Genomic DNA, 563,529 nt, shown 5'->3' with positions numbered 1-563,529 from the left:
ACAGTGGTTATCCTGGAACGTGAGATCACAGGTGATTTCGACCCTAGAATATATTTCCATTTATATTTTATTCTTAAAAGACTTATTTCATTTTGTTATTTTTAAAAGATGTTATCTATTTATTTGACAGAGAGAGAGATCACAAGTAGGCAGAGAGAGGGGGGCAAGCAGGCCCCTGCCGAGCAGAGAACCCAAAGTGGGGCTGGTCCCGGGACCCTGAGATCATGACCTGAGCCCAAGGGAGAGGTTTAACCCACTGAGCCACCCAGGCACCCCTTAAAAGACTTATTTTAGAGAGAGAGTTCCAGGAGGAGGAGGGGCCAAGGGAGAAAGAGAATTTCAAGCAGACTCCCCACCGAGCACAGAGCCTGACGTGACCCTGAGATCATGACCTGAGCTGAATTCAAGAGTCGGATGCTTAACCCACCGAGGCACCCAGGCGCCACTCCATTTATATTTACTGAGCCTAATGCTGTACGGGAAGGTGAGTGCAACAGGGTTCCAAGAGAAAGACTGCCTACTGCCCCAGGCGGTTTTGACTCTACTTGAGGACACAGTTTAACCAAATAAACACATTGATGAATTTACAACAATAAAAGAGCTCTAAAGATGGGAGTAGAGGGCTGGTCAGGAAAAGCAGTCCTAAAAATGTGAGCTTGAGCCGAGACAGGAAGGAAGGAGGAAAAGAGCTTACCCAGGCAAAGGGGGTGGATGGGGAGGGGGTGGTGGAGAGGGCCTTCCAGACAGGAACAGTATGTGCCAAGGCCTGTGGTTGGAGCGTAACGCCATCAAGAAATTGCAAGGTCAGTGTGGCTAAGGAGCACAAGGCAAAGAGGAAGAGTGTAGGGGGGAGGCTGGCGGGGCAGGCTGGGCCAGACTAGACTTAGTACTTGTAGACCACGTGCGTTAATGAGCTCGATTTTTGTCCTAGGAGCAGAGAGAAGGTGTTGAGTTTTGAGAGTGATAAGATTTGCGTTCTTCCAAACTCACAGTGGCTACCTCGAGGTGAACCACAGAGGGAACAGAGGTTCACGGACTGGGGAAGAGGGGAGGGAGCGGTTCCTTTGCTGTACGACCGACCCACGGAGGGTAGAGGAAGAGATGAGAGAAGCCAATCAATCCGAGAAATATCTAGGCTATAAAAGTGACAAGACTTGCTGACTGACAGGACCAGGGGCAGTGAAACAGGACGACTTCTGTATGACTGTTGCAATGAAGAATCAAAATGATCTTTCTGAAAATGAAGCTTTTCAGAATTACCAGTTTATGTGGGAAAATTCAACAAAAATGTAAAAAGTTGAAATAGCACCAGAAGGCAGGGGGGCAAATCCCTGGGCTGTTTTGAGACCAAAGATATCGGGACTTTGGGTCACTGCTGGTCTCACCTCTCCTAGGAATGTTCTGGAATCTTCAAGTTTTGCCGCAGGCCTTTTTTGAACAGACTGCTGTGGCTCCCCCAACCCCAAATCAATTTGCTCAGTCCCTTGTCAACAGTAATAGAATTTGGGGAAGGACCTCTTGGCTGTCCAAAATAAAGACTGCGTTTCCCTAGGTCCCTTGCAGTTGGTGTGGACATATGACAAAGCTCTGTATAATGCAAAGGGGTCGCTGGTGGCGTGACTGGATTTGGTTTTGTGTTCAGGTTAAAAAACCGCGTGGGATTTGAGTGGGTCTGCCCCAACCCCTTTTTTCCCCGGGAAGCCCTGTTATTTTTATGTGCCACACAGCAGAACGTGGGGTCTCCTAGGAGCACGGGCGAGGTGCTACAGCAGAAATGCTAGTATAGGCCTCAGGGGGGCACAGACCGAAGCTGCCTGCCCAGGAGCAGTGTGCACACGGGATTGCTGGATTCCCGGGAGGGTTGGGAAGGGACTGGGTCATCTCCATTCCAGGTTTAGATAAGGAACGGGTGAAGAACAGGTCCTAGCGTGCATCCAGCTATCCAGACCCCGTGGTCCTGGGGCAGTGAGGGGAGGTGGAGGGGGTCTGGTCTGTTGACCTAAGACTTTTCAAGCCTGGTGCTCAGTGGGGCCAACCACATGCCACCCCGGCCAGCCATCTGGCCATTGGAACTCAGCTCAGCAGAGAAAACGTATCAGATCCGAGTTAGCGTTCTTGCTCCTAGGCCGGTTAGGAGCTCTGACACTGAATCTGGCTCAAGACTCGATCAGGCGTCGCCAGGGCAGGGAGGCTGCCCATCACGCTCCGACATACCTGGTGAGTAAACTTCAGAGACTTTACAAGGTTCCCCTGTTCCTACCAAGAACAGAATTTGACCTTGCTTATCAGCGTGCACAGGCACAAACGGGTGTGTCCCCCAAGAACCACGGACAGAAAGCGTGAAAGCCAGGGAGGTCACGAGGCTCCTCCGGGACCCAAGGGACCTCCCTCAGTTACACATTACCGTAGGTAGACAGCTCTTTGTTTAGAACTGTCATAAAAACACACAACAAAGCTTCCTATCTTTAGTATACCGTTTGCTCTATCTACAGTGTGGGTTAAGTGATCGCCTGAACTTTCTCACTTGGCAAGACTAAGGCTCTATGCCTGCTCCATGTCGACTGCCCATTTCTCCTTCCCCCCAGTGCTAGGCAACCTCCACTTGCCTTTTTGTTTCAATGAACCTGCCTACTTTAGTCACCTCATATAAGCGGAATCATACAGTATCTGTCTTTTTGTGACTGGCTCATTGCACTCAGCGTAGCGTCCTCAAGTTTCATTCGTGTTGTAGGCAAGGCTGTGGACAAATTGGGAAGCTCGGAACATTGCTGGTGGGAATGCAAAATGGTGCAGCTGCCGTGGAAAACAGAAAGAAAGTTAAACACAGAATTACTTTATGACTCGGCAATTTGACTCCTAGATATATACCCGAAAGAATTAAAAGCAGGTACTCAAGCAAACGTACGTATGCACGTGCTCATAGCAACACTATTCACAACAGCCAGAAGGTAGAATCAGCCCAAATGTCCATCAATGGATGAATGGATAAGCAAATAGTGGCATATACCCACAACGAACTATGCAGCTATGAAAAGGAATGAAGTGTTGCTACATGCTGGGGTGAGCCTCCAAAACATCACACTAAGCCCAAGAAGCTGGGCACAGAAAGGTACATATTGCATGATTCCGTTTATATGAGAAATCCCGAAGAGACAGAACGCAGATCGGTGGTTGCCAGGGGCGGGGGGGGGGGGGGGGGGGGGGGGGAAGGAAGCGGGGAGGGACTGCTAAATGGGCGTAGGACTTCCTTTGGGGTGGGGGGATGGGAACATTTTAGAACTGGATAGAGTCCGGGTTAAGCTGTGAATGTACTAAATGTCTGGGAGTTGTATACTTCGCCAAGGTTAATTTCATGTTCTGTGAATTTCACCTTCCTACAAGGGAATACTGACACAGTGTCTAATGATCTCACGGCTACTTTGTATCTTTCCAGAAAGTGTCTAGCGGCATGTTAATAAAGTTAAAGCATACTCTTCCCCCCCAAGGTTAAAAATTATGACTCTAGTACAAATAAAAAAAAGCAGGTGTTAAAGATTTTAACTCACTACCGAGGGACCCAGGCAGCTGTTTTAACTGGTTGGAAAGAGAATCCGAAGAGCTGACTGGTTTATAGAGCAGGAATGCTGGAAGGAATTTGCAAATGGATCTAAAGTGGCTTCCCGGGAGGGCAGTCAGGGAACCTCTCCGTACAGCATTGATTGAGTGCCTCAAGACAAGTATTTGGTGCTAGGATTGTTATCTACAACTTGCAGAATTGTAAACTCCAAGGAGGTATAAGGCAGAACCCTGTGGAATTAGGAAATGTAACGCAGTAAGGTGTGGTTTTCCCACGGAGGCCCACTTCCCCTACATCGGTTGCAATTAGCCTCGATGGGAGCATCACCGTTATCAGCAAAGGCTACAAATCAACACACAGCCCCAGTCCGCTCCACGCCTTTGTTGAACACCTACGGCACCCCCATGGGATTAGTTCAAACAACAGGGCCAGAGAACATATCTTACATCTCCAACCTGGGGTCTTGAGGGACAGGTTAGGGAAGCCAGCAGCCCTACAGGGTCTGCCGTGTCACTCCAGTTCCCGTCGAAGCCAAACCATGCAAGCACCCCCGCATACTCCTGAAGGCCCCAGAAGCACAGTTCCTCCAGGCCTCGCTGGCTTACCGGCAAGCAACAGCCAGAGCACCTGGGAGCTTGCCAGAAACGCAGACTCGCAGGCTCCATCCATCCCAGACCCGCTCAGAACCTGCATTTGAACCAGCTCTCCTTCTCGAACATCGGAGAAGCCCGGCTGTGAGTCTTCCCGGATGTGAGCCACGCCAGAGCAGACTTACCCTCTAGCCTTACGCGGCATCCTGGCCTCTCACTTAGGGTTGGTGGTTGGCCAACTTCAGACAGCGCTCAGCACCTGTCCTGACTCCCCGCTCTTGCCTTCTGCTCTTGGGGAGGTGAGAAGCAGGAGACAAGCACTGGCTGCAGGGAGAACACCTTCTCCCCAGTGCCTTGGGCCCAGGCAAACCCAGGAATTCGCTGTCTGCCAGGAAGAAGAAAAGCTCAGAAGGGATTAGCCCAAGGGAGGGTCTCCTCCCACCTCTGGCGAAATAGTCACGAGGAATTCCTCAAATGCTTGATAAACTGGGGAGGCCAAAGAGTCTCCCCTCTCAGGGCTCCCAGGACTCCTGGGCCCAGAGCCTTGGGAAGATGGCAGGGGCTGTGTCGGGCGGGGCCAGGAGGAGAATCTTTGTGTCACTTAGAGATCACAACAAAGGCTGACAGTATATGAGGCTGAGCATCGGGTCTCCTGTTGGTGCCAGTAGTCCCGTGTTAGATGAAACTGAGGCGGAGGGAGGTCACGGTTATTTGCCCACAGTGAACTAGAAATGGCAGCACCGTGGCTGACCCGGTTTCTTCCTTCCAGAGCCTCCTTATCCACGAGCCTGGTTGTTGGGCTCACCTGTCTCTCCTGCTCCCTTTCTTCGGCCACAGCCCGTCTGCCCCCACATGGCTTGACGAAGATGACGCGGCCACCAGCATCCACGCCACTTGCCTCTTCCCGCGAGACTCTGGCCCAGAAGGACGGAAGCTGCACAGAACTTCACGGTCCCCTGGAAGAACTTCTCAGAGACTCTCGTCAGCTCTGTAATAGAAAGCCTCAAGCAACATTTACACCCAAAACTCAGAAGTCTACTTCCAAGTTTTTACCTCGGATGCCCACTAGTCCGAATCTGTGATATCGTGATCCCGGTGCCTGGCTAGCTCTGGTGGTAGAACACGCGACTCCGGATCTCAGGACTGTGAGTTCAAGCCCCACCATGGGCACACCAGTTACCTTAAAAAAAAAAAAAAAAAAAAAAAATATATATATATATATATATATATATATATATATATATATATTCTCTCTCTCTCTCATTGAGGGAAGTAAGGGAGGTTTCAGAAAGAACTTTCATATGCTAAAGAGGACTGACCTACAAGATACCAGGAGGCCTTGCCATTGTCAAATTTAGGTTGTTCTGGTCTCACTGGGGAGTGGGAGGTACAGGGGGAGGTTACAGGGTGTCGGCTTCATCTTCAGCTAGCCTTCTGCTCCCTCCCTCATCATAGATAGATGGTTAGAGTGTGTGTGTGTGTGTGTGTGTGTGTGTGTGTCATTTTGATCCTTGCCCAGTCAAAGTGCATTGAAAGACCCACCCTGAAATGCACTTCACAACAGCCCCTGATATCCCTACGTGGCCCGGTCTGTTCTGAGATGCAGTAAGGCTCTGTCCCAGGAATGTTTTTCCTTACTCAGACGTGCAACACGTGTAGTTAGTGGAGGACAGTCGGAAGAAAGGCACTCAGAGACAAGCCCCCCGCCTCCACCCCCTACTCCTGGTCCTAAGAGGAAACTACCCTTAAAAGGAAAAAGACCCCGTCCTGTTATTCTAGGCTTTACTCTGTGCCCCACCTCTAAGTCTTATTCCTGGGAGGACTTACAACTTGTATGTGACAGAAAGGAAAGGAAAGGTTAGCTGTCCTAACCCAGGGTTCAACTCGGGAGTGGTGGCTGCCACCCTCTTGATCCCCGAGGCCTCGGAACCACCCGGGAGGGAGCCCTCCGCCCTCTCCTACCTGATGGGTAGATGAGCACGTGGACAAAAACCTGTTTGGGTGACAGGTGCAGTGAGGGTTAATCAACCCACACCAAAAAGCCCATTAAAAAACTCAATTTAAACGCCAAATCGGCAACCCTCTTGGGTCCTTCCCTCTTCGGGAGCTTTCTACTACTGCTCGATAAACTGTTTTGCTATCCACCACCCTCCGTCTGGTCTACCTCTTCATTCTTCGAGGCGGCACGACCAAGAACACCGGAGGAAAAGAAATTCCGCACCGCAGTCGTCCCTGAGAAGCGCTGCCTCATTTCCCCCCGAACATAGTAACGATGTGGAGAACAGACGCAAAAGAAATATGTCCATTTCTGGATCCTTTGTCATTTATAGTTACTGTTCTGAGGCTCTTGCAAAATGAGTTTTGTCTTCAAGGAGATTCATAGAAAGGGCTTTTGACAAACAGAGGTGTTTGATATCTTTGAGATCATAAAACTGAAGTGGGTAAACATTTCCAGAACTAAAAAACTGCCTTCAAACTGAACAAAAATTAGTAACATGGAACTAAGTGACCCGAAGAAGACGTTGTTAGTTTTGTGACTCTTGTTTGAAACATTGCTGGTTCTCTAATGTTTGTGCTTTCAGATTAAGGAAACTTTCTCCTAAGATATCCGTGATTTATGGAAACGTGACAAAGTATTCATTTGTGAGCACACCTTAGCCTTTCTCTCTACCTGAACCCACTGAAATTCAAAAGGTCTCAGTAGGGTGCCTGGGTGGCTCAGGTCATGGGATCAAGTCCCACATCCGGCTCTCTGCTTGGCCAGGAGTCGGCTTCTCCCTCTCCCTCTCCCTTTGTGCTCTCTCTCAAATAAATTAAAAAAAAAAAACAAACAAACCTTCATTTTTCTTTTTTTAAAAAAAAGGTCTCAGTAAGTATTCTTTCCTCCACGGCAATTATAATCATTGGCATAAGTTCAAAAGGGAGCTGTTCTCGTAACAGGACACCATTGGAAACATCAGTTACTTTACCAAAGCTTTAGCTGGAATGTTGCATTTGAGAGACATGCATAGACTCAGATGTGACCAGACAGCTTTAAGGAACTGAGGCTGACTTTATGAAACATGGTTTCACATTTCGGTGTGAAACGTGGAGCCCCTTGGAAATGTTGGCTTGATACCTTGTTTACCGCGGTTCCAGCAGCAGGAAACTCAGGATATTTGGGGACCTGAAGAAGAGGAATGCACCCAGATCTACAGGTGATGAGGGAACAGAAGGCAAACGGAGGACAAAGCAGAAGCTGATGCCCCGTCCCCTTCCCCCTCCCCCTCCCCCTCCCCCCACCATGGGACATGTGTGACATTCCTCAGGCACTCCTGGCTGCCCTAAAGGAAAAACAAAGAGTTAACCTGCAGAGATCACAATCCTGCAAGACCCAAGTCTCTCTCAGTTCACAAATGTCCTAGTGATTTATAAGGAAGAGGATTTCGTATCAAGAGCCTAACTTCCAAAGACCCATAACTCAGTTCCTGAGGCAGAAGGAAATGTAAATAAAGTTGAATTTCTTCTAAACCTAAAGCTCATTGACAAGGACAGTGATGGAGGAGTGTGACATTCCATTGGGAAACTCTCAAGGTCTTCCTGTTAGAGCCTCATTAGAGGGAAAAACAGCCTTGGCTGGGTGATAACCAAGCCTCCGGTATCCGACAGTCTGCTTTAGCACAGACAGCCCTTCTGAACACCTCTTTGTCCTCACCTCCCCCCCCCCCCCCCCCCCGAGTATCTAATCAGCCACTCCTCGGGACTGTAGGACAGCAGCTCTTTCTGCCCACGGGTCCTGTCCCTGTGCTTTAATAAAACTCACCTTTTTTGCACCATAAACATCTTAAGAACTCTTTCTTGGTTGTCGGCTCTGGACCCCACTTATAGTCTAAATCTTCATCATTTGGCACTGAATGAGGGGCTTTGAGTCTTTACATTTCGGTGCAAAGTTGGCGAGTACTTTCTCTCCTCTTCCTTTACTCTCGTTTCGGGGGCCCCGCGAGGAGTGTGGTCTTACTGGAACATTTTCATGTCGATTGCTCAGGCTGTAATCCTCTAGCTCCTGGCTACTCCATGGGGAGGAGAAAGTCTGCCTTTTGGCTGGAAGTCAGCACCCTGGCCGGAATGGTAATAAGACCCAGAAACTTGATGCCCTCTCTTTACTGCTGTCCTAATACAAAGTCATCTGTCTTGGGCATGGGACAGCCCCCTAAGTCACCAGGACTGCTGCCAATCTTAAGACTCCCATGTGAGGTTTCCTCCTGATTGATCTAATGTGATCCCCTCCACATCCCTGGTCTAGCCACTTCTGGCCGCGGGACCTCTACTGGGAGCCGGCTGAAACCAGTACCCGAATGAATTAAAACCCAATGGGGGACCGTTTCCTAGGAAAGTTGGCTATAAGGACCACATGTGTTGGAATGTCACTTAGACCATGATGCATTCCTATCTTTACAGTTTTCTGTCAGTGTCCTCTACTAACTACTTAAAGCTACAAAATTGGGTAATTCCCCCTTGCAAAAACTTTTCTAGTATTTTCCATGGGTTAAAAATGGCAGGGCAATAGTGCAACTTTCAGATAGCGCACAGTAAAGGGTGTGATGTGGAGGGCCAGGGACACTGGCATCCCTCCTACTGGCCTTTTATGGCAGGAATGCCTTCACAGGCAGGCAGGACTGTGATTGATAGTGAGGTCTTGTGTGAGGGACCCCTCCAGTCGCTTTTGATACCCAGGAACCTCTGACCTATCCTGCGTGGGACGCCAGCCAGGAGTCGGGGGTGGGGTTCAGTAATGGACTTTCTTTACTTTTCTGGGAGTGTGGCCTCCGCAGGCTTCTTCAGTTCCCAAGGACTCCCCCTTGGGGTGCCTTTTAACCCCTTGGAAACAATCGGATTGCAAAACTTAGGACAGGACTGAGCTCCTGGAACACTGCATGGCCTCCGTGGGATCTATCGGTTAGATCTCCTCCGCAGGAAACAGGGCAAATGGGCCCAGGGCACCTTCGTTGCTCATAGCGAGGCCTTCATTGCTCTACACCAGGACCCTGACCTAAGAGCCTCTCACAGAATGGGGTTACCTGCTTATGTCTGACTAGTAAACCCCCGCCTGACATACTGAACGGTAATTATCTAACTAAGCCGCCTCCGGTTGCTGGAGGATACGCAGGCCGTCCCTAGCAAAGGGGACTCTGACTTTCTCTCTTTCTGTTTCTTTTAATAGATGTGGGGGCTTCTCCCTCACTCTGTTCCCGGGCTAATGGCTATAACTGGAGTCATCTGGGTTGTCTCCCTCCCAATGGGGACTTTAAGGAATATTCCCAAGCAGCTTCCAAAACTCCCTTTGTTTCAGGAAAATTCACTGACTTCTCCTAACCCCTCCCCCCTTGTTGGCCGGAAAGCATGGGGTCTGCTCCTCTGTTAGAGCTATGAGCTCTGAAACCGGGACCACTTTCTCTGCCTTCTGGCAACATGTTGTCTCTTCTATCTCCCCTTTCTCCTGTTTCTGCCCCAGCTTGGGTTCGGCCTGCATAACTGGCTTCTAGACCATTCTTGGTGCCTCGGGCCCCCTGGCTCCTTCCCCTTTCACTGCCAAGGAGCAAGAAGAGCCTTGACTGGACCGACACCCCCTACTCCAGATGTCCCCCCCGGGTCTCACATAAAAACTGAAAACGGGGTGGGCCCAGCTGGAACATAACTCAGTATTCGAACTAAGTTACGTTTGTTGGTTTAATTAAGACAGACATGTCTTTACAGTTGTCGGCACTAAATGTAGAACTTACTCTATCGAGGTCTGCTGAAGGTCAAATAAGCTCATATTATCTCTGTTGCAATTTGTTAGCAAAAAGATGACTAAACTGGTGGTTAATTGTCTCAAAGTTTTCATGGGTAATTGTTCAGAGAGCTTTCCATGTCTTTGGTAACCTGAGACTTTAAAGTTTTGTTTGAATGATAAATGGAATTAAGTTTATTGGACATCTAGGTCTTTCCAAATAGGATAAAGTGTTAAGTCATTAATTACTGGGCATAGCTTTGTGCTTTTGACTTCTTATTGCAAAGAAACCAAGGGTATTTAAATCTTTTGGTAAACATCTAAAGAATTTTGGTGTAACCATTCCCAGTTGGTTACTCCTTAGTCTTCACTGGAGATGAAGGTTTCTAAAGAAGACAGAATTTTAAATGACTGATGGGAATGCCTTTTTGCTGAAGGTAAAAGAAGGTAATTTTATCCTAAATGAGACTGGTTTTTTGGAGAGAAATGGTTTTGGACAAAATCTGAATGAAAAGGAAAGTTGTCGAAGGTTGATGATGGGAAAACTTTGGAATGGAATTTTTTTTTTTTTAAGATTTTATTTATTTGACAGATAGAGATCACAGGTAGGCAGAGAGGCAGGCAGAGAGAGAGGAAAGGAAGCAGGCTCCCTGCTGAGCAGAGAGCCCAATGCGGGGCCCAATCCCAGGACCCTAGGATCAGGATCTGAGCTGAAGGCAGAGGCTTTAACCCACTGAGCCACCCAGGTGCCCCTGGAACAGAATTTTAGGCGTGGTCAGGACAGACTAAGATTGAAATAGATTTTATTTATTATTATTATTTTTTAAATAGACAGATTTTAAAGTACACTGTATAAGAATGAAAGGCTGCTTTCTCTCTGTTCAGAAAGACAGAGTTTTCTTAAATTAATTGATCTGCTGTTAAGAAGAAAATGTAAACAGTTGTTTTCTCTTTGTCTGTCCAGAAAAACCAGTTTCTACAATTTGCCTGTCAGATCTTTAACATCCTAATCCTACTTAGGCATGAGCTTAAAACTTTCAATGGTTTTAACAAATTTTCACAAGATTTAAATTGTAAATGAAGTCTCTTTAACTCATTAAGCCTTCTTCTTGGTACACTAAGTTACTCAGGAAGTTACTGCTCAACCAGCGACAGACTTTGGGTGACATTAGGGTAAATGCTATAACTATTCCAGAAGTTCTATGCAATTCCTAAAGTTTTAATGTTTTGATAAGGTCATCACTTGGTACTTTAATTGTCGAAGTGTTGTGTGTCACAGAGATGACCCGATTTCCTTGCCTGCTCTATGTCATCAGGTCTTTAACCATGTCCATTCTGAGCTTTTGTCATTTACAATAATTCTAATTCCCTTGTAAAATGAGTTTCACCTTCAGGAGATTCACAGAAAGGACTTTTAGGACAAATACAGGTATTCAACCTATTTAAAATCCTAAAACTGGGGTGCCTGGGTGGCTCAGTGGGTTAAAGCCTCGCCTTTGGCTCAGGTCCTGATCTCAGGGTCCTGGGATTGAGCCCCGCATTGCTCTCTGCTCAGCAGGGAGCTTGCTTCCCTCCTATCTCTGCCTGCCTCTCTGCCTACCTGTGATCTCTCTCTATCCAAAAAAAAAAAAAAAAAAAAAAAAAATTTCTTTAAAATCCTGAAACTGGGGGCGCCTGGGTGGCTCAGTGGGTTAAACCTCTGCTTTCGGCTCAGGTCATGGTCTCAGGGTCCTGGGATCGAGCCCCACATCAGGCTCTCTGCTCAGCAGAGAGCCTGCTTCCCTTCCTCTCTCTCTCTGCCTGCCTCTCTGCCTACTTGTGATTTCTGTCTGTCAAATAACTAAATAAAATCTTTAAAAAAAAAATCCTGAAACTGAAATAGGTAAGAATTTCCAGAACGAACTAAAGCTGCATTCAAACTAAACCAGAATTAGTAACATGGGACTAAATTAACTAGAAGATTATAGTGTTGTGACTTTTGTTTGAAACATTGCTGGCAGGACGCCTGGGTGCTCAATCTGTTAAGTGTTGGCCTTTGGCTCAGGTCCTGATGCCAGGGTCCTGGGATCCAGCCCCACGTCAGGCCCCTTGTTCACTGCTTCTCCCTCTACCTGCCCCTCCCACTGGTTGTGCTCTCTCTTTCTCACACAAATAAATAAATAAAACCTTAAAAAAAAAAAAAGGAACATTGCTGGTTCTCTACTGTTTGCTCTTGCAGACTAAGGAAACTTTTTCTTAAGATATTTCTGACTTACAGAAATGTAGAAATAGGGGCTCCTGGGTGGCTCAGTGGGTTAAAGCCTCTGCCTTCAGCTCCGGTCATGATCCCGGGGTCCTGGGATCGAGCCCCACATCGGGCTCTCTGCTCAGCAGGCAGGCTGCTTCCCTCTCTCTCTCTGCCTGCCTCTCTGCCTACTGGCGATCTCTGTCAAATAAATAAATAAAATCTTTTTTTAAAAAAAGAAATGTAGAAATACTCATTTGTAAACAAATCAAAGCATTCAACCTTTCTATCTGAACCCTCTGAAATTCTAAAGGTCTCAAGAAATATTCCTTCTTCCATGGCCATCCTAGTCATTTGCATAAGTTCAAGAAGTTGTTCTTCTTGTAAGAGGACACCATTTGAACCATGGGTTATTATTATTTTTTAAGATTTTATTTATTTATTTGACAGAGAGGGAACATAAGCAGGGGTAGAGTGAGAGGGAGAAGCAGGCTCCCCGCTGAGCAGGGAGCCCGATGCGGGGCTCGATCCCAGGACCCTGGGACCACGACCCCAGCTGAAGGCAGATGCTCAATGACTGAGCCACCCAGGCATCCCAACATGGGCTATTTTATTACCAAGGCTTTGACTCGAATGTTGTATTTGAGAGAGACATGCATAGACTCAGATGTGACCAGACAGCTTTAAGATCTAAGTTTGACTTTATGAAACCTGGAGCCATAAAGCCCCTTGGAACTCTTGGCCTGATACCTTGCTTACAGAGCTCCCAGCAGCCTCAACAGGTGAGTCAAGAATGTCACGTCCTGGCAGGTGCAGGAGCCTCAAGGGTACTTTGGGGACCTCGAGGACAGGACTCTGCCCCAATCTACAGGTGTTGCAGGCATGTCTGATGGCAAATACTTGGCTTGGCTTCTGGCCTGGAGAGGCTACTTGTAGTTCAACCTAGAGATTCCTTATAAGAAGTTCAAGCAAAGCAGATTCTAAAACACCTATATGATCACCTGCTGTTCTTGCTGAGCTTATGTAAATAATTAGGTCAAGTTTGTTAAAACTGGACTTGTTTTTCAAATAAATTAGTCCTGATTTGGCTATCTCTGGAAATGAGGGCTATTTTAGAGAGAAAAATTATGTTTCAATAATACACCTTTGTGGATGTTAACTTCTAGATCTGGTTTTTAAATGTTTGTTGTTAACCTAAACTAGACAACTTGAGGGTATAAACCTTAGAGAAATTACCACAGTAACTCATATATAGACAATCTTCTTGTTTGTTGTTCTGCAGGGATAATAACAGAACCCCATGGGCACATAATTATTTAAACAGCTGGAAAGTGGGATTAATTCTCCAACAATTGTATAACTCAACTAGCACCTTGACCAGTTCTGTGTGGTTGAGATGATGGCACTGTTCCTAAAAGCCAGAGCATGCCCCACTCCACAGGGTTAACTGCAGACTTGTGGAGATAATGGATGACCCCGCTTCCTTTATGATTGGATTGGCTGATGCACTTGGGGTACGCTTATCTCCCGACACAAGTTTTCTCCCACTTGCCAGTAATCCTCTGTAATTAGAATAATAACACTTTACCTCAAAGAGGTCTTCTTAATGGTATTATTTTGTAGTCCTATTTATCCTAGAAGCCACCTCTGTTGAGACACAATTACAAGTAAAGGCTTTGGCTAAACAGAGAACAGCCCTCCTGGTAAAAGGAGCCTCAAAGCTCACTATAGATCAGTCCCTGATGGTCATGACTTCATAGCAGGTCCAGAGTATCTTAGAAACCAAAGACCGCCAATAGATGATAGGAGGGTGACTTATTAAATATCAGGCTATGCTTATAGATATGCTTCAAATAGCACTTGAAACCTGTCAAACTCTAAACCCAGTTACCTTTTCGCCTGGACCTGACCGTTGTACTTCTCCGTAAAGTGTAACTGTTCAGAGGTTATTAATCTTGTTTACTTTAGTTGACCAGATGTCAGATGCCCCTGTTGAAAATACAAATGACAGTAGGGTTAAATCTATTCCCAAATAATAGTACTCCGGGCTGCTGACAGTTTGCTGTTGATTGGGTAAGGCGACCTGACAGCAGATGGCCAGCCAGCTCCAAATAGAACCCACCGGGTGTGTGGAACTAACCCATGGCCCTGGCTTCCTCTGCAGTGAAAGGTCTCTGCACCTTAGGTTTTGCCTGGATTCATGGACACATCCCTCAAACCACCACTACTGCCGCTAATCTCCCCAATTTAAAGCAAAGATGGATATGATCTATTTTTAAATGGCATGATCATTTAACATCCATTTTTGCTCCAACCGTAGGGCTAGAGGATGTCCTCTGGCAGGTAGAAGCCCTTCATAAATCACTCAGTGATTCACTAAGTCGTGTCTCCTTACTTAATATCGAAGTCACACAGGTGCACAAGGCGGTCCTACAGAAAAGAATGGCCTTAGCTCTTCTAACAGAAGCACGGGGCGGCATAGGTGCAGTGATCAAAAGAGAATGTTGTGTGTACATCCCAGATTATCGCAGAAACGTCACAGGACTAATAAAAGATAGGAATGCCCAAATTGAGGCTCTATAAAATCCTTCTTCCTCTCTCAGGAATTGGTTACGTTCCTGGTTTAAAGGAGGATTATGGTCAGCGATTAAAGATCTCTGTTGGACTTCTCGTTCTTCTAGCCTTACTGATCTTAATGTGTTGCCTCCTTCAGTGTTTCTCTACTTGGTGCCGAGACTCCGCGGCTAAAATGACGTCACGTGGACAGATGAATCTGACCCCTTGCGGAGATGCTTCCATCCTGTCAGCGCTGGACTCAGCTGCCTCCGTCTTCCATAACTCCCCCCGACATTCCCCAACTGACCAATACTGACCCATAGGTGGGGACAGCTCTACGCCCCTATTCAGCAGGAAGAAGGTACAGAAGATGAGACCTTCCACCTTCAACAACCTTAAAGGTTTAAGGGTCAAAACTGTTCAGGGGGAAAATGATGAGGGAATAGAAGGGAAGCTGAGGACAAAATAGAAGCTGACACCCTGCACCCCTCCCCACCATGGGACGTATGTGACATTCCTCAGGCACTCCTGGCTGCCCTAAAGGAAAAACAAAGAGTTGACCTGTAGTGGGGCGCCTGGGTGGCTCAGTGGGTTAAGCAGCTGCCTTCGGCTCAGGTCATGATCTCAGGGTCCTGGGATCGAGTCCCACATTGGGCTCTCTGCTCAGCAAGAAGCCTGCTTCCCTCTCTCTCTCTCTCTACCTTCCTCTCCATCTACTTGTGATCTCTCTCTGTCAAATAAATAAATAAAATCTTAAAAAAAAAAAAAAGAGTTGACCTGTAGAGATCACAATCCTTCAAGACCCGAGTCTCCCTCAGTTCACAAATGTCCTAGTGGTTTGCAAGGAAAAGGCTTTCTTATGAAGAGTCTAACTTCCAGAGACCCATAACTCAGTCCCTGAAACCCTAACATCGCCTTCCCTCCATAAAATTGAGGGAGGCTGAGGCGGAAGGAAATGTAAATAAAGTTGAATTTCTTCTAAACCTAAAGCTCATTGACAAGGACGCGTGATGGAGGAGTGTGACATTCCATCGGGAAACTCTCAACGGTCTCATTAGGGGGAAAACAGCCTTGGTTGGACAGTAGCCAAGCCCCCCAGTATCCGGACAGTCTGCTTTAGCATCCGACAGCCCTTCTGAACACCTCTTTGTCTTCATCTCCCCACCCCCTGAGTATCTAATCAGCCACTTCTCCGGATCTCAGGACAGCGGCTCTTTTTGCCCACAGGTCCCGTCCCCAAGCTTTATTAAAATCACCTTTTTGTGCCAGAAATGTCTTAAGAATTCTTTCTCAGCTCTGGGCCTCAATTATATTGTAAAACTTTATGACAGGTGTTACAGGCATGTCTGATGGCAAGTGTTGGCTTGGTTCCTGGCTTAGAGAGGCTACTGAAATTTCAACTGAGATTCCTTAATGAAAAATTCCAGCAAACTGGATTTTGAAAGATCTAAGTCATCACTCACTACTTTTGCAGAGCTTGTGTTAATAATTAGGCTAAGTTTGTTAAAATGGGACTTGCTTTATAAATAAATTAGTCTGGAGTTGGCTATCTCTAGAAATAAGGATGATTTTAAAGATTTTATTTATTTATTTGACAGAGATCACAAGTAGGCAGAGAGGCAGGCAGAGAGAGAGGAGGAAGCAGGCTCCCTGCCGAGCAGAGAGCCCCATGTGGGGCTCGATCCCAGGACCCCGGGATCATGACCCGGGCCGAAGGCAGAGGCTTTAACCCACTGAGCCACCCAGGCGCCCCAATAAGGATGATTTTAGAGAGAAAAAAGGTATTTTTCTTTTTTTTTTTTTGAAGATTTTATTTATTTATTTATTTGACACAGAGAGAGAGAGAGAGACAGAGAGCATAAGCAGGCAGAGAGGCAGGCAGAGGCAGAGAGAGAAGCAGGCTCCCCACTGAGCAAGGAGCCTGACGTGGGGGCTCGATCCCAGGACCCTGAGATCATGACCCGAGCTGAAGGCAGCGGCTTAACCCACTGAGCCACCCAGGTGCCCCAAAAAGGTATTTTTCAATAACACATCTTTGCAGTTGTTAAATTCTACCGTCTTTGAATGTTTGTTTCCTAAGTGAGATGACTTGAGGTAAACTTCCGAGAAAGAGCTCACATACAGGTAATCTTCATGCTTGTTATTCTGTGGGGATAGTAACAGGATCCCCTGGGCGTATCGTTGTTTGAACAGCTGGAAAATGGGATGAATTACCCAACACTTAATATAATTCAGCTCTCACCCTAACCAGTTCTGTGTGGCTAGGAAGACAAAATTGTTCCTTAAAAGCCAGAGTGAATGTGGCACCAGGGTGGCTCAGGGTGTTAGGTGGCCAGCTCTTGATTTGGGCTCAGGTCATGATCTCAGAGCTCTGGGATTGAGCCCCTAGGAATCGCTGCTTGAGATTCTCTCTCCCTCTGCCCCCCACCCCACCTCTGAACTGGAAGAGGATTTTCTCAACTCTAAGAGGACTCTTATTTGGGCTCTGTTTGTTTTCTTTTTGTTATTCTGATCAGGTCTCTCTCCACCTAGTGCCCAGACTCCTTCACTGCGGTAACTTCAAGCTGACAGATGGTCCTTTCCACTGGGGAAGATCCATCCATGTCCTCTGGATTCAGCTGCCTCTGCCTTTCGTAACTCGTATGTGGATCTGTCCCCAATGTTGACCCATAGGTAGGGACGCCTCTACCCCCCTACCCCCATTCAGCAAGATGAAGTTACAGAAGATAAGACCTTCCTCCCGCAGCAAACTGAAAGACTTAAGGGTCAAAATTATTCAGGGGGGAAGGACATGGAGAACAAAGGTAAAAGAAATATAGATCAAATTAAATCTCTTATGATTTACAGCCCATTGAGAAGCACTTGGGACAGGCAGTGACCTTCCTAAGGGGCCTAGCCAAGTTGATGGTAATACTTTGGCAAAAGGCAACCTTAATATTAACCCACCCTCCGGGATGCTGGAAGTCTCCTTTGACATATGACAATCTGGAAACTTCCTTTGTCCTTACCTGCTCCCCCCAGGTCTACAATCAGCCTCGCCTCACAACTGGGGAGCAGCTCTTTCTGCCCCCAGGTGTCCTGTTCCCGTGCTTTAATGAAACCACATTTTTTGCACCGAAAACGTCTCAAGAATTCTTTCTTGGCCATTGGGTCACAGTCCCCAGTTGAAGCCACATCAGTGAGACCTCAGGAAACTCTAGCTATAGCTGCTAAGAATGTCCTGACCTCCTCACGGTGAGCACCCTTACTTCGTGGAGCCTGGATTCTGGACTCTTGCTTCAGTAAGTATTTCGGGGGGGGGGGGGTTGGTTGGTTGATTTGGACCCACATGATTCATTCAGAAAGCAGTTTGCCTCTTCCCCAGAGTTTCTCACCTGCCAGATGTGTGCTGGGCTGGCCCGGATAGAGGCTGGCTACGTGCCAGGAATTGGGCAGTCTCTGGGAGAACATGCTGGAAGAGTCATCTCTGTAGACACTGTGGCATCCCAGAGGTCTCTTTAGAAGGCCGTGGACCAGAGGGAGGTGACCTTGGGGCTGTCAGCTGGTTAAGGGCAGAAGTGAAAGGCCAGGCAAAAAGGGAACGAAGGGACTTTCTAGGGAGAGCCAACAGCAAGGGACATGCCTGGGAATCTGGGACTTAATAAGGAATATATATCGGATCTTAGCTTGACTCCTAGAGTACAGATCCTAAGGTCCTTGGAATTTCCCAAGTGTTGAGAGTGGTAAAGCCATCTTTATGTCCTAGTGGTGACTTTTGGAAAAGCCCCTACGTAACCTAGAGATGGGCTATCGTGTGCCTGTAATGACGCTTCCATAAAAAAACCTCAGAGGACAGGGATCTGAAGGGCTTCTGAGTTGGTGAACACGAAGAGGTTCGGGGGGAGTGGTACCCTTCCCCCGTGCCTTGCCCCATGCATCTCTTCCGCCTGGCTGTTGCCGAGTTACAGCCTTCTATCATCAACCAGTGATCAAGGAGGTAATGTGTTTCTCTGAGTCCTGTGAACCACTCCAGCAAATTCATCACATCCAGGGAGGGGGTCATGGGAACCTCTGATCATGGCTGGTTGGTCAGAAGCACAGGTCACTTGAGACTGGCATCTGAGGGGGGATGGGGGGGCCGGTCCTGTGGGACGAGGCCTTTCACCGGTGGGACCTGATGCTGTCCCCAGGGAGAGAGTGTCAGAATTGAATTGAATTGTCAGACTCCCAGCTGGTGTCCGAATTGCTTGTCCGCGGTGAGAAGACACAAGTACATTGCAAGCACGGACCGGCCTGCTGTTTGCAGGGGGTGGGGGTGGGGGTGGGGGGCGGGACACGGGTACAGGTGCCAGATCGCGCTGGAGGTTGGGCCTCTTCCTGAGGCCCCTGTGGTTCAGTCTGGAGTCTCCGGGGCGGACTGTGCTTTGGAGGGTGCACAGGACCTCCCTGAGCAGGACGAGGAGGTGGGCAGGAAGGTCAGGGACGAGGTGATGAAGGATGACGGACAGGGAGAGGCACACAGCACCTCGTGAGGGGCGAAGGGTCATGGGAAGTTTCCTCAGCGTGGGCAGGAGAGAGGCTTCTCCCATTATCTCACAGATAAGCGTGGCACATCTAGGTTAGAGACTTGGGGGGAAATGCAAAGGAGAGAGTAGCTAAAAAGAAAAAAACAAAAAACGCCCCCCCAAAGCCCCCTCGAAACATATCACAGCGATCGCCTCAAAGAGACAGGACAAGGCACTGCTCTTTCAGGAGGACTGAAGTTTGGGCTTGTTGTTTCTTTATAGCAAAATTAATGTAACGAAGATGAGAGCCGTTTCTAGGGGATAGTCAGTGTATTTTCAATTAGTTAATCTTAATGAGGACTGATTCTTAGAAAGATTTAGGTTCACAGTGCAAGTGAGGGGCAAGTGCGGAGGTCTCCCATATACCCTGACTTCCACACACGCGTGGCCTTTCCCGTTATCTACACTCTCCACCAGAGTGCTGTGCTCGTGACCTTGGACAAACCTATTGGGCACATAGTCATCGAGTGTCTGTATGAGCACGTTAGGGTCCCTTCTTGGTGTTGGGACATTGTGTGAGTTTGGACAAACGTGCATTTTTAAAATAAAGGTTTTATTTATTTATTTGAGAGAGAGAGAGTGAGTGAGCCCAAGTTGGGGGAGGGGCAAAGGGAGAGGGAGAAGCAGGCTCCCTCTAAGAGCAGAGACCCTGATGTAGGACTCGCTCCCAGGGCCCTGGGATCAAGACCTGAGCCAAAGGCAGACGCTTAACGGACTGAGTCACCCAGGCGCCTCTGGACAAAACCACCTCCACCCCGCCCCACCCCGCCCCTGCAACCCCATCAGAGCCAAACAGTTTATCAAACACAGAAAAGAAAAATAATTATTTTATTTAATTTAAAGTAGCAAGACTTTGGCTTCGACCCAGGGTTTCAATACAGTTTAGCACTGGCCAAAAAGACCTCGGGCTGTTACTACGCCGGGGCAGGACGTTTGTAAAAAGTTTCTTGTACAATGTTTCTTCTCGTCGTGTACATAAGAGGAGCTCTGTGCGCACCCTTAACCCCAGGCCAATTAATACTCTTTATTCAAAGACAAAAACAAAAAAACAAATATAAAGAACTCAGAAGCACAGAGAGGCAGAACGTGCCTGACTCAAAGACCGAGGTTCAGAAAGTGCCCGAGAGGAGAGGGCCGTGGGCTGAGGACACCGGATGGGGCGGCAGCACCTGCCCGTGTCTGCACCGTGTCTGCACCGGGAGGACGCAGGGGAGGGTCGCCAGCAGGGCTGGTGGAAGAGAAAGAAATCCCCGGGACCGCGCCAAGCGCGAGAGGAAGGGAGGCTGTCCTGCTCTGATCGGAAGCAGGAGCCCCTCCTGGGCTCCTAAGACACGACTTCATCCCACCACATTCCAGTTTTGAACCCACAGAGGTTCAGCCCCGCCCCCGCCGACCGCCCCCGTCCCGGCCCGCTTGTCTCCACCAATCACAGTACCACATCTGGGCTCGGCAGACGCGCGGCGGGCAGCCGGGGAAGCGCAAATGGGGATAAGCCGGGGGTAACTCTTGCGTGGTTCTGACCAAAGCAGCCCGCGCACAGCAGGGGCGTCAACGAGTGGGATGAGACCCGGAGGGGTCCCCCGCGGCCCAGGGGTTCTCCCGAGCCCCTACTCCTGCTGCCGGGCCTCCCTGGCCGCGGCCTGCAGGCGGACGTCCAGGCCTGGCCAGTCCTGCGGGAGCCGCGCCGGGCCGAGCAGCCAGCACTGCGGGCTGGGCCAGACTCTGGGGCCCCCTTCCGAGCAGGCTTTGTTCTCTCCGCAGGCTCCGCGGCCCGCAGGCTAACTCAGCTCTGAACCGTTTTCTTTCCTGCGACAAGCAATTTCCTGAATGTGGGCTCCGTCCCAGAAGGTAACGTGAGGGTCTTAACCAGCTATGGGCCCATGATCTGCCCGACCGTCTCTAGGGGGTCCCTGGATTCCCCTTATCTTGGCCATTTCTGTAAGGAGATCTTAAAAAAAAAAGGGGGGGTGGCGCCTGGGTGGCTCAGTGGGTTAAAGCCTCTGCCTTTAGCTTAGGTCATGCTCTCAGGGTCGTAGGATAGAGCCTGGGATCGAGCCCCGCATCGGGCTCTCTGCTCTGCCGGGAGCCTGCTTCCTCCTCTCTCTTTGCCTGCCTCTCTGCCTACTTGTGATCTCTGTCTTCAAACAAATAAATAAAATCTTAAAAAAAAAAAAAAAAAAAAAAAAAGGAGGTTGGCCTACCAGCAAGTAGCTTTCTGTAGGGCTGCCCAGGGCTTATGGTGAGTCGTAAGGGTGATGATCACCGGATGATTTTCATAAAGAAAACTTAAAAAAAAGGAAACCGAAAATGAGCATTTTGGATATAGCTCTGTTGACAACTCTTTCTTTCAGACTCTCTTCCTGTGACAGATTTTGGTTTGGAGAATAAAATGGAGATCCACAGTATGGTGAGGCTGGTTTTAATCCAGAACCATCTTACTGGTTCAGACGATCACTTCAGTTTGGTAGAGTTCTGACCGAACCCAGGGGAGGGACACCAGTAGGTTGAAGTTGTACTCTTCCTCCCCAAGCCGCCTGCCATGACACTGACACCTGCCACCTTAGCCAGTGGCTTGTGACTCAATAGAGGAACGTTTTTCTGAAGGAACAGGAAAATGTTGGTGGAAGAGCCATGACTATAGAGATACGGGTCTATTTTTTATCCTTTTCTTTTAAATGTAAATAATCACCCCATGACACGTGTGTCACTTCACCCAACCCACCCCCCAAAGCTTCACCTTCTGGAGGAATCTGTTATTTGGGTCATTCACCAACTCTCTGGTCACCCTGCCTATGAAAAACTAGGCCAGGAAGTGAATCAGCCACATCCCTCCCCAGCTCGCCCGTCCAGGATTTAGGAGGCATCCGACATCCACTGGGATTCCCTGCAATGCCTCTTCCTGTTCCTGTTCCAGCTCTCGTGAAGGATAAGGGAACTGGGTATTAAAGAGACTGGTGGAGGCAGGCAGGAGTCTGGGTTCTAGCCTAGACTGGCAAGTCAAGTGCAATTTGCATCAAGGGTTGGATCTGGAGGTCCCAAGGAGACCAGATGCCCAGAAACCTCATGGGAACCTTCCACCTAGTTAAAGGGAACTGGCTCTTTTGCTGGCCAGCAAAGCTATCCAAGAAAAGCTGGGCTCTCTGGGCAATCTCAATGTTCTGACAAACCAAAAATCAGCTTCGCGACATCTAACTGGGGGATGCACCTGGGGTAACCCCTGGCATTTTATTTAGGACAGGTGCATGTTATACATATATATCTCTTTGTGCTTTTCCCCTAGGCGTGGGTCCCTCGAATTGTAAACAGTGCTGTGTGGTCAGCTGTGGGAACAGCTAGTGCAAAGGCCCTGTGGTAGGCAACCTGACAGTGATCACGTACCGATCTCACTGCCGACCCTCATGCAGGCCAAGTGCCCCCACGTACAGAAGGACACAGGTGGGAGTGGGGCTGTGCCACCTAAGGGTCTAGGAGGTAGAAGCAGCTGAGTCTGTGGCTGCTCCCCCACAAGGGGGGGTCAAGAGCTTCAAAAGCAGAAGGCTTCAAGCACCAGTGGGTGCCTGCCCCCACTCTCTGTGGCTGGGACTCACAGAAGCACATGTCCCCAGGTAGGCAGCACCTGTGCACAGAACCAGGAAGGGGCAAGCTCAGGTGCTTGGAAGTTCATCCGGGGTGTGTCTGGATCCCTGAGATTCTCCTGTCTTGGAGGATGCAGGAGCCTTGGGAGGGCCAGCTGGGCTCTCGGCAGAAGGCTGGGAGAGGCAGCCACAGCAGCAGAGGGAGAAGAGCCGAGTTCGGACGGCCTGGGTGCAGAGGACGAACATGATGCAGTTGGCACCGCCCTGAAACGTGTTCCCAATACCCTGTTGGGGAGAAGAGGAGAGGCACGAGTGCCAGGGCTGGAGGGGGGCGGACGTGCACACATAAGGAGACTGGGAAGGGCTGCGGACCCCAGAACCTGTCCTCCCCCCACTGAGGCTGGTCTGCAACCCCTATGTGCAGGCCTTCTGGGGTGGGAAGGACAGGATCACTCCCAGGCCCCTGGAGAGCCCCTTCATGTTCCTAGGCCATAGGACAGCCTCACTGCCCTTCCCCCCTTCTCTCACTAAGGCTCCCTGGCTCAGGCAGGGAACCAGGATCCCTGCCAGCCAGTGCACTGGGAAGCACTCACCCTTCCCGGGGTTGGGGTGGGGGCAGGGGAGAGGCAAGGGCCGGGGAGGGCAGGCCCACATACATGCAGAACGACCAGCACTGGTGACCGCACGGCCGGGGAGCCACAGAGGGTCAGGACGAACCGCACGGTGCTCCAGACCCGGAGGCAGATGAAGATGAGTGGGATAAAGATCAGCTTCTTGTCGGCCACGGAGGCGTGGCGCTGCAGCCGGTGTGCCTCGGAGAGGATGGGCCGGTACTCCGACAGGGCCTCGTGCTGTACAGGCGATGTGGAGAACAGGGGTGAGCACGGCGGGCTGCCCTGCCGCCTTCACCCCACTGCATGCTGTGCAGCCCCGTGCGGGAGTCTGAGCCACGGCTGACGTCTCTGGTGTCAGGGCGCCGCGCCGGATCCTGACCCCCAGGCCTAGCGTGCACTGCCCCACCTCGGCCAACAAACCCGCATCCTTCCAGGTGCCCTGGGCCGCAAACTCTCTCCTGTTGCTGTCACCCATGTCCCTCCTCTGGCCAAGACCTGCAGGCTCCACCTTCAAAAGAGAGCCAGAACCCCAGTGCCTTGTCCACTGCCACTGCCACCAGCCCGATCCAAGTGCCACCACCACTCCTCTGGGCAGCGGCAAGTCTGTCTTAGCTGTCTTCTTCCGTCGCCCTCACACCCAAACTCCTTCTTGCTGCAGTCTTATTCTTAGCCTGGAAGCAGCATGGTTCCTCGGAAACCTAAGTCAGATTCAGTTCTACCTGAAGGTCTCAGACTCTAGTCTAGTTCTGACCTCATTCTTACTGCTTTCACCTCATTTACTCCAGCCACACAGGCCTCCTCATTATTCCCCAAACATATTCCCCTGGCACACCCTACCACAGGGCCTTTGCACTACCTGTTCCCATCTGGAGTGCCATTTCCCATCTGCCCGGAGGCTCACTCTCTCACCTTCTTCGCTCCTTTGCACAATGTCGCCCTCTGGAGGACGCCTCCTGACAATCCCATTTCAAGTGCATAGGTTATTTCCCTACTACCGTCCTGTCCCCAGATTCTGCTCTTTATTTTTGCCTGGTTTTTTGTAGCTCTTACCATCCTCCTTCCTAGGTGGCATTCATCCTTATTTATCAGTCCTGTTACTTATTATCGTCCTGCCCTCCCCTTCTAGAATGCAAGCTCCCCCAGGGCAAAGGCTATGAAGGAGGGGCTCCATCCAAAACTGGGGCAGAAGAAAGTGAGCAGGCACAGGCTTTGGGCTTCCCTACTCCTGAGAACACCCTTCAGTGAGAGGAAGGCAGGAAGCTCCATTTCCAGATCTCAACTGAATTTGTAAAAACAGATGCAGGGACGCCTGGGTGACTCAGTTATTAAGCATCTGCCTTTGGCTCAGGTCACGGTGCCTGGGTCCTAGGACTGAGTTCCGTATCAGGCTCGTTTCTCAGTGGCGAATCTACTTCTCCCTCTCCTCCCTGCTCTCACTGTCTCTGTCTCTTCCTCTCAAATAAATAAACAAAATCTAAAAAAAAAAAAATAGATGCAACTGCTCATAACAGAGATGTGTTTCTGAGCCTGGTCCTGTGTCCTGTGATAGCCCAGGTGAGGGGAGAAGTCACACACACTGACATTCTGAGCACCCAGGCTGCCCTGCTCAGCACCTGCTTCCTGCCTTCCTCCCCTGGGGCTTAGAGCAGCCTGGCAGGGGTGCGGTGAGGGCACAGGGGAGCAGGGCGGCTGTCCTCTTCTTTGCAAAGTTCACTCCAGTTCACTTATTTTTCCTTTTTTTAAGATTTTATTTTTGGGGTGCCTGGGTGGCTCAGTTGGTGAAGCTTCTGCCTTTGGCTCAGGTCGTGATCCCAGGTTCTGGGATCGAGCCCCGTATCAGGCTCCCTGCTCAGTGAGGAGTCTGCTTCTCCCTCTGCCTCTGCCTGCTGCTTTCCCTACATGTGCTCTCTATCACATAAATAAAAATCTTTTTAAAAAATTTTATTTTTGTTTATTTTAGAGAGGGGGGTGCATGATCAGGGGTGGGGTGGGGGGGAGGAGCAGAGGGGAAGGGAAAGAGAATCTGATGTAGACTCTGTGCTCAGCACTGAGCCTGGCTCAGGGCTTGATTTCCCTCCTCCTCCCCCACATCATGACCTGAGCTGAAACCAAGAGTCCAACGCTTAACCAACAGAGCCACCCAGAGGGACTTATTTTTAGCTCTCCTTCCTAGCTAGAGGCAGAGAACAACCCCTACACCTCCCTGCCCACTAATCTTCCTGTTTTCTGGAAAACACTTGCAGAGCTCTGAGAGAAGACTCGTTCTCCCCCTGGCCTCCCACACATGGCCCCAGGTTCCCCGCAAAGGCCAAGGAAGAAGAGAGGCCCACAGAAGGGCAGCTGCAGAAGGGCAGCCTGGGCGTCCAAAACCTTCCCAGGGCAAAAAAGGAGCCAAGAAGGGTGTTTCCGGCCCAGGCAGGAGACCAGCAAGAAGACAGATTTCAGGCCTGTTGGTAAGCCCCGCGGTATTGGAAGAGGGTGGCAGGCAGGTGGGGGAGGCAGTGGACTTTCTGAGTGAAAAGAGAACCTGAAGTCTAGACCCAGAAGCCACAGGCAGGAGCACAGTCAGCCGTGGGAATACCCTACAAACTCAGAAACGGCTGCCATGTCACAGGATGCTGCGAAAGACCCAAGACAGGGGACACATGCCCCTGCAGTTCAGCCCCTGAGAAATGGGCAAAGACAAAGCCCCAAACAGAACAGCCGCAGCACCCTGGGGCCCGGATTCGGACGCCCCCTCGGTGCTCCCGCCCCGTCCCCGTGCAGCTCCCCGCTGCAACCTGTCAGCCACGCAGTTAAGGACAAGGAATCATCTGGCCACGTCGTCAGAGGAAAAACTTTCTTGCCTGGACTTTCCAGCCAGCCCAGCTCTTGCTCTCTGAGCTCCTGAGACCCTGAAGAGTCTATGTGTATGACCCACCTTCCGTGGCCACAGGGGACATGGTGTGGAGTCCGTGTCACAGTACAAAATGCCAAGCTCCCGTCTCTCAAGGGCATCTCAGTTCAGCTGCTGGGATGCACTCCCTTGGAGGTGGCGCAAGCCTGGAGGCCTGCCAGGAGGGGGCAGTAGAGGCCTGTGCCCAGATCACAGGCTGGGTGCTCCTCTCCCAGACTCCAGGCACAAGGCCTGGTCCTCAGGGGCTGGGTGAGTCTGGGGAGCCCCTTCGCCTCTGCTGGCCTCTGGTTCCTTGTCCACAATGGAGGAGCGACAGGACCCACTCCCTCCGGGACTGCATAACTAGCAAACCCGATGGCCATGGGGTGTGCCCCTGGCCTGTCCTGAGTGGCGGAGCCCAGCAGGTGCTAGGGCGTCACAGCCGCCCAGAGCTGTGGTCTGGGGGCCTGGGGAGGGGGCGGCCACAGGCACCTACCGCCCTGTTTATGTGCTTCCTGATGAGGAAGTAGAGCACCGGCAGCGTGACGTAAGCCAGCATCTCCCAGAGCTTCCCGGTCAGCAGCATCCACAGCAGGCGGTCCTCCGCCTCCAGGTCGATCCAGCACCAGCCGACGGACACGTCCGACGCGTCATAGCCGATCTTCTTTAGAGCGACAGCGGCTACGGTGATGACAAGCGGGACGCCCCAGCTGAGGGACAACAGGCACATGGGGCAGCCCCGGTCAGACCCTGCTCCCAGCAGAGCCAAAAGGGGCAAAGCCACGGGCCGCCCCCCCCAAACCCTGGACCACACAGCATCCCTGGAGAAAGTGGGGGGGGGTCCTCAACTGCCCTCGCCCCCCAGTCCCGCAGGCCCACCCTACTGTCACAGAGCTGGGGGAATAGGACGCAGGGATGTCCTGGCCTCCTGCCTGGACCCACACACCCCCCAGCCCCTTGGAGGCCGAGTTCTGATTTAGAATTGCTGGGCCTCTTGGAGATGGGTGCGAGAGGGCTGCGGCTCGGGAAGGGCGGCTCCCTCCTGCCGCCAGAGTGGCCTGCGCCCGTGTCTCACCCACACAGCCCCCTTGGCCGCCTGGGTCTGGCTGGGGTGTACACGCTGGCAGCCTGGCTTTGCTGCAGCAGGGACTTCCAGGGTCCTGCGCACCTGCAGCAGGATCTAGAAGGGGGACCGGGGCTTGGGTAGTAGCCATATCTCTCCGGACCTGAGGGCTCCTTGCTCTCTGAGAAGGGGTATTCCTAGCCAAGATCAAAGGGGGGGGCCTCTAAAGCATCAGGCCTGGCACAGGGACCCCCTCTTAGGGCAGTATCAGGCTGACTTTTCAAGAGCTTCCCCTGACGGCAACACGGCCAGATAATGCCAAGCCCCAAGGAGCTTCCCAGTGTCCCCGCACGGGTCTGCTTGCGAAGCATTTGACACGGGCCAGGGGGACACCCAGGCTTCGTGGTGGCACCAGGCAAGAAGGAGGGCCCGAGTTGGCCCTGACCCCACTTGGCCTCGACACGTTTTTCTCCACAAAGTGGGGATAGGCACGGTGCCTAGGAGAGAGCAGGTCACTATGAGAATAAACCGAGGGGAGCATGTCTGGCACGTGGGACTGGGTAAGTGTGTCAGTGGGTCTGACTGCGGTCCTGAGTCATGTCCGAAGTCCCAGGATTCTGGCCTGGAGGGTCTGTGCCGTCTCTGCCCCTGGGAGAGCACACACGAGCCCATGGCCCAGGTCAGTCGCTGGCAGTGTATAAACAGCCAGCGTACATGACAGGCCCTGTATAAGCAGGAACCTGTCATCAGTGAGACACTCAGCTCAGAAATCGGTTATATAAAAAAAAAAGAAAGAAAGATATCGGTTATATGCTGAGAGCTCTGTGTAAGGAACAGTGGCTTTCTTTTTTTTCTTTTCTTCTTCTTCTTCTTCTTTTTTTTTTTACTTAAGGAATCTCTACCCCCCAACATGGGGCTCAAACTCACAACCCTGAGATCAAAAGTTGCATGCCCTGAGTTGATGGAGCCAGCCAGGAGCAGCTCTTTTTGAGAGAAAGTTCTAGAACAATGATGAGACCACAGCCACATGTTAGTCTTGCCAAAATGAGTACAAGTGCTGTGTTCAATCAGGTTCTCCAGATGCTGCGGGGCTGTGCCGGACAGAGAAAGCCAACTCCCTGGGCCTGGGAAGGACTCTGTGTTGGGCACTTTCAGAACAGAGGTGCCTGTTTGACCCGCCCCCCTTCCCATACTGGCCTCTGGGGGCCCAGATGAGGGCATGAGGGCAGAGCCACCTCACCCTCAGCATCCACTCTCCCCCCTCAGCGGGGAAGGCGGGGTAGGCGGGAAGCAGCATGTCCTCCTTGAGGTCACAAAGGCACAGAAGGGACAACAAACCCACAGAAGTTAAAGCTTTACGAGAAAGGGATGAAGTTACCCCCAGGAGTTTGTCCATTTTAAAACGCTCGATCTATTGGTTGTTTGTGAAGCTGATACAGATTAGTGTCAAACTGTTTTGTCATAATACAGGGTTACCACTTAACAATTCACGGCGTGCTGGGATCTGGAGACAACGTATGTCCCAGCTATGAGCTCTGTGAGGACAGGTGCCCTGCACTTTCCGGCATCTAGAACAGCGCCTGGCACCTGGTGGGGGCCAAGCAAGGACCTGCTGAATGAACGAAGTCTGAGGCCAGTGGAGGAGACAGCCTTCCCCGATTCATTCCTTAACTATTCACTGCAAGGATGTCATTGTCATTGAAAAAGAAGTACAAGGCTTTTATTTATTTTTTTTAAAGATTATTTATTCATTTGAGAGAGAGAGAATGAGCAGGGGGGAGGAGCAAAGGGAGAGGGAGAAGCAGGCTCCCCACTGAGCAGGGATTCCCCCCCGCCGATGTGGGGCTCGATCCCAGGACCCCAGCATCATGACCCGAGCCGAAGGCAGATGCTTAACAGACTGAGCCACCCAGGTGCCCAAGTAAAAGGCTTTTAAAGTACTAAAACTGCACTCATCACCTTATGGTTTACTGGGTTCCTCCAAGGAACCCTGCGACCGACTGACCAGAAAAAGCCTGGTGTGGAGGGCACCTCACCCTGCAGGGGGCTGCCCGGGAGCAGAGGGGTGCCCTCGGGGCTGGAAGGAAGCACGCAGGGCAGACATGCAGGAGGAAGGAGCCACTCATAGGCAGTGATTTCTCCTTCCTCAGCATCTTGGTGGCCCTCGCAGGAGACCTGGGCCCCACCTGGAGACAGACCCCATTTCGTGACTCTGGGCTCTCATCGTGGTAAGAAATCTACAAAGTGATGCATTTCCTCTCTCTGACTTGGGTGCGCCTGGAGCTAAGTTTATGTTGGGAAATAGCCAGAGAGAAGACCCAACAGGAAGAGAGGGCTTTCACGGGTGAAGAATGTGGGCTGACTGGGGTGCCTGGGTGGCTCAGTGGGTTAAGCCTCTGCCTTCGGCTCAGGTCATGATCTCAGGGTCCTGGGATCGAGCCCCACATCGGGCTCTCTGCTCAGCGGGGAGCCTGCTTCCCCCTCTCTCTCTGCCTGCCTCTCTGCCTACTTGTGATCTCTGTCTGTCAAATAAATAAAATCTTAAAAAAAAAAAAAGAATGTGGGCTGATCAATCAGAGTCACTATTTGAATCTAATCACGTGTGGCCAGAAGCTGCTCGAGAGGTATTTCAGTGGGAGGTGGTAAGAAGAAGTAATACCAGGGAGGGGTGGGAATGGAGTGGGAGGGAGGAGAGTCTCATGACCCAGCCAAGCAGGCTCTGCAGACTTGTGATTTGTGGGGCTGGGCCGTGTGGCGCTGGTAACGCTTAGAACAGGTTCCACACACAGACGTGTCTGTGCGCGTGTGCGTGTGCACGGATGTATGCTTGCACGCGGACATTTATTACTTTAACTGACAGGAAAGACGAGAGGCACCCGGTCTGCAAGTAATCACACAACACGCTGCGACCCTAGTGGCGGATTCCGGATAGCCACCCGAGCCTCACGGAACGTGTTGGTTGAAATGAAATGAAAGTAGTTTCAGGACGTAGAGCTGGTTGTGTTTTCATTTTCCTTCACATGTAAGAATCATGTGAAAAAAGGAAGACCTAAGGGACGAGACAAATGGTGACCAGGGAGTGATTTCCTTGTGGGAGCAAATATTCATTTCCCAGCCCTGGAAGAGTATTTTTTCTCTTCTTTTCTTTTCCTGCTCCATGATACCGCCTCTTCTCACACCCTTGAATACCCGGCTTCCCGCCGGCCCCCGTGTGGGTACCACCTCCGAAGTTCACACAAGCAGCACCTTTAGGTATCATCTTCCCTACTGAGTTTTCTCCATCACCTGAAGTCTGGAGAAGGGGTCCAGCACACTCCATCCCTCAGGTCAAATCTGGTTGCAGGTGTGCTTTCTACTTTTTAAAATAAAGTTTTATTGCAACACAGCCTCGTTTACACTCATTCCTTTGTGTATCGTTTTGGGCTGCTTTCAGGCTACACGGGCAGAAGTTGAACAGTCGCAATAGAGAGCAGATAACACCTGCTCTGGTCCTCTATAGGGAAAGTTTGCTGACCTCTGTTCTACACAATCAGCAGAACAACAAACCAAGCCCTCATCTGTCGTGTCTGCCATTCTCCACAGGGCAAATATTCCCCCTAGGACTAATTTCAAGCCATCAGCACATGTGGCTGGAGACAGATGTACAGTATTTCTGATAGTATTTCCATACCACAGATATAAGAGTTATAAATAATTCACAGATAAAAGTAAAGTAATTAAGATGTAGTTTTTAGTGGGTCACCTGGGTGGCTCAGTCAGTTAAGCATCTGCCTTCAGCTCACGTATGATCTCAGGGTCCACACTCAGCGGGGAGTCTGCTTGTCCCTCTCCCTCTGCCCTACCCCCCGGCTCATGCTCTTGCACTCTCTCTCTCTCAAATAAATAAATAAAATCTTTTTAAAAATGTAGTTTTTCCTATTTTTACTACTTTTTAATACAACCTACTATAAGTTTATATAATTTGTTTTTATTAATGATTATATTTAACAATCAGCTCCTAAAATGTCCTAAAATTTAATAACTGGGTCTCCCCAGCTGGTTCCAGGACGCCAATGGACAGAGGATAGAAAAAGGGTAATTTGCTGAAGATGCCCCAAGGTTCTCCATCTGAAGAGTAAGGAGAAAGTCAGTATTTTTGGCAACCTGAGATAAGCCAAGCGATGCTCCGGCCACGGGGCCAGCCTGAGCTGTAGGCACCGTGAATCTAGAAAGCACTCCACAAAGACATGTGGGACATGACCTCTGCATTCCAGAAATGCATATTTCCATCTTCCGTCACATACCATGTAATAGTTTTTTTCCCTGCCCCCCCCAAAGAAGCCAGCAACGAAAACATTAACAAAATCCAAACCAATATCACTGAATAATAGCACATGAAAAAGACCAAGGACTTTAGCTGATTATGACCTAGAAAACATGTGGTTGGAGGGATCACCGTGATGCTGGGATGTGGCCAGACCAGACCTGCCAGGGAGCCGTCCTGCCTCGTCTCCATGCTCGTGACCCACCTCCTAGATCTCAGATTGTAAAGGTGGCCCCAGAGCTATGAACATTAGGAGATGCTGGGCCTTGAGCTCAAATGTTCAGAGACTCCGGACGAAGTCGGGCTGGGGAGATGGGATTAGACAGCTGGAGGAGAGGGTGCCCCACTCAGGACTGAAACCAGGGACTGAACTGGCAGCTTCGCTGAAGGAAGCCACGGGACCACGTGCAGGGGATGCTGTGAACGGTGTTTGGTCCCCTTCTCTCCAAACCTGTGACTCAGACTGAGGAGAAGCAGGGCTGGGGTCACCGGGTTGGAGGGAGCCTGGGAGACCACACTTGGAGCATAATCCCCCACTTGGAGGGACATCAAGAGCTTCTCCGAGAGAATGTCCACGCCCCTCCCTTGGGTTCACCCGGAAACCGAGGCCAGACCCCAAGTCAGCTTCATCTGCCCTCAAAGGCTGTTAAGAGCTGAGTTGTGTACCCCTCCAACAAATTCCTATGCTGAAGTCCCAACCTCTGGTACCTCAGGATCTGACTGTAGGTGGAGATGGGGGTCTTTAAAGTGACCAATAGAATGTTCTGGAGGGTGAGCACTAACCTAGCCTGACCGCCATCCTTACATGAAGAGATCAGGAACCCCCGCACACACACACACAATGGGAAGACCATGGGAAGACATGGGGTGTGGACGGCCACATACAAGCCACAGAGACAGTCCTCAGAGGAAAGCCCTGTCAACCTCGATCTCCAACCTCCAGCCTCCAGGACTGTGAGAAAATGGACTTTTCTCGTTTAAGCCACTCGGCTGTGGCACATTACTAGGGCAGCCCCAGCAGACAAAGAGAAGCTTTCTACGAACTGCGGGGGAGACCCAGGTGCCCATTGCCCAGGGACCCCACCACAGCCGGGCGGACAGAGTGGGTGGGGTCCCTCAGCAAGCTTAGGGGGGAAAGGCAAACTGACAAAACCCAGTCAGGTCTCTCACGAGCTGAGCTCTGCTTTGGAACGTGGCATCCTTTTGTCTTTATTTTTATTTATTTATTTATTTTAAAAGGAGGCTTCGTGCCCAACATGGGGCTTGAACTCACGACCCTGAGATGGAGGGTTGCATGCATTTCTGACTGAGCCAGCCAGGCGCCCCAGCATCTTTTTGGTTTTCAGTCTCCTCCAGAGGAGCAGGACCAGAAGCACCACACAGTGAGCCAGGTGGCCGGGAAGCCATCCCCGGTACCTGAATTCCCAGGCATCTACCCGGTGCCTCCGAGGAGGGGGCCTGTCTCTGGACGGTGGTGCTCTGGGTTTCCCTGGGAGTCCCCGGCTCTGCTAGGATGGGGATGTTCCCAGCCGCGGTCTCTGGAATCTCTGCCCCAGGGTCGGGGCGGGGATGAGGTTACCAGGTCTGCTCACTCCTTTGCCCCCACTGTCAGAATCTCGCACTTCCCCCTCACCCCAAACCTCACTCAGCCTACAGATCTTTCCACCAGGGGGTGGGCACCTGCTAGGAAAGAAACAGAAGGGTCTTCTCCCCCAAACAGCAGGGCCTGGCCCCTGGGCTGTGTGGCCTATGGAAAGCCACACAGGTCAACTCAAAAAAAAAAAAAAAAAAAAAAAAAAATGCTTTGAGAACAAAACCATCAGGCAACAATGTGCCAATTTAGAGAGCTCCTGGGAGCAAGACAGAGCTGGGCCCAGAGCGTAGCGCAGCTGCCGTGAGCCAGGCCTGGTGGAAGGAATCACAAGGCCGGGGGCTGCCCGGAGGTTTCCTCCCCGAACAAAGGGCACTTATTGTTGAGTGTGGTGCAGAGGCGTAGGTCGTGGGAGAAGTTCAGGGCGCCGGCCAGCCATTGGCCAGGCCACCACGAGGTCAGTCTGTGGCACCAGCCACAGAAGGGAGTGGTGTGCAAAGGAACTGGTAAGCACAGACCCCCGAGCGGCCTGGCGCGGGTGGGCATCGGGAAGCCACCTGCCGCGCTCAGAGACACGGCTCAGGTCCCGGCCGAGTGGGTCGGAGGGTCAAGGGCAGCCTCTGCTCTCTCTCTCACAGCCTCGTCCCGTGCACACAAAACACCACGTAGAGACCTCACAAGGCAGCAGTGGCCTCTGAACACTTCTCAGGGGGCAAAAGCAAAGCCAGTTCAACTCTCGTCATTCTGGGGAGCCCTGAGTGACATGGGGTGCTGTTCCGGCAGCTAACACGTGCCTCCCCCATTCGGACACACCTGCTTGGGGCCTCATCACCGGGCCCCACAGTGAGCTAGTTCCCCATCAAAGAGCTTAGAGCACCTTCCCCTTCCTGGCCCCGTGTTTCCCCTTTTGTCTCCATTAGAACTTCCCACTCCCTGCAGCAGCGGTCTTGATGGCGAACTTGGGAACCACAGACTCTTCCCCTAAAATCCCCAAGCAAACCTCCAGAGCGTGGGTAGGCCCATGGGTCATGCCCACACCCATTCCCACCTGGTGCCTGAAGAAAGCCTATGGCTGCCTCATCTGGCTGGCTTGGCCAGGACCCTTTCTTCTGATTTGAGGCAATGAGGCTCCCTCCTCAGCCCAGTCTTTCTCCCCTGCTCACAGGACACCCCATAACGCCTGGTCCGGGGAGGGGGGGCCCTGAGCTCCTGGACATCTTCTCAGGTGAGTAGCGTGAACGCTCCCAGATGCACATGCACATGACTGAAATACGGGGGTGAGGGGGTTCTGTACCAGGCTGCCTCAACGGCTCACAGCCAGTGGACAGGGAGGGACGTCTTAACCCAGGACTTTCCCTTGGATGCTAAGTATTCTCATGCAACCTTACAAAGGCAGCAAAAAAACAGGAAATTCACTTTCAGAATACTGTCAGATTGGACGTGTGCTAACCTTGTGGGTAAAGTCCGAGGAGTAGGAAGGTCTTTATATACTCGAGGTATTTTTCATTACCAAAAGGGAGGACAGTAACTACCCTGTAAAACCAGCAGGAAACACCTTCGCCAGGTCATCAGAATTCCTGCCACCAGAGGCAAAACAAACCCAAGTCCCCGGGGAGGGAGCAACGCAAAGATTTTTCCATGGGATTCCAGTCCCCGTGCAGAACCTGCAACCACCCGTGGGGAAGCATGGGAGAGCCCAGCAGAGGGACCTTCCGCAAAACCACAGGCCTGCGCCTTTCAAAAACGTCAGTGTCCTGAAACACCAAGGAAAAAGAATTGTTGCGGACCGCCGGACAAGAGAGAGACCGGACAACTAAGTCAGACACAAGCCAAGGGTGTCCCTTTGCCACTGGGGACACTGGCAGGAGAGACAACATCCCTGTAAAGTCCTCTCTCCGATAACAGCATTGTTCCGGGAGACACCATTGTCCTGCTTCTGGAAGGTGTACGTGTTCACCTAAGAGACGGTCCCTTTCTTTTGGAAAAATACCAAAGGATTTAGGGGTTCTGAGGTCATCAGTCTATACTCTTAAATGGCTCCAGAAAAATAAACACAGAAGACAGAAGCCAATGTGATACCATGTTTGTAACGGCAGAAATCTGGAAAGTTACAAATAAATTGTGTAATGACATCCCAACCTTAAGAATTATCCTCAGGCCAAGAGACAAAACGGGATCATAAATGGAGGACCGACCCTTGGAGTTCTAACCTGAGACCATAACCATTTATGGCAAATCTCGTGAGCTGTGACTAGAGGGTGACCGTCTTGCCCAGCACAAGACTACTGGTGGCCAATGAGCTCCAGAATGGACCGGCACTTTGCAAGAATTCCAGAGCCAGACGCAACTCATGATAAAATACCATTTCCTTGAGCATAAAGTCTAAATTGTCCTCCTTCCCCAGTGGGCAAAGAAAAAAAGTCTTTCTGTAAAGGTAACCTGCTCAGGTATTATGATGGGGTCTGAGGGTTCGTGATCGTGCAAGTCCTTTCTGGGAAGGGGTGTGATGTAGGATCCTATCTGGTCTCCTGCTTTCCGTGGTCCAGTTTTAGAGATGGCTTTTTTTTTTTTTTTCATTTAACATTCTATCATGTTCACAGCCAGTATTGATGGCTACGTAACGTTTCCTGTGGGGTACAGTTAGTAACCCTCTGTTCCCGTATATTTTGGACGTTCAGGTTGCTTCCAAATTACCACACAAACTCCTTTGTATCTACGGCTTTGAATGTATTTTGGATTATCTCACTAGACAGGGTCCCTAAAAATAGGATTAGTGGATCAAAGGGTACAAACCAGATACTTTCTATGAGGATTATCCCAGTTTCCACTGCCAATAACAATGTCGGAAAATAACAGGTTTACCAGCATTTATCGCATTAGTATTCTGCTTTCCTATTTTTTCCCCAATTTAATAAGAAAATGTACCTCATTGTTATAATTTGTATTGTTTTGACTAATAATGGGAGAAACTTTCCCCTATATATTTATGAACCATTCTCTTTTGTCACAATGTCTCCTTTGGCCATTTACCAGGATATTTGTGTTTTTTTGTTTTTTTAAACATTTCAGGGGCACCTGGCTGGCTCAGTCGGTAGAGCATGTGACTCGTGATCTTGGGGTTTGGGTGGCAATTGGGGTGTAGAGACCATTTAAAAATAAAATCTTAAAAAAAATAATTTCAGGGGCGCCTGGGTGGCTCAGTGGGTGAATCCTCTGCCTTCGGCTCAGGTCATGATCTCAGGGTCCTGGGATCGAGCCCTGCATCGGGCTCTCTGCTCGGCGGGGATCCTGCTTCCCCCCCTCCCTCTGCCTGCCTCTCTGCCTACTTGAGATCTCTGTCTGTCAAGTAAATAAGTAAAATCTTAAAAAAATAATTTCATAAAAACTCCAACAGACATTCTCAACCTCTGCGTTGTCACGTTTTAAAATGCCTTCCCAGACTGAAGGTTTGATGAGGACCGATCTTCAGCAGGCTGAGCTGGTTACAAGTGGATGACTGAGGAGTCTCTGTCTGAAGATGAGATTTCTCAGGCCAACAGGTCTTTAACCATTTTAAACTCATACTCCAAAGAAAGCCACTGGAGAGCCTTCAGTAAGGTCATTAGCATTACAGCCTGGGAGGATCTAGGTCAATAAATGAACCTGTCAGACGGGTTTTCTATCAGTTCTCTTACACCAGCAAGGTGCTGAGCGGTAACTTCTGAAAGGGAACTCCAGAGAACAAATTATCAAACTCCCTTTGTAGCTTGGATATAGGTAATTTTTTTTTTTTTTAAAGCAGGCTCCCTGTCCAGTGTGGATCCCAGTGCAGGGCTCGAACTTATGACCCTAAGGTCAAGGCCTGAGCTGAGATCAGAGTTGGAGGTTTAACCAACTGAGCCACCCAGGCAGCCTGGTAATTTTTTTTGAGAAGTTGATGGATCACATTCCGAGGACAAGATGAACAACTCCCTTCTTTTTTGTGGCTAGCACAGAGGACCCAATTGGCTTCTGAGAAGGCCTCTTCCCAGCATCACACTAAACACCTCTAGGACTGAAAGGAAGAACTCCCAACTCAGGTTCATTAGAAAATACATCTTTTCTACAGGAGATGTATCAGATTCGCTCCATCATTTAAAAAATATACTGCTTTTAAATACTCTTTTTTTAAGAGCGGGGGAAAAAAGAGAAGAGATTCTTGGCAAAGGAAGGTCCAGTCTGGGGCTCCTTCTCAAGTGTATGTGAACTCTGGTGTACGCCCAGCCAGACTGCCCAGGACTGGGTCTCTGAAATAGACAGAGGCCAGCAGGGGGGGCGGGGGGCAGGGGAAGCCGCAAGGGGAGGAAAGGGGGCCCCGGGGGTCTCTGCAGCATCTGAGGCCCTGTCTGGCTCCCTGAAAAACTTTTGACATGAACAACTGAGGAGCAGGTCACTTAAGCTTCCCAGGGACCAGCTGGCGTTCATCCAGCAGCTCTGAGCCCCAGAGGTCAAGTGACTCTTGCAGGCTTGTGATCTCACCGTTGTGACACCCAGGTGACCTGTCTCTGCCAAAGTGCTGACTGTCCTCAGTCCCATGGAAAGCACTCAAGTATTTAACAGCGAGGTCCTATAATTAGGTCAGTACTGGGTGCTCTTATCTGGGAGAGGGCCAAGGGTCAACGAGCCCTGTAGGATTCCTGCCTTGCGTGGAGTGCAGGACACCATCGGTGTTCAGACTGGGGAAATTACACCAGGAAAAGGGCGACCTTCCACAGGCAAAGGTGTCCTGATGAGGTGCTCTAATGCCAGGGCCAGGCAAAGCCCTCCATTGACTCTACTGTCATAGATTCCAGGCACCTGGGGGCCCTCTTCCAGACCAGCCCCTGCCACTGACCTCACCCTCAGAGGTTCTGAACCCTAGGAAGTCCAGATCATCTGGGTCTAGAGATGAGCAAAAACAAAATACTGAAGACAATACTCTCTAAACCTTCCCCCTGAGACACTGCCTTTGGCCACCGGTAGCCAGCCTGGGAGTGGCTGAACGCATCACACCTTCTGTGGCACAGGGTGGGACTGGGCGCAGCCGCCCTCTCCAGCCTGAAGTGGCACCTATCTCCCCCCCTCAGCCTGGGAAGGAGGAGCTTCTCCCCATGAGCAAAAGAGATGAAAAATGGCCAGAACGCAGGGAAGCAGGAGGCAAAAGGCATAAGGTGTCCTCGCCATCTCCCCCAGGTGCTTCCAAGTTACGAGGGCCGAGCGCTGGCCCTGCACCTCTCCGGGAGGTTCGGGCTCCGTAGCCGGCCCAAAGGGGTGCCCTCTGCCCTGATGCTCAGGGCAGGTCCACCGCTCCGCCCAGGTCTTCCCGCCGGCCCCCGACTGCCTCTGGGTCCCCAGCCAGGGCTCCGACCAAGATGCGGGTGCCAGGAAGGCGCGAGGGCCACAGGGCAGCAGGCAGGTCCCAGGTGGGGGTCGGGGACTCGAGGGAAGGCGCCACTGCCACGCACCTGACGACGTGGAAGGCCCAGAGCAGGCGGCCGGCCCGAGGCTCGCGCGCCGCGCGGACGATGCTGAGGTACAGGTAGAGGGCGATGGCCACGGTCCAGAAGAAGGAGCTGGTGTTGGCAAAGGTGGAGAGCGCGCCCTGCAGCACGCAGTCCCACGAGGGGCCCGCGAAGTCCTGCAGCACCCCGTAGAAGTAGGAGGCGGCCGAGAGCAGGTCCGCCAGCGACAGGAAGAGCAGCAGGCGCCGTGCCCGGGTGCGCAGGTCGGGCCACAGGGCGTGCGTGGCCACCAACAGGCCCGAGCCGAGCGCGGAGAGCACGCACGACAGCAGCACCACCGCGCGCTCCGACGGCAGCAGCTCGGTGGGCGGCGCGGGCGACGGCATGGCCGGGCGGGCAGGGGGCCGGGGCCGCGGCGCCGCGGGGACAGAGGCCGGGACGCGCGTGCGGCTGCAGCCGCCGCCGCCGTCTGGGCACAGACGCGCCCACGGCTCGCGTCCCGGCCACTCCCGGTCCCTCCGGGCCCGCGGCCCTGCGGCCCGCCCCCTCCACGCTCCGCCCCGCGCCCCGCCCCAGCCTCCGCGCCCCACCCCTCGCCTCCTCCACGCCCCGCCCCACACCCCTAAGCCCTCCGCGGCCCGCCTTCGGCCGCGGCCCGCGGTCTCCGGACCCGACCCCGGCGCCCTCCGCACCCCGACCCCGGCGCCCTCCGCCCCCGCCTCCCGCTCCCGGCCCAACCCGGATCCTGGGGTCCTCTGCGCCCCGACCCCGCCCCCGGCGCCCTCCACGCTCCGCCCAGCCCCTGGCGCCCTCTGAGCTCCGCCTCCGACCCCGCGCCCTCCGCCCTGCTCTCCTCCTCCCGCCCCGGCCCGGGCCGCGCGCCTTCCACCGCCCACCCCGTGGCCTTAGCGCGTGGTTCGCGGCGGGGCGCCTGGACCCCCGAGCGTCCATCCCGAGCCACGCCCCCACGCCCTCTAGCCTCCACTCCGTGGCTCCCACGTCTCTTGCCGCGTCCCCGCGCCCCGCCTGGCCCCCTTTCCGCGCCGGGGCCACCCGGGCTCTAGCCAGATGGCTAGGACGTCCCGTCCTGGAGAGGGAAGGGCTGGCATTTTTAGGGCTAGTGTTACCTTCCGTTCAGCCAGCTGGTGTGCGGTGTTGTGCGCTGGGTGAAGGGCCGAGGCGTTCTCTCCACTAGTGGCCCCCAAACCGTGGAGTGTGACCATTCTTCCTCGTACAGCGGTACCCGGACTGTTCACAGGGTAGTGATGGTTGCTTTGCGAAGGGAGTGTTTTCATTTATTTCTTAAAAATAAAGTAAAAAAGTAAAGTCAAGCTTATTAGGGTTTCTGTTGTAGTGAAATATTAATTCCCGATTTATTGGTTTTTACTTCTTTGAAAATTTCTTATTTTTTTTTAATTGAGATACCATTCACATACCACCAAATTGGCCCCTTTGAGTGTGCAGTTCCATAGTTTACAGTATATTCACAAGTCTGTGCAACCGTTACAAGTCTGTGCAACTGTCATTATCTAATTCCCCAAGGGTTTCATCACTTGGAAAAGGAACTGGTAGTAGTCACTCCTCGTTTACCCCCTCCCTTCCGCCCCCCGGGGATTCCTAGCCCTCCTTCCGTGTCTGTGGATTTGCCTATTCCGGGCAAATAATAAGATACTAAGTCCTCATTCGTGACTGATTTCTTTCACTTGGCATGTTTTTATGGCTTATCCACACTGTGGCCTGTATCGATACTTAATTTATTTTTATGCTGAGCAAGATTCCATTACATGCACGCACCACATTTGTTATTTTTAGATGTTGATAGCCCACTTTTTGGCTATTATGAGTAATGCTGTTATAAACATCTGTGTACAAGTTTTTGTGTGGACACATGTTTTCAATTCTTTGGGGTACTACCTAGAATAGAATTGATGGTCATATGGTAACTCTGTGTTTAACTTTTTGAGGAACTACCAGACTGTTTTTCAAACCGGCTGCAACTTTTTATATTCCTCCCCCAATGCAGGAGAGTTCCAATTTCTCTCCATTTCCCTAACACTTTTTCTCATCTGCCTTTTTGATTCCAACCTCCTGGTGTGGGAAGTGGTGCCTCATTGTGGCTTTGCTTTGCATTTCTCTAGGTCATCATGAGGTGGGACATCTTTCCATGTGTCGGTTGATCCTTCCTTGCTGGAGAAGGGTCTGTTGCATTTCCTTGCCTCTTTTTGTTTTGTTTTGTTTTTTTGTATCAAGGGGCAGCAGTTCTTAATATTTCTGGATACCAGACTTTCATCAGCTATATGACTTCCAAATTGTTCTCCCCTTCTCTGTGTTGTCTTTTCACTTTCTTTTTTTTTTTTTTAAGATTTTTATTTACTTATTTATTTGACAGAGAGAGATCACAAGTAGACAGAGAGGCAGGCAGAGAGAGAGAGAGAGTGAGAGAGGGAAGCAGGCTCCCTGCTGAGCAGAGAGCCCGATTCGGGACTCGATCCCAGGACCCTGAGATCACGACCCGAGCCGAAGGCAGCGGCTTAACCCACTGAGCCACCCAGGCTCCCGTCTTTTCACTTTCTTGATGCTATATCCTTGAAAGTACAAAAGTTTTTATTTTGACAATGTCCAGTGGACCTATTTTTTTCCCCTTTGGTCACTGTGCAGTGTCCTATTCAAGTACCCAGTGCCTAGTCCCAGCTCATCAAAGTTTACACCTGTATTTCCTTCCTTCCCACTACAACAGTCGTTGGTTACTGTAGCTTTGTAGTGAGTTTTGAAATGGGGAAGTGTGAGTCCTCCAATGTTGTTTTCTTTTTCAATATAACTCTGGCCGTTTGGGGCCTCCTGCAATGCCGTATCACTTTGAGGGTCAGTGTTTCCATTTCTTTAAAAAGAAAAAAAAAAAAGCCACTTGGGATTTTGAAAGAGATTTCTTTGAATCCGTATATAAATTGGGGGGGGGGGGTAATGCTATTGTAAAAATACTAAATCCTCTTAGCTGTGTCTTTCCCTTTATTTAGGTCGTCCTTAATTTCCTTCAGTGATGTTTTGTGGTTTTCAGTGTACATTAGGTTTGCTTTTGCGTTTGATTCATCAAAGGCAAAGGTTATCATAGGCCTAGGTCTTTTTGGATCTATCTTTTAAAAACATTGTATTCTGAGGGGCACCAGATGGGTTAAGCCTCTGCCTTGCGCTCAGGTCATGATCTCAGGGTCATGGGATCGAGCCCCGCATCAGGCTCTCTGCTTGGCAGGGAGCCTGTTTCCCCCTCTCTCTCTCTGCCTGCCTCTCTCCTCCTTGTGACCTCTCTCTCTCTCTGTCAAATAAATAAAAATTTAAAAATCTTAAAAAAAATTGTATTCTGACATATGCATCCTGAAAACGACATAAAATACAAAGTAAAATCTAATATTATACAACAAAACCCCACCCAGAGCAAGAAATATAATATTTCCAACACGCCAGAAACCTCCCCAAACCTTTCTTCCCCTTCAGTCACTTCCTTGCTTTTTATGAAACCATTCGTGTATGCATCCCTAAACGAAAGGGTAGTTTGCCTGTCTTGAACTTTACATGAATGGGAACACACTCTATCTTCCTTTTGTGTCTTCTTTTTTGGCTCAACATTCTCACACAAAGCTCATTCATTCTTTTTTTTTTTTTTAAGGATTTTATTTATTTATTTGACAGACAGAGATCACAAGTAGGCAGAGAGGCAGGCAGAGAAAGAGGAGGAGCCCCCGATGCGGGGCTCGATCCCAGGACCCCGAGTTGTGACCTGAGCTGAAGGCAGAGGCTTTAACCCACTGAGCCACCCAGGCGCCCCAAAGCTCATTCATTCTGATCACTGTATAGTATCCCGTTGTGTGGCTGATATAGTATCCATTCTACTGCATTTGGACATATGGGTTGTTTCCAGGTTTGGGCTATTACTAGCAATGCTGGAATGAGCATTTATTCTTTTTTAACCAGGAAAAAATTACTAAAAATAATTCTCAGAAGCCTGAGCAAGCATATCCACGGGATTTGCAGAGCCGAGGACAGCTGTGTTCCCTCAGAGTCATTTCAGAACCCCCCGACCTCCTCCTGAGAGGACCCCAGACAATGGACGGACCCCAGCAGAGAGTGCTGTCGATGAAGGCGTCCAGCTTTTCCCGGATGTGAACAGTTTTAGGTTTGGGTTGTGCAACCAGCCCTGGGCTTTGGCACGCGGCTGGTCAAGAGACTGGAATGGACTGTCCCCATCTCCCTCCCCGCAAGATTAGAGTCATTTAATCCTCCGGGTATTTGAGGGAGGAAGGGGGACGGGAGAGGTCTGGCGAGCTGCTTTGTCACAGACCGAGCCTGACTCTATCTTTCCTGCTGTATTGAGATGAAAGCCCTTTGCCAACCTTCCCAGGTGAGAGCTTGGCTATTCTACAGGTACGTTGGATCAGGAGATCGCTTGGTGTCGTTTGCCCTGGGAAACAATATTCAAAGAACCATTCTGAGTTCTCACTATAGGGACAAGGGGTGAGGGTAGGGGAGGGGAAAGACATGCAATGATACAGCTTCAAATCACTTCCAATTAAGCTTGTAGCTAATTTTCCACAGCCTGAGCTCCCTGGAGTTGCCCTGTGGGTCCGGACACTAAGCAGGAAGGGAGACTTACGACTGCCAGCTTGCTGGGTGTCTTTAAGCCACTGAGTGTGGTCTCCACCAAAGGGAGACAGCGACTCCTAGCTCCCCACCTCTCAACAGAGTTCCTGGGCTCTGCTTCTCCAATCCCTGGGGCTGTTGGTTTCCCAGGGAGGCCCGACCCAGCGAACAGCGGACCCAGAGAAACCTCAGGCTCAGGGCTGTCACCGACATTCCCATCCCACAGGGAATGAGATGTCCTATGAGCCACATTTCCACTTCTGGTCTCCCAGTCCTCCCACCCCCGACCCCGCTCCTCCTTGGGGAATTGGTAAGAAAGTCAGACGGAGTCTTCTTTTGACCCCAAGTCGTCTCTCTAGTGTTTGAGCCAAGCGAGCTGGCCGTTGTCTGCTGCTCCATGTCCAAGGTCCTGGCTTGTGGCGACAGTCTTCCCTGCACCTTAGTTGCCTGACTGCAGAAAGGAGGGGCCAGGACGTGCAGAGCCCCATAGCCGTGGCCAGGGGCTCCAAAGGCAGATTGGCTTTGGTTCACTTCTCTTCCCACTCCCACCCCAGTCACTGGCACAAAGATCCTCCCCAAACAGCCATAAAAGCGGTGACAATCTGATGTCTCTAAATCAGAGGAGCCCTGAATGATGTTCCAAGCATAACGCCAACCCGAGTAACACATTGTGTACATGATTTTAAAGGTTTATTTTATTTATTTTGGGGGGAGGAGGGGAGGAGGGGCACAGAGAGAGGGAGAGAGCGAAACCTCAAGCAGACTCCACACCCAGGGCAGATGGGGCTCGATCTCACGACCCTGAGATCATGACCTGAGCCAAAATTAAGACTCAGACGCCCAACCAACTGAGCCACCCAGGCGCCCCATCATGTATGTGACTTTAAGAACTAGAACAGAAAAGGGACTTTTCCTTATGTTGCTGTTAGAAATGTGGGCTGGCCACCTTTCTCATTTCCCTGTTTGGAGGTGAATATGGCCCATCTTGCCTTTTCCTGCCCCGGTACCACAGTGAGCAGCAGCTGTGGTAGAGGAACCCAGCCCACACGGGCCCCCTCTCTGTACTCCCCCACCCCCAAAGGAGGTTGTGCAAGCCCCAGCATGCTCACGGGGCCGTTGGGACACACGCCTGCAAGGCCAGGACAAGGCTGACCAGCCACGTTTCTGGAGTCAGGGGTCTCCTTCCTCTTCAAGGGCACCCTCGGATGGGTTTGTGTTCCCACAGAAGCCCTCGAGTCTCAGTGGGATGTATTAAACTCTCTCCCAACACCTTGAGCCTCCCCTTCCCCACACCCAAACTCTGAAGGCTGCTTCCCCCGGCTTGCTGTGCACCCAGCCCTGCTGCCAGCAGAAACCCGGAGGGCCTCAGTTTTGAGGAGCCCGTGCGTTGGGCCCCCCGCCGTACTGTAGCTCCCAGATGCCTGGATTCATTAAAGAGCTAAACCACTGGAGGGAAAGGGACTCACTTGGCAGGTAGCTCTGCCAGCAAGGACATGGCTGGCCCCAGGAGAGAGCTCTTGGGGTTCAGTGGAGACCCAAGCTCTAATCTCACACCCCATCCTGACCCCAGCTGGCACGCAGAATTCCAAAGACCAACCCTCGCCTTGCCAAGATTCCTGTCCTTCGGTTATTCAATCAGACACGCTTCTAAATAGCACTGCGAGGGAATTTTGAAGGTGTAGCTGACGACCTGTTCTGCCATGAATGTCCTACCCCCACCCACACCCTGTCCTCCCCACCCCTCAAATCCATTCAAAGCCCTCAGCCTCAGTACAATGGTATTAGGAAGTGGGGCCTTTGGGAGGTGATCAGGCTTAGATGAGGTCATGGTGGGGGGGCAACGTAATGGGATTAGCGGCCTTATAAGAAGAGACACCAGGCATTTCGGCTATGGAAGGACACAGAGAGGCGTCCGTCTATCTTTCTATAAGCTGGGGAGTGGGCTCCCTCCAGGAACTGAGTCTGCCAGCACCCTGGTCTGGGACTTCTGGCCTCCAGAACCACGGGACATCAATGTCTGTCTATTAAGCCGCCCCATTTGGGGTGTTTTTGTCATAGCAGCCCCAGCTGAGTCAGGTCCTAGGTCAGTGCAACTCAAGATGAGAGGGTTATTCAGGTTGGCCTGGGCAAGTCAGGGGAGCCCTTCAGAAGAAGCAGGTTTTTCTTGGCTCGTAGCAAAAGAGGAAGTCAGAGAAACATGAAGAGTGGGGGAGATTCCTACCAGGGGGATCTGACGCGGGGATCCCGCTGCCCACCGCAGGGTCGTGAGTGGGCCTGTGAGCCGGGGAAGGCAGGGCAGGGGCTGCTGGGAAACAACGGGGCCCCGAACCCGCAGCGACCTGCGCCAAGGGAGCCGAGGACACAGCTGGCCAATGCCCCGCCAGAGCAGCGGACTTAGAGACACTAGAGGTAATAAGCTGGTGTGGTTGCAGGAGCCACCAAGTCGTGTCTTTGTTATGCACAAGGACAGGACATTTGTTATGCACACAACACCCCACGGGCCACTTCACCTTGCCAAGCCTCCAGTGCTGCATCCAGAAAAGAGGGGCAGAAAATTCACAGGGCTGCTGTGAACCAGGGGCTATTTTGGAGGTAGAGACAGAGCCCAGGCTGGGCTTGGGGCCAGAAGGCCAACATTTGCTAGTGGCACCAACTGGAGTAAGTGATTTAACTTCTCTGAGACTCAGTTTCTTCATCTCTAAAATGGAGCCAATAGCAGCTACTTCCTTGGCCAAGCAATAGCAGTGGGATGCACGGCCCCCCAGCCAGAGACTACTTTTCCCGGAGCCCCTGGCAGCTAGGTGTGGTCACGTGACTAGGCCTCAGCCTCGGAAGGTGAGTGGCGGCAATGGGCTGCTTTTAAGCGTGGGCCTTAAAACACGGCATGTGGCCTCCCGCTCGCCCTTCCTTTCTGGAATGCTGAGGTTCCCAGGCTGGCCACACAGCACGGACAGGCAGGCCAGGACTGTGGCCTCCAGGAAGGTGGAGAAGGAAGACAGAAAGAACCCCGGGGCCCTGCCTTAACCCCCATGAACAACCAAGACAGGGTGTGTGGCTGGCTCAGTCCATGGAGTGTGTTGACTCTATTTTTTTTTTTTTAAAGATTTTATTTATTTATTTGACAGAGAGATCACAAGCAGGCAGAGAGGCAGGCAGAGGAGGAAGCAGGCTCCCTGCTGAGCAGAAAGCCCGATGCGGGGCTCGATCCCAGGACTCTGAGATCATGACCTGAGCCGAAGGCAGCGGCTTAACCCACTGAGCCACCCAGGCGCCCCGAGTGTGTTGACTCTTGATCTCGGGGTTGTGAGTTCGAGTCCCACATAGGGTTTAGCGACTGCTGAAAAAGATCTTTAAAAATAAAAACAAACAAACAAAAAACCAACCAGTGCAAGGAATATAGGTCTGAGGGTCTTCAGCTCAGAGTTTTATTTCGTAAAGTGGAATTATTATACATATGTCAAGTAATTCATTTGTGCTTACAAGTAGTGTTTGAAGAATATTGTACAATTTCAGTGAATCAGGGGTTCCGGTCATTTATTCATTCCACACACACCGACTGAGCAGCTGCTCATTATCCGAAGTTATGACATGGAGGGAAACCAAGTCCCTGCTTTCCAGGAGTTTACCTTCTGGTCGACAGAGATGATAAACAATCAACAAATATGCAACGTGTCCAACGGTGGTAAGTGTAGGAGAGGCGTAAAGCTAGGTAATAGGGCCAGGTGCGCTTGGGCAGGGGGATGATGGCAGTACTTCCACAGGTGTCCAGCAGAGGGGATTCTAATGGCGTCTGACACGCTCCTGAAGTGAGAGAACAAGAATTGAGACACGCAGGGATAGAGCATCCTAGGCAGAGGAAAGAGCACATGCAAAGGCCCTGTGTTCAGGAAACAGCAAGGAGCCACTGTGGCTGGTGCAGCAATGGAGAGGGAGAGGAAGACAGAGGCAGGGAGAACACACAAGGCCCTTAGTCAAAGCTTTAGCTTTCACACACTGAGGGACACAGGAGCCATTGGAGGGCTGAGCAGAGGTGTGCTTCGAGCTACGTGTCAGAAATAAAGCCTGGCTTAGGGGCCCCTGCACGATCTAGGTAAGCAACAGTGGAGGCTGAGGTCATAGATATGTTCTAGATGCAGAGATGACAGGATTTACCAGAGGCTCAGATGTGAGTGTGAGCCCAGGAGGAGTCAAGGAAGATTCTAGACTTCCAAGATTAAAGGATAGAGTTGCCTTTCCCCGGAGGGAGCAGGTGTATGGGGAGGCAACAGCAGGAGGTCAGTTCTGGACACATTACATTACTGTTGGACCAGCCAAGTGGTGGGCGGTCAGAGTCCTGGGGGAGATCCTGTCTGGAGATATAAATTGAAGGCGGTCAGCATAAAGGCAGCATTTAAACCACAAGACTTGAGAGCACCAGGGACTGAGTATGGGCACCTGGGACGCTGCATGACTGGGGATGAGGGGATGATTCAAGGTAACCAGAAAGATGTCTTTAAACAGTGTCTATTTTTTTTATTGTGGTAAAATATATACCACCCCCAAAATTGCCATTTTAACTATTTTTTAAATACCCAAATCAGTGGCATCGATGACATTCACAAGATTATATAGGCATTGCCCCTACTTCAAAAACGTTTTCATCACCCCAAACAGAAACTCTGCCTCCCCTCCCCACTGCCTCCCCTCCCCAGCTCTGGCAGCCACTAATCTAGTTTTTGTTTCCATGGATTTGTCTTTTCTGGACATTTCACACCAACCGAATCTGAGGATAGAGAGCATTTTTGGATGTGGCCTCTTTCATCTACCACAATGTCTCCGAGGTCTGCCCACATTGGACCCTGTGCACGGTGCTGTGTTTCCTTTTATGACCAAATAATACTGCATTGTACGAATATTTTGCTTCTCCATTCATCTGTTGATGGACACCTGGGTCATTTCCACCTTTTGGCCATTGTGAATAGTGCTTCTGTGAATAAGCAGTGACTCTTAATGAGTTTGGGTAGGAGATAAAAGGCATGACCACCCCTCCATCCCAGGAGCCCTTCAGAATCTTCCAGAAGATAGGAGATTCCTTTTGTTTATAAAGTGGGACCCTGGGCTTCACTAGGTTGAAAGCTCGGCTTTAAAGCAAACGGGATTAAGAGAAAACGTTCGCTGTGAAGAATTATATAACAATTCTACAAGAAACATTGTTTTATATTAGCTAATATGTTCAATAGGAACATGGGATCACCTGTGTCTCTGCAGAATGAGTGCTTGATAAGGCCAGGGACCGGTCTATGTCGTGCACTCCCCTGCTTGTGTGCTTGCTCTCTCCCTGACAAATAAATAAAACCTTTAAAAAAATATGCTGGTAGGGGCGCCTGGGTGGCTCAGTGGGTTAAGCCTCTGCCTTCAGCTCAGGTCATGATCTCAGAGTCCGGGGATCGAGCCCCGCATAGGGCTCTCTGCTCGGCAGGAAGCCTGCTTCTCTGCTTACTTGTGATCTCTCTCTCTGCCAAATAAATAAATAAAATCTTAAAAAAAAGATATGCTGGTAAGGGGCACGTATCTACCCTACAACAGAATTGGCTTTATCAACTTTTGATTATTACAGTGCATTGTAATTGTTCCGCTTTGAAATTCCATGTATTTTATTTTTCGCCTTTATCTTTTGGGTCCACAGGCATCATTAGATGGGCACAGGAGTCCTCGGCATAACAGAGCCTGCCGTGAGGGTTTGCCTGGCTTCCCCGTGGGACACAGGCTGTCCTGGACCCTGATCGCCAGTCGTGATCCTGCTGTGAGAGTAGTGCCGCCTCTCGCCACCAGGAGGCGCTGCTTCCCCCAGGTCAGGGGAAGCCCAGGAGCAAGTTCAAGGCTTCCTCCCTCCCACCTTTGTCCTAACCAGGGCTGGCAGCAGAAGCTTCTGGGAGTTTCCCTCCCCGCTTCTCTCTTTTTAGGATTTTAAGTAATCTCTACACCCAACGTGGGGGGGCTCAAACTTACGAGCCTGAGATCAAGAGTCCCGTGCTCTACCAACTAAGCCAGCCAGATGCTCCTCCCTCTCTTAAAAAACAAAACAAAACACTTTAATTATGGAAAATTTCTAACTAGTATGAAAGTATACGAACTCTCAGAAAGCCATGAACCAGCTTCAATAATTATCACCTCGCATGGGGCGCTTCCTAAGTGTACAGATGCCCAGGCCTGACCCAGAGTCTTAGGGCTCCCAAAGCAGAAGGGCCATTTGGGAGCCACCATTAGAGCCTGGCCCTGCCTCCTGGGACACCCCAGGGGACCGCACTTCCTGCTCTCCCGACCTCAGCCTCCGATCCCCCCCTCACTCCACACCCCCACAGCCTGGTGGTCTTCTCCCAGCTCTGACCAGAATCCTGCTCACACTCATTTCCTCTCACTCAGGCCCCGCAGGACTCGGGGGACAGCTGGCCCCCATCCTCCGTACCATCACTCTTCCGGTGTCTCTCTGGAAGGCCGTGTTAAGTAACCCACGCCTCACACCCTTGAGCAGCCAACCACCCACAGCCACACTCTGGGGCCACTGAGTCTTATGTTGTTTCTTCCTGTGTTGGAACACAGGCCCGGGAGTCAACGATTTCTCGCCTTTTCAGACTGGAAAGATATTGCGGAGTGATGAAAAAATATGAGATTTTGAGGGGCGCCTGGGTGGCTCAGCGGGTTGGGCCGCTGCCTTCGGCTCAGGTCATGATCTCAGGGTCCTGGGATCGAGCCCCGCATCGGGCTCTCTGCTCAGCAGAGAGCCTGCTTCCTCCTCTCTCTCTGCCTGCCTCTCTGCCTGCTTGTGATCTCTCTCTGTCAAATAAATAAATAAAATCTTTAAAAAAAAAATGAGATTTTGAAGTGCCTAGAAAAAGTACCTGAGACAGGCTGAACTGTGTCTCCCCTCCCCCATTCGTATGTTGAACTACTAGCCCCTGGAACCTCAGGTTGTGACCTCATTAGGAGACAGAGTCTCTAAAGAGGTGATTAAGTTAAAATGAGGTCATTAGGGTGGTCCTAATCTGGTAGGACTGGTGTCCTTATAAAAAGGGGAAATTCGGACACAGATGGATACAGAGGGGAATTAATATAATCCCCAAATAGATACAGTTCACCAAACTGATAAAATCCCTCCCCAAATTCTGATGAACCAGTTTCTGATCACTGCCAGACGCAGCCCTGTGCACAGGACCTGAGTTCCCTACTTGTGTGTATCCCCCCGGGGCCCTGGGTTCAGCTGAAGGGAGGATGCTGGTCCCACTCAGCTCTACTCACCCTGACCCAGAGGGTGAGTCAGGCACCATCTTTTGCTGGAGCGCCTGCTCTGGGCCCGGACTTCCTGGCAAGTGGGCACCAAGGCCTGATCCCAAACTGGGTCACGAGTTTGATGCAGGACAACTGAGTCCTTGTGACCTACAGGCTGAAGGTCTATGGAAGGCTGACCGTCAGAAACAGTGACACAACTCATGGGCCAAATAAAAACACGGGACCCTTGCCCCAAAACTACCACAAATTTCAATTTGGTGACAGTCCACACACAGGCCCAGCTAAGCACATGGGTGACACACCCACGAAGCTGACCCTGCCGTTAGGGGACAGCAAAGGGAGGCTCGGGGAAGGCCAAGGGTCCAGGACACAGGGATGCCACCAGAGATACTGACTTATCATGTGGGCGCCCCCAAGGCCATGGCCAGTATGCATGTGTGAGCATGTGCGTGTGTGCACGAGTGTGAGAGAGAGAAGTAGCCCTTCTTTGTCCCAGTCCACTCTAAACTCACTCCCATAGAGTCAGCACTGTTCTGCCTGTCTCCACAGTTCCTTCTAGAAAGATAAAGGGCTAGACCCGTATCCGAGTCCATTTCCCTACTACTGTCAGATACAAAGATGTTGGAGGAGATCCTGCGTATCTGGTCTGAAGACTCAGAAATAAATTGCCACAAAGACGTGGGTTTCGTACAAAGACCAGAAAGGAAGCGAAGCCTGCTGTTGGTGTCCTTACTTTTTATCCGGCAACTTCTGCAGGGGAAGCATATCCGAGAATCAGCGTTTTTCTGGTTTCTGTGTCGGCCTAATGGAAAGCCAAGCTAGACGCGAAAAGAGGTTACTTGCAAATAATTTGACCGGGACCCAACAGGCCAGTTAGATCACAATCCCAGAGTGTGGCCCCTTTAATTCTAAAGTTCGAGACCGTGAGTCAGCTGGCGGTAGGGAGAAGTGCAGGCGTCCTTCACTTCGGCCTGAAACTGGGAAGAATGTAAAGACTTCGGCTCAGCGCCGTCCGTCCCCGGCGCTGCGTTGGTCAGATCTCCCGCGAGGGACGTGAGTGTCCGTCGGTCGCGGCGGCCCGCATTCCGGGCATTCCGGTGGCCTCACTTCAGCCCACGCCTGGCTCCACGGGCCTGGGGGGCAGAGCGGAATGTGGGCCAAGTGGGCACGGGGCGCGGCCAGGCCGATGTGTGCCACAAAGGGGCCGTCTCTGAAGCGCTCTGAGCACCGGAGGAGACACAGAACAATTCCCGCAGGAATCCACTGGCTGAAGGGAGCCCGGCTGCCCACTGTGCTTCCAGCACTGAGAGAGAGAGGACTTGCTTGGACCACAGAGGGTGTCTCAAGGCCAAGGTTAGACTCAGAAAACCTTTCCAAGGGGTCTTCCGACTTACATAAAGTGGTCCAAATGGAAACAGGCCCATCTTCCCCCCTCAGCGCTAGGAAGCACCGAGGTTGGCAAGACAGAGCCAAAAAAGACGGAGTCCAGGCAGACGGGCATGAGAAGGGGAGGGCCGCGGGCAGTGGCTGGCGGAAGAGCAGTGGGGGCATGGGGGGGGGGTCACAGCGAGTGCTGTCCTTGGCCTGCATCAAAGGTACCAGAAGCCCCACCTCCTCACGGGCCAAAGCTTGTCTTCGTGGCGTCAGAGGAGTAAACCACGGACACCTCGCTTCACCTCTCGGGCTTGTGTGAATTCCCATAAGCACCAGCCTGGAGGATGGAGAAAATCAGCAGGACGGAGAACTGGAGTGTTCACAGCTCAAAGACCACAAAAGCACCAACACGAGACAGGCCAGGACCAAAGGCGGGTTTGGTGGGTTCTGTCAAAGTGCGGGGGCCCCCTCATGGGTTCTCCAGGTTCGCCGGAGGTCACGGATGAGCCTTGTGGTCCAAGACACACCCAAGTAACCAGTGTGTCTTGGCTCTCCAACCTCTGGTGGCTTGGGGCCACTTCCTGTTGCCATGGCAACCCAGCTGGCCACACAGCTCACTGAACCCAAAGTTGGCATCTGCGGGTGGGGCCGGGTGGACCCAGAGGATTACACTGTCTTTTGCTGAGCTCCCATGGAGGCACCTTCCTCACCAGCCACTGGGGCAGACACACCAGCAACTTCTCATTCCCGCCAACATCCTGGGCCTGGCGGGGCAGAAAAGGAAAATCCTCCCCAAGGCAGACCCACGTCCTGATGCCCACCCAGGCACGTTCGCCAAAGCTAACGACAAAGCTAACGACTGCCTTCACAGCTTGCCTTGTGGGGGGAGAGAAACGTGTTTATGGTCAAGCCACTCTGCAAAGCAGGTCCGCAGGGCAGGAATGTCCCCAAGGCCCATCTCCAAGGACAGGGATTCTCAAGCCAGATTGCTTGGGGTCAAATCCTGTCCCTCATTTCTGTCACATCCTTTGTGACTTTTGGCAATTCCTATGTCTGTTTTCTTCTCTGTAAGTAACAACAGACACTAGCTCCTGAAAGACTCCATTTCCAATGCTTAGGACAGGGCTTCGCACAAAGTGCTCTGTAAATGTTGGGTTTTTTTAATTTAATTTTTTAATTTTTAAATGTTGGTTTTTATTATTCCAGTGTGCTAACCTCTCCTAGCCCGACACACCCCATACCCCAGCCTGGGATCGGGGGGGGGGGGCTTTGTTCCCCTCAACATCCATGAGCGGACTGCTCCAAAGGCCCTCGCGCTCGCTGCCCCCCGAAGCCCTTACCAGCCAACACGGTGGGGCAGCACCTCCGACACCCGGGCTCCGGCGTCTCCCCCGGCTCCGTCGCCTCTCGCTGCCGCCTCCCTCGGGGCCCAACAGCGCGCAGCACTTCTAGGGCAGTATACTTGCTGATTGCTTCCTTCACTAGTACTCACAACAACCAGCTAAGACACTGCCAAAGAAACACTCACAGCTGGCCCTGCCGACGACCCGGGTGCAGGCCTGTTCCACTGCTCCCGCCGACCTGCGGATAGGAAGGAGGGACGGGACCGTGGAGAAAGCGGGGACTGGCGACCGATGCCAGCCGGGCTGGCCTGCGACTCACTGACCCGGAGGGAAAAAAAAGACCAAGTCAGCATTTGCCTGGAAGAGAAAAAGTTAGGAAGGGACGGTGGTTGTCAATCCGCACGGCTATGGGAACCAACGGGGAGCAAGAGAACAAACACAGCGACCCCAGCCGTTCCCCCATCCTGGACGCCCCTGAGGGAGCCGAGCAGTCAGAATCCTACTGGGAAAGCGGAAGCAGAAGGAGATTGAGATGAAGAGGTTTATTTCAAGGAACTGGCTCACATGACTGTGGGGCTGGCGAGGGCCGCCTGGCAGCCTGGCCGCTCTCAGGCAGGCGCTGACAGTGCAGTCCACAGGTGGGGTCTCTTCCTCCTCAGGAAAACCCCAGCTTTGTTCTTAAGGCCTTTCAACTGCTTGGATGAGGCCCACCCACGTTATCGAGGATAAGCTTTAAAGCCAACTGATTGTAGACGTCTCTCGCATGGGCCCAAAGCAGCACCTTGCTCGGTGTTTGGTTGAATCACTGGGTCCTGCAGTCCAGCCAAGCTGACACCTCGAGGAGCCCATCATGGTGGCTGCTAGAACATCTGGTCACCAGCTGCTTTGGATGTGGACCACCGATAGTTTCTCTTCTTGTGGGGGCAGGGACACACAGGGGCGTTCCTGGGCGGGTCACTGTGCCCCCTACCCCAGGCCAGGAGGTCCCAGAAATGGGTTCCAGGCAAGCTGTGGTGGACGAGACCCTGCCCACCTGCTGTCCCCTCATTGGGCTTGCCCCACACTCAGCAAGACGCAGAGCACACAGCGCCCCCTTCCTTGGCTTCTAAATGTCCAGTGGGAGCTGGTGGGAGTCTCTTGTCACCTTAGTCTTCTGCCCCCAGACAGATGAACCCATGATGCCCTGCCTAAAAACCAAGCCAGACTAGACTTTAATTATGGCCTTTCAGTGTGGAAAATATGCCTCTGCTATGTCCAGTCTTATCTCAACGGTAAGTGGCTCTGTCAGGTTGGAGCGCTGTGCCCAAGAACCACCTGTGGGCTCTGGAGAAGTGGGTTTCCTGGCTCCGTGCTGCAGCTTCGGACCCCGCTGGCCTGGGATTGGCCCAACGGCCCTTTCCACACTGACCGTCCTCAAGTCAGCACGGGGGCAAGCAGGAGCCTGAATAATGCCCAGGCCGGCTGGACAAGGCAGGGGACCCCCCCAAATACTGAAAACAGAAGCAGGGTCCCCATGGTAAAAACAGCGACGTGGGAATTAAGTGGCATGCTTGGTGTTTGAGCTCAGAACAGCATTTGGGACGGGCTGACCCTCCCAAAAATGGGCTGTGAGAGGCGGGAACGGGCTCACGAACACTCGCTGGCCTCAGGCTGGCCCTTGGCACCGCTGTCAAGGTCAAGTCAGCCTGGTGCCTGTGTGTTTCTCAGGGATGGGGCACGCGCTGAACCCCAGCAGAGGTCGAAAGCACTAATGGAGGGAGATGAGGGAATTTCCTAATTCTTGGATCCAGCCTACCCTCAGGCTCAGAAAATAAACCAAAGGAAAAGATGGCTCAGAAAAGCAAGACCAGATGTGTTTTCTACTGCTAAGCACCTGGGTGAAGACGTGGCTGCCTGTGGAGGCTGTTCTCCGGACAACAGAGCTGAGTTGGCAGTTATGGTAACCAGGAGGGGGTCCGTCTTCCTCCTCCAGAGTCTGGGGTCCTCAGACAGAGAGGACAATCTTTCCCGTCAGAGAGGAGAGGTCTGGACTTCAGGAACAATCTTCCTAGTCGGAGAGTCAGAGAGTGGAAGCTTAGACTTTGGGGACAGTCTTCCCAGTCAGAGGGGGCAGGCCTGGACTTCAGGGACAATCTTCCTAGTCAGAGTGAGGAGGCTTGAACTTCGGGGACAATGTTCCCAGTTAGAGAGGGCAGGCCTAGACTTCAGAGATAACCTTCCTAGTCAAAGAGGGGAGGCTCAGACTTTGGGGACAATCTTCCCAGTCAGGGAGAGGAGACTTGGACTTTGGGGGCAATCTTCTCAGTCAGGGAGGGGAGGCCTAGACTTTGGAGACAATCTTCCCAGTCAGAGAGGGGAGGCTCGGACTTTGGGGACAGTCTTCCCAGTCAGGGTGGGGAAGCCTGGACTTCAGGAACAATTTTTCCAGTCAGAGAGGCGAGGCCAGAACAAGGGTGAATAATGAGTCAGTGGCTGAAATCTGTGTTCCACAAAGTACAAAGCACACAAGTCAGCAGTGTTTTACCACATCAGACCTTCCTGCAAAGCTGCAACCCAAGGTCAGAGTGAAGCACTTAGATTTGAGCGGACATCCTCTTCTACGGAAGGGCTTTTGTTTCAACTACCAGGTGAGCTTCTGCTGCATTAACACAAGATACTTCAAAGACCTGGGGCTCGGTTCAGAGCCTTGTTCTGCCTTCAGTTCATTTGTCCTAACAGGGGCCCTCTGGAGCCCCAGGCCCAACACCTCTCGCTACAGAGTCAGGACCGCTAGTCCAGGGAGCCGGGAGGGATACAAGAAAACCGGAAGTCATCTCTACCGAGGAGCTTTAAGTTCCCAGCACTTAAATTTTAGGCACTGAAGAGAAAGTGGCTTCTGGCAACACGGCTCTTGGATGTTCCAATTCCTGGAAAAAGAGGCGCCCTCTTCATCCAGGAGATGTGGAAATTCATTCAGGAAACCTTCCCAATCCTACAGCACACGTCTCAGCAAGCACAGATGTTTCTTCAGCAGCCATCAGCTTCTGAGTGTGACCTGTGATGGGCTGACCCCGTGCTGGGTGGGGGGGGGGGGGGGGTAGGGGGAGAGTCAGGAGGGCGGAAGACGTCCTGGGCCTTGGGGGACGCATGAAGAAAGAGATGGGCAAGAAATCACAGCCGCACCCAATTATAACTGTGAGCAGTTCTGAACCATGAGAACAAGCATTTTTAAAATGCCCGATCTGGGGGCAGAACGGTGGTGCTGGGAACGAGTCACAGCTTTGCACCCCACACTCCCTCCCCTGCCAGGTTTGGAGAGGAATCCGATGATTTTTACCACAATTTTTACCACCAACCTTAGCTAGGTGTCCTCTTGCGTTTCACAATGATGTGGGAAGCTGGAAGGAATTTTTCTGCTCTTGCACTGACCTCCAGAAAACCAGACCCTGTGGCAGGAAGGTGGTGATGGCCCAGAGGAGCTTCGGGGACCTGTCCGGATCTGTGAGTGACGTCCATCCAGGTTAGAGGCCCGGCAGAGAGAAACCTGCCTTAAGAGTGGGGGATCTCACACTAAAAAAGAGAATTGCAAGCCAATATCACTGAAGAACATGAAGGCAAAAATTCTCAATAATCAAGAATTCAATAGTACGTTAAAAGAATGATTCAGGGTGCCTGGGTGGCTCAGTGGGTTAAGCCGCTGCCTTCGGCTCAGGTCATGATCTCAGGGTCCTGGGATCGAGTCCCGCGTCGAGCTCTCTGCTCAGCAGGGAGCCTGCTTCCCTTCCTCTCTCTCTGCCTGCCTCTCTGCCTACTTGTGATCTCTGTCAAATAAATAAAAAAAATAAAAAAAAAAAAAAGAATGATTCACCGTGATCAAGTGGGATTTCTTCCTGGGCTACAGAGGTGGTTCAATATTCGCAAATCAGGGGTGCCTGGGTGGCTCAGTTGGTTAAGCAACTGCCTTCGGCTCAGATCGTGATCCTGAAATCCCGGGATCGAGTTCCACATCAGGCTCCCTGCTCGGCAGGGAATCTGGTTCTCCCTCTGACCCTCCCCCTTCTCATGCTCTCTCTCTCTCTCATTCTCTCGCTCCCTCTCCTGAAATCTCTCTCTTTCATTCTCTCACTCCCTCTCAAATAAATAAAATCTTAAAAAAAATTCACAAATCAATCAATATGATACATCACATTAATAAAAGAAAGGATAAGAACCAGATGATCCTCAACAGAAGAAGAAAAAGCATTTGACAAAATATACAAAAATATACAAAAGACCCAAGCTAATATCCTCCTCAACAGGGAAAAACTGAGAGCCCTTCCCCTACAGTCAGGGACGAGACAGGAATGTCCACTCTCCCCATTTCTATTTAACACAGTACTGGAAGTCTTAGCCTCAGCAGTCAGACAACAGAAAGAAATATAAGGTAACCAAATCAGCAAGAAAGAAGTCAAACTTCCACTATTTGCAGATGGCATGACACTGTATGCAGAAAACCCAGAAGACTCCACCAAAAAATTGCTAGAACTAATACATGAATTCAGCAAAGTTGCAGGATATAAAATCAATGTGCAGAATTCTGTTGCACTTCTATACACCAATAAGGAAGGAGCAGAAAAAGAAATCAAGGGGTCAATCCCATTTATAGTTGTGCCAAAAACAATGAGACACTTATGAATAAACTTGAAGAGATAAAAGATCTGTACTCTGAAAACTATAGGACGGGGTGCCTGGGTGGCTCAGTGGGTTGGGGACTCTGCCTTTTGGCTCAGGTCATGATCCCAGGGTCCTGGGATCAAGCCCCGCATTGGACTCTCTGCTCAGCAGGGAGCCTGCTTCCCTTCCTCTCTCTCTGCCTGCCTCTCTCTGCCTACTTGTGATCTCTGTCAAATAAATAAAATCTTAAAAAAAAAAACTATAAGACACTTATGAAAGAAACTGAAGAGGACACAAAGACATGGAAATCCATGCTCGTGGACTGGAAGAACATCCTTAAAATGTCTATAAAAAACTAAGCCACCTATGCAGCTACTGTAATCCCTATCGAATACTAGAATTTTCCATAGGGCTAAAACAAACAATCCTAAAATTTGTATAAAGATCCAGAATAGCCAAAGCAACCCTGAAAAAGAAAAGAAAAGCTGGAGGCATCACGATTCTGGATTTCAGGCTCTATTACAAAGCTGTGATCATCAAGACAGTATGGTACTGGCACAAAAATAGACATGTAGAGCAACGGAACAGAATAGAGAGCCCAGAATTGGACCCACAACTATTGGTCAACTAATCTTCAAAAAAGCAGGAAAGAATGACCAGTGGGAAAAGACAGTCTTCAACAAATGGTGTCGGGAAAATGCGGACAGCAACATGCAGAAGAATGAAACTGGACCACTTTCTTATACCATACACAAAAATAAATTCAAAATGGATGAAAGACCTAAATGTGAGAGAGGAAACTGTCAAAATCCTAGAGGAAAACATAGGCAGAAACCTCTTTGACTTTGGTTATAACCACTTCTTATTAGACACTTCTTACTAGTTTCCCTTGCGGGAGGCAAGGGAAACAAAAGCAAAAATGAACTATTAGGAATTCATCAAGATAAAAAGCTTCTGCACAGCGAAGGAAACACCCAACAAAACTAGAAGGCAGCCTACAGAATGGGAGGAGATACTTGCAAATGACATGTCTGATAAAGGGTTAGGATCCAAAATGGCTAAAGAACGTATCAAACTCAACCCCCCAAATCCAAATAATCCAGTTAAAAAATAGGCAGAAGACATGAATAGACACTTTTCTGAAAAAGACATCCAGACGGCCAACAGAAACATGAAAAGATGCTCAACATCACTCATCATCAGGGAAATGCAAACCAAAACCATGACGAGATATCATCTCACACCTACTTAGAATGACTAAAATTAACAACACATGAAACAACAGATGTTGGCGAGGATGTGGAGAAAGGGGGACCCTCGTGCACTGTTGGTGGGAATGCAAGCTGGGGCAGCCACTCTGGAGAACAGTATGGAGGTTCCTCAAAAAGTTAAAAATAGAACTACTCTATGACCCAGTAACTGTGCCAATAGGTATTTACCCAAAGATTAAAAAAAAAAAAAAAAAAACAGATTTGAAGGGATGCATGGACCCCAATGTTTACAGCAACAGTATCAACAAGAGCCAAACGATGGAGAGAGCCCAAATGTCCATCGACTGATGAATGGATAAAGAAGATGTGGTCTATATATACAATGGAATATTACTCAGCCATCAAAAAGAACGAAATCTTTCTGTTTGCAACAACGTGGATGGAGCTAGAGTGTATGACACTAAGTGAAATAAGTCAGAGAAAGACAAGTACCATATGATCCCATTCATATGTGGAACTTAACTAAGAAAACAGACGAACATATACAAAGGGGGGGAGGAGAGAAGGAAGTAAATGCTAAGAGACTCATAGCTATAGAGAACAGACTGAGGGTTGCTGGAGGGAGGTGGGTAGGGGATGGGCTAGGTGGGTGATGGGCATTAAGGACGGTGTTGTAGGTAAGTGATGAATCACTGAAATCTACTCCAGAAACCAATATTGCACTGTATGTTAACTAAGTAAAATTTAAAGAAATAAAAATAAATAAACAAAGAAGCCTAAATACAAGGTTAAAAAAAAACATAAAAGAAAAGAGTGGGGGATCTCAGGGACAGGGCCATGAAAGACTTACTTGGATATTTGCGGCCTCAAAAATGATCATCTGTCCAGGTTGAGGGGAACCAGCTTTCCCAGAGGGGCAGAGAGCACCCCTGTTTTTCCTGAATCTCAGGAGCCACCTGTGCCTGCACTGGAGGAAAGAGAAAAGGTCACACAGTCCCTGGTGGCTGACACTGGTGCGTGCCTGTCCCTCCACTGGTCCTACAGCATCCCTGGGTGAACGGCGACCATGTCTGCAGGCTCTTGGCGGCCGCTGGCCGGAAGCCTATTGCCTCTGTCCTCCGCAGAGCTGGGGACGTGCTCGTCTAATGCCTCTGAATATTTAGAATCCTTCATGTTTCCCAATCTGGTCCTTACCAGACGGAGGGCTTCAACAGCCAACTCTGGGAGCAGCAGGTTCATTGAGAGGGAGAGCAGCTCAAATGCTTGAGGACCACCAACCCAGATGCTCAGTGGGGAGAGGGGCTGTCTGGGAAGCAAGAAGCGAACAACAGACGCCTGACTGTCTAGAATTGCCCTTGCCTTAAGAACAGAGCATAAAATACAGGTATTTTAGGAGTGAGTGTAATTGTCAGTTATTGACTCCCTGCCCCCCAAGTTTCCGATGTAGCAGATCCTGACTGACTACTCCAAACCCACATCCCTCTCTCTGCGGTTCAGGTAAACTAAGCCTCTCTTCCTTAAGTCACATGCCTCACGCCAGCCCCTTCCCTTGCCACCGATTGGTTGGGGCCGGGACTGAGGGATCACTATGGCCAATGAGATGTGTGGGAAAGTCAGATGGGGCTTCGGGAAGGATTCCCTCGCTCATAACAAGGCAGGCTCAGGAAGGGCTGGCTGGGAAGGAAGCTGGTAGAAGATAATGTCAGCAGACAGAGGACGGCTGGGCAGAAATATGGAGAGAGCCCAACTCCTTCACATCCCTGAGCTGCTGGATACAGCCCACCCTGAAGCTGCCGACCTCTGGACTTATGTTTTATAAAATGTTTACTGTTCTGATTCCTTGAGTAGGACTTGTCTCTTACTCTCAGAAGAAGGAATTCTAACTGATACATCCTATAATCTAAGTAATTCGGGCATCACGAATTACCTTGGAATTTAAAAAAAAAAAAAAAAAAGGAAACTGTTTAACAAAAACACCTTTGTTCAGTGGCCGCAGGCACGGCATACCCGTCCTCTCCCTGCAAACGCAGACCACTCGAGGACAGTTTAGGCAGGTGGCCCCTGTTCTGGGCTCTTCTACTTTCAACCATGTCCAACAGGACAGAACCGGTCCTCTGTTCCGGTGGAGGGTCCCGGGTTTGTTCTTCAGATCTGTGCTCCCTTCCTGTCCTCAGGCCGGAAATCCCCCAAAACACTAAGGGCTAAGTACAGTGGGGGTGAAAATGCTGGAGACAGGTTCTCACAAGGAGAGATTTCAGAACTTCATAACTGCAAAATAAAATCCAGCCCAAGGAGCTGTAACATAAATTTGGGTTTTGGAAGAAGCCCAGCACTACCCCTCCCGCCCCAAAATGTTTCTCTGAGTAGGGTCTGAGGGTCCTGCCCTGATTTAATGCTGAGCCCAGCTGGGCAGAGGCAGCCCCCAGCCCAACCCCCCACCTTACAGAAAAGCAAAACAGCCCCTTAACCACCATAAAGCCTTGCACGGGCTTTCCATCTGTAGTTACTAAAAAAACCCTGTCCCCAGCCCTCCAATAAGGATCAGTGAGCACCTGGGATACTATTTCTGGACCTTGCCTTCCCCACACTCTCTGTTAAGCAACCAGGCTCCGTAAGATGGTTACTTTTTGGAACAAAAGCTCAGACAATTAGAAATGTTTTTCTAATACCAAGGCCAAATTCCACCCCCCCCCCCCCCAGTAAATCCTCTAGAAACAAATTTGTGATTTTCTCCACTCATCCCAAAGGTCTTTTTCTTCAAGGTATAAGTGTTCCCTGAGGTAGATACTGAATTAAACCAGCAGCAGGGGGAAAAAAAAAGGTGGTTACCTGCTTTGTGGGCTGAGGGAGGACCAGGGATTGGGGACCATGGACCTCAAGGCTGGCTCCACCTGTCTGACCTGTCGGGCTTGCCGCCTCCGGGTCTGGCACCGGGTTCACCTGCGGGGGGGCTGGGCTCACTGCCAGCACCGGGGCCCCTCCGAAGGTGTGCGTTCACCTGTGGAGACGTGCTCCCCAGTCTGTTTCCATCCTGTGACCTGCCCCCAACAGCCGGCCCCTCCGCACCAGCACATCTTTCCTGAGTCTTTGTATCTAACCCTAAAGCTGCTGGTGAGAAAGAAAAAGGAAGAGGAAGGAGGGAAGAGGAGACAGGAAAAACCCGGTTCCCACACCCACCCCCAGTTCCTGGGTGACGGTCAGGGAGGTGGAGCTGGGTGGGACCAGGAGCCTGAGCGAGGCTGCCATGGTCATCATCACTGGGATCAAATTCCAGGGCTGCTCTTTCCCTCTGGGTGGCTATTTTGGGAAAGCAGCTTTACTCCAGCAGACTGGCCACCGCCGACACTGGAATCCGGAAGCCTCCAAGCTCTGCCAGGCCCCAGTGCAGGTGAAGGCAGGGAGAAGAGCCAGGGAGCAAAGGGCAAGTTCCAGGAGCCCTCAAAACTCTGCTCTGAGCACACATGGGCCCACCTATCCCACTTGTCTCCAGGCCTCCACGGAGGATCACCGAGCACCTGGGATTCTGTCTGGGTTGCGAGAGGGGGTCCTAGCTTGATGTCTGAACGGGGGCACTGATGGCACAGCTGGTGGGGCTGGTGGCACCCGGTCCACCAGCAACACGGGCCTTTTTCTTGCCATCTGGGACTCAGTGCCCTTGGCGGCCAGATCTAGCTTCTCCTCCCTTGCACTGTCTGAGGCTCGCCAAGTGCAAGTCCATGGCGAGCGTGTGAGCTCACAGCATAGGTGTGTGGGAAGGAGGAAGGCGGGGGGTGGTGGTGGCATTCCAACCACTGCTCAAGTTCAATTGCGTGCTATGGAGACGGCCAAGTAAGCTGAGCCTCTGGGAGCCACCGCAGAAGAGAGCGGCGGCACCCAAGAGCTGTGGGCACAACCGAGATCTTCCAATACCTGGGGTTTTCCAGGGCAAGGGCAGACGCTAGGTATAAAGGCCCTAGCAGAAAGAGAGAATTCATTTCCCTGAGCAGACAGTGAGGCAGGGAAAGCTGCCAGGGGCGAGAAGCTTGGTGGAACTCAGGCAGAGCTCATCCTCCTTCCCCGGAGGGTTACCCCGCTTCTCAAAGGAGGAAAGGGGAAGGATGCCTGGGCCAGGCAGGGCCTCAGGGCAACACTGTGCTTTGTGAAGCCCCATCTCCGAGTCAGCAGCTAGTTCTGGTCCCCAGAGGAGACGGCAGCCAGGCTGGCCCTGCTCAAGGAGCCTGATGCACAGCACTGGGGGGCATGACCCGGGTGGGTCTGTCCTAAGGCCTCACTCTTCCTCCTCCTCCTCCTCCCTTTCCAACAGCCAGTCCTGGGTCACAGGCTTTCAGAAAAATCCCCCAAGCCCCAGACAACGTCAGACCGCCCTGGCCCTTAGCTCATCTGCTAGTCACTGGGCTAAGACCCAAACTAACGGGAGAGAAATGCTGAGCGATTTCAGAAAACCTAACTGCAAAAGGGGCTCACGATAAAATCTTCAGCCGGATGGCCCCGTGCTCTGAAAGACTCGAGGGAAGCACTTAGCAAATAGGCCTAAAAAAGAAGTTGAGGCCTTCTGCCCCCAATGTAGCAGATGAGAACCTTTCAAATTTACATATCAAGTCCCATGATAAGTCATTTGGGATCCCCCAAAGTAGGAAGCCTGCTTGTGGTTACAGCAGTGTGAGTCAAGGAAACAAACAAATGAGCCCGATGAGGTCAGCCCTTTGGAAAAGGAACAAAGAAAAACCGCTCCCGGGCAAGAGGCAGCCCACGACGCCCAAACGATGGTCACAGAAAGCCCATTTCTGAATCCTGGAGTCCAGTGGGTCTCAAAGGGCGGGGAGGGGTGACTTGCCCCCCCGGGGACATCTGGCAATGTCTGGAGACGTTCTGGGTTGTCACAACTGGAGGTGGGGGGTGCCCCTGGCACCCAGTGGGTACAGGTCAGGGATGAGACTACATATCACACAGGACACCCCCAAACACTGAGGCTCACCACATGTCAGCAGTGCTTTGATTGAGAAACAGCTTAACACAAGGCAAAAGAGTTTTCTCTCTTCTTTAAAAGTCCTGGGAAAATGGTCACCTTTAGTCACCGGACATGTCCCTCAGCCTAGAGGGCCCCTGGTGGGGACCCCTCCTGTCTTTGATGAGGCTGGGGGAGCACAGGCTCTGCATCTTTGGAGGGACCCCCGGGAACAGACCGCAGCTTGGGCAAGCTACCCAGCTGCCGGCCGGGGGCTCCAGACCTCCGAGCTTGCCCTACTGCGGCTCAGCTCTGAAGGGCTCCCACCCAAGCCAGGGAGAAAGATCGATGACTCCACCGCTGTCACAGCCGCCGGCCTCACCCGTGGCAGGTGTTTCACAGGTGCTGGGTGACCTTTCACACACTCTGTCTTGCCTAAATAAATAAAAGCAGAGTCCTTCTGCGTTCCTGACCTGCCAGCTCGGTGGAACGGCGGAGGCCCCAAGTCCAAGTGCAAGGGGCGGGGAGGGGAGAGCCAGGCACACCCACCTTCACAGCTCAAGAAGGCAGGGCCCCGGAAGGAAGCTGGGAGCGGATCGGGGGTCCACCCCAGACCCCCTGAGACAAGCCCCTGCCTGGTGAGCCCCTGGGGGTCCGGAGCTGAGCTGATGGCAGACACGGACACATCCAGGGGTACCCCCATGCCTAGCTACACACCCTGGATGTCAGTCCCACAGAAACAGAGGCTCCAGAAACATAAGGAGCATATCACACCCTTGGAGTCTTTCCTGGTCTGCCACAGCTCAGCACACAGTCACCGGAAACCAAACCCGGAGCTGGGCAGATGGGAAGGACATGACCCCAGGGCCTACAGTGGCTGCCTTTGGGGAGTTGGGAGCTGGAGGGAGATGCAGGCTGGACATGGGCTTAACCCATGAGCCTCTCTACCTCCGGATCATTTGATTTTCTATGAGTTACCACTAATTTTATCATCTTAAAAGAACATTTGAAAGGAAAGAATAAGGGCAGACTATGCGTAGACACCCACTTTCCTGGGAACACACCTCACCTGCTCAGGGAACTGTCCATGACAGGCTTGCCCGGGCTGCTGTTCCCGGTCACCAGACCCCAGGAAACTGCCCCACGCGAGGCCACAAAGGCCAAGAGAAAGGGTAGAGGCAGTGAGACAGCGCCTGGTGCCAAACAAGGAAATGAGAAAACCAGCTCACGTGCCAGGCCAGGAGACCAGGTGGGAGGGAGACTGCAGGCCCGACATCCCCATGTCTCCTGCCAACACCCCCTGAGCAGGTGGCCGTCCCCACCGATCATCCCCTAAGACCCTGATAAGGTTCTGGATCCATCGCTCATCGCTGAGGCTCGCACTGAGGAAAGTCATGCACAGCTAAAATCCAGAAGCTTGCCAACCTCCCGTTACCTGGCCGGCTCTCAGTTGGAACAAGGCACTGCACCCCCACTGCCCAACCCTCTGGACCTGAGACCTGATTTTCCACTTAAAATTCTGCCTTAGCCTCGGGCCTGAGCTCGGCATCATCCCCACTGCTTCGACCTCTTACTTCTTCCCATCACGCGTTCCGGGCTCCCCTCCGCTGGCTTGGTTACCCCCCGCCTGGGGAATAGCTCACACATCGGGGTCACCTTTCCAAGATCCCCTGTCCTGAGAGAGGGACCCAGGCACCTAGAGACAGGGCCAGAGCTGGGGGGACAGGGGCTGACCCAATGGGACAACTCACAAACTCTGACACTCTTGTGAGTATCGGCTCTCCCCTAATATCAAAGGCAAAACTTGAGGTACAACGCTCGGCCATAAACCATCACATTTAAGTAATACCATATACACCATAAACTGTTGTAAGAAAAATAAGTAGATAAGAAAATAATACTCAGAGTAATAACCTAAAGTCTGTGTGTATATGGGTCTTCAGCTTAAGAAGTTCTGCTACAGGGACACCTGGGGGCTCAGTCGTTAAGCGTCTGCCTTTGGCTCACATCATGAGCCCAAGGTCCTGGGATCAAGCCCCGCATCAGGCTCCTTGCTCAGCAGGGAGCCTACTTCTTCCTCTGCCGGCTGCTCCCTCCTGCTCATGCTCTCTCTCTGACAAATAAATAAATAAAATCCTAAAAAAAAAAAAAAAAAAAAAAGAATATCTGCTACAACAAACAAAAGCAATGTTCCCGGTGGGCTTGACAGAGAAGTCAGTTCACTCACACAGGTGCAGCGAAGGGGGGCTTGCAAGAGGGGAGCCACTCCCCATAGCCCCAGTCCGGGGTCCTGGCAAGGGCTGCTGGCTCTGGGGGTTAGAAACTGGTGATCTGAGATGTAGGGCGGAGGAGAAGAGAAGACACACAGAAGCCAAGTCAGATACGATTCCACTGCACTGGACAGTGAATTAATGGGGGAACCTACTGCCATCCCCCAAAGGAAGGGTTCGAGCATGGGGTTTGTTTATAAAAGAATCAGGACCCAGGGTCCAAATAAGGTTGGACAGCTCAAGGTTGGCCCAAGAGATGTTATAAGCGAGGGATGTGTGTGGACCCCCACGTGCCGTCCCTTCTGCTCCTGTTCCCACTTACCGATGGGTCACTTTCCAGCTACACCCTCGAGTCCTGGACGTCCTCGAACCTGGCCCGACCCCTGGTTCACTGAGCAAACCTGCCCTCGGAGGAATACCAGATGCCCTGATTTGCAAACTCATCACGGGCCGAGCCGGAGCCTCTCCCTGGTCAGGGGATTTCTGCATCGAGTGCACAGTGAACCTGCTATCTGGCTTAGACCAAAAGAGCAAAGCTCTCGTTTTTAAATGTCAACCACAAACCAGCTCACAGAAGGAGGCCGGGTGGGGATGGCAGGGGAGATCTCTCCGAGATCACGGGCCGGGGTCTGCCGCTCCCGGGTGCTGGCCCTCCGGCCGCTGGGCCTGCCCCGGGCATCCTTCTTGCTAGCTTTGCCAACTGGCTCCTACCCGCCCCTCGGGCCTCCAGAGGGACGCAGCCCTGCTGGATTTCGGACTTCTGGCCTCGAGAACTGTGGGAGAGTCAACTTCTGTAGTTGCAAGACCCCCGGTTTGTGGTCAGCTTGTACAGCCGCCAAGGAAACACACCCCTGGAGTCATCCATTATCTCATGAAACAGCAGCAGGGGTGGGGGGGGGAGGGTAAGGTGCAGGGGAGTGGGGAGGGAGGAGTGACAAAGAGGCCTCCGAGCAGCCCGAAATCCTAGCCTACGGCCAAGTTCCTGCCCTTCTTCAGAAGGTCCGGGCACCCTCTGATGTGGTGTTCTGTGAATATTTACGGATTCTACCGATTCTGTCCACCCAGAGTCCCCTTGGAGGAGCAGTCACCCCAAGGGGGCAGGGAGCTGAAATTCAAAACCAGGTAAATGACAACTACTATTAAATGAAAGCAATGCATCAAAGCCATGCTTTCTTCCTCGGATACCGGGGCCGGGGCTGGCTGCCCTCGAGACCCCCTCATTCCCTCGTACCTTACACACCGTGCGGACCTGCCATGGGGATGGGAGTCCCTGACCCACAGCGATTCAGAAGCAGAAGCTCAGGATGGCGGAGAAGGTTGGCTGAACTCAGGTTCACCGACAAAACTGAAGGGAGACAAGCGAGGGGCAGAGAACAGAAGGGAAGGGAATGATCTTAAGCATAGTCGGAAAAAAAGCCTGTGCTCTGAAGTTGGGACCCTCGGGCCACTGTTCCACGGGCCACAGCACAGCCATGAACGTTTCACGGGATAATCTGGTTTGGCAGGAAGAGGTGAATTGTGCTGATTCTGCTTTAAGAAGCACACTGTTGGGGCGCCTGGGTGGCTCGGTCGTTAAGTGTCTGCCTTGGGCTCAGGTCATGATCCCAGGGTTCTGGGATCGAGCCCCACATCAGGCTCCTGCTCAGTGGGAAGCCTGCTTCTCCCTCTCCCTCTCCCCTTGCTTCTGTTTTCTCTCTCTCTGTCAAATAAATAAATAAAATCTTAAATAAAAAAGAAAAAAAGGAAGCATACTATTCCCTTTGCCCGCCTGTCCCTGAAGTGGGCTCCGGCTGGTCCCCCAGTCCACAGGGAGTGAAACCACCCATGGTGTCCCAATGGCCGATATGGAACGCACGGCGCAAGAGGAGCTCGCCAAAGTGTGCAGGACACACTGACGCGGGAATGCAAGGACACAGGATACGTCAACGAATGGATGAACGTTAAAGTTTTGGAGAAACGTCGGAATTCTTCACCAGGCTCCTCCTCCCCTCTCTGCTGACTCTGCCTCAAGCTTGACTTCTCTCTTATAAAATTCCTGGGACCGTTTAACCATGGAAATAGCCATGACAGCACTAACTCCCTGGAGGGCAGATACCTGTGATACAGCGGATCAGGAAAAAATGCCAGAAATGCTGCCTGGTGTCCTAACCGCCTTTTTCTTAAGTCGCAAACTATTGGCATGGACAGGAATCTACAAGGACAAAAGATCCACAAATAAAGTGAGAAATTCTGGTGGTTGGGGCAGGGTGGGGGGCAGCTGCCTGGGTGGCTCAGTCAGTTAAGCGTCTGCCTTCGGCTCAGGTCATGAACCTGGGGTCCTGGAATCGAGCCCCATGTCAGGCTCCCTGCTCAGCGGGGAGCCTGCTCCCCCCGCCCAGCCTGCCGCTCCCCCTGCTTGTGCCCGCTCTCTCTCGCTCTCTCTCTCTCTGTTAAATAAATAAATTGCAGTGGAGAGACCCCAAGGTGGCTCCCGTGATGGGAGCCTCCTGGGGTTCACACCTGGGTACCATCCCCTCCCCCTGTCAGGGGGAGACCCACGACTGGCTTCCAACCAACACAATGTAGCAAAGGTGGTGCACTGCCCTCCCCCAGTCCAGCTCCCACAGCGCCCACACGCCCACTTCCATTCCCGAGGCGCCCGGCGGTCACCCCTTCTCAATAGCAGCTGAGTCATGCCTCCTGCGTTGGAGCCTGGCTCTGCCGTGACCACGCTTAGGTCTCTGTTTCCTCATATGTAAAACAGGGACAACAGTTTCCTCACAGCATTGACACAAGGATTAACTAACGTAAGATCTGGAAAGTGCTTACAGCAGTGACTGGCACACAGTAAGAGCTCCATAAATGTTTGTTATTTATGCATGACTAATGCACCTTCTGCTGTCCTGATGGGACTACAAAGCCCACGAGGGCAGCGACGGTCTGCCTCATCTGCCGTTGACCACAGCCTTGGAAGTGGGGTGGGTCAAGGGGTACTAATGACCACCTCCTGGGATCCTCCTAGCGACTCTGAGGACCAGAGTTAAAATGGGTTGAGAAATGTTCAATTCTTGCCCAGTACCCCTGAGGAAACGAGGGGTAAAACGAGGACCATCTCACTCGCAGACGATGTTCTTTATGTTTCTCTGCTGCCTTAAAGACAACTCGAAACAAAGTTACTTTGACACATATTTAAGGAGAAGCAGAAGTGTTAGCCTCCAGTACAGTAATTAGGCTTAAATGGAAACAATTCACATAAATGAGCATAATTAGCGGCATGCGAACACAGTGGCAGCTCACATTTCTGGAAGCATTTGAAAGAAGGTGTGATTCTTTGGTGCAGGGAGGAGAATGAGAGCGGCGGGGGAAGAGTTTGCTTTTTTTCCCCCAATCGGTGTTGAATGATGTGGCTTATGAGTGGCTCTCAGGGGACGGAAGGTTTGAAGTGTTTTCGGGGGTGAGATGCATTTGAGGGGATAGGACCATCCTCAGCGGGCGCCAAAGTGGGATGCGGGCTTGGAACGGTGGCACAGCTGGTGAGGGGCGTTACGCCTGAGACGGAAAGGGAAGGGGCCCCAGGTGAACCCTGACCGGTCTGTGGGTCTTACCCTGGCTGATTCCACTTCTGCCCCCAAAGGCCAGCACAGTCTCTCAGAGTCCGTCTGCATCCCACCGGGCACCCCTCATCTGGTTGTGCCCAGGGAGGGGCTATCAGGGCAGGAAGACAGCTGGGCGGCACCCGGGGTGCGTAGCTTCCACACAGCTCCCTCTCTGAGCCAGCAACTTCCCCAGAAGATTATCAGGAACTGTTTCTCCACTTCCCCAGGTCGGAGGCAAGGGACGTTCATCACCTTTGGGGTCTGGCGACACTTTTGACAACCACCAGCCTTGCCGAGGTCCTGGAGGAGGGGCTGTATCGTTCGGGGGTCGATCACATGGTCTAGGATATGACACTGGCTTTGCCCCACCTTTGGTGGTGGGTTTCATGATACATGGGTTATGAGGACAGTAGTAGTATCCAGTTTGAAATTTCAAGTCTATGTTCATGAATTTTATCATGACCAGATGTGAGAGCCTCAGAATAGGTTTAACACCAGGATTGGGAACCGATTTGGTCCAAGCCAACTCACCCCTACCCCCCACCCTCCCACTGCCAAGACAACACTTGGTCCTGTGGATGGACCCTCCCTTTCTTCCCAGGGGAGGTGAAGGGAATCTGGCAGGCGTGCCCCCCTGCAAGAGGTCTTGTGGGAAGTAGGGAGGAGTAAGCCAGGACCACTCTCAGAAGGGGGCAAGCCACGCATCAAATGACAGAGGTCAAGGTGGGGCCCCAGGGGGAGACCGGTCACCACTGTGGGCTCCGTGCACGGGAGCCCCCCACGACAGACAGACCGTCTGTTGCCTCCTGCTCATAGCCAGCAACCTGGGGAGCAGGATGTATTTCGTCTGTATCAACCCAAGGCATTTTCCTCCATTTAATGATTTTTTTTTTAAAAGTAGGCTCCATACCCAGTGTGGAGCCCAACGAAGGGCTTGAACTCATGACCCTCAGATCAAGCCCTGAACTGAGATCAGGAGCCAGACCCTTAACTGACTGAGCCACCCAGGAGCCTCCATTTTACTCCATTTAAATATCTGCCTTCCTAGTTAGCAACAGCAACGAAAATGAAAGCCTCCTTTTTAGGAAGGGGAAGTTGAGAGGGATATTTGCAATACAAAAATCAATCAAACAGCTCCAAAAACCTCACTAAATACTATCAGTGTAGAGAAAGGTTCTTTTGATTTATCAACAGCACTGAATATCTGGGCAGGGAAAGCTCTGGATCTCCGTGGGTGTCTTCCGGGAGGCCCCAGCTCCTGGGGCCCCGGTCTATACACGTGACCTTGGGTACTTACACCACGGGTCTCCAAAGGAGGTCCCGACATAATCAGCCTAGTTTGAGAGAAGAAGAACCAAACCCAGGAAGGTTAAGTCCCGTTTGCAGATGTGCGCAGCTAGCGGCAGACAGAGGTGGGCCCGGCCACCACATCCTTGACCAGAAAACCCTGAGCTTCGTGGACACGGCAGACCTCCCGGAGAACTGAGGTGCTCAGGAATGAACAAAGCCAGTCCACACCCTGGCATCTAGTTGCCTGCCTATGGCGTCTGCAGCCAGACCCAGAGACCAGCCACCAAACACTTTCATTCCTAAGGACCCTTGAATCACTGAAGCTGAGTTTCAAGTAGCCCCCCCCGGCCTCCCCCCGCAGCACACATGCGCGCCCGGCCGTCACTGTCAGCCTACGAGATAAAGGCGCCAGCTTCTATGGGTGTGTGTGACAGGGCGGGGGGGCAGGCTCTCCGGCTGCTCCCCCCTCGGTCCCCGGGGGGTCTCCGCCGTTCAGCAGCACCAGCTCTCCCTTGCTAAGAACCTTCCAGCCATCCACAGTCCAGCTCCTGTAACACACCTCGAAACATACTTCGTGCCTTCCTAATTCCGTTAATGCCATCCCCTTTGATGTGACTCTCCCTTCTCTCCCAACGGCCTCGGAGTCCTGGCTGTTCACCCAAGCTCAGACCCAGTCCCTTCTACGGCCACGGAACTGCCTTGGGCTCTCCCCAGCTCTGTGAGCCCCTGAAATCCCACAGCACCGAGTAGCCTATGACATCCCCAGCTGGTCTTTCCGCTCTGCACACCGCACTCCTACACATGCGTGCAACTGTGAACACATTTACCCGTCTAAGCATCCCACAAATTTATTCACCAAATATCTGCCACATGCCAGGCACTGTTCTGTCCCTTCTCCTATCCAGTCCCTCCCCATTCTGCAAGATGACTGTTTCCACCTCCTGCTCTCCCCCAAACCGCCATCACCCAGCCCCTCAGCAACCTCTCCCAATCTCATGGCATGAGGGACGATCTTAGTCACACCGATGCCCCTGCCAGACCAATCTCCTACGCTCCAGGTTCCGGCAGCCAATACCAGCTCCAGTTGGGTGTCCAACAGGGCAACACACTAGAGCCAAAACACAATTCCAGATCCCCATAAAACCGTGCAGCCTGCTCCCCGTCCCCCGCCCCCCAAGAAACAATTTACCTGTCTGTGTAAGCCATAGACACTGGCATCATCTTTGTCTCCTCCATGTTGTGTCCTATCTCCCCACGTGCACCCAGCAGTACATCCTGTTTGCGCTCCCTTCCAACCCTATGCCTCTATTCCGCGCTACAGCCCAGTCCAACCCCCTGTGGTTTCCAGCCCAAAGACAGCCTCTAACAGGTCTCCCTGCCACCCTTCTTGGCTCTGGATGGTCTTTACACAACAGCCAGAGTGATCGTTTTATTTATTTACTTTAAAGATTTTATTTACTTGATAGAGAGAAAAAGGGGCTCTATCCCAGGACCCTGAGATCACCAGGGTGTTAGTTTTAAAAATGTGAAGATTTCTAAGCCCCAGAGCACACAAAGAGAGCCCTAGATGGTCTGGCTCCTGCCTGACTTCACTCACCTCCAGTCTTGCTGGCTTTCTTGCCAACTTCTCACAAATGCACCAAACATAGAACCTTTGCACTTGCGACCCTTTTGCCCAAAGACCCTTCTCCTGGGCCGTTGAGGTTTCTCCTCAATGACCTAACCCCTCCCTTCCCCAGCAACACGAACAACCCCTTCTTGGCACGCTCCACCTTCCTGCCCCTCCACAGCATTTATCACAACCGAAACGTTTCAAATGTTCATCGTGTGCAGGTACCACCTGTTTCCTCCAACAGAAGATCGGCTCCACAAAAGCAAAGATCTGCCTTTTGCTTCCTAACGCCAATGCTGGCACACAGCAAGGACTCAGTCCGTATCTGCTGAGGGAATGAATGAATGAGTCCCGGGTAGCTAGTTTCTCTTACAACCTATATCTGATCTCCTGTGACCGGAGGCTGGGCAGCCTACAACCAGGGGCAGCATTCACTGCATGGTTTGTACTTCCATCTTCCTCCACCTCCCAGCCCAGGACAAGGGCAGGTGCAGGGCGAGGACCGAAATCAGCTCACACGGCTGATGGAAGTATTATCTTCCATGCCGTGATGGAAGGACCTGGGGACTTTTGGTTTGAGATGTGCACCAAGGGCACGGCGTAAGGAGTGAAAGTGCAGTCTCATGACTGCACATCTGTTAACCAGGGGATCCCTGAGGCCAGACAGACAGCGGGTCAGAGAGGGCAAAGCAGGCCAGTCCTGGCCAGTCCTCAAGTTTGGGAAGCTTGAGAGACAGGCCACTAACCCAGATGTCAACGGGCCCCCAAGGTCCCAGCTTATGCTGTCCTATCAGCCCTCTGCCCCTGGAAAGACCCCCAAAGAGAATGTTGGCAAGTACAGGAGCCTCGCCCCTTGCCTGGCCACCCATCCTGCCCAGCGCACCAACTCAGCCACCACTGCATGGCCCTTACGGCAGAGGCTGGGATGCCAAGACTCAGGAGAGTGGCCCTTTGTCCCAAAGGCATCTCAGACCTGGGGGCAGAGGCAGAACTGGCCACGCACACAGTGAGCCATTCTGCCCCCGTGATGTGGCTCTCAGCGTCAGCTGAAGGGGTCCAGGAAGCCCAACCACTCCTTAGAGCAGGAGACCAGCCTGAACGTACCCAGAGGGTGTAGGCCCTGGGTCTTTCCACATAGCCACGCTGCTCCCTTGCTCCCTGAGATAGTGAAGGCGCAGGAGCATGGGCCCTGTCCCAGCTACCAGGCCACAGCCACCTAACCTGGGGCAGGGGTCCTCCACACTGCCATTTCCTGATCCAGCCTCCATCCTGACCTGCAGCTCCCAGCCCACCCGTTCTGGCCACCAGGTGCTGGAGGGGAGGAGGGCTCATGTTCCCCTTGGGGACAGGAAGGCTGAAACTCCTTCTCCTGTTCCTCTCTTTCAAACGTACGCTGGCCGAGGGGACCCCGGGTAAAACACTACTGTAGTGACCACAGGACGTTTCATAGCTGCTGAGACCTGTCAGGGGCACCGTGGGCAGCCAGCCAGTCTCAGCGTCCCCACTTTCAGGAGACCGAGGTATTTGCTCCCATCGTGGGGAAGCAGCACCGATAAAACCAGAGGCCCCATGTCCACCCCCGGACTAGGGAGCCCTCCCGCAGCCACCACGGAGAGTGGGGAAGAAAGAAATCACCAGCCACGCAAAACGCAGAAAAGGAATCCTTTCTCTCCGGAGATTATGAAATCAAAGAGCATTTTGTTGCTTCTTGGAAATTTTTCTCCTTCTGACTCGGAGGCCACACAATTCAACAGCGTTCCCATTATTACGACTGAATAAGTTCCTGCCTCCCTCCTTCCTAACTCTCAAACAGACCGAGAACACAAGCGCTTACCTGCGCTCACCGTGGGACGAGGCGACAAGCCGCGCGGGCTTCCAGCCCCCTCCTCCCGGGGCTCAGCGGCAGCTCCCGCAAAATCTCGAAATCCCCGCGGATCTGCGCGGTCACGGAGGGAAGCAGCCCAGCTCTGAACAAGCCCAGGCAAGCCCAGGCAGAGCCCGCTTCTGGGTCCTCCTCCTGCGCGCACCACCCGGCCCCGGGGCAGGGGACACGGCCCTCCAGCTCGAGACCCTCCGAGTCGTCTCGCCCCAGACGGGTGGGGCGCCGGCCTCCCCGGCACCTGAGAAGGGAAGGGCCAGGTGGCCAAAGGAGCGGCGCTGGGGGCGGCGCCAGCCTGCGCGGGCTGCGGGGCGGGGGCGCTGCGGACGCCGGGGTCACGTCGAGGTGGGGGGTGCGGGGCGCCCCGGAGGCAGACGGCGCGCGCTCGGCCGGGGGGCCGGTCCGCCTACCGCGGGGCCCCGGGCGCGCGTCCCAGAGCCCACGTCCGGCTCCACGGCCATCGCCACCCTTCCGGGGCCCCTCGCCCCTCCGCGGCGGGCCCGAAGCCCGGGCGGGCCGGGGGCGCTGGAAGAAAGCAGACAGAAAGCGCGGAGCGCTCGCCGCGATGCCCATCGGCGCGGCCTCTCCCTGGGAACAGGGAAGGCACCACGTCGCGTCCCGGGCGCGGGCGCAGGAGGTGTCCCGGGTCTGGATCTGTCGTCGCCGACGCTGCCCGCCGGGAGAGCTCGGAGGTCCCACGCAGCCGCGGATTTAAGGAGACGGGAAAGGGCTTCCAGGCCCGGGACCCGGCGCCCCGCCGCAAGCCACCGCCCGCCGGCCCGGCGCCCCGCCCCCGCTCACCGCGCCCCCAAGTTCCGGCCCTGCGGGCCGCTGGGGGGCCTGGGTCCGGCGCTGCCCGGGGAGCGGGAGGCGCTCGGTCGGAGCCGAGGGCGCGGGGCAGGGCGCATGCCCCCTGCACCCGCCTTCCGGGGTCCGGGGGACGGAGTTGCGGGGAGGAGCCGGGCCGCCCGCAAGGTGCGCGCCTCCCATTTCTCGCGGTTTCCACGGTGCCTCCCCCCGACGCCCTCGGGGTTGGTGGGGGCGCACGTGCAGAGGCGGCTCCAAAGACTCCCCTTCCTCTCTCTGCTGTGGGGAAGCGGATCCCCGGGCACTACGCCGCTCCCGACCGTCTTAAATCCCACCCAGTCCCACCGGGTCGGGACCTCGGAACCTTGAGCCAAGCAGCCCGGGGCTCCCTTGCAAGTGTTTCTGCCCTGGGGGTTGTTGCGGGACGGAGTGAGAAGCAAACCGTCCTGCACCTGTGACCTACCTAGTCGGCTCCTGTCTATTCCATGTGGACAAAACTGAAGGTCAGGGTCGTTTCGAGTTGGTGGTGCATTGGCTCCCTGACGCGACAGCTGAAGCTGATTCGTCTTGTACTGAGGAGAAAACGTCCCTTGTGGGGGCGACAGGCAAGCGGCTGCCGCCCAGGTGGGTAATCACATCTGGGCACACTGGGGAGCAAGTGGAGGCCAGGTGTGCGCTGCTTCCATCTGATGGATGAGGATCCTGAGGTTCAGAGATTAGTCCGTGTGGAGCCCAATGTCTCCCAGACTTTTCCAGGGATTCTAGAACAGTCCTAGAAGAGGAAAGAGCCAGCCAGCAGGTGAGAATGCCCAGGTGCAGGAGGCTGGCTGCAGGTCAGGCTGACCTTTCCCCATGCCAGCAGCAGGAGAGGGGACAGTCCCCCCCCCCCCCTCCATGGCCATCACCATGGGGCAGACAGGGTGAAGACAGCCTTCCCAGATCCTCAAAGTCTCAGGAAGATTCAAATGTGGCAAGTGACTCTGGAGGTAGCACATGGTGATGGAAAGGAAAGTGGGTTCTGCTCCTGGTTTGCTAATGACCTTGAGCAATCATAACAGCTCATTTGCCTGGAGTACTCTCAGCGCGCCTGGCATCGTCGTGAGCCCTTCCACAGGCAGTGCTGTTCAATCTTCAGACTGTCCTGAGATGGGTACCAGTACTGCCCCTATTTCCAGGTGAGGACATCAGGGACCAGAAGGGTAAACCTTGGCCACCATCACAGGGAGGAGAATGGGCCAGAACTAGGACTCCAGGTGTGCCTTTGAGACTCACAGCCTCACTCCTGAAGCCCCTGTGATTTTGCCTCAATTTTGCAGATTGCTTAGCCTCTCCAAGCCTTGGTGTCCTTGTGTGCACAGACAGCATCAGGTTCATAGTGAGGATTCAGTAAATCCTGTGGGACCTCTGCCCCTTGGGGCAGTTGGATACAAAGCACTAGAAAGAGTGCCTGTACACTGCCACGCTTTGGGGCACCCCAGCTCATGCAAGGGACCTCTGGGGAGTGCCAGGCCCTGGGGATGCATTAGCTTCCCGCTCTCTGCATACAGACACCTGCGAGCGCACTGAGAGCCTCTGCCCTCACTGGCCCTGTCTCTTCTTGCTTTCCTTGAAGAGCCACTGAAAGGCCTTGACCTGGGCAGCCAACAGGTGAATGAATTCCCTTTGGAGACACCAGGTTCTGGCAACTAAAGAATTAGATTCTTAAGCACTTTTTCATCCAGAGAGGTCAAACCGTATCCAGGCCTTACTATTTTTTTTTCCTGTTCAGCCTTTTTGTGTAAACAAGAACTGTTTTACATAGTAGGTGCCCAAGTCTGTCTCACCTGTCCCCAACCCCACCGGGCTCGAGGACACCGAGCCTGTCTGTATTTCCAGCACCCAGACATACACATACCCTAACTTACGGAGAGGAGGGGCTACAGAAGTAGCGTGGACAAGCTTCGACGTAAGCCCCCAGCTACGTAGAATCTGCGTCCCCAGATGTGGCTGTGAAACGAGGTGCCTAGAGGCCTCTAGGCCTGAAATGTAACCACAGATGCCCAAGGAGTCCCACTCTCTAGACACCCTATCCATCAGTCTTGTCCCCAGACTGTGAATTAAAAAAATAAAGGGGTGGGGGATAACAATGTCCTGGGGTTAGAGCATGGTGATGGGTGCACAGTTCAGGGAATACACTAAAACCCACTGAACAGCACCCTTTTAAGTAGTAAAATTTATGGCAAGTCAGTAATATCTCAGCAGAAAAAGAAAAAGGAGCCATCGTTCTTCCTTACTGGCTACATAAGCAGAGCAAGAACCCAGCTGGTCATCTGAAAGTACTCATACCCCAACATTCACTAACTCCTGACCCCCCGACTTAGAAGATGTCATCCAGGTTGTGGGTAACGCAGGAGTATCAGCTGGGCTATGCCAGGGCCCCTGGCTGTGACCGTCTCAGCGGCAAGTGGCCAGGAGGCTGGGGCAGCCTGTCTGTTGGGCTCGGCTCTCTAGGACAGGCCGAGAGGGACACAGGGTCCCAGACTGAGCCCCGCAGAAGAAGGGGTTCTCGTGGGAGAAGGGCTTTCTTCACTACAGCCCCGACATCAGAGAGCAGGGGGTCTGTGTGTGCCCGCACGGCCAGTGGGGGTGCCCCGGGGAGCCCACCTAGTGCCCAGAGCCCTGTGTCGGCAAGCACAAATTTCCAGGCCCTGTCTCTGAATAAGGAAGCCCAACTTGACGGGTTGGGTTGGTGAAGAAATCACCACCGGATTAAAAATAGCAAATAAATGTAAGAAGTTAAAATGCTGTACAAAGGGGAGAATTACTTTGAAATGTTTACTCATTGCTGTGCTGACGGGGCATTTCAACTAAACATAGTTTTAAGTTCTGTTTATTTTCCAGTTCCTAAAGTCACCCTTCGGCTAATGCTTCAAATCAACCTATTTTGTCACTGAAGACAGAGAGAGGTCAGCTTATTCATAGGAGGTATCTATCTATAGGTTGATTGATCGATCCATAGGTATTTAATACATTTGCTTGCATGTATACGTTATTAACTATCATTTACTGGGTCCTTATTGTATATATTATACTCAGCTATGTGTTTTATAGACTTGATCTTATTTGCCCCCCACAGCTCTATGAGAGCCTTAATATTATTCCCATCCTACAGGTGATAAACTGAGGCTCACAGAAGCTTCCATCCCACATCTTTGTTTAAGGTCTTACAGCTCCAAAGTGACAGACCTGGGGTGCCTGGGTGGCTCAGTTGGTTAAGCGTCTGACTCTTGACTTCAGCTCAGGTCTCTTTTTTTCTCTTTTCCCCCGGTTCAGGTCTTGATCTTAGAGTTGTGGGATCAAGCCCCATATCGGGCTCTTGTGCTCAGTGAAGAGACTGCTTGAGATTCTCTCTCTCCCTCTCCCTCTGCTCTTCACCGAGCTCTAAATAAATAAATAAAGTCTTTTAAAAAAAAGTGAGAGACTGGGATTCGGACCTTTGCTGATCTCCAAAGGCAGAGTGAGCCTCGGAACACAGGGGCACCGTTTAACAAAGACTGTTGGGATTGGGGGGGAATCCCCTCCATTTGTATTGGAGTGAAAACTCCTCGGTGCTGAGGGCAGAGAAGTGAGACTTGCCCCACCCACAGCTCTCATAAATGTGCAGAACTGGTACCTCCATTGCTCCAACTCCAAGAGGAAAATAGGGCCAGTTTCTGTCCTAAGGATCCCCCCCACTTTCCACTCCCCAAAGAACCCTGGGAGCAGCCGCTCACCCCAAGGCTGCCAGTGCTGCTTGCTGCCCCCATCATCCCTCCGGAACAGACCCGGGACAGCCAGCCTGAGGGCTGCTGGTTTCCCAGACACAGTTGGGCAGGTGATGGAGGAGAAAGACCCATGTCCTAAACAGGGCTGGCCCACCACCCTCAATGTCAAGCTCTTCGGAGACACGAAGTCTGGCCAATCCACACTGGATTATTTAACAAAGACTTGCACTGCGAGGTCTCCTTTGGCCGAGCTCGGGCTCAAGTGCTTTACAGAAATGACCTTGTTTAATCCTCATAAAAACACTAGACTTGAATTATTCCCATCTTACAGATGAAGAAACCGAGGCATGGAGGGGTTAGAAAGCTCCCCAAGGTCATACTGCTAGTTTGGGACGTGAGCCCAGGTGATCTGGCTCCAGAATCAGCCACAACTCCCTGCTAGTGCTGCCATAGCTTCCTGTGTATCGGGGTGCAGTCTCCCTGCTTCTCTAGGACTTCCAGCGGCCGAGGTGGGCTTCAGGTGACTCATTCCCCACACGCTTTTGAGGTGTGTTCCTCCCTATTGGCTGACCTCATCAGGGTCATCTCATCCTGGTCCATCTCAGACAGTGGAAAGGTCTAGACTCTACCCTTTCCTTCCCCAAGGCTTCCTGGCCCACCACAAGCCTCCAGGCTCCTTTCCAACCTCCACTGCGGGGGGCCTCCCAGCTCTCCGTGGCTACAGCCCTTCCTCAGCCGGACTGAGTCTTAGCCTGTCCCCAGAAGCCAATGAGTGTCAAAGGGACCCTTGGGTGCCTCCTCCCAATTCAAGACCTCTCCAAGACGGCTTCATGACTCCACTGTCAGAAATATGAACAGCACTCAACCTTGAAAGGCCCATTTCTCTGGTTAAACAAACCAGCTGCCACCCTATAGCATATAAGATAACATATATTACATAAGGTATATGTACATGTCTTATTATATAATATACATAGGGGCACCTGGCTGGCTCAGTCAGTAGAGCAGGTGACTCTTGATCTTGGGGTCATGCATTCGAGCCCCACACTGGGTGTGGAGCCTACTCAGTTGGTTAAGCATCTGCCTTCAGCTCAGGTCATGACCTTGAGTCCTGGGATGGAGCCCTGTGTTGGGCTCCCTGGTCACTGGGGAGTCTGCTTCTCCCTCTGCCCCTCCCCTTGCTCATGCACTCTCTCCCAAATAAATAAATAGAATCTTTAAATAAGGGGCACCTGGGTGGCTCAGTTGTTAAGCATCTGCCTTCTGCTCACGTCATGATCTCAGGGTCCTGGGATCGAGCCCCGCATTGGGGCTTAGCAGGAAGCCCACTTCTCCCTCTCCCACTCCCCCTGCTTGTGTTCCCTCTCTCGCTGTGTCTCTCTCTCTGTGTCAAATAAATAAAATCTTTTAAAAGAATCTTAAAATAAGGATAATATATGTACTATTATCGTTATGTAGTACTATCTGTTGCTTCAGATTGATGGTTCTTTGCTCCTTGGGGGCTACCTAATCCTTTGAGAATCTGATGAAAGTTACGAATCCTTTCCAAGGAAAAAACCAACGAGTCACCTTACACAAAATTTTACCTACAATTTCAGAAGCCCTCGGCTGCCTCCTCTCTACTGCTTCCTCCCCTCAGATTTAAAAAGTTGAAAGTATTATGGTGCTGTCCAGTAGAACTGTCTGTGATCGTGGAAAAGTCCCACGTCTCTGCCGTCCACTGCAGCAGCCACCAGCCTCATGTGACCACCAGAATTAATCAAGTCAAAGGCAACACTCAGTTCCTCCGAGCAGAAGCACGTGGTCAGTGGCCGCCATCTTGGACAGCGCGGTTCTCAAGCCCATCCTGAAGAAAGCTGGAGCATCAGGAAATGGCCCAACTGGGCCGCATCTCAGGTTGGCTTGCTGTCACTGGGTTACGTTGGGGCCTTGGGTGAAGGAGCCCAAGCACGTGGGGCCCAGCATCCTACGCTTCCTCTAAGACACTGTTGATTACATGGAGTGTAATAGGTATCAGAAGGAGTCTGTGACAATCCACTTTTGGGGTCTGGGATCCCCAGACGTGACATAGTAAGGCGACTTTTCCTTGGTCACTAAATTTCAGTTCTTTGAATTAGCTCAAGGCAGACGGCCTTTCTGTATCGAGGCAGCCAGTGCACTCTGATTGTAAGGCAGCTGTCTGAATACGGGGACAGGGACAGTGTTTCAAAAGTAGTAGGGTGACTGAGTTTGCAGAATATTTTGCAAGGTCTGATGGGTCCCTGGTGCTGGGCGGCAGGGTCTGCGTGCCTGGCAGCTCCCACTAGGACCAGAAATAGAGGTGGTCGGCCCCGCAGACTAACGGGCTGAAACCTGTCTCTCTGCAGTCCCTGGAGACACGAGTACAAGTTCTCGGGCTCTGCAGCTGCGACTGTCCCTACTAAGACCAAGGGCAGAAGGGACTGTCTTCCCTGGAGCCTGTGGCATCCTCCCTCCATGAGCCTGCATCCGACAGAGCCTCTTTCTTGCCAGCTGGGTCTAGGGAGGCGACCCTGAAGCTTGCTTCTTTCCACTCATCCCTCATCAAGGTCATAGATGACCCTTGTGCTGCTAAACCCCATGGTGGCCCCTTCCAAGTCCCCATATTATTTGACCGATGAGCATCACCTGACAGAGCTCATCCCTCCCTGATCCTGGAAATGCTTTCTCCCTCTCTGTTTGGATTTTTGGGTGCCACTCTCTTGGTTCTCACCTACTTCGCTGACTGCTCTTTGGTTTCTACGGCTGGTCCCACCTCTGAACCACACCCTCTTTCTGTCAGGGGACCCCAGGACTCCGAGCACCTGCAGTCCTTCCCTGAGTGATCTCATCCAGCCTCGCGGCTCATCAGTCACATCTGTACGCTGCTCGCAAACTCGCAAACCCTTATCTGTAGCCATGACCTTTCTGCTGACCTCCAGGGTCTGAGAGTCAAGAGCCAATTCAAAATCTTGTAGATGCGCAATAGGAATCTGAAAACGGGACACATCCCAAACCGAAGTCTTAACCACACCTGACACCTCCCTAGGCTGCTTCTCCGAAGTCTCCCCCTCTTCTCCACGCACGGGAATCCCATGCTTCCAGCGGGGAACCCCAAGTTTCCAGCGCTCTGGCAAAAACCCTTGCAGTCCATCCTTGACTCCTGTCTCTCGTCCCCCAGCATCCAGTCCGCCAGCAAAGCCTGCTGGTTCCACGTTCAGACTACAGCCAGAATCCAGATCCTTCTCTGCTTTTCTCAGCATGGTCGTGGCTCCCACCCTGTCCAAGCCACTGTCGTGCTCTTGCCTGGGTGACCGTCACAGCCTCCTACCTGGTTTTACTGGGCCCTCGCTCCCTAAAGCCCGTCTTCAGCACCACATGCAGAAGTGACTTATTCTGAATGAAATCTAGTCACATCTCTCCTCTGCTCCAAAGTGGCTCCTCACCACGCTCAGAGTCAAAGCCCAAGTACCTTCTGTGGCCGAAGAAATTCAAATGAACTTGGCCCCAACTGACTCCCGACTGCACGGCTTCCTGCTCCCCCACTTGCTTACTCTGTTCCAGCCACACCTGCCTCCTTGCTGGTCTTGGAACACACCGAGAAGTCCTCTCCCCTGCCCAGGAGGCCGGAGGAACCAGGCGAGGGCCCTGAGGCCAACCTTATCACCACCTCCATCATCACGAATGAGAACCAGAGGCTGTAGCTGGTGAACCCGTGTCAGTCCTGGTTCCCCAGCGAGACCTTAGAGGTGACAGTACTAAGGAGAACCCTGGGCCGTGGTTACAACACTCCTCTCTTACGGCCAGAGGGCAGTGGAGGGACAAAGTGGCCATTCTCTCCTCATTCAGAAAATAGTAACAGGAACCCTTTATTTCTGATGCAGATAACTACATTATTCTACTGATTAATCAAAAAGGAGAAGAAGAGGAAGAGGAGGAGGAGGAGGACGGACCACATGTCGGTAGGAAATGTGGATTGTTCTATAGGAGAAAGAGTCGTCCCAACCTGTTCAAGGGTCGGGGAGAGAATCCCACACCTGGGCCTTAACAAGGCCCGAGCATAGTCGGGGGCCTCGTGAGACAAGGCAGCTGGTGAAAAGACATGGGCGTTGATGGAATGGGCTGCCCAGCGAAGGTGAGTCTGCTCTAACGAATGACAGCTCAACAGAAAGCCAGAAGGAAAGTCACCCGTGTCTCAGGACATATAAGTATCTCCTACCTGAGGACCATGGGGTGACTCCCACGAATGACACCAGTCATCGTCCTTAACAAAACCCCCTTTTCTGGACTCAGCCACACCAAGACCCATCCTCAGTCCTTTGGCAGATCCTGCCACGTTCAAGTGTTTGTGGTCATGGCCGCCGCCGTCATAGTTAGCTGTGGATTAGACTCACCCCGGGCTTTCTATAAATAGGCAGAAGGCTTAGCACAGCCCCCCGAAGACTTGTGTGCGGCAAGCATTTGGACTCCTGAGGGGAAGAGATAAAGGCACTCACCGGACTTCTTTGAGAGCTGTGTCTCTCCACTTGCCCGGAAGGAATGCCCTGGGAGAGCAGTGGCCTTCAGGGACCTAGAGAAGCAAAGAAGTTATGAAGACCAAACCAACGGCAGCCTGTGTGTACCAGGCAGGTCTGCCCAAGTGCGCCTCGCCAGCCTTCTCTCCCAAGGGTGATTTTGCCAGGAGGAACTTCTCCCTTGAGCTAAGGCATTGCAGCCCCCAGGAAATGTCTGAGAGGACGTGTGCCTTCCAGAGACCTGTGTGCACTGGTGTCCCCAACAGAATTTGCAGACTTCTAAGGTTGGAGAGAGAGAGAGAGACAGAGATGCGTCAGACCTAACATAAGCATGGACCTCAGGCCACCAGGCTGAACAAAGGCACCAGATCGAAGCTCCATGGTGACCTGGGTCCCTTTGTGGTAGGCTAGTGGGGTAAAGGCAGTGAAGGGGGGCATCAAAGGCAAGTTTGGCCCATTTCACAATTTTATCATGAGGCAGCCCTATCTGACTCCCCCTGTTTAGAAGAAAAACCAAATTAGTACTTAAAACAAAAAACACTGGAGCCTTGTCTATCCCTATTGTGAAATAAGCACATTTATGACACGGAAGGAAGCCTGATAGCTCCGAGACCTTGAGTGGACTCTTTGCAGTATGTGGGCTGCAGGGCAAGGTGACCTTTAGACCACAGAGTGGCAATGCGTTGCCTGTGGCCTGGCCTTTCAGAGGACATGAGACACCCAACACTTCCATGTTGTAGGGGACCTGGGAGGTTGCAAAAGGAAGAAATGTCAAAATAGGGTTAAAAAAAATGGATATGTCAAACATTTAATGTTTTATTTTATTTTTGATTTTGATTTTTTAAAAAAAGATTTTATTTATTTCTTTGACACAGAGGGAGAGAGAGACAGCAAGAGAGAGAGGGGACCCAAGGGAAAGGAGTGGGAGAGGGAGAAGCAGGCCTCCAGCTGGGCAGGGGACTTCATGTCGGACTTGATCCCAGGACCCCGGGATCATGACCTGAACTGAAGGCAGATGCCCAATGACTGAGCCACCCAGGAGCCCCGAAACATTTAATAGTTTAAAACAGAATGGTTTTAACATCCCCTCCCTGCCCCCAATACAAGAAAACTGTGCTGTTTACTAGGACTGATAGAAAAACTCTTTAGGGGGCACCCGGGGGCTCAGTTGTTAAGCGTCTGCCTTCAGTTCAGGTCATGATCCTGGGGTCCTGGGATCGAGTCCCCTCATTGGGCTCCCTGCTCAGCACGAAACTTGTTTTTCCGTCTGTCTCTGCCTCTCCCCTACTTGTTCTGTCTCTCTCTCTCTCTAATAACTAAATAAAATTTTTAAAAGAAGTCTGAAGTTTCTTTTGAACGTGGAGCCCAGACCAAATGCCCCACCCTGAGCAGACAGACCCCAGAGCAAGATCCCCTGAGAAAGCAAGCCACGGGCATTAACCCACGTGCTGGAATCTGAGCCCCAGGATTGGACGGGTCCACTAGCCGTGCTTCTGAACTCAAGTGGTCTATCACACCGGCACAATGTCCGAGTGTCCCCTCCTGACCAGGACTTGGTTCCGGGAGGAGAAGGCAGACACAGAACTGTCAACTCTGTCACTAAGAAGCGCCTCCATCCTTTGGGGCTTTGCCACCATATTGTCATACAGTGAAATTGCTATTGGTTTTTAAACTCAGGGACTACACCTTATTCTGTTTGGACCTATTCATAGCCCCAGTTCTTACGTCAGTGGATGCCTGATAAATTCTTGTTGGGTTGAGTCATATTATCGAGAAAGTCTGATCAAGAATCCCTTGGAGTCAAGATATGCAGCACTTGTCCCTTTTCTGCAGGCGATGTGTTGCAAGACCCCCAGTGGGTGCACGAAACCTTGGGTAACCCCAAGTTTTTTCCTGGGCATGTGCACCCGAGTTAATGTTTAATTTATAAATTAGGCACAGTCACAACTAAGAATAAAGAAGAGCAGTTATGAGAATAAAAGCGGAATGAAAGTTACGTGAATGTGGTCTCTCTCTGTCTCTAAGTGCACTGTATTCATCCTTCTTGTGACCGTGAGACGATAAAATGCCTACGTGACGAGATGAAGGTAGGGGCATGACGAGGCGCGGGCCGTAGCCTCCGGCTACTACTGACGCTCTGACGGTACCTCGGGAGGAGGATCTTTTGCTTGGGGACCGCGACGGACGGTGGGAAGCCACGGAGGGCAAAATCGTGGATAAGGGGAAACACAGTAATAACTGCACACTGTCAGAGAGTCACAAAGCTACGCATGGCCTCTTGGTGCCATTTGAGACCACCCTCGTCAAATTGCTTGGTCAACTGTCCCCATCTCGGTCCTGTTGGCACAAACACCACCAACATCCTAATGAAGGGCCGGGCAGCTCCCCTGCTCTGCAGCCCTTCTATCCGTGAGCACGTGCGCTGCCCACGTAAGCACTTAGGACAGTCTCGGGCTGGCCCTCAGCTGGAGAACAAAGAAGCTACCACGTTAAATGTGAAAGAAAACGTATCATCTACACAACCTGCTGTGTCCCAGAGAAGAGAGCTAATCTCGTGGCATCGGAAAACGAACCGTCTTCTATGTAACTTTGCTAATTCACCTCCAAGCAGCTGAAGGTCATCAGGACACAGCGTTTTAGTTTCAAGGGTTTTCAGATTGGGCCGACTCGCGACACCATATCAGCACCCAACAAGGGGAACCCCAGGGAGGACGCAAGAGTGAGCTGAGACTCGGAGGAGAAGCCCCCAGACAAGTGACAGGAAGGCGGGTCATCGGGAAGGGCTGCTGGGATGAGAGCGAGCAAACCCAGTGGCTGATCCCTGTGGACCCCCGTCTGGGTTTGCTGCCGCCCAGCCCGTCTGTAGCTTCCCCAAGCAAGGGTGGGCACAAGTCCTACCCGGAGGCCCAAGGGTGGTCTGAAGATCCTGCAATTTAGCGTTGCTGCTGGGCAGTCCCATCTGTCCTCTGCCACCGAAATTCGAGGATTTGAAATAGAATCCTGAACCATTCTGTTGCTTGACCGCGCGGAATGAAATAAAACCAAAAACCCCATTCCGCAACCCGCCAGCCCCGCAGTGAGCCGCGAGCGGCCGGGCTCCCTTCCCGCGTCCTCGGGCGCCCTCTGCTGGAGGAAGCCCGAGTTACAGCTCCGAGAACAGCCCCCGGACTCGAGAGGCCGGATTTGCCGGAATTGAGAAAGAGATGCAGCTCTTCACCCCATGAGAACTGTAAACCGGACGCGCTGTAAATCTGCTCAAAGGCAGCTTCCAGGTCCCAGGGAAGAACTACCGATGGCCAGTAAGTTCTGCCCATGGTCCTCAGGAGCTCAGATCTGTGCTACCTCCCGGACCCCACTTTCCTTACCTTGTCCTATTTCCCCAGACTTTGGGGTGAGTCCAGGGCTGATGGTTTCATCCTCTTCCCTCATGCCAGGTCCAGGCATGTCCCAGGGACTCCCAGGTCTGCCCAGAGCCTCCGGTGTCCTTGGGCAAGTCGAGTGATCTCTGGGGCTCCCTGTCCTCATCTGGGAGCCTGGACCCAGGACCAGATGATTTCTAAGTATCTTCCACATGTGAGGTTCAAGTTAATGTGCACAAAAGGAAACACAGGTTCTGATCCTTAATCAGATTTGCAGTGAGTGAGAATGCCAGAGAAATTGCTGACTCCACACTGGGTGGAAAGCCCAGGATGGTCAGTGGGACAGCCATGGGGTTGGGGTTTGGCCCATTAGCCCCAGGATCCCAGCAGTACCGTGGAGCCTTTTCCTGCCTCCCTGGCACTCCCTGCCTTCAGGATTCTGGGGTTGCTGCCTCGCCAGGTGGACACCACTAGCATCCCGTTTCCCGTGGAAACCCAGGCCCTCCATTCGCTTTCATGACCTTTTCCTCAGACCTAGACCCTGGAGGAGCCGCAGGGACTCACCGGGCCAGTTGGCTCCGCCTGGAAGGTGCAGGCAGTCCCCTGGAGAACCGCCTGTCCCTGTGTCCTTGGCAGGAAGACTGGCAGCCGCAGTGCCCCAGGCTTAGCTGGGCTCCTGGTGTCAGTTCTGGGACAGCCATGGGCCTGGACAGGCCCCCCAAACTGATGACATCGGCACAGAGCCAGCTCTGTAGCCCCGGACCCCTGCCATCTCCTCCTCTCCTTCTCCCATCTGCCTCCTCCTCCCAGTGCAAGGCAGGCTCCTGGGGCAGCCTCCAGAGGGGGGGGCGGCACTGAAGAGTGGTGTCTACCAGCCCCGGGGTTCTTCTTGTGGAAGTCCAGGGTCCGGGACCGTGAGAGACACCGGTCTCTGAACTGTCCCAGAACCACGAGCAGCCCCCGAAGAGCAGGCTCCCGTACGCAGAGTGACATCACTTCCCATCTTGCCAAGCAATGGGGCGTCTGCCAGGAACAGGCCCCTGGGGACGAGGAGAGCAGCACTTTGATGCTGCTGGCATAAAGGATGACCTGCCCCAGAGGTTGCTATTTCGGGAGGAAGGTGCTGTCTAAACCCCCTGGGGCTGCCCTCTTTGAGCCCCAGACCCCTGCTCCTGCCACCTACAGCCCTCCATCACCTGGGAGGGTCAGCAGCTCCGGGGCCCCACCCACACTGGCTGGCTTGGCTTCCCTCTGCAGGGGAAGCTGGACTTCCTCCATGTCCAACTTTAACCTTTGGCTCCTAACTCCATGACACTGGGGAGAAAGCCCTTCTCCCACCATCTCCATGCCACAGTCTGTCTCCACAAGCTTCTCCAGAAATCCTGAGTGGGAGCATTCGAGAATGTGGTCCGAGAAAGTCCCTCCGCTCACACCCAAGAAGATGCCTGAGTTGGGAATCCTTTTCTTACCCCCCAACCGGAAAGGCAGCCTTGCTTTCCAGACCAGCGTCCGCGATTTGGGGCAGGAGGTCCGAAGCCAGGGTCTGGGTCACAGCTCCCCCTGTCTCCTCTCAAAGCCTTCTCCCTCCTAATCCTTCCGAGGCATGGCACATCTCGCTGTTCCGTGGAGGTTTCCAAATCATGCCCCCCACTGGGTGGGTGCTCAGGATCCAAGCTCCTGTGGAGATGGCTGGTTCGAGGATGCGAGGAGCCCATCAGGGCAGGAGCCCTGGCTGTCATCCTCCTCCCCACCAGGCAGGAGGCTGCCTCCTACCCAGCCGTCAACTCTGATGAAGTCGAGTCGCGAAGAAAAGGTGGTATAAATAAAGCCGGAGACTCACTCAGCGCACCAATCAGGACCGGGTCCTGTCTGGGCGCTGGCTGCGCGCAGCCGCCGCCGCCGCCGCCGCCGCCGCCGGGAGGTGGCCGTCGGGACGCGAGCGAGGCCCGGGAGCGCCGCCGGCCGCCCGCCAGCCCGCCAGCCCGCCAGCCCGCGGGAGCAGTGGTGCAGGGCCTCTGCACCGCCCGCCGCTGCAGCCCGCACTGCTGACTTGGCCCTGGCGGCGGGGAGGGCGGGGGAGGGCCTGCAGCAGCTCCGGGTTCCAAGGGCCCCTGCAGAAGGCGCCCTGGAGAAGCAGCAGCCACGGCCGGGCTGGCCAAGGCTGGGGCAGCGGGTGGGGTGGGAGAGGAGAGAGAGCTGGAGGAGCACTGAGTCAGCACTGGTGCATTGCGAGGTGCCCCGAGGCCTCCCACCGAGATGCACCACCCCCGCCCCCCCACCCCGAATCCTGGGGCACAGCCCCCACCCAACTCAGGGACCAGCTCTAGCCTCATTTCCCTCTCCACAATGACAAGACTGCAGGACTCTTGCGGGGGGGTGGGGGGTGGAAAGAGAGAATTCTCTTTACAGAGCAGTCCAGGCCCATGTCTCCCACGGAGACATCACTGGGGGTCAAGCACAAGGCTGCGGGGATCTGACCCGTAGAAGGGTGGAGGGAGGATTCTTTTCCTCACTCCCACCATCATACAGCCTGCGGCTAGGGGGTCTGTCTTGGGGGCTATGGGGGTATGCAGCGGTCATCACCCATCACAGTCCTTGGCTTTTCTGCCTGACAAAACCCAGGAAGGGCTGGTCCCTTGCTGTCCCAGGCCGGCGCTCGCCTCACCAGCTCCTGGGCAGCTGCCTCCCTGTCTGAGACCAGACACCGGAGCATCCGGGGGCCTGTGGGGGCTAAAGCCCTGACCCCCACCTATCCAACCCTAAGGGTCTCCCCCGCCACCTTGACTGTTCTTCCCCGGCTGCCTTCTGTGTCACCCCCCAGCCCAGGTGGCACTTGTCTGCGGGGAGGGGTCCCTTGCAGGAAGAAGCCCCTCCACTCATCTCACGATGCCAGTGAGTGGCATTCATGCCACCCAGCGGGGTCAGAGGGTCTGGGCTCAGGGTTCCCTGCTCCCCCTCAGAGGGCAGGAGTGAAGGTTTAGTCCCCCCCTGACCTCCCCAAGAGGACCAGAGATGAGGGAGGACACTTGAATGGCAGGCAGTGGGAGGGACACAATGGCGCTGGATTTGCACTGACTAAAGGCTCTTCTCTTGGCTCATTCCAGATGGAAAGGAACTGATTGCAGCTATGGAAGAGGCTCGGTGGTCATCAGGGTGGATGGGGAGGCCCTGGGTGGGAGAGGAGTTGGCCGGGGCCGGCCAGCTCTGTCCTCCTGCTCCCCAGGGTGGCCAGGCCACCGACACCTCTGTCCCTTTGATGAGGGAAAACTCATCAAGCTTTGTCCAAAGAGCATGTTCTAGCAGCTTCCAGGGCGGGGCGGGGGGTAGTTCCGTAGTGCCGTACCAATGAGGTTGCACTTCGGTTCCACACAAGCTGACCTCAGAACCCCCTAGAACATGGGACCCCAGTGACTGATCTCGATGTACCAGGCTCAAAATCTGGCACGGCCAAGGATGGCTGTCTGGAAAGATGAAGTGGCCGCATATCACCAGGCGGTCCTCCAGCCAACCTCCCCATAGTCACCCCAGATTTGTAAGTGGGGGGGGGCAGTTGGAGAGGGTTTTAAATCTATAGGGAATGTGTAAATAAGGCTGTAGCAAGAGAGAGGGCTCTTAGGGACAGAATTGGGACGGCCAAAGTAGAAGAGTAGAGAGACCCTCTGAATTTGGGGGTGGGGTACTTTCCAGTCTGGTGCTTATACCATCTAAGACCCTATAAAGTATGTGTCTATGAGCTCGCAGTTCCCCAGGTGCCTCTGGAAGGTGCCATACGAGCCTGTCGTGCCCCAAGGAGCTTTAGCCCCAGCTCTGCGGCTGCGGGAGCATAGGCAGGCTTTCTGGGGATGAGCCTTCCAGTCTGGCTCCTGTGGACAGCAAGGACCAGATCACGACGCAGGAACCTGCGGAGGTCATGGCACAGTGCCAGCCCTGGCCCCGTCGCTGTTGCAGGGACTTGCCTGGATAATTTATATCTGAGACGTTTGCTGTGCCTCCTTTATGCCGATTTATTGTGCGACGGAACATGTGTCTTTTGGCTTTTTTTGCTCTCTTTTTTGGTAAAAGGACATCCTTTGCTTGGGGAGAATTGGGAGGAGCTCAGCCCTTCCAGAGCCCAGGATGACCTGGACAGATGCGGGCATTGGCCCTGCTGACATCACTCTCAGTGCAGACCCAGATCCCAGCACTGCATGTCCGGGAATGCCGAGCAAACCAGCCTCGGAGCTCCTCCAGCCAGAACCCACTGAGGCAGCAGCTGGCTTTGGGGCCCTTGGGCCAGGTGGGGAAGAGTCTGGTCCCAGAGACCAGAGCTCAGGGGCCTTAGGCTGCTTGTTCATCTCCCCCCAGAAAACGCCACTGCCCAAAGTGTGCCTTTGGCTGCTGTGCCCTCCTGCCACCACGAGCCCCTCGCGGACCCCGCACCCCCACCCCAGCTGCCTGGCACCCCATGCAGCATCATTCAGTACCGACTACTAACACGGGGGACTCCATCCCTGCTGAAATGCAGCAGCCGCTGCTCCCATGATGGCAAATAGTGATTTGCATTTTGAGTTTCCCTCCAGAGCTCGCCTCAGTTTACCCCAAAGAAGAAAACCTCCACCCGCAATGAGTAAGGCTGCACCTCCGCTCCCAGGGTTCCAACCAGGCTGGGAAACATCACAACAGAGATGGACCGATCCCCCGTAACTTAAAGAGCCAGCTAACCAGACACAAACGCGCGCGCACCAAGTGGAGGACTGAGCTTAAACTCATCAGTAAGTCTAGGGGGGTCCCCTGCCCCAAGCAAGTGGGAGAGGAAAACCAACCCAAAGTAAGGTCCTGACTGGGCTTTTGGATTTTGCCTGGGGCTGAGCGCTCCCCAGGATGAAGTACCCATGGGATGACCGGAGAGTGAGTATCCTTTTCCTTTTCTCTATCCCCCCTCCCCTCCCTCGCCCCCTCTTCCTTCCTCTCCTCCCCCTCCTCCTCCACCCCCCACCCCCCAGCTGCCTCCTCCCAATGCTGCTGAGCTTCTGCAGTCACTTGAAGGAGAAAGATTTCGCAGTACGGCATTCTTAAAGCTGCAGTGCCCAAATTCTCCTTCAAACCCCAAGTGTCACGGACATCAGCTCACTTACGGGGTCCTTTGCAGATGGCGGGTGGGTAAGGAGATGGGGGACGGGGGGCTTAGAGAAGCCGGGCAGGTGGGAATCAGAGACTCAGCCTCTAGCAAGGGTAAAGAGGAGAGGCAGACCGCACCGTGAGAGCCTCTGCAGCTAAACCAGGTTGCTGGGACTGCAGCAGGACTGCAATGGAATAGAATTTTTTTTTTTTTTTAAGCCGTAAAACCCCCACCAAAATTTTCCTCCGCAAACTTAACATTCTTTGCCACCGAATGAACACACGAGGTGCACGCATGAAACCAACACGAGAAAGAAAGCCGTGGAAAAATAATAATTCAAACAGCATTTTAAAATTATTTTGCAAAATGTACCCCTGTGGGCGACTGACTCAGCTTTCCCTGCACTGCTCCGTTGGAAAGCCATGCGGGGAAGGACCTGGAAGAACTTCATTGAGCCCAGAGTTTCCGCAAAGTGCAGGGAGAGGGCTGAAGCTCCTCAGAGGAGAAAGCTTTCTAAAACCCAAAGGAAAGGGGATCTCCCCGCCGGCTGTCTAAGGAGCCTGTGAAATGAGCTGATGTAGCATCAAGAAAGCAACACACCCTCCCTGGAAGTTACCTCTTTCCTCTGCTCATCAGCTTTGCTGTGCTGCCCGGATGCCGGCAAGTTGCAGACTGCTCTTGGGGAGGCAGGACCCAAAATAAGAACTGTCAGCTGGGTCCCTGCACCGAAATGATGCCCGGACTCAACACTGCAGGCGGCGGGGATGGTCTCTCCTCCTCCCCTCCGTTTAATTTAAACCCCTGACACTGCAAGATGCCCGCTCCTACATCTCCAAAGGACCTCCTCCCTCCCCACACTTCCTCACAACCAGGTCCAAGGCTTTGCTCCACCTCCCGCATTTGCTCACCTGAAGATGCTTTTCTTGCAAAAAAAAAAAAAAAAAAAAAAAAAAAAAAGAACAAGAAGAAGAAGAATCCCTTAATTGCTTCCTCTCTGGGACCACATTTTGGAAAAGGTGGGACTTGCTCTGAAGTTTGGGAATTGGAGCCTGATGCCCCGGAGGGAGCAGAGTGACGGTCTGCTTTGCTTCAGATAAGTCCACACCATCACTTTACTAAAAAAGGACAGAGGAAGACCCAGGGTAAAAAGAATAGGAAAATTCCTCTCTGTCCACTGGCAAATTTTCAACAGTTTGGAAATGTCTCTTTTTTGCTTTCCTTCAAGAAAATCCCTTTTAAGAAATCTGTGTGCACGTGAAATGTACGAGATGGCCATAGAGTGTAAATTTTGTCCTGACGTGTCTGTGATTCTGAAAGTTTCTGCCCCTGCCTCTCTGCAGCTTAGTATCACTGGCAACTGACACAGGGACTTAATTGGGAAAATTCCAGGAGAGTGAAGCACTTTAAATGCAGATCTGGCTAAAATAGCGCATCCTAGTCTAATCCACAAGAGATAATGCAGGATAGATGAACCCAGAAGTTGGACAGGGTGCAGGGAGAAGTAAGTATTCCCCAATTTTGGATTTAATGCCAACTCAGAGTCTGAGAAAGGACAATAAAGGAGAAAGTGGGGGAGGGCCACTCAGTCCAGAGGAACCAAGTGCATCCATTCCATGTACATTTCATCACTGAAGGAAGACAAGGTGCGTGTGGCTTGTGTCTAAACAGACTTGGAGGGAAGGCTCTGCGGCCTGTGTCCTGCCTGGGACACACCCGGCCATGCTGCTGCAGTGCGCCACGGCCACAGTGGACACTGCATCCCCCGCCCGCTGCCCTCCCCCACCTGCCTTGCGCTGAGGCCTTGGCAGACAGGTAAGGCTGTGCTGGGGGATAGCGCCAAGGACCTGCTGCAGTTGGTCTATTGGCCCCATCCTCCAAACTGCACCCCTGGTGGCCATGGGGGATGGCCACAGAGTCAAGTCCGCGGAGTTTCCCAGAGGAGGGGACCCCAGTCCTTCCATTTCACAGACAGGAAAGCCAAGACCCAAGAAATGGTGGGCCCCCACCCCCAGTCACCACCTGGCTGGTAGAGTACAGAACCTGGATTAGGATTTGGGTCTTCAGAGTCTTTGTCCTGGGACCTTCCCCCTGCTCCTGTCATCACCCTCCCCTTAGGGGAGCCACCTGCAACTGTCACTTCCTCACATGACCTTGAGGGTTACTCTCTGCTCTGCCTTCCAATTTCCACTCCCTAGATGATAGGCCAAGGGATTTTAAGTCTTTTAGGTGGTGGTGGCAGTGGTGGTGGGGGGAGCACTGTCACTTTCTTGCCAGAGGCAAGGCCCTGCATACGGCTTAGGAAGGAAGGCAAGCTTTCTTCGGCGTTCTCCAGTTTTGAGACCAGAATATCATTTGTAAGACTTTTTTTTTTTTTAAAGATTTTATTTATTTATTTGACACAGAGAGAGAGAGAGATCACAAGCAGGCAGAGAGGCAGGCAGAGAGAGGAGGAAGCAGGCTCCCCGCTGAGCAGAAAGCACGATATGGGGCTCGATCCCAGGACCCTGAGATCATGACCCGGGCTGAAGGCAGATGCCTAACCCACTGAGCCACCCAGGCGCCCCGAGACCAGAATATCATTTGTATTAGTCTGCTTGCGACTGCTGTCACAAATGGCCACAAACTGGAGGCTTAAAGCCATAGAAATGTATTGTCTCACAGCTCCAAAGGCCCGAAGTCTGAGATCAAGATGTTGGCAGGGTTGGTTCCTTCTGGAGGCTCTGGGAGATCATCTACTGTATGCCTCTCTCTGCTGGGTTTGGTGGCGGCCCCCCAGTTCTGAGCCTTCCTCAGCTTGTAGGCGCACCCGGTCAGTCTCCGTCTTCGTCTTCACACAGCCTCCTCCCTGGGCGTCTTCCTCCTCTTTTTGTCTTCCCTGTAATAAGGACACTTGTCATTGGCTGTAGGGCCCACCCTAACCCTGCATGGCCTCATCCTGAGATCCCAAATTATACCTACAAAACCCCTTTCTCCAAATCTTCACAGATTCCAGCAGGACAAGTCTTTGGGCGGGGGCGGGGGAGGCATCATTCAACCCACTACCTTGTCCGTAGAAGGCTTCCCGATGAGAACCAGTCGTGACGAGATGCGATGCCTGCCCATCCCATCTCAGTCTTTAAAAGATGCCATAACATGGGTCCTTTTGGTTAGAAGTGAGTAGCTACATCTGTGGAATGTTCTCTGGTTGTGTTGACTTACTTAATTCTTACACCAGCCCTCTGAGGCAGGTACCGTTATCATTCCCCATTTCACAGTCCAGGAAACAAGGCACAAAGAGGTCTGGGTCACACAGCTACGTGGCAGTGGCAGGAGGTAGGCTGGCCGGCTTCAGGATGTGTGCGCTTAGCCACACTCCTGCTTACTTGTGTGGGGGCTGCGGACCCCGCTCTCTCAACCTGGCACCACTGGTTTTCTATCCAACCCACACCTCACGTTTGTGTCCTTTGCAAATACTTACTTATTGGGCATTTCTGGATGTGTGCTCTGTGCTGATCGACCTTCGGACGCCACTCTTTGCTGTCCCTACCTCGGGTGGCCTCTAGAGCGTTCTGACACACAGGACTGTGCAGGGGAGCGTGTGGGGTCATCCTAAGAAGGGAGGGGTGTTGTCTCCGCATATCTCACTTTGTCACTAGTGGTTGGCAAAACACTACCAGGTCCGTAACTGACATGAAACATGCATTCGTTTTTATTTTATTTTTTTAAAGATTTTATTTATTTATTTGACAGAGAGAGATCACAAGTAGGCAGAGAGAGGAAGGCAGAGAGAGAGGGGGAAGCAGGCTCCCTGCTGAGCAGAGGCTTGATCCCAGGACACAGAGATCAAGACCTGAGCCCAAGGCAGAGGCTTAACCCACTGAGCCACCCAGGTCCCCCCATGCATTCGTTTTTAAATCAATAAGAAAGGAGCACCTGGGTGGCTCAGTCAGTTAAGCATCTGTCTTTGGCTCACATCCTGGAGTCCCAAATGGGGTCTGCATGGGGCTCTCTGCTCAGCGGGGAGCCTGCTTTTCCCTCTCCTCTACAAACGTCCCCCGAACCCCCGCTTGTGCTCTCAAATAAATAAATAAAAAATCTTAAAAAAAAATCAATAGGAACGAAGAAACTTAGGAACCATGGTTGTTTTTTGGAACTGACAACATTATGGGTCCTGTGTTTTACCTCGTCTTTCCCATGCTATTTTAACAAATCTGTTGATTCTTTTTCTTTTTTCAAGAACAAGCTCTAATATATAATAGATTTCTCCCTCGCCCCTAGGTGCTTGTATCTTTGGCATACAAATGACCCTGTTGACTGAGACCTTGGAAAAAAATACGCAGGGTTCCTGTTCCTTGTTGAGTCTCCCACGCTGGCCCAGAACCTCGTGCATGCACGGGGAGGGGTAGAAGGCTGATGCTGCCCGTTTTCTTCCCTGGCAGCCTCCTGTGAAGTTAATACGCAACAGCTCTCCTTTATGTCGGGTGACGACAGGAGAAAACTGGGTGACACCTAGGGAAAGGGTTCTAACCGGCCGACGTTCTAAAAAATTACTCGAGAGTTGATTTCAGGGTCTTTCCCTTTCTGGGAGGAGGTACAGCTTGAAGGGCTGGGCGGGTGCTGGCTGGAGATAAGCCGCAGATCGCTATCTGACTCAGGAGATTCCCTACAGCTTAACTCATAAAAAGTCCCTCGACCTTCCGATAGCCAAACATCTGGGTTGGGGCCAGGGACGTCAACGTGCCACTGTGGTTTTCCTTTCCGGATGAGTAAAGCCTTCTGTGATGACTTCCATGTGCTCAGGCGCTTTCCTTCCCAACACAAAACCACCATCGCCAGGGAGGGGGTAACGAGAGGGCGCTTCTGTTTTCCACAGGAGATAAAGGCTTTTCCGCCTTGACTCTCTTACCCCGGGTATGCTGATAACCCGCCCAGAGCTGTTCGTTCTGCCCCGAGCAATGCTGGCTGCGTGAGGGCGCCGGGATGACAAAGCGAGATGTCATCTTCTTCTGATTAGCACCGACCCTTGCGCCTCAAAGAGTGACATTGCCTCTATCTCCTGCTTCGTCGTTGTCAGCAGCCTCCTACCCTCCTCACCGCCTCTGGGTATGTTTGAACAGAATCATAAACACGCAATTATCAGCTCTGCCAGCTCACAGAGGGACTCTGTGGGGATTCACACTTGTTCCTTTAAAAAGTGTTTGCTGAACACCTACTGTGTGCAGAGCAGTGGAGAGATGCAACTTCTGTCCACCCTGGGCTGAAAGAGAGCTTGCGTGGCACAGATGGTCAACCCGCCTGCTGGAGGTTCACCGGCCGAGGCTGACACAGGGGTGTCTGTGTCGGACAGGAGAGAGAAGACCGGAGCTGCAGAGGTCTGATAGGGATATTTCCCGGCCCCGGAAGGCAGATAAAAAATATTTTCGGTGCAAGGAAGCATTCCTGGGGTGACCACCCTGGTTATGGAACCCATATGTTTTGGTCTGTGCCCAAGTGCGCCCTCTCCGAGAGTCCTTCCCTTCTTCCAAACAGCACACCAGCAGCACCCATTCACCCTCTCCTTGCCCCGCTTTACTTCTCTTCTGAGCTGGTCCATCGTGCCTGGCTCTGCACACTTACTGACCGGAATGCCACCTCCCCCAGAGCAGAGAAGCAGGCTGTCGCCTTGCCGCCGTGTCCTCAGCACCACAGCAGTGCCCCGCATGCAGGAGAAGCCGCATATGTCTCTTTTTCCGTCCGTGCCTGGTGGAATTCTTCATCAATTCCAGGCAAACCTGCGACCTCCATCACTTGGGGACTTCCAGTGTCCCTGCGTTAAGTGAACGTTGGCTCCCCCGAAGCCCGAATTCCGGCTGCTCAGATTATGCCCTTGGGAGCCACCCCTGCCATTCCCAGCGTGGAAGGAGCTCTCCTTCTCTCTGGGCACAGCCGTTCTGAGCGCCCCTCATCTTAGGGTACATGCGAATGCCTCCCTGGGGCCCAGGCCTGCCTCCCCTACCCCCACTCCTCTTGGCTGTTCTCCTTCATGCTGAACTCCAGCAGCACAGCCTCCTTTGGGTTTTGTTTTTTTTTTTTTTTTTTTTTTTAATGCCCCTTGCAGGGGCGCCTGGGTGGCTCAGTCGGTGAAGCGTCAGCTTTCAGCTCAGGTCATGATCCTGGGGTCCTGGGATCGAGTTCCACATCAGGCTCCCTGCTCAGCGGTGACCCTGCTTCTCCTTCTGCTTGTTCTCTTTCTATCTCTCAGACAAACTAATAAATAAAATTTTTAATAAAAATAAATAAAATGCCCCTTGCAGTTTCCTCACTGGAACTTTCCCCAGCCGGCCCCTTCTCACCTGCCCCCCACCCTTGGAGCCTCTTCCGACCAGTGCCTGTTGTCCCTGCTCCTCACCCCCTCCCAGACAGTCCCCTAGCCTGGCACCGGCCACTCTGGTCTGCCCTTCACTTAGGCTTCTGCCCCCCTCACGGGGAGGACGGTGTTCAGGGCTGAGCTCCCTGACACCAGGAAGGACAGCAGTAGCAGTGATAGTATCTGCTGGAGAAAGGGACCAGCTGCTGCGTCCATTCACCCGGCCTGCAGCTGTCTTTCCAGGGCCCTCTGCTTGGTCACCTCTACCAGTTTCCTGGGGCTGCTGTTATCAGAGCGCAGCCTGGACAACAGGAATTTATCTTCTCACTTCTGGAAGCTGGAAGTCCAAGATCAAGATCAAGGCGTCGGCAAGGCTGGTCTCTCCGGAGGCCTCTCTCCCTGGTGCAGAGATGGCCGTCCTCTCTCTGGGTTCTCGCGCGGTGTCCCTCTCTGTCCCAACCTCTTGTCCGCTAAGGCCACCAGCCAGACTGGACCAGGCTCCACCCTAAGGACCTCCCGGTCACCTCTTGAAAGCGCCCATCCCCCGTTTAGCCACATGCGAAGGTGCTGGAGGTCAGGGCCTCAGCACATAAATTTGGGGAGACACATAATGACACCCACACGCCCCGTTGGCATCACCCACCCTGGCCGGGTGTTTGTCTTCGTGCTTTCCCGTGACCTCAGTGCTCAGCCCCCAGCCGCCCTCCTCCGCATCCCTGTTGCTCATACTTTGCTCATAGAAGCTTTCTCCTTAGATCTTTGCTTCTCCCGTTTCATCACCCGGTTGCTCAGCCCACCGCACGGCAATTCCTGCGTTTGCTGAGGGCGGACTAAGGGCCAGGCGCTGCCCCCTCACTTCCCCCATTTAAGCCTCACGTAACCCACGAGGCAGCTCTAACATGTAGGCAGGCATCCGAGCCCACACAGGTCTGATGAGTCGCCCAAGGTCACAGGGCTGAAAGTGGGCGGCGGGGGGGCATGAGGTAGAACCCAGACTTCCAGTTGCAGGGCAGATGCTCTGAACACTGTTTGCCCACAGGTCACCAGGGCACGTCATCAAGGGGGAGAGGAGCAGGGCAGACAGGCCTGCTCAGAGCAATGGACAGGGCTCCCAATAGACTGACAACCAAAAAAGATAAGGAAATATTATGAAGGCTGGAATAAGAATGAAAAGCACAGCCCTCTGGGTCCATTTCACAGAAGGGCTAATAGCCCTACACGCCTCAGTAGGCCCCTGAAGCACCACCGTACACATCATCATGAGTAACAGCAGGAAAAAAGTCTGTTCCGTTAGCGCTGGCGGAGTTAGCGAATAAAAATGCAGCACTCCCAGTTAAATTTGAATTTCAGATAAACAACGAATTATTTTTTTAGTATGAGTTGGGTTCTATGTAATAGTTGGGACATGCTTATACCAAAGAGTTGTTTGTTGCTTATCTGAAATTCAGATTTCCTGGGTGTCCTGTATTTTATCTAGCAATGCTCTGTGTTCACTACCTGCTTGGTTTAGAAAAGCAAGGGGGGGCATCTGGGTGGCTCAGCCAGTTAAGCAGCTGCCTTTGGCTCAGGTCATGATCCCAGGGTCCTGGGATTAAGCCCCGCATCAGGCTCCCTGCTGAGTGGAGAGCCTGCTTCTCCCTCTCCCTCTGCCTGCTCTGCCTACTTGTGCTGTCTGTCAAATAAATAAAATCTTTTAAATAAATAAATAGGCAAAAGAAAACGACTGGTGCTTAAGTGACCCTTTATGACAGATGTGACAGATAAGAACTGTGTAAATGACAGAAGCTGTAAATAAAGAGACTAATAAAATGGACATTTCTTTTTACACACACACACACACACACACATACACACACACGCACGTGCGCGTGCATACAATATTCCAGAGGTCAAAAGTCTTGGGATATCTTCGCTCCACTTGGTGACCAGGGACCCGAGTTCCTCCTACCTTTCTCTTCTTCCAGTCTTGTCTTCCAGTCTCACAGTTGCCTCATGAGCCAAAAGAGTTGCTGAAACCCCGATTGTCACATCAACATTCCAGGCAAGAAGCAGGGAGCTGGTGGAGGAATAATATGAAAAAAAGCACATGCCAGCAGTCTGTCCCCCTTTTCATCAGTTCTGACAACTTCTGCTTACATCGCATAGGCTAGAACGTGGACATGTGGCCATATTTAGCTGCAAGAGAAAATTTAAATGCAGTGTTGTAACTGTGTATGTTGCCGCCCTGAATAAAATCAAGGGTCTGTTACCAGAAGAAAGGGGAATGGACACTGCGTAGGCAAACAGGCTCAGTAGAACACTGCGTCCTCTTTCCTCATTCATTAGGGCACCCGGCCTTTTCTGCAGGAGGGTGGGAGGGGCTCACTTTTTAAAAATATGGGCAATTTGGGGCGCCTGGGTGGCTCAGTGGGTTAAGCCGCTGCCTTCGGCTCAGGTCATGATCCCAGGTCCTGGGTTCGAGCCCCACATCGGGCTTTCTGCTCAGCAGGGAGCCTGCTTCCTCCTCTCTCTCTGCCTGCCTCTCTGCTTACTTGTGATTTCTCTCTGTCAAATAAGTAAATAAAATCTTAAAAAAAAAATATGGGCAATTTTAACATGGCTACTGTTTCATTTTATAGACTTTTCTGGTTACAGTTCTAAGTCACCAAGGGCACAATTTAATATATCGGAAGACTAATAAAATAAAGCAGCAGATTGACTTTTTATGTCTAAAATCTAATTTTAAAAGAATCTTTTTAAGGCAAAGAATAAGCTCCTTGAAGAATACATACCTGGTTTTCTGTGGCTCTCCGTGCTTCCTGTCCTTAGACCTTCACGAGCTGTTGGAGCTCTTACCCGTGATGGGTGTTTTGGAGCAATTTTCTGGGCCCCCTGAAGTCAGTCAGTGATTCGCACGGGTCCCTGAAGTTCTGCTGAGAATTTTTCACCTTTTAGATTTAGTATCAAGCAAAACTCTTAAAAGATGAGAGGAAGAAATCCTTCCTTTGCCTGCCATCTTTGGTCATGAAAAGCGTGTGCAGCAGGGCGGTAAATGGGACCCTGGCTCCCCTCGGTTTTTAGAGCCCACGATTCCCTGTTCCAGAGTGAGGTGTGGGCAGCTGGACCACTTTGCACCCACTACTTTGAGGAAGAAAAAGCCCATTTTTCTTTGAGGTCAGGGAAAGAATGTTTTTATGGGTCAGCGTCTTGTGAGTATCGCCCCCTGGTGGAGGAATAGGGGCTTGTCTTCTCTTTCCCTCCAGCGGACCGAGGGATCTTTCTGGAAAGAGAACTCAGAGGACAGGCACAGGTCCTCTGTGCCCAGAAGCAACCCTCGCCTGAGCAATCCAAAGGTGGGGAGGGGGCGCCTGCCTAAAGCAGCCCCTGGCAGTGACATTCTTTGCCTGACCTTGGGTCTGAGGAGGGAGCTACCATAGACCTGTTCTGGGTCTGGGAGGGTCCTTGGGTCCTCCCAGCCAGAAGAGATGTGAAGGCTTAGAGCGGGTCCAGAGGATGAGTTCAAATCTCCAGGGGCTGGGGCTGGAATTACAAATGACAAAGGATGAGCCAGAGGAGGTGTTTTCACAGGAAACAAAAGAACAGCAGGTGTGAGCTCTTCCTTGTTAGAGTCTCCAAACACCCTCCAAAGAGCCCGGTGTGGCAGGTTGTAGATGCCTGCGGGAACCCCAGAGCGCAGTCATGCGGATCCATGACCTCCCAGCACAGGTAAACCTCACCTGCCCCCTTCTGTGTCTTCCTCCTGCTCCAGCCAGGATTCTGGAAGAGGTAGGGACTACAGCTAGCAGGTGGAGGCGTGCACTGGCACTGCCCCCCACCCCCAGGAGCTGGGGGGTGTGGAGAAGCTGTAATTTTGGGGTTTTGACTAATATATGGGACTGGACATTTAAAATCCTGGCTGGAGAGAGAGGCCAGGAAAGTCAGATTTCATCCTCCAACTCCATCTCCGGGTGGAGTTAGAACACCCTCGCAGGTCGACGATGGGAAGTTGTTTTCTTTTGCACCCAGTAAGCCCCACTGTTCACCAGCTACATACAAAAACTTTAACCAGCTACACACAAAAGCTTTAAGACATGTGGGGGGTTGATGTCCCAATTGCAGGGAAACACAATTAGCACGTGCATTAAGTAGGGGTCCATTTGCTCCTCCCGCCTCCCCTCCAGATACCTATTTACGTGGAGCTGCACTCATTAGGGCTCTATTTGCAATTTGGTTTTCTTCAAATACCTGAGAGCCTCGTTCTAACATTACCCAGCATCCTGGAGCTTAATAAACTCATTTGGGGGCCTCCTCCACGTGATGCTTAATTCCAGGGACATTAGGAGGGCATCACTGTCGTCTTACCCGACTGCATGGGTTCTGGGAATGTCGTGTTTCAGAGCCCCTGGCATGTGTTGGAATTTCATGTGCCTTTTGATTTAGTAACGGGGACTTACACATACTCAACACTTTCCCTTACTGGACTGGTCATTGAGGCAAAGTGTCTGACTTAAGCTAATATGTACCTTTTACAATAAAATCGCAGCCAGACAGGCGTTGTTGGGGCATCGAGAAGAACAGGGAGCAGTGGGCCAGGATCTGGTCCCTTGAAGAAGTTTCTGTTTCTGCTGCATGAACATTGGCTGCTGTCCCAGCTCTGGTGGATGTCAGCCTCTGGGATAAACCTCCATGTGTCCAACCCTCCCAGACAAGAGTAAAAGGATGACTGGGTTATCCTAATCCTGGGGTGCCACAGAGACACGGGGCCACTGGTCAAGTGATGCCACCCAAGGCACATGCCTCTCAGCTCCTTGTCCATGGGATGCTGCCCCGATGTGTCTTAACGTTTCTTTTTGGCGATTTTTAAAATTGTGACAAAGTACACATAACATCTGCCATTTTAATCATCGTCGAGCATATAGTTCCGTGGAATTAAACATTCAAAATGTTGAGGAAACATCATCACCATCCATCCCCCCAATTTTTTTCATGTTCCCCAAACAGAAACTCTGTCCTGATTAAATGCTACTTCCCCATCTCCCCCCTCCTGGTCCTGGCAACCATCATTCTGCTTTCTGTCCCCTTGAATGTGCCTGTTGTACGTATCACGTGTAAGTGGAATCATACAACATTTGTCCTTTTGTGTCTGGCTTCTTTCACTAAACATAAACGTCTCCAGCATTCATCCACATTGTAGCAGGTGTTGGAATGTCATTCCTTCTCGTGTCCGAATACCATTTCATTGTGTGGACAGAGCACCTTTCATTTGTCTGTTCATCTGTCGACTAACACTTGGGTTGTTTCCACCTTTTGACTGTTGTGAATAAGACCGCCGTGAACATTGGTGTACAAGTCTCTGCGTCCATGGTTTCAGTCCTTCGGGGTATGTTCCTAGAAATGAATTGCTGGACCATATGGTAATTCCTTTTTTTTTTTTTTTTTTGAGATTTTATTTATTTATTTGTCAGAGACAGAGAGAGGGAGAGAGAGAGAGCACAAGCAGGGGGATAGGGAGAAGCAGGCTCCCTGCTAAGCAAGGAGCACAATGCAGGGCTCAATCCCAGGACCCTGGAATCATGATCTGAATTGGAGGCACATGCTTAACCCACTAAGCCACCCAGGTGTCCCATCATATGGCAATTCTATGGGGAACTTTCTGAGGAACCTCTGAACTGTTTTCTGTAGTAGCTGCTCCATTTTATATTTGTACGAGCGGTGTATGAGAGTTTTGTTTTTTCTACATCCTTACCAACACTTGCTTTCCCTATTTTTAGTTGGTTTGTTCAATGATAGCCTTCCTAGTGGGTGTGAGTGGGCCCATTGTGGTTTTGATTTGCATTTCCCTAAAGACTAATGATGTCAAGCATCTTTTCATGTGCTTATTGGTCACGGTATACCTTATTGTCTGTCTTCTTTTGAAATGCCTGTTCATAGTCCTTTGCTCATTTTTGAATTGGGTTGGTTTTTTTGTTGTTGTTGTTGCTGAGTTGTAAGAACTCTTTCTATCTTTTGAATATTGATCCCATATCAGACATACGATTTGCAGAATCTTGTCCCATTCTGCGGGTTGTCTTTCCCCTCTCTCGACAGTGTCCTTTAATGCACAACCAAATTGACTTTGGGCATATGTGAAAAAAGAGTTGATCTGACGAAGATCTGCCAGAGGACAGTTTTGTTATATTGATTAATTCACCCATTTATACGTGTATTATAGTGGGTATTTAACACAAGTATGTGCTAAAGAGGGGTACGCCTGGGTGGCTCAGTCGGTTAAGTGCCTTCGTCTCAGGTCATGATCCTGGAGTCCTGGGATCGGGACCTGCATTCGGATACCTGCTCAGCAGGGAGCCCGCTTCTCCCTCTCTCTCTGCCTCTCCCTGCACTCATGTTCTCTCTCTCTCTCTCTCTCAAATAAATAAATAAAATCTAAAAAACCCTAAGTGTGTACTAAGGAGAGTCTGGTCCTGGGTGCTGCAGAGATCTATGTTCATAAGATAGAGTCGCCACCAGACAGTTTGCTCTCCAAGTGCTTACAGGATAGTCAACGAGACCTTTCCCATGAAACAGAGGCCAGAGAACAATGAAAATAGATATTCACAGGTGCTGGATGATCCTTTCAAATGTGAATTCCAGCTGATGTGATGGGAGGGTTCCAGTCTCAAGGGGGTGCTGGTCAGGGAAAGCCCTTGAGCCCTTCATCACCTGCCCCAAAACACAATCAAATTTCTCGCCAGTGATCAATATTCCCACCCTCACAGCAGATGCTCTGTGAAATCTGAATTAGAAAGACTCGAGAATGTTCCCTTAGATGTTACACCATCCCCTGCTCCTCTGATCCCTTACCAGTTCAGTTCTATTCCAAGGAGAGACTTCTTTATAGCTTTGGGACAGACATCAGTCTCTCAGCCGTCCCACCGCTTGTGGAGCCCTATGCCAGCGAATCGAAGCACACAGAAGTTAGTTTATGTCGTGCGTGCTGTTGCTGAAATCTTGAATCAAAGTAATAAGAGAAGTTATTTACTGTTACATGTAATCGGATTTAATGAAATACGATCTTACAAAACAAGAAAGTTAAAAAGCAATTATTTACATGGAGTAAAAGTATACGTATATCTTTATATTTTTATTATTTTTTTAAGGATTTTGTTTATTTATTTGAGAGAGAGAGAGCACGAGCAGGGTGAGGTGCAGAGGGAGAAGCGGATTCCCCACTGAGCAGGGACCTCGATGTGGGGCTCGATCCCAAGTCCTGGGATCATGACCTGAGCCAAAGGCAGACGCTTACCTGACTGAGCCACGCAGGTGCCCCTAAAAGAGTATTTGTTTGAAAGGCTTCATCTTAAACTCCTATGAAGAGATTTTCTAAGATAGATAAGGTGGGTTTAGGGGAAGCATTACATACCCGGACTATGGCATCAGAGCCCCTCCCCATGGAGGTCATGGTTTCTGAAATGAATTAAGTCCACCAGAAATAGCACTTCTAAAGGGTTCCTATGAATGTATGATGCAATGCTTTTTAGCAATATTTCTGTGATTTCAGGCCAGGTCCGCTCAAGCTTCAGGGAGCCTAATGCCACTGATTTGACTTGCCAACCCTCCCTCCTTGAAGCCGGTCTCCCCTAGAAGAGTTGAAGCTCCCTGGGGGGAGCTATGTTTCGGAACCCCCAAAGACTGACTTTGAGAGTGGAGGGACCCAATTGCTTTAACAAAACCAGGTGGCATCCTTGGTGATTCCTCCTCCCTGGTCCCTATGTCTAACCCGTCAGCTAGTCCTGTAGATGTCCTCCCTCAAGCTTCTCTTCACGAAATACAGGAGCCCCTGATGCTCTGACATTTGCCACCTGGTTGACGCCAGAGGGACTCTCCTCCAGTTCCTAGAAATTATAAATGATTTACCCTGGACTGTGCATTTCATACACAAACCAACCAATCCAGAGTCCACACTCCCCACCACCGACTCTAGGAGGCTGTCCCGCTCAGGGCCACCTGCCGGAATCACCCAGAACCAGGGACAGACAACCAGGGGGCAGCTCCTGTACCCAGAGCCTGTAGAACTATCCAAACTTACCTAAGCCTTCTTCCCCGGCCTTGCCCGTGCTTTCCCATGGAAACCATAATAAAGGCTCCCTCTACTTCTGGCTGACCCTGGGGCTTCCCCACATGGCATGGTGTAGGTGGCCTAGCATGTCCTCCCTCCTGGGGACGGTCACAAACTACCTTTCCAATGACAGTGTCTGTTAATCTGTAGGCCTTGCCATACCTGAGTAATAATAACACATTTCGTAACACCCTGGAGTTGTGTGTCCCACTTCCCACACCCCACCCCAGACCCTTTGTTAACCGCCCCACCCCCACACTCTCCATGTGCTTCTCCTCTAAACCCGTGGCCCAGAACCCCCGGGACTCTCCTAAAATGAAAAGTGGTTGCATTGCTCTCTTACTTAAAATCCCCCAGAGACTTCCACTGTAAGTTAGCATAAAAGCCACACTCCTCACCCGTGCCTTACAAGCCGTCTTGGGCCACTTCTGGCTCCACGCTCGAGCCACACGGGCCTCCTCCCAGTCCCTCAGAGAGGCCACATGCTTCCCTGCCTCAGGGACATTCCACCCCCTCATTCTGTTTCTCTGTGGTCATTGCGCTTGTCACTCTCACCTCTCCCCAAGGCACCCCCCCCCCCACTTGGAGTCCAGTGGAAGCTCCTTGCGAGCCTGGGCCTTGTTCACGGTTGTGTTCCCCGAGACAACGTTTCTGGCGTGGAACACTGGAGTCATGTATGAGGGGTACCTGAGCTGTACTTCCACGTCTGAAGAAGGGAGGAGGGGAGGGGGCTGGTGACCCCACAGCCACCTGGGAGCTGCTGGCTCCAAGGGGCCCCCAACTTCCGGCCCCTGCCCGACTACTGCAGGGTCAAGGCTGGGAGAAGCAGACTGGGCCTGCTTCCTGGAGAAGCCAATGGAAAGCAGCCTCTGTCTCAGGAGGTCCTGCTGACCATCCCATTTCCGGGCAAGGGTGCCCTGTCCTTCCCCAGACCCCAGGCTCATCCGTCGTCTGCTCCAGAAGCTTGGCTGTCCCCAGGCTGCATCTCCACTTGGCCCGAAGGATGTGATGCAGCTTTTGCTGGTGCAGAGATGTCTGGGGAGGCTGCCAGCGCTTTTATCTTTTCATTTCATCTGCCAGCCCAGAGCTTTTCCCTGCTTTTTGAAGCTTAAGGTAAGAAACATTGACCTTGACTACAGGGAGCTTCTTGCTTTGTTATTCAAGGTCCCCTGTCCCGCTGCACATTCCAGGCCAGCTGCTCCCCAATCTTCTCTCTTTTCCCTTGACTTCTGACCTCCTGGGCAGCCCCGGAACAAAATTTGGGATCCCCCCCACCCCCGCCGAGACCCACCCCCACAAAGATCTGGTCGGACTGTTGTAGCATTGCCGGTTTACCTCTCCTACCTGAGGGCTCCACGGCGTCTCCCCAGAGTGCCGCCAAGGGGCCGCTTAGAGGAAACCTCCCAGAGTGACTCACAGCTGTGTGCAAAGTGAAGGGGACTTTGACACCTGAGCCTGGTGACACTGGCCCCCCACCTTCCATGACATTCATTTGTCAGCATTTTTTAAGGATCCATTATTTGCCAGGTATTGGTCTGCTAGGGTCTGTCTCACCAGACTGGGCAGGGACTTTGGGCACATCAGGGTTGCACAAGCTATCCAAACAGATGTTTTCAGACTGTATCATGGAGACAGTCGAACAAAGCAGCCCGGGATGACCGGATAGCCACGTGCACACGAATGAAGTTAGACCTGCTTCCTCTCCCATTGTATACAGAAATCAACTCGACATGGACCAAAAGCCTAAACATCAGAGCTAAAACTGTTGAACTCATAGAAGAAGTTGCAAGCGTAAATGTCCATGACGTTGGATAGGCAAAGGCTCCTTAGGCTACGACACCAAAAGCACAAGCGGCAAAAGAGAAAAACAGATCAGCGGGCCACATTACAGAATTACTCTTATGCTTCAAAGGACACCATCAAGCCAGTGAAAAGACAGCCCATAGAATGGGAGAACATAAAAAGGCGCTCAACGTGAAAAGCCATCAATAAGATGTAAATCAAAACCACCACAATTAGATCCTGACTCACACCCATGAGGATGGCTGGGATTGAGAAGTCAGTTAATAGCAAGTGTTTTGGGCCAGAATGCGGAGAAATAGGAAAGCTCGGACAATGTCGGTGGGAACGCTGATTGGTGAACCACTCTGCCAAAATGTCGGGCCGTTTCTCAAAAAGCTAATTGTAGAGTTACCGTTAGGCAGGCCGATTCCACTCCTGGGTGTATGTCCAAAAGAAATAAGAACGTGTCCATAGAAAAACGTGTATGCATGCATTCATAGCCCATAACACAGATGTCCATGAACTGATGAATGAATAAACAAAATGTTGCCTCTCCATCCAATCAACTATTACTCAGCAATTAAAGGGATGAGGCCCTGATACACATTGCAACATGGAGGAACCTTGAAAACATCATCTAGGCGCACATTAAATGCGTGTGTGTTTCTAACACATGTATACGCAAATGTCACATGTTACATGATTCTGTGTATATGAAATGTCCAGAATTGGCAAGTCACAGAGATAGAGAGTAGATTAGAGGCTGCCTAGGGCTGAGACAGTTGGGCAGAAATGGGGAATGAGTGCCAGGAGATATATGGTTTCTTATACGATAAAAATGTTCTAAAATGGTATTGGAGATGGTCCCATCACCCACTGAATGCACTAAAAGCCAATGAATTTTACTCTGTGAATGGGTGAATTAGATAGTTTGTGAATTATATCTTAGTAAAGCTATTAGTAAAAGGTTCTCAAGATCCTGGACAGTCAGGAGGATTTGAGAGTCTGGAAAGTGATTGTTTGTGGTAGGCAGAATAATGACTCCCTGAGGATCTCCAGGCCCTAATGCCTGGACCCTGGGAGAATGTCACCTTCCACGGCAATAGGGACTTTGCAGATGTGACTAAGGGTATGGACTCTGAAAATGGGATATTGTCTTGGATTATTCGAGTGTGCCCAGTCAAATCATGTGAGTTCTTAAAGGCAGAGGCCTCAAAAATATGGGCACGTGGATGATGCAGTTGGTTAAGTGTCTGACTCTTGATTTCAACTCGGGTCATGATCTCAGGGTGATGGGTTCAAGCCCCATGTTGACCTCCGTGCTCAGCAGGCAGTCTGCCTCTCTCTCTCTCTCTCTCCCTGTCTCCCTTCCTCTGCTCTCTCTCTCTCTCTCTCCAAAATAAATAAATAAATCTTAAAAAAAAAAAAAAAGGCCGAGATCCTTTCTCAGAAGGGTCAGAGAGATGAACCCAAAAAAGGAGAAATCAAAACATTCAACCTTCTGCGGCTGGCTTTGAAGACGGAGGAATGGGACCATAAGTCAGAGAATGTGGTAGCTTCTAGAAGCTGGGAGTAGCTTCAGCTGACAGCCAGGGAACAGGGATCTCAGTTGTAAGCCTCAAGGAGCTGACTTCTAGCAGCATCTGCATGAGCAAGGAAAGGGCTGCCTTAGAAAGGAACACAGCTCTGGAGCCCCGGGGTGTTAGTCCCCTGACACCCTTGCCGGACTTCTGATCTGTAGGGCTGTGAGATAACACATTTGTGTTAAGTCACTAAATGGGGGTACACTGTCATGGCAGCAGCAGAAAAACCGTGTGAAGCTACTTCATGTGGACTTGACGAAGCCCGTCTTCAGGGGGAGAAAAGTGCTGAGCTTTCTCCTTTCTCCTGCCTAGGGATGAAAAGATCTACTTGTGGCTGAAAATCCACAACACCTGTTCTCCCCCTCCCCACCCGGTGCAAAACGCCGAGTGAACGGGCAGAGCTGACTTAGTGAGTGGTTCTGAAAATAGAAACTGCAACGTGATTTTATTTCTAACTCCACAGACATCTCTTGTGAGTCATTCATCTTTCTGGGTCTCACTTTCCATGCCTGTGAAGCAGGCTGAGTTAACCCTGACTTCTGCCTACTCCCCAGTTTAGGAAGAGGAAAAAATCAGCTTCACGAAGAGAGCCGGAGGGTGCTGCTGGAGAGGTGGGAAGCCACCGATGCAGTCTGGGTCACGGGAGGCCCCAGGGGGCTTTGCTCCTTTCTTCTGGCTCCCTCCAGGGTGCTTGGGGCTCAGCTGGATCCCCGTGATGTAGCTTAGAGTGTCTTGTAGCTGCTGGGAGCACAGAAATGAGAAAAGCTTCAGGGAGGCAAATGTCAGAGGCCCAAATGGACAAGGTTTTAGGTTTGTGCATTTGGGGGGAGGCAATACCCTTGCACCTGAATGAGACCAAATTGTTTGCATGATGGAAAGAAAGCAAAGCAATGGTCCAGATCAGACTAGAAGGTTACAGAGTCAGGACGAGCCTGAGATAAGGACTTTGAAAGTGAGGGAGGAGGATAGAGAAATGAAAACATCACAAGATCACCGTGTGGGAGTGGAAGGACCAGTGGGGAGAACAGAAATGAACATCCTAGGTTCATTTCACGACAGTCCTCAGACCGCCCCCACCACACCTAAGTGGGCGCACGCATTTTCTTAATGAGCTGCTTGAAACTGGGGCACCCGGGTGGCTCAGTCGGTTAAGTGGCCGACTCCTGCTTTCAGCTCAGGTCATGATCCTGAATGGCTGGATCAAGCCCCCTGTGTGTGTGTGTGGGGGGGGGTGGTCTGGGCTCAGCCGGGAGTCTGCTTCAGGATTCTCTCTCCCTCTCCCACTGCTTGCAGGTGCCTGTGGTCTTTCTCTAAGATAAATTAATAAATCGTTTTTTTTAAGATTTTATTTATTTATTTGACAGAGAATGCAAGTAGGCAGAGAGGCAGGCAGAGAGAGAGAGAGAGAGAGAAGCAGGCTCTGCACTGAGCAGAGAGCCCGATGCAGGGCTCGATCCCAGGACCCTGGGATCATGACCTGAGCCGAAGGCAGAGGCTTTAACCCACTGAGCCACCCAGGCACCCCAAATCAATAAATCGTTTTAAAAAGGACTTGAGGGGGGCGCCTGGGTGAATCAGTGGGTTAAAGCCTCTGCCTTCGTCTCAGGTCATGATTCCAGGGTCCTGGGATCGAGCCCCACATCGGGCTCTCTGCTCGGCGGGGAGCCTGCTTCCTCCTCTCTCTCTGCCTGCTTCTCTGCCTATTTGTGATTTCTGTCTGTCAAATAAATAAATAAATAAATCTTTTTTTTTTAAAAAAGGACTTGAGGGGCACCTGGGTGGCTCAGTCAGTTAAACGTCTGCCTTCGGTTCAGGTCATGATCTCAGGGTCCTGGGGTTGAGCCCTGCATTGGGCTCCCTGCTCAGCGGGGAGCCTGCTTCCTCCCTTTCCCACTCCCCTTGCTTGTGTGCCCTCTCGCGCTATCTCTCTCACCCTGTCAAGTAAATAAATAAAGTCTTTAAAAAATTAATTTAAAAAAAGAATTTGACTTGGCTAATGGATATTTTCTTTATTTAAGATTTTATTTATTTATTTGACACAGAGAGAGAGAGAGTGAGCACAAGTAGGGAGAGTGGGAGAGGGAGAAGCAGGCTCCCTACTGAGCAGGAAGCCCAATGTGGGGCTTGATCCCAGGACCCTGGGAAGATGATGACCTGAGCTGAAGGCTAATGCTTAACGGACTGACCCACCCAGGCGCCCCCATGGGATTTAAAAAAAAAAATGCCCTCAAGGTACCCACAAATCACCCTTGTGATGGTCGTATTAGGGACCTGGGAAACGTCCCCTGGGCTCAACTGAGTTTTGGGCACCTGCCTTCTCCTATCTGTACCTCCCTTGGCCTCAGTTTACACTGCTGTGTGAGGTATGGCCCACGCAGGGTTACAGAACATGGGAAGGGCTCTTGGCCACGAGTCCGAGCATTATCCAGACTTGTTTGGCCGGCCCTGCCCCAGACCCTCTTGCCTCCTTCTAGCCCAGTGGGTACCTGGCTCCTTGACCCTCCACCCGGGTCCCACCCGGGATGGCCTTAATTCTTCCTGAGGCCTGGCAGCTCCCTGCAGGCCCCCAGATGGCCCCCTGGCCTTGGTTGCAGTGGGGCCCCACCCCCTTCAGCCTCCCGGCCTTCCTGGAACCCTCTTGCCCAATATCCTGTGTGGTAATCATGCCTGTTGGCCCCGCTCAGCTTTGCTGGCCGCTGCCAAGTTCCCTCAGCTAGTTCTCCATGCTCTATCTCTAAAGGAACCTTCCTGAAATAAAAAGCTGCTACAGGCTTTTCCTCTCCGGTCAGAATCCCCCTCCTGGGTGGCCTGCACCCTTCAGCAGAGGTGACCCTGCATTCTCCTGTCCCCGTGTTGGGAGGAAGGTGGGTCTGGAGGAGGGACAGAGAGAAGATGCTCCAGGAGTAGGGATGAGGGGGCGGGGGGGTGGGGGTGGTCTACATCCAGGAAGCGGTCCTGGGTGGCCCTGCCTTCATTAACCGAGGTCACTCGGGATTTCACTCGGGAAGGAGGAGCTGCCTCGCTCGTGGTGGGGCGCCATGAGGGGCGCTGAGAGCTCTATGGGGTTGGGAGAAAAGCAGGCACGAGGTGGCTGCGAGGTGAGGGTCAGATACTGCACGACCGTGGTGAGGACAGGGTTAGAGCACTGGCTCACTGTCCACTGAGTGCTGAAAGAAGCCGCTGACCATGTCATCTCACGTACACACCCCGCCACCACCCTGCAGAGAAGGCCGAGTCCCTTTTACTCTCTTGCAAATAAAGCCACCCAGGTGCAAGCGCCCATTTACTGAGTACTTGTCACACGCAGGGTCCCCGCTGAGGCACACCGTCTCACTGGCCCCAGTGTACAGGTTTGGGTCTTCAGGTCACATGGGTGTAAGCAGAGATGGCCCTAGCGTGCTCTGCGACCCCTGAATCACCACTTCGGGGCGTCAGAGGTGGGACGAGCCCAGCTACTCGTGCGGATGGAGAAAGGCAAGGCCAGAGGAGGTCGGGTAGCCTGGTCCACAGCTCACGCCAGGTCCCAGGGAGGACCCAGCCACCCGGCCTCCCGGCTCCCTCCACGACACCGCCACTACCCCCGGCCATTCGAGTATCTCAGAGGGCAGCGCCGCGGGCGCACAGCGGAAGCCAGCGCGCTGCGGAGAGCGCAGGAGGCGGGAGAGCAGGAGGCCCGCTCGTCCGCCCACGTGGCTCTGAAGTCCCGCCCTATCCACGCTAACCAAGAAATCCTTCGGGAGGCCCCGCCTCCCCCACCCCCGCTCCGGGGACCCCGAAGTGGGGGGCGTGGTTTCGCCTGCGCCTCCGCCCCTCGCCCCTCTCCGGGGACCCGACTGCGCGCGCGCTCCTGAGCCGCCCCACTGCGCGCGCGCGCGAGGCCACCGGGGTCTGGGGCCCAGGCCCACGGGGCCCCACGCGCTGCCCGGCCCGACGCGGCTCGGGTGCGGCAGGGAAGGGGCGGCCGGGCGGACTCGGTCCCGCGCCCTCCGCGCCCGTCGCCCCTCCTCCCCGGCTCCTCTCGGCGAAACCCGAGCGCGCGTCCGACGCGGGGCCGCGTGACGCGCACCTGTCGGGGCGGGCGGCGCTTGCGGAAGAGGATGCGCGGGGCCCCGGCCTGGCCCGAGCCCGGCCCGCCGAGCCCCGCGCCCAGCGCCGCCGCCGCCCACGTTTCCCGGAGAAGTGCCGGCAGTGACGGGCGAGATGAAGTAAGCTGCCTCCCCCGCTTGGTCTCCGGCTCCTTCGGCCGCGGGCGTCGCTGGTAGCGGCCGGCGGCTGCGCGCTCGCGCGGGGCCGAGCCCGAGGTCGGTGGGCCCCGTGGCCCAGGAGGCTGGGCGCGCGCGGCGGGAGCAACTCGGGCTTCTGGCTGGGAAGCGTCTCGCGTCTGCCCGAGTTCCTTCCCAGCCCCGCGCCCTCAAATCCTTCACTTCCTCCCCTGCAGACCCCTTGGCTGCAGGGGGCAGCCAGGCCCCTAGGCTTTCTGGAAGGAGCTCGACCGGAGGAGGAACTCAGGTGCTTTTTCCCCTGGGATCAGCTTAATCTTCGGCATTAGCCCTCAGGTTTCAGTCAGCGTCGGCAAGACCCCATCCAGTGAATAGTTTCCCAGAAGTGAACCCATCTGCATCTCTGAAAACCAGCTCGCTTAAACTTGAATGTAGTCGGAAGTGAGAACTTCTGGAAAGATCACAAACCTAAATTCTTTGCCCACCCAATCTCCTGTCCTCCCAACGGGGCCTGTGGCTCATGAAAGGGAGCGGACTGGGGGAGACGGGTGTAGAGTGGGCATATTTTAAATTATTTTCTACATTCTTTGCGGTGATGGATGGTGAGCAGACTTTTTGGGCTTAGGAGGCTAATCTTTGGGGAAGCTTTGGGAGCACCTGAGATGAAAATGCTCCCTGTTTGGCACAAACAGAGCTCATTTTTCTGAGAGTACTTTGTGTAACTTTTCTTTGAGGTACATGACTGCCCAGCCAATAACCACTCTAGGCAAACATTCAAGTTATTTTTATCCAAAGACTGGAGTTCACTAAGTTACTTTTACAGTCAGATGGTCTTAGGTCATCTAAAAGGGAAGCCAAGAGGCACCTGTGGTCATCAGTGGCCTAGCCACTTCTCACTTTTTTGGTGGAATTTGAACAAGGTAAGATGTCAGGTCGGATGCCAGATTTCCTCGTGGATTCTGCCAGACCCCGACCCAGGGGCAGAGCCGGAAGTCTGGTTTTTGCTTTTAGTTTTCCCTGAGTTGGGAGCCAGGTGGCTCTCTGTCTGGGAGAGCTCCTAACACCATTGCCCCCTAAAGTATTTTTCACAGCCATGATCTGAGCTTTTTTGGCCCAATGTTGAAATGAGGTGGATGGATCCCCATTTCACAGCTGGAGAAGAGGCCCTGGGGTCGTTAGGTGAAAGGCCTGTGGCTACAGAGTGAAGGGGTTTACGCCCCTATTCTTAAGGCCAGATTATAAATCCTTCGAGGGCTGGAGTGGGGATTTTGAACCTTTTTAACATAGTATGTCTTTGGTTTTTTTTTTTGTCAGTATGACTGGGAGGTCATGAGGCTGTTGATGAGCTGTTCCTTGGCATTTTTTTCTGTTGTGGGCTGCTCGCTTCATCTTCTAGCCGTTCCAGGAAGCTAGCAAGAAAAGTACCTTTACCCATGCTGCTATTGGTTTAATCATAACAGAAGCTACCATTTCTGGGGTGCTTACCGCATGCCAAGCATCATGCCACGTGCTTTATAGGGATTGCCCGTTTTCTGCTTCTTATCCACTTGTTTTCCTACTCTGTGGTTACAACACGCGAGAGAAATAGACTCTGTACACCCCTGTTGGAGCAGAATCGGTGTCCACGCCAATACAGTGTTTTAAATTTCACCGCTTGGGGTTGTGGTCCTGCGTTTTCCTGATAGGTGGGAGGTCTGTGCTGAGGCCAGATGGTCTGTGTTCACATCCCATCACCTCTGAGCTGCCCGTCCTGCCTTCAGTTACTTTCCCCTCGGTGCACTTTGGTTTCCTCTGTACTCCCTTCTAAAAATGGGCATAATAATGATACCTACCTCGTAGGTTGTGGCAAGAATTTAACTCCAGTGATGGATGTGAAGCTCTCGTATCGGGTGTATAGGGAAATACTCTGTAAATGTTTCTCTTACTAGTAATAGTGTTGGTAGAGTTAGGAAGCTGCTGTGCCTGGGTGCCGTGTCACAGTGCTTGAGGTCAGCTGTAGACACGTTTTCCTTCATGCCGTCGTTTAGATGCAAATGGCTCCTACACAGGTGGCAGGAGCCTTCTACTGATGGGATTTTATTGGCTCATTCAGCACATCCTTAGAGTGTAACCTCTGCGTGTGCCGGGCCCCATTTTGGATACTGAAGATAAACACAAAACCCCCTGCCCTTGTTGGCACTTACATTCTTGAGGGAAGGGGCAGTGGAGAATAAACCAAACAAATACACTTTCCAAGTCAGTATATTAGAAACTGATACGTACTGCAGAGAGAAAGCAGGGAGTGGGAGGGGGGTGGGAGGTTTGCAGTTTTCCGGAGTCGGCTGAGAAAGCCTCACAGAGAAGGTGACATTTCAACAAAGAATTCAAGTCAGTGAGGAAGTGAAGCATGTGGACATCAGCAGGGAAAAGTAGGTCAGGGAGAGTGAACAGCAAGTACAAAGGCCCTGAGGCAGGAGGATGGGAAGCTGGAGCCTAGAGAGGGGCAAGTGGCAGAGGAGAGCAAGGAGGTAATAGGTGGAAGGCCACTGAAAAGGCCACTGAATGTCATGTTCGGGGAAGGACAGAAGCGGAAGGCCAATTAGATGGTTCTACAGTAATCCAAACAGAGGTGATGGTGGCTGGGAGCAGAGTGCGGTGGCGGAAGGTGGTGAGTAGTTGTGTTCTGGGTAAATTTTGGTGACAGAAATTATAGGATGTGCTACCAGATCCCATGACACCCCCTCCCCCCACCAAGTTTCTACCCTCAGCACCTGGAAGGATAGAGTTGTCATTTACCGAGGCTGGGGAAATTTGCATTTGGAGCAGGCTGGGGGAGAAGTCTGTTCAGTTTTGAACAGAGTTAAGTCTTGTAGGCACGCAGCTGTTGGCGTCGGAGTACCCACTGATTGTGTGAGCCTGGAGTTGAGGGGGAGAAAGCCCAGAATGGAGATGAAGGCCTGGTGTTGTGTGCTGGTAAATGTGTAACGACTCAGCGGGGGCGGGGGTTGGTGATGGGGAAGGAGCCCGATTTACAGCATTTGCCAATATCTGTGGTGCAATATTCTTGCGCTGGCCACGGCGAGCCTCCCAGTATGGAATACCTTCACCTTACAGATACCATAGCTGCCAATAATCCAGGAGCACAGGTGGAGAGGAAAAGGCAGTCAAATAATTAGGAAATGATGAGCCGTAATAAGCATTTATTACTTTTGTTTTTAATACAGTTTATTTGCTTATAAGTTTGATTTGGTTTTAATAATGGCTGAATTTAACACCTGGCTTGAAAAATTCCTGAAAATGCAGCAGTTGCATCTTGTGTCCCGGTGCAGGTGGCTTGAGCACACCCCTGGGGTCACGGGAACCCAAGACAACGAAAGAGGTGATAGGTGAAGGCTTCTCTGGGATCAGGGAGGGAAAAGGGTCCCAGAGCCTGGTCTTACAACTCTTGTCCCCAGTCTCGCCCCAAGGGGGACAAGTAGGGAAGGGGTACAGGTCTCACAGCAGCTGAAGGGCTTGACTTGCACCAAACGTGGCTGTGTTTGGTGCCGATGGGCCCGAACAGGGAGAACATAGGAAAAACCCTGGAGTCAGTGATCATAGAGGGGACTAGGCACGTGTCCCCCCACCCCCTTTGGTTAGAAATGATCTTCAGTTTGAAGTCTTGTTTTACTCCCACACATTCTTTCAAAAATTCCAAACTCCCAGGCTGTGATTTGGAGAAAACGTCCCTCCTTCCTGCTTGGCAAACAGAAGGTAGAGGTCAAAGGTGTCAGTGTGGCGTTGGGAAAGAAAACAGGGCTGCAGCAGCCACCGACCTTTACCTCCTCGCTCCTTTCTCCCGCCCCTTGTCTGCTGGGAATAGAGGACCAGAGCTGTTTCCTCCCGTGGTTTACCGGAAACCACCCTGCCCCGGGAGCGCCAGCACACGCTGTGTCTGTGCTCGGTCTGGTCAGGCACGGCTGCGGGGGTGCTCCCCAGAAACAAAGGTGGGAACCCTGGTTCTAATCCTCGCCCTCTCGTTGGCCAGGTCAGCGCTCACAGCTCTGGGAATGTTGGCCGAGCTGTACTTTAAAAGGTGAGTCTGTCTACCAGATGCCTGATGGGAGCCCGTCCGGCTGGGCTGGGGGGGGGCATGGAATGTGCCCCCGACTGTGGCTGCAAGCCCCATTAGGCCTGCTGCTAAGAGGATCCTGTCCGAAGAAGGTCTTCCTCCAGCCGCGCAGCCGGGTGCGTGCGCTTCCTGGTGCAGTGTTTCTGGGAAGGACCTTGAATAACAATTGTTATAAATGAAATTGCATCCTCCCTGCAGGTAAAGCTTCAGAGAGGCTTGTCTGAACTTCTGAATGACACAAGTTAGCCGCTCCTTGCTCCCCGCTGAGTGCTCTTTCCCTGGCCTTGCCGCAGGGCTGAGGTCTCAGCCCCTGACTGCCCAGTGGACAGGCGGAGCTGGCATCTCCCTGATAGGAGGGGGCTTGTCTCCTTTCCGTGGAGAGCTCGGGATCTGGGGGCAGCCAGGTGGCGGTCCTCCAGCCAAGTGTCTTCCTGTCATAGACGAGGAGCTGCGGCCTGGGCCAGGCCCGCGGTCCTTCTGGGCCGGAGCTCTTCCAGCAGTGGTTTTCTTATTGACTTGTTAATTAAAAATAGAAACCGCTCCGGGCAGTCCCGGCTGTTGGAACCCCACATCCATGCTTCGGGGCTCACTTCGAGTGTGTAATGTTAGGAGGCGTCCCCAGGCCTGTTCTCCCAGAACAGGAGGTGGGAGGCAGGGCCGCAGAAGGACCTTCAGGAACCTCGCGGCACACCAGAGGCGAGAGCAGCACTGAGGGTCGGAGACATCTGCCTTCCCTGTGGCCTCTCCCCTGCTCCCGGGCTGGGACCCTGATCTTGACTTGGGTGGGCAGCTCCTCTGAGCCTGTTTATGTCCCTGTGGGGGCAGCAGGGAGGACAGCTATACCCGTCGCTGGCCGCCCCTTCTCAGGGAAGGGCATCGGGATGGGGCTGGGCAGTGGGACGGGAATGCCAGTCTGTCCCTCCACGTTGCGTTCTGCAGCCCCTGAGACGGGGGCTGTGTGCAGGTTCTTCTGACACTAGTGGCACTGTGTCCCCCCCCCCCCACCTTAGGAGCCACGAGGGGCCTTCCATTTAGCTCAGGTAGTCAACGTAGGGGTTTGTCACCTGTGTCACCTCAGCTCATCCTTCCAACCCCCCATTTAGTTTGGTGGTATTGGCCCGGTTCTATAGTTAGGGAATGAGGGCTCAGACTGAGCAGGTGACTTAAGTAGATCCCACAGCTCAGAGGAGGTGGTCTTGAGCCTGGTCCTCGGTTCGAAATGCCACATTCCTGCACTGGACTGTGGAAACTGCTGGGCATGGTAACTGGGGGCTCCAGCTTTGGGACATACCAATTCAGCAGTCTTCTGGGGTGGGGGTAGAGGTCCTGGCCCCTGGGGCTCCCTCACTTGCCTGTCCGGGCTCTCTGAGGTTCCCGAGCTCCTCCTCTTGTCCCTGGCACGTCTAGGGTCCTGGCTGCCCGTGCCGGATCAGGAGCCCTGAGCCGCAGCCTGCCAGCTGGAGGCTCCTCCTTCTCCAGGCTCTTCTCCGGGCTTCGGATTTCTCGCTGCCTCTTTCCCGCACTGACCTTGCAGCTTTTTCTTCCCTCTAGACAGGGGCGATTGCCAGTTCAGAAAGAAACGCATGAAGGGCCAAGGACAGGGATTGGGAAGCGGCAGAAGAAAGTAGAATGGTCCCTCGGCCCATCTGATTTGGGAGTGAGCGTGCAGGTGGGGTGAGAGTGGAAGGGGAGGCCCGGGAGGCCGCTCAGCTGGTCCCGGGAGCTTCCGCTTAGAGCCCCGGTGGTGGACATGTCTGGTGTGCGGACACTGCTGTGGCCCCCTCACCTTGGTTCGGCCACTGACCCAGAGATGAGGAGGCAGAGGGGAAGGTGGGCTGCGGGGAGCTGCTGTCAGAGGGCATCTCTGGTCCCTCAAGATGGAGGACAGCATAGGCGTGCAGGAAGGCAGGCTGGCCAGGTGTCTCTTTAAACCTCAGTTTCCCTACTTGAACAACAGATTAGAGCCTCCAGGTCGAGAGTTGGGTTAGTCCTTCACCTGGAAACGCCTGCTGTCTGTGATCTTGAGTCCTCCTTCGGTGTTCCGGCGTCCCCGGCTGGGCCCCAGTGCCCTGTGATTTTGGAGAGCCGAGTTACTGGCCACCATGACTTTCCCTGTCACCACTTCTCCCTTTCCCCCAAAGCACTGGCCTTGCTGGGAAACGAACAGGGGAGCTGAGGAGTAGGAATGGGGCACATTAAGCCCCACAGCCTGGGTCAGAACAGAAGGCAACATAAAGCAAATTCACTGGTGACTTTGTGGCAGGTCCGAGGCCTCTGGCCTTTCCTGTGAGTCAGCTGCTGTAAGCGAGGCTGGAAACCAGCCCAGGGAGAGGCCCCCTCAGGGAGGCTGCGGCAGGCATTTGCTGGGTGGCAGCTCTGGGGACAGAGAGCCTGGTGCCTGTCCGGCTGCCCCTTCCTCACCCAGGCCCCTTCACCATCTGGGCTTCGGCTTTGCTGTCTGCAGAAGGGAAACCGTCACAGAATCTATGCCGCTGGTCCTTTTCCAGGGCTTTCTTCTGGATGCAGCGAGCTCTTCTGTGCTAAGGACTGAGTTGAGTGCTGCTGCTGTCATTGGCCGACCACCATGACAGCCACTGCTTCTCTAATGCTTCCTGGATCCTAGGCAGTGTCCTGAGCATTTGTAATTATCAACTCATTTGTCCTTGTAATAACTGTGTGGCGTAGGTCACTCTTACCCCCACTGCATATGAGGAAACTGAGGCACGGAGAGGTTAAACCCTTGTTCAAGGTCTAACAGGCGTTGCGCTGGGATTCAACCTCAGCTGTTTCCAGAGATTATGTTTTGGTTTAGTATTTTATTTTAATTAAACTCATACCCAGCGTGGAGCCCAGCGTTGGGCCTGAGTTCACGACCCTGAGATCAAGACCTGAGCTGAGACACTCACGCTTATCCGACTGAGCCACCCAGGTGCCCCCAGCGTCTTTGTTTTTAATCACTGCACTGTAGCAGTTACCGATAATCATTTTGTGCATGGAGCCCAGAGAATGTGGGAAAAACAAAGGGAGGAGTGAGAGGGGGTGATCGTAGCTTCTCGTAGTTCTGGCCTGTCACCTGAAGGCCTGCTCCCTATTCCCAACGTGCCCCAGTGGTCCTGGCGCCCTGTGCTCACAGATGAGCCTGGCCGTGGTCGGAGAGTGGACGGCTCAATCCCTCGGCTGCCCTGAGGGCCTCTCTGGTGCTTCCCGAACACCATGGCCCGCCTCTAGCAAGGAGCCTACCCCCTTCTCGGGCTTAGTCCCTGCTTACAGGGTAGGCTCCCTACCCACCAGCTTCCCGGCACAGAAGCCAGGCTGCTGCAGAGGGAGGGGCAGGCTGTGGGATTATAACACTTTCTGAGAAAACACGTGGTGGTTTTCTGCCAGGCAGGAAATGTTCGATGACCTAGAAATGTGTTTACCTCCAGGTCCCAGTGCCTGACCCATGTCTGATCCTTCCTTGTTCCTTGTGTGTCTTCCCTCTGCCCAGGTGGCCTTGCTGGAAGACGCCAGCCGTGGCAGTGTGCCTGGTCCTTCTGGCCGGCCTGCAGGCCCAGGATCTCCAGGGACATGTCTCCATAATCCTGCTGGGAGCGACCGGAGACCTGGCCAGGAAATACTTATGGCAGGGACTGTTCCAGCTGTACCTGGATGAGGTGGGGAAGGGCTACAGTTTCAGCTTCCATGGGGCTGCTCTGACGTCCACCAAGCAGGGCCAGGAGTTCGTCGCCAAGGTCCTGGAGTCCCTCTCCTGTCCTGAGGACGTGGCTCCCGAGCGCTGTGCCGAACTCAGGGGCCGGTTCCAGCAGCTGAGCCAGTACCGCCGCCTGAGGACGAGCGAGGACTATATGGCCCTGAGCAAGGACATAGAGGCACAGCTCCAACACGAAGGCCTCCGGGAGGCTGGCAGGATTTTCTACTTCTCGGTGCCACCCTTCGCCTACGCGGACATTGCCCGCAGCATGAACAGCAGCTGCCGTCCAGGCCCCGGCGCCTGGCTGCGGGTTGTCCTGGAGAAGCCCTTTGGCCACGACCGCCTCTCTGCCCAGCAGCTGGCCACGGAACTTAGGAGCTTTTTCCAAGAGGAGGAGATGTACCGGGTGGACCATTACCTGGGCAAGCAGGTGAGCTTCTGCAGGGGGCGTGCCGGGGATGGCGTGAGCTGGGCGTGGGAGACCCCACTGACACAGCCACGCTGCTGCTTGTGGGATGAGGCCCAGAGCCTTGTGAAATTGGAGCTCCCGTGGCTGTCCTGCAGGTGGGCAGGTGGCGAGAGGCTGAAGGAAGAGCTGAGCAGCCAGGCCAGGATGCGTGGCCCTCGTCCGCGTGGCCCTCGTCTGCGTGGCCAGCGCTTTGTTTCTCATTGCCCTGTGGCCTCTGCACAGGTGTCTGCCTGGCTTCCTGTGGGTCGTGGGGTGGGAATTAGAATGAACTTATTCCACACCCATCTGCCTTTTCTTAGTGTCTCTGTCCTCCTGAGGTCTGTTTTGAGCCAGAAGGCTGGCAATGAGATCTTCCAGTGAGCAGGGACCGTACGGTTCCGTGGTGGAGCCTGGGGCTGAGCTCCCGGGTAAGGCAGGCCGCCTGGCCACTTCGCTCCGAGCCTGCCCTGCCCTCCAGGTGCCACTGGAGCATCTCTTCCTAGAAACCGCAGCAGAGAGCGCACAGCGCAGTCTTCCTCAGTACTGACCAGGCTGGTGGGCCTGCGGCCATGTAGGGGGACACCTCCCAGTCCTCCAGGACAGAGGCGTCGCCATCTAGCCAGCCCTGTGTGCAGCTGCAGCGTTCCCGAAGAGTGCGCCTCAGACCAGGGTCTGACCTGGAGAGGTTTTCCCTTGCTTCTGGGGAAACGAGAAAAGCGCACTTCCTGAATACATCCAGTCTGAAGTTTTTCTTGCTCCTTTTTTGGCGTTAAAGTAGCTTTCTTTCATGAGAAGTTGACGGTGATAGAAGGTAAGTAATCTTAAATATGCTTTTCCTTGCAAAATAAAATGCTGCTGATCCTGTGGAGGTCACTTAACAGTTCTTGGAGTCTTCATGGAGCGGGGACGTCCTGAGACCCAGGGACGAGGGCTCCTGAGAGCATCTGGGAGTGGGGGGTAGAGGAGTTGGGGCCCTTCCTTGGAGTCAGGATTCGTTCTTCACCCTGAGAACTGGCAGCGTAACCAGTCTCCTTCCCTGGCAGGCCGTGGCTCAGATCCTGCCTTTCCGAGACCAGAACCGCAAGGCCTTGGACGGCCTCTGGAACCGGCACCATGTGGAGCGGGTGGAGATCATCATGAAGGAGACGGTGGACGCAGAAGGTGCTTGAGGGTCCCCCGCTCTGTGGCCTGCACCGGCCCTGTGCCTGGTGAGGTGGTGGGCTGAAGGCTCCCATGGCCGGTGCTTCTGGGTGGGAGGTTTTGGCTGGCATGTGGTCTCAGCTCTGGACCAGGCTAAGCCCCGGGGCGCCTGCAGACGAAGCCCTTGCGGTCCTCGCTGCCCTCTGGGAGTGCAGACCTGAGTTTTACGTGGACATGGTGCAGACCCTCCGGGTGGCGTGAGGGCCTCTCGGGCTTTGAGAGTGTGCAGGGGGCGCCAGCTGTCTCTATGCTTCTCCTCACCTGCTCCTCCCCTCCCCTCCCTCCTGTTTGCTGGTTCCAGCTCGGCTGCCGCTCTCTCGGGGAGCTTTGCTCAGGGGCCTTCTCCACGAGGTCGGCTCCCATCAGGCTCTCGGAGCACCACGTGCCTCCCTTCTCCGCCCTCCAGGCTTTTCTGGGTCTTCCCCGGGCCTGTACGCGTCTCCGCAGACCCTGGGCGCCAGGCCCCTCCTTTCTGGCCCCTGGCACACTCATCAGAGGGCCAAGCAAACACCGAGGGAATGAGCGGCGCTGGCCTGGGGGCTGGGGCCTGTCTCTGCCGGGTGACCCCGGCACATGTCACTTCCCTGCTCAGTGAGGCGGCGCGTACATGGCCGCGGCTCCTGAGGCTGCCAGGAGCTCTGGCCTTTGGGGAGTTCTCCACCTGCTGGGAGCGTGTTGTTACGATCAAACCGTCTGTTCTTACCCAAGATGGTAAAAGCTCATTATTCTTACGTCAGTCCCCCCAGGGGCCGAATGAGGTGGGTTCTCATTAGCCTCCGCCTACAGGTGCGGTTTGGGGACGTGCCCGAGGTCACGGGGCTGGAGGTGGTAGGCCGGGCCCTCGGGGTGCAGTCTGGCTCTGGCCCCCAGGCTGGGCACTGCTGCCTCCCGTTTGTCCCATGGACTCTCTCTGCAGCCCGAGCTAGAGGCTCCGAGGCTGCTGTCCCCCCCCGCCCCCCGCACAGTGTGCCCTTGGGCACACCCTTCAGGCCCAGGTTGGGGGGTCCGGGAGGTCTGTGTCCTTCTATTTGCCTTTTCCTCTTCTTTCTCCTTCCCTCGGTTACTCTCTCCAGCTTCCCTCCCTTCAAGTATGTCCAGTGCTGGAGGCTCTGTGCGAGGAAGGTGGCCGTGCGGAGGGTGTGAGGCCCAGCTCTGCCCCCGCCACCGCACAGGTTCACTGGGGAGAGGGTGTCTTGGGAGAGACTCCAAAACGAACCACACAGGCAGGCAGTGGGAGGGCTGGGGGCCTGGGGCCTGGGAGCCACGGCTCTGAGGGCATCGCTGTCTTCAAGAGGAGCTTGGTTTCTCCGGTCGGGAGCCCATACCAGAACAGAGGCCCTCTCCCCACTGCGCTGAGCCTTTGTGAGTCTCAGGAACCCGCCTCGACCCTCCCAGCTTTCCCTCCTGTCCTCAGCAGGGCTCAGGCTGAGCCTCCTTGTGCCTGTGTCCTCGTGGGGGCCGCGTTCTTTTTTTATCTGCAGAGGGAGGAGCTTCAGACCTGGGGCTGAGAGCCTGGGGCAGGCTGGGAAGCTGCCGCTGTCACCCCTCTGTAGGCCAGCACCAGTTTCTGCCTGGACTTGTCTCAGCCACCAGCAGGGCTGGGACACTGGGTCCCCGCCCCCATTTCTGTCAAGTCCTTCCTGTGCCCACCCTGGGCTGGGGAGGGGCTGTGGTGTCTGGGTTACCGGTTGTGCTGTTGCCCCTTATTCCTTCCAACCCTCTTGCCCCTTTCTTTTCCCTTTTGGTTTCTCATGTCATTTGTAGGTTTGGGTTTTTTTTGTGTGTGTGTGTGAACCCTGTGGAGCCAGGGGCCAGGCAAACTGCAAGCCGGCTCATCCCAGCAAAGGTACTTTGGGATTTTGGAAAAAGGAAAGGAGAAAGCAAGACCAAAAGGCAGGCAGAGGCCTGGGCAGGTCTATTTGCCAAGGCCTGGCCCGAGGCAGGGAGAATCTCCGGTTTGGAGAGCAGCGGACAGCCATACTCCAGGAGGGAGGGGACAGCGGCTCTGCCTTCCAGACTGCTGTGTGGGACCCAGGCAGAGGCCCAGCTGCCTGCAGGGTGTGGGTTCTGAGGGGAAGGTCTCCCTGCTGCCATGCCCCAGAGCACAAGGCTTTTTCACTCAGTGGGCCCTGTGCCTTCAGCCCAGAGGCACAGAGAGACCCAGAGCAAGCAGGCAGCAGGGGACCCACTAGCCCCTGAGGGGCTTGGGACCAGTAAGGGAGTGACCAGCGGGCTCCTTCAGCTGCTTGTGCCCTTCGGAGATGGCCGGTGGGACTGCAGCTGTCCTGGGGGTTGGATCTCCTTGGTCGGGCTGTTTGCCTGCGGGTCGCATACTTGGACCCAGACCAGGTTAATGGGGGCTGACTTCCCACTACTGTGCTCGTCCCCATAGCAAGTAGGGCCTCTGGCAACAGTGTGCTCTCCCTGATTCCTGAGCATTGGGGACCCAGAAGGACAAGCATTCTCTGCATATTTGGAAAGTGGCCTGGTGTATCTCTGGGGGCTTAAACACTAATCCTCACTGTCCCCTCTGGGTCCTGCTTTGGAGCCCGTCCCTCAGGGGGCCCCTTATAGACACACTTTAGTTGAGGCTGGAGGGAGAGGGCAGGAGATGTGGGCCCTGCAGCTACCTCCCATGCCCAGGGAGCCCTGTGACCAGCACATCAGGGCGTGGGCTGTGCCTTCTCCTGGGGTTGGGGATGGGAAGCAGGCAGGAGGAAGGACTGCGCTCCTGCTGGAGGTCACCATGCCTTGCTGTGGTTCAGTGTGCTTAGCAGGCGAGCTGCTGCAGTGAGACTGAGTGTGGTCTGGAAGTTTCGGAGGTGGGATTTAGAGCCCAGTAGTCTGATGTGGAGCTTCAGAAGGGCAGAGTGCAGTGGCCATCTCCCTTCTCCGGATTCCCCACCCCTTTCCCCGGGGCCTGCATAGCCCTTGCTGACTCCTGGGAGGGGAGGCTCCAGGGTGGCCCTGCTGTTGGTGGCACGCCAGGCCTGGGAAAAGGAGCACTCCGGTTCCAAGCTGCTGCAGGCCCTGGGAAGGGGATTTCCGAGTGGCAAGGTCGCTTGGATATCTCCTCTCACCCCCTAAACATCCAAGTGGGTGAGGCTGGCTGCCCCACCTTCTGGGGCTGTGTGAGCAGCTCTCTCCTTCCTTGCCACAGCCTGGAGTTGGAGTTGCCCGCCTGCCTTGTCACCGCACAGCAGGAGGGAGCGAGCAGGAAGGGGGGAGGAAGGGAAGAGCATCCTTCCCTGTCCCAGGTCCCTGCTCCTCTCAGTCTCATCTGGGGCACCGCTCTCAGAGCCACAGAAACCCTGGGGGGCTGGGCTGTCCTGAAGCTGCAGCACCCTGGGCTGTACAAGGAGTGACCTTGGCTGGGCTGTGCGGCGGGGTGGAGAGGACCCCTGCTGGCCCTCACTGTGGCCACCGGGGGGCCTCGTGGGAAGGAGGGCTGCATCACGAGTGGCCCAAGGAACAGCCGTCCAGGCTGGGCTGCCCTCTCTTCTGGTGGCGCAGGAATGTGATCCAAGGTCTGTGGCCCCTCAGAACCCCAGTTTCTGACCATTGTGCCTGTGGCCACAGGGTCTGCCCAGGCCCTTGGCATTGGCCTTCCTGCCAGGATGTGCTCAGAGCGTCTCTGTGTCTCTTTGCTGCCCTACTTTCTCCTCTGCGTGGAAGGCTTTTTTTTTTTTTTTTTTTGGCAGGAAGAAAGAGGGAGACTTCCTGAGGATGGTGTATCTGTCCCTGCCTGGGAGGGTCCCTGTTCCCACAGTGGGGAAGGATCGTGGTGCATACTGACCTCTGAGGGTCAGAGTGGCTGCGTCGTGCCTCTTGCACAGGGACCAAGGCGGCCTGGGTCCTCCCAGCTGCGTGCCTGCTGTCCCGCCATCCAGCCTGGTGTGTCCCCTCTTCAGGGCTGTCTTCAGGGTGAGCTCAGGGAGCTGCCAGCCCTCCTGACTGGAGAGAACCCCGGCCAGCCAGCAGACCTGCTCTCTCCTTGGCCCTCCCCGCTTTTTATTCTTAGTTACCCTGAAGGTCCTGGGAGGGTATCACAGCGAGCTTTCAGTTTTGTTGTTCTTAACTCCGTGTTTTCCTGGGAAGATCCAGATCTCCACAGCACGGAGGCAATGGGGAGGGGGGTTCTGGTCCTGGTTCTGAAGCGTGTGCTTCGCAGCACATCTCTGTATGATGATGGTAACCCCCATTACCTCTCTCGGGGTTGTTTTAAGGATGAAATGAAATCACATACATGGAAATACTTGACAAAGGAGAATGCTGTTCTTCCAAGCCGACAAGGAGAGGGAGTGGCAGTGTTCTCCATGGTTCCCTGTGACTTCTCTGTGACCCGTGCTGGCTGATGTATAGACCCTCGTTGGTCTGTAATGCTCCTTTGTGTCCGTCCTTCACCTGATAGCGTCTCTCTGTCTCATATATGTATGTGAATGTGTTTAAACTTCCACGATTCAACAGTCTGTAGTGTATAAGCTCTGTATTTCTGTTCTGTTTGTGTCACAGAAAATGAATCGCCCCATTATGAGGTGTTTTGGTTGTTTTCACTTTTTGTTATTTTAAATAGGACGTTGCAAGCTTCTAAAAAATTAGGATATAATTCACATATAAAATGTACCCTTTTAGGGACGCCTGGGTGCCTCAGTTGGTTAAGCAGCTGCCTTCAGCTCAGGTCATGATCCCAGGGTCCTGGGATCCAGCCCCTCATCGGGCTCTCTGCTCCGCGGGGAGCTTGTTTTTCCCTCTCTCTCTGCCTGCCTCTCTGCCTACTTGTGATCTCTGTCTGTCAAATAAATAAAATCTTAAAAATAAAAAAGAAAATGTACCCTCTTAAAGTGTACAGTTCGGTAGTTGACATATTCACCAAGTTGTTCAACCGCTGTCGTTCTAGAACATTTATGAGCATTAAAAAAATATTTTCTGGGGGCGCCTGGGTGGCTCAGTGGTTAAGCCGCTGCCTTCAGCTCAGGTCATGATCTCAGGGTCCTGGGATCGAGCCCCGCATCGGGCTCTCTGCTCTGCGGGGAGCCTGCTTCCTCCCCTCTCTCTGCCTGCCTCTCTGCCTGCTTGTGATCTCTCTCTCTGTGTCAAATAAATAAAATAAAATCTTAAAAAAAAAAAATTTTTCTGTTTGAGTATGCTTCTGAAGTGGAATTACTGGGCCACACGGTGGAAATGACTTTGTAGCTCATGTTGCATCTTATTAGACTGTTTTCTAGAACATCTGCAACAGTGTGTCCGTATCTAGTTTTCCTATAGCTTTGCCTGCATGGGGGTGCTCCTGTCCTTCCTGTCCTTCCTGTCCTTGCCAGTTTGGTGGGTTTGTGGGAATCTTCTTCTTCTTCTTCTTCTTCTTTTTTTTTTTTAAGATTTTATTTATTTATTAGACAGCAAGAGAGGGACTACAAGAAGTGGGGTGGGAGAGAGAGAGAAGCAGATTCCCTACTGAGCAGGGAGCCCAATGTGGCCCCCCACTTTTTCTAAGCTCGCATTTTTAAAGAAAGATTTTATTTATTTATTTGACAGACAGAGATCACAAGTAGGCAGAGAGGCAGGCAGAGAGAGAGAGGAGGAAGCAGGCACCCCGCGGAGCAGAGAGCTCAATGCGGGGCTCGATCTCAGGACAATGGGATCATGACCTGAACCGAAGGCAGAGGCTTTAACCCCCTGAACCACCCAGGCGCCCGTCTAAGCTTGCATTTTTAAGTAATCTCTATATCCAACGTGGGGCTCAGACTCATAACCCCGAGATAAGGAGTTGCGTGCTCTACCAGCTGGGCCAGCCAGGTGCCCCATGGGAGTCGTCTTTAAGTACGTGGGACACTGCTTCTCAACATCCCATCTCGATGGGATGCTAACCCACGAAGGTTTGAGCGGCAGCACAGCTGAGGGGCAAAGCGGGTCTCCCATGCTGGTGATGTTGCGATCTTGTGATCTTGGACGGTGCTGGACTTGAGCCGTGGGGAAGCCGGGCTGTTGGAGGGCTTGCTTCCACTTTTCCGATGTGGTCGAGACTTTTTCTGTCCTTGTTCATCCATCAGTGGGTTCTTCACCCTCAGCTTTCAGTCTCGGAAAGGATAGCAGGAGTCAGTATAGATATTTTCAGGAAAAATCAGCCACAATAACTGGTGGTCACTAGGGAAAAAACCGGAGCAGTTGGCATTGTCAGGAGAACGGGGCCCCGACTTGACTTCCTGTCCTGTGGTTGTCTCTCCGGCAGAGGTGAGGCGAAAAGGCAGAAGGAACCAGGAAGGGATGGGAGGCTGTGCTAAACATGGACGACCCCCGAAGCTTGAAATTAAGGAGTAAAGGAAGCTCTCTTTTACCCAGCGGGTGGCATACCTGTGAAGTGCGTTCTCCCCATGGATGGAGAGAGGATAAAAATAGGAAGAGGGCTACTGAGGGGTTTGTTAAGCTAATGAGTAGTAAACAGATACAGGGCTTTTAAGGATCCTGCTGTGTTCCTCCATCCAAAATTCATCTGTTCTCTAAGCTTTAAATATCCTATTTATACTTTTAAACCTGTAATTCACGGATTCCAGGACACCTTTTTTTTTTTTTACACTTGACCATCTCTGAAGTTGCATGTACTACTGATGGGTGCCGTGGTTGACGTGACCAACGGCTCGTCCATTTCTTAGCGGTTGTAAAACAGTGATGCCTTTGCCATCGTGGGCATTTGGGATTTCATGAAATTCAGGATATCTCTAGCCCTCATTGCCTGCGGCCTTCTTGATACCGTCACCACTGCACATTCAGCAGATTTTGAATGTAAACTGTCATTGAATTTCTCTCAGGAAACACCAGCTGCGTTTTCAGACTTCTTTATTTCCAGATGATGATGGTCCCCTGTGTCACCTGGCCGGTAGCCCCTCTCTTGCAGCTCCTGTAATAACACAGATCCTAGCCAGGACCTCCCAGCGCCTCCTGTGTGCCAGGCACCGTTCCCAGCCCCGTACATGGGTTAATTCGTTACTGCTCAGGGCTACTGGGGGGAATGCCACTGTCCCCCACTTACAAGTGAGTGAGGACCACTCACGTGGGGTCGCAGAGCTGAAAGGTGACAGAGCGGATATGTGAACCCGCACCTCCCAGCTCCGGAGACCACACTCCAGGTCACGACCCTGACTGGCCTCCGCACAGCCTGTATTCACCTCCTGACTGATTCCTTGTTACGTCCCGGATTTGCCCCAAATGCTGCCTTGCAGGTCGCATCACCACCAGACCCCTTACAGTAAGCTCGTCCGGCAGGTGGGTGGGCGAGGGCTGAGTCCCACGGTGCCTCTGTCGTGGTTCCCCTTCCTGCTCTAACACTTGCTTAAAAAAGTCTTATTTGAGATACAAGTCACATATCAGACAATTCACCCATTTTAAACATACAGCGCAGTGGATTTTAGCATACTCACAGCTGGGCAGCCACCACAGGCAACCCTAGAATGTTCGTATTGTCTTCAGAAGAAGCCCCGCACCCCTTATCCTCATCCGCATTCCCTCCCAGCCCTGCACAACCGCCGACCCACTTTCTGTGTCTGTGGATCTGCCTGTTCCTGCCATGTCCCGTCCAGGCGACCTCACACCACGGGTGGCCTTCTGGGTTTGGCTTCTCTCGCCGAGCGCACGGCATCCGGCACGGTGTCTGGGTGCGTCTGCATGACAGCATGCGCCAGGACTTCTGTCGTTCTTGAGAATAACGTCCAACAGACTATTGGATAGACCACATTTTATCCATCCGTCATCAGCTGATGGACATTTGAGTTCTTTCTAGTCCTCGGCCGTTGTGAATAGTTTGTGTGTCCATGTCTGTGACCTTGTACATTTTCATTTCTCTCGGGTGTGCACGCAGGAGTGAAATTGCTGGACTACATGGTAATTCTGTTTAACTGGTGGAAGAAAAGAACTTTTAATAGCCCTGGAGACTTCTCAGCCTCATTTACAAGTCCCTTTCCGTCTGTTCTGGATTTCTGCTATTCCGAACCACAGACCACTGCTTCTGCCAGGCCGGGCTTACCGCTGTCGGACACGCTGTGTGTTGGGGCCTCTGTCCTCTGGTTCATGATGTGTACCCCAGCTAGGGTGTGGCCCAGGGCAGAGTCCACTCACATATGTATTTCTTTGAGGTATACAGCATTAAAAAAAAAATCAGCTATTTGTGCACACTTAAAAATCACGAGATCCTGAGGCACCTGGGTGGCTCCGTCGGTTAAGTGTCCGGCTTTTGGTTTGGCTCAGGTCATGATCTCACCGTTGTGGGGTTGAGCTCTGTGCTCAGTGTGGAGTCTGCTTAAGATTCTCTTTCCCTCTCCCTCGCTCTCTCGCTCTCAAATAAATAAATAGGATCTTTAAAAAAAATCACAAGATTCTACTTAATCCAAACCTTCATATTCTCCTAAAAATTTGGAAGATTTGGTCGCGCAGGGCCCATCATCCTCTGAGGCACCACTGGACTGCAGCTGAGGCATTTAACAGTCCTGAGGGACACCATCCCTGCCCTGTCCTCCTCCCACTGTGACTTGCTCCACTAGGATTTTGGGGTCCCTGACCTTTGACCTAGATCCATCCTTCCCGCAAAGCTCTGCTTGCCTCTTCCTGCTACTCCCACTAGCCGCTGGCACTTGTGCCGTTCAGCTCCCCTCCCGAGTTTAATGTTCACTTGTGTGGTTGTTTAGGTGGGAGTAGTGGGACATTGAAAGGGGGGTCTTTGGGTGCTAAGAACGGCAGGCTCTGGGTTCAGTCTCACTCTTACTCCTTTGTCAGCTGTGTGGCCCTGGGCAAATTACCTAACTTCTCTGAATCCCAGTTTCCTCGTATTTTTACAATTAAAATTTGTGTTTTAAAAGTAAGACCTTCCGGGGCACCTGGGTGGGTGAGTCGTTGGGTGTCTGCCTCCGGCTCAGGTCATGGTCCCAGGGCCCTGGGATCGAGCCCCACTTTGGGCTCCCTGCTCAGCGGAAAGTCTGCTTCTCCCTCTCTCACTTCCCCTGCTTGTGTTCCCTCTTCTGCTGTGTCTCCGCTTTTCAAATAAATAGATAAATAAATCTTGAAAAAAAGAAATAAAAGTAAGACCTCCTTACAGATCATGATTGTTAGGAGTAAATGGACTGATAGACACTGTTACTGGAATTATTGGCTTTTCTTGATGTCTTGTCAGCCACACTGTAAGAACTTTGGAAACCAGAACCCTGTGCGGCTGGGGGTTCTCAGACATTGTTTCAGCAGTGGGAGGTGGTGGGGGGTCGGCGTTTTAGAGGCATCGTCGGGCTGGATCGTCAGGTTCTGTCTGAGAACAAAAGAGTCAGGCTCCTACTGCCGAGGACAAAGGTGCCTTCCTACGAGCGGGCTTCTGGGTTAATTTCTTGCCCCATGACACGCGGCCTATTGGGCTGCATTCAGGGCACGTTCTGCCAGTCATGGCTGGTCCTGCTCGCCGTCCGGCTGGCGTGAGCGAGCACCACGGGCCGGGCTGGGGCAGGTGGCTCAGCACTGGTGCCGAGGACCCCGGGTGGCCCCTGTAAGGCACTGTGTGGGACCAGGTAGGTCTAAACCAGGGGCCGCTGCTTTTTGCTTATTTGAATTAAACATTGACTAGATAATAAAGAATTCCTATTAAATATGCATAGCGTGAAGAAGTACCATAGAGCAAACCCCAGCGTACCCACCAAGCCGCTTTTTAAAAGGAGTCTTATCGTGTCCTTCCCCAAATCCTATCCTTTTTTCTCTCCTTAACTATTCTAGATTTTGGGTAGGTCACTCCTTTGCTTCTCGTTATCGTTTCTACGTAGGTCGGATGCTCTAGACAGTTTGTTGTTTAGTTTTGAAGGAGACTCATACCGTGTGTGTGGGGGGTGGGGTTCTTTTTGTCCCTTTATCCTACATTCAGGTTGAGCTCTGCAGATCTGTCTTCTAATGACTCTTTCCACCTGTTTTTAATTCATAAAACCTACCCATTGAATTTCCAATATCCAGTTGCGTTTTTCATTTATTGAAGTTCTAAATACACCGGTTGTTTTATATCCTGTTTTCAAAATTGGTTTTCATGTTATCAAAGCGAGCATGTTTCTTCTTCTCGACATCATGATTTTGTGAGTGTGGAAGTTCCGGCTCTCTCCGTTGACCCCATTTAATGGTAGGGGCACAACCAGACCCAGGTGTCAGGAAATGGCCAGGATCACACATTCCTAACCGACACTCAGACCCCAGAGCCTAGGCCCTTGCCGTGATGCCGCCGCCCCCAGCAGCACCACACCTGTGGACGGATGCCGGGGGCGGGACGTGGGGGGCAGGAGTCCAGCCTCACATCTGCCAATAAACGCCCTCTGGCCTCTGCTGGCACCAGACCCTTCCCCATACAGATTCCTGGGAAGGCCCAAGGAGTTTGACAGCTTCACTTAGAATGCTCAAAGACACCCTCCTTCCTTCTCTCGCTGAGGTTGGCTCTGGCTTAAGTTGTTTTTGTAAGCTCTCTGGCCCGGGGTCTGAGGTCGCCGGCTGCAGAGTGGGTACGCAGGGCTGGGGTGCAGGGTTGGGGGGGTCCCCGTGTGCCTCGGGGTGGTCGGGCACCTTGCTGATTCTTCACCCCCTCCCGTGTAGGCCGCACCAGCTTCTACGAGGAGTACGGCGTCATCCGCGATGTGCTCCAGAACCACCTGACGGAGGTCCTCAGCCTTGTGGCCATGGAGCTGCCCTACAATGTCAGCAGCTCAGGGGCCGTGCTGCAGCACAAGCTCCAGGCCTTCCAGGCTCTGCGGGGCCTGCACAAGGACAGCGCCGTCCTGGGCCAGTACCAGGCGTACAGTGGGCAGGTGCGCCGAGAGCAGCAGAAGCCAGACAGCTTCCACAGCCTGACGCCGACCTTTGCAGGTGGGCCCCGGGGCTGCCCCCCACTAGAAGCAGCTTCCCGAGTCCAGATGCCCTTTGGTTTGGGTTGGAAGAGACCTCAGGTGGGACACGCACAAGGGGGCTCGTCGCCAAGGAGGAAGGTCCTTCGCTTCTCTGGCCTTCGGGCATCTTTCAGCAGTAGCTGACCTGGTGGGTCGCTCTGGGTCGTTCTGGGTGAAGGGCACCCCGGCGGTGGTCTCAGTCCGGTCTGCATCCACACACGCTTCTGGAGCTCTCTGAGCTGGGGACAGACCCAGCTTCCGCCTATAACCAGCCCCCCGGGGAGGCTACAGATCGGTCTGGCCACAGCCCAAGGCACCTCCAGCAGGCAGTCTCCCTGCTGCTCAGACAGACGTCCTCCTGAGCCTCCTGTGCCCCCAGAGTGCCCCCGGAGAGGCCCAGCCCCCAAGGTAATAAGCTCCTCCCCAGGAGCGGCGGCTGTCTGCGGGGCACTGAGGACATGCCAGGCCCTGGCTAGAGGCCACCTCCTAGGTCCCTGAGGGCACAGACCCAGGACGCAGGCAGCATTACTACTCCCATTCCGAGGTCAGGAAACCAGAGGCTCCATGAACTTCAGACACTTGCTCAAGGTCGTATGGAGGCAGTATGTGGGAAAACCAGGCGGGGAACCCGAGTCAGGAGGGCACTGAGCTCCTGGCTCCCACTGCCATGTGCCTGCCCCCGCACGGCCCCCCCACCTGCTCACCATCCTGCTGTGGGCTCAGAGCCCCGGCCCTGCCCCTTCTCCCCTGTCTGGCCTTGGCTCAGGCACATCCGGGTGCTCTGCAAGTGGGAGGGAAGCATCCCCACCCTCCCCACCGTGAGACTTCAGTTCTCTTTGCTGGCGCAGGGAGGCTAGGACCATAAGGCGCCTCACGGAGGGGTGGCTGAGGTGGTCCAGAGGCTGCGTTTCGAGCACTGACTGGGCATTGAGTAGATGCTAGAAAGCCTGAGCATGACAAGGCCTGGGGTGCTTCAAACCACCTGCCTAGAGGAGGGTCTCTGGAGAAGGGCTGATGGGGAGGGAGGGAAGGGAAGGTGGGTGTGCTGGGAAGTCCTGGGCTCTCTGTGCCCACGTGTCACCTCCGTTGTCCCCTGTCACCTCAGGCATCCTCGTTCACATGGACAACCTTCGCTGGGAGGGCGTCCCTTTCATCCTGATGTCTGGCAAAGCCTTGGATGAGAGAGTGGGCTATGTGCGGATCTTGTTCCGGAACCAGGCTTACTGCGCCCAGACCGAGGCGCGCTGGGTGGCGGACCAGAGCCAGTGCCTGCCACGGCAGATCGTCTTCTACATCGGACATGGTGAGCTGGGCAGCCCTGCCGTGCTGGTCAGTCGGAACCTGTTCAGGCCCTCCCTGCCCTCTGAGAGCTGGAAGGAAGTGGAGGGCCGGCCTGGGCTCCGCCTTTTTGGTCGTCCCCTGTCGGATTTCTATGCCTACAGCCCCGTGAGGGAGCAGGACGCCTATTCCGTCCTCATATCTCACATATTCCACGGCCGCAAGGACTCGTTCATCACCACGGAGAACTTGCTGGCCTCCTGGGCCTTCTGGACCCCCTTGCTGGACAGCCTGGCCCACGAGGCCCCGCGCCTCTACCCAGGAGGAGCTGCGAACGGGCACCTGTTGGACTTCGAGTTTACCGGCACTCAGGTGCGCTTTTCCCAGCAGCAGCCGGAGCAGCTGGTGCCGGGGCCTGGCTCCGCTCTGAGTCCCAGCGACTTCCAGGTTCTCCAGTCCAAGTACCGGGACAGCCCACTGATCTCGGCCTGGCCCGAGGAGCTGATCGCAAAGCTGGCCGATGACATCGAGGCCACAGCTATGCGGGCAGTGCGGCGCTTTGGCGAGTTCCACCTGGCACTGTCTGGCGGCTCCAGCCCCGTGCCCCTGTTCCAGCAGCTGGCCACCCGGCACTACGGCTTCCCCTGGGCCCACACGCACCTGTGGCTGGTGGATGAGCGCTGCGTCCCGCTTCGAGACCCTGAGTCGAACTTCCAGGGGCTACAGGCGCACCTGCTGCAGCACGTCAGGGTCCCCTACTACAACGTCCACCCCATGCCGGTGCACCTGCACCAGCGCCTCTGTGCCGAGGAGGACCAGGGCGCCCAGATGTACGCCAGCGAGATCTCGGCACTGGTGACCAACAGCAGCTTCGACCTGGTGCTGCTGGGCATGGGTACGGATGGGCACACGGCCTCCCTGTTCCCACAGTCGCCCGCCGGCCTGGAGGGCCCACAGCCAGTGGTGCTGACCAGGAGCCCCTCCAAGCCGCACCAGCGCATGAGCCTCAGCCTGCCACTCATCAACCGTGCCCGCAAGGTGGCCATCCTGGTCATGGGCAGGATGAAGCGGGAGATCACCATGCTGGTGAGCCGCGTGGGCCATGAGCCTAAGAAATGGCCCATTTCGGGGGTCCTGCCTAGTTCTGGCCAGCTGGTTTGGTATATGGACTATGAGGCTTTCCTGGGATGACGGTGCCTCTGGCCTTTGCTCACTCCCACGCTTGCTTTCCCCTGTCCTGTCCCCTTCCCCTTAGTCCTGCCACCTGCCCTGGCCCTCTGGAATCTGATGCCTCAGGGTTAAGTCCCCAGAGAGTAATGGACCAGGTCTTACCCCAATCCCTTTGACAGTCTCTATCCAGTTGTGGTGGGTAGACACAGACACAGGGAAGAAATGGAGGCTCTGCTCTTGAGAAGCTTCCAGTCCAAGTCAGGAGAGGAATAGCCACCTTAAGAACATACCAGCAGCAGTTACACGATAACACCAGCCAGCACAAAATAAGACGGTGTGGAAGCTCCCAACTTCAGCAGAAATGCAACAGCTAAGGTTAATCAGGGAAGGCTTCCTGGAGGAGGTGATCCTTGAACTGGCTCCTGGGGAAAAGAAGACTGGATAGTAGTGAGACAGGGGCACAGGTGTCCATCAGGTACAGTGCCCATGCGAAGCAGGTGCTAGAAACCGTCTGGAGACCTCGAGTTGGCCGTTTCTTCTATCCCTGCCTTTCTTCCCGAGCCTCTGACATTTAGCCTACTGTCCTGGCCTCTCTCTGGCTGCTTCCTCCTGCTCTGTCTCTCTGGGTTCCCTTCCCCTCTGTCTCCCTGCTGTCCTGCAGACAGATGAAGGGCGGTAGCAGTGACACAGCAGCAAACAGTGGGAAGTTTCTTGCAGGTGTTGTTTGGAGCTCCCTTTGTCTGTAGGTGAACTTCTCTGTGTGGGGGAGGCCCCCTGCCCACTCTCCATTTTCTGGCCAACCCCCTTCGTGATATGCAGTGGGCATAGATGACTCGGCCATTCCAGGGGTCCCTCACTCCAGAGGGTCCTTTACACCTCAGGAGACTTCTTGTGGGCGTTTCCACTCTCAGTGGAAGATCCGGTTTAGTCTTTACCACGCAAGATCCGGTTTAGTCTTTTTGTGATGGGGACACGTCGTTTGTGGGGAGAGATGTGAGGGAAATCGTCTGGACCATCCAGGGGCTCTGATCTGACCAGACAGGGGCTGGGCCTCCGCCACAGGGCGGCTGCGGTTCCCAGGCGGCGCTGGCTGCCCACGGGCTTCTCAGGGACTTGACCAGTTTGCAGCCCCCCCCTTCACACTACCTCTCAGGGGCACGGAGTCTGTCTGCTTGCTGTCTGCTGGCCCCTCCTGCTGCATCTCCTGGCACCGACGACACACTGACCACCTGGGGAGACAGACAGGAAGCCCCTGTTGAGAGGAGGTGGGTGCTCTGTTCTCCATTAGCGCCAGGCCGGTAACAGTGGCGGGGGTGGGGTGTCTCCCTGAAATTCCTTTAAGAAATATTCTCACACATTTAGTTGGTATTTCAGCTGCCCACGTGCTCATGCTCCCAAGGCAGGACTGGGAGGGAATGAGCCCGATTTCCCCGGGTGGCTGCTCTCTTGTTTTAGAGTCACACCTTGTGTCAGCTGTTGGTGTCACCCTGAGGGCTTTCCTTGGTGAGGAGATACGTCCAGGCGTATTTCTCTGCTTTTGATTGTTTATACTTTCTTCAAGGCTATGGACTGAAAAGAATTCCGGGGCCTGAGCTGGGGGTTCTCCGTGGGAAAGGCTCTCGTGTTCAAAGCCCCCTGGCCTCCCACGACCCTCCGACAGGACAGGTCTCCTTACACCGGGAGAGCTAAGCTTGACAAAGCTCTCCCCGGTGCCCGGTCGGCAAGTCTCTGTGTCTGGGGGTCTGCGTTTTAGCTGTTTTCTTTTGCCTCCAGGGCTCATGCTCCTGAGGGGACACAGATGGTTGCAGGCCCGGTGCCTCCTGTGGCCATGTGGGGGTGCTCTTGCGCCGTCTCTGCCCTCCCCTCCCGTCCCGGCCGCCCAGGAGCCCTTGGCCTTGAACACGCCCCCATGCGTTCTTCAGGAACTTCATCCTCTGTGGTTGTAACACCACCACGGCGCAGGCCAGCAGGCTCTTGATGTCACCACTGCTGAATAACAGTGTCTGTGTGGGCCTGAGCCCGGGACCTCCCGTCCGAGCGGAGGGTCCTGCCTTCATCCATGGATGGGGCGGCGGCGGGGGCTGTGGCAGGGGGGCCAAGTGGTGTCCTGAGATCACAGCAGAAAAGTCCACCAGGAGACCCTGCCAGTGTTCCCCTGCGTCCGCTTGCTCCCTTGTCCTGTCCTGGGCCACCTAGACTCGTGGTGTTCCGCCTTTCCTGACCGTGACCCACGGCCGGAAGCACACCTTATCTCGGGAGTCCGTGAACACATTCATGTGTGAGTCTGCCTCACGCACAAGTTCCATGAAGGGATTCTTACCTTAGGACGTGAGACACCCTCCAGTTTCTATTTTTCGTGTTTGAGAAAAGCTGCTTAGAGCCTGTTAGATTGAGCTGATGCATAGTTCGAAAAATGCTGCTCTGATCCAACTTCACCCTGTCTGTGAGCCAAGGGCCCCGAGGTGCAGAAGGGAGCCCGGTGTCGAGCTCACCCGGGGACCACGAGGGAGCACGCTGGGACAGGAGCCCGGGCTGTTCCCTAGGTTCGTGCCGCGGGCCCGTCTGCTGCAGTGAGGCTGCTGTGGCCCCAGCGTGGGTGCCGCTCTGCCCACCGCCCCCCCCCCCCCGCCCCATGCGGGGTGCTCGGCTCCCTTCCTCGAGGGGTTGATGAGGACCAGGCCAGCACGACACACTGTGCTCGGTGGCCTCCACTCTCTCATGCGCCCAGTGAGGAACGTGAGGGGGTCCTTGTTTGTAGAGACTTGGACACCAGAACAGCAGTTGTCTGATGCCACCAGGCCAGGGTGCCCCGAGGGGCAGGCGGGAGCCTGCCTGTCCTCGTGGACCTGGGGGGCTGGTATTAGCATCTTTAGAACGAGCACCTCGCCATGTGCTGTGGGGAGAGAAGGGAGGGGCTTTCCAGGTGGTCGTAAGCCAGACTCCGAGTTTGCTCTGGGAGCACAGCTCTCTGCTGACCGCAAGTCAAAACAGTCTTGTCGCGCTGGCCACTGCTGCTCGATTCTCTGCAGACAGAGCTCTAGTCCCACCCTGGGGCTGGCGGGTCGGCAGCCTGGCGGGTCGGAGTGCCCCCCTCCCCAGGTCGTCTCCCCGGAGGACCAGGCCTGCTCTCCCCGGGCCCAGAGTTCACTGCTGCTCTGCCTCGCTCCCTCGCTTCGCTGTTTGTCCAGAGAGCTGAGGTCGGTGTGGCAGAGAAAGGAGGGGGGAAGCTTCCATAGGCCCTTAAGGGGTGGTTTCCCGCTGTTTAATTTTCCAGGGACAAAAAAAAATTTATTTTCAACAAAAACACATGCAGCCTCACATAAGCAGCATAGACTCAGTCTGTGTCGGTTTTATCCGGTTAGGTTTTTCCCCTAAGGAGACAGGAGCCTGCAGACCTCAGGCCGCTTGTAGAGAAGCTGCCTGGCAGCGTGTTCGAGAACGCACAAGGCCCAGGGAAAGGCCCGTGGTGGCCGGCCAGTGCCATCCGCGGCCGCCCGCCCCTTGAAAGACAAACCTAGAGGGCCGAGGGCCGTGAGAGGGCTGCTGCCACCCAGTGTCACAGGGCCGTCCCCTGCTGTCAGCCTCTGCTGGGTCCACAGCTGCAGCCCGTGCTGGGGGCGCTTGAGGGGCTGCTCGCTTCATTCCGGGGTCCCGTCCTCCAGCCACACCAGCGTCGGCCACTAACAGGAGCCCAAGGGGGCGTCCGGCCGGATCACAGGGGCGAGCGGCTCAGTTGGCCCGCCCGGTGGTCAGAGGCTCTGGGTATGTTTGTTCCAGCAATGAGTGTCGCCTGGTTGGAAGTGTGGCTTGCTTCCCCCGTGGGCCCTGCTGGCCCTCTGCCCACCGCAGCTCACCCGAGCCACCGGCTCTGTCCAGCTTCCGCCTGGTGCTAGGGGGCCTGCAGGGGGTGCTGGCGGGCCGTGGGCCCCTCTCACACCCTGTGGCGTCTCCATGGAAGTGACGGTCCGGTCCCTTCGTGGCCTGTCAACGCTGGGGCGGGACACTGCAGTCTTCCCTCCACACGTGTCGTCACCTGCTGGAGCGAGCGGGACCCCAGACCGGCGTATGTTTCTGGGGACATGCAGTGGCAAATGTCTTCTCCAGAGGCCGTGCTCCGTGGCCCCCATTCGGCTTCACGGGTGGGGTGTGAGCACGGCATGCACGGCTCGTTGCTAAGCGAGGCACAAGCTCACCAGTGCTGTCACCAGCACCAGACAGAAATGGCAGGAGATTGGAGGAGGCATTTCTGAAATCCTAGCGAGCTGGGGAGAGTGATCTCTTTGGGGAGTCTTCCTCCCTGGGGAGCTTCTGTTTGCAAAGCGGACCCCCGGGGGCCATGTCTGTGCGTGACCTGAAGGCGGACGGGGCGGGGGGCTAGTTGAGTTATGCTTCTGCTTGTGTGTTCGTTCCCTAGGGTGGTCTTTGTCTACACCCCTTGCCCCGCTCTCGGGTGTTTTGCAGGAAGTCTCTGCATCTTTTCCGCCCTCTGGTGCAGGCCGGGTAAACAGACCCATTTTCGGTTGCTGAGAGCCCAGGGAGCACATTTGAATGGCTCGTAGTTCGCTGTGAAAGTGGAAGTGCGAGCAGATGCCGCACAGACTCGCCGGTGTGGTGTTTAGCTGTACCGCTATGGAAGTCTAGAGAGGTCGGTCGTAAAACGTCATGAGATACCTAACTAGCAAAGGACGGGATGCTGGGTTAGCTCCGGCCGAGGGCCCAGAGTGCATCCAGCTCTCCGAGGTGGGACCTGTACAGTCTTCTCCTCCCGGTCTCGCAACCAAGGGCTGAGTGCGGGGTCTTGTCTCCAGCCGGGAAGGCCAAGCTGATCCCCGGCCGGCAAGAGACCTAGATGGGGCGTGGGGCCAGCAGGGAAACCAGTGGGTGTCGCGGTCAAGACCGTGTCCAGGCGTCCTGTGCTGGGACACTTCGTACCAGGCTTCTGCCTGGCAAGCAGAGAGGCGAGAACCTCCTTTCTCAGAGGAACTATGTCCTTGTGCGGTGGGGAGACCGAAGGCACGAAGCCCTCCCTGGCGAGCAGCAGGAAAAATGCCTTGTCTTCGTGCACGAGGAGAGACTGCCCCTGGTTTCTGTGGAAGCGGAGGACACTTAGAGATGTCTTAGACAGTGAGACACATTCAGAACAGAGTTTTTAAAATGACTTTTTGTATGTCAAATGGAATATGTATTTTTTAAACAATAAAATTGTTTTGCCAAAATCTGTGCTCTCCTTTTTCCTGCGGGAGACAGGGTGCGTGGGTGACGGACCTGGTCTCTGTGCTGTGTGTGGGGCTTGGCAGAGGGGAGGGGAGAGTCTGGTCCCCAAGGGAGGACCTGCCTATGTCCCTTCTACACACACAGGTGTGTCTGGGCAAAGTGGCTGCATCCCATTTGCTAGAAGCCCATAGGCCTCCAGGTAGAGACCTCGGTGGGCCAGGTGACCGGGCTTCATGGGTCCCTCAGCCGTCCCCCCCAGCATTGCTGGCAGCCCACCAGCTGGGGAAGCCCTGGGCCAGAGGGAGACACCAGGAGGGAGCATCTCTGAAAGCCGCGGGGCCTGATACCATCATTGGTCTTTTCTGTGTGCTCTGCCTGATTCTCACCTCCCACCTGTGTCATGTTCCCAGGAACATAAAGATTTTTGGTGGGGGGAAGTTCAGTAAAACTGCAGAACCACTGGGGACAGAGGAGCTGGAGATTTGCTGGTTGTGGGACCCGAGCAGAGTGGTGACTTCACAAGGCAGCGACAGGAACCACAGGCTTAATCCAGAAGGGGAGATGTCCCTAGGGACCAAGAGGCACAGGGGACAGACACAAGCCCAGAGTCCCCAGGGGAAGAAGGGAGGACCGTTGGCAGTAATGAAGGCGGAAACCAGTCGGCCCATGACTGTGCCTCTGCCTGGGAAGCACACGGAGAACAGGCTTCCTGGAGGAGATGGCCCAGAGCTGGGGGAAAAACCAGTGTCGGTTTCCCGCTCCCTGCTGGGGAGGTGGTGCTGTCCTTGCAGAGACCTGGGGAGGCAGGCTCCCCGCCTACCGGCCCTCGTGACCACGGGGCCCAGCTAGCGGCCGTGAAGGCAGCCCTGAGAGTCACCGGTACCTGCTCCCCCCCACTTTGGGGAGCCTCTACGTGCTTGTGTTCAGGGTCCTGGCGGGTCAAGACCCCCAGCGCCCACAGCTGCAGCGACTGGTTCCGGGCGACCTGTGGCCCAGGTTGGTCAAACCAGAGTGAGATACGCCTGTATTTTCACGAACATTCTCTGTGTTTCCTCATGTCTTCACACTTGGTTTCCACACGTGCGTTATATCCCAGGAAGAGAAGCGTCCTGATGAAGTTCCTGTCCCTGTCACTGAACACGTATGTTATTTCTAGCATTTGCCCGCTGGAGATAATGCTGTAATGAAAGGGTTTTGTACCGCAAAATTCTTTTAAATGTATGGAAGTGTGGGGTTTAAAATGACCCAGTAAACAGGAATTACTTTGCGATGGACAACAGACTCCACTGGGACAGCAATGACCACACGAATCATCAGCAGCCCAGGAAGAAAATGAGGGGAGAGTTTGAAGACAGAAGGAGGCAGGAAGGCTCCAGGTCAGCGGGGGGTCACCTGCCTGCCAGGCTGCAGGCCAGGGCGCCAGCCCCAGAAATTCTCCTTTAAGAGTTCTCAAGCCCCTGGTGCTCCTCTCTGAATTTTCAAGGCCTTGGATTCCCAGGTTGCTTTTTTTTCCCCAGTTGTGGCCATCACTGACTATTCTGATCTGGACTCCTTTGGTCGTAAGAGACAGAAACCCAACTCAGACCAGACTCCTGTCCGTGGAAGGCCCCTGATTCAGGGAGGTCAGGCTGTGTTGCCAAGAAGCTAACCTAGTTCAGCTCGCTTTCATTAAGGTCGTCAGACTTAGCAGGGACATCTACAGGACATGAAGGCAAATTGGAATTTCAGATAAAGAACAAAAATACAATTTTAGTAGACATTTGGCCCATGCAACATTTGGGACATAGTATACTCAAGCATTATTTGTTGTTTATTTGAAATTCCAATTTACCTGGGGGTCTTGGGTGTGTGTAGACAGGCTTTCCCGCAAGGGAAACCACAGCTCACGGTTTCTGAATGGCCTGAGACTCCAGAGGAAGAAAGGGCGTGAGGTCATGGCTCTGCCTGGGAGCCCACAGAGGACTTTGGTTTGTCCAGCGTGGGTCATTGCCGTGGCCACACCAGCAGGTGCCTGGAGAACCGTCTCGCTCCCCCGACCCCATTATCAGCCTCCCCCCTGCTCCCCATCTTGGATGTGGTTGAGTTAAGATGTTCTCAGTCTTTGTCAAGTCTTGTGTGGATATAGCTTCAAGGCAAGTCCCGTGTTCCCTCTCCTAGTCAGATCTCTGCCCAGTCTCTCCTCCTGGGGCTTTGGGTAGGGCCCATCTCTGAGCAGATGGCTGGATTCGGATGGGAGGTATGATCCGTCCAACCGGCGGGCTGCTCCCCCAGGAGACCGTGCTGGCCCCAGACCCACATGGCTCTGTCACGTGCTGGAAAGTTTCACATGTCTTACTCGGTGCCTGTCAGTCCTTAGAAATCAGGGGAGTCTAGTTAATAGAAATAATAGTTTCAGCAGGTATTCCGTGTTCCAGAGATGGAAACAGCCACCCGAAAGGTTTTCTAGTTATAAAGTTACTTCAGGAGCCATCATTCCCCGAGACACCCAAACCAGGGTGTTTACAGGCCCAGTTCCTCGGGCGGCCTGCCCTGATGCCCCCCACGCCGAGAGTGGAGTTCCAGGGGAGACACCCAGGAGTGGCCTCCGGTCTCCAACACGGACTCGGTCCCCCATCCCCCGGTCCCGCAACACACGGTTAAAATTACCCTCAGGGCCTCCCACCTAAGGCCTCCGCACCTTCTCCCTTCTCGGCCACGTTCTGATCCTCGCAGATGCTGGGGGATCGTCGCAAACCCCAGGATGCAGTGGAGGGGGACCCGGACCGAGGAGGCGCTGCTGCTGTCTCAAATGGGGTGACCTTCCCGGCTCGGATGGCTGGTCCCCTGAGGTGGGAAGCCCCAGTGCTGGACGTCAGGGGACATGGAGGCCGCTGTGGGCTGGGCTGGGACTGTGGCCTGTCCTCTGAGAGCCACGGCAGAGGGTCCCCGGTGGAGAGCTTCCCGAGAACCAGCACTCAGGTGACTCTTCCAGAAACAGGCTTCCTTCGTCCCGACAAGGGGCTCCTTTGATGTCCTCCCTTCTCCCTCAGCCGGCTCCAGGCCACCCTGTCCTCCTGCTCCCACCCCAGAATTCACCCAGCAGCTCCCCTCCGGCAGGCGGGTTGCCCAGGTGGCTCCACCCAGCCCATCCCAGCAGAGTGACCCCGGGCCCCTTCCCAGGGCCTGATTTCGGGACACCTCGGCCTGCCCCCCCACACCCTGCGGAAAGGGTCCCTGCGAGACAAGCGGACCTGTCCGGGATCAGCGCTGCCCCAGATGCCGGTGGGCCTCATCCGCGGTCCTAAACCCTGAGGAGAGGAGCCCCTGCCATAGGCCCCGACCCCAGTGGTCCAGTGTGTGCTGACAGGATATAGGACTATGGCGTTGACCTTTCCAACACCCCTTCACACCCTCCCCCAGAAGGAGGGCTGATGCCCGAGGCTGGGTCCATCAGAGGGGAGGTTGATGCCAGGTGTCTTCAGCTCGCCCACCCTCCCATCTGTTTGCTCTGGCCTCATCAGCCTCCTGGCCTCCCCCCACCAAATCTGGGCCGCACAGGCTCCTGCCGGGTGCATTCATAGGCCAAGAGTGGGGTGGGCCATTTATCACCCCAGCTGGGAAGGGTGCCCTCATCCTTGAAGTAAGGTTTGGGGGCTGGTGCAGCATCGACTCCCCATGTGTCGACAACCCTACTGCAAGAGTTGAACAAAAATATTATTTTTATATTAAAACAACCCACCCTGGGCAAAAAGCAAAATTCCATCCCTTTCCAATATAACACACAAGACTTGCAAAATAGTCCCACTGGAGGTGGGTGAGGGTGGTTTGGGGGGTAAGTTCGAGCATCACTTCCCTGGTGGTGGGGGTCATCGAGATGCTTCTCACGCAGGAGGGGTCCTGCCGGGTGTGGCCGTGGTGTGCGGGCTCAGCAAGGAGGGGGTCGGCCCAGCTGCCAAACCAGCTCACCCCGGAGTCATTCATGCCCCAAATAGCGAATCATGTCAGGGGTTCAGCCGGGAAGGGGGTAGCTGGGCCTCCCTTTCCACACCAAGCTATGATCTGTCACCTGGCCTTCTCCCCACCAGCCCAGCAAGGGCTGACTCCTCATCGCTGTGCCTGCCCGCCCCGCCCCCGCCTGGTACACACTTGGTGCCAAATAGGTGCTTGTTGACTCTGTCACTGACTGGATCAGTAGCAGGTCATCGGGCTGTGTAGCCGTGTGTTCTGTATCAGCTGCAGAGGCCGGGGTTTGCCGGCTCTGTCCATACCTCCCTCTTCTGGTCTCAGGGGGGCTGCCAACAACGGCTTCCTTTCCGGCCCAAGGCCAGGCCCCACAGCCCATGACATTCCACGCTGCCTGTGGCACATTTCTGTCCCCTCATTAGAATGCTGGGAGTGAGGACACAGGATTCTCACTGGCATTGCCCTTTCCAGGATGACAGGGAGGAGACTGCACGTTGGGAGGGGAAGAGTTGGCCCCTGGAGTCAGAAAAATTTGGGTTCAAATCTGGGCATTACTGTTCGGCTGTCGACCAGTGGGGATGATTGGACCCCCGTGAGCCCAGTTCCCCCTTTATGAACCAGGACGACAAACCCTGCTTTCTGGAAAGGAGAGTCAGAGCGGGGGTTCAAAGAGGCCTTCAGCACCAGACCCCCACAGTATGTCCGTGGGGCCAGAGGCACGGGGTGAGCCAGAGGCACAGCAACAGCGAAAGCGGGGGCCACGAGCCCACCCACCAAGCCTGTTCCTCTAACACTTGCAGATGCCCCGTGTGCCGGGATCCGTCTCCCACAGGGGTGACTGAGATGCAGCCCCCATGCTCAGGAGACTCGAACCCAAGAACAGAGTATCCTCCCTCGGGTGCTGCGTGTGGGACAGGTGGCCGCAGGGCTCCAGGGACAGGTGGCCCGGAGGCCACCAATCAGCAGTTTGGATCTCACGTTACCCACAGGTATGTGTTGGTCCCTTGGAGGACACAGAGTCGTCTTCTCAGTGTCCCCGTAACGGCCACAATGGTAGCCATGGACCCGGTTCACCAGCCAAGTTGTCCATCTGGCAGCCCAGCCCAGGGGGGGCCGCTCAGCCTCTCCCCTGCCCTCACTTTGCCCGGCACGACTGAGGTTTCACCTCCCTAATGTTGCCCCAAAGCCCAGAACCCTCTGTGGGGGGGGGGCTGGGGAGTAAGGGTGGTGCAGAGCTTCTTGCTGGGTCTCTGCTGGTCCCTGTGTCCTTCCCGGCCGCCCTGGGAGACAGAGCTGACCCCCCCCCCCCCCAATAAACATCTTCTTATAGCCCGGCCCACTGGGTGCAGAAAAACACAGGTTGACAGTCCTGCAGATGGCCCTGGATTTCGGCGTCCGCCGTGGAGTGTCTCCCAGATGTGGCTTCCAGACAGGGCTCAGCCCACGCTCGCTAAGTGCCAGCCGCCTGGGTGGTCTGGTATCTGAACCAAATCCAGAGGCTAGAAGGAGCCCGTGTTCGAAACTGCCACCAATTTCCTGAAGGTTTCTTGTGGAGCTCCAGGCAAACCCACTGGTTGAGTGAGGAGAAAAACAGACCCCTCACTTAAAACCAGATGTCAGCATGTGTCCCAAAACTGCTCAGGGAGACAGACCACCCCCCTCTCTGGGCTTCTCCCTCCCCTTACCGCCGCCCCCCCCCCCCCCCCCCCCCGGCAGGTTGGGTCAGCTACCACCCAGCCACACCACAGAGGAGGACCCTGGGCAAAGGAGGCTACGTCTTAGCTGGCAACTAAAAATATTGACTTGGGTTTCTTCTTTAAATAGAAAGGAAATTCAGCTCACTCCACCCCAGTCGGCCTCCTTCTGGGTTCTGAGTGGGCGCCCTGAGGACCTCACCCAGACTCAGCTTCTTGGACACGGAGCTGATGCAGCTCTCTCTCTCTTCGGGGGGATGGAGCCATGACATGGGGGTGGGGGACAGGGAGGGGACTCCCTCACTCCTGAGGGGATTCCTGGGGGCAACTGGGGGGACCAGGCTGGCACTTGGCTGACCCAGGATCCGAGGGCACCACTCATCCAGACAGACACTGGGCATCCATGGAGCACAGAAGTCCCAGGACAAGGGCAACCAGATGACCCATAGAACAAGAAGTGGGCGGGGAGGCTCTGATGCTCGGGGGCCACCGGCTTACTGACTTAGATCCCTCCACAGGCCTGTGCCAAAATTGGCCAGTGGCTGGGACAGCAGCTCTCACTCTGGGTCTGAACTCTGCCTGGGAGGAAAGTCACTGGGCTTGATGGCTCTGCTCCTGAATTGGTGGCTGAGTCCATACAGGGCCACAGGCACCTGGGGATGAGTTCACCCAGGGCCCCCTGTGGCCGGCAGACCGGCTAGGTGTGCAACCACAACCACAGTGCACACTCGAGAGACACTTGATGCTTGTGCGCGGATGGAAGCCGTCTCCAAGACAAACAATGCAAGAGATGCAGGCGGGGGACCCAGGTGGGTGGGGTGTACCGGCCCCATGGTAGCAAAATGGGGTCTGGAGGACACACAGGAAGCCACCCAGATCTGGGCTTGTCTCTGGGGGAAGGCTGTGGGGGCGGGGTAGGGTTGGTTGGGGGAGACTGGAGATCCCTTGTGTACCCTTGAAACTCCTTTTCGCGATTTGATTTGTATTTGAATCAAAATAATACATGCAAATAGTTTTTAAAATACCAGAGGGCTACAAGCAAAACCAAACACCCCAGCAATTTCCTGCCCCACCCCCCACGCCCAGTGGTAACACCCAAGAGGTGACTGCTTGCAACTCTTTTTAGCCATTATTTTGAATACTTATTGCCATGTTTCTCAATAACCTGCCTCTACTCCTTTTTCTTTCTTTTTTCCTTTTTTTTTTCTTAATTTTTACCTTAGCTAACTGTCTCAGGTCTAAGAAACTACACAGAATACTGGTGTGGACTTTTGAGCCAAACCCCTCTGGGGCAAAACCAGTCTCTGTCACTCTGTCACTTAGGACAGTGCAACCCCCGGCCAAGTTCTTTCCTCCATCGGATCTCGGTTTTCCCATCTGTAGTGTGGGGTCATCATCTTCACCCCCAACCCCAGGCTCACGGGAGCTGGCAGTGGCCCGGCCTGTGCCTGTTGGGCCTGGCACGTAAGCTCTCAGCAAGTGCTGACCATTATTATTATTATATTCGACATCATCTTGATGGGAACCCGCACCCTCCTCCCAGCTTCAGAACAGGATTAAATCGCAGTCTTGGGGTGAGTCAGGTAGTCATCATTCAATAAATGGTCACTCTAAAAAAATATATAGTATATGTAATATATATATGTGTGTGTATATATGTATGTGTGTGTATATATATATACACACACACACACACACACACAATGGCTACATATATATATATGTAGCCACTGTATGGGTTTGGATGCCTTAATTCTTCCTTCTTCCAACTTGCTATCCCCTGGAGAGAAAGATTCAGGACACCCCTGATGAGGGAACAGCCCAGCCAGACCAGGCATCAGCAATCCCAGCCAGAATTGGCCAGGCTCTGTGCAGAAGCGGGGCAGGACCCATGTTCCTCACTCATGGAGATGCTTGTCTAGGAGTGAAGCAGAATGGGAACTGGTCCATCCTCCCTCTTCGTACTGGTCCCCGTGGGATCAGTACTAACCTCACGAGCTCCTGGCCCAGAGGAGCACACAGCTTCTTCCCAGGAAGTGCTTGCTGAGCTGGGGAGGTGGCTGACCCCCTGGCAGGGGACCGAGACACGCTGAGGTGAGGATGGAACAGAGAGGCTGGACCAGGCGGTTTGGACTCATTTTCAAGGTGTCTACCAATCACAGCAAGCCCTGATGTTGGGGACAGGAAGGAAAAACGAGTCCCCGACTATAGGAGGTCTCTGCTCTGTCATTTGGGAACAGAAGGATGAACTTTCTAGAATCTTCAGGCAGAGTCTGAAAGTATGAACTGAGACCACTGACTACAGTTCTCTGTCTAAAGAAAATAGAGCCAAATGGAGCAAATTTACATGGAGTGATTATTTACGATCACGTGTTACTATCCGAAATGATCTCGCTTACTGCTCATTGTCTGTCTCTCCCCCTTAACCTGAAATTCTCTAAGGCCAGGAACCTGGCCTGTTTTGTTTACTATTCTCCCTCCAGCATGCAGAATAGTGCTGTTCAATATTTGTTCATTCAGTCCCCCACTATTTAAGTTTTTAAAAAGTACTGAAGGAATTATGAATAAATGAATGGAAGGAAATGGAAGGAATGGAAAGGAAAATGAATAAATTCTTGGAGGTTTTTCTATTATGGGTTTTATAATTCTGTAGTATTGAAGATGCTGTCCAAAAAAATACACCAAAAAAAATACACCAAAAGACTGGTAAAGAGTTAAGACGGGTGTCAAGATCCCCGCTGCTCACTTTTACTTCTCTGGAAGTGTTTTTGAAGAACTTTGTGATACGTAGTGTCACAATCCCAAGATCATCTCTTCTCAAGGTCACAGGAAGTCTCCTCAATCTTGGTTATCACTTAGTGTCTCATTAAAAGCTACGGAAACTCCTCTTTGCCTCCTTTCCTCCATTCTAGATCATTAATAATGTCTGATAGAGCTACACTGCAATATCACATTCTGCCAGCAGGTGTCGCTGTCTAACAATACATGACCTCGTGTGAGCCCCACAACCCTTTAAGGCTGAGAGTCTATGGAAAGAACCAGGTCGTGAATGCTGTAAGATCAAAATTCTGTGAAATAAGGTCCCCTCTATTTCAACTGCATTTCATGAGATATGTTGGGGGTGCAGAATGGGCCTCCATTAATATGCTTCAGTGTTCTTTCATTTCTGGTGGATCTTGCCATGCTTTGGTGTTATGGATCCATGCTTTTACAAGAAAAGTTTTTTTTTTTTTGTCAATAATAATAATTTCTAAAATGCATCTATTATTTTGAAATTCCTCAAAGATCTCTGATTTCATTTTTTAAAGATTTTATTTGTTTATTTGACAGAGAGAGATCACAAGTAGACAGAGAGGCAGGCAGAGAGAGAGAGAGAGAGAGAGGGAAGCAGGCTCCCTGCTGAGCAGAGAGCCCGATGCAGGACTCGATCCCAGGACCCTGAGATCATGACCTGAGCTGAAGGCAGCGGCTTAACCCACTGAGCCACTCAGGCGCCCCCTCTGATTTCATTCTAACACATCGCCCCGCACATGTTGCTCTCAATATTTGTAGGAGGATTGCCCCTCCCCTTCCCAGCAAATCCTGGGGCACACATAGAGCTGCCTACAGATGGAGAAACTGAGTCTCAGAAAGGTTAAGTAACTTGCTCTACGTCCTACAGGCAGTGCTGGAGTTTGTCTAATTCCAAATTCTTTGTCCGTCCATTTACTCCAGGCAGCAAAAGGGACCCAGAGAAGATGGGTGCCCCAGGAGACAAGATCTTGTGAGGACAGCAGATTCTGCTCAGAGGGCTCAAAGGTGTCCAAGCCGTCTCTGGACAGATTTCCCATCATCCGAAAAAGCAGCTGATAGTAATTTGCTATCTACTAATTTCTTCCCGTCATTTTCCTGAAACAGATTACAGAAGGGAACAAACTGTGTGTGCTGATGCCAGTGATGAAATGTGTGTGGGGGGTGGGGGGTGGAGTCGGGGGATGGTATCACCAGGAGCCCAGAGCCACCCCCCCTCCCTACTTACCCCTGTGGAGCACAGATACTTAGTTTAAGACGTGAGTCAGTCTTCAAATTCCTAGATGTTTATCAGCTGATGTCACAATGTTTCAAGATTTTGTATCTTTTTAGCAAATAATAGTATCAACATTGACTGGGTGAGTATACACCCCTTTCTCACAATCTGGCCTCAGTGATTGCGCAACAATGCTCCATCCATGCCGCGGTGGGTCACTGCTGGATGGCCAGCTCTCCAGCCTGGTCCTGCCTACCTGCCCAGAGTCCTGGCGGAGAGGAAGATTCACTCCCCAGAGATTCCTTTGGGAAATTTAGGTCAGCAGGATCTAATTATCTGACTGGCTCAGAGCTGAGATTTCGAGATTAATGCTGAAGGAGGGTGGAGTGGGAGTGCTGAGGACTCCTAATTGGGAACCATCTGTTTCAGGGCCCTCACATCAAAGGTGGGGTCTCCAGCCCTCACTCAACAGATGCCGCCACTTGAATTACATGCAGTCTGTCCCAGTCTACCCCAGTCGGTCTCGTCCAGAGTAAGAGGTAAAGCCTGGAGGAATCCCATGCAGGAGGCTGACCGCGGCATGCCCCTGGGACTACCGGGCCGCACCCCCAGCCCCAGAAGAGGACAGCACCGGGCAAGGGGCACACACTTCCTATATAGCCCAGCCCACCATGCTTACTCCTCCAAGGCAGAGATCCCAAGCACAGAGGTGGCTGTACTTTTTAGGAATTAGTCGACTCCGAGGTATACCAGTAACTTGGAAAGATACCCTTGCCATCCCGGATGTTTTCACCATTCTCCCACGTGCCATCGCATCCTGGGACAACTAACAGTTCTCACATTGCAAAGTGGCTGAAGGAAGTTCTGGGCTCTCTTTAAATCCCAACTGCACATGGGTTGTTGACAGTGGCTGCCCAACTGGGCAGCCTGGGGTCCTAGACAACTGGAATAAGGAGTTGTTGACTGAGCCACCAGAATGACCACTGAAGCTCATTCTGCCTGGAGAGAGAGAGAGAGAAAGAGAAAGAGTGCACAAGCAGAGGGAGCAGCAGAGGGAGAGGGAGAAGCTGGCTCTCTGCTGAGCAGGGAGCCTGAGATCATGACCTGAACCCTAGGCAGATGCCCAAGCGACTGAGCCACCCAGGAACCCCTGCCTTAGTCATTTTTTTTTAAAGATTTTATTTATTTGACAGAGAGAGAGAGATCACAAGTAGGCAGAGAGGCAGGCAGAGAGAGAGAGAGGGAAGGAAGCAGGCTCCCAGTCATTTTTAAATTAAAAACAAAACAGAACTGATTTTCAACATGGGGATGTGAGAAACTTGGAACCATAACAGGGTCCATTTGGGCTTGAGGCTCCGATCCAACAGGACCCTTGCACCAGGTAGGGCTCCTTCACTTTAGGAGTGTGACAACTGTCCTGCCCTATAGAGTTATGGTAAAGATGAAATAACAGGAAACCACATTAGGCGTCACAGCTCCAATAATGCTAACTCCCACCCCCTTCAGTGGACACCACACATGGGGTGGAGAAATACAGGGAGATTTTGCTTAAAACACTAATTTCTTTATTATTTCTTCATTTTTATTAGACTTTTTTTTTTTTTTTTAATTTATTTGAGAGAGAAAGAGAACATGAGTGGAGGGAGGGGCAGAAGGAGAGGGCGAAGCAGACTCCCCACTGAGCAGGGAGCCCCCATGCGGGCCTCCATCCCAGGATTCGGGGATCATGATGTGAGCTGAAGGCAGAGGCTTTAACGACTGAGCCACCCAGGCGTCCCAACGAAGACTTCTTTACTACGTGCCTGTTCTAGGGCTGCAGAGGAAAATTCCTTTGAGGAGCCAAGCAAGAGCCACAAGACGCTCTGTAAGCAGTCCTGGGGCTGGAGGACCTCCCAGGCACTCACTCACTCATTCATTCAACGAACATTCGTGGACGCCCCGTGCGCTGTATGCTCTGAGCTGAGGGGCCGGGGCCGGGCGGTCCGGGAGTTCAGAGAGCCGTCTCCCCGCTCCCCCGTCAGTCCCTGAGGGTATCAAAAGGGAAAGGCATGGGGGCGGGGGCAGGACGGAGAGTCCCTGGATTATCTTGCGGGCCAACAGCCTCCTCTCCTGTGCCTTCGAACTAAGGAACCGTAAACTTCTGGGAATTCCAGATGAGGCAAGCAAGGCCTTGCTCCCAAGGTTATTGAAACAAACCCCACCCTCCCAAGAGATTTTTAGAAAATTATTATTAGTAAGCCCCCTTCCCCCGCACGGCCGCGGCCCTCCGGGTGTCGCAACTGCGGCCTCTCGCCCGGCGGAGGCCGCCCGGCGTTTCCCAAAGACGCCTCAGGAGGGACCCAAGCTCCGGTGCCGTCCCGCGGGCCCCAGCGGCCTCCAGGTGGGGCGGCGGCGTGGGCGGAGGAGGGGCGGCCGAGGGAGCGCCCGGCGCAGGGGGACACCCCGCCACCCCGCGCCCCGCGGCCGCCCCTGGGGCGCACAGCACCCGCGCTCCGGAGCCTGAGCCGGAGCCGGAGTTGGAGCCGCGGCCCAGGGGGCGGGGCGGGGCGGGGCGAGAGGGCGGGGCGGGGCGGGGCGGGGCGGAGCATCTGGGCCCCGCCCCCGGCGCTCGCCGCTCCCCGCACTTTAAAGCCTTCGCCTGCTTTTTCTTTTTCGCACAGAAGTCGCGCTCGGGCCGCCCGCGCGCTCGCAGCAGGAACCAGGCTCCAGGCGCTGGCGCCGGGGCCGCGGGAGGAGGCGAGTGCGCTCCCTGCGGCGGGCACGGCCCGGGCGCCCCGGCCTCCTCGGCCCCGGAGAGCGGCGGCGGCGGCGGCCTCCCTGGCGCGGTAGGCAGCGCGGGGCACCGGCACCGGGCGGGCGGGGGTCCGGGCGGGGATCGCGGCGCTCGGGGGCCGAGTGGTGGGCGCGGGGGACCTGGTGGGTGAGGGTCCCGCTGGGGACCGGCTGGGGGCCGCGGGGAGCCCTTCTCTCGCCACAGGTCCCGGCCGAGGGGAGCGAGGGCGCCGCCCAGCGCCTCTGCGGCTGCGGGCGCCTGCGGGTCGCGGGGGCCCGGGGTCCCACCTGCGAGGGCGAGTCAGGGAGGGGGTCCCGGCGGCCGCGACCACCGTCGCGCCCGGGGTTGAGCTTCGGCCGCTGCAGACCCGGGGAGGGGACCCTGGGCGCGCAGCGGCGCCCACCGACGTCCAGGTGCCCTGGCGCCCCCCGGCCTCGGAGTTCACGGCTGTCCCTGCGGCCGAGCCGGGGGCGCTGACCCGCCCCTCCCACACGGGGGCAGCGCGACCCCTCTCGGCGAAGTTAGTTTCGCTTTTCCCGCCATTTGGGACCCGGATCTGCCGCGCGGCCGTACTGGCCCCCTCGGGGCTCCCCCGCCCTGCTCGCCGCGCCTCCCCCGGGGAGCCCGCCGGGGCGACACCCCGGGCGGCGCCTCCCCTCTCCGCCGTCCCAGAGCCGCCGCAGCTTCTCCCGGCAACCAGGGGGGAGCCGAGTGTTGTGTCAGCAGATCGATTGAAACAGAGAAACCACAGCAGCCTGGGTCGGTCGGTGGCACCGCGGCATCCGTCAGCGCGCGGCTGGGGTGCGTGGGGACTGGGTAACTGTCCTGCTTCAGTTCAAGGCAGAGGCTCCTGGAATGCTCACTGGCCCCTGGCGTGGTGGGTTGCCCAGCGGGGAGACTGCAAGTGAGTGTGTGAGTGTGCATCTGTGTGTGTGTGCGAGGTCTGGTGACCCTGTGTCTGTGTGTCTCTGAGCCTGCCTGTGTGGGTGTGTCTGAGCCAGTCGAAGTGGTGTGTCTGCGTGTGTGTCTGTGTGAGATTAAGTGTGCATGTAGTGTGTGTTTGTGTGTCTCTGAGCGTTTCTGTGTGTCTGTGGGCACGAGTGAGTGTGTGCCTGGGGTGAGTGTGTGTGTGTATGCATGTGTGCCATCGATGGTAACCCAGCAGTGGGGCTGCTGGTGACCAGAGCTGCTTAGCTTGACTTTCCTTGCTTGGTTCTTTCTTTCTTTCTTTCTTTCTTTTTAAATTTTATTTATTTGTTTGACAGAGAGAGAGAGATCACAAGTAGGCAGAGAGGCAGGCAGAGAGAGAGGAGGAAGCAGGCTCCCTGCTGAGCAGAGAGCCTGATGTGGGGCTCGATCTCAGGATCCTGAGATCATGACCTGAGCTGAAGGCAGAGGCTTAACCCACTGAGCCACCCAGGTGCCCCTGCTTGGTTCTTTCTTGTAAGTGAGCCGTGCAGACCTGTCGCCCCACTGGTGTTGGCTGAGGAGAACACAGGCTCCTTCTCCTTCCCTCTCTTTTTCTCTGAAAATGAACCAGGCGGTTTGGGGGTGAGTTGGCAGGGGCTGCTTCCTGAGTGAGTAATATTTAATTAAACACTCTAGCCGGTAGCATCAGAAACTGGTCATGAGCTGAGTTTTAACAGGTGGTGGTGGTGGTGGTGGAAAGTGCCGTCCCCGGGGACTGCAGTTCATTGTCCTTGGCAGAATTCTCTCCTGGGGTAGGACAGCTGGGGAGGGCGCCCAGAACCTCATTCCTGGCTTTTGGGTGCGAGGACAGCAAACATCCCTTCTCGGCCCTATACCTTTTTGATACTTCCCCTCTGGGTGGTGGAAAGTGCTAGATGAAGGGGCAGAGACTGGCTTCCCTCTGCTGAGGCATCCATCCCGGAGCTAGGGAAGCCCTGTTTTACTTACAGGGCATCGACGTCGGCCAAGCTTTCCCTCCCGGCAGAGGCCCAGAGAGGGTGGCTGACTTGCACGCACTGCAGAGCCGGGGCCATGGACGGTCTCCGGAGCCCCAGGTGCTGCCCCACATTACTGCCTCTGGTGCTGAGGTCATGGGCCAGGCACCTCACGTCTCCGCAGCTATAAGGTGATGGACTGGATTAGATCATTTTAAGCATTTCTTGTTCTCTTACTGCTTTTTCTTCTGCACAGAGTGCTTTACGCAGGAAAGAGGGAGAAAGAGAGCGGTTTGCAGGTGGGGAGGTGCGGAGTGGCCCAATGCAATAATTTTACCAATCCTTTCTTTCCCAGCCTGGCTACCACCAGGGAAGTAGAAAGAATCAACCACAGTGGTTCTGACAATTATGAGCCAAGCGGGGGCTGACCTGGCTTCAGGGAGATCAGGACTGTGGGGAGATCGTGGGTTCTGGGGGTTGCACGGCTCTTAGGAAGGAGTGGTCCCGCCGGGGGGCCCTGGGTGATGTCACTGTGTTGCTGGGCGAGGCTGCCTTCCTTGGGCTGCTCCAGCAAGACTGAAACCGCCCTCCAGTGGGCTCCTGGGGCCGCCTCCTGAAACACTTCGGGCCTCTGGGCAATCAGCGTAGAGGCTTTGTTTCTCCTCTGGAGCCTGGGAACAGGACTCGGCTAGCTGGCAAAGGCCAGGTCTGCCCCTCCTCACTAGGGACCGTGGAGACTGTGCTCCCCTGGCTGGGTCTGGTCCCCTTCTTGGACTTTCCCCTTCCTGGGATGAGCAGAGTCTTGCCTACCAATGCGTTTTCACATTTAGCAAACCTCTGATGCTACAACGTTGAGAGTTTTGTCCAGGAATTTCACACCGGTTCTTTTCAAGAAAGAGGCTGTGACTCGTGGCCATAATCAGTTTATTTATTTTTTGGTGCCTGAGGAGTTTGGGAACAAGGATCTTCATCACACAGAGGCCCAGGGCGGGTGTCGGTGTGCCTCTGCTGGAGTGAGTCCCTCCTAATCTAAAAGTCCAGCTCTTGGTCAAGTGCAGGGCGTGTCCTGCCACGTGCTTTCCAGGCCTGCCATTGTGGGATGATGAAGGTGGCGATGATGGTGGTGTGATAGTAGGAAACAGTTTTATAGCCCATGCTAGTGCCGGGCTCTGACCTGAGTCCTTGACACATTAACCCTCGTACTTTTCCTAAGAACCCGGGGCAGCGAGCAGGTTCTCCTTCTATCCACCTCGTCCTGGGGTTGGAACGGCCGGCCACACGACTTGGCCAACATCTTGCTGCTACCGTGTAGTGGAGCAAAACCCTACCCCTGACTTTGGTGCTCAAGCGGTCTTAATCAGGACAAGGTGCTTCCCTTAATCAGTACAGGTGACCTTCTCTTCAAGAAGCATGTGCGGACTTTTCTTTAATGAAAAACGTTTATTATTATGGAAAATTGCAAATATATAGCAGAGCTGGGGGAAGGGTGTAAGGTTCCCCCAGCAGCTTCAAGTGTCGATGTGTACACACGCCCCCACACTCACACACCTCCGTGTACACCCACACACGTGTCCATGCACCCACACACGGACTCTTCGGAAGCAAGCCTCAGCCGTGGTATCAGTCTGTGAGTGCTCGCTAAGCATTCAAGCAAGATCTCAAGCCTGGAAGAGGTAGACTGACCCCCGGGGGACAGGTGGGGGTAAGCACACTCTGCCTGGCTTGGACTTGAGGGTCCTTCCTGGCTGTGGCGAGGGGAGGATAGCTCATTGGGACACCCCCCCCCCCACCAGAGTTTTCGGGAAGCTTCTTATTTCGTGTTTTAAAAGCCCCATTCATTGCTCAGCATTACGAATAAATGAGTCTATTGGTCTTGAGACAGCCCACAAAAACAACAGACCTTGGCTCCCCGTGGGCCTCCCTTGGAGATGGGGAGAGGGACCTGAAAGGCACAGCCCTGCCTCACACCCCCATCGAGGCTGGGCCTTGGGTGGGAATGGGCATCTGAGATAGGGGCTGGGCTGCAGGGGATGTGTAAGTGGTGCATTAACAAGCGTGACCCCTGACCCAAGCTTAGACCCAAGTTTAACCGTCTTGATTGAAGTCCCCACCGTGCGGCTAGCTGATGGAGGAGTGCACAGGTGCCTCCCACCCTGGGGAGGCGGTGGGTGATTTAGGCCCAAGACTCAGGGCATGGGGGACGTAAATGCCACGGGGTGGGGGCTCTGGGGTCTAGCTGGTGACAGGGTCCTGACAATGGCCACAGCTGCAAACAGCCTGTGCCAGAGAGGCTGCCTGTGGCCAAACAGCTTCTGGCTCTGCTTTCAGGCCCATGATTACCAAACCGTGTCCCTGCGTCCCTGCATCTGTTTCCCGTTGGTTGGGACGGAGGGTGGCGGTGTTTTCAAGATGGGTAACTATTTGGACACGGGGTGTGAAGACGTGTGAAGACCTGCAGATGTCCGGGAGCCTCCGGGCCAGTTGAGGGTCAGTCTGGATTGTGACCCTAGAGAGAGGGCTGGGGGCCAGGCTCGTGGAGCCGCCTTGAGCCTCTCCCAGGTAGAAATGGTCTGTGGATGTGTCCAGATGGCAGCTAGGCCTGGGGCTCTAGAGAGAAGCCTGGGCTGGAGACAGAGACTGTGGAACCTTCTTTCCAAGGGGGGTTAGCTGAGGGGCCTCTGGCATGTGAGGTGGCATGCCCGGGAGTAGAACCCTTGTTCTGGCCTTTTCCTCTAGAACTGGGGGAGACCCTCGTACCTTAGGCCGTGTGCTCCTCCTTGTTCCGAGACCGAGGGTGTGTGTAGGATCCCCACAGTGGGTGCCCAGCTGCCCGAGGGCCCTCTGGGACGGTCCCTCTGGGGTCAGGGGTTTCATACCTAAATCTCATTCTATGGTAAAATGCACGTGACCTCACACTTCCCGTCATAGCACCACTCAGTGCCCTGTTGGCTGAAGTACACTCGTGACATGTGGCCTTCACGATGTCCGTCTCCCCAACTCTTTCCAGCTGGTGAAAACTCCACTGTACGGAGTTACCACATTCATCTGTGGAGGAACACGGCCTCTCTGTTTATGGCACTTCCTGAGAGCACTGGCTCCCGGGAGGGGCCTCATGGGCCTTTGGGGTGGGGTGGGGGAGGGAGAGTGCGGGTCCAGGGGGCCCTGATACCTGCCCCTCCTGGATACAACCGGCCCAGCCCCACAGGCTGCTGCCTCCTCCTGCTGGTCAGACACAAGGCGAGGCTGCCTGTGGGAGCTCGCAGGACTGGGGAGCCTAGGGTGTGTGGGGGGCGTGGGGAGCCCCAGGGCTCTGGCTCCCCTTGGTCACAGCCCCCAGAGCTGCCCTCAGGGCAAGAGGAGGGCAGCTCCTTCAGCCACTGCCTGCCGTCCTGCCTCCCACTCCCAGCTCAGTACAACTGGTCTCTACTTCCTCACTTCCCTGGCACTTCTAGATCTTTCCAGGAGATCTTGGATGTCACTGTCCCAACTGCTGCTCCTCACTGACCCTGCTGCTTTGGTGCCATCACCCCTCCTTCCTGCTTAGAGAATACTCTGCACCAGTTGCCGGGGTCCTTCCCTCCCAGCACCGCCATCTCTCTCCTGCTCCCCACCTCCCCAGCGCCCGTCCCTGTCCTTAGAGCTCTCCCACATACCCGCCTCCTGATGTCCCTGGTAGCCTCCATCCCCTGTATCTATGTCTCGCTGACCCTCCAAACTTGCCCTCCTGCCCCCACCCTGCCTCATTCCCATGCTCACCAGCCCAGCACATTCCTACCTCGATGCTATGCAAACTCGTCTCACTTAATTTTAAAAACCTGGTTTCCACATGTCTCCTTCCTCCCTGGCCTACTGGCTCATGTGGCGTTCCTGCAGCAGGCAGCGGGGCCTCCAGCTTCCACCCAGAAACCCAAGCCAGACACACACTCCCCTGCACAAGACACCACAGGGAGGCTGACCAGTGCCCCGCTGGACTGGGGGATGGGGGGCGGGCAGGGCCAGGCCATGTGAGTCTCACTCATCCCTCTGTCCCCAGTGCTCAGCACACACAGTATGCTCCCAGTTTTGGACGGATAGATGCGGGCACGGCTGGTAGTGCTTCTGGGCAGGGGGCTTGGAGAGACCTGAATCTGGGCTCAGGGGTGGCGCCAGCCCTTGCCGTCCAGGTAGCCCAGAACCGGGCTTTCCCTCAGAGCCTCTGCCGCTCTGATCATGCAGGGTGACAGCCCCTTTGTGGGGCAGCCGTGAGGTCTTAGGGAGGTGACGCGCTCCAGCACTGGCCACAGTGCCTAATCCCGACATGCTGGTGGGTGGTGGCATCGCCCCCCCACAGACCCACCTATCTGAGAACCCGTGTGCCAAGTTTACAATTTGAAGACCAGAACTCCCCCCCGTTCAAAACAAGCCTCCTCTCCTGAGTATTTTTGGACTGCTCGTCATTTATTCTTCCATTCACACATTTATTGAGCACCTACAGTATGCAGCCAGTCTGCAGGGCTGAGGATACAAAGGATGGAGGGGAGGGGTGTCGCTCTTAGAGACCTCTTCATCTAGTGAGTGAGACCAGCCAGACTCTGGTGATGACCTTCCCAGGGTGTGCTGGAGAGGCTGACTGGGGGTTGGGGGGTTGGTGGGCATTCCAGGTGGAAGGGCGGTGGGTGTGGGAGGTGAGCATGGCCTGGTGTGTGGCCGGGTGGGGGCTGAGCGAGAACAGAGGGGCAAGAGGACACTGGGAGGGGGCCTGTGGGGAGAGGGGCCGAGGCACAGGATGCTCTGGGAGGGTGAGCTCTGATGTGGGTTCCTCAAGGCAGTGGCTGAGGGGCGACTCTGGGGTGACCACATGTTTGGCTCCATCGTCTTTACCCTCTTGGCCATGGGTTCCTACAGCGGGATAGCCTCCTCGTGGTGGACGCAGCTTCCTGTGCTAGTTTGCCCAGCACGTGTTCCCCATAAGTAGCCAGGTTTCGACCAGGGAGAACATTCTGGGCACTGCAGAGCTGGAGGGGGTTGCTGGGAAGAACTCATTTTCCTGTGGGAGGCCCCTCGCCCTCCAGCCCAGAGAGGGGAGGTGGAGATGGATGGAGTATTGGGGACCTGGGGGAAGGATGATGGACCGGGGCCCTGGAAAGGCGGACTGGATGGTTTGGACGTAATGGAGGACAAAGGGCACGTGCGGAGCTCAGGTGGAGAAGAGGCAGCTTTGAAGGGCCAGTTGCAGAAATTCAGGCTGGGATCCCAGTGACAGCGGTGACCACCTGGAGGCTGGAGGGTCCCAGTCAGTCTTCATATTGTCGGTGAGGTCCAGAGGGCAGTGCTGCCCCATTTTACAGACGAGAAGACAGAGGCTTGGAAGGGGAGGCCAGAAGGGGAGGAGCAGGGAGCCCGGCCCTGTGGTCTGGCTCCCAGGTCTGCACCCGCACCCACCACACTCTGCCACCAAGAAGGGGAGCAGCGGCAGCGGGTGGCTTGAGAGGCTAGACCAGCCGTCGGTGCGGCCCGTACCCTGGACGCGAGGAGTTACTGAGAGTCAGAGGGGGCCCCGGTTTGTGGGGATACGACGGTACCCCCAGCAGAAATGGGATCGGTGGCTCCGTGGAGAGGCCTCTTAACACGCTCTGTGCCACTGACTCCTTTTTTTTTTTTTTTTAATTGAGGTGAATTCCATATTCCCTACAATAGTCCATTCTGAAGTGAACAGTGTAGTTGCGTCTAGAACATTCACAATCTGTGCGGCCGCCTCTGCCTGCTTCCCAGCATGATCGTCCCTCAGACGGAAACCTGGGACCCGCTAGCGGTCACTGCGCCTGCCCCCTCCCCCAGCCCCTGGCAGCCACGGGTCTGCCGTCTGTCTCTATGGATTTGCCTATTCCGGACATTTCCTATAAATGGAACCATCCGCTCTGGGACCTTTTGTGTCTGGCTTCTGGCTAATTACGTTGGGCATGGAAGATTGCAGTGTTTCCTGAATAGAAGCTGGGTTTCCCTTCCTGGCTCGCTTGGGGGCCACTGGGAGGTGGGGACAGCTCCATTCAGACGGCTGGTCTGAAACACTCGCCTAGAGCCGTGTAAACACCTGCTTCCCTCTCCGTATCCATACCCGCCCAAGACCCAGCCGCTGTCCTGCTGACGGCCGTCTTTTTCATTGTTTTAAACTTTTTTCCAGTGATCTTTTTAAAACACCTGATGGGGGACGCCTGGGTGGCTCAGTTGGTTAAGCGGCTGCCTTCGGCTCAGGTCATGATCCCAGCGTCCTGGGATCGAATCCCACATCAGGCTCCTTGCTCGGCGGGGAGCCTGCTTTTCCCTCTGCCTCTGCTGCCATTCTGTCTGCCTGTGCTCGCTCTCTCTCCCTCTCTCTCTGACAAATAAAATCTTTAAATAAACAAACAAACAAACAAATAAGTAAATAAATAAAACACCTGATGAGGGCCACTCCCTTCTTGAAGCCTGTCAACAGCAATGCTAATCTTAGGGAAAATTCTCATTCCCAAACCTGTGACATGGCCTCAGACGTGGCATGACCTCGTCTCAGGTCCGCTTAGTGCCACCACCCCCCTACCTGGAGCAGCAATGCCCCATGTGTCCCCATATGTCCCCCGTGTCCCCCCCAGGACCGGCTCTGGGGATGGGGGTCAGTAACTCATGGAGCTTCTTTTTTTTTTTTTTTTTTTTTAAAGATTTTATTTATTTATTTGACAGAGAGAGATCACAAGTAGACGGAGAGGCAGGCAGAGAGAGAGAGAGAGGGAAGCAGGCTTCCTGCTGAGCAGAGAGCCCGATGTGGGACTCGATCCCAGGACCCTGAGATCATGACCTGAGCCGAAGGCAGCGGCTTAACCCACTGAGCCACCCAGGCGCCCCCTCATGGAGCTTCTTGCTCTGTGTCCACCCTTGCCTGGGTCAGTGGCACCCCAGCCATGGGTCCTGGCTCAGGGCTCCCTGCAGAGTCACGGTGCCATCATCATGGATGGGGTGGGGGACAGTTTGTAGAGGCATCACTGCTGGGTTGCCCCCCAGCACGGGAGAAGACCCGACCTGTCACACCTCAGGGCGTGTTGGCTCTTTCGTTGTTGGAGCCCTTGACAACTTTTCCTCCGCTGTTTCTAGCCCATTCTCTGGCTATCGTTTCCGTGAGGCTGTCTCTACTCCTGTGTGCTCTGAGTTGGATTCTTTCAGAAATAGCATGGACCGTGATGGGACGCCTGCTGGGTGTGAGGCACTGTGCGTGCTGTTGTCGATGGGTTTCAAAAAAGGGGGGGTCGACCCCCTTCCCCGAGGAAGTGAGCCTCAGAGACCTTTCCCGAGTCACTAGAGGGGACACGGCCACGTGGATGATGGAAGGCTGGCCTGATTCCACACACCGGGCTCATTTAGCCCTTCTTAGCACCAGGCCTGACGCTGGAGGCGTGCAAACCTGCCTGAGGCCTCGAGCGTCCATGTTGCAGCAGGTGGAGACGACAGGTGTAGGCAGGAAACACTAGCTCACTGTCAGGTGTGCTGGGAGGTCCCGGAGAGCCTCTGTGCTAGGCTGGGGAGCGGGGTCTCGTGTTGGGGGACGGGGAGGTAGAGTGACCCCAAGGAGAAGGAGGATCCTGGGAAGGCTGCTGGATAGCGGGGAGGCCTTGAATGCCAGGCCTAAGGGTGGATAGGAGGTATCCTTGCGTCCCTTCCCAGCCCCAGGCACCCCAAAAGCTAGGAGGCACCGATAAACTAGAAACGTTTGTCTCCACCCACCTCTGCCTCCTTCATGGAACACTCTGGCCTGGTCCTCTTAGTCCAAATCAAGCCCCTGGTCCTTTTCCTGGATGCTCTGGGGGGCTCTCCCAGCAGACCACTAACCATCGATGATTTGGCTGGGGTTTTGACTGGGGTGGTGCTGCACCCATGACCTCAACCTCTCCTGGGATGAGAGCATGGGGGAGCTCCTGCACCCGCCGGAGCGGATTTCCCGCCCTTGGAAGGCCACACGGGCAACGGGCCACATTGGTGGGATCCGCGGGCTAGGTTGATCCCAGGGAGCCTCATGCGATCCTGGACATAAAACACGAGATTCGGAGGATGGCAGTTTTGGAGGCAGGATGAGGGGCCCTGTGCCACGTTCTTGGGGTCACCTACATGGACTTCTGGGGGACGAGCCCCTGGACAGATCCGGAAGATCTGGGAATCAGAAGACCTTTGCTTAATTACTTTGGAGTTGGGGGTAGGGGGAGACCTGTGAGGGTTTTTACTTGTCCGAGGGTCTTTGCAGCTTGGAGATTTCGAGAAGCTCTAATGAGAAAGCTTGCGTTTGTGAAGCTTGAAAGAATCATCTTAAGGGGCAACAGCAGTGTGGAATGTGTTTCATAATGCGTAAATCATCTATAAATGTCAGGGTGTCTTTGAACCAACTTTCATCATCTCTGGAGAAACGTGCTGTTCGAAAAGATACTGATGTCCCCCCTGCCCCTTCCAGTTCTATCTATTGGGCCAAATTTGAGCTGTTTTGTATTTTGTCTGTTTTGTCCCCCCTCCCCCCACCCCATACCCACCCATCCCCCAGGGTTCCAGCAAGCCTGTCTTCCTTACCACTGTGTCACACTTGGGGGTGTCTAGACAGCTCAGGATAAAGGCGTTTGTTTGTTTGTTTTAAATTCCCTCATCATTCGGCCAACATTCGCCGAATGCCTGAGCTGTCCAGGCTGTCGCAGTGCCTACGCCGAGGGAGAGGTCCAGACAGCACCGACCCAGGGGACCATGCACGGAGACGGGCTGCCCCCCTCCTTCAGGTGTTCTCACTGCCCCTGCTTTCTGCTGTCTGTGTTTACGTGCATTTTTTTAAATGGAAGATTTGGAACACATGCAGGGGGTCCTCATGAGCCCCACGTGTCCATGACCGAGTGCGACGTTACCACTGTCCCTGTGTCTCTTCACTGTGCACGAGACACCCATCTGTCCGGAAAGTGGCTGCTCAGGGAATAACAGCGAAGCCCCAGAAATGGCCAGACGGGACTCGGATGCCACATCACCTGGCCCTGGTTTCGTGCAGAGCCTTAGGCTTCCACCCCTGAGTGGGAAGATGGGTCACTTGAACCAGAGCAGTCTAACTCTGATCCTTTTTTTTTTTTTTTTTTTTTTGCGGGAATTGGGGGAGTAGGGTTCTATGCAACACTTAACTCTTGGGAGAAATTAAACTGCTGAAAATATGTTTGGGGGCCACTGTCCTAGAAGCAGACTAGGGGGTGGTCTTCTGTCTCCTCCTCCTGCCTCTGCCCTTCCCCCAAAACATTTTGGTGAACTGGCAGGAGTAGATTAAGGTCAATGTCGGGGCCAGGCAGGATGGTTCTGCCCTGACTTGCTGGGTATTGGGTGTGAGCTGTGGCTTGATCTGCCGTGTTTTGGATGTTAGGGATGTGACCCCTGTTTTCCTTCTGGAAATGGGTTTGGAGCCTCCATGGGGAACCAGATAAAAGAGCTGTATTCGGGCAAAGTAGAAAAATGGAGTTGGCTTTCTCTCCTTAGCCAGAGAATAAGCAATCACTGAGATACGGGGGCCATTGTGATGGCCAAGTTTTTGCCTTCGTGTCCTTGTTTCGCCTGAATTTTTAAAAAGACAAAGCAGGTGGACCCGACTTTTCTGGCTATTATAGTGGGATGCTGTCTCTTCGGGGCTCAGAGTGTATACAGCAGGAGCTAATCCAGGACTCTTACTGAGATCAAATTCACACGCCATACAGTTTACCCACTGTAAACGTCCACTCTGATGATTGCTAGTGACTGTGCAGTGGGGCAGCCAGCAGCATCAGCCCCGAATTCATGACTTCTCCCTACCCCAGCACGATCTGCAGGTGGGAGCCGGGAGTGGGGGGCGGGGGTTGCAGTTGCAGCTCTTTCGAGCACCTGTACCGGTAGAGGCAGTGTCGTCCTAAAGTTTCTCGGGTCAGCAGCTCACAGGCTGCACTCCTCGAGATCCAGCAGTCTCACACCTTGTCATCTCCCTGAGCGGCACAGTCCCGGAAAGCACCTGTTGAAGGCTGCCCGGGGAGGGTTTGGGGCTGTTCGGAGGTTATCAAGGGGAGGGGTGACCGGCGGTAGTGCGGGCCGATTGTCCAAAGCCGGACCCAAGCTGTGTGTGTGTTTCAGTGGACTGTGCACACTGACCATCTTTTCCTCCTGGGTTTAGACCCGTTTGCTCACTGTTACATTGAGCCGTCGCTGTGTGCCAGGAACCATGCTCGGCACTTCCCGTACAAGTTATGTACTGCTCCCGAGAGCCCTGTGAATGGAGTTGATTATGCCCATTTTACAGATGGGAAAACTGACCCAAAAGTAAAATACCTTGCCTGGGATCACACGGCCAAGAAGTCAGTCTGGGTGCAGCCCCTGTCTGTGCTCCGAATCACGCCCCCACGAGGCCTCTGAGTCTGTAGAAGCCCCTGACCTGGGATGGGAGGGGGTCAAAAGGCAGGAGTCATTGGGTCACCACACGGTGTTACATTATGTGATACGGGTGTGCCTGGAGCGCTCTGGGGGATGAGAGCTTTCTGGAGGAGAGAAGCCTTAGCCAGACAAAGGGGAGGGCCCAGGAGGGGTCCCCAGGGGGAAGAGGTGCCAGAGCACAGACCAGGTGAGAACACATTCCCCTTGGCCTGTCCCCTCTGTGTCTTGCTGGCCGGCCCTTAGCAGGTACTCAGATCCTGAATCTTGTGTTTTCCCCTTCAGGAGTGACCAAGACAACTTGAAAATGCCCTCAAATGTTGTCTTGACATTTCAGCATTTCTGCTGGGCTGTGACTAGATCGGCCGTGTCCACGGAATCCTACCTCCCCTGCCCCTCCAATAAACAAAACAAGCTAGCCAGCTCGGGGAGCGGTGGGGAGCGGTGGGGCGGGGCTTCTGGCTCTGCAAGCAGCCCTCCTAGGGGGCCTGCACCCCAGCACCTTGACCCCCACCGCCCACCTTCTGCACGCCCAGGGGGTTGAGATGCAGAGCGATGCCCTCTTTTGGTTCATAAGCAAAAGAAGAGGGAAGAAATTAGGGAAGTGAGGGCAGGACCCCCAACACTTGGTTCTGCTCATTGTCTATTAAATCCCATAAAGAATTTCAGAGCAGGGGCACCTGAGTGGCTCAGTGGGTTAAGCCTCTGCCTTTGGCTCAGGTCATGATCCCAGGGTTCTGGGATCACCCGCATCGGGCTCTCTGCTCAGCAGGGAGCCTGCTTCCTCTCCTCTCTCTGCCTGCCTCTCTGCCTGGTTGTGATCTCTCTCTCTCTCTCTCTCTCTCTCTCTGTCAAATACAAAAATACAATTTTAAAAAAGAAAAAAAAAAAAGAATTTCAGAACATTACTATCTCATCCCCGAGCTCCCCTTGGCCAGGCTGGAGCCGTGGTCTTCTTACATCGCCTTATTTTTCTCCAAGAAAAATCAGACCGCAGCATCAGACTTTAACTGCCTTCCCCAGGGACACTTCTTGTGGATATTTCTACTGACAAGTGGCTGAGGTCATGCTCCTACATAAAATTAGGGTTTTAAACTGGGTCACAAACTTAGATGCCCCCAGGGGCCGGGAAGGAGACTCAAACGAAGCATCAGCACCCGAGTCAGGTGGAAGGCTATAGGGATGGGGGAGGACTGTGGCAAAGCAGAGCATGTCTGTCCTCTGTCCAGGAGTGGCCTCTCCTACCCAGGGCAGTGGGGTCCAATGCACTGAAGTGTCCATTTCTCTGTCCCCCTAAGAGAAGCCAGGAATCCAGGCGTTTTTTTGTTTTTTAATGTAGGCAGAAAATGTAGTGGGTTTTTTGTTTTTTAAAGAAACAACACAGCATACAATGTCTGAGCCCTCCCTGTGCAGGTGAGGAGGACAAGGCCAAGGAGCCCAGTGGGTCACGGAGCTTCAGGGCTCAGGAATCTGGGAATGGACTTGTGGGCGCCTGGCCTGGCCCCTCTCCACCTCCCCGGGGCCGTCTCCTGGGTAAGGCAGCAGGGCTGGAAACCAAGTCAGCCAATTGCCCTGCAGCAAGGAGGACAGGACCCAGAGAGACAGAGCCCTGCAACAGTCCTCTGGCCACCATAGCTCTCAGCAAGACACCTACCTACTGCAGAGTCCCTGCCATGCTGCCTGTTGGCGGCCAGACCCAAAGCACCTCACCTAGATGGTCTCTGTGATCCGGCAGTGCTCCTGGTAAGTTCTGTTGCCCCCACTGCACAGACGAGGAAACTGAGACCCGCAGGGGTTCAACTGACTGGATGGGGTGGGAGCTGACTCCTGAGCCAGGGCTTCTCATCGCCGAGTTTCCCAAAGTGGGGGACGGGCACAGAGCAAGGGGTGCTTTTCACCCTTTTGGACCTGGTACGAGCAGACCCGCCCTCACGTTCGGCCGTGGCCGGGGCATCCCCTGCAGGACCTCGCCCCCCCCCCACTCTGGATGGGAACCTCGAGAGCCCGGGCGGCCCCACCTACTGCGGAACCCACTGCGCTGCTCACGAGCTTGCTGACTAATTCCCTTTGCAAACGGTTCAGTTTCACATGCTTGAGTTTCCAGTAACTACGTGGGTGGATTTGTTTCATTTAAGGGGAAAACAAAACAAAACAAAACATGGAGGGGGTTTTCTTTCCCAAGAAGAAGACTCGCCAATTATGGGTTTAGTGCGTGTGGCCCCGGGCGGCCCGGTGCGGTTCCGCTGCCCGCAGGGCCACTTGGCAGGCGGACTCTGAGGGAGAAATTGCTTAGTCATGTACAAGCGGGGGACCAGGTGCGGGCGGTCAGGGAGGTGCCTCGGCCCTGTGCTCTTCCCCACTCGGCCCTGCAGGCAGGGGAGGTGAGGGGCAGTGGTGCCAGGTGCGACAGCCGGCCTCGCCCACTTTGGGGCTCGCGGCATCCCCCAGGGGGAACTGGCCTGGGAAGGAGACGCTCCCCAGCTGGCCTGCCCCCAGCTTCAGGTGAGTTGGGGAGGATGCTGTGCCCAGGCACGTTAGAGGCGGTCCCCAGGGGACAAAGAGGGGTGGTGTGGGCGGGCGTGGGTGTGTCTTCCCTCAGAGGCTTGACCAGATAGTATCAGCCTGCTGATTTGGCATGGGCACCGGCCATGCGTTTGTGTCAGCCTTGGGCAGAATCCTGGGTGTGACCCCTTTAGCTGCTGGAAGGTGAGGGGATGAAGGTTACTGCAAAGGGGCTGATTGGTGAAGGGGATGCCTGGGGGTTCAGGGCAGTTGCTTTTCACCAAGAGATCAGGGATTGTTGGGGCATCTGGGAGCCCATATGCATTCCACAGGCCCAGGGCACCAATGCAGCCCTGTGTGAGGTCTCTGGGGCGTGGGTCTCTCCTCCGGAGGAAACCACCTTGGGAAGCCGTGTATAGTCTGGCTGTGGGAGCCGGAGCGGTTAGGAGCCTAGCTTGGGAATCAGGTGGAGGTGGCTGGAGTCCTGCTCTGGTACCTGCCCCTGTGATCTGGGCCTCAGTTTCCCTTCTGTGAAATGGGGATGTAAGAGTACCCCATGAATGGGTGCGTTGACTTGGGTGAACTTAGGTGCTATCCTTCCCATAACTGGGACTCAAGGCCCGAGGTGGCGCAGGGCCTTCCCTCCCATGTGCCTTCCTGCTCTGAGGGAACGTGTCTTGGAATTTATAATCTTTAGTCCTGGCCTTTGAGAACTTGCCTGGTGTGCTCTCTGGAAGGGAAGAGGGCAAATAGACAGTTAACTCTCCAACAATATCATCCTAGGCAGAGGGTCATAAAGGCAATAAGAGGTGAGAGGAATTCTGGAGGACTTAGTTGGGATTCAGAGTTTACGCTTAGCAGGCAAATCTAGGAGGGCTTCCTGGAGGAGGTGATGTTGACGCTGAACCTTAGGATGTGTAAGAACTGGAGAGAGAGAAGGACGAGAAGGAGGGAAAAGATCTGTCACTGGCGGAAGAGGCTGTCCATATGCCACTCCGCTAGGAGCACTGAGGGTACCCAGGGTGGCGTAAGAGCCTAATAAATATCCTCAAAATCAAGGACTCTGGGATTTTTAGTTTAGGTATCTGGGAACCTATTTTTGTAGTTTTATATGTTTTTATAGATGTGGAAACTGAGGCTCCCAGAGGCCAAGTAATGTTTCTGGGATTCAGGGTGGAAGCTGGAATCAACACTCATGGCCTTCCTAGGGTGAGGGCTGAGGGGTAGAGGGGCTGTCTGCGGCGGGGGCTGCACTTCCACAGGCTTCTTGAATGGGTGCTTCTCATTCTTCATCCGCGCTCCCTTCACCCCACATGTTGGCCAAAAGCCTCTGTGTGCCGGGCTCTGGCCTGGTTTGCCAAGCGGGGCATACAGACAGATACACGGACATGGGCCAAGACTGAAAGGGGAGTCCCACCTCTGTGTCCTTGCCTTCATTGGGTTTTTAAGCCCGTGCTATTCTGGAACTGCCCAGTACCCTGGGCCTGCCCTGGAGAGCCCGGGCTGGGTGAGATGGGGTGACTGGGCGTCCCCCAGGAGCCAGGGGAAGCGCGGTGGCCAGGCTCGGCCCCTGACAGCCAGGTGGGGACCACAGGAAGCCAGTGCACTCACTCCCTTTCCGGGCAGGTTGGGGAGACGTGGTGCGTGTTCTGGGAAGCTGCGGTGTGGGGAGAGAGGGATGGTGTTTCCTGTGGCCTGGCCGGGGAGGGGCTGTGGGCCAGGCCGTGGGCGGGTGAGGGGTGAAGGCTGGTGAGAGCACCGGGGCCACGGCTGCCCTGCAGAGCCATGGCTCTGCCACCCCCGCTCTGGTCCCTCCCCAGCTGCCCGGCCCGAGGCGTAGACAGCACCTCCAGGCTGCCGCAGGGGTGGGGGGACAGGCAGAAATGAGGGCAGCGTCCCACACCTGTGGCCCACGGGGCGGTCCTGCCACCTTCCTTTGTTCCTGAGCATGGCCCTTCCGGCTGCCGCACTCAAGGTCCCCGCGTCCTGGAGAGACCATGAGGATTGGACTCTGGCTTCTGACCTGGATCCCAGACCAGTCAGCCTTTTTGAGTCGCACGTTCCACTTCCGTAAGAGCTCACCTTGCGGAATCACCACAGGGGCTCCACGAGGATCGTGTCGGGGCTGCCCCGTGGCCGGTTGCCTGCTTCATTCAGAGTTGGTCCCCGGCCCGTGCAGCCGTCCGGCGGCTCGCGCGTTCAGTGCGGCTGGGGATGCAGCCACACCAGGCAGGCACCTGTCCCGGAGGGTTTGCTGTCCGTGGTGGGGACGGTCACTTGAGCTATAATTACAACACCGTGTGACCGGTGCAGGGAAAGCTAACAGGAGGGAACCCAGGAATGCAATCTGGGGAGGGTCGTCCTGTAGCAAGCCCTGAGGAGTAGGTAGGGACTGGAGAGGTGGGAGGGGGTGCCCCGGGGGAGGGGGTGGCGTGGGGAGCCCAGGAACAGCATGCGGGCTGCAGGTCTGTGTGGACCCAGCGGGCTGGCCAGAGAAGAGGTGGGCAGAGGCCGGGCCTCGTCGTTCACCTTGCCTGTGGGACATGCCCCTCTGCCCCCCACCCAGATCAGGGCTTCACCTCACATGCTACCCCCCATCTGGAGCCTTGAAGTACAAAGACAGAAGGAGAGGCCAGCAGGAGGGATGAAGACAGTCCCGGGGGCCCTCCTGCTCTGCCCCCTCCCTGGGACCCCCTGAACTGAGTTGAGGAGGAGGTGGGACCATCTTGGGTTAGAGGCTGGGTGAGGTTGCCTGGCCTCCAGGCCTCATGGGGAGTGGGGTGACGGGGCAGGGGGTAATTGGATTGGGGTGGCAGGGGGTGATGAATTTTGTGTGGCTTTGAGGTATGAGATCCTTCCAGACCCAGGTGTGGCTGGCGTGGTTTGAGGGGGGTGATGTGCATAGGGCCCCCTCTCAAAGAGAGGGGGACTTCAAAATACTGTCCAGCCTGGTGGTTAGAGACAGGTTAGCCCATTTGGAGAGAGCTCCAAAGTCCATACCCACTGGTCCTGCGGCTGCTTGAACTGCTGGCCTTGGGTGGGAAGCCTGTCCCCAAGCCTCCAGCCCCAGACTTCCTGGGAGGATCCTGGCTAGGTCTGGCCCTGGGTTGGCCACCTGCCTGCCTATTCCTGGGGTCAGAGGCAGGATACTCTCCTTTTCCAAAAGGTGAAGGGGAATCTGTGCTCTCAGTTCCCACTGGGTCAAGTGGCACGCAGATACTGCTCAGGACAGGGCCAGAGCCTCCTGCCAGGGATCCCAGATGTCTAGCTGGTGTCTCTTTCTCGCTCTTTCTGGGCGCTTCCTAACCCCCCCCCCCCTTGGTTTCTCTTTTCCTCCCTCTGAAATTTTCATAGCAGAAACTCCCTTCTGCAAATATTTACTGAGCACCAGCTACGTGCCAGCCATTGTTTCAGGCAGGGGGTCAGAGCAGAAACAAAACAGACCCGAGGGTGATAATTAACCTTCATTGTGTCTGGGGGAGAGCTGCCCTCTGTGTGTCGGGAGCATCTCTATCTTGTGGGTCTACCTGCAACACCTCCTCCCTCCCTCCCTTCCTCCTTCCCCCTGCTGGGCTTTAAGCCCCTCTCACTTGTCCTCCCCACTGTCCTTTACAGATGCGGTGTCCCTGTTCCCTGTTTAGCAGGTCTTGGAAGGCTCTAGAGAGCCAGGAAACCCCTTTGTATCTTATTGTCCCAGAGCACTCAATTGATGGGGCATCTTGTACCCACAGTGGACTTGCTCAGGGTTCCTGATTTATTCCTTGACACTCAAAGGAAGCCTGTACCCACCCCCTTTCTGCTCTGTATTTCAGGCAGTGGAGCAGGAGAAATGGTTCACATGGTGATAGGAGCTGGGGCCAGTCTCCCTGCTCAGTGCCTGTCCGTGGGGCTTGTGAGGAAGACAGGAGGCACCATGGGGTCTTGAGAGATGTGGTGGGAGTTGCTGAAACCCCTCAGGGCAGACCACTTGGTCCTAGCACTGTGGCTGGGACACTGTGAGGCTCAATGGGAACTTGTCGAATGAACCCCACTCCTGCTGATCTTGACCTTCCTTTTGAAGGTGCCCTGGTGGATGGGCTCTGTGTCTCTTTATTTCCTTGGTGGGGGGAGGAGGGTTTTCAATTATGTCACTGGCAGTTTTAAGGCCATACCTGCTCCTGTGGCTGTTGAGGTGGGATGGAATTATGGGATGTTCTGCTTCATGAAAGGTTGGTGTGACTGGGAGGGGTCACCCCCAAGGCTCCAGTGGAAGAACCTCTCTCCGTTTTTTAAACAAGCATCCTCGCCTCTGCTCCATTCACATCTTGGACTCCCCGAGTCTCTGACCCACTCCCTAGACTGGACAAGGGACACACTTTGGCTGAAAAAGCCATCAGTGTGTTTATAGGTGTTGGAGATAGTCCTGTCCCCCCTCAAAACTTCTCCTCCGACCCCACACCCCTACACCTGACAAAAGCCCTTAACCCTTTCTAGTTCAGTCTGCGGAGGCATCCCAGGCAGCGCGCCTGAAGCATTTGCATTCCTAGGACTTAGCCTGATGCTTTGAGTGTCAAGTTTCTGGGTTAGTGGTACAGGGAGCGGGAAGCCAGAGCTCTTTACAAAGAAAGCATGTGTGTGGTGGAATTCCAAATATCCTGGATGGCATGGGGTGGCCTCCAAGCCTCAGAGCGAATTCTTGGGGGGAGAGCAGACCCTGTGTGACCTTTGTATGCACACCCTGACCTTGGTACCTGCTGGGGAGATGTCTGGGCAGCTCCGAACACTTACTATTCAGCCAGATGTGGGTGAGAGTTCCGTTGGGGCTGCGTAGGCAGCGGCGAGGGAGGCAGACATAGCCGCTCAGTGCTGTACACGATCGCCTCTGAGACCCACGGAGAGAAAGGGTCACCATTTTTTTTTTTTTTTTAAATAAGCTGCCGAGGGTCACCGGACCGTGTCATGGACGCCAGGACCAGTCTGATTTCAGAGATGTGAACCGTGAGTCATCCTGAGTCATGAGAGGCAGAATGGGGGCATTGGACTGGCCAGAGGCACGGTCAAGTTCATGGGGGACGTTCGTTCAGCTGCGGGGGGTAACCCGGGTGGCAGGTCATGGGCAGAGTGGGGTAGGGGGCAGTGAGCAGCAGCAGCAAGGTCCAGGCTCTCTGGGCATGTTCGCAGCTGGGATCTGCAGCCTCCAGCCCAATCGGGGAGCAGCCCTGACGTGTCTGTTGTGCAGAAAGGCAGAGGCCATCCTGGGTAACGCGAACCTGGGACTAGCAATGGGCAAGGGCTTCCAGCACCTGCTCCCCTGAGCTCCCATCCTTTAGTAGTGACTCAAATCCCCAGGGCTTAGTCCCTGGGGCCAGAGCTCCTTCTTTGCCTTGGACCTGTCTCTGTGCCTTCCCTTTCAGGAGCACTTAGTACGAAGCCGGCACCGGGATGCATGTGTACCGGCCTCACCTAACACTGAAGCCACCTGTGGACACAGATACGGTTCTTGTCCTCATTTTGCAGATGGGGAAACAGAGGACCTGAACATCTCAGGTCTTTGCTGGGGAAGGGTCAGAGCTGGGAATTGAACCCATCTCTGATGTTCACTGGTTTTGGGGGGATTAGCGTTGGTCGTTCTCCCGTTCATAGGGCGACCTGACTAATGGTTGATTGAGAGCAAGTGTCTGTGAATACGGCCCAGAATGACGAGTGTTCCTCAAAGCTACGAGAGATGGTGTAATTCTTGGGGAGAGGTGTGTGTACGGACTCCTGGGCCAACATTCTGGGGATGCCAGGACCACCTCTGGTTCTACCAAGGCTGAAAATTGGCAGAATATTCCAGAAGGTCAGGAGAACCAGAGCAAGGTGGCAAGTTTTTGAGCTGATCAGCCCCACTCTGGCCACTCCGACGGTCAGCAGGGGTGGGGGTGCAGCTGTGGGGGCCCCTGGGATCGGGGGGAGTGCCGTGTTGGACCACCAGACACCTCCGCCCCCCCCACCCCAGCCTCCCTTTCCTTTGTCGTCTGGCTGTGTCAGACGTCTGGGCTTGCAGGGAGGTTCCTGAATGGGCCATGGAAAGAGGTCACTCCCTTCCCGTGCTGCTGGCACTGACCCACATGTGACCTTCCCCGTGGTGACAGTGTCTGGCTATCCCTCTTTGATGCTGTCCCTGGAGGGGCTGCGAATGTCTGGGGGCAAGGCGCTCCACCCCGCCCCACCTCTGCTCTGGCCTCCCAGGACCTCCGCACTCTGAGGCCCCTCCTCCCCTCAGCCACGCTGGGAAGGGGAAATCCACAGCCCTGACACTCTGAGCATCAGACTTTTCCTCTCCACGAAGCGCCCCGGCTGGGCTGGCGGCTCAGACTGTCTAGATGGAACAGACCAGTTCCTGCTGGGCTGGAGCCGAGGCGGATGGGCGGCCCCACCGGCCCCTCTCTGGCCCTGCAGCCCCTCTGCCTGGCGCTCAGCAGTGGACCTTCCTTCCGAAAAATCCCTGGGGTTTTTCCGTCTCTCCCCTGGCTGGCTGGGGGAGCTGTCCCTCAGGGCCTGCAGGTGGAGATCATGGTGAGTCTTGGGAGACGTTCCCGTGTAGCCTGGGTGCCAAGGCTGACCCCAAAGGTCCCCGGCTCCTCGTGTCCTGATGCCCAGAAGGCCGTGCTGGGCTGCATTGCCTCCTCACCTGGGCCTGGAGCTCTGTCTGCCATGGAGGGCTGAACTCGGGCTTAACTTTTAGTCTTGGAGTCCAGAAGTGCATGAAGCGGAGAATGGAGAACGTGAGACCCACCTCCCCTCGAGGAGCTGTTTTCTTCTCACAGTTGACTGCCCCTGTGTCTTTGGGCGCCTGGAGCCCCACTGGGCAGATTCTGGGGAAGTGGCCTTTGCAGATCCCTAGGGCTCCTCGGCCTCCAGGGAACCAGGCCCTGTCCTTGTCACTGACGCTCCTGCTGGGTGTCCGGAGGGGGGGGTGAGTCGTCAGGGTCCACTGTGATGCTCACAGGTGGGAGGGCCCTGCCGCTTGGGGCCTCGGAGCCACAGGCTATGTGCCTTTTCCCTTCTTTCCTCCCTATAGCCAGTGGAAAGTTCGGGGGGAACTTTTTCTGTAGGAAGGAGAACCAGGATACAGACCCCAAGGGGCGGGGGGTCACGTGCGGGCTCGATGCACATCAGCCATGGGGAGGGCACCTGAAATCCAGCTCCAGAACCCCTGCTCGGGGCACCCTGGTTACTGTGTTCAGGCACGGCTCCTGGGGGCTTTTTCTCTTTCTTCTTCCTACGCTTTTTAGGGTGTATCTTGTATGCATGCCAAAGTACGGGACCAAATCCCAGGGGATGAGCACTGCGTTCGTGCCTCTCTTAGCAAGCTGCGAGTTGATGAGTCAGATGCAGCTGGCACGGGCTCGGGTGGGCAAGCACTTGCGTCTTTTCACCATGTGGACCCACTGCGGGCACGGCGCCGGCACAGAGTGGGGCCGCACGTTTCCTCACGTCAGTGAATTGCCTCGCGATGAGCCGTGGTCACACCTGCCTCCCTCCTCTGGGGCAGTTCCACCACCACCCCGAGCTCGCCGCATAGTAGGTCCTCAGCGAGGTCTTGGTGGGGAACGTGGGTTGCGTCCGGTACTGTTGGCATGTCCCTTGACGTCCTCTGTGGTGTCTCTGGGCCCAGCCTTGGAAGGGTCCGCTTGGAAGGGCTTGGGTCCGGACACTCTGTCCCCGACAGGGAGGCCAGCCGGCTGGGGATGCAGCAGCGTCAAGACAAAGGCCTAGTTGTGCCCTCGGAGAAAACCCAAACCTGGTTTCCCTGTGGCTGAAGCTGCCAGTGCCCAGCCCTCCGTGTTCCCATAAAGGGAACTTTGTGTGTGGCTGCCGGCGGGGAGGAGGGGGTAGCCGGCGCCTCCCCGCACCCAGCCTCTCCCCGGGAGCGGGTGTGCCGCCTGGGAGCCGCCGCCCGCTGTGATGATAACTTCTGTGATCCCTGACCTCTCTGAGCCGACACTGGCCAGACGGTCGCATTTGGGACAATCAGTCTGTTCTCCGTGTCACGGGGCCAGCACTGTCGGATCCAGACCAGACACATTCTTTCTTGGAAACCCGAGTGGGGGCGGGTGGTAGGGACAAGGCTGGGGTGGGAGGTGCCCTGTGAGCGGGTCTGTGCCAGGCGGGCAGCGGGGGCTGTGGGAGTCCCATCTGGAAGCCCAGCTGCTGCCCCTGAATGGGGGGCTTGTGTGCACCCTTGAAGTTAGGACCCCAGGGCTCAGTGTGTGGCAGCTGACAGAGCCCTGCTTCTGCTCCCACTGCTGACTCGGGGTTTTCCACGAAAGGGCAGCCGGCACAGGCAGAGAGGAAAGGGGCCAAGACTGTCTCCTGCTGTCTGGGCTCGTCTGCCCTGCCCACTAGGGATGGTTTGGGCTGTTTAGGGGTGAGCTCTTGCCGTGTTTGGAGACCGGGTTCTCAAGGAATGAGGGGGCGGGAAGGCAAGTGGGGGCAGAAAGTCTGCAGATCCACTGGGGGAAGTTTCTAGAGCAGATAGGGGATAGAGAGGGGGGTGCCTGACTCTACCTTCCAGAAGCGGTCCATGCAGGTAGCATTTCCGTGGAGCTTGGCAGTGTGGAGGGTGGCACTGTGGAATGGAAGGAGCTACTCACTCATTCTACAGGTATTCATTGAGCACCTACTGTGTACCGGGACTGTTCCAGGCCCTGGAACGTAGAGGTAAACAAGATACCTGCCGTTATGAAGCAAGTGTTCTCAGTGGGGAGCAGGTCTTAAGCAGATAACCAAGAATATCATCAGAAAGTGCTGCGGGGAAGAGCTGAGTGGGGTCCAGGGATGGGAGTGCTGGGGGCGGAGAATGTTTGCCATTTAAAGTAGGGTAGCTGGGAAAGGCCTCTGTGATGAGGCGACCTTTGAGCAGACGTCTGGTGGAAGTGAGGGAATAGCCATCTGGGTATCCAGGGCCAGTGCACCTGGTACCATGCAGAGGGCGTGGGAAGTGCAAAGGTGGGGGCTTATTAGCATGTGCTGGGAACAGCCAGAAGGCCAGGGAGGCAGGACAGAGTGTGGAAGGGGAGAAGGGAGAGGGAGTGCACGGGGCTGGGCTGTGAGGGCCTATGGGCCACTGTGAGACACTACTCTTCAGTGAGTGGAACCACTGGAGAGTCTGGGCAGAGGAGACTGGTGTTGAGGCCCAGGAGGGGCCAGTGAGGTGGGGAAGATGGCTGGGGTCTGGATGCATGGAAGGTAGGCCTGATAGGGTTTGCTCCTGGACAGGCTCGGATTTCTGCCTTATCACTTGTATATACCACGTTGATGGATAAGGTGCGCTGCTCTGAGGCAGGGTTTTTCCTTCCTCCTTCAGCAAACATTTATTTGGTGCCTGCTGTGTGCCAAGCTCTGGGCTGGGTACTAGAGCAGCCTGGTGCCTGCTTCAAAGAGGGGGAGCCAGGAAAGAAAACCAGCCACAGTGTCTCTCGCTGGAGTGAGCCGACCAAGGGGCAGGGCTCGGGTGCTCAGCACATGTTCGAGAAACCAGTTAATGAATGTAAACAATGCACAGGTGCTGAGAGGCACAGAGTAGGGGCATCTACGTGACATGGGGAGGAGGTCAGAAGGCTTTCCAGAGGGAACGTGTCTATTCAAAGTCTCCGTGAAAAGAAGTCTGGTAACTCTAGGATGCTTGGGTGGAAGAAACAGTATGAGCAAAAAAGTAGTCTTCAAAAAGCATGTCTTGTGAATCAATTTGGACTTTCCCATTTGCAAAGGACAAACAACCCAGTACAAATAGCCTTAAGCAAAAAGAAGCTGGTTTGCTGAACTGGATGAAGCCACTAAAAAGTCAAGCGGTTTCAGGCATGGCTGGATCCAGGGGCTCAAACCTCAGCATCAGTTAGTGCCTCTCAGTCTTTAAGCACTTGCCTTCTTTGTTTTTGGCCTTGTTCTCAGAAGGTATTTAAGCCAAGGTCCCAGGACTGGTTCTGAGTAGTCTCACTGTCACAGGGATGGGTGATGCCCTGATACAGTCTCCCAAGCCCGGGTGCCCACCCCTAGAGCCTGGGGGAGAGCAGTACCTATCCCGGCCCAGGGCCGGGGAGGGGGAGCCCTGCTTGACAGAATCGAGCTGCATCACCAGAACGTGAAGACCCCCACCCCAACTTGTTAGGGACCCCGTGCCTGTTTTCAGTGGGTGGTTATTTGTGTCTGGTGGGCAAGGCTGGTGGCAGGGAAGGATTGGAAAGGAGCCCAGAGAGGTAGTCAGAACCAGGGCATGTGAGAGTTTGACCATTGTTTCTGAGGTGGCCCTGTGCCTGGTACATCGTGCCTGCTCAGCGAACTTAGCTGCAATGACCTGTTTCATGGGCGCCTCCAGATGGTTCCAAGCAGGGAAGCGGCACGGTGAGATGAGTGCATGAAGGGGCACTGTGCAGGGCCTGGGCCTGGTGACCGCCTGGGAGGACTCGAGCTGTCAGGACCTCGGGGGCAGGCTCCGCGCACGGCCAGGGGCGGGGCAGGCCCGTCTTGCTCCCACCTCCTCGGTGGTGGACCCTCGTGCTGGCTGTCATGCTCCTGTCCCTCAGAGGCCAGCTAGACCCATTCGGGTGGCAGACTTGAAGCCTGGCATCCTCATCCTCGCGGCCCTCGTCTCACTGGGGAGCCGTGGCCTCCACATCCCTCTTCGCCACAGGCTGATGCTTGTGGCGGTTGAGCAGGTGTGTTTCTCGAAAAGCAGCCTGTTGTCCTGTGAGGCCGGACCCCCTTTTCCCTTTGGCAGCCCTGCTTCCTGGACTGGCACTAAGCTCCCTGCGGTTGAATTTTTTTGCTTCAGAAACCTCGAGGGAAGATGTGTTTGTGTCCCTGCGTCTGCCCGACTCCTCCTAGGAGAGAGAAGATGCTACAAGGGGTCGGGAGTCTCTGAGGTCAGAGTGCATTCTGTGTGTCCCCGGGGGTGTGGCTGGGCTGGCCCCTGGCATTGGAGAGGTCACGCAGAATGTTCTCTGTGGGGCCGAGTTTGTCCTTCCCTGCCTTTGGTATCCTGAGATTTCCTGGGGAGTGAGGCGTTGGGGAAGGGCCTGTTGGGGAAGGCCTGGGTTTGGTCCCAGCACTCCCCAGGGCTGCTCAGGTTACTTATCTGAGCTTGCGCCAAGGGGCCACCAGACAACCCTGTGGGAGCCCCTGCAGCCCCCTGAAGTGTCTACAGAAGATCAGTGGGTGGCATCTGGTCAGGGCCCCAAAGTGCCCCTTGAGCAGCTCCCCTGGGGTCACTGCCTATGGCCTAGTGTTTCTCTGGTGGGTGGCCTGGCCTGGGAGGGCTGCAGCGGGGGCTGCTGGAGGCCCAGTGTGGGAACTGGGGGGTAGGCCTGAGAACCCCTCAAGGCTGCTGGACCAGAGGAAACACCTCCCAGAAGGGTGCCACAGGTCGCTCTCCGCCCCCATGCCCCCGCCATCTTCCCTCCCCGGCCTGGCAGAGGCGCGAACCCCGAGCTGGCCGTGTCCAAGGGGCTTTCCTCATTACTGCAGTTCGGTCTGCGTTGGCTTAATTTGAAAGACTTATTGCCTCTGAGTCAAAACACAAAAATCCCCCTGGATGTGCCACGGAGTTTGCCGTTGAAGGAGGAACTGGCACCTTCTCTGGGGCGGGGGCGGGGGCGGGGGGGGGTGCGGTCCCTAATCCTTTGCTTCCTACCTGCAGCCAGGAGGCTTCTGGGATCAGAGACCCCAGCCTCTCCCAACCCAGGGCTCCCCTGGGATGGGTGCTCAGGGCTGGGTAGACAGAGGGATGCGTGCCCGGCCCATGATCCAACTGGGAAGAAGCCTAGCCCCCCTCCCGACCTCGAGGCCCGAGCACCTGCTTGTGCTGCCTGATGCTGGGAACCCGCGGCCTCCAGGGCACCTCTCCTGAGATGGTCTGCCTGGGTGGGGGAAGAAATTCATAGTTTGATTTTTTTTTAAAACCTCTTCCTGTTTGATTTCTATTTTTTTGATGTGTGTTTCATAATGTACGTCATCTCTCGATACAAAAACAGGTGAGTATCATGTACGCACAATGTATCTTTCGGGGGATATGTACTGAAAAGTTCACTAATCCCGTGCATGACCAAAAAAGGCTGGTATGTGGTGCTGCGTGCGGGGCTCTGGTTCATGAAGGGAGGGGGCACCCCTGAGGTCCGGGGAAGGAGGGTGTGGGCGGGCGGGGCGCAGCGGACAGCAGCATCCTGGCCCCACCCTGTGCTCGGGCATCGTGTCTCATCCTGGGCATGTGGATGTGGGGCCCTGGGGCTCTTGGAGGAATTTGGGGGAGAGGTTTAACCCATTTCTTCCATGGTAGACACCATCTCCTAAGGTCTAGGCCAAGGGCCATCGAGCTCTAAGAGCCAGAGAGTAAATATTTAGGGGTTTTGTGGACCATGGGATCTCTCCATGGCAACTACTCATAGCAAGCACAAAAGCAGCCAGGAGATGGTATGGCCACAGAAGGGCATGGCTGTGTACCGATAAAACTTTATGGACAAAAATTGAAAGCTGTCCAGACTGGCCCATGGGGCATCGTTGGCCAAACCCTGGTCTGGATTAAGAGGATGGGGCCCAGCACGGCTGAGAGCCAGCTGCTGGCACCCACCAAAAAGCAAGCCCCTGACCTTGCCGTCACAGATGAGTGTTCCAGCCAGATGCACATGTGGGCTTGGGGGGGTGGTGAGTTTGCAGAGCTGGGGCAGGTCAAACTCTCAAACAGAGTTTGCTGAGCTGGGGCAGGTCAATGTCCCCTTTCCATGACATAGCAGAGCACCCCCAACTCCAGCACTTTCTTGCTCTTGTCCTCTCGAACCAGATAATCATGGCAGCGGTAGGAGGCGGGGCCCCTGGTCATGGTAGAATCACAAAGAAACAGAAACCTAAGGCCCATGGCAGTTGAAATGCGGTTGAAATGTCTCACTTAGAGTGACACAGAGGGCTGGGGACAGTGTTGGGATGGAGTTTCTGCTCGGTCACTTCCCTCCTGGCTCAGGAGAGCCATGGAGTTGGGGTGCCCCCCTCCCCGCCCGAATAGAGTCCCAGATGCAGGTGTCCTAGGTTGGCCTTCTGTCCATGGCGACACAAAGACAGTTTTGTCCAGGAGCACACTGCGTCCGTTCCCATCTGGCTTTGCAGTTGGGGCACTGGTACCGGCAGGATCTTTTTTTGATGTAGGGGCTGTCCTTGCTCTGGATGAAATTTAGCATACCACTGACACCTTCCACCCCAGGTTGTAGCCACTGAAAATGTCTGCGGGTGTGGCCTAATGTCCCCTTGGTGGGGGGTGGGGGGGTAAAATCACCCCAGTTGAGAATCACTGCTGTGTCTTAAGCTAGTTAAGCTAGTAAGCATGGACCCTGTGTTTTCTGGGATCGCTGATCATGGTAGAAAGTTGGGCTGATGCTCTGACCGATTATAGAGAATCCCCAGGGGGCACAGGGCAATGAGGGAGGCCAGCCCAGGCAGGAAGCTTAAAGAGTCCCGAAGGCATGAGAAAGTACACGGGTGGTTCTGTGCTGCATCATGGTTGGTGGCCACCTGTTGAGTGGTTCCTGGATGGGGAGACACGGCAGAAGTGGGGGACAGAGGTGAAATCCGGAGTGGTTGGAGGACATGCGCCCCGGGCAGAGGACTTCATGCGAGGGCAGGAGGGGAATGAACTTGTAGGCAGGGACTGATGGAATGTTCAGGAGTGTGATGCAGGGTAGTGGGCGGGATATATGAGGAGGGCACGGAACAGTGGGATGGAGAATCTTCTGGAAGGTGAGCCTCACAGCCGACTGAGAAGGCGGTGCTGGAGTCTGGGAGACCTTGGACAATCAGCTGGAATGATAGCAAGCTTGGGTGTGGACGAGAGGGTTGTGGGCAATGTTCTGTGGGTAGTGTCACGCTACAGACATTTTCTTCTCGAAACTTTGGTGGTATGAAGCTTTTGGAGCCTTCTCTCGGACTGATTCCCAGAGTCTAGGGAGGAAGGTTGCACTGAGTGACACACAGCTGGTTTGGAGTGGCCTGCGGGCAGGTGGCCAGGTTTGTGCCAAGAGAGAGAAACCAGACGGTCTGTGTGGGTCTCACAGCACCGTTCTGTGTAGGCAGGGTGTCCTTTATCACCGAAGGTTGTGGAACAATTGCTAGGTGTCTGAGTTAGGGTGCGGCATACACCAGGGTTTCTTCCCAGATTAACAAGTTCATGAGAGGAACAGGACAGCACCTGATAGTTGGTGGGTTGGCGGATTAGTTAGTTGGTTAGTTAGTTGTCATTCAAGGTGATGTGGAACTTGCAGGGGATTCCGGAGGGCCACTTGGCTCTGTAGTGACAGCCTCCCAGGTCGGTGAGTAGGGTGACCTGACATTGGCAGTTATGTGAGCCGAATGGAGGGCAGTAGGGCTGGGAGGAGCTGGTCGGAGCGAGCAAAGAAGTAGAATGAGCCTTTCTGTGACAAAGGGGGCTGAATGCATGTGGGAGCAGCATGGGGTCCCCAGCTCAGAAGTCTGGACTTGATCCCAGAGGCAGGATGGAGCCACCGACGGCTTTAGGGCGAGGACATCATGGTGAACGCTACACATGTGTGAAGGAGATGACATGTGCATGGTGCTGGGGCTTTTTTCACAAGGTGCTCCCAGGAGACACGACTTGATCTGAATCAGCATGGCTTGTAGTCGTCAATTCTGCACAGAAAAAATACAGGGTTCGGTGCTCTCAAACCTCGTGCTTTTCTGTGTGTAACTTTTTTCTACCATGAAAATACCTTTACTGTGCCTGCTTACAGTGTGCAGTCATTGCGGGGACTCTGAGTGATGCGTGATGTGTAAACACAAAGAAGCACACACCACCCGATCCCGAGGTCCCCGCACGAGCCCTCTGACCCCGGCCGTGCGGGGCTGATGCGACCCACACATTCGCATCTTCAGGCAGACACGCTGGGAGCGTTATTTCACATCTGCCTACGACCCGCTTCCCTTTTATCCCTCTCATCCCCACCCCAAACTGATGGTAACTCAGAGCTTGTCTTTCCAGCCTTCTTTTTCTTGAATTGCAGTGAAATCCGCGTAATAAGCTTTACCATGATGTGTTAGTCTTCTCGGCTTGCAGTAAGACAGTACTGCAGGCGGCGGGCTTAACCAGTAGACATGTCTCATGGTTCCGGAGGCTGGACGTCCAAGGTCAGGGTGCTGGCAGGTGTGGTGTGCGGCGAGACCCTCTTCCTGGTCGGCACACAGCTGTCTTACTGTGTACTCACCTGGTGGAGAGAGAGATCATCTCTCCAGGCTTTCTTCTTGGAAGGGCACTAACCCCATTCTTCGGGGCTCTGCCCTCTTGACCTCAGCACCTCCCAAAGGCCTGATCTCCTCATAGGTTCACATTGGGGGTTAGGATTTCAACATATGCATTTCTGGGGGACACACCCTGCGAGTCCAGAGCGTATCTTAACCATTTTAAAACGTACGGTTCAGTAGCGTTGCACACATTTATGGGGTTTTATGTCCACTGCCAACATCCGTCTTTAGAACACTTCATCTTGTAAAACTGAAACTCTGTCCTCATTAAACAACAGCTCTCTCTCTCTCTCTCTCTCTCACACACACACACACACCCCAGACTCAGGCAGCCACCATTCCGATTTCTTTTTCTTTTAAAAATTCAATTTTATTCCTCATTTTAAAAAAAAACATTTATTTATTTATTTGAGAGAGAGAAAGAGCGAGTATGGCGGGGTTGGGGGACAGAAGGAGAGAAGCTCCAAGCAGGCTCCCGCCGAGCGTGGAGCCTGACGCGGGGTTCAATCTCACGACCCATGAGATCGTGACCTGAGCTGAAACCAAGAGTCAGATGCTTAACCAATGGAGCCCCTATTTCTGATTTTTCATATGAACAAAAATTGTAACATTTTGAACTGTTTGTAGGGTGCAGAATTCCAAAGGTATAATTCAATCGTGAAAAGTCTCCCCCCATCGACTCCTGTTCCACAGACACCCCAGTCCCCTCCACAGAGCATCAGATGGAGTCATTTCCTTGGGGAGGGGTCCATCCAGACTGGCTGTGCTTACGGGACCGTGCGTGTGTGGGACATGTGATGTGTTACAGTACATAACGACAACATATTACATGTAATATACTCTTTTTCTCTTTTTCCCTGAAATGGTGACACACTATATTATACTGTATTGTACTTTGCTTTAGAGAAACAGTTCTGGGCTTATGTTGGGGCTCCCACATTCTTCCAGATCACTCCCTGCTGTGCCCCGTGCTGCCCCCGGCCCTGGGGGCACCAGTGGAGTACCTCACAGGGTTCCCTTTCCGTCTGGCTTCTGACTGGGATCAGCCTGTGGGAAGCTCAGAGAGAAGGAGGGAGAAGAGTGCAGTCGAGATAGACCCTGTGAGGTCCCTGTGAGGTCCCTCGCTCTGGCCGTGTCTGGCCATGGGCCTCTGCTGCTTTCCAGCATACCACCAGATTCTTCTGGAAGACCTGTGCTTAGGTTGGAAGTTTGTCCTTTGGGCGAGGGGTGAGAACCCGCTGTCCTAACCCCCCGGTGGCCGGTGGCCACAGTCTCCCCTCCCAGCCTCCTTCGTGCCTGTTGACACTTTTTTTTTTTCCAAATAGAACAGCATTTTAAAAAGTCATTTTTTTAAACTTACATATTTTTCATCATGGTAAGTGTACTTGGTTAACTACCCCCCCCCAATGCCACTCTCCTTTCTGTCCCTAAGAATTCGACTCCTCTTGAAAGAAACCTCGGGTAAGTGGAATCCTGTAGTCCTCGTCTTTTTATGACTGTTTTTTTTCACTTAGCATCATGTCCTCAAGGGCTCTACATGCTATGCCATGTGACGGGGTTTCCTTCGTGTTTAAGGCTGAATAGTACTCCGTTGGGTGGGTGTCCCACGTCTCACTTATCTGTCCATCCATCAAGGGATGCTCATGTTGCTTCTACGTTTTGGCTCTGCGAACGACGCTGCCGTTAACACGGGTAATACCTGCTGTTATCTCTTTTGGGTACATCACCAGAAGTGGAGTTGCTGGGTCTCCCGGTAAATCTATTTTTAGTTTTCTAGAGGAAACACCCTGCTGTTTTCTATGACAGCTTCACCACGATCACGTTCCCACTGAGACAGCACAGGGCTTCCAAGTCTCCGCATCCTTTCCAACATCTGTTATCATCTCACTGTTTTTACTTTAACATAACCCTTATTGAAGGTTAATGAACCCCGAAGACCTCCTTGCCTCCCTGCCTGCCCAGTGATATCTATGCACGTATCTTTAGGAACAACATTATTTTATTAAGATGGTCGCCTTTTGTATCCCCCATTGCCTTTCTCTCTAAATGCACGTGGAAATACCTCCAGGGTCACTGGTGGGGCTCTACCTTGTTTTTTATTTTTATTTTTTATTTAAATTCAATGTAGTTAACGTGGCGTGTATTATTAGTCTTGGGGTAGAGTTCGGTGACTCATCAGCCGCATATAACACACAACACTCATTCTGTCACTTCCTCCTTCACACCTGTCACCCAGTTACCCCATCCTCTCACCCCCTCCCATCCAGCAATCCTCAGTTTATTTCCTGTGGCTTGTCTCCCTCTCTATTTTCATCTCACTTTAGTTTTCCTTCTCTTCCCCTACGTTCATTTGTTTGTTTCTTAAATTCCACCTGGTGAGTGAAATCGTCTGATAATTGTTTTTCTCTGATTGACTTACTTCGCTTAGCGCTAATACCCTCTAGTTCCATCCACGTCATTGCAAATGGCAAGATTTCACTCTTGTTGATGGCAGCAGAGTATTCCATTGTGTGTATAGACCACATCTTCTTTATCCATTCATCTGTCGATGGCCATCTGGGCTCTTTCCATGGTTTGGCGACTGTGGACAAGGCTGCTCTGAACACTGGGGTGCAGGTGCCCCTTCGAATCACTATTTTCATAACCTTTGGATAAATGCCTAGCAGTACAAGTGCTACACCGTAGGGTCAGCAGTATTTATTACATCTCTGTGTAGTGGTTCATGGTACCAATATGCCAGAGCTGTCCACTCGATGACTCTTCCGTCTGTGACAATACACTTAACCTGGAGTAGCAGGCAATGGCAGGGTCTCTAATGACGTTATGCAGCCATCCTGCGGACGGACGCTTTGATCCTCGTGAGCCGGAACCGCAGGAGTGCAACCGCTCAGATGATTTCCCTTTGGATTTCGTCTCCCCAAAGCTGTGCCGATTCAGACGGTCCAGGCCATGTGGGTGCGCGGTCCTCTCTCCCCACCAGCAGCGGGCACGATTTCTGCATTGACTGTGTAGAAACCCGGGGGTACAAACCGGTAGCTCATTACTTCAGTTCCGTGGGTCTCGGGCCACCAGGGAGGTCGGGCATCTTTTCATACAAGTTTCTTTGCCATTTGCTTATTCACCTCCTCCCCCCGCCCCCAAATTGCCAATGCAGGTCCTCTGGCCGTTTGACCAGAAGCAAATGTGACAGACTGTCGACAGCTGTTCACTTTAGGCGTTGAAAGTACGTGTCCCTTGGGGCGCCTGGGTGGCTCGGTTGGTTAAGCTTCTGCCTTCAGCTCACGTCATGATCCCAGGTTCCTGGGATCGAGCCCCGCATCGGGCTCCCTGTTCGGTGGGGAGTCTGCTTCTCCCTCTCCCACTCCTCCTGCTTGTGTTCCCTCTCTCGCTGTCTCTCTCTCTCTTTCTGTGTCAAATAAATAAATAAATAAATAAATGTTTAAAAATAAATTAATTTAAAAAAAGAAAATACACATCCCTTTTATACATTTTTGAGCTACGAATTTTCAGAAAGAAGAAAGCCATCCAAATGAGAGCGTTTTAGGGAGACGGATTGTGTGCGCTGGGTCGGAGAGACACTGTGGGCAGGCAGGCTGGTCTGGGGACTCTTGTGGTTGCCTTGCTGGTGATGGTGACTTAACCATGAGAGTGGGGACAGATTGGAGCAATTGTGGGGGAGAAGGTGTTTCTACCATTTGGTGTCAGTGTGGGAGGCCAAGAAGAATAGTCCAGGGAAGCGAGGGGTGTGAATCCGGTGACCGACAGGGAAGCTGAGGGGTGGGGTGGGAGCAGCTGTGTGTGAGTGGGGGGCAGGGTTGCCATTAGAGCGATGCTCTTTGCTGGACGTGTCAAGGTCAAGGGGAGATGCTCCCCAGAGCCGGGAGAGCAGAGAACCCCAGGGAGGGAGGGGCCGTCAAGAACACGTGTGTTGAAGGGGCAGGAGGCAGAGCCTGCAGAGGACCTGGGGTGGGAGCCTTGCCAAGCAGGAAACCAGTGTTTCAAGGTCAAGGCCATGGTCGGTATTTTCACACACAGCTGAGAGACAGAGAAGATGCTGTTCGGGGCCATTCAGGCTATTGATGAGGAGGTCATGACTTGAGAGGCGGCTGGGGCCTGAAGTCAGCTCATTAGATTCTGCAGTCTGAGGGCATGGAGGGTGACAGAGGCCACAGGAAGTGTGGGTGGTGGCAGGAGAGGGCAGTGAGTCCACGGGGCACCCTGGGCCAGTGGCTTTCCTATGCCCTTGAGCCGGGAGTGAGGACCGAGCTGCCCTCACGGGGCGTGCGGGGTGCCAGCCACCCCATGTGTCTTGGAGGTCCCTAGTCCAGGGCAGACTCTGCCAGAAGCCGCCTTCCTGTGAGAACCCCGAGAACCATAGTCTCCTCGCTGCAGTGTCTGTTCCCAGAGCAGCCCCGAGGGACCAGGGGAGACATGAGTCATTTCCTGGACAGCAACCTGTCCCAGCTTCTTAGCCGTTTTGGGCTCGGCCTTCCATAAATTATCTTCCTTTTCAAGCCCACTTGTAGCTCCTGCCCGTGCTGCCTCCCTGTCAGGTTTGTGAGGCACCCACGGTGTGAAAAGCAGGTGACCCCCCAGTTCCCCGCTTCCCGCACAGACTGGGCCCGGAAGCTACCTGCCGATAGCCAAGGCCCCCTTTTCCTTATTCTGAGGGAAAGGGAGGTTGGCAAAGAGAGCTAAGGAGCCCGTTAGCCAAATAAATGGTGACATTCTATCTCTGCTTGGGCTGACTTCCCCCTCCAGCTTGGCTCCTGGGAAAAATGTATGGACGGCCATGGCCAAGGTTGGCTGAGGGGGGCGGGTGGGACACAGCCAAGGAGAGCTGGCCAAACCTTGTTCAGATTTCTTCTGGTAGCTTGGGGTGGAGGGACCCCCGCTTTCCTCACTTAATTTTTCTGTACCTCAAGTTTTTCTTCCTTATTTTCATATAAAACAAAGCATTTTTTAAAATATTTATTTTATTATTTGAGAGAGAGTGAGAGCACACACAGAGGGGAGCGACAGAAGGAGACGGAGAGCGAGAACCCCAAGCAGACGCCCCACCCAGCAAGGAGACCGAAGCAGGGCTCGATCTCAGGACCCCGAGATCATGACCCAAGCCAAAAATCCAGAGCCGGACACTTAATCAACTGAGCCACCCAGGTGCTTCTAAAACATACACAACATGCAATTTATTGTTTTTACTACTTTTAGGTGCTCAGTTCAATGGCACCGAGCCCATTTGCACTCACCACCATCCACCTGCAGAACTGTCTCAAATTCCCCAACTGAAACTCTGTCCCCATGAAACACTAACACCGCTTCCCATTCCACGGCCCCTGCGTCCACCATTGTGCCCACCATTGCATGTACCGCCCATGAGTCCGATGACACTAGGAGCCTCCTAGTTACGGAGCCGTCGCTAGTTGTCTTTCTGCGACTGGCTTCTCTCATCGGGCATCCTGTCCTCGTGCTGTCAGAACGCCCTTCCTTTTTAAGGCTAAATACTGTTCCCTTGTCGGGGATCATCCTAACTTGACTTATCCGTTCATTTGTCCGTGGACGCTCAGCGGGCTTCGGCCGTGTAGCTGTCGTGAAGGATGCTTCCGTGAACGTGGGGGTAACAAAATTCTGTTCGAGAACCTGCTTCCAGTTCTCTTGAGTATATGCCCAGCCGTGGATCAGATGTTACCGGGAATTTTCTGTTTTCCTTTTTTGGGGACGCGCCATTCTGTCTTCCACAGTAGTTGCACTTTTTTACAAAACGAAGCATTTTGGCTGGGTGGGCTTTAAGATCTCTTGGCGCTTTCAAAGAAGGTGGCAGTTCTCTGGTGTCGTGGTCAGTGGCTAGGAGATGATCTTTGGAGTTCAGATTTGACCGCTGATCGTGTGACCAATAATTATCACGACACCTAATACGTTAATATGTGTCATGTGCAAAGTGCCCCAGAGTGTCTTCCTCGAGGTGAGGTCCTTGGGAACATCAGTACTATTTGCATTGAGGACCCGCTCTGTGCTGGGAAAAGGGTTGTCCTCTTCCTGTGTATTCCTGTCTTCCCTTCTCTCCGCCCTCCTGTAGACGATGTATTTGTTACTCTCGCTTTCCTGGGTAAAAAAAATCAGCAATGATTTCTCACGCTGCTGGCTGGAAGTGCTATTTCTTGGGTCGATAACGCGCTTCAAATTTTGTCTACCTAAAAGAAAAATTCGAATTCCTCCGTCCTGGTTCTTAATCTGTCTCCTCCCAAGGACAAGAAAGCAAGCAAGAAGCATTGATGGAAGTGTTCGGGGCAGTGGCACCCAGGAGGTCCCCTCCTCTACCACGGCCCCCCAGCCTTCCTGCTCCAGACCTGGTCTCACACGCTTGCTCTCTCATTAATGCCCCAAATGCTCCTGATGCTCTCATCGCTTGACCTTCCTCGGGGTCCCAAATAGGCCATCGCCACTGGTCGGGTTCTCTGCCCAGAGTGTCTCTCAGGCCTGCCTCCCTCGGCTCAGCTCTGCTATTCGAACCTTAGCCCTCTGTCGGGGCCGCTCAAAGGGCACAGCCGGGCGAATTCCACCCTCTTCCACCCACCCCCGTCTCTGCAGCCCCCCGCAGGCCATGCACCTGCTTCTGCTGTGACTCTCCCTTGAGGCCGCAGACAGCCGTGGCTTGTTGGCCTCGGTCTCCCCACCCCAGCAGACCGTCTCCTTTGCTGGGCAGATCATTCGTGGTTAGAAAAAAGTAAGACAGTGTCAAGCTTTTTTACGTTTTCCCTTCACTGTGTGAGGAGAAAGACTACGAAGGGAAAGGCGGTTTATGGGTTTTTAAGACAGAAGACGCCACTCAGCGACATCTTCCCTAGCTGGGCTCCTGCTGGGGAAAGCTGCAATGGTGCCTTGCCCAGGCGGGGAGTCCTCATGGGAGGAAGGGGAAGGGGGACTCCCACGGGTATCTGGGGTCTTAGTCCAGTGATTCTTGGCCCCTTCCCCTCCCCCTGTCAGAACAAAGTCCACACCTGAGGATCTGGAAGAAACCCATTAGTTCAAGGGAGTGGGGGAGGAGCTTTCTGGTAGTTTCTGTCTGGTTGTCCTAGAAATGCTCCATTTCAATTCCCAGCATGTCAGAGTGGGGATCTGAGACTCCATCCTCCATCCCGAGATAACAGCTCTGGGACAGGGGCAGGGAGGCGGTGGAAGGTGGCCCCTGGTCCCTCTAGGACAAGCAGGGACTTGGCCAGGTGGGGCAGGGACACTGGGAGATTGGCTCCTGGTACCTGGGGGAACCAGGCCTTCCTGAACTTTGAAAGGTACTGGTTTCTTTTCAAAGGAGAGGGGGCACCCCACAAGGTGCAGGCCCTCCCCATGGAGCTGCCACAGCCGCTGCTACGCCCTCTCTGCCCAGAGCACGGCCCAGGGGACCCCCTCACTGGCCCTGGAGCCCCTGGCCTGCCTGGTCCATGAGGTTCTTGGCTTGTCTTAACTTTAAGACCTTCCTGGTTTGGGGATAAGAAACCCTCTCTGTGGGGGTGACAGAGCAGGGCGAGGCTGGGGGTGGGTGGGGGTGCACCTGCTGTCTGCTGCCCTTCTCCCCTCCTGTCGAGAGCACTCACCCTCCTGCCTGGCTTGGGACAGGGTCCCACTCTGTAGGCTACTCCCACACACATCCTCAGCCATGCCCTCCTGGTAGGGACACTCTGGCCACTTGGGGCCCCACATGGACATAGGCTAAGGATTCGGGGCCTCTAGCCTCCTGCCTCCTTTCCTTGTGCTTCCTTTCCCATGTCATCCTGTCTGTGTTTCTGTCCCTCTGTCTATCTGTCTCTGTCTCCGTCTCTCTGTGTCTGTTTTTCTCTCACAGTTTCTATGTGTCTCTCTCTATCTCTCTCTCTGACTCTGTGTCTCTACCGGTCTCTGTGTCTCTGTGTCTACTGTCTCTGTGCCCCGGGAGGCCCCCGAAACCAGGGTGGGCTCTTCTAGCCTGAGACCAGCATGACTAAACTAAGACGGGGGAACACCTGCCCCGAGTGCCCTGTGGGGTGGGGGGATCCCGGAGTAAGACAGATATTCTAGGGGTCTCTTCTTTTGCTGGGGGTCTGGACCTGCTGCCACTTTCCTTGTCCAGAGCTAGCAGTCTGTCCCTTGCGAGGAAATGGGGGATGCTCCCTCCTTCTCAGTGCGGCATAGGGGAGAAAAAGCCTGCCTTGAATCAGTGCTGGAAAATATTAAAGGCTCTGGTAAAATCCGCAGTGGCGGATGGTGGGGGGCAGAAAACCCTCTCCTTACCTGTGCCCCTTCCCCCGCCACCTGAGGGACACCTGGAGACGGGCTGGAGGAGTTTCCCTCAGGTCTTCCCTTACCCTGTCCCCACCAGAGTGCCTCTATGGTTTCTGCTCACAGGGACCTGGAACGTAGCCGAGGCCCCGGCCATAAGGTGCCTCCGTCTGGGGTCAGCCCACGGCCTGGACTTCGGGTGGTGATCAGTGCCCAGACTGGGCCTGGAGCACCCCCCCAGAGGATAACCTTGGAGGGGATAGCCATGGCCTGGGTGTGATCCTGGCCCGTTGCCCACCAGCCCCGCCGGGAGCCCCCAGTAAGCTGTTGAGTTTCTGTTCATTTCTTGACAAGTTGTTTGGGGACAAGAGAGCTGGTCATTGCCAGAGGGGGCTGGGAAGGGGATGAAGGGAACAGTGCTGTTATGAGGCTGCCCCCTCGGGCTGGGCTGAGGTCTACAGGGACGTCACCTCCACTGCTGCCAAGCTGGGCCCACCTGTCATTTTGAAACCTTGACTTACTGGCTGCTGAAATGGGTACAGCGTCTGAGTAAGGTTCTGCCTTGGCCCCGCTTCCTCTGTGACTTCCAGCCTTGCCTTTCCGGGGTTCCCTGAAGTGGGTGGAGGGAGGGTCCCCGGGTCCTGGAGCAGCAGCAGCAGCGGCAACAGGAAGAGAACGGGTTACAAAGTGGCCTCCCCTTGGGCCCACAGCCTCCCTTCTGGAGGGCTTTTAAAAACTGGCCTATTACCTTGTAATTGTTCCCAGCAGCGAGGAGTGAGTCTGTGGAGGAGCCTTTCCAGTGTTTGTTTGGCCTTCTGTGTTCTTCAGGCCTGTGGTAACCAAGGGCCGCTTCCCCTTGGTGACCGTGGAGCTCACTCAGGCCAGGGCTGATCCAGCCCCGGCAAAGGAGGCCTGGGGGACCCGCGGGCCTGGCTGCTGGCAGGGAGGGCACCCTGCTCCCAGAGCTCCGGGGGCCGCCTTCCCTCCTCAGTTCTACCCCCAACCTGAGGGCCCACGGGCTTCTCTCCTGACGCGTTCCCCAGGCACTGGCCCGAAACCTTCCAGAACTCTGGATCTGCCGGTAGGTGTCCGGGAGACTGTGAGGCCCCTTGCTGGCAGGCTGTGTGGGGTGGGTCTCCGGCAGGGCTGTGGGGCTCAGCCAGGATGCTCCCCGGGGCCGCAGGGGACCCACATTCTGGGTTCTGGCAGGACCCAGGGTCCCGAGGTGACTCGGCAGGGAGGGTTTTGTGGGAGAAGGAGAAGTACGTGAGGCTGACCGGGGAAGGCTGTGGGACGGAGAGTGCCAGGACAGACAGAGGGATGGGATTCCAGCGGGTGGGGTTGTTTGAAGTGGAAGGGTCGGGACCACAGCAGGTGTGGCTGCAAGACCGAGGGAGGCTCCCAGAGAGCGATGAGGCTGGCGTGGCTCACTGCTGAGGGGAGGAGATGTGGAGAGCTGCGGAGGCCTTGGAGGGCGGGCAGACAGGAGCCCCTGAAGAACTGTGAGACCAGGAGGGTCTGCAGCGGGGTCTCCAAAACCTTGGTCTTCCCAGACCGCGAGTGGCGGGGGCTTCTAGAAGGTGTGGGCCAGGGACTCTACAGCCTGTTTTATGGGCCCCTGCTCCCTGACAGGCTGTGCCCATTACTTCTGTGAGCCTTGTCGGCTTCTAGATTTGGTCCGTGAGGAGCCAGTGATGTTTCGAGACTGCTTCCTGGAGAGGGCCGGGCGCCCCTCCATTCCCTTTCTGGTAGTACGTGAACACCAGAACGCCTCTGCCTTGGGGAGGGCCCGCTCCGCAGCCCGCCTGGGACCTGGGCCCAGAGCACCTGGGCAGGGCCCGGGACTCTGCATTTCCAGCCAGCTCCAGGCGTCGCCAGATGCGGGCGCGGTAGGTGGCAGGGGTGGGGTGACTGTTCCCTGGCCCCGGAAGGGTGTTCTCGGGAGGGTGTTGGACGGCTCGCCGAGCGGGACCGCAGTCGTGTCTGGTTTTCCGTTTGGGGGCCCGGAGAGAGGCCGCTGTCAACCAGAGAGGTGGGCTCTGTGGGTGGGGGCTGGGGCAGGGCGCGTGGGGACCGGCCCGGGCTGCGCCGTCCGCCTTTCACACGGATTCCGTCCCCCGGCCCAGCTGCCAATACCATTAAACCTCAGCGATTCGCTGCAGCACGTTTCAAGGGAGGACGTTGTGTTACGAAAACGCGGGTCCGGCCGCTTGTTTTGTTAGCAGGTCTTGCTGCCTCAGCAGAAAAGAGGCGCTCTTGATACGGGAACGGAAACTTGGGACGGTCTTAGAAACATCCAGTGTGTTCGGCGGGAGAGAAGAGCTTGTGGTCTTCCTCCAGCTGTGGAAACTCACCGCCCAGCCAGGAAGGCCGTCCCCGGGGCCGGCCACAGCGGGAGGGGGGGCAGCAGAGGGGTTCCCGCACCTGGGGCTGTGTTCTGAGCTGCCCGCGGCCGTGACCTTGAGGGGTGTGGGGCACGTCCTCTGCCCCTCATTTCCCTCCTGCCGGTTGTATTTTATGGCAAGTCCCGCTTGCAGAGGAAGCACTCTTCTGAACTTGGTCTGGCCGATGTTGCCGAGGCCGGCACGGAAGGTGTGCACCTGCAGCCCTCGTGGGGGCCTAGGACCAGGGGTCCGAGCCCAGCCCTAATGGCCGATCTGGGACTTGCATACTTGCATTTCCAAAGTTGTGCCGACACGCTTGCTGGAGAAGCTAACACATTCACTCTGGCTTCTTCTTCCTCTGCCCTGACTGCCCTGCAGGACTAGCCCATTAAATGGTTATCAGGCCAATTTCCCTTTTTCCCTACTTCCTTTTTCTTCCTTTTGCATTCTCAGATGTGATAGGTGGGATAGACTCAGCCCAGATCGAAGTTGCTTTCCCAAGTGGGATAGACGTCAGCCCAGGTCCAAATTGCTTTCCCAAGAAACTTCTCCAGATGTGTGTGTCCCTGCAACCTGGCCTCAGCAGAGCCCAGGACACCACAGGCCCACCCCCACAGGTGCCACCGAGTCCTGGGGCAGGCACCACGGGGGGCGATGGGGAGGCACCAGGGAGCATCCGGTAGAGGCAGACTTCTGCTGGCCTTACAGCGTTGGCACCTGAGCGCTTCCTGAGGAGGCCTGAGGTGGAGAGAGGCAGCCACAGAGCTGAGTCACCGACACCCCCTGCTGATCTCTGAGGCCGTGTTATGGCCGCATTCCACCACTGGAGAGCTACCAGAGACACTCTTTCCAGAAACCCTCCCGGCGTCCCTCCCCTCTTCCTTCCTTCTCCTCAAACCCCTAAATTACAAACGCATGGCCAGTGTTGGGTCTTTACTGAGTCCAGGCTTTCTACCAGCTCCTCATTTAACCCTCAAGTCAAACCCTCAAGTCAAAAAATGACGTCGAGCAGTCGTCTCCCCAGTCCAGTGGTGGAGGAACCTGAGGGTCAGAGAGGGTAGAGAACTTGCCCAGAGTCTCCCAGCTCCTGGAGCTGAAGCCCGAAGGTCCCAACGTCACACGGCCTGGGTCTTCTCCATCTCTGTAGGCACTTGGTAAACAAGCTGCCCTTGACTGATCCTGTTTCGGTTCCAAGAAGTCTTGGATAGAGGGAGTGGGGCTGCTCAGATGACAATCCCAGGGGGGCCAGCTGGGCCCTTGGGGTCACTGTGGTCCACCCACATTCTGTAGATTCAGGAACCAGGTTATTTCCCCCAGTGTCTCCAATTTTGATACAGGTTAGAGATAGCTACCAAACTTACAAGAGACTGAGGTATAAACCTGAGGTAATTTGCTCACATACAGTAAAGAGAAGGACAGTCAAGTGTGCTGAAGATGTGTGTTCGCCTCTAGTTGTGGCTCATGGGAACCACAGAACCACAGCTCAAGGCTGAATGGCCTTCCTGTTTTGTAACCGGGTATCTCCACTGTCGTCAGACAGAGAGGTCACAAGAGTCCTTGGGTCCATGGGTTAGGCCGCCATCTTCCTGGGTGCTGGGTCTGTGTTGTCACTCACCACCAGCTTTTTTAAACAATCCCTCTCTTCAACAAGCCCTTCCGTTGGACAAGGCCTAATGTCACCTGCTGGGTGGTAGTTCATTCTGGTTACTCTCTGGCGCTTCTACCAGCCTTAGCTTCAAGCTGCGTTCTTGCATTGATGCCTCAGCCGGTCTCCCACTGTCACTTGGGCTGCCAGCAGCCTCTTCTCCACACAGCAGCCTGAAAGGATCCTGGGAGAGCAGAAGTCAGGCTGGGTCCTCTGCCGGCTCAAAGGCCTCTGCTGGTTTCTCATCACACTGGAGACAGAGTCCAGAGTCCTGACTCTGGAGAGTCAGCAAGGCCTGTGTGCCTGCCCTCTGCACAGCCCTTACCTGGCCTCCTTCCACAGCCTTCCTTCCCTGGCCTCCAGCCCTACGGCCCCTCTGTTATTCTCCCAGCATGCCATGTGTGCTGACACCTCAGGGCCTTAGTACCTCCCGTTCCCTCTGCCCAGAAGGCACACGCTTTCCTCCTGTCCTTCTTCCAGGTCTCCGTCCACATCTCACGGTATCAGAGAAATGCCTTCCCTCACCCCATGCTCCCATCTCTTGCTCCGTCCTTACTACTGTGCCTTATTTTTCTTTGACACGTATTGCTTGACCCTGCATTAGATATTTTGTCATTCAGCACTTACTTATTGAGCACCTACTATGCCCCAGGCACTGTCCGAGTCCTGGGGACTGCCACAGTGAACACAACAGATACCAACCTCTGCCCTTGAAGTTTGCGTTAATTGTTCAAAGGATCGCTAGCTAGCCGTCTCCCCTACTAGACCAAGCTCCGTGAAGGCGACGATTTCTACCTGTGTGTACACAGTAGGTGCCTAATAAATATTTTTGGAATGAATGCCGGCCCTAAGGCGCCTTATTTGGACTTGGGTGTTTTCCAAGTGTTCTTCAGCTGAACAGGTACGTTCCACCTCTGAGGTTGGATCACTTCTGCAGGCGACTGTCTTGCTGATTTTGCCCGTTCTTACTACTTTCCACCTGCAGAAGATGCTCTCTGCCCGCCAAGGTGAAACACTGTCGCACTAACCTGGACACCGACCACATGTGGCCCACACTTTCGCAAATCATCCACTTAGTTGGGGTCCTCAGGGACTAGGGAACAAGGAAAGGGTCTTGGGAAGCCCGTGCTTCCCCCCCGCCCCACCCCAGGGCTCAGCAGGTGCTTCTGGGATGGGGTGAGTATGCAACCCGGATACTCTGTAAGCACCTGCTGTATGCACATAGGCCTTGAGCATGGTCCCATTTTCCCAACTTCCCGTGTTTTTCATGAGTGAGTCCAGCCAGAGAGGGTCGTGGGAGGGCATGGTTCCCAGCCCATGAGGCTTAGGTCTCTCCAGGCCTGTGAGCAAGAATCCTCTTGAGAGCCCAAAAAATCAACCGATGGGAGCAGGTTTTCGTGTGGTGACAGGTCCCATCCAACTGTGCACCAGTCTGGGCCTTGCCGCTGGCTGGCGGGCACCAACATCGTCAACAGAGTGAGCAGGGTCTGCACCGTGGGGATGGTCCTGGTATCGCAGCGCGTGGCCTTGGCCAGCTCGGAGTGGCCTCGGTGTGGACTGGCTCTGTCCCCGAGCAGGGGCCTGGGAGCTCTGGCGTGGCCCTCCTGAGCCCACCTCAGTCCCCGAGAAGGGAGGGTGCAAATGGTGATCGCTGGGCCGTGGGGGTCCTTCCGTGACCTCGTCCTCGGACCAGGGAGCTTCTGTGTCTGTCGTCTGCCCCGCCCCCCAGCACACTGCGGGCGCGGCGCGGAGATGCAGGCACGCTCTCCAGATTCCTCTGGAGAAACTCGATCTACAGGTGCAGGGTCCAGGCTGCGGGTGTGCCAAACCACAGCTCTGCGCTCTTTCTCGTGGAGGAAAGAAAGGGGGGTGGGGTGGGGAGCCCTGAGCGCCAACTGCCCAGCTCTAGAAGACTCCTTATGCCCTGCATGGGAATGCCGTTGTCCGTGGCTCTGCGTGGAACCCTGGCTAACGGGCCTCCTTCCACCAGCCAGACCTCTTCAAGCTCCAGGCCTCCCTTGGCACTGCAGTCCCTTCCTCACCCACCTCCCGCCCTGTGGGTTTTGGACAGGTGGACGTTTGTCATCCGTGTATGCTTTTTTTGTTTGTCGAGGTGAGATGCACGCGGTATAACCATGGTTTAAAACAGTACCGTCCAGCGGCTTTTAGTATGCTCATGATACTGTGTGGCCATCGCTTCTGGCTAGTTCCAGAACATTCTTTCCCCTGCAAAGAGACCCTGACTCGTTAGCAGTCATTCCCACTTCCTCCACACCTTCCCTGGCTGCTGGCAACCACCAGGATGCCTCCTGTCTATGGAGTCACGCATTCTGGCTTTATCGTATCAGTGGCTCATACCACACGTGACCTTGAATTATATCTGGTTTCAGCATCAGTGTTTCATTTGAGGTTTGTCTAGGGTGTAGCATGTGCCAATCCTTAATTCTTCTTTATGGCTGAATAACGTTCCGTTGTGTGTGTGGCCCACAGCTGGCTTGCCCGTTCATCCGCCGATGGGCCTGGGGGTCCGTCCACGTATGTTTTGCCAAAGTAATAAAACAGCAGTAAGAAAATTCAAAAGAAAGCACGTCACCTGAAACACAGACACATTTTCAATTTTCTGGGTTCCTTTTCCTCCCTTTTCTTGCGCATGCCTGTGTAGTGTGTTCTAGATTCACTGTTAGGGCAGATACGGTTGGTGTTCTTCATTTCAGTTGCCATCGCAGACCTTTTTCCTTGCCTTTCCTGCCATGGTCCTCCTGGCCAGCATCTTTGATGGCTGCATAGTTCTCCCCAGTAGCCCCAGCGGGGGAGGCCGTTTCCTGCCTCCTTGCCTTACCCCCACCCTCCCGTGACAGGCTGGTGCCGTGGGGATCTGACACCTGGACCCTTGGGCCAGCCTAGAAGTTCAGGAGTGATTGATTCGCTGCCTTTGGACTTGCCGAGACTCCTCTTAGCCAGGGGTGGCCCAGGGTTTCAGGACTTTTCAAGTGGACAGGAGAGAAGGAGGAGGTCCAGCAACATAGAACAGGAAGTCTGTGAGCCATTGTGGCTTTAGAAATAGGGCTAAGTTTTTTTGTCGGCTGGCCTGTGAGGCGTGGGGATTTACCTCTCCCTCGGCATCCGGTTCAGTTCCGTGAAATTGCGCACAGGGAATGGTGATTAGGTTGCACTAGGAGACACAAGCCCTGATTCCTTTTAGAATCCTTTCCAAGTTCCTTGGCTGCACTCCAGTCGAGGTCCAGGTGACAAGTCTTCAGCCCGGCAGGCCGTGCAGAAATCTGAGCCCCTTTCAGCCCCCATAGCCAGTTCAAAGACCAGGAAGCCCAGTGGGAGGTTGCTTTGACATTTTATCTTCTCCTAAAAACGACAGTGGGGTGGGGGTTCTGAGGTCCAAGACTTTGAGAGTGATGCGGGAAGAGGGGGCCACCAACCCACGAGAGGAAGCTGTCTAAGGCCAGCCTGCTGCGGGAAATCCCTTATCCCACAGGGGACCACCGCTTCAAGCAACTTTGACGTTCATCTCTACAGACAAGTGACAGAGATGGTCGTACACAGGGACTAATATATTATGACCTGGGATAAACAAACTGGGAGACTGGCACGTGGGTGTGATCCTTGGCTCCAAGTGGACTGCCCCCAGAGGGAGAGGGTACACTTTAATGTCTTCTGTATTCATTTCTGGATTGCGATTTCTTACGAGCCTGTATAACATTTGAAATATTTCAAATCGAGATGGAACAAGCCGTGCTTAAAAAATGGCTGCTGGAAATCTGAGCCCAGAAGTTCATTCATATGGATTCGAGATTCCAAAATGTTGAGCTGTTGATGCCCTTGAACACACACAGCATCCTAACCTGGCGGAGGGCTCCGTGGAATGCAGACCGCTGGGCCCCAGACCCAGAATCTCTGGTTCAGGGGGTCAGGGGCGGGGCCCAAGCAGTCGCTTCTCCAGCAGGTGATGCTGACCTTCTAGTCCGGAGAACCCCCCCCCACTTTGAGAACCACTCCTGTGACCATAATCATTGGATACCACCCCTGCCGCCTTTTCCTCCTGGAGAAAATTCTTGGGACTTCCGCCCTGCTCTTGACCCAAGGAGCTCACATTATTTCATTTGCAGCATTCGAAGTGTTCATCCCCACACGGGGCTTCCTGCCTCCCCACATGGTTCCTGCAGCGCCGGGGAGGATGCCTGCCGTCTGGCCCCCTCTGGGGGACTGGGCTCCTCAGGCTGCCCCACAAGGCCATAACCGGTGCCTACCATGGTATTCCCTGGCTCACTGCTTTTTTGCACTAGACATTCAAGATTCCCATCCGTGTCCCCTGGTGTTAAAAGGGGGTTGGAGAAGGCCAGGAGCAGAGTGTCTTTAAGCACCTACTGTGTGTCTTAAGCACCTACTACGTGTGCCCAGTGCTGTATCGATTGCTTTAGCATCTCAATTCCACATCGAAGTCCTGAGCGTTGCCTTTCTCCTCCGTCTTCACCCCCGGGTACTTTGAGAGCATCACCTCTATCTGCAGGGTCGGAGAGACAGACCAGCCTTCTCACCCCCCTGGTAGCCAGCCCATTGAGTCTTGGGGTGACCTTTCCCAGCTCCCAAATCCCCCCGGAGGAGGCCAGAGTATAACCCGCTCCCACTCAGGCCTCCGGGCCCTAAAGCCTGGGTTCAGTCAGATTTCTGCTCCTGGGGATGATGGAGGCAGGTGACAGGGGGAGTCGCTCCAGGCCAGTGGGCTCTGGAGCGAGCAGGCCAGGGAGTGTCTTGCAGATACACCAGGGCTCCTGGGAGAACCCTTATTTCCCTGTGGAGACCCCTCTGGGCACCTGCCTCAGGGAGGGGAGGCTTCACTGCTGAGGCCCCCCAGTTCCCCCAGGGGTCCCAGCCAGGTCGGGGCAAGAAGGGCCCAGTGTCCCCAAGCCTTTTCCCTGGGCTCCCATGAACGGTCCCCTTGGAGCTGGCCGAGTGCAGCTCTCTGCTCTGCCTTCCTGGTCCCTGTCTCTGGGGTACCAGGCGGGCCCAGTCTGATGAGCGCCAGGCCCCCGTTGTAGGCTCCTCAGTCGCTCTCTGTCTTGGTAGACTTTTGGTTAGATCTCCGTGTGTCACTGCATGTCACTGAGGCCCTCTGAGAACAGGGCTTCTCATCCGAACGAGGCACAGGTAGTTGCCATCACCGCTTGCCTGGGGCTGCAGCGTGACTCTTTATTTTAATTTTTATTCTCTGTATGAATGTAATGCTGATTTCCCAGGGGCAAGGTTCAAATGATTTGAGCGCTTTCTGAAAGTGCCATGAGTAATTTGGGTCCTTCCGTAGGTGTTTACAACAGGTGCCTTCTTGGTCTTTTGAGGTCAGAGGCTAGGGTTCTGGACCGTGCGGGATTTTCTCTCCAAAATCACTCGTCAAAACTTCCCAGAAGGGACCAACGCTTTCTGTTGGTTCTAGGGGCAGAGCCTTACTTTGAACACAGCCTTCCCGGGTGTCCCAAGATGTCTCTCGTCAAGCGGGCAGGTGGGACAGGGTGGGGGATGTGCGTCCTGGCAGCGGTGACACCCCCTGTCAGGGGCTCCGTGGCCAGGCTCACAGGGAGCACTCCCCGAGCACGCCCCCTGCCAAAGCGTCCCAGCTCCCAGGAGCCCGAAACCCTAACGAGCAGGCAGAGCCGGTCAGCCACGCGGCCAGGCTGCGGAGGTTGTGTTCTGATGTAGTACCAGACCGCTCCGGGGGTGCTTCTCTTGCAAAATTCTGGGCTGCAACCACCGACGTGTGAGGTGGGGGAGGTGGGAGGAGGGAGTTTATTTGATCTTCAGGTAAAAGGAGGCTTTATAAATAGGTCACCTTGTTCCGCATCCTGAATTTCATTCTTTCCCCATCTTGGGTCAAAACAATGGTTTTACTGTTCTGGGGTCAGTCGGACACACGGAGGGGGACTTGGGCTAAAAGGAGGTGAGTGTGTGTCTGCCACTCTCTGGTTGCCCCCCTCAGCTCGTGCCCGTCCCCTCCCACCCCCACCACGTCCGTCTGCTACCCGTCACCTTGGATGTGTCTCTGTCAGACAGGACTACTCCTTCGACAGATTTTTTTTTTTTTCCTTAAACAACAAGATAAAAGGATGCTTTTTAGTAGAGGTGGGCTCCAGGGCTGATGGATCCCAAAGGGCTTTTTGGGAAGATGGCTTTAACTGAAGGATTAGTAGGCCCTGCCCATGCCAAGGGTGGCAACGCCGAGGTCCTCCTTCCTTGTCCAGCCTCCCCTGAGCACAGAACCGCTGTGGGTTTCAAGGTTCAGGACAGAGCAGTTCTGTTCTTATTTGGGGCCAGCGGAGACCGTAGCTACCCTATTTTTTTACCGGGCAAAATAAAATTGTGACTTAGAGACAGTGCAATTGGACGTCTTGGGAGAAATCATTGTAGAAATAACTTCCCTCTTTGGGATGGCCCCAGGGCTGTACACAGGGATTCCCATCCTTTATTTTAAATGCCCTCCTGCCAACTCTGGGTCCTTCCAGTGAATGTCCCCGGGTAAATCAAACATCTGTCCTGTGCTTGCGTTAGAAGAGGGGACACAAGTAATTGCTTTGGGAACAGCTTGTTTGTGGAAGGGTGAAGTCAGTATTTTTTCAGTCTTTATTCTTTTCGGTGTGTGCTTAAAAATCATTTCATAACCAAAGTAAGACATGGATTTAAAAAAATTTTCAATTCAAAAAACGTCCAAAGTCGGGACACCTGAGTGGCTCAGTCGGTTAACGTCTGACTCTTGATCTCAGCTCAGGTCACAGTCTCAGGCTCGTGAGTTCAAGCCCCACTTTGGGTTCCATGCTGGGTGTGGAGCCTTAAAAAAAAAAAAAAAATTCAGGGGCACCTGGGTGGCTCAGATGGTTAAGTGTCCGCCTTCTGCTCAGGTCATGATCTCCAGGTCCTGGGATGGAGCCCCTTGTCGGGCTCCTTGCTCAGCAGCGAGTCTGCTTCTCCCTCTCCCTCTGCATCTCCCCCGGCTTGCATTCTCTCTGTCTCTGTGTCCCTCTCTCTCTCTCCCTCTCTCTCTCTCTCTCTCAAATGAAGAGTAAAATCTTAAAAAAAAAAAAAAAGTTCAAAGTGAACGCATCTTTCCTCCCACCCCACCCTCCAAGGTTAACCATTGGGAAAGGTTAGCTGTTTATTCCTTTAGACCTTTCTCTATGGCTACAAACAGGTAAATGCACACAGATAGAATCTTCTTAAATTCTGTTCTTACAGAAATGGGAGCACGTATTGTTCTCCAATTTACTTTTTAAAATGTCACGACATAACGTTGCATTTGATGTCAGCAGTCTGAGGGGCTCCCTCTTTCCCTCCAAGGCTGGGGGGGTGCGTCACAGGGCAGTAAACACATCCCTGTGCTGGGCTCTTGGGTTTCCTAGACAGGATCCTGCAGGGATGGGGGTTGCTGGGTGTTTTACACTTGGGGGTGTATCTTGGACACACCCCCACACCTGTGCATGAGTGACTTTCTCCCACATTCTCTCAAGATCCCCCCAACCTTTTTAGCCCTGAGCACCCCACATGGCTCTCTGTCCTCCGTCACAGATGGTCCTGTGCCAGTATCCCTTGACTGTGTGACTCACAGAGGGAGATGAGAACACGGCACATCCGAGAACCGGCTGTCTGTAGCAGCGGTGGGAGCAGGAGGCTTTGGAAAGCTCATCTGCTTCAAGCCCACCTGGAATGCCATCGTGCACAGGTGGCTCTTATGGGTCTTGGAGCCACGGGCCATCCCACCCCATGGTGGCTGCAGAGTGGACTAGGTGGGATGCTTTTGCCCATTAGAGGGTCTCAGAGGCATCCCCTTTTGCAGTGACCCGTGAACTGACTTTTGACCTCTCGGAGATGAGGCATATTGGCATTAGTGAGGGAGAGATAAGGGGTGTTCAGTCGAGGGAAAGGGGCCCCACCGGCTCAAACCATAGGGCTTAGTGGCATCTGGCCTGATAGCAGACCCCTGTGAGTCCACACCCCTAGTCCCAGAGCTTCTCATCTTATCCACACGCAAAGTAAATGCCAAATCTTAAAGCTTCTAGAGTGTGTTTGCTCACGTCCCTCTGTGTCCCTCTTCCGGGTCAAACAAGTCCGTTTACACAGCCAGGGTGTAACATGCAGATGTCCCTGCCCTGTGGCTGTGAGTCCTCCTTCCCTGGCCCCGTGTGCTCCCCCACCGCCCCCACCCAGCCCTCCAGTGCTGGAGACACACACTCACACCGCGTGCCTGGCTTTGACGTTGGGGGCGGGTGCTCCTCTCTCTGTCCTTGTGGCACTCGGGGGTGCTGTACCGGCTTGGGGTGGGGAGGTGGTGAGTGGGAGGAAGGACCCAGCTGAGCCGGGAGCAGAGGGAAGTGGAGACTCGGGGGCACACTCAGTGTCAGTGACCCCCCACCCCAGCTGCTCCTCCCTGGGGGCAGACAACCGTGTGGCCCAGCTGACCAGGGAAAAGCCAAGGCCGTGTCCATTTCCGGAACCGCCTTGGGCGACTTTGACTGTGCAGAGCCCTGCGCCAGCCCTGGCCCTAGAACTTGACCCTAAACAAGGCACAGTTCTGTGTTAGGACTCGTGCGCTCTCAGACAGTTGTTGTCAGGAGCGTCCTTTCTCTCGGGCCCTTTCCAGTGCACCCTCTTATGGTTCTTTCTCTCCTCGGACCCTTTTTGGTCTTTAATCTGATTTTACCTGTAGAAAAATGTTGCTGGGAGCTTCCAACCCAGAACGACGTGTAAGAAGAGTCCTGGGACGCCTGGAGGGCTCAGTCAGTTAAGCCGCTCCCTTCGGCTCGGGTCATGATCCCAGGGTCCTGGGATCGAGTCCTGCATCGGACTCCTTGCTCAGCAGGGAACCTGCTTCTCCCTCTGCCTCTGCCTGCCTCTCTGCCTGCTTGTGCTCGCTCTCTCTCTCTGACAAATAAATAAATAAAATCTTTAAAAAAAAAAAAGAGTCCTACAGTTCGAGCTCCTTTGAACATTGCTTTGGTTCCATTTCAGTGCCTGTGCACACAGGGGTGTATGTGTGTGTGTTTGTGCATGTGCGTGTGTCTGTATGTACATAGTGCATTGTTACTCCTGGTTGCAGTACCCATCGTGCTGCCTTTGTGCCTGTCCGGGAGGGCAACGATCCTCCCACCCACCCAGTGGGCAGATCCCTGCCTCCCCCCGTGCCCAAGCCACGGGTCACACTGGAGTCCTTCTCACCCCTGCTCCAGGTGTGGCTTTGGTCTTTGGGAAGCCCCAGGGACTGAGGACAGGCGGAACAGTGTGTTATTTGGGCAATCAGAGGTTGGCGGGGCGGGAGGGATACAAGAATTTGTCTTGAGGGCTGGCTTGGGATGGCTGTGATAGGGACAGGCAGAGGTGGTCTTGGGGGCCCTGTGGTTCATGTGTGTCCGAGCTTTTGGAACGAGAGCTCCCGCGGAGGGAATGAGGGCGCTGCTGCCGGCACTGCCTGGACTTGCCTGGGCCACCCATCCTGCTCATTAGCCCTGACTCTGCAGCCACTGGGGCTCTGGGCGTGGTGTGGCTGCATGTGACTCCTAGGAGGTGGGGATGGCGGCAGGGCCATCTCTATCCTCCACCTCTCCTGTTCTAGGCCCGTGGGTCACTCCACCGCCACACAGCCACACCCCTGCAGCTTTGTTTCTCCTGAAGGGACAAGGTCTGGGTCCTCCTGATTCATGGGGATGCACTAAGGACTTGCAGAGTCATCCTGGGCCCTGACGCTCCCAGGACAACCCTAGGCCCTGAAAGGCCTGGACGTCTGCATTTGCCTCTCAGAAGGCAAGAGCTGGGGCCCGTGCTGCTGCTTCTGGTGCCTCCCTGAAGTTCGGTACCCACTGGGGACTCTCTCCTCGGCCCAGTTTTGACAGGAGCTGCACAGGCCAAACCAGCGTTTCTGTGACTCCACACCTGGGGGGTGACGTAACATGTCTGGGCATTTTGGAGATGGTGTCAACCGATTTGCCTGGGGTTAGAACGGGGGTCAGCAAACTATGGCCCCTGGGCCAAATCTGGCTCACTATCTGTTTTTTGTAAAGAAAGTTTTATTGGAACATAGTCATGCCCATTCATTTCTGTATTGTCAGAAAAGCCTAGAATATTTACTGTCTGGCCCCTGATAGAACACGTTTGCCAGCCCCTGGCTTGGAAGAGACCTTAAATTTGATCTGCTCAGACACTTGGGTCTTGGCTCAAAAACAGTGTCCATCACAGGGCCAAGTGCAGTGACCAAGAAGACGGATAACAGTGATCTTTGTTCAGTGTACAGAACACAGCCTAGAAAATAAAAATAACAAAACAAAAGGGAAAATGCCAGCTGTACTAGGTCCTTCTGGAACATTGTCTCAGTGGAGCCTGAGGAAGCGTGGGACGCCCGTCTTAATGGAGTAGCAGACGGAGCTTTGGGAAAGCTAAGGCAGAGTCCTAGGCAGTGGCCCGAGGCACTGTTTGGGTGAGCAGGTTCCCCTCAGGACCGGAAGCCCCAGCAGCCCTGCCGGTGGTGGAGGACAAAGTAGGGAGGTGCAAATGCGGGGGAAGAACCCTACTGGTCATCCCCAAGACGAGGCTAGCGGAGCTCCAGGAGACCCACAGAAGGGAGGGTCTCTGGGGCCACATTTAAAAATAGAAGGAAGGAGAGGGCAGCTGGATGGCTTCGCAACCTTGCATGGCAAGGAGGTGGCTCGGTATGGACAACAGGAGGTCTACGAGAAGGAAGTGTTGGCTCTGACCATAGCCTGGACGCAGGGTGGGAACAGGCAGGTGACAGGTGTGTAGAGAGTGACTCCAGCGTTGCTACAGTGCTTGGCCCGTGTCGGGGAGTCTGAAGGCAGGATGGCCCAGAAGCAGCAGAGTGGGCTGGCCCCGGCCCCTGGCCAGGCTCTGGGGTGCCCTTGCACGGGAGCCTCCCACAGGGCTGTGCACGCTCTTTCCTGTCCCCCTTCCTCCCAGGGACTCCTGCAAGACTTTGTCCTCAGTGGGGATGACGTGCGGGGTCCCTAGTCTAGCTCGGGGAGGCCCCTAGTCTAGACCAGGGAGCAGCCTGTTCTTACAAATAAAGTTTTATTGGAACTCAGCCATGCTCATTGATTTATGCACTGTCTGTGGCTGCTTGTGGAGTTGAGTAGTTGTCAGAGGCTGCCTGGCTGCAAATGTGGAACACTTACTGTCTGGCGCCATGCACAAGACCTTTGCTAATCACCGTCTTGCTGCAGTAGGAGTTCACATACTCTTACTGTGTGTATGTATGTACACATGCAGGTCCCGGCTCAGGGCCCTGAGAGTTCCCTCCCTCTCTCTCCTTCTCACCCCCATCACCCTTGCCTCACTCCACCCTTGACCTGCCCCGGCTCTCCCCACCTTCCCGGCTCTTCTCCATTCCCACCCCTTGCTCTCCAAGTAGATAAATTAACTTGTTGGAAGGACTTCTCCGCACCACCTCCCTCTCCCACACATCCTGCCTGCCCAGTGTCTCCCCCGACCCCCAGCCTCCTCCTCACTCCTCACCTGTGCCCATGGTGGGGTTGGGATCTCCTGCGCTGAGATGCTGGGACAGAGCCCACCGAAGGGCAGTGACCGCTTTGCTCCAGAAAGAGGGCTTCCCACAGGGTCCTGTACAGGGAGGTCGCTGGGCACCTGCCAGAGTGAGATGTCCAGGCAAGGATGGGTATGGATGCTTCCAACTATGGGAACTGCCCCTGCCCAGCTCAGGAGGCTACTGGAATGGAGTCTAGGGAGGCATAGAAGAGAGGAGTCAGGGAAGGCTGCAGCCAGGCGGCCCCCAGACTCTATAGTTATGAGGACCATGTTTGTACACCAAAACCCCGGCTCTCTCCACCCCCACACAGCCTGGCAAGCAGGTGCCAATGCCATGGGGGCCCCCTCTGCAGGGCCACAGGCAAGTCCTGAAGAATTTGATGGCTCTCAGGAGTCAATGGGCCTGAAGGCTTGAAATTGGGAATGTCCTGGGGCTTCAGGACGTGAGGTCACGATATCCACAGAACTTTCCAGAACCAGGGGGTTCCTCTAGCCACAAGGCACACTTCTGCTCTGTAGCAACTTTGCATACATTGGACACAAGAGGTCCTAGCCTGGCTCTGAAGAAATGACCATGCCTCAGGGAGGCTTCCATTCCATAGCAGAAAGGGGACGATGAGAAGCTTGATGTGCTCAGTGAGGGTGGGGAAGGGACACACACAGGAACATTCATCCTCCTGAGAGCCAGCCTCCTAGAGGCCTGGCCACCCTGAAGATGCGGTCCCAGAGGATAGAGGCAGCTTGGGACCGCTAGAAGACGCGATGAGAGGCAGCAAGCCCATTGCAGATCCCTCCCCTCCTCCCGGCTCCTGCTGGCTCCCATCCCAGATTCCCCTGCACAGCCTGCCCTCCTCTCCCAGCAGGTGCCCTGTCCCTGCCACCCACAGAGGGGCCTCCCGCAGCACCCCCCCAGCGGGCTCCTTTGGACTCTCTTCATCACAGGCACCCAGGCCCCTCGCCCCCACATGCACATTCAGTTCCAGTTTTTCAGCCTGGAGCCTACCTTCTCCCTTTCTGCTCGGTCCCAGGAGCCCGTGCCCCAGACCAGGCAGCCAAGAGTCCCACAGGCCAGGGAGGTTTGTGATGGCCGAAAGAAGCTCTTCCCCAGTGAGGCTCAGGAAACCCAAATAGCGTGTTCTCTTCCCTTCTCCAAGGCTGGACACTGAGGACAGGAATGGCAGGGGTGGTCGGTTGGCCCCACATTTCAGGCCCCCCTCCTTGGCACTGCCAATGGAGGCACCGGGACAGATACAGTGAGATCTCTCTGACTTCCTACCCAGGTGGGCTGTTGGGACCCAAGGGGCCAAATGTAGGCTGCTGGCTGAAGGGTGTGGCTGGGGAAAGTGGCAGTCCTTGAAGTGTTGGTCCAGCACTATGTGAGGGCAGGGGGTGAGAGCCTCTGTCCTCACCTGACCAGGGGCCAGCCCCGGGGCCATGAGAAGAGTGTCACTGGTGGCCCTGGGCCAGGAGGGACATAGGACTGGAGAGGTTGCAGCAGCCTTGGGGACCAGCAAGCCAGGGGACCCCTAGGGCCTCCCAGCTGAGCACCCATGCAGACCCCCCAAGTGAGCTTTCTGGCTACACTGGTCCCCTTCCCTAGCATGAACCCCCAGAAGCAGCTGTGCTAGAAAAGAAGAGGAGCTGGGAAATGGGGGCCTGCCCCTTCTGCTGCCTCTCACGGCCTCACTTCCCCCGGAAAACCGTAGACAAGGGAAATAAGTTTTCCCTTCCTTTGACCAAGGAGGATACCCACTGCCTCAGGCCCGATTCAGGTCCCATGCCAACTTGGCCTTCTGCCCTGAGAGACCGTGGTGGGGTATTTGGTGAGGGTCGTGCAGCCGACACCATCGAGCATGATGCCCAGCCCCGAGGCCCACCTCTCCACACCAACTCTTTCCTCACGGTAGTCTCGGGGACAGAGCCATGGCCGCAGCCTGCCCCGCCTCAGGTGTGCTCGGAGCCCCAAAGCCGGGTTGCTGGGACGTGTCTGCGCCGGCAGCCTCATACTCCCAACTTTCGCGTTCTTCCCGCACCTCTGCTCACCCAGCCTCCTGTTTCTCTCTCCATCCATCAGGCAACACTGAGGGCTCTGCTGTCTCCAGAGGCCGCCCACCACCCTTCCTTGGGACCACTGTCTGGGCCTCATCAGCAAACTGGACGGGAGGCCCCACGGTTAATGAGTTTGCCCCAGGAGTCCATGCAAAGGTGAAACCAAGGGCAAACATGGGTCAGAAGGTCACTGGAGGGATCAAGACCGTGGACATGAGGGGCCCCACGTACCGACCCCTGAAGCAGGAGCTCCAGGGTCTGGACTACTGCAAGCCTACCCGCCTAGACCTGCTGCTGGACATGCCCCCCGTGTCCTACGACGTCCAGCTGCTCCACTCGTGGAACAACAACGACCGATCGCTCAACGTCTTTGTGAAGGAGGACGACAAGCTGATCTTCCACCGGCATCCAGTGGCCCAGAGCACGGACGCCATCAGGGGCAAGGTCGGGTACACACGCGGGCTGCACGTATGGCAGATCACGTGGGCCATGAGGCAGCGAGGCACACATGCTGTGGTGGGGGTGGCGACAGCAGATGCCCCCCTGCACTCCGTGGGGTACACGACCCTCGTGGGGAATAACCACGAGTCCTGGGGCTGGGACTTGGGGCGCAACCGGCTCTATCACGATGGCAAAAACCAACCAAGCAAAACTTACCCGGCCTTTTTGGAGCCGGATGAAACATTTATTGTCCCTGACTCATTCCTCGTGGCCCTGGACATGGATGATGGCACCCTGAGCTTCATTGTGGACGGACAGTACATGGGAGTGGCTTTTCGAGGACTCAAGGGCAAAAAACTGTATCCTGTAGTGAGTGCCGTGTGGGGCCACTGTGAGATCCGCATGCGCTACTTGAATGGACTCGACCGTAAGTGTCCTGTGTTCTGTCCAGTGTGATGGTTCCTGGACTCCCTGTGGCCCTGGGATCCTAGCTGCGCCTGCCCAAAAATTTATAGTCACTGGAACTAGAAAGTCTTTAAGTAGCTATCCCAGCGTATTCAAATCCTCAGAGGCTGTTTTTCATGCCTCTGCTTAAATGAAGAATTCTAACTGGAGTCTGCCAGATTACCTGATAGCTTCTCGTGGATGGGTGAATGAATGGGTGGCTGGATGAGTGGATGGATGGATGGATGGATAAATGAGTGGTTGGATGGCTGAGTAGATGGATGGATGGATAGAAGTATGGATGGATGGATGGATGGATAAATGAGTGGATGGATGGATGAGTGGATGGATGGATGGATAGATAAATGAGTGGATGGTTGGATGGATGAGTGGATGGATGGATGGATGGATGGTTGGATGGATGGATGGGTAGATGGATGGTTGGATGGATGGCTGTGTGGGTGGATGAATGGGAAGGTGGATGGATGGGTACATGGTTAGATGCTCTTTGTTTCTGGTTGACCTGCCTCCAGTTTTGATTTGCAGTTGACCAAATTCTGTCACAGTAGCCAACATACTACTGAGCTGGGATTTGCCATTTTGGGGTTATGAGGACCTCTTACATAAATGAAAGCCAGTGACCTCTCTTGCTCATTAGATAGGTTTAGGGTCTCTCTCTTCTGGTGCCAGAGGCTTCTGAGTTGGTTCCTTTAGACCAGGTCCCCTGGGAGGGGCTTGTTCAGTCATGATGTCAGGAGGCCTTTGGAGAAGAACATGTGGATTAGAAACAGGTTGAATCAGCAATGATTTCCACCAGTCCTTTGGAAAAGGGAGTGGCCTTTCTCAGACCACACGTGAAAATAGCCCACATGTGGTGACATGTCCTAGTTTAGGAGGTAGAGGACTCTGTGGCTTCATGGCTGGGACCCATGGTGACAGGAGGTCCCAGAGTTCCAGAACTATCTATCCCCATGTTTGACCCTTAGTCTTCCATAGGTCCTTTCTACCATCTTCAGACCTCAACTTGGAAAGGGGGTGAGGCAGAAAGCTTTGCCCACCCATGTCTTGACCGTCCCTACAGGACAGCTTTGGCCTGGCACCCAGTAGGCCAGGTGAGCAGTCAGGGACGCCCTGCCGGGGTCAGAGCACAGATGCTTACTGTGGTCTTGCAGCGTCCAAACGTCAGCTTCTCCTACACCTCTTCCCTGCTTCAGCCTTGGAGAATGTCAGAGAAAATATCCAGGGACATAAGGCAGAGGGACCTCTTAAATGCTTCTCTTTGGAAGCTGCCACTACCCATCTTTCCCTTGCTCCTTGCCTCTGCCTTTGGCCTGGTGATGGCAATGACCTCACCAGTGCAGCCTAGTATCCCTGGGTCATCGGACTCCCAGCAGGGGCAACGAGCTGTGCCTCTGGCAGGTAGCCTCCCCGAGGAGGTAACTTCAGATCTGGTCTCAGGAACTGGCAGAGCAAGTTCTGTGAGTCTGTCTCCCTAGGTGATGGTAGTAGAAAGTCCATAGTCAAATCTGCCCTAGGCCGGGACGGGCAGGGTTTGGGAGAACCAGACACCTCCTGCCCAGAACCTAGGATCTCAGGAGCCCTAGCCCTGGCAGAGGAGTGACCGTGGCCCTCGGTAACTTACTGCCCATTCTGTGCAGATGGAGGAATGGGTTGCTGGGCTGCCCGTGCTGTCACTGGTCTGCTGGTCTCCACAAGAGCAGAGCAGCCATCACCCCTCCAGTAACAGGTGCATCAGCCCTCCCCGTTCACAGAGCCAGCTCTAATACAGAACACAGACCGCCCAGGGGCCCAGGGGGACACTAGCCTGTTAACTGTGGCAAGTTGGGGCACACCCCAGCAGAATTGTTCCTCTGCTGAGTCAGGGCAAGCCTCAGCAAAGGTTCTACCACAACAGTCCTGGAGGCCCAGATGGGCATCTTATAAAGAGACAGAGGCCCGTCGTCAGCTCTGCATCAGATGGGAGGTTGAGTGATTTTGTAATTTCTTGTCGGGAGGAAATGGAAAGGGATTAAGGGGAGTGGGAATGTGTTGCTGAGGGTTGCATCTGGGTTCTGGGTCTTGGGTGGAGACTCCAAGTGCCAGGTGGCTTGAGCCTACCTTGGATTCTCTTGATTAATGATGAGGACCCTCTCCCCCGAAATGTCATGCTATAACCCAGCGGAGTCTGCCTTCCTGTTGGGCAGCCAAGACAATTGCTGGGAGGCAGCAAGGAAAGGATTTACTCAAGAGGCAGTCAGACGAGGAAACAGGAGGCAAGCCTCAAATCCAGCTCCCTGAAGGGAGAGCCGGGGTAACTTAAAGCCAGAAGGAAAAGGTCTGGGTAAAAAGTTGCACAGGGAGTCTGCCACTGCGATCAGTCCCGTGAACTCTCTGGTTACTGGTTTCGATGAAAGGGAGAAGAGGCAGAGTGGCTATGAGGCTTGGGGGAGAGGAGTGGCCTGGACAACAGATGAAGAAGGACTTCTAGAAAGACAGAGGCGATGCCAGGTTGAGCACCGGGAGGGCTGAGAGGTGTCCATCAGCTGTGGCAACAAGGCCATCACTGGTGACCTTGACTGAAGTCGTCAGGGTTGGGTGGGGTCAGAAGCCTGACAGAGCACTGGGTTTGCAGAGGAGCGAGGAGGCTGGTGTGTTCGATTCGGGGGGCTGCTGGAACAGATGACAGCCGCTGGGTGCTTAAACCAACAGAATGCGTTCTCTTACCGCTACAGAGCCCAGACTACAAAGTCGGGTGTCAGCAGGATTGGTTCCTTCTGAGGGCTCAGGGGGCTCCTCCCCAGGCCTCCGTCCTGGCTCCTGCTGGTTGCCGGCAGTCCTTGCTTGTGGACACGTTCCCCCGTCTCTGCCTCCATCCCTACATGGCCTCCTGTGTCTGTCCTCATCTTACCGGGACACCAGCCATTGGATTCTGGGCCCAGCCCACCCCAGATCATACTCCAACATGACCTCACCTTAAGTAATGACATCTGCAAAGATGCTATTTCCAAGAGGGCCACATTCTGAGGCTCCAGGTGCTTCTGAATTTAGAAGAGGGGGGGTCACTATCCTCCCATTATATATATATAGAGAGAGAGAGAGATGTGGAGACAGTAACTCTAGACCATTCCCATGAGACCCCCAGGCTACCCCCTGAGGGGAAGGTGAGACAGTAGTCAGATGGGGTACCCATTGGGTGAGGTTGAAGGGCACCTAAGTCTTCTGCCCATGAGAGTTTGCCTTACCTTCCAAGGTCACTGAGGAACAGGAAATATCATGGCGAGACGGGGTCTGTGGTCCACCGGGAGCAGAGTGTGAAAAGCAGAAAGTCTGGCCAGGGCTGGCTAGAGACATCATCTCAGGGTCACAGCTTTGGAGGCGTTCTGACTCGTTAGCCCTCCCTGGGCTGTCTGGGAAGTCATCCTCACCCTCCCTCCCCACCCTGCCCCGCCCCACCCCACCCTGCCCCAGACACCAGGTCCTGACCTCCACAGGGAGCAGTGGTTTGCAGAGCTGGTCAGCCAGACTTGCTAAGCGGGGCCTCCCCCGTGCTGCAGGGCTCACCGCAGTGAACAGTCTGTAGTTCCTTCCCCTGTGCACCAGGCCGACACTCCCCAGCACTACCCCTGTCCCCTTCCCCTGTGCACCAAGCCCACCCTCCCCAGCAGCATCCCTGTTCCCTTCCCTGTGCGCCAGGCTGACCATCCCCAGCAGAGTCCCTGTCCCCTTCCCCCGTGTGCTGATCACACCCTCCTAGCAGAGTCCCTGTCCCTGTACTGAGGCCAGAGCCAGAGCAAAAGCAGAGCTGGTGATCAGTGTGTCCCTATGTGACCCCCCCCCACCACCATCCAGCCAGCTCTGACCACAGGCCACTTGTTCTGACCACCTCAGGCCTTGAGACCTTCTGGGGCTAAAGCCACAGCCAGAGGGACTGTGGTGTCACTTTCCTCTTTCCTGGGGTGAAGGGGTGGACAGGACCATTGTAGCGAGGAGACAGGGCCCACTGTGGCCTCCAGGCCTACCTGTCCCCTCCCTGGAAACGCAAAAAGGAAAGACCTACTTGCAAGCCGTAGGCTGGCCACCACCCAAGGGAGGGTCCCTGCCCCATGGGTCTTCCTTGCCCCCACCAGTTGTGACCGTGTCTCCTGCTAAGGAAAGCTTTCCTCTGCATTCCTCCATTTCCAAATTCTCCCTTTTACAGCTCCCAGATAAGTTTGGTGAGGTTTTTTATGATTGTGGGTTCAGAGAGGGCTCCGCTCTTTTCCTCAGGAGACTTTCAACTTGGTGGCCTCCTCCTGGGGTCCTCCAGGCCTCCCTAGATGCCCTCCCGGGGTGCCTCACCCAGTGGTGGATCCTACCTGCACCGGTTCCCGCTGCGCTCCAGGAAGCCCCTAGTCAGGGACGCTAATCACCTCTGCAGGGGCTTCCTTCCGGGGGAGGGAGGCCACTGAGGAGGGAAGGGGCCTTTCTAGGCCCCCTGTCCCCCGAAAGGCTGGCATATGAGGGCAGTAGGCTCTCAGAGTCAGGGGAGCAGGGAACCAGAATTGCCAAGCCACCCAGCCGGGCGTGAGGCGTCGTTTCCTGGCTGCCAAGAACAAGGGGTCGTGTTTTGTTTTGCTTCTTTTTTGTAAGAACCGCTTAATGTCGAGGGGAAACGCGCACATAGGCTGATGGTCCTCCACGATGGCCCACCTCCACCCATGACTTCCTAGAACCCATTTCACGGAGCATTTTCAGTGCAGGCTTCTTGCAGGAGTGAGCGGGAGGTCAGTCTCGGGACCGGTGAAGGCGCCAGGGTCGGGGGGGGACAGGAATGTGGCTGGATCAGGAGCGCTTCTTAACGTGAGTGAGACCCTCGCCCTTGACCTCACAGACCTGAAGTTCATTCCCTGAGCCCGTGAGCTAGTGCAGGGGCAGGCCCTGGAGGTATGAGTGGGGCTGTAGCTTCTCTGAGGAGTGTGGACGGGTCGGGTCGGCATGCTGGGCCGCGCACGGTCAGACAGGCCACCCAGTAATCATTCCTCCTAGAAACCTAGAAACGTGGAAATTAGCACAGAGACCCTTTCTCGACCTTCAGCTCCCATATACAGCACCTGATTCACTCTCCAAATAAACCTTGGACTTCCCTGTTTGGGAACGTCGAGGGTGGAACTCCAGTGAGCGCCTGGCTTTGTGGATGGAGCTGGATACAGAGTCAGCAGGCCCCCATCCAAGGCATTGAGGTGGGGAGGCCTTCTTGGGTTCCATCAGTGACCAACTGAAATCAGGACAGACATTTTCCATGGCCCGGTACCCACGTCCGGTTGTACTCCTGCTCTCTGCCCGACCTTTGGAAAGTACCCAGACCATGAACCCATGCATCGTTTGCCCCCTACAAGATCCAGGAGGGAGGGGGATGACCTGTGCGTGTGTTTGCGTCCCCCAGGAACAGACCCATCCATGGGATGCTTGCGTGACTGGTCTTATTTTCAGCTCATGGTGCGTCACTATATCTGCTGGCTGTGGCTTCTACAGCTCATCCTGGCAGGACTGGGGCGTCTGAAAGACACATCCCTTCTGGGCTCACAACCACTCTCCACCTGGATTACTCAGTGTGGTCCTAAGATGGTCAGGCTTTCCGGGGGAGTGGAAGGAGGTAGCCACAGGTCCTCATCCCTTGGCGTAAACCACAGGGGACTCTCAGGAGCTTCCTCCCCAAGCTGGTGTAGAGAGAGCCCAACTACAGAATTGGCTGGATGTGGTGCATGTCCACGTTCTCGCCCTTGGCTCTCCCCTCCCCTAGCCATTTCCCCATCCATAGATTGCAGGGCCACAGTCCCTGCCAGGCACCCCCTTCATGGTCCACAAGTTGCTGCTGGTGATGTTTTAAAGATTATTTATTTATTTATTTATTTATTTGACAGACAGAAATCACAAGTAGGCAGAGAAGCAGGCAGAGAGAGAGCTCCCCGCTGAGCAGAGAGCCCGATGCGGGGCTCGATCCCAGGACCCTGAGATCACGACCTGAGCCGAAGGCAGAGGCTTTAACCCACTGAGCCACCCAGGCACCCCTGCTGCTGGTGATGTTAATTTGAGGTCGGCTGTCACCAAAAATAAGGGAGCTGGAGCAGGGGGTGTGCAGGGCTCTGCCGTTTAGAAGCATTTCTTAGTGAGGGTCCCCATGGGATGCCTGGAAACCATTAAGCTAAGAGGGTATAATGGGAACTCCATCTCAACCTTCCCTCCGCAGCCCTGCTCGGCGCTCTGGCCACATTTAGTGGTGATACTTTCTTAAGGGTCCCCAACCAATCAGGGGAAAGCCCCTCTGCCTCCCCATGGGGGTCCAAACCACATTCTGGAGGGAGAAGGGCCCAATGTGGCAGATGGAGGGAGCTCCTGAGTGGAGGAGAGGAAGGGCCACACGTGCAGGATGCCACGATGGGGGAGACCCAGGGCTCCATGGGCTTGGGGAGAAGCCCACCCCTGCTCCCCAGGACTCTAAATGTTCACCCCTTCAAAGGGCGAAAGATAATTTAGTCATCCTTCTGCCTCTGACCGAGGCTCCCCTTGATCATCCTGAGCTGTCCAGGAATGGCCCCAATTCAAAGCTTTTCATGAAAAACACTGACCATTTCGGTTCCCTTTCCGGTCTCGCTGTGGCTGACGACCCATGGGAGATGAAGAGTAGTTGCCTTCTTTGAAAGCCGGGAATTTAGTAAATGTGTTACCAAGCCTGAGCCCGAGTGTGTTGATAACAGCTCGTCGGGATGTAATTCACAGGCGGTACCAGTCCCGTGTTTAAAGAGCATGACCACTAGGCCACCATCAGTGTGATCAGCTTTAGAACACCCTCATGGCCCCCCAAAAACCTCAACAGCCCTCACTCCCCCACTTCCTCCCAAAGCCTCCAGCTGTAACATTTGCTCCTCAACACTTGAGTTTTTTCAGTGTTATTTTTAATATTCTGAGACACACTTTGATCCCCTTCTCATTGAAGCATGGGGTCTCGAGGGAAATGCTGGGGTTTTTTTTCCCTCAGTTTTTTGACCACAGGGGAGTCTCAGTGTCAAGGGGAGACCCTGGCCAAAGCCACAGATGCCCGTCCCTTTAGCTCTTTCCGGATCCGCGACGCTGATCCTGAGCAGCTGCAGGTGTGCTCTCCAGGAAGCGTCACCTGCAGGGAGGCAGCGAGAGCGAGGCCCCCTCTGCCCCCCCAGAGGAGAGTTCATCTGAGACATGGGTTGCAGGGAGCCTCTCTTGGGGGAAGACAGGTGCAGGCTGTCTGGGGACATAAGGACCGAAGTGCTTACGCAGGCTGCGGCTAGAAATTCCTCTCAAATCCAGGCGCCCGAGGCAGCACTATGAGCCCTGCCTCAGTTTCCCCAGCTGTGAGATGCTCTGGCGGTGCCGGGGGTAGCCTCGAGGGTCCCGGCTGTGGAGGCTGGGCTGGCATTGTCACCTGCTCTGGCCTGGGCCCCTGACCTTCACCCTGTCAGGTGCGAAGAAGTGCAAGGACCTAGGGTTTCTGCGGATTCTGCCCCTTCAGGCCGTGGGATGGCCAGGCCTGCCTCCGGGCATTTCTTCCATCTTCCTTGGTGGCACGGTTTGGTGGCCAAGGATGTGGTGGCCGAGCCGGGCTGCCTGGATTGGGACCCCGGCACGTAACCTGGACGCGTGGGACCCCCTCTGCTTCAGCGCCCTCACCAGTGCGGTGGGGACGGCTGCGGGACCCGCGAGCGCCGGGCTAACGTGGATTCCCTTCCCGAGCGCCTGTGTGGGGTCTGGAGCTGGAGCCCGTGCTGGGACTGGCTGGCTTCCGTGTGCTATGGTCGGACACGCAACGAAGGCTTGTCGGGTGGGTAAGAGGAGGGGCCGCCTGGGCTCGGACCCGGCTCCTTCTCCTTCCAGCGCCGTGACCCTGGGCAAGTAATTGGGACTCTCTGTCCCTCAGTGCCATCTGTTTAGTGGGGACGATAATAGTGATGTGTCCCTGAGATTGTTAAGTCCCTCCTTACGAAGCATAACAAACTCTTCAATGAGTTTGCGTCTCCAGGGGGCTCACTAAGGGTGCCTGGCCCAGAGCAGGTTCTCTCCATGTTTGCCATTAACAGTTGATTGAAAATGTGAAGTTGCCTCGTTGCTGATTATATAGTAACACATCATAGTACCGCTAGGGTGGCTGTCACTGTTAGCATTGTTCCTTCTAGAGCCTTCTAGAGCCATCCAGAGCCATGCTAACCTGTCCTCGCTCTCTCCTCCGTCCCCCCAGCCGAGCCCCTGCCACTCATGGATCTGTGCCGCCGCTCGGTGCGCCTGGCCCTGGGGAAGGAGCGTCTGGCTGACATCCACACGCTACCACTGCCGGCCTCCCTCAAGGCCTACCTCCTCTACCAGTGATGCTCCACCCTGCACCGCCAGCACGCCACCACCCGGTGCCACCATGCCGTCCTGCCGCAGTGCCCCACACCTCGGACCGGCACCCAGCCACCTCTCCATCCCCCCCGCTGCCCCTGCCGGCTACTGACAGCTCGACGCAGGCTCCTCCATTCCCTGTCCCAACCTTGGCAGAAGCCCCCCGCGCGCCGTTTCCACAGTCCCTCTGCGGAAGAAGACCCAGAGAACAGACTCCTAGGAAGCCCTCCACGGAGCTCCAGCCCACCCTCGGGGTGGCACGAGGATCTCCATGCTCCCTGCCCCGACCTGGCAGGGCCCAGGAGGAGATACCCCGGCCTCCTCCAAGAGCATATCCCAGGGCCGCTAAGAGGTGCTCGGATGAGGGCTGGTGCTGAGGCCAGCGGGGCCACGCCGCAGCAGACCACACTCAGGACGTCAGAAACTCATCACGGACACTGAGGCAGAAGCCAAAATGGGACCTTCCACAGGCACACAAGCACCCACCATCAGCCCCGGCTGTCAGCCCCCCAGTACCCTGTATTTATTCTTTTAACAATAACAAAAGCCATTTATTTATTCCATTTAGAAAGGAAACCTTGTTTCGTTCCCCTCTCTCCGGAGTGTTCTGTTGCTTCCCTTCTACCCGCCCCTCCCCGGGATGTGTGCGTCTCCCCTGTCCCTCTCGTCGGGCTGTGGCTGTGGTGTGTCCTTACGTGGGCACAACAGTGTCTCCCTGTGGGTCGCTGGACCTACAGTTCCCAAGGGGCTCTGCTCTGGGTTCCTGAGCCCATGCAATATGAGGGCCTTGGGGGACCCGTCTGCAAGGGCTGTGGCGCGCCCCTTGTCTCCAGCCAGGAGACATCCATCTTTGCACGTGATTTTCCTTCTTTAGTCTTCTCTGGGGGTTTGCTTTTGCTTTCCCAGCTGAGACCTCCCATGCACATCCTCGGAAACTCTGGCTTCCTGGAGCCGGAACTAAGAAGGGAGGATGAGCAGGTCTCCAGCCCCAGGGAAGCCAGGGGCGCGGCGGGGCGGGGAGCCCAGAGTGAGGTCGAGGCCCCTCGGAAGCCATCGCAGGCCTCCGCCTCGTGTCCCCGTCCGGGCTCTGTGCCCAGGGGGAGCAGCCTCAGCTCGTCACGACCCCCCAGAGCCACACGAGGAGCAGGGCGGGGTGGGGCGAGGCAGTAAGTGGAGGAGGAGGACCCCCGACTCCCTGCCGCAGCCCCCCCCACGTAGCAGACCCCACCCCTGCAGCCGCGCTCACCGCTTCTTTGATCTCCAAGTCAGCTCGCTTCAAATCTGACTTCTGTTCGTTTCTGTACAGGTACAATAGATGACTTTATTTGTTTAAATGTTTAATATATATACATATATATTTGTCTGTAAGAATTACGTTTTAAACAGCTGCTGTAGGGTACCTTAAAAAAAAAAAAAGTCTTCCAGTGGAGTATATTTTTTAAAGCACAAAATTGGTGCCAAGTCTGGGTGAGGAATGTAAATCACCCCCTTATTATTTTGAATTTTTTTTTTTCAAGTCGGGGGAGAAACCTTACCTGTAAGACTTTTAAAGACTTTTCCTCACTTCTGTTTCAGGGTGGGTCATGTTCTCATGAATGTTGCACACAAGAGAGTTTTACTTACACAGATCCCAACCTTCCCGCCTTGACCCAGTGTCCTCCCGCCGGTGCTGGATGAATCGTGGGCTGTTGGTCCTTTCTCTGCCCCTCTGCCCCCCGGCTTCCCAAACCTCAGCCCCACCCTTCTCTCCTCTCCACCCAGAACCTTGTGACCTGTACAGTTTTGAAACTCCCGTTCTATTTTATGATGATTAATAATAGTAACCTAATAAAGGAAAGTTTATTAAAATACCAAACCACTTTTGAGTCCCTCTTTGTGCCTTGGGGGGAAGGGAAAGGGGTGTGGCCAAGCCCTCCCTGGATCCAGTTTTCAATAGATAATAAGGTGATCCCCTGGGACCCCATGGCGAGGATGGGAGGCCAACCAGAGCCCCCATGAGGAGGAGAATCCTAGAGAGGTGATCCTAAAATGTCTCCATCCCTTTTCAGAAGTTCGTGAGCCTGCAGCCCGGACTGAGCCTTTCTGAGCCTGATAAGAAGGATTCTGCCCATTGGTGAGACCTCTGGCTCATCAATGTCCTACAGCTTGAGTTGACAGTGGGCTTTTTAGGGGCAGAGTAGAAGCCCGAGGGGGCATTCTCTGAGTCCAGGCTCTGCACATGCAGTAGAAGGAACTGGTCCTTTACTCACTTTTGTGTCCCCAGTGCCAAGCATGCAGTGACACTGATGAGCTTTCTCAGGGAACCTATTCTCCCCGCTGCTGTGGGCAGGATCCCCCCAACCCCATGACCTAGCAGAGGAGACGGGAAAATCCGGCTTCTTCAGCGGATTGCTGAGTGATATGTGAATAGTCAAGACATTTACTAGATACGATCGCATGTCATGACTAGTCTGCAAAGAATTGGCAAGAATGCAGTTCAGCTCCCCACGGACCCGTCAGGATCTCCTGGTGCTGTGAAAAGTGGCATGGTCTGGGGGCCTGGGAGCCCTTGAACCGAAGTCCCCTGTCCCTTTCTCCGCCCGCCTCCTAGCCAGCTGTCCTCAGACCACCTGCCCTGGCATGCCCCTGGGAGGTATTGGCTAAAATGCATGTTTTCTCAGAGCTCTGCCTGACCTGAACCGAATCAGCGTTTCTGGGGCCAGGCCAGGGATCTGCAGTTTTCTCAAACTCCCCAAGTGACCTTGCCTAAGAGTTTGGAGAGCACTGTTTGTGGCTGTGTCAGCTCTTTTTCCTGACAAGTTGCTGAGGAAAGGGAAATTCTTTCAGTGTGTTGGTGGGTTGGCCCAGCGACGAGCAACAGGGACTCCTGAGTCAGACCTGGGTTCAGATCTTGGCTCCGACCCCTCCCTTGCTGTGGGCTCTTGAATGATCCTCCGTCAAATGGCAGTCCTCACAGTGCTCATCTCGTAGGAGGGTAGCAAGGGTGAAATGAGGCTTTCGAACAGGGCCCAGCACACCAGCAAGTGTGCAAACAGATGCTTTTAAAGCTCATGCACTTCTGTTCTGGAAAATGGTCCAAACATCCCTAAACCAACTTTCCGATAAATGTTCTTTCTTCTTGGGTAAAGTCTCCAAAGATCAAGGTGGGTACAGGGGAAAAGGGAGCCCTAGATGCCTTCCCCAGATGCGTTTGGAGGAAAGGGGTGGCCTGAAATTATTTTTCAGTTGGAGTTCATGTCTGGGTTGCATTTGGAACTCTGTTGGCTTTGAAGGAGGTGGCAGGGGGAGGAAGGGGGTCAGGTGGGGTGGGGTTTGGGGGGGTTGGAAACCCAGGGAAAATAAGGCCCTTTGTACTGCCCGGAGACTTCTCGGGGAGCAGGGTTTCGAGTTGGAGGGAGCAGTCTTCATAAAACCATTCTGCAGACCAGCCCATGTGGTTGTAATTAATACCCTGCCTTCGAGCAGGTAGCCGGCCTGGGGCTTGGCCAGAGATGGGAAGAGCCCTCCCTCCCTCTCCTGCCCAGGCTTCCCTCCCACCCTTCTTCCCGCGCCTCCTCCTCCTCCTCGGCGGCGCGAGATGAGGAATGTGGACTTTACTGAACCATAAAGTATGCTGGGGGAGCTGGGGAGGGGGCTGAAGACAGAGCAATTAGTTCATGCTCCAGTCCAGACACCCAAACATGGTTGGAGTCCAGCTGCAAGGAATATTTGAAATAAATGAGCCGCCCCGGGCCAGGAGTTTGCTGTGTTTTCTGTACGGGGCCATGGCAACCAGGGAGGAAATCATGAGCTAGGGATTGGGCTCTAGAATCAACAAATGATGTCCTGGCCGAGCAAGCCCAGAGGAAGCCGCTCATGGCTCTCCGAGGGCTTCTTAGGGCTCAGCTGCTGGCGGACAGGCTGGCCTCACGGTCCTCCGGCGTACTCCGTGCGGTCCTGCCCCAGCCTTGGACCTCCGTGTCCTCTGCGGGGCTCTGACCTTCTCTTTTTTCCCTTTTCTGCCTTTCTTCTTCTTCTTCTTCTTCTTTTTTTTTTAAGAAAACGGAAAGCTAACACTTCTTTGGAACCTTTCTTCCTGGGCCAGAGCACAGCTGCCGCAGCCGGTCTGATAATGGTTTTGCTGAGCAGAGGGAATGTTCCCGGTGGAAAAGCCCAGGCTGAGGGCAGCTGTCTGGATGGAAGGTGGGATTGACTTACCCTGGCTCTGTCTTCCCACCCAATCCAGCAGCCGCCCCTTCAGGGTCTCCTTCATAGGCAGGAAAGGCAAAGGCCTCCTTTATCCCTCCCTTGACTCTTCTGAGGGTGGGCCTTACAGGTGTCCCCGAGATTGTGTCTTCTAGAAACACACAGAGAGCAGGACCTGGCATGGGGGCCCTTGGCTGGGGTTCACAGGTACCTCCTGCGTTGGAATCATGAGGGCATCTTGGGAACAAAGCAAAATTCCAGAAACTTTGATGCAGTAAATGGAGCCCAGGCATCTGTGTTGTGCAACCCTGGAGCTGAGTCAAATGTGTTGCCCCGGGGTGGATGCAGGGCCGGACCCCTGCAGACCCCCTGGCCTTTTCCATTCCCCTCAGAGGCTCACAGGGGCCGTGACTCAGAGAAGCCTGGAGATTCCGTGAAAATCAGCTCTCCCTGCCCTGTGTTTCAGAGCATGTGCCGAGGTTTTGCAGAGCTGGGCCCACACCACCAGCCTCTTCCCGGGCAAGGAAGCACTTGTCTCAGAAGAGTGAGCTGGACAGTCTGAGAAAAATACCAGACTGGGGGCGCCTGGGTGGCTCAGTTGGTAAAGTGTCTGCTTTTGGCTCAGGTCACGATCCTGGAGTCCCGGGATCCAGCCCCTCCTCAGGGTGCCTGCTCAGTGGGGGGTCTGCTTCTCCCTCTCCCTCTGCCCCCCACCGACTGCTTGTGCTCACTCTCTCTCTCTCAAATTAAAAAAGAAAATTAAAAAAAAAAAAAACCTGAGTGGAGTCAGGAAACCTCAGCCTTGGGCTCATCCCCCATGCCTCAGTTTCCCCAAGGAAATTAGCCCTGGAAAGCTGAGCCAGCAGCTCGTAGCCTGCATGGAGGTCTTGGAGCCACAGCACAAGTGCTGTCCAGCAGGGCTGTCCCCTGGGAGGTGCCCTGGATCTGCCCCATGACCTCAGCACCACCCAGGATCACGTCTCTCCCTGCTCGTGTCTCCCCTCTTAAGGCATGAGGAGCAGACGAGCCATTCTTCCTTCCACCTGTACGCCCGGGCCCCACCTTTTGAGAGATTTTTCAACCAAAGCACTTTGGGAAGTTCCTTCCCATTGATTCTGTTGAACAAAGCCACCGTCGGGGTAGTGATGACCCCAGGTAGAAGAAGCCTCAGCCGAAAAACAAAGGACTTGACCCTCAAGCTGGCCTGTGTGTCGAGTCTGTGAGACCACAGAGAGGGCCCGGGCTCTGGGGCCAGGACAGCCTGGGCTTCCCGCCCAGCTCCCCAGCCCACCCAGGACGGTCACCTCCAGCAAGGATCTCAGGAGGCTTGCCGTGCCTGTCTGGGACGTGGTGGCCGCACTTGCCTCCCCAGGCCCTCTGAGACACTGGAAGCGTACAGTGGGACGCATCGAGGTCCTGGGTACAAGGACCTCCCACCTCATCCTTTTCCAACCAGCTTTTTAAAAAATTGTGGTGAAACTCATAGAACATCACATTCATTGCTTTAAAGCATACGCTTCAGTGCCATTAACACATTCCTGATGACGGGGGGCCACCCCCCCATCTGCCTCCAGAACATTTTTATCCCCCCAGGGGAAGCCCTCCCCACTCCCCCTCCCCAGCCCCCAGCAACCGCCCATACGCACTTGGACTCTACCTGTCCTTGTGCCGTTCCGATCAGTGCATCACACACCATGAGACCCTATATGTCCCACTTCTCTCACCTCTGACTGGCTTTCCAAGGGGGTGTTCCCCGAGCCCGCCCCCCCCTTTGTCTTCCCTTTGTCTTGCTTCCCTCTTTGGTAAAACAGAGAGAAAATGTCCTCCCTGGAGGTTCCCGCGAGGATTCCGGGAACCTGTGTCCGGAAGGAACCTAGAACACAGCCTGGCCCACAGTAAGTGGTCAGCAGCAATGGCAGCTAGCAGGAAGCCTCGCGCACCACCTGCGGCTCCCCCAGGCCCTTGTGTGCTCAGAGGTTGGCCGACAAGCCTTTCCTAGGAAGGCATCTTGCAAAGACATTGCCTGGGCCCCAGAGCCTCTGTCCTGCTGCATGGAAACGCGGTCAGTTTTCTAAAAAATCAGCCTCATAATCAGGGAGACAAAGAGCTAGGTGGCCCCGCTCCGTGTCTCTGACCCCAGTTTCCACGTGGCACTGGGTTCCTGTGGCTGCTGGAATAAAGCACCACGCACTGGGTGGCTTAAAACAATACGCATTTATTTTCTTATGCTACTGGGGTCCAGACATCCAAAATCAAGGTGTGGACAGAGCCGTGCTCCCTCCCTCTGGAGGCTTCAGGGGAGAATCCTTCCTGCCTCTTCCAGCTTCTCGTGGCCCCAGGCCGTCCTTGGCTTGCTGTCATGTCACTCTAGCCTCTGCCTCTGTGGTCACGTGGTCTTCTCTTCTGTGTCTCTGTGCCTGTCCCATAAGGACACCCGTCACTGGGTTTAGGGCCCATCCAGGATGAGATCATCTGGGAATCCTTAACTCAATGGCACCTGTGAAGACCCTTTTATCAAATAAGGTCGTATTCACTAGTTCTGGGGTTAGAACGTAGCCTACATCTTTCTGAGGGCCATCGTCCGACCCTCTACAGGTATCTTCAGAACAAAGCTCATAGAGGCGCCCGCTGGCTCAGCCTGTGGGGCGCGTGACTCTTGATCTGGGGATTGTGTTTTCGAGCCCCACACGGGGTGTAGAGATTACATAAAAAATGAAAGTCTTAAAAAAAAATTCATAGGTGTACCCCCTCTTAGATTGAACATGAAGATTTACAAAACGATGAGCGTGGAGAACGTACCCCGGTGCCAGGTGTGGTAAGGGTTAACGTCATTGGCTGCACCTGCATCTCCCTTCTGCCCCGCCCCTCGTGGCCGGTGCCACCAGAGCAGACCTGCTTTAAGACTGGTGGCTGTGCTTCCCTGGGCTGGGCATCCAGGCTGCATGTGGGAGTCATGGGGCCCGGCTTAGGCCAGGATGTGAGGAGCCCTGGGGCTCTCCCTGGGTCTCCCTCCGGCCAGCCACAGCAAGGGGTCCCGGGATCTAGGAAGACACCAGCCGTGCTCAGGGGCCATCAGGAACAGAGGGTACACAGTGGGGGCAGGAAGGCCTCTCGGTGGCAATGTTCCCCCCTTCTCTCCTTGGGACCGAGGGTGCTAGCTCACATCCAGTAGCCTCTGCGGCCGGGCCAGCTCCGAACTGATCGTACAAGGAAATGGAATGTGAGCCCCAGGCTATTTAAAGAGCAAGAGGGCCTGGAGGCATGGCTGGGGCCTGGCCAAGCAGGGTGCTTCAGGTCGGGGCGGGCTCCTCTGTGCACATGGTTTGATTTACTGGAGGGCCGCGAGCGACTCCGGCCTCAGACACAGAACTATTTGAAGCAGCTGCCAGATGTTGTGTCTGAGTTGGGTTTTTACAACCTGCTTACTGGTTAGCAGCCTGCCTCCCGCCGGGGTTCAGCCTGCCCCAGCGGGTTCAGGGCCCTGGCCGCGGCCCACGGGCCCTTGCAGAGCGGCGCTGCCCCTCCCTCCCGCGCGGCCCGAGCCTGGTCTCCTCTGAGCGGAGCCAGGGTAGGAGCCCGATTTCCCAAGCATCCGGCCTTCCTGGGGTGGCAGAGTGGCCCTGACTTTGGGGTGTCTTGCCAGCACCTTGAACTGGTGGAATGTTCTGCCTGATGTTTACTGCTGGGCCCTCCGGGAGAGTCAGGGTCTAAAACAGAACTCACGACCTCGAGAACAGCTTTGCAATGAGGCATCCCTGGAGCAGGCCCTCCAAGCCAGGGCTGTCCCCCAAGCCCTGGGCGTGGCCTGGGAAGACCGGACTTGGACCTCTCCCTCTCTCGCCTGATCGTCCCTCCTGCTCCAACCACTGATTTCACTGTGGCCACTTGAGGCCAGCCCCTTTCCATGGTGCGTAGAAGGACACGGGGGACCAGAGCTGGGACCACAGTTCATCCAGGGGGTTCTGGAACATTCTCAAGCCTCTGGAAATTCGAATGAACCAGGGAAGTTCGGAGAGGCACCAGTAGGACCAACCTTTGGATCCAGGCCACTGTGTCAGGTCAGAGACCAGGCCTGCCAGTCGGGATGGGATGTGCCCAACGCGACACGGTTGGGGTTCACTGGGCTCAGGGCGGCGGGGGGGTGGGGGTGTTTCTCAGCTCCTCCCCCCCATGGAGGAGGCCTCCAGCAGGAGGCCCATGATTCAAGTGCTCACTTCCTGAGGCCACTTGGAATGACTTCTCAGAAGTTTGCTCTGGAGGGAGCGGGTGACAAGGGAAGGGGCGGGGCAGGTGAGAAGCTGGGAGGGCGGGAGGTTGTGTCATTAATCTCGCTGCATGGGAAAGCTTGCTTGTGTCCGTCCAGGAACCCGAACGCGGCCAAAGTGGACAGAGTGTTCAGTCCCCTCCTGAAAGTGCCAGAAATGTTTTGTCCACTGGGCAGGAAAACATCCTCTATGAGCACGCTGGGGTTTGGCTCTCCTGCTAAGGAGACGCCCGGAGGGCTGCGCTGGGAGGAGCCGGGCCTGGTGGCTGTGGGACAGAAGGAACAGCATGTGGGTCCCTGGACCCTGCTCCTCTGGGGCTCCAGGAAACACCCACCTTTCCCGGTGGCCCTAAGGAGCCCAACTCCTCCCTGCCACCACCACCCCACCCAGCCCCTGCACCCACTCTCACTTCTGAGTCCTCCCTAGAACTGGGAAGAGAGAAGGTCACAAGCAGGGCGCCCTCACGGGAGAACCGGAAAGGCTGGTGGAATCCCGGCTGGCGGGATGCGGGGTACAGCCCGCAGTCATCTGCAGAGGGGCCCGCAACCCCAGGTGAGGGGACAGGAGGTCTGGGGTACCAGTCACCGATCCTGTGACTCTGGACATCATCTTTGGGAGCCTCAATTTCCTCTTCTGTGAGGTGGGACTAATGATACCTTCCAACCAGGCCCCTGGGGTTGCAAAGGCTGAGTGAGGCCTGGGTGGGGGCGGCCTTACTGCCCACAGAGTGGGCAAAGCCCACGCATGCCCGAGGTCTTCTAACTTCTGCCTGTGAGGAAGTGGGAGAGAGAAGCATCTTGGGTATGCTTGCCCTCCGAGGGGACACCCCTCCCTCTGGTCCTATGGCTTCTCCCCAGGCATCCTGCAGCTGACCCTGGAAGCTGATGGCCCCCCTTCTGGGGATCGCCCACCCCTAGTTTCCTGGAAAGATAAGCTGGGGATGAGCTGCCGACCAGCCCAGACTCACCGCCAGAGCATAGGCTCTCCAGGGGATCCCAGCCGCCTGTGAGGGAGACTAGCCACATTTTCCTCCAGGAAGCCCTGGGGGAATGAAGAGAAGATGGGCCGCCGCCTCTGTTGTCCCATTTAGCAAACGTGTCTTGACCCCCCTGCCCCGTCTGTGCCAGACACACGGAGATGCCAGGGATTCAGACTCAGAAAACAGGCTTCTGGGGTGCCTGGGTGGCTCAGTCAGTGAGTGACCCACTCTTGATTTGGGCTCAGGTCATGATCCAGAGTGGTAAGATCAAGTTCCACGTCAGGCTCCCTGCCTGCTTCTCCCTCTGCCTACCGCGCCCCCTGCTTGAACTCTCTCTCTCTCTCTCTCAAATAAATAAATAAAATCTTAAAAAACAACAACAACAACGAGTAAATAAATCTTTTTAAAAAGGGGAGGGGACAAAGCAGCCTTCTGAGCAAGGAGCTCCTTGGATGGGCAAAGCGGGCCCCTGGGGAGAGTGGACGTCATCAGTGCCTGGAGGGCGCACCCACGTAGCACCGGGCTTGGGACCGGCAAGCGAGGAGGCCGGGTGCTGCCTCCCGCAGAAGCACAGAGTCACCCTTTAACTGAGGCAGGGACAGCAGCAGGTCACGGGAGAGTCCCCAGCACGGAGCCCCACGCCGTGAGCCTGTGTTTCCATGCCTGTCTCCCCCGTGCCTGTCCGGAGACCTCTAGAAGACAAGACCGGAGCCACCGCCAAACACCTGGAAGCGCTCAGGGCGAATGTGCACACAGGTCCCCTCTGTCAGTCACCCAGGGCTGGGGTCCCCGTGAAGGCAGATAACTGGGGGGACCAGCACTGGCCTCTGGGCTGAAGCCAGAAGCCTCAGGAGAGGGGCTCTGGGGACTTGGTGGCCCTGGGGATGGTGACATGTCCACAGAGTCCCACCTGTCCCAGAGCACCTGTCCTGAGCAAGACGGCTTCTCCTTCATCGCTGCCCGCCCGCGGCTCCTCAGAGAGACTCTGGAGACCCAGCAGCCTCGCCGCGGGCATCTCTGCGAGGGCCCTCATCGGAGCCTGCTGGCTCCCCCGGGGCCACACCAAGTCTCGTTTTCTCTGAAAACATCCCAGTGTCCAAAACCAACGTGGACAGTTGACCTAGCCGGTTACCTTTGTTTGCCTGGCCCAGTGTCGGCTCCTCGCTTATTTTTATGAGCTGTTTAATCTGCACAGTCTTCTGTTCTCCATAAACGGGGCCGCGCATTCCAGGATGGCCTCGAACGAGAACACCAGCTGTCTAGACGGAGGCCAGCCCTCTGACGCGCTCATAAATAAAAATAGCCTTGCGCTCCACTCTCCCATCGGTGCCCGGGGATGGCCGCAGCCTCCCCGCGGGCCAGCGGGGACAGAGCTGGCCCGGCTCCCTGCCCCCAGTCCCCAGCCCCATTCCCAGGGGGGCCGCCGAGCCCATGCTGCCTGTGGGAGGGAGGAAGGTGGCCTGCTAAGTCCCCGGTAAAGCATCTGCCCTGTCTCTAGGGCTTCCCTTTCTCCGGGGCTTGCAGCAGCTGCCGGGGCCGTGGACACCGAGGTGGTGGGGGTGCAGGTATGGACTCCAAAAGCAGTGCTCCACCCACCGGTCCCAAGGCCCCAGTCTAGGCTGGGAGAGGCTGCAGACCCAGGCCCAGAGACACCTGAGTTGAAGCTGATGGGAAGGCCATCCCTGCCCCAGCACAGAACCTGAAGCTAGCCGGGGCCCAGAGCTTAGTGACTTGTCCGCTCCTTTCTCTCCCTGTCACTTGCCCCTTCCTTCATTCATTCACTTACTTGGCCTCTACTCATTCCTTGAGCCCTGCCCCAGGACTGCCTCCGAGGAGCCTAGTGAGGGTGGGGACTGGGTGCAGGAGCAGCGAGCAGGTGGAGGGAGCTCAAGGCATCCTCCGGGCTCAGCAGGATATGGCACAGCTGCACACACACACGTGTGTGTGTGTGTGTGTGTGCGCGCGCACGCGCGCGTCAGCAGGAGCCTCCCTGAGCGTGTCCAGGACAATGTGGGGTTCACATAAAGGAGGCTTGCCACAGCTACACAGAAACACAGGCCTACATGCCCACACTTATCCACATATCTCATACAGGTCAGTTTATATTGACAACAGTGTCTGTATAAGTTGAGGCCCCCTTGTACAGTACATAACCTGAACACCTGTACAAGGCAGCCCTGTGCCACCACTCTTCCCTTTCCCCAGACCCAGCTGGATTGAGTCTCTGGAACAGAAAACCTGGCTCCTCCTTGGTCCATCAAATCTTTATTTCACCCTCTAGTAGGGGCTGGAAAATCCCAGGGGAGGTCAGTGGTCAAGCTGAAGAAGGAGATTTACAAAGAACCAAGAGGCTGATCCTTCAAGATGGACCTCTCAGAAAAGGAAGAGTCAAAGAGAGGTGGTGGGGCAGGGATGGGCCCCACTGGGGTCAAACAAATGACACAAGAAGGGACAGGTCACCCTTTCTGATCTTACGCCCAGGGAGGGGTGTGAGAGATCAAGGGTGCCTCTCACCAGGGATAGGAGAGAGGGCAAGGACAAGGGGAGATGACTCCCCCCCACACACCACCCCCGCCCAGGGGTTCCAGAGAGAGACAGCAAGGGCCAGGATGACTGAGGCCGTACGCCCTGAATCTCGCTCCCCTCGGCCCCGACCCAACACAAAGGAGGAAGGAGGACAGAGCAGAGGGGAGAGTGACGGGAGACACCAGAGAATCAGAACACCCAGGTCTCCGCTTGTTCAAACTGAAAGTGAAGGAAGCTCTGTAAGTCAAGGAGAGAACAGTTTGACTGAGCACAGCTGGGGACCAAGGGACTGGAGCGAAGTCAAACCACACTGGGCTGTTCGATCAACAGGCCACCAAGCCTCCAACCCAGTGACCAGCCCCGGGCGAGGCGCACATTCCACCCCGCTCAGCTCCAGCAGCGCTGCTGGGGGATTGGTCTGTCCCCCCTTCAGAGGCGGAGAGGGAGGCACCCAGGGGACAGGCTGGCCCCAAGTGTGACTCTGGCTGGGAGGAGGCAGGGCCTGGGCTCAGCTAGAGATGCCCTGATACCTCGTCCTCCACGGCCTGCGCTGGCCTGACCCCAAGTTGGCACCAGACCTGGTTCTCCCAGCCGGCCTGGAGAAAGCGGGGCCCCTGCCCCCGTGGCCACACTCCCATGCCTCTCGTGACTCACACAAGCCACCCGCAAACAGTGACTGAGGGGGTGGAGGGCCATAAGGACAGCAGGACACTGGCGGCCAGCCTCCGTGGGCCTCTGAGCTGCCTGGCCACACGATGACCCGAGAGGACACGAAGGGGACCCGGGAGGGACACTCAGGCGCACTGTCCTGACTCCAGGGCCTGAAGATGAGTCTTGGAGGTCGGCTTCCTAGAACCACAGAGAGTGCCTGTCAGATGCTTGCTGAACCTCATCCGTCCTCTCGACAAGGGGGAGCAGGCCCCTCTATCCAGCCTGGAAACTGAGGCCCAGAGGACGACGGTGCTTGTGCACAGGCCACACAGCAAAGATGTGGCAGAGGGGGCCGTCCTGCTCACTCAGCTCCCGGAGGCTTCCTGGAGAGCAGCTGGGGCCGTCCGTGCCAGGGCGGACTTGGAGGGAGCACCCCCATCCCTAGGGAGGGTTTATGGTGCTGACGTCCTAGGGCGGAGTAGGGTGTCCTTCTGCACCCAAGCACCTTCATCCCCCTCCCCAGACCGACTGCCCACCTCCTCCTTCCCAGTCTCTGGCTAGGGACAACCCCTCTGCTAAGGCAGAAGAAGCCGCCACCCCACATCTGCCCGACCCCTCCTTCTCCCACCGAGGGAGGTGACAGACAAGAGCTCCGCCCACCTTCCCCACCTGCCCTTTCCAGAGTCTCAGCAGCAGCCTGATTTCCCTTGAGGAGCCACCTGCCCGACGTGTGACCCAACCCACCAGTGTCTCCCCTGGGACTTCTGCAGCGACCATGGAGAGAGAAACTCCCTTTCTGCCGGGAACCTGAAGCTGGGAGGTCAGGAGCCGTCCTGCCCCCACCCACCTCTCCCAGGCACAGCCACCCAAGAACGGAGTGGGCACAGAGATCCGGAGCTGACAGGAGGGACACAGACCTTCTTCAGCCATCACTTGCACAGGCGAGGCTGTCACCCCAAATTTTTCAAGCACATGAGCCAATACATTCTCTCTTTTGCTTGAAGCCACTGGAGTGGGGGTATCATTCACCCAGAACGGGTCCCATAGTCAGGCCCCACTCTTCCTACCTCTCCACGCCCCCAAAGGACGCCCTTCAGAGACAGAACTGGCCTCTCCCGGGAAGCTGCGAGAAGGAGGGCATTCCTGGGGGCAGGGAGCAGAGGTCTGGGGGCAGACCCGAGCCCCATCTCAGCTTCAGGCAGGAACTCAGTCTTGCTGTGTCTCTCTCATTTGGGAAGAAAAGACCCTATTGGTGAGGGTGGAAGGAGATGGCCTAAGGGCCCAGAGCTGGTCAGTATGCCCATCAGCATCCCAATGGAAAGCAGCTGGCACTTCAACGTCATTCGAGGAGTGTCCATTTGCAAGGTGGGGTGCAGGGGGACCTCGAGTAAAGAGAACGTAGGACCCCAGGGCTGGTGTCAGCAGAGCCATTATCACCAGAGGCACCAAAAGATCCAAGCCCAGAATAAAAGGGTCAAGCAGATCAGGACACCTTGAAGGGGACAGTGACCTTTGACCAGGGGACATAGCCAGTCCCAGAGGGCTTTGCAGCAGGTCGAACAGTGTCCTCCAAAATTCATGTCCTCATGAATTTTGGTCACCTCAGAACGTGACCTTTTTTGGAAATAGGATCTTTTCGGGTGGACTTACTTAAGGATCCTGAGCTGAAGAGGTCATCCTGGATTTAGGGTGCATCCTAAACGGACTGGTGACCCTCTAAGAGAAGAAGCAGAGACAGAGAGATACAGAGGAGACGCCCTTGTGAGTGGAGCGGTGCCGTCCCAAGCCAAGGATTGCCTGGAGCCACCTGGAGCTGGGAGAGGATGCTCTTGGAGCCTCCAGGGAGGCTGCGACCTTGCCCATAACTTGATTTCTGACTTAATGATCCCCCAAACTGTACAAGAACAAATTTCTGTTTTTTAAGCCCTGCAGTCTGGGGTACTTTCTGATGGCAACCCCAGGAAACTAACATAGGCATGGAATGGAAAAAGCCAGGACGAGTGGATCCCCTGTCCTCAGCCTCCTCCCTCTCTCTAGCCTGCTGGGGGACATCCCAGCCAGAAGGCGGAGGGCACGGGAGCCCTTGTGCGCACAGGGCAGCCTTGAGGAGGGAAGCAGGGGAAGGCGGAGCCAAGATCTGAGGGGCCAGTGGAAGATACCGAATCATTATTACAGCGGTATCACACCCAGACCCCAAAGCAAAAGCGGTTGCTCTTCTGTCTCCAAGGCTGTGAGAACGGAAGCCACGGGGACCTCGACGGCGCCCAGCCTGCCCCATTTCTGTGCTGCCGCTGATAGTGATCGCGTGGGCCTGTGTACACATTTACTCTGCCCGTTGTGACATGTGCACCCACACGATTTCTCCAGAGTCACGCGTGTTTTCTCCCCCACACCCCACATACTCTGTTCCAGACCACCATGGAATAAAACACTGGCAAAGGGGCGCCTGGGTGGCGCAGTCCGTTAAGCGTCTGACTCCTGATCTCAGCTCAGTTCTTGATCTCGGGGTCCTGAGTTCAAGACCCTCGCTGAGCTCCACGCTGGGAGCCGAAACTTCATATGAATGAATGAATGAATGAATGAATGAATGAAAAACATTGGAACAGAGGGTTCCATGTGCAGCCGGGGGCCCAGAAGAATGGAAGCAGGTGCTCACCTGGGGAGAGGCTGCTCTCCATTCTGCTGCCCCATGCGAAACCATAATAAGTAGAAGATATTCAAACAGGCAGGGCTCAGGTTTTCATGGAAGCTCCCCAAATAAATTTTATAAAATAAAACAATTTTATTTGGGGAGCAGTGTGGTAATTCCTAATTAACCCCCACAAACACTAAAGCAGCCACTGTCAAGATAAGACAGGCCAGAGCAGGGACGAAGGCCAAGCTGCTGGCTGTGATGCCAACCCTTTCTTTCTCACCTGAGAAAATGGAGCTTACGATGGATGGCGGGGACTGAGTGACATGACCATAGGAGGCTTCAAGTTGCAAGGGACAGAATGCCTCCTTGAATAGAGTTAAGCAAAACAGGGGATCTAGTGGCTCCTGTTTTGCAAAGTTCAAGTCGCTCCTGGCTTGGCTGGGATGTCCTCCCTCCATTCTCCATTCTATGTCCCTCGTTTCTGGGTGGCCTCCCCCTCGAGGCGGACTTTCACCCCGCAGAGGGCAGCAATGGCTTCAGGCTCACGCTCACGCTCGGCCACCTTGGTGGAGAGAGTGGTTCTCTTTAGCCCCCGTGCCTGGTTTCCGTAAGAGTTCCAGAACTCCCTGACCTGCAGCGACCACCACCACTACCACCACCACCCCCCCGCCCCGCCGGAGATGTACAAGGAGAGGTACGGGTCTGACCTTTCCACACTCAGGTCACCTGTTCCACCCAAACGCAGGGAGAGGCTGGGGGCAGCGGGGAGGTGTCCTGAGGAAGGGCTGGGGGCTGTCGCCAGGGGAAGGGGAAGCAAGGCCAGACGAGGCAAACCAGATCTCATGGCCCCTGTGTTCCCTTCCTGCGGCGACTGTCCCAAACTGCCACAAAACAGCTGAAAACAACACACATTTATTATCTTACAGCTCTGGGGGCCAGGGGTCTTCCAATCAAGGTGTCGGCAGGGCTGACTTCTGGAGGCTTCAGGCCTTTTCCAGCTCTGAGAAGCTAGCTGCCTGCATTCCTTGGGTCATGGTTCCTGGGCCCTTTTCCATCCCCCCTCCCACCTCCCCTCTCGTGCTCAGGCTGCCATACAAAATATCATTCACTGGATGACTTAAACAACAGAATTTTATTTCTCACAGTTCTGGAGGCTGGGAAGTCCAAGATCAAGGACTGATCTGGCCCATTCAGTTCCTGGTAAAAGCCCTCTTCCTGGCTTGTAGCCAATCGCCCTCTTACTCGGGGAGGGGGCCTTGCTCTGTGTGTACACAGCCCTGGGGGAGGGGGAGGGAGGGACGGAGGGAGAGGGAAGGGAGGGGAGGGAAGGAGACAGGGAGAAAGGAAAGGAGGGAAAAAGAGGGAAAGAGGGAAGGAGAGAGAGCGAAGGGAGAGAGAGGGAAGGAGGGAGAGAGAGAACAACTTCTCTAGTGTCCCTTCTTATAAAGACACGAACTGGGCACCTGGGTGGCTCAGTCAGTTGAGTGTCTGCCTTCAGCTCAGGGCATGATCTCAGGGTCCTAGGATCAAGCCCCACATCAGGTTCCCCACTTGGCAGGGAGCTACTTCTCAGCTCTCTCTCTGCCCCTCCTCCCTGCTTGTGCATGTCTCTCTCTCAAATAAATGAATAAAATCTAAAAAAAAGAAAAAGAAAAAAGCCGTGAACCCCATGGGATCAGGGCCCCACCCCATGACCTCATTCTCCCTTCATTACATTGTTAGAGGCTCTATCTCCAAATACAGCCACACTGGGGTTTCAACACATGGATTTTGAGGGGACACAAACATTCCTACATTCCTACCATCTCTGCCCTTTCTGACCCTCCTGCCTCCCTCTTGGAAGGACCTTTGTGATAAGCAGAGATAATCTCTCCACTACAAGATCCTTAATGTAATCACATCCATAAAGTCTCTTTTGCCACACTAAGTATCATAGTCCCAGGCTCTGGGGCATGGGGGTCTCTGGGCAGCCTCCTTCTGTCTAGCGCGTCCCCTACCTGGATTCGCCTTCATCCTAACGCCCTAACTTTCCCACCCTAACTTTAGAGCAGCAAGTCACTCACAGCACTCAGCCCCCAGTGCCCGTGGAGAGCTTTCTCCAAAAAACACCTGGGCCTGGGTGGCATGTGTGCAGAGGAGCAGAAGCCCAGTGGGTGGTGAGAGCCCTGGAGAGTCACTGTCCCTGCAGGAAGTCCCCACAGGAGGGAGGCAGGGAACTCAGCCTCTGTCTACACTATCTCAAATCCACCTACCTGGGGCAGAGCTTCGGACCCAGTAAAGACCTCCTCTAGGACTGACAAAAAGAAAAAAGGTAAATGATTTACAAGGGATGGAAGGGGTGGGTTCCAGCTCTGTTCCCCAGCTTGGCACCTACAGGGCTGCCTGGTGTAATGGGCAGATCCCGGCAGCCCCCGAGTGGCCAGGAGGACCTAGCCATGGTCTTGTTGGCAGGGAGCTGACCCCAATGGCAATGGCCTAGGAGGATCTCAGCCATCCCTGGTGGGGAGAAGGAAAGGAAGGTGCTTCTCTAGAATGTCCATCAATCACGGTGCCCTGAGGCCCACTGCCGAGCGAACTTCTCAGTCCTTGAGCGCCACACCATACAAGCCCAGGGCCTCCCTGGGTGCTATCACACTGGACCCCAGGGGATGGCAGCATCCGGCAAGGCTCGTCACCAGGCTTGGCCAGTGCCCTTGCCCCACATTTTCTCTGGGAGGAACAGGTCCTGGCCAGGGCCAGAAGCTAGAAGATGTCTCCCAGGCCCTGCAGCCTGGCCCCTGGATGGGTTCCACAGCCTGGAATCCTCCATCCAGGCCTCAGTGACCCAGCAACTGCGGAGGTTTTATTATATTTGTTTTATATTTTTTGAAGATTTTATTTTTAAGTAATCTCCACACCCAAGAGGGGGCTCAAACCCACAACCCGGAAGTCAAGAGCCGCGCTCCCCACCGACGGAGCCAGCCGGGTGCCCCTGGAGAGATTTTCAGTGTCTCTTTGGGTAAGTCAGGGTGTATGGGGTGTATGAGCCTGGGCCCGGCAGCGGCACAGCGGCTGGCACGGGCCCCCGGCCAAGGCCAGCCAGCCACACCCATGGGCAAGCCAGGTTTTTCCTGAGTGGAAACAGGGTTCAGATCCCACATGCTCCATGGGACCGAGGAGCTGGGCAGGCCATCCGGGTTTCATAGAAAAGGTGGGGAATTCTGGCCGCCTGCCGGGAGGAGATGGAAAAGGATGCTGAGTTGCATCCAGGCTGCTCCTCCACCCTCCTGGGTCACACGGGAACGCCTGAGACAGGAGGCAGGTGGCTTGGGGAGGGGGGGGGACGGGAGGGCCCCCACAGCCTCTGCTACGATCACAGCAGGGACAGGAGAGGGGGCCTGGAACCTCGAAGGAAAGCTGGAAAGAGGCTGGGAGGACGGTACAGCTGCAGCCTCGACCCAGACCTCACCTCCTCTCTTCCTCCCCTCACTCCTTCCCAGGGCCGCAGCCCACCGAAGACCTTATTCTCTGGGCGCACTGGCCTGCCCCACCCACGGGGACGGGGACTGGCCTCCCCATTCCTTCCCTCTCTCTCCTGCCGTCAGGAGCTGTATCTCCCTCCTTCCATCCCAGCGTCAAGCACTGAGCCAGGCATGCAGCTGGTGCTTAAAAATGCTAGTTCCTTCTCCTCCTTATGTGTCATAACCAGAGTCTTTTGAGTCCCCTCCTGGTCCCAGTAGGGATCGCTCCCAAATGAGTAACTAATCATGAGCATAAGCTGAGTTGAGTGGCCTGCCCCCGGGAAAGAGGCCGCCCGAAGACCAGCCAGGGTCCCCCACACTGAGAGAATGGGGATCCCGCCTACTCTGCCCCAGGGAAATGCCGCCTCTGCCAGCAGCCTGCAGAGCCAGCCTCCATCCCCACTCCCGGGGAGGATCCTAGGTCACCCTGATCAGAAGGCTGCCTGGGAGCACAGCCTTGTTTGCTAATTGGTGCTTCCAGAAAACAGAGCCGTGTTTTGCCAGCTCCCAGCCTGGCAGCTGGGCCCATCCTGCAGCGGGTGGCCCAGGCAGGAAGTCCGGAGGAGCCCTCTCAAGGCCCTGTCTTGGCTGACAACCCTTCCCTCCGGCCTCCCTCCAGGGAATCCCAATGATGTGGACAGACACCCCCTTAGAGCACGGAGAAGAGAAGCCATCTTTCCAGAAAACCTGCAGCCGGGCTTGGCCCAGCTGGAAACCCCTGTACACAGTTCTGGAAGGCTGGAACCATGGCCTTCTGCAAACTGACATGGGCTGTGGGGTGCGAAAGGGGGACACAGAAGACCTCTGGGTGCCAAGCCCACGCCCGTTCCCGGCCACCCCTCACACGGGCAGGGCCAAGGAGAACCTGGGGGAGGAAGGTTCATGCCAGCTGCTCCCCTGCACTCGGGGACTAGAGGTCGGATAGCTGGGATTAGTCAGAAATTCCGAACTGGGTCCTCCGCCAGCCCAACCATGGGGACCTTCTCCAAGTAGAAACCTCGGGCCCGGGCTTGGACAGAAGTTGCCTCTGAGTTGGAGCCAGTCCAATCCACCTGGCTGGAGACATGGATGGCCCAGGCTGCTTCAGCCTCTAGGGGTCTGGAGGGAGAAGAAGCTGAGCTCTGGTATCTCGAAGCCCTGGAAGAGAGGGCTGGCTGGCTCCTTCCCACCGTAGCCGGGACCCAAGAGGTGGGTGCTGGATGCAGTGACGGATGCAAGTTTGTCTCTTACTCTAGAGGAATTCCGGGCAACATGGTATGACCACACAGAAGCTGTGGAAGCCGGAGAAGAGCCCAGAAAGTGCCCCAGGGCCAACTCTTGAAGGACAGGGAGTGGGGCTGGAGCAGTTCCGGGCCATGAAGATGCCACACAGAGGCCTCTGCCTGGGGTTGGGGAGGGGGGTGCTCATTTGTCCAGCTGTCCCTTCCCAGGGCCCACCAAGTGCCAGACCCTGCAAGGCATGGGCCAGTGTGCCAGCCCCACCCCGGGAGCCACAGCCTCCACCATCCGGGAAGCCAGAGGCCGCAGCAGCACCTGCCCCATCCCGGGCCAGGGGAAGAGACTGGCCTCCAGAGCTCCTGCAGGCCGTATCCCGAGAGAGCACACAGGAAAGAGTTTGCAAGTTTTACGGCCACTGAAGTCAGCTCAGGCCTGGGGAGGGCGAGGGCCAAGCCGGCAGGTTCTAATTAGGGGCTGGGCTCCTTGCAGTGGCCTCGGGGCCGGGGGTGACGCCAGGTTTGCAGAACAGCCAGCACTGTTTTGCACGGTGTCTCCCAGCAACGGGGGCCACTCTGGTGAAAGCCGCAGCCAGCCTGGCTGCGAAGCCCTGTGAGCCGCCAAGGAGCCATGCCCGTCCCGGGCTGGAGCTGGGCCACCCACTCCTGCCGCCCCCTTGAGGGGCTGCCCTCCCCAGTCAGGGCTCAAGGATCCCCTTGAGCTTTCCCCCCAGCCCCAGGCAGCAGCATGGTCCAGACCAAAGGAAGTGAGGGCAGGGCCTGGATCTGGGTCTTGAGTTGCCCTGGTCAAGCATCCTGGTCCCACGCCGGGCACACATGTAGTAGGTGCACCAAAAAAGGATCAATAACTAGAAGCCAGTATCTAGAGCATGCCTCACACACAGTAGGTGCTCAGAAAACATAGACTGGATGATTCAGGGCTTAGAACCCTGCCTGGCATACAGTAGGCACTGCATGGGATGTATTGAGCAAGCGAAGGCATGAAGGTCATCTTGGCACGGGGCAGGTGTCTATAGAAGCAGGCGCCCTGCTGTGTCCAGCCCCCAGGGGCAGTGCCCGAGTCTGGGTGGGATGGGCCCCAGCGAAGTTCCTGCCCCGAGGCTGGGGGCAAGGGTGAGGGAGGGACGCGGCGGGCCGCTGGTCAGACAGTGTGAGTCTAGCCTTTGAGTGCTATTCCCGGCAGTTCCTCTGATTCACAGCTGTCCCAGGATCAGTCATGGCTGTGTCAATAAATATTGGTGACTCCAAATGACCTCTCCGTCTCGAAGGGCCATTAAAGCCTTCCTGCCCCTCCAAAGACCCGGTCCGGGCCATTGTTATTCTAGCCGGTGTGTCCCTCTCCCTGCCGGTTCGAGGGCCTTGGGGAGTGAGTGACCCAGGGAGTCCCTCATCCAGGATGCATTTTCTGTGACCTCGCTGCACATCCTCATTTCCCAAGAACTCCCAGGCCTCCTGGGCATTCATGGCCCTGGGGTGCCGATGAATGACACTCGGAAAGATCCAGAAAACCTGTAGCCATGGCCGAGTGGTTAAGACAATGGACTAGAAAGAGCCAGAAAGATGTTTTGGTTGTCCCTTCTCCCCATATCTCCGACCAGGTGTCCACTCTCGCCTCTCTCCATGCAGACAAGGACACCAAGGACGCCGCGCCAAGGAAGACTGAGCTCCCTTGCTCCCCTCGTGGCTTGCTCTACCCTCGGCATAAGTGGCAAGAGTCTGAGTTCAAAGTGCTTCCTCAGCCGCACCCCGCCTTTTTTAGAAAGATTTTATTTATTTATTTATTTGAGAGAGAGCGCAAGCCAGATAGTGACAGAGATAGCAAGAGAGATCGCAAACGTGGAGGAGAGAGAGTAGGAGACGGCTCTCGGAGCAGGGAGCCTGATGAGGGGCTCAATCCCAGGACCCTGGGATCCTGACCTGAGACGAAGGCAGACGCTTAACTACTGAGCCACCCAGGCACCCCTCAGCTGTGCCTCCTTTATGGGGATGGTTTTCACAGGGACAGGATAGCTGTGAGCACCCAGGAAGTGTGTCATCTCCACAATTTAACTTCAGAAAGCATTGCCTGTGTGCTGTCTATAGGCCAGAAACTCTGGGGAACGGGAGGTTGGGGCGGGGGGCACTGCCAGACCCGAGCCAGGCTCAGTCCCATTCCAGGAGCAAAGCTTCATGGAGGGGGATAAAGGCCTCGGTGGGCAGGTTCGGGTGCTGCCTGAGGGATGACGGAGATGAGAGCAGCGCACAACCAGACATCGGGTGCAATTCTTGGTTGGGTCCTGGATCCGAGCAAAATAAGGACAGCTACCAATTTCAGGGACTATTGGAATTAAAACCTGGATTGCACCGTATATACTCCTCCAACATTGAAGTTAAATTCCTGGGTATGGAATTTGACGGCACTGGCATGGCTCCGTTGGTTAAGCCTTCTGTTCAGGTCATGATCCCAGGGTCCTGGGATGGGGGGGCGTCCCTGCTTAGCAGGGAGTCAGTCAGCTTCTCCCTCTCCCTCTGCTGCTCACCCTGCTTGTGCACGCTCTCTCCCTGAAATAAATAAAGAAAATCTTAAAAAAAAAAAAAAGACAAGAAAACGGAATTTTGGTGGTGCAGGACACTGTCCTTGATCTTAGAAGGCACCTGTTGAAATACTCAGGAGTGCGGTGTCATTGTGTCTGTGATTGACTTGAATATTTTTAGGTGTTCCTCGAGGTTCAAGGGGAAGTAAGGTACAAGGCGAAGCAGAGGAGAGGGGACACAGGACGGGGGCTCACGCTCAGGGCCTGGTGCACGGAGGGCAAGCTGGGGCCAGGAGGTCTAGGGGGCCACGGCAGGAATACTGAGTGGGGCTGAGCCCGGGAGGGCAGGATGCAGCCGGCCAAGGATGGTGGCAGGGGCGCAGGAAGAATCAGGAGATTCTTGGGAGGCAGAGCTCAGAGGGCCTGGTGCTGGCTCCGATGTAGGGAGAGACGCTACTGCCCCTCGGAACAATTTGTTACTTAAACTATAACCCCTGGAGGATTTTACTAGTTGCCAAGCACATTTAGATACGGCCTTAAGAAAAACACATACTGGCAACAGGTCTTTGGGGGAGACGGACGATATATGACCGTGAAGCTGGGTAGCTGGGGACGCCCGGTCAGCTCAGGGTGGCATGAAAGCCACCTGCTTCCCTTCTCCGTGATCGCTCCTTTCTCTTCCCAGAAGCGCCCGTTGTTAGTTAGATGAGTCCTTTGAATGTGCTTGGTTAACTATAACCTTTGTCCTCCTCCTCGCTTGTCCGCAAGACACGTGACTAACGTTTGACTTTCATCCTTCTGTTTTGTCCTTCTGTTGGCTACTGTTCTATCTAATAGAAGTGAGACTGTGGAGTTGCTCGGGGCAGCCGTCTTTTCGACTGGTGTCCCCTGCTCCCAATCGCTGCAGCTGACTTGTTTGTGCCTAATTCTTCTCCCGTCGCCGACTGGAAGCGGCAGAGAGATGGTGTGCAAGAGCGTGTCAAGAGAACTCCGGGTTTCTGGCATGAGATCCAAGAGAGTGGAGGGGCCGCTGTCAGAGGCGGAGACTGGGGGAGAAGCAGGTTCTGAGTGGGAGGACAGCAGCTCCGTTTCAGAGATGCCAAGTTTGGAGCTTGTGGGGTATCTCAGGGCTCCAGGAATTTGCAAGTGCCTTTGCCCAAATAACCGGGAGACCAGAACTCCGAGCTCAGGCCCGAGCTGGGGGCTGCTGTGTCCTTTGGCACTGCCGGCCAGGCACGCTGGGGGCCGCGGAGCTGGGGCTCTGGCGAGGGCCAGGGCAGACAGGGGGACATCTGGAATAGAAACTATGGCTGTGTGTCCTGCATTTGTTTTCCCAGATTCCTCTCCATCTGCCAGGAGGGCCGGGTAGGGCCGGGATCACAACATGCTCCGTTCCCACGGGGCCATGATGAGCCAGGATTCCCAGACCCACCGGGAGGCCACCCACCTCCTGTCCCAGGTCAGAAAGGTCTGATTTCCCAGAACTCAGCGGAAATGAACCCACACGTTTCAGCCTGGGTTTCCTACGTCCCCACGTGTCTAGTTTATTTATCATTTGGGCATTGCTGGGTGGCTGAGTCAGGTGGGATGCTGGATGCTGGGTCCCTTCCTGGCCACCCGGAGGCAAAGCTGTCACTCCCGTGGTGTAGTCCTTCAGCACATAGTTACTGAGCACCTCCCATCATTCTGGGTGCTGGCCGCATAACAGTAAGAGAGACCAAAGTCCGATCTGGAACAATAATTGTTTATTATGGTGGTAAATAATTATTGATAATGACGTGATATGATATATATAGTAATGGGTAAGCCTATGGTCATGCCTACCATTTAGTGAGCACTTGGGATATGCCACACACGGTGCTCAGTGCCCTCCCCCACCCCCCGCAACCATCACGACCACCTGTGTGCAGTATCATTCTCCCCATCTCACAGATGGGACCACGAGGGCTCCGAGAAGCTAGGTGCCAGCATGCCCATCCGCAGGCAAGAGTTGAGGAGTTCGAGCCCCCGATCCTGGTTGAGGTCCCGCTACTGTACTCACAGGTTTGGCCTGACCCTGCTGCTTCTCTGTGTCTTCCAGATCCTGGGCTCCTCCTTACTTCTGGGTCTGACCCTGGTTCCCTGCTTTGGGGCTGGCTCAGCCCACCTCGCAGAGCAGCCGGCCCGCATAGAGGGGAGGGCTGGGGGGACAGGGTGCTGGCCCAGGGACTGGTTCAGGTAGGCAGGGGAGGGACCCGACAATGTTGCCAAACCTTGCAGGGGACACGCTTAGATGAAAATGTGAATTGTTGTTTATATGAAGTTGAAGGGTAATTGGGAGTCCTATTGTACTTGCTAAATCTGGCTCCGTTAGGGGTGGGTGTGTGAAACAGTGACGGGTTCCCCTCGGTTGCCCTGCTGACCTCGCCGGTACCCACACGCCAGGCCTGTCAGGCAGGAGGGGCACGGGTTTCAGGCAGGAACCCCCCCCCACCCGGGCACCAACCAGCCCACTGGGCAGCTCCGTCCTACTGAGGATATTGTCCTTTTAGCTTCTGCGAGGGTGGGTAGGCACCCTTGCAGACTTGAAAATTCCCACTTGGCCTATCCTCCCAGGATGGAGCTCGTGGAGCTTCCCAGACGTTAGAGAACCTTTCCTTCCTTCCCCCCAGAAGTTCAAGTGTGAGCTTGTCTCCTGATGGTTTTCACTCCGCCAACATTTGCTTCCGAGCTTTACTAGTTAAGCAGCAACACGCGAGCGGGGCTCAGAGTTTACTATAAACAATGGTCCCTGTGACACAGCTTCCCCATCTGGTCGCAAGGCCACCACCCCACCCCTAATTCCAGCCATGCTTTCTAGCCGCTGGGACCTGTCCTTCTGCCTCAGAACACTTTCTCTCCCAGAGAAAGAAAGATGAATGAGCTGGACGACAGGATACTTTTTTTTTTTTTTTAAGATCTTATTTATTTATTTATTTATTTATTTATTTATTTATTTATTTGAGAGAGAGCACAAGCAGGGGAAGGGGCAGAGGGAAAGGGAGAAGCAGACTCTGATGAGCAGGGAGCCTGACTCAGGGCTCGATCCCAGGACCCTGAGACCATGACCTGAGCCAAAGACAGATGTTTAACCAACTGAGCCCCCCAGGCGCCCCAAGACAGGATACTTTTTGAATGTTGTCTGAATGATTGACTCAGTGCAAACGGCCTGGTGCCCAACATTTTGCCAGCTAGACTGGACTAACTCTGAGTGTGTTCTTCAAGGACTTCCACACCCCCATCCTACCCCCCAGAGGCCACCCACGCTCACACTCTCCCGTTTCAACACACTCCATCCAGGTGAATCTGGGGCTTCTGCACCATGTCCCAAAGTGGGTAGGTCTCGAACCTGCCCGAACCAGGAGGCTCCCAACTTGGGTTCTCTGATGCTCCCCTGCTCTCAGGACATAGCCTCTGTGTGTGCCATGTAGCCTCAGGGGTGCCCACCGGGGGCGTCTTGGTGGGCAGGGAAAGTGGACCCTCCAGGCCAGGACTGCAAGAACCAGTCCCCGCTCAGCTTAGACACACAGAGCTCCGGCTGCAGGGCCGCTGGCTGTGCTGACCCTACAGAAGCGTCTCCCTGCATGAAGAATGTCCCCACGCAGGCTCACGTCCCATGCTGTGCTATTAGATGTCCAACCACCGGTCCTCTGGGGGGGCGATGACCCCATAAATATATGTGCCTAAGTTCATTATAGATCTTACTACAAATAGGGGCTCCTGGGTGGCTCAGTCTGTCAAGCGCCTGACTCCTAATCTCAGCTCAGGTCTCAGCCTCAGGGTCGTGAGTTCAAGCCCTGCTGGGCACAGAACCTACTTAAACAAATCTTACTACAAACAAATGCTTGATTACCATCCAGCTCAGCAAAAGAAATAGTTTGTGCGATTGAAGAGCGAGCGGGATTCTGACCTGAAGCTTCCTCGATGCTTCCATTTCAATGAAAGACTAAAGAAAAGTGAGAGAATGAAGACGCTGATTGGAACTTCACTTTCTGGCAGAACTGGATAACGGTGTTTGAATACTGGAAGAGGTTTCCCTTGTTTTTTTGTGTGTGCTCCTCACGATGGAGGGACCAGAGACACAACTCACGTTCAGGTTTCATCTGCATTATTACCCTTTCTCTGTCACTGTCTTCAGTCTAGACGATCAGCAAAACAACGAAGAAGCACATGCTGAGAGCGTTGGTCAGTTTCCATGCTGGGGATGCTCGCTCTGGTGCTGGTTCCAAGCTGCGGATGTGACATCGCAGCACAGGGGGGTGAGAAGGGGAGCAGAGCCGCCACCGTTAGATTTTATTTCCAGTCAATATAAATATCCTTGAGAGCAGAGGCAACAGTTAAATATTCAGGAAGGGATGAGTTTTGAGCATCTATTAGCTTAGTTTTTAATAGAATTCATTTAATTGGTAAGTTTGTAGAACTGAGTTATTAATGATAGCTATATTTAGCAACTGGTTCACAAAATGCCTGGAAATCCAACATTTGCCTTTCATGAGCCAGTACAAGCCCGCTCCAACATTCCAGTGAACTCACATTTCATTCCCCCGCAGCTCTAAACGATGGGTTTAACTATCACTGTTTCATGGATCGGGATGCTAAAGCTCAGGGGCTCAGGACAAAGTCTTGTCCCCAGGAGGATCTTAACGCCGGGATGACTTGGGTTGGCACCAGTCACCTGAGCTGGGCTGAGATGAGCCCTGACTGAGCCACAGGTGTGCTTGGGGATTTGCTGCCAACCAGTGAACACCTTCTCTCAGTGGAGGCATGGCCTCCAGACTTCACAGCCTCAGCATGTAGAATCCTCCAGAACAGAGTCTGAACAGAAAGCCTTCGAAGGAAGATAACATGGTGGCAGATGGCGCCTTGGCCAGGCCTCGGATGCTGGCAAGCAGTGAGAAAACTTGGCAAGTGTGAAGGACCCAGGGAACTCAGAGCCAGCAAAGCACGCCCTAACTGATTAGCCAGCCTTGAGACTCCAAGTCTGGACTTTTTCCAGAACAGCAGCCCTAGGGATTTGTGCGCGGGTGGGACCTGGAATGCTGGGCCTCTTTCCGACTAGGCACCCATTCCTCACGCCACTGGGTCTGGGATCAGTTTAACAGCTGTGCATCCAGCGGGTGCCTGACGCTGCCAGGTGCCGGGGATACACGGGGGAGAGAGGTGGAGACCCTACTCTGTGTCCCCACGTCCTGCTCCCTGATTGGAACAACAGCTCCAAGAGGGCAAGAGCATTGGGTTTTGTGGGGCTGACATTGAGGGCTTAATATAAACCTGTTGCTGGAGGAATGGGAGCCGGGTGTTTGGGGCCTGGCAGGGGGTTGGGGGGAGAGAGACGGATGTATAAATGGAAGGTTTTGTTTTTTGTTTTTTGTTTCTTGTTTTTTGTTTAAAGATTTTATTTATTTATTTGACAGAGAGAGATCACAAGTAGGCAGAGAGGCAGGTAGAGAGAGAGAGAGAGAGGGAAGCAGGCTCCCTGCTGAGCAGAGAGCCCGATGCAGGACTTGATCCCAGGACCCCGAGATCATGACCTGAGCCGAAGGCAGCGGCTCAACCCACTGAGCCACCCAGGCACCCTATAAACGGAAGGTTTTATGAAACCAAGAGGAACTTCATGGACACCTGAGCTGAATCATGAAGGCCTGGCAGGAGCTAGCCAGCTAAGAGTGCCAGGCAGAAGGTGCAGCATATGGGAAGTCAGAGCGTTGCAGACTGTCTGTACAAGTGTCCTGTGGCTGCCGTAACCAATTAACACAAATTTCATGGCTTAAAACAACAGAGCTTCATTTTTTTTCATAGTTCTAGAGGTCAGAAGTCTAGAATCAGTCTCACTGGGTGTTACGGGCTGATTTATAGCCCTCCTCCCCAATTTCTGTGTCAAAGCCCTAACCCCAGTATGACTATATTTGGAGACAGGGCCTTTAAGGAGATAATTAAAGTGAAATGGGGTCATCACAGTGGGACCCTAATCTGATAAGACTAGAGTCCTTATAAAAAGAGGGAGAGACACCAGAGAAAAGATCATGTGAGGTCACAGCGAGAAGACAGCTCTCTATTAGCCCAGAAGAAAGCCTTCACCCAAAACCAAATTTTCTGGCACCTTGATCTTGAACTTGCAGCCTCCAGAACTGTAAGAAAACAAATTTCTATTGTTTAAACCACCTAGAGTGTGGTATTTTTGCTACCGCGGGCCAAGTAGAGTAACACAGTGGGCTAGAGTCGGGGTTTGGAGAACATTGAGGGGGGAACATGTTGCCTTCCCTTTCCAGCTTTTAGAGGACCCTGCCCACATTCCTAGGCTCTGGCCCCTTCCCCAGTTCACACCAGCTTCTGTTCCTATGGACACATCTCTGTCTCTGACTCCCACCCTCTTGCTTCTCTCTGCTAAGGACCCTTGAGATTACATGGGGCCCAAGATAATCCAAAACAGTCTCCCCCAACTCAAGATTCTTAACTCAAACCACATCTGCAAAGTCCCTGTTGCTGTGTGAGGTCACATAATCACAGGTTCTGGGGACTGAGGTGTGGACACCTTCAGAGGCCATTACTCCGTCTACCACGCTGAGGTCAGCCAAGAGAAGCTTATGTGTGAGAGTGTGTTGGCGGCACTGGGGGGGCCACAAGGAGGCAGAAAGAACCTGGATCAAGATTTTGTACAGCAGACAATAACTCTTTTTTTTTTAACCTTTGTATAACATAACTCTTTTTTTGTTTAAGGTAATCTCTGTATTTAAATTACTTTAAAGTAATCTCTGTGCCCAATGTGGGACTTGAACTCACTCACTCTTCCCAGATCAAGAGTCACAGGCTCGGGGTGCCTGGGTGGCTCAGTGGATTAAGGCCTCTGCCTTCGGCTCGGGTCATGATCCCAGGGTTCTGGGATCAAGCCCCACATCGGGCTCTCTGCTCAGAGCCTGCTTCCTCCTCTCTCTCTCTCTGCCTACTTGTGATCTCTGTCAGATAAATAAATTAATTAATTAACTTAAAAAAAAAAAGAGTCACAGGCTCTACCAACTAAGCCAGCCAGGTGCCTCCCGGTCTAGCTTTAAGAAAAATCAACCTGAACTCATTCCTCCTGAGGACGCTCAAGCCACATCCAGCAGTGGGAACGGCAGCAGTGACTGTGGGCTTGAAAAGTGCCCCAAACACAATTCATACCAGCTTGGGGGGAGGGGACACCTGTTAGCTTTATTTGAAAACCTCACAGTTCAGCTTCAGGTACATTATGATCTAGGAGCACAAATGATGTTATCAGGTCTCCATCTTTCTCCACATCTCTAGGATTAAGATTTCTCTAGAAGCCCATCACGAGGGGCATCTGAAACCCATAGTTTGCCATCCTTCTGACTCAGCAGCCCCCAGGAAAGAGAGCCACTGCCCAGCAGAAAAACACCCAGAAGTGTTCTCATTGACCAGTCTGGGTTAAGTGTCGATTCCTAAGCCAATCGCTTCGGCCAGAGGTGTGAGTGGGTACGCCAACTGGCAGGCTCTGAGTCCTGGGCGCATCCCCAGGAGAGGAGGGCGGGGTGTCAGCAGCGGCAGACTATTCTCTGACCTGGTAGAGAGAGGCTCCCATCAGCGGCTAGAGCAGCAGCTGGGCCTATAGGAATAGCAGGGCTCCCTGGTTAGGGTGGCCTGATTGAGGCCCTCCCAGCTTTAGCTCCACGATTAACCTTCCAGAGGTCCCCCAGTCTCCGTGGAAAGCCTGAATGGACTTTCTGTCCCTAAAATCGGAAGGACCCGATCCCAGCACAGAGGATGGCTCAGGCCTGCCAAGAAGTTCATTTAAATTCCAGCACCCCAGGCCTGGACATAAGGCCGCGTCTTTAGAACATCTGCTCCCCCCACTTAGGGCCGAGGGCTTATGACATTGGGGACAATGACCCTCCCAAGTCTGGGCTGAGTGGCGACTCAGCAACAGGGTGACAGAGATTTTCCTTGAAAACAAAGCACAGATTCTATACCTCGCGAGTGCTTAGCAGCTTTTTGGGTAAATTTAAGATTTTAGAGAATGACCCCAAATAATTTCTGCCCATCACTGAAAAAGAAAATCAAGACAGTATCCCCCGGACGCTCTAGAGGAGCATCTAGTCTGCGAAAATACTCCAAGTGCCTCCTGAGCGCCTGGTATCGATCGGGCTGGGCGCTGGAGGGCAGTGCAGACAGCAGTCGCTGGGGCCCCGTCCCACCCTCCCACTCCTGCCCTGGTCCCGAGCCCAACCTCCTCACCCTGCCCTCGTCCTGCCCCAGTAAGCGGGCCTTGGCCAGCTTGACCTGTTTTGCCTTCTAAGTGGAAACAGGCTGCTGCAAAGGAAAGTCAGCTCAGGGCAGAACCCAGTGACACTTGATTCGTGTTCACCTCTGACCAAGACAGAAACACAGCTGTGGTTATCAGAAAGCTGCTGAGAGGGTGGTTGAGGGGAGCTGGGGGGGTAGCCAGGAGAAGGAGGAGGGATGTGGGGAAGAGAAGCTCTGAATCACACAATCTTATTCATGGGGGCAGATGTGGCCACAGGATGGGGTGTGGGGAGAGGGAGGGGATGGGAGGGGAGGGTGTCCTCCGCTGAGAGCACACTGCCTCATCCTGCACCTCCGTTGTCCCCTCCCCTCCCCAGGGTGCGGGGCATTTCCTAGGAAGAGCAAAGCCAGGAGACTGTCCAGGTGATGGGAGGTGGGGGGTGGGGTAGTTAGGCTACCCTGCCTATGGGGTTAAAGAAGTCCACAGCCCTGTAGGGCCACCTGAATCCTGGGAGCAGATTCCCAGAGGCCAGGGCAGCAGCGACCTTGGCAGAGGCCTGGGGCAAGTGTCCCCACCTGAGCAGGGCAAGTCAAAACCAAGCAGACCCTGACCCCACCAGACCTCCAGGGCCAAATCTGCTCTTGTTTGGCCAACACATGAAACCAAGGTAGAAATCCCCACTATCACCACCATCCATGGCCAACAACTGCCCAAACCGCTTGAAAATGGCAAGTCTCCCCCTGTTGGTGGGAGACTTCAGACTTTGGGTCAGGATTCTTTAGCAGAGGGATTGCTTTGTCGTCCCTTAGAAGGCAGTGGAAGAGACAGGGCCAAGTCTGGTGCGGAAGGTGGGCCTGGAGAGAACGGGTCAAGAAGCTGGTTCCCAAGTGACAGCTCCCAGTTCCAAAGTGGCAGGTTCTCCTGGCCGGAGATTCTGAGCAGGGAGCAGCTCTCGGCCCACGAGCCTGGGCCAGTGGCCTAACTTCCCACAGCCGCAGGACACTTCCAGGCAACTGGGACGTCCTAGCCCAGAGGGAACGCCTCCAAAATTCCTTGGGATTTTTCTTCCCTAGTCAACCAAGTATCTATTTATAGATGTGGAAATATGCATGGAGAAAGGACTGGAAGGAAATACACAAAATATTACCATGTTTATTTTCTTCATTTCCTTATTGGATTGTCTTACCCAAAGTACATACGACTTTCAAAAGAAGAAAACAGATTATCAAGGGGAGCCTGAGTGGCTCAGTCGGTTGAGCGTCTGACTCTTGCTTTTGGCTCAGGTCCTGTTCTTGGAGTCGTGGGATCGAGCCCCCAGCTGGGCGCCTCACGGAGTGTGCCGAGACTTTCACTCCCTCTGCCCCTCCCGCTCACTCTCTCTCTCTTCCTCTCCCTAAAATAGACAAATACAAATCTCAAAACCAAAACAGATTATTAAGGTACAATTAATCTTGGTGTCAGTATTCATGCTTGTTATAGAAAGTGAAAGGGGGGGAAAAGAAAGTGAAAGGGAGAAATCAGAAATGACCCAAAGTACTGCTAACCTTTAACATTTTGCAGTCTTTCCTATTAAGACACTTTGGGTGTGGGGGTGTTGTATGTTTAACACAGTCATAATCGTTTTCCATTACTACAAAACTTTTCTATGTGACCACCAAGTTTCACGCCCTCTTCTAAAATGTCTGTCTGCTATTTATGTGTGCACAGTACACTGTCGTGGGGCTGTCCTCCCATCTTAGCCTAGCGGGAGTTTCCAATTCTTCACTGTTATAAAATAACACCGCTGTGAACATCTTCACATGGAAAAATCTTTGTGTTATTAAGATACTTAAATCTCCAGGTGGAGTCAAATCCCTAAATTTCCAGATGTAGGATTACGGTGTGAAACAACACATTGACCTGGGACCCACATGGGTGTCACACCAAAGCCCCCATCTTTAATTCCAAGAAATGCTATTAAGAGAAAAACGGGAATGAGGTTTCACTGTGGACCCTCTCCCCACTGTTTATACCGGTGGTGATGGGGTGCCTGAGCTCAGCCCTAGCCACAGCAGACAGGGTGCTGCAAAGATGGGGAGAATTGAATTGAAAGATTAGTCCTCCCTCGGAAAAGGCAGGATCCCGGGGCTGCGGTGGAGTGGGGGGCTCCAGGGCCCTGAGCGGGCAGTGAGGGCCCAGGCAGAGGGCCTGAGAGGTGAAACAACAATGAGATGCCAGGCGGTGGGCGGTGGGCACAGGTTCCTGTGAACCGGAAGCAGAGCCCCCGCCCCGCATTCCTCAGTGTCTGGGGCCCTCTCCCCCAATCCCCCACATTCCCCATCCCCCCATCCCAGCCCCACCCTCCAACCTCCAGGCCACTGCACCTGCCCCACACCTCTCCCCTCCCGGGCCTGAGCCTCCGCTCCCTCCCAGGTTCCCGCTTTTCTGTGGAGACCACAGCATCCTGTCCCGGCCCAGGGACCGCAGCCGCCATCTGACACGAACACGCAGGGCGAGCGACTTCCTGCCGGGGCCAGACGACCGCGCTCCCGCCCCCCCCGCCGCCCGGCTGCTGGCTCCCACCCAGCGCCGCCGCGCATGCGCGCTGCCCGCCCGCCGCCCGCGCCCCAGAGCCCACCTTCCCGCGCTCACGCTGCCCGTTCCTCCCCGCACGCGCGCGCACGCGCACGCACAGCACGCGCTCCCACTCCGGCCCCGCTCACGCGCACACAGCGCACGCTCAGGCTTGGCGCCGCCTTGCCCTCCTGGCCCACACACAGGGCACTCCTGGTCAGCGACCCTCCGTGGGAGGTAGCCCCCGTCCAGGGTCAAGTCGTGAGGGTCCCCAGGGGCTGCAGCCCCTGCCTCTACTCCCGCTTCTCTCCACGGAGACAGAGTGACAAGCTGCTCATGGACATCGGCCGAAAAGAATGACCCGGGTCCCTGTGACACTGGATTCTGAGCCTCAGTTTCCCTATCTACCAGCCCGCTGCCTCCTTCACTGGAGGGCTGGGCAAATTAAGTGACATGATGCTTGCCAGCGCTGAGTGTACCCAGTGGTGGTCGCACAGATTGCGAATGGAAGAGCTCCAAGGTCATGGTGATCAGCACTCCTCCCCGCTCTACCTACCAGGTCAGCTTCTTCGGCCCCTAGGGCCGAGCGCCCCCCCCCCCCCCCCCCCCCCCCCCCCCCCCCGACAGCAAAGCCCAAACCTGGCAGGTGGTGCCCCTGCCTGGCTTCCTGCCGGTCACAGACACGCCCAGACAGTGGCATGCAGCCGCCCAAAGCAGACACTCATCCCCAAACTGGGGCAGCTCCACCCTCCCTCCCCATCCTGGGACCTCTGGGCCCTACCCGCTAAACGAGTCAGTCAGTCACGTTTTACCATCATGACTATGTTTTACAACTGTTTTATAACTCTGCTCTGCTGTCTTTGCTCTAATTCCTCCAGTGTTTTTCCTCTCTCCAGCCCTGGAGGGATCCGCTTCCCCCGCCCTGCTTTCCAGTCTCCATCTTTCCCACGAAGTTCACGGGACCTCCCCTGCTCTAGCGGTCCCCATCCCACCCACTGGACCACCCTGCCACTTCACACCCACCTCCTCCTCCTCCTCCCCTCTCATCCTCTCCCTCCATACCTGAGCCTCTTCCTGTGACCCTTCTCCCCACCCCACACTTAGGTCATCGTGTCCCCCCACCTCCATTCCATCCACCCACACCACCCAACCAGACCAAGCCAGCATCCCTGGAACTCGGCTAAAATTTCAGCCAAAGAAGGTTCTTTCCTTGGATCTCTCAGTAGACAAGGGCTGGTGGGGAAGGGGGTGGCTCCAATGGGAACTTCAGGAGGCCAGAACAGATGTGCCCAGAGTGAACTGGGCACAAGGAGCCACACCTGTGTCCCTCCTGCGGGGAAGCCAATGGCTGTGGATCTCTGCACTCCCTCTCTCTGGGGCCAAGCAGTCATCTGAGGGGTGCAGGTGGGGGCAGGCTGGACTGAATAGGGTTTCTCTCACACTTGGGATAATCCCCCGTGCCAGGGAGGGCATGAGTGCCCAGCCACTCCTGCAGAGCCATGAGCCAGTCCCAGGCTGATTCCTGATCCGTGACAACTGGGTGGTCTCACTCTGCCCCCCTAGCAATCTCCCCAGGACCTTTGTGGAGGGAGCAGTGCAGAGGTTTCCCAGCCCATGCACAGATCCCCACCTGGGGATCCCACCTGGGGATCTGTGCACAAGCTGGGAAGCCTTTACCCGAGAGATGTGCTCAGGGCCCTCTCACACCAGCGGCGGGCATCTGGAATTCATCTTGCCAAGGATGGCTCACCCTTGCTTGGGCCTGATTATTATGAATTCAGTGCTTTGCATTCTGTGGTCATGGAAGCCAGGTTTGGGGCCAGACAGATCTGGGTTGAGACCCAGCAATGCCTCTTCTTCACTGTGTGACCCCGGGCAAATCGCTTACCTCTCTGAGCATCAGCTTTCTCATCTGTATAATGGTGATTATCAGAAAACTTACCTTCAGGTTTGTGAAAATTCAATCAGCTCATCCCTGCAGAGCCAGACACAGGTGGGGAGCCAAATGGTCTCATGGAAGCCACAGTAGCTGCTGTGACCAATATTATTTCTCAAATTTGTTTGTGACTAAGCTGTCAGTCTAGCAGATGACATGTTGTCCCAGGTGCAACTGGGGTGGGTGGTGGGGAGGAGTCGGTCAGAAGCCTCAGAGCCCTAAGCCAGGACTGAATGCTGGGACTTGGCACTGGACCTGATGCAGGCTCTCTCCTCTTTGTAGTCTGGAGCCCACCCTCTGCCAGACCCTAGACATAGAAAGAGAGAATGGGTTTGTATCGGGTTTGTTTCCACTCCTTCTCAAAAGAGCACCTTGCAAAGCTCTGTTGGGCCCCATTGCTTTTGTCAGTGTTGCTGCTCTGCAAGGTTTTTTTCAAGGGTCTGGAAGGATAATGATAACTCTGGCTGGTTTCCAGGGCTTGAGAGAAGATAATGCCAAACTTCACCTTGGAAGACCTCTGCTTCTCCCACTTCCAAGTGAGGCATTTCCTCCTCTCCTTCCCTCCTTCCTTCCTCTCCTTCTCCAAGAAGTCCCAGGTGGTAAATGGGCCAGTGGATATAAATCACAATAGAGTTTAGAGTAAGAACCAGTTGACATGAGTGGTAGAACAGTACCACTTTCATTTTCTTTTCCTGCCCAAACCTTTTCTGGCAGAATTAAATATGGAAGAAGCCCTCCCACCCACCAGCACACATATCCCAATCTGTATTTTTCATATGTTGAGAGGTTAACTTATTTACAGTAAGCTCCACCCACTTGAAGTATACAATTCACTGAGTCTTGATGGGTGTGGACATCTGTAAACTACCACCACAATTAAGAGACAAACACCAAATCTATCTTACTGGCTTCCTATGGGTGGCCCTTTTGGGTTATTAATGGCATTTTTATTGGCAGGTCACAAGAATTCAAGTCATACTACCTAGGCAGAGAAGGGGAAATACTGATATGTACAAATGGAAGGTCTGTGTATAGACCAGCTTCAGGTATGGCTGGATTCAGGAGTTCAAATGACGCCAAGAGCATCCTTTTTCTCTCTCGAACAAATTCTCTCCATAGAAGTGGCAAGATGTCTGCTGGCAGCCCCGGACTAACACCCTACCTCTTTAGCAATGTCAAGGGAAGGAACCAACCTCCTCTGACAACCCTTGAGAATGCTGGTAAGGCATCTCATGGTCATGTGCCCATCTGGAGTAAAATCAGCAGCAGTAATGTGCTTTGGGAGGGCTGGCTGTTCAGGGAAGTGATGTTTGTAGCTTGAAACTGGCTATGGCGATAGTATTTACACCATGGAAATTGACAGATGCTACAGACCAGGGCTTTTCAGCTCACCTTCCAGAGCCCTCTGTTAAAAACACCACTTGAGGGGCGCCTGGGTGGCTCAGTGGGTTAAAGCCTCTGCCTTCGGCTTGGGTCATCATCCCAGGGTCCTGGAATCAAGCCCCGCTTCGGGCTCTCTGCTCAGTGGGGAGCCTGCTTCCTCCTCTCTCTCTCTCTGCCTGCCTCTCTGCCTACTTGTGATATGTCTGTCAAATAAATAAATAAAATCTTTTTTAAAAAACAAAACAAAACTCAAAACAAACAAACAAACAAAAAAAAAAAACACCACTTGGTCAGCCCTGCCTAAACCAATGAAACGGATTTTCCTAAGGGCAGCAATACTCTAGTACCAAAAGAAGGGAAGTAGAGGCAGGTCAGACAAATAACAGAGCTCTCATACAGGAATCTTCCAGGTTTCCTCCCACCCCAAAACCCCCAAGGAGACACTAACCGGGCCAAGCTCAAACCCACCGCAGAGACAGTCTGGGCGACATGCTGCTCTGCTCCTCTCCCCTTCTCCCCACTCCTCCCAGTCACATTCTATGGAAAATTAAGGAACTTCCTGAGCCCGCTGCTTTCTGCAAAGCCATTCCAGCAATGTAGGCCCACGATTTTCAGCTTGTTCAGCTATTTTAAAACAACCCTTTCAAATCAGCCCAGAAATGGGGACTGTGGCTTGATCTGAGGTTAAACAAATAAGGGCCATTTATCCACCAACACTCTAGGAATGAAAAATTTCTTAAGGCAAATTCCCAAGCTATGTGCTCCAGAAAGCTGCTGCCCCAAATTGCTGGGTCCCAGTCCAGTATTCTCCATTTGCAAAGATATTTGTATTGCATTCGTCTATGCTCAGCACAGAGTGCTCGGACTGACGGTGGAGTCGGCGGCTGGGCACACCTCTTGGCCGTGGCAGCCTCCTCTCCAGCACCCACAGGACCCTGGGAGCTCCAGGGGTATTTCTTGGCCTGCTGGGGAATGGCTCCTCTCCATCCTATGGGGCCTGGGCCAGACTGCTGGCTGACTGAGGAAGATAGCTTTTTCCCCCATGTTTTGAGGGTAGACAAGAATGAGAAAAAGCAAAAACAGAAAACAAAACAAAAACCCACCTTCTCCAACAAATAAAGCTGCACTCCATCAGACAGGAAAGTTGAGCCTTTCAGACTATAGGTACAAGAGCAACTCAACGGAGAAGTCTTCCTGCCTTTTCTCTCGAGGGACATGGGTCTTTGTGTCTAAGCTGAAAACCTAGACCAAGGATTTTCAGATCCGCTCTTGGGAGTATCTTGTGGCAGAAACAAGATTGCTCACCAAAGATGCCATGTGCTCCCCTGCATGTCCCAGCCGGGCCAAGTGACTAGTTCTGGCCGGGGAAACTGAGCGCACGTGATGGGTGTGAATGTCAGGCCGGGACGGTAACAAGTCCACGCCCGTTCTGGAGGCTCGCTTTCCCAGCCGCCGGGACGCTGGAAGCTGTGTGTTGCAGATGGTGTGGTTCCAGGACGGCACCTCGATCCACCTGGGTCCTCGCATGAGTCTGTGGAGCAGACGCGCCTGCCGGCCTGCAGGCACATACAGGGTGAGCGAGAACCGAGCCTCTGTTGTGTTCAGGCGCTGAGACCCAGCGGTGGATTGTGGCATTCGCCGGCACCCCGGGCCGGTTCTCGCTCCTGGCACGCTCCGGTGTGCTCCACGCGGTTCACCGGTTCACCCGGAGAGACCAGCAAGCGAGAGGGAAGACGTCGCTTCCTCCTCCTGCGGCCAGCAGCCTTCACCCAAAGGCGTGCTTACGAGGGTACATTCAGGGGCCCCTACCTCCCCAAAGACTTGGGGAACTTCCCTGCCCTTGGGCCCAGGTCTGCGCCGGCCTTTGAGTGTCTCTGCAGCTCTTGGTTGGACACCCGCAAATACACGCCCCCCTCACACCCGGAGGCATTTAGCAGAGCACAGGTACGTTCGGGGTGATCCCCCTCCAGGAAGCGACAGAGGCTTATTTCCAATTTTTTTTTTTAGATTTTTTTTTTTTATTTATTTTTATTTATTTGACAGAGAGAAATCACAAGTAGGCAGAGAGGCAAGCAGAGAGAGAGAGGAGGAAGCAGGCTCCACGCCGAGTGGAAAGCCCGATGTGGGGCTTGAACCCAGGACCTGGGATCATGACCTGAGCCGAAGGCAGCGGCTTAACCCACTGAGACACCCGGGCGCCCCTAATTTTTTTTTTTTTTAAACAATAGCTTTGATTCTTTTTTTTTTTTAAAGATTTTATTTATTTATTTGACAGACAGAGATCACAAGCAGGCAGAGAGGCAGGCAAAGAGAGAGGAGGAAGCAGGCTCCCCGCTCAGCAGGAGCCCGATGCGGGGCTCGATCCCAGGACCCCGGGATCATGACCCGAGCCGAAGGCAGAGGCTTTAACCCATTGAGCCACCCAGGTGCCCCACTTATTTCCAATTTTAAAGATGAGGGCGCTGACACTCAGAAGGATTTAATGTCTGGCTGGCGTTGCACAGCTCATTAAAGAACTTGAACCTGGGTCTCGTGTCTCTTGCCACAATGTCGGTATTTCTTAAACTGTTGCTCATAGACTTGGAGATGGGGCCTGGGAACCTGCATTTTCAAAGCTCCTCAGGCCATAATTATCAGAAATTTGAGGACCCTGACACCACACCATGCTGCCTCTCCCCTCAGATGAACCCAGCAGCGGGCAGGGATGGGGGGGGGCGGTTAACATGTAGCAAGGGACCAGCTCCCCTGCTAAAACAATAAAAAAAGGTCTCCCCTGCCGGACAGCTCTTTGTGAAATTCTCACCAAAGGGCGGTTTCTTCCGGTTAAAATACAAATTGTCCTAGAAACACTTGAGACCTGCTCATGAATTAAGTCACACTATCCTTGGCTAGGAACGATTGCTTGTGAAAAGTGACTCTGCAAGGTAAGTTTCTGCAGGGAAACATTAGTCAGGAGCCAAGACCTTGCCCTGAGAGCTGAAATCCAGCTGGAGAGTGCACGGGGTGAGGTCCTGGAGGCAGGAAGAGGCTGAGCATCCTGGGGTGGGGGTGGGGAGGTACCGAGGAGAAGAAAAAGGCACAGCTGGGGGAGGTGGTTAAAACCTCACGCGTGAGAAAGAACTGGAGTAAAGTCTCAACCTTACTCCTTAGCCTTATTCCTGTGGGAACTTGCAAAACTTACTTCATTCCCCCCAAGTCTCAGTGTTCTCATCTGTGAAATGGAACTAGGCACAGACTCTAGAGGTTGTCAGAACCACGCATTCGGCCGTGCCACAGCTGACCTTTAGTGAGCCCCTCACCCCACGCCCGTGGCTCTTCTGAGTGCTTGACATACATTAACCTGTTTCATCATCACAGCTACCCGATGATGTGGTTATTATTTTACCTGTTTTATAAATGAGAAAACAGAGGCACAGAGAGGGAAAGTAACTAGCCCAAGGCTGCAGAGCTAGCTCATACGTGTCAGAGCCAATATTTAAACCTATTCGGTCAGACTTCAGAGGCTACACTTGGCTGGGAATGCCTCATCTCACAGGGAGGGGGCCCAGGGCACCCTGTTGAAAGCTGGGGCTCAGGGCAGGGTTCCAGTTGCACAGGTCCAAAGGCAGGCTGAACAGTAGCCATAAGTATTAATATCACTATGGAGCTCAAGGGTGAAGGAGCACGCTACCTTTCTCCCCTGCAGCCTCCAGGCTCTAACCCTCCTCCAAACCCAGAGGAAGACACTGGCTGCTGCCTCCCGGAGCCAGAGACCCCAGGGTAGCCCCAACCCCTCTGCCAGCATCCCTCCACTCCCCACCCCCCACAATGGGTGCTGACACCTGTACCAGCACTCTTGCACCACGGACCCTCCAGGTGGTGGAGCTGGGATCGATGCTTTCATCAGTCGTCTCCTGTCTGCTTTTTTGGTGCACCCTTCAATAAACTGCAAAGTTTCCAAAAGAAAAGGGAATCGGCATTTACTGAGCAGTTACTATGGGCACAGCTGCTTATCAAGCACATCCACGTGTCTCACTGGGCTTCACAACTTTGTGAAATAGATATCACTGTCCCCATTTTACAGATGCAGAAACCCAGGTCCAGAGAGGTTGAAGTCCTTGCACCAGACCAGAGCCCTGCAGAGCATCAGACCCTTGTCTGTTTGAATCCAAAGCCACTTATGAGAAGGGCCAGCAGGAGCTTTTAGGTCCAACCCCCAGAGATGAAGTTACCTGTTCCTCATTCATTTCTGCTGCTCTGTGCTGGCCCTGGATTAGTGACTGCAGCCACCTGGCCTCATATTCCTTCTGTTCAGCAAGGATGCAGCTCTCTAGGAATAGTAAATTCGGAGACGTTGCCCTCATTCCTAGGTTCTCGGAGGGCCGACCCTAAGCAAAGGGGCTGCTTCTCAGGCAGAGAGGGATTCAGCCTCCTCCTGGGAGAATCCAAGCTCTGGGTGTTTCAGGAAATGTCTGACCTGCCAGGTTTCCGTGTGACTGATCAGTTAGAGCTAAGGAAGGGGGCCGGGAGGCGAGGTTTCCCGTCAGCCCAGCTTTTGTCTCTCACATGAGCCCGAGACAGACAAACCACAACCACAGACTCGACCAGCTGTGGAAGCATCGAACAGGAAACCCAGAACATCTGGTGCTCCGCTTCCTCTGAAGGCTGTGCAAGTCTGGGCGGGGGAGCGGTGTGTGTGTCTGCCTGTGTGCAAGTCTGTTTTCTTTCCCACTGTTGTTTAGTGGGACGTGGACGCAGACAGGGTTAGAAACCACAGCCCTTGTGGTGACAAGGGAGCCAGACATTAGTTCCCCAACCCTGCTGGTGCCTCGTCCCTCCCCAGACAGTGACCCAGGATCTGACCCAGTCTCCCAGACCACCCTCCAACACATTGCACATGTTCAGCTTCAAGGCACCATGCACTTGAAGAAAGGGATTTTATTTATTTATTTATTTATTTTTGGATTTAGGTGGTTTTAGAGGAGCTTTCTTGGGGAGGAGGCGGGAGGGTTCTGCTTAAATATAACTTAGCCTCAGCATACAGACCCACAGAAAGCAGAGTCTGGGTGAAAGCTGTTTTTAAAACAGTTTGACAAGAATCTGTGGATGACCTCTGAGACTGTGCGCCAGTCAGGAGGTTGTTTTCCACTAGTGGCGGTGTCCCCCGAGCATAGTCTGAGATAGACGGGGAATGAGAAGGGAAGAAACACAAGAAAGCAGAAAGAAAGGGCCTCCCAAACTGTAACATGAGGCTTAACTCTTATCAGTCGCCTGTAGGAGGTAGGCACTATTATGCCCGTTTTTAGAAATCATGAAATCAAGGCGCAGAGGGGACCTGTAACTCACCCAAGATCACTCAGCAGAACCAGAGTTCGAAATCAAACCTGACTCCTAGCCACGTGCTAGATCCTAAATCACACTTCATTCTCTCAATGAACAGTAATAATCTAAACTGTGCCTAGCAGACAGCGGGGCAACCAGTGTTTCCTGACTTAATCAACGAAATGAGCTCTCACTGGTGGCAGGTATGTCATCATCGCTGTACCCTGAGGATCAGCGGTGAAGACCAGGAGTTGGGCAACAGCGGCCCTTCGTTCACCTGGAGGGCACTTACTTAGCCGGGTCGACTGTTTGGATCCTGGTTAAAAACCTGAAAGAACCACAAGCAGCCAAGAGAAGTCCCGAGTCCCTGAAGGTTCAAACTCTGACTCCGAGAACTCCTGAGACTCTCAGTCGGAGTCTGGTTACTCCTACTTTGCAACCCGAGCCACAAACTTTGCTGATCTTACAAGCGCCGGTTTAGAAAGTGGGCGGCCTGCGAAGGATGCCTGCTGGCAGCAGCAGTCTGGGTGTTCAACTAGCATTTTCAGACGGGCAGGTGGCATTCTGGATTCATCGAGGGATGCCCCAGGGAAGGAGAAGGGGTCGAAACAGTCGGACTCTCAGATATCTGCCCTCCACATAGCTCCGAGAGAGCCAGACGGAACCGCGGCATCTCCGCCGATTCCCGGGTAGGACGAAAGCCGCGGCTGCCAGCCGACCTCCACCGCGATTGCTCACAGCTCGGCGGTTCAGGGCTACCCATGCGCCAACCTCACACGACACATGCACGGTCTCCGAAGCCCTGTTGGCCTTCACACCTGTGGGTCGGCGGGGCCCTCCGCGGGGCTGGGTGACGTCATGCAAGCGCCGCGGGGTGCGTGACATCATCGCAACGCGCCTCCTGCCGTGCCGCAGCCCTGAGCGCGGACTGGCAACGGCGTTGCTGTGGAGACGGCCGTCGAGCCCCGCCTCCGAGACGGGATTGGAGGAGAACTGGTCAGCTGACACCGGGGAGCGTTCGAAAGGGCGCGGAGGCCGGGTGGCGCGCTGGCGGCGCGGATTCCCCTGGCAACCCGGACGCCCTCGCGCCTCGCGGGCAGGCGATTCCCAGGAACCGTGAAAGCTAGAGTCAGAGCCCAAAATACAAGTTGAGGGGCTGTTTCACCTAAGGCAGTAAATACCGGATGTGCCTCTGGCCCAAGTAAAGTAGAAGCTCAAATCCCTGGACTGGATCCCGTCTAGGGCTGGGGGCCCCAGTGAGGCTGAAATGGATCCCTTAAGCAGCGCCCAGCAGGAAGCAAAGTCTGGCCCAAAAGATTTAGTGCCAAGGGCGACCTAACCCCTTTGAGTCTCAATTTCTTCTCGACGAGATCGTTCCCATAAGCATATAAGTAAGTATATTGTCTATTCCTAAGAAAACGTTTCCGTGCCTCTACTTCTTCCTCTAGCCCCCAGCTCATCTCATCTCATCTCTCCCTTTTTCTAAATATCCCCAGTTCGCTTCCCACGGTACCCTTCCCAGCACACTCCGTTTCTTCCCCGTGGCCACCTTACCTGTCCATCAGCGTCATTTTCTAAGAGTTACCACCGTCTCCTCCACGAAACACTCTCTTCACATAGGCACGCTCTTGGTTTCCTTTACTTTGATTTTTTTTTTTTTAATTTAACGATTTATTTAAGAGAGAGCACGCGGGGGTGTGGGGGCAGAAGGAGAGATACTCTCAAGCAGGCCCTTGGCGTGGATCCCGTCTGAGGGCTGGATCCCAGGACCCTGCGATGGTGACGGGAGCCAAAACCAAGTGGTGGCTGCTCAACCGACTGAGCCAACCAGGAACCACACACTCTTGGTTTTCTGGCTGCATCCTGGTTCCTATTTCTCCCTCCCATTAGCTGGTTTCCTCCTCATTCCCCTGACCTCTAAATGTAGCAATGCCCCCCGGGACTAACACTTTGGACTTCTCTCTCTTTTTACTTAATGTCTTAAGTGATCTCATTTGGTTCCATGACGTTAAAGGCCATCTGTTTTTGCTGATGAGAGCTTGAACCTCTCCCCAACCCTCCACACTTGAAAGCACACCTATTTGGCACCAAAACTTGAATGGCTAGTAGGCAAGCTCAGACTCATCATGTTCAGAACGAAATTCCTGACCTTCCAACAGCAAAAGGTGCTCTACCCATGTTCACTGTAATGACACCTCCATCCTTCCAGCTTCTCAGCTTCTCAAACCTTGAGTTCTCCTTCCCCCCACATTAAGTCTCTCCTATTGGTAAATCCTATTGGCTTTTTCTTCAAAACTTACTCAGAATTCTGCTCCACTGACACCATCTTGGACCAAGTCCCCATCATCGCTCACATTGGTTACTGTAATGGCCTTCTCACTGGCCTCCCAGATTCTACCTTCAGCCCTCTCTTCCTCAATCTATGTTCACATGATAGCCTAAGTAATTCTGTTAAAAGTCCTATCATATGGCTCCTCTGAAAACCTTCCAAAGACTCCCTTCTCAAAGTCTTGCCATGGCCAGAAATGTCCTATACCACTAGCCTCCTGGAACCTGGCTGAGCCCCTCTCCTAACTGTGACTCCCTTACTCACTTTACTCCAGCCACATGGGTCATTTTCCGGGCTTATTTCTGTTGCTGGGACACAACTTGCTTTTACATCTGCAAGGCACTGTCCTCAGATATCCCCAGGGCTCCCTCCTTCACTCCAAGTCTTAGCTCTAATATTTCTTACTGAAAAAGTCCTTCTCTAACTTCCTGATTTTTTTGAGGGGTGGCTGGAGAGGAAGGGAGAGAGAGAGAATCTTAAGCAGGCTCCACGCTCAGCTTGGAGCCCAATGCAAGGCTCCTTCTCAGGACCCTGAGATCATGACCTGAAGCAAAATCAAGAGTCAGATGCTTAACTGACTGTGCCACCCTGGTGCCCTCTAACCTCCTGATTTTAAACACTAGCCTGACTCCCCAGTCCCTCATTCCCATTGGATTCCATTGCATTTATCACCTTCTAATATACCAGTAATTTATTGATCTTATTTGATGTCCGGCTCCACATGAAGGCTCTTTTTTTTAATTTTCTCTTTTGTCTTGCTGTATTCCTAGTTCCTAGACAGAAGCTGGCATGTAAGAGGGGCTCAGGAAGGTATCTGTTGAGTGAATAGGTGCATCTCAAAATTGGACAGTTAGGGACTGAGGAAAAGAAGACAGTGGGGGACACCTGAGTGGCTCAGTGGGTTAAGCCTCTGCCTTTAGGCTCAAGTCATGATCTCAGGGTCCTGGGATCGAGCCCCACATCAGGCTCTCTGCTTCCTCCTCTCTCTCTCTGCCTGCCCCTCTGCCTGCTTGTGATCTCTCTCTCTGTCAAATAAATAAACAAAATCTTCAAAAAAAAAAAAAAAGAAGTAAAAATAAGATGGTGGAGGAAACTCACAAATCCGACCTCAGCCAGGTGATTAAGATTCAGGGAAAAAAAAAAAAAAAGGCAACAAAAGTAAAACACAGAATATCATTAGTGGTTAAGAGCCAGAGCTTTAAGGAGGCTTGCTTCCAGTCCCACTCTGCCACCCAGCTACTTGGTGACCTTTAGGAAATTTAACCTTTCTGAGCCTCAGTTTCATCATGTGTAATGTCGTTGAAACAACTCTTCAGCCTTTTCACCCAACCATATGGAACACGCCCCTATGTGAGCAGCAAGCACCGTGCTAGTCACTAGACACACTGGAGAATCAGAATACACGTGTTCCTCAGCTCCCCTGGAGTCTACATCCCGAGGAAGGGGTCCAGACAATAGCCATACAGTCATCCAGATACATGATTATTCACAGACTGTGACAAGTGTGATGGAGGAAAAGCCCTACCTTGCTGAAGGAGGGGAGGGATAGGGGAAAGTGCCCCCAAGGGAATGACTTCTCAATTGTATTAGTCAGCTCAGGCTGCCGTAACAAAATACCACGGGTTAGGAGGCTGAAACAACAGAAGTTAATTTTCTCACAGTCCTGGAAGGTGGAAGTTCAAGATCAAGGTGTCGCAAGCTTGGTTTCCTCTGGGACCTCTCTCCTTGGCTTGCAGATGGCCACCTTCTTCCTGGGTCCTGCACCTGGCCTTTTCTCTGTGCACCTGTTCCCCTGCTGTGTCTCTAGGGGTCCTAATCTCTTATAAGGACACCAGTCTGATTGGATTAGGGTCCCCCCTAACATCCTCATTTAAACACAATTACCTCATTAAAGGCCCCATCTCCAAATATAGTCACGTTCTGAGGTGCTGGGGATTAGGATTTCAGCACTTGAATTGAAGGGCAGGGAAGCACACCCCATCTCATAGCATTATTCAGACCCAAAGGATGCACAGGAAGGAGAATCAGCACAAGGAGAACTTTCCAGGCAGAGGGAAGAATACATGTAGAAAATCTGTGCTGGAAGGAGTGTGACCTGTTGGGAGAAATGACAGGCCCATGTAGCTTGAGCTCAGAGTGAGGGGTCTTAGTAGGAGACACATGGGGTGTGGAGGGAGCAGAATGTGCATGGCCTTGGAGACCACCGAAGTCTGCTGCTGGTGATGATGTGATAAGTTGTCTTATGGAAAGATTCCTCTGACCTCAAATGGGTTGGAAGTAGGCTACTCCCGGCTCCAGAGTTGTGTGGCTCCCTGACACAGTGCCTGGTGAGCTGTTTGCAGTTAGGGCTCAGTAAAGAGTTAACAAGAGGGGCGTCTGGGTGGTTCAGTTGGTTGGGCATCTGCCTTCAGCTCAGGTCATGATCCCGGGGTCCTGGGATCCAGCCCCACTTCTGGCTCCCTGCTCTGTGGGGAGCCTGCTTTTCCCTCTCCCTCTGCAGCTCCCCCGATCAAGCTCACTCTCTCTCTTTCTAATAAATAAATAAAATCTTAAAAAAAAAAAGTTAACAATGGGTATTTTGAATAATGCCCATCTGATACAGGTGATGGAAAGATCGAGTGAAACAGAGCCCAGGAAGGGACTTTGTAAACTGAGGGATAAGCAAACATTAGAGCCCAAGAAGGATACGCATCCAAAAGGACCAATCTCCATGTTCGGGGGTACTGCCTAAAAGTTAGCTTAGGATACTTGGGGCAGGTGTGGTTTATGATTAAAATTGAAAGTTTTATTTTTTTATGTTTATTTTTAAGGAATCTCTACACCCAATGTGGGGCTTGAACTCACAACCTCAAGATCAGGAATCGCATGCTCTACCCGATGAGCCAGACAGGTGCCCGGGAAATTGAAAGTTTTAAATGAAGTTAATGCAAGGGGGAAAAGGCGTCAAAGGAGCAGTTGAATGCCTACCCTATACGTCTGTCCACGGGAAGCCAAAACACGGTGGAAATGGTTGGGTGAGAAGGCACTTACATCTTTTATTTCTTTTCTTCAAGTTCAGCCAGAAACTTCCCTTAGGTGTACCTCTGGAGGACCAAGGCACAGCAGGTACTCCTAAAAATTGGGGAGCAAAGGGGATGGTGAGGATCTCGGAGCGTTAGATGGCAAGAGGGTTTCTTGCTTTATTCCTAGAATTCAGCGTCAGGAAGGTGACCTCCCAGCCACCTTGAACTTGAGCTGGGACTCCACCCTTTGATGATTTAATCCAGCAAAGACTCGTTGTCTCTTTGTGTTGGAAGGAACCAGGACAAAGCATTTCGTCCCAATGGCTGAAGAGCAATGACTCTCCTCCTTGACACCCTGGACAAAGGGTTGTAATCTGGAAGTAATAATGTGCAAGTGATGGGTAATGTACAAGGCGGTCAGCCCATCCTAATTTTTAACAGGATGAATTGTTAGAATCTGCTGTGTACTATTTTTTTTAAGATTTTATTTATTTATTTGACAGACAGAGATCACGAGTAGGCAGAGAGGCAGGCGGGGGGTCGGAGGGTGGGGAAGCAGGCTCCCGGCTGAGCAGAGAGCCCGATGCAGGGCTGGATCCCAGGACCCTGAGATCATGACCTCAGCTGAAGGCAGAGACTTAACCCACTGAGCCACCAAGTCGCCCCTCTGCTGTGTACTATTAAGCCACATCTATCTCTTACAAGACCTCATCTGGCCTTCAGGAGCTACACAGACCCTGATCCTTCCTCATGATGGCATCAAGGATTTGGCTGTACCTGTGTGGTACCCTTCTGAGGCTCCAAGACTCTGATCCAGACCGACCACACTCCTCCAAAAGTGCTCTTTGCTTAACAGTGCTTTTATGAATATTCATGTACGTAAGTCTTCGCATACCTGTCTTTGGATACATTTCTATAAGTGAAGCTGTTGGGACAAATGGTACATTCTATAGCTTCCGCTGTATATTTCCAGATTGCTTTCCAGCGTGGGTGCTTTTGTCTCCCCGCCCACAAGTGGTTTACAAGGGAGCCTATTTCCCCACATCCTAGCCACCAAATGTGCAGAATGTTCGTTCTTTTAATCACTGCCAATCTGATAAAGGAAAATGATTATCTCATGGTTGCTTCAATTTGCATTTCTTTGATTACGGGTGAGGTCGGTCATGTTTTCCAACCACATCCTATACTTTTGCAATTGAGTTTTGGATCTCACGACAGGACCTGACATGTATTCCAGTTACATTTTATCTTGTTGGATTCCACCGATCATTCTTTCCTGTTGAGATCATTTGGATCTTGACTCTATAATTCCAACATGTTGGCCTTCTCTCCCAGTCTTGTGTTATTTGCACAGTTGATAAGCAGTTATCTTTGGCTTCATCCAAGTTGTTGATAGAACGTTAAAGAGTGTAGGGGCCAAGGACAGAACTGTTTGGCAAGCCACTAGAGAAAGCCGTCGAAGGACACCATCCCATCTGCTGCTAGCATCCTCCTCACCGTGCCCAGGAGCCACAGATGGTGGATGGAGCCTTCACCTGGGACACAAGGCCATGCCCAAATTCCCGCCATGACACTAAGGAGCTGTGTGGTCTTCAGCAAGAGGTGTCACCTTAAACGGAGATGCGCCACGTGACTAGCTAATGGCCCTTCAAGCCCTAGCAGCCTTTTCTTCCCTACTTTGTCCACAAGAATTTCTTGAGAAACTGTCAAACTATTGTCACAAGTCACTGAGCTATGGCAAAGTGCTCACCTGATTCACCAACCTAGTGAAAGACATTCCTTCGATAATCAGTATGGACCCTTATAGTCACCCTTCCTAAATGCTGCGCAGCCATTCATTTGATTATCTGCTTCAGAATTTTGCCCACGATCAAAACTAAGTTCACTGGCCTTCAGTTTATCCAATTAGTGTGTGTGTGTGTGTGTGTATGTGTGTGTGTGTGTGTGTTACATTTAGGACATTTGCCTTGATTCTCCATGATTCCTTCAAGTACCCTGAGACATCAGAAGCGCTCAAAGCCCCCTGCCAGAGGTCAGATCTCTCACCCTGGTCCAGTTTTCTTCTGTATGGAGAAGGAGCCAGTCCCTGGGACCGCCTTCCCAGCTCGGAGGGCCAAGGGTACTGGGAGGAGGCTTAGCCAAAGCTGGGACAGCATCACAAGGAAACGGTTCGAGTGGTTTAGTTTGAGGGCATGGCAGGGTCTTTGGGAGGCTGAAAAGTGCCAACTGCTCTCACCACTGTTGAAGAAAGAGCTCCATGGGCCTGGGCGAGGGACCTCTGGTTAGTCAGCTTGGGGTTTCGTGTAGAAGCAAAGCATCAGGGGCACCTGGGTGGCTCAGATGGTTAAGCATCTGCCTATGGCTCAGGTCATGATCTCAGGGTCCTGGGATTAAGCCCCACATCAGGCACCCTGCTACCCACTGAGCATATCTTTAAAAAAAAAAAAGAAAGACAAAAAGAAAGAGATGAAGCACCAGCAGAATCATCTTCAAATGAAACGATGACCCCTTTCTTTGAGTTACTTGACTGTCAAAAATCAGACGACTGCTCTAAGGAAGAGACGCTGAACATTAAGCCCACGGAACCAATTTAAGTGACAAAGCGAATCCGTCAGACCTCAGCCACCTGGCTCCTTGACCCCCAGGCCTGGAATGCCCTTGCTGATTTACACCTTGTAAAGGTGTCCTACGCTGCATACAGTGACGGCCCCCGCAGACCAGCGATAATCGTGAGGATGATACCCTTTTCCAGGAACGAGGCACTGTCCTGCGGGCTGTGCGTGAACAAATTCTTGCATCCTTGCAGCACCCCTGGAGGGAGGGTGCTGTTTTCACAGACCGGTGAGATGGAGGCGCAGAAGAGAGCAGAGGGGAACCTGTCCACAGTCACCCATCATGCGCAGGGCAGAGCCAGGGCTGGAACTCAGGCAACCCGGCTCCCTGTGCCAGGCTCCAGCTGCCTCCGAAGGTCAATGAGGAAAAGAAAGGAACGGCTGGGGCGCCTGGGTGGCTCAGTGGGTTAAGCCGCTGCCTTCGGCTCAGGTCATGATCTCAGGGTCCTGGGATCGAGTCCCGCATCGGGCTCTCTGCTCAGCAGGAAGCCTGCTTCCCTCTCTCTCTCTCTCTGCCTGCCTCTCCATCTACTTGTGATCTCTCTCTGTCAAATAAATAAATAAAATCTTTAAAAAAAAAAAAAAAAAGAAAGGAACGGCTGTCGGGTATCATTTCTTCCCCAGATGATGAAACTGCTTTAGGAACGGTGGTCTCCACTACGACGGGGTCACAAACCCACGCTTTCCTCTCCTGAACGGGCTTCATGGGAAGGCAGGAGGAACAGGGTGGAAAAGGGAGTCGAGGCCACCAATAACCTGTAGCCTGGGTGCACGGCCCCGAGGGATGCCTCCGTGAGCCGACAGAGTGGGGTGTGACCCTGAGACAGCACGCTGGGACCCCAGAACCAAGACTATAACCACGCCTGTTTTGGGAGGCAGGCCCTGGCTCTGCGGCCCCGGGCTGCTCTTCCAGGATCGGGATTTCGAGATCCGTTGCAGTAACCGCTGGCACACCGCCGTGGCACAGCCTCGGCCAATCAACCGGCTCCCAGTATTGTCTTCCAGTTGCTAGACGACACTGCTTTCCAGTACATTATTTGGAATACAAAAAAAAACCCAAAAAACCTAAAATGTAAGTAAAGCATTTTAATACAAATAATTTCAACCGCAACAAGGCAACGGGCCCCTGATGAAATTGGCAAGAAAAGGTAATGAACTCATTCCGATTGACATATTTAGAGATCCTCTCGCCAAATCCAATTGGCAGCTTCATAATTATGGAAACATCCATGTTATTTCCACTCAACCAGGGTTAGGCCTGCTGGTATCTGATTCAATGTTTACTTCATGAATGAGGTCAGTCCCCAGCACAGCTGGAGTTTTAGCAGACGGATCGGAGCTGCCGGTCAGCAGACAGCGTTCCCACTAGCATCTGCCCGGAGTTAAAGGGGCTTGTGGGGCAGCCTCGAGCCTCACCCAGCTTAGCCACTCTTCCCGGCGTCTCTGGGGCCTGGCTCTTCTCCCTGCTCTGCAAACGCTTCCCGCAGAAGCCATCGGGGCCCCTGCGACCGCCTGGGCATGAAGAGGTCACGTCAAGTTTCCCACAGCCCAGCCGTTCGCTCTAACCTGCCCCTTTGCATATTGCGACATCTCACCCCTTGTGAGTTTCAGAGCTGCCAGGAAACAGGGTAGGGTTTTTGGGTTTTGGTTGTTTTGTTGTTGTTTTTTTTTTAAGTATTTATTCCAGGATGGCTCCATTTGTGGGGTGTAAGAGTGACTCAGAGCGCCTTGCAAGCCACCTGCAAAGGTAGCTGTGTCCCACGGTCCCACAGGGCCTCTGGGTCAACTCCCCACACCCATAAAAACAAAAACAAATGCTCACAAGGGCTCCAAAACCTCATTTTAAGAACACACATTGATGGAGTGATGGCCTCTAAGTTCACAGAAGTTCCTGGGAACACGGCAGAGGGCAGAAAGGGAAGGGGACGCTCCGCGGCAGGGACAGGGCTCAGCTCCACAAGACTCTGGAAGCAGCCGGGTGTTTGATGCCACGGCCCATTGCCGCACGTCCTGTGAGGTTGCGTGGGGCGGTGACGGAGCGTGTGGTCAGAGTCTGAAGCGGCTCTTTCTCAGCCTGCCAGCCATTTCCTTATCTCGGAGGATAAGGTCCTAGGAAGCTTAGAGGTAGTGATTTGGTTTGGATCCAAAATTACTATGGGCACCACGTGCTGGAACAGGCCTAAAAAAGTCAGGGGGGTGGGGGTTGGAGGGAGGGACCTGGAGCAGGAGATGGTTCAGGAGCTGGAGACAATAAAGATAAAGATGCTGCCTCGTTCTCCACGGTGACAAAGCAGATGAGGTAACACGCCGTCCATTCGCACGTCCCAGTGGGCCAGTGGCTGCTGGTAGAGGTGGGAGGACACCACCGAGGAGGTGCTATCCCAGATGTAAAGCGGTGAGCTGCCTCTTCCTCCGACCTCAGTAGAGGTCGTTTTAGGATGAAGACTCAGAGCTCTCTTATCTCAAGGGTCGGTCCCACTGCCACAGATTTCAAAACACCTCTCCCCACCAGAGAGTGGGCACCCCCATAGGGCTCACAGAGTCTGCTCCCGCGCAATTCAGGTCACTGCTGTCACACTCCGGAGCACAGCGTGTCTCAGACCCAGGAGGCTCCCGTTGCTTCCCCAAACCAGCCCCCCACCCCCGTGCTCACCATCAACTCTGTAGCCTGTCTGATCCATCATTATTATGGTTGCCATCTTAGCATCAATGACTTTTCCCAAAATCCCAAGATTTTTCCCAAAATCTGGCAGATTTTGAAGGTGGGACCCTAAACAAAGTTCACTCCTTCAGTCTCTCTGGCTCATTGTCTGTGAGCTCTTGCCCGCTCAGCGGCAGCCACACTGGCTGGCTTGAGGTACCAGGCACACATCCACCCCAGGGCCTTGGCACATGTTGTTCCCTCTCCCAGGAGCTCTCCTTCTGGGTCATCAACATGGCTCCCTCCCTCCCTTCTTTGGGGTGTTTTCCCAACCACCCACTCATCAGTGAGATTTTCCCGACCACTGTCTTCCGAGGCCCCTCCACACGTGATTTCCCACGAGCTGGTACCCCCAATCTCAGACGGCACCCCCTACTTGTCTCATTCCTTATCAGCCTCAAGCGCTGGAATGCTAGCTGACCCTTTTTGGCCTCTGTCACAGCCCAGGGCCTACTACAGTGCTCAGCGTATCCACTCCACAAGATTTACGAGTGTCCACCGCACACCAGTGACGGGAGAATTCTAAGTGCCTCCCACTGAAGGGAACTGCGTGTCTCCTGAATCCTGCGCGACTGGAGGAGTGGGGCCGCGGCTTGCCTCCCTCCCTCCTCCTCTCCGATTCCATATATTCTGCTTTCCCGACAGACAGGAAAGTGGGGTCCTTCTAGAGGAAGACGGAGCCTTCTGTGATTTAGGAACACAGGTGTTTGCTGTGCCAAAGGCCAGCTGGTCCCGCCTGTCTCTGACCTTGGGGCAGGAAATGCATCTGAAATGCGCTCTGGCTCCCCGGTTGGAAACAGGGCTGTGTGACTGGCCGAGCTGTGGGCGAGGCAGCCGGGGGCAGGCAAGCGGCCCTTACACGGGCTTTGCCGAGAGAGCTGGAAAGCAGATGCCCGAGCCACAGGAAAAAGGATGGCGGCCCGCAGCCAAGACCCTGACTGGAAAGTCTGCGTAAAGGACACCTGGAGGAAGCGGGGGGGCCCCCATCACCTCCCCCGCCCCGCCTGTGACCCTTCCTCCTCACTCAGGCGCCCCCCGCCAGCAGACGCTCCCGCCTTTGCCATCTGCAAGCTCATGGCTTTCTCCCTCCAGATCAGAACTTCTTTTCTCTCCTCTGGTTTGCAAAGGCTTCTTGTGAGGTTGGAAGGGACCCAAAGGTCGCCTCTGTATTCCTGTGGGACGGGAGAGTATTTCCAGGTCGGGGGTGCAGTCCACATATAAGAACACCGCACTGGGCCTCCTAACCCCGTCCCAAAGCTGGTGCCAGCCGCAGTTCCAGAATGAACCAGAAGCAGAAAGAAAAAAAATATATTGTGAATCAAGAGGTTTATTATTTTCCCTCAGTGTTCTGAAACCCAAATTTCCACATTTTTAAGGGTTTGATGTCATAAAATTCCCATGTATGACTGCATTTTAAAAAAGAGTGTGTGTGTGTGAGTGTGTGTGTGTTGGAATGTCAGAGGTTTAGCATATAACTCAGAAAATAAAGTCCTCAACTCAGAATCTGAGAGGCACAGACACAGTGGACCCCGGAGCTCTGGCTTCTGCTATAGCGAATTTGTGCAACGTTAAGCCGGTCCCAGAACTGTCTGTAACGTAAATGTTAGTTTGCTGACAAGAAGCCCAGGACCTCCGAGCACTGGCTGCTGTTATTCCAAGTGCAATGTAAGCAGGTTTCTATTTAAAACTTCCACACCTGGCCCTTGAATACCCTCTTTACCTCAGATTCTTTTCCACCTTCCCTTTCCCATGTCAGTCTGGTTTCGCCCAACCTGCTGGCACGGAGAGAAAGATATTTATAACGCTCGTGTATAACAGGAGCTGGGAGGTTGTGGTCTGCCCCTTTGCTGCCGAAACAGGACTCCAGTGGAGACCAGACAGTCCTCCCGTGGTGCTGGGGAAGGAGGGGTGGCGAGGGGCCCGGGGGGATAGGGAGGGGAGAGCGTGTCCCTGTCTTCATGCTAAAGAGAAGGCAAGGCCGTTGCTCAAAATTGTTATACTTTCACAGACTCCTCTAGAAAGGCCCTTCAATGCCCCTCACATGGGTCTCAATGGACTCCAGATCTGTCACCGTTGGCTGGGGGTGTGCAGGGGGTGCGGGAGGGGATCAAACGAGCCCCCTCCCCGTTTTCTTATTGTCTAGATCCCAAGTCCTCCTTGTCTTAATTATGGAGTGAGAAGCAGTGAGGCCCGGATACTCCAGGACTGAGGGTTTCAGACTGGACTTTGTTTATTTCCCCAACCGGTGTAAAACTTGTCCCTTCTGATTTCAGAGGCCCTCCGCGTCCCGCTCCCCCACCCTCCTCTCTTCTTCCCTGGGCACCACCAGTGTGGAGGGGCAGCAATAGAAGTGGGCTGGAGCGGGCCCACCGCAGCCGTGAACAAGGCAGCTCTGTGTTCAGAGGCGTTTCAAGGCCGTTTCACAGATACAGGGATGTTGGACAGCGAGGAACAGAGAAATTCCAGAGATTTTTCACGTGCAAGCGGATATTTCCTTTGAGAGTTTCTAGACTAAATAATACTCCTTGTGTCTAAGGGTCGGTGTAGACTGCTGACCTGGCAATGTTCTCTGAGCGCGGGGTGAGCCCGGAGAGCCCCGCAGTGGCCCGGAGGGGGAACAGGGGAAGGTGAATTTGCCCGAATAAATGTCTTTCCTGGGCGAATAGTGGGGCTCTTCTGCCTCCGCCTGACGCCACCTCCATTTCAAATATAGAGGAAGAATTTGTTGGCAGACCTTGGGAGTGAAATGGGCTGGGCTTCTAAGAATAAGTATACCCAGGCCTCTCTATTAACCATTTTATATATGCCCCTAACCTCTGGCAGCCCCCCATCCCTTTTACTACCGCTGTTATTTTGCCTTTTCCAGAAGGTCATATAATTGAAATCACATAGTGTGCGGCCTTTTAAGATCGGCTTCCTTCACTTAGTAACGTGCGTTGAGGTTTCCTCCATGTCTTGGTGGGGCTTGATAGCTCGTTTGTTTTGAGACCTACCTAAACACTCTCCCATGGTCTGGATATAGCAATTTTCTTGTGTATTTGGTGCCAGGTTTTTAATGGGGGTGATATGATTTATTAATAACCGGCATTATAATAAAATCTGCAATAAAACAGAAAGCAAGATTTAGCTGGACTAGAGCAACCTCTGTGTCGGCCCTATTAGTATGAAGGCTGTTGTCACCTTTCTGGTTGTAAGAAGTAAACTGAGACCCAGAGAGAAGCTGACTTGCACAGGGCAGGTGGGTCAGTGGGGGGAGATCCGTAAAAAGACAGAAGCATCTAGAATCCCAGCCAGATCAGAGCACACTGTACCGGCTTATGTTTATAATGTTTTAAGCTTATATATGTGAGGAGGGGGCAGACACACATTTCCAGGTCCTCATGCTGTCCTGCAGAGGAAAATCCTAGGGGGACACTCCTTGCTTCTCTCCTCGCTCCTTCCAATCCCTCCTCCTACCCAGTCCTCTCCCAAAGGAAGTGGAACCACTTTGCCAATTGCGTAGATGGGGGGAACTGCACATGCTCAGAGTAGTCCCCTCTCTCCTGTTCTGGGCTCCGCCAGCTGCAGAGAACACGCTGGGCGGCGGGGCAGCTCTCCACCGGACGGGATGAATCAGCATGTCTGTTTCAGGAGCGCAGTGTTCGCAAGCCCACTTGCCCCCAGACCTAATAACCCACATCCCCATCCCCGTGTTCTCTGTCCCCTGCACCTGCTGGGTTATCCCAATTTAAGTGGGGAAGGCACGCCCTCCTGAACCTAATAATGTCACCATGGACACATGTTTAAAGGCTTTCATCACATGATCAGCCAGATTCTTTCTGGTGCCAAAGTGTCTCTGCTATCATTGAGTCTGGTAACTTTGAAGCTGTTTGAAGCCTGAAAGACAAGATTTGGTGAACCCTAATGTTAAAAGCACTGAGCCAGCCTGAGAGTATATCCAGCCTACTTTCAGGGAAACTTATGATCCCCCAGAGAAATCTAACTAAAAAAGTAATTTTAGACCACGAATTCAACTACTGTATACAACAATCCCGGAACCAGTTCCAAACTACCCAGAACTAGTTCCAAACTAAAATTTCCATGAGAGGGGTGCCTGGGTGGCTCAGTCAGTTAAGAGTCTGCCTTCAGCTCAGGTCATGATCCCAGGATCCTGGGATCAAGTCCCGGATCAGGCTCTCTGCTCATTGGGGAGCCTGCTTCTCCCTCTCCCTCTGCCTGCAACTCTACCCTTCTTTTACTCTCTCTCTCTCTCTCTCTCTCTCTGACAAACAAATAAATAAAATCATTTTAAAATTTTCCATGAGAGAATAACAAATATTAAGGCCATATCCATTTTTTGTCAGGAGTTCCAAAAAACCTCTCTCTTCTCTCTTAATAGTTCAGTACACATTTTCACGCCTTGAAGTCCATCCCACTACCTCTAGGTCACTTTGCAACTGGAATTTTCTTGAGCCGACACCACAACGTCCTACTACAGGAAGCAACGGTGCTTTTTGCTACAGTGATAGCAAAAGGCGTAACATCTACAAATCTGATTCCACAAGGACCATACAAGGCTCGGGATGAGCACCTTGAGGACAGAATGTAATTTGCCCACATCCAGTGTCTAATCTACATGGTGTCACTCATGAGAGCCCATTAATATTTGATGATGAGGAGGGAGGAGGGAAGAGGATGGGAAAGGCTCTCCTGAGCAGAGTCACCATCTCAGCTGAGATGAGCTGCTCAAGAGACAGATGCTGACTGTCACCATCATGACCATGTTGACGTTCCCAGCCCCCTCTTCCCTTACCCGTCTCCACTGAGGCTGGGAGAGCCAATGGTGCCTGGTACAGTCCTACCAAAGGATGCATTTGGAGTGTCTTCTGAGACCCTCTGGAAAGGCTTTGACTTTCTTCTGTAAAAGACAGGAAGACCAGCAATGCCCCCTGTCCTTCTTCCTTCCTTGACTGTGGGCCTGATTCCAGAAGGAGCACAACCACCTTCCTGAAGCCACTAGGATCCTAGGGCACAAAGGCTCTCCAGCAGCCTACCTTTTCTCCCCCGGGAGTAATGATGGCCATCCAAGGACACTGGAAATGTTGGAACATCATTAAGCCAAAGAAGACAGGCTGTGCCTATCACAACTAACTTCTGGCTTACTACCCTCAGCTAATCCAAAGGCAACAAAATGTTAAAAAATGATGCTGTTTCAGGGGCACCTGGGTGGCTCAGTGGTTAAGCCTCTACCTTCGGCTCAGGTCATGATCTCAGGGGCCTGGGATCGAGTCCCACATCGGGCTCTCTGCTCTGCGGGGAGCCTGCTTCCTCCTCTCTCTCTCTCTGCTTGCCTGTCTGCCCACTTGTGATCTCTCTCTGTCAGATAAATTAAAAAAAAAAAAAAAAATGATGCTGTTTCAGTTCTAAGGCAGAGAACTAGTGGGCGCCAATACCCCCATGTTCCAAAGGGAGGCCTTAGACCTGCTCAGCAGGACCTGGAAAGAGCTGTTGGGGAAGCTGTGACCAACCAGACATGGGAAGTGGCCAGAAATCAGAGAGATGATGTCTTCAGAGGAGTTATCATGTGCCTTGGCACTTTCCCTCCCATTCCCCTGTGCCCCATGAATGATGGGAGGGAACATGGTAAGAGGGTCCTCGAGGGAGCCCCTCGGAGCTGACATGCGTGCCCAGAGGTCCACAGGACCAGACAACTGGTGTCTGCTGCATGTCCGAGAACTCTTCATGACGACAACGCTAAAGTCAGAACGAGGATGGGTGCCTGCCCGATTAGTACAGAGCCCCTCGTCTCCGATTTTCCCACAGACTAGACGGGCCCCAGGGGCTGCTGGGAAAAAGGACTGAGCCAAGATGCTAAGGCACTTGCTGGACATCCCCGTCCCCTCAGAGAACTATGGCGGAGTGATGCCCAGGCCACGGGGAGTCACCGAGGAGTCCCAAAGCTGCTCACAGGAGAAGAAGTCAGCTTCAAACATCTGTTGTGGCCAAAGGAAGCAGTGGCCGATTGCAGGGGTCCCCCCCACCCCACTTCACCCTGGAGGGGCTGAGGCCGCCCACCGAGTGGCAGGAAAGGAGGTTGATGGAACACGTGGGGAAATCAAGCGTGAGGGTTTGCTGTGTCTGTCACTTGACTGCACCACGGCGTGTCCGAATGTTGGGTCAGACATTATTTCTGGGCGCGTCTCGGAGGGTGTTTCTGGACCAGATCCGCGTTTGAGTCCGCGGAGAGGCCGCCCTGGGGTGACGGGGCCTCCGCCAATGCCCTGAAGGCCCGAGTAGAACGAAAGCCTGAGTGAGAAAGAATTCTCCGTCTGTCTGACTGTCCTCCAGCGGGGACGTTGGTCTCTGCCTTTGGACTTGACTCAGAGCAGAACTGACACCTTCGGCCCTCGGGCCGCGGGCCGCGTGCTTGCCGACCGCAAATCTCGGACTCCTCAGCCTCCATGATCCTCGGAGTCCAATTCGTGATAGGAAATCTGTGAAATGGTCCTGTTTCTCTGGAGAACCCAGACTCCTACAGGGAGGATGCTTCGAGAAGGGCCCCTCCCCTGCACCCTAGCACAGCTTCCTCCGGTCAGGAGCAGCTGAGCCGCGTAGGCAAACCGACCAGCAAACGTTTTGTTATCCAGCAGCCCCTGGAGGTCCCTGGGCTACCAGACATTTCACCGGGGGGTTTGAAGACAAAACCAGCCCCGCGAGGGAGAGTCCAACAAGCCGGGGAGTGAAGAAGGGGCTTTCACTCCTGGGTACCCACAAACTCTGTCTGTCCTGCACCCCAGCTTCACAAACATAGCGTGTGACATCGCCACTGGGGTTTTTAGATGGAGCCCGACGGTTTTCCCATGTCCCTTCTCCCAAATACTAACCGCTACCCCCTTGTATCCTCCTAGAAATCCATGCAGTTTCTAGACCACGGCACTATGCGGAATTTAGTTTATGACATAGAAACTATGTCATAGTTTATGGTTTATGACATAGAAAAAGTAGCTTCAAGGAGCAAACAATGACATGACTCCTTAAAAAAGTGCGTGAAGGGGCGCCTGGATGGCTCAGTGGGTTAAGCCTCTGCCTTTGGCTCAGGTCATGATCTCGGGGTCCTGGGATCGAGCCCCGCATCGGGCTCTCTGCTCGGTGGGGAGCCTCCTTCCCCCTCTCTCTCTCTCTGCCTGCCTCTCTCTGCCTACTTGTGATCTCTGCCTGTCAAGTAAATAAATAAAATCTTAAAAAAAAAAAAAAGTGCAAGAAAAGCGACACTTTCGAAGCTGTATCAGCGCCCACCCTGCATCTCCAGAGCCCAGCTGGATGGGGAGGGCTGCCTCGACCTGCATTTCAAGCTGCCTGTCACCCGGTGAGAGAGGATCTGGGCCTTTGCAGCAGACGGTGAGCTGAAGACCACGAGACCAGGAGTAGCTGACGTTCATCCGTCTCTGCCGAATTCCCAGGAATACCGAGGGGGTTTCCAAGCCCGAGTGGGAAGCACCGTCAGCCTGTGCTTGGAGGTGTAAGAGAGAGAGGTTGAGCAATCTTGCTTCTTCGTTCCCGCTGCCCTTCTCTTGCTTGGTGTTCACGCTTCTCAAGTTCTCTTGGTCCCCGTGCCAGGGCGGCCGTGATGCGGCCAAGATATTTATAGTGCTGGTACGAGCCTGGGCAGCTCATGGGAGCAGATGTTTTCTGATATGGGGAAAGGGAGCTATTTATACTGGGAGTTGAATGAAAATTAATCAGAAGTCAGAATCGTCAGTCAGAAGGGAGGCTGCAGCCATCGTGGGGGTTCCTGGCCTCCCAACCCTGGGGAAGTTTCTGCAGATCCTTAGGTGAAAACATTTCTCACCCTCGTTGCCTGGACAGTTCACTGAGTGCCAGGCGCTGGGTGGCTGAGATGAGTAAGACACGGCTCTTCTCTCGTACAGTTCAGGAGGAGAGACATCATGGGAGATACTCGTGACTCTCCGGTCTGTCCCTGATGGCCAGGAGCACCAGGGGAGCCCGGATGCCAGCGTGATGACGGCTGCTGGCTTGCGGGGAGGGTGGGGCTTGAGTGGGGAGAGTAAAAGGAGTGTTCCAGGAGGACCACGAGGCCAGGCCCACTAACGTGGTTTGGAAGGATGGGCAGGAAAGGTCCAGGGGAGAGGGTGTGGAGGCAGGGGGAATGGAATTTGGAGCATGGAGGTTATGCATGCTTGATGCCTTCCAGAAACATCCAGGAATCAGATGTGATTGGAGGGTAGAGGGGCTTCCCAAGGAATTTTGGAGGAGGGGCTGAACAGGCAAGCTGGGTCTGGGCTGCCAAGGGTCGTCATCCCGCCTCTGGAATGGGCCGTTGCTCAGACTTCACCTGCAGGCAGGAGGAGCCGGCAACGCTTTTTAGGAAGGAAGCTGTCGTTACTCCGGGGAGTGATAGAAACCACGGATCTGTGCTCAAGTCCCTCCTGGTCCTGCCACAGTGCCCTCGGCATACAGACGGTGCTCCATAAATGCTCCTTGAAGGAGCAGATTCGCTGAGTCACAACCCTGTCTCCAGGCGGCGTGCAGACCCTCCCTGCCATGAGCCCAGGCCGACTGGCTGCAAGGAGACAGCAGCAAAGGCACCCTGCCCGTGCTCCCTGCCGTGCTTCTCCTGGCCCCTGCTTGGCCCGAGGTCCAGCCCCAGCCCTGTTCCCCGCTCCGATTCTCCCATCTGAGCCACAGCCCACGGCAGGTGCAGCCTCATTCCTCTGATTTGAAAACCAAGTAATAACAGTATCAGCAAAAGATGTTTCTGTGTCTTCTCGCAGAGTCTGGGGAGATGAGGCAAGGGTACAAATGCAAACAGATTAGTCGCCTTTTCCTTGCTCTGAAACACCCGTAGGCCACTTCTGCCAACCTGGGTCTGGCCTTCGCCCTCTGGGTCTGGCTTAGGGTCCTCTTGCCCCGCCCCAGCCTCTTCACCCCTCCTCCTCCCTCTCCCCAAAGGCCCATTCTCCTGTGAGGCTGAGCCCCTCAAGGTGTTTGGGGCTTTTGTTTCTTGGTCCCCTTTTCTCTTAATTCGGAGGGCCTCACCTTTCACCCCTTAGCTGGGTCTTTTCCGAAACAAAGATATTTTGTTCCCTAACGAGAATGCTGTTTCCATGAGGCAGGAAAGTCACCTTCCCACACCACAGCCTTACGGAACCCTGTGTGGTACCGTGTATGTCCCACAACACTATCCTTGGGACAAAATGTCGGAGGACAAAGACTCTTTGCTTGACCAGATTCTCCAGGCTCTTGAAACTCCTACCCCAATGCCCTTCTTTATAAGAGAATCCCGCTGAGTCCGTTCAGCAAGAATGCCCACCCCCGATGTCTGCTGGGGCTCCTCACCCCACCACCCTCCAGGTGATGTCTGACCACCCTGGCCTGCTTTCAGCAGGAACCCCATTAGGTGAGTCTAGGCAGAACCCCCTTGACCCCTGACATTTCCTCTCGGTGATTTCCCATCCCCCACCCCTGCCTTGGCTCTAATCTCCTACTTGCCCCTGCTGTGTTGACAGGGGAGCCCAGTCTCTCTCCCCTACTGCAAGCCCCCATCGCAATGGTCCCTACACCTACCGCCTTGCGCCCTCTCCTTGAATAAAGTCTGCCTTACCGTCTTCAACAAGTGTCGGAGTAACATGTTAACAGGAGAAAAGACTTCGCCTACAGCAATGCAGCTCCGTATTTCGTCTCCTGCTCTGTGGCCGGCTCCACTCTATATATGCAGAAAGACAGAGATGAACTACGTCTGTGTGGGCTGAGAGCAGACAGGGCAGGGAGAGAACTCTCCCAGCTCACCTTATATGGGGAAGGTTAACCCTCCTGGGTTGGAGGTGAACTGGTGGAGCTCGGCAAGGAGGAGCTCATTGGCTAAGCCCCAGGGATGAGGGTGATGGAGGGGAGGGGAGGGTAGAGGCAAAATGAGGAAGGTAGAGAGGGAAAAGGAGAAAATGTGAGCTCTGAATGTTTTGAGTAGGAAGAGACAGAAGCTGAGAGGCACCCCAGTCCAGACTGAGACGGTTTTCTGAGCCAGAAATAAGAAGAGCCTGGACGCTCCAAGACCAAGGCCAGGGAGGATGCTTTGGGCCGGCAGGCATGGGCTATACTCGGCAAAGAGCATTCCCACCCGTAGGCACCAAGTCCGCTGCCTTGAGTGGGTGTCAGTCTCCCGGGGACATCGTCTTTCTACAGAGACTGGGAACTTGCCATAAAGTCCTGTCCTGACTCTCGGGTGTTTGATACAAATTCTTGGTTTCTTCTTGGCATACGTCAAAGATTTTCCATGTAACCCAGAGTCCGTCCCCCTCCAAATTGTGACCCCCATTTGGGGTGGCCAGGAGTTAGTAGAAGAAGCCAGTAAAGAAGAAAGCGGGATGCCGCTGGGCTCAGCCCCTCGGAGCAGCCCTCCACCCGCCACCACTCAAAGGGTGACCAGGCCAGTTGATGGCACCAAGGGAGACGCACTGGGACACACATGCAGAGATGTGTGAAAAGGCCATCACTCAGGTGTCTGTGAAAAAGCAACATCAGGCCCACCAGAGGCACCCAGGTCCCAAGGAGGGGGAAGGGAGGTGGGTGAGGGAGGCCCCGACCCACAGGGCCTGCTGGCACCTGAGGACCAATCACAGACAGACAGAGAAATGAGAAAAAAACAAGGGCAAAGGTGGCCAGTGTTTCATAAAGCTGAATGCACTGCATCAGAGATCGTCCTCTGGGGCACCCGGGTGGCTCAGCCGGTTCAGCACCTGGCTCTTGATTTCGGCTCAGGTCGCTATCTCGGGTTCTCGGGACCCAGCTCTGCACTCAGCCGACAGTCTGCTTCTCTCCCCTCCCTCTGTCCCTCCCTGCACGCGCTTTCTCTGGGGCTCGGCCTCACAGGAGAATGGGCCTTTGGGGAGAGGGAGGAGGAGGGTGAAGAGGCTGGGGCGGGGCAAGAGGACCCTAAGCCAGACCCAGAGGGCGAAGGCCAGACCCAGGTTGGCAGAAGTGGCCTACGGGTGTTTCAGAGCAAGGAAAAGGCGACTAATCTGTTTGCATTTGTACCCTTGCCTCATCTCCCCAGACTCTGCGAGAAGACACAGAAACATCTTTTGCTGATACTGTTATTACTTGGTTTTCAAATCAAGAGCAGGACCCTGGGATCATGACCTGAGCCCAAGGCAGAGGCTTTAACACCCTGAGCCACCCAGGCGCTCCTATCCTAACCATTTTTATTTTTATTTTTTTTTAAGATTTTATTTATTTATTTGACAGAGAGAGATCACAAGTAGACAGAGAGGCAGGCAGAGAGAGAGAGAGAGAGAGAGAGAGAGAGGGAAGCAGGCTCCCTGCTGAGCAGAGAGCCCGATGCGGGACTCGATCCCAGGACCCTGAGATTATGACCTGAGCCGAAGGCAGCGGCTTAACCCACTGAGCCACCCAGGCGTCCCTATCCTAACCATTTTTAAAGAAGAAAGCTCTTCCTACAGAATTACTTAATCTCAGATTAAATGACCACAGGATGGTCTTTATTATTGTTATTATTTTTTAAGGTGTATTTACTTATTTTAGAGAAATCAGAGGAATGAGGCTGCACCTGCCGTGGGCTGTGGCTCAGATGGGAGAATCGGAGCGAGGGACAGGGCCGGGCCTGGACCTCGGGCCAAGCAGGGGCCAGAAGAAGCATGGCAGGTCCTTACTTCTGGATAAGTAAATAAAAATCTTTTAAATAAATAAATAAAATGGATCCAAATAGCATACGGCCGTTGTCCTTAAAGTTCTTTTTTTTTTTTAAGATTTTATTTATTTATTTGACAGACAGAGATCACAAGTAGGCAGAGAGGCAGGCAGAGAGAGAGGGGAGGAAACAGACTCCCTGCAGAGCAGAGAGCCCGACTCGGGGCTCGATCTCAGGACCCTGAGATCATGACCTGAGCCGAAGGCAGAGGCTTTAACCCCCTGAGCCACCCAGGCGTCCCGTCCTTAAAATTCTTATTTGGCCAAACGAGAAGCTGGAAACGTTAAATGCTCCCAATTAAAAAGGGAACAACAAAAACAAAACAAAACAAAACAAACAAACAAAAAAGGCTGGCTCCAGGAAGCCACGAATTCGAGGGTCACCTGGGGCCTGAGTGTGCACACATCCCTCACCCAGTTGCCCACGACACCTGCTGAGCGAGGCCGTCTGCACAGGGTGCTCCAGAAGGAAGGCTTGGGGTAAGGAACCAGGAGTTTTTGTGACATCTTTCTGAAAATAAGCCCGAGCATCATTTTCTGTCTTTGTGTCCTCTCCTGGCCCCCTTATGGCATCGTCACTGGCAAAACGCCTGAGGGAAAGAAGTTGCTCGAACCAGGCTGAGAGGCATGACACGCACCAAGGCCAGTCCCATGCGGGGCAGTGGTGGCCAGAACACAGACCCCCAGGGAACGGAGGGCCACGCTGACCCTTAGAGGCCCCCAGTGAAAGCGGTGCTGCTTTTGAGATCCGGGGCCCCTGTCCATCCTGGGAGCGGCCTCGGGAAACTTGGAAACAACGCGGACCCACAGCCCACGACCATCAGCTGCTCGCAGGCGTGGCTCCGGGCATGGGTGTGAACTCTTGCATCCAGCAGCAGAATCAGGGAGAGGGGACCCCCTCCGCCGCGACGTGCACACTTGGGACTCTTACACACTATTTTGGGGCCGCGCGCCTCGATCACCTGGTAGGAGAGTGGTGATCCCTCTCCATCGTGGTTTGACCTCTCCCCCCTCTCAGGACCCCTGGCCAGGTTCCCCCAAATGTCCTGAGCAGCTTCCCCTCCTGCAGTCCTGTGGACGGCGAGAACCATGGCAACAGAGACTATGTCCCTGGACCAACCCCTTCGGGGACCCGTGGTAGAGAAGCCTGGCCCAGCCTCCGTGCGGCCGAGACCTTCCCCCGTGGTCTTCTGACAACAACGAGCAGCCACCAAGGAAGAAACCCGTCTTGGTGCAGTTTCTTGGCGCAGCAGCTGCCCCCAGGATGAATTGGGGTCTGTTTAGGCTCTTTTTCAGAAAGACACCTTTGTTTTGCCAGATACCCCTCTCTCAGGGTCTCTTCACACTCAAGACCCCAGAAGGGACTGATGCTGTACTTGGAAAAGGAGAAAGGACTTTTGAGTCATAAAGTGGCACGAGAAGCAGAATGGGAACTCGGAAGGAAACTCCGTGCTATTTCATCAAAGAGCCCTTGTCTGGGAGGTCAGCTGTGTCTACGCTCAGAAATTCGTCAGGCCATTCCCCAGGAGACCTCAGTGCCTAGAAGCACTTTGCAAAGGGGTGTGATTGTGAGAATCCGGAAGGTACGCCATCCCCCTTCCCGAGCCTGGGAAATGTGGAAGCCAAACCCCAGTAGCGTTAAAGGAGGAGTGTGGCGCCCCCTGGCGAGAGCGGACCGTAGCACCCAGTGCGGGCTCCCTTGTCCAGAGGACTCCTCTCCAGTTTGTGCAAACCCCAAGATCAAGAGCTTTGCACAAAGCCCTTCAGAGTCTGTGCCTTCAGGCAATGTGGCGCTAAGGTGGTTCAGTCTTGGAAGACCCAAGTTAGACGGTGGCTAAGTAGGGGAGGACATGTTTATCCCAGTGGGAGATACATGCAGACACCAGTGATGGACTGAGATCATGGACGGTCAGACACCAGGGGATGGGTGGACAGAGAGGATGGGCTCAGGCCTTGTGGTCCCAGATGCTACCCACAGGTCCCATGACTCTCTCCCAGCCAACCACCCCTGCTGTGGCGTAGGTAAGGACTGGACAGACATCAGGAAACCTTCACACAGAACCAAGCATCTCACCCATCTGGGATAACCATGCTTGTCAGACAGTCCCAGGGAAGAGTAAAACAAACCCCACGTGCTTGTAAAAGGGAGTGATTTCGGAACAACCCAACCCAAGACTCACCTCCTGGGTCAAGTGGAAAAGTCCACAAAAGCCCAAAGAGGGGTTCTGTTCTTTCCAGGTCTGGACTTGAAGCCTAGAGAAAGTTACAGGGAGTGAGATGTGGACGGGCCCCAGGGCCATGACAATCTCTCCAGACTCAGATTTGGACACCTGATGGTTCCAGGTCCCAAACTGAGACTTCCACCAGGGACACATAATTTGATTCTCGTCAACAACATCTGTGTCTGCAAAGCACTGATAAGGTGCGCTCTGGACCCGAACCCAGAGTCACTGAGGTTCCGAAAAGAATTCCTCTCTCTGCCATGTTACTCAGGTGGTGGGTTCCTTCCAAGCATTCTGGAATGCCCTGGAGGGATCAGCCACAGCCGCGGTAGGGGTTAGGCAAGAAGGACTTCTATGCACCCTGACAGCCATCTCCAGCAGAGGGTGGGAGCCTGGGCTCTTGGAAGACCCAGCAGGGACCCTGAGGAAGCAACCCGGAACATCCCTCCATGACGTCATCGATCCCATTAGAGAAGATCTGAAGATCGCGTATACTCTGCGGCTTTCACGCGCCAAATTTTAGATTGACTTCTTTTTTCTAGAAGTTTAAGCCCACCAATGATCAAACTTGAAAACACCCTTGCCTTTGTGGCAGCGCAGGAAGGCCCCCTCAGATCTAGAGTCTTGGTGGTGGTGTTGGGGGCAGTCTGCCCCTCAGCAGGGCATGGGGCTGGGGGTCCTGCTCCCACTTAATCCATCTTTGGAAATGCCTACAGCTCTCACCCACCCACTTTTTTCTTACTCTTACCTTTGTGGTATATAATTTGCTTTTTTACTGAGATCTAATTCACATACCACTGTCCATGAATTGTGTGCTGGGATATAACTCACACTTTTAAGGTACACAATGCAGTGTTTTCTAGGACATGCACAGAACTGTACATCTGCCTCCACAGTCCTTTTTACAACATTTTCATCCCCCTCAAAAGAAGCTCACACTCTGTAATCATCATCCCCATTCCCTCCAGCCCTATGTCATCACTAATCTATTTTCTCCAGGAATTTGCCCATTCCGGACATCTCATATGAATGGAATCGCACACTATGTTCTTTTGTATCCTGGCTTCCTTCCCTTGGCACCAATGTCTTCAAGGTTCATCCATGTTTGTATCTGCTCTGCATTTCTTTTCATGTCTGGATAATTTTTCATTGCATGGATATACCACATTTTATTTATCCGTTCACCAATTTCTGGCCATTTGGGTCATTTCCACTTGTTGGCTATAGTGAAGAAAGCTGCCGCGAACACTCATGAACACAATTCTGTTTACAAATGTTTTCATTTTGCTTGGGTAGACACCAAAAAGTGGAATTGCTTGGTCATGTGGAAACTGCACGTCTAACCTTTCCAGGAACCGCCAGACGGCTTTCCACCCCTATTCACTTTTCAGGAGTCCTAAGAATTGGTCAGTCATATTTTACAAAACAACAATGTCACTGGATCTTTCCAGAAAGATTCTTAAAAAAAAAAAAAAAATGTCCTGAGCCTAACTCTCAATTTTAGCTGGGAAAGTTGGCCAACCCACTGTCTCAGACGAAATGAACAACAATCATTTTAAACTCCCATTTTGTTTTAACACGTGATGAGAAGCCGTCTAATTCAAATGAGCCCAGACAGCTGTGTCCCTTAGAAAGAAGAGGGCAGGGCACCTGGGTGGCTCAGTGGGTTAAGCCGCTGCCTTCAGCTCAGGTCATGATCTCAGGGTCCTGGGATCGAGCCCCGCATCAGGCTCTCTGCTCAGCAAGGAGCCTGTTTCCTCCTCTCTCTCTACCTGCCTCTCTGCCTGCTTGTGATCTCTCTCTGTCAAATAAATAAATAAAATCTTTAAAAAAAAAAAAAAAAAGAAAGAAAGAAGAGGGCAGGGCAGATCACTTGATCAGAGCGATCTTCAAGGATCATCCATTTTTTCGCTGACACTCATGAGGGTTATGACACCGTTCTGTAGGGCAGAAGCTGGCTGGGCTCCACTGGGTTCTAGGCTCAGGATCTCACGTGGCCAAAATCACGGTGTTGTTGACAGAGCTGGGCTCTCTTCGGGAAGCTCCCAGAAAGAATCCACATCCAGGCTCCATCCCCTTGTCCAGAGGCGAGTTTCTTGCAGTCACAGGCCTGCCTCAGTCTGTTCAGGCTGCTGGCACAGACCCCCACAGACTGGGCTTAAACAAACGTTTACTTCCCTCTGCTCTGGAAGCTGAGAAGTCCAAGATCAAGGCGCCAGACGACTGGGTTTCCGGTGAGAACCCACTTCCGGGTTCACAGCCAGCTGTCTTCCCGCTGTCCTCTCACATGGCAGGAGGGGACAAGACTGCTCTCTGGGGTCTCTTATAAAGGCACTAATCCCACTCATGAGGGCTCCACCGTTGTGACCTAATCCCCTCCCCAAAGCCCCACCTCCTAACACCCCCACAGTGGGTTAGGTTTCAACACGTGAACACTAAGTCTACACCAAGGACTGAGGTTCCTGTCCGCTTGGGGGACACGGGGCTGCTCTCAGCACGTGGGAGACACCCACGTTCCATGTGACCCCTCCATCTTCCAAGCAGCCATGGTCTGTCCTGTCCTCCCCATGCTTCCCTTCTTCTGCCCCAGCCAGCCAGGGGGGCACACGTCTTCCTATCTTAAGGTGAACTGTATTGTAGGATACAATACGACCCCAGGAGTGATGCCTTGTCATAGTCCCAGGTTCTGGGAATGAGGACATAGGATGGTGGAAGGGACATTCTAGACTTCGGGCCAAGCCCAGAGTGGACACTGGGTCTCAGAGTAGGAGGAAGGAGGCGAGGGGATGGCCAGTGGGGACTGGAGTATCTGGGACAAGGGAGGCAGCCTCCTCCCCTCCCCCACCCTGATGCCCATCCCTCACCTCCCCACCCCCCACCCTCACCCCCACTCCAACCCCACCCCCCCACCCTGGGAAGGAAGAAGCTTGGTCTATGGGAGGCGCTGCAAGGCCACCTGCACCGCAGGAAAGCAGGTGACTGCGGGGCAGCACCCGAGGAGAGGACGTGTGGGGGCCGGGAGCACCCTTTCAACCATCAGGACCCCGCAGACAGAGGCCAACAGGAGGAGCTGGAAGTATGCCAGGCCCAGGACGCTTGGAAGAGACTGCCTTTTAGAATGAAACCTCTGAGATTGTTTAAAAAAACAAAACACAACAATAACAGAAAACAAAAACAAAAAACCTTGACTGGGATATTACATCTAACTGACGTTAAGTCAACAGCACGTCAGTGTACAATCTGAGGGGCGCCCAGGTGGTTCAGTCAGTTAAGCATCTGCCTTCAACTCAGGTCATGATCTCAGGGTCCTGGGATCGAGCCCCGCATTGGGCTCCCTGTTCAGCGGGGAGTCTGCTTCCCCCTGTTCTGCGTACACCGACCCCTTGCCTCATCTCACTCATGCTCTCTCTCTCTCTCTCAAATCAATAAAATCTTTTTTTAAGTGTATGATTTGATAACTTTTGACATGTGTATACACCCATGAGAACATGTCCACAGCCAAGATAATGAGCAGATCCATTCCTCCCAGAAGTTTCCTCACGCCCCTTTGTCGTCTCCTCCCCCAACCCCCGCTGCCCCCCACCCACCCCTCCAACCCGCCATCTCCGGGCAGCCACTGCTTTGCTTCCTGTCACTAGGGATCAAGCTGCATTTTCTAGACTTTTACATAAATTCAATCACACACTACTGTTACAAGACCGCTTGTGTGTCCCGAAAATTCATATTTTGAAACCCTAACCCCCAGCACCTCAGAATGTGGCTGTATTTGGAGAAGGAGCCCTTTCAAGAGGAGATTAAGTTAAAACGAGGTCGTTAGGTTGGGCCTTCATCCAATTTGACTGATGTCCTAATAAGAGGAGGTCAGGGGGCGCCTGGCTGGCTCAGTCATTGAAGCACTCTTGATCTCCGGGTCGTGAGTTCAAGCCTCACGTCGGGCATGGAGCCTGCTCAATTAAATAAAATAAATTTAAAAGAAGGAGGAGAAGGGGCACCTGGGTGGCTCAGTGGGTTAGGCCTCTGCCTTCGGCTTGGGTCGTGATCTCGGGGTCCTGGGATCGAGCCCCGCGTCGGGTTCTCTGCTCAGCAGGGAGACTGCTTCTCCCTCTCTCTCTGCCTGTCTCTCTGCCTACTTGTGATCTCTGTCAAATAAATAAACAAAATATTAAAAAAAAAAAAAAAAAGAAGAAGGAGGAGAAGAGGAAGTGAGGACAAACACTAAGGAAGAAACCGTGAGAGGACACCAGAAGAAGACCCATCTACCCGCCAAGGATGAAGCCTCAGAAGAGACAAGACCCACCGATGCCTCCGTCTCAGCCTCTAGAACTGGGAGAAAATAAATTTCTGGGGTTTAAGCCCCCAGTGTGGGCTACCCTGTAACGACAGCCCTAACAGACTAATAGTACGGGCACGTTCTTTTTTTTTGTCTGATGGCCTTCATTCAGCCTCATTATTTTGAAATTTGTCTACATGTTCCCCTGTACAGATTTATTTTTATTGTTAAGTAAAACCCTAACCCCATGGATACACCACCAGATGTATTTATCCTTCAACCTGTGGGAGCGCTCAGGGTGTTTTCAGTTTTCTGCTTTTTATAGATAATGCTGCTACGGGCATCGGTTTACAAGACTTGGTATGACGTACGTTTCCATTTCTGGTGGGTGGATACTTGGAAGTCGTATGTGGCAGTCGTATGTGGAAGTCTTTTTTTTTTTAAGTGTGTTTTTTTTAAAAACTGTGTTTCCCAGACCGGCTATGCTATTTTGCATTCCCATCAGCAGAGTGAGACCCAGTGGCTCTACAGCTCTACCAACCACCTGGCGTTGTCAGTCTTTTTTTTTAGTAAGCTCCCACTCAGCATGGAGCCCAAAACAGGGCTTGAACTTAGGACCCTGAGATCAAGACCTGAGCTGAGATCAAGAGTAGGATGCTTGACCTGAGCCATCCAGGTGCCCTGGTCTTTTGAATTTTAGCCATCCTAACAGAAGTATAGTAACACCTCCTGTGGTCTTCATTTGCACTCCCCTAATGACTAATGATTCTAGCATTGTCTTCTATGCTTAATGGCCATCCAACAAGGAAAACGTCAGTATTTTTTTGGCCCAGTTGTTTTATCCGTTTTTAAGTGGGTGGTTGTTTTATTAATTTCTGAGAGTTCTGCATGCATTTGATTACAAGTCCTTTATCAGATATGTTTTTTTTAAGATTTTATTTATTTACTTGAGAGAGAGTAAGTGAGACAGCACAAGCGGTGTGAGGGGCAGAGGGAGAGGGAGAAGCAGACTCCTCTCGACAGGGAGCCCAACACCGGGTGTGGGGGGCTCAACCTCAGGACCCTGGGATCATGACCTGAGCCAAAGAAAGACGCTTCACAGACTGAGCCACCCAGGCGCCCCAAGATGTATGATTTGTAGGTATTTTCTACCAGTCTGTGGCTTGTCTTCAGTCTCTTGGAGTATCTTTCAAATAACAGAAGTTTTAGATGCTCGGGTAGCTCAGTTGGTTAAGCAACTGCCTTCGGCTCAGGCCATGATCCTGGAGTTCCAGGATCGAGTCCACATCAAGCTCCCAGCTCCACGGGGAGTCTGCTTCTCCCTCTGACCTTCTCCTCTCTCATGCTCTCTCTCACTGTCTCTCTCTCTCAAATAAATAAAATCTTCAAAATAACAGAAGTTTTTTCATTTGGATTAAGCCAGTTTATCCACTTGTACTTTTTTTTTTAAAGATTTTTATTTATTTATTTGACAGAAAGAGAGATCACAAGGAGGCAGAGAGTCAGGCGGGGGTAGGGGGGTGCAGGACGCAGGCTCCCTGCTGAGCAGAGAGCCCAATGTGGGACTCGATCCCAGGACTCTGAGATCATGACCCGAACCAAAGGCAGAGGTTTAACCCACTGCGCCACCCAGGTACCCCCTAGCCATTTGCTCTTTTACAGGCTGTGCTTTTCTGCGGTATCTAAGAAATCCCTACCTAACCTAAGATGACAAGATTTTCTTCTGTGTTTTCTTCTAGAAGTTTTACAGTTTAAGTTTTACATTTAAGTCCGTTTTGGATTAATACTTTTATAGGACACAAGGTATGGCTCGATTTTTTTTTTCTCTTCTTGCAGAACATTTGTTGGAATGAGTATCCCCTTTCCACAGCACGGTCTTCGAACTTTTGTTGAAAATCTGTTGTCCGTATTTGTGTGGGTCTATTTCTGGGCTCTCTATTCTGCTCCACTGATCTATTTGTTTGTCTTTCCGCCAATTCTGTATTTTCTGGATTTCTGTGTCTTTATGAACCTTGGAATCAGATGGTATGGGACCTCCTCCTTTGTTCTTCTTTCACAAAGTTATTTTGGAAGTTACTTGATGTGCATCCCATCTCCATTTGAACTTTAGGATCAGTTTCCTAGTTTCTACCCAAAAAGCCTGCTGAAAGTTCAACTGTGATTGCATAAAAGTTTTAAAAATTGCATTTAAAAAATTGCGAAAAAAAAAAAAAAGATTACAGGGGCGCCTGGGTGGCTCAGTGGGTTACAGCCTCTGCCTTCGGCTCAGGTCATGATCTCAGTGTTCTGGGATCGAGCCCCACACTGGGCTCTCTGCTCAGCGGGAAGCCTGCTTCCTCCTCTCTCTCTGCCTGCTTCTCTGCCTACTTATGATCTCTGTCTGTCCAATAAATAAATAAAATCTTAAAAAAAAAAAGATTACAGGGCGCCTGGGTGGTTCAGTGGGTTAAGCCGCTGCCTTCGGCTCAGGTCATGATCTCGGAGTCCTGGGATCGAGTCCCGCATCGGGCTCTCTGCTCAGCAGGGAGCCTGCTTCCTCCTGTCTCTCTGCCTGCTTGTGATCTCTCTCTGTCAAATAAATAAATAAAATCTTAAAAAAAAAAAAAAAGATTACATAAAAAAGTATGAGAATCAATACCTGAACAGCATATATTTTTAAAGATTTATCTATTTGTTTTTTTGTTTATTTATTTTGAGAGAGAGAGAGCACACTCACGTGTGCATGAGTGGAGGAGAGCGGCAGAGGGAGAGAGAGAGAGAATTTCAAGCAGGCTCCACATGGATCTCACAACCTTGAGATCTTGACCTGAGCCGAAATCAGGAGTCAGATGCCCAACTGACTGAGCCACCCAGGTGCCCGTGAACAGTATATTTTTTAGTGGAGATAAAATTCACTATCACAACCTTCACCGTTTTACACTGTACTATTCAGTGGAGTCTGACATATTCACATGGTTGTGTAACCATCACCACGATCGAATTCCAGAACATTTTCGTCAACCCCAAAAAGAAACCCCATCCCCGTGAACCATTCTCCCAGGCCCTGGCAACTACTCATTTATTTCTGTCTCAGTCAATTTACCTGTTCTGGACCCTTCCGTGGAAGTGGAATCCTACAACATGGGAACTTCTGTGTCCGGCTTCTTCTGTTTTGCATCATGTTGTCAAGGTTCCCCACCTCATAGCAACACTGAACTCTCCAGCACCTACGCCTGTGGAGAGAGATGCCAGCTTGGGCCACAGCAGAAACCACTTTTTGGAATTAAACCCCTGAGATCAGCTTTTGAAACATATATGTTTGCTTATTCTTTCTCAAAGTAAACCATGTGATTCATTTCCAGTTAACTAAGGGGATGGCTGGCTGGAGTTTATTAAAAAAAAAAAAAAAAGTCATTGAACTTTAGAACTGACAGGAAACAGAAAATGTGTAGTCAAGAGGTTGCAAATCAGTTGCCCAGAAGCCAACTTGGCAGTCAGCTGTGTTTGTGTGGCCTGTGCAGGATGTCATTAATGGGAGCCAACACTTCAGAATTTGGGAGCTTTCACAAGAAAAAAAAAATTCTTTAGAAACTCAGTCTGGTAGACCAGGACCCGCATTATGTTGGGCTGGGGGGGAGGGGTGGTTGGGGGAGGGACAGAGCCTCCTCTTGGGGTATCCTAGGACCCCACCACCCCCATGGAGCATCCATGACCTCACACCTGCCCCCTCCCACTCAGCTTACCTGCCCTGCCTGCAGCCGGGCGGATTGACATTACCCCACAGAGGTCCAACCCCTCCCTTCTACAGGTGAGCCCTGGGAGGTGACCTGACTTTCCCAGGGAGGGCAAACCTTGAGTTCAGGACGAACCATAAACCCTGACATTAAATTCTGTGCTTTCTCCTGCCCCATGGATGTCCCCTCCCACCAGGGTGACCAGCCCATTCTGGTTTGCTTGGGAATTCTCTGGTTTTAGAACACAAAGTTCTGTAGCCCAAAAGCCCTCTTGTGTCCCAGGCAAACAGGGACCATTGGCCACCCTCCCTCTCCCTCCCCGCCCTTTTCCCTTCACCAAAAAATGAAATAAAATAAGTTGAAAATTTCCTAAAGCACCAGGCCAGACACTCTCAGCAGCAGCAGCACCATTCCCGCTCCTCCTCCAAGCAGTGCTGGGGTCCCTGCGCCAGTGCCCGGGTGGGACCTGCTATCCAGGGCCTCCTGGGGCCCCGGGGGGCGGGGGGGGGGGGGGGACGGGCGTGCAGACACCTTGCTGCCAAATGGCTGAGCGAGCCTCTGTTTGCGATTAGGGGGCTGACTGCGCTCAGAACCGAGCAAGCCCAGGATAAAAGCTGAGAAAAGAACATTGTTACAGACTTTTCATAGTTTCCCAAGTAAATATTACACTCACTGCTGCTTGAATTACTAATGCCTTGGAAGCGGAGGCCGAAATCTGTTCCCAAAACAGTCTCCTCTTTTTTTTCCCTGTCACCTAGGCACTCGGCATTGTTGTCGAATTGTTTTCCTGGGCTCACTCACGGCTCAGAACACTCGCTCAGAGTGACCTCTTGGCCCCCCGTGAGCCCAGATCATTTCCCAGCGCCTCCCCGCTCGCTCCTGATCCAGCAGGCAGCCCGCCCTGGGGCAGGTGACCCCCGAGTCCTGTGATGTGGCCATGGGAAGGGGAGCAGGGGAACGGCAGCCCCAGCTCCTCTGCAAGGAGACTGGGTTTTGAACAGGCAGCCGCAGGCAGAAGGCCGGGGTCCTGCCCGGCACGGCCCCTCCCGGCCCCCGCCGTGGCATTCAACTTCTTCCTAGGCCGCCTGGAGACCAAACGGCCCTTGGGTCTTCACTGTCTTTATTACTGCTTATAAAAAGCTAGTAAACAGATGGTTTGGCTTAGAGAAGTATGCAGCCAGGGTTGTTAAACAGAAAGCAAGCTGAGGAATGAGGGAGGAAAGGGGACGCAAGCTGGCTTGTACACGCAGGGACAGTGACAGCTGGTAAATCCCAACACTGCCGTTCTGACTCGTCTCTGGTTGGGGTTACCCTGTCCTCACCAAGCCCGAAAGAAGCCCCGGTGAGACCAACCTCACCTAGAAAACCTCCTCCACCCTCCTCCGCCTCCCCCTTCCCATACATTGTCCCACCACGTACTCATGAGCTTGGGATCAGACGAGTCCATGCCACTTGGGGCCGGAGGACACATATATGGGCCACCCTCTGGGGAAGCTGGTCCCACCGTAGATGGCCATGGGAGGGACGACCAGGCCGTAAGGGGGAGGGGCTGAGCACCCTCTCACCCCTCCCAGCAGTAGGAGGAGCTGAGATCGCAGGTCTCCTGCAGGGACAGAGAGGGCACCAGGGACAGGGCGCTTGGTTATGAACCGGGCAGTCACCCCAGCTAGAACAAAGCTGCCCGCCCCCCTGAGTCCTGACAGCCTTCCCGAGAGGACAAGCCCAGGACCTGCAGGCTCAGGACTGGACTGCAGGACGGAGGCTTAGGCATCGAGGAGGGAAATAGTGCCTCCTCCGTGCTCTAGGGACACCCTGGGGACACTGCAGTGCCCGGCTTCAGCGCAGCACATGGGTGGGGGTAAAGGGAGAAGAGAGGACGGGGATCAGGATCAGGGCGTGGCACCGCCTTCTCCTGGACACGACTCCAACCCGGCTGCGGGGGGACCCTGTCCCATGTCTGAGAGGCAGTAGCCACGAACGGCGGAGGGAAGTGAGACGTCCCTGCTCAGGCTCTGTGAGCAACTGAGCAGAGCGTGGCCTGGGCTTGGATCTGACACAAGGATCCCCTAACCAGTGGGCAGAGGTTTACATAGCTTTCATTTCCCCTAAAGCAACATACACGGAAATCAGGGGAAGATGGGGCCTCCAAGGAGAGGAGGAGGGCTCCAGGCAGATACAGATCACAGAGACGGGACAAAGTCAGCTGAGGCCGGGCAGGGGTCCTCAAGGGGGTGCTGATCCCCAGGGGCCCACTGGGCTGTGGGGGTCAGCGAACGGCTTGTCATCGAGAATGCAACAAAAGAGGGAAACAATGAAGAGGGAGAAACTTCTGTGTGCCTTTCTCCCCTTGTTAGGTTTGTCCTATTAGAGTTTGTGAAATGCAGTTTGGTTGCCTCTAATAATAAAAAAGTGAGGGTTTGCATCTCTCATGGCTCTTGTTTCTCCCATTTCGTTTTCTTGAGAATGCTGCGGTTAGCACATTTCCCAAAGGCGGCCGTCCGCCATCAGCTGGAAACGTTGAAAGCTGCTGGTCCTTCTCTGCAGATAGTTTGGGACTCCCTGGCCCAAGGGGATGTGAAGCACCAAGAACCGTGCCCCTCCCTGGTCGGGGGACAAAACGAAGCAGCAGGGGCCCAGGGAATGGAGCGGGGTGCACAGGGCCACAGACCAGGCAGCTAGGAGCCCAGCATGGAGGGGACCGGAGCCAGCACTTCAGGGAAGAGCATCACTCCCCCCAATGATGCAGGTGCCCCAGCATCCCACCAAAGAAGTGAGTACTTTGTGGGGGGCCAGGTTCCAGAGACCCCCTGGTGGGGCTCGATATGACCCTGCTGTTCCCTCCTTTCTCCTTCCCTAAACATCAGGTGGAAACCTGAGTCCCAGGGGCACAAGAGAAAAGGATGCTGTGTCTTTCTTTTTGAAATCAAGACTGCCACCCACCCCCCATTCTAGAGATGTATTCCACTTCCTGTCTTGACACCCACAGCCTGTGGGTCAGGGAAGGTGCCCTCTCTTCCTTCTCTCCTCCGCAGAGCTGATGGCGAGAAGTCTCCCTGGGGCTAAAAATGCTGTTGGCTTCAATCCAGGAGAGAACAGAGTATATGATACATATGTATATGTATATGTATATGTATATGTATATGTTATAGTATATAGTATATAGTATATGTATATGATACAAAGTACAAAAACAGGCAAAACTATGCTACACTGTGAGCAGTTAGCATCACAGTCACCCTGGGGGTATAGTAATGAGGAGTGGGGACAGGGGACCTCGGGGGGTACGTGGGGGGGGCTGCTCACATGCCGTTGCTTAATCTTGGTGCCGGTGAAAGACTACCTCAGTCTGTGACCCAAAAGTTGTGCACTTACGGTTTGTACACTTTCTTCATGTATATTAAATGTCAATAAAAAGTTTGGAAAGCCGGGGCACCTGGGTGGCTCAGTGGGTTAAAGCCTCTGCCTTCGGCTCGGGTCATGATCCCAGCGTCCTGGGATCGAGCCCCGCATCGGGCTCTCTGCTCTGAGGAGGGCCTGCTTCCTCCTCTCTCTGCCTGCCTCCCTGCCTGTTTGTGATCTCTCTGTCAAATAAATAAATAAAATCTTTAAAAAAAAAAAAGTTTGGAAAGCCTATTGGCTCCATGCAAAACAACAAAAGTAAATTAAAATACGGGGACAGAGGTCTTGCTTGACTTTGTTCTGCCTGCGTGAAAGGCACAGAGCTGTAGGACCACGGGAATGCACAACTACCCTGGAAGCGAAGCTGGGATCTGTTTTTTGGGTCACTGTTTTCCCAGGTGGTTGGGAGGTGGGGGGCATGGCTGACTCATTTTCCTTGCTCCTCCTCCCACTCCGTCCCCACCATGTGGGGCTGGATGGGGACCAAGGGCTGAGGGTTGGGGCTGTTGCTTTGGTAATGCTTAAATATTGGCTTCAAGTTATGTTGGTAAAATAAATAAGCACGAGCCTTGGGGAGCTCGAAGTGGCCCAGCGCATTGTTCCAGATCCCCGGTCAGAGCCCGTGCACCCGACTGGCCAAGCTCACTCAAGCCTATAGCTCTCTCCAGCGGGGATGCAACATAGGTTAGGGGCTGCGTGTGCCCCGGATGCTAGGGACCCCTCTTCCATGCTGGATGGCCTGTCCCAAGAGACTCTCCTAAAATTCTTGCTCACGGTGGTCTGGCAACAAAGTGGCCAAGAACCGGAACCCCAGGCCTAGGGAAAACTTTCTCCATCCTGGAAGGTGGGGTGCTCCCCGAGGCAGTTCGTAGAGCTAACGTCACTGCTGTTAGTCGCCGCGCTTGCTTTCTGAAGGCGAGGGGGCAAGGAAGGCTGAGTGGTTTCTAGCTGGTACACCCAGGCACCAGGAGCGGGGTGTTCGAGATTCACAGCAGCGGCCAAGCAGACGAGGACGCCCGTCCAGGAAGAACAGAGCTTTGCCCAAGATAAATCCTTAATGCCAATCCTTGCTCTCACCAAGAAGGTCTCCGATTAGGAGGCGTATAGCAAGTCCTGGGCTCCTCTGGGCCTCAGTTTCCCCATCCTTACAGACAGAGGCGGGAGAGAACGGGACGCCAGCCCCGGGAACACAGCCCCTCGACGCTCGTCCCGGCCGGCTCTCCGGAGGCAGCCATCGCAGATGTGCAGCGCATACTCCAGGGTTTCCGATCCGGCTGCCCTCGGGGAAGTGGAAACTGCTCGCCTTGCCCATTCCAAATGCATCCAAATAATAAACCTCCACCGGTCTTGGCCCCGAAGGTCTGCTTGTCCTGCTGTGTGCGCAGGGGAGGAGAGCGCATGCACACTTGGGCAGGGGTGGGGTGGGGACAGCTCCCTCTGGGCAGCGTTGAGGGCTGGGCGGTGCTGGGAGGAGACCTGAGTGTGGGACAACCAGCATGAGGTCACTGCTGTCCTCCCTCTGGGGCGTGATGTGTCAGCAGGCAGCAACCGGCCTGCAAGGCATGATTCACGGCAGTGAGCATTCCTCCTGCAGACCTCAACCCTCAGCCAGCGGCCGCCCTTCCCAGAGGCCTCCTTGCTCTCTCTCCCTCCAGCTCAGCCCTCCTGGGGCTCCAGCCTTGGGCAGCCAGCAGGGCATGGGGCGAGACAGTGCACCCCGGGACCCGGACGGCGCTCCTTCTGGCATGCCGGTCCTCTGCAGGGCCGCAGACACCACAGTGACAATTGTGGGCATTTGCTGAACACCTACTATGTCCCGTGTGTGTCAAACGCTTTCAGCGGTGACGGGCCTTTGAGGGGATATTTTGTTTCACAGGATCGTGCCCATGACAAATTACTCCAAACTGGGTGCTTAAAACAATACAAATTTGTTCCCTCAGTTCAGGAGGCCCCAAGTCAGAAAGCGAGGTGTCAACAGGCCCACGTTCCCACCAGAGGCTCCCAGGGAGAATTCTTCCCAGCTTCCTCCATCTCCCGGTAGCACCAGGCATTCCGTGGCCTTTGGCCACACCGTCTGCTCTCTGCTTTGTCTTCAGATGGCCTTCTCCCCTCTGTGCATGGCTCTCTGTGTGTCCTCTCCCCTTCTTAGAAGGACACCAGTCATCAGACTTAGGACACCAGTCACTTAAATCTGGGGTGATGTCACAGGAGATCTTTAATTACGAAGACCCCTTTCCAAATAAGGTCACATGCTGAGGGTCTAGGTAGATGTGAACTGGGGGATCCCCTTTTTACAGACGAACACACAGTACCAGCAGAGTGAAGAGGTTATTCCTGAGTCCTTCTGCTGGTAAATGGTGGAGTCAGGATTCAGACCCCCCCACGTGGTCCCACACACAACCCACTGTCTTATCTGTGCCAGAGCCCAGCATCTGCCAGAATGCCCCACGCTGCACATGGGAGCAGGAGGGGCAACCGGGTGGGAAATCTCAGCTTCTACGAGCAAAACATGGTCCCATACTCCAATCAATCTCCAGCTTCCATTGTGACGAATCCCCAAAAGGGGTCTGGAAAATTACTGGCCAGTTCTGACCCAGTTGGCTGGTGTGGAGGAGCGAGCCACAATCCGTACTAGAAACGAAGCCCTCGAGCCCCACATGACTCCGTGCAGGCGAGGACAGACCAAGACCATGTCTTGAATCCCTGAAGCATCCATTGAGACCAGACCCCCGACTGGACATCGGCCCATTTCCAGCTCAAGGTACGAGCAGAGCGTACAGCTCAGCCGAAGGGACCGGTCCCCTCGTCCGTGCCCAATGAGCCCCGTGCCAGGCCTGCAAGGACCAGAAGTCCTTCTCCTCAGCAACCCAAGGGGGGGGGGTTGGATTCAAACCCCCATTCCTGAAGGAGCCAATGCAGGCTCATTCTGGGAGAGCCCCAAGGCAGCTCTGGGCTCTGCCCAAACCCCAACAGGGAGGATTTGGAAAGGCCCAGAGAGTAAGCCCAAACCCTCTTTCCCCTTTAGAGTCCAGCTCAAATAGCTCTTCCCCAGGACTAGCCCTCTCTCCTCCTGGCATCCCACATGCACCCTCAGTGCCAAGTGATGATGGAAACCAGCGCTCCATCTGCCTGCCCGTGGGGGCCCCAGCCTTGCCCCCTCCCCCGCCTCGCGCAGCACTGCTTCCTCCCACCGTCCAGAGCCACCAGGAAAACAGGTACAGCTGGTGAACAAGACGTCCTTGGCGACTCACTGGAGCTTGCTTGACCAGGTCTCGTGAAAGTACATGAGCTCAGCCTTGGACCAGCCACCCAGTTCCCACGCCCCCTGCGGTGGGCGGTGGCCCGGCGGGCAACCAGGCCTAGAACTGCCTCTGCCGTGAGATCCACTGCAGGCCCCAAACCCTCTGAGGTTGCAGAAGGGAAACGGCAGGAGGGAATGGAGTCTCCCCTGGGCCAGCGGGCCTTATGGAATGTCGGAGCACCCCAGGATGCCTGTGTTTTTTTCTTTTCTTTTTTTTTTTTTACTAAGGAGAGATTCACTTAACATAAAATTAACCACCAGAACAGTTCAGTGGCCCTTAACAAAGGGTTTATTCACACTGTTGAAACCCCACCAATTCTAGTTACCTCCCGAACATTGCTTCCCCCTAAAAGGAAACCCCCTGCTTCTTCCTGCCTTCTGCCCTGCCCCTGGCATCCACCCATCTTCATCCTGTCTCTGTGGACATCCCTCTTCTGGACACTTCCTACAAATGGAACCATACCGTATGTGACGGGACATCTACCACGTTCACCTGCCCCACTCCCCAATTCCCTTCTCCTGATCAGAGCACCTACATTTTACTTTAGGGAAGTCATCCCACCCCACGCCCCTCAATCCATGGGGCTGCCTGCCCCCGCCTCACTTCTTGAAGGTGGCAAGAGACCCAAGCTTTGCAAACTGGACACCATGACTGGTTCAGGAATGGTCCCAGGGACTCAATCCCAGCTGCTGAAAGCCGCCACGGGACACACACTGGGGCAGGCTCAGTTGGCAGGACGGGAGACTGGAACAGCTGGCATCTGCCTTTGCCACTAGGCAGGCAGTGCCTACCTGAGAACAGAGCCCACAAAGGAAAGCAGAAACAAAGGTGGAGCTCCTGCCAACATGGTCTGAGCCCCTGGATCCAGCTCTTCCTGAAGGCAGACCTGTCCTGGGACATGGCACTTTTGAAAGCTGATCTCCACCATTCGTGCTCAAGGTATCTGAAACTGGGTTTCCGTAACACACAACCGAATACACGGGGCAGAGGTGACTCTAGTTCCCTCTCCTGTCTTTGCATCTCCCCATCCCTTGTGGAACAAAATACAGTTCCTTAGCAGGGAGAAAGCAGCCTTTCTGATTGGGCCCTTGCCCCCCTCCCTCTTCATCCTTGCGTAGTTCAGCTCTCATTTAATATGCCAGCCACACACACACACACACACGCACACCTGCGCACACACGCACACACACAATGCTTTTTCCTGCCTTCCTCTGTCTCCTCTGCCCAGAATACTCTCATCACCCCAGCCCGACCCCCGAATGCTTACTCATCCTTTATCAGTTCAGGCATGATCTCCTCCAGAAAGCCTCCCCTGACTAAGCGCCCCACCTCTCCTCCAGCTGGAAGCTGCATCCCAGCCTCCCCGCAGCCCCTAGTGTGGCTCAGTCACAGCACCTGAATGTGAGTTGTTTTTAATGACCCAACCCTGTGTTCTCCCACCCCCCAGCACAGCCAAAGGTGGGGGGATTTTCAAAGCCACATCTGGGTCTGGTTCGCTGGTGCCCAGCACAATGCTCGGGCCATAGCAAGGCCTCTACACATGAATGAACCCAAGGCCGTCATGGAAGACCACTTGGAAAGAGAGTTTCTTTTCCAAGTTTCTCCCAGAGATCGTTTCCATGTACCCCAGCAGCCCTCATCCGGGCGAGCGTCTGCTCTGTTCTGTCCTGGACTCGAGGGTACAACTTTCAGTATTTCAGAAGTTGGTCTTTTTGCCTTGGCTGCGATTGGGCCCCGGGGCCATGCCCGCCCCAAACCCCCCTGTGCAGGGATGAGGAGAGATGGGCGGTGGCTCACAGGGAAGCCTTGGACCCCACTGCTGATGGTGGGGCGTCCAGAGGTCTCCCCCCAGCCCAAATTATCCGATCAGGCCTTTAGTCATGACCCAAAACCTATATCTAATGCTTCTGATTGTGGCCACATGCATGGTTTTAAATATGAGACCCCGAAGGCTGACGGGAAAGTCCTCCATCGGCTGTCCCCCCTCCCTTCCTCCCTGAGGTGGCTCTGATATGCAGACCCGCCAAGCAGTGATGTCAGGCCTCTGCCCACCTCCTGCTAGCTGGCTCCCCAAACCTTGATTCAGTGTCTGGGCCTCCATGAGCAGAGAGGAGCTCAGAAGGCAGTGGGACAAGGAGTCTCCCCAGCACATTCTTTATTTCTGAGGCTCCCAGAAGGGACCATCCCCTCTGGATGCCAATGAAGGTGTGAACAGCTGGGATGCGGCTGAGCCGGATGACTCAGGGTGCTTCGGGAACCGGCTGTCCGGAGGGCGCCCGAGCCAGAGGGCGAAGATTATTCACAGATGCCTTGACCTGAGCTGTAGGCGAGATGAGTTATGGCTCCCTGGACAATCTCCTTCCTCTGCCAGTCCCTCCATTGACTCTTCAGGGAGCAGAAGTCATCTCTCTGGACACTTCCTGCCTCCAGGAGCTCCCGGATTTCTGAGCCAGTTTGCAGGTTTAACCTCCCAGGATTGGCTGCACACCCGGCCCCTGGTGACGCAAGGACTTCATCAAAAACGGATCCCAGGCCGTACCGAGGGAACCCACCACTGACTGAACGTCTACGGGGCCTGGCTTCTCTCCGGGGGTCAGCAGGATGGGCCGGGCTGGCCAGAAGCCACGTCCTCCGGGAAACTGCTCACCCTCCAGCTGCCTCGGTTCCTGGGCCCCCCGCACCTCCCATCCTGCCACGTGTTCCCCTGGGTGCCGCTCAGCACCCCTGCTCGTCCCCAGCCCAACCCAGGCACCCCCCTTCCACCGCCCCTGGCAGGAGATCACCCAGCCAGACCCAGCTCTGAAAGTTTTGGGGAGATTATTGTGGAAGATTGCTTCTCAGGGATGCCTTTTTTTCAGGAATAGTCTGTTAATTTGGGGAGAAGGGTGGTGTTTCATTCATTTGTTTTTCCACCGACATTCACCCGTATGAGCCAGGCTCTGGGCTAGGTAATGCCCACCCTGGAGCCAATCACAATAAATGAAGAACAGCTAAGGGTCAGGAGAGCTCATGGGTAAAGTGCTCTGGGATCTGAGAGAGAACGAGAGAGCTGGAATCCCTTTGAGAGTCCCCTCCTTCATTTAGTTTATGTAACAAGGCCTTCCAGAACATTCCAAGCCAAGCATTATTCTAAGAACAAATGCTAAATCATTTAATTATCTTAACAGCTTTACGTAGGACTAGGATTACCACACTTTACAGAAGCTGGGGAAGCAGGGCACAGAGAGGTTGAGCAAATGGCCAAAGGTCACACAGCTGCAAAGGGGTAGACACCAACATCGGTCTGGCTCAGGTCCCTGCTCCTGGCGCCTATGAAGGCTGCTTCTGTTGATGGGGGTGTCTTTCTGGACGAGTTCACACCAGCTGCTGGGTCCTCAGGGACCGAGCTGCCAGGCACAGACACATCTTTGCATCTCAGGGCACCCTGCTCCTCCAGCCCACTCCGGGGTCAAGGAGCTGGGGGGGGGGGGGGCGGGTGGCTCCCAGGCCGGAGAGTTCTGGTTCTGTCTCTGTCCTCAAGCCCTCAGAGGAGAACTCCCGGAGCCGGAGCCGGAGCCTCGTGGGTGGGTCCCTGCCACGGAGCTCCAGGAGGCAGGCCTCCTGCTGCTGAAAACAGCGTTTTCCATCTGCCCTTGAATGAACAGTTTGTTCCCGAAGGGAAAAACAAAACAATGAAACCTGATTCTAGGTGAAGGGAGACCTCATTCTACCAGTGAGGGAACGTGCTGCTGAGAAGGCCACACTGGTGACGTGGTCCCCTCCCTGCCTGGAGCACAGATGACATCATAAACACCAGGCCGGAGGGAATGTTCCCAGCGGCCCACAGGGCCCACAGCACCTCCCCCAGAGGATTTGGGAGGGAGCCTCTCAGGGCAGGGCTGGTCTCAGAGGTCACTTGCTGACTCTGCTGGGGGGAGGGAGGGGAGGAGCTGGAGAAATCCTAGAAGCAGGAGGGGATCGCTTTCCAAATGGTCTCTGGACTCAGAGGCAACTTCTGGGGCAGGACAGCCACCGCCCCCCGCAGCCTGGAGCCCCAATTTCTGTCTTGATCACTGCTGTGTCTCTCTGAAACACGGGATCACAAAGCCCGACAATTTTCCTGTAAAGTTTGAGTTTGCCCCGCGAGCCCTAGGAGCCTCACTCAGCGGAAGGAACAAGCATGCCTCTTGTGAACGACACTTTATTTGTGGAAATGAGATCTGAACTTCCTATCGTCTTCAAGTGTCATGAACTATTATTCTGCCTTTCTTTTTTTTTTTCTTCCCCAACCATTTTATTTATTTATTTATTTTTAAGATTTTATTTATTTATTTGACAGAGAGAGATCACAAGTAGACAAAGAGGCAGGCAGAGAGGGAGAGAGGGAAGCAGGCTCCCTGCCGAGCAAAGAGCCCGATGTGGGACTCGACCCCAGGACCCTGAGATCATGACCAGAGCCGAAGGCAGCGGCTTAACCCACTGAGCCACCCAGGCGCCCCTCTTCCCCAACCATTTTAAAAGGTGAAAACCATTCCTATAATTGCAGATTATATGAAACAGATGGTGGGTGGGATTGCTTCCCACCCCCATCCCCTCCCTCTCCTCCCAAACCCCGCTGCCATTGGGCACCGTGGTGCCCACACCCTCAGGATCAAACACAGTACGAGGCTCTGGACACCACCGATCAGGGTCCCCTGACCCCCACATGGACCCCATCTAACATCTGCAGTTCTCAGTCCACACCACTCTTGTGGATTCTTCTGGAACACTCTTCCTCCCTTTCCAACACTTGATTTTTTTTTTTTTAATTTAGGGATGCCTGGGTGACTCAGTTGGTTAAGCATCTACCTTCCACTCAGGTCATGATTCCCGGGTCCAGGGATTGAATCCCATGTCGGGCTCCTTGCTCAGAGTAGAGCCTGCTTCTCTCTCTGCCTGCCACTCCCCCTGGACAAATAAATAAATAAAATCTTAAAAAAAAAAAAAAAGATTTATTTATTGGGCACCTGGTTGGCTCAGTGGGTTAAAGCCTCTGCTTTCAGCTCAGGTCATGATTCCAGGGTCCTGGGATCGAGCCCCACATCGGGCTCTCTGCTCAGCGGGTAGCCTGCTTTCCTCTCTCTCTCTGCCTACTTGTGATCTCTGTCTGTCAAATAAATAAATACAATCTTTTGAAAAAAAGATTGTATTTATTTTAGAGAGGAGAGAATCGAAAGTAGACTCCGCCCTGAGCACTGAACTCAGAGCCTGAGGCAAGGCTCAATCTCACGACCCTGAGATCACGACCTGAGCTGAAACCAGGGCCCAACACGTGACTGTTATTTGAGATGGGTCCCGCTTCTGGGGAACCTCTCTTGACACCGAGTCAGGCTTGGCTCCTCATTACTGCTCGGGCCCCCAAACTAGGCCCTTCATGTGTTTGTTCCTGGGTCTCTGTTCGGCCCAGAAGCTCCCCAGCCCAGGGCCTGGGCCTTCCACCCCCCATCCCGGCAGTCTGCGGTGCCCGGAACAGAGTATGTTCTCAATTAAATGCTCATTGAACTCATTCATCCCTTCTCCCCGCCCTCCTCTCCCTGCCTCTAAGGTTGGTGGACCTGAGGGCTCAGGGCCTGAGGGGGATCCTCTCCACCGGCCCTCGTCTATGTGAGCTCACCCCACAGAGGGCTTCCAGGCCCCTGAAGTGGTAAAAACTCCCAAATGTCCACCTCCACTCCCGACTTTCCCCGCAAACCCCAGACCTAGACACCTCGCTTCCCACTCGTATCTCTCCGTGGACGTGGGGCAGGCATCCCACCCCCCCATGCTGCACACCTGCCCCTCTTGCAGGCTTCCCCAGCTCGGACAATGGCAGCACCAATTGCCTGAAAACCCCAGAGTTCCTCTTCCCCTCACAGCCCTGTTCTGACCTGTCAGAGACCCCAGCTGGTCCTGCTTCGAATCCGATCGGCACCTTCATGCCCGCGCCCGGGCACCGGCCTCTCACCTGGCTCCCCACCTCCGGGTTCCTTCTTGTCCCTACCCCCACTTCTCTTCACACAGCGGCCAGAGGGGCCCTGTTGTCACAGAGGAAGTCACTCCTCAGCTCAAACCCTCCGCAGGCTACCATCCCATGCAGGGGAATGCTTCCAGTCTGTGCCAGGCACTACTGACCTGGCCTGTTACCCTCACAGTCCTGAGGGAGGACCTGAGAAACAAAGACACAAAGAGGTTAAGTAGCTACCCCAAGGTCACACAGCAGTGATAAAGCTTGATGCCTGAAGAAGGTCTCCCTGATCACGCTCCTCCCTCCCTGATATCCCTCCTTCCGTAGCCCCAGGTACCGAGTCCCCTCCAGGTTTCTTTCTTTCTTTTAAATTTTATTTATTTTTGAGTAAGTAATGTAGATATTTGGCCCAGAATTTAAAATGCACACGAGGGAAATACAGTAAGTCTCTCTCCAGCCCCTGCCGCCAGCCACTCACTTCTCCCAGAGGTAAACTTCTAGAGTTCATTTTACTTTTTTTTCAAGATTTTATTTATTTATTTGAGAGAGAGAGAGAGAGAGCATGAACAGGGTGAGCGGCAGAGGGAGAGAGAGAAGCAGGCTCCCCGATGAGCAGAGAGCCCAACACGGGGCTCGATCCAGGACCCTGGGACCATGACCTGAGCTGAAGGCAGACTCCCAACCGACTGAGCCACCCAGGCACCCCTAGAGTTCCTTTTAAAATAGACAAAGAAATACTCATCTATAGCAAGTTTAGAAGTCCCTGTTCTCCACTTCGCTTGGCTGAGTGTATCTACGTATCTTTCCCTCCTTGCTTCTCAAACATATCAAGCACACTCTACCTCAGGACCTTTGCAAATGGTTCCCCTGCCTAGAGCGTCCTTCTCCAGGATGTCCACATAGCTTCCCACACTCACATCCGTGGGGTCAGCTCAAAGGTCACCTTGGCAGAGCTCTGCCCAGTAATCCCAGCAAAGAACTGCCCCCACGCCCAATTCCCCTTCTGGCCCTCCCCTCTGCAGGGTCCTCTCCCTTCCTGCTCAGGGGCTCCTGTGGCTCATAGTGTGTCCGCAGGGCCTAAACCAGGGCTCAGCAGGTACTAGGGGCTCAGTAACTACTGGGGAGGAGGCGGTCACTCCCAACAGAACAGATCCTGGGACTTTGATCTTGTGAAATGTTAGCAAGCTGTGTAAATGAAGGAAGGAAGGAGACAAGTGGATGTGTCACCGGTTAAGTATCAAACTTACTGGGCGCCTGGGTGGCTCAGTGGGTTGAGCCGCTGCCTTCGGCTCAGGTCATGATCTCAGGGTCCTGGGATCGAGTCCCACGTCGGGTTCTCTGCTCAGCGGAGATCCTGCTTCCCTCTCTCTCTCTGCCTGCCTCTCCATCTACTTGTGATCTCTCTCTGTCAAATAAATAAATAAAATCTTAAAAAAAAAAAAAGTATCAAACTTACTGCCAAGAGCAGTGGTTCTCGCCCCAGCTACAAGTGACAATCCCCTGGGAGCTTCTGGAAACAAGGAGGTCTGGACCCCATCCCAAACCAACGGGATGCAGAATCTCTAGGGAGTGGAGCCCAAGCATCCTTGGGTTTGAAAATCTCTGCCTCCCACCCCACCTCGTTGGGATGCACAGGAGGGGTCCAGAATGGCTGGGGCTCCTGATCCCGGAGAGGAAAAGAGTGTCCTCTGTTTCACGGTCCCGTCTCCCTTGGGAGCACCAGATGGCAACCATGAGAGGGGGCAGAGTGGGCTTGGCGGGATCTGGCTTTGAAACTGCGTCAACACTGTCTTCCCAGGAAGGGAAGGTACAGAGCCCACACCCTCGCCACTCTGTGCTGCCCACGGACCAGCCACATCGGATCCCCTAGAAGCCTGTGGGAAACACGAGATCTCAGGCCCTGCTCCATAAAAGTCCACACCTTATCCATTCCCCACAGCAGTTCCTGGCACAGTCGAGCCCCCGCAGCGCTGTGCTGGCCCGTGTCCCAGGCGCAGGGTCATCCCACCAGGTCCCCGTGTCCCCCACACACCGTCCCAGGGGGCTGGGGCTGCCCTCAAGGGCCTCACTTTCCTCACCAGCAAATAAGAGGACGAGAGAAGATGCTCCAAATGTTTCTGCTTCAACTAGAAACCGGCAGGGCACTGCCTTGTCAGCCAGAATCCATAAAGCTTCGTGACCCAAAGGACGGGCAACCAAGAAAGTCAAGAACATTGGCCAGGAAAGAACCAGCAAATGTCTGCTCAGCTCCAGCCAGAGATGGGAAGCCCCCTGGTCATTACCAGGTCTTCGGGGGACACCCGCTCCAGCAGCCCGTCACTCACCCCGGGCTCCCTCGGCCGATCCCACCCACCTGCCCGTCTTTGCTGAGCTCGCCTCCGAGCCCGTCCGCAGCCCCAGGGGCCAGGCTGCGCACCCGCCACAGCGTTCCCAGACCAACCGGGGACAGAGAGGCTGGGAGCTGCAGCTCAGGCAAGGTGTGGGGAGGTGGCGGCTCCCTGCACAGCCCTTCCTAAGACTTTGATCTTGTAAAATGCTAGCTGTCAAGCCGGGGAACACGTCCTCGGCCCCTGGGATGCTATTATTCTCCCACTCGGGCTTTTTGCCCAGAACCAGTCTTCATCCTCAGCCTGTCACTTCCTCCTGGTGACATCACAGCAGCCCTCCTCCCAGACCTGCCTGAGCCTCTCCTCCTGTCCAGGCCCTTAACACCTGCCAGCCGGGTCTCGGCTCCCCAAAACCTGCGCACCCGCCACCGCGCCGCCCTCTCCCCCATACCTCAAGATTCCCTCCAAAGCCGCCCCTGAACTTGGTGTGTGAAGACCCAGAAGAAAATTCCCCAGGTAAGAAACAACCTCTGATTTCCAAGGGTGCTATTTTCCGGCAAGTACCTCTCACGAGCCCAGCAACAGACAAGATTTTGTCCAAGTGGAGCGAGCCTGTGATACTCTGAGGGTTTCTCCCCTCCCCTGGCCCACCGCCTGCTCTCCCCGGGGGCTCTTCATCAAGCTGAGAGAGGAAACCGCTTTGGGTCATGAGCAAAAAGAGGGCTTCGCGGGGGGGCTAGTCCTGGAGCCCTGGGCACATCCTGAGCACCCCCACCGGTCATTCCGGCAGTCCGGGGCCCCTGCACATGTCAGTGGGGCATCTCCCATGGACCAGGGACTATCTCATTTGAAACAGCCATCCTGACAGGATTCACGACCATCATCACAGGGAGGAAAAGCTAGTTTGGGCAGGTGTGGGTAACCAAACACAGCTGTACGGTCAGGAAGTCAGGCTGGGATTTGAACCCAAGACCTTTCCCATGGAAGCGGCCATCCCTCCATGCTTGCGTCTGATCAGCGCAGGACCCGAAGGCGCCCGTCCTTCTGGTAACAAGGGAATTATATCCCACCCGCTGCTCCCTCCAGCTGAAAGGACGGAGTTGCCCCGGGCAACCATGGATCTACTCTCTGTCCTCGTGGATTCACCTGACCAGGACATTTTGGATCACCAGGTCCCACACGCGTGGCCTCCGGGTCTGGTGCTTTCACATGAAGCGGTGTTTTCAGTGTTTGCTTGTGGATCCACACTTCATTCCCTCCTAGGGCGGAATGGCATCCCCTATGCCACGGACGGGCCACCCTTCGTTTATTTAGCCCCCCTTGTTGATGGACATTCGGGTTTTCCCCACTTGTTGGCTACCACGAATAATGTTTCTACGGATATCTGGGGGGAAGTTTTCGCATAGTCACGAGGTTTCAATTCGCTTGAGTCTACGCCTGGAAGTGGAATTGGGGGGCAATGGGGCGACCGGATGTTTGACTGTCTGAGGACCTGGCCGGCTGTTTTCCACGGTGGCTGCACCATTTTATGATCCCCCCAGCCATGTTTGAGGGTGGTCAGGCCTTTCTGAACCGTAACTGCTCATCGCCCTGATCTCATTCCTTGTGTGTGGACACGTGTGAGGGTTGGGGGGCTGGGATTCACCAAAGGGGACCCTAACTCTTTAGATTCTAACTTTGGAGAAGGCCGTTTCATCGAGCAGGCCATAGGTTATCATGGCGGCCTGGGACTTCCACGTGCTGGACCAGGCTCCCTGAGGGAAGGGGCTGGAGGTCCCGGGAGCCCCCATAACGCTCTCACTTCCAGGACGGGAGAGGAAGAAGCCTTCCTGCTCATCGAAACCACAAGGGAATGTCCAGAATAAAGAAATCTGGAGACATAAAATAGATTGGTGGTTACTTCGGGCTGGGGTCGGGGCATGAGAGGGTGGGCGTCGTGATAGCCAAAGGGTATAGGGTTTCCTTTTGGGGTGATGAAAAAAAATCCCACATTGACAGAGGGGAGAGTTTCGTGTTATCTGCATAGACGAAAAACAATTGAATTGTACACTTTAAGTGGGTGAATTGTATGACGTGAATTATATCCCGCAAATAATTGTTAAAACACACGCACGCGCGCACACATGGGAGACTGGAGAAATTCTGGGACAGAAACAGAAGTGGCACTGGGATTTAAAAAAAAAAAAAAAAAAAAAAAAACAACAGTAGGAAACCCCTCTTGCTTGTACAAGTCTGCAGCACAGTCCTGCAGTCTTGACCTTGGACTTGGCCTCAGGCACATATTTTAGGTTTGTGCCTCAACTTCCAGCCTGGAGGAGGAGACTGAAATCTTAGCAGGTCTCAAAGGGGGTGGAAAAGTGGTCAGGACGGGGCGGCGGCGCGGCGGATTATCGTGGTCTTGGCCGCCCCCTGGTGGGCACTGGGGACTGAGCCACAGAAAGGGGCATCAGGAGGGAGGAGCCTGCCAGGCACCTTCTCCCAGCCAGCAAGGATACCTCTGGGTGACTGAGCCCCTTTGCCCACAAAGAAGCCCCTGTGTGACTCCTCTTTTTTATTTTTAAAACCTTTTTTTATTGTGGGTCATTTATATTTTTAAAAATAGAGAAATAGGGGCACCTGGGTGGCTCAATGGGTTAAAGCTTCTGCCTTCGGCTCTGGTCATGACTCAGGGTCCTGCTGCAGGGAGCCTGCTTCCCTCTCTCTCTCTGCCTGCCTCTCTGCCTACTTGTGATCTCTCTCTCTCTCTCTCTCTCTCTGTGTCAAACAAATAAATAAAATCTTTTTAAAAAGAGAGAGAGAGAGAAATAGTCTAATGACCCCCCATAAACTCCTTTCACTACCAACATGTGACCAATCTCATTCTCAGTTCATCTTGACCCCCATCCATTCTTTCCAACTGTATTATTTCAAAGCAAATCCCAGATAGTATATTATCTATCTGTAAATATTTACAAACAAATATGTGCATAAAAGATAAGGACTCGGGCACCTGGGTGGCTCAGTGGGTTAAGCCTCTGCTTCCGGCTCAGGTCATGATCTCAGGGTCTTGGGATTGAGCCCCGCATCGGGCTCTCTGCTCAGCAGGAAATCTGCTTCCCCCTCTCTCTCTATCGGCCTCTCTGCCTGCTTGTGATCTCTCTCTCCCTCTGTCAAATAATTAAATAAAATTTAAAAAAAAAAGATAAGGACGCTTTTTAACATTGCCACAATACTATTATCACACCTAAAAAAATTCTTCAACATTATTCAATTCTCAGTGTCATGTTATCAATACCAAGAAAGTTTCTTTCTTTCTTTTTTTTTTTTTAATTTTATTTATTCATTTGACAAAGAGAGAGAGATCACAAGTAGGCAGGCAGGGGTGGGGGGAAGCGGGGGGCGGGGGAGGAAGCATGCTGAGCAGAGAGCCTGATGTGGGGCTCGATCCCAGGACCCTGAGATTATGACCTGAGCCAAAGGCAGACGCTTAACCCACTGAGCCACCCAGGTGCCCCTCTTTTTTTTTTTTCCCCCCCTAAACAATCTGTCTGAATCAGAATCCACTGAGTTTGGTTGATCTGCCATTTAAATTTCTGGGTGCCTGGGTGGCTCAGTCAAACTTCTGACTCTTGATTTCAGCTCAGGTCAAGATCTCAGGGTCATGGGCTCCTCGGAGGGTGTGGAGTCTGCTTGGGATTCTCTCTTGCTCTCTCTTCCTCTATCCCTCCCCCTGCTTGAGCTCTCTCAAAAACAGTTAATAAATAAAAATTAAATTCCTCTTTATAGTCTCTGTTTATCTTGAACTAGTTGAAGAAACTTGCTTTCCTATGTTTTCCAGGTTTGTTGAAGTATAATTGGCAAAATTGTCTGTATTTAAGGTGTTATGACGTGAAGATTTGATACACTATGAAATGATGACCACAATCAGGTAGTTAACACGCCCATCACGTCACATAGCTGCCCGTGTGTGTTGAGAACAATGCAGAGCTAGTCTCTTAGAGTTTTCCTATTATAACACATAATTTAAATTTGCAAGTGGCCTGGGATTGCGGCCATGTTAATGAACAGAAGGAACCAAGCCACATCCCTATCATGTTTTATGGTTGGAGCTACAGAGATTGGTTGTTTGGTTGTTTGTTTTTTAATATTTTATTTACTTATTTGAGGAGGGGGAGAGAGCACAAGGGGAGAGTGGAGAGCAGAGGGAGAAGGGGAAAAGCAGCAGAGGCAGGGGGAGAAGCAGTGGTGGGGGGAAGCGGACTCCCACTGAGCACAGAGCCCCACCCAGGGCGGGACAGGGCTCTACCCCAGGATGCTGAGATCATGACCAGAGCAGAAGCCAGTTGCTGAACTCACTGAGCCACCCAGGCGCTCCCACTGCGGTGGTTTTCTTAGCTCTTTCTCTCCCAGTTTCCCCAGCTCTCTGTAGTTCTAATTCTTTTATCATAGAAAAACAACTTTTTGGGCGCCTGGGTGGCTCAGTGGGTTAAGCCTCTGCCTTCGGCTCAGGTCGTGATCTCAGGGTCCTGAGATGGAGGCCCGCATCGGGCTCTCTGCTTGGCGGGGAGCCTGCTTCCTCCTCTCTCTCTGCCTGCCTCTCTGCCTACTTGTGATCTCTGTCAAATAAATAAATAAATAAAATCTTTAAAAAAAAAAAAAAGGAAAAAAACTTTTTAAAAACAGAAATGCATCGGAGAGACGCTGTCAGAGAAAAAATTTAAAATACTGTCCAACCAACCTCTTTCAAATGACCTGAAACTAAAATTTCTCAAAGTCCTGGGATTTCTGAGATTGTGAAGAATAGTTCTATCCCTGAAACAGTGGTGTGAAATGCAAAGAACCAGGCAAGCCTGAGTTTAGGTCTGAGCAGGTGAGCCCCCTCCACCTGCCTGCTCAGCTCCCTAGCCTGGCCACAGTCTACCCTGGGAGCCCTCGATCCTTCTCTCTTAGCCGCCCCTCTTCAGATGCCTTGCTCTCCCTCCAGAGCAAGCTGCCATTGTCAACCCCAGAGGGCCCTATCACATGGCCTGTGTGCTGGCCGCACCAGGACTTCCAAAACAACACCAATGACGTTAACTGTTGTAAGTGACTGAGCTGTCACTTTGGGCCAACTGTGCCCTTGGAAGTTCAGATAAACATGGCTCAAATGCCCTGATTTCACAACCCACTCAGGTCTAGACTGAAACCCAAACACGGACACACCGTATCTTCCAATTTTCCGTGCCCAGTGGTCCCCCTTTGTTCGCTAGGACTAGGGCACATTTGCCTGAAAAATGTCATCGGCCATCTGAAGACAGCACCAGAAAATCATCCTTAAAGATGTCTTTCGTAAATATCCTCACAAATGGGTTGCCTAATAGGTTTGTTTTTTTTCTTAATGAAATCTAGAATTTCCCCCGATGGCCAATCAATTATTTCCCCAGTATTATCACTTTCTCTTAATGTCTTCCTTTCCTGAAGGAAACATTAATACCATCAACTTGGGAATTTGAAACATGTCCTTCTTCACATTTCTTTTATACTTATTTGGGGTTTCTGGAGATGGGGGATGGGTAAAGCCTTGCCATCACCCACCCCAAGTCTTGGCACTGGGCCTCACTCAAAAACAGCGTGGCAGCACCCTACCCTGGACTTTCTGCCCCGAGAGACCGTCTTGGTATACCCAGCCCTTGCAACTGGTTTTGTGGGGTGGGTTCCCCTGGGCTGGAGCGGGCTCTCCAGAGGGAAGAAAGATTGGTTCCCTCCACCTCTGGGGATGTGTCCTGGGAGATCGTGAGGAGCATGGGGTGGTGGGGGAGGGGCGGGGGGCGCGGAGGCAAAGAGGCGTGGTGTCCATCCCAGGAAAGGTTGGTTATGGGTAGATGAAGGAGTCTGGAGCACAGTGCTGCTGCTGACCCCCAAGCACTCACTAATCCTGTCCTTATAATGGTGGCCCAAGACCCGAGAAGAAAACTCAGTGTGGCCACCTTTGGGAACGCTTGATGAATATATCCTAGGGCCCACCCCTGGCAAAACTGCAGGGATCCCTGTGGCTCCGCCCCAACCGGCCAGAGCGGCCGCTCCCCGATGCGGCCACCAGGGGGCGGAGTGGCGCCTACAGAATCCGCAGGGAATTGGCACGTCCACCCGGGACCACTGATTCGCTGTTTTCCCTGAGCCATCCACCTGGGTCACCTCGGGGATCTTCACCGGCGCGGGCCAGAGGTGTAATAGCTACCCCCATTTTACAGATAGACACTGACTTGCCCAGTTTCCCAGGTTTAACAATCGCCGTCAGCCCCCTCCTCCACCATTGTCCCCTATGGGGCCTGTAGACCTGAGGGTGACCTGGGCAGGCCAGGATGAGGCACAACTCTGCCTCCCTGGGCGGCCTCTCCCAGAGGCTCTTCTCCTGCGACCCTCATCGTCCCTTCTACTTGCATCTCAGTGGGCTGATGAGGGAGGTGAGAGGGGGCTCATTGAAGGGTTTTGGGGGGAGTAATTTATTTTAATAAGCTTTATTTTTAGAGCAGTTTTGGGTTCACAGCAAAACCGAGCAGAAGGTACAGAGATTTCCCATATACTCCTGTCCCCACACAAGCACAGCCTACCCCACTGTCAGCATCGCCCACCGGAGTGGTGACTTAGCTACAACCCATGAACCCACACTGACACACCATCGCCCAAAGTTCGCAGTTCACTTTGGGGTTCACGCTCAGCGTCGTACGTCCTAAGGGTTTTGGCCAATGTATACTGACATGCACCCACCACTGGAGTATCTCAGACTAGCTTCATCGCCTGAAAATCCCCTCCTGGTGCTGCTCCCTCCCGCCCCCCTGACACCCGGTAACCACTGATCTTTTCACTGCCTCTACAGTTTTGCTTTTTCCAGAATGTCATAGTTGGAATCATACAGCACGTAGGCTTGATTTCAGATTGGCTCCTTTCACTTGGTAATATGCATTCAAGTTTCCTCTATGTCTTTTCAGGGCTTGATGGCTCATTTCTTTTTAACCCTGAGGAATATTCGATTATGTGAACGTGCCACAGTTCATTTTTCCATTGGTCTCCCAACTGACATCTTGGTAGCTTCCAAGTTTTGCTAGATATGAATGAAGGTGCTCTGGACATGTGTGTAGGCTTCTGTGTCAACATCGTGCAGGCAAGGAGAGCAACGGCTGGGTCACGTGGTAGGAGTAGGTTTCGCTTCGATAGAAACTGCCAACCTGTCTTCCAAAGTGACCGCGCCATTTTGCATTCCCACAGGAAATAAACGAGAGTTCCTTACACTCCACGTCATCCCAGTGACCCAAATGTGGTCAGTGATCTGGATTTTGACCTTTCCATTAGGTATATTGTAATATCTCATTATTGTTTTAATTAGCAATTCTCTAATGACACGATGTTAAATTTCTTTTCACATGCTTGTTTGCCATCTATCTGTCTTCTTCCGTGAGGTATCTGTTCAAATCTTTTGCACATTCTTTTTAAAGATTTTATTTATTCATTTGACAGAGAGAGCACAAGCAGCGGGGGAAGAGGCAGAGGGAGAGGGAGAAGTAGGCTCCCCGCGAGCAGAGAGCCCAATGCAGGGCTTGATCCCAGGACCCCGAGATCATGACCTGAGCCAAAGGGAGACACTTAACCGACTGAGCCATCTAGGCACCTCTCTTTTGCCCATTTTTAAATGGAGTTGTTAATTTTCTTATTGTTGAGTTGCAAAAGTTCTTTGTGTGTTTGGATAACAGTCCTTGATCAGAGATGTCTTCTGCAAATATTTTCCCCCAGTTTGTGGCTTGTCTCATTCCCTCAGCATTATTATCCATAGAGCAGAACTTTTTAGTTTCAGTGAGGTTCTGTGTTCCCATTCTTTCTTTTACGGATACTGTCATCGCTGTTATATCTAAAAACTCATCACCATACCCAAGATCACCTAGATTTTCTCCTGTGTTCTGCTTTTGCATTTTGCATTTAGGTCTATCAACCATTCTGAGTTAATTTTTGGAAGAGAATAAGATCTGTGCCTGAATTTTTTTTTTTTTTTTTTGGCATGGGCTCTCCACTTGTTCAACACCATCTCCTTTTTTTTTTTTTTTTTTAAGATTTATTTATTTGACAGACAGAGATCACAAGCAGGCAGAGAGGCAGGCAGAGAGAGGAAAGGAAGCAGGGTCCCCGCTGAGCAGAGAATCCGACGTGGGGCTCGATCCCAGGACTCTGGGATCATGACCTGAGCCAAAGGCAGAGGCTTTAACCCACTGAGCCACCCAGGCCCCCCATTCAACACCATCTCTTGAAGAGAAGATCTTTTCTCCATTGTCGTCTTTGCTCCTTTCTCAAAGACAAGTTGACCCTATTTATGTGGATCTCTTCTGTTCCATGGATCTATTTGTCTGTTTTCTTGCCAATAGTACACTGTCGTGATTACTATAGCTTTATAGTAAGGCAGGTAGTATCAGTCCTCTGACTTTGTTCTTTTCCTTCAATATTGAAGGCTATGGGGTCTTTCGTCTCTCTATATATAAACTTAAAAGATTTTTTTTTAGAATTTATTTGACAGAGAGAGAGAGATCACATGCAGGCAGAGAGGCAGAGAGACAGGGGGAAGCAGGCTTCCTGCTGAGCAGAGAGCCCAATGTGGGGCTGGATCCTAGGACTCTGAGACCATGACCTGAGCTGAAGGCAAAGGCTTAACCCACTGAGCCACCCAGGGACCCCTCTCCGTATAAACTTTAGAATCAGCCTATCGACATCCACAAAATAACTTGCTGAGATTTTGGTCTGGATTGCATTGACTCTATAGATCAAACTGAAAAGAATTAACATTTTGACATTATTGAGTTTTCCTATGCATAAATATAGAAATTTCTCCATTTATTTAGTTCTTGTTTGATTTCTTTTATCAGAGTTTTGTAGTTTTCCTCACATAGGTCTGGGTTTGACTGATAGCCAAGTATTTCTTTTTGTGGTAATACTAATGTACATAGTAATGTGTTGTTGTTGTTTTTTTTAAAGACTTTATTTGACAGAGGGATCACAAGTAGACAGAGAGGCAGGCAGAGAGAGAGGGGGAAGCAGGCTCCCTGCTGAGCAGAGAGCCCGATGCGGGGCTCGATCCCAGGACCCTGGGATCATGACCTGAGCTGAAGGCAGAGGCTTTAACCCACTGAGCCACCCAGGCACCCCCATAGTAATGTATTTCTAATTTCAAATTCCACTTGTTTGTTGGAGGTATAGGGAAAAACAATTGACTTTCCTGTATTAACTTTGTATCCTACAACCTTGCTAAAATTGCTTATTGGTTCCAGGAAGGGTTGTCTATCATTTCAGATTTTCTACACAGACAATCATATCACCTCTATACCCTTTATTTCCTTTTCTTGTCTTATTGCATTATCCAAGACTTCCAGTCAATGTTGAAAAGCAATACTGTAAAGGACATCCTTGCCTTGTTCCTGATCTTAGCAGGAAAGCTTAAATTTTCTCACTATTAAATACGACATCCACTACAGGTTTTCTTTTTTGTTGTTAAGGTTTTTGGTATTTTGTTAAAGATTTTATTTATTTGACAGAGAGAGAGAGAGAGAATACAATCAGGAAGAGTGGCAGGGAGAGGGAGAAACAGGCTCCCGTTGAGCAGAGAGCCTGACAGGGGGCTCCATCCCAGGACACTGGGATCATGACCTGAGCCGAAGGCAGACCCTTAACCTACTGGGCTACCCAGGTACCCTCTCCGTAGGTTTTCAGTGGACACTTTTTATCAAGCTGAGGAAGTTCCCCTCTATCCCTAGTTTGCTGAGAGTTTCTAATCATGAATGAGTATTGGATTTTGTCAAATGCTTTTTCTGCATCTAGAGATGTGATCATGTGACTTTTTTTTTTTTAGTCTGTCGATGAGATGGGTTATATCAATTGATTTTTGAATACTGAACCGGCCTTGTACTTGGGACAAATCCCACTTGATCGTGGTGCTGAGTGAACGATTTCATGTACTAGCCCTGTGACAGTTTATGGGTACCTTATGTCCTATGCCACACCCACCCACTCCACTGAAATTGACCCAGGAGTATATGATACTTTTCCTGACTCAGACTTCTAATTTGGAGGACTCACTCCTTCCCTCAGTGGGACTGTTTCCATCATTTCAGAGTAGGTAGATGTGACCAGAAGCCCACAGTTCCAACATTTTCCTCCTTTCTCTTCTGGTATCTCAGGGCTCTGCCCACTTGAATGGGAGTCACTCCAAACCTTATGCAACAGAGAAAGGACAAGTCTGGGTCACCCTTGTGTTGACTCTATGTCCCCTACCTGGTGAGACCCAGGCTCGGTGGTAGAGTTCCCAGCCCCACACAATGTCTCCAGCTGCCTTTTCAGCCTCACTTCCTCTTACCTCTTCACTCGGAGTCCCAGCCCCTAAAAATTTGCCTACAACAAACAGGCAGGTGGTGCATTCACCCTGCGAATACGCATAGAAGGCCCCTTTATGTCAGATCCTAAGGCCAGTTCTGAGATACTAGGCGATAGACCCAGGCCCTGCCTTCAGGAACAGACTGTGCAAGGGGCCAGAGAGGTGAGTAAACAAATAACCATAACACTGGGGGGGGGGGGGGGTCAGTGCCAGAATGGGGGAGGGGGAGCACAGCGGCCTTTGATAGCTCTGGGGTCTCCAGCTTCTACACTCCTCTTCCACACTCCATTCTTTTTTTTTTTTTTTTTTTAAGATTTTATGTATTTATTTGCCAGAATGAGAGAGAGAGCGTGTGCACAAGGAGGGGGAGCAGCAGGCAGAAGAAGCAGCAGGCTCCCTGCCCAGCAAGGAGCCTGATGCAGGATTCAATCCCAGGACCCTGTGATCATGATTTGAGCCAAAGGCAGACACTTCACCGACTGCGCCACCCAGGCATCCCTTCCACACGCCTTTCAAAACATTCTTCCTGGATTCTTACCATGGCAAACTTGTATTCATCCTGCAAAACCCAGCTCAAATGTTCCCTCTTCCATGAAACCTTTCTTGGCTTTCCCTTCTGCCCCAGTAGCACTGATTGACCCTTCATCTTTGTATCTGTAGCATTTGGTGCATGCACCGAGGCTCCCCTCCAGTGCACGCTGTGCTGGATGGTCCTGACCCCCAGTACAACTCCCCGGGATAGTGTGGCGTCAGTCCTTTTTATGGCCATGACACCTTCCCACTGTGCCCCTTCTTTCTGCAGCAAACACTTCAGTCACCGGCCTTCTCCCAGGATCAGCCCATCATCATTGAGATTAGAGCCTCCTGGAAAGCAGGCCATGGTACTGGGGCACTTTGGAGGCCCGAACAGGGTACCCTGCATGGATGGGCAGGGTGTGCACAGCACATATCAAAGAGACTGCTGTTCACAGCATGAACATGCCGGACGTCCTAGATTGGTGTGTTTATTGAACTGCTAATTCTCGCAGGGGAATGGCCCTGAGCCTGGGGCAACTGAGGCTGGGGGAAGCCAGCTGCCGCAGAACCACGAGGCGGACACTGGGTCAGCGAGGACAGACAAGAGAAGGGGGTGGGAGGGCAGAGCCTGTTGCAGGGGCAGACACAGCTCCATGGTTCCCTTTGCTCTGCTCCTGGTAGTGCCCATGGGGCAGGTGCAAGTGGCTTCTGATTAACAGAGGCCTCCAGCCAGGGTGTGGCTTCTGCAGTGAGCCGCGGGCGCGTAAACTTTTCAAAGTCAAAAGTGGGTAAAGAGGCATCGAACACAGAAGTTAAGAAACAGGCTCATGGACTGTAGTCAGCTGTGCGTGCGGCCCCAGCTGTGTTTGACCTCGGACAAGTCAGCTAATCTCTCGGTTTCCTCATCTGTGAGATGGAAGGTAGAAAGGGCGCCCACCCCCAGGGCCTGTGGTGGCAAAGAAATAGGAGTTTGCACAAATCCAAATCACGTAGCCCAGGGAGCCTCGATTCCCAGTGACCGTGAAAGACTCCAGCAGTGGTGGGAGGGGGCCTGAGCAGTTGCAGGGCCCGACTCTCCCCTCAGGCCCAGGACACACTAGGCCTTGATACTTTTAGGAGGAGCTCACAAAAAAATCAAGAAAATATATTACTAATAAATATCTAATAGTAAACCCAGCCTGAATTATGTTTATCTTTATAGTGACACAGTTATAAAAATGTAACTGTTAGTCATTTCTTTATGGAAAAAAAGACCCACAAAAGCAAAAGTGCCCAGGGCCCGTGGAAGTCATAGCACATCCCTGAGCCCTGCAGTGGGCAATCGGGAGGCCCCATTCTCTGGGAACCTCAGTCCACTTGGTAAATAACAATGAAGCTTTTATATGTCCCTCTCTGAGAAGGACGCCACCCAGGGCAAAGTCTAAGCAGAGGCTCCCGGGAGCCCGAGGCCCCTCCCCTGACGGCCCCACGGCTTCCCTCCCACCGTGAAGGGGTTTGCGCCCAGGGGACCGGGGAAGACAAAAGCACACAGCTGAACCTTTGAGGCCTTGAATGGGGAGCCAGTACTGATCCCGCGGTTTGATTCTGGGTTCACCTGACTCTGTTCCGACTCAGATTCTCTTTGGAAAAAGAAAAAGCTTGGCGTGGGAGACTGAAGCAAGCCCTCCTGATCCAGGACCACAGGCAGCAGCTCTGCACCTGGCCCCAGAGAAGCCAGGCACCCAGAGAAGCCAGGAGCCCAGGCCTTTGCGCTGGGGCCAGCTCTGGCCCCCTATGGCATCATTGAGCGGCTGTGCCTGCCAAGGGAGGAGGGTGCCAGCGAGGGCTCTGATGCCTTTCGTAGGCGCACTCGTGCTGGCCTGACAGTCAGACAAGCTTCTGGAAAGGTCACAGAGCTCAAGTTACTTGCCTCGAATGGGTGTCCCTCAGAGCCCTGCCACCCAGGACCTCCACTTGCTTACTTTATTTTTAAGTGTTTTTTTTAACAACTCAGACTGCTTTCTTCCAGGTGCAAGGATGAGACATAAAGGGTGCACGCAGACCGCCCTCTAAGAGCCATCTGTGGGACTCTGTACAGAGACAAGGGGCCTCCATCCCCGGGGCCGGGAGGATGTCTCAGGAGCCTACTCCCTCCCTGTGCACGCTGTGTGTGACCACTGTCCCTTGTGACTGGGTCCCGTCTGTGCCCTGCCAAGCCTTCAGCCTCTTGCCATCACTCCTGCTTTACAAGCAACAGAGCAAAGCCACGGGCCAAGGAGCGTCTCACCTTCCGGACCAAACTCAGTGTCCCATCTGTGCAAGGAGGGGTTGGTGTCTGCGTCACTTCCAGCTCTGACCTCTTGTCCCCCGCCGGACCAAGCATTTCTCCCACAACTAGGGTACTTCAGATGTTGGCGGGAGCGGGAGGAGCTGCTGGAGAGAGATCCTTCTGGACAGGGCAGCAGGAGACTCCCAGGGTCATTTCCAGGCCTGACACTTAAGGCTTGGACCCCGCAGTTCTAGTCGGTGCAAGGAATCTCGGATCTCAGGGGCGGGCCTGGCAGCGGCTACATGTGTTTGAGTCCCAGGACATGAGCACCCCGTAGCCCGGGGCAGGGGCCTTGGGGGAGCTAATTACCCCACCCAGCCTGATCCAGCCCCAGCCAGGCCACTCAGCCCGTCTTCACCTCCCTGTCACGATGGCCAAGCGGGAATATACTAGCGTCCACGTGCGGGTTAGTCCGAGGATTAGACGGTGTAAGTAGGTTAATGTTTAACCTACATAGCTCCTGGCATGCGGCAAATGCTGCTTTATTTTAAAATAAATACATTATAGATGAGGTACAGAGACTCAGAAGGACCATATTGATTTCCTGTGACCGCTGTGACAAATGACCACTCAGTGGGCGGCTTAAAACAACAGAAATGGATTCTTTCACGGTTACCGAGGCTGGAAGTCAGAAACCAAGGGTTCACAGGACCTCACTCCACCAGCTGCGGGCAGCTCCAGGGTCACCCCAACCCCAGTCTCCTCTCCACGTGGCCTTCTGAACTGGGTGTGTCTCCCCTTCTTTATAAAGGCACCAGTCACTGGACGTGGGGTCCGCCCCGAGGATCCAGGGTGATCTCATCTGAAGATCCTTAATTACATTCATAAAGATCCTTTTCCCAGATGAGGTCCCGTTGGCAGGTTCTGAGAGTTCATATCTTTGGGGAGCCACCATTCAGTCTGGCACAAGGGTTGATGCCCAGGTGAGTCAATGGTGAAAGGGAAGTTGAAACCAGCTCCTTCAGCAGCCGCTGGTGGTGGACAGGGAGAACCCAGCACCAGGAAATCCACACAGTGTCCAGATTCACCACGAGCCTGCCAAGAGGTCCCAGGTGAGCCCGGAAAGTCTGCAGGTAGAGCTGGAACTCGAGGGAGAGTGAACTTTTGTAATCGCTCTGCAAACCCGTCTGGCTCTCTCCTCAGCCTCCCCCACCACCCCGCCCCCGTGATCCGTCACTCGCACTGAGAATGGATGAGTCCAACACTGGGAGTGAGACGCTCGCCCTCAGATCAGCTTCTGGAATCCAGCTCTTTGGCTGCTCCGAGGCTGTTTCCTAACCCGGCTGCTGTAATCCCGTCTGCATTTGATCTGGCATCAACGCAACAGTCCTGCAGATGGGGGGAAAATCTGTCGCTTGCAAAACACCCCCAGGTTGCAATCCCGAGTTCGTGTCCTAGAGTGGAGAGAGATGGTGATCAGGAGCTGAATCATGTGATTGTTTTGGGTTTGTGCACAACCTGTTCCACTTTGATTTTTTTTTTAAGATTTATTTATTTCTGGGGCTCCTGGGTGGCTCACCCGGTGAAACACCTGCCTTTGACTCAGGTCATGATCCTGGGGTCCTAGGATCCAGCCTGGTGTCAGGCTCCCTGGTTGGCCAGGAGCCTGCCTCTCCCTTTCCCTCTGCCTGATGCTCCCCCTGCTTGTGCTCTCTCGCTCTCTGTCGAATAAATAAATGAAATCTTTAAAAAAAAATAAATTAAGGGACGCCTGGGTGGCTCTGTCAGTTGGGTGTCTGTGCTCGGCTCAGGTCTTGATCTCAGTATCCTCTGATTGAGTTCCGCATCAGGCTCCCTGCTCAGCAGGGAGGCTGCTTCTCCCTCTGCCAACCACTCCCCACTGCTTGTGCGCATGTGCTCGCTCTCTCTGACAAATAAATAAAAATCTTTTTAAAAAATAAAATAAAAATTAAAAAAATAAGTTAAAAATAAATAAGTATGCCTGATCTAAATGAAGACTGCCTTAAAGCAATCAGAAAGGGTTTTACTTTGTTTCGGTTTTGAGCAACAGCTTCTTCCAGCTGTAATTCACATACACCATGCAATTCCTCCTCTTCAAGGGTACAATTTGCTTTTAGTATATGACCCTGGGGGGGCCATCCCCACAATTAATCCTAGAGCATTTTTACCCCCAGGAAGGAGCCTTGGGCACCACCCTCTCATTCTGCCTCCCCTCAGTTCCCCATAAACACTCATCTACTTTCCGTCTCTATGGATTTACCTATTCTGGACATTTCATATAAATGAAATCATATAATATCTGGCTTTTCTCGTGTGTCTGGCTTCCTTCTCGTGGCGTCATGTTTTCAAGGTTCATTCTCATTGTAGCAGGTGACAGAGCTTCCTTCCTTTCAATGCTGAGTCAAACCCCACCGTGTGGCTGGACCACATTTTATTTAACTGTTCGTCTGTCGATGGACATTTGGGTTTTTATGCTGTTCGGCTCTTAGGGATAATGTTGCTAGGAGTGTTCATGTCGGCAGGTGTGTAAAGTCTTGCATTTCTTTTGGGACCACGAGTAGACAATGTACAAATGTCCTTAAGAGAACATCCAGCCTGCTCACCGGGAGAGTTTGGGTCATGAATTCTTTCCAGAGAGAGAAGGAACTTCTGTACACAGAGATTGGGAGGTGCCTCTTAAGCGTCCGGGGCCTTAGTGACGGTCCTGTCACGGTCAAATGCAAAATTTGCCAAAGTGAGATATTCAGCAGCCATCAGTTAAATATTGCTTTTTTGCAGTTAGACTCCCCCTCCAATTCACTCCCCCTCCTGTCTGGGGTCCTGGGTGACAATGGCTGCGGGCCATGATTGGGGACTGGGGAGGGGAGGGGTAGCCGAGTTTCCTGGAGGACATTTATATGGACCACAGTCAAGTCTGTTAAGTGTCTGCAGACAAGGCTTCCAGAAATGCTTCTACCACTCACTGCAGCTCAGCCCACATGGTGAGGACAGGGGAACAGGGTCAGAGAGGGTGCAGCCAGATGTAGGGGAAGGAAGCCAGCAGCCTGCTGGCTGGCTGATTCACTCTTAAATGATTTTTTTAAAATTTCTGATTTAAGGAAAATGTTTCTATGATCCCCTTGCCCCGCTTTGGGGTGACTTCTAGTATCGTGGTGGGCAGCAAGAGAATGAGGGCAGTGTGGGTCCCGTGGCGTTGGAGGCACCTGTGAGGACGTCTTGTGGGAGATCCAGGCGAGAGCAGGAGGAGCTCAGTGAAAACAAGTCTGGGCAGAGGCGTCCGCGTGGGAGCCCCAGCACGTGGGTGCTTATTAACGCCCAAGAGGAAATGAGTCACTAGGGGAGACAGTGCTGAGCAACACGGGCATGACAGGTTTCCTCACCAGGAGGTGGCCACAGGGCGGATGGAGGGCCCTGGAGGTTTAGCAACAAGGAAGACACCGGTGACCACGGCAGGAGCAGTTTAAGTGGCTGGGCGAGAAGTCAGGCTGAAGACAAATACAGAGTTTGGCTATAAAAGGGGGACATGGGCGGTGACAAGGTGGGAGGAACCCAAGGTGCTTGGAGAGAAGGTTTTCAAAGATGCTAAACACCAGAGGGCAAGAACCCACAGGGAATGTCAAGTTCAGTTAAAACGCAGAAGACGTGGGCGCCTGGGTGGCTCAGTGTGTTGAGGCCTCTGCCTTCGGCTCGGGTCATGATCCCAGGGTCCTAGGATGGAGCCCCACATCGGACTCTGCTCAGTGGGGTGCCTGCTTCTCCCTCTCTCTCTCTCTGCCTGCCTCTCTGCCTACTTGTGATCTCTGTCTGTCTGTCAAATAAATAAATTTTTTAAAATCTTAAAAAAAAAAAAAACGCCGAAGACGAAGATGGGTGGTTGCCAGGGTTGGAAGGAAGGCTGAGTAGGTGACACGTGGGGAATGGGGGGGGCAGTGAACCTGCTCCGTGTGACACTAGGCATTTTTAAAATCCCTGACACCAGGAGTGAGCTTTAATGGAGCAAACTTTTGTTTTTAAATATTTTATTTATTTATTTATTTATTTATTTATTTATTTGACAGAGAGAGCACACAAGAGGGGGAGGAGCAGGCAGAGGGAGAGGGAAAAGCAGGCTCCCCACTGAGCAGAGAGCTGGATTCGGGGCTGGATCCCAGGAACCCAGGATCCCAGGATCATGACCCCAGCTGAAGGCAGACGCCTAACAACCGAGCCACCCAGGCGCCCCAAGGGAGGCAAACTTTCAAAAACTGAGTGAGGTGGTTGGGGGATCCCAGGATGGGAGGCAGACTGGGACAAAAACCCTAACCATGTTACAAACACAGGACACGACCTCACTGAAGGAGGTGCCCACCCAACATCCCCTAGTCCCCTAACAAACCCAGGCTTAGTAGAGACGGGGGTGTGGGGTGGGGGGATGGGGATGGGGAAGTGGGGGGGTGAGGAAGGATGAAGACAGAGGAACACTCGCAGAAGCCCTTGCTCCCTGGCTGGTGACATCATGCCTTTCGGTGCGCCAGTGATCAGTCCTATAGCAGCCTACAGCACGGCACCTGTGTGATGGGATTTAGTAAACAGTACGGTGGATGGTGAGGGCGGAGCCAGGTTATCGCAGTTGGAGCGGAAGTGACAGGCAACCACGGGGGAAGCCTAGAAGGAACCATGAGCTGTGGGTCTAGAGCTGGAGACATCCCCATGAACTCCGGTCCAGCCGAATAGAAGTACAGATGATGAACACAGAAATCACTGACAGGCAGAGCACAGGTTATTGTATTCGTGTGCGCATTTCCAGTTTTGTCCCTCAAGAGGGCTAGAAACCACGGCACCCAGTGGCAAGGAGCACACAGCCATCACCTGGATCTGGGTCTCTGACCCCATTCTCAACAGTAGGGACCAAGGCCAATGCCTAGGATGGGGGAGGAAATACATAAGAGCCGCCTCCTCATGAATCTTGTCCATCCAGAGAGTCAGGAAGTGCCCGAAAAGCAAACAGTGGGGCTGTGTCAAAGAGACAGGTGCCAACTGAAAGCCTCTGGTGGCTAACGCTAGGACAATCTGAACAACAAAACGAATAGTGTAGTATTGATAACAACTCCAACTGTATAATAAATGTCCGTGAGTCCGTATGGATACAAATAAATGGTTGGATAAGTACAGAAACTGGAGAGACAAACCTCATGTACAGAGGAATTCTAAATAACCATGTGGATACGACCTCTCCCTCAAAAAGGTGAAGCATAATTCCCACCCATGAAGTGTGGGCTGTGCATAGTGACTCCCGTCCAACAAGGACACCAAGAAAGGGGCGACGAAGAGGAACTCTCCAGTGGAGACACCTGGCAAACACCACCTCGGCCAGGAACCAGGGTCAACGCCAGCAGGGGTGAGTCATGTTGGCAGCGGGTACCCTTGATAGGGTGTGATGAGAAGGGACCGCCCCTGTGGTCTTCCTCCCAAAAAACAAACAAGCCCAGTCTACTCACGAGCAAAACATTGGATAACTCCCAACAGAGGATCTTAGACGAAACACCTGCCCAGTAGTCAGGACCGTCAAGGTCATGGGGCACCTGAGTGGCTCAGTCGGTTAAACGTCTGACTCTTGATTTCAGCTCAGGTCATGATCTCAGACTCTGGAGATGGAGCCCCAGGTCAGGCTCTGTGCTGGGCATGGATGTTGCTTGATTCTCTCTCTCCCTCTTCCTCCGCCCCTCCCCCTGCTTGCCCGTACTCTCTCTCTCTAATAGATAAATAAAAATCTTAAAAACAAAACAAAACAAAACAAAACAAAAACACCTTCAAAGTCATCAAAAACAAGGAAAGTCTGAGGAACTGCCCCAGCCAAGAGGAGCCTAAGGAGACCACAACAATCAAGGGTAACGTGGTCTCCTGGATGGATGGGCTCCTGGGACAGAAAGAGGATATTGCATAAAAACTAAGGAAATTTGAGTAAATTATGGACCTAAGTTAATAATAATATGTCAATATTGGTCCATTAGTCATAACAAACATACTGTATTGACTATAAGATAGTAATGGAAAGGAAACTGTGTTGGGAGGGGGATATTGTTAAGAGAACTCTCTGTACTATCTTTGCAACTTTTCTGTGAATCTAAAATGATTCTAAAATTAAAAGTTTTGTTTAAAAAAAAAAAAAAAGAAAACAAAAACTAGGGGGCGCCTGGGTGGCTCAGTCAGTTAAGCGTCAGCCTTTGGCTCAGGTCATGATCCCAGGGTCCTGGGATCGAGCCCTGCATTGTTTTCCCTCTGCCTACGGCTCCCTCTGCTTGTGCTCTTTCTCTATCAAATAAGTAAATGAAATTTTTTTTTATGTAGATACACACATTTTTTTTAAAGATTTTATTTATTTATTTGACAGACAGACATCACAAGTAGGCAGAGAGGCAGGCAGAGAGAGAGGAGGAAGCAGGCTCCCTGCTGAGCAGAGAGCCCAATGTGGGGCTCGATCCCAGGACCCTGGGATCACGACCTGAGCCAAAGGCAGAGGCTTTAACCCACTGAGCCACCCAGGCGCCCCAATAAATGAAATTAAAAAAAAAAAAAACTAAACTAAAACGCAGAAGAAGAGATCGTCAGTGGAGCTGAAGGGGGTTGGGGAGCACTTGAACAGTAGCACTAAGGACCCTCTCCCACTGCCATGAAGGTGGTGCGTAGCCCCAACATCTGTTTTCTCTTTGAAGCCAAGCTGGGATCCTTTGGGCGAAGAAAGGGCTGGGGGGGCCCAGCAAAAGGAGGTTTGTGGAGGCCACTGCTGGGCAGAAGACAGCACCCAACTGAGGACACAGCATCACCTACTGAGCTGTGGAATAATGAATGCTTTGTTTTCCTGCTCTTGGAAGAAAGAATGCAGTTCTTTTTTCCCTTCCTCTCTCTCCCCTCCTTGACACATACTGTATGGGCTTTGAGGCTAGAAACTCAGGGATTCTCTACTCTAGGACAAAGTTAATTTTTTTCAGTTTCCCAAACAAAGTTGAACTGTCTGAGGCTAGGGGCTCCGGGAAGCAGGGAAGGGCAGACTGAGGGTCCTGGAGGACCAGCTGCCCAGAGGAGGTGGGCGTGGGGCTCCAGCTTCAGGCAGAAGAGGATGGCTAGCAAGCGGGGCCGACGGATCGGCAACAACCAAAGAGGCCCAGCCAAGTTCCTTGGGTCCAGGCCCAGTGTTTGGGCCTCAGGACTCGTCAGGACCTCCGCAGGGGGGAAGGTGGGAGCTGCTGTATCTGATGATGAATTTGCCTTCTCTGTCACATGACAGGGCCCAGAGCAGATACGCCTTGATTTCAAGAAAATTAGGCGTGGGTGCCTGGGGGGCTCAGTCGGGTGAGCATGGACTCTTGCTTCCGGCTCAGGTCATGATCCGAGGCGGTGGGATCAAGCCCGAGTGTCAGGCTCGGCACTAGGCGTGGAGTCTGCTTGAGATTTTCTCCCTCTCTCTCTACCCGCACCCCTGCTCATGTACTCTTTCTCTCTTTTCTCTCAAATAAATAAAGCTTTTAAAAAATGTAAAAACCATTCTTAGAGTCCAGGCCATACAAAAATGGGTCTTTGGGCTGCAGTTTGATGACCTTTATTCTAATAAAAAAAAAATCCATCAAGACAGATGAGTAATAAAATGACCCTGAGTCTAACTGATTCATCAGTTTCAGTCCTTGCTGATGGATATGATTCCTGATACCAAGTCTGAGCTATAAAACATAAAGTTAAGCTGGGCTGTCTCCCCAGGAGAGGGCCCCCCTCACCTCCACGCTCCACCTGAGGAGTTGATCCTGGAATGAAAACATCCACTTAAAGTCACTTCCAGGGGCGCCTGGGTGGCTCAGTCGTTAAGCGTCTGCCTTCAGCTCAGGTCATGATCCTAGGGTCCTGGGATTGAGCCCCGCATCGGGTTCCCTGCTCCACAGGAAGCCTGGTTCTCCCTCTCTCACTCCCCCTGCTTGTGTTCTGTCTCTCTCTGTGTCAAATAAATAAATGAAATCTTTAAAAAAAAAAAAAAAAGTCACTTTCCCATTGCACTCCTCACCAAAGACTTGTGACTTGTGACCAGAGCTGCGGTTCAGGAAGTTCTAAAGGCATTGGGATGGAAATGTGATCTGTGACTGTGAGGGCACAGATGGGGCCAAGTCCCTGCACAGTGTCCCTAACAACCAGGGTTGAAGTGCCAGCTCTGCTTCTCAAGAGAAAGACTGGCTTTTCCCTGAGGCTACCTAAGAAGGGCTGGCCACCCCAGGCCAGTCCCAGAGCGTCCGCTGAGCCTCTGTGATTCCCCCAGGGAAAGCTCTGGGAGGGGGGCAGAGCTGAGGAAGGAAGCGTCACCACACTGTCACGGAACAGCGAGTTCCCGCCAGCTGCCAGGACGAGCCAGTGTCCCAGGGATGGGTCCCCAGAGCCCTGCGCCCCCAGGTACTCTGGAAACCCCACGGAGCGGGAGGCCATAGAACTCAGCACCATTTAAGACAAAAACAGAAACAGCAATATGCACACTTGGAAGGGAGATCTGGAATCAGGTAAAATTCACAGATCGTTTTAAATAATTAAATGTTACTGTTTTCGAGGATGCAGGGTTATTGAAACTAAGTGGACCAGCTCAGCCGTAGGAAGGCTCTCCTGGAAAAGGGACCAGACAACTCTGTTGTCCCTTCATTCTCCGCATAATTCCTGGGGCACAAGGTGTGCAGTGAAAACTAAAGCAGAAACAACAAATGTGAAAACAAATGCTTCTCTTTGACACCCGACTGAGGGCCGAAGAGGAACACGGGGAGAATTGCTTCCCTGGGCTCCCCGGGGGAGGTGGCATTTGCGGTGGATCTACCAGCCCCGAAAGGGGAGAGTCCAGGCGGAGGGCAGAGCCTGGACAAAGGCACGAGGCATGAAGGTGTGTCCTGGGACAGAAGAATCTGGAAATATTGCCAGGGGCAGATTGTGCTTTGAGATGGTGGCTCTGAGCTCACATTCACCTGGGCACCAGTGGATGGGAATCCTGTAAAACCGTGGTGGAGGGTGTGAGACATCCACTAGACGCCCCCGCCACTGCCACCCGGGGCTATTAAGTTAATGGATTAAACATGGTTAGGGACTCACCTGCATCCCCTCACCCAATCCCAAAACTCATGGCAGACACTTCCTTGGCGGGCCCCTGTGGCTTCCAGAATCGTCCATGAGGATGGTCCCCAGCTATGGGAACAACGACAGCCCCAGGGATCCGGGAGTTAGTCCTGCAGCAGGAATAGGAGTTGGTGGACATATAAATAAATAAATAAATATTTTTAAAAATTAATATTTTAAAACATTAAAAATTTAAAAATAAAAAATAAAAACAAATTTAAAAATAAAAATAAATTTAAAAAATATTTTTAAAAGGAGTCGGTGGACATATACCCAGCTTCCATGCCCCTCAGGGGTCGTTCTGAACTATGCCCCACACAGCCTCGCTGGGATCCCATATCCCCACAGTGGTAACAGCTCATCAGCACCCCTGGACCTCTCTCCTACCTTCCCTCACCTCACTGCCATGCCTGGGACCACCTCCCGAACAAACCAGCCGCACCCAAGCCCTGTCACAGTCCCTGATTTGGGGAAAAGCAAAGTCAAGCATAACTTTTCCCATTTCATTCTTTCTGGATCACAAGGTGGTATCCATTCAAACCACAGACTCTCAGAGAGGCAGGTCCAGGAACACACGTTTTCAGAGGAGCTTTTCCCCCTCCTCCTCGATGTGGCCCCCAGAGGGCCCCACCTGCACCCCTATTCCCTCAACCCCGACCCCAAACACCTGGGTTATAAAGTTCAGCAAATAGCTAGAGGGTAGCCACAGCTCTGTCTGTCGACCCCTGGAGATTTCTCATGTGTTTACTGAAAACAGCACAGCACTTCCCCAAAGAATGAAACATAGAATGACCACATGGCCCAGCAATTTCTCTTCTGTGCACACCCAGAAGAATTGAAAGCAGTATTGTGAACAGATATTTGCACACTCATGTTCATAACAGCCTTACTCACAATAGCCAAAGCAGGGGGCCACCCAAGTGACCATCGGGGCATGAATGGACACACAAAATGTGGTTTATATGTACAATGAAGTATTATTCAGCTTTAAAAAGAAAAGACATTCTGATACCTGCTGCAACATGGACGAACCCGGAGGACATGACGCTAAGGGAACCGAGCCAGTCACAAGAGACAACTGCTCTGTTATTTCACTGTATCATTCCATGAGTTACTTAGCGTTGTCAGATCCATAGAGACAAAAAAGTGGAAGAGGGGAGTTACCAGGGACGGAGTTTCTGTTAGGGTAGATGAGAAAGTTCTAGAGAGAGATGGTGGGGAATGGTTGTATAAATGTGCATGTGTTAACGCCCCTAAACAGTATTCTTTTTTTTTTTTTTTTTTAATTTATTTGACAGAGATCAAGTAGGCAGAGAGGCAGGCAGAGAGAGAGGAGGAAGCAGGCTCCTCGCCAAGCAGAGAACCAGATGAGGGACTCGATCCCAGGACCCTGAGATCATGACCTGAGCTGAAGGCAGAGGCTTTAACCCACTGAGCCACCCAGGAGCCCCCCTAAACAGTATTCTTAAAAATTGTTAAAATGGTAAGTTTTGTTATGTCTGTATTATTAGAATGAAAAATAAATGAATCAGAGAATCACTCAGCTTTGTGTTTTAAAAGTTATCTGTGGGGCTGGGGGGTTCGAGAGTTCAGCCTCGGACCTTTGATATGGACTGAGGCCTTGATCTGAGGATCAAGTTCAGGCCCCCACACTGGGCTCCATGCGGGGCATGGAGCCCTACTTAAAAACTTATAATACGTGGCACCTGGGGGGCTCAGTGGTTAAGGCTCTGCCTTTGGCTCAGGTCATGGTCTCAGGGTCCTGGGATTGAGCCCCGCATCCAGCTCTCTGCTCAGCAGGGAGCCTGCTTCCCCCCCATCCCTCTGCCTGCTTCCCTGCCTACTTGTGATCTCGCTCTCTCTCTCTCGGTCAATATATAAATAATTTATAAATAAATAAATAAATAAAGCTTTTAAATAAAATAGTGAGCTGAACTCAAGACCATTATTAAAAAAAAGTATAATACATAAAAAAATACATACATAAATAAATGTTACTTGTTATGTCTGATCTTGGGTTTGGAGGCGTTTTCTGACATGAGGGGGGTGGTCTTTGGGGATCCCAAACCTGCCACTTTCCAGAGGCTCTGGGACGAGAGTGGAGTCCCCTGCCGTCCCTCGGTACTTCTGCAGAGACGCTCCCCGGCCACCCTTTCCAAAGCGAATGTTTGAGGTGTCACACACTTGACTTCACAGCACCCCAGCCATTCCCTGATGGCGTCAGACACGAGGTAAGGATGTATTGTTCCATTTCTTTGTTCCGTGACACAGTCTCCCCAACCGGAACTTGAGCTCCAAGAGGGTGGAAACCACTCCTTGTTCTGACCTGAGCCCCTATTGCCCAGACTGGGAGGAATTCAGGTGGAAGCTATGTGTTCCCCCTTCCCCCCAAAATTTGTATGTATATATCTCGGACTTACCACGATCAAGGACACCATTAAGCCCTGAGCGCCTTCCAGGCCTAGAAAGCAACCTGTGTGGGTAGCAAAGTCCTTCTAATGGAAACGGTCCGGCAGGGGTGGGGACATCAGATGCCCGGGGCAATGAGACCAGGGCTCAGTGGAGGTGCTTGGACGTTGTGTAGTCCCACCCACATCCTCCGTACCTGTCTGGAAGTGTCAACTAGGTAGGCGGATGAATGTTCCAGAACATATCTCAGGGATGGTGTGGAGCTGCACACAGAAATGGGGAGTCATATAGACGCCGTGTAGATGGTTTGTAAAGTCTTGGAGCAGGGGGAGGTCACCTAGGGAGAGGTTATGGCCCCCAATCACAGGTAAGGAAGTTTGGCATTTTTTGAGCTGTAGGAACCACATTTACACCACGTGGTCAGCCACCCAGAACATCCTTTTCATTGGTAAGGAGTAGGATTCCATAGAACGAGCTCGGAATCTGTTAAGACTCAGATTCCTCTTATCTCTGTCCCCACCAGCTATACTGCTGGGCAGGAGGTGACCTCTCCCAGTGTACCCACCCCCCCCCTCTGAAAAATTGCCACAGGCCACAGGACCTGCCTTATTTAGCAACAATAAAACCTGCAGTCCCCCAGTGCCCTTGAGCCTGGGTTTGGGAGAACAATACGCCCTGTCCTGGGCCCCACCCTTTAAAGGGAGAGGCCTGGAGGCAGAGGGAGGAGAGTTCTAAGGAAACCATGGGTCAAGTTCCAAGGAATCGGGAGAGGTGGTTGTGAGTTGGGAAGATTCCAGACCATCTGATGAGGTAACTCGTTTTATTCATTCATTCATTCATTCTTTTTTTAAGATTTTATTTATTTATTTGACAGAGATCAAAAGCAGGCAGAGAGACAGGCAGAGAGAGAGGGGGAAGCAGGCTCCTCGCCGAGCAGAGAACCAGATGAGGGACTCGATCCCAGGACCCTGAGATCATGACCTGAGCTGAAGACGGAGGCTCTAACCCACTGAGCCACCCAGGTGCCCCTATTTATTTTTTAAGTAAGCTCCACACCCAACATGGGGCTCAAACTCATGACCCCAACATTAAGAGGCGTGGGCTCATCCAACTGAGCCAGCCAGGCGGCCCTGAAGGAGGCATCTTAAGCACCTTTTCATACAAAAAGAAAGGTTCAGAGAAGACAGGGCACTTGCTCAAAGTCCCTTATCCTGAGCAATGCAGCCAACAGCTGTGGCGTGCTCCCTTATCCTTAGCTTTGATGTTGACCGCCATGGGGCAGCCCAGGGCCTCATCGTCCTCTCTTGCTCCCGCCTCCCTCCTCCCTCACAGGTAACAGGTTGGTCCCTCAGCACAAAGGGGAGGGATCCGTGGAGAAGGTGGCTCGCAGATCAGCTTCACTTGAACGTCCGAGGTAAGAAAGTCTGGGGATGCGTTCTGCCTAATCCAGTCCTGGGAGGAGGCTGGAGCACACACTCCAGAGCCGAATCACGCTGGTTCAAATCCTCTGGGCCTCAGTGTCCTCCTCTGGGAGATGGGGACCATGATAGTCGTCTCCGTCTGACGGGGTTTCTGGAACGGCTGGGTGAGTTCATATAAGCATAGGGGCTCTATAAATGTTAGCTAGGATGCTGGGTCCCTTTTGCCGACCTGCCCTACTTAGACCTTGGCGAGGTCAGGTCTGCAACCCGAGCCAGCTCCCCAGGGACGACAGTGACCATGGGATAGTTTCCAGGAGCTAATGAATTCTTCAAACCCCTGGGGCTTGTTGGCATACTACCCCTTCAACCCTCTGAAGGGTGTTCTGGTTCTGCTTCCCCGGGCAAGCAGGCCCAGAAAAAGGCCCACTGAGAAGTGACCTATCCAAGCCTGGAGCTTCTCTGCTTCGGCAACAGTTCGGGATCCAGGTGGGGACCCGTGTCCGTCTGTATGTCTGCCCTGAGCTGCTGGGACTCCCAGCCCCGTTCTTCATGCTTTGTCCACCAAGGGCAGCCACCCGGAGAGAAAGAGCTCAAACCCCCGCTTGGCCTTTTCTTCTCTATAAGACAACAGCCCCAGGCAGGAGGAACCCTGTGAGGCCCTCCCACCCGCCATGGACGCCCCCTGCCATACTCAGGTTTGCGACAGAGTGGGGTGAATCAGTACCGGCCATATGAATCAGTAAATGAATAGGGGGCATCAACCCCGTTTCTCTTTCCTGCTCTGCCCTCCCTCCCCTCTGCGACTGGAAGCTGCTGGGGGCCCAGTCCCCACTGCCTCTCCCTGTGGGTCGGCCACAACCAGGTAGGTAGGTGCTCCTGGCCGAGCATCCCTCGGGGTTCAGGGCTGTCGGGCTGAGGAGAGTCAGGGGCATCTCCTCAGTTTAAGGCCACACTCTGTGGACAGGAACCCAGACCCCACTTCCTCTGCTGAGGGTCCTCAAAGATTCTGGCCCTATAGCCTCTCCCAGCTGCCAGCCACCTCCCACCAAAAACGCAGCTTCGCCCCATAATGTGGGGCCTGAGGAGCTGAGAGCAGGACAATAACAAAATTCTCAGACCCAGGCACAATTACCTCCCGTAACCCTCACCACAACCCTGTGAGGCGTGTACTGTTACTATCATGGCCTTCTGCAGCTGGGGAAACAGGTGCTTGGAGAGGCTGACTTGTCCAAGGCTCTGGGGTTTGAACCCCCAGGCCCTGACTCTAGGGGGCTCATAGCGGGCCTCAGCTTGGCGCTGGAGCCCTCCCCTCCTGAAGGCTGGAGGGCTGTCTGCTCATCTGCGAAAGGGGCGGAACCGCAGCCCCTGGCTTCTCCAGGGGACCTAGGCCTGGCCCTGGCCTGGCGAATGCTCTGCCTCCCATGGTCGCTGGAGGATGAAATCAAACGGCACCCCACGGCCCCTCATCCACAACTCCAAAATCCAAAAAAGCCCTGAAGACTAGAGGCGTAACTCCCTGGGCAGCAGAACCGGACCTGGCACCGCCTTGTTTGGTGGCAAACCCTGACCTTGCCTGACCATGAGGCTGCTTACAGAGTGCTTTTATTTATTTATTTTTAAAGATTTTATTTATTTATTTGAGGGAGAGGGGGGAGGTCAGAAGGAGAAGCAGACCCCCTGCAGAGCAGGGAGCCCCATGGGGGACTCGGGACTCTATCCTGGGATTCCAGGATCATGACCGGAGCGGAAGGCAGTCTGCTTAACCAACTGAGTCACCCAGACTCCCTAGAGAGCGCTTTTAAGTCCCTCCAAGTGTAACTATTCAAAACTGTTCTGTGCTGAAAGCCAGAGTGCTGCCCTAGGGGAGGCCTCTGACTTCTCCGAAATCATCAGAACAGCCCTGACTTGTGAAACACAGGCCCCAGGCTTGGGGAAAAGGGGTTGTGTTTCTACACCTTCCTCAGGAGGCTGGCATACAGCAGGTGCTCCATAAATGACAGTTCTCCCTTCTTTTAGGATGAGACAACTCCTTAACCTCTCTCTCACCAGCCTGCTCTGTTCTTCATGTTGGAAACAAGGCTTCTGGAGCCTTCCAATGGCTGCAAACAGGTATGAGTGCCAATCCTGGTTATAATGTCTGTGTGCTCAGGACTGACCATGGACAGGGCTCTGAGACCTTCCTGCATCCTGCCTCAGACTGCATACCTGGATGGTTAAGCCCATACCCTCCCACCATGGCACTTCCTCTGTTCAAATCCCAGCTCTGCCTAATTCCTAGCCAGGAGTGCTGTTTGACATCTCGGTGATAGAGTGGACGGGGGATATGGTCATAGCTCCAACTTAAAGAGTCCTCACCAGATACAGAACAGTGCCCAGCACACACTCAGTGTTAGCAGAATTATTATTTTGCATCTCCACTCCGCAGTAGGAACAATAATGGCTTGGAGAGATGAAGTCACTTGGCATTTTGGCACCATGGTCTGCTGCCACTCAGAAGCTAGGACACAGGGAAGCGTGGGAGGGAAGGACAAGGGAGGAGGAAGGACAGGGCCTGCCTGACCGGTTAGGAGTGCCAGAGGTTAATATTCAGTTAATATCCAGTCTCCGAGTTCCAAGCGTTATTCAGAAAATATTGGCATTGACATTATACCGAGATGCTGATGGGGCTCAGGGCGGGTCACCCTAAAACATGCCACTCTGGCGTGTTGATTATTTAGAATTAAAGTTACTTAAGAAACAGCTGGTGCATGAAGGACACTCTGACCCTCCTCTGTCCCCCTGAAAGCAGGAAATAATCTCTCATGTGAAAGTTACCCTCCCTGTACCAGGAGAAAGAAAGACATCCTCATCACCAGAGATGGAAATTCTGGGCTGAGGCCACATAAACAAACCTTGATACTTCCTCTCCAATTTCTACCCCAAGCCCGAACCCCTTTGTCTTGTCAGTTCTTCACAAATTTTATTGTTTCCTTGTCCAAAAGGTATAAAACCTACCTGTTTGGGTCACTTCCCTGGGCCCCGTACATATGAAATTCAATTAAATTGTTTTTCTCCTGTTAATCTCTCTTTGAATACAGGGGGTTGTCTCAGCCAAGAACCTAGAAGGGTAGAAGTAAATGTATTTTCCTCCCCCACAGTGCATTCTTTCTAAGGAATGAACAGGGAAACCTGGGGGTGGGGAGACAGCAGGGTCACAAAGAGCTTGGGCAAACAGGTTCCAGCCTGGCGGACCTAACGAGGGCGACTTGCTGGCAGTAGCTTATCCTTGCGGGAGCAGGGACAACGCAGGCCTTTCATTAGCAGGAAGGCTGGGTTACACAGCCTCACTTGGACTGTGGCAGAAACTTGGCTCAAGTTGGATCGAGCTCTCTCTTTTTTAAAATTTGATTTTATTTATTTGAGAGGGAGAGAGAGTGCACCAGAGCAGGGTGAAGGGCAGAGGGAAAAGCAAACTCCCCGCTGAGCAGGGAGCCCAATGTGGGACTCGATCCCTGGATTCCTGGATCATGACCTGAGTCAAAGAAACAGGCTGAACCCACTGAGCCACCCAGGCACTCCCAGGCAAGATCTTTTAAGGAGAAACAAAAAGAGGGAGAGCAGCATCATGCTGGGCATTTGACCCCCCAACCATACCCAATGCCTCTGCCGTCCACCCTCCCCTGCGCAGACAGAGGCCTTGAATGTCAGCTCATTCTAGGTGAGGCCTGTCCCAGCTCAGAAAAAATTGAAATGCTCCTTAAAATTCTGATCTGAAATCCCAGCCCTAGGGGGTGTGGCGGGAGGAGGTGTTTTCCTAGTAGCTGGCAGATAGCTGGCAGATTTGCAGAAAAACAAGGATTAAAGAAGCAATTAGAGGTTTGACAGCCAATAATCAGGGGAAGAAAGCAAGAAGAAACCAGCCGCTGGTCAGCAGGAAGCCTCAGGCCCTTCAAAATTCAAACAGTTGCAAACCCAAACAAGTCTTTCTTCCCTCACCTACCAGATCTGTGAGTAGTGACTTAAGTGGGGTAGCCTCTAAACGGGTCTGCTTGTCCCACAGTCCGTCTACGGTCCATCTGCACCCTTCCTTACCCCTAAACTTGATACGTTGTACATATATGTACACCTGCAGTCAGCTTTGCTTTTTTCCTTTCTAATCAATTTTCTTGAGATAAAATTTACATACAGTAAAATGCACCTATTTTACTGAATTTTAACAAATACATATACCCTGATCAGGATAGAGAACATTTTCATCGCTCTAAGAAGTTCTTCTGGCCTCTTTGCAGTCAGTCCCCTTCCCATTCCTAGCCTCAGCCCCAGGCAGATCAGTCGATGCCTGGGGCTGAGGCTAGGTATGGGAAGGGGACTGACTGATCTCCTTTCTGACCCACTAATGGACAGTTTTGCCTTTTCTAGATTTTCATGTAAATGGAATTATGTATTTATGTCTGACTTCTCTGTTATTGTTGCCGTTGTTCTGATGCTGTTGTAAATAGAATTTTTAAGAAATTTCATATTGAAACTTTGCAGCTATCAAAAGTTATTTCTTGTATAGTGACCTTGTTTCTTAGGATCTTACTAAATTCACTAATTAGTTCTAGTACTTGTTGTATAGATTCCTTGGGATTTCCTAGTAAATGATGACATTATCTGCAACTAAGAGAGCTTTCCTTTGGGGCACCTGGGTGGCTCAGTGGATTAAAGCCTCTGCCTTTGGCTCAGGTCATGATCTCAGAGTCCTGGGATCGAGCCCCACATTGGGCTCTCTGTCATGATCTCAGAGTCCTGGGATCGAGCCCCACATTGGGCTCTCTGCTCAGCAGGGAGCCTGCTTCCTCCTCTCTCTCTCTGCCTGCCTCTCTGCCTACTTGTAATCTCTGTCAAATAAATAAATAAAATCTTTAAAAAAAAAAAAAGAGTTTTCCTTCTTCCTTTCTCATCTTTATATCTTGTATTTATTTTTCTTGCCTTGTTGCACTGACTGGAACCTCTAGTACCACACTGAACAAGTGGTAAGAGCAGACATCTTTTACCACCAAATATGTTGTTCACTATAGGTTTGCTGTAAACACCCTTTATCAGGTAGAGGAATTCCCTCTTAATCCTGGTTTGCTGAGAAAAATGGGTATTCAGTTTTGTTAAATGTTTTCCTGCATCTATGGACACGATCATCTTTTTTTTTCTTTTTTTATTCTGTGCATATGCTGAATTATGTTGATTGACTTTCAAATGTTAAACCAATCTCCCATTCTTGGGACATACCTTGTTTGGTCATGAAGTATAATCCTTTTTGTATATTGCTGGATTTGAGTGCTATAGTTTCAATAAGGATTTTTTTCCCTTTTAATCCCTGATATACCCCAGTACCTAGAAAACAGCCTTAAACAGAACAATTGCTCAATAAATATGCGTTGAATAAATGAATTAATCAAACATCTTCCTCCATGTGGGGGTCAAAGGATGTGCCCATTTCAACATTTTGGCAAAATATCCGGCCTTCCCTCTGAAAATGTCCTGGGGGTGCCTGGGTGGCTCAGTAGGTTAAAGCCTTTGCCTTTGGCTCAGGTCATGATCCCGGGGTCCTGGGCTCTCTGCTCAGTGGGGAGCCTGCTTCCCCTTCTCTCTGCCTGCCTCTCTGCCTACCTGTGATCTCTGCCTGTCAAATAAATAAACAAAATCTTTAAAAAAGAAAAGAAAAGAAAATGTCCCAGTCTTCAGTCCCACCAACACATTGCCAGGGGATGAATGCTGGTGCCGCTCACTGGCTTTACAGAAAAGCTGGTTGTTGAGCTAGTCTCACAGGAGGTCCAGCGGAGGAAGGGGGCATCCTAGGCAACAGCATGTTCCAAAGCACAGAGGCATGAAAGATCATTGCATCAGCCACTAACTAGCTGTGCGACCTTGGGCAAATCTGTCCTGCTTATCCATAAAATGAGAAAGAAAACAACAGGGCTGCCAAACATTGAGTATCCAACGAGATAATACATGTGAAAGACCTTGGAAAAACTCTAACATGAAGGGAGCATTACCATTAACAAGGAGGTGGGGAGGCTTGTACTTGCATCCAGCACAGCAAAAGCAAGCGAGAGGCTGGGTGCTGCCACTGGCATTAGAAGACTTGGTCCCAGCCTCAGACACTTCCATGAGAGCAGCCAGTAGGTAGGGCTCTGCTCCAAGGATGGCATCTCCCTGGGATAGAACCCTGCCCAGAGGGGAGAGGTTCCCTCCTGGTTCATGGGGTCCCGTTACTCTCTCCTTCCTTCTATTCGTGCCTCATAAGTCATCTTCAGCTGAGACCAACTCTGACTTCCTTCACCAGCAACTAAAGCAAAGGATATGGGAGATCTAGGAAATATAAACTCATTCCCCCCCCCCCTCCTGTGCTTTCTTTCCTTCCTTTTCTCTTTTTTTCCCATATCATGGAGCACTAGTGTGCCTTTCCCCCTTTCTGAGCTTGGGAATAATGGTTTTAATATGGAGTATTCACCTGCTTGTGTTTTGGATGACTGCGCCTGAGAGCTGTTTTTAAAGAGTCCTAGCAATCAAATACCAGCTCTTGTGTTTGCACACAATTTCCATTCTGCTTAAGCTCTCTTTGTGTTTACACACCAGACATCTAGAAGCTTGGTCTGGTCAAGGTACTGCTTTTAACAGCTCTGGAGATTGAAAACACAGTGCTGTTATATTCTGAATTTTGTGCTCTTGGACAAGGGATGAGAAGGGGGACAGGATGACAGACTAAGGGGGAAAAGGGTGGCCTGTGAGAGCAGGCAGATTTTTTGCTACAAAGTAGGTGAGAGGCATGAAAACTTCCAGCAGCAGTAAGCGCAGGAACGCAGAGAAGGAGATGGCTTTGGGAGAATTTCAGGAGATGGAAGTGCCTGGTGAGTGATGGGCTACTGAGAAAAAGGGGGGTAAGGGGGCGGAGTCCACGGTAACAGGCAAGTTTCTGGTGTTAGTGGCCGCAGTGCAGATGGTGGTGTTACTACCAGGACAGAAAATACAACAGCCTGGACTGGTGTGGGGAAGGGGAAGAATGGAAAGATGAATTCAGTTCGGGACATTTATTCATTACTTTCTTGGGCATTCCTAGCGGCAGGTACCTTGCCTGGGAACAGCCAGAAATAGAAGAAACAAGATCCGACTCTCCTGAAGTTTACACTCTAGGAGGTAAAAGGTCAGCTTAAAGGAATAAGTCAGCCAATAACTGCAGGAGGCTGTGTGAGTAAATTAAATGGAGTCATGTGATCGCGGGCTGCAGGGCGGCCAGGGAAGGCCTAGCAGACCTGGAGGTAAGATGCCAGGCTGGGTTTGACCCAAGGCCATGCAAGTGGAGAAGCGGCTTGAGCTCAGAAGTCTGGGCCGCACATGATCAGAAGGGGTAGGCCATAGAAAAATAAGAAATACCCAACAGTATACTAGGGGTACACTGGGTGGGGGTGGCGTCCTGGGCTGTCCTGGTCCCGTGTTTTCCCTCGGCTGGATGTGTGAGTACAGAGCTGTAAGCTGCAATACGTAATTGCTAAACCCTTTGCACATCATATCACAGAAACTAAACTGAACTTAAAATAGACTAGAAAACGGGAGGCAAGTGCAGGCCCCGGGTCTCCCTAGATTTTGGCAAGCCGGGTCTCTCCGCTCGGAACCGGGATCTGGCAGCCTCGGCCGGTTCTCACTCTTGGCGCACTGACCCAAGCCGGCCCCGCCCAGCCCTTCGCTCCGAGCAGACGCCCGCCCACACTGCGCAATCGCCCCGCCCACGTCCGACGCCGGCCAATGGGCGCGCGGGATCCGGGCCCACACCCCCGCCGCGTGCAGCCCCGGGCTCGCGCAGCCGCGTGACGACACGGCCCGGCCCCCGCCACGTGACGGCCGCGCGCCGGACTCCGGCTGGTGTTGGGCTCGCGCCGCAGAGACCGGTGAGGAGCCGCCGGCCACGCCGCGGAGGGCGCAGGGCGAGGGCGCGGGGCGTCGGAGCGCGCGCGCATGGAGGCGGCGCCGGTAGCCGCCTGAGGGCACCGGGGCGAGCGGAGCGAGCCTTCTTGCGCATCCCTCGAGCCACCTCGCGTTCGCGGCACCCGGCGGCGGCGGGCCGCGGAGCCGGCGCGGCCATGGCGACGGGCACTCAGCAGAAGGAGAACACGCTGCTTCACCTCTTCGCCGGCGGGTGAGCGTCCCGGCCGGACCCCGCGCACCCCGCTCCCCCACCCCGCGCCCTCGGGCGCCCCGGCCGGTTACCCGCCCTCCCCCGGGCCGGAGCGCCGACTCCGGGAGGAGGAAGTCTCCGCGGTGTGGGGAGGCCCCGGGGGCGCGGGCCTTCCCCGCTCGGGGCCGCATCTCCCGAGGGTGGTTACCCGCGTTCCCACGCGCATTCCGCTCCCGCGGGGTCTCCTGCTTTTTCTCCTTCTGAACAGTTAGAGGCTGGTGTGACGAGTGTCACTCGGGGGCAGTCCTGCCTGGCCACTGTGGCTCGGTCCGCCCCACATCCTACCAGCTGGCGGCCCTGGTCGTGCTGCACTCGCTGTCCTTCTGCCTGGGTTGCGCTCCGGGGCCTCTTTCCGAAGGCCCTGGGCGGCCCCGTGGATGCTGGGGGTTGGCGGGGTTGAGGGGGGGCGCCGGTGGCTTCCTCAGGGTAGCGCAGCGGCGAGTTCAGACAGTCTAGAGGGCTGCAGGTGTTGGACATCGGCAGGGGCCTGGAAAGTGCTGGCGAACCGTGATGCTGGCCAGCAAGCAACCTGTGGGAGGGCAACTGCGGGATCGAGGGGGGTGGAATGAGGTCAGGAAGGTGTATTCAAATGCTTCTTGGGGAGCCTCGGTGGCTCAGTCGGTTAAGCGTCTGCCTTCGGGTCAGGTCATGATCCCAGAGTCCTAGGATCGAGCCGCACACTGGGCTCCCTGCTCATTGGGGAACCTTTGCTTCTCCCTCTCTTCCTGCGTGCTTCTGCGTGCTTGCTCGCTCCCTCCCTCTTTTTGTCTCTTCCTGTATCTGTCAGATAGAAAATTAAATCTTAAAAAAAAAAAAAAAAGGGAAAAATTGCTTCTCACCTGCTAGTGGACACATGCACCATAAGATGTGCCCTGTTTTTGAGAGCTGCATTTTTTTGGTCATCATGCATCTGATATTTTTTAGTGGCGGCAATGCATTGTTAGGGAGATTGAGTGGTAGGGGGGTTAGGAACAGAGCTGATTTTTTGTTTCTTCACAAAATAGTAGTGAAAATTAGTATTAGTAATTTTCTTTTAATACTGCCAGTGGGTTTGGTTCCTTTTGGAGTTCCAGATATTTTATCTTGTTTGAGGACCTCACAAGCTTGGCATAGCAATTTTTAAGTGTAGACATTCTGCATAAAATATAATCTTTTCTCGATTACCATCTTGACTTGGATATTAGATGCACCTTGGACTGAGGTATGTTCCTTACTACACATGAATAATGGTTGAAAACTTACCTGCAAAATAACAATGATGAAAGTGTTTGTACTTCTTACTGTCTGTGACCACCCACTCTGTTTCTCCAACCAAAAAATTTTGGTTCTTCGTACATAGGGAGAATTTCTCATTCATCTCTTCCCTGTGGTTCCTTCTTCATCTTTTCACTTTAACTCCCAGTGTTTCCTGAAAGTCACAGGGGCGGGGGGAGCATTCCTAATTAATACAGTATATTAACTGGTCATTCTGGGGGAATTTTAAACAAGTTGCCCATGTTAAAGTCATTTCTCAAGCCAAGGAGGGTAACTTAAAAATGATTTTATACTACATGATTTTGATTTCATGTTGTTAGTGAGGTGGGCTTTTAAAAAATCCTTTGCATTCCAGACTGGGAAGAGTTACCTGCTTTGGAGCATCCTCTGTGAGGTTTGCTGCATAATCCATTGCCCTGTCTCCATGAATCTCACTACCCGCCCTTCACAGTGCCCTCTGGCTGCTAATTCTCCTACCAAGCAGCAGCGTCTTAAATTGTGATGGAGGAAGGCGGCAGTAGCCGGCAGAAGTCGCAAGGACTGATTAGACTGTAGAGGGTTTATTAGGGTGGTGCCTGAAGCCATTGTTTCTAACAGGTTCCTTCTTCAGCAGCTGCTCAGGATTCCTTGCAGATACTCCGGAAAGAAAATAAATCTTTGAACAGGATGCTTTCAGAGTAACTGATTGCATTTTGATTCATCACCACTAGCTTAAAATATATTACTTCCATTTCTTTTAGGAAAGAGCATTAAAAGGAGCTAAGTATTGAGTGCTTATTATTTCATAGAGTTAAAATCAGTAAACCCACTGGTCCCAGCTGGTCCGATGGGAGATGCACTGCTTTGCTCTAAGTAGCTAGTTTCTACTGTTCTTAAACTGGCATCTTTCCAGAAAACTGAAATCCCTGGTCTTTGAAAAGTTAGAGCCCTTTGTGTGTGAATTTGTCATATTTCTACCGTTTGTTGGATAGCCATTGGAAATTAACATCAAACAGGTTTAACACTATCACTAATTAGTGATACTGAATAATTGTTTTTATCAGCTATAAGAGGCTTAGGCATCATTGAAAATTAATTTTAGAGCCTGGGAAATAAAAACTACATCCCAAACAACTCGTAGTCTTTTAAATTTTTTTGATTTTTTTTTTTTTTTAAAGACAGTTTCTTAGGCTCTTTGCAAAAGCAGAAATATTCCTTTGCTCTCTAATGGTTATCTTTTTAACACTGTTACCCTTGAAGAAGAGAAGTGGAGGAAGAACCACCCACAAAACAACACCTAAACAAGGCACTTTATTTATTTATTTTTTAAAAGATTTTATTTATTTGACAGAGATCACAAGTAGGCAGAGAGGCAGGCAGAGGTGGGGGGGGGCGGAAGCAGGCTCCCTGCTGAGCAGAGAGACCTGATGTGAGGCTCCATCCCAGGACCCTGCATGACCTGAGCCAAAGGCAGAGGCTTAACCCACTGAGCCACCAAGGTACCCCTAAACAAGGCACTTTAGAAAGGTTATGTGTATGTGTACCAAATATAATTCCATAGCTACTTTAAAATGGGCTCCTATTCTTTAAATTGCTTTATTCTTAGTAATACATTAATGGCAACATGATAGTGAATTTTCTCAGTACACCTCTAATCATTCCTTACTGTTCAGTGGTTGCAATGAAGAAGGCAAATACAGTTCCAAGCCCAGTGACTGGAATGTGGACTGAGGATGTTATAGTAAATTTATGACAGGGCTACCAGATTTATTCTGATGACATAATTTCTACTTAATCTCATTTCCGATTTTCTGCCAACATAAATTACTGGATATCCTTACGTCTACCTGTGTAGTTCCCTGATGACTACTTTTTTTTTTTCTTCAAAGATTTTATTTATTTGACAGACAGAGATCACAAGTAGGCAGAGAGGCAGGCAGAGAGAGAGGAGGAAGCAGGTTCCCTGCTGAGCAGAGAACCCTATGCAGGCCATCCCCATGACCCGACGGGAAGGCAGAGGCCTTAACCCACTGAGCCACCCAGGCGCCCGTTCTCTGATTACTTCTTTAGGATAAACCAGTAAATGATACAGTTGCTGAGTCAAAACACATTTTTAAGGCTTCCCATACCTCCCAGCACTTCCATAACGAGCTCTGATGGTGTTACTTCTGGGTGAGCAAAGCAGCATTCACTTCATGTTGATTTTTAGTATCTTTAGGGACTCTGTTGTTTTCTGCTTTGTTCCCTCCTGTCCCAAAAATCTGGGTAGTGTTGTCAAAATAAAAAACGTAGTCAAACAGATTTTGTCACTACATAACCTACTGTTCTCTTCTACTGTTTAGACTCTCAGTGAGAGAGACACGGAAGTCCTCTTAAGTGGCCCGTCTGGTACTAGGACCTTAGGTCTGTTAAGAAGAATCCTTTAACCTTTCTTTCTCAGATGTCTCAGGGTTCGGGTAGTACATACAGTGTTAGTGATGCTGTTCACTAACGGAACAAGCAGTGACAGCCGGGTGAGAACTTGTAGACACGCTCAGCACCTGAAACAGCTGGGCTAAGCTGGCGCTGGTTAGAGGTGAAAGACCCAGACTGTACGCTTCACTGGTATTTCCGGGCATGATTTTTTTCTTTTGTCATCAAATATACTCACATAGCTTTTATCAAAGATTTTTTATTTATTTATTTGACAGAGATCACAAGTAGGCAGAGAGGCAGGGAAGCAGACTCCCTGCCAAGCAGAGAGCCCGATGCAGGACTCAATCCCAGGACCTGGGATCATGACCTGAGCCGAAGGCAGTGGCTTAACCCACTGAGCCACCCAGGCGCCCCTCACATAGCTTTTAAAATATATTTTAGTGGGAACGTATGTCTTTTAAGATTTTAAAATACATAATCCAAGATATTGTCAAGATTCAGTGTTTCGTGTCCCTGCCCCCATTATGGACAGTTGTCAGCTGGTGTATATACTTCTGTACTGCGCTTGCCTCCATGAGTGTAGTCTGTATCAGCTAATGGTCACTTTGGTAGTGTCAGGCACACGTTCATGTATTCTCCAGGTGACCAATACAGAGAAGATGCAAGACTTAATTGAAATCCTTAAAGAAATTTTGGTAAGACAAGAACAGTGTGCATGTGATATTTTATATAGGGCTTATGTATATCAAGAATATAAATTGACTTTTATTTCATCGGTGTATTTTTTTTTTAAGATTTTATTTATTTATTTGTAAGATCGTGCAGAAGCAGGCAGAGTGGCAGGCAGAGGCAGAGAGAGAAGCAGGATCCCCACTGAGCAAGGAGCCCCATGTGGGAATCGATCCTAGGACCCTAGGATCATGACCTGAGCTGAAGGCAGTGGCTTAACCCACTGAACCACTCAGGCTTCCCTCGTTGGTGTATTTTTTATATGTTGAGAAACATTTTTAAATGTTGTATGGTGTTTGTATGATATTCCCACTAGCATTAAGCTTCATGAGAATAGCAATCATGTCTGTCTTCATCACTCGTACATCTTGAGTACAGTACCACACTAGGTACAGATGCTTAAACGATACTTGTTTAATGATTAACTAAGTGAATAAAGGTAGTGTGTGTCTTACCTGGGGGTTTAGATTTATGTGGCCTGTTAAATTGTGCCAAATGAAGGGAAGCGGTACTTTGATCATTTATGAATTGTGAACATGGTTCTATAGGAAGATTTGCTGAGACCATGTTGGCATAAGGTAACATTATTTTGGATTTGTGTATTTGTGAAAAATAACAATTCTCTTTAGGTTCGTTAAGTACTAGAGGGCTTTTTTATTCGTTCATAGGGTGCTATTTAAGTGTTCTTTCCAAATGTGGTAGAATATAGGAAGAATCTAAAAGGCAATTAGCTGCATAGAAACTAGGCATTTTGCTTTGACTGAGTAAATACAGATTTTGCATGATCAGAATCCTCTAAGCCCTATGCTAGGTATTCAAATTAGACATTCCAGAAAATTATAAAGAGGCACTAGTGTTTTTTCAAGTAGTGACTGTAGAGTTAGCAGATGAAAAGGGGAGTTCCTGAAGACTCCCTAGATTTGGGATCAGGTTGTCTCACAGTGTCATTTGTTGGTGGTAGTTATGTGTAAGCTATGAATCTGGAAAATAGTTTATCACCAGTTGGGTAGCAATTGCAATAAAGAGTATTTCAGTCTTGGCTTTAGTGCCTGAGGTGAGTGAGTGTGTGTGTATATAGGAAACAGGTTCTTATTGAAAATGTCTAGTTTTTGAAAGGTGTCCTTATTACTTGACACTCAAGAGTTAAAAGGCAAAAATTGGTGTGCATAATTACAAGTTTTTGTGTCTCTGGTTGCATGAAGACAAAAGAAATCCAGTGTATATGTTGGAGTAGTGATAGTCCAGTTTTGTTCTGCTGTAAACTGGAGGAGAGGAGCCTAACCTGTCGGGGTAGGGGGAGAATATCAAGTAAGGCTTAGGTGGGGAAAGAGAAAAGGTTGAATCCAAGTTTATGTACTAAACAACATGACTTCAATTCTGGGCAGATAAAAAGAGAAAGTGTGGGGAGGGCATTCAGGAATAAGAAGTAAGAGTAGGAAAAGGCACAGAAAAATCCAGGTAATAGATTTTTTTAGAAAATTGGGCCAATAGATTCAGAGAGCAACTCTTAGGACTGCTCCCAGACATGTAATTTAATAGCTTGCTGTTCGTGGCCTTTCTTCTGCTCTGTTCAAACCCGTTCCATGTTTTCACTAAGAGGAATATCCCATAGAGAATTATCTCTGAACTTTGGCATCAGTGGTTAGAGCAGCATTACCTTAGGAGCAAAATTAACATCCAGGGAGTTTCCTCGTAGCTGTTGGAAACATAGCGTACTAGCTACATGAGTCCTAAGTACTTTTTGGAAAATTATTGATAAGAGTAAAATTCTATAAGTGCCTTCTTGGAAAACGAGGGTGTGAATTTTTTTTTTTTTTTTAATTAACTAGGCTCAACTTAGGAGGCTTTTCATATGTAAGTAATAAAAACTCACTTCCAACTGGCTTGATTATTGGCACATACACCTAAATTCTAGCGAGAACAGGCTTTGGTGAGGGCTTATTTAGATGGCTTGACACTGTCACTGTGGGACCCCTCATTGATTCTTGTGTTCCAGAAATATCTGCATGATTCTAAGATTTGTCCCTGCATGGACACAGAATGGTTTCCAGCAGCTCCTAGTGTTTCTCCAGCATTGAAAAGTCTTAAGCTTAATCTGATTGGACCAATTTGGACATGCGCCCATCTCTAAACTGGTCACTGCTCCCAGGAGATTATTACGCTGTTTATTTTGGGCTGAATCATGTGCCCATCTCTGAACAGATGACATGGCAACATAGATGGTATTATGCTGATTAAGTGAGTCAGGGCTAAACTAGAAATGGGTTCAAGTGTTATCCAGACTATATGACTTAAGAAATTTGGGGTCCTATTAAGACAGGAGGAAGGGAATGGATGCTGGGGAGGCAGCCGCAGTGCCCTCCACATTGATTGTACTGCCTTCAAATAGATGGACTGTTTTATTGATCGAGAACAGAGGTTCTCAGCCTTGGCCAGATAATTGTTTGGGGAGGGGCAGGGTATTGCTGTGTGGTTCCTGTGCAGCCCGTGTAGGATGTTTAACAGCAACGCTGGTCTCTGCCCACTAGATGCTAGTACCTCCTCCCCCAGTAGCAATAACCAGAACTGTCTCACGCATAACCACATGTCACTGGGGTGGGGGGCATAACTGCCACAGCTGCGAACCACTGGTCTGGATTAGTGCTCTGCAGACTCGGATCATAGGGTCCTGAGATTAAAGTGTTTATGCATATCTGCATATATATATACCATTTTAATTTTATATGTATTATAAAGCATATACACAAAATAGAAATTAAATGGTAAAGATTAGAAATAAGTTGAAATTTTTTTTTTTCTGTAATTTTTTTCCCTCTATGCCAATATTCCATTGTGCACATTACGACTGTGTCCCCCGCTTTGGGGACTAGTGGTCTGAAATATTGGTATCCAATCAGACTTGCTTTCCTAACAACGTGATGTCAGCAATGTTACCATGTAATTAGATGTTGGATGGGACTTTTCCTGTTGGCCGTGCATTGGCTGCTGTGGCCCTCAGCTGAACCAAGAGCTACCCTAAGACTTAGAGGTGCCAGAATCTTCCTGACTGCCTTTGACCACCTCACCCAGACTATATATACAGAGCAGGTGGGTTGTATTTGTCAGCACTGTGGCCTGTGGAGTGTGGAGAGAGGGTTTTGCTGTCACAGTCCCATACCCTGTTCCCAGTCCCTACTGGTTTGGGCTGTAGATTGAAGGAACTTGAAAGGATCGAAGACTGGTACTTCTTGGGCGCCTGGGTGGGTCAGTGGGTTAAGCCGCTGCCTTCGGCTCAGGTCATGATCCCAGGTCCTGGGTTCGAGCCCCACATCGGGCTTTCTGCTCAGCGGGGAGCCTGCTTCCTCCTCTCTCTCTGCCTGCCTCTCTGCCTACTTGTGATTTCTCTCTGTCAAATAAATAAATAAAATCTTAAAAAAAAAAAAAGAGTTATTTCTTACTGCTGGTTACAGTTGGAAGTGTTTTCGCCATTTTGTCATTTTTTTTTTTAATTTTTAATTTTTTTTAAAGATTTTATTTATTTATTTGACAGAGAGATCACAAGTAGGCAGAGAGGCAGCCAGAGAGGGGGGGGGAAGCAGACTCCCCGCCCAGCAGAGAGCCCGATGCAGGGCTTGATTCGAGGACCCTGAGATCATGACCTGAGCCAAAGGCAGAGGCTCAACCCCTTGAGCCACCCAGGCGCCCCCAATTTATCATTTCTTACAACACTGAGGCAACATCACTCTGTCCTGTAGAAGAGGTGCCTGAGAGTGCCTTCGTTTGTCCTCTCGTGAATCTAGAAGGCCAGCCGGGGCCTTTTCACCACCATCACCCTGGCTCCTGCCATAGGCCCAGGGAGTAGCATAGAAGAGGGTGTGCAGTTGTGAGTGTGGTCTACAAGCCTCAAAGAGCTCACCGACTTGCTATCAGTAGGATGCTTACCTTGTGGGGCACGCATACTGTCCTATGGGTCATCCTTTGATCAGTGGCATGCATTTGGTTGATGGTTGGCCAGAGTGAGGAATGTAACTGACATGGGACAAAGCGGAGGTGGATGACCTGTGTTGTGTTTGAACTTGTTGACTTTCTTATGAAACACTACCCAGAAGTCCTGTTCTTTTTCAACAATGTGGAATCATGTTATTGAACATAAATAAATTTCAAATTTTTTTTTATCTTACTCTGTAGTGTGTGAGTTTTCCACTGTTTTTAAATACCAAACCTTTTAAACACATGGTTATTTTTCTAATAGGTAAGAGTAATTTTGTGTGAATGGACATGAGTTAGTTTTTATCTTTTTTTTTTTAAGATTTTATTTATTTATTTGGCAGAGAGAGAAACCTCAAGTAGGCAGAGAGGCAGGTGGCAGGGCGGGTGGGGGGGGAAGCAGGCTCCATGCTGAGCGGAGAGCCTGATGTGGGGCTTGATCCCAGGACCCTGAGACCATGACCTGAGCCGAAGGCAGAGGCTTAACCCACTGAGCCACCCAGGCGCCCCTGTATCCCATTTTCTTTAGACATATTTCAGTGTTTAGCCAATTATACAGACCAGTATTCAGTTTAGGCTCACGAATTTTCCTTGGTGCAGAAGAATACAGAGATTGATTGAGATTTTATTGATTTGAGAGAGAAAGCAGGAGTGTACATGAGCCAGGGAGAAGCAAAGGGAGAGGGAGAAGCAGACTCCCCGTTGAGCAGGGAGCCCCACTCAGCTTGATCGCAGGACCTGAGCCAACTGACTGAGCTTAACTGACTGAGCCACATAAGCACTCCAAACACAGAATTTTATTTTATTTTTATTTTATTATTTTTTTAAAATATTTTACTTTTTCTTAAGATTTTTAGTTATTTGACGGAGAGACAGTGAGAGAGGGAACACAAGCAGAGGGAGTGGGAGAGGGAGAAGCAGGCTCCCCACTGAGCAGGGATCCTGATGTGGGGCTCAGTCCCAGGCCCTGAGATCATGACCTGAGTCAAAGGCAGATGCTTAATGACCGAGCCACCCAGGCACCCCCAAACACAGAATTTTAAAGGCCTTGTTGTCAAAGCTATTTGCCAAGTAGAGGGTGAATGTAAATAGTCTAAATTAACTAACAAAACTATCTTTCCAGGGGCGCCTGGGGGACTCAGTGGGTTAAGCCTCTTCCTTCAGGTCGGGTCAGGATCTCAGGGTCCTGGGAGCCTGCGCGTTGGGCTCTCTGCTCAGCAGGGAGCCTGCTTCCCCCTCTCTCTCTGCCTGCCTCTCTGCCTACTTGTGATCTCTCTCTGTCAAATAAATAAAATTAAAAAAAAAAAAAAAGACACCATCTTTCCATTATCCTTCCCAAGAGTATAGTGGAAGAACCTTGAGTTTGGGTATCGGTTTAGCCCCTTAGTCACTTTGAGGCACTGAGAAAGTGTATGGCTTGAGACCAGGATTCCCCATCTCAAAAGGAAGGACAATACCAGTGGCAAAATCCTTGAAGGTTGAATGGTAGTTGTCTGATACACATCAAGTCCTTTCTGCCATTCTCCCTTCCCATTCTGTTTGTGATCCCCTAAATTGCTTTTGTGGTTGATGGGCTTTGTTAGGCCCACAGTTCGGAAAACACTGTGCTATGTAAACAGTTCAATGTACTGTGTATTATCATCATGATCTTAAAGCACGTTTGCCTAAATAGTCAAAAATTACTATTTCCGGGGCACCTGGGTGGCTCAGTGGGTTAAAGCCTCTGCCTTTGGCTCAGGTCATGGTCCCAATGTCCTGGGATCGAGCCCCACGTCGGGCTCTGTGCTCTGCAGGGAGCCTACTTTCACCTCTCTCTATCTGTCTGCCTCTCTGCCTACTTGTGATCTCTGTCAAATAAATAAATAAAAAAAAATCTTTAAAAAAAAAAATTACTATTTCCCTCTCCATCCATCCCCAGTCTGTACATTTCATTCCCTTTTACTGACATTCATCCTCCTCGTGGTAAATTGGGGGTGAATAATAATGGCTCCTCCCTCACAGGATTGTTGAAGGAGGACTGAATGAGTGTCATAAAAAAGTCACTGCCAGTGACGCTGTTCTTCCAGCTCCTGGTTATCCTTATTTTACTTGCTCTGTGGAACTTCCAGCTCCTGATTCTAAAATGCTGTGTGGAGTTTGACTTCCTTCCTTGCTTTAGGGTCTGTGCGGGGTGCTAGATTCACTCCACTTTGCCAACATTTACATCTGGTGGCTTAGGGTAGCTAACTTAAGTACTGTCTGTCTGCCAGCGCCTGTCCTTTCCTGTTTGTACTGTTTCCCAGTCACAGGTACTGGTGCTTAATCGTTTTTTACTGAGCCACCTGTTGGCCGGGTGCTGTCCTCTCTGAGTAAGAGTGTGTGACTACACAGCCCCTCCCTACATGGAGCTCCCACGTAATGGAGCCTCGACAGAAGGCAGAGCGTGTGTGTGAGTGTGTGTGCTACTTTTCTTTTCTTTTTTTTAAGATTGTATTTATTCATTTGATAGCACAAGGGGGCAGGGAGAAGCAGGTGGGGTTCCATCCCAGGACCCTGGGATCGTGACCTGAGCCGAAGGCAGATGCTTAACGACTGAGCCACCCAGGCACCCTGAGAGTATATGCTGTTTTCAAACATTTAGATTCTTTGAAAGACATTGTCCTTGAAATCTCAGTTTAATAATTACTTCGCTTAGCAAATACTGTTCGCACTTGGAAGTCCTGATGTTGGGGGATATAAAGACAAGTAAGACGCAGGTCCTGATCCTCAGTGTTTTCCAAAGAGTAAAACATTTATTGGTGGTGATGGGATGGTTTTAGATGGTACCTGACATTGTTAATTATAACTAGTCCATCAAACATGTATTTCATGGAAATTATTGTTTAAGAAAAGATGCAGACGGCCTGGGTGGCTTAGCCAGTTGAGCATCTGATCTTGGTCTCAACTCAGGTTTTGTTTTTTGTTTTTTGTTTTTTTTTTTAAGATTCATTTATTTGAGAGAAAGAGAATGCATGTGTGAGGGCTGCTGGCAGAGGGCGGTAGGGGCTAGGAAGCTGGATGTGGGGCTTGATGTCACGACCCGAGCTGAAACCAAGAGTTAGATACTTAGCCAACTGTGCCACCCAGGTGCCCCTCGACTCAGGTCTTGATCTCAGGGCATTGAGTTCAAAACACACATTGGGCTTCATGCTGGGCTTGGAGCCTACTTAAAAAAAAAAAAAAACTAAAAAAAAAAAAAAGAAAAGATCAAAGTGGGTCTTCTAGGATAAATAAGTGAGTTGTCTTGAGGAAAAATATTTAAATTCTTAATTCAGGTAATATTTTGGCATGGACAAATTGTAAAGGTTGGTTAGGGGAACCCTGATCCCGGGAGACTGAGGGAGGGACGCTTGAGGACTTCATCATTAAAAGGACCTTTAGCTTTATTTTCAGTCAAGTCCAAATTAATCATATTTTAATGGAAGTCTGTGCTGTAGTAAATGTTGATTTCTCAAAACAGTAGCATTATCTGGGTAACTTTGGCGGCGCAGAGATGCATGGTCTAGAATATTCACTGCAGGGGCTCCTGGGTGGCTCAGTTGTTAAGCAGCTGCCTTGGGCTCAGGTCATGATCCCAGGGTCCTGAGATGAGGCCCACATCAGGCTCTCTGCTCAGTGGGGAGCCTGCTTCTCCCTCTGCCCCCCCCAACAAATAAATAAAAATCTTTCACACACAAAAAAAAGAATATTCACTGTAGCATGGCAGTGAAGTTGGAAACAGCTGAGGGTACTCATGGGTTAAAATGGTAGCCCTCAGCGCAGAGTGCTGGTGTGTGGCCCTCACAGACGGTATGGTAGGTGTAGATGCGGCCACCGAGAGCCATCCGGGGCGTCCAGGTGAATGGGGTGGGGGTGAAAAGGCCAGAGATGAAAACCCTAAAGGGCGCGCCGTCCTGCTGACAGTGGTTCTCTCCTCAGCTGCTGAGACTCCACAAGTTCTTTTTCCCTCCCAGTATGTTCTAACTATGAAATAAACAGCTGCATTTTTTCTTAATAGAGAAAAATGAAACTTCACCCTTCACCCCAGGGAAGGAATAGTGTGGCTTTCCTGATCCTGTTGTGATTTCTTCTCTTACAGGTGCGGGGGCACGGTTGGTGCTATTTTCACTTGTCCACTGGAAGTCATTAAGACACGGTTGCAGTCTTCAAGATTAGCTCTTCGGACAGTCTATTATCCTCAGGTTCATCTGGGGACCATTAGTGGAGCTGGGGTGGTGAGACCAACGTCCGTGACGCCTGGACTCTTCCAAGTTCTGAAGTAAGTTCAGTCTCCGAGCGGGACCCCAACTCCCACTATGACTGCAGAAGGTCTGTCAAGCCCATCAGATGGGTGTTCTGTTTGCAGTCTCTGTCCAAACTTGAGAATTAGGTTTCCGCGCTGACACCTTTGCGCTCCGACCTCCCTTGGCAGCGGGGGTGCGCGTGATCATCCGCCAGCAACGGTCAGAGTAAACCTAACAAAGCAAACCAAAACCCATGTTTGAATTGTTGCATCAGAATGTTTCTCTTGCCCAAAATCTTTTGAGGGCTGGCAAGATCTGGGTTGGTGGAGTGACATTAAAAATGTAAAGACTGGGGCGCCTGGGTGGCTCAGTGGGTTAAGCCGCTGCCTTCGGCTCAGGTCATGATCTCGGAGTCCTGGGATCGAGCCCCGCATTGGGCTTTCTGCTCGGCAGGGAGCCTGCTTCCTCCTCTCTCTCTGCCTGCCTCTCTGCCTGCTTGTGATCTCTCTCTGTCAAATTAAAAAAAAAAAAAAAAATGTAAAGACTGCGCATTATGTAGAGATAAAATGTTCTGATGTTTTTAATTTGCTGTTTGGAAATAATTTTACATTTATAGAAAAGTTGCAACATATATTTAATGAAATAGTTTTTTAAGTGTTTGTTTCATACTGAGGCTACCTGCTTAGCACGTTATTTTTACTGCATTAAAAATGTCTCATTTGCTTATGAAGTGGCTGAAGATTTTGAAGGCTGGAGTTTGGCTTGTCAGTCTCCATGCTTAAAGCAGAATCAGAAACAAAGAAGAAGGCATGGTAATGCCTGAGTTTTAGCTTGGGGCCGTGTACTTTCATAGAGGTGTTTAACAGGGGTTCAGTTTAACAGGGCTCAGTCGGAGCACACGACTCTTGATCTCAAGGTTGTGAGTTTAAGTTCACGTCAGGTGCAGAAATTACTTAAAAATAAAAATCGTTGTGGCTCAGTTGGTTAAGCGTCTGCCTTCAGCTCAGGTCATGATCCTGGGGTCCTGGGATCGAGTCCCGCATCGGGCTCCCTGCTCATCGGGAGCCTGCTTCTCCTTCCGCCTCTATACCTCCCCCGCCATCCCGCTCATCCTCTCTCTCTCTCTCTCTGACATATAAATAAAGTCTTTCTTTTTTTTTTTTTTTTTAAAGATTTATTTATTTATTTATTTATTTGACAGACAGAGATCACAAGTAGGCAGAGAGGCAGGCAGAGGGAGAGAGAGGAGAAAGCAGGCTCCCTGCTGAGCAGAGAGCCCAATTCGGGGCTCGATCCCAGGACTCTGGGATCATGACCTGAGCCGAAGGCAGAGGCTTTAACCCACTGAGCCACCCAGGCGCCCCTAAATAAAGTCTTTCTTTAAAAAAAAAAAAAAACAACTATAAAAAAATCTTTAAAAAATGAGTGTAAAAGGGCTGTTTCAATAAATAGTAGTTGAATGTAGCTAAACAGGACGTTGAGGTCTCTGAAACTTAAGCAGAAAAGGGTGTGTTCAAGAAGGACATTGCTATTTTGTCACTGTAGATGTTGAGTTCGGAAATGTTAGGAAAAGATGAAATAAAACGGAAATGTTCTGTCTTAGTAACCATTCACTTTAACACTTTGGACAGAATTCAGTCACATTTTAGATAAGGTGGAATGAATTGGAAAGTTCTAAATTTATTTTTAGTCACGTTTTGTTTGTAAAGTCTACTAATGAGTCACCCAGGCCTCCATGCCAGATGTGTGTATGAGAGTGCGTCTGAGTTGATAGAGCAAAATTGGACAGCAGACCGGCCACTGAGGGCAAGGTCCCAAGTGAGAGTATCCAAAACCCAGCTAGGGAAAAGGAGGCTAGTACCCAGGATTCCAGGACCATCAGCCAAGTCAGTGAAATACCGAGAAGGGGCTTGGACACACAAAAGACAGAAAGCCTACCTAGAGATAGGCCCAGAAAAGAGAAACTCGGAAATGTGGAGGCACACTTTGATCCAGGTAGGGAGAGAGACAAGTCCACATGGTTAAAAGCTATGACTGTGGAAACATCCCCATCCTGGTTTGTCTTTTTACATGTTTAGCCAGTGGCAGTGTCTCACATGACACCCTTCTTCTGAAGAACACAAAGTGCTTTGGACATAATGAAATAGACAGGTAATTTGCCAACTTTACTGACATCCAGAAAGAACTTCCTCTTACTTGCTTGCCAAATAACTCATGACTAGTGAATTTATCTATTTACCGTAGCTGGAAACTGTTACCCAGAAATTGTGGGTGTCAGCAGGGCCAAGCTTGTAAGGTAAACAAAGGTAAATGGGGATGTTTCTCTGGATGGGAGTTTTTAGGGTGCATGTTCTACATCCCTAGTATCTCTGTCTCTCTCCTGTAAATCTGTCTGTCTTTCTGGTTCTCTATGTACATATTTTCCCTCAGTGAGGACGGATGTTACATTTAAATGTAAGTCAAAGGCTTTGCCTTTCTATCTTATAAAATACCGGAACAGTGCCCACACCATACCACACACAAGCCAACTCCTTTCCCCTGGGGACCCCCAGCAGTCATCAGTTCACACAGCCACAACTACACAACTGGGAGACTTTACTGACACATGAATACTTTTTAAAACTGCGTATTCTGGGGGCCTCTGGGTGGCTCAGTGGGTTGGGCCTCTGCCTTCGGCTCAGGTCATGATCTCAGGGTCCTGGGATCGAGCCCCACATCGGGCTCTCTGCTCAGTGGGGAGCCTGCTTCCCCCTCTCTCTGCCTGCCTCTCTGCCTACTTGTGATCTCTCTCTGTCAAATAAATTAATAAAATCTTAAAAATAATAAAAATTAAAAATTTTAAAAAAATTAAAAAACATGTACTCTGTATTCACATCAAAATATGCATAATGGAAGTATTAAGTAAAATTTTTGTCATAATATTTTGTTAGAAGAGTGTTTGTAAAGTGATGTTTTTCGCTCAAGAGCTGTTTCATTAAGCTTTATTTCCTCAACTTGATGTATATATACACTTTGAAGATTGTCAACTGATCTTCATTAGCTTTCGAGTTAAAAAATGATCACGTTTCTGTAGTATTACTTCACTCAGTTTTCACAGGAACTCTGAGGTCAGCACTCAGGTGTGAAATTATTTTATAGACCCTTACTTTATAGATGAGGAAGTGCAAATTAGAGGTTAAGTGACTTGCTCAATGTCATTTCAATGTATATTCACCTTAAAGTAGATTTCTAAGAAAGATTTGAAGCAGCTAAGAGCAGACAGTGACAGCCCCCCCCCCGCCCCTCCCTCAGCCTCCCCGCCCCCAGCATGAAGCTCTGCTGCTGCTTTCACGTGGAAACAGCTGTGGCTCCAGCTCAGAGCCAGACAGGACCACTCTCGCCGCATTGGCCTCGGCTTCTGCGTGGTTGCTGAGTCTCCGTGACAGCCTCTTGATGTTGGAGGCCCCAGGGCTCCCATGGTGACCCTCTGCCCTGTTCCTGCCGCCCCGTCCAGGATAGCCTCTGGTCTTTGCACTTTAAGTACCACCTGTAATGACGGCGTTTCTCCCGAGCGTCACGGTGGTCCGCTGCCTGTAGGACGGCTCGGCTTGGGTGGCTGCCGGGCGTCCGGAGCCTAGCTGGCGCAGCTCCGAGCCTCCCCCACCGCCCCCAAGTCTTCTCGGTGTCTGGGAAAGGCAGCTCCGTCCCTCCCACTGCGGATCTGAAACCCCAGAGTCACCTGAGATCTTACCTCTCACGGCCCCGCAGGAGGATCTCCCACCTCTGCCTCCGGCATTTGTCGGAAGCTGATCCCCGGACCCCCCGGCCCTCCTTGCTCCGCCGCCGCCAGGAGGGCAGCCGCCACATGTCCCCTGTGCTGCTACATGGGCTTCCTGCCCGGCCCGCTCCTCAGTGTGTTCTCCACGGAGCCCTCAGGGCCCTCCATGCACCAACCACGCACAACCCAAGGACCAGAGTCAGTCATGCTTACCACTCAGTAGGCTCTCCGGCGGCCACCCCAGTGTCCCCCAGTCAGTTCCCCTCCCGCACCCAGCTACACTGGCCTCCTTTCTGCCCCTTCTCAGCCTTCTCTCCTAGGAGCAGTGCAGCGTTTGCCATGGAAGGGCCTTTGTGCTAGGACGCCCTCTGCCTGGCTGACTCCCAGTTGTTGCCTCTGTGGGAAGGCCTTGCAGTGACCATGCTGTTTAAAACTGGGCCTCCCCTCTCGCCCCATCCCTTCTTCCTGCTCTGTTTCTGTCTCCAGCACTTACCCTCCATCCAACATGCAGTGTAGTTTACATGTTTATATCACTTACTTTCTCTCTGCCCCATCAGAGTCGAAGTTCCTTGAACACAGGGACTTTGATTTGTCTTGGTCCCTGAGGTGTCCCCGCGCACGTAGAATGCTGCCTGTCACATAGTAATACACATTCAGTACCAGTAGAATGAATGAATGAATTGGGGCATGTCATAAGATGCGAAATATAAAAGGTTCAGCACACACACCGCACCATGTAAATCATGAATGCTAGCCACTGTCAAAATATGTACTTTCTGTACTTTTTTTTTTAAAAGATTTTATTTGTTTGACAGATAGAGATCATAAGTAGGCAGAGAGGCAGCCAGAGAGAGAGAGGAGGAAGCAGGCTCCCTGCAGAGCAGAGAGCCGGATGTGGGGCTCTATCTCAGGACCCTGGGATCATGACCCCAGCCGAAGGCAGAGGCTTTAACCCACTGAAATGCAGGCGCCCCCCTTTCTGCACTTTTTATTTTTATTATTTTTTTTTAATATTTTATTTATTTATTTGACAGACAGAAATCACAAGCAGGCAGAGAGGCAGGCAGAGAGAGAGAGAGGAGGAAGCAGGCTCCCTGCCGAGCAGAGAGCCCGATGTGGGGCTCGATCCCAGGACTCTGGGATCATGACCTGAACCGAAGGCAGAGGCTTTAACCCACTGAGCCACCCAGGCGCCCCTGCACTTTTTAAACATAAGATTTATAACCGAGTTTCTTGGTGGCCAAGGCAAAAAAGGGCGACTATCCTATTACATAATTCTCATCTGAAGAAAGCGTACTTGCTCTGCAGGGGAAATCTACGTCTCCTTATTATGCATTCTAAAAGCAACGTGTTACTCAGCACTTAAATGCGGAGAGCGCCAGCATGGGAAGCATGGTTCCAGGGTGCTGTGACAGGGCACAGCAGGGCACTGTTCTCCTCTCTCTCTGCCATCACCCTGCTTGAAGCCCTCCCCTCGAATGTAGGTTACCAGCTGGCTTTCTCCTTCCATGAACGTGGCTGAGCCAAGGGCAGCAATGGGCATCTACAGAGAGGGCTTTTTTTTTTTTTTTTTAAAGATTTTATTTATTTCACAGAAATCACAAGTAGGCAGAGAGGCAGGCAGAGAGAGAGGGAAGCAGGCTCCCCGCTGAGCAGAGAGCCCAATGCAGGGCTCAATCGCGGGACCCTGGGGTCATGACCTGAGCTCAAGGCAGAGGCTTTAACCCACTGAGCCACCCAGGCGCCCCCAGAGAGGGCTTTTTATCTGGTAAATGACAAAAGGAGGACAAGAATCAGGCCTTTTCTCTATAGCACAAAGCACATCAGGGTTGTCTGTTCACAGTTTCAGAGGACATTGAGTTACCAAACACCCAAGTGAATAAAACGGTTATTCCCTTAAAACTAAGTAGCTTATTTCTAAGTCTTATCTTTCAGGCAGTACTCCTTTAAAAGACTCAACCAGGCAACAGAATTTCTTCACAGGAAATACATTTTTCAAAATGCAAATCAGTGTTTGCACATGGCTCATGTTAGGGTAAGCTGTTAGGAAAAAAAAATTTATCCTCTACCGGAGCACCGGTAACCTTTACATTTCAAATATAGTTACTTAAAAAGAAAAACAAGGGGCGCCTGGGTGGCTCAGCGGGTTAAGCCGCTGCCTTCGGCTCAGGTCATGATCTCAGGGTCCTGGGATCGAACCCCGCATCGGGCTCTCTGCTCAGTGGAGAACCTGCTTTCTCCTCTCTCTCTGCCTGCTTATGATCTCTCTCTGTCAAATTAAAAAAAAAAAAAAAAAAAAGGGCGCCTGGGTGGCTCAGTGGGTTAAGCCGCTGCCTTCGGCTCAGGTCATGATCCCAGGTCCTGGGTTCAAGCCCCGAGTCGGGCTTTCTGCTCAGCAGGGAGCCTGCTCTGCTCAGCAGGGAGCCTGCTTCCTCCTCTCTCTCTGCCTGCCTCTCTGCCTACTTGTGATTTCTGTCAAATAAATAAATAAAATCTTTAAAAAAAAAAATCTTAAAAAAAAAAGAAAAGAAAAGAAAAACAAAAAAGGCAAGATGCTAGCATATTTAGGCTCTCACTGTTAGATTTGCCATAGGGATTACTAATACATCAGTTTATCTCTGGTGAGTGCTTTAAAAAATCTTCAGAGTTCATCTTTTTCTGTCAGAGCTATTCTGTAAACTACTCAGGTACCTTATTTTTGTTTTTTTCAACTACTTTTTTAATCTGAAAAGTAATATATTAGGGAGCTAGTCTCTGTCTTATAAAAACTGTGTTCGGGAAACCTGGGTGGCTCAGTTGGTTGGGCGGCTGCCTTCGGCTCGGGTCGTCGTGGTCCTGGCGTCCTGGGGTCGAGTCTTGCATCGGGCTCCTTGCTTGGCAGGGAGCCTGCTTCTCCCTCTGCCTCTGCCTGCCACTCTGTCTGCCTGTGCTCGCTCTCACTCCTCTCTCTCTCTGACAAATAAATAAATAAAATCTTAAAAAAAAAAAAAAAACTGTGTTCAGATGAGATCTTTGTCTTGGATTAGTTAGTCTGCGGTCTGCATATTGTGATTAAACCTAGCGAAGAGAATGAAACGCTCCAAACAAGAGCCTAATTTCCTTTTGCATTTCTTTTCTAAATTAAACTCGATACGACTGTGGGAAAATTAGTCTGGAGCCTGACATGCTTTGTTACGAAGCTGAAGCGTACCATTTATAGTGGGAACTTGATTGTTCCAGAAGAATTTTGTAAACATCCAGATAGGTTAGAAGTTGGGATTATGTAACAGATTTGACTTTTTGCCCACTGTTAGTATGCGTAGCTATGGAGACCGTCTTTCTGCATTTCTTAAAAGGCCTGAGTCACTTGAGGACACCAGTTCCCCACTGCATTATATATGAGAGGCTTGGGGCTTCCTGGAGCCAGAGTCCCTTAATTATGCTGAACTGCCTCCTGTGCCTGGCTCTGCACCCTGTCCGGTAATGGGACCACAGACAGAATCTAAACTTGAAAAATGTTTGGCTACAATGACCATTTGAAATCTTTTATATCTCTTATAAGTTGTAGGTCACTTAAAGGTGTTACTTGAGAGAGGTTTTTGTTCAGAGAGCTTGGCTTTTTGAAAGCCCAGTCCTGTTCTGAGCAAGAGTGAAAGTAAAGTATTTGCAGTTGAAAACACTAAATTCTCCTGCCTAGGAAGAGTCGAGTGGCTTGTTTGAGCCAGTAGGAAAGTTCACTCAAAGAGCAGGAACTTCCGTTGGCGTGTTAGGTTTTACAGAAACCCAAGAATTGTCTTTACCCCACCCCTTGCTTCTGTGACTTAGTGGGCTGTCGTCATGAGTTTACTATTTTTATAACCTATGACCTAACCTTTTATTTTTAAAGAACTTTTTACTTTGAAATAATTTCAAACAGAAGAGTTACAGAAATGGTACAGATTACTTGGTTATATTCTTTACCTCAGACCACCATTTTGTAACATCACATTTATATTTTTTCGTTTTTTTCTGTGTATACATATATATTTTTCTCTGAACCATTGGAAAATAGATTACACGCATTATGCCCCTTTACCTCCGTTCTTCGGCATTTATTTCCTAATAACTAGGGTATTCTTTTCAAGCCACGGTATGGTTTTCAAATTCAAGAAATTCGGTATTCATATATTGCTTTCTAACAATAGCCCTACAGTCCATATTCATTCCTTTTATTTATTTGAGAGAGAGAGAGCAAGAGAGCGTGTGCACGGGGGGAGGGGGCAGAAGGAGAAGCCCACTTCCCCTGAGCAGGGAGTTTGATGCAGGGCTCGATCCCAGGACTCTGCAATCATGAACTGAGCCAAAGGCAACATACTGAGCCACCCAGGCACCCCTGCTCTGTTATTAGATCTTTATTCAAGGACGCTTTCTTTTCTCCTTGCCGGGTGGTTTTTTGGTTTGTTTAACATTAAGATGTAATTCACATACCATACGGTTTACCCATTTAAAGAATACCATTCAACTTTTTTTTTTTTTTTTAAGATTTTATTTATTTATTTGACAGAGAGAAATCACAAGTAAGCAGAGAGGCAGGCAGAGAGAGAGGAGGAAGCAGGCTCCCTGCTGAGCAGAAAGCCCGATGTGGGGCTCGAACCTAGGACCTGGGATCATGACCTGAGCCGAAGGCAGCGGCTTAACCCACTGAGCCACCCAGGCGCCCCACCATTCAACTTTTTTAGTATGTGCACAGTTTTGTGTGGCCAGCGCTACTAATTTGATCTTAGAACATTTTTATCCCTACTAAAAGAAACCTCTCACCCATTTGCAGTTATTCTCCCATCACCCACCCCAACTTAGGCGTCCATCCACTAATACACTTTCTGTCTCTAGACTTGTCTCCTCTGGACATTTCATAGAAATAACATGAAACAGGGGCGCCTGGGTGGCTTAGTGGGTTAAGCCTCTGCCTTCGGTTCAGGTCATGATCCCAGGGTCCTGGGATCAAGCCCCACATTGGGCTCTCTGCTAGGCAGGGAGACTGCTTCCCTTCCTCTCTCTCTGCCTGCCTCTCTGCCTACCTGTGATCTCTGTCTGTCAAATAAATAAATAAAATCTTTAAAAAGAAAAAAAAAAGAAATAACATGAAACAACAATATAGGGCCTCTTGTGTCTGGCTTCTTTTGTGTAATGTTTCTTTTTTTTTTTTTTTTTTTTAAGATCTTATTTATTTGACAGACAGAGATCTCAAGTGGGCAGAGAAGCAGGCAGAGAGAGAGCAAGGAGGAAGCAGGCTCCCCGCCGAGCAGAGAGCCCGACTTGGGGCTCGATCCCAGGCCACTGAGATCCTAACCCGAGCTGAAGGCAGAGGCTTCAACCCACTGAGCCACCCAGGCGCCTCTCGTATAATGTTTCTTGAAGGTCATCCTTGTTTTTGTGTTTATCAGTACTTCCTTCCTTTTTATTGCCAAGTAATGTTACATTGCATAGCTACGTCTCATTTTAAATGCCTTGCTTTTACATTCCCCAGATGCCATGACAGAAAAAAAGAAAGAAAAAGGTACACTCTACTTACAGTAGATGTGTTCTCTAATTGTGTGATATCTCAGACAGAGGCCCTTCATGTGATGCTCGGGGTGGGGGCCGGAGAGTTCAGGCTGGGTAACCCAAACAACAGTGCATCATGGGATCACTGGAAAGGGCCTGGAATGATAACTGCCAGTAGGGAAAACACTGGATGATTAGAAAATAAGACCATTGTTTAAAAAAAAGAGAGAGGGCGCCAGGGTGGCTGTCATTAAGCGTCTGCCTTAGGCTCAGGTCATGATCTCAGGGTCCTGGGATCGAGCCCCCCATTGGGGCTTAGCAGGAAGCCCACTTCTCCCTCTCCCTCTCCCACTCCCCCTGCTTATGTTCCCTCTCTCGCTTTCTCTCTGCCAAGTAAATAAATAAAATCTTTTTTTTTTTTTTTTTTTTTTTTTTAAGAGAAAGAGAGGGGCGCCTGGGTGGCTCAGTGGGTTGAAGCCTCTGCCTTCAGCTCAGGTCATGATCCCAGGGTCCTGGGATTGAGCCCCGCGTTGGGCGCTCTGCTTCGCAGGGAGCCTGCTTCCTCCCCTCTCTCTCTCTGCCTGCCTCTCTGCCTACTTGTGATCTCTCTCTCTGTCAAATAAATAAAATCTTTAAAAATAAATAAATAAAAAGAGAAAGAGAAAAGAAGACCATTGTCTCCCTAATATTTTATAATAACAATTCAGATGGAACTAGGGTGCAGTTCATTACTTTTTATATTACTTTTTTTTTAAGATTTTATTTATTTATTTGACAGAGATCACAAGTAGGCAGAGAGGCAGGCAGAGAGAGGAAGGGAAGCAGGCTTATTGCTGAGCGGAGAGCCCGATGCGGCACTCGATCCCAGGACCCTGAGATCATGACCTGAGCTAAGGGCAGAGGCTTTAACCCACTGAGCCACCCAGGTGACCCTAAATAAATAAAATCTTAAAAAAAATAAAAAGGTGACTAAGGAAGGACTGTGTAGAACATTCTTTAGAGTTATTTTCCCACTCCAATGTAATGACTCTTCAAGTTGGTTAAATTTATTCTTTTCAATGGCTTAATTTTCATGGTATCCAAGGGAATTTACATTACACTGAGGTCCCCTCTAATTTCATTTCCTTCTCTTACTGCAGATTTTTCTGCACCTGGTAATTAGTCCGTCCAATCTGACAGCATTCTAAGTTTATCTAGCTCACTAATAATTGTATTGTTGTCAGAAGAATTTATTTATACAATATTTACCTTCATTATGACACTGAAGGTAAAATAAAACATTGTTTTCCACTTTGCGGAAAAGCTACTGGTAAAGTGAATCCTTGCCAATTTTATTTCTACCACCTTCCACTTTTCCCATTGAGGAAAAGTTTCTAGAAACAAAGCTGAAATTTTTGGTGCAGAAGAGTTTAAGGTGATGTTTTGGTCCCTGGCATGCTGGATAATGTTCAGCTTTTATCCATTCATAGTTTTCTTTCCTGTTCTTTCCTTTTTTCAAGTCAGTGTAATTTTTCATGGTCTAGAGTCCCTGACTGTACAAACTAAAAAATGTGAATCTTAGCTTCTCTTCTTCAAATTTGTGGATGTTTATAAAATATCTGAATTGCCTGAAAATGAAAGAATATTTGTACCTGTAAGAGCTATGCTCAAAAATGGCAGGCTAGCAATTCGATAAAAGAAAAGAAATAAAAGGTATTTGAACTCATGACCCTGAGATCAAGACAGGAACTGAAATCAAGAGTGGGAGGCTGAACTGACTGAGCCACCCAGGTGCCCCAGCAAAACTCTCTTTACTCAGACAACACACTCTCATACACAGAAATACTAAGGAACACACTGAACAATTACTGTAACGAAAAAACAAGTTCAGCAGGTTGCAGTGAACAAGATTGATACACAAACATCGACTGTATTTCTACACAGCAGCAATGAACAATCTGAATACATAAATAAAAACTGATTCCATTTACAACAGCGTCAAGGAGAAGAACATTCCTAACCACGGGGAGATGGAGTAGTTCAGCAGTTGCCAGGGTTGGGGAGGGGGAACTGGGAATGACTATGGATGGGTACATGTCTCCTTGGGGTGCTGAAAATGTTCTAGGACTAGATAGTGGTTGTGGTTACATAATTCTGCGACTATACTAAAACCCACTGCACTTTAAAATTTTATTTTTTTTATTTATTTTTTTTAAAGATTTTATTCATTTATTTGACAGAGAGAGATCACAAGTAGACGGAGAGGAAGGCAGAGAGAGAGAGAGAGAGGGAAGCAGGCTTCCTGCTGAGCAGAGAGCCCGATGTGGGACTCGATCCCAGGACCCCGAGATCATGACCTGAGCCGAAGGCAGCGGCCCAACCCACTGAGCCACCCAGGCGCCCCGCTTTAAAATTTTAAATTGTGCACTTTAAAAGGGTAAATTTTATGGTATGTGAATAACAACACAATAAAGCTATTCTTTTAAAAAGTAATGAACTGGGGCGCCTGGGTGGCTCAGTGGGTTAAAGCCTCTGCCTTCGGCTCACTCAGGTTGTGATCCCAGGGTCCTGGGATCGAGCCCCGCATCGGGCTCTCTGCTCGGCGCGGAGCCTGCTTCCCGCTCTCTCCCTGCCTGCCTCTCTGCCTACTTGTCATCTCTGTCTGTCAAATAAATAAATAAAAATCTTTAAAAAAAAAAAAAAGATTTTATTTGACAGAGAGAAATCACAAGAAAGCCCAATGCGGGGCTCAATCCCAGGACCCTGGGATCACGACCTGAGCCAAAGGCAGAGGCTTTAACCCACCGAGCAGAGCCAGATTCGGGGCTCCATCCCAGGACCCTGGGATCATGACACGAGCCAAAGGCAGAGAGGCCCAATGCACTGAGCCACCCAGATGCCCCACCCTTTTTTTTTTTTTTTTTGAAGATTTTATTTATTTATTTGACAGAGAGCACCTCTGCGTGTGTGCGTGCATGCGCGCGCGCACACACACTCACTCACTCACTCACTCACTCCGGGAGAGGGAGAAGCAGATTCTCTGCTGAGTAGGGAGCCTGATGGGGGGCTCAATCCCAGGATGCTGGGATCATGACCTGAGCTAAAGGCAGAAGTTTAACTGACTGAGCTACCCACGCATCTCCCTGCCCCCAATCACTTTCAATGAAAAAACATATTAACACTTTTTTTTTTAAAGCACATTGGCAGGGGTGTGGAAAAAATGGAACCCTTGTCCATTGTCAGTGGGAATGTAAAATGGTACAGCTGCTGTGATAGATAGCATGGCAGATTCTCAAAAAATTATACATAAAAATTACTCATGATCCAGCAGTTCCCCTTCTGGACATGTACCCCTAAGAATTTAAACTGAGGACCTGAACAGATACTTGGACACTCATGTTCACAGCAGCATTAATCACAGTAGCCAAGAGTGGAAGCAACTCGAGTATCTACCAACAGATAAATGGATAAACAGCATGTGGCCCATGTACAATGGGGTATTACTCAGCCTTAAAGAAAGAAGGAAATTCTGGCATATTCTGCAACCTATATGAACGTTAATGACACTACACTGAGTAAAATAAACCAGTCACAAAAGGACAAATACTGAATAATTCCACTCCTCTGAGGTCCCTAAAGCAGTCTAATTCATAGAGACAGAAAGCAGAATGGTGGTTGCCACGGGTTGGGGGAGTGGGGAGAGTAATAGGGAGTCCGTATTTAATGGGTATGATTGCAATTCAAGGAGATGAAGAAGTTTAGGAGATGAATGGTGACGGTGGCACAACATTGTGGAACTACTTAATGTCACTGAACTGTGTACTTTAAAATGGTAAATTTGTATGTGTATGTTACCATGATTGTTTTTTAAACAAACAAACAATCTTTTAAAAAACAATCATGGTAACAATAAAAAAATCAAAACAATCAATCAAAAACAATCATGGTAACATACATGGTACATACATACATGGTAACTGTGCACTTTAAAATGGTAAATTTGTATGTGTATGTTACCTGGGACTCGATCCCAGGACCCTGGGATCACGATCTGAGCTGAAGGGAGACACTTAACTGACTGAGCCACGCAGGCATCTCTGTTACCATGATTTTGAGAAATTAAAAAGAAGCAGTCTTCTCTTTGAACTTGAGATACTATGTTATGGCTTTAAAAAACATTCATCCAGCCCTTGAAAATCATTTGGTCTTTCTATTCTGTAGATCCCTGATTGGGGCCCTTCTACACTAAGTAAAGATCTGGAAGATAGGGGCGCCTGGGTGGCTCAGCAGGTTAAAGCCTCTGCCTTCGGCTCAGGTCATGATCCCAGGGTCCTGGAATCGAGCCCCGCATTGGGCTCTCTGCTCAGCAGGGAGCCTGCTTCCTCTCTCTCTCTCTCTCTCTCTCTCTGCCTGCCTCTCTGCCTACTTGTAATCTCTGTCAAATGGATAAATAAAATCTTTAAAAAAAAAAAAAGATCTGGAAGATAAGACTATTAGAAATAAGGAGTAAATCCAAAAGAAATATGATCCAAATACATCTCAGAACCTGTTTCTCAGTGAATTTTGTTACCATGAAGACGTGATTCCCTGGACCAGCTGCTTTTGCCACATGCTCGTCCTGCCTCGCTGAGATTTTAGCATGTGGTGCAGACCCCGAACATCTAGGTCCTTCGTGAACCAGGGAAAAGGCTTCTTGCAAACAGGTCAAACTGGTGCTTTTTTCTTTTTTTTAAAGATTTTATTCATTTATTTGACAGACAGAGATCACAAGTAGGCAGAGAGGCAGGCAGGGTGGTGGGGGGAAGCAGACTCCCTGCAGAGCAGAGAGCCTGATGCGGGGCTCGATCCCAGGACTCTGAGATCATGACCTGAGCCAAAGGCAGAGGCCCAACCCACTGAGCCACCCAGGCGCCCCAAACTGGTGCTTTAGAGCGTGCTTTTTTCACTGTAATGAAAGCAGTATGCTTCAGCCTTCTGATGCTGTACTGTAATATAATAGAATCAGATAAGAGTCTGGGGTCTTGGAAACATTCTGTTCTATATTTACAGAGCTGATGTGAAGGCTGATGCCTTGCTGTTTTGCATAGGCCCTGCCTAAGGAATTTAAAGATCTTCTCTTATTATTCAGGTCAATCTTGGAGAAGGAGGGACCAAAGTCACTTTTTAGAGGCTTGGGTCCAAATTTGGTTGGAGTTGCGCCATCAAGGTAAGCATTAAACATTCAGCTGGCTCGCTACATGGAATATAGAATACTCCTTTTGTACTGAAGTGCAGTACGGCTAGATGGCCGGTTTCTTTTCTCTGTGGCGTTTGCCTAGATGCATTTGACATACGGAATAGTGAAAACTGCTGGTGCGTCTTTTGGTGTGTGTGTGTGAGAGAGAGAGTCTAGTTCTTTTATTCTTCAGTGAAAATTCGTCTACTCGCATCTCCTGGAATCTTTTTCTAAACAGTCACCTGCTGTTTCAAATAGCAGCAGTGGCCAGCAGTATTGGCATCGCCCGGGGCTTGTTAGAATTGGACTCTCTTGGACCGTACCCCAGACCTACATCAGAACCCGCATTCCAGCAAGATCCGCAGGTGATTCATATGCACTCGGTAGCACTGATCTGAAGCAATTTTAAAGGCTTCTGGGCTTTACTTTATTTAAAACACCCTTATTTCTGTATCTCTTTAAAGTCTGTTTGATAAAAGTGAACAGGTGAGAGTGTGTGTGTGTAATATATCTCTGAAAAGTAGATAAGAAGCTGCTGCTCAAAATTTGTGTCCCGGGAGGGGAGCTAGGTGGCAGGGGTAGGATATTGACATTACTTTATGTAATACTCCGATAGACTTAAAGGAGAATTAATCTTGGTAACAAAAATGAAAATGTTGTTTCCTATAAGGTGAAGACGAAAAGCTTCCTGGAATTCTTGCAGATCCGTGCTCTAGTTTATACGCAGATCACCTGAGGATGTCGTAAAAATTCAGATTCTTAGTAAATCCTTTGTTCCTTTAAAATTTTGTAGCATATGTGTTTCCTCTATTTAAAAATAAAAGCACTAGGCTGTGAGATTATATGGGGTCCGCATTATAATAGATGGCGGACGTACTGCATATGTGTAGTAAATAAAACCGAGTTGTATCTCCTTGTGGACAGTACTCATTTGGTGACACCTGTGAATCTGATGTAGCTTCCTGGCCGCCACACCCATTTAGAACAGTCGGGACCCGGAGAAAGCAGAATACTGTTACGTAAGGCAGTAATGACAAGTTGTCCAGAGCCTAAGTTGAAAAATACATTCTGTGATTGATGTATTGGCCAGCCAAAATAAAGAGGCATTTCCCCTGGCGTTGCTGGTGAAGGAGCAGGGAAAGTATGAACCAGCACCTACCCCCCAGCCCCAGTAAGAAAGAAGTCAAAAGAAGGAAAGCAGACAAAGACCAGACCAGAGCTAGGGCGTGGGCGGGGTGCCTAGACTCCACCTACAGGAGCTGCAGGGGTGGGGGAGGCCGAGGCGTATTCACTGGTGGAAGCTTGATATGAAAATGTGCGTGCGATGGTTGTTCCCTTCATGATCCTGAGTCATCAAAAAAAAAAAAAAGGCCAAATTATATATGATATAGTCATTGTGGTAGGAGGCAGGTGTGGTGTATTTTAGAAGTATTACAAATTTTAAAAGTTTCAGTATAGATTTTGGTGCTTAAAGAATTGACACCCGGAACGAAGAAGAATATACGGATATATGGATTTTATTACCCAAGTCTCCTCCTCCTCAGTTACCGTGGCTGCTTCTCCCGTCACTGAACACGTTCTGAGGGACAGGCAGGAGCTTTCTGCAGGGGCCTGCAGCAGCTTTTGGTCTTACAGACAAGGTCAAGCTTTTGGTTACATGTTAACCTCTTTTCTCATAGTTTCCTCAATTTTTCAGAGGTTGTGGAGAGACGTGTATAGGGCCATGCCGCTGTCTGTAGCACTCTCTCTCTCTTCAAACAGGGCCGTGTACTTCGCGTGTTACTCCAAAGCCAAAGAGCAGTTCAGTGGCATCTTTGTGCCTAACAGCAGCCTCGTGCACGTTCTCTCGGCCGGCTCCGCAGGTATGTGACCCCAGCGAGTGGAGAGGAGTTTCTCGCTCTCCTAAAGCAGGAGTTGTGCCAAACAGCTTCTTCCAGGAATTAGAAATTAGCTCTCTGCTTCTTCTGCATCTGAAAGCATTTTTCTGACGCTTTATGTCAGAACTAATAAAAACATGAATGTTTGCGAATAGTTTGTAACTCGGGTCCATTTTCTTCGACAATTAAAACTTTTATTCTCCCTCAAAATTTGCCTGTGCTCATGCATGCTGCTGGTGAGTGTTATGTTTCCTTTAAAGCAATATTAATGCGTTTTCATGTCTTTCTGTTTCATTAAGTTATTTTAAAGATGGAGCTTTTTGTGTGTGACTCTCCATGGTGTCCAGCGTCCCCTCTGGACAGCTGGCATTTGTATCCCCAGCTGGGTTCTGTGACGAGGGCTCGGGGCTGTGGAGGAGATCTTAGGGGGGCTGGTGCCAGATCAGGTAGTACAGGAGTCACCCCACTTACTATAGAAAATTCATAACAGGATTTGTTCCCCCAGAAATACTTGGGAAATAACCATGGACTTGTAGGTTGCTGAGAGAAGGCTCTGTCTGTCTAGGTACCATTTTATGTCTCGAGTAAATAGAAGAGTATTCTGGAAAACTTAAACAGGCACTCGGAACTTCGCTGCCTCCTGCCAGCCTGTAAGGTTTTGTCTGCCTCTGGGACTCCAAATAAAAGTTCTCTTATCCTATCTGAGTAGTTACAGGTCACAATTACTAGACCCCAGGTAGAAGATGGCATCTATATACAAAGCTGCTTCACACAAGAAAGGAGTTTCTGCCAAACACAGAGCTCTGAGGAGGAAATGCAGAGTGACGGAACGAACAGGTCGGCCCTCACTTGTGAGGGCGTAGCGAGTGAGCCGTAAGCTCTAAGCCATTCATTGGTTTTGTGCCTTTTGCAAAATTAACCTAGAGGAAACATTGGCAAATAAAGCAGGCCTGGAGGGAGTCCCTAAGCCACTCTCTGGGTTCCCAGTTAATCTGCTTAGGACTGCGGAGGGGAGGAGGCGTTCAGAGCTCACTGTGTGTCAGGCTGATGCCACGTACCGCTCTTTCTGGTTGGTCTGGAACAATGAGCAACATTAAGATGAGGAAAACTTGAAGAATGGTTCCTGTGAGCAGCTCAGTCTTTAAAACTTCCCATTTCCTGGTATGATTAGTGAGCTACTAAGATGCGTATGTTCAAGTTCCGGTAAATTCGGAGATTTAGCGGCTTCTGTTTTAAGTTTGATATAAGGCAACCTTTTGGATTAGATCACCAACTTTTTAAAACAAATTGTTTCTGGACCTGAAGCTTACAAATTGAGTTTTAGAATAGTTTTCATATTTATCATAGGAATTGCATTTACAGAAATACCAACAGCACCATCTACAGGTTAGAAAGACTAGACTGGGCTCTAGAAAATGGAGATCTATCTTTTAGGTCCAGCATATCAATAGATGTTACATTTTAGGGGATTGCACCTTCCGTCTGCAGTCTGGAGCTGTAACTGCTTCCTACTCTCCATTTTTACTGTGAGGCCGTTTAAATCCTGATCTCAAAGTTTATCATATGAAACAGATAGCTTTAATAAGCCTGCACTGTGTTCAGTAGTGACATTTTCTGTTTCTTTTTTTTTTTCTTCTTCTTCCAGCTTTTGTCACAAATACCTTAATGAATCCTATATGGATGGTTAAAACCCGGATGCAGCTAGAACGGAAGTAAGTTGTTAATTGTTCCTTCCTTAATATTCATGGAGATTTGCTGCTTCCTCCCAGCTCCAGTTGTGGAATGAGGTGTACAGAGCCCTTAAGCATCCCCATCCCTTTTTTCTCCTGAATATAAGCTATATGTAGAAACACTTTTTGTTTTGAGGTACGTGCTGCCAGCCACTGTGGGGAGATGAGGGCCAACAGAAGTTAACACCCAGGGGGAGGCTGGAAGTTTGCCCGCCTCCTGACTGCTCCTGACTTCTCTCGGATAGTTGGTGGGTCTCTGGTCTTGGCCGACCCCACCAGCAACTGGAGCTCTGTGGGCTCCTCCAGATGGCCTCTCTTTTAAGTGGGAAGATGCCAGGGAGGGTCGAATGGCAAAAGGTCATTTTAATCTCCAAGGTCCTCAGATACTGGATTTCTGCCCTGAAACTCAGGCCCTTGGTTCTGAACGTTTTTATGCTGTGGATGCCTTTGGCAGTCTGGGGAAGCCTCTGCGTGGCTTTTCACAGTAATATTTTTGAAAGCAGTGGAAACCGGTTGTTGAAGTACGGTTATCAGTGTTGGGTTTTTTTGTTTTTTTTTTTTTATTTTTTGTTTTTTAAGATTTTATTTTATTTGACAGATAGAGATCACAAGTAGGCAGAGAGGCAGGCAGAGAGAGAGAGAGGAGGAAGCAGGCTCCCTGCCGAGCAGAGAGCCCGATTCGGGGCTCGATCCCAGAACTCTGGGATCATGACCTGAGCCGAAGGCAGAGAGGCTTTAATCCACTGAGCCACCCAGGCGCCCCTATCAGTGTTGTTTTAAAATGCAATATAGTCATAGGCTTGTTTAACACAGTAAATAACAAGATCAAGCAATGGCCCAATAACCCCCATAATATCAAAGACGTGACGGTGATAAGGGACACTGTCATCGAGTCCTAAGAACCCTTGTGTAATGGTGTGGCCTGGAAATGCGGGTGGGCACTGGAGGCTTTCAGCTAGTCCAGCCGAAATCTAGCAACCTGTAAAGGAGAGAGAGAAGCAGCAAGAATACCCCTCCGGACGTGTAGCTACGGGTCTGCCTTTGTTTTTTCTCTTGGTCTCAGATTCCATGTTTCCCCCCAATCCGTTCTGTGTGGAAGAACCTTCTAGAATCCATCAGATCTCATAATTTTGGACAGATCGCTAGCGCATAATGCTTCGATGAATCTTGCTTACTCTGACAGTCAAATCCTAACTCCTGGGCTTAACATTCAAGGTCCTTTGCAGTTTTCTAAAACTGTCCTGTGCCCTGAGGCTTCCATTTCCTTGAGTGTGCTGTCCCTCACCAGGAATCCCTCTCCCCCTCTTGTCGCTCAAGAACACCTGCTTGTCCTTCAGGCTTCTGACCAGCATCCTCTCCTGGAAACCTTTGGTAATCACTCCCCATTCCAATCCTGGTAATCATTCCTCCTTAGCAGCAGGTATGCGCGCAAGTCAGCGAAGAGCCCGCACAGGCACTCTTTTAAATCTACCTCATAAGGGTCCATGCTCAGGACATAGTATTTTTTACTTTTTTTTTTTTTTTTTAAGTTTTCTTTCTTTATTTTTTTTTTTAAAGATTTTATTTTTATTTATTTGACAGATCACAAGTAGGCAGGCAGGCAGAGAGAGAGAGGGGGAAACAGCTCCCTGCTGAGCAGAGAGCCCGATGTGGGGCTCAATCCCAGGGCCCTGGGATCATAACCTGAGCCGAAGGCAGAGGCTTTAACCCACTGAGCCACCCAGGCGCCCCTCTTTCTTTATTTTAGAGAAAAAGTGTGTGAGTGGGGGTAAGGGCAGAGGGAGAGAGAGAGAATCCTCAAGCGGACTCCCTGCTAAGAGATCATGACCTGAGCCCAAATCAAGAGTCAGACGCTTAACCAACCGAGCCACCCAGGCACCCAAATGCTCAGGACATTTTAAAGTTTTGTTTGGGGGGCTCTGTTACCCAGTCTTGAAACAACACGTATTTGTCGCATGCTTGCTGTGTGCTAGTCACTGGGGAAACAGCAGGAAATATGCCATGGGCCCTGCCTTCCAGAAGCTCACAGCTTCACAGAAAATAAAGAGAACTGTAGGCTGATGAAATAGGGGCCAGAACTGCTAAGGACCCCCGAGGGTCCCTGATGCCATCCAGGCAGGGCGGGTACAAGAGGGCCTCCTGTGGCAGAGATGTCCACCCTACTGTCTGAAAAATAATGGGAGCGGGGGACTGTGCACTGCACGGGCTTCAGACCGAGAACAGAGTATGTGGAAAATCTAGACACAAGCAGCATCTGTTTCTGGGGCCCAGAAGGCAGGGAAGCGTGGTTGGAGTGTGCTGTGTGTGTGTGTGCGTGCTGGAGGAGGGGGATCGCAGAAAGCCAAGGCTGCAGAAGTGCGTGGGTGGAGGGACACATCCTTCAAAACCCTGGGAGGGTCTTGGTGTTTGGCTTCGGGCTCTAATTTGAGGGTTGAGGGCTATGGAGAGCCATTAGAGCCGTGGTTTGGGTGAGAGTGGGGAACACTCTTCCCCCCAGGGGACATTTGACAATGTCTGGAGACTTTTCCAGTTGTCCCAACTTAGGTGGGATGTTTCTGGCGTCTGGTGGGTGAAGGCCAGGTAATCCCAAACATGTTGCAGTGCAAGGACAGCTTCCACAGCAGAGAACCATCTGGTGGAAAGTGTCAGTAGTGCCCAAACGGAGAAGCTCTCCACCAGAGGCTTTCAAGCCAGGCCGTGGCTAGGTTGGATCTCTAGTAGAAAGGCCTGTCCGGCTCAGGTGTGGAGAAGGAGCCTTGGAAAGACACCGTGAAGAAGGGAGAGCCTGTTGGGACGGGTTGGAGCTGGGGTCGCGCTGGGCTTCAGCCCCGAGGGAGGGCTCTGTGACGGGACCAGTGGGCTTGCTGTTGGGCCCTGGGGTTCCCTCTGCATCGGCCAGTTCGGGATCCTTCCCGTCACGAGCCAGGGACAGCGAGCCTGAAGCCTTGTATTAGTTACTGTGTAGTTTATTCGATGTTTATTATTCCATAAATCTAGAAATAATGGAATCAAAACACACCGTCTGGAGACTAGAGTTAAGAAAGCTTGCTAGTGTAAGCGGCCTTGCGCTCACTGCCCGGTCGGGGCGTCGGTGAGGCTTTTCCTTCGGCATTTTCGGAAAGTGTGTTTGTGCCGTGAGTGTGGTGCCACTCCACGTCCAGCTGCGTCCCGCTTTCCGGCGGGCACGTGGTAGCTTTCCGCCCGCACAACCGTGCTAGTCCCGAGGGTATCCCGGTCTGCTTGTCTGTTCTGTTTTTAGAGATGCGGGCTGTGCGGCAGTTACGTTTTCCTCCTTGATGAATGTCTTCCTGCGTTCGGCTCCTTCCGAAATCAGGCCAGAGGCTGCCGGTCAGTTTCCGCGACGCCTGCTACGGATGCACGTTCTGTTCTGTGGCCCGTCCCGTGTCCCAGCCGGTGGCCCCGGGCTCAGCTGAACACAGGACAGGGCAGACACGTGTCACCTGCCGTCTCATTTCTCTTTATGCTCAGCGCTCGTTTCTTCAGCTCGATACGGGAGCCAGGCTCCTCCTGAGTGCGCCCCGTAACGGCTTTTCGTTGATCTCCACAGAGTGAGAGGCTGCAAGCAGACGAACACGCTGCAGTGCGCGCGCCATGTTTACCAGACCGAAGGCATCCGTGGCTTCTACAGGGGATTAACGGCCTCGTACGCTGGAATTTCCGAAACGATCATCTGTTTTGCTATTTATGAAAGTTTGAAGAAGTATCTGAAAGAAGCTCCGCTAGCCACCTCCACAAATGGGACTGAGAAAAATTCCACAAGTTTCTTTGGACTTATGGCAGCTGCTGCGATTTCTAAGGGATGTGCTTCCTGCATCGCTTATCCACATGGTATGTTTTGCTTTTTCTTCCAGAACAGGAAAACAGCTGTGAGGTCTGTGTCATTGTCCTTACGTCTCAACCTCTGCCGCTCACGCAGACACGCGCAGGTCCTGAGGTGACGGAGCGCGTGTGACACCGGCTCCTGCTGTCTGCAGGTGATGTGAGCGGCGGCCACTCACCTCTGCTCAGCTCCAGCTACTTGGGGCCAATATGTACTGTGCAGAGTGTGGGCCCCTTGTTGTAGAGCTTCGGGTGTTTTCAGGGAAGCCAAAAGTCTGGATTTATTCAAAATTCCTCAATTTAAAAAAATGGTATGGGAGCCAGCCCCTCCCCCCAAAAACCTCAGCTTCCACTTTGAACGGAGTGCTGAGTGAGGCTACTCTTGCTAAGTCTGTTTTTTAAGGAATCAGAGACCTAACGTTCCACTGACCTACTTTAAAAAAGAATAGCTTAGTTTATTGTACCAAGAAAAACAGGTTTTGTTTTCAAAAGCCTGCTGCACTGTCAGCTGTGACGGATGGACGCGGTCAACTCCCAAGCAGGTAATTGAGCCCCTGTCACGTGCGGGGCAATAAACGGCCTCCCGGGGCTGAGGGACGAGAGTTTGAGCGGCCCCCGGTGGGCTGGGGAGACGGCAGCGCGCTGAGCAGTGACAGGTGTCGGGCCGCGGGGCACCTGCGGCACGGAGGGCCAGGTGTGCAAACGTTTGAAAACGCAGGAGGCAGCTTTTGAGCTGGAGAGAGCTGTGGAGGAGGGTTTTGGTAGGAGAAGTTGGCAAGTACATAAAAAGAATCTTTTTGATGATTTGCCATGCTTAATACAAATTACACCTTCAGTGAAATTACGGCATTCACTTAATTGGGAATAGAAAACCACAAACAATCTTAAAATGAAGTCCCATTCAAAGTAAGCTTTTACAATCCCTTAAAATTTATTTTGTAGTATTGTCTGTACATGTAATATCCCTAATTGACCATTTCCCAGAATTAAGAACTGTTCTGAAAGGATCGCAGCCTCTTATTGTGTCTGAGGGACGTCGGCTCTCCAAGTCGAGCTGCGGGGGCAAGTACCCAGAGATGTACATTGACGGTTACAGAGCCGTGTGCTTTGATTCTCTCATTGTATTGCTTGGCGATGCGGTTGGTTTGTAACATAAAGTGTGTGTTTCTCTCTGCAGAAGTCATAAGGACACGGCTCCGGGAGGAAGGCACCAAGTACAAGTCTTTTGTCCAGACCGCTCGGCTGGTCTTCCGGGAAGAAGGTTACCTTGCCTTTTACAGAGGACTCTTTGCCCAGCTCATCCGGCAGATACCAAATACTGCCATTGTGTTGTCTACCTACGAGTTAATTGTGTACCTGTTAGAAGACCGTACCCAGTAACGGGCCAGAAAATTGTGCTCTAGAATAAAATTGAAAAACTCTAGAGAAATTTTTTTTTCCATTGATGTTTAGAGTGTTTGAGACTAAAACAGGAAAGGCCATAAAATACGTGGCCTGTATCACCCGTTGGACATTTCCTTTTGGATTCATGTTTTCTGGAAGGTTTAAATCCATTAACTTTAATAGTTAATTATAACTTTTGTTTTTTTTTTTAACTTAAGAGGATTCAGGATTAAGCAGCAGCTAAATTAAATCACGCTACTTAATTTAAATATAAATTTGGTTTGTGTCCTCTTTTATGCTCACTGGGCTGTAAACTTACTGCTAAATACTTTAGTGAAACATGACCCTAGAAGTGCAGAGAAAACCCGCAAAACCAAAATACAACTTGTTGTCTCATCTGACACTACACTGCTGAACAGGTAAGATGTGTCACATTTTGGTGGCACTGGGTGGACCAGGAAAGACTTCTGGCCATTTTTCTTATCTGTACATTTCCAAGTCTCGTGCATATTAAAAATTTAAGCCTTCAGGCTGCTGAGTTTAAAAAGTACAACTTTCTGATGCTAAATATTTTGAACTGTAAACGTTTTTCTAAAGTTATCTTTTATCCCAAGTTTGAACCAAAGACAGGAGTTTTAATGAAATGTTCACCAGTTGTTTTACTCCTGGACCTATTTCCAGAAGTTAAGCCTGGTCAAGCCCGGGTACCTTGTAAGTGTCGGCTGTGAATGTGGAGTGGGGTGAATGATAGACCTTTCCTGTCAAGGTCTTTAACCCTGTTCTTGGGTCCCTGGCACTGGCAGAGAGGGATGTGACGCAGGGTTGACTGCCCACCTCTCAGAGAGTTCACTTTTGTTTTCACAGGAGGTGTGTTTAAATACCCTAGTTCAAAAAAAAAAAAAACCTAGGAATGACAAATGACCAGAATTTTAGCCACACCCCAGCACTCCCCACACTTAAAAACTTAAAAGAAATTTAGTAAGGGACAACAGTAACGCAGAAGGCAGGTGAGATGGCTTTCCATTAGCTCTTCCACTGGAATTTGCTTAGTGTCCGTTGAGGTTAGTTTTCAGTCTGAACATCTAGAAAGATACTGGATTCTAGTAACTGATGCATTGTAGTGTCAGATTCAGAAGCACTGGTGGGGATGAGAGTAGGATATTTTCAAATTGTATTTAAAATGGAGTTTAATTTTGTTCACCTTTAGGCATGAAGGTTAGTTGGTGTGCTTGAGCTCACTGGCAAAATTTGCTTCAACTGTCCACAGCTGTGTAAAAGTCCAAATAAATCATGTTAGTCAAGCATCAGTGCCTGTAAACCGCATGGCAGCCAAGAGATTGCTCTTCCAGGAGCTCGGTTTAACGGTTTGATAGGATAACTGTTAGCAACATCTTCCTATTTTAGTATTCATATTAAAACCTGAATTTTTCCTCAAGATCTGAAGGTTTAAAAATTAGGTTGCTTAATATTCTCGAATTTGGAGTGAGAATTATTTGAAAATAATTTTCATTTCTACATTCTTGAATTAATAAATTTGATGCGGACATAGGATCATTTTGCTCTCTGATTGCTTCTCCTGTACCAGGACATTGAAATGAGAAAGGGGAGTGCCAGAAGTAGGAAGAAAAGCAGGAAATTCTAAAGGGGCTTGTCATATTTCAAATGGGAATTGTCACTGTTTGAGCTGTCCATGGTGAGGTCCCATGATTTTCTTTTTATTATTATTTTTATTAACATACACTGTATAATTTGTTTCAGGGGTACAGGTCTGTGTCAGTCTTATACTGTTCACAGCACTCACCATAGCACATACCCTACCCAGTGTCCATCACCCAGCCACACTGTTTGTCTTGTGCATAAGCTCAGTCATTGGGATTTCATTATTTTTAAGTCCCCGTATATATAAGACTTGGAAAAGCTCTCATTGCTTACCACTGGGTGCCAAGCTCTGTATAAGATGTTCTGTATTTTCTCATGTCAGTTATTTTTGCCACAACCTCATGAGGCAGGTGTTACCATGATCTACATTTTACAAATAGACCAGAGGTTTAATGACTTGCTTGAGGTCTGAGAGAGATGGTAAGTTGTAAAGTAGCTGGTCGTGGGTTTGCAGCGCTCGGGTAGATGAACATAAGTTAGAGGGGGCATCTGAGCCTGTGGAATGGTCTGACCAAAGCCAAGGTCCATCAAACTGTTCCATTCACTGAAGGGTAATGAGCCCACAGGCACTACCACCGGTGAAGGTGCGATTGTACTGCTAACACCCAGGACACGGTGGTTGCGTCGCTCTTTGTCCGCCCTGTGAGTGGGACATCACACAGTCTTTGAATCTTCCTTGGAAAGAAAATGTACGCAAAGAACCGTGCCACATTCTAAGGGAGGTTTCACTGCTATTTGTTCATTTGTGGTGAGAGCCCCCCGCTCGGCCAAAGCAAGGCCTTGGCTCTGACCCACGTGGAAGAAATAGCAGCCCCTCTGGCCAGCGCCTGGGTGCTCTACTCCTTGCTCTCTCTGCAGCTCCTAGGAAGGCCGGGGACTATGAATTGTTAACCGGAAACAACGGGAACATTTGCTGCCAAACAACCCCACGCCGGCGCCGTCCGCCACAGGCAGAACTCCAGTCCTAACCTCAGAAACACTGGAAAAGCGTGGACACCGAGACACGTGTCGTGTACGGATACGAATATTTACAGCCAGCTGGGTTTTTGGTTTTCTTCTTTTTAGTTATGAAAGTAATTTAGCTCAAGCCATGAATGAAACTGGCACAAAGTGAATCTTCCCTGAATCCACGCCCCTGTGGAACCGGGGCTCAGCGTTAACAGTCCTCGACTTCGGCAAGCACACACGTGCTAGCAGTGTCTTCATTCAAACTTCGTTATTCCCAAAATCAATGTGCACGTTCCCATTATTTGAGCCGTGTCCTCCCGCCTTGCTTTCCGAAGTTCGGAGGTAGAGCCGACCTGATTCATTCGACCTCACCCCTCTGGACGGACGTTCACGTTTCCAGTAACTAATTTTTTGTTGAATGGAGTAGCTTAAAAGTGCTGCAACTTGCAGAAAAACAGCTGTTCGAGCAGGAGCCGGGCTTGGCCAGCGCTGGGCAGAGCGGACTAGCGCGAGACTTCTCACCCCCAGCGACCCGAGGCGCTAAGGCAGCCGGACTTCGCAGCCCGCGGCGGGCGCGGAGGAGGGCGCGGAGGAGAGCGGGGGACCCGGCGCCGCGCCGCCTCCCACCTCCCGCCGCGCGAGGGCGCGCGCGGCCCGGTGCCGCCGCTTCCGCCGGCGCCCCGCCCCCCGGGCTCGCCCCGAGCCTCGATTGGCTGCGCGGCGGGAGCGCGCCGAGTCAGGGGGCGGGCCCGCGCCGGCTACAAAGCGGCGAAGGTCACGGCGCGAGCAGGCGCGCGCCGCCGTCCCGCGTCCCGTGTCCCGCCTGCGGCCCTGGGCCCCCAGCCCCGTGGCCCGTCGCCCGCCGCCCGTCGCCCGCCGCCCGCCGCCCGCCGCCCGCTACCCGCGCGGGGAACCATGGAGGGAATGAGTGCGCTGCGGCCCGCTGCCCCACGGCGGGCCTGGCCGGCGGCCTGGGGGTCACGGCGTGCGCCGCGGCCGGCGTGCTGCTCTACCGGATCGCGCGGAGGTGAGTGCGCGCGGCCCACGCGGCCTCGGCCCGCGCCTCTCCGCCAGCCCCGGCCGCTCCGGGACCGCGCGGCGCCTCCCTGCCCGCGAGGCCGCGGCGTGGCGGTGGGGGCCCGGCCTATGCGCCCACGCGCCGGGACCCGCTCTGCACGCCCGCGTCCCGCTGGGGGCTGGGCTGGGAATCTTCGTGGTGGGGAAGCGGCCGGGGGGTGGGGTGGGGTGGGTTCGGGGATCCCAGGAATGCGGGGCGGGCGAGGACGGCCAGCGCGTGGGTTACAAACTTCCTCCCCCACGGAGACGCGTGCCTGCCGAGCCGCGGGATCTGCAGGGCCGCCCCACGCCCACCCCGGCCCCCGACACCCTGCGGGAGAGTACCCGGAGATGGGGACTGCGCTCTTGCCCGCCTTCAGCCCAGCTCGGCCGGCACACGCTGGGATGGACTGACACTAGCCGGCACTTTCTGGTCGCCTACGCCGGCTGGGGCGTTGTTCTAATTTCACAGGGGCCCAATCAGAGTCACGACCCCAGCAGCCCCTGGAGAAGGAAGCCCAGGGACAAAAGAGCTGAGTAAATTGTCATTAATTAAAAGAGCCACCGTGTGAACTGAAGCCGCCTGGTCCTGGAGCCCACATTGCTAACCCCTGGGCTACACTACGTCCAAGAGCAGGGAAGCCTAATATTCTTTTTTTTTTTTTTAAGATTTTATTTCTTTATTTGACAGAGATCACAAGTAGGCAGAGAGGGGGTGGGGGCGGGAAGCAGGCTCCCTGCCGACCAGAGGGCCTGATGCGGGGCTGGGACCCAGGACCCTGGGATCATGACCTGAGCTGAAGGCAGACGCTTAACTCACTGAGCCACCCAGGCTCGGAGGAAGCCTAATATTCTTTTTTTTTTTTTAAGATTTTATTTATTTATTTGAGAGAGGGGGAGAGAGCATGAGAAGGGAGAAGCAGACTCCTCAAAGAGCTGGGAGCCTGATGTGGGACTTGATCCCAGAACTCCAGGATCATGACCTGAGCTGAAGGCAGTGGCTTAACCAACTGAGCCACCCAGGCATCCCGGAAGCCTAATATTCTTAAACGAGCTGGTCCTCCTGCTGCTGCCGCCGCCGCTGCTGAGCTGGGTCAGTGGCTGTCCTAGCCCTGGCAGGGCTCAGAGATCATGCTGACCTCTGTGTTCTGAGGGCCCTCCGTGGTGAGGGAGAAAAGTGGAGTGGCCTCCAGTTCTGCAAGGCCTCGGGCAGTGCAGCTGTTTCCACATCTGATCCGGCCTCTCAGAGAACGGGGGAAAAGACAGGGTTGTGAACGCATCCTAAGGACAGAGTGGGTGGGTTTGTCATTTCAGCAAGGGACCTGCAAAGCTCAGGTACCAGGTAGAAGAAGAGAAGGAACTGGGCTTGCGGTCACATGGCAGCAAGTGGCAGAGCTGGGATTTGAACCTGGGCAGTCTGGTGGTTCTTCCTTAACCCCCACCATGTGCTGCTTCTCACCCAAGGGAGAAAGACAGGAGGGTGACTGAGTCACAGGTTTCCTGGAGGAGGAAGGGTAGGAGGGACATCAGCTGTGTCTGCAGGGTGAGCCAGACGGGCAGGCTGAGGAGGGGGTGGCTTCCCAGGGGAGGATAGCAGGGGATTGATGGAGCTCCCAGTTCAAGGGGTCCCTGCCCTTGCAGGTCTCCCACTGTTCTGGTTCCTGCCCAATTTCTGGAAGCTGGAGGGGCTTCCAGGACCAGCTGGTTCAAGGTGGTCATTTTGTACATGAGGGAACCGAAGTGCAGGGGCATGTGGCAGTCTGCTCTGATTCCCAGAGCATGTGAACAGCAGAAGGGAGCTCAGGGCCCGGCTTGTCTCCTGGACACTGCTGCCTCCCGGATGCCCTGGCGTGGGGAGTGGTACACCAAGGATCAGAGCCTGGGTCCAGCTTCAGTTGTGTTTAGTGTGGCTGAATTTGGGCTGGCTGAATCTGTGCCTCACACTCCTGTGTCTTTAGCTGTGGCTTTTCTCAGGGGTCCTGTTCTCTCCTCCTGGGCTGCTGGCTGCAACTTCCCCTCCTGGAGATAGGAATCTGGAGACTCAGGGCTGTGTTGGGTTATTTGGTTCGAGGGCAGCCCGGAGGGTACCTGGAAGGCCTTTTCACTCCAGCAGCAGGACACCACAGAGTCATGGTGTGGCGTGGGGACCTCTTTCCTGGCTGGCCTGAGAAGGACCAGACCTCTTCCAGGATGCTCTGAGATTGTCGGAAAGCACAGGCTTTTGTCTGGGTATCGTAAATTGGCCACTGTCCCACTCCAGAAGCAAGACAAGCCCTGCAGAGACTGAGCCCTTCTCTCTCTAGCAGGAAGATCGCTGTGACAGCGAGGAACGTTGGTTTTCGCTCTGTGGGTTTTGAATGAGGGGATTTGTTTCTGGAAAGCGACCTGGGAGGGTCGGGTGGTGGAGACTGGCTCAGGAGCCTGGGGAAGGGGCCGCTTCTCAGAAGTGCTGCAGCCCTCGTAGAGCCTCAGTAGTCCTGCCCGGATCGTTGGTAACTCGGTGCTGACAGCGTGTGGTAGTACGGGCACACCTACCACCTCCGGAAGCCCATTCTCCAGATGAGGGAACCGGGGCCTGGAGAGCTTGGGCTCGTGCCCTCCTCTGACCTCCGTTGAACAGCAGATCCACTCCAGCCCCTTGGGTCCTAACCAAGCCCCACACTGGGTCCTCACTGAGCACGCGCAGGAGGCCACCACTGTCCGCCCGGGCTGGGAGCCTGAATTGCACTTTGCGGGGCCGGCTTGCCCTGCCTCCGGGCTCCTGATGGCTGCCTGCTCCTGCCCCATCGTGACTCCCATCTCCGGACTCTGCTGCTCAGTATTGTGTCCAGGATCTTATCTTCTGCTAGCATATCCCTGCTCAGGGCCTCCCATGTCACTGCCCGTGGGACCCTGGGTGTTTACTGGCTTGTGTACTTTCTGGGGTTTAGAGACGGAGAAGACCAGCCTCCTGGGTTGGGCAGTAGAGCCTCATCCTGGCGTCCAGAGTCCCCATCTCCCGCCCGCCTCCAGCCGCACTCTCCTGCCACAGCACACCAGCCCAGGGGCCAGCCCTCCCTGGATGCCCGCCAGGTGTCCCCTCCCCCCTTGGCCCCGCCACCCCGCCTGTCTGAATGCCATCTGCTCATTGTGCCCTGCTGACCAGCAGACCCATTCTTTAGGGTAACGGCAAATGCTCTGGTGGTTGGCCTCTCCTGTGACATATGTCACCAGCTGCCCTGTGGACTTCTCCGTTCTCCTCCTCGTGTCCGGGTTCAGAAGTAGAGACCCTTGTTTGTCTCTGCCGACGAGCCTGGCATGTGCTCTGTGAACACAAGAGGTGCTGGGACAAAGGTGGGCGGTCTGCCATCCCCAGGCCACACCTGTCCCAGAGAGGTGGGTCTGGGGGCTTCCGGGCTTGGTACTGGCAGGATGGCTTTGAGGCCGGGCGGAGGCCTGGAGGCACCGAGCTGCTTCTTGGTGTTGCTGGTGCCGCGGCCCCAGGGGCACCTGCTCGGACTCTCCTGGCTAGGACAGCACGTGTTGCCCGCTCGGGGCACAGAAGAGCAAGTGAGGCACTGCCTGGGGCTCCACCGAGGCCCCCTCACCTGTGAGGCTGTCCCACACTGTCTTTCGGGGCCCTGCCAGGGGCTGCCCTCCTGGCTTCTGAGGGAACCGGCCTCCCTGTCCTGGAGACCGTCTCCCAGGGTTCACGCAGCGCTCCCGCGGTTGGGGTCAGAAGCAGTCTGCCAGGCCCTCTCAGGGGAGGCTGGGCACTTCTTGGGGCCCGGTGGAAACATGGACACAGGTCTTCCACAGACGCTAAGCCCGCTTGGATAGGGATGGAGCCCATCCATGTGTCTCCTCTGTGTGACGCGGTGCTGGGCTCCTGGCAGGTGTCGAGGACCTGGAGCTGCGTCCCTCAGAGTGGTGGGCCCCCTCCTGGAACAGATGCCCCCGTCCCATGTGTAGGAAATGTCAGGACAGGAGCTGTGTTTTCACTAAATGCCCATCAGAGCTGATGGGGTGGTACCGTTGTTGAGGGCGTGTGTCTGTCTTTTTTGCCCCTGGTCTGTGGGTTCGGGGCTGGTGGAGGGCTGGGTCAGGAGAACGTAGCTGCCTCTTGTTTCTCCCAAGGGGCTACCCTGCTCCTGGCTGCTTCAGGCCTCCTCTGGCTCCAGCAGAGCCCAGGAGCTCAGCACGCTGCAGCAGAAGCTGGCTGAACCCCTCCAGGCCCCCCTGGGGCCCAGCCTTCCTCCCTCAGGCCGCCTCGCCAGGGCCTGTCTCGTCCTTGCCTGTGGTACGGAGACATGCTGCCTTGCTACCTCAGACGTCGCCTACTGCTCAGAGTGGTTTGTCCTAGAGCCTCCCTGGGGTGGAGGTTGTTGGCTTGGGGAGGAGGGGTTTGGAGGTTTCATGAGGGGGCCTGGGGGGCGTTTTCCTGAGCAGGAGCAGGAGGGGCGCTAAGCTCTCAGAATAGACCGACCCTCACACTCCTTTGTCAGGCCTGGTCCAGGCGGAGGAGGGTGCAGCCCTCCGGGGCCCAGCGGTACTGGCTGGGGAGCTGACACTCACGCCTCCGGCACCCCGCTGCTTGCTGGCCCATCCATCGCTCCCAGGCCCTGGACCCTTTCAGGACTGGTTGCAGGGGAGCCGTTGGGGAGGATTCGGTGGCCTGTGGACCCCCACCGTCACCCCCACCCTGGGCAGGGATTACCACGAGGTGACGGCTACAGGAGGCAGAGTTGGCCCCAAGGACCAGAGCTAATCCCCCGCCTCTCCTTCCTGCCACCCGCTTCCAGGCCAGGCTCATTTCCTGCGCAGCGGAGCTGGAGGCTCGGAGTGGAAATGATGGATTCCTGGGGCAGGAGGGGCTCCGGGCTCCTGGGATGGAAGCTGCAGGTCCTGCTCACCCGCGAGGGGTCCCCGGGGCCGGCGCCTTTATCTCCTGCCCCGATCATCCTTTATGCCGAGTCCGCCAGATCCTCTGCTTGGCGTCTCCCCAGAGGCCAGGTGGGGCCTGGTGGGGGGCTAAGGAGGCCCCTGATGAGAATGGGGACCGCGGGGGGCAGGTGAGAGAGGTCTCTCGGCCTGCATCATCACTCAAGGGGATGTGGCCCCCTGCACCATCACCGAGACGCCTGTGAACCAGGCCTGAATGAGCAGAGGGCAAGCCAAGTGGCAGCATCTCGGCGGCATTTCCGCACCTCTTGCCCTGCCTGGCGCCGCCGTCCCCCACTCTGTGTGTGGAGCCCAGAGCAGCTGTCCGAGTGCCTTGCGCCAGCCTCCTGCCAAGCTCAGCACTTTCCTAAATGCCCTGATTTGATTCCCTCAGCAGCCTCCATTTGGGGCAAGGATTATCATTATCTCCGTCGTCTCCTAAACAGTGGAGGTTCCAGGAGGTAGGTGACTTTCCCCAGAGGCCACACCACACAGCCGGGAGCACGGTGCTGCACCGCCTGGCCATTTCTAGGCCTTACTCTGGCCTCTTGCTGTTGATAGGACGTGGCGGGCTCTTGTCCGCCGCGAGGGCTTTGGCCTGAACAGGGGCAGAGTGTGTGCTGCTGTGGTTCCGGGGGGCGACGCAGGGCGCCCTCTGTACCTTGGGGCCCTTCCTCGCATACCGTCGCCTCCCCCAACACCTTCCCAGCCTGACCACCGTGGATTAGGCCCTTAGGCCGGCATCGTTCTGTACTTCCCACCCTTGACCTGCTCTTGTCCCCAGGTGACAGTTCGTAAGGCTGCCTGCACGACCCTCATAACCTGCCAGGGGGGCGGGGCGGGGGGGGTGAGGAAGGGGCCAGGCCAGGAGGCGGCTACAGCTCGGGGTCCCGGAGCAGGCCCTTTGCGCTGTGGAGCACCTTTGTGTGTCTTGTGCCATTGGATCGTTGTAACACGTGGAGGCGCCAGTTCTGGGATCACTCGCACTTGGCAGGTGCAGGCCAGGCTGGGTGAGGACAAGCTTCCTGGGGCTCACAGCTAGGACTGGCAGAGCCAGGGCCTCTGGCTCGAGGAAGCATGAGGTCGTGGCTGCCCTGTGGATAGCACTCGGGTGTGGTGTGAGTGCCCGCACAGCGGGGCCCAGGCAGCACCCCGGAGCTGGAGGTGGCCTCTGGAGGAGAACAGAAGGGACAGGGTCCATGAGGCCAGGATCCCAGGGCTCAAGCAGTTGCCATCCATTGCCCACATGGTTTCTGGCTTCCCTGGGACTGGAGGGGTTTGCTGGGCAGTTGCTCTTCTCTCCCCCACTCCCCCCACCCCACAGCCAGTGAGCTGGGTGAAGGCGCCCAGAGCACAGATCCCCCAGTGTCTAGGCTGGGATTATCCTGCAGACCCCACCTGTCACCACATGTGTGGCCAGCCAGGCCCCCTGTGGATGGCCTGCCCTGTCCCCTCCATCAGGGATGCTTGGCTCCAGTCTGAGCAGCTGTCTCTAGTCCCCGCCCCTGTGTCTCCTTGGCCTCAGTCTCTTGGGGTTTTCATCTGTGGAGCACAGGAGGCTCCTGCCATCTGGAAACTCCCAGAAGAGCACCGTTTCTACAGCCCAGGGGGAGGCCCAGGGTCTGCAGGCCTCAGGAGGGTGGTCCTAGAGCCTGGCCCCTGTTGCCCCCTTGCCTGAGTCCTAGGACGCAGAAGGAGGGTGGCCCTGGGGAGCCAAGGGGTCTCATGCATCTTTAGGTGTCCCTGGGGAGGTGGAGGGGTGGCAGGAGCACGAGCAAGCAGATTTGTCCTGTTGGCCTTAGGAGAAGCTCCACCTAGCCTCAGCCTCCTTGCTGGTCCTCCTGGTGAACCCTCAGCACGCAGCCAGCCCCTTGTCCAGTCATTTCCTCCAGCCTGCTGCGTCCCCTGCTGTGGATGCCCCGTCTTGCCTCCAAGTGCAGGTGGCAGAGCTCTTCGGGCTGACCCAACCCTGTCCTCGCCCACAGGATGAAGCCCACGCACACCATCGTCAACTGCTGGTTCTGCAACCAGGACACGGTCGTGCCCTACGGGAACCGCAACTGCTGGGACTGTCCCCACTGTGAGCAGTACAACGGCTTCCAGGAGGTGCGGGTGCCCCTCCACCCGGGAGGACGATGGGGGCCTGGGGAGCGGGGGTGGCAGCATCATACCCCTACAGTGGCGGGTTGGGGTGCACACCCAGATCTTTCTGGCTCTGGGCCCGTTCCGTGCCTTGCATCAGACCTGGAGTCGGCAGGCTCTCTGCAGAGGCCAGGTTGCGCAGCTGTGTGGGCCATGCCCTGCAGCTACCGCCCGGCTCTGCCAGGCCACCAGACTCCTGGGTCAGCGAGTGCGGGGTTGGGGGGCGTGGGCACAGCTGCAGTGCAGGGAAACTCCATGCACAAACCCAGGCGGCCAGCCCACAGGTTGCTGCCCAGCTCCCCGGAGCTGCAGGGTGCCACAGGGTTCCCAGGGCTGCAGGCTGTGGGGAGGGGGCAGGCTGCACTCTCGGGGCTCCACGTGGGAAAGCTTCTGCCACTGCCTGCAAAGAAGGGGAGGCTTGAGGTCGCCCCCACTTCCTTGGAGTGGTGCCAGCTGGGGCTCCCCACTGACTCCACCCATGCACCCCCCTCCCCCAGAATGGCGACTACAACAAGCCCATCCCCGCCCAGTACATGGAGCACCTGAACCACGTGGTGAGCGGCGCGCCCCGCCCCCGCGCACCTGCGCAGCCGCAGCAGTGGGTGAGCAGCCAGGTGCTGCTGTGCCGCAGGTGCAGCCACCACCAGACCACCAAGATCAAGCAGCTGGCCGCCTTCGCGCCGCGGGACGAGGTGAGGGGGGCTCGTGGTGGTGCATGGTGGGGGGGCCCTCCTCCTCCTCCTCCTGCCCCGCGCCAGCCCCACATCCCAGCCGTTCAACCTCGTCCACCTCAGTCGGGGCACACTTCATGCTCACGTAGTCACAGCTGGCAGGGCTTCAGGCCAGGACGGTCATGGAAGCCCCAGCGCCTGCCTGAGGGCTTTGTCCTGGGCAAGGGGGAGGTGGGGTCCTGGGGCTCCAGCGCAGGCCTTGTCAGACTGTCGCATCTGTGTCTCTGGGTCCGTCTTGTCTCTTGTCCGCTGGCCAGCCTGGCGGGTTGCTGTGGGGTCGGTGGAGGGCGTTCCCAGCTTCTGGAAGAGGAAACTAGGCAGAGCCCAGCAGCCCCTGTTAGGGATTTGCCTCACCTGGGCCCACAGTGGGGCCCAGCAGGCTGGTTAGCCAGCACAGCCCGGTCTAGGGGTTCCCTGGCCGCTGGGGAGGAGCCCACCTGGGGCCCAGAGACCCCGGCTTCCCCACGGTTCTGCCAGCAGGAAGGAGTGTAGCACAGAGCCGTGGCTGAGCAGGGGGAGCCGGGGAACCTGCTTAAGGAAGGGAAGGTGGGTGCAATGTGGCAACCGGAGCCGCTGCTCTGGTATATTCTGTGCCAGTAAGACACCAAACCGGTAACTCTCCAGGCTGCTGCAGACTGGAGTGTTAGACTCCCCCGGGGAAGGAGAGGTGTGCTGCTGCCTCTTGAGTCTTGAGTTTTCTGGGCTGTTTCTGAAGCCCAAAGAACCCTTCAGCTCCCACGAAAGCCTTCGGTCCTCTAGTGTTTTCTAGATCCTTGGTCTTAAGGGCAGGGGCAGACCCTGCCTCTGGGCGGGTTCTGTCTGCATCTAAGTAGCATCAGCCTGGAACTGTTTCTCCTGGGACTCCCCTTCTTTCCCGGAGCCAGGAGGGGAGGCTGAGGGAGGGGCCACGTATCAAGTTCCTGGCCTCCTGGTGCCCCCTGTGCGGTCACAGAACCTGGCTGAAGAGGCCCCTGTCACCTGTGGGCCCCTGCCACATGCCAGGTTCTGGGCTGGACCTGCCACTCGGGGGCCGGCATCTCCCCTGCAGGCCAACCATCGGGTCAGGCACCACCCGAAGCAGGTTCCAGCGGGGATGACTTGCTCAGGGTCACCCCCAGGGGACGCTGAGCCTCTGTCGTCCGTCCGTGCCACAGGGCAGGTACGACGAAGAGATCGAGGTGTACCGCCACCACCTGGAGCAGACGTACAAGCTGTGTCGGCCGTGCCAGGTGGCTGTCGAGTACTACATCAAGCACCAGAACCGCCAGCTGCGTGCCCTGCTGCTCAGCCACCAGTTCCGGCGCCGGGAGGCAGACCAGAGCCACATGCAGGTTGGCGTGAGATGCCCACCCCCCCCCCACCACTACCCCCGCTGTAGCGTTTGGGAAGTCACAACCTTGAGATGGGGCAGAAACCCCCTGGTAGAGGGCTGAGCCCCCGTGAGCAGAGGGCAGCTCTTCAGAGCTAAGGTCCTTTTTCTGGAGGCAGGAGCCTTTCCAGGGGCCCCATCCCCACCCCTGTCCCTGTCTCTTCCTGTCTTCAGACCAAGCAGGGGTCCCAGGAAGAGTGGCTCTGATTGTGTTGGTTTGTGTTTGTGCGCTTGAGCAGGGTGTGGGGGGTGGGTGTCTGGGCCCTGCTTCCCCGACACCGGCACAATCCCCCACAGCACCCTTCATGGTGGGTCTGCCGTCCCACCCCGTGACCCCCAGTTACAGGTGGAAGCCAAACTTGGGGAGTTTAAATAACTTGCAGGCAGGCACACACCAGGATTTGAACCCGGCACTATCTAGCTGTAGCTGTTTTTAATTATTATCACTACTAGGTTGATGGAATGTTCTGGTTTGGAAACTCTGAGGTAATAGCAGGTGGCTTTAGAAGTAAAAGCCATCCACCCCAGGGACACCTGGGGGGCTCTGTCATTAAGCATCTGCCTTCAGCTGAGGTCATGGTCCCAGGGTCCTGGGATTGAGCCCTGCGTTGGGATCCCTGCTCACTGGGGAGGCTGCTTCTCCCTCTGCCTGCCGCTCTTCATGCTTGTGTTCTCTCTCTGACAAATAAATTTAAAAAAAAAAAAAAAAAAAAACATCCCCCCCAGAGGCATTCCTGCCCACCCTCTCCATGCCCAGCTGGTGTGGTTTCAGGCTGCACTCAGGCCTCTGACCACAAGGCCACGGCCATGGCCCGCACACCCACTTCTACATGGCAGGAAGCCAGACGCACTGACCTTTGGCTTTGCTCCTCACCACCGTGTTCCTAGACCAAACAACGTAGCTGCTGTGGTTTTTTAACTTCATTTTGGCCTGAGTTCCCGCGGTGTGTGTTATAATTCCATTTAAGATCACAGCAGGAGCTTTTGATGAGAACTTGACAAAAGGAAAAACTTACTAGAAAAAACAGGTCATCGTAATATCAAAAGCGTTTCTCTAGAGGACGTGGGAGAGCGTAGCCGACCCAGCACAGTGACGTCCGTGGTGGTGGGTGAAGGCCGGGAAAGGCAGGAGACGCATCAGTGGATCCCGGCAGTAAACTGAGGAAGCTGGGAGCGCGGAAGAGTTGAAGACCCGCTGAAGACTGTCTCTGTCTCTGACCGTCAGGAACCAGGTGGCAGTTTGGTTTGGTTTTGTTCAAGCGGAGCTTGAGCTTAGGACCCTGAGAGCTGAGATCAAGAGTCGGACGCTTAACTGGCTGAGCCACCCAGGCGCCCCTGGAACCAGGTGGATTCTTAACCAACTGAGCCACCCAGGCGTCCCTGGAACCAGGTGGATTCTTAAGCAAGTGCTCTGGGGCCCGGGCCAGACCCCTCCCATGCAGAGCGGGCCCCAGGGATGACACTGGTGGCACTGGCCGTCTCACTAACTGGTCTCTCTCCCCCTCAGAGCTTCTCGTCTGCGGCGAAGGCCCCAGTCCAGGTCATCGTGCTCCGCGCCCTCGCCTTCCTGGCCTGTACCTTCCTGCTGACCCTCCTGCTCTATGGCACCAGCAACCCCTTTGCCCCACAGGCCACCCTGCCCCCAGCCCTGCTGTCAGGTGGCAATGGCTCAGCTGCACCGGACGACGGCAGCGCCCCGGGGACGGAGGGCTGGCAGCAGCTGCTGGGCCTGCTGCCCGAGCATGCGGCCGAGAAGCTGCAGGAGGCCTGGGCCTTCGGGCAGAGCCACCAGATGGGCGTCGCGGCCCTGGGCCTGCTCACCTGCCTGCTGGCCATGCTGCTGGCGGGCCGCCTCAGGTGTGTGTGGAGCCCAGCGGGACAGGACTCGGGGGGAGGAGGATACCTGGAGTCGAGGCCGGGAGGCCCTGCTGGGCATACAGCCGTGGGCAAAGCTCCATGGCATGGCTGGAACGAGACACGGTCCTACTTCTCCGGCCGCTGGGAGTCGGTGGGGGCAGGGTGGGGGGCAGGTGTCGAGAGGAAATGCGTGTGGCCTGCTTGAGGGAGTTGGTGGCACTTGGAGCCGGCCTGCCCCTCACTGCCATGTGCTTCGGCCACCTGGCGTGCTTCTGTCTCGGGCTTCTCTGGTGCAGAGGCGGGGTGATTGGGCCCAACTCCATCCCTGGTTGTCTGGGGACCAAGTGGGGCCCTAGTTCCCCCGCCCCCGTGCACTTGGAGACTGTGGTGAACAGTGTCCTTGTCATCTCAGGGGCTCCGAGGGAGGGTCCGTAGCCTGGGATCCCCCCATTCAGAGTCGTGCAGCACGTGGGTGTTGGAAGTGGGAGTCAGAGACCCCCGTTCTCCTCATGGCCCCAGACTCTGTGCTGTGGGCAGGACCAGGGATGGACACGGGAGACTGGAAGTGGCCAGAGGGAGCGGGCTCTTACCCTGCCCGTCCTGGGCCCTCACCGCTCCCCTCCTCTGTCCTGCAGGCTCCGGAGGATCGATGCCTTCTCTACCTGCCTGTGGGCCCTGCTGCTGGGGCTGCACCTGACCGAGCAGTACCTGCAGGTCTCCTCGCCCGGCTGGCTGGACACACTCAAGTTCAGCACCACGTCCCTGTGCTGCCTCGTGGGCTTCACAGCAGCCGTGGCCACAAGGAAGGCGACAGGCCCGCGGAGGTTCCGGCCCCGAAGGTCAGAGAAGCAGCAGTGACTGCGGGGGGAGGACAGACAGACGGACAGGCCTGGAGCAGGGCCCCTCTGACTTGGCGTCTTATCTGCCGCACTCCTGCCCTTGCCCAACCTAGAGCCCCTGTCCTTTCCGGCACCATCAAGCTACCCTCCCAAGTGCCCTCTAGCTGGCCACCACTGCCGCTGTCTTTCTGGCCAAAGACCCCCACCACCACCACCACCGCCCCGAGACTGGATCCTGGGGGGCACCCACACAGCCTGCCGCTGACCCAGGGCCTCTGGCTGGCAACCCCAGGAGCCCCTGCCCTGGGCACACTCTTTCCTGCTTTTCATACCAGGGGTGAGGGGCAGGTCCCTGCTGTCTGCTGCTCCTCTCACTTTGTTCTATCCCTGAGCCCCTGGCTCGGGCTGGTGATGGTGGCTGGGGGCTGGGCCCTTGCCGCATGGCCTCCTTGGGCTGCTTGGCATGGGCAGGTGCTGCTGAGCACAGGCCAGCGCAGAGCTCCCCCCAACCTGGTCTCCACATCACTTCTCTGGTCTATCCTTTTGGTCGTGACTGTGGTCCAGCCAGCCCACACGGAGCCGGGGAACCAAGAGGACATAGGGCTGCGCCCCCGGGTGTACGGTTCAGTTCCGGCTCCAAGACCTTCCTGAGGCACATGGTCCCTTGGCCTCTTTCCCCAGGAACGGAGAACACTGTTCTTGGGTCCCGACTGGGCCTGACCTTGAGTGTATGGGGTGAGGCTCTTGAGGGGGACGTAGAGAATCCTGTGGCTCCTGTGGTCAGTGAGTGTCTTCTTAGAAGGCAGGCTGCTGGGGGCGTTCGCCCAGTGGGGGTGGTCTGAGCAGTCTCCCTTTCAGTCTTCTGCTTTACGGGCACTGCTCCTTCTTCTGAGATGCAGCTGGCTTTGTCCTTAAAAGACAGGGTCCAATCCCGGTGGTGGAGCCCTGTGCACCACCCCCCCACACCTGCCGCAGGGGCTGGGGTACAGGCCTCCCGAGCAGAGGCTGCCCCACCTGGCTGGCAGCAGAGGCCTGAGTCCTCTCGGCCTCCTCTCCTGCCCCATGCCTGGGGTGTCCCACTTCCTCCACTTGGCCCCTGTAGGGTGCCCGGGGAAGGTTGTCACTCCCTGCGGATAGCACAGGGCAGGGGCCCAAGACTGGCACACATGACACCGGGTCGTTTGTCACCTTGTCCTTCTGTCCTGTCACTAATCCTCCTGGCACCACTCCGGAGGCTGCTGAGGCTCCTGCTTCCCGGTTCCCTGTGGGGCAGGTGGGAACACAGGACAGAGCCACTGCTCCCGGGGAAGCACGCCTGCTAGTCGCTGGCTGGTTCCAGCCAGGCCCTGGGCTCTTCCAAGCTTCAGTTTGCCATCTGAGACGAGAGGTGGGCCTTTCTCCAGGGCCCCCGAGTGCTGATCTTGGCGTGGACACACTGTGGACACGGAAGTGCCACCCACTTACAGAGGAAGTCGTTAGCCTAGGGTGCCATCTCTGAGTGCCATCCCAGCAGGCGGGCGGGCCCAGGGCTTCCCCCGTCCAGTGTTCTGCACTCTGATGACTCCCTCCAGGGCCGGTGTGGCCTACCACCCGTCACTGAGTATCAGTCCCCCTCCAGATAGGCCCCCGAGGGTGCCAACCGTTCCCCTTTACATATTGGAGCTGGGGGGAGGCAAAGCAGAGGACATGCCCGTGAGGGTCACGCTCAGCAAGGGGCCACCTGCTAACTGAGCCTGAGGGGCAGGTGCCAGGCCCTTCATGGAGTCTGGGCCCCGCTGTCATGGTCCTTATATGCTCACGGGGTCCTAAGAAGCCACCCCACCCCACGCACATGCATGTGCGGCAGCGGGGGCACCGCCCTGCACCTGGGGTGGGAGGGGGTGGTCTGGAGCTGCCTCCTAGCTGTGTGGCCCCAGTTGAAGCCCCCCCACCCCGCCGGCTGGGCTTGGCTTGTTCTCTGCGGAGAGGGAGGTGTAAGGTGACCGTCTGGGAAGGAGGAACCTGAAGCGAGCCCTGCGGGCCTGGCTTGGCTGTCGTCGGGGGAGGGGGGGATGGCCCACTGCCCGTCCCTTCATCCCCAGTCAGCCTGCCGGGGAGGGAGAGGAGGTGGCAGGTGCCAGGCCAAGAGCCCATGGTCTGTTGGCTGTGTGTGCCCTCGTGTACGGAAGCGCCCGTCCTCAAGGAAACTGACAGCGTGATGCTAATGACTGCTTTTCTTGGCGTTGAGTAGAAGCAGGACATCTGTGTGTATGTGTGTATTTAAGTTAAATTATTTATAATAACCACAACCAGCTCCCGTGCTGGCCAGGAGCCCCCGCTGAGCAGATGTCTTTCCTGCCCTCTAGCGGGGAGGGAAAGTCACCCTCATGAGATGGGCGTCCTCGGAGCGCGGCATCCTGGGGTTTTTAGAGTTCTGCTTGACTTTTTTTAAAACTACCTGTCTGTCCTTTGAAGTGCGTTGCTTGGAGTGTATCCATGCCCTCTGATGTTTGCTGGCAACAGCTAAGGGAGTGCAGGCAGCTCTGGGATCGGGGCTTACTAACTGGAAATGCGTCGCCCCACCCGGGGCCTCTGTCCCCTCTGCTGGGGACCACTGTCAGACAACCTGCGGTCGGGGTGACTGTCTCCAAGATGTGAGGGGGGCCACTTGGTTCTCTTCTTGCTCCAAGTCTGGGGTCCCCACCGTGGGCGGAGCAGCTGCCTCGACACACCCGCCTGGGGAGGAGCCCATGTCCCTCCCGTCCGTGACTGTTGCCACGTGTCTCGCCCTCTCTGGTTGTGTGGTGACCTGCGGAGGACTGGTCGGTGACTGTCTTTGATGTAACCGTAACTCCGGCCGTGGATGTCGTGTGTTCCATGCTGTATTCTCAATAAATGCCTCCGGGCGCCGCTCCCGCCGCAGGCGTCAGGCACCATGTCTTCTTTGTTCTTTCACGTTCCCTCGCAGGCTTCTGGGCCGGGGCAGGGGACCTCGGGGCACAGGCGTGCCCACGGGAGTCAGGTTGGGTGCTGGCGACGCAGGCCCCAGCGGCTCAGGGCTCGGCTGTCGTCATGCCCTGCTGGGTCCTCTCTCCCCCGTCTCAATAAACTGCTGCTTAAAATGTAGTCCTTTCTCTCCTTCCGTTCCCGTCTCGGACTGGGATTGCGTCGAAAGAGACCGGGTGGCCCCCTTAGCGTCAGATGGGACATGCCGCCCGGTCCGTCCCAGAACCCGGTGATGCAGTGGACGTGCAGACTTGGATTCAGGGCTCAGTGCCTCTCTGAGATGGGGTTTGAGGGTGCGGGCTGGTTTGGGGGGGCTGCTTGCCAAAGGAGGCGTCGATACCTTTGAGCTCGCTGGAGCCTGGCAGAGGTTTCCAGGAACCGTCTGCTACGGAACCATGACAGGAGCACCCTTGGCACTTCATGAGGCTCTGCTAGGTGACTGATGTCACTGCGTGTCACAGCAGGAGGGGTCAGACCAGAGAACTGGCTCCTCAGTGCCAGCGTTCTCGGAATCAGAGATTGGGAAGAGCCCCCCGTGCCGGACGGCTGAGAGACTCGAGTTCTAAGCACTGGGGCCGCCCCAGGTGTGAGCGGGATCTGGGGAAGAGGGTAAGAGCTGGAAGGACCCTGGAAGCTTCTCTTGGGCACAGCTGACCACCTCTGAACCCTGCAGCGTGATGTGGAGCCGCTCCCCTCACTTGCCGGGTGGGGAAAGTGGGGGTAGTGGGCTCTGCAGGGGGGTGGGGGGGGCTCGGGCACAGGAGGCCCGGCGCCGAGTGCTGCTGCCCTCTGCTGGACAGGCCCGCCCTGCCAGCCTACCGGGTCCCCGAGGAGGCGCAGGCCCCCTCAGGGGACAGAACTTCACAGGCGATCAAAGCAGTCTGGCCAAAGGTCCCAGTGTGCCTTCCCTGCCCCTGCAGTGAGGCGGTGCCCCCCCCCCCGCCTCTGGCTCTTCCCCCACAGTGGTGGCACCGTCCTGCCATGTGGTATCACTGTTCTACGGTGACAACAAAATAGATCTGTGTAGAGCCAGAACGTTCCACAGGTGTCTGGGGGGGTGGCAAGGAGGTGGGGGTCTGACGGGCTTGGGCGGAACAAGTCTGCGTGTGGCGTGCGGGCGCGTCCTGCGGGGAAGTGGCCGGATACTCCTGGCCAGGGGCTTGATATTTCCTGCCATGATTTCCCCACGTCCCCCAGACCCAGGGGCCCTGCCTTTGCTTCTGACGTCCGGGTAGCCTCCTGGTATTTTGGACCGCACCAAGAGATCCCGTGATTCTCGTAGGGGGCGAGGGCGGACCCCACGCTTTCCTCTCGGAACTTGTTTAAAGCAAGGGCTGGGAGTAAAAAACAGGGAGATCAGCAGAGTGTGGCTCTGCTAGCGGTGCCCCGAGCATTTGGTCACGAGGGGCGCAGGGTGGGTCCCCTAGCCGGCCCCCGGCTCTGCTGCAGGGCCTGAGCCGGCCTGCCTATCCATCGGCACCTTGTCCATGGCCCCAGTTGTCCCTTGGGACTGAGGTAAGGCTGGACCTCCCCCAGCTCCGTCCGGACGGCGGACTAATGTATTAACTGCCTCTGTCCCTCCCCTCCCTCTGTAATCGGTTGCCTTAATCAGAAGCATGGTTGACAATCTGGCTTGGGGCCACCGGGTCCTCTTGTGTGATTTGTCCCATTCTCGAGTTAAAGAGACACTGTCACCTTACGTCTTTTGGGCAGCCTGCGATCGTTTATTGGTCTTTTCTAAGCTGGAGTTAGGCTTGCGTCCCCAAGAGCCACTTCCTGGGGGTCCCCGAGCCTGATCGCCTCCCTGTCCACTCCGCAAGCGGCTTTAGACGAGTGAACGAAACCAGAGAGCAGCAGTGGGGCACCCGGAGCCGGGCCCTGGGGAGCAGGGGGCTCCCCGAGCTCAGCCGCCCCGTCAGGAGGCTCTGGGCATGGAGCGCCAAGTGGCCAGGGGGAGCCCAAGGCCTTTGGCCTTCACTGGGTGCCTGGCGCGGGCGCGGGCATTTTTGCTCCAAGGCGAAGGGTTGGCGTGAGGTTGGCAAGGGCGACAGTGTCACTTTAATCCCGAGACTAGTAGTGGAACTAGTTTGCTGTGAAGCTGAGGGGGCTCGGAGGGGGCATGCAGGGAGGGCTGGGTCACGCTGGCGCCTCCAGCCACCGGCTCCTAATGGCGTGAATGCGGTCAGACTGCTTTTCCGCTTCAACTAACGCACGCCTCCCTGGGACCCTGACTCCGGCCCCACCTGGCACCAGGGGAGAGGGGCCGGGACCTGGGCGGAGGCCGCCTCCAGAGCCCCCCGGGGCTGACCCTCCTCTTCTCTCCCGCGCCTGACGGGCTTTTGCAGGTGTTCCCCACGCGTCGCGGCCGGCCTCTGCCCCACGAGCCCCAGCCTGGCTGTGCCCTACCCGGGCGCGGGCCCCTCGCCGTCTCTGTTCATCCCCACCCCGCCCGGCTTCCTGCCGCTCGCCAGCCAGCAGCTGTTCCGGTCTCCGCGTCGGGCCTCGCCCTCCTCGCTGCCGGGCCGCCTCAGCCGGGCCCTCTCGCTGGGAACCATACCCTCCCTGACGCGGGCAGGTAAGGGGCGCGGCGCGGCGCGGGGGCTGCTGGCGGGACGGGCGGAAGGGGGCTCAGATCCTGGTGCCAAGTCTGCTCTTCCTACTCTGAGCTTCAGTTTCCCTCCAAGAAAACAAGGCTCGTAACAGAGCCTGCCCGTGGGTGTTTGGGTCAAACAAGGTGACACTTTCAACGTACCTTCCCGGGCGCCTGGGTGGCTCAGTGGGTTAAAGCCTCTGCCTTCGGCTCAGGTCATGATCCCAGGGTCCTGGGATCGAGCCCCACATCGGGCTCGCTGCTCAGCGGGGAGCCTGCTTCCTCCTTTCTCTCTGCCTGCCTCTCTGCCTACTTGTGATCTCTGTCAAATAAATAAAATCTTTAAAAAAAAAACAAAGTACCTTCCCGAAGGGCGGTGGGCGCTCGGTAGATGTCCACACATTGGCCGTGGCCTTTCGCCGCTGTTCTTACTATCATCAGGACTGCCACATTTTGCCGTTCTAGCTTGGGGGCTGGAACATTTGCCCGGGTTTATTGAGCGCTTGCTGCCTGCAGGCCCTGGCACGACGAACACCTGGTCCCTGTCCCAGGACACGTCCCATCCTTCACCTTTTGCAGCAGAATCTTCCTGGGAAGTCCGTTATAAACTAAATCTGGTGTTTCCTCCTCGGACCCTCCGGGGGGAGCACCTCTGTGAGGGCCCTCAGTGCTCTGGGAAGCCTCCTGGGCGGCTTGGGCTTGCTGCCTCCTCGGACTGCATCCTGGGGGTGGCTTCCCGGGTGGCGGGTTTGGAAGTGGGAAGCCACGAGCCAGGATCCCAGCCTCCAAGAATGTGGGCGCCCTCTTGGTTAATCTGGGCTTGGTAATCTGCAACTGGTGTCTCGTTTAAGCCCCACAGCAGCTTTGCTGGGCTGGGGGCTCTGGCTCCAGTCGGAGTCCCCTCTGAGCTTTGGTTCCCCGCCCCCCCGCCCGCCGTGACTTACCCAGGGTCCCACTGCAGCTCGGAGCCGGGCTTTGTGCCCAGTTGTCTGGCTTCTGAGCTCAGGCATCCTCCTGGATAGAGGGTGTGTCACACCACAGGAGGGACGGGGCACACAGTGGGTAGGGTTCACGGCCTTTCGGGTAGGACCAAAGGTGTGATTACCTGAGTACAGACGCCTGCACTCCAGATGGTTCTGTGTAACCAGAAGTCAGCGGACTTACTGGACGAGCCGCCCTCCTCCGCTCATTCATCAGAGCTCCTGATCCCCTGCTTGTGTCCCTGGGGGTGGTCCCTGGTCCCTGGAATTCCCTGAACATGGGAACCTGGGAGGCCCAGCAGCTGGGCGCTTCCCCTAGAATGTTCTGTGGAGCTGTTCATGAGGCCTTCTGGGTAGGGGTGAGGGTAGGGCTGGTGGGGGCCAAGGTGGGGACAGGGACACAAGCTCCCAGGCCTCTGTAGGACCAGCTCAGTTCGGGTCCTGCCGGGCCCTTCTGATGGCCATCTTGGGGACAGAGGTGCAGACTGGGGGGAAGGCTGCCTCTTGTTTTGCTCTTTAAAATATGAAATGAGGGGCGCCTGGGTGGCTCAGTGGGTTAAAATATGAAATGAGTGGGGCACTTGGCTGGCGCAGTCAGTAGAGCATGGGACTCTTGATCTCAAGCGCCTGAAGAGAAATGACTCCAGTTAACGTCCCGCAGGGTGAAAGGCAGGGACTTGATCCCCGAGGGGCCCCTTACTGCCCCTCTTGTTCCCCGTAGGGCAGACGCAGGGTTGAAAAACAGCCCCAAGCGCCCCCCCCCCCCACCGCTCCTCCCTCTGGAAAAAAGCCCACCAGCTGCCGGTCTGTTGGAGGCAACTTGGGGGTGCTCAGGCTTCCCCATCTCTAGCCACGCTAGTGCTGATTCACGCTCCATGGGGGTCTTGTGAGCCCCTGATGTGGGCAGCTGAAGTGCCAGGAGTCGTCAGTTGGGAGCAGCCAAGTGGGCTGCCAGCCCATGACCCTGGGAGGGCCTCAAACCAGAGGCCATACCTCAGGCCTGAAGTGGGCATGACGTCAGGGAAGCTTCTAGAGCAGGGTCCTCAGCAGACATGGCTGCTGCTGTTATTATGGGATGGGAATACCCGGAACGGCAATGATCAGAGGCTTAGCTCCTCCAAGGTAGTTAAAGGCCATTTTGCTTATATCCCGAGTTCATACTCGGATGCTTTTCCTTTTCTCCTGAGCAGAGACGTCTGTCTGTTCCCTGTGACCCTTGAAGAGAACTTGGGACAGGAGCGGGCAGACTGCTGAGGGCGCCGGGAGCCTGGCACCTCCCAGCCCGGAGCAGCCCATACTCCTAGGACGAGACTCCGAGACTGTGCAGGACTCTCCGTGCTCGCCAGCCCCGGGGGCCGAGCGGGGGGGCTTCCATTTCAAGTGCCTTGGGAGCTGTGGGTGGCATCCCAGAGCCAGTGCAGGCCATGGGGGCGGGATTTCCCACCCATCACGGAGGACCCACAGCCTCCCTGTTGCCCTGCGGGGCTGGAGGCAAGGACCGCAGGGCACCTCTGTATGATGCAGGCCTGTCTCGGACCGTCCGGTGACGGGCGGGATCCCAGGGCCTCCCTGCTGGGGGCGGCGAAGATGGTTTTTGCAGTTCCTTGCCCCAGGTAACCAGGTTCCCATTTCCTGTGTCTGTCTGTCTCTCGCTCTCCCTCTCCTCTGCTCCTCCCTGCCTCCGGCCTTATCCCTGCGTCCCTACAGCTCGTGCCCAGCAAAGACACTGCTCTCCTAGCATCCATAGAACAGGTTCCAGAAAGGACACGTGGCCACGCTTACCCAGACACAGGGCTTGGCCTGGGCCTGTGTCTGTGGGCCTTGTAGGGGAAGGGGCAGGGGACCCTCAGGGCCCCGAGGCAGTGGAGCAGCAGCCGCTCAGGACAGCACGCGGCGGCCGCGAGATCTTCTCACACTGCGCTCTCAGCCGAGCGCTGAGGATATGTGGGGTGGGGTCTCCGCCCTTGGGGGGCACTTGACTGAGGAAAAGCAGCGTGTTCGGTGTTCCCTGAGGTGCATCCCGGGCCGGTAGGCACGGGTTAGCGGGGGGAGGGACCCCAGAAAGCTGAAGGAGTGGCTCTGGGGGAAGGGGGCCGGGGTGACTTTCCCCACCAACTGAGAGCGGGCGAAACAGATCTCGGACAGTAGTTCACGGAGTCGCTTGAGAGCCTGTGTTTTAATGAAAGCCTGACATGAGTGACAGAGGTTAAAGTCAGCAGATCAGGGACTGGAGAATGGAGGGGTTGGGCAGCTGTCATCCCCACAGGCCTGACACATATCACCCTTCTCTTTCCCTCCAGACTCGGGGTATCTGTTCAGCGGGAGCCGCCCCCCATCTCAGGTGTCTCGATCTGGAGAGGTTCCTGTTTCAGGTAAGGAGGACAGGGAAGCTGCTTTCAATGGGGGAGCGATGTGGGCGGGAGTTTCCGGAGCGTCCTGTGGATAGAATAGCAGTGTGGCGAGCGTGAGCTGTAGGGTCCGAAGGGGGCCGGTGTTCCAAGTCTCAGCCCTGTGCCTCCAGCAAGTGCAGCCCTGGGCAAGTGACTCATATCCTGTGCCTCACTTGCCTCTTCTGTCAAATGGGCGCAGCAGTTTCCAGGATTCGATGGAATGCTGTCGCCCTTATCGGTGATGACTCCTGGAGGCGCGCATTCAGGACCCCGCAGGAGCAGGGCTGGGGTTCCCCAACCTTAGTTAAGTCAGGAGTGCCCTCGGGGCAGCAGGGATGTGGCGAAGGGTCTGTGATCCTCTGACCGCCCTCAGCCCCTGGCAGGCTTCCCTCTGTCCCCTGTCCTGGTGCAGCCTTGCCTTTCTTCCTGGGTTACTAGAGGAGAAGCCCCAGGACCAAGGAACAGTAGCCATAGCAAGGGTAGCTGTGACAGTGGGGAACGCTCACACCTTGTCACCAGTCTTACCAAAAGTCGTCGTCTCTGTCCTCCTCCTGCCCTCCAGATTACTTCTCTCTGCTGTCGGGATGCTGTCCATCCTCCCCGCTCCCTTCCCCAGCGCCTTCCGTGGCTGGCTCCGTGGCCTCCAGCTCTGGCTCTCTGCGCCACCGCAGGCCCCTCATCAGCCCGGCTCGGCTCAACCTGCAGGGGCAGAAGCTGCTGCTGTTCCCGTCACCCCCCGGGGAGGCCCCCAGCACACCCAGCAGCTCAGACGAGCACTCACCCCACAACGGCAGCCTCTTCCCCCTCGAGCCGCCCCAGGTCCCGCAGAGATCGCCGGCACGGGACACAAAGCTCAACATGGGTACGACCCTCTGACTGCCCTCCTGGCCAGGCTGTGACAGGGCCGCTGGTCACATGCAGGTGTGGGACGACCCAGCAGGAGGTCACACACAGCCTGTCCTTGCCCTTTCCTGGGCACGTGAGGCCACTCTCCTGAGCTCCAGACACTCCTGGCCTGGGCTTCTGGTGCCCTTGAACCATCATAGATGTTGCCCTCTGTGGGCTGATTTTATTTTCTTCTTTTGCAATTGACCTTGCTAGCCTGTGCCTGTCTGGTCGTAGATATTTTTGTTTTGCTCAGATGGTGGGGTTCTGACAAGCATTTTTAAATTTCTTATATCGGGCCTTAACCTTTACAAGGTAGAACTTTCCCCTGAATGTGTGGATTTGCTGTGCTTCTTACAGCGTCAGAAGATTTGGCCACAGTGGGCCTGGATACTGGCCAGACAGGTGGAAGGACAGGCCGACATCCCACGTCCCAGCCTTGGCCACCCCCCTTCCCTGCCTCCTGAAGCCTCGCTTGTGGCCCTCATCTGTCAGAGCCTGCTGGGCACGGAGTTTGCTGCTCCTGGTCCAAAACCAGATCCCCTCGTGGCGGCTGCGCAGCCGGGTTATGAACGAGGACCTGGCCTTCCATGGCCCAGGGTTAGGGCCAGTGGGCAGGGCCACGTCCAAGGACGGTCCTGGGATTGGAGGTGGAGCCACCCCTGTCTGTCCCTGGGGGTGAGCGGTGAGCACCCGCTGAGACACTCCTTCTCTCTGCAGACATGAGGTCGGGGCCAGAAAGAGGCGGTGCCTGTAGCAGCCGGACCATCAAGAAAGAGGACGACTCGTCCCAGTCATCCGCCTGCGTAGTGGACACCACCACCCGGGGGTGCACAGAGGGGGCCGCCAACTGGAGAGGTCTGTGCTCCGACCTGGGGGAGGAGGGCAGGGTGGCTCGGGAGCCACAGGTCTGCAGCCCCCGCCCCTCCTGGTCTGTCAGGGACCCTGAGAGAGAAAGTTTTCCAGGGCCCTCGAGGGCCAGAAGCCCATGAGATAACACCCCCCAGCACCTTCCGAGTCCAGCCCCACGGGACAGGCAGACAACACGCCCACGCTCCGATCAGGGTCTGGATCCGCCCCTGGCCACAGGGAGCTCTCAGATCTGACCGAAGGAACACAGCACCAGTGAGAATGTAGTTCCTCGGCTGTGCCAGCCGCGTCTCGAGCACCCCGGTGCCACAGGGGGGCTCTTGTCGCCAGTGCAGACACAGAGCGCTCCGGCCCTCGCACGGGGTCCCCGGGAGGACGCCGACCCGGAGTGCCTGGCCCAGCGGGGAGCTGCGGGGTTCCCGTCCGGCTCCCCTGCGTGCGGGCCGCGGGGTGAGAAGTGAGATGAGCTCCCGGCTCTGTGAAGCCCCGGGCACGCGGTGGGCACGTAGGAGTCAGCCCAGGGGCATCGGGGGGCCACGTGTGTGGGGAAGATGGACGGACAGGTGTGCACAGGTGGTTCTGAGCTGACCGGAAATAGGTGCTGCCCCCCACATCTGGCTGGTCTGGGATGCGACTCCGCAACCACAAGACCCCGAGCACAGACTTGGAGAGGGAACCCCAGCCCGGAGCCGGGGTGGGGCACTTCTCACTCTACTAGAGCCCCTGTTCTTGTCTGTGCAGTGGTGGTTGCCCCCCGACCCCCTCCCTGGGGTGCAAGTGCAGGACCCTCTAGCCCAGTGCCCGTCTGGTAGCGCAGGCTCAGGAAAGGAGGCGCCTCATTGACCAAGTGACCCTAGGGGCAGCGGTCTTCCTGGGAGGGGAGGCCCCTGGGAGGCTGGGTCGGTGGTCCCCTGCACAGCGACCCCACCACCCACTGGTCCCTCTTCTGACAGTGTCTCTTCACTCTCTCTCCCCAAGGTCGTTTCGGGCCCTCCCTGGTCCGGGGCCTCCTGGCTGTGAGCTTGGCCGCCAACGTGCTCTTCACCTCGGCCTACCTGTACCAGGTCCTGCGCTGAGCTGCGGCCCACAGCCTCCAGGTCCCTGAGGGGCTCAGGGGTGCCCCGGTGCATGCTGCTCCCACCACTGCCGGCCTCGGAGCCCTCCCCGGGGCGCTGCCTCTGTCCTCACCAGGGCCCGTGACCCTACTGGGCCCGTCCTGTCCTCGGGATCCCCTCCTCACCTAACAGACCGCAGGGCTGAGCGTGGGCCGCGAGATCACTCTCCTCCCTGCCCGTCTCCTCGGCTAACATCACTTGTGTTTGGTGCTGACCCTGACCCCGAAGCCAGGGGTCCCCAAGGGGCTGCGGGACCCTGGGGTCCCCTCCCGCACTGCCCAGCCCGCCTGGCAGGAGGGCCACTACTACTGTAACTGCCCAGGAGCCGGCTGCCCCCTGACCCTGCGCTGCGGGCCAGGACCACCTCTCTGTACTGTACTCTGGTCCCATGCAGCCACCTCAGGTTCCCTGGGGGAGGAGCAAGGGACGGTCCCTGTGTCACTCACCCTCAGTCCTGCCTGGGGAAGAACAGAGCCCTTGGACAGGCCCCCTTGAGGACGGGCCTCCCCTGCCTCCGTCTCGCCCTGTCCTGTCCGTTCCAAGTCTGGCCTGGCCTCTGGCTCTCCTGGCTGGGGAGGTGGAGATCTGGGGTCCCCAGCCCAGGGCCCCTTGAGTTCTAGTGTAAGCACTAATCCTTCCCCTCCCCTTGCCAGCCTCCCTGCTGCCCTCGTGTGCCCCTATTTTGTTACCTCCAGTGACCTGCCCAGGCCTGCACTTCTGGGCCCCTCCTCCATGCATGGGGCTCCCACAGGGGCCTTGCTGGAGCCCTCAGCCTGTGTTGCCCTGCAGGACAGGCCCAGGGCAGCCTGCAGGTCTCCAAGGAGACCGACCCCACACCCTGCCCTGCCACCAGCCTGGCCCCTTCTGGCCCCCCAAGACCCTCCCTTCCTCCCTTTCGTTGTGCTGTCACCGTGGGCTCAGTGTGACCTCAGTCTCCAGGCCACCTCGGCTGGCTTCCTCTCCCACCCCACTCCCCAGGCCCCGCCACTGCCCTGCCTACTGCTCCCACGGATTTGCTCCCCGCGACCCTCCGCCTCTGTGCCAGGGGTCCCGTCCTGCCCCTGAGTGGAGGAGGGAAGGCCCTTGGTCTGGCACAGGGACCCCCCAACCCAGTGCTGTGAGGACTGAGTGTGCGTGTGCATGTGGCCCTCAGATTTCCCCCACCCCGTACCCACTGCCCTGGGCCTCAGACGCAGGCAGGCAAGCAAGCGTGGACCGCGTGTGTCTTGCACGTGCCTGTGCCCCTCGGGGAGGGACTGGCAGTCTCGGTGAATTCTAAGACTTGCCCGTGGGGGAGGTGGAGGGGAATCGTCGCGAGGACAGGAGGAATGGTCTTTATCATTCAGGGATAAAGTTTAATTTTATTTTTCTACACATTTTTGCCAGGTAAGGCATTCTGCTGCTCAGCGGGATGCCCCCAGTTCTCCCTGCCAGGGAGGTTTCGTTTTTTTAAGCCTTGGGTGCTTTTTTAGTAATTTTTTTTTACCATGTGGGGAAGGAGTTGCTCTGACCTCCCCCTCTCTCCTCTTCTCACCCGCTCCTGTCCTGAGAGCTGTTTCCTGCCCTGCCTCCCCGCCAGCACACGGGGCGTGGGGGGCCGGGGGCCGCACCAGGACCCTGAGTCCGACTGGACTCTGCCAGGGCTGACCCAACGCACAGGTGGTGCTGTTTGGCCCCTGTTTGTGGAGCGGGCACGTGTGTCAAGTTTTTTAATTTTATTTTTGCCTAACAAAGCCAAACTCCACTCCCGAGTACCCTTCCTCTGGCTCTGAGGAAGCCCCCAACACAGAGCGCCCACCCCCTCCTCTTGGCCCCTCCTGCCCGAGACCCGAGGTCCCAGCACCCTGTAGGGGCAGGGGAGAGGCAGGGCGGGGAAGAGGGCTTGCTTACGTTTCTTTCAGTCAAAAAAAACACAACCTTATTTTTCTTTATAAAAGCAAAAAAGGAAACCAAAAAAGATCAACCTTTGAACTATATATCTCAGTCCGTCTTGTCTTCTGTTCACTAGGGAGGCTCAGGCGGAAGCAATTTCACCCATTTCTTCAACATAGCGTTGAGAGTGGGGTCTTGGGGCTTATGGTGGTGGTGGCAAGTACAGCGTGACCTGTCCCCTAGAGGTGAAGGGATTGGAACCAGGAGACCCGCTGCCTGAGGAGGGCCTGGGCGGGCGGGGCAGACAGGAGCTGGCTGAGCCCAGAACCAAGGAGGGTGTCCCTGGGGACAGCGTGAGTGAGGGCTTAGGCAGAAAGCCTGTCTCAACCAGCAGTCCCCAACCTGACCCCAGAGCTGCAGGGGCGACAAACCTTGTTTTCTCCTGAGCCTCCACCCAGTGGCCTGCTGACACCCCGCACCCCCACCAGGTGCACAGCTGGACACTGCCCAGCCTGGGTGAGGAGGCCCGGCTTCAGGGTGGATCCGGGAAAAGCACTCAAAGGTGCCCCTCTGGCCCCTCGCTGAGCCAGAACCCAGGGGCAGGGAGCCAGCGGTGCCCCTGGTCAGTGTCCCCCGAACCAGGCTCTGTGCTTGGGCTGCCTGGTGACTGCGGGGTCTGCATTTCTGTGGGCTCAGTTGAACTCTGAAGGTGCAGGCCCAATGGGGGCATTAAAGCCCATCACAGTGCAGAGGGGTGGCCCAGCAAATGGGAGCGCCCAAAGGGAGGATGGGTGAGGGGGTGCATGGCTCCCAGGGGGTGCTCAGCAGGGGGCTGGGCTGGGCTAAGGACCTAGCTGATCTGGCCCTTCTGAGAGGTGATCAGAAGCAAGACCCTCCTATTAGGACGCAAAGTGTTTTGTATGGTAGCATCTCTGAGGACATTTCACTACTGGGAGTGGAGGAACCTGGGGAAGGCTTGGGGACTGCCAGCTTGGTTTCAGGGACTGACGTGGGATTGGACGCACTTGCTGGCTTCCAAGTTCTGTGTGGCCCCCGTTCACTAGGTGGCGGAGCTCCAGGATTTCCGCAGCACGTTCTTGCCTTCATCCATCACAGATCTGCACAATAGTTGTAACGGTGCCCCTAGCACATGCAGGGCCGGTGTGCGTGGCTGTGTTGGGCACTGGGACTCCAGTGGTGAGCGGAGTCCTGATGGCTCTGTCCCGCGGAGTCCCACCTAGAGCAGGAGGCTGGCCGAGGTCAGCGTACAATCCACGCGTGGGCAGCAGAGGGCTGCAAGGTCACAGAACACAGCATCTCCAGTGCGAACAGTCAGGAGGCTGGAGAGGAAGTTCAAGGACGATGAGATCACTGCGTGGTGGGGGCGTCCAGTGCTTATGGAAAGGCCCCCAGGGCCAGCTTTCAAAGAATTGAAAGGAGAGTGTGGCAAGAGCCCGGAGAGGGTGGAGAGCAGGAGGTCCCCTGTGAAGGGTGCATTGGGATTTCCAATTCCATCCCAAGAACAAAGGAATCAATGCCGAATTCAAGCAAAGGAGAGATGGGAGCAAATGTGCATTTTTAAAAGGTCGCTCGGGCACAAGATGGAGACGGAGTTTGAAAGAGCGCAAGAATGAAAGGAGGGGCCAGCAGGGGCGGCTGCCTGGTTCCGGGGAGAGCAGGTGCAGTGAGAACAGGAGGAGGGAGGACACTGGCCGATTCCCGGGACGACCCACAGGACTCGGCCATGGGAGGTGGGGGGGGGGGGGGGGCGGTGTCCAGGCGGGCCTCCGGGCTTGCAGCACACACAGGTGGCTGGGTGGAAGGGCCCCTCCTAACTAGGGAAACTAGGAGGGGGATGGCAGAGCACGGGTCTTGTGAAACTCAGCTGTGCGCGTTTGTGTAGGATGCTTTGGAGATGGCTGGTGGACCGGGCCCCTGGGCGCCCTGCCCGGAGCCCTCCTTCTCCCCTCGCTGCAGCCGCGGGCACCACTCAAAGGCCTCCTGCTTTGAGAGGTTTCCTCTGTCTGGACCCCCCGTGACTTTGTCCCTCAGCCTCCTGTTGCTTCTCTTCAATCCCTATAGTGGCTGCCTCCCCTTTGGAAGGTGACCTACCAGGGCAGATGGCCTCAGCTCATAGTGGAGGCTCATGAAATACTGTGGAATGAATGAACGAAATGTCCACGAGGCGGCCAGCATGCAGATGTTTCCAGGTCTCAGCTCCGAGGAGAGGTGACGGGAGAGACACACAGGGTCCCTGAAGCCAGGGGAGAGAGCCAGGTGCTAGCTCAGGGGACTAGAGCAGATGGGGGTGAGCTGGGGGACGGAGACCAGGTACCCCAGAGAGGCTTGAGGTCATGCATATTCCATCTCCAAGGGGGGCTTGTTCCTGTCCCCCTAGGCTTTACCGTGCCGGGGGACAAGGGGACACAGGATTAAAAGAACAGTCACAAATAATGAACTACTGTCAGAACATCAGGTAGGACAGCAAAGGCCAGGAGGCAGCCAAAGCCCCTCCCCACCCTGGAAACCCACGACCCTAGAAGTGGGGGGAGGAGTGTTTGAGGTGGGGGCGGGGGTGGGGGCAGAAGGCTGGTCTGAGGGAAGGGGTCCTGACGGTTTATAGCACTTCAGGTTGCAAAGGCCTGAGTGACCCAAGCTTTGACCCCCTCCCCTGAGCTGCACCTGCATGCCAGAGGGTCCCCAGGCCATGATGGTCAGTGGGGGTGTTTCAGGATGGAAACCCAGCTCCAGTCTCCTATTGGAGGTCACCGGGCAACCAGTCTGACTTCCTGGATCTGTTCAGGAGGAGGTGCCTGTCACCCACATTCAGAGCTGAGGCACTTGTGCTGTCTGGGGGTCCGAGAACGGGGAGTCTCTCAGGAGGAGAAAGGGGGGACAGCCATTTGCGAATGTCCTGACCAGTCTGGCCACCGACCTGCTGTGACCCGAACAAAGAGAAAGACGTCAGACTGAATCTGCTGGCCAGCAGGGAGGCCCTCATAGAGAGGAGTGCAGCAGCAAAGGGATGGTCTCCCAGTGTGGGGCTCGATCTTACAACCCTGAGATCATGGCCTGAGCTGAAATCAAGAGTCAGATGCCCAACCTACTGAGCCACCCAGGCACCCTAAGTTGCTTTTTAAAATTTACTTATTTTTCAGATTTCATTCATTTGAGAGAGAGAGAGAGCCTCCATGCACAAGCTGGGGCTGGGAAGAGGGACAAGCAGACGCCCCACTGAGCAGGGATCATGACCTGAGCCAAAGTCAGACGCTTAATCAACTGAGTCCACCCAGTGCCCCCAGTTGCTTTTAAACATATTTTGTTAAACTGGGATTTCCCCCCACCCCAAATCACTAGGATACATGCAAATGGTATGCGGTTCCTAAATATTATCCACATAAAAACATAACCTTGTTATGGAGTTTCTCTAATAGTGTTATGGGTTCATTCATTTCGACAGGACCACAGCAACAATATGAGATTCGAGCAATCAGCGAAAGCAGATGTGGGGTGCACAGAAACTCTGTGCTAGCTTCTCCGTAAATCTCAAACTATTCTAAACTAAAAAGGTTATTTTTTTTAAATGACAGAATGTGGGGAACTGGTCATTTTATAACATCATTGCTTAATGGGACAGTCACTTGAATATTTTTCTCAGGCACTTCTCCCAACAAATGTCTTCCCTCTTCCACTTGGTTCCTAACTGATCACCACTGCCTAATTCCAGAACATTTTCATCACCCCAAAAGGAAACCCCGTGCCCACTAGCAGTCACTCACCATGTAGTCATTAGAGAAATGGAAATCAAAAGTACGTGAGACCTCACCTCCCACCCCCTGGGGACAGCCAGAAATGACGGACGCAGACAGCGGAAGTGTGGGTGAGGGTTTGGAGGAGACCTCATGATATGCTACGCACCGAGTTACCACGTGACCCAGCACCCCCACTCCTGGCACAGACCCCACACATGAAATTCATAGCAGCTTTATCACGATGTCAAAAACTGAGGGCAGCTTAAATGTCCATCACTGGGTGGATGGAGATACCCGCAGAACAGAACACTGCCTAAAAACGAAGGCCAGGCTGCTCCCGCAGCCAGAGCACGGCAGGTCTCCAAGCCACTATGTTAAGCCAAAGAAACTAGACACAAAGGAGGACTACGGCACCATTTTTGTAAAATTCTGGAAAACATAAATGAATTTATAGTAATTAACAAACAACAACAACAAAACAAACCCCCACCCAGAGCTGTGGCCTGAACTCAGCTCCCGGCCCCCAGCCAATCCCTGAGAGGGGATGATCCTCTCCCTGTCACTTGCCACTCCTGGCCCACACCTGAGGGCGCTGCTGTCTTCTCTTGCCACCTCCTGCAACTTGGACCTGGGCCATGCCCCCGCCACCCGCCACCCCCCCACATCCCCCCAACTCCCAATGGGCCCTGAAGCGGGACAGCCCCTCTCTCCCAGAGCTGGCTCCTCCTGGGAGGGTGACTTCAGGGCTGGCTGCCCACCCCTCTCCCATTTCCCATCCTCAGCTGAAGTTTGATGAACTGAAATTGAGCCTCTGTGCCCTCTGTGTTTTCTTTGTTCTCAATAAATATTGGGTTTTGTAACTAGAAATAGATATACAACAGATCGGTAGTTACCTGGGACTGGGGCAGAGGAAGGATAGATTCAAAGGGGCCCAAGGAATCCGGAGGAGTGATGGGAACCGTCCCCATCCTGACAGACAGTGTTTCAAGGGTGAATACGTTTGTCAAAACTCAGCCAAGGGGTGACTGGGTGGCTCAGTGAGTTAAGCCCCTGCCTTTGGCTCAGGTCATGATCTCAGGGTCCTGGGATCAAGCCCCGCATCGGGCTCTCTGCTCAGCGGGGAGCCTGCTTCCCCCTCTCTCTCTCTGCCTGCCTCTCTGCCTACTTGTGGTCTCTCTCTGTCAAATAAATAAGTAAAAAATCTAAAAAAACAAACAAACAAAAAAAACTCAGCCAACAGGACACTCCAGATGGATGCAGTTTGCACTACATGAATTATAACCCTAAAGGTTTATTTTTTTTTTTTAAAAGAAGAGGTTTTTAAAAACTATCATTGTCTCAGATGCGTGGCCCCAACTTAATTAAAGGGACGTGGCGGCAGGCAGAATAATGCACGGCCCCGAAGATGTCTGCACCCTAATTCCTGGAGCCGCCGGACTCGGAGAGGTCGGAGGTGCTGCGCTGCTGGCCGCGAAGATGCGGAAGGGTCACAAGCCACGGCACGTCGGCGCGTCTGAGCAGCTGGCAAGGGCCAGGAGCGGATTCTCCCGTGTCCTCTAGAAGGAATGCGGCCCCGACTCCTGGACTGAGCTGAGCCCAGTGAGAGCCCTGTGACACCTCTGACCTGAGGGACTGTCACATGGGGCACATGGTGGTTTCAAGCCACGCACTTTGTGGTTCCTTGTTACTGCGGCCGCAGGGGTCTAACCCGGACCTTCCCGGTGTCCGTAAGGACGCAGCCGTCCCCTCACTTGAGCTGGATTTCTCCCTCACCAGCTGTGGAGATGAGGCCCAGAGCTCCTGTGACTTTGTCAGGCCACCAGCACGGCCCCCAGCCCAGAGCCAGCCCCCTGCTGAGGGCTCCTCCCTCCCCCACCCCCCACTCCCGGCACCTGCCTGAGGGCCTCGGTCCACACTCCTATCCTCCGCCTGCACGTTCCAGGTGAAACGTTCCCCTGGCGCTGCCCTCTCCTTCTCCTGAGGACTGGACATCCCCACTGGCTGGGACTCAGCTCAGACCACAAGCTCCCAATCCCCCACGTGGAAACACCCTCCGCAGAAAGGCAGCTTGGTCATGAATCGAGAAACTGATGAAATGAAGACGGCATCTCTCCAGCCGGTGAAGCATCCGACGGCCGCTAGCAGCGAGGAGAGAGACCTCTGCATGTGCCGACCCGGACGTCGCCTCGCCACCCACGGTCTGCCTCAGGAGAAACCAGGTAGAGGTAGGTCAGCAAGGCAAACCCCAGAGCAAACCTCCCGCTGTCCGCCCTTCACACCGCAGCCCTGGACGACCTGCACTTCCTCTTGTGCCTCTGTTCCTTCAGCTGTGTAAGGGGGACAAGGACGTTTGTTCCCTAACCCGGGATCCCTACCTCATCGCACTGAAAAGGAGACAGGCAGGCCAAGTGCCTGGTGCACAGCACTGCGTGTCATTCTTCATAAATAAAAAAGCAGATGCCGCTTGCAGAATGGGATGTGAGGAAGCTGGCTTTTTTTTTTTAACATTTTATTTATTTATTTGACAGACAGAGACCACAAGTAGGCAGAGAGGCAGGCAGAGAGAGGGGGAAGCAGGCTCCCTGCTGAGCAGAAAGCCCCATGCGGGGTTCGATCCCAGGACCCTGAGACCATGACCCAAGCTGAAGGCAGAGGCTTCAGGCGCCCCAAGGCTGGCTTTTTGTACACAGTTAAAGACCTGAACATATTTGGGGAGTGCACTGAAGAAGCAAACCGGGGAGCAGAGCTAGCCTTAGCGGCGTGAGGCCCGTGCCACAACACAGCCCCCCACACTCAGAAGGGCCCCACACTCCACCACTGGTCTGCTGTGCCATCTTGAAAATCTTCATTATTTTTGAACCTGGGGCCCACCTTTTCGTTTTGCACCAGGCCCCACGATTACCTAGCCGGTGCTGGCAGGAAGGGACTCCCACCGGACTGCTACGGTGGCTATCCTCGGGAATCAGGACCGCGGCACGTGAAAGCCACAAGGATCTCCGGTCAACTTCCGGGCAGTCTCCGTGTATACAAGCACTCCAGCTTCGGTAATTTCCATGTGCACATCCAGAACGTGAGAGGAGGAGTTCGGGGACAATCCAGCCGCTCCGTGGGAAGAAGGCAGGCTCGGAAAGGACGGAGCTGGTGGAATTCTACCTCTACCAGGGAGCTACTGGTCCACTCACCTTGGAAAAATTAATTACTCTGCCAAGACGCCGTTTCCTCCTGGAAAAAAGCAGAAACAAAAACAAAAAGTTGGGAATTGCTTCCTGCCTCTTAGAAGCTGTTGTGAGCTGGGAAGAGTCCACAGTGTAAAGGAGCCTTGTCTGTTTCACGGGCAACAAACCAGCGCTTGTTACTTAGGGAGCCTGACTGGGGAGGGGAGGGGAAGAGCACTGGAGGACAGACAGGTGAGAGAGAAGACCCTGGGGTCCGAAGCCTTGGCTGAAATGTGCCAGGTGAGAAAGTGGGAGAATCCAGCTCATACCAGCATCAGCCAGAGAGGCCCTGGGCAGGGGGAGGTAAGGAACCAGCCTGGTTGTGCCAGGATCTTGGAAGTCCTCCAGGCGGGACTTGGCTGGACCATTTGTCCCTGTGCCTCTCCGGGAGGGGGGTGCAGGGAGTTGGCCTCCAGCTTACCCAACTCACTCCACTCCAAGGATGGGAAGCCTGGGACGTGGGCCCCTGTCGCTAGGGGACAGGTAACTGGGCTAGGTGTTCGGACCGAGCAGCTGTTCCGTGGGTGAGGACAGGTAGGCAGGGGCAGCCGCTCAGGGGGCAGGAAGAGAAGATGGAGGGGCAGGTGCAGACCCACTGGGACCAAAGCCCAACATCGGGAGAAAAGCAGGCACGCGTTTGGGTCTCACTCTGGGTCCCACTGGCTGCATGGTCACCAAACCCCAAGGGGCCTTCTGCAGCCCCACAACTCCTCTCCTGGGGGCATGCTGGGGGGGCTCCTGGGGAGACTTTCCAACACCCTCACTTCCCCGCCTCATTCTCAGCATCTCCTCCCCTCTCCTCTGTCAGCCAATACGCTTGCTTCCCACTGCACAGAACAAAACCCGCAAAACGCGGGCGAGAGGTGCACGGACTCGTGGGTTATAGCACCTGCCTGTGGACAAGCTTCCCTGCCCCTGCCCTCCTGCCTGTGGCTGGACTGTCCACACAGTCCTCTAGGGCTGGCCCCTCCACCGGCACCCGATCGCCCCCCTCCTACCCCCACCCCATCCAGTTCCCACCAGACTGTTCCTCCGTTATTGGAAGACACCTTTCTTTAGGGTGTATGGCATTCACTGAGCTACTCTTTCTGCTATTAGGACGGTGTGAAATTTTCAAAATATCCATTTGAGGGACCACTACCCTCTCTGCCTCCTCCCCTTCCTTCCCTTTCCTCCTTTACAATTCAGTCCAAAGGGCACAGGGCAGGGGGCCGGAGGGTGGGGGGGGGGGAGAAGGGGACCAGCCAGCAGCTCCCCTCGATGGCCGGGTGAGAGTGTCGGACCCCAGGCCTGGTGAGGAGGTATCAAAGCCTGAGGGAATGAGAAAAGAGAGGGAATCCTTGCCTGGGGTCAGTAACCCATAGAGTCAGAAAGGGAACATGTAGGGTGAGGACAGCAGCTGCCTGACTGGGATGGGTGGTTGGGTGGGGGGTGGGTGGGATGTGGAGCCCAAGCAGGGTGAGGGGGACACCTGGTCTGCTGACCCCCTACCCTGCTTTGCTCTCTGTAGTACCACCCACCTTGCAAGGTATTATAAATGTATTTGTTTCTTATCTCTGAACCATCTGCCCCGGCCCCCACCTGAATGTTCTGGAGGCAGGGACATTTGTCACAGTATCCTCGGGTCACAGGACCGTGTCTGGTGGCCTTTGACACGTGTTGAATGGGTGAGTGAAACTCAGTGCCCCGCCTCTTGATGGTGGCTCAGACCACGAGGTTTGGCGACACCTGCAGCGGTGGCAGAGAGGAGGGAGAAGTGAACCGTGAGGCGGGTTTCTGCTTTGGCCAAGGGGCGAAGAGGCACCACTTTCACTGAGGCAGGAAGGAAGTCAAGGACTTGGCTAGGTTGGGAGGGAAGCTGGGTTGGGGTCCCATTCGGTTGGAGGGGACTGCCAGACGCCCCGGTTGGGAGCGCACAGGGCTGCAGAGGAGGCGCTGGAGAGCTGGGAGGGAAGCCCTGTGGCGAGGGGAGACTCAGCTGCTGGAAGCCCCGGAACCGCGAGGAGTGGGCGGGCTGGCGAGAGGGGTGGGGGCTGGGCCTGCGCTGCCTGGGCCCAAGCCCGGCCTAAAAGCGGCTCTGGAATCATCTGGCTCTTGCGTGCAGGAACGGAGAAGGAAGAGGAAGCATCGAGAAACACACATTTTCAGCAAAATGAGCTTGCCGCCGCCGTCCAGCAAACCAGCAGCAGCCCAAGCGCAGGCACGCGAGGGTTTCCGCGCTCGCCCCCAGCCCCGGAGCAAGCTGGGCAAGAAGGAAAGGGAACTCCGTGGGCACAGATCGTTAGCTTGGCGGAGTCCCGCCCGGCACAGCTTAGCCAAACGCGCGGCCGGAGCGCGGGCTGAGCGCGGCTGAGCGCGGCCAAGCGCGGCGGAGCGCGGCTGGGACAGTGGTGGCGTTGACGCCCCGCGGCCGCCAGGTGGCGCCCGTGCTTCCCTGGAGCCCAACCAGGACGCCGCGAGGTCGGCGCCCCAGGCGAGAACTGGGGCGGGCCGGCCGGGAGGCCCCGCCCCGGACTCCACCCCTGCCTCTCCAACGGGTGCCGCCTTGCACCCGGGCCTGTCCTCCTGCGGGGGTGGGGGCAGCCCAGGGCCGGTGTGTGGGTGGTGCGGGGTAGGGGGGGTCCGTGTGCATCCAAAGCCGGCCTCCAGACCCAGCCTCCTACAGACTTTGCTTTAAATCCCTGTTCAGGGGCGCCTGGGTGGCTCAGTGGGTTAAAGCCTCTGCCTTTGGCTCAGGTCATGGTCCCAGGGTCCTGGGATCGAGCCCCGCGTCGGGCTCTCTGCTCCGCAGGGAGCCTGCTTCCCTTCCTCTCTCTCTGCCTACTTGTGATCTCTGTCTGTCAAATAAATAAATAAAATGTTTTTTTTTTAATAAATAAATAAATCCCTGTTCAGCCACTTAATACTGCCTGAACGTGAGCACATGTCTTCACTTCCACCACCTGCAAAATGGGCGCATTATCCTGACCTCACAGGAGTGTCGTAAAGATTAAATTCGATGGTGATGGGGCCCCCGGGTGGCTCAGTGGGTTAAAGCCTCTGCCTTCAGCTCAGGGCATGATCTCAGGGTCCTAGAATCAAGGTCCTAGAATCAATTGGGGAGCCTGCTTCCCTCTCTCTCTCTCTGCCTGCCTCTCTGCCTACTTGTGATCTATCAAATAAATAAATAAAATCTTTTTTAAAAAAGATTAAATTAGATGGTGATGATAATACACATGTACTGAGCTCTAAGGGTCAGCATTGTTCTAACCATATAACAGACCATTTACATATTTACATATAACAGATCATTTATTTTTTTTTAATTTGAACTAATTTATTTTAGGTAGGCTCCACACCCAGTGTGGGGCTTGAACTCACGACTCTGAGATCAGGAGTCCCAGACTCCCCCGACTGAGCCAGCCAGGTGTGCCATAACACCTCATTTTAATAGCTCCCTTTAATGTGGAGTGGCTGGGGACAGAGGCTGGGTGTTCTCTACAAAGGAAAGCTGCATCCCGATGACCCTGGGGTGGGGACCACTACCCAAAGCCGGCAGAAGGAGGCAGAGACGCCTCCGATGCCCGAGGCCCGATCTTGTTTCCCAGCCTTCGGGCCTCAGAGGCAGCCGGTGAGGCAGAGCCCGCCCCCCACTCAGAGAGAGCAGAGGGACCCGTGAGGCAGACCGTGCCTCCTGGCCTGTCCACACCTGACTTCTGCTGTGGTCTGACAGCCCCAGGCTTCTGGGAAAGGCACCTCCGTCGTGGCCAGTGAGTGAAGGCCACAGCATGACACACTGTGGTTTCAGCCTCAGAGACTGGGGGGGGTTACGGGGGGGGGGGGAGCAGTGCCTTCTCTGGGGGGGGTGACCAGGCTTGGTGGGACTGGGACAGTCCACTCGAGCGTTCTGTGGAATGTGGGAGGATGTCCAGAGGGAGCTGGAGGTAAAGAGGCAATGGTCAGGAAGGAGGTGGGTGAAGCTCGGGGCGAGGCCTCCCGTCAAGGCCTGGGAGAAACGAGGGCTGGAAGGGCCATCTCCCACCTTGAGGACTCAGAGCTGTGGAAGCGAGGGCCAGGAAAGGCTTGGGGTGGAACTCTGGGTGGGGGGGTCCCCAGACGTCCCGGTGGTTTGTCCTGGCACGGGTGAGCTGGGTGAACTGGCCGTCGCGTCCCGGGGCTGGGAGAGTGAGGGTCCACGTGCAGGACTGGGTGGGGTGACCTTCGGAGGGCTCTCGCCCCACCTCATCACCCCACCCCTGTCTGCAGACCTGGAGCCGGCCTCCCCTCCTCTTGGATTCTCGTTCTCATGCCGCCGCTCAGGCCCGAAACAACAGAATTGGGGCTACCCGGAGTCCCAGGCCCAAAAGGGAAAGAGGGTTCTGGACTCACCTGAAGATGAGTCCTTTGGGCTGTCAGCCAGCTGAGGTTACCGGTCCCTGATTTTACGGGGGTCGTGCCCACCCCCCATGCCGGTCAGTTGGCTGACTGACTTCCCCTCCAGGGCACGCCCACCCCCTCCCTGACAAAGGGACCAGGGCGCTTGGGCCTTCCCGCTCACACGTCGCAGGAAACCGAGTCTCAGGGGATGAGCTCTCAGAAGCCTCTTACCACCAGCTTAGATGTGCTGCGATGAAGGAGCCAGAAACAGTGCTCCCCCCTGCCGTCCTCCCCCCACCCCCTGCCCACTCACAGGCCCAGAACAAAAACACACCACAAATAGAAATCAAAGTCTGAGAAAGAATCAAGGAGCCATGACCCGGCCGTGGGAAAGGCTGTGTGGCCTTGGCCAAGTCACTTAACTTCTCTGAGTCTATTTGCTCGTCTGTAAACTAGGGGGGATGGACTCACCTTGAGGAGCTGCTGTGAGCAGGTGAGAGAAGATGTAAAATGCAGATCACAGATGCAATGCTGGGCCTGAAAACAGCCCCTGCAAGTACAGCCCAAGGGTCTCGAGTGGTATCTCCACCTGCACCATCCCCAGACCTTGCCCCGACAACTCGGGCTGGGGCTGTCCCCTCGCCACTTTCCTGTAAGGCTGCGGGTGGAAGGGGGCTGCCGCATTCGCTGGGGAGAGGCTGGGGAGAGCCACTGCAGGCTTTGCTCTCGGGCTCCACTTCCTGTTTTTCTCCCCAACTGAATTTTGCATCACTGCTCTTTCCTCAGAGCAGGCTGGGGGGGACGGTGAGGTGAAGGCGGAGGCCTGCCTGGGAAGGAGCCCTGGGGCTCAGAGGATCCCAGGGGGGCATCTGCCAAGCTCTGGCCCCTGTGGTCTCCAGCTCAGAACACATGTAACTAAGGAGGTTGGGAGGCTTGGAGGCAAGCCAGGGGGGCTGCCTGGTGGGAGGAGCAGAGGGGGCCTCATTCCCATCCTCCATCTGAAGTGGTGGTTTTTTCCTAGACATGGGGTCAGGACCTAGGGATGGACAGATCCAGGCTGAGGCCACATCTCCGGTGAAATGGGGGGTGGGGGGGGCAACTCGGAGAGGGGAGGCTGGGCTCCCTGAGGCTCCCAGGTCACTGGGTTCTGGGCTCCTGCTGGGACGAAATGAAGGTGCGGCTCCCACACTGGCAGGACCAGGACCTTTGTCCTTGCTCTCCCCTGACTACAGACTCCGGCCCCTTCCACTGGACAAAGCGTGCCCAGCCACGACTAGGATCACTCATTCATTCATTGGTCCCACATTCCTACACACTCACTTGTAACACTCTGCGTGCCCGACACGCTCAGGGTCCGGACGCCAGCCTGGGTCCACGCGGGGGTCCTGTTCCCGGGAGCCCTGAGTACTCAGGCTGTCACACTTGAGCAGATCCAGCCTGGAAGAAAGACCCTGCTAGACAACGGGGGGCCCAGGGGGCGCTATCTGTGCAGGCCGGCCAGGCAAATAAGGAGGCGGAGGATTAAAGGAAGAGCTTGGGAAGGGCGCTCCAGGCCAAGGGAACAGCATGAGCAAAGGCCCAGAGTCAGAGAGCCTGCGGTGGTCTGGAGCTGCAAGGCACGGCCCACGGTGTAGCACAAGGGTGAGGTGGGGGAAGGGGTGGGAAGAACCCCAGGGGGGCTGGCCCGGTTGGCTCCCTTGATTATTAGATGTCTTGAGCACGTTCTCCAGCCACAGCTGACCCCAGACCCCAGCACGGGTCGTTGTCCTGCCCACTTAAGTAGCTCCAAGGGTCAGAAATCAGTCCCTGGTAACGGTGCCTGGCCAGATCAGTCAGTAGAGCGTGCAACTCTTAAATCTCGGGCTGTGAGTTCGAGCCCCACATTGGGTGTAGAGATTCCTTAAAAGTTAAAAATCTTAAAAAAAAAAAAAAGAAGAAGAAGAAGGAAGGAAGGGGAGAAATCAATCAATCAGGCGCTGGTAGCTGAAGCAGGAAAGGGGACTCTTAGCAAAGGTATGGGGTGTTCTCATGGAACCCAGGGATGCAGCCTAGCAGCCTAAAAGCCAGCAGCGTCCACTCTGGGCCATTCTGTTTTATCTTACCCCTCCCCCACCCCCCAACACACGTGCCTAATTCCTTTGGCTTTCCCAGATAGCTCTATCCCAGCTGCTGTTGCTTAATCTTCATACCACGAAGTCCACGCAAGCATCTCTCCTCCTGCTGAATGTGAGGCAATCCACGTATCCACGTTTCCTCCACTGTGGCCTCTAGGACTCCATTCTCAGAGCCGCCATCTCCAGCACACACCCACTCCCATCTGTTCCTCTGGAATCTTCTCTAAGCGGGCTCCCCGGGTCCCCTCCATCTACAGACCGCGCCATCAGTTTCCCGGCGCCTTCCAAGCTTGGTCTATCGAGCAGGAAAGGGAAGCACCGTTCGGAGCACGTGGTCTTCTCGCCAGGCCAGGCAAGGTGAATTAAACATCAAGGAGGTGCGCCTGGGTGGCTCGGTGGGTTAAAGCCTCTGCCCTTGGCTCAGGTCATGATCCCAGGGTCCTGGGATTGAGCCCTGCATCGGGCTCTCTGCTCAGCAGGAGGCCTGTTTCCTCCTCTCTCTCTGCCTGCCTCTCTGCCTACTTGTGATCTCTGTCTGTCAAATAAATCTTAAAACAAACAAACCAAAAAACAAAAAGAAAACATCAAGGAACAAGATCCCACATGGGGTTTCCTCTGCTGGTTCCTTCTCTGTGGCAAACAGGGCCGTCCCGGGTTCTGACCCCTGGGAAGACATCCTTTCTCTAGGGGCGTTTCAGGCCTGCCCCTTGCGAGGTTCTTGGAGGACCTTTCTCTAGGGGTGGGGGACACAGCTGCCCTGGTAGCCTTTTTCATATGGGTGCTGGGACTTGGGCTTAGGAATCACCTCGAGGGTAAGACATTGCAAGTCCCGACGTGCCAGGTTTTAGGGTTTCCTGGAGACCCAGTCCCCATAGAAATGGAATTAACTGGTTGCCAGTTTCATATTGGGTCCGATCATTTACTAATAACCATGGCCGCGAAACCCTGTCTGGTTGAGCATTTGGCCTGAGGCAGGGCCATCCCTCAGGGCTAGGGGGTCTCGGCCGCAAAGCATGGCGGCTGGTTTCTTCTTTTAGCCTAAAGGGGAAGAGGTAATCATCCTCTAGCTCAGGTGGAAAGAAGGCTTTTTCTCTAGTTTCTCTTGGAATACCACCCCTGCTTGCCTTCACGCCTCGTGACAATGAGAGACTAAAGGACCAGAGGTTAAGGGTTACTCACTCCTGTGGCTCTTCCCAGATATCCCTAGTCCAACGCTGAGCTCCCGGAGTTTTCGGTTTTGTGCGCTAACCTTAGTGTTAGACATGGGGTGTGGCGGAGAATGGGGCTGAGGACATGTCGGAACGGCACGATTATCTGACGCTTGCTTGTCACTGGCTCTAGGAAAGAAGAGATTTCCCTTCACATCGTTAAATACGTGGCCCGCTTGCCCGTAGTCTTGTGCAGAACTGAACAAAAGCTCCTCTTCTAGCACCTTCTGAAGGCTGCTAGAAGTAAATCATGTACTAATATGCTGGGCCCTTTGTTACCGTGTTCTGAGTCCCATGAGACCCCTGAAAGTCATTCAAGAGCTGCGTGTGTCCATCCATGGACAGGGAACCCTCATCACCCCTCACTCTGCCCCAGGTCACCCAGTTTCAATACTTTCCTTGAAAAGCTGTTTCTTTCAATGCCTCACATCTGACACCGATCGCTGTATTAATTCTGAGTGTTGTTTCCGTTGTTTCAAAAACCAGAGACCAACCTGAGAGAGTTTGTACTGGGCTGAATATTACGCCCCCAAAGTTCATTCTCAGGTGGAACTTCAAAATGAGATCTTCATTGGAAATAGGGTCTTTGCAAATCTATCTTAGTTAAGATGAGGTCGTCTTAACTCCTGAATTAGGATATCTTTATAAGAAGAGGGACATTTGGACAGACACAGGCACACAGGGAGAACTCCAGTAGAGTTGGGGGCAGAGATCAGAAGGGCGCTTCTGTGAGCCATTGAATGCCAAGAATCGCAGGCAGATCGGGAAGGTAAGAGAGAGACCTGGAACAGATTCTCCCAAGAGCCTCCAGAAGGAGCCAACCTGGCCGACAGCTCCATTTCAGACTTCTGGCCTCTAGAACGGCGAGAGAATAAATTTCCACTGTTTTAAGCCATCAGGATTGGGCTCATTTGTTACTGCAGTCCTAGGAAACTGATATGGATTTTAAGCAGAATACAGGTGTAAGGCATAAGGGTGTTGAGGACTTAGAGGAACCCAAGGGCAAGAATGCTGGGACCCTCAAAAAGAGGCAAGGCCAAGGAACTGAAAAGTTACCCCAAATCGTCACTCTCACCTGTGATCCTGTCTTCCTCTCTGTGCACCTGCTTGCTGGTTTTCTCTCAATCTCGGTCTCTGCACAACAGCTTCTCTGATTTCCTGAATCCTGCGAGAGGTGCACATGGCCAGCAGCTCCTCAGCTTATGTGTCTGGCACCCAAGCTCCAGGGACCTCAAGAATCACGATGCTCTTGGTTCTAATTCTGCCTTCCTGAGAAAACCACTGGGTGCCCAACCTGGGGGGCCACTGCTGGGGCAGTCAACCTGGGCATGCTTCAGGCCAAGCATATCTGACTGGAGTCCACAGGTATCCCCATGTGGATGCATGGGGAAGTGTTCTAGAGAAAGGAGCTGTGTACCTCCCCCACAGGAGCACCGTGCTCTCGCCATCTAACCCCTCCTGATGTTGGAATGTCCATTGGCTGAGGTCCTGCTATCCACTGTTGGACTTCCTGGATGCCACCTGTGTTCTCAAAGGAGTCCTTCTCCAGGCTTGTCGTACTGCTCCTGAGAGACAAGGCAGATGTGTGGTCACACAGTCTGACTGGAGCCCGGGTGGAATGGAACAACAGCTCATCCCCGGTACTGGTGTCAACAGGCAGTAGGAGGGATTATTAGCTCCGACTTGCGGAAGGGAAACAAATTTCACATTTTTCGGCAGTTTTATTACATTTGGCAAAATGTGAACAGAAAGGAAAAATGGCAAGGAAAACATCTGTCACCCTCCTTTCCAGAGGCTTTCACTGTTCACTCACCTCCAACGACCTACGTGTGCGTATGTAACGCTTACAAGGTGATGATCCGGGAGGAGGCAATTCTGCATTGAACGTGATCCCCTGGATGATGTCATCATTTCCCATGATGCTGTGGGTCTTCAAGATCGCCACTTTCTTTTCTTTTCTTTTTTCTATTTTAAATTAATTTGCTTGGGCGCCTGGGTGGCTCAGTGGGTTAAGCCGCTGCCTTTGGCTCAGGTCGTGATCTCGGAGTCCTGGGATCGAGTCCCGCATTGGGCTCTCTGCTCAGCGGGGAGCCTGCTTCCTCCTGTCTCTCTGCCTGCCTCTCTGCCTGCTTGTGATCTCTCTCTGTCAAATAAATAAATAAAATCTTAAAAAAATAAATAAATAAAAAAATAAATTAATTTGCTTATTTGAGAGCGAGAGGGTGCGTATGAATCCGGGAGGGGCAGGGGGAGAGGATCTTCAAGCAGACTCCCTGCTGCGCGTGGAGCCTGATGTGGGGCTCGATCCCACAACCCATGAAATCATGACAGGAGCCAAAACCAAGAGTTGGACACATAATCGACTGAGCCTCCCGGGTGCCCCAGGATCTCCACTTTCAACGGCTGTGCGCTATTCCGTTAAGTGGATGCCCCATGCTTTCCTCTGGAGAGTTCCGGACACAGGGAGAAGGCAACCCCGCTACAGTGTTTAGATGACACATTTTCTTCCCATTTTGGGTTCACGGCCCAGCTTCCTGCAATTGCTGGTTCAATGGACCCCCACCCTTCCCGTCACCTGACTTCAGAGTCCTAGGAAGCCTGCCACCTAAGGAACTCCTACCTGCCATCTGGGTGACCTTGGCGAGTTACCTGCAGCGTTGCCTTAGTTTCTTTGCTTGCAAGATGAGGGTAAGAACAGCAGGTGCCATACAGGGTTCCAAGGGGAGGAAACAGAGTAATGCATGAAAACAGCCCGCGTGGACAGCTCACCATAGTTCTACTTTTTTCACTCACTGTGTAGCCTGGACGCTTTCCACGAACCCCCACTTACTGGTTGCTTTTATGCTATAATGAAGCACCACAAACCCTTGGTTTAGAATAAAAACAGAAATTTGGGGCACCTGGCTGGCTCAGCTGGAAGAGTGCGTGCCCTTGTTCCCAGGGTCGTGAGTTCAAGCCCTACATCGGGTAGAAAGATCACTAAAAATAAACAAATAAAAATAGACTTAAAAAAAGAGACTCCAAACACCAGAAATGTCTCCTCTCACAGTTCAGGAGGCCAGAGGTACAGAATCAAGGTGTCAGCAGGGCCACTCTCTCCAGAGGCTCTAGGGAGAACCCTTCCTTGCCTCTTCCAGCTTCTGGGGGCTCCTGAAGTTCCCCGGTTCGTGGCTACATCTCTCCAAACTCTTCCTCCAACTGCACATGGCCTTCACCTCTGTCTGCCTCGACATTCCCCTTTGTCTTTCTCTCATAGGGACGCTTGCCCTTGGCTGTAGGGCCTGCCCAGATAATCTAGGATGACCTCCTCTCAAAATCCTTAACTTAATTATATCTACAGAGACCCTATTTCCAAAGGTTCCAGGGCTTAGGACTGGGACATACCTTTTTGGAGGTCACCAGCCAGCCCCATCCAGGTAGAAAATGGCTTTTCCTTCTCCTTCTAACTCTTCTGTCTCTTCAGCTTTCATGCTCTTTTGTTCTCCTTTTCCTGTCTGGGGGAAAAAGTCACCAGACATATGCCTTCTCATTGAGATTTTTGGGGTTTTGCATGAGGGTGCTCCTCAGAACCGATGCCTTTAAAGATAGATATCCATCTAGAGAGGTACTTATCTAGATAGAAGGAGGTTTTGGGAGCAGGTGGTAGTGTGGTGGGACACAGGACTGGAGCGAACCCCAGCTCCTGCCAGCACTCCCTCTTCTGCTCTCTGTTTGCAGGGCGGTGACTGTCCCCAAACCACTTTCACTGAAAGATCTGTTAGTCTTACCGTTTCTCTGAAGCTGGAGTAATAAACTCCATCTTACAGAGGAGGGGACAGGCAGGAGGATGTGGGGGCAGGGCTAGGTCTCAGGGCCCCCAGAAAAGGCTCAAAAGGACACTCCCCCCCTCCGTCAGACTCCAAGGGCGGGAATAAGACCACGTCTTCTTATTTTCTGCAGCCTCCCTTCTGTGTTTCTGCCCGCCCCCCCCGGCCGCCATCTCCCCTTCACTCCACACCATAGTATTCCAGGCTTGTAAGGGAAGACCCTGCTCTAGCCCAAGAATTTCTTGGCCCTCTCCTCCTCCCACACCTCTCTACTCTATTGTTATTTTCTTTATTTTTTGAAAGAGTATTTATTTATTTATTTGAGAGAGAGAGTGAGTGCTTGAATGGGGGGGGGATAAAGGGGAGGGGGTGGGGAAGTGGGGGAGGGACAGAGGCAGAGGGAGAAGCAGACTGCCCGCTGAGCAGGGAGCCCTGACACCAATCCCAGGACCCTGGATCATGACCGGAGCTCGAAAGCAGACGCTTCACTGACTGAGCCACCCAGGTGCCCTATTATTTTTTCTTTAAATAAAGGTTTAATTTTAGAAGAGTTTCAGATTTATAGGGAAGTTGCAAAGAGGATAGAGAGTTCACACACACCCCACACTCTACTATTGCTAACATCTTAACTGCTGACAGTACATTTGTCACAAGAGACGAACCAGCATCGATACGTTATTACTAACTGAATCCGGACTACCTTAGTTTCCACCTACTGTCCTCTCCCTGTTCCGGAAGCCCAGCCAGGGCACTGCGTAGCATTCACTTGTAACGTTCTCCTTGGGCTCCTCTTGGCTGTGATGGTTGCTCTAATTTTTCTTGTCTCTGATGACCTTGACCGATTTGAGGACTGGTCAGGTGTTTTTGTAGACCCCCACCGCCCCTCGTCCATCTCTCCCCTCCTCCCCACCTCCTGTGTCTTTGCAGCACTTACTACTTGATGACATTGTATCTTATTTTTATTCTTCATAGTTTCTCTTCGAGGAGTATAAGCCCCAGGAGGGCCTGTCTTTGGCTGGGACTGTGCTGTATCCCAGGGCCCCAACTGTAGCAGGCACGAGGGCTGAAGGAGTCAGTGTTGCAAAGCCTGGGTCACCCCCAGTGTATGGAGGCACGAGTTTGGATCCAGCCTCGTGACCCCAGACCCTGCTGCTCCCCACCACCTCCCTTCCCCTCATTCCCCCACACCCTGCACTAGGAAGAGCATTAGAAGGTATGTTTAAAAGCCAACTGCTGTTTCTGGAAAGCTGACTTGGTGCCAGGGGTAAGGGCTGGAGGGATCCCCTCAGGGTTGCACAGCGGGTAGGGGTTTGGGCTGGGATTGGAACCCAGGTGTTCTGGATTTGGAGTGCTTTTGTTTTTACACAACAGGCAATTCAACTTCTGTTTGGAACCCCCCATTTACTTGGACCCAGAAATTCCATCTCCAGCAATTCAACCCTGGCCCCATAAGGTTCACCCATAAGGTGAACCCTGGTTCACCTAGGCCACCTCTGAGCTCTCTGGGTCTTTCCGGACCATTCAGTCCAGTCGTGACCAGAGATGGAGCACAGGAGCATGATCTGTCCACCTCTGAATCTTTCTCTGGAGGGCACAGCCTGAGGACCGGGGCTGCGAGGACCTCTGTCTTCTCTTCCTCAGGCACCTGTATGTGGGCAGCTCTTTGGGCTCCTCTGAGCCTGTGTCCTCAGAAGTCAGAGTTTCCAGGTATCAGTTCTGACCTTGGCCTGGTTCTTGCATGGTATGTACGCCCTCGCCCACCACCACCATGACGTTGTCCCAGGAGGCAAGTGTCTCGTCGCGCAGACCGGGGGCCTGCAATAGGAAATGCATTTTACGTCTTGACTTAATGCACACTCACGTGTACTTATAAATGGGGCAAAAGCTGCAGAAAGTGGTATTCCCCCTCCTGAAGTGTAATACAATCTGACCATTTCTATTCTATTCCACTCTCATAAACTTGACACACTGAACGGGTTTCCAGTCCACAAATGTGTTCAGATGCCCCCCCCCCCAGCTGTTGCCACTGGGGGAAATGCTGTTTGGAGCAGAAACGTCCAGTCCCGTGGAGCAGAGAGCCCCTATTCTAGGCTAGCTCAAGAACTAACCTTTTCGGGCGCCTGGGTGGCTCAGTGGGTTAAGCCTCTGCCTTCGGCTCAGGTCATGATCTCAGGGTCCTGGGATTGAGGACCGAATGGGGCTCTCTGCTCAGCAGGGAGCCTGCTTCCTCCTCTCTCTCTCTGCCTGCCTCTCTGCCTACTTGTGATCTCTGTCAAATAAATAAATAAAATCTTTTTTTTTTAAGATTTTTATTTATTTATTTGACAGACAGAGATCACAAGTAGGCAGAGAGGCAGGCAGAGAGAGAGGAAGGGAAGCAGGCTCCCTGCTGAGCAGAGAGCCCGATGCGGGACTCGATCCCAGGACCCTGAGATCATGACCTGAGTGGAAGGCAGCGGCTTAACCCACTGAGCCACCCAGGCGCCCAAATAAAATCTTAAAAAAAAAAAAAGAACTAACCTTCTCTGGGGGTTCGCTCTGTCGGTACCGTTAGACACAGTGTCCATGTATCACCTTAGGAAATTCTAAGGACAATTTTAAAAATATTTTATTTATTTGAGAATGAGAGAGACAGAAAATGGGGAGAGGGAGAGGGAGACGTAAACTCCCCGCTCACCAGGGAGCTGACCCGGTCTGGGCTCGTCCAGGTCCCAGGACCCCAAGATCATGACCTGAGCCAAAGGCAGCCACTTAACCCAACTGAGCCACCCAGGAGCCCCTCTAAGAACAATTCTAAATGCTGAAAGCCATCAGAAGCATCCCTGTTTTCTCAGATGAGAAGTGGAGGCTCAGAAAAATGAAGTGACTCGCCATGGGCAGTGCTGAGGAGTCTGGCTCCTGGGAAGCTTCTCTTAATCCAGAAGCTTCACCATGATTTTTGGCCAAGGCAAAAGCACAAGGGTTTAAGCTGGATAACGTTTGCTTGGGAGGAAAGGACCCCTGGCAAAGTGGGCTTCCTGCCGGGACACAGGCAGGTGCCCAGAGTCCTTCGGGGAGGGGCTGAGGAAGTGGGCTCCTCATGCTAGGCCCCCTGCACTGGGCTTCTGAGCTTGGCTCTGGCTGCCCTGAGATAACCCCAGCTTGTGGGCATGTGTGGGCGTCATTCGTGAAGCTGCTCGAGGTCGAACAAAGATGCTTACTGCATCCGCGAGAAGCTGCAGATGCTGGATGGCTTTTGGAGGGGGAAGTTCTGGAGATGGGGGCGGAAGGAAACAGGTCCGGGGGGCTGTGTGTTCTCCTTGGGGCTGCAGGGTGCCAACTCGAGCCTGTTCTCCACTGACCGGCAGCCCCTTTAGTAACCGAGACCTCTTTTTCCCTTTCATAAAATGGGGCAGAAGAATTATCCCTTCAGGAATTCATGGGGGTCATAAGGCATTGACTTCCGTGCAGCTAGGAAGCTCCTTCTCTTTAGGACTGCTCTAATGCTCGGCCATGGCTAGTCTGTTCTGTTTACGATTCAAAGGGAACTTGAAGTAGCTTCCTCCAAACACACATGACAACAGTTAAAAATAAAGTGAGAAAGAGAGATCAGAAACCATAGAGTTTTAGAAAGGCAGAAGGCAAGTCTATTGGGAACTTGAGAGACAAGGGACAGCGATGGCTGTGCCCTGCATTTCCATCAGTCTCAGCTCTTTGGGCACCAGGCGACAGATTGAGATAGGTCCTATGGTGCGTCTCAAAAATGAAATGTGCTGGGTTTTCAGGGGAGTGAAACTCCTAGGACTGGGGCCTAGACATGGTCAGGGACAGGGTGACATGGTCAGAGGAGCATTTAGACCCTGACTGTGTTGGCCCCCAAATGATTACATCTTCCTGAGCCTAGGTTTTCTAATCTGTAAAAAGGGGCTAAGATTTCTTTTGGGAGACTGTTGTAGGGATCAGAGATACAAATGCGTGGAGCATATCTGAGCGTTTGGGAGGCCTTGGGTCCCTGTTTTGCATGTTACAAAGCACGACGTGAATGGCTGTCAGCAAATATTCAATAAAGAGTTCTTTTGAATGAGGCAAAAAGCATTCCTCATCCTCCGACTTCTTACACCAAACTCTGAAAGCCAAGGGAGGAAATTGTTTAAATTGCAAACTAGCAAAAGCAGGGCCCGGGACAGGTGTTCGGAAACCTCGGGGTGGCTGCTTACCCTGCCATCTGATTTTCTCTCTGATGTGCCCATTTCTCTTCTGGCTCTTGGCAGGACCTCCCTGGAGTGGGCTAGAGGCCTCTGCCAAGGGCCAATGAGCTGGGCCTGGGGTAGGAGTGAGGCTGTGAGCCTGGGATGTTTTGTTGGGAAGGATGTTAGGGTATATTCCTGGGGACAGACCCAGCATTCTTCCCTAAAGGGACAACATGGTCCCTCCTGACTCCTCCACTGGTGTCTGGCTGAGAATTCAGAGTCTGCAGCCTAGATCTTAGAACAGCGGAAGCATTTAGTAACCAACGGGTCTTGCCTCAAAGCTCTCCCCTTTCCTGGCTGGACACGGAAGTCTCTGCTCGTCCCTTTGCTGCAGCCAGGGCTGGGCCCAAGCTGGTCCTCGAAGGCCAGGGCATTCCTTGGGTAGAGAGAGCCTCTTCCAAGTTTCAGGTTCCTCCTATCTCCAAGGGGACCACACAAGTGCTTTACCTCCCAGATCTGTTGGGGAGGGTCCTTTAAGTCGTTGTCTCTCAAGTGGCTGACTCTCCCGCTATCACACCCCAGAAGGATTTGAAGCCACTGCTGTAACCGGGCTACTCCCACACCCCCTTCCCGGCTCCTGACTCGCCCAAGCCTGGAGGCCACAGCTTCCCTCCAGGGCTGAGAGCATGGGACTTTGAGCTCTGCTTGGTCTCCGGGGCCTCGCGTGCCCTTGGTCGCGCCCAGCTACCTGGCCGCTGGGGGCTGTTGGCGCTGGGGGCACTCCCCGGGGGCCCAGGGCTGCAGCCACCGCTTCCCTCTGCCGCCCTCCAGCCTTTCTCTGACCACTGTGGAAATTCCTGGTGTGTGAAAGTGGAAGGCGTGGGGGGTTTATGGGCTTTAGGACCTTTATTTGGTTGTTCTCCTTTGTATAAAAAGAAAACTTGTTTTGAAGAAGGGCAAGAAGCAGGTTCTAGAGACACCTGGGACGGTGCCCTCCAGCCACAGACGCGGTAAGGATCCGGGAAGCCGAGAGGACGCGGTGGGGTGGGGGCGGGTGGAGCAGACGGCGGCGGGAGGACCTGTTGTTTTTCCTTTTGCAAGTGAAAAGGAAACAAAGTGGGAAGTGGAGTGTGCGGGCTGTCAGCAGGCGGGGCGCCCCCAGCGCGCCCCGCCTCCCGCCCTCGAGGCTCACTCGCGCCCAGAGCCTGTGCTCCTAGCGGCCGCGGGGCCGAGCCGCCCAGCCCCTGCCAGCCGCGCCGGACCGGTAAGCGCTCGCCTCTGGCTGCGTCTGGGGAGGTGGGGAGAGCACGGGGATCCGGAGCTTCGGGGACCTCGGGGACCGGTTCGCTGGCCTCTCCCGGTGCCCACAAGCACCTCTGGTGCACCTCCCGCGTCTGGAGAGAGCCCGGCAAGGGGCGCCCCCCGGGGTGGCCGCCGGGACCTGGGCGCGCACAGCTCCCCTGCGCCGCTACAGTGCGCCCTGCGGGGCCCGACGGGGAGGTCTCGGGCGCGGCGGCGGCGGCGGCCCGGCTGCGCTGCCAGCGGCGGGGCATGGAGCCCGGCAGCGCTCGGCCGCGTGCGCCCTGCCCCGAGCGCTGGCAGCCGGCGGAGGAGGCGCTCTGGCCGCGCTTCCACTAGCGGTGCCGCCCGGTGCTCCTGCCCCGGCGCGGGGAGAGGGGCGCGCGCCCTCCCCTGCGCCCTGGCCCTGCGCGCCCTCCCCGGCGTCGGCGAGCTACGATCGGGCTCGGGAGCAGCCGGAGTCCAGCCGGCCGGGCGCCCCGCTCCTGCCCCGCCCGGCGCGCCTGGGGGCCCCGGGCCTCGGGCAAGGGCGCCGCTTGCCGCGTGTTTACTGCAGCCGCCGACGGAGACCAGCCCCCGGATCTGCGGCTGAGCCCGGGTTACGGCGGCAAAACCGCCTCCAGCTTTGCATTTCCGGACTTTTCCCCCCTCTTTTTTTAATACTCTTACCCGTAATTCAGCCAGAATGAGGCTTCTTTTTTTAAATCGGGTTTCCTGTTTTTATTTAGGCTTCCTTCTCTGCACCTTCCTTGAAATCTAAGAGACGAGGACCGGGGGGACATTTGGTGGGGACCAGGATGCGGGAGCACGTAGCGGGAGGTGCTCTGCCGGGGTGGGGAGATGGGGGTCCGGAGACCCAGCAAAGAGAGCAAAGAGATGGGAGGCCCCGAAAAGCGCGCTCCCTGAGGGGACGAGGGTAGAGTGGAATTTCCAGGCCTAGGGTCGCGCGCCCGGGGCAGCCCAGGCCGGCGGTCCACATACCAGGTGGTCTCGCGGCACCCTTCGGATCTGTCCAGTTTGCAGGTGGAGCGCTGGGGAGCCCTCGAATGTACGAGTAAGCTTTTACTTGGTTAAGACCCCCTGGAAGGAGAGAGCGAAGGTCTCGAACCCCTACAGACTATCCAGTGGGGTTGCGGTACCCCGGCTCCTGCACGAAGCCCCCTTGCGCGCCACGGCAGGGATGTGCCGCACAGTCGCGCGGGTTGTGAAGCAGGTGTGCCGTCGGTGTGTGGGGGGTGGGGTGGGGGGGAAGGGTCCTCCTTCAGGGGCTTCGAGGGCAAAGTTTGCCGCTCCAAAGGGGCCTTGAAACCGAGGTTACATGCCACTGCTCACTTCCAGGAGAGAGGACGGTGCTGGGGCGCCTCGCAGTGCCTTGGTGTTCTGGTGCAGTGAATGGTACCTTTGGGACCCTTTCCACCCCGCTCCCAAAGAGTCGATCCTTTTTACATACACGTTTGCAGTGAAGCAGTCATAGGAGCTGAATGATGTCATCTCCATTTTCCAGGGGAGGGAAACTAAGGCCCAGAAAAGTTAACTTGCGAGCCGGCACAGTTTGCCAGTAGCTGATGTAGGACCCCAGGACCATTCCAACATCTGTCTGTGCTGCGGCTTGCAGATTAAGGAGAACATTTCCTGACAATTGTCTTGGTGTAGGGACAGGGACCCTTGAGGTGTCCTTTCAGAGATGCAGCCTTTAAGGGACCCACCTTGCTAATCCCTGTCAAAGCGGCCCCTGCTGTTAACCACCAGGTTTGCCTGCTGCGATTAAGTGGACATGAAGAATCCTCTGATGGAGGAGGTCGTCACCAAATACACAGAGACGGGAATAGAACTTTCTCTTCCGCTCTCTAGAGGAGCTATTTGCCGCCCCTTTAGCATTTCCACGCCCTGCTGTGGTTTGATTTCTTGTCTTGGGGATTCTATCCACCCTTGGTTCTTGCTGCTTTCACAAACTCCTCCAGGTAGTGGAGGACCCTGGGGTTGGGGTGGGGGTGGGGGCGGGGCTGTTGAAACCCAGTCGGCCAGTTCTAAGACATCGGAGTTCATCTAAGACATCAATGTTCTAAGACATCGGAGCTTACCTCTTTCTGAGCCCCACTGCCCCCCACCTCCTCTGCCTACGTTTAGAAACAGTGCTGGCCACTCCGCAAATAGGGATGTTTCTGGAATTAGGGCAGGTGTCCCAGAGGCGCTCCTGGCCATGCGGATGGTTGCCTTACACCAGGACTTTTCTCTGGCTTTCTTACATCTAACTAGTGTTTATCGAGATGCCCTCACAGGGGCTCTCCTGGGAGCCAGGCAGGCCGGCGGAGGGGAGGGTCCGAGCCCCCCGGGAGGGGGGAGGGTGTTAGGGGGCTTACAAGACACAGGCAATCCACACATCACTAGAGACCAGCCTCGGGGCCTGGTTAGCTTGTGTCCCAGAACTGCTGTGTCCAGGGAATTCATGGAGATGTGACGGGGGGGGGGGGGGGGGGTCACTTCCGGCTTCACCTTGTTTTTCTTCAATCGCACAGTTAAAGGGAGAAGTGAATGTGCAACTCATGAAGCAATTCCCCTTTGGCTGGCTTATTTTTCAAAACCGATTTTTGTTTTGAGAGCCGTCTCCTCCCTCCCAGAAGCCAGCTGCTTCTGCAGGTCTGGTGATGGGGTGTGGGGCCCCACCAAATGTTTCTTTACCGTGGGACCTTAGAAAAGCTCTTTCAGCCGCTCCCTAGGGGACAAACATGTTTCCCAGCAAAGCTGTTGGAGGGGCAGGTCCAGAGGGGAAGTGCTGCAGGAGGATTGGGCAGGGCGGGTGCTTCGGTGTCGGATGAGGGAGGTATGTATGCTGGGCAGGGGTGGTGCCCTGTCTGATGGCCGAGGTATGTAGTCGTTGACCACCAGCTGCGGGATGACAGGAGCCTGACTTGTCAGGAAGGGAGGGGGGACCTTCTTCTCTGTGCCATGGCCGGTGTTTCATAAATGACAAGGGTTGCAAAACTCCTCCTCTCTCTCCTTGCAGCTAAGGCTCAAACTGAATTGTCTTTCATTTGGTTGGTGGAAATTCCCTGCAATCATATCAGAAATGTTGCCAGTTTCGAGATGGAAAAAAAAAAATAAAAAAATTAAAACCCATGAACCTCCCTCCCCACTCTTTCCTTGCAGACACCCATGGTGACTTTCTGTGGGTCCTACCAAAATAGGGCCCCACTCTGCCCTCCCTGGGGGCCAGCACAGTCCTTCGGCGCAGTAAAGTTTTCAGCTGCCCTGGGCTGTGAGACCCCCCCCTGCCCCCCCGTTCCTTTCCCAGAGGTGATAAACTGGCCTGCTTGAGAAGGGACGGTTAGGACTTCTCCTAGAAATGGGTGCTTCTCAGGGCGCCTACTTTCCGGGCCAAGAGTGATTGGAGGAATGGGAGTAGCATTTCTAAAGTGGCGCTTCGGTTAGCTTCTGTTTCACTCACCTTGGGGAAAATGCTTTCCACTTAGAGAAAATGCTAGGAGAGTGGCGGTTACGGGGTGGGGGGGGCAGGGTAAGAGGATAAGGGCAGCCACAGAGAGGGAGCAAGGGGCCTGGGTCACATTTCTGTCCTGGAATGATGCTGTGTTTCCTGGGGCCCGTGTAACAAATTACCACAAATTTTGTGGCTTCAAGCAGCAAAAATGAATTCTCTCACAGCTCTGGAGCTTGGAAGTTCTGAGTCAAGGTGTCAACAAGGTCTTACTCCCTCCAGGGTCCTAGGGAAGAATCCTTCCTTCCTCTTCTAGCTGGAGGTGGCTCTGGCGGTGGGTCTGTGGCTTGTGGCCATGCTCCCCACTTTCTGCTCCCGCTTCATTTGGCCTTTTTCTCGGTGTCTGTGTCTTTCTGCTGTCTCTTAAAGGACACTGGTTATTGGATTGAGGGCCCATCCTTAATTTAATTACACGTGCAGCCACCTTTTCTCTGGATAATGATTTTCCCAAATAAGCCCAGGTTCCGAGGGTTGAGACACAGACACATCCTTTTGGGGCCACCATTCAGCCCTCAGCAAGTGGACAGGAGCACGTGTGTCTCTCCTGGGAAGGTGCTGAACACAGTTATCTTTGTAGGGAACCAGCTGTCCCCTGTGTCGGGGCCCTGGGCTACGGATTCCCAGTCTCTACCCTTCCTCTCCTATCTCCAGCTTTCTTTTCCCAGCTTTGTGAACTGGTAGCTGCCTTAGTAGTGGGCTCTTCCAAAGGCAAGCCCCCTCCCCAGGGTTCCAAGAGCAGAAAAGACAATTCCTAAGTTTGAAGGAGCTGCCGGAAAGGTGAGTTCTGCACCTGCAGTGACTTGCCCCTGCCTCCAGGCAGTCCTCCTGTCTTCTGCCTGACCTTCCCCCTTTCCTTCAGAAACAGCTTCTTTGCAGTTCAGGGCCTCTTCCAGCCAGGGTTCCTCCCACCCTCTGTTTGGGGCCACATAGCACTTCTCATTTTGGAGTTTCCTCTGCTGAGCAGCCTCCCCGCTCCCCCAACCGGGCGAGGTGGGGGCAGGGTTGGGTTTTGGGGCTTTGTCTGCTGCGGGATGAGGCTGGTGGTACTGAGAGGGATCCAGAGCTCCCTGGACCTGGGGGTGTAATTAAGGAGTGCTCCAGGGCTCTCTGGCGGGCAGGGCCACTCTCCTGCTTCCTTTCCCCCTCCCCTAGGTCCCCCACCCTCCAGGGCAGGAGGGGAGGGGTGTGTGCATAACCACTGCTTTGGTTGTGAAATCTGGGAGAAGTCTTTTCTTATCAACAGGGAAGCAAGGTCATAGCCCTGTTATTGAAACTTGGAAAAGTCACTTAAGTCTGGTGGGGTGGGGCGGGGCGCAGAGGTGACCAAGGGATCCCTGCAAGCAGAAGCATTATCTTTGGAGCCCTCCAGACTCAGTTTTAATCTCAACTTCTTTTTATCTGCTGAGTGACCTGTGGCAAATCACTTAGCCCTGCTGGGCCTCCCAATCCCCGGGCAGTAATCGGGCAGTAATCGGGCTCCGTAATGCCCGTAAGAGTTCCTGTGTTGTCCGTGTTTAGTGCCACGGTGAAACCCACAGTACCTGTAAGGAAGTGGGGTATAGCAGGTGGCCCAGGAGTGTCATGACCCCGCTGTCCCAACGCAGCCACTGCCAATTGGACGATCATTCCCATTTTGGGAGGGGGTGCACTTTCAGTACTGTTGGACCCGTAAGCATGAGGGTTTTTATATTAGTTTTTGTGTCTCAGTTGTCAAATAGACACGAAAGCCTTTGCCGTCCTGACTGTATACAGTTTGGTGGCATTTGGCACGTTCACACTGTCGCGCAACCTGCATGGCCACTTCCACAACTTCTTCATCTTGCAAAATCGAAACTCCATCCCCGACGTGCGTGCAGTAAGGCGCCCTTCCCTTCCTCTCCCCCCAGGGCCGGCGGCCACCGTTCGACTTTGTCTCTCGGAATGCGACTGCTTTCGTACCTTCCTCGTGGAATCGTACCACGTCTGTCCTTATGTGACTGCTTAATTTCACTTCACTTAGTAACATCCTGAGGTCCATCCGTGTTGTGGCCTCTGTCGAAATGTGCTTCCTCTTTAAGACAGCTTAAGTTTCCACTGGGCGTAGAGGCCACGTTTTGTCTATCCATTCTTGTCCACGGACACTTGGGTTGCGTGTGTCTTTTGGCTACTAGGAATGATCCTGCTGTGAACACAGGCGTACAAGTATCTGTTCAGGTCCTTGCTTTGAATTCTTTTGGGTACATGCCCAGAGGGGGAATTGCGGGATCCAATAAATGGTTGGTAATTTTATGCTTGATTTTTTGACGAGCAAGGCGCATGCTCCTGTAGTCGGCTTTCTTCACTTAATGTTGGCTCGTGGGCATTTTTCCACTTTGCTTTGCAACCAAACCATCCTTCCCAGGGGCATTGTAAGTGTCCTAAGGGACACCATTGTCTTATCAAGCATCCTCTATTGGGGGGCATTTATGTCGCTTGCAGACACACATGCACACACGCACACACGCCCACGTGCACACAAGATTCTCAAAATATTGTCATGGACATTTTCCCGTATATGAGAATTACTCTATCAGGAGCACCTGGGTGGCTCAGTTGGCTCAGTGTCTGACTCTTGGTTTCGCCCCAGATCATGATCTCGGACTCATGGACTAGAGTCCCACGTAGGGCGGCCCGCTGAGCGGGAGAGTCCGCTTGAGGGTCTGTGTCCGTCTCCCTCTGGCCCTCCCAGTCGTGCGCTCGCTCGCTCTCAAATAAAGTTTGAAAAAAAAGATGCATCAAAGGCATTGAAAATTTTGATGGCTCTTCCTGCTAAGTGGTTTTGCAAGAAAGACTAGACCAGAAAAAAAACAAAATCCCAGTGATGCATAATAGTTTCACGACACGCTCACTAATATTGAATAATATTGGGAAAAAATGTTTTACTCAGAGGCCCCAAAGATAATCATCTTCACTGTGTGTTTTTTTTTTTTTTTTTAATTGCTAATGAGGTTAAATAGCTTTCTTTTTGGCTCTGGCTGTGTGTATAACATGAGGCTTGCTGTGGTGAAATGCTGCGGTTAAACCCCTGCGCTCTGGAATCGGATGGACTCAAGACTCAAAACCGTGGCTTCCCCGCTTGCCAGCTGTGTGACCTTGAGTAGATTCCTTACCTTCTCTGATCCTCCGTGTCCTCTTCTGTAAAATGAAGTTAGTGCAACCTATTCGTAGGGTTGTCTCGAGGATTAAAGGAGATAAAGGGGATGATGAACATTAGCTAGCACGTAGTTGACCGTCAGGAAAGACTGTTACTGTCCTTACCATTATTCTGATTTAAGTTAACAAGTCTCTGTTCACCCTCAAGATTCATCTTGTTTCAACTAGCGGAGACGGGACGGTACACACTTATGCTAGAGGGATTTAGGTTAAGCCCAGGGATCGGTTTCCTGCTCTAAACGCAGGTGGTCCCAGAAGGAAACTGACAGCCACCCTCTGGTGAAAGGGACAGTGTCCTTGGGTGTCTGGCTGGATTTGGGTGGGACGAGCAAACAGACGAGCCTGTGCCGGGTGACGCCTGCCTCCTGGGAGATGAGAAGAGGTGTGACGAGGCCGCCCAGAATCCTGAGTCCCTGGCAGGGCTGTTTCTCCGGGACCCTGTCCCCCTGCGGTCCCGCAGCCTCTGTGGTGCGTAAATGGCAGATAAAGACTTGCTAAATGGTCGAGTCCGAGCTCATCTTGGTGGCTGTTCCACTGCTGACATCCAGAGGCTTCTTAAAACAGTTTGGGAAACTGAGGCAGGCACTTCAAAGGCAGGACCCCTGGGCTTGGGCACCAACCTGCTTTTACAGCCCCTTAGAGGAAGGTGGGGGCCACTCTTGTCTCCAGTAGACAGACCTCGGGGAGCCCCAGGTGAAGGGGACGCCAGCCCATCAGGCGGAGCTGGGGCGCGCCCCACCTGGGTCTGAGGACGAAGTTTACAAAACCGGGATCTGGGTCTCAAATAACCTTTTGTTTCTTTTTTTTTAAAGTTTTAAAAATTAATTTATTTATTTGAGAGACAGAGATCACAAGTAGGCAGAGAGGCAGGCAGAGAGAGAGGGGGTGAAGCAGGCTCCCCGCAGAGCAAAGAGCCCAATGCGGGGCTCGATCCCAGGACCCTGGGATCATGACCCGAGCCAAAGGCAGAGGCTTTAACCCACGGAGCCACCCAGGTGCCCCTCAAATAACCTTTTCTCAAGAAGTTTTCTTGTAGGGGGAAAGACACTGAAAACCCTCAGCTTTCCCTGTCACCTGTGTCTGTGTTCAGAGCCACGGGGAGGACAAGCAAGACCATACCTCCTGTTTTGGGTGCTTCTGGGTGTGGGGCCAGCGTCACTAGGTCCTGTGCTTCCGCCTTCCCTGTTGTGTGCCGTGGCGAATAGTTGAGTACTGCGGCCCATCCGCTGTCTTTTGGAAAGCCCTGCTGAGCTGTGGTCTTTTTTGAAGTTAAATGCAGCAGCACATTGACGATGTGGTTGTTCCTTGAGACCTGTGTGGCTCCGTATATCCGGTGGGAAGCACAGCACAAGGCACAGTGTTTCAAGAATGAGTGGAAGGGAAGCTTAATGTTCGTGTCAAAGCCAGAACTTTAGGGGCACCTGGGTGGCTCAGTGGGTTAAGCCTCTGCCTTCGACTCAGATCGTGATCTCAGGGTCCTGGGATCGAGCTCCGCGTCAGGCTCTCTGCTCAGCAAGAAGCCTGCTTCCTTCTCTCTCTGCCTGCTTCTGATCTCTGTCAAATAAATAAATAAAATCTTTAAAAAAAAAAAAAAAAGCCAGAACTTTAGAATTCCATGTCCAGGTCTTGACTTTGACCTTGACATGTGGATGACCTTGCAAGTTACTTGCCCTCTCTGAGCCTCCAGGTTTTTTGTTTTTTTTTTCCTGAAAATTGGGAACAAGTACTACTTTTACTGGATTATCGCGAAGATTACAAATAAGGAAAAATCTGTCCCAAGTCATGGGCTCTCCAGAAATCGCTCTTTTTGCCATTGGATGAATGAATCCTTGCAGCCCCTGTCATGGGAGCGAGTGGGTTTTAAATGACGGAGGTCTCTGTCAGAGATTGTTGGAATTGGCTGCGTTGTAAAGTCTATCCACCCCTCATTTTATTTGACCCTCCCGGGCCTGACCCATAGGGAAAGGCACACAGCGTGTGACACCAAATACCAACCAGCATCTTACAGGTAAGGGTTGGAATGGCTTTGTCCTTTGTTACCAGCCTGCTCCTCTCAGATGTATCAAAGCCCGAAGTTTATTTTTTCCGGCTTGCTCTTTCTTTCTTTTTTCCTTCCTTCCTTCCTTTCATTTTATTTATATGACACAGCGAGAGAGGGAATACAGGCAGGGGGAGTGGGAGAGGGAGAAGCAGGCTTCCCTTGGAGCAGAGAGCCCGATGCAGGGCTCGATCCCAGGACCCTGGGATCATGACCTGAGCCGAAGGCAGATGCTTAGCGTCTGAGCCACCCAGGCGCCCATTTTTCCAGCATTTTCTAACCCTTCAGGGTCTAAAGGAGCTTGGGGAACAAGAGCAGAGGGATTTTGGGGTGAGATCTTTTCAGGTCCTTTCTTCCTTCCCACAGGGGGGGGATGGCAGGAGCAGCTCCTGGACTAGCCCACCTGGCCTGGACTGGCCTGTGCAGTCTGCCATCCAGTGACCTTGGCAGTTGGAGCTTGTGTCCGCTGGGTCATTTGTAAGCGGCAGCAGCGAAACGGGGGCAACCAAACAGGCGAGGTGCCCCGGAGGCAGCCATCCCAGGACCTTCTGTGTTGCAGGTGTGTGGGAAAGTGGTTGGGGGAGGGTCCGGCGGCTGGCAGTGACCTTGGCCCGCATGGACGGCGCTTCTCCTAGAGAGGATGGGATGTGCATGCTTGGCCTCCAGCAGCCCACTCTAGCCATGACCTTGCTTTGAAGCTTCCAGTTTTATTTTTAACACAAATGTGAATTTTACATTTGATTCCACGATAAGCCCGTGTTTATTTTACTAGGAGGCCGCGCTCCCCCGAACATTGAGTCACATGGATGCTCTGGGAAAATGTGTTTTTTTTCTGTGGCTTCCGCTACTCCCAGGACAGCGTCTCCCACCATAGTTTGAAAGCGTGGATCGGGGCAAAGCAGCGTGAGGGCTGCTATCGTGACCAGACACGCACGGTTTAATAGGAGCCCCGTTTCCCTATGCGATTCACTGGTCGAGTCGCCCAAACTCTGCTTGGTGTAGAGAATATTAAAATGCTACCCCTCAAATTGAGGGGCATCTGGGTGGCTCCATCGGTTAAACCTCCGACTCCGTATCGGCTCAGGTCTTGATCTTGGGGTTATGAGTTCAAGCCCCACCTTGGGCATAGAATGTACCTAAAAAAGAAATAAAATAAAATGTTATCCCTTAAATCCAGACATTTTGACCAAAAATGCATACATGTCCGTTGGTTCACTGATGCACAGACGTAAGGCCAAGGGCTTCAGCCTGAGCTGGCTTGTCGCTGCTGCAGAAGGCCCCCTGCAGGGGACAGTCCCTGTGAACTCTGCTCCTTCCCCCCCAGTCTTTCGTGCCTTGGCCGTTCTGCTGCAATGGAAAGTTTGTTTTTGTGACTTCTCTTCATTGGGTTTCTAAAGCATTCTGCTTCGTTGTCATGGAAACAGCTCTTTCTTTACATACCCATATTTCATCTGCTTTTCCTCTTCCGTGTCATGTAATTACTAAGGTGAACAAGGGTCATGAGCTTCCGTGGGCCCAAGCGAGCCCAGCCAGTTCTTGTTAGTGGGCAGGGACCGGGGTCCCCAGGAGGAGCCTGCTGGCCCCAGTGGTCGGCATGCTCAGGCCCTCAGCCAGATGAGTGGGAGAAGGAGTGGGGAGCACATTCCCCCGTAAGTCTGCTGGGGAGAGGTCGGGTGAGGCGGAGGGATGGGAGGAATTGCCGAGCAGGGACCAGGGCACCACCAGCTCTAGAGGGGAAGCAGCCAGAACCAGTTTCTTTTTCTGTGGAGCCCATCAGCGAGCATTCACACTTCGGAGTTTCCCCAATACCCAGCTAAGAATGGCCACCTTTTGTTAACCGGCCTCTTTCTTTGTCTGATAATGATAATGGCAACAAACACCTTCTTAGCACCAGCTCTATGCTAGGAGGTGTTGTGGGTACTTTGAAAATGCCGATTTATTCTCGTAAGTACTGTTGTGATCACTGCTTTATAGAAGGGGAAACTGAGGCACAGAAACACTTAGTAACTTACTTTGGTCTTGCCCAGCTAGGAAGTGGCAGGACCCGTTCCTCACCCCTGTGTGGGCCGTTTCCAAACGTGGCTGCGTTTGGGAGTGAGCACTTGGTTAGGGTGGGGGGGGGAATCTGGACGCCAGACAGGAGGAGGGGCGGGGCCTCCGGGAGTCCTTGGCTATGCAGGGGGGCTTCCCAGCGCATTCTCACCCGTCCCCTCCACCCCGAGGACTTTTCTTGGGCTCCAAGCCGCTTTCCCTGTTCTTTCTGGTCCTGTGTCTCTGGGAGAGCTGGCATCCTGGGCTCTGGTCCTCTACAGTGAGGGAGATCAGGAGGTTGTGGCTTCTGAACCCCGCCCCGCCCCATCTGCCCAGGGTAGTGCCCATTCTCCCCCTCTGTCCCGAGGAAGCAGGGCCTGGCATCTGAAATCTCAACCCCCTCCTTGCCCAGCTCTTGAACCTTTTGCAGGAAGTCGGTCCGAGAGTCCTCAAGCTGGCGGATGACAAACAGAGCAGCAGGCTCAGGTGTCTCTGCAGCCAGTGGCCCCAGTCCAGTTCCTTTGCACTGACCCAGGAGAAGCGTGTGGCCCAGCAGTGACAGCAGCCTCAGGGGTCAGCCTGGGTCCGAATCTGCCTCTCATTCAGGAGTCGTGCAGCCGTAACCTCCTTGAGCCCCGCTTTCCTCCTTTACAAAACGGAGCCTGCCTTCAGGTCTTGGCGTGACAAATAAATGAGAAAAGAGACAGAAGGCACCTGTGCTTTGCCGGCTGATGGCAGGAGCCTGGTGATGGGCTCTGCCCAGATAAACTGCGCAAGGCTGGACGGAGTCTGAATGTATCCCAGAAGCTCCCGGGGCAGAGGGGGCCTGGACACCTGCTGTGGGAGGGGAAGGTGGTGACACAAGGGCACTTGCCAAGGAGAGACCGACCCGGTGATGGATGATGGAGGGAGGTGTTCAGAGCCCTGTGTGTGATCCCCAGAATGAGTAGTCTGCAGATCTGGGGTCTCGCAAGAACAGGAGGGGAGAAGGACATGAAAGCCCATGGCCAGATGGAGAACTGGAGTGTTGAGTGCCTGGGTAGACGGCCAGTGGCAGAGTCAGACCCCAGGAGAAGGGGGTAAACTGCCACTTAGCTGAGATCCTTGAGAAGGGGACCCATCTCTGCTGCCACTGTGTGTGTGTGTGTGTGTGTGTGTGTGTGTGTGTGTGTGTGTGTGTGATTAGCTTAGGGGGTCGGGACAGGAAAGGGAAGTGGAATTTGCAGTTTTAAAAAGATACTAGTTAATTGGGGGTCTTGATTTTGGGGCAGTGTAGATCTTCTGGGAATTACAGGCTGGGATCTTGCCCGTGGATATTTTTAATATACGTGTTATGTTTTATAAATGTGTGTATGCATGTATGCTGAGTATTTTTAATTGTATAGGGTCAGTGCAAGCTACTTAAGAAAAGTCTGTAAAATACAGATTTGCCAAAGGAAAAGAAATCCACCATCTACCCATCCTAGAAAACTCCAACCACCCAGTGGTTCCTCATCTTTTTCAGGTCTTAAATCCTCTTGAAAATCTGCTAAAGACACGGACCTCTCTCCCAGAGAAAGTCTCTTACAGAATAATGTCCCGGGGTCCCTGGGTGTCCCCCCAAGTTCATCCCAGCCTCATTAGGGTGCACCGAAGGACTGTTTGGGTCCAACCGCTGGCTTCTCTGCATTATGGGATGCTGTCTCCAAAAGCAATGTCACAGGCCAGGGAGGGACAAAAGATTCCAACTTAAAATATGTTTGACAACTTGTTCAAAGTCTGCTTTGAGGGGCATCTGGGTGGCTCAGTCAGTTAAAGCATCCAACTCTGGATTTCAGCTCAGGTCATAATCTCTGGGTCCTGAGATCGAGCCCCACATACAGCTCCACTCAGGGCATGGAACCTGCTTCAGATTCTCTCTCCCTTTTCCTACCTGCCCTTACCGCTCTCTAAGAAAAAAAAAAGTTTGCTTTGAAGCTGCTTCTGCTTTCAGCCTCGACTACCTCTTATGTGCCATGTACAAGTTTACTCTACGCTGTTTAAATCCTTTCTGTTGTCTTAAATTCGCTGCTCCTTTTGGAGGACGTTCAGCAAGGACTGAGTGACCCGAATCATTTAGTGACTCTCTGCTGTAAGGTCAGCTCACTCACGGGGCCAGCTGACCTTTAGGACAGTTGCCACCTGTGGTTTTGTGGTCCTCCCTAGGCTTGGCAGGTGGAAGGGCCTGGGAGAGGTGGGTGCACATCGGGGTTGGGGGCGTCCTCTGCGGAGGATGGGAAGTCAAGTCCATGTCCAGGCTCAGCATGTTAGGCTCCAGGCGGGGTCTCCCTGGAAGGTCAGCCCGCAAACTTCCTTTTGCCAAGTTTCGGGGTGCTGGCGCCGAGGATCCCACACCATGGCACCTGAGGCGTTGGCTCGCTGTGCTTCGCACCATGGCCTCCGCCCCGGGCAGAGGGAGAGCCCTCTACTTCTTCCCGCAGCCTCGCTGGTGGCCGGCCTCCCTGGGTGCCGCCCGGTACTTGGGACGGGAGCCTGAGCTCCTCCTTTTTTAATAAAGCAAGCTTTATATGTCGCTTCATGCACACGGTTCCGTGGCTTTCCTTGTTTACAGAGTTGAACAACCATCACCAGAATCGGTTTTAGAACGGCCTCCTCACTCCACAAAGAAACCCCATACCCGCTCGCAGTCACTCCCCGCTTCTCCTCAGTCTTCCCAGCCCTCGGCGACCAGGAAGCTACTTTCTGTCTCATGGACTTGCCTATTCTGGACATTTCGAGTAAATGAAATCACACAGGATGTGGTCTTTTGTGGCCAGTTTCTTTCACTCAGCCTGTGGCCTCTTCTTCAGAAACACGTCTGACTCATACAGTTACAGTAGCGGGCTTGTTTGTACCGATCGTTTGCTCCGTGCCAAGTACTGATGGGGCATCTGCCGTACTGGAGCAGGTGCTGGGCCACGCGGCAAGGAACACAGCAGCCGTGGATGGTGTATCTGTCATCTCCTGCTGGGTAACAAATGGTGCCAACACTGGGCAGCTTAAACAACAAACACTGATTACCATCGGGCAGTTGCTATGGGTCCAGAATCTGGCAGGGGCTGGGGCTGCAGGTGTCTGGAGCTGGTTGTTGGCAGGTCTCAGGGATGTCCTGCTTGTCAGGGCTTCTTCCCAAGGCAGCTTGAGTGTCCTTCCAGCATGGTGGCCGGCTTAACTCATAGTGAGAGTTGAGAGAGGCAAAGCATACAGGGCCAAAGCCCTCAGTTTCTGTGAACCTAATCTTTTTTTTTTTTTTTTTTAAGATTTTATTTATTTATTTGACAGAGAAAAAGAAAGAGGGACCGTAAGTAGGCAGAGAGGCAGGCAGAGAGAGAGGAAGAAGTAGGCTCCCCGCTGAGCAGAGAGCCTGATGTGGGGCTCGATCCCAGGACCCTGGGATCATGACCTGAGCCGAAGGCAGAGGCTTATAACCCACTGAGCCACCAGGCACCCCCTGTGAATCTAATCTTGAAGGTGATGCGCCATCACTTTGCCCGATTCTTCTGGTCACACACAGCAATCCTGCTCTCCTGCAAAGAGGTGTGAATACCCAGGGGAGGAAGTGACCGGATGTGGTTTCATATGGAAAATGGCCCTCGTCCTAACCAGCGCCCAGCGCCTGCTCGTGAAGGGCCTGCCAGGCCACCTCTGAAGGACCCTGAACGTGAGTTCCCTAGTTCCACGCTCCTCCCTGTCCTCCTGCATCCTTCCCGGCTCTGTGTGTGTAACCAGGGAGCGGAGCCCGTCATGACGACACACGCTGCACTTGGGGCTGCCTGATCATCTGCTTCACACAGAATAATTTTACAGATGATTCTCCAGGAATTTGTGAATTCTGTGTGCATTTCTATCACATGGATGAGCCAGCTTTGGGATTTCCTTTCGTTGGTGTTGTCAAGAAGGATGTGGACTATAACCGTCCCCAGGACCCGTCCTAGTGGGTCTGACACTTCCCACCTTGGCCCGGGGTCACACCATCTCAGGAGTCACCAGAGACACCTTCTTTCCCAGATGGTCCATGAGACTGTCTCGAGGGGCAGGATCAGGTCTTGTTAAGAGGGGCAGAAATCATGCATTAAAAAAACTGAGCCTCGTACCCCGAGGTAGTGGGAATCTCTGTTGTGAGAAGCAGTTTTAGGCTCAAACACATTTAAAAGCTTTAGAAACCTTGCACGGAGCAGCCCGGAGCAGCCGGCCGATCATTTCCTGAGTCCCTGGGGTATCTTCCAGGAGCCTCCATGTGTGACTCACACAGTGAATGCCCTGTTGGTCCCATTTATCCCCTTCCCCTAATTTCTCCCAGGACAGAGTCACAGTTGATCTCCACAAACAAGGAATAGCTTTCCTTCTATAAAAGATACAAAGAAGTCTAAGACGTGGCATCCTCCCACGAAGATCCCATTCTGGAACTGGAGAGACCTCAGAGTCCAGGAAACGGTGGCAGAACGCAGCGTGTCGTGGGACGCTCGGCTTCGAGGTCCGGCTAGGAGCCCCCCCACCCCCCAGAGGCTGTGCCGTCGATATTTGCCCTTGCTGGCTGAGCTGGGCACCGTGTGCAGTCATACCTGCTTTTACAGATGAGGAAACAGCTCTGGAGTGGTTAGAAAACTCTTCCAAACCCAGATCTAATGCCGGGGCTCATGCTCCTACCTGTGGCCAGAGAGTCCCTGCAAGCATTGAGTGCTTTTGGTATACACCGGAAAGATCTTGCACTGTGGACACCAGCATCATTTTTTCCCTCTGCTGCTCCCCTCGGCACCCCAGGTCACAAACTCAGACAGCCTCAATTAACACAGACTTTGGTCTAAGCTTGGGGAATTGGCCAAAGGAAAAAAAGAAACTCCAGATTCTAATTAACTTTGCTTTTTAACTACAGATGAGCCACTTTTTGAATTAATGGGGGGTGAGAGTCTCGAAGATTAATGGAAATATGTGAAGATGGCAGGAAAGCAGGGGCCAGATGTTCCTGTAAGTAGACTCCCTCGTGTGAGCGCCTGGAGAGTAAAAGATCAAGGAGACAAAGCCATGGAGGGATTATATGAAGAACTAGGGAAACTATCTCTCCCCTTTGAGGAGGATTATTTTCCAGAGTCCTCCTGTTTTTCCTAAAAGAATGAAAAACATTTAGCTGCGCTTTTTTTGTTTCTTATTAGTTGCCTCTTTTACTGACTGTAGCATTCGTGTTCTCCACTCTACTCCACATCTCATCTGCTCGCCCCTAAAAATCCTGTAGGGCAGGAGGAATAATTCTAGATTCTTGGCTGAGAACCCTCCCCCCCATCCACCCAAAGATAAAAGACAGGTTAACAGGAGAAAAACAAATTAAATTACTAAAGGACGGGAGCCCCACAAAAATATGAGATTCAAAGATGTCACCAAAGCAGGAAGCTTTATACTTTTTAGACAGAGAAACAATAAATGTATGAAGGATTGACAAAACAGGGGTTCGAGCTTGGGGTAGTAAAATGGTGAAGTAAAAAGGTTTGTTTTCGTGGCCTTCTTGGCCCTAAATTCATCTGGCGATAAGGATGCCTTCTGTCCTCCCCACCCTCCCACCCCACCCCCGCCCTATACGGGGAGGAGTACCTTTCACAGACGCGATTTCTCTCCTGCCCAGGGGACAAAGAAAGTGCCCAGTGTCCTTCCTGCGAGGCTGTTTCTCCAATACCTTTAATTCAGAACGATCAGTATCCCCAAGTGGCGTGTTTGGGGAGGACATGGTCTAAGCCCCTACAATGTGGGGTGCCCCATGTGAACAGGAAGAGGCCACTGGAATTCCAGGAAGGTTGGTGGTTGGGATATTGGTGGGCACCGGGGAGAAGCTGACATTTCCTCACCATGAGCTTACCTGGGGGTGTTGGGAGAGAGGAGGAGGAGTGACTAATGGCGCGGAGAAGCTTTTCTCTTATGGAACTTGTTGATCTTAGCAAGGGGTTTCATGGGTAGGAGCAGAGGTTCATCTGGTTTCCTGCCTTGTGGTTGTAAACTCACAAAGAGGGTCCAATCTTTCTGGCTGTAGCAAGTAGGAAGGCGGGAATCTAATTTCTCTATTTACTCTGCTTTCCGGAAGAGTGGTGAGACCTATTTAGGTGCCAAACTCTTTAATTTAGACCCTCATCTGTATCTCAGAAAGGATTTAACATACCTGAGCCCTGAATGAGGCAGGAATCGGGACACTTTGGTGTTTCCTTTTCTCTCTGCCGCGTTGAGCACACCAGTCCGCCTCTTTGCGTGTTTCCCATCTGTGAGAGCAAGCGCATTTTGAGCAATTACTGTATACACCAGGCATTGTTCCAGATGTTCCACTCACCTGTCTTAATTCACCTCATTCTCCCAAATTACTGTGTGATGTGTCTTTCTGGATTTGTTAGTGCAATTTCAGTCTGTTGTTCTCATACGGGCAGGATGACTTTTGGTGGCTTCTGCCATTTCAAAGAATGCTGGCTTTTCCTCTGGGTTCCAGAGGGACCAGTACCTGATGCTCCCAGCTTGAACCCCAGATTATGTCCTTGGGTTCCACTGCTGATAAGGACCTTGCCTTTGCACTTGGCTTTCCATGCCGGAAAGAAAGGGAAGTCTGCGGGACTGGGTCCCGACGGAGAAGGGCACACACAGTGAGGATGGGGGAGTGGAACCCGGAAGACTGTTTGCCCATGTTGAATCTCTCCCCAGGCTTGGTGGCATGGGGTCATTATCCTTTCCTGGCTGGGGGTTTTTGGGGATGCTACCGACCCCTGTCAGGATGGCTGTCAGAGAGAACTCCTGGCTCAGTCAGCCTAAGTAAGATCCGGCTGTGACTTCTGGTGGCTTATGTCTCATCCTCATACTCCACCCCAGCCGCAGCACCCCTAGGCTCCCTGCCGGTGAGTCAAGGGCAGCTCAGCAGGAGGCCCGCCCTTTATCACCCTGACCTCCTTCCATGTTGCCTGGCTCCCCTTCCCAGCTGGGGGTGGGAGGAGTGAAAGGCAAAGTAGCAGCAGCCCCGGAGTGTAGCCCTGGGGTGGACGGGTGGCACACTGGGTGGTTGCCACCAGGGCCCAGGCTCCGCCTTTTCCAGATGTCATCTGCCAAGTGCATAACCACACTGGGCCGTGTGCGTGGCCGGGGGAGGTTCAGTGTGTGAATGTGTGCCGTGGGTGTGTGTGTGTGTGTGGTCTCTGTGTCTGTGTCATCGTGTGTCAGTTTACATAATTGTGTGTGGGTGTGTCTTCGTGAACATGCATCCATGTGTGTCTGGGCACGTGTGAGGGAGTGACTTGGCGCATGCCTGAGTGTGGAGTGTGTGTGTGTGAACGAGTATGGGAGTGTTTGTCTTTCTGAGTGTATGTGACATCGGGGTTGGGATGCGGAGGGGGATGCCTCCTCTTGCCCTGAGATGTCAGGGATGCTGGACCCCAGTCCTGACAGGGTTGACGGGTGCTGGTGGGGGACACAAAGGTCACCGAGGGTGGTGGGACCCCCCCACAACCTGGTCCTCTCATCTCAGGCTTCTTCACAATTCCTGGAGCTTAGGGCTGTTTTTCTCCTTTACTCCCCTGGGGGCACAGGGCAATGGGGGCGGGAGGCGTGGTACAGAGGGAGGCTCTGGGGTCTCGGATGGACGGCCTGCCCTGGGCGCCTGGCCTGGAACACTTGGTGCAGGCGGAGACGACTACCAGAGTGGTCCTCAGACCACTTCTGTCCACCCCGGGGCAGCTGCACCTGCTGGGACATCTGGGGTGATTCTGCACTCGCACGCTTTCTCCTCTTGTTGCTCCACCGGGGCAGAGCTTGAAGTCTAGAGCTGTGGAGCCTAAAGAACATTCTGAGGGACACGGGACACCGCCGGGCAAGAAGCACAGCAGTCCCGTGCCAAACCATGGTCGTTCCGAAGCTGGCCCTGCCGCTGCGTGCGACCTGTGTGCACGTGAGGGTCAACCGCTTGCCCTTGGAGCTTCGGGTTTGTCATTTACAGCCCGGGGGGGGGGGTGGCGGGGAACAGCACCCACCTCACAGGGGGATGCGCGGATTCCCTGGAGCGCTGTGCGAGGCGCAGGGTGGGGGGTTACTGCACCAACGCCCCGCCAGTGCGAACGTGGTTCATTGTCATGCATGGATGTAGGAGCGAAGGCCCCGGGCAGATCCATTTACCTGCTGAATCCGACCTGTAAGGGGAACCCCGATGGAAAGGCAGGCCCAGCGGCCGGGGAACAGCTCGCACACCGGATGGGAGCCCAGACCCCGGGATGGCCAGTGACGCGGGTGACCTAGGCTCCAGATCAGGGACGGAGGTCCGGTGCCCGTCGGTTCTGGTGACTCCCTGGGGACCCGGGCGGGGAGAGCGGTTTGGCGGACCACCAGCCCCCGCTCCCTTTGCAAATGGCACTTTCAGTTCTCCGGTTACCAGCCGGGAGGGGAGCCAGGGCCAGCATGCGCACGCCGCCCGGGGTCCCGCGGTGGCCTGGGCGCTCGCGGCTCCAGGCGCACGCCCCACCCGCCGGGCGGACTGGAGCAGCGGGGGTCGGGGAGGAGTTGCAGCGGCGTCCGCCGCGCCCTCCCCGCGGTCGCTGGCTCTCCGACACTCCGCCTGGCTGGGGGCGGGAGAATTTGCCGACGGTGCCCGCGGCGCGGCGGGCCCTGGCCCCGCCCCCAGTCCCGCCCCCTGCCGGCGCCCCGCCCCTGGCCCCGCCCGCGTCGGCCCCCTGTCCGGGCCCCGCCCCGGGCCGCGCCCCTCCGCTGCTGCCCCGCTCGCCGGCTCCGCGCCGCGGGCCTGCCCTCAGGCCCCCGCGGGCTCGGAGCTGCCGCCGGGAGGCTCGCGTAGCTCCGGGACCCGCCCGCCGCGTCCCCTGGGCAACCGTCTCCAGGGAGATCGGGCCCCGCCCCCGGCACCGACACCCGGTACGGAGCCCACCTGTGCGGGCGTCTGCGGGGTCCCAGTGCCCCCCTGCGCACACCCGCCCCGCCCAGCGCCCGGCTTTGTCCGCCTGGGGCGGTCGGGGTCCAGGGGCGTGGGGACTGGGGGAGGCGCGCGCGTCCCGGGGCGGACCGGACGCTGCCGGGGAGGCCGAGGCAGGGGGCCGCGCTCGCGTTGTGATTCCCGGGTGTGGGCTGGTTCACGCTCTCCCGATCTCCGTGCATCCCTTTTGTGCCTCCGGGGGGCGGGGATCCGGGGTGTCCCGCTGCCGCCCTTGATGGGATGAGCAGGGCCCTCAGCCGGGCTCCGGACGTGGACGCGCCTGTTCAGGGCAGGCTGTTTACTTGTCAGGGACCCAGCAGTTGCCGCGTGCATCCACCCCTCCCCCTGTCCCCGATTCGGGACGGAGCATCCTGCGCTGTGTCGGTTCCTGGCGTTGCCTCCCAAGCTTTGCCCTTGAACCCAGAGGGCTAGAGGGCGGGCGACCCAGATCCCGAGGTCCTGGGCGCCAGGAGGGCCAGAGCCGAAGACGCACCTTCCTCCGGGAAGAGCCTCCTCCTCGGCCGCCCTCTTGTGAATTCTGCCCCAGCTCCCTGTTTCCTGACCTGAATTCCTGAGGACTAATTCCTTCTTGCTTTCCCTAACTCTTCCTTCTCTTGGCTCCATCATGTTTTCTGCTTTGTCTTTGCTCGTTTTGAAAGTGTTTTCTCTATAATCGTGTCTCATTTCCCTGTAACCGAACTGCTGGGTTTGTCCTCTTGTTAATAACTCCATTGGTCAGCAGTGGAAGTTCGTTCTTCCGCAGCTCCTGGCGCTGACCTCTCATTTCCCTTGCTCTCCTCCGCTGAATGCTGGGTGAAGAGACCGTCCAAGCCCCCGTTCCTGGGCTCCGGCAGCAGGGTCCATCGGGTATCCTGCCCGGGATTCGGCTCTCAGCAGCGAGAATTCCAGCCCGGTCCCTGGGAACTGTATTCTTGGAAGGGACACCTTTTCCAATGGCTTCCCAGCAGTGGGCTTTTTACTTATGGCGAAGCAAATGATTTAGGCTTCCCTGCTCTTCAGAAGCCCTCCCAGCCTTGCCCAGTGGGCTCCCGCTGTGGAGGTAGCTGTGCCCGGGGCCTGTGTTTTGGAGAATGGGGCGGATCTTACTCGTAGCATCCAGCCTGCTGGGCTTCCGGAGCTCAGGGGTCTTCCTGTCTCTGGGGTCAGATTATTTACTGGAGTGGCGGGCAGTGGGGGGAAAGAAACTCCAGGGATGCAGTAGTGGGAGGCCCTTCTCTCCACACACCCGCCCTTTTCCCTCTTCTGCAGGCAGGGATGAATCTGCCTGTATGATGCAATTTAGTACTTAAATGGGGAACTCAAGTCCAGGAATCTGCTTTTCCTATCCCTTGAATGGAACTTGAACCCAGGCTTGACACAGACCATTACACTTTGCCTTCAAAAAACCAAACAAAACCAACGAATAACTAAGCATGATCTGAGGTATATACCTATATATTTCTGTGTCATGAAATGTTCCGCTTTGCTTCCGTACCACCAAAGGAGCTGGGGTGGCGGTGACCTGGGTGGTGAGAAGGGCCCATGAAGCAGAATGTGACTGGTTTGCGAAATGAGAGCCTAAGCGAAACAGTTATTTTTGAGCTAAAGTCCTGTGAAGGAATGTTTTGGGGAGAAGTTTTGGGGAGACTTTCTCCTTCAAAAATTTCATTCATTCATTCATTCATTCATTCTTTCTTTCTTTCTTTCTCCCCCCCCCCCCCCCAGACAGATAAGGAGCTCAGAGTGAGGCAGGGGCGGAATGGTGCTCATTGATTCCAAAGCATCTTTGATCTGCCAGCCAGAGGGGCCTTTGCTGCTGGTCTTTCTTGGACCATTCCAGAGAGGTAGGTTGGGTGAAGGAGACAAGTGTGTGGGAAAGAAGAGATGTGATTTCGTAGACAGCTTAAGAATTTGAACAGACTCCATCCTCCCTGACCATCCAGCCAAAGGAGAAGCTCTCTGACTTCTGATCTAGGACTAGATCATGCAGAGGAAGAGAATGACCCAGATGCGTGCTATGAGCCAACAAAGGGAAATGAACTAGACCTGGGCTGGCTCCCCAGGAGAGGGATACTGCTGCCCATGAAGGGAGGGGGGAGGCTCTGCTCCCAGGAACCCTGGGGCTCATTACTAAGTTATTTGACTTGCTTCAGTCATGGTAGAGTTGGGCTGGCCTTTTTGGGGAAAGAAAAATGAAAACTTCCATCCAAAGGGAATGGAGTGAATTCTTGCAACTTGGCATTGCTTCTCAGAGACTTCTTAGGTAGGGACATTCTGTCTTTCCAGAGAGTTGGCAGTCGCTGTATCAGTAAGGCAGTGCTCATTAGAACTCCCTGGATGTTCGCTGGGAGATGGATACAGTCCATTCTTGGTGCAAATGAAGAAACTGAGGCCAGAGACTGATACTGGCCAAGCATTGGCTTTGCTGTTTGGATGCTTGAGCAGCTCCTGTCATTTCTGATGGAAAGGAGCCCAGGCTTACAACCTGGGGGCATCCTTGGAAGCTTCCCCCCACCCCCGCCCCACCCCAACCTCTTTTTCTCTAGATCTTCATCAGTACTTTCTGAACTTCTTTGTTAGTGTGGCTCTCCTTAAAAAGCTCAAGATATTAAAACAGAATTTTGACCTATAGAGTTGAAAAAAACGGAGTGCCCTGTGGTCCAGGCAGAGATTGGCTTAGGATGTCCACTCAGCATCCTGTCCCATTTCCGCCACCCTCTGAAGATCTTGGGGTTGCTTCCGTGGAACCCCAGAACTCTGGAACATAGTTAAAAACCATGGATTGTGTAGACCTCTGTTGGGGGATTGGAGTTTCTTCTGTACATCTGTTTATCTATTTGCAGTATCTTGATTCTCTCTCTCTTTTTTAAAGATTTATGTTTGTTTGAGAGAGGGAGAGAGAGAACACGGGCACAGGGGAAGGGACAGAGGGAGAGGGAGAATCCCAAGCAGACTCCGCGCTGAGCGTGGAGCCTGATGCGGGGCTCGATCGCATGACCCAGAGATCATGACCTGAGCCAAAACCAAGAGTCATATATTTAACTGACTGAGCCACCCAGAGGCCCCAACAGTATCTTGAGTCTTGTTTCAGTAGATGTCTTTTAATAATTTTTAACCCTCATACTTTTTCATTTATTAAGAAATGCCCACTTACTGTTGAAAGTTTGCCCCCCAACTTGGCATAACCCATTGTCCCCTAACCACCCCCGAGGGAACCACTGTTTCCTTGAAGGGGTATCCTCCCCCAAGTCCCCCAGAAAACCTCCTATATGCCTATCTTTGGAAACTTACTTTTTATGTATTGTTAAATGTTACTATGGACTTCCATGAAAATACGACTAATTGAATGCATATGTTTCTCCTGGCTCTGTTTCAAAAGCCCACTAAAATGAGAGTAAGGGATTAAAAAAGGACAAAATTCTTAAGAAAACAGAAAAGGAAATGACGGAGGAGGAGTGAGCAAGTACTTTGAGAAACAGAAAGCAGGTCGGTAAAAGAGATGTAAAACTTAAAGTCTAGAATGTCCTGTGTCATGGTAGAGGAAGGCAGGTGTGTTCAAGGACCCACCAAAGGCCCAAGAGTGGGAGCTACAGTGTTCCTGATGACGGACTGTGGGGTGGGCTGGAAGCAGGAAAATTGAAGGTGTGTGTTGGAGCAACAGACCCCTCTCTCAGCCCACATAGTCAGGTGGCTCCCTCCTCCATCCCAGTGGAAGATGCCTGTTTTTCCAGAGGCCTCGTTGAACCAGAGCAGCTCAGGCCTAGACTGGAGTGGAAGGAGGCATGGGATCAGCTGAATATAAGAGGCACTGTATTGAGAACAGAAAGATTCAGTGAAAGTTGGTATACTAAACAGTGAAACCTTTCCCTGCTTGGCTCCCAGAACATGGCAGCCTAATCTATACCCCTCTCTGGTTGGGGCCTTGAAGAACTTCTCTCTGAGGAAATGGAGCTCACAAGAAAAAATGACCCCCAAAGACTAACATTGAAGGGACCCTCTTGGAAAGCTTGCTTGCTGCTTTGTCATTTCACAGTGATGCCTGCCAAGCAACTAGCCTTTATCTGTGCACAGACAGCTCTGAGTGCCTCTCTTAAGTTTGAATGTACACCTGTGGATCATCCCACATAGAATGACGTTCCTAGCATGAAAAACAGAGACCCAAATGAACAAAAAATGGGCCAGAAGTCATAAACATGGTTGTTGAGAAACAAATACTCATGAAACAACAGTAGGCTCTGGGATATAAAAACTGTGATGGTAGAGGTGTGGTGCTGGCTCAGTCCAGAGCGTGTGACTCTTGATCTTAGAGTTGTGAGTTCGAGCCCCATGTTGGGTATAGAGATTGCTTAAATATAAGATCTTTTTTTTTTTTTAAATATTTTGTTTATTTGACAGAGAGATGGAGAGAGAGCACAAGCAGAGCTGCAGGGAGAGGGAGAAGGAGGCTCTCTGCCCAGCAGGGAACCCTATGTGGGCTCTATCCTAGGACCCCGGGATCATGACCCGAGCGGAAGGCAGCCACTTAACTAACTGGGCCACCCAGGTGCCCCTAAAAACAAAATCTTAAAAAAAAAAAACCAAAAACCAAACAAAACAGCAACTAATAGTAGAAGCAAAAATCTCAGTAGAATAGAGCTAGAGGGCCCCTGGGTGGCTCAGCTGGTTGAGCGACTGCCTTCAGCTCAGGTCGTGATCCACGAGTCCTGGGATGGAGTCCCACATCTGGCTCCCAGCTCCATGGGGAGTCCGCTTCTTCCTCTGACCTTCTCCCCTCTAGTGCTCTCTCTCACTTTCTGTCTCTCTCTCTCAAATAAGTAAATAAAATCTAAAAAATAAAATAAAAAAGAATAAAGCTAGAGATTGAAAAGTGAATTTCTTTTTTTTTTTTTTTAAAGATTTTATTTATTTGACAGAGATCACAAGTAGGCAGAGAGGCAGGCAGAGAGAGAGAGGAGGAAGCAGGCTCCCTGCTGAGCAGAGAGCCCCATTCAGGGCTCGATCCCAGGACCCTGAGATCATGACCCGAGCCGAAGGCAGAGGCTTTAACCCACTGAGCCACCCAGGCGCCCCGAAAAGTGAATTTCTATGAAATAAAACAAAAAGACTTAAGAGATGGAGAATAAGAAAGAAAATATAAGAAAACTGGAGGATCAGTTCAGGACTCCTGCTATCCACCTCAGAGGAACTCAAGACAGAGAGAAAAATGAAGAAAAGGAAGTTACCAAGCTATAGGAAAAAATTCTAGAACTGAAGGAACTTCTGTATAAAGAGTATCTGAGTAGAACTCAACAATGAGTAATAGAAGTAATAGTAGAACTCAACAATGAGTATGAAGAGTATCTGAGTAGAACTCAACAATGAGTAATAGAAGTAATAGTAATAGTAATACTAAACAAAAAGTAAAGTGTGTACTACAGGACGTCATCATGAACTTTCAAAACTCCAGCGATAGAACTTGCCAAAAGCCAACAAAGAGAAAAGGGGCCACATCTAGAAGATCAGATAAAAAATGGCACTGGACTTCACAAAAGCAGCACCAGAAGCCACAAGACAATGGAGCAACTCTTTCAAATTTCCAAGGGAAATTAATTCCTGGGCGAGAATTCTGTAATTGTCATTCAAACAAAATAATAGCATAAAGGCACCTCTGTAGGTGTGAATTTTCCAAAGCTCTGTGTGTGCACACGCATGCACGTACACACGCCTTTGTATCACTGTTCAAGGAAACTCATGGAGACGGTGCCCTACGAAAATGAGAGTCAACTAAGAAAGCGGAACAAGTGATACAATATGTGATTGTCTCTTGTTCTTATTTGGCTCCGTTCCCAAATAGCTTTCAGTATTTCAGCTGTTACCTTACTTCGAGTTTTGCAAGTGCAGAGGAAAAAACCAAACACCTACCCAACCACGGGAACTGAAAAGTACTGACTTCTAAACTTTCCCTGTAGCCGGGGCCCGTGACCTAGACTCCATGGATGAGTGCACCCATGCTGTATTTTGGCAGAGGAGAGGGATGAAGCATGTGCTGTACCGTGGTTATGGCCCTGGCAGCCATGATGGGCTCCAAGGTCAACTTGTTGGCATGGACATGGCCGAGGTACCAACTGGCATTTAGTATCAGTGGCAGTAGGGGCAGTTCCGCCATCAGACCTGCACTGGGGAGTCCAGGGTACCAGGTTCTGTTTCTTTTTTGGTTCAGCTTTCTGTTTTTCCTGGAGTTGATAAGCACCTCCTCGTCTCTTTATTTGCTATGTTCGCAATGTACTAATCACCAATTCTTCCTCAAACTCTCCAACAGAGCTGTGAAACTCCTCACAGTGCAGCAAATAAGCCAAATGATCTGTCAGCAACTTTTCTGCTTAATCAGTGAGAGCTGGCTTCTTTACTTGCAACCCAGAACCTTGACGGGTGGAGAGAATGGTGAGAATTCCCATCATCACGGTGAAGCAAAGTCCCAGTGGTGCAACTGCACAGCCCGCGTAGAGATCAGCCGGGCGAGTTTGGAGCAGTATAGCTGAGGGCACCAGGAGGGATATCTTCAAGAAAAAAAAAAAATGAAGCTGGTGGATTATCGGACCTGTTTACCGTTTTAGGAAGAGTTTCATAGTTCTGTTACAGAGTTGGGGGAAGAATTACGTATTTGCATATATAAAACAAAGGAATTATATTTGTACATAGAAAATGAAGCAAATTATAAGTGAGGCAACTATCAACTATAGAAATAACAAAAAGTTGAATAAGAAGGAAATAAAACCAGAATATACTATGTGGTTTAGTGTTAAACACTGTTTATGTAGTCATAATAATGTAAGCACTTCAGTTGTTTTTTTTTTAAGATTTTATTTACTTACTGAGGGAGGGAGAGGGAGAGGCAGACTCCCCACTGAGCAGGGAACCCGATGCGGGGCTCGATCCCGTGACCCTGGGATCATGACCTGAGCTGAAGGCAGACACTTAACCAACTGAGCCACCCAGGTGCCCACAAGTTTGATTAACAAAAAAATTAATCACGTAGCTATGTTCAGAAGATGGAGAAGAGGATATATGCGTGTGTGCAGAAGGCACAGTCTCATCTTCTAAGGTCAGAAGTTAAAAGTCGGAAATCGAGAAGTACCCATGTGAATCGGTTATTTAGAAAATTAGAGACAGGGGCACCCGGGTGGCTCAGTGGGTTAAGCTTCTGCCTTCGGCTCAGGTCATGATCCCAGGGTCCTGGGATCGAGCCCTGCATCGGGTTCTCTGCTCAGCGGTGAGCCTGCTTCCTCCTCTCTCTCTGCCTGTCTCTCTGCCTACTTGTGATCTCTGTCTGTCAAATAAATAAATAAAATCTTTAAAAAAAAATAAAAAAAAAAAAAAAGAAAATTGGAGACAAATACCCAAAAAAAAAATCTGAAGCCGGGGGTGGGAGGTTTGGACGTGCAGGGCGGGGGTGGGGGGCTGCTCTTTTTTTTTTTTTTTTTTTTTTTTTTTTTTTGCTGCAAACGGTTTAGCTTTCATTAATTTTTAAAACCACGTGCTTGCCTGACATTCCTAGATAACAGAACTTTGAAATCATTGTCATAGGCTCCATATTCACCCGTTAACAGCTGTTTCCATTTTTTCTGTGCTTTCTGATACGTTTTGTCCACAAACAGATGTTGCCATGGCGAACGGAGGGGCACCTGGTTCCATCTCTCGGGGGCTGTATCTGCAGGGCTCTGGTACACAGGTGCCGTTGTGATGACTGTCTTCACTCCTGTTAATTATCAGAATTTCCCTGTGATTTTTGATTTTCCACTTTCATGAAAACCATAGATGAGTATCTTCGTACATGTAGCTTCCCCGCACCCCCTTTGCATTGCTTCCTTAGGATAATTCCCCAATTTCCCCAAATTACCAGACCTAAGAGCGTGGACCTGTCTCTTGATTTTGATGGCTAGTGTCAGATTCTTCCACTCGGGTGCAGGCCCTTGGCCTCCCTGGGTGGGCTGTGAACTGAACATCATAGGAGATAGTTGGGATCGAATTTTTTTGGTAGGATAGTTGGCTCATTTTTCTGATGACATCAGAAGAAGTCAGGAGTCTCTCTCTCTCTTTCCCTTCCTCTCCTTCTCTCTCTTTTCATAGAACAGAATTTCCAGAGACCTTTGCTTCTCATTCTTCGATGTCTGTGTATTTGGTTCTCCTGCACTGAGGATTTTTTTTTTCATTTTTAAATATTCAAAATAAAAGTTACCATTCTATTAAATAATAGAAGTTCAAGGGAGACCCATTTAAAATGGGAGAGAGTATGGGACACCTGGGTGGCTGAGTCGGTGAAGCCTCTGCCTTTGTCTCAGTCATGATCCCAGGATCCTGGGATCAAGTCCCAAGTCAGGCTCCTTGCTCAGTGGGGAGTCTGCTTCTCCCTCTCCCTCTGCCTCTACCCTCTGCACTCACGCCTTCTTTCTCTTTCAAATAAATAAAATCTTTTTTTAAAAAGGTGTTATTTATTTATTTGACAGAGAGAGTGAGGGAGCACAAGTGGGGGGAAGGGCAGAGGGAGAGGAAGAAGCAGGCTCCCCTCCCCCCACTCCAACCTGAGCAGGGAGCCCGACGCGGGGCTCCATCCCAGGACCCAAGCCGAAGGCACACACTTCACCGACTAAGCCACCAGGCGCCCCAATAAAGAAATTCTTTTTTTAAAAATGGGAGAGAGTGAAAAGAAGAAACAAAGAAAGAGGGAGGCAGCCCCGGATAGAGGAGGAGTCAGTTAGCTCACGCCCTCAGCTTACCCGCCAGTGGACATTGGAGACTCCGTTATTTCATCCATCCTCGGCCTTCATCCCTCCCATCCCTTTCCCTCCTGTGGTGGGAGCCTGGGGTGTCACCACCCTCCAGACAAGCCCCCTCTTCCTAGTCCTGGGCATGGTTTTGGGGGTGTCTGACTTGGCTGGCCTCTGGCTTCTGGACATTTCCCTCCCATCCTCCTTTGGAGACAGGTTCCTCCTTCACCTGACCACCACCGGACCCCGCCCGCGTAGCCAAGTTCTCCCTCTTGCTGGGGCTGCTGTTCCTTTGCTGTGCCACAGACACTTTCTACCCCACAAACTGGGGTGGCCAGAGGGGACAGAGGATGCTGCTACTCCCGGGTCTCTAGGGGAGACACCCTGAAGCGGGTCTCATGGAAGGTTCTGTGTTTTGGGAGAACAGCTCGCTTGTCCTAAAACTACACCTGTTGGGGGAACCCGGGGCCAGTCCCATTTTCCATCTGGTCTCTACCTGCAGCTCTTTGTCTGGAAGTTGTTGCGGGCGGGGAGCTCTAAGGCTGCTGGAAAGCCTGATCCCCAGCCCAGATGAGCAGAGGATGGGGGCATTTAGTGGCAGGTGGGGCCCGAGCTTTCCCGCATTCATCTTGCCTTGCCTGCTCTTGCCTGGGGCCCTGAGCTCGTGGCTTTCCCACCTCATTCTTGCCTCACTCACTTCCATTTTCCTCACGGCAGCCAAAGCAATTTTTGTCCAGCATAAAGTCAGGGCTTATCAATCCCCTGCTTAAAACCCTCCAGTGGCCTCCCATTGTCGTGCTAACAAAATCTGGCTCCACACTGTGCCTATGAGGCCCTGCAGGGTCGGGGCTCACCGCCTCTCCCAGTCATCCCGCCTCTGGGTCGTTGACTCCAGCTGCCTGGTCTCCTGCCTCAGGGAGAGGCACTTCCCGCTCCAGCTGCCTTTCATGGATCTTTGCCTGACCTTTCTCATCCTTTGGGCCTTGACTCCAAAATGATCTCTCTTGAGCGCCCTCCCCTGAACTACCATCCAAAGGAGACCCCCCCGCCCCCTGCAAGTCCCTTTTATTCTGTTCAACTCTTTTCTTACCCGAAGTCATCTTTTTCTTTCTTCCTTTTTTTTTTTTTGCTTTTTTCCTGTTCGACTAAAAACTCCAAAGGATTGGGGATGGTTGCGAAGTGGGGCCTCTGGATAAAGCACCTTGGGAATTCAGCTCTGAAGTGCCTGCGTGCCCCCCACTTTGCACATACATTAGGCAACAGGAAAAGCATCCACTTCATTCTCCGAGGAAGCGAGTCTGGAAACAGAACACTTACTAGGAGGACTTTCTGGAGTCTGAGAAGCACCTTAAAATCAGCCCAGGTCAGGAGACCTGGCTCCGCGCAGCCTGGTTCAGAAGGCCAGCCCAGGTGGCTCCCTATCCCTTGTCCCAGTATCCAGCCCAGGCTGATGGTAGATACTAGATACCGTGCATAGCCGCCTTCAAGACGTTTCTGAGACGCCTCTTGAGCTTTCGGGGTGGTGACTTTCAGCTCTGAAATCCGGGTTTTTGACAGATGTTTTGTCCTGAAGTTCTAAGAACAAAGCATCTCTCTCTAGACGGGTTCACGCTTGCTCTGGAGTAACAGGTGAGGGTACAGACCTGTCTCATTCAGGGAACCCTCAGGGAGGACGAGGATGTTTACCGCTCGGATAAGCAGGATATAACTTCCCTTCTCCCCGCTGCTTGTCCCCTGCACCCAGCCGGCTGTGAGTGACTCATGCGTTCCGTGGAAAGCTGTTCCCTAGGGCATGGGACTCCAGCACAGAAAGCCCGTCTTCCCATTGAAAAACACTGGGCAGTGGCTCCTACTCAGAGTGTCAGCCACACCTGCGATGGCCACGAGAAAGACGTGGAACCCTAGCAGACCCAGAAGACAGACTCACAGCCCTAACACAGTGGAACTTCCAGAGAAGCGAGAGGGAGGCCTCAGGGGTCCTGAGTTTGGCACAAGCCACCAGCCAGCCGGTGTGCCAGTGCCGGGGAGACTAGTGGATGGGCTGCCACCTCATTCCCGGGCTGATGGAAGCACTGTGGCTGGGACCCTTGCTTGCCCTCCTCTCTTAGAAATAGATTAGGGCCCTAGGGGCACCTGGGTGGCCCTCTCGGTGAAGCGTCTGACTCTTGATTTCAGCTCAGGTCATGATCGTTTGATAACTGTGCTGATGATTCGATGCGGGCAGACAGGGCGGTGGTGGCTGACTCAGAGCAAGGAAGGGTGGCTCGTGGTTCATCTTTGGTGGGTGTCTCTAGTGCCTTGAGGTGGGTCTGGCCCTCGCTTAGCCTCTCTCTCCAGGCCATCTCACGCGTCTCTGGGGGGAGCCTGCTGACCCCCAGTAATGCGCTGGGAGCGGCAAAGACCTCTCCCCTAGGCTCCATGCTAGGGGCTGCACCTTTGCTGTCTTCACGGGGGTGTTCGCAAAGCGGCTCGGATCACTGTGTCTGAAATGGACCTCTTGCCATCTTGTTGCCCCCAGATCTGTTTCTCCCTCACACTTCCCCCATTTCAGTGTATTCCCCCCCCCCAAGTCTCCCAAGCCCACACCCGTCTGTCATCCTTACTTGTCCCCCGCGAGCCCCCATCCCATCCGCCAAGCTCCTGAATATAGCCTGATTCCCGGCCTTTCTCATCCCTGGAGGCCCGAGCTGGCTTCTCTCTGGTCCTTCCACGCTGAGCCAGCAGCACCATTCTGGATGCAAATCGGGCCCTGCGCTCCTTTGCTAAGGCTGCCCATCACTCTCTGAGTGACACCCAGGCGTCTCCCCTGTGAAGACTCCCCAGGACTTGGTCCCAGCTGATCTCTTCACCCCATCTCATCCCTGTCCTCCCCTCCCTGCCCCACCCGCTTGCTCTAGTGGGCGTGGCCTGCCTTCATCCGCCGTGGACACGGCTGGCCCGCTCTGGTTCTCTGCTCCGGTGTCCTCTTCTCAGGGGGGCTCTTCCTGGCCTCCCCCCAGGGAGTAGGCTCTCTCCATTACATCACCGTTTGGCGTGTCGTCTTCCCCCTGTTGATGGAATGTGTGATCATCTCCCTACCTACTCCGTGTGTGGGTATTACTGTCTCCCCCGTGCACTGCTCTTGGGACTTAATAAATAGTTTAAACTAATATATCTCAGACTGAGTCATATGTACAAAATATCAAATGCGGTGATACATGGGTGCCAGTTACTTCCATGAGATGAAGTCACCAACAGTAATTGTGAATTCTGCATTCAGATCCAAGAGATTTCATTGAGAGAACCTGACTTCCTGGGAGAAATACCTAGAAGTTTGGCAGCCAGAGAGCTCAGTATAACCGTTGAAGAACTTTCTTGGGGGAAGGGGCTGATAAGATTTTATTAAGCTAAGCAGTGGGAGTCTGGTACCCAGAACATTCCTCGACAGTTGGCCTGTCAGGCCCCATCCATAGCATCTTTTTTCGCAGAGTACCAGACTTTGGCAAGAGTCTAAAAACTGTGTTGTAGGGAGAAGAGAGGTACTGAGGTCATCACCCAGGAGAAGGAGCCATCAGGCAGCTCTGGGTATCTCTAGATAACAACACAAAGATCAGGGTTAGCTCCAAGAGGCGGGCCAATTTCCAAGGAAAGAACTTTCTAAATACTAGAAGCTTCCTAAAATGGAACGTGCAGCTGCAAATGACCGAAAACAACAACGAAACCCACCCCCCCCCAAAAAAAAACCCAAAAAAGACAAACCGTTCCAAGTTAAAAAAAAAAAAATGGTGGGGGGGTGAGAGGCTGGGGAGGCAGGGAGATTTTTTTGGCGAATAGAACTGAAAATCCAGGGAGAGCCTCAGGCATGGCTGGATCCAGGGACTCAAAGGCTGTCTTCAGGACTCCACCACTCTGCTGTGAGCTCTCCTCTCCTTCATGGTGGTCTTTTCTCAAGTTTCACCCCTAAGAGCAGCAGGAGGTGGTCACCAGCAGCTCTAGGTGGATATTCTCTTTTCTGCTACTCCAGGAGGCAGTACCTGAAGACAGACACCGGGGTGTCAAAGGCACTGGACTGACTTGTCATTCTCACTCCCATCCTGGAATCACTGTGGCCAGGAGAGGACGCACAGTGATTGGTGGGCCGAGCCTCCTCCTGGTTCCAGTCCAATTCCTGGAGGTGGGGTGGGATGGGGGGTGGAGTTCGGGGCTCTGGGTGGCTGGGCCTGAAGTGGCCAGGAAGTCAGCTTGGCTGAACCACTCCTACTGAGGGTGTGTTGAGTTTGTGAAAAGTCCCCAGCTTCCAGATCAAGAAACTGAAAAGTACCAGCACCCAGAAGCCCCTCGTACCCTTTGACCCTGGGGTAACTGCCCTCCTTCTGGGGTCACCCCGTCTCCCCCTCCGCCGCCAACATAGATGAGCTCTGCCTGTCTTCTCTGTATAATTAGAATCGTGAGCACATACTCTTGTGCCTGACTTCGTTTGTTCAGTTGCACGTTTATGAGATTCGTTTACACTGTTGTGTGCATTTGTAGATCGCTCATTGTCATTGCTATGTAACATTCCACCGGGAAAAGAGGCCATCATTTATTTCTCCATTATACTGCTGATGTGCATTTGGGAAGTTTCCAGTTTGGGACTATTCGGAATAGCAGTGCCGTACACACTCCTGTTTGTGTTTGCTCTTGCACAGGGACTCATGTTTCCGATGAGTGTAGACCGAGGTGTGCAATTAATTGCTGGGTCAGAGGGCATCACCTGCTCACTTTAATAGATACTGCCAGGACTGGGTACTTTGTCCAAGCGGTTGCAGCCATTTGCGTTCTTGGGGCAGTTCTAAAGTCCCCGGATTAGTTGGCACCTTTGTCCCATACATTGTGGGGTGATGAGTCTGAGCTTCCTGGAGGGTTGGGGTTTGTGAGCAGCTGAACTTGGGTTCTGGGCGCACAAAGAGAGAGAGGGTTCCTGCTTCCTCCCGTCGCATCTCTGACATTTGGTTACGTCCTGCCCACACCATCCGGGGTCTTCCTTCCTTAGGCATGAGCTTTATACACGGAAGTATGACCGTGCATCCCAGACGGGTGAGGTTAGTTGAAGGCTTCCTTCCACAGCACTATGGGGCAGAAGAGCGGGGGGTGCATTTGTCTCAGGCACCGCCCCTTTGGCTGGAGTCCCAAGGAGCTCATGCTACTTGTGCCCATCTTGGCCTCGGGATTGAGTGGCCGCAGGTGCCCTGACTTCCCGAGCGTGGGCAGAACGCTTGCAGTGTTGGAAGTGGATTCTCGAGGATTCCTGCCTGTCCCTCCCCACTATTTTGAATCAGAAAGAAAGCCTTTGGCCTGGCCATTCTCAGAAAGAGGAACCCAAAGTAGGATGTGGTTTTACAATCAGGAACTGGATCCCAGTGGTAGTGACATGGTCGCACCAGCGCGACGCATGTCGTACTGCTCCCAGCAGATTCTACACTTAGCCCGTCAGCGAGGCTGAGGTCTGGGCCCTGTTGGCAGAGCCCCTAAAAGAATATCTCCCCAAGCTACACAATCCCTCTCAGTTGTTTTTCTGAGTCATTTACATCTAGTTGGATGGGACCCCAGGGTAGGGAAATCTTTCTCGAAAGAATAAAAACCAGAACGTAAAGGACAGTATTTGACTACATCAGCATTACGAACTTTTCCTTCACCAAAAAAGGCACCATAAACAAAATGAAAAGATGACTCAGACCAAAAGAAGATATTTCCAACTCATTTAAGCAACAGATAAATTGAATCTGGAGTATATTTTTTAAAAACCCTATAAACCAATAAGAAAAAGACAACTCCACAGGAAAAAAATGGGCAACATTTATAAGCAGGCTCTTTGCAGAAGGTAAACATTTTTATGGCTCATCAGGGAAATGCAAATTAAAACAACAAAGGAGCATTCTGTGCACATCAGATTGGCAGAAACAGTGAATTGGACGATACGAAGCGCCGATGGAGATACGGAGAGTAAGCCGGGACAGCGCTGGTCCCGTTGCTAACGGGCACCACTGCTTTCCTTTAGTAAAGCTGAGGCTCTTGTTCTAGCTGTCATAGGTCATGGCCATGATGCGACAGTTCCCCCAGACCGGTGTGGTCCAGCGTGGTGGCCCCCTGCCAGGTGTCGCTCTTGAGTACTTGGAAATGGGAAAAGTGACTGAAGAACAACATTTTTAAGCATTTTCTTTCATTTTGATTCATTCAAATGTCAGAATGGATACTCAACTCATTTCTTGGAAAACTTTTCAGTCTGTTTGGAGCAACTTGAGTCCACGGCCCTCCTTTTCATCTGTGAAGTGTATGACATTGACATAGAGGTCAAGTGTTTCCGGTGGAAATGTAGGATCCAAGCTGCAGTGTGCTCTAAGTGAAAACACACACCAGATTGCAAAGACTTCATGCCCCAAAAAGAATGTAAACTATCTCATTAGTAATTTTGCCACGTTGAGGGCCATTTTGAAATGACTGTATTTTGGATATATTGGGTTAAGCAAAATAGATGAATAAACTTAATTTTTATCTTCTTACTTCTTTTGAATGTGACTGCTGGCGACTTTGACATCACCTGTGTGGTTCCCATTGTATTTCTTTGGACAATGCTCATCCCGACTCTACGTGCACACAAAGCAAGGTGTGTAAGGAGATACATTGTAGCATTGTTTGTAATAACCCGAAAGAGCAGAAACAAACCCTGAGGTTCATCAGCAAGAGAAGGGGTAAATAAACTGTGCTTTCTTGGCACAGGGAAATAGCACAGGAGTTACAATGAATAAGCCGGACCTACATGTATCGATGTGGATTAGCCTAAAGAACATAACGTGGGGGGTACCTGGGTGACTCAGTGGGTTAAGCCTCTGCTTTCGGCCCGGGTCATGATCCCAGTGTCCTGGGATCGAGCCCCGCATTGCATCGGGCTCTCTGCTCAGCAGGGAGCCTGCTTTCCCCTCTGCCTCTGCCTGCCTCTCTGCCTACTTGTGATCTCTGTCTGTCAAATAAATAAATGAAATCTTAAAAAAAAAAAAAAAACATAATGTGGGTTGCAGGTTGCAGAAGACTTGCTCTTCAGAGCTATTCCTACCAAGTTTGAAAACATGCAAAACTGTTGAGAATTGTTTGTGGATACATGTTAGTACAATCAAAGTATAAAAACATGCATGGAAATTACACATAACCAGAATCCAGATGGTGGTAGCCTGGGCGGGACGGCGGGGCGGTGGTGGTGGAGATACCCAAAAGACCTTTAATTGTGTCTATAGCATTTTATTACTGAAGAGTGGGTATGACTGAGGGGGGATACTTCAACAAGTTGTTTGATGGCCAAAGCCATTTTTAAGCCACTTGGTTTCTGGTTAGGAAGTTTCCAAGAGGGGCGCCTGAGTGGCTCAGATGGTCAAGCATCTGCCTTCTGTTCTGGTCATGATCTCAGGGTCCTCGGATAGAGCCCCGCATCAGGTCCCTCTGGCTGTTATTTCCCTTGCTTGTGCTCTCTCTGTCAAATAAAAAAAATGTTTTTAAAAAGAAAGAAAGTTTCCAAGAACTGCAGCCTTTGGTCCTTTTCGAGTCCTGGGTTGTCTGACCAAGGATGCTGCCATCCCCCGCCTCTGTCTGCCAGCTGGGGGCTGTGTGTGTGCATTCCCGCGTGTGTGCATTCCTGAGAAAAAATGATTTGGAATAGGTCTGTTGGTGTCTTGAATTTGGGCCACTGTGCTGAGGGATGTAGGGTGTCATGAGGTGGGGGGGCAGAGTCTGGGGGACGGAAGCCCCAAGCCACCCCAGGCAGGACGAGGCCCCAGAGGGAGGAAAGACTCCTTCCTGAATTTCCTGCTGCCAAAGGTCCCAGCATTCTGATTTTCCAGAGAATCCTTTCAAAGGATTCATCAGCATGCTGAGGATGGCTCATTTTGCCTTTCCTTCCTTTTCAGGACAACCAGGGACTGAGAGGTGAGAGAGCAGAATGCCCCCTGGGGTTGACTGCCCCATGGAATTCTGGACCAAGGAGGAGAATCAGAGTGTGGCTGTTGACTTCCTGCTGCCCACGGGGGTCTATCTGAACTTCCCTGTGTCCCGGAATGCCAACCTCAGCACCATCAAGAAGGTACGATCCCGACCTTCGAGTTTGGAACTCGGAGGGCAAGACAGGCAGATGGCCAGGCTCCGATCTGAGATCCTATAAAACAGATTTCAGAAGATAAATAATACCTAAAATTTGTTTTCAAGCTTATAGTTAGAGCACAGCCTGCATTCTGAATTCAGCTTCTCCCTTAATCAGGACAGGGTTACAGTTGCTGGATTCCAGTGGGAGCCTCGGGGTGTGGTTCCCATGGTGGCTTTCCCTTTTCTCCATGACTGTTGACTCCATGATCTGGAACCGATCCCCAGCCCTGGCCACTTGAAAGAGTCTTATCAGTCTTTTCTCTGTAGAGCTGTCATTGTAGTAAACATCATCTTTGGAAATAGTTTTGGGTTTTGTTGAATAATTTTCAGGGGTGGAATACTGAGTCAAAGGGTTAGACATCTGGAAAGGATTTGGCAGAGACTGTCTTGTGATCTCCCAGAGGGCTCATCTCACTTGCGAAGTGTGGGATTTAGTGGGTCATGCCAGAGGGCAAGACCTCAGCTCAGAATTTTAAAAGCTTATACTTGGGAGTGGAACAAAAAAAGAAAAAAAAGGAAAAAAAGAGGAAAAAAGCAGTAGATCATTTTTGAGGTTTTATTTTTATTTTTTAATCTCCCCTTTCTGGGAGATTTCTTTTTTTTTTTTTTTTTTTTTTTTTGAGATTTCTTTAAAAATTAAATTTCTTGGGGCGCCTGGGTGGCTCAGTGGGTTTAGCCTCTATCTCTCAAATAAATAAATAAATAAATAATCTTAAAAAATTTTCTTTAATTACAATAGAAAAATTAAATCTCTACCCCCCCATTTCAAAAGTAATATGGTTGCATTGATTGGGGCAAAGAGGGAAAAGTAGAAGGAGGGAAAAAAAATCACCTGTGATTCCGCTCTTAAGAGACAACCACAGTTAACACTTGGGCTCTTCTGTTTTCTATGGAGTGTTGTTTTTTGTGATAATTCCGGTTATGAACTTTGAGATTTTTTTTTTTTTGAGTGAACATAACCTCTTTCTCATGTGATTAACTCTATTGTAAGGATAATCTGGTTTTCCTGAGCCACACATGCATCGCTACTGCAGTTCCGACAGTGCAGAAATACAAGACGCCTGGGTCCCTGTGCGCACCCCAGTTTGCCTTTGGCGCCTCCATACTTTTATTTCTCCGAGAGGCCAGCTGGTGAATATTCTCGGCTTTTCTGGCCATCTGGTATTTATCGCAAACACTCAACTCTGCCAGTGCGGGCCCAGGGCAGCCTTAGACGCAGCGTGAATGAGTGGGTGTGGCTGTCTTCTAGTAACTGGGGAGTGGACCAGGTTTTGCCTGCAGACCCTACTTCCTCTTGTCAAATCCTGCTCTCTATTCATTACTATGTTTATTCGAGTTGTTTTTATGGAAATGGGCTTGAATTATATCTGCTGTTATATGCCTTGTTTTTTTTTTTTTTTTAAGATTTTATTTATTTATTGGACAAAGAGAGACAGAGAGGGAACACAAGCAGAGGGAGTGGGAGAGGGAGAAGCAGGCTTTCCGCTAGGTGGGTACCCTGATGGTGGGGCTCGATCCCAGGACCCCAGGATCATAACCTGAGCCAAAGGCAGACGCTTAACAACTGAGCGCCCTAGGCGCCCCTATACCTTCGGGGTTTTTTTCCCACTGAGCATGTCTCTTAGAGCCTTCTGTGCCCGTTCATACAGGTGTTCTAGATTGTGGGTCATGCCCCGCCCTCCCATCCCTTTGTGCTGATGGGCCTAATTACCCATCCCCCGTGGAAGATGAATAGGGCTGGTCTCTTCTCTCCCGTCTTCTCTGTGACTCAATGCTGAACACCTTTGCACTAAAACTTGACCATTAGATGGCTCTCCCAGGGGTCCCCTGGGGACACCTCGTCCTGAGGGCACCCGCTGACCGCCCTAGCTGAACACAGCCCATAGAGGGCTTGACGGCTCTCTTGGTGTGCTCAGCTTTTCTGAATCCGTTGCCAACATTTGGAAATCAGAACCCCAGAATGATTAGCTGCGGGGGAGGGTTGCCTGGAGGTCATGTCCGGCCGGCTGTCTCTCAAGGGTAACATACAGGGGAGACTGGGCAGGCTTTCGGCGTGGACCCAGCACCTTCCATAGAAGGGTAGCGATGGAGGCTCAGGGGACCCGTGGGGTCAGCGCTCACGGGGTCTGGAGAGGACAGGGTTTGGGGATCTCGGCTTTGCGGCTGAGGCCTGCCCCCAGCCACCTCGAGGCTCCCCGTGGCCCTGCATGCCTTGGCTGGAGGGGCTGACCAGCCACTGTCCCTTCAGGTGTTGTGGCACCGAGCCCAGTATGAGCCGCTCTTCCACATGCTCAGCGACCCCGAGGCCTACGTGTTCACCTGCGTCAACCAGACCGCGGAGCAGCAGGAGCTGGAGGACGAGCAGCGGCGGCTCTGTGACATCCAGCCCTTCCTGCCCGTGCTGCGCCTGGTGGCCCGAGAGGGGGACAGAGTGAAGAAGCTGGTCAACTCCCAGATCAGCCTCCTCATCGGCAAAGGTGACCCGCGGGCGGGTGGGCTGGCCCCAGCCCGCCCCCCGCCGCCCCCCCGCGCTGACCCAGCCTCCCCGCCTCGCAGGCCTCCATGAATTCGACTCCCTGCACGACCCCGAGGTGAATGCCTTTCGCACCAAGATGCGCCAGTTCTGCGAGGAGGCGGCGGCACGGCGGCAGCAGCTGGGCTGGGAGGCTTGGCTGCAGTACAGCTTCCCGCTGCAGCTGGAGCCCTCGGCCCGGAGCTGGGGGGCCGGCACCCTGCGCGTCCCCAACCGGGCCCTCCTGGTCAATGTCAAGTTTGAGGGCAGCGAGGTGAGCCCATGGCCCCTGCAGGGGACGCTGGCCCGTCTGCAGCACCCGAGCTGCAGGGACGTTTCCCCATGAGACTTCCCAGCACCCCCCCCAGCACTTGGGTCCGCTGTCCTCCCGGTGGCACCGGCTGGGACTTGCAGGGCACCCATGCCTGCGAGGGGCTCAGGCAGATGTCCCACCGGGCAAGTTGGACGAGGCCGAATGACCAGATGGCCTTGGTCATGGGTCCATTCATTCGTTCAGTAACTGTTTCTGGGCTTCATCAGACTCTGCCTCACGTTGGGGGTGGCGTTGACGGCGGGGGGTGGGGAGCTCATTCCGGACAAATAGGCAGAGCCACCCTCTGCGTCCCGGAAGCCATGGGCCCTCTGCGAGGGTGGAGGGCTGACCCTCCCTCCTCCCCCTAGGAGAGCTTCACCTTCCAGGTGTCCAGCAAGGACGTGCCGCTGGCGCTGATGGCCTGTGCGCTCCGGAAGAAGGCCACGGTGTTCCGGCAGCCGCTGGTGGAGCAGCCCGAGGACTACACGCTGCAGGTGAACGGGAAGCATGAGTACCTGTACGGCAGCTACCCCCTCTGCCAGTTCCAGGTGAGGGCTGAGGTCTGGGAGGGGCCCTGCGCTCCTGGGCTCCCCAGGGCCCCAGGCCAGGGCCCGGCTGGTCGGAGGGAACTGGGCCTTTGGGGGTCACAGCCAGAGCGTCCCCTCGCTGGGCTGCCCTCCCCGGGGCCCCAAGGAGGGCTCCATCTTCAGGAACTGGGTGGGGGAGCCAAAGGGTCAGCAGGAGAGGCCGGGAAGACCTGGGATCAGCAGTGAGGGCATCGGGGAGTACCCGGGGCTGAGGCATGGCTGGGGCTGCCCCATCGGCCGCTCACTCTGCCCGCCACCCCCCATCACAGTATATCTGCAGCTGTCTACACAGCGGGCTGACCCCCCACCTGACCATGGTGCATTCCTCCTCCATCCTCGCCATGCGGGATGAGCAGAGCGACCCCGCCCCCCAAGTCCAGAAACCACGCACCAAACCACCCCCCATTCCCATGAAGAAGGTGAGTTGGTGCCTTCCACCTCCCCCTCCCCCCATCCATCCCTTCCTCCCCGCTGTTGTCTGGCCCTGGAGCCTAGTGGCAACGCTGAGGGCTGGGGGCCGGCCGGTCCAGGGTCCCTCATCTCATGCTCCTTGGTGGGTCGGTGTTGAGAGCTGGGCTTGAACTTGGTCCTCCACCAGTGTGCAGTTGCGGGGGGTGTTGTCTGAGCTTCCCGGGGCAGCCCCAGGCCCGGCTCATGGGCTGCGCTTCTGTTCTTCCTGCCCCCCCCTGCACTGGAGAGAGAGAGGCAGAACGCCATGCCCAGCAGAGCTCCGGGGGTCCTGGGCTACCTGCACGGCAAGCTTTCTGGCAGATCGTGGTATCGTGGTATCATGGGTGGGCATCTAAGCCTTCTCACCAACCGGCAACACGCACCCCACCCACGAGTGGCCAGGGGCGCTAGCCTCAGGAGCTTTCCCAGGATTCCTCTGCGCTGACGGCCCTGCTTCTCCCCCTCTGGCCCGCCCCAGCCTTCCTCCTTGTCCCTGTGGTCCCTGGAGCAGCCTTTCTGTGTGGAGCTGATTCAGGGCAGCAAAGTGAATGCCGATGAGCGGATGAAGGTAGGGGGCTCCTAGGGGCAGCGGGGATGTTTTCTGCACAAACAAGATGGCTGTGGTCTAGAGGGGTGGCAGAGGAAGAAGGGGGGGGTCACATGAAAGCCACCTGACCACATTACCCAGAATCCCTGCCTGGGGTGGCTGTGAGCTGCTTCAAAACAGGAAGGGGGGAGGGGAGCTGGCTGGCCAGCCAGTGGCTAATTCGTAGAAACCAGGCTCAGCGAGTTCTGGGTATTTGACTCGGGTGGAAGTTGTGGGGCCAGGCCCAGGGAAGTGGGAACAGCAGGGTCTGGGAGGTGACAGGTGCGGGAGAGGGGCGGCCCCGGCTGGGCCCTGGGGCTTTGGGACTCCCAGGAGGCACTTGGGAGGCGTGCTGCCTGGACCCCTGGGGGCCGAGCCCATTTCGGGGGTTGGTCACACACCCCATCTCCCTCCGTCCCCAGGAGGGGCTTATTGTCCCATCTGCGGGACGTTACTCCTGGGTCCATGGAGGTTGGTCTGTTGGTGGAGCACTTTTTGTCGGGGTGATTTCACAGCAGGCGGGGCTGGGTTTCCCTGACGGCACCCTGGAGCCCCAGCTGGAGGCGGGTTTCTGGCTGGGCCCCGAGGGCTGTCAGGGCGGAGTTGGAGGACACAGGGCAGGGGTGTTCTGGTGAAATGAAATCCTGCCTGCTCACGGGGCTCATATGATTCTGAGAAGTGGAGGGAGCTCGCAGGTTTCAGAGCAAGAAGGACCCCTGGAGTTCCCAAACCCCAGTAGGGAAACTGAGGCCCTAAGCGGGGAAACGACATCCCCGGAGCCCCACAGAGTCGTGGGGAGCCCATGCATAGCCCATGGTGCCCTGCCCTTCACCCTGTGGCCCCTTGTCCCACTCAAGCAGTCAGCTGTCCCCCTCTGGTGCTGCTTTCTTCCGAGGGGCAAGTGGGATTCGGACCCATGGGAAATGAAGACGTGCAGGAGGTTGAGCTTTAGGTGGGTGGGAGAGCCTCAGAGGGGCAAGGGAGTCGGGCTGTCTGGCACCTGGCCCCCGACACCCGTGTCTCCCCCAGCTGGTGGTGCAGGCTGGGCTCTTCCATGGCAACGAGACGCTGTGCAAGACGGTGTCCAGCTCGGAGGTGAGCGTGTGCTCCGAGCCCGTGTGGAAACAGCGGCTGGAGTTCGACATCAACATCTGCGACCTGCCTCGCATGGCCCGTCTCTGCTTTGCACTTTACGCCGTGATTGAGAAGGCCAAGAAGGCTCGCTCCACCAAGAAGAAATCCAAGAAGGCGGTGGGTGGGACTGCCTGGGAGGCTGGGGCCAGGCCTCCGGGAGCTGGTGTGCCGTGACCCAGGGCCACCGCCCCCCCACCCCCGTCCACTCCCAGCAGGGGTGCACCTCGGGGATGGGGGATAGGGGTGACCCTCCCTCTTATATCCCACCTCCCATTCTGGCCACCATCCTTGCCATGTGTCAGCTCTGGGTCTCAGGGCTGACGAGCAGGGGTGGACTCGGGGGCATCTGGAGGAACCTGGAGGCCGCTCTCTGGGCTGGCAGGACAGACACACTGTTCTCACAGGGAGCAGGGGGTCTTGAGTCAGCTGCCAGCAGGGAATGAATGGGGGTTGGGCACTGAGTCACCAGGTCCAGGATGTGACTGGACACTGAGCTACACCGACTTACCCCACTGCCGAGCTGGGCCAGCCATCTGGGGCTGGTGTGGTTGGTTTGGGGGCTTCTCGAGAAACCTGAAGTAGGGATGCCTCTGAGAGCAGAAGGGAGCCGAGAGGTGGCTGATCGTGCTTGCTTCCTCCCAGGGAGTCTGGGTGAGGGCGGGGAAGCTCGGCCTGAAGGCGATGGCCGTCCTGCCAGTGAGCGAGCCGAGCCTCTGCGGCTGCTGGCCCTGACCTGCCCGTGGTCTTTCCCAGGACTGCCCCATCGCCTGGGCCAACCTCATGCTGTTTGACTACAAGGACCAGCTCAAGACCGGTGAATGCTGCCTATACATGTGGCCGTCTGTCCCAGGTCTGTTCAGGCGGAAGGGAGAGGTGTGGGGGAGTGCGCTCCTGGAGGGGGGCATTCCCCAGGCAACTCCCGTCTGTCCCTGTGTCCAGACGAGAAAGGGGAGCTGCTGAACCCCGCGGGAACAGTGCGGAGCAACCCCAACACAGAGAGCGCTGCGGCCCTTGTCATCTGCCTCCCTGAGGTGGCCCCCTACCCTGTGTACTACCCCACCCTGGACAAGGTCAGCCCCTCGCCATCCAGCGTCTGCGATGGTCCAGAGGCCGTGGGGCTCCGGATGACTGTTCTTGATGCCGCCTCTGGGCTTCCCGCCACCCATCCCCTGAGTTGCCCGGGGCTGGGGCTTGGTCAGCACGCACAGTTGGGGACGTCCTTGATTCTCCAGAACCCCCATGTGCTCTAGAACAGTAGTTCTCGGTCAGAGCCATATGGCTCTCCAGGGGACTTCAGGCAAGGTTCAGAGACCCTTTTGGTTGTCATAGCTGGTGGGAGAGATGCTCCTGGCATCTGTGAGGTGGAGGCCAGGGATGCTGGGCACAGGACAGCACTCACCCCAAGGTCAGGGGTGCCAAAGGGTTGACACACACCCTCTGCCCTCCACCCCACATCCCGGGGGGCCCTGCCAGGGCTGGCCCAGGGTCCAGGTCCCTGCTGACGTGGAGCCGCTCATTGCAGATTCTGGAGCTGGGGCGGCACGGAGAGCACGGGCGCTTCAGTGAGGAGGAGGTGAGCCGGGGGCCGGGGGCGGTGGGGCGCCGGGCTGGGCCGCAGCTCACCCTGCCTGCCCCCCTCAGCAGCTACAGCTACGGGAGATCCTGGAGCGGCGCGGGTCCGGGGAGCTGTACGAGCACGAGAAGGACCTGGTGTGGAAGATGCGGCATGAGGTCCAGGAGCGCTTCCCAGAGGCGCTGGCCCGCCTGCTGCTGGTCACCAAGTGGAACAAGCATGAGGATGTGGCCCAGGTGGGGGCGGGGTTGGGGCTGGTGGCGGCGGGGGGGGGGGGGCGGGGGGGGGGAGCTTGTGTGCGGAGGGGAGGGCCTCTTGCCCAGCGGCCCCGTGACGGCCATCGGGCTCCCCCAGATGCTCTACCTGCTGTGTTCCTGGCCCGAGCTGCCGGTCCTGAGCGCCCTGGAGCTGCTGGACTTCAGCTTCCCCGACCGCCACGTGGGCTCCTTCGCCATCAAGTCTCTGCGGAAGCTGACGTGAGTCCCATGGGCTCCCGGCTCCTGGCGCGGGCGGTTCGGTCCGGTGTGCCCGGGCGGGTGGAGCCTGTGCTGGTGGCAGGGGGTGTGGCAGGGAGGACTGCACGGAGCCTGGGGTCTGCTCAGGTGAGGCCGGCCTCCCTTCTCCGCAGGGACGACGAGCTTTTCCAGTACCTGCTGCAGCTGGTGCAGGTGCTCAAGTACGAATCCTACCTCGACTGCGAGCTGACCAAGTTCCTGCTGGACCGGGCGCTGGCCAACCGCAAGATCGGCCACTTCCTCTTCTGGCACCTCCGGTAGCACACCCCTTGGCCCCCCGCCACCCCCCCTCTGGTCTCTCCCCCCCACCCCCAGCCCCCGCCCCAGGCCGTGGCCCTGCCAGGCAGCCGCTCAGCCGTCCCCCCCTCCCTCCCTCCAGCTCCGAGATGCACGTGCCCTCCGTGGCTCTGCGCTTCGGCCTCATCATGGAGGCCTACTGCAGGGGCAGCACCCACCACATGAAGGTGCTGATGAAGCAGGTGAGGCGTGGGGTCTGCTGCTCTAGAGCCCCCCCCCCCCGGGGGGGTCGGGGCCCAGGCTCGGATCCCCGCCCCCTCCGGGCCTCCCACGCAGGGCCTACGGTCCGGTTCTCCCTGCAGGGCGAGGCGCTGAGCAAGCTGAAGGCCCTCAATGACTTCGTCAAAGTGAGCTCCCAGAAGACCACCAAGCCCCAGACCAAGGAGTTGATGCACCTGTGCCTGCGCCAGGAGACCTACCTGGAGGCCCTCTCCCACCTGCAGTCCCCGCTGGACCCCAGCACGCTGCTGGCTGAAGTCTGGTGAGCCCCGCACCCCGCCCTGCCGGAGGCCCCGCGGAGGGCGCGCTCCCCGCTCACTGCTCTCTGGCCCGCAGCGTGGAGCAGTGCACCTTCATGGACTCCAAGATGAAGCCGCTGTGGGTGATGTACAGCAACGAGGAGGCCGGCAGCGACGGCAGCGTGGGCATCATCTTCAAGAACGGGGATGGTGAGCAGGCGGGCGGGGAGAGCTCTGTGGAGGCCGTGCCCGTCCCCCCGTCCCCCAACCGGAGAGGTGGGCTGAGGAGGTGGGGTCCTGGCAGTCTGGGGCCTGGGTCTGGCTGGGGGTGCAGAGCCCACCAGAAGCTCCTGCTTTTCCTTCCCCGGGGGCGGCTGCCCAGACCTCCGCCAGGACATGCTGACGCTTCAGATGATCCAGCTCATGGATGTTCTGTGGAAGCAGGAGGGGCTGGACCTGAGGTGAGAGGCCGTCCTGTCATCCGCTTGTCCTCGCTGTAGGCCTGGGACCCTGTCCCTTTGGAGGCATCCTCTGTCAAAGCCAGCAGGGCCACCTCCGTTGGAAAAGGGATCGCTCGAAGAAGAGCGGAGCCCGGTTTACATTAGGGCCAAGGGAGGCGATAGGGCCATAGAGGGAGGGAGAAGGAGGGCAGGCCTGGCACTCAGCATCAGTCTCGCTCCGTTGTTTCCTTTGCCCCACGCGTCCCGGGCCGCCTGCCCCGTCTTGGGAAGCGGTGGCATCCTCTTCCAGACCACCTGCGTTTCTCTCTGAGCAAACATGAGCTCGGCCAGAGTGCCGCCGCTTCTTCTGTGCATCTTGGATGCTGGGCTGATCTCTCCCGGGAGCCTTCCCCCGGAGTCCAGACATCCCGGACTCCTCCCCAGCACTTCTCCCCTCCCTTGCAGCATCTCCTGGGGCTGTTTTGGCTGTACTGAGCTGCTCTGGGTGGGGCGGAGTGTCGAGCTGCCCCAAGGACGGCCTGTGACCTGGGCAATTCCTTGCCCCTCCTCCCCTCTGGCTAGGATGACCCCCTACGGCTGCCTCTCCACCGGGGACCGCACGGGCCTCATCGAGGTGGTGCTTCACTCAGACACCATCGCCAACATCCAGCTGAACAAAAGCAACATGGCGGCCACGGCTGCCTTCAACAAGGACGCGCTGCTTAACTGGCTCAAGTCCAAGAACCCTGGGTAGGCTCTGGGCCCTGGGGACAGAGGCCTCTCCTTTCCAAAAGCTGCCGTTTAGGAGTCAAGGGTGAGGGGCAGGGCCGTTGACAGTCCTCATGGCTTCGTGGCTCAGCGGAGGACCAGGTCTGCTCTGTTGGGGCGGGGCGGGTCTCCCTTCCCCCAGGGGTCAGGGCCCGCAGACCTGCAGCTTGAGCTGGCTGAGCGGAGTGGTTCTCTGACCTTGAACCACTCATGGAACTGTGCACAGCTGGTTGCTTGACTGGCCTGGCTGGCCCTAGTCCCATGTCTCCGTGTGGCCCTCCCCACCACCGTGAGTGGACCGGTCTTGGCTTCCTTCCCTGAGAACAGGTTAGTTGGACAGTTGCCAGGTGTCTGAAGGCCGAGGCTGTGGGAGGAGCCCAACACCGCTTCCTCCCTGTCCCATTGGTCCCAGCGCATCATTAGGCCACATTCAAGGGGAGGGGACATAATAGACCCACCTTTTGGTAGAAGTTGCTGGGAAATGGCGTGGCCCTGGTTGGTCATCCTTCCCACCAACGCACACACAGGGAGGCCTTGGATCGCGCCATCGAGGAGTTCACCCTCTCCTGTGCTGGCTACTGTGTGGCCACTTACGTGCTGGGCATCGGTGATCGGCACAGCGACAACATCATGATCCGTGAGAACGGGCAGGTAGGGGCAGAGCCTGCGGCCGTGTGTGCCACGCCCCTGGCCCTCCCCGCCTTCCCTCCCTCCCGGCACCCCCTTCCCGACCCGGGGCCTCTCTTCTCTGACCGCTCGTCCTTTCCTCTTCTTAGCTCTTCCATATTGATTTTGGCCACTTTCTGGGGAATTTCAAGACCAAGTTTGGAATCAACCGTGAGCGAGTCCCGTTCATCCTCACTTATGACTTTGTGCACGTGATCCAGCAGGGGAAGACAAACAACAGTGAGAAATTTGAAAGGTGAGGGTGCTGGGGGGGGGCAGGGGGGGAGGGCGGCAGTCCCGGGCTGGGCTCAGGGTCGGGTCCTGCAGGAAAAGGTGGGGTGTGGTGGTCAGAGGGAGTGGGGGCGGTTTCCAGGGCCCGAGCAGGGTGGGAATGGCGAGGAGCACTCGGAGCCCCGCCTCCCACCTTCCTGCATCCCCTGCAGATTCCGGGGTTACTGCGAACGCGCCTACACCATCCTGCGACGCCACGGGCTGCTGTTCCTCCACCTCTTTGCCCTGATGCGGGCTGCTGGTCTACCTGAGCTCAGCTGCTCCAAAGACATCCAGTATCTCAAGGTAAATGCCAGAGGGTCCTCCCGGGCAGCCCCGCCTGCCCCCGAGTCCCCAAGGCCTGCCTGTGAGCACGGCGGACCCTACCGGGTATTCCCCTCACGGGTTCCTCAGGCCTCCCATGACCCGGACCCCACGGGGCACTCCCTGCGCAGGTGCCTCAGGCCGCCTGTGACCCAGCCACGGGGCCTGGTGGCATCAACCTGGTCCTGTGGCCAGTGTGTCGGGACCTCCCTTGGCCCACCCTCTTGTCCTGAGTTGGCTGCGGTGGTTCCGCTCAGATAGGAGGGTGGGATTAGATACCTTCTCTCTTCATTGAAAGATGCTTTGCCCTCCTATGGCTTTTTAGTGTGGGAGAAACTAGGGGTCGGGAGGGTGGTCAGGCACAACAGACGAGCCCCTGTTTGGTGCCTGGTTTGTGCAGAATGACGCTGCACCCCCCAGCCCCCCGCCCAAAGTTCATTTCCAGTGCAGACGGTGAGGCCACCTGTCCCACTCCGTGGACTTTGGGGGCCATGGTGCCTGGCTGGAATTGGCATCTTACTTGGCGGGTGGGTCAGGAGGCCCATCTTGGCTTGGGATCAGAACAGGGAGCTTTTCCCAGGGGAGGCGCTGGTGGCGGTCTCCTGATTGCCTTCCTGGAATTCTTTCCAGAGGGGTTTACCATATTCGGGGCAGGGGTGGGGCGGTCCCCCTCCTTGGGGGTGCGCGCACTGATTTCCGCTTTTGCCTCAGGACTCTCTGGCCTTGGGAAAGACAGAGGAGGAGGCCCTGAAGCACTTCCGGGTGAAGTTCAACGAAGCCCTGCGGGAGAGCTGGAAGACCAAAGTGAACTGGCTGGCCCACAACGTGTCCAAGGACAACAGGCAATAGCGGCCCACGAGCCGCCATCACAGGCTCCGGGCACCCGGCACCCTCGGCCGTCCTTTGGGGCTGAAAAGCCTGAATGGAACCCCACGGGCGAGAACCTATACACTGCCTTTTGTTTACACTGGTTATTTATTTGTGACTTGAAATGTTTCAGGAGCTAAACAGCCATAAATGGAAATGCATCCTTTGTGCAGAGGAGGGGCGCCATCCTCCAGCGCCCCCCGATCCGAGCCCCGGGCTCTGAAGGGGAGTCACTGTGAGTCGGGCACCTCCGAGGCTGCGTCTTGCTAAGGACTGTCACCCCGAGTCTTCCAGCTGGTGAATCAGAACCCAGCCAAGACTGCTCTCGCCGCCGCCACCGGGAAGCCTGCCTTCCTCCCGGGCTCTGGCTGGGCTGCACGGGGCTTGGCGCCTGGCGGTCGCCCTGGTGACAGGGCGCCCGTGACTCCATGCCCCCCTCCACCTTCGCGCTCTCCACTGACCAAGCGCCAGGCAGCTCCCAGAGGAAGCCTGGGCACCCTCCAGATTCAGGGATGCTTGCTTTCCACTTTTAAATTGACTCTTGGGTACGGGAATTCTCTCATCTCTCTGCTGTAAAGAGATTTTGTTTGCGGGTAAGAAAGAAAGTAGCCAAACTACTCACTGAACCTCAATGGCTCAGAATGGCCTCAGCCCCATAAAGCTTAATATATGCTGGTCCTCAAGAGATTGAAAAGATGGGAGCTTGGTTTGCGCGCCTTGATCAAGGCGAACGCGGTCAGAGTACTCTGTGCAGTTACCTGTCTCCTGCCTCATAAAGCAGGTTTTGAGGACGGGAGGGCTTGATCTCCAAAAGTCCCCCCCTTTAGTCTGCGTGCGCAACAGCTCTCAGAAGCGCGAGTCCGGCCGGTGATGGAATGTCTGTCTCTGATGGGACTTGGCTTGAAGCAGCTCAGGTTTTGCCTTTGGTGCACATGAAGAGCTCTAGAAATGCCCGCTTCCTGGGCCCCTCCCGGCCGTCTGAGGCTGTCTCTGGAGAGGGGGCTGAGAATCTGGGCTTCTCGAAGCCCACGGGTGAGCCTAATGTTAGCCGCCACCTTGGGCCCCGCCCAGCTCTATGACTGGTCTCTCAAGGGCCTGGCAAGGCCTGGCAGAGCCGGGAGCGGGAGCGGCTGCCCTCTGGACCACCTTCTTCAGTTAGAAGCAGCCAGAAGCAGACAGTGCCGCCCACAGAACACCACTGGCCACACTCTTGTCCCCAGCAAAGTGCTGAACTCCCTCGCCCCGCCTCACCGGTTTGGAAATAGGAGAAGCCGAGTGTATGTCTTTATGTTATGTTATTTATTTAAACGAGTCTCTGCTTCCTGGCGTTCTGGTTTGGGTACACGGCCTGTGTGCCTGGAGAAAAGAGTATTTTCTTTCTTTTTTTTTTTTTAAGTCGTATAATGTTTCTGTACGGGGAAGGTGAGTTCAACATAACTGATGTGAGCTGAAGACCAGCACTCTGTGAAGCCTTGAGGGGAGAGGTAAACGCATACTGAAAGAAATAAAGGCCTTTTTATGTTGTGTTCTCAGGTCAAAAAAAACAAAACCTGAAAAAACAATAAATAAAAAACAAAAAAAGCAAGCGGATGCAGGATTGAAACAAAGGCAGGACCAGACCTGACACACTCTGCCACTGGAGTTAGAACCAGCACTTTATTGTAGTGTACACACGTTCTGACCTCGTCAATATACACATCTGGAAAGCGACCCACGCGGAGCCCGCGCTAGCCTCTATCATTGTCTACACGGAGCAGCTACAGTGACAGGACGTGGAGGACGGCCACACACGACGCAGGACAGCCGCAGTGTCCTCGAAACTAGCAGTTATGATCACAGAACAGGATTCAAAATGATTTCCCCCCAGTTTTAGAAATCTAAAATTTTACATGAGAATTAAAAACAAAGTGCCGTAGGAGTTTAAGCTCAGGACTTGTCCTCTCCTCCTCCATCCCTGCGAGGCCGAGCAGCAGCGCTCCCCACTTCCAGGGAGTGGGGCTTCCCTCGCGCTGTCGGGGGGAAGCTGGCACTCTGCCTTCGGGCCAAGGGCGTCCTTGGAGTGCGTCTGTCCTCGGGCGTTCTAAGTATGGCCACTTGGGCCTGTTCTGCCTCCAAACCAAGCGGCCAGACGCTGTGCCCCATCTGTCCACACACTCACCAGCAGGGTGACGGACATCTAGGAGGTGAGCGCCCAAGGCTGCACACGAGGAGTCCAGCTTCCTGCGCGAGGAGCTGCCGGCCGCCCCGGCACTCCCTTCCCTCTGCCACGTCAGAAATGGGTAGAATCCCACAGGAAAAGCCTGGCCGTTTCCAGCCTCCAGAGAGGGGTTCCCGATCCAGTGCCCTCCCGCTGAGCAGTGCGGGGCTGGTGGGGGGGCAGGCAAGTCCACGCCCTCACTGCCTGGCCACCGGCTGAGCGGGTGCATGTGGCAAAGACAGAGTGGGGCAGGGCCCTCTCCTCTCGGGGCGGGGGTGGGCAGGAGCCCGCGGGGTGTCTCCTGTGCTGTGAGTCAAGCTTCAACTTGCATGCCAGTCCTGGGTCACGCTAGCATGGAGGACATGAGGAATCCCAGTTTATTTACAAAATATTAAAAAGTTCATCATCTACATATTAACCCCCACTCTGCCATTTTATACATGCACTAGTTTGGAAAAAATAAAAACTTTAAAAAAAAAGGAGGAAAACAGGATTACGAGGTGGGAGTGAGCAATTTTAACCCTTTGCCAACGAGTCCAGTCATTGCAGCTTTTCCAGGGACGCGAGGGGGCCGCGCAGAGCGAGCTGCGGGGAGTGCGCGTCAGCTCCCCGCATAGCTTCGGGGCGGTCTGGGTGGAGGGCGGGGGGGGCCTACACACCAAGCACAGGCAGATGGTCAGCGATGGGGAGGGTCTGCAGACCTACTGGCCAGAATGACTTTGTACACCATGGACCCTCGGGGCTGGGAGGACAGACGACAGCAGGAGAGGAAGCGGGGGGTGCGGCCTCGAGGCTCAGTAGCTGAGGGTAGAGTCGTCCCACTCCAGCTGCTGCTGCCTGCTCACGTTCTGCTGGTCCCCGTGCTCCCCCTCCTCCTCCTCGCTGCTTTCTGACTCAGCACTAGTGATGTCATCCTCTTCCTCCCCATCCTCGCTCTCCTCTTCCTCTTCCTCCTCCTCCTCCTCCTCGCTGCTGTGCTGGTCCTCGTACGTCTGACAAAGAGACAGCATGGGAACTGAGCCCGGGGCCCCCTTCTCTGTGCACAAGCCGAGTGTCCACGGATGTTCACCCTCCAGGAGCCGCAGAGGAAGGGAACTCCCCGCGTCACTCCACGCCGAGGGAGGGCTGGACTATCGTGGAAGTAACCTCATCCCAGATGGAGGGAAAATGGAGCTCTGGTCGCCACCCACGGGGTCCGTCACAGGCAGGGAGTGTGTTCCTCCCCTGACGGGGTGGCACGAGCTGGGATAAGGCCTCTCTGGGCCCTCAGTTTGCCCACCTGAAGAATGGGGACACCTGCACCTCCCCAACTTGTCAGGTGGGTCACATGACATTTAAGCCACATATATGCGGAGGTGCCATGGCCACGTGGCTTCTCTGGGGCGCGTGTCATTTTGCTCTGGCCTGCAGGGGCGTGCAGTCACAGGGACCGCCTGCCGGCACCTACCTCCATGGGGTTTACGGTGATGGTCAAGGCAGAGTCGTCCCAATCCATCTCGTTCTCCTTCCCGGTGTCCTGGTCCCGCATGGTCCGCCGGTGAGCGGCCCGGATCCGGAACACGCCCAGGATAATCATGAAGACCAGGAAGCTGACACACACCACAATGACCACTGTGGCGGTGCTGGGGACAACTGCAACCGAGGGGCGACAGGGCGGTGAGGCCGGCGCCTGCCCCCGGGCCCCATGCACACACAGCAGCTTTGACCCCAGAGAACAGGAAGAAATGTGAGGAAAGTCTCAGCACAGGTCTCCAGCCCTGCGCTGGCCCCTGGCTGCCCTGCTGGAGCTTTCGTCCCTCGTGGGAGGCACAGAATCACGGAGCCGGCCGGGGCTGCTCAGACTGGGGGCTGGGCTTCCAGCAGGACGCGGGAGGGCATCCCCCACCAGGACTGACGCAGACGGCCCTGCTTCTGCCCCGCAGTCCTACCTGCGAAGGGGTGGGGGCTGGCCAGGTTGTGCCCTGAGAGGTCGACGAAGGCATGGTGCTCTGGGTGCACGAACTGGGGCTGCGCGGCCATGTGGCTGGCGTGCTCCATGGGGCTGGCCGCGGGAATGACGTTCACCTGCATCAGAGACACACACAGCAGCCTGAACGTGGCCCAGCAGCAGAAACGCAGTCCAGAAGCTACTGGGACTAGTGCGACTCGAAGGGGTCCCTGGACCCGCACTGCTAAGCCGATGAGATGAGAACAGAGAAAAATCGAGGCTCAGCTCTCAGAAACCGTCCTAACCGCCTGGACTGTCGGTGATCCCAGAAACAGAATGCTGTTCTAGGAATTCCTTTTTATTGTATTTCATAAAAGAATCTGTCCACAAAAGACCAGAAAAACCACCACCACTGTCAGCTGCAGGTCATTCGAGAAGCCCTGGCATAGCCCATTTCCCTGCTTTTCCCCAAAACCATAGCCAAGTGAAAAAGCACAAATCAGAACCATTGGTTTCCTTCCAAATCTGTTAGCTTTTGGCTCAAACAAAACCCTCATCGATTCCTCAGCACTGAGACATCAGCACTTGGCTGCTCTGAGGTTACCATGCAGACCTTCGATTGCTGAGAGTAACTCTGGGCCCATTTTCTCCAGACCACGAAGCCCTGAGTGAGGAAAGGGCTGCTGTCCAGGCCTGTGGAAGACGTCTGAGCAGGGTGAGCTCTCTGTGACCACCGTGCCATGAGATGCCACCACCAGGCTCAGCAGACAGCACAGCACCCCTCTCCCCGGGCCGGCCCCACACTGGGAGCCCTCTGCCCGGGCCAGCAGTCTGCAGAGAATCTTCAGTTCCCTGGGAACTGCTCTTTCTCAAGCAGCGTCAAATCTCAACAAACCACCTTGGCTCTACTCACGAGGTATCACCTGCCTCTAGCTCTTCCACCTCCTTCCAGAGGCCCCTCAGACGCACATGAGGGGCACATCGGCGACCCCCAGGCCGGGAAAGCCTAGCGCACTTGGACGCATCCCAACAGGTGCCTCACGGATGCTCTGAACATGGGGCCATAGGGGGGCACCCAATCACCCACCTCCACCTGAAACTCGTTGCTGACGTAGCGGCCATTGAGCTCCGAGCAGACGAGCTTGAACTTTCGGTCCAGCAGGGACCTGGTGTGCCAGTTCCGGTAGCGCAGGAGGCGCAGCACCTCCTCGTAGCTGGCCATGGTGTCCACACCTATGGGGACAGGGGAAGAAGGTGGCCTACTGGCTGGGGGCAGCTGGACCAAGTGGGTGCACGTGTCCTGCGGCAAGGGGTGGGGAGCCATCCCGTGCCTCACTGTCAGCCCCTCGCAAGGACAGGAAGTAGGGCAATGCCTGTGCTTCCCTTCCTGCCAGGAGAAGCTGAACGGCCCAGGTTGAGCCTCTCCTCTGCCACGGTCCCCAGGACTCTCCCAGAGCTTGGAGAGGATGGCCGGTGGGGTGTGTGTGTGCAGGACTGAGGCTTCCGCTCGGCCCTCGGCCTGGCCTTGGCCCGCTCACCTGTGAAGACCACCCCCAGGTCGGAAGCGCTCACTGCAATGCCCTTCTGCCGCAGGCGGGCCGCGTCCACCTCCAGGCTCTCCTGGGCCGGGTTCAGCTCGTCCCCGTCCACCGTGACCTCACAGGTATCCAGGTCGTGCACGATCTCCTCAGACACCAGTGACTCTTGAACTGTAAGAACAGACCAAGCACTAATGGCAGAGGCCGGGGAGCCCAGACAGGCCTGTCACCCCGGGTGGCCTGCTAACTGGCCTCGAGCTCACAGAGCCCTTTCAGTGACTGATGACAGAGGTCCAGGAGAGGCCCTGTCAAGAATCAGGGTGCCTTACGTGTCTGGGAGGACTGGCCCCCGGGGCCGGCCCAAGAACGCGGGGCCGCTGTACAGCCAGCGGGAGCAGCACTGTCCCCTGCCATGGGCCCGGAGCCTCTCAGCCTCCACAAGGGCATCTCAGATCCCGACACCACACCAGAGAGGAAAGGACTCTCCAGACGGGTTTTCCAAAGAACACAATGAGCTTTCGACCCCGAGTCAGATTCCAGGAGCAGACCCAAGAATAACATCCAAACATTCAAATCTCAAAATCTCAGAGAAAAAGCATGCAGGAAGGAGCAGCTGTGGGGCGCCAGCCACCCATGTTCAAGCCAAGGGGAGGGCGACCAGCCCAGCAGAGCTGTTACCTGTGGGGTCCTCGTCCCCTTCCCCTTCAGGCTCCACTTCTCTCGTGATGGTACTGATGATGCGAAGCTCAGGGAAAAGGAAAACCCCTTCTGGGCTTTCGAATTCAGAAGCCGCTCGAGCGAAATGGTGGACGCCACTGAGGCTGACTTTGGGCTCCTCGGGCTGCAGCACCATCACGTAGCCGTCCACTGGGGGCACGGAGATGCAGGGGGCCTCGTTCAAACACCTGCCAACAAGCGACGGAGGCGGCAAGGGTCAGGGCTTCGAGAAGTGGGTCTGCGGTCTATACACGTGACGGCCCATGGATTCCCCAAGCCCCCGGGGGCCCAGAGGCAGCGGCCGGCCCAGAACAAGTCCCCAACACCATTCATGCCACCGTCCACGCCCTCTGGTAACAAGGGAGGGCTGGGGTGTCTTAAAAACCTAAATAGACGTGTTTTCTTCTCAAGAGTTAAGAATCGGCCCATACTTGACCGTGCTGGTGATTTTAAGTCTTCGGATCCCCGGAGTGGGGAACTGTCGAGAGTTTAGGTAGGCGACGCGCTGCATGGCCTTATCCAGCTCCCCGATGTCATCTCCCTCCAAGGTCAACGCCAACTGATTGGGGTTCGTATGGATCTGAAATCAGGCCAGAGGGGAGAGAAAAAGGGTTTGAACTGCAAAAAACTGAAACCACACACAGTCTGGCAAAGAAAGAGGTCAGCTGGGCCTCGGTCTTAATTGGGAACCTGGGGAGGAAACCTCATAGAGCTGCTGAGACAAGACCCCCCGCCCCCCTTCAAGGGTAAATGCCCGGGGCGCGAATGCATCTGTGGGACAAGAAACACAGGGGCGCCTGGCCGACTCAGTTGGGGCAGCGTGTGACCTGACTGCGGGATTGTGAGTTCAAGCCCCATGTTGGATGTAGAGATTACTTAAAAACAATAAAACCTTAAAAAAAAAAAAAAGAAAAAAAAAAAGAAATGTGTGTGTGTGTGTGTGTGTGTTTATTTAGTCTCTGCCCGCCAAACCCTGGAAATGTCCTGAGTGACAGGAGCACCTTTCGTTACTCATAATAAGCTTCTTCCAAGCACACCAGCATCTGTGTTAACGAGTGGCTTCTGGGTGGCTGAGATGGTTTCAGGACGGAACTGGATGACACAGAGCCCGTGTGACTGCAGGGCACTTTCAGCCCCAACCCTGACCTCTGGCCAATGATTTAACCAGCTGTGCACACCTAACAGAAGTTCTGGAAACAGCCCTGAAGGACAGAGCTTGGGAGCTTCCCATGTTGGGAGGATAGTGCTCTTGGAGGGAGCGGGGAAGCTCCCTCCCTCCCCGCTTCCTTGCCTTCCACACTGTCTCCATCTGCTTGTTCCTGAGTTGTATTCTTTATAATAAACCAGCAGCACTAAGCAAAGTGTTTTCTGCAGTTTTCTGAGTAGTTCAAGCCAATTACTGAAACCCAAAGGAGGGGGGATCATGGGAGCTAAGCTGGACAAAGTGTGGGTAACCCGAGGGCCTGGCACCTACACGCAGCATCTGTGCAGGGGGACTGAGCCCTCCTCTCCTGCAGCGTCTGCGCTAACTCCCGCTGGGCAGTGTCAGGACCGAACCCAACTGGAGGACACCTGGCAGGGGCAGGTGTCTGGAGAGTTGGGGATCTGGTCGGTGGAAACCCATTCCCACCACGTTCAGGGTTAGAGGTGTTGTGGGTCAACACGGGTCAGGATCAATTACACTGATCCTTCGCCAGCAGCCTGCATGCTGGTGCTGGAGAAGGTGGGGAGCGCCTTGAGAGCTAATGCCAAGGTCACCTTCACGCCTCTGCCGCTGTCTTCAGGGACTTGCAGGTCCAGCCCTTCTTTGCAGGTGTACAGACAGTCAATCACCTTCTTGTCGGCGAGTTTCCCGGAACGAACGGTCAGGCCAGCCAGGTTCCCTCGGAAGAACTGGGTCATGTGCAGCTCACCGCCTTAGGGACAAGGGGAAACAGAGCAGGCAGTTACGCGCACGGCCCGGGGCCTCCTGCTTTGCTTCGCAATGTAGTGTTACCGGTGGTGGCAGCTGGATGGAGGGACATGCGGGTTAGTTCGTACCAAATCCTGTTAGCCTTGCGATCTACATGGAAGTGCAATGGAGAAATTAAATCGTTTATGATCATGCATATGGCCTGGAGAGAAGAGGTGTTGGGGTCCCTCACCCGAAGCCCAGATGCCAAGAGGTCCCATGAGTGTCCCCACGCAACTAGCTGCTCCCTGGAAAGGGCGGCCTACACTGCCCCCGTCACCCTGGTGCACTGGTGCAATTTCCCAGCAGCGCCAGCCTCCTGGGTCACTGCCTTCTCCATCAGCTGGGTCTCACCCTGGGCTGCGTTTCCTGACTGAGCACACTCGTGGATACGTACAAACTTGGGAAGGAACACACACCGACAGGACTAGGAAGATTAAAGGGACACATACTCCCCCAGCCTACACAGGAGATGCCTTGCACGGCTGATCGCGCCTGGCTCCCACCACTGAGGGTAACTGGGCATTGACGGTGTCTTTTATAAGGAAAACGGAGACCCAGAAACTGGCCCTTGACAGGCTGTAGCCGAGAGCCCAGAGCAGGTGAAACAGAACTTATTCTCGCAATGATGAAAAGAGACCAATGTCGACAGCACGTCTCGTTCATGATAAGGACATTAGACGCTGTGAGCCATCACCGGGGACTGAGACTTCTAAGAAACGTGTGTCTCAAATTTAGTACCGGTCAGGAGAGAGCATCCAGTAATGAGTCTCTTCCTGTGTCATGGTTCAGCCACAGGGGAACCAGGAGGTGGCCTCCCTGATGGGGCCTGTAAGATTTCAGCAGGGAGCCTCAGGCAGTGGGGTAGGGGGGTCAGGGTCAAATGTGATTGGGGGGTGGGGCAGAGAGTCCCATTAGTGCAGGACATTAATGAGTCATTTGCCCTCACTTCAACTGGGATCAGACTGGGCAAAAAAAGGGTCACTCCCGGGAAGCAGTGGGGGGAGCATAAAGCAAAGCAGTGGCTCATAGGGGCTCTGGGACCAGAATGCAACTCGGGCATCTCATGCGGAATGTGGAATGAACGGATGTCTTGTCTTTAAATGAAACACATAAGTGAACCGTAGGGAAAGATCCAGCAACCTGCAGAGGCCACAGGCACAGGCTCGGTTTCATTGTCATTTTCAAATGCTGGATACTCTGTAGAAAAGCAAGACAAAGACAATAGAAAAGGACCAAGAGGTTAGGCTCTTCACACTGGAACTTGAAAATTAGTCTTGAGAAGCTACTGAATATAAAACACAAAGAGAATTCCCTCCCGTCTTGGCCCCCGTGGGGACACCCCCACCCCTGCAAGCAGGCTCGTACTCCATCACCTTCTCACTGGGCCTTACCACCCCCCCAGCTCCCTGCCTCTCCACATTCTTCTTTTATCTCACCTTCGCACACCTGCCTTGCCAAAACCCAGGCCCCATTCAAAGAAAGACGAACCAACGCCCACCCACTGAACTCCCGACGTCCCGGCCTGGCATCTGGGCCGGCGTTCGGAAGAGCCGCTCACACAGGTGGCAGAGAGGGGCGGACACCAGGACAGCCACACCCTGGGCCATGGCTCTTCTCTCTCTAATACGGAAACACTTGCCTAGACAAACTGGCAGCACCAGTAAGCATCCAAAGCCTGGTCTGTGTACAGCAAACACATAAAAGTGTGTATTTTTTTAGCTCAAAACAAGTTCATTTTGGTCTAGACTTTAACCCCTAAGTCACAGAGAAATGAAGGCATTTTTATCCACTTTTTCCTGAACAGAAAGGGAGAGTCCAGGTTAAGGAACTCACCCAGAGAAACAGGTGATCAGTCACGGGGGGTGGGCCTGGGGCCTCTAACCTCGGACCCCTCGTGCAGGCCCCGACCCCGTGTTCTGACAGTAACCCCAGGTCAGGGAGGCCCACGGCCGGTGACCGAGCACAGACCCTCCACTTTCCAGACCGTGTCGTGGGAGCACTTCCCAGCCCAGGGCCCAGGCCCCCACACCTCCTGTGCAGCAGTGGCATGGGGACAGCCTGGGGACAGGCCCGGTGTGCGCATCTGCACTCCCACCATGCCTCCGGGTGCCTCTGGAACCCGTTAGGGATGACATTTTGGCCGATGGCCGTGAGGCTGCTGTTTACAGCATGGGCCTGCCACCCTGAGTTTGTAAGGAAGGAGGAAGGAGATCTCCCCCCCGGGGAACTACATTTTATAAGCCACGTGCCTGGTCTGGGAGCTTCAGCGCGTTTTTCTGGCTGAGGATCTTGAGAAGCTGAGGCAGAAAGAGAGGAAGCTGATGGCCACTGCGTGACGGACGCTGTGGCCCAAATAGGCCCCAGAGGCTGCCCAGAAAGGGGCTTTACTTTGACCCAAGCAAGAAAGCTCTCCGGTTTGCATTCAGATTTTTATTCCTATTTTTAAAATTCTTATTTTTAAAACATGAGTTACTGTTTAATTTGGGAAGCAGCTCCGGACTGAAATGTTAAGACTTAACAACTGAGGGACACCTGGGGGGCTCAGTCTGTTAAGCGTCTCCCTTCGACGCAGGTCATGATCTCAGGGCCCTGGGACGGAGTCCTGCATCGGGCTCCTGGCTCAGCAGGGGGCTGCTTCCCCTTCTCCCTGTGCCTCTCCCCCTGCTTGTGCATGCTTTCTCTCTCTCTGATAAATAAATAAAATAATTAAAGAAAAAAAAGACAACTATAACAATTCCCACTTCCCTGGTAATCTGTTCCTCATTCCCTGGCCACAAGTTCCACATTCTCATAGATGAACTGTCCCCGAAATTAAATCTAGGAGTCAGCTAGAGAGCTTCACTCTAAAATGCTGTCTTGACATTTTTCATTTAAAAGGATCTGCAGGAGGGGCGCCTGGGTGGCTCAGTGGGTTAAGCCTCTGCCTTCCGCTCAGGTCATGATCTCAGGGTCCTAGGATCAAGCCCCGTATCAGGCTCTTTGCTCAGCAGGGAGCCTGCTTCTCTCTCTCTCTCTCTCTCTCTCTGCCTGCCTCTCTGCCTACCTGTGATCTTTCTCTGTCAAATAAATAAATAAAATCTTTTAAAATAAATAAATAAATAAAAGGCTCTGCAGGAAAATGATGAAACTCAAAAATTCAAATTCCCTGAAATTAAAGCAACGCTGTCATGGGAATTGGACTATTCTGTCTCTTTCTCGCCGACCTCGATGTACGATGTTTCCACAGGGAGAAACAAATATTCCGAGGTCTGTTTAGGGGGACGGCGACCCCGTCAAGTGTGGGGGTTCATGTGAGGTCGTGAACCTCGAGGGTGGGCGGAGGGCCCGTGAGCTTGGGCGCGCTTCCTTCTACGAACTTCTGAGGGTCACCTTTCCTTCGGTACCAAAGCACAGTGGCCCGGCTGTCCCCGCTCGTCTTCCACCCCCTGGGCCTCTGCGGATGCCACACAGCCCGTCACCACTTCCGAATGACGCAGCTACTAAACGTGCTCCCAGGGCTTGTCTGTCCGTGCGTTAGGAAAGCAGCACAGGCGTGAGCATTTCAAGACATTAGTCTTCTAGTGCTTGGCTAACTCTAATTCAGTTTTCACAGGAAATCATATGCCTTTTGTTTCATAGACTAATGAATAATTATCCCGAGAAGGGGCACCCATCAGACCACAGGCTCTCAATGCACCAGCTTCGGGGGTTCAAGTCCTGACACCAACATTACTCAGCAGGGTAACCCCGGGCTCTGAGCCTCAGTTTCTCCGGCTACAAAATGCGGCTAAAGACTGTTCTTTCCCCACAAACTTACCATTAAGGATTAGTGAGACAACGCGTATAAAGTGACAGTGACTGGCATGCGACCCGCCCGTCAGAAGTACGAATAAACAGTATTGTCCTTTTGGTGACTGTCACCCATCCCTGGTCTTGCAGCGGAGATGTCTGGGAGCCCCTTCAAGCACAGCTCCTACTGGCTTAGCCGGCACTGACCGCTATGGAAGAGTCCTCTGGGTCAAGGTACACTTACAGTTCTGTGCCTGATCAGCTGCCACCTCCTGATTCTCGTGAACTTTTCAATAAACAGATTAATTTATAAAACAACCCCTCAACTGTACTCTCCCTCCAGGTCATGCTCCCTCCCAGGCTCCCCGAAGGGGCTGGCTGCTTCAGTCCTCTAACGCACAGCTGGTGAGCGTCCCAGAGTATGGCATCGGCAGTGTCCCCAGAAAGGCCTTGCCCAGGAGAAGAGACGACAAGATGAAGGACACGAGGGTGAGGGCCAAGACACTGAGATGAGCCTGCTTCCCCCACTATGGCCATGAGGCAGGTTCAAGTCCCGAGATCGGGGAGGGGGTGCCAGTGACCGTTACCTTGCCAGCAGGCCCCAACCACGAGCTGAGTTTCGATCTTGGACGGATGAAGTGGGTAATCTTCGGTCACAGAGAAGGGCTCGTGAGAAACTCCGTCCACATAGAGAGTCACGCTCGGGAATTCCACGTTGAGGACGAAGTGATGCCATTCCTCATCACAGACCTACGGGAGGGAAGGGGCAGAGCATGAAGTGTCTACCTTCCCTCTCATCCAGAAACAGGGAGAGCCACACACCTGGATGTGGAGAGCAGGTCACCCATAAGGAATGTCTTCTGAAAAAGGAGCTGATTTTTAAAAAATCTAACCACAAAATACATCTCACTCACTCGACCACCTCTCGCCCAAAACGGCCAAAGCAACAGTCTCACCACCAGGACCTTCCAGACCAGGGGGCAGCGCTCACTCATCACGTGACAAGGCCTCAGAATACGGCGCAGCCCAATTCCCTTCTGCCAACAGTCGGGCGCCACGAGATTCCGGTATCTTCAGGCCAGACAGCCTCCCATGGAGCTGGCTTAGCCCGCCGACCGGCCAGGCCTCCTTTTCCGGTCAGGATAAGGTACGTGGGAGCACGTGCATCTTCTTTTTCAATTCAAAGATGATGATCTAAGTAAACTGAGCATCCAGCTCCAAGGGCGTGAGGGGTCCCGCTGTGTTCCTTCCCCATCACAAAGGAGCATCTCCCTCACTGCCGAGGGAAAGCGAGGGGTTGGCAGCCTCCAGGCCCCGTGAGACCGGCACTCCCTGACCTCTGGCTTCAGAGGAGGAGGCAGGCAACCGAGAACAGAGACAGGCAGAGAAAGAGATGGAGCGGGATCAAGTTTTGTTTTTTTTTTTTTTTTAAGATTTTATTTATTTACTGACAGAGATCACAAGTAGGCAGAGAGAGAGAGAGAGAGAGGAAGCAGGCTCCCCGCTGAGCAGAGAGCCCGATGTGGGGCTCGATCCCAGGACCCTGAGATCATGACCTGAGCCGAAGGCAGAGGCTTTAACCCACTGAGCCACCCAGGTGCCCCGGGATCAATTTTTAAAAAGGCGTTTCTAAATAAGCTGCCCAATCTACACATTCTAAAACACTGAACTGATGAAGACTTCAACAGGCCAAAAACATCACAATAAATGAAAAAATTACCAAAGTATTTCCCCCAGAGAAAAGCAGCTGCTCCTGACGAGTTTATTATAGAAAAAATCCAAACCTCTACCACTGGGTCTATGTCTATCACATTTGCGTAACAGGTAAGTACATACACTTGATTATATGAAACCTTTTTAAATGAAGGGATTGCACAGCAATTCACTTTTGAGGCAGGTAATACCTTAATTCAGCTAGTCTCTATTTAAAGCAAGTTTTGTAGTTTTAGCTCCTCGAGAAAGCAGTGTCTACTGTCCCCCTCGTTCTTGTACCACAGGTTTCTGGGGCGTCAGCAGAATGATAACCATAACTCAAAGTCTATCTGACTTTAGTCAAAAGTCCCTGAGAGTATTCTGAGACGTTAGGGGTAGAATTGGCATAATTTTTGGATTTCCTTGAAAACTGGGTGATCAGAATGGCAAAGCCCAAAGCCACAGACGACACCGTGACCCTCCTCAGTTAAGTGCCCCGGTGCACCCCGAGATGCATGGGTGCACCCCGACATGCGTGTAGGTGGGGCAAAGCAACAGGGCGCCCAGTCCACGAGACAGCAGAGGGTGGCTGAGGTGCTTTATGACAACAGAACGGGGAGGCAGAGCCCAGAAACTAGGAAAAAGGTCATGTCAGCCAACTCCCTCTTTTGAAAGTACAGGAAAAGTAATTTTATGCAAAAATGAGGAGGGGAGAAAGGACCACAGCTCAATCCCATATGAACTTTTTAAGAGAAAGAAAGAGGACTGTCGGAATAATCTCTCTCCAGACCCCCTTTCCAGTCATGCCAGTAACAAACATGAAAATGATCATGTATTGTCTCAAAACACACCAGAATTGTCAGGAAAGGGACACAAAACACGAAGGAATGTAGTTCATGGCTACAGCAGCTCAGATAAGAGCTGACAAAACAGGAATGAAACAGGAAAAGAAAGTGCCAGACACAGAAAACAGGCAAGGATTACCAACCAAAGGTGAGGGGTCCCCAGGGAAGAAAAGCAAAGCGAGGAGCGGGGTGTGGCAAGAACCATTAACGGCAGCGCCACAGACTTGCCTGAAACGCCAAATGGCTTTAATCTATATTCTAAGAGAAGGGCGTACCACGCATCTGGGGAAACAGACCCCAAACAACCAAGATGTAGGCCTAAGAGGAACTGGATTCAAAAAAAAAAAAAAAAAAAAAAAAAGGAAAGAAAAGAAAAGAAATGCATCCTTTGGTCACCCAAACCAAAGGACCAAGTGTTTTACGAGGGAAAGAGATCGGATGGCAGACAGCACGGCGGCAGCCTCTTCCGTCCGAGGACAACGGACAGGGACATGTTCTGTTCCTGCAAATCCTAGATGGGAGCCAGAGACTTTAGACCCAGCCACACTGACATTCTGTGTAAAGGCCACAAACATACTCCCAACACGGAGGAACTCAGGCTGTTCCCATGAGTCCTTCCCGGGGACACACTCCCCACGACATGGACGACCGAGACAGAGTGAGCACGAATGGCCCCTCCCATCACAGAAACACGAACCACCAGACACAGGAACAGGCAAACCCGAGCCCCATCGACCCCTGAAGCCATGCCATGGATTTACAGGCACAAGGACGGATACAACTAGGTGAATCTACGCTACGGGGAAGTCTGTGGGACAAACGACCTGATTTTGTCATCAAATAAATTACAGAAGAGAAGAGAAAAATCTACAGATTACAAAATAAAGTCAAAAGGTTTATCAACCAGTCACCATGTATGGCCCCTTATTTGGGTCCTGATTCAGACAGATTATAAATATAAGATTTACAGGACGGGCCCTGGGTGGTTCAGGGCATCTGCCTTCAGCTCAGGTTGTGATCTCAGGGGGAGCCCCGCGTCAGGCTCCCTGCTGGACGGGGAGCCTGCTTCTCCCTCTCCCTCCACTCCTCCCCTCATTAGTGCTTTCTCTCTCAAATAAATTTAAAAACATATTAATGAAACAATCTGAACCTTTGAGCACTGGCTAGATATCTGACTATATTAAGGAACTGTCAAATTTTTTTTTGAGAGAGAGAGAGAGAGAGAGAGAGAGCGAGCGCGCATGCCCAAGCCTGGGACGGGCAGAGGGAGGGAACCAAAGCAGACTCATGAGCGGGGAGCCCGATACAGGGCTCGATCTCACGACCCTGAGATCATGACCTGACCCGAAATCAAGAGCTGGACGTCTATATGACTGAGCCACCCAGGCGCCCTATTCATTTTTTAAGATGTTACATTTAAGATGTAACCAAAGAATTGTAGTTCTGCTTACCATTCAGAGGCACAAACTGCATTACCCCCCAGAGAACAAACTGGCATTGACTCGAGGAGGTAACAACAACCATCGACACTGAGCAGGGGATGACGAAACCAGACCGGCCACGTGTGCACTGCTGAAGCCGGGGGAACGCTACGTGGAGTTGTTCTTTACATTAATCTGTCTGCTTTTACCTCTGCTGAAACTTCCCATAATGAAGTTTTTTTTACTGTTATCTGAAGAAACTAAATACATAAATAGAGACTGTGGTTATTATAACAGAACTGGGCCTACGAATTCTACGTACACGGCAGAGTTTTTTCTGAACTGTACCTTTCTTTAGTTTCTTGAAAAACCATATGTATAAGTTTCTCAGATTCTCTATGAAAACGGAAACGACACGAGTAAGAGATGACTGCTCCCAGCTGGACCGTCGCTTCGCACTGTCACACAGCCCTCCTGTCTCGCTTGCGCTCACACACGTCGATCTACCTTGTACATATTGGGGACGATGCTGTGTTCCAGTAACTATAGGCAGACATTTGTCAGCTCTGGCCCACTAACTCCACGAGACAGAACTGAGCTCGGGCCACAGGTTTCCGTCTTGATCCAAACCAAAATCAGGAGAAATGATCTGCTGTGATTTTAATGAACAGGCCTCCCCAGTGTACAGCGTCTCCCTGCTTCCTATCACATGTCGGTTTTTTTTCACGTGACACTTGCTTTTTATCACAGAAACTGCTGGGAAAGTGGCTTTGCACAGATACGCTATCATCAAAAGGGCTATAACGTGACCTAATGTCGAAACTGTAAACTCCCTCAAGCTAGTAGTTTGTGAGGTTTCTGAAAGATGTTACAGCTGCTGGCTCCGTGATAACTTAAAGCACCTGTAGCACCCCTCAATTTGCTGAGGCCCCCGGGGTCTCCTTGGCACAGTTCAGGAGTCAAGCCTTTAAGTAATGAATAAACCAATACCAGGATCTCCATCCCAATTTGTAAGCAAATGCTGCTTATTTCAGTAAATTACAACACAGTATTCTGAATTTAAAGCATAAAATTTCTGGGGCGCCTGGGTGGCTCAGTGGGTTAAAGCCGCTGCCTTCGGCTCAGGTCATGATCCCAGGGTCCTGGGATCGAGCCCCGCATCAGGCTCTCTGCTCAGCAGGGAGCCTGCTTCCCTTCTTCTCTCTCTGCCTGCCTCTCTGCCTACTTGTGATCTGTCAAATAAATAAATAAAATCTTAAAAAAAAAAAAAAGGCATAAAATTTCTTGGGCCCCCTGGGTGGCTCAGTGGGTTAAAGCCTCTGCCTTTGGCTCAGGGCATGATCCCAGGGTCCTGGGATCGAGCCCCATGTCGGGCTCTCTGCTCAGCAGGGAGCCGGCTTCCTCCTCTCTCTGTCTGCCTCTTTGCCTACTTGTGATCTCTCTCTGACAAATAAATAAGATTGAAAAAAAAAAGGGCATAAAATTTCTTTATATTAATACTGGATGCATAAAATACACACTTATAAAATGAAAAACAGGCTTTCGGTGGAAAGGAGTTCAAAGGATTTAACTTGCCATCCTGTCACCTACATAATAAAGTTTTTTTGAAATGTCATCAGAAGAAACTGAACACGGTCACTGTGGTTACTAGAAGAGAACTGTATCTACAATGTCTATGTAATTTGCAAAAAGTTTTTTGTATTTTCGTATTGACTCAAGAACATAAATACACACTGCCCATAAGCTGCCCCCACACAGCCGGTCCCACGTAAGGTTGCAACACCTACTCATACTCTCGGAAAGATCAAACCCAGCCAGTTTTCCAGGCACGCACCTGGTTCAACTTCCAGTGGAATTCTGCAGGTTTGTACTTCTTCTCTTCCGAAGGGTCCTGGCGGAGGAGGAAAACAAGCCTGCAGCCGTGGACATAGAGGGAATAATGGTGCCGGTTCATGTCTGCAGAGAGAAAGCCTACTGGTAAATCGCCAACTTAGGACCCGGTGGAGAAGTAAAAGCCATTTCCTTAATGGATTTGGAAGATAGTTTCATCAGCGCAAGTGACTTCTCCAGTTGGGCCAAGGTAGAGTTTAGAAACAAACACCCCTGGGTTTCACTAAGACGTGGGACCCAGCTCACCAAGGGTAGTGTAGTATCTCAAGGACACAGTACCCCAGCCCAGAGCACAGGACACGTGTGTCGCCACCAGCCCGTGGGAGCCTCTGGGGGAAGCCAGGTGCCCTGCCTCCAGCGACCACTTCGGGGGCCACTCGAGTATGACGGATGCCCCAACGGCACATTAACCTACCTGTCTTGTCTGAGCTACAGAGAATCGTCTCCTTCTTCCTGCCAAAAGGCCCGTGCCTCATCCACACAGAAATCATGAAAGGCTCCTTCGGGTTGACTGAGACGACGCCATCTGGGACCCTCACTGCTTGTGTGCCGTTGAACTCGAAGACCTGGTCGCTGTCATGGCCGTTGTCGGTGGGGAGGCCCACAGTCCAGTTCAAGGACCCGCTTGGGGAAGGGAGCAGTTCGGCAGTGCCTGACGCAGCACCTAGGCCGACACAGTGACACTCAACACATGTTTCATGAAGGGCTTAAAAGGTACAGTTTCAAAGCCACACTAATGCAACATCCTTATCTTATACAACTGGCTAGTCCCAGTCTATAATCCCGGTTTTGATTAAAAAATAAAAAATCACAAATAGTAACTGCAGATATTTTTAAAAAAGGAAAAAAGGGAGAAAGTCTTACTTGCAATCCCACCAAAATATATCCACTATTAACATCTGTGTATAAACACTTCCAGTCTTTTCCTTACAAATAAATACTTATTATAAAAAGGAAGTCTAGTGATATGCGTATATACCCACACTCCCATTAATATTTTTCTACAGCATAATTTTAAATGTGTGAAAGGAACAGATATACCGTGACTTAACTAATCTCCCTAGTGAACACTGACGTTGTCCCTACTTTTTTCTATGATGAATCCTGCCTTTATGAGGACCTCTGTGTGATTCCATGATTATTCCCTTAGCATAAATTCCTACAAATGGAATTAGGAAGCCAAAGAACATGAAAAAAATCTTCCAGCTATCATATATTGCCAAGCGCAATTTTCGTTTAAATGCGTCCACAGAAGAAGCCTAAGTTCTCCCAGTCACCTGGTCCTCAGAGCCACATCACCTAACACATAACCTTGGTCAGATGTGAGCGCCTGCCACTCCCTAAAAGTGTGACCCTATCCTCCTCCAGTCACAGTTCATTCCTCAGTAAAAATGAGGTCACCGCCACCTCCTTCATAGGCCTGACAGGCACTTGTGGAAGTCCAGAGCATACAGTTTCATAAGCACCCGCATATGAAATCCTTTCCATTCTTCCTGACTTTAAACTGTTCTGTTGAGAAAATGTTCATCTGACACTATATAAAATCATGACACTGGAGAGAAAATGAGTTTTAAACATTATACTTAAATATGTATAGGGGCGCTTGGGTGGCTCAGCCGTTAAGCCTCTGCCTTTGGCTCTCGTCATGATCCTAGGGTCCTGGGATCGAGCCCCGCATCGGTCTCCTTGCTCAGTGGGGCATCTGCATCTTCCTCTCGCTCTGCCCCTCCCCACACATAGTTTAAAACAGGATATGCGCGGGGCGCCTGAGTGGCTCAGTGGGTTAAAGCCTCTGCCTTCGGCTCAGGTCATGGTCTCAGGGTCCTGAGATCGAGCCCCGCATCGGGCTCTCTGCTCAGCGGGGAGCCTCCTTCCCTTCCTCTCTCTGCCTGCCTCTCTGCCTACTTGTGATCTCTCTCTCTGTCAAATAAATCTTTAAAAGAAAAAAAACCACAAAAAAACAAAACAGGATATGCCCCAGTTCTCTTAACTATATACGTATTTAAGTATATGACTATTTGGACTCAGAATCATGCCACACCAGAGTATAATATACTTTTTTGCTTTTGCTTCTTCCAGTTTTGTAAGAAATCCTAAATCTGCTGGCTGTTACCAGGCCGGTGGAGAGACAGGTAAGCAAGGGCCAGTGCGTCTGGCAGAGCCAACACTGAGTAGCTCTTGAAGCACAAAACACCCCCGGATCGCGAAGACCTCATTCAAGTTACAGGTGTTTTGTCCCTGACGAAAGCAAACAGTCTTCCTCAGCACTTTCCACGACAGGCATCCACACCTCACCTCTGCCTCATTTAGATAAACCAGAAAAACTGATGGTGAAGACAGCGCCAGGCTTTAATCAGATCTGTAACCACTGGTCTCTGATTCACGTAATGTTTATGGCAAAGAGAATCTGCTGAGACTCGAAACGACATGGGAGTATCCTTACTTTTGATTTTCCACCTCACGTTTGCCAAAAGCTATTGCATTACCTACGTTTTTTTCTTTATCTTGAGATAAACATCTCCTTTCGTTTCAAACTCAGTCCACTTAAGTAATCCCTCTTTGGAGGATGCCCTCGGTTAGAGAAATACATTCCTCCAATCATTGGTTCTTAAAATGCACATGCCCGTAATGTTCGGAATAGACTGACAGGGGTTTATGAACCTCCTAAAAGCCACCCAATAGGAAAACTAGCCAGGAAGACAGTGACGGCCCTTTCAGAGGGTCCAAGTGTGTTTCAGTGTCTGATTCTGTCCAGCAACACACACACACACATCTCCTTCCATTTGAGAGGGGGTCTCTCGCCTTCTGGGGAGACCACTGGGCCGGCCCCCCCTTACCACACAGCTGGTGAAGGGACTTCTCCGAGTAGGTGTCCCGGTCACAGCCTTTCCCGATGTGGCCGGTCTCCAGCTCCACGGTCGCCTGCACCGAGGCCACGGACTCATCGCACGTCTCCAGGTGGACATTGGGGAAGAGGGCCAAGGTGCCCGTGCCAGGCTCATACTCGATCCTGTTGTTCCATCCTGGGTCGGTCCACAAACCCGGGGGTGGGGAGAAAGGAGGAAAACTCACACTTCAGGTTTCTCTGGTCAACACCGTTTAAAGAACAGGTGCGGGAGGAGAAAGGAGAATGAGGCTCACCTTGCCACCCTGGGGTACAGGTGGGCTTGATGCTGACCTTCACCAAGACATCCTCCATTGCCCTCCGCTTCCCACAGTCATAGGCGGTGACCGTCAGCTTGTACTGGTGCTCCTTCCCGTAGTTCAGCTTCTCTGTGTTTTTTATATAACCTTCCAGGGGGCAGAGGCAACAGTGAGAATGCGGAGCCGGGCGGGGATACAAAGTGCACGGGCTTCAAGCATCATCAACACTGAGGGGAAAGAAAGCTCCGGCCGCAGGTCCTTAACACTCGGTCTGGCTGTCTTGAGCTTGAACACACTGAGTCCACCTTGAAGGACTTTGTCAACAGAGGGAACGTGTCTACACAATTCAACCTTCATTTATTCCTATGGTTTTTCTATTTTGGTTTTATGTATTTGCTTTAAGATTAAGCAGTTTGCATGAAAGAGGAGAAAGAAGACAAAATAACTCAAGTAGTTCAAATACGGAACACAAGATCAAGCTGCACTAAATCTATTTCTTGCTAAAAGATTTCCTTTGTGTGTGTGTCGGAGAGAGACAGAGAGAGTCCCTACCCCCACCCCCTAGAACGGAGGGGCCTGCTTTTGAATGTGAGTGTGGATGTCTACAAAGTGTTCGCAATGTCCGTGATTTCCTGAGAAGATTCTGGACGGTGCATTAACAGCAGAGACCCTGTATCACCATCAAGAAGCCATAAGCTAATCAAGAAGCCATAAGCTAATCAAGAAGCCATAAGCTAATCAAGAAGCCATAAGCTAATCAAGAAGTGGAGTTTTGGCACGAGCTCATCCTGCTCAATGACGGGGGATGGGAGGATCTGGCAGGAAGGCATAAACCTTCACGGTCAGATGAGGCAGAAGATCCAAATCTTTTTTTTTTTTAATTTAAAATCTTTTTTTTTTTTTTTTAAGATTTTATTTATTTATTTGACAGAGAGAGATCACAAGTAGACAGAGAGGCAGGCAGAGAGACGGAGGGAAGCAGGCTCTCTGCTGAGCAGAGAGCCCGATGTGGGACTCGATCCCAGGACCCTGAGATCATGACCTGAGCCGAAGGCAGCGGCTTAAACCACTGAGCCACCCAGGCGCCCAGAAGATCCAAATCTAATGAAGAACAGAAAACAGACCAACCAAAGGTCAGTCTTTTTGACGCGCACTGATGAAAAGGTGAGAAGGTACAGATTAAAATATGTGAAGTGGGGGATTTTTTAGACCTTGGGAGAGAAAGAAGGGTGCGCCATAAAGAACACATGATTTCAAGTGCCAGAAGTGAGGCTTTCAGGGGACAGGGTAAAAAGATATGAAACACACACACACACCAGAAGGGCTCTGCTATGGACTGAATGCTTGTGCCTCCCAAACCCGTACACTGAAGTCCTAGCACCCTTCCACACCATGCAGTTATAAGGAGGTGCTTCTGGGGGAGGAACTCAGGTTTAGGTGAGGTCATGAGGCCCCCACATTGGGATCCAGAGGGCTCTCTCTTTCCCTGCCACGTGAGGACGCAGCGAGATGGAGACCGGTGAACCAGGCCTCAGGACTCAGGAGACCCTGGGTCTGCCAGTGCCACGATCCTGGTTTCCCAGCCTCCAGAACCATGCAACAAAGCCAGCGTCTGTCGTATGAGCCCCCAGCTTGGGGTACTTTCTAGAGCAGCCTGAAGGGAGGGGCAGAGATCATCCGGATCTTTGAGTTTCGCCCGCGTCCAGACCTGTCCACGGACCGTCTCCCCGGTCAGGAAGGCCTGCTCCTCTGACTTACCATCTTTGTCAATGGCGAATGGCACGTCTGGAGTGACAATTTCATAGCTGCAAATCTGGCTGAACTGAGGGGAGCAGTCAGCGTCCACGGCCTCCACCCGCAGGATGCTGTCGTACTGTTTGCCCTCGACGACGGTTGCCTTGTAGGACTTCTCCTTGAACACCGGTGCATACTCATTCACGTCGTTCACCTGAATGTGGACAGTTGCTCTGGAAGAAGAAGAAAAGCTGTGTGTTCGGTTTGCTTTTTGACCCCGAGCGTACCAATTCTTTCCTGGTTTTAAATGTATCTTTTGCTACGATCTTGTTTCATGAAGTTCAAATGACGGAGATCAAAATTAAACAAGTGATTGTTTTTACTTTAGTGTGGAGACAAGTTTAGAAAGTTAAAACAGGAATTTGAGTCGATTCCTCCAGACCCCAAGAGCAAGGCGGCTGGTAAAATAAAGAAAAGCAGCCGCACAAAATAAAAGAGACTAGAGTTTTCTTGACAGTATGGGACAGGACACGTGGAAGGGAGATAAACTAGATAAGACAAAATTAGAGCCCAAGGAAGAGGGGGTAAGACACAGAAGACGGGAAACATGGACAGGGAGTCTGGGAGCCTAGAAACAGTTCTGTCCAGCTTCTATGGAACCAAGACCACCTGCAACCCGTTGTTGCCCATTACTGACCCAACAAATGAAGGACTTCAACGTGATCTCAGCTTTCCCCTCCTAGCAGACCCCTTGCTGCCCCAGCTTGGGCAAGAGGCACTAAAGGTGCCATCAGACCCAGCTGTAAAGGGCGGAAATGGTCAGTGTCAAGGGCTACTGATCAGGGCATGTTTCTGACTTGGACAAGATCTCTGACTGAAGTAAGGCCTTTTTCAAGGACAACGGTAAGGTGATTCGCTGGCTCTCAGCACCCCAGTGTTCACCAAGACCCTCCACGCCCAATGCCATGTGTCCCCCTGACCCTCACAGAGGGTCATGTGCTATTACCCCCGACATGTCCCTCTCTCCTTAGCCCAGGCACTAAGTAAAAACTGAGACTCAACAAAACGAAATTGGCCTAATGCCAAAGGGAGAGCAAGTGGTGGAGAAGAGACTGGATTCTGGGGTGCCTGGGTGGCTCAGTTGGTTGGGGATTGCCTTTGGCTCGGGTCATGATCCCGGGGGTCTGGGATGGAGCCCCGCTTTGGGCTCCTTGCTCTGTGGGGAGCCTGCTTCTCCCTCTGCCTCTGCTTTCCACTCCCCCGCTTGTGCTCTCTGTCAAATAAATAAAATCTTTAAAAAAAAAAAAAAAAAAAGATATACGCTGCTGGATTATGCACTTAAAAAAAAAAAAAGACAGGAAGAGACTGCATTCTGTCTAAATCTAGGTCTTGTCCAGAGCCTGTCTGTTATACCAGTTCTCTGCAGGCAGGAAGGACAGGGACACAGCCAGGAGGGGGCGTGGCACGCAGGAATTCTAGACCCTTAGAATTCACCCAAAAAAGGAACCTCTAACAACAAAATACTTCCCTCAAGAAGAATTGGGCTTTTCCAATTTTCAGCGTAGGGCCTTAGTTTCTTTAACAGTATTTGGTGGGATAAAATGACTCCTTCATTTATTAGTTCAACATCCAATGCTGTGGGGTAAACAGACAAGATTCCTGCCCTTGAAGAACTCACAGTGTCATGGGGGACAACCCAGAAGTATCTTCTGCTTCATCTTTAAAAACACAGAGCCTTGGGGGATGCCTGGGTGGCTCCGTCCGTTAAATGTCCGCGTTTGGCTCAGGGGTCCTGGGATGGAGCCCCACGTCGGGCTCCCCGCTCAGCAGGGAGTCTGCTCCTCCCTCTCCCTCTCCCCACTGCTCTCTCTCCTTGTGCTCCCTCTCCTTCTTTTTCTGCCTCTCCCTCAAATTAAATAAAATCTTAAAACAAAACGAACCCCATGGAGCCCTGGGGACAGGGACAACGGTCACGACCGCTCTCCGCACGCACCTCCCTGCCCGGCGTACTTACTTATGCGACTTTTTCACATTGGCGCCATCCGGCCCCTTGCCGCAGTCATAGGCCTGGATGGTGAACGTGTAGTCTTTCTGCAGCTCGCAGTCCAGCTTCTCTTTTGAGCGGATGAGTCCCTCGCCAGTGGACTTATCCACCACCACTGCGTCAAAGGGGACATTCTGCCCGTGAATTTTAAATCCACAAATCTCACCTAGGGAGTCAAAGCAGCGCAAGTTAGAATTTCTGCCCCCCCCGAATCTGCATGTACCTCCGCCCTCCCCTCTCCTCCCCTCCCCGGCCCCACACCCCCAAAAAGAAAAGAAACGACAACAGTCCAGCAGCCAGGGGTTCAGAGGGTCTGTGGACAAAGCAAGGGCACTGTGCTTTGACGGGGTAAGTTCTGGGGCTTTAGTAAAAAGAAGCATGTTCTGGCTTTCCAAGCAACTTGCTTAACTTTGCATCCATTCATGCAGGAGTACAAAAGAGAAAAAGAGAAAATATAGACAGGCATTTCACAGGAGTACTTAAGACAGCTCCAGGGTAAAAGCAGTCTCATTAGCAAACAGCCGTGGCCTGATAACACGGAGGAACTGTCCCCAGCTACTGGGGACAGCCGGGTAGCCATTTTTATTTGGACCAGAGAGAAGGCTAAAATGCAGTTAAGTGTCGAGAGAGGAAGGAGTGTGACATATAGGTTCAGCATCATAATTACAGAAATTCTGTCCAAAAAAAAAAAAAAGAAAGAAAGAAAAATCAAAAGAAACAAGTCTTCCTGTGCAATGAGCCTGGCTAAAATTAGGGAATCAAAACAAACTACCGAATGAGAAAGGTAGAAATACCAACTTCTCAGGCATCCATTTCAACGGCTACAGTCTACTGTTAAGATCGGTTCTGTCACGGGGAGGATTGGCTAGACTTGTTTCCAAAACTAGACTATCGGACCTAAAAAAGAAGCCTGCCTGGGGACATCAGTACATGGAAGCCGGCTCAGAGCTTAATTAGGGGTGAAAATCTAGGTTTCCATTCCTGCCTGTGGGAGAACAAACATAAATGTTTTCTTGTGCATATCAAACTTCAGAAAAATGGATTTCACATAAAAATAAGACTGCCCTCTTCCAAAATTACAACTCACAGAAAACGGTTACAAAGTCAATCTCTGAAGTTCAATTGAGGAAAAAAATGTACATTATCCGTACAGTTCAAATGGATGTCTGATGTCCAGATATTTCTAACCAAGGGTTTGGTTACATACAATTTCCATCAAGATATTTAAAAATAGAAACAAAGTAGGAGAATAAATCAGGGTAAAAGAACACGACAGTTTCTTTTGTTTAAGGGCTGATTCCCAATTTTATAAACAAAGTTAGTGGGTTAATAATCATAAGAGGGATAGAAAGAACCCTTCATCACCTTCTTTGGTGACTGTCACCTCAAAACTCTCTAAAGGGAGAAAAGACAAACCCATGTCAGTAATGCAGGAAAGAATAAAGATGGAACAATAAGGAAAAAAAGTCAAAGATGCACATATTTACATAGAAAAGCTTGACGTCATTCAACAATGAGCCCAGGAGCCCCTCGCTGGAATGGCCACAGCGAGCCAGGTCCTCAGAAGCACAAATGTCTCTGACCCCAACACCACACACTGCGCGATGCTGAAATCACGCCGACCTGGACGTGAAATCTGTAAAATTTCATGTCGCCCTCTGGTGCTGTCTGGACCATTTTTAACGACCACTCTCAAGGTACGGTTAATAAGTAAGCCTATTTATTACTTTACAGTTTTCAGACTTTTCACTTTCGCACTAAGTTCTTGCGGCCCGATTCTGGAGACATTTCGCCCAGCACGGGATTTGGTGAAACAAACTAACAAAAAAAAACCCAAACCTCTAGAGCAAAGGGTCTCAACACTTTGTTTCTGAGCTGCAGAAAGGACCACGTTTTCTAATCCGAAGGACCCACAAAAGCAACACATTTGCTTGAATATGAACCGAAACCAGATTTGGTCCTAACTGCAGTGACACCACAATGACCAGGGCTTTTAGTGAAGACACTGTTCTCCGAAGTCAGCGGCTGCTTGCTTGCCCCTACCCAGGGCTACGCAGATGAGTGCCCGCACACAGCGCTCAGGAGGTCGGGAGGTCGGGGTCCCACTGCCTCTTCGGGACGGAGCCGGTCTCAATGGGACATCTCCTCTCCCCCAAAGGCAACATACCTGAATTCCCTTGCTTTCCAATGGTTTTACCAAATATTTGTTTAACCCTGAACAGTGTTTCATGTTGCTTGTGAGGTCTGAAAAATGGTATCACGTGGTATGCAATTTTTGTGACTTGCTTTGTTGTTGTTGTTGTTGTTGTTTTAAAGTTTTTTTTAATTAAGATTTTTTTTTAATTTATTTATTTGACAGAGAGATCACAAGTAGGCAGAGAGGCAGGCAGAGAGAGAGAGGAGGAAGCAGGCCCCCTGCGGAGCAGAGAGCCCGATGTGGGGCTCAATCCCAGGACCCTGGGATCATGACCTGAGCCAAAGGCAGAGGCTTTAACCCACTGAGCCACCCAGGCGCCCCTTAAAGTTTTTTAATTCATTTTTTTCTTTTCATTTTAAGTAGGCTCCACACTGGGCAGGAGCCTCCTTAAAATGCAGGGCTCGTATCCACGACCCCGAGATCAAGACCTGAGCTGAGATCAAGACTTGGATGCCTAACTGACTGAGCCCCCCAGATGCCCCTACTTTATTTTTTTAAGTAGGCTCCATGTCCAGCATGGGGCTTGAACTCACAACCTCGTGATCGAGAGTGGCATGCTCTACTGACTGAGCCCGCCAGATGCCCCATGACTTGCTTCTTCACTCAGCCTTGTGCATCTAAGAGTCATTCATCCCTGGTGGACACAGAAGACAGTTTATTTCTTTTCACTACTACATTCGTGAGAATCCAAGGAGTTAGAGCAGGTAGGGTGCTTAGAACACGGCCTGGAGTCTAGAAAGCACTCAACAGATGTTCGCTATTATTATAAGTATTTTCCACCAAGTGAGTGTGCCATCATTCCTGGTTTCTGCTACTGAACAACGCTGTTCATGCTTTCTCCCGCACATTCACAGCCACTATAGGCCCTGTACTGCCCCAAACTGGAGCCACTAGCCCACATGAGCTGTTTAAAATGAAACTAAAATTCATATTAAAATTGAATAATCCTGGGGTTCCTGGTGGCTCAGTCGGTGACGCGTCTGCCTTCAGCTCTGGTCACAATCTCAGGGTCCTGGAATCGAGCCCTGTATCCAGCTCCCTGCTTAGCGGGGAGCCTGCTTCTCCCTCTGCCTCTGCCTCTCCCCCCCAACTCATGCTCTCTCTAATAAATAAATAAAACCTTTTAAAAAAATTGACTAATATTAAAAATCAGTTCCTCAAGTGCCCTGGCTGCCGCACGCCAGGTGCTCAGCCGCCACACATGACGCATAGCTATGGAGTGTGGGAGGCGGACACAGGACGATTCCGTCACCACAGCAAGCTCCACTGGACAGAGCTGCTTGGAGTCCAGGCAGACAAACTACAGCCCGCATGCCAACCCCAGCCTCTGTGTTCTCCAACAGCCTGGAAGCTAAGAGTGGTTTTTACTTTTTAGAATATTTGTGACACAAGCAAATTGTTTGAAATTCACAGTTCAGGGTCTGTAAGTAATGTTTTATTGGAACACAGACATGCTCATTTGTTTATGTACGGTTTACGGCTGCTTTTCCACGCCAGTGGCAAACCTGGGTCACTGCAAGAGAGGCCCTATGGGCCACAAAGTCTAAAACACTACCAGCTGCTTGCAGAAGTCTGCTGATCGCGAACAGATACACCTCTACGTAGAGAACTGCTGAGGGCCAGGTATGGCAAATTTCCCGAATGACCTCTTTCACTCTGTTATGTTTGCACTTCTTTTAGGTATATATTAATACTGCACAGTCATTTTAAGGTAAGGCAAGTTGCTCACTTTTCCACTCGGAGTTTGCTCTTCTAAGGAGGCAACAGTGATCCAGACACACATTATCTGAGCTGGCATACCTGAGAGTGACAGCGGGGGCCTTCCTGCAAAGGCTGCTGCACAGGTGAGTGCAGATTTACGGACCCTGCCGTGAGGTATCTGACGTAGGCAATGCTGCCCACACAGTGTGTTGCTGAATAAAAGGATAAAGAGGCTCATTCAGGCAACGTCCTTGAGACCATGAGATTATCACAAGGAGTGGAACTGTTTGCCAAAAGACGTACACTCCCTCTCTCCTCTGAGATACCAGGCTGGGAGGTGGGAGGAGGGGAACATAGAGTGTGTAGGAAGGCAATGGGGTGTTTCAATTTTGTATTTCAGTGTCCAGGGGAGGTTTCGTTGATAATGTCTGAGTAAAAACCAGAGGGAATGACGGGAACAAGCCACATGATTATCGAGGGATGAATTTCAGAGCGGAAACAGCAAGTACAACAAGTGCAAAGGCCCTGGGAAAGGCCAGGGCCTGGCCTGGCTTAGGAACAAGGAAGCCGATGCTGCTGCAGAGGCTGGGCAAAGGAGGCCAGCAGAGGGGTCCGACAAAGACTCGGAGCCTGAAGCTACAGAGGCCGCCGCAAGAACCACACTCGTCCTCCGAGTGAGAAGGAAATGACTAGAACGTTTCACGCAGGGAAAGAACTATGGCTTCTATTTTGAAAGAATCCAACTGGCTGATGCGTTGGAAATAAGTCTACAAGCAGGCAAGGATGGTTACTGGAGTAACGCAGGCACGAGAAGCTGAAAGTCAGGATGGGGGGCGGTGTGGGGTGGTGAGAAGTGGTCGGATTCGGGCTGTGCTCTGAAGGTATGGACAAGGCCGTGGGATTATGATTGTGAAACCCAAGCACGACTAATTTCCCTGCAGCCGACATGGCAGACAGCGCGGACGGAAGGTCTGGATCGGGGAATGGGAACGCGAACTACAGCTCTGAACATGCGCCTGTATTCCAGTGGGTCACGGAATAGCCTCTCAAACAGTGTGATCACCAAATAAAAGAACAAATTATTCTGAAACACCTGTATTCCCAGGATGCTCTCTAAGAGACTGGATCCATCTATAATGAGAACAGCAAAAGTGTGTACTTTTGTCTTTCCTACGTATCCCCACCTGTTTTCAGTGTTTAAGCGGGCTCCTTGAATCGTGGGCTGCTCCAAGAGGATTTGGTGCCTCAAATCCACGCACTTATCAAATTGCCAGCAGGCTGGGTCCTCTCCCCTAGAGCGACTTGAGACGCCGTCTGGCCGGGGGGTTTGCTGCAGCAGGAGCAGCGCCAGCCTCACACTCGGGCAGACCTGGGTCTTCCGTACCAGCTGCGTGACCCTCCGCGTCACTAAGCCCACCGAGCCACCATCTGCAGACCTGGCAGCAGACCATCTCTTCCCTCCAGCCACAGCCCCCAGTTTTGTGTGTGTGTGTGTGTGTGTGTGTGTGTGAGAGAGAGAGAGAGAGAGAGACAGAGACAGAGACAGAGACAGAGACAGAGAGCACACAAGCAGAGGCAGTGGCAGGCAGAGGGAGAGGGAAAAGCAGGCTCCCCACTGAGCAGAGAGCCTGATACGGGACTCAATCCCAGGACCCGGGGATCATGACCTGAGCTGAAGGCAGAAGCTTAACCGACTGAGCCGCCCAGGCGCCCCCACGACCCCGATTTTAATGAGGAAGACGGGCCTGAGTGGAGGAAGGCGAGGGGCAAGTAAACAAAATACTGCAGTATCTCTGATGGCATCTGAAAAGAGTTCATCAAAGGTAGTTTCAGGAAGAAACATTTAAGGGAGCTTCAGGACAGGCCGGACTTGGTAGCTGGCTGGACAGACAGAGAGGAGTCTGGGGCAACCCCCGGGGTGTGGCTGCTGGTACCGGTTAGGGAACCAGGGCACAGAGGAAGGTGAGGCACTCTGGGGTCTGTTTCACTTACTCCCCCCAAATGCCGGCCGGTTTGTCTGCTGGAGTTATCTTCAAGCCACTTCCATCCATAGGTTAGCGATCCCTAACAGACAGATTTCCCTTAACATTGCTGCGGGAACAATACACAGCCAACAAAGTGAACGATTCCTTTAGAATTTTCACAGTGAGGATCCTACTGCCTCTCCAACTACACTCCATTTATGATCCTCCTTCCCCCAGACGGGACCAGTTTCTGTTACTTTCTGTCCCCATTCTCCCAGGAGCCGATTTTTTATTTTTACATTTATTTATTTATTTTATTTAAGATTTTATTTATTTGACAGAGAGACACAGCAAGAGAGCGAACACAAGCAGGGGGAGTGGGAGAGGGAGAAGCAGGCTTCCTGCTGAGCAGAGAACCCAACACAGGGCTTGATCCCAGGAGCCCGGGACCACCTCCCAAAGCCAAAGGCAGATGGCCAACAACTGAGCCGCCCAGGTGTCCCAGGAGCTGATACTTTAAGCTTCTAAGCTGTCGCGATCCATTCTTCTGTGCTATTTCCTCCATCCTGGTACCCACAGCTCTATCACACGTGACGCTTACATGTGTATTACACGCATCCCATGGGTCACATCGCAGTGACCGCGTGGGCATCTCTGTCCCTCTATTTCCAGCCTGCTCCCCTGGACTCAGCCTTCTCTCAGCCTTTGCAAGAAGGAAGTCTCAGAATCACCTCTCCCATTCTACTTTCTGCCCTGCCCCTTCCCAGCCAATTCAGAACACCTACTACTGCTCTGCTAGGTGAGTCTACCGAAGCCCCGCTCCCAGCACATGTGAAAGGGCCCACCAGCTTTCCCAGAGGACCTCTCCAGCCTACGCTGACCTCGAATGCCCCAGCCCTTGCCCCGCTCTCTCCTCTCATTCCCTGAGAGCATCTAAAATAATCAAAAGAACTTTACTGAAGCATTTTTTTTAAAAGCAAAACATAAAAATGTGACAATGGTTACACCCAACAAAGTATAGACTTGACTTCTCGATGTCCTGGGTTCTCAGCTGACCCCTTCCTCATCCATCCCTTGGAGAAAGCTCAGCTTCAGGCTGGCCCTGCCTTCTCTCTGTGTCTTCTTCCTAATCAGAATATGGTCTCACACTACACTACTCTCCCCTAAATGGGAGGGGTGTCTCTCATGCCTACTGTCTCCCAGCTCCCAGGCAGTCCTGCCCTTACATGCACTCCTTACAGTCACTAGGACAGTTAGGGTTCTGTGGGCACAAAGGAAACCCACTCCAGCTAACTCAGGTAAAAAGGGACTTCGGCGAAAAGCCATCAGCAGCTCATGGAATGGACTTCGAAGCCAGAGAAAAGGACCTGGAAAGAGCCAGAAACCAAGGCAGGAATAGGGGCCGTAACACTCCCACAGCAGAAACGACCTGGGTAGGTGGAACAGAACTGCAAACAGTATTAGCGTCTTTGTCCCTCTGCTCAATATTCGTACCCACGGAGGGAGCACCTGGTTGGCCAGCTTGCGTGGGGCATGCAGCTGGCTGGGGAAGGCATGGTGACGGACTGCAGATCCACCAATCTGAACCCAGGAGGAAAGAGGTCAGGAGCTGTTAAGAAGGAAAAATAGACATTTGCTGAGCAGCAAGCGTCCACTACCATGTCCCTGCTAGTCCCACTCTTGTCCTAACCCGCTTCTCTCTGCACAGCCTGGGGGCCCGTGCTCGCCAGCTCGGTGTCCAGGCTGACCCTTATTTTCAGTGACTTCAGACTCCTCCGCTGACTAATCCAGGCTGACTTCTGGGACAAGCTCACACATGGCTCTAATCAGAGCAGTTCCCTGGTTTCCGTGCACGGGAGAGCAGCAGCCACCACACACCCAAGCGTGACACCCTCCCAGCCCCTCACTGGTTATAGCCACGACCCCCCAATTTCCGTGTGCCAAGAACTACCTGAGAAGCTGGTTAAAAACATGCTTTGTGGGGCTCCGTCCCCCAGACATTCCAGCGCCACAGCTCTGCGGTGGAACCCAGTAAATCTGCCTTTTTAACCACTGTCACTAGAGAGCTCGGACATAGTGAGAACGGAATCTACGCTCGAGAGACTGGCTGGTCAGGGGTTTCCAAACCCTGCTGGCTGGATCCAGATTTCTTAGGCCCTCCTCCTGGACGTATAGACTGACAGCTGAGTCTATGACTGCACTCCACGTGCAGGCCCGGCTGACCCAGACATGGTATTAAAAACCACACGTGCAGAAACAGCCCATCTACTCAGGATGGCAGCAGAAATCCTGTGCTCCCAAACTCACTTCTAACCCTCTGCCCCCGAACTGCGGGCTCACTCCACATGCCCGGTGAGCTGACTCCTCCTCTCCCTTCAGAAGCCCCTCCGGTTCCCACCCCGCTCGGCAGGTCCCCTACCTTCACCAGCTGCGTCAGCTCTGCTCATCCTTAAAGCCCAGTCACCCCCGTACCTTCCTGAACCCGTCTTGCCTTTTTCGGACTCCAGCCCAGACTGTGCTGCTGTGCTCTCTTGGCCCTAAATTATGAACTCCGAGTAACCTTCACTTAACTCTTAGTCAACACTGGTTTTGCCTTTCCACCTAGATTATTGGCGCTTTGAGAACAGGGACAAACTTTTATGCTTTTTTTCCATTTTGCAGGAAACCTGGCATGGCTACCCAATATTTAGTGGTCACTATCTCAAACCTCTCCTGAAGGCAACTGCACTCAAAATGAATTCCCTCGGGGCGCCTGGGTGGCTCAGTGGGTTAAGCCTCTGCCTTCAGCTCAGGTCATGATCCCAGGGTCCTGGGATGGAGCCCTGCTGTTCAGGAGAGAGCCTGCTTCTCCCTTTCCCTCTGCCTACTGCTCTGCCTACTTGTGCTCTATCTCTATCAAATAAATAAATAAAATCTTTAAAAAAGAAAAAAAAAAAAAAAAAAGAATTCCCTCTAGTCCATAACTTAACACGGGGTTTCTGGCCTAACACCCAGATTCCAAAAACTGCTAACTCAATGGAGAACTACCTTATGTTAGGCTGAACCACATGAAATTTCCAGCATCCCATTTTTTCTAATATTTTAATATTTCAACATAGAACAATGGCGATTTCATGGGGCTTAACCAAATCTATCCAACTCATTGTGGCAAACACGTCTGCCCAGTTGTGTCTGCTAAAAAACAGCAGAATGGGGTGGTGACGTGTGGCAATTGGCCCCACTGGCTATCCTCAGGCCACATGAGTCACACAAATGACAGAATATGGAGGAAAGTATCACAGATCTGAGCTGGTCCTAAGTAAGTATCGAAACAAAGTTCCCATTCTTGCCCTGAAATGTCTTTTGGATTCTCTTCTTTTTTTTTTTTTTTTTTTTAAATATTTTATTTATTTGACAGAGAGAGAGAGAGAGATCACAAGTAGGCAGAGAGGCAGGCAGAGAGAGAGGGGGAAGCAGGCTCCCTACTGAGCGGAGAGCCCAATGCGGGGCTCGATCCCAGGACCCTGGGACCATGACCTGAGCCGAAGGCAGAGGCTTTAACCCACTGAGCCACCCAGGCGCCCCTGGATTCTCTTCTTATCGTAACTGTTTAACATCTTATAAATGACCTGAACTCCATCTGGGAAGGCAGGAAGTGAGTGCTGGGCTGGAACCCTGTAAAGGGAAGAGCCTGCAAACAAGGGGCCAGGGGGCTGGGGGGGGGGGGGGGCTTGGCCTTTTCCTCCAGGCAGCGAGGAGAGGTGGCTGTCAAAAGAGCAGAACAGGGGCGCCTGGGTGGCTCAGTGGGTTAAAGCCTCTGCCTTCGGCTCAGGTCATGATCCCGGGGTCCTGGGATCGAGCCCCACATTGGGCTCCCTGCTCAGTGGGGAGCCTGCTTCCTCCTCTCTCTCTGCCTGTCTCTCTGCCTACTTGTGATCCCTCTGTCAAATAAATAAATTAAAAAAAAAAAAAAGAGCAGAACAAGGCCTGTGTGAGGGATGCGGGGCTCCTAATTCCCCACGGAACATATAAAACGCAACATACTTTCATACCCACATCTACTCAGGCAATCAGATTACAGAAAATGTGTTGAGTAAGGAATTGACTCATTTTAATTTCCTAGAGTAGCTGACAAGTACCAAGACTTTAGGTTCTGGGCTCCCCTGAGGAAACAATCTGGGCTGGACCCTATGTGTTCAACACGAGCGTCTGACTGGAGCCCGTTGACAGCGCACTCGGGTGACCAAGCTTCCAACGCTCCATGCATTTATCTTGGGGCTTCGACCAGTGAACTCCAGCGGTTGCCCACACTCCTGGCCCGTGACAGGCTACAACCGTGAGCCGGGACGTTTCTAGTGTTTCAAAGATAACGTGAGGGAAGCGGACTCAGCAAACGCATGGATCCACTCTGGAGCCAGACTGCCTGGCTTGAAGGAGGCTCCACTGTTTCTGAGCTGGGTGACCTTGGGCAAAGCCTCTCGTTCCTTCCACGCACGTTTGGGGAGCACCGGCTACACCCACATGCTGGCCGGGGCGCTGGGGATTAGCGAGGAACAAGGCTGTCATGCTGCTGACGGACCCTATCTCATCTCCAGTCCCTCACGTGGAAGCCAGCAGCAGCGACAGTCCCCCACAGCCTGCTGAACCCACAGCCTCTGCCCCACGCTGGGCAAGCACCGGATACTCCCACGGCCACAGCCCCAGCCCCAGCACGGTGTAAACTAAACCCCATGTCATCACCAGAACCAATCTGAGATCAAAATAAGCCCCCAGATGGGGCCTCTGTCTTACCCAAAAAACTAAGAAACTCAGTGAGAAAACGGAGCACTAGGAAGACTATTACAGAAAGACAGAAAACTATTTCTCACAGAAGGTTAAATAAAAAAATGTTTCTAGAATATTTTATCATTAATAACAGCAGCAGCAGACACTGTATAGAGCATTTACTATGTACCGGGCATTGTTTTGAGCTCCTCATATTTATGAATAAGCGAATGATCCCCAAACCCTTGAGGTATGTGTCATCACTCTCCTTGTTTTACAACAGATGAAAGCGGGACCAGAGATGCTTAGTCATCTGCCCAAGGTCATCCAGCCAGTAGTTGGCCGAGGCAGGACTCAAGGCCAGGCTGGGGTGGGTGTTCCTGACGCATCTGCCAGCTACGGCCTCAGCAGGGGCAGTGTTCTGTGCAGCGGCTGGATGGGTGCTGTGGCAACAGAGGAGGGGAGGAGGCCTGGCAGCTGCTCCCCTCGAGGGACGCTCTAGTAAGAGCGTTTGCACAGTGTCTCCACTCCTAGGCGTACACCCAAGCACACCGCAGACCTCCGTCCATGCAGACTTGAATGCTAATGTTCCCTTCAGTGGGATTCCGTCACCACAAGGTGGAAACCATGCTAATGCGTGTCAGCTGAGGAGTGGATACATGGGGAATGAGGTATGTCCTTGCGATGGAATGTTATTTGGCAATAAAAAGGGAGGACGGACGCGTGCGACCACTGAAGCATGGGTGAAGTTTAAACCACCAAGGGAAGTGAAAGACGCGCGTCACAACAAATCCAGAATAAATCCATAGACGCGAACTACATCAGTGGCCGCCAAAAGGCAGGGGAACGGGGAGTGGCTGCTTGTGGCTGGGGGCACTTCTCTGAGGGCAATGAAAATGTTCTGGAATCAGACAGTGGTTGACAATCCTGTGAATATACTCAAACTCGGTGAACCGTACACTTTTATGCCGTGTGGATTGTATTTTTTAAAAAGAATATAAGAATAACGTGTCCTCCGTGAAAACCTCCAGAAGGAAAGGGCGGATTCGCCTGTCTCCTGTGGCAAATACAATGACGTTACCACCATGACTGGGCTCTCAACTCCTTCTCTTATTAGTTTCTCAAATCTCACTATGTTAACTTTCGCACATCAATAAAAAAACAGCTGGAAAAATAAAAAATAAAAAAACAGCTGGGAACCCCTAAAAACACACAACTTTAGAATAAATACTACTTCATTCATGACAATACATTAGGTTTTGATAAATGCTGCAATAACATTCAATCCAATGAGAAAGAAAAAATACGATGACATTTTATTAATATGACATTTTCCTTCAAAGTGCATTTCACTTCCGGCTTCCATTCAGCTTCCTGCCATGCCCACCATGGCTTCATCCCGGCAAAGAGCCGCCCTGCCTCTGACACGTGCTGACAGATGAGGTCACTGCTCTGGGTCCCAGCTTCCTCTCCCTGAAACGGGGAGGGCAGAAAGCACTTGCGTTTGCTCTTGTTTTGTTTGTGGACAAAGACGTAGGCAAAAGCACAAGATAAGTGCTGTCTCGAAGCCCAGAACTCACCGTTCAGTCTGAGTGTTGATACGGATAAGAAGGAACCGACACCTAAAACGGGGGAAAGTCATGGTGGGGACGCTGGTCATCAGGAAGCTGGGGTCTAGGACCACAAAATGACTAAAAGCACACGACAGAAGAGAAAGCTCAGCTACACTGAATTTAATATTCTAATTTTTATGTTGACATGAAACAAACATGCTTCCTTTGTTCAGGCTTTTCACTTGAGAACACCATGTCTGGACTTCAAGGTGTTGGCGTATCCCCCAGGCCTGCCCAGTGCTGGGGGTGAGCGTTCCAGGGTGAACACGGTTTGAACTTCTTCATGTTAAGAGGGTGTCTGAAATTCAGAACCAGGCAGATCCAACGACTCTGACCTAAAACACGAGGGGAAATTTTGAAGTGTGTCCATATTCAAGTGGGGGTCAAAGGAGCCCAACCACAAGAACTGTGAGTGAGGCAGTGACAAGTGGGACCGAACCAAAGTTCTTTCGGAAAGGGCTATATTGGAGACTGCGATTCCGACTCTGGAAGAACTAAGGTGGCTGGGAGTGGAAGGACTCACATGTGAAATTCCTTACATAAAAATGTACTGACTTTAAGACGAAAGAAACAAACAAAGCGGGGATGGCCGGAAGCGGGCTTACCTCACGAGACTGGAGGGTTACACACAAATGTGTGTTTGTAAAGCACTCAGAACAGTGCTGGGAACGTCGCAAACGTTACACACGTTCCTTATTATTAGCGGAGCAGGAGGCGGCTCTAGACATAACAGGTCTGCAGCAGATACTCCAGAGACCTGAGCGAGGGAGCCTGGAACCCCGACTGCAGTCAGCTCTTAAAATGCACAAAATGTGTAAGTCCACTCAAAAACACAAGCGAGATGACCCGATAAGGTTACTTAGACAACACTAAATGTCCCACTCCCGAGGAGAACTGAACACAATAACCATTACGGTACCCATGGGAGGTCGGTGTATAAATATATACACGACACCCACCCCCCAAAACCTACGTAGTTACAGAGAAAACCAATGCGCAATGTTGAAACAGTTTTAAATCTGGGGGAAAAAAATGAAACAAACCACCCCAGCTGGCAGACAAACATTGTGTGTGTTCACAGCACAGAGCGCTTCCTCTCCAGGCCATCTCATTGGGTTTCTCTGTAAAAACCAATAAACAGGTAAAACTGATTGGTCTGTCTCCACCACTGACTCAAGTAGTGCAAACCGGTGCTTGGGTTATGTTCCTGAGGATGGGATGTGGCACTCGAACAGAGTGTGAGGAACACGTTCATTGTAAAAACCGCTCTTCAGAAATGACCACACATTCACTTCCCTCAATTTACCACAGTAACATTAATGTATGATAGACTTATATGAGCTCGCTGAATCGTCCTTATCTGTCCCTAGGCAAAGAGAGCTCCTTCTTTAATATGAGAAACTGTGTTCGGGGAAAAATATCCTACAAAAACTAGTCTTTAAAAAAATTACCATCACAATGTCAGTTTTGACTCTGAGGCCAAGACAGGGTAAAGCAGCACTTTCCCCCCCAGCTAAGGGAGCTACTGCGGTCACTATGTAGAAGCAGGCACAGTTCTGATCTGGAAAGTGCTTTTAAATGTTATAAAGAAGAAAACCTCCAAAGCAATCCCAGAGATTCGTCTCTTATAAATACTCAGGTTACGATCTTGCGAAGCAACTCACGTCAAAAATTTATTAAGAGTAAAAACCTAAGCCAAAAGGATTCCTCTACAAACACAGCTCTGTTTTTCAGCTCAGTCTTTCCCGGTACCTGACGTCTGGGTGATGCAAGGACACCCTCGAGCCACTCACGAGCCAGCAGCACCAGGGAACAGGTCAGAAAGGCAGATCCAGAGGTGTCCCCCCCAACTCCCCTTCCCAGATCTGCACTGTAACACGAGCCTCAGGGGCTCTGTGCGCACGCCAGTTTGAGATACCCTGGCCTACATGTTCTCTATCCGGTCACACCAAGGAACACGATGATGAGATAAATATTTTGCTTTTCAGCAAGGACAGGCTTTTTTTCAGCTACTCCAACTATTAAAATCCAAAGAAAAAAGTGTCGTACACAGAAGCCACAGACCCCTCTCAGCTATCAGATGTTTTCAGAAAAGCTCAGATAAAATCTGAACGGGACACGTGAGATGCTTTGCATGCAGCCCGTATTTGTCAACCGTGAGATGAAAGCCCCATTCGTACCTGCGAATCGCAGAGGTGCGTCTTTATCGAGGGCAATCAGCGGAGGGTCGAGGAGCACCGCGTTATCGTTTTCTGTGATTATGCCATGATAGGTGGGCTCAAGCCACGGTTTGTGCTTGTTAGCTGTGTATTAAAAAGAGAAAAAGAAGAAACGGAAAAGACCAGGTCAGAATCATTACTTTAAACTCCATTGCTTTCAAAGACACACATCTGTTACTAAAATAATAAAAGACTTAGGAGTCTGGAAGGCAACACTTGTTTTTTGTTTTTTTATATTTTATTTATTTGAGAGAGAGTGAGAGAGAGCACACGAGCAGGGGGCATGGGCAGAGGGAGATGGAGAAGCAGACTCCCAGCTGAGCAGGGAGCCCGACATGGGGCTCAATTCTAGGACTCTGAGATCATGACCTGCGCTGAAGGCAGGTGTTTAACCAACTGAGCCACCCAGACACTTGTATGAAGACCCTAATGGGATGAAATTCTGAATTCCAGAGTAAGTAATGTAGAAACCGAATCTATGAAGTAATGAGAATTAAGAAATAAACTACTCTAGAAATTAAAAGACTGATGGCTATAGACAAACTATCTGTTTTTAACCGGCACAGGAAAGTTACAAAGAAAAATATACTATCACTTCTTTAGAGCAACAATAATATATTACCTAATTTTAAAACGAGCATTACAAATAAAAATGTAAAAGAAAATTTATGAATATAAAATTACATATATAGAATATAAATATAACTAAACACAAGATTTCTGAAAAACTTGCCTGTAAACAGTGTTTACAAATAACCCACTTTGAGGGTCAGGTGGCGTCAAGGTCCGATTCCAGCTCCCTTCTATTACTGGCTGCGTGACCTTGAGCACAGAAGTGTCTCCTTCATCTCAGTCTCATCTGTACATCAGGGACACGTGCACAACCCGCAAGGCTGGGGCAGATTCCTGGAGGAGCGACCTGTGTCCTTGCTGGCTGGGCACCGGCACTGACGCTTTGTTCCTAAGGTAAGAACTCCCACGCTGTCCTCCGCTCCCCCGAAGAAATCTGTTTCTGTCCTCTCCGTTTTGCCTGGGGCTCGGCTCCCAGGGGGCCTGGGAGAGACCTTCTCCCGCTCAGAGCCAGGGCCCTCTCTGAGTCTCCGTTTCCCCCAGCACGGTCTGGGCGGCCCGAACCCTTCCCTTTCTTTTTGCCTTCACCTAAGGAGGCTCACGTTATAACCTCAGCGAGTGTATGCACCAAGGAGCGCCCCAGTTGAGACCGTCTAAACAGAAGGAATGGTAGGAAGCTTTATTTCCTATTTGTGGAATAAATTCCTTGGTTCTCTCCCGCGAGTCCACCTTCAGAAGGAGCTAAAATGAAGATTCATTATGGAGCCATGATGGGATCCTACGTGTCTGCGGTCGTGGGACGACCACCACGGGACGACGGGAGACTGGGCTTCGCCTGCATTTACCCTGACGAGGCACACGGGGGGGGGGGGGGGGGGGGCGGAGCCCGTGTGCCATCCGACACGCGCATGGAAGCACCTACCATCCTGCTAACTGACAGCGCATTACCAGACACTTACGCACCCCTTTTCTAAACCAAGAGCAAATCCCATTGTCTTCACTTTCAAACCCAGACCCATGGGAGTTGTTGGTTCACGGGTACAGAGTTTGGGTTTTGCAACTTGAAAACAGTTCCGGGATGGGCCGCACGGCTTCGCGAATGCATGTGCTTGGCGCAGCGTGCACGTGCAATGGGAGGTTTTACAGGTGTGTTACCGCAATTAAAGAAACAAATCCACACACACAATCAATCCAGACCGAGCCACTTCTCATTGTCTGTGCTGCTCACCTGGACTGTTTACAAAATCTAACCAACCTCATCCGTGCCCCCCGCATGGGACCCTCACACGGCACCCAGAGGGACGCTGCTCCATCTGTGCTCTCGAGCCCACGGACACCGTCTTACCGAGGATCCCACGTGGCTTTTGTTCATGGAGGATCTATTACCTGGCGACCTAATCAGCATTTACTGCGCTGGGGATCAAAATCAGGAAATACTGTACTATGTATCAATTCATTTTTAAAAACAATAAACCCATTACATGTTAATATAAATAACATTTTTGTAGAAGTAACTGTACTTTTTAAAAACAGAGTTTACAAAGAAGAGCGGCGATGCGTTACATGTTTGCAGATCTTTCTACAGTCAGCCGGGTCCTCGCTTCTCCCAGCTAGCCCGCTGCGTGGTCGCAGGTCTCGCAGCCTCTAGAGAGCTCCAGCAGGCACTCAAGAGAGGAGGAGGACAAGGCAAGTAACGTCTTACCGTTATTAAAATAGCTCTGACCTCTTCAGACCCGACAGGGTCTCAGGGGACCCATCACCTCAGGTCTCTGTTGGAACCTTCCCTCCTTCAACTTCAGCACCTGCTTCTCTGGTCCCCACTTCCTCTTTTCCTTTTCTTCTGCTACTCCTTGCCACACTGTCAGGGAAAGGGCAGTGGTGCCAGTCTGGGGCCTCAGGGCAGGTTACCCAGCTTCCTCCATGGGCCTCAGTTTCCCCATCCATAAACTGAGGACAGCAGTAGTACCCATCTGATGGGCTGGTTTGGTGAAATGCTCAGGATAGAGTCTGACGCTTAGTAAATGGCATTAGGTGTTGCTAGGACTTCTCTTCCTCCACTCATATGGGAACAAAAACACAGATTCCACGAGAGGGAGACCTCTTGTTCGTTAATTCCCAGCACCTAGCACTGTGTCGTTACTCAGGATTACTGCGTAGATGGATGAGTATATAAGGCACCTCATGTCCAGTACAATTAAGTCAGTGTTCTGGTTTGTAAATTCGCTCATAGGAAGATAATTTTGGTACCGAGAACCAAAAAACAGGTATGATTTTTTTTTTTTTTGGAAGATTTTACTCATTTATTTGATAGAGATACAGTGAGAGAGAGAACACAAGCAGGGGGAGTGGGAGAGGGAGAAGCGGGCTTCCTGCCGGGCAGGGGGCCCAATGCGGGGCTCAATCCCAGGACCCTAGGATCATGACCCGAGCCGAAGGCAGACGCTTAACATCTGAGCCACCCAGGCACTCCTGATTTGGTGTTTTCAGTATTGGGGAGGTGCTTTTTGCTTTTTTGTTTCTGGCAGGTGGATGTTTGTTCCAAGTAAAGGAGACTAGAGAATCTGGAGGCACAGGATACATGAAAATATTGTGGGAATCTGCCTGGAAAGGGAAGCTGTGATTAGATTATAAGGAGGTGTGCTGTGAAACCAAACCCCAATTATAAAGACCAAAAATTTGAAGGGCCTTTGGAAAATATATCCTTCCCGCCCTACGGCCAGGACAAGAAATTTGGTGAAAAAGAGGATCCAGATGTTAGGCTCCCCCTGCCCTTGTTCAGAAATACAACCCAGGACAGAGGCGAATCACTGGGAGAGTAACATGCTGGGGGCCCCCACAGGTTGCCGCAGCCGCTGCTCAGAGAAGGTCCCACTCAATACAGGAAACAAGCTCCCCGTACGGTTGGGCTGAATGTTTCACGCAGGGGCCGAGACTCGCATCATCCCCAGACAGCTCGTGACATGGAGCCAAGACAGAGCTGGAACGCGGCCCGCAGGTACAGACAATATTGAGAAACGGGCCACCTGAAGGGACCTGGGGCAAAGCCCCCAGGTTTTCGTCACTAATCTCATTTTAAAACAGAAGATGTTGAGTCCGACTCACTATTAACCGTGCACATTAATGGCTCTATTTGATTCTGGTTTGTTTGCATATTTAAGGTTTTAGTAATAAAGCTATAAGCACAGCAAATAAAGCTGAAGGTCACTCCGGGGTGCGAGTCCGTTAAGAGTCCTCACGCGTGGGCGCCTGGGTGGCTCAGTGGGTTAAGCCTCTGCCTTCGGCTCGGGTCATGATCCCAGGGTCCTGGGATCGAGCCCCGTATCGGGCTCTCTGCTCAGTGGAGAGCCTGCTTCCTCCTCTATCTCTGCCTGTCTCTCTGCCTGCTTGTGATCTCTGTCTGTCAAATAAATAAATTAAAAAAAAAAAAAAAAAGTCCTCACGCGTAAGCCGAATGACTGTATTCAGCGCAGCAGGAGTGTGGAAATGCCAGGCCAAGCACACTGCAGGAAGCCTGTGATGGGAGAGAGCACAGTGTGTGCCCTTCTGCTGCCCTAACGGGAAGGCCCATAGCGGGGCGCCCCGCGGCTCAGCCAGTGGAGCCCGCAACTCTCAATCGCGGGGTGGGGAGTTCGAGCCCCATGCTGGGTGTGGAGATTACTTAGAGATAAAATCTTTGGGAAAAAAAAAAGAAAAAGAAAGGAAGAAAAAAGAAAGGCCTGTAGCTGAAAACAGCTAATGCTTCAAGGCAAAAAGAATTGTATAGCTATATCCCCAGTATTCTAATTTTGTATTTCAGAATTTATAAATTGCTCCTTTCAGCCAGCAGTAGAATGAAGAGATTCGGCCAGTTCCAAGGATTGAACTTTTAAATATTTAATAAATGATATTTTAAATATTTCATCACATTCAATTGGCCTTATCAAGTATTTATAGAAACAAGTGAATGGTATTTCTGTACTCTTCCCCCCAAAGAATCACAAATAAAAGAACATGTCACCTACGCTGAGAGTCTTCACCGGATTCATTTCACCACATTCTAGATCATTAAAAAGTCTACCTGAATGGCACAGTCTTAATTAAAATCACGGAACAGCAAGGCAAGTAATCAGACTTTCCATATACCTAAGTTCCATCTGGGGACACACCTATGATTTTAGGACACGGCTAGTCTTGTGGCTGTGGTAGATTTTATTTTATTTTATTAAAGATTTACGTATTTACTTGAGAGAGAATGTTAGTGGAGGGAGGGGCAGAGGGAGAGGGAGAAACCCAAGCAGACTCCCCAATGAGCACAAAGCCCATCACTGGGCTCCATCTCATGGCCCTGAGATCACAACCTGAGCCAAAATCAAGAGTCGGGCGCTTAACCGACTGAGCCACCCATTAAAATCCCAATGATTTTAATCACTAGAAATTGCCACCAATTTGAAAACCAAGAGGGGCCCCTGGGTGGCTCAGTGGGTTGGGGCATCTGCCTTCGGCTTGGGTCATGATCCCAGTGTCCTGCGGTCGAGCCCCACTTCGGGCTCCCTGCTTGGTGGGGAACCTGCTTCTCCCACTCCCCCTGCTTGTCTTCTCTCTCTCTGTGTGTCAAGTAAATAAACAAATAAATGAAATCTTTTTTAAAAAATAAAAATCAAGGGGCACCTGGGTGGCTCAGTGGGTTAAGCCCCTGCCTTCAGCTTAGGTCATGATCTCAGGGTCCTGGGATTGAGCCCTGCATCGGGCTCTCTGCTCGGCAGGGAGCCTGCTTCCCCCCTCTCTCTGCCTGCCTCTCTGCCTACATGTGATCTCTCTCTCTCTCTGTCAAATAAATAAATAAAATCTTTAAAAAATAAATAAATAAATAAAAAATAAAAATCAAGAGGAAAGGAACACAACGGTCCATCTCAGGGTTAACTTCAAATAGAATACTTAGGCTTCCTTAGTACATCCCAACCCCGTGGGCTGAGGAGCGGCTGGCCCCTCGTCCAGGCCACACAAGTCACCCACCCTCACAGAGTGGCTCTGGAGCTGGGGTGCTGCAGCCTTGACATCAACCCGGCACCAAGCAGTTCCCCTCCGACTTCTTTCTTCTACTATAAAGAGACATCTGCTGTTTTCGAAAGAGAACTTGATGTGTGCCCCTTCTCATTCCCAGAAACCCAGGTTCATCACACTGGGCCAAGAATGAAGTAATAAATAACAACAGATGAGTGTCTTACTTGACTGCCAGCATTTCACAGCAAATCCTACCCAGTGTGACGCTTTGTTAGCTTTTCATCTCGGGCTGGCAGAACAATCTGCAATGAAGGAATGCTGCCGCTAGATGACGACAGGTACCTCTGATGGGCGTGGATGAAGAACTCCAGCCCTCTCCTCATGGAAGGAGCTGAAAGTAATCGCAGTCACCAGGCCCTCTGCTACAGACGATCTGCACAGAAACACGCCCTACACTACGTAAGTATAAAATCTCCAGCTGATTCTTTTTTAACCTCAAAGAAATTTTAGAGTAAATAAAATATACAGCCCCAAAATCAAAATGTAAAAAGGCACACATTCTCACAGACTCTCTTCAGTACAGTCCCCAGTCATAAATTCTTATTTAAATCAGACCATTCCCACTTAAGGTCAAAGGTCCTTTTGGCTTCACATCCCATGGACTTTGATTTTGTTCCAAGAGACCTTTCCTGAAGATCTACTATACATAAGCACACTGCAAGGTGCCGGGCTTTGGGGAATCAAATCACAATCTCTTCAGAGAACACAAACATAGCAACATAGCAACAACCATCTACAACTATACAGTGGTAAGAGAACTACAGAAGGGGACTCATCCAGGGTTGGGAACTTCATCAGTCAGCAGAGGACGACATGATCAAGGAGCCACCATCTCAAATGTGGCCAGGCCCTGGGCCAGAGGGAAAGGGTGGGCACCGTGGAGGGTCTTCTCATGGGAGCTACACCTTCCACCCAGAGGGGACACATGGCTTCCAATTCATTCAGCCAGAACTACCACATGGCCCCTCCCAAGCCTACCAGGACAGAGAGGTGCCATCCTACCACGTGTCTGGAAGAGGGGCTGGGAATCCCTGAGGGCAGCTCTAGGGTCCATCCAAGTGCAGGTGGAGATCTCCCTAGGACACCTGTGAAAGGATAACTGAGGTCTCCTGGGAGTAAGGAAGTATTTCAAAGAGAATAAAAATGTGTCGGCTCTAAAGGTGGTGAGGCATAGGCCACATTCCAGGACCAGCAAGACTGGGGAATCAGGGCTCTAAGAGTATAATGAGGGGCGGCTGGAGAGGGGCCGGACTTAGAACTTACGGTGAGCGTCCCCCTACACCAGTGAGCTCCCTTGATTCCTCAGACAGCAAGATGCTATTAGAAGTTTTAGACAGTGCAGTCTGGTGGAAAAGACAGGAACTTTGGGATTGGACAGAATGTAGTAAGGAAGCAAATTTTGTTTCTGATTCGCTCTGTAACGAGGTGTGGATTCTTCAAACACTACCTGCCTATTTCTGCATCGTAAATCAGGAATGGGATCACCTTCCACAACCTTGTTTGGTGGATCATAAATAACATTAAGTGAAGAGCCCAGTCTGGGCCTGCCACACAGGTGCTCAGTAAGTACTTGTGGATAGATTAATTATAAGCCAAAGCTAGGTTTCAGAAGTAATGGCTAGGACAGAGCTAAGGAGACTTAGGAGGCATTCCCATGATGACCTCCCCATCATCTTCGTGCTGAGTACAGCCCAGAGCTACAGAAAATCCCTACAGTTTCGAACCCTCTCGGGGCCCCACTTTATCCCTTTTACTCAGGAAAGAAAGGTATTAAGTAGTATTATACACAGTAATACTGTGAAGTGAAAAACAAAGAGCAAACAAACAAAAAAGTGGCATTCTTTGAAAGAGGTAACTTTTTAATTAACTGGTGACACTGCATGAAATTTACAAACAGCAGCTCCCCCGTTCAGCTGCCTCGTAATGCTCTCATCACAGCATCACTTTCCTCTGACTTTGTAAAACACATTTTTTAAAAATTACTCGTAACTTTTTTCTAAAATGGAACACTTCCAAAGAACCTCTAGACAAAATATGTAATCATAGGCTTAAGGGTTTCATCACAATCCCAAATAAATTTAATTCTCAGGTGCTGGGAAAATCTCTATCACGTAGCTCAGGGTCTCTCAAAAGTTCTGCACTGATGGCTCTCCGTCCCGGAGCCGTCCCCGGGCTCTACAAGATGTTTGGCTGCATCGCCAGCCTCCACCCACTAGAGGCCAGCAGCAACCCCCCAGCTGTGACAACCAAAAATGTCTCCAGACATTGCCAATGTGCCCAGGGGGCAAACGCCTTCCCCAGATCCCTCAAGAAGCACTGACATACCCAGTTCCTTAAAGAAAACCAAGGTCTTCCACATTAAAATCATTTGCAGGCTTCAAAATACCAATTTTATAATTTATGTGCACATTAATGTGAAGTTCATGTCTTTTTTAAAAGATTTTATTTATCTATTTATTTATTTAAGAGGGAGAAAGAGACAGGGAGAGAGAGCACACGCAGGGGAAGTACGAGAGGGAGAAGGAGGCCTCCTGCCAAGCAGGGAGCCTGACGCGGGGCTAGATCCCAGGACCCCAGGATGACAACTTGAGCCCAGATGCCTAATGACTGAGCCATCCAGGTGTCCCTGAAATTCATTTTTTTAAAATAAGACATTTCTGTGTGAAATAAATCCTTAAATTAAGCCAATAACTAGTCTTCTGAGTAGTACAGTGGCAAGTTTCCTGTGTTTATTCCCTCTTCACGGGACAAGCACTCCACGTGTGGCACACGGCCACCAGGAGCGCTCACGGTAAGCGCTGCCATCTCACAAAAGTTAGGAATGGTGACCTGCCAGGGAGGCCGGCTGGTCCCTCAAACCGGCCCTGGGGGAGGGCGGGCTCTGTCAGCCACGCTGGCAGACTAGACAGCTCCCCTGGTTCCAGGTGGCCAGGAACATGGCCCACAGGGGGGTGCCATGAGATAAGACCAGAGAGGAAGCAGGAGCGGAATGGGGAGGAGCCTCGATGCACTTTCACAAGTTCAAATCTCACCGTGTAGGCAAAGTGGGGAGGCAGCGGAGGAAGCGCGGGGAGCTTCCCAGTGCTGCGCCTGAGGGAAGCTCGTAGGCCTCACGGTGGAAGTGACAGGAGAGGGGAGAGCAGAATCACTGAGCCAGTCAGAGGTCAGCCACAGGTGCCCCATGACAGTGCAGGGGCTGAAAGCTGAGGAGGGACAACAGGACTGGGGAGAATCCAGGGAGAGGGGCTGCTTTTTTCTTTCTTTTACTCATCCACCCAGCCACATACTCCACCCATCGTCTGTCCACTCCCCCATCCATTCATCCGTCCGTCTGTCCGTCCACCCATCCACCCGACCACCCATCCACCCGTTCGTCTACTCTTTACCGAGCCCCAGGTGGTCTCCTCCATGCTGACAGACAATGGTGAATTAAACGGTCCCTGACCTTGTAAAGCTTATGTTATGGTTGATTAAAATATTCACTTAAAGCACATTCTGCAAAAGAATTCTTAGGGAGTGAAATCACACTTTTTATAAACCCAACTTCTCAAAGATTAAAGGGAGCCTTCTAATCATTCCTTCAAATTCCAACAAGTTGTTTTAATTGTGGAGTCAAATACAACATAAAATTAACCATCTTAGCCATTGTTAGGTGTACCATTCGTCATCAAACCGAAACTGTCCCTATTAAACTCTAATTCTCCGCCCCCCCCCCCGCACCCAGCTCCTGGTGACCATTCTACTTTCTGTCTCTATGAATTTGATTATGTTTGGTATCTCCAGTAGGTAGGTACTTGTGTTATGACTGGTTTATTTCACTTTTCATAAAGTCCTCGAGGCTCATTCACGTTATATATTGTGTCAGAATTTCCCTCCTTGTCAAGGCTGAACTGCATTCCGTTGTGCAGACATACTACACTTCCTTTATCCTCACTCAGTAATGGACACTTGGGTTGCTGCACCTTTTGGCTCCTGTGAATAACGCGGTCATGAATATGATAAGTATCTTCTAGAGATCCTGCTTTCAATTCTTTTGGATAAATACCCAGAAGTGGACAAGCTGGATGCAAGTGATTCTGTTTTTAATGTTCTGAGGCATCGTCGAACTGTCTTCCATAGCGGCCGCACCATTTTACCTTCCCACCACTGGTGCACGAGGGCTCTGGTTTCCCTACATGCCCACCAACACTTACTCTTTTCTGGGTTTTGATGGTAGCCATCCTAAGGGGCATGACCAAACCAGTTTTACGTCGAGGAATTTTATCTTCCTATATTATAGAAGATACAAAAGTAGACAGGCCAGAATAATGAACTTAGAGTGCCCGTCACTCTACCACTACAATTAGCAACACGGGGCCAATCTTGTTTGATTTCTACACCCGCATTGCCGCCAATTTCAAATATTTTAAAACAAATCCCAAACTTCGTATCACCTCACACCTCAATACTGCAACATACATCTCTAAAAGGTAACAACTCTTTGGAAAACTCTAAGGGCATTATCACCTAAATAATTCACAATTACTTTGTAGCATCAAATACCCAATCAGGAGTCATATTTACCTGGAAGTGCTGCTACAGCAAACGATTTAACCAAATATATCTCTCTGGTGCGTTTCATCAGAAAGTCTACTGCCCTGAAAGAAAAAACTTTAAACGATAATGCTTTCGTGGTTTCCACAACTTTCCTTTTTCACCAACAAGTATTATTTACTAATCAGGTTTTTCTGTAACTATTCTTTATCAGGTTGAGAGAGTTCCCCTCTACTCTTTTTTTTTTTTTATATTTATTTATTTATTTGACAGAGAGAGAGGGATCACAAGTAGGCAGAGAGGCAGGCAGAGAGAGAGGGAGAAGCAGGCTCCCCGCAGAGTAGAGAGCCTGATGCGGGGCTCGATCCCAGGACTCTGAGATCATGACCTGAGCCGAAGGCAGAGGCTTAACCTGCTGAACCACTCAGGCGCCCCTCCCCTCTATTCTTAACGTGCTGAGAATTTTTGTCATGAATGGGTATTAGATTTTGTCAACAGTTATTTCTGCTCTGATCGACATGATCAGGTTATTTTTCTTCTTCAACCTGTTGATATGGTGGATTATTGATTTTTTTTTAAAGATTTTATTTGTTTATTTGACAGAGTGATCACAAGTAGGCAGAGAGGCAGGCGGGGGTGCAGGGAGAAAGCAGGCTCCCCACTGAGCAGAGAGCCCAATGTGGGGCTCGATCTCAGGACCCTGGGATCATGACCTGAGCCGAAGGTAGAGGCTTCACCCACTGAGCCACCCAGGCGCCCCAGATTATTAGTTGTTTTCAATACTGCAATAGCCCTGTGTACTTGGAATAAATCCCATTCAGTCATGGTGTATAATTCTTTTTAGACATTGTTGGATTTGATTTGCTAATACTGTATTGAGGATTTTTTTTTCCCCAAGCAGCTTTACTGAGATTGTCATTTTAAAAAGTATTTCAATAATATGGGGCAGCTGGGTGGCTCAGTTGATTAAGTGTCTGCTTTTGGCTCAGGTCACAGTCTCGCTGGTCCTGGGATCAACCCTGCTTATTAGCAGGGAGGCTGTTCTCCCTCTGCCTGCCACCTCCCCGCCTTTCCCCGTTTACCCTCTTTCATGCATGCTTATTCTCTCTCTCTCAAATAAGTAAATAAAATCTTTAAAAAACAGTATTTCAGTAATATATTTCAATTCACTTCTGTGTTGACCTGAAAACTCTACTGGCCTGAGGGATGCCTGGTTGGCTCGGTCAGTGGAGCGTGGGACTCCTGATCTTGGGGTTGTAAATTCGAATCCCATGTTAAGTATAGAGATTAAATAAAATCTTAAAAAAAATTTTTTTACTGGCTTAAATAATACTCAGTTTTGTATATTCAACATCCAATACAGCAGCTACTCACTGATCATCAGCTATGTTCTAGGCACTTTGTGTGCTCAATTTTGCTTACCACTAAGATTGATTTTCTTTCTTTTTTTTTTTTTAAAGATTTTATTTATTTATTTGACAGAGAGATCACAAGCAGGCAGAGAGGCAGGCAGAGAGAGAGGAGGAAGCAGGCTCCCTGCTGAGCAGAGAGCCCGATGCGGGGCTCGATCCCAGGACTCTGAGATCATGACCTGAGCCGAAGGCAGCGGCTTAACCCACTGAGCCACCCAGGCGCCCCTAAGACTGATTTTCTAAAAGAGATTCAGATACATGATTAGGCAAGAGACAGCAACAGTCACAATGCTATTTCTGAGAAATCAGAGTGTAATGATCTGAAATGTGATTTTAAAAATTAGGGTAAAAAAAAAGTCAAGTGGAATGAATGTTTCTAATATTAAGTCTGGTTTCAATACAGCGTCCCCCAACTCAACTAACTGGAGAACTGTTAATGGAAGTAGCATGACTTCCCAAAGCAAAATTCATCACCTTTTCACATTATGGATTCTTTTAGGAATCTACAGAAAGCCACAAAACCCCTCCCAAGGAAAAAATGCAAACATACAAAACACTTGGCAGGATGTTTTAGGGGCTTCAGGCTCTTGCTGAAACAAGTCCAGGTTAAGAATCGCAATCCTAAAACATAGTGAAATCTCTATCAATGACCCTAAAAAGTCTGGCATCTTCATCCAGAGGCTCAACTTTAACTGGAAATCAAATTGTAACACTATGTTTCTTTTATGCGGGGCCCTTCTCAAACTTTACTTCTATTATCTTTAGCAACAATATCTTAACAGTTCACAGGAGACTTCCCCAAGTGCTACCCTGGGGAAACAGACCAGGGAGGAGATACAAATAAGGTGTGACATTGGTGCTACATTTCCAGAGGAGGTATAGGCTAGTGAAAAAGAAGGGTTGAAAGAAACAAAGAGGTTAATTTGAAGTTGAAATGACAGCGTATGCTTTGAATAATGGTAAGAAGTAAATAATAAAAACATCCTCTTATTGAGAATAAAAAAAAAATAACAATAAAGATATAAAACAACTTCCTAGAGGGTTGCTTCCTTTTTGTTCCCCTAGTTTTTTTTTTTTTTTAAGATTTTATTTATTTATTTGACAGACATAGATCACAAGTAGGCAGAGAGGCAGACAGAGAGGGGTGAAGGGAGCAGACTTCCCACCAAGCAGAGAGCCCGACTTGGGGCTTGATCCGAGGACCCTGAGATCACGACCTGAGCTGAAGGCAAAGGCTTTAACCCACTGAGCCACCCAAGCGCCCCAAATGTGTGTATTTTATTTATTTATTTATTTATTTATTTATTTATTTATTTATTTATTTATTTATTTTTAAATTTTATTTATTTGACAGAATGAGAGATTACAAGTAGGCAGAGCAGCAGGCAGAGAGAGGGCGGGGGAAGCAGGCTCCCTGCCCAGCAGAGAACCTGATGCAGGGCTCGATCCCAGAACCCTGAGATCATGCCTGAGCCAAAGGCAGAGGCTTAACCCACTGAGCCACCCAGGCGCCCCCAAATGTGTGTATTTTAAAGAACTCTTAAATTTCTGCTGTTTAAAGAGACCACACCTCAGTGACTTATTATCCCATTTTTCTACCACCTAGAATTTCCTAAGAAGTTACACTAAATTTTCCAAAGTAACTCGGAATCATACTCACAAACTTTTCTAGTAATCAAACAAAAACATTTCACTAGCATCAAGTGCAGAAATCGATTACTTTTCTAACCAAATTTCGTTTTACTCAATATTAAGATTTACCACGTAAAGTGAAAAGGCCAGGCACAGGGGCGCCTGGGTGGCTCAATGGGTTAAGCAGCTGCCTTCGGCTCAGGTCATGATCTCAGGGTCCTGGGATCGAGTCCCGCATCGGGCTCTCTGCTCGGCGGGAAGCCTGCTTCCCTCTCACTCTCTCTGCCTGCCTCTCTGCCTACTTGTGATCTCTCTCTGTCAAATAAATAAATAAAATCTTTAAAAAAAAAAAAAAAAAGGCCAGGCACAGCCCAAAACATAAGCAGCAAGTCTAATAGGGATTTAATGTCCATGTTCCGCTCTTAGTCTCCTGAGCAAGTATCTCACACACTGACCCACACAGCCTCTCTTCAGTGTCACCAACGTCATGTGGCAGCCATGCTCGTATGGGAACCCTGTGTTCCAAAGGTAATGGGCAGTGGGCACAGGGAGGATAATTCTTAATGTTTAAGGAACAAGGGGTCTCCCTCAGGGTGAGGCAGCCCCATCTGGAGGGGTCCAGGGGGACGTGCTCCCGGAGTCACGGGATCCCCGGCAGGTACTGGTGACCACTGCCCGGCGGCCAACCTTGTTGCCCTGGAGTCCGCAGCCCTGCCCCGAGCTGCGGGAGCCCCGGCAACAGAGCAGGCACTCGGTCCGAATCCCACAGCACCCCAGCAGGACGCGTGAAGATAAAGAAGGGGCCTGTTTGCCGGTCTCCATCCCCGGGGGACTTGGAGATCATCTCTGCCAACATGAGGGTGGCACTGGGTTAGGTCCAGAGGATCCTCGGTTCTTCTCAAGCTCTGTCCCCTCAGGTGGCGGCTGCTCGGGTGTGCGTTTCAGAACTAAGTTTTAGGAGGAGGAGTGAAAAGGGAGGTAGAGATGGTGCTGGAGAACGTGTCTTCCTCCTTCAGGTGTTTCTCTCCGTGCCGCAAGTAGAGGAGGTGCTAAACCGGAGACACCGTATTTATTAAAATCAGTATCCTAACAGAGGAGGGGAGGCCAAACCAGAGAGCAAAGGACAGGCCTCAGTTCATGAGCTACAGCAGGGTCCCAGCCCGGTGTGAGGCAGGACCCCCGGGACACCTCCCACCGACGACACCTCCGAGGCCCCAGCCCAGAGTCTGAGTCAGGCAGGCTGACCCAGGCTGGGCAGGCTTGGAATGGAACGTTCTCCAGGAGGTTCTGACGCACTCCCCAACAAAGAACAAACGTATCACAGAAGGCTCATGAATAGAGGCTTTTGGAGAGTTTCCTTGTCAGAGAAACAGCGATTTTCACTTTTGCTCTCTTAAATGCTTTCTTGCCCTTTGTCCTCCCTCCCCAAAACTCCCCCACTTCCGAGCTATTTTGGTAGGGACCTGTCTTCAGTTTAGCTTTTCTAGGACACTTACTCATAGCTGGTACCAACTATGGCCACTGGCTCCTTGCTTATTTTAGCCCAAGAGCCCCCTCACTTGAGCAAAATCATCTCACGCATGACTATTAATTCTCGGAAATGTAACGTACGGTGTTTCTCACAGGCAAAGTGATGGAAAGGTATGAACTTTCTCTTCGGTGTCAATCCACTGCCCTTCTATACGTGCCCCTAACAGGTTCCCAGAGCTTCCCTGGTAGGCCAGGGTTTCCAGTGTGTACACCTGCCCCCACCCCACCAGTACTTGCTTCCAGATTTTCCTGACCTCTTCATTCGCACCAAGTCAAAACTTACCCGGAGCAACCTTCCACTTCCTCACAGTCCTGCTAAGACCGGCCCGCTGGTCTGGGAAACGGACTTGAGTGGGGCGCTGGTCACGATAATGACTTAAGGTACCCACAACACTTGCATTTTGCAAAGAACGTCAATGATTTAACATAAAAGTAGAAACTAAGGTAAGAAGTGGAGGCAAGCTGCAAGCTGCTGGAGGAAAATATTTTTGGAACAGAGCCCTTTCACGCCTCTCAGTTCCTAGCTTATGAGCACGGAAGGGATGCAGAGTACATATATTTTTATGCAGTTTTCTACAGAATTAAATATATAACATGACAGTAACAAATTCACTGCCAAAACACGATCAGAACATTTCAAGTTCTTGGTTCGTACTCAACCATTTATCAATTAACCCTTACAATGCAGGTCCATCAGAAATCCAGTGACAACAAAGTGCGGGCCACGATTTCCCTAAATTTCCTGTTCTGCAATGTTATCAGAAAACACAGACCAAGAATGCCCTTTCCTTTCTTCTTTATCATCAGCACATTTGTCTCAAATTCAAACAGGACAGGGCGCTGTCCCGAATGGTAACATAATAGTCTGGTGGTAATTTCCAAGTTCTGCGTGTTTTTTTGGTCTCCTGACCTTCATATACAATGGAAAACTTTATCATATAGAGTTCAGAAAAGGCCACCTTGCGTTTAAGACCCGCTGACGCTCACTATCAGCGCAGAGTCCTTAACAGCTGTTTCCCAAAATACTGTCTAAGGTGACAAGAACTACCTAGTAAGTGCAGGACAGCGAGTCGGGCGGCCGGAGAGTCTGTCCGGGCTCCCCCATGTCGCGCTCACTGCTTACATTCTTAAAACACTACTCACAGCAACATAAATGCTTTTACATAGACTTCTTACGTTACTTAAAAAGCAATGTAACATTTTTATGATAAATACAGAAAAGAGAACCGCCCTATCTTATCTTGCCACATCTCCCAAGAAGCATGTTTATAGGGGGCGCCTGGGGGGCTCAGTCGTTAAGCAGCTGCCTTCGGCTCAGGTCATGATCCCAGGGTCCTGGGATCGAGCCCTGCACTGGGCTCCCTGCTCAGCAGAAAGCCTGCTTCTCCCTCTCCCACTCCCCCTGCTTGTGTTCGCTTGCTCTCTTGCTGTGTCTCTCTCCGTCAAATAAATAAATGAAATCTTTAAAAAAAAAAAAAAAAAGAAGAAGAAGCATGTTTATAGTACAAAGAGCAGAATCTCTGTAACGATGAGAGAAGCCCAGTCCAAGATTAGGAAACACATAGAGACAAAGAAGAAAAGGACACGCTTCTCCTAAGTTACGGGGCAGGAGGACGTTTAAGTCACAGGACACAGAGGAAACGTCCGGACAGAACCGCTACACTACACTACAGCTAAACTTTAAGGAATCTGCAAAGCACGTTATACCTGAATGTTCAAAATGGGAAGAAGATGGGACAGTTCAAAACTGTATTTCCATGAGCCTCATGAGGATCATGAAAAGCATTCTAGATTGGTTTTTGTGCCTTTAGAGAAGGAAAAGAAATCACAAAGAGCTGGTAACATTTTTCACAAGTACAAGTGATCGACACATTTCCTCTTTTGAGAGGGTTACCAGGCAAGTCAGGGGTGCTGGGAAAAGAACATCCCTACAAAGCATGAAGTGCCAAGCACCTCAATAAAAACGGTGCTTGCCACAACTCAACCGACACTCCAGAAGAAGTGTGTTAAACTGTGGCCAGGCGTCTGACGAAGACTTCCATTTTCCTGTGACTAAGAACAAGATGGCAAATGGAAACTGACGGAAGTAAGATGGGTGGACTTAAATGGGTTTAATGACCCCCCCAAAGGTCACTGAATAATAAACCCGGGGAAACCTAGAATAGTCTCTCATAACCTTTCAAAGTTCATACTTAGGTGGCTGTCTCCAGCCACTACACCAAATTTGAGAATGAACGGGTGGAATGTGGAGTCAGGATCGAAACTCACTTGACAGAATGGGGTGGTGGGTCACACACAGCAAGACGAAATGCAAAGATCTCCACGAAAACAAAGCACCGAGTTAGAAGATGAGAACGGTGGTTCGTAGTTCGACACCGGCACGGTGGAAGGACTTGGTTAAATAAAGCTGAGTGACAAGAAGGGAGAAAAGCAAAGCCAGGGTGCTCTAGCCCCACAGCGCTCCAACTCTGCTCCCGCGAGCAGAGCTCCACGAAGCCCTCCGCCCCCTCGGAAAGCAGGTACCTACACTGTGGGGCACGCTGGAGCCGGCACAGAGAAAGAAACGAGGCCGGCTGGCAGAGAGTTCGGAAATAAAGTCGTAAGTGATATGAAGAACGGTTGAAGGAACAGGGGCTGCTTTACTGCGAAACGTAAAAAGCTGAGACATGTCGGGGTGGGGGATAGTAACACCCGCTGCAGGTAGGAATGCAAAAATAGTTCATGCATGTTTGCTGGTTCCTCAAAAATCAGACAAGGAATCACAGCATGAGCCAATGATTCTACTCCTAAGTATGTACCCAAAAAACCATCCCGGTGCCCAAACAAATACTCACACCCTAATACAGCTGCACTATTCTCAACAGCTAATGGTAGAAACAAGCCACAATGTCCATCGCCAGATCAACGGATACGGCAAATGCAGTGGGGTATTGTTCAGCCATTAAGAGGGAACGGAGTCCTAACACCACTGCGAGTAAGCCTCGGAAGGGTTGGGCTAAGTGACAGAAGTGACACATACAAGGTCGCATATTGTGTAGTTCTATTTGCATGAAATGTCCAGAACAACTAAACCAGAGCCGGAGAGCAGATCAGTGGTTAACAAGGACTCAGGGAGGAGGGAAGGGAAGTGACTTGGGGTGATGAAAATGTTTTGGGATTTTGGAATTAGAGGTGGCGGTTACACAACACTGTGACTATACTAAATGCCACTGAATTGTATGTTTAAAATGTTATATTGATGGGGAGCCTCGGGGGCTCAGTCAGTAAAACATTCGTCTTCGGCTCAGGTCACAATCCCGGGGTCCTGAGATAGAGCCCCACATCTGGCTACCTGCTCAATGAGGCCTGCATCTCCCTCTCCCCCTTCCCCTGCTCATGCTCGCTCTCTCTCCCTCTCAAATAAACAAACAAATCTTAAAAAAAAAAAAAAAAAGTTATATTGAGAACTTGTGGTTTCTGGTCCAGCATGGAAGGAGTGCAGAAGTCATCACGTTGTCCTAACAACAAGTAAAAAGTTGAACAAACTGAAATACGAACAACTCTTCTAATGCCATCAGAGAAGTGAGGTCACAGGACAGATCACTGCCCCCCTAAACTGTAGGGACAGGAATACAGAGAGAGAATGAACAATTCATCTGAGCGGAGCCCGCAGCAGGAACCAGAGCCCAAGTGAGAGAGCCCGGACTGAAACCGACGAGCAGCCGGGGGCTCAGCACGGACAAGGCTGACAGCTAAAAACTCCAGGAGCCCCGCACTTCGTGAGTTTTCTCTCTGGGAGCCCTACAAGCTCCTCACAGGGAGTATCAGAGAAAATCCCTCAGTGCTTCCGGCAGAGGAAAGGAGAGTAAGCCCTATGAAATACACCTGTTTGTCGTCTTCTGCTCCTCTTTACCGGGGCCTGGCCGTGGGAGGAACTTCTTGATCAGAGCCTAACCCACCTGGAGGAAAGGAAATCCCCAGCTCAGTCCACCCTGGCCATCCTGCCCCAGCTCACGGGGGAGAGGGATGACTGAGAGGTGCCCCCGTCGTTCACAGTCCCTTCACAGTCCCGGAGCACAGGTGACTCAAGGCTGACTTAATCCCAGCACTAGGAAGCGCCCGACACACCCCTGCCCACGGCCTCACTGGAGGCCTGTTCCCGCAGTTCCAGCACATCATGTCCGCTTTCCAGCAGAAAGCCACAAGACACGAGAAACGACAACACAGTGTGAAGAGAGTGAACGAGCATCAGAAGCGCTCACATATGGCAGGAGTGTGGGAATTGTGAGACCAGTTTTTAAAACTTAGATGAATGTGCTAAGAGCTTTAATGGGAAAAGCAGATGACAAGCAAGAACAGATGGGTAATGTAAGGAGAGAGATGGAAATCCCACACAAGAATAAAAAAGAAGTGCTAGAGATCAAGACCAGTGTCACAGAAACGAAGAACGGCCTCGAAGGTCTCTGGACTGGACACAGCCAAGAAAACGTCCTTTGAGCTTGAGGATATGACAACAGAAGTTCCCAAACTGAAAAGCAAAGAGAAAAAAGACTGAACAACCGAACAAACAAAAGAAGAGAATCTCCAAGAACTGCAGGACAACCACAGAAGGTGCAACATGTGCGTAACGGAAACACCTGAAGGAGAAGAAAGGGCGGAATGGAAGCTATATTTGAAGCGATGGCAGAATTTCCCCCAAAGACACCAAACCGCAGACACTCAGAGAACACCAGCCAGCATAAATATAAAAACAAAACAAGGGCCGCCTGGGTGGCTCAGTTGGTGAAACATCTGACTCTTGGTTTTGGCTCAGGTTGTCACCTCAGGGATACGAGAATGATCCCACATTGGGCTCCTTGCTCAGCGCGGAGTCTGCTTAAGATTCTCTCTCTCCCTTTGCCCCTCAACCCCCCTTGCACACATCCATGTGTACTCTCTCTCAAATAAATAAATAAACCTTAAAAAAATACAAAACGGGGAGCCTGGGTGGGTCAGTCATTAAGCATCTGCTTTTGGCTCAGGCATGAACTCAGGACCCTGGTGTCGAGCGCCGCATCGGGCTCCCTGCTGGGCAGGAAGCCTGCTTCTCCCTCTCTCTCTCCCGCTGCTTGTGTTCCCTCTCTCGCTCTCTGCCAAATAAATAAAATAAAATCTTTAAAAAAAAAAAAACACAGAACCTCAGACATACATAAATAAAGGAAGGGCAATGGTGTATGAATAAGGTAAAATAAAAACTTTTATTTTTCTTACTCTTAACTGATCTAACATATAGTTTTTCAAAATAACAACAGCAACAACGTACTTGATAATGGAAGACATAGAGAGGAGCAAAGAGCAAGACAACAAAAAGAAAACAGTAGTTAAGAAAATAGATATTAAACCAGCCAAATCAATAATCACTGTAAACTTCAAAGGTATAAATCCACCAATTAAAAGACAAGATTGTCAGGGGACACCTGGGTGGCTCAGCTGGTTAAGCGTCTGCCTTCCACTCAGGCCATGATCCCAGGGTCCTGGGAAAATAAGTAAGGACGCAGTTGAACTAAAAAGCACCAATCAGGGTGCCTGGGTGGCTCAGTTGGTTAGGCGACTGCCTTCAGCTCAGGTCATGATCCCAGAGTTCTGGGATCGAGTCCCACATCAGGCTCCCTGCTCCATGGGGAGTCTGCTTCTCCCTCTGACCTTCTCTTCTCTCATGCTCTCTCTCACTGTCTCTCTGTCAAATAAATAAATAAAATCTTAAAAAAAAAAAAAGAGTTTGTTTCTTGGTTTGCCTTTCTCATGCTTTCCCCCCCTCTTTTAAAAAGCACCAATCAACTGGGTATAATTAATATCTATAAACTACTTAATCCAAAAACAGCAGATTACACATTCTTCTTAAGCTTACCTGGAACATTCACCAAGATATACCACATTCTGGCCCATAAAACACACCTTAACAGATTTAAAAGGATAAAAATCATACATCATTTATTCCCAAACCATAATGTGATTAAATAAGTATCAGTAATATAAATATAGCTGGGAAAGCCCCAAATAGTTGGAGATTAAACATTATACTTCTAAAAAACATGGAGATCAGAGAAAAAATCTCAAGGAAAATCTGAAAATATTCTGAACTAATGAAAGTGAAAATACAGCTCAACAAAATGTGGGGAATAAAGCTAAAGCAGTACTTTGAGGGAAATTAACAGCATGGAATGCATATTTTAGAAAAGAAGATCTAAAATCAATACTCTAGGGGCGCCTGGGTGGCTCAGTGGGTTAAGCCGCTGCCTTCGGCTCAGGTCATGATCTCGGAGTCCTGGGATCGAGTCCCGCATCGGGCTCTCTGCTCAGCGGGGAGCCTGCTTCCTCCTGTCTCTCTGCCTGCCTCTCTGCCTGCTTGTGATCTCTCTCTGTCAAATAAATAAATAAAATCTTTAAAAAAATAAATAAAAAAAAAATAAAATCAATACTCTAAGCTTCCATCCTAGGAAACTAAAAAAAGAGGAGCAAATTAAATCCAAAGTAAGCAGAAGAAAATACTGAAAGAGCAGAAATCAAGAAAATTGAACAAAGACCACCCCCCAAAAAACAAAAAACAAAAAAATCCAAAAAACCAACAAAACCAAAATTGGTTCTTCATAAAGACTGATAAGTTTCTAACCAAGATAACAAAAGAGAGAAAGTGAGAAAACACAAGTTACTAATATCACAAATGAAAGAGGGGATATCACATCTACTAAAGAAATTCAATCAATAATGAATAACCTTCCAAAATAGAAAGCACTAGGCCCATATGGGTTCGCTAATACATTCTACCAAACAGTAAAGAAAAAATTTATATCAGTACTCCATAATCCCTTCCAGAAGACAGAAGCAGAAGGAATACTTCCTAATTCATTCTATGAGGCCAGCATTACACTAATACCAAAACCAAGCAAAGATACTACATGAAAACTATAGACCGATATCTCTTAAGGAAAAATCCTCAAGAAAACATTCACAAATCTACATCAATCTACATCAATAAGGCATAAAAAGAATTATACAGCATGTCAAGTCAGATTTATCCTAAGTATGTAAGGCTCGATCAACATACAAAAATCAATTAATGTAACCCATCACACCAATAGGTAAAGGAAGAAAAGCTACACGATCATATCAGAAGACGGAGAAAAAACAGGGTACCTGGCTGATGCGGGTGGTTGGGCAACCAACTCTTGGTTTTGGCTCTGGTCATGACTTCTGGGTCCTGATTTCAGGGTCGTGAGAGCAAGTCCCACCATGGGCTACGGGGCAACGGAGCGATGGGGCAATGGGGCTCTGCACTCAGCAGGGAGGCTCTTGAGAGTCTCTCCCTCTCCCTCCTTCTGTCCCTCCCCCACCATGCTCACGCTCTCTCTAATATTATTTGTCAGAGAGAGAGAGAGCACAAGCAGGGGAAGCGGCAGAAAGAGTGAGAAACAGGCTCCCTGCTGAGTAAGGAGATCGATGTAGAACTTGATCCCAGGACCCTGGGATCATGACATGAGCCAAAGGCAGATGCTGAGCCACCCAGAAGTCCCTCAAATAAATAAATCTTAAAAAAAAAAAAAAAAAAGGAGAAAAAGCATTTGACAAAATCCAACACTCCTAAGGAAACAAAACAAAACAAACTCCCGGGGCGCCTGGGTGGCTCAGGTCATGATCTCAGGGTCCTCGGATCGAGCCCCACATCATGCTCTCTGCTCGGCAGGGAGCCTGCTTCCCACCCTCTCTCTCTCTGCCTGCCTCTCTGTCAAATAAATAAATAAAATCTTAAAAAACAAAACAAACTCTCAGCAAGCTATCAATAGTAAGGAATTTCCTGGGGTGCCTGACGGGCTCACTGGACTCGGTAGAGCATGCAGCTCCTGCTCTCAAGAGTCATGAGTTCAAGCTCCACAGTGAGCATAGAGCTTACCTAAAAATAAAACAAGAAATAAAAAATTGTTAAAAAAAGGGGGGGGGGAATTTCCTCAGCTTGGTAAAGAGCATCTACAGAAAACCTGCAGCTAACATCATACTTCACGGGGAGAAACCTGCAGCTCTCCTGCTAAGATGAGGGACAAGACAAAGACATGCCTTATGACCACTGCTTTTCAACACTGTCCTGGAAATCCTAGCTAACGAAATGAGACTAGAAAAGGACATAAAAGGTCTACAGACTGGGATGGAAGAAATAAAACTGTCTTCTGTTCTCAGATGATACATGATCATCTATGTAGAAAATCTGAAAGAATTAACAAAAAAAGCCTCCTGGATTATAGCCAGGCTGCAGGACAGAAGGTTAATATGCACAAATCAACCACTTTCCTACATACTAGCAGTGAACAAACGGAACAGAATTTAAAACTCAATACCATTTACATTAGCACCCCAGAAATTAAATGCTTCGGTAAAAATCTAACACATTTACGCATAAGCTCTATAGGAGGAAAAATCTAATCGAAGATACCCCCAAAAAAGCAACCAAATAAATGGGAGAGATATTCCATGTTCACGAAGAAGATTCAGTATGGTCAAGATGGCAATTCCTTCCAACTTTACCTACAGATTCGATGTATTCCAATCAAAATCCCAGCAAGTTACGTTGTGGGTATCAATAAACTGGCTCTGAAATTTATAAAGGGAGGCAACTCAGTACCAAAGAAGACCAAGCTTTATACAAAGCTACAATAATCAACACAGTGTGGTGTCGGTGAAGGAATAAATAGATCATCGGAACAGAATGGAGAGCCCAGACGCAGATCCACACCGAGGGATCAAAGGCAATACAACGGGACAAAATCTTTTCGTCACATGGTGCCGAACAGCTGGATCTTACACCAGTCACAAAAATTAAATCCAAATGGATACAGGAGACCTAAATGCAAAGTGAAAACCATGAAACTCCTGGAAGATAAGGTAGGAGAAAACGCAGATGACCCTGGGCACGGTCATAACACAATCCATGGAAGAAAGAATAGGTAAATTGGACTACTTTACAATTAAAAACCTCTGCTCTGTAAAAAGTAATGCCAGGAGAATGAGAAGACAAGCCCCACACTAGGAGAAAATATTTGCAAAAGACGTAACTGATAAATGACTGTTATCCAAAATATACAAACAATAAGAAAACAAACACAAACTCAACAAGAAGCAGACAGACAATATGATTTTTAATTGGGCAAAAGACACCTCACCAAGCTACATGAATGTAAAGCACAAAACCACGTTCAACATCACATGTCATGAGGGAGTTGCAAGCTGAAACAGCAGTGATACCACGACACACCTATTCAAATGGCCAAAATCCAAAACACTGGTAACACCAAATGCTGGGGGAGAAGTAGAGCCCAGGACTCACTCGTTGCTGGTGGGAACGCAGAATGGTGCAGCCCTTCGAAAGGCAGTTTGGCAAATTTGTAACAAAACCAATCATACCCTTAACATCCGACCCAGCAATCACACCTCTTGGCATTTACCCAAACGAGTAGAAAACACGCCCAAACCAAAACCTGCCCAGGGATGCTGATGGCAATTGTTTTCATAATTGCCAAAACTTGGGAGCAACCAAGCCGTCCTCTGGGAGGTGCACGGGTAAACCCGCCGCTATCCGGACAAGGATTTTTTAGCACTTAAAGAAAAAATTTTAAAAGGAGCAATCCTAAGGACAGGGCTGGGCGGCCACCGCAGCCTGCTTTCTGGGTGATGCCCCCTGGCAGCAGGGGGAGCTGTCCCCCCGCCCCCCGTCTGATGAGAGTGGGCCAGGGGAACTCCGGAGGGTTCACAGGACCCAGGGAAACCCTTGACCTTAAGTGCAATTATTATTAATAAAGGGGTCATTGCAAAAAAAAAAAAAAAAAAAAAAAGGAGCAATCCTCTATGAAAAGACGTGGAGGATCGCACTTCTGCTGTTTTTGTTTAGTTTGTGAACAAAGACTTAGACAAAGTGCAAAAAATAAATCCTCTTTTGCAACCCAGAACTCATGGCTCAGTATGAGTTTTGATACAGATAAGAAGGAACAAGATCTGGGGCGCCTGGGTGGCTCAGTGGGTTAAAGCCTCTGCCTTCGGCTCAGGTCATGATCTCAGGGTTCTGGGATCAAGCCCCGCATCGGGCTCTCTGATCAGGGAGCCTGCTTTCCCCTCCCTCTCTGCCTCCTTGTGATCTGTCAAATAAATAAAATAAAAAATCTTCAAGAAAAAAAAAAAAAAAAGAAAGAAAAGAAAAGACGTGGAGGAACTTTAAACCAAGGGAAAGAAGCCAACCTGAAAACGGGGCATACTATATGATTCCAACTCTGTGACATTCTATAAAATGGAGAACTATGAAGACAGGAAAAAGATCTGCAGCTGGTGGTGGCGGGGGGGGGGGGGGGGGGGGATGACAGGCGGAGCACATGATGTTGAGGCCAGTGACGCTGTTCTGTATGACCCTACGGTGGCGAATACACGTCATCATACATTCGTGAAAACCCCCAGAACATACAACAGACACCAGGAGTAAACCCTCACACACACGACAGACCTTGGGGGTCCTTCCGCTGTAATACATGTAACACTATGGTGCGGGCTGTCAACAGTGGGGGCAGCTGCACATGTGTGGGCAACAGGGTATATGAAAACTCTATACTTACCACTCATTTTTGCTCTGAACCTAAAACTGCTCTTAAAAAAAAAAAGTCATTAATTTAAATCGGACAGGAGGGCCCGGGGCGGGGCTCATTCGGTTAAGCATCTGCCTTCGGCTCAGGTTATGATCCCGGGGTCCTTCCATCAAGCCCTGCGTCAGGCTCCCTGCTTAGTAGGGCACCTGCTTCTCCCTCTGCCTCTCCCCCTCCTTATGCTCTCTCTCTCTCTCCTGCTCACTTTTTCTCTCAAAGAAATAAATAAAATCTCTTTAAAAAACTTAAACCTGGGGGGCGCCTGGGTGGCTCAGTGGGTTAAAGCCTCTGCCTTCGGCTCAGGTCATGATCCCAGGGTCCTGGGATCAAGCCCCGCATCGGGCTCTCTGCTCAGCAGGGAGCCTGCTTCCTCCTCTCTCTCTGCCTGCCTCTCTGCCTACTTGTGATCTCTGTCTGTCAAATAAATAAATAAATAAAATCTTAAAAAAAAAAAAAAACTTAAACCTGGGGTGCCTGGGTGGCTCAGTGGGTTAAAGCCTCTGCCTTCGGCTCAGGTCATGGTTCCAGGGTCCTGGGATCGAGCCCCACATCGGGTTCTCTGCTCCGCGGGAAGCCTGCTTCCTCCTCACTCTCTCTGCCTGCCTCTCTGCCTACTTGTGATCTCTGTCTGTCAAATAAATAAATAAATAATATTCTTAAAACAAAAAACAAAAAAAAACTTAAACCTGGCAATGAAGGCTGACCCCAGAATGCAAGGAGCTCCCGATGAGATGAATTCCAGCAGACCCCAGCTAACCAGTGCCAGCCTTCGCTGGAGAGAAGACTCACATGACGAGAATCACGGTCAATTCTGACACTGACTTGGGCATAGTGTGCAAACTCCTGGGATATTTGCACAAACAAGTACGACAAAATTAAAAATGATGTAACTTCAATACAATGTGCTTTCTCCACAGTTTTTAAAACTCCACTCCAATTTCATAATATTCTGACTCAACTGCACATGAAAGCTTCCTAACTAGTCACTCAAATTCATGCTTTTTGAATATTCTTTATTACAGAGAAAAATGGGGTTAAAGATTCTATATGGGACTCCACATATCCCTGCTTTTCACAGTACAAGCTGTAACACAGACTGACAACAATTCCTACTTCACTCGGGGCGCCAGGGTGGCTCCGGTGGCTCCATCCTTGGGCATCTGCCTTGGGCTCAGGTCATGGTCCCAGGGTCCTGGAATCGAGCCCTGCGTCAGGCTCCCTGCTCTGCAGGAAGTCCGCTTCTCCCTCTCCCACTACCCCCGGTTGTGTTCCCTCTCTCGCTATGTCTGTCAAATAAATTAATAAAATCTTTAAATAAATAATAATAAAGGTGCCTGGGTGGCTCAGGGTCCTGGGATGGAGCCCTGCACTGGGGGGTCTCTGCTCAGCAGGAAGCCTGCTTCCCCCTCTCTCTGCCTGCCTTTCTGCCTACTTGTGATCCCTCTCTCCCTCTGTCAAATAAATAAATAAAATCTTTTAAAAAATAATAATAAGTAACCACTTGACTTGTTTCTTCTTTGGTAAAATGCACTGACTGAGCTAAATGGATTCTAAAATCCTCTTCATTTCTAGAATTCCGGCCATAAAATTCAGAAACTGATTTTTTAAATAAAGTAGATGTTTAGGCGAGGTTTTTAAAAGTACTTGAAGTTCTAATGCAATAATATACAAGTAGCCAGAGATTACTTAAATGGGAAACCAAACTGTCAGGTTTTAAAAGTAAAAGACGGGGGCGCCAAGCTAGCTCAGTCGTGAGGGCACACGACTCTTAATCTCGGGAGCTGTGAGTTTGGGCCCTGTGTTGGGTCTGGAGATTACTTAAGTATAAAATCTTTAAAACAACAAGAAGTAAAGGACTTTAACATACAAGGAGGGAAAGGATTAGATGACCTTTCAAGAGGAAACTGGATTTATGGAATGTAGTCCTACCGACAACTAGGTCACCGGTTCACCAAGAGCGTTGACAAAACAATGGATCAACCATTCCACACAAGACAAACCGGACAGGTACTCAGGTATAACTTACTCCAGATTCTGGGAAAACTACAAAAGATTTTTTAGGAAAAGAAAGCACATAGCACCAGAGACTTCCTTTATTGGGGTAGTTATAAAAAGCATTTTTTACAATGAAATCAGCCATTTAAAGGTCTCAAACGGGCCATCTTATGAGGAAAACAAAGATGGTACTCTTTTCCTTTTTTTTTCCCTTAAGTATTGAACTTTAAAAAAAAAAAAAAAAAAAGCTTGATTCCCCTCCCCCAGGTCTCATTCTAGAAATACTAATAAAGTGTATACTCTCAAAGAAAAAGCCCAAATAAATCTGACTTTAACATCTTTCTCTACTTTTTCACCTGTTCTTGCTTTTCCCTCATTAAAAATCTGTTCTACAGTAAAGTAAAAAGAAAACCAAAGCGGTCACCCACAGGCACACAAGATCCTGATTCCTCACAGGCGGGTACTGACCGCCCACCTGCAAAGCCCCCTCCCCCGGTGGCAGCAAGACGGGCGTCCATCTGTCCATCTGCACATTCCAGGCCAGTCCACGCCTGGGCCCCAGAGCTACACTGTCTTCTATACTCAAGAAAGCAGATGACAATGTAAATGAGAGAGACACAAGATTACAGGATCAGCTCCTGTAATCAGCTGGATTAACTCTAATGTCTCTCTCTTTTTTTAAGTAAATCCTTTGCTTTCTACTTCATCTATTACTTAGAAGCAAATTACAGGCCACATATCCCTAAACTGCATTTTAACATCAACCGCTGTAATCACAACGTGGTTGGTCTGAGGACTCCTGGGGTCCCCAAGACCCCTTCAGGAGGTCCACAAATCCCTCCTCCCTTCTCCAGCTACATATTTGTGCAAGGCTACATTTTCCTCACTGACTTCAACCAAACAACAGAGAGCAAGGGCTTGCATATAGGACCTGGCTGACTCGTCTCAAACCCTATTACAGAGATAAGCAAAAATGTAGGGGTGCCTGGGTGGCTCAGTGGGTTAAGCCGCTGCCTTCGGCTCGGGTCGTGATCTCAGGGTCCTGGGATCGAGTCCCGCGTCGGGCTCTCTGCTCAGCAGGGAGCCTGCTTCCCTTCCTCTCTCTCTGCCTGCCTCTCTGCCTATTTGTGATCTCTGTCTGTCAAATAAATAAATAAAATCTTTAAAAAAAAAAATGTAAAACAATGCCGGTCTTCTCACTAAATTGTTTTTTGGTTTGGAAAATACAGTGTGTTTCGTTAAAAATATAATGTTACCCAACTATGTTTCAATTTTAATATAGTAGATAATGTTATCATTTAATGGGTTTATTACTCCTATTTTAAACAAATTAATAACTATTTTAATAAGTTCTCTAGTATAATTTCTAAGAGTAACTACTGATTGATAAAACCCACCCAAACACAATCTCTTTGAGGTCTTTAATAATTTTTGAGAGCACAGGGGTTCCTGAGACCAAAGAGTCTGGAACCTTACAGGATTAGTTAAACAGACCCTACTACAAACATCCTTCTAATGGATATATCCCCTGCGCCTGGGACAAAATGTTTAATGAATGACATTAAGAAAGTTACAAAACAACTCGTATAAAACGAGCTCATTTTGCTTATAACTTTGATTTCAACACAGTCTGCTAAAGGTTCTGAGAAGTCCTACAGCATTGACAGCATTTCCCAACCTTAGATAACCCACAGACCTTTTACCAATAACACAGAACCAAGTAATACCCTTTGGGGAGCTCTGCCTCGGACCCCATCCTAAACAATGATTTGAAGGGGGGCCAGCAGGCATCCTTTACTGTTACAATTAAAGTTACCAGGTCACCACTGCTTGGAATGGATGACCACCAGTAAACGACACGTACACATCCAATCAAGACTATTTGGGGGGGCGCCTGGGTGCCTCAGTGGGTTAAGCCGCTGCCTTCGGCTCAGGTCATGATCTCAGAGTCCTGGGATCGAGCCCCGCGTCGGGCTCTCTGCTCAGCAGGGAGCCTGCTTCCTCCTCTCTCTCTGCCTGCCTCTCTGCCTGCTTGTGATCTCTCTGTCAGATAAATAGATAAAATCTTAAAAAAAAAAAATCCTCTAAGACTATTTGGGGATTCTGTAAACTCCCCTTTTTACATCTGCTTTAGTAAAATAACTCTACAAGGAGTAAATTTAATTCGTATACATTTTGGACTTTGGACAATTCAAGCAATAGTTTTAAATGGCAACTCTTAAGTAAAATCTTTGATGAAAAACACGAAGTACTTCTGATCAAAGTCATTCCCTTAAATGATGCACATTAGGAAGCCTTCTCCACAAGGGGTGACCTGCACACACGGGCAGTTCTCCGGGCGGTGGACACACAGCTGTTGGCAGAAGACTCCGGGTACCCATCCTGCTGGCCTCCCCCTTCCTGTCCCCCGTCGGCCAACCCCTGCAGTGTTGCCACCTGGTCACCAGGGGGCCTGCTGGCCCACGTCTCCCTGCTTCTGCTGCCTTCCTCTTGAGGATCAGCTTCCACCCGTCCCTCACCGCCAGGTCACTTAGAAGTCACCCTCTTCAGTCCAGGTGTGAGCCAAGTGTGACTGATCACAGCTGATGCTCCCCACCAAATCTTTTATTTTTTATTTTATTATTATTTCTATTTATGTGAGAGAGAGAGAACGAAAGAGAGAGAGAGAACGAGGGGGAGAAGGTCAGAGGGAGAGGCAGACTCCTGGCTGAGCAGGGAGCCCCATGTGGGACTCGATCCTGGGACTCCAGGATCATGACCTGAGTTAAAGGCAGTCGCTTAACCCACTGAGCCACGCAGGCGCCCTCCCCACAAAATCTTTCAAAGCCACTCTACTACTTCGAGACGTACTTAGCACAAGTTAACCAGCGCTTCATCTCCGCTTTATAAAGTTAATACTGTAATGGTGAGCGTGCTGTGTTTTACTACAAATTTGCCTGGTTTCCACTTGTGTTAGGGGTTAAAATGGGTTTCTGATGATCACTTGTAGAGCTTAAAGGGTTTATAACAATGTTTCCAGAGGAAAATGCAATTTGAGCTGTAACTGGAATTCTAAGAGGTGGATACAAATTGCCTTTCCAGCTCATCTGGGAATCAGACACAGGCCCCAGGAAACCACACATCGAGTCAAAGCTCGGTTAAGGAGAAGAGCACCCAGAGCTGAGGCAGTCAAGGAGCTCGGACCCAGGCATCTAAGTAACTTCTGGTAGCCACTGCTGAGGGTGCTGGGGCCCCGTCACTGCTCACTGCACCAGCCTGCCTCAGTTTCTCTGCCTGCACTTGAATTTCTCAAAGATAAAAAGGTACGGTCAGGACTGCTCTGTTCCAAGTCAAGGCTTCTGCCCCAAATCCCTATCTGCTCTCCTATACCACTGAGCTGAGTTTCCAGATAAAACTGAAACTTCAGGAAACCCTTCTGGCACTCTTCCTTCAGGCCTAAACCATCAAAGCCTGGTGGAAGTTGCCCACGTTTGCTTTCTCACTGCCCCTGGTTTTAGTCTGGAAACCACATAAACACACTTAATAGGAAGAGGAAAAAAAATGCAACAAATACATACTTGCCTTACACATTACTTTTTTAAAGTAGTGGTAAAAACCTCAAACCTTTCAAGAATACTCAAAGAACAATTCTTTAAAAAGTGGGGTTAATAAATTTTATCAACCAAATAAACAAATGTATACTAATCACTGGCATTTTAAAAAACGTTTTTTCAAGAATTTACTTGAGAGAGAGACAGAGATAGCAACAGAGAGCACAAGCGAGCATGAGGGGGAAGGAGAGGGAGAAGCAGGCTCCCGGCTGCGCAATGAGCCCAATGCAGGACTCAATCCCAGGACCCTGGGACCATGACCTGAGCCAAAGGCAGACGCTTAACCGACTGAGCCCCCAGGCGCCCTGATCCCTGGCATTGATGACCTTTCTAAAATATTTCATCAGGGGCATCTGGGTGGCTCAGTGGGTTAAGCCTCTGCCTTCGGCTCAGGTTATGATCTCAGGGTCCTGGGATCGAGCCCCGCATCTAGTTCTCTGCTCAGCAGGGAGCCTGCTTCCCCCACTCTGTCTGCTGCTCTGCCTACTTGTGATCTCTCTCTGTCAAATAAATAAAATCTTTAAAACATTTCATCAAACAAGTATTAATGTTACATTTGTTATTAATTAAAGTCACCATCAGGGAGAGAAGGGAGACTATGTTATGAAAATATCCCACTGGTACATGTTCTTCCAGGTTTAAGAATGACTGATCTCACATAAAGAAGTGTTTAAGTCATTTTCTATTCTGAGCTTTGAATGTTTGGAAGATGCATATTAGTTACCCTCTTTTTTTTTTTAAGATTTATTTATTTATTTATTTGACAGATAGAGAGAGAGAGAGAGATCACAAGTAGGCAGAGAGGAAGGCAGAGAGAGGGAAACAGGCTCCCCACTGAGCAGAGAGCCCGACGCGGGACTCGATCCCAGGACCCTGAGATCATGACCTGAGCCGAAGGCAGCGGCTTAACCCACTGAGCCACCCAGGCACCCATTAGTTGCCCTCTTAATTAAACGAGTGGTTCCCTACACTTGGGCATGGACTTTTTAAACACTTGCCAAATGAAAATGCTTCATTCGGGAATCAAGGGCAGGTATTAATGGCTTCCTGACAAACAACTCAGAAGCAAGCTGAGAAACATGGCCAGTTCAGAGCTTGATAACAGAGGCTGGGGATTATCAAGGTACTCCACCATTATCACAGCCCTAGGAACTGAGGTGTTCCCACACTGGGAGCGGCCGCTGCCCACTTCTAATCCCTGCCTTACTGCAGTTAACAACCGCAGCCCAAGGGAGAAGGGCTTAGGAAGAAAATTCAACGCAAACCAGTGCATTTCACTACTTCCTAGCTACTCTGATGAACATTTGAAAAGCGTGGCAAAAAAAGATTAGGGATTATTCAAGAATTTTAATTATTTCTGTTGTCCTCGTTACTGATTCCGTAAGTAACAGGCAACCGGCATGAATGAGTCAAGGAGTTTTAAAAGTAAACATAATCTGCTGATGCAAAGGCTTCGACCCCCCAAACACGAGCAGCCCTATTCCTCAATTAGCTTCTACCTCTGATTTGCCGGCACTACTGCGAGCCGAGTCTACGCTGTCCTTTGCTGGTTGCTGAGGAGGAAAGAGTGTACACCCTCCACCCTAAGGCCACGAGTCCTGCCACGAGGAAGGGGGGCAGCCGGGGAAGGTGCCGCTGAGGAGGGCAGGTCCAGAGGACCGAGGGCTCCAGTGAAAACTCCCAGGGCCAGGCCCCCGTTCCGACTACTAACACCCTGCCACGAGAGTCTATCAATACTCAAGACTATTTTCTAGGTTTGCCGGGTCCCGTGCTTGGTTTAATGCTCTTTGTCACCTTGAAATTATTAATAATTTTTGAGCAAAGGAGGCTGCACTTTGACTTTGCACTTGGCCCCACATATTATGCAGCTGGTCCTCTCAATATTCATCATTAACTACAACCGAAATATGTAAAGTTAAATGTGACTGGATTCTGTGTTTCAGACGTAATAAACTATGCTCTTTAAAAGCCACTTAGCAGACAACTGTATACAAGTCATTTTCAAGTTTTACATATCTTCAGTTGACGTTTATGCCAATCAATTTCTTTCTTGGTGATCCTTAAAACGAATGAGAAAAAAAAAATGTAAGCATTAGAAAGAGCTCAGAATGTCTTTGTTACACCTTAAATAGGTCTTAAAACAAAGATGACACTCATATTTACCGAGTTTTAAAATTCACTTTGAATCTACAGACATACATTTTTTTAAAGATTTTATTTATTTATTTGACAGAGATCACAAGTAGGTGGAGAGAGAGGAGGAAACAGGCTCCCTGCTGAGCAGAGAGCCCGATGTGGGGCTTGATCCTAGGACCCTAGGATCATGACCTGAGCCGAAGGCAGAGGCTTTAACCCACTGAGCCACCCAGGCACCCCTTAAGACATACATTCCTAAGTATTTTATACTATGATTAAAGACTGGGTAAATAAATTGTCACTTAAAGAATAAAATCAAAGAACCATACAGACAAAATAATTCACTTTAACAAAGCACACTTTTTAGCCAATTAGCAGAACCAAAATGTAATGAATGAAGAAACATCATATTCTAGGCCAGTTGTCTAAGCAGTCTAGCATTTCGGGGGTGCCTGGGTGTCCCAATCAGTCAAGTGTCCAATTCTTGGTTTTGGCTCAGGTCATGATCTCAGGGTCCTGGGATCAAGCCCTGCATCAGGCTCCGTGCTAGGTAAGGAGTCTGCCTGTCCCTTTCACTCTGCTTGCTGGTGTTCTCTGTCTCCGGAAAAAAAATATATAAAATCTTAAAAAAAAAAAAAAAAAAGAATTCTAGCATTTCATCCTTTTCCTTTCACAAAGTTAAATCCTGGTCCTGGAAGCTGGAGGTTTACCAGGCTTGTCCCCCAATGGCAGAGTCTGCACCTTACAAGCTCATTCCTCATCACCGGGAGCAGAGTCTGGGGTTGGATGCGGGCTGCAGACCTGCTCTGCCTTTCTTCAAACTAGGCATGGTAAAAACGAGAGAGCTGCAGGGCTGGGTGCGGCAAGGATTTGAAGGGTTAGTAAGCTTCAGACCTAAGGAAAGCCAACTATGGCTCTCAATGTTTTTTTCAGGAAAGTGTTGCTTTTTGTGCTAGCAGGTGCCCAGGCTGAATGATCAAATGTCAGGGAAGTTCAAAGAAGTATGTTTTTACAGGGAAGGCTACACAAGTGTAGAAGGCAGACCTTTCAACACTGGAATGATACGGGAGAGGATGATGGAGGAAGGAGCTGGTTGGAGGAAATGCCAGTTTATTCCTAGAGCAGGAAACCATCAGCAACTTAAAACCCTCGTAAGAAAACGCAGACAACCATGAAATGTGTATCTGATTAGAAAAAAGCTCCCGGGAGCGCTTACAGAGGTCAAGAGCAAGTGTAAGGTGGTGCAGCCACTCTGGGGAACAGTTCAGCACGTCCCCCAACAAGTTAGACACTGACCACGCGGCCCAGCAACGCCACCCCTGGGTGTATACCCCAGAGAACTGGACGTATACGTGCACACAAAGCCAGTGCACAACCGTGCCCAGCAGCATTTTCACAGTGGCCACAAAGTGGAAAACCACCCAAATGTCCATCGACTGAGGAACACATCAACAAAATGTGGTCTATCCGTACAAAGAAATATCGTCTTAGTCTCTTAGGGCTGCCAAAACAAAATACCATAGACTGGGCGGCTTCTGCACGACAGAAATGTATTTCTCACAGATCCAGAGACTGGCAAATCCGAGACCAAGGCGCCCGCACATTGGGAGTCCTGCTGAGATGCTCCTCGTTCGCAGCTGGCCGTGTTCTCACTGTGTCTTCACTTGGTGGAAGGGGCCGGGGAGGTGTCTGGGTTCTCTTTTACGGGAGACTCATGCCATTTGGGAGGGCTCTACATTCAGGTCTAATCACCTCTCAAAAGCCCCACCTTCCAACACCATGATTTGGGGAATATGGTTTTAACATACGAATTTTGGAAGGACACAAACCTATGGTAAATGTTATTCAGCCATAAAAGGGAATGAAGTTCTGATACATGTTACAACACAGATGAACCCTGAAACATCAACTGAAAGAAGGTAGTCGCAGACAGACCACATATCGTCAGACTCCACTGATATAAAATGTCCAGAAGAGGCAAATCCTTAGAGACAGGAAGTAGACTGGTCATTGCCAAGGGTGGGGGGATTACAGTGACAGCTAAGGGCTCAGGGGCTCCTCTTTGGGGTGATGAAGATGCTCTGAAATGAGGGCACGAAGTTGGCTCAGGCAGTAGGGCATGCACCTCTTGACCTCAGGATTGTGAATTCAAGCCCCACACTGGGTGCAGAACTTAAATTTTTTTTTTTTTTTTAAAGATTTTATTTAGGGGCGCCTGGGTGGCTCAGTGGGTTAAGCCGCTGCCTTCGGCTCGGGTCATGATCTCAAGGTCCTGGGATCGAGCCTCAGGTCTGGCTCTCTGCTCAGCAGGAAGCCTGCTTCCCCCTCTTTCTCTCTGCCTGCCTCTCTGCCTACTTGTGATCTCTCTCTCTCTCTGTTGAATAAATAAAACCTTTTTTAAAAAAAGAAATAAATAAAATAAGTAAATCTTTTTTTTAAAGATTCTATTTATTTATTTGAGAAAGAGAGAGCATGAGACGGGGGAGGGGTAGGCAGAGGGAGAAGCAGACTCCCCGTGGAGCAGGGAGCCCAATGTGGGACTGGATCCCGGGACTCTGGGATCATGACCTGAGCCCAAGGCAGTCGCCTAACCAACTGAGCCAGCCAGGCATTCTTAATTTTAAATAAATCTTTTTTAAAAAATTAAAACTGGGGCACCTGGGTGACTCAGTTGTCAGGTACCTGCCTTTGGCTCAGGTCATGGTTCCAGGTTCTGGGATTAAGACCCACATCCGGCTCCCTGCTCGTGGGGGAAGCCTGCTCCCTTTCCCACTCCCCGTTTGTGTTCCCTCTTTCGCTTGTGTCTCTGTCAAATAAACAAACAAACAAACAAATAAATAAAATATTTTAAAAAATAAAAAAATAGAAGAGGGGATGAAGGAAAAGAAAGTCCTCTTTTGAAAAGTAGCAGATTCTAAAAAGTTCTTGTCACAAGAGAATCAGACTAGTCCAAAACAAATGGCTGAAAGATAATATTCACATCTGACCTAAAGTAAAAAAAGGAAAACACGACTCCTCCTTTACTATGTTACCACCTACTTCTTATTGGAGTTCTGGAATAGAAGATGTGTTCTATGGTTTTTAAGATGTTCTCAATTCAGTTACTTTGAAGTAAATGAATTTTCATCTAAAACTTTAAAAATGAAAAAACCTTAGCAAAACATCTTGTGAAAAACTTTAACAATGATATCATCCTACAGCTAACTGAGAAGATGAACAAAAATATGCCTAAAACACAGAGAAGAAAGGACCTATCAAATCGGGGCCAAACCAATGCAGTATCCCCATTCCTAGGAGGTGGCAGCCCTCAGAAGGGATGGCCAAGGCCCACCATCACCTCACAGCCATCAGTTTGAGGGCTCCCATCTCTGGCTTCTGCACAGTCACTACTGCCATCAAAATGTCACTTTTGTTTTGGTTTGGTTTCTTTATAATACGGGAACACACCGCTGAATAAGTCATTTCCCCCAATCTTGAATCCCTATTTCTGAAGCTTTACCAATTTTGTATTTTGTATTTTGTATTTTATAACAAATCAATTATCTTAAATTACACTAATAGAAGACACAACGTATCTTCAAATATTTCTGCTTTTACCATATCAAGACCACAGAAAAAGCAAGATACATTTTTTTTAATAGCATAATGATCCTAAACCACAATTAACCAGAGTAAGAAATATACTCTTGGTGATTTTTCAGGATAATCAGAATTCCTATTTTGTTTCAACTCTTATAAATGAAAACTTTACGCTTGCCTCCAAAATTATAATTTTCCTTCCTGAGGAAGCAATAATAAAAATAACTCAATTCTGGGGCACTGGTGTGGCTCAGTCCATTAAGCACTTGCTTTTGCCTCAGGTCATGATCCCAGGGTCCTGGGATGGAGCCCTTCGTGGGGCTCCCTGCTCAGCAAGGAGCCTGCTTCTCCCTCTCCCTTTGCCTGCTGTTTTCCTATTTGTGCTCTCCTTCTCTCTGTTAAAATAATAAATGGAATCTTTTTTTTTTTAAATATTTTTTAAATTTATGATAGACACAGCGAGAGAGGGAACACAGTACAGGGGAGCTGGAGAGGGAGAAGCAGGCTCCCCGCAGAGCAGATAGCCCCATATGGGACTTGATCCCAGGACGCTGGGATCATGACCTGAGCTGAAGGCAGACGCTTAACGACTAAGCTACCCAGCCGCCCCTAAATGGAATCTTTAAAAAATAAAAAATAATTCAATCCTTTTAAAAATGTCTTAAAACTTTAACATCCTCATATTAAACATTAAGAGATGGTTTCATAAACTTGGAGCCAAGTCCTGAAACCAGTATCATGGAATTACAGCATTTTCGAACTTGAATGTAAAAATTTTATATTTCATTTATGGGTCACATCTTCGTATCTACAACTGAAATATTAATTTTTTTTTTTTTGGTTTAAAAATCAAATAGTACCAACACAGATAATGTATGATATGAACTACTAAAACCTCCTTTTGCAAAAGAATTCCTATGAAACTGCTTGATTTTATGCTTTTCCTCCTAAAAGGGGTCTGCAGCCAGAAGATGAACTCTAGGTAACTGAAGGTTCCAGTTCCAGTTAGAGCTCTTAAATTGGAATACATTCAGAATTATTATTATTTTATCATTTCTGGGGTACCTCAGTGGCTCAGTCAGTTAAACGTCTGCCTTCAGCTCAGGTCATGATCCCCAAGTCCTGAGTTCAGGTCCCACACGCAGCAGGCTCCCTGCTTAACAGGGAGCCTGCTTCTCCCTCTCTCTTTCCCTCTGCCCCCTCCCCGGCTCATACTCTCTGTCAAATAAAATAAAATGTAAAAAAGAATAATAATAATTTAATTAAAAAATAAATTTTTAAAAAATATACTTTATTTCTTTAGTAGTTATAAGTCTCCTATGTGAAATAAATGACATTTACTCCCACCAATACAACTGTTAGATTAAGTATAATATTGACATCTGTATTCAAAGGACTTTTCCTCAAAGTTACTTCTGAAAAATAAGGTAACAAATTAAGAAACCACTTTCCAAAAAGGCAGAGAATTACAGTATCTTTAAAAATTAGACTCAGATTAGTGGCCACAAAGTATACCCTTCAAAAGCTGCTACAGATTTTTATGGTCTAATATCCCCAAAACTGCAATCAACAGAACAGATCCTTGGAAAATTATCTACTAATGAATTTCTCTATCGTGATGCAGAATTTAGATTTGTTTTATAGTCTGTAATGCCTTTTTCAGTATACAACATTTATCTGTCAGAAGAGAATTAGGACATAAAAATACTATGCTGTCAAAACTGATAGAGCTGTCCATCCATTCAATCACTCAACAAATACTGAGAATCTACTCGAACTGTGTGGGGGTGATAATATTCACATGCGAACAAAACACACCAAACACCTTTCTGTCTTGGGGCCTATGTCCTAGAGAGGGGAGACAATCAACAAAATAAGGCTGTTTGAATGGGCTTAAGTGCTATGGGAAGAGAAAAAGCGAGGCAGGGAAGGGAGGATTCAGGGGCTGAGAGAGATGAAATTGCACAGAGGAAGGTGAGGAGAGGCCTCGTGGAGAAGTCTGTGTGCAAACAAACAGGAAAATAACAATTAAAATTATTTCGCTGGCTTTGAAGTGCAGTCCATGCTCGCATTAAAATATATATATACTCATAAGCTTTCTATATGCTCCACTTCAATTTACTATTTCCTGATCACTGACTCACTGGAAAGAAAGCAGGCAGCCTAGGGCATGCCAAGGATATGCCCAATATTTTGATTTACTTGATGTTTTTTTAAGAACTGCAGCTACAGATTAGAGTGAAATTTGGTTTTCTATTTAACAACTAATTAACAATCAAAATGCAATTCACATTACAAAACCTAACATCCTCTCCAGCAATTTATATGTGATATTTATCCCACTAATAATTATTAGAGATAGCTAGAGTATGGCCAGCTGTTCGTATCATACTGTCTTAGAGAAAAAAAAAAAAAAAAAGTCAGACTATTGAAATGATCACCTTCTAAAATGAGCCCACAGGGGCACCTGGGTGGCTCAGTGGGTTAAAGCCTCTGCCTTCGGCTCAGGTCGTGATCCCAGGGTCCTGGGATTGAGCCCCACGTTGGGCTCTCTGCTTGGAGGGGAGCCTGCTTCCCTTCCTCTCTCTCGGCCTGCCTCTCTGCCTACTTGTGATCTCTGTCAAATAAATAAATAAAATCTTTATAATGAGCCCACAGAAAGTGTCTCTGCAAACTGCATATTTACATATAAAATCCACTTGCAACCCCTCAATATGAAACCATTTTATTGGCACTTCTTGTAATATTCACAAGACATTTTCTACCTTGCAGGCTGGGGAAAAGAAAAAAAAGCAACAGAATAACTGATGTTTAAAATGTGTTTTTAGGGGTGCCTGGGTGGCTCAGTGGGTTAAGCCGCTGAGGTCATGATCCCAGGGTCCTGGGATGGAGCCCCACATCGGGCTCTCTGCTCAGCAGGGAGCCTGCTTCCCTCTCACTCTCTCTCCCTGCCTCTTCGCCTACTTGTGATCTCTATCAAATAAATAAATAAAATCTTTAAAAAAAAAGGTGTTTTTATTTTGAAGACTAATTATCCTTAAATACTATAAATGCACCAAGAAAAGCTTAGAAAGTCAGCCAATGACAAAGGACTCAGTACTCAACGTTATCTTTCACATAAGATTTGTTAGTCCAGGGGCGCCTGGGTGGCTCAGTGGGTTAAAGCCTCCGCCTTCGGCTCAGGTCATGATCCCAGGGTCCTGGGATCCAGCCCCGCACCACACCGGGCTCTCTGCTCAGCGGGGAGCCTGCTTCCCTTCCTCTCTCTCTCTGCCTGCCTCTCTGCCTACTTGTGATCTCTGCCAAATAAATAAAATCTTTAAAAAAAAAAAAAAGATTTGTTAGTCCACCACAATGAAGATATCTGATAAATGAAATTTATATCTGTTGAATAACCCAAGTAATTCAATAATGAGTAGCAAATGGAGGTGAATGGACAAACAGAAAATATGGATCTTAACAAGAAATGTTATCACTGACTAAATGAAATATATTTGAACTGATCCCAAAAATACTCAATCCAAGCACATATTTTTGAAATGTGTGGGTTTTCCCCAAGAGAAGCAGAACTTTGACATTTTCTCTTGGACAGATCAGACTTTCAGACCTCCGTTCCCACATCTGGAAAGAACATTTCAAACTCAGCTTGATGTAACTTTTAAAAATCAAAGTGAGAGCGCTTTGATACTTAGTGACTGAGACTTGACTATGACAGTCCACAAAATGTTAGAGATGAAGTAGTCCAAGTTCATCATCCCCCATGTGAAGAAAGGAACACAGAACAAAAGATGCATTTGCCTCTTCTGCCCTTTAATTTTTGAACACCATACTTCTCTCCGTCTGTCACGCCAAGGAAGAGAAAAATGAGAATTTTTTTTTAAAAGCCTGCTAATACGAAATAGGACTGTTTCATTTAGACTTTCGTCAGGTCTCCCCCTCCCAGGCTTTTGATCAAAAATTAAAAATCAGAAGAATAGATCCAAGTCCTCTCCAGACTACACCTAGATTACTTTGCTCCAAGGCCAAGGAAAATGTTTACGATTCCAAGATCCACTCCGAAGCATGCATCTGCAATGCGTAAGCTTTTCGCTGGCCAAGATCGGCCAGTATCAGAGAGCGTGCACTGTTTAAAAGGTTAAGCGGATGAAGGTTAAGACAACAACAAAACAATCAATTCACTAAGAAATGTTTTTTTGTTTTTGTTTTGTTTTGTTTTGTTTTTCCCAAGTAACAGTACAATACTGTCGGCCCTGAGGAATCAGAGGTTTCTGCTGAGGATCTGAAAGCCCCCGAGCGATGTAAATCACCGTCAGAAAAACTGCACCAAGGTGTCGGGGGTGCGGAGAGGCAGATTCCGAACGAGAGGTGAGACCGCGACCGTAAACCTCCTCGCGATTTCACCTTCGGATGAAACGTGGGAGGGGAGCGAGAAGTTTCAGCGGCTGCCCGTCTGAAAACAGACAAGATTTAAAGGACCCCGGGGGGAGGCGGAAAGGGGCGAGGATGCGGTGTCCGCGGCGCAGCGGCAGAGCGCCGGGACCCTGGCAGGGATGCGGAGGAGTGGGCTCTTATGTAAGCACACACCAAAAACTGCGTGCACCCCCAGCCTGATGCACGAGCGAGCACACAACACACGTACACGGCCTCTCACCGGGGTGCACCCCCGCCTGCAGGCGCTGCGGCGGACGGGGACCGACCCTTGCGCCCGTCTGCACGTCCCCCCAGACCCGCGCAGCCGCCACCCGGGGGTCCGGCGCCCCGCCCGGGGACGCAGCCCGGCTTTGCCGGCCCTGGGCGCCCGCCCCGACTCCCCCCGGGCCCGCCCCAGCCCGCCGCTTACCTCGCGAGGCCCAGACCCCAACGCCGCTCAGCAGCCCGGCCAGCAGCAGCCAGGCGGCCGGGGCCAGCGCGGGCGCAGCGCGGCGCAGCATCGCTCCGGCTCCCGGCGCCGCGGCCGGCCCGAGGCGGGAGCGGCAGGCACGCGCGCGGGGCGCCGAGCAGGGCTCTCGCGACCCGGGGCCGGCTGCTTCGCGCCGCGGCGAGTCCGGGGTCCCACCAGCCGCCGCCGCGACGCTGGGCCGCGCGCTCGGGCCGCGGGCGCCCTCCCCTCCACCGAGGCAGCGCTTGGCTGGAGGCGGCGGCAGCAACTAAGATGGCGGCGGCGCGCTCTCTCGGGTTCGGCGAGGGTACCGGCGGGGGCGGGGTGGCGGCGGGAGGGGCGCGCGCGCGAGGGAGAGGCGGAGTGGGGCGCGCGCGCGCGAGAGGGCGGGGGCGGGGCGCGCGCCTCGAATCGCCGGCAGAGCCCGGAGCGCGCGCCCGCGGGCCCGCGCCTGGGGTACCTCCGGAGAGGCGGCGAGATGTCTGGGGGCTGCACGCCCTGCCCCCGCTGCGGCCGAGAGCATCCATCCCTCATCCCCCACGCGCGCCCCCAGGCTCCCGAGCCCGGCCCGCGGTACCCTGGGGCCAGCGCCCGCCTTTCAACCCTTCGCACCCCCAGTCCGGCGGCGGGCAGACCCCGCCGGAGGGTGCAGCCCTGGGACCCTGACTGCCAACACGTTGGGCCACTTCGGGGAAGGCACGTCGCCTCCCAGAGTCCTGGTGATCTCGTCTGCCAAACGGAGGTGATGACAGGGAACCTGCGGGGTCGTGAAAGGTTTTCAAGGAGATGGAGGTCAGCGAAACGCACTTTGTAAACATCAAGGACCGCGCAGCACGTGCTGCGGCGGTTCAGCCCTGGGAGGGGGCATTAGCTGCTGGGGGCGGTGGGGGGGGCGGTCCGCCTGAATTTGTAAGTCCAGATTCCTTCCTTTGCTGGAGAAATCTGTGATGGCTTTTTATTTTTTTTTTATTTTTTTTTTTATATTTTATTTATTTATTTGACAGAGATCACCAGTAGGCAGAGAGGCAGGCACAGAGAGAGGAGGAAGCAGGCTCCCCGCCGAGCAGAGAGCCCGATGCGGGGCTCGATCCCAGGACCCTGAGATCATGACCTGAGCTGAAGGCAGAGGCTTTAACCCACTGAGCCACCCAGGCGCCCCTGTGATGGCTTTTTAAAGACGGCTTCTGCGTGCCCTTTCTAGATGATCTTAGCGTGATGCCAGTGGTCCCTTACAAATGCAGAGATCCAGCTGGATGAAGAAGGGATCCTCCCCCGGGCTGGAGTCCTCCCCTTCTGTCCTGGTTCCACCACCTTCCCTCCGCCCCTGGGACCACCCCACGCTGGAGGAAAGGACTGGCACAGTCATGGATTTCTGTGCCAGATGCTGCGAGACATTATTGGCCCCATTTTGCAGATGAGGGAACAAAGACTGAAAGGCAAAATGACATCCCCAGTTGTGAACACTGAGCCCTCAAGGCCAGGGAGGTGATGTTAGGGAGACCCCCAACAGCAAAAGCTAAATAACAATGAAACATGAATTATTCAAGACCGTGGGGGAAGAGCTATCCAAGGTGACTGGAGCACTGTGATTGTCAGAGCCCTAATAGCTAAGAGGGTTGGTTGGCCAGGCTGGTGGGCTTTGCCGAGGCCAGCTGGGGGTGGGGTTCCGGAGGTGGGCCCCTTTAGAGGCTGGGATTAGTAGGAGGCAAGGGGAGGACTTACCTAGGAGGGTAGTGGGGGAAGAGCCCAAAAAAGTAGATTCAGGCCAGAGTGTGAGGTGTGTTTG

At 52.9% G+C, this 563,529-nt stretch overlaps 9 protein-coding genes, 4 long non-coding RNA genes and 2 other non-coding genes across 29 annotated transcripts; 9 read left to right on the top strand and 6 right to left on the bottom strand.

The window, feature by feature from the left end:
• Positions 1-21,349: 21,349 nt before the first annotated feature.
• GPR157 (G protein-coupled receptor 157) lies at positions 21,350-39,233 on the bottom strand. The gene is made up of 4 exons (XM_047725259.1): positions 38,703-39,233; positions 26,780-26,993; positions 23,451-23,645; positions 21,350-23,079 (listed from the first exon to the last, which is right to left on the bottom strand). Exons 1-4 carry the CDS (start codon positions 39,083-39,085, stop codon positions 22,864-22,866), a joined length of 1,008 nt encoding a protein of 335 aa, XP_047581215.1. The 5' UTR covers positions 39,086-39,233; the 3' UTR covers positions 21,350-22,863.
• Positions 39,234-46,717: 7,484 nt separating this feature from the next.
• On the bottom strand, positions 46,718-53,422 carry LOC125097545 (uncharacterized). The gene is made up of 3 exons (XR_007126551.1): positions 51,331-53,422; positions 47,484-47,680; positions 46,718-47,132 (listed from the first exon to the last, which is right to left on the bottom strand). It is a non-coding gene; the product is annotated as an uncharacterized LOC125097545 (long non-coding RNA).
• Positions 53,423-68,216: 14,794 nt separating this feature from the next.
• Positions 68,217-80,254, top strand: LOC125097426 (collagen alpha-1(I) chain-like). The gene is made up of 3 exons (XM_047724956.1): positions 68,217-68,249; positions 74,663-76,710; positions 79,924-80,254. Exons 1-2 carry the CDS (start codon positions 68,217-68,219, stop codon positions 75,902-75,904), a joined length of 1,275 nt encoding a protein of 424 aa, XP_047580912.1. The 3' UTR covers positions 75,905-76,710; positions 79,924-80,254.
• Positions 80,255-113,840: 33,586 nt separating this feature from the next.
• On the top strand, positions 113,841-142,206 carry H6PD (hexose-6-phosphate dehydrogenase/glucose 1-dehydrogenase). Of its 3 annotated transcripts, none has more exons than XM_047725349.1 (6): positions 113,841-114,215; positions 118,237-118,284; positions 121,808-122,441; positions 123,503-123,620; positions 134,253-134,522; positions 135,648-142,206. In XM_047725349.1, exons 1-6 carry the CDS (start codon positions 114,211-114,213, stop codon positions 137,009-137,011), a joined length of 2,439 nt encoding a protein of 812 aa, XP_047581305.1. In that variant the 5' UTR covers positions 113,841-114,210; the 3' UTR covers positions 137,012-142,206. The 3 variants fall into 3 exon arrangements, with proteins under 3 accessions (XP_047581305.1, XP_047581306.1, XP_047581307.1); XM_047725350.1 differs by lacking the exon at positions 118,237-118,284 and adding an exon at positions 118,869-118,879 and having other exon boundaries at positions 113,842-114,217; positions 121,818-122,441; XM_047725351.1 differs by lacking the exon at positions 118,237-118,284 and having other exon boundaries at positions 113,842-114,215.
• A 12,285-nt stretch (positions 142,207-154,491) lies between these two features.
• SPSB1 (splA/ryanodine receptor domain and SOCS box containing 1) lies at positions 154,492-221,696 on the top strand. Of its 2 annotated transcripts, none has more exons than XM_047726184.1 (3): positions 154,492-154,671; positions 210,594-211,436; positions 219,699-221,696. In XM_047726184.1, exons 2-3 carry the CDS (start codon positions 210,743-210,745, stop codon positions 219,824-219,826), a joined length of 822 nt encoding a protein of 273 aa, XP_047582140.1. In that variant the 5' UTR covers positions 154,492-154,671; positions 210,594-210,742; the 3' UTR covers positions 219,827-221,696. The 2 variants fall into 2 exon arrangements, with proteins under 2 accessions (XP_047582140.1, XP_047582139.1); XM_047726183.1 differs by lacking the exon at positions 154,492-154,671 and adding an exon at positions 174,390-174,412.
• A 56,027-nt stretch (positions 221,697-277,723) lies between these two features.
• On the bottom strand, positions 277,724-295,812 carry LOC125099203 (uncharacterized). Of its 2 annotated transcripts, XR_007127055.1 has the most exons (4): positions 295,732-295,812; positions 293,682-293,811; positions 282,006-282,107; positions 277,724-281,178 (listed from the first exon to the last, which is right to left on the bottom strand). It is a non-coding gene; the product is annotated as an uncharacterized LOC125099203 (long non-coding RNA). The 2 variants fall into 2 exon arrangements; XR_007127054.1 differs by lacking the exon at positions 295,732-295,812 and having other exon boundaries at positions 293,682-295,718.
• Positions 295,813-321,008: 25,196 nt separating this feature from the next.
• On the top strand, positions 321,009-322,416 carry LOC125099225 (uncharacterized). The gene is made up of 3 exons (XR_007127060.1): positions 321,009-321,132; positions 322,240-322,245; positions 322,307-322,416. It is a non-coding gene; the product is annotated as an uncharacterized LOC125099225 (long non-coding RNA).
• Positions 322,417-334,763: 12,347 nt separating this feature from the next.
• SLC25A33 (solute carrier family 25 member 33) lies at positions 334,764-379,724 on the top strand. 2 transcript variants are annotated; one of them, XM_047726935.1, is made up of 8 exons: positions 334,764-334,783; positions 337,411-337,503; positions 356,022-356,201; positions 370,533-370,610; positions 372,381-372,481; positions 374,142-374,208; positions 377,795-378,075; positions 379,244-379,724. In XM_047726935.1, exons 1-8 carry the CDS (start codon positions 334,779-334,781, stop codon positions 379,444-379,446), a joined length of 1,008 nt encoding a protein of 335 aa, XP_047582891.1. In that variant the 5' UTR covers positions 334,764-334,778; the 3' UTR covers positions 379,447-379,724. The 2 variants fall into 2 exon arrangements, with proteins under 2 accessions (XP_047582891.1, XP_047582893.1); XM_047726937.1 differs by lacking the exons at positions 334,764-334,783; positions 337,411-337,503 and adding an exon at positions 343,261-343,543.
• A 3,084-nt stretch (positions 379,725-382,808) lies between these two features.
• On the top strand, positions 382,809-408,761 carry TMEM201 (transmembrane protein 201). The gene is given in 12 exon segments (XM_047726143.1): positions 382,809-382,990; positions 382,993-383,083; positions 390,018-390,138; positions 390,672-390,866; positions 392,060-392,236; positions 393,782-394,131; positions 394,767-394,970; positions 400,301-400,530; positions 403,826-403,897; positions 404,478-404,777; positions 405,521-405,658; positions 406,649-408,761. Coding segments are annotated over 12 exon segments (1,995 nt in total). The 5' UTR covers positions 382,809-382,971; the 3' UTR covers positions 406,747-408,761.
• A 6,269-nt stretch (positions 408,762-415,030) lies between these two features.
• LOC125097926 (uncharacterized) lies at positions 415,031-421,425 on the bottom strand. 2 transcript variants are annotated; one of them, XR_007126648.1, is made up of 4 exons: positions 421,301-421,425; positions 420,452-420,530; positions 417,206-417,352; positions 415,031-415,631 (listed from the first exon to the last, which is right to left on the bottom strand). It is a non-coding gene; the product is annotated as an uncharacterized LOC125097926 (long non-coding RNA). The 2 variants fall into 2 exon arrangements; XR_007126647.1 differs by lacking the exon at positions 421,301-421,425 and having other exon boundaries at positions 415,032-415,631; positions 420,452-421,281.
• An 11,006-nt stretch (positions 421,426-432,431) lies between these two features.
• On the top strand, positions 432,432-482,443 carry PIK3CD (phosphatidylinositol-4,5-bisphosphate 3-kinase catalytic subunit delta). 6 transcript variants are annotated; one of them, XM_047723822.1, is made up of 24 exons: positions 432,432-432,541; positions 453,985-454,103; positions 468,917-469,089; positions 471,397-471,625; positions 471,705-471,934; positions 472,342-472,521; positions 472,830-472,979; positions 473,489-473,578; positions 474,626-474,847; positions 475,484-475,580; positions 475,670-475,800; positions 476,253-476,303; positions 476,375-476,539; positions 476,658-476,779; positions 476,932-477,075; positions 477,198-477,297; positions 477,418-477,596; positions 477,671-477,783; positions 477,956-478,034; positions 478,596-478,763; positions 479,309-479,432; positions 479,558-479,703; positions 479,891-480,023; positions 480,753-482,443. In XM_047723822.1, the coding sequence occupies exons 3-24, from the start codon at positions 468,949-468,951 to the stop codon at positions 480,888-480,890; spliced, it is 3,132 nt and encodes a 1,043-aa protein (XP_047579778.1). In that variant the 5' UTR covers positions 432,432-432,541; positions 453,985-454,103; positions 468,917-468,948; the 3' UTR covers positions 480,891-482,443. The 6 variants fall into 6 exon arrangements, with proteins under 6 accessions (XP_047579778.1, XP_047579773.1, XP_047579777.1 ...); XM_047723817.1 differs by having other exon boundaries at positions 476,372-476,539; XM_047723819.1 differs by having other exon boundaries at positions 432,520-432,541; positions 453,989-454,103; positions 476,372-476,539.
• Positions 447,948-452,592, bottom strand: LOC125097425 (translation initiation factor IF-2-like). Its single transcript, XM_047724954.1, has 5 exons — positions 452,215-452,592; positions 451,455-452,073; positions 449,470-449,566; positions 449,173-449,337; positions 447,948-448,551 (listed from the first exon to the last, which is right to left on the bottom strand). Exons 1-4 carry the CDS (start codon positions 452,590-452,592, stop codon positions 449,205-449,207), a joined length of 1,227 nt encoding a protein of 408 aa, XP_047580910.1. The 3' UTR covers positions 447,948-448,551; positions 449,173-449,204.
• Positions 482,444-482,545: 102 nt separating the features above from the next.
• CLSTN1 (calsyntenin 1) lies at positions 482,546-562,029 on the bottom strand. 4 transcript variants are annotated; one of them, XM_047723823.1, is made up of 19 exons: positions 561,705-562,029; positions 520,178-520,300; positions 507,145-507,174; positions 505,750-505,945; positions 503,760-503,968; positions 501,999-502,148; positions 501,695-501,880; positions 499,273-499,521; positions 498,802-498,923; positions 493,597-493,759; positions 490,382-490,438; positions 489,046-489,203; positions 487,719-487,867; positions 487,249-487,475; positions 486,571-486,741; positions 486,120-486,265; positions 485,034-485,169; positions 484,553-484,737; positions 482,546-484,097 (listed from the first exon to the last, which is right to left on the bottom strand). In XM_047723823.1, the coding sequence occupies exons 1-19, from the start codon at positions 561,793-561,795 to the stop codon at positions 483,900-483,902; spliced, it is 2,946 nt and encodes a 981-aa protein (XP_047579779.1). In that variant the 5' UTR covers positions 561,796-562,029; the 3' UTR covers positions 482,546-483,899. The 4 variants fall into 4 exon arrangements, with proteins under 4 accessions (XP_047579779.1, XP_047579781.1, XP_047579780.1 ...); XM_047723825.1 differs by lacking the exon at positions 490,382-490,438; XM_047723824.1 differs by lacking the exon at positions 507,145-507,174.
• LOC125099572 (small nucleolar RNA SNORA40) lies at positions 517,878-518,003 on the top strand. The gene has a single exon (XR_007127282.1). It is a non-coding gene; the product is annotated as a small nucleolar RNA SNORA40 (small nucleolar RNA).
• LOC125099571 (small nucleolar RNA SNORA40) lies at positions 544,802-544,927 on the top strand. Its single transcript, XR_007127281.1, has one exon. It is a non-coding gene; the product is annotated as a small nucleolar RNA SNORA40 (small nucleolar RNA).
• Positions 562,030-563,529: the final 1,500 nt, after the last annotated feature.

The sequence above is a fragment of the Lutra lutra genome, chromosome 4, assembly GCF_902655055.1.
Source record: "Lutra lutra chromosome 4, mLutLut1.2, whole genome shotgun sequence".
In the NCBI taxonomy this organism is placed as follows: Eukaryota; Metazoa; Chordata; class Mammalia; order Carnivora; family Mustelidae; genus Lutra; species Lutra lutra.
This window is presented reverse-complemented; position numbering and strand designations above follow the sequence as displayed.

Bases quoted from the DNA above. Each gene is read 5' to 3' on its own strand.
- GPR157 (XM_047725259.1), bottom strand. From the start codon at position 39,085: ATGCCGTCGCCCGCGCCGCCCACCGAGCTGCTGCCGTCGGAGCGCGCG. The intron at 26,994-38,702 runs GTGCGTGGCAGT...GTTGTCCCTCAG, and splicing joins TGGGCCTTCCACGTCGTCAG to CTGGGGCGTCCCGCTTGTCA. The intron at 23,646-26,779 runs GTAGGTGCCTGT...TCGCCTGTACAG, and splicing joins GGAAGCACATAAACAGGGCG to CACGAGGCCCTGTCGGAGTA.
- LOC125097426 (XM_047724956.1), top strand. From the start codon at position 68,217: ATGGAACGCACGGCGCAAGAGGAGCTCGCCAAA. The intron at 68,250-74,662 runs GTGTGCAGGACA...ACTCTCAAACAG, and splicing joins CGCAAGAGGAGCTCGCCAAA to ACCGAGAACACAAGCGCTTA.
- H6PD (XM_047725349.1), top strand. The intron at 118,285-121,807 runs GTGAGTCTGTCT...CCCTCTGCCCAG, and splicing joins GCCGAGCTGTACTTTAAAAG to GTGGCCTTGCTGGAAGACGC. The intron at 123,621-134,252 runs GTGCTTGAGGGT...CCTCCCGTGTAG, and splicing joins GGAGACGGTGGACGCAGAAG to GCCGCACCAGCTTCTACGAG.
- SPSB1 (XM_047726184.1), top strand. From the start codon at position 210,743: ATGGGTCAGAAGGTCACTGGAGGGATCAAGACCGTGGACATGAGGGGC. The intron at 211,437-219,698 runs GTAAGTGTCCTG...CCGTCCCCCCAG, and splicing joins CTACTTGAATGGACTCGACC to CCGAGCCCCTGCCACTCATG.
- SLC25A33 (XM_047726935.1), top strand. The intron at 370,611-372,380 runs GTAAGCATTAAA...CTCTTCAAACAG, and splicing joins GTTGGAGTTGCGCCATCAAG to GGCCGTGTACTTCGCGTGTT. The intron at 374,209-377,794 runs GTAAGTTGTTAA...TGATCTCCACAG, and splicing joins CGGATGCAGCTAGAACGGAA to AGTGAGAGGCTGCAAGCAGA.
- LOC125097425 (XM_047724954.1), bottom strand. From the start codon at position 452,592: ATGCACGCGGCAACTGCTGGGTCCCTGACAAGTAAACAGCCTGCCCTG. The intron at 452,074-452,214 runs GTGGGCTCCGTA...GCCTGAGGGCAG, and splicing joins CCCCGCAGACGCCCGCACAG to GCCCGCGGCGCGGAGCCGGC. The intron at 449,338-449,469 runs GTATGTTAAATC...TACTTGCTACAG, and splicing joins CTGCCTCATTCAGGGCTCAG to CCAGAAAGATTGGACCCTCT.
- PIK3CD (XM_047723817.1), top strand. From the start codon at position 468,949: ATGCCCCCTGGGGTTGACTGCCCCATGGAATTCTGGACCAAGGAGGAG. The intron at 479,433-479,557 runs GTAGGGGCAGAG...TCCTCTTCTTAG, and splicing joins TGATCCGTGAGAACGGGCAG to CTCTTCCATATTGATTTTGG. The intron at 480,024-480,752 runs GTAAATGCCAGA...CTTTTGCCTCAG, and splicing joins AAGACATCCAGTATCTCAAG to GACTCTCTGGCCTTGGGAAA.
- CLSTN1 (XM_047723823.1), bottom strand. From the start codon at position 561,795: ATGCTGCGCCGCGCTGCGCCCGCGCTGGCCCCGGCCGCCTGGCTGCTG. The intron at 501,881-501,998 runs GTGAGCCTCATT...GGACCGACCCAG, and splicing joins CTGTACCCCAGGGTGGCAAG to GATGGAACAACAGGATCGAG. The intron at 499,522-501,694 runs GTAAGGGGGGGC...GTGTCGGCCTAG, and splicing joins GTCCCTTCACCAGCTGTGTG to GTGCTGCGTCAGGCACTGCC.